Source organism: Carcharodon carcharias, chromosome 5 (genome assembly GCF_017639515.1).
Source record: "Carcharodon carcharias isolate sCarCar2 chromosome 5, sCarCar2.pri, whole genome shotgun sequence".
Lineage (NCBI taxonomy): Eukaryota > Metazoa > Chordata > Chondrichthyes > Lamniformes > Lamnidae > Carcharodon > Carcharodon carcharias.
The window spans coordinates 14,176,862-14,623,841 of record NC_054471.1 but is presented as its reverse complement, the minus strand read 5'-3'; the positions used below and the strand labels follow the sequence as shown (position 1 = coordinate 14,623,841).

Below are 446,980 nucleotides of genomic sequence, written 5' to 3'. Positions count from 1 at the left end.
AGACATTCACTATGCTTTGAGAGAAGAAATTCGCATCTCAGTTTTAAATGAGTGTCCCCTTATTCTGTAACTATGTCCCATTGTTCAAGATTCCCCCACTAGTGGAAACATCTTCACTAGGGGAAACATCTACTCTGTCAAGCAGCCTCAGGATCTTGTACATTTCAATAAGATCTCCCCTTGTTCTTCTAAACAGTAATGAATAAAGGCCTAACCTGTTTAGCCATTCTTGATAAGTCAACCCTTCATCCCAGGAATCAGCCTAGTGAATCTCTTTTGAACTGCCTCCAATGCCAGTATGTCCTTTCTTAAATACGGGAACCAAAACTGTACACAGTATTCCAGATGCGGCCTCAGCAACACCCTGTATTGTTGTAACAAGACTACCCCATTTTTAACCTCCAACACCCTAGCAATACAGGCCAAAATTCTATTTGCCTTCTTAATTACTTGCTGCACCTTTTGTGTTTCATGCACAAGAACACCCAGATCCGTCTGTGGTGCTCTTTTTTGGAGTCTCTCTCCATTTAAATACTAGTCTGCCTTTTGATTCTTCCTACCAAAGTGCATGACCTCACACTTTGCGACATTAAACTCCATCTGCCAAGTTTTTGCCCACTCACTCAACCTATCCATATCCCCCTTGCAGATTCCTTATGTCCTCATCACAACATGCCCTCCCACCTATTTTTGTATCATCAGCAAATTTGTATACATTACACTCTGCCCCCTCCTCCAACTCATTAACACAGATAGTAAATAATTGAGGCCCCAGGAATGATCCTTGCGGCGCTCCACTAGTTACGTCTTTCCAATCTGAAAAAGACCCATTAATCCCGACTCTCTGTCTTCTGTGTGTTAACCAATCCCCAAGCCATGCTGATACATTACACACAATACCTTGAGTTCCTATCTTGTGCAATAACCTTTTATGTGGCACCTTAACGAGTGCCTTCTGGAAATCCAAATACACTGCAAAAACCAGTTCCCCTTTATTAACTCTGCTTGTTATATCCTCAAAGAACTCTAGCAAATTTGTCAAACATGATTTCCCCTTCACAAAACCATGCTGACCCTGTTAAGTGTTAAGCTTTTCTAAATGTCTTGCTATTCCTTCCTTAATAATGGACTCTAGCATTTTCCCAACAACAGACATTAGGCTGACTGGCCTATTGTTTCCTGCTTTTTGTCTCCCTTCCTTCTTGAACAGGGGCATCACATTAGCGATTTTCCAATCCTCTGGGACCCTCCCGGAATCTAGTGAGTTCTGGAATATTTCGACCAGTGCTTTCACTATCTCTGCAGCCACTTCTTTTAAAACCCTTGGATGCAGGCCATCAGATCCTGGCGACTTGTCTGCCTTTAGTCCTATTAGTTTGTCAAATACTTTGTCCCTCGTGATAGAGACAGTTACAAGATCTTTCCTCCCATTAGCTCCTTGCTTGTCTGATATCTTTAGGATGTTTAGAGTATCCTCCACCGTGAAGACCGATGCAAAATATTGACTTAAATTATCTTCTAAACTCCATCGAGTATAGACCCAGAGTCCTCAAATGTTCCTCATATGTTAAGCCTTTCATTCCTGGGATCATTCTCTGAACCTCCTCTGGACCCTCTCCAGGGCCAGCACATTCTTCCTGAGATACAGGGCCCAAAATTGCTCACAATATTCTAAGTGTGGTCTGACCAGAGCCTTAAAAAGCCTCAGCAGCACATCCCTGCTTTTATATTCTAGTCCTCTTGAAATAAATGCTAACATTGCATTTGCCTTCCTAACTACCGACTCAACCTGCAAGTTAACCGTAAGAGAATCCTGGACTAGGACTCCCAAGTCCCTTTGCACTCCAGATTTCTGAATTCTCTCCCCATTTAGAAAATAGTCTATGCCTCTATTCTTCCTACCAAAGTGCATGACCTCACATTTCCCCACGTTGTATTCCATCTGCCACTTCTTTGCCCATTCTCCTAACCTGTCCAAATCCTTCTGCAGCCTCCCTGCCTCTTCAATACTACCTGTACCTCCACCTATCTTTGTTTCAACTGCAACCTTAGACAGGATGCCCTCAGTTCCTTCATCTAGATCATTAATGTATAAAGTGAAAAGTTGTGGTCCCAACACTGACCCCTGCGGAACTCCACTAGTCACTGGCTGCCATCCTGAGAAGGACCCCCTTATCCCCACTCTCTGCCTCCTGCCAGACAGCCAATCTTCTATCCATGCTACTACCTTGCCTTTAACACCATGGGCTCTTATCCTACTGAGCAGCCTCCTGTGCGGCACCTTGTCAAAGGCCTTCTGGAAGTCCAAGTAGATAACATCCATTAGCTCTCCTTTGTCTAACCTACTCGTTATCTCCTCAAAGAATTCTAACAGATTTGTCAGGCATGACCTCCCCTTGATGAAACCCTGCTGACTTTGCCCTATTTTATCATGCACTTCCAAGTATTCTGAAATCTCATCCTTAATAATGGACTCTAAAATCTTACCAACGACCGAGGTCAGGCTAATTGGCCTGTAATTTCCTGTCTTTTGCCTCACTCCCTTCTTAAATAGAGGGGTTACATAAGTGATTTTCCAGTCCTCTGGGACCCTCCCTGACTCCAGTGATTCCTGAAAGATCACCACTAACGCCTCCACTATCTCTTCAGCTATCTCCTTCAGAACTCTGGGGTGTAATCCATCTGGCCCAGTGATTTATCCACCTTCAGACCTTTCAGTTTTCGTAGCACCTTCTCCTTGGCAATGGCCACCATACTCATCTCTGCCCCCTGACTCTCTTGAACTTTGGGGATGTTACTCGTGTCTTCCACCGTGAAGACTGATGCAAAGTACCTATTCAGTCCCGCCGCCATTTCTTTGTTCCCCATTACTACTTCTCCAGCGTCATTTTCCAGCTGTCCAATCTCCACTTTTGCCTCTCTCTTACCCTTTATATATTTAAAGGTTATTAGCCCTGCCAATCTGAGTTGTTTAGTCAATATGCAGATTAAAATCACCCATGACAATTGTAGCATGCCTTCTTACATGTCTCTATTATTTCCTGATTTATGCTTTGTCCTACAGTGAGGCAACTCTTTGAGGGCCAATGGATGACTCCCACCTATGAGTTCTTCCCCTTGCTATTCCTTATTTCCACCCAAACCGATTCCACATCATGATCAATTACACTTATATCAATACTCACCACCATACTGATAACTTCCTTTATTAACGAAGCTACCCCACCTCCTTTTCCTTTTTGCCTACTTTTCCGGAACATCGAATACCCTTGAATATTGAGTTCCAAGTCTTGGTCATCCTGCAACCATGTCTCTGTAATAGCTATCAAGTCACATTCATTTCTATTTGTCAAATCATCTATCCTGTTACAAACACTGCATGCATTCAGATAGAGTCTTAAAGCTTTGACTTTTTACCATTATTGCTCAATCTGGTTCTAATTTCTGCTGCACTCTTCTGTTTATATTTTCTGCCCCTTACTGTTACACTTTGATTATCGTTGATTATCACTACCCTGTACCTCTGATCTCTCGTTTCTTTGATTTTTTTTAAAGCTTCCCTTCAATTGAACTGCCCCCCGACTAATTAGCTTAAATTCCAATCTACAACCCTAGTAACATGACTCACCAGGGCACTCATCCCAGCATGGTTCAAATGAAGCCTGTCCCAATGGAACAGCTGTCTTCTTCCCCCATACTGGTGCCAGTGCCCCATGAATTGGAACTCATTTCTCCCACACCAATCTTTGAGCCATGCATTTGCCTCTCTAATCTTATTTACCCTATGCCAATTTGCACGTGGCTCAGGTAGTAATCTGGAGATTATTACCGTTGTGGTTCTGCTTTTTAATTCAGCCCCAGGCTGCCTTCAGCAGAACCTATTTCTTAGTTCTACCTATGTCCTGTACCTACGTGGTTCCCCTCCCACTCCAGCCCAGAAGAGATGTCCTTCACCTTGGCATCAGGTAGGCAACACAGCCTTCGGGACTCTGTCTTTGCTGCAGACAACAGTATCTATTCCCCTAACTATGCTATCCCCTATTACTATTACATTTCTCTTTTCTACCCCCACTTGAATGGTGCTCTGTACCATGGTGCTGTGGTCTGTTTGCTTATCCTCCCTGCAGTCTGTGCCTTTGTCCACACTGGGAGCAAGAACCTTGTACCCAATGGATAAGGGCACTGGCTGAGGCTCCTCCAAATCTAAATTCTGGACCCCCATACTTGCCTCACTCGCAGTCACACCCTCTTGTCCCTGACCACATCCAAGTGTGATGTAATTAATCTAAGGGTTGTGGTTGTCTCCTGAAACACAGTGTCCAGGTAACTCTCCCCCTCCCTGGATGTGTCTTAGTGTCTGGAGACCGGACTCCAGCTCATCAACTCTGAGCCAAAGTTCCTCGAGCAGCCAACAGTTGCTGCAGATGTGGTCACTGTGAACTGCACAGGCGTCCACCAGTGCCCACATCTTACAGTCACAACAAATCGCCTGCCCAGCCATTCTTATCCCACTTAATTAATTAATTTGGATGTTAAATATTTTAAAAATGAATTTCTTAACTGTACTCTTCAGCTGTAATAACGTCACCCGATTTAAACCACTTGGCCAATCAAAAGAGACACAGAAGAGATACCCACCAATCACCTTCCTGTTTTCTATAAGTGTCACAGTTCAGCTCTGACAGATAGAAACAGGTCCTCCTCTTGCATTCTCATCTCGGTGCTGCTGACTGCTTGTCCTAGGGTCCTTTTCTTGCACTCTCCTCTACGTGCTGCTGACTGCCTGTCCCAGGGTCCTCCTCTCACACCCTCCTCTAGGTGCTGCTGACTGCCTGTCCCAGGGTCCTCCTCTCACACTCTCCTCTAGGTGCTGCTGACTGCCTGTCTCAGGGTCCTCCTCTCACACTCTCCTCTAGTTGCTGCTGACTGCCTGTCCCAGGGTCCTCCTCTCACACTCTCCTCTAGTTGCTGCTGACTGCTGGTCTCAGGGTCCTTTTCTTACACTCTCCTCTCGGTGCTGCTGATTGCCTGCCCCAGGATCCTCCTCTCACACTCTCCTCTAGTTGCCGCTGACTGCCTGTCCCAGGGCCCTCCTCTCGCACTCTCTTTTAGGTGCTGCTGCCTGCCTGCCCCAGGGTCCTCCTCTCGCACTCTCCTCTAGGTGCTGACTGCCTGCCCCAGGGTCCTCCTCTCACACTCTCCTCTAGGTGCTGCTGACTGCCTGTCCCACGGTCCTCCTCTCACACACTCCCCTAGGTGCTGCTGACTGCCTGTCCCAGGGCCCTCCTCTCGCACTCTCCGCTAGGTGCTGACTGCCTGCCCCAGGGTCCTCCTCTCACACTCTCCTCTAGTTGCTGCTGACTGCTGGTCTCAGGGTCCTTTTCTTACACTCTCCTCTCGGTGCTGCTGACTGCCTGTCCCAGGATCCTCCTCTCACACTCTCCTCTAGTTGCTGCTGACTGCCTGTCCCAGGGCCCTCCTCTCGCACTCTCTTTTAGGTGCTGCTGCCTGCCTGCCCCAGGGTCCTCCTCTCGCACTCTCCTCTAGGTGCTGACTGCCTGCCCCAGGGTCCTCCTCTCACACTCTCCTCTAGTTGCTGCTGACTGCCTGTCCCAGGGTCCTCCTCTCACACTCTCTTTTAGGTGCTGCTGCCTGCCTGCCCCAGGGTCCTCCTCTTGCACTGTCCTCTCAATCATTCATTGTGCATAAGACCTTTGTGTGCAGCATTCAGCTGAGTCATGCCCTCCAGGGTTTGATCAAGACAGCTACAGGGTGCTCCTTCAATCGGCCAAGATTTGCTGTGCTGATCTCCTCCCACATACTCTGACATCCATCCCCTACGGATTTTTTTTCTAGCTTGTTTTCCAAACTGTGTCATTGCAAGGAAAGCTTGAAAATGGTGATGCCAATTTTCTAACCTCCCACTATCACCCACCAAGTCCCTCCCATCCTCCTTCATTCTCACCACCTCCTAATTCCCCTTCTTCCTATCACTATCCAGCCTACCCCATTAGCCTTGAACCCATTTTTATCCATGTGGATATTCTTGCCCTTCTCCTTGAACCCTTTAAAATGTTGATGCCTTATGCCCTTGTTCGACCTGAGCCCTCCCCTTCTCGTGCCCACATGTAACCTGACCTTCTGGGACTGCTCCCACCCCCCCCACCCCAGTGAGACCATCTAATACCCCCCATGACTTTCCAGCTCCCGACTTAGGCCGATGAAGATGCTTACCCTGATCATGTCTGTGCCATCTGTCTCACAGTACCATGACTATAACCCCCAGGGCCAAACCCCTTGGGTGACTAAACATGCCCTGCACAATATGCTGTATTCAACTGTCACTGCCTAGAAAGGACTTCCCAGGCTGAAGACGGGGACAAAGACATGAATACCATGCAGAGCCCTCAAACATGGCCCCATACAGCCCGAGGACAGTCTCTTCAATATGCCCCAGCTATGCCTGTCTCTTTATGGGGTATGTGGAACATTCCTTGTTCCAGTCCTACTCCGGCCCCCTTCCACAACTCTTTCTCCGGTACATCGATGATTACTTCGGTGCTGCTTCGTGCTCTCGTCGGGACTTGGAAAAATTTTATTAATTTTGCTTCCAATCTCCACCCCTCCATCATTTTCACGTGATCCATCTCTGACACTTCCCTTCCCTTCCTTGACCTTGCTGTCTCAATCTCTGGTGATAGACTGTCCACTAATATCCATTACAAGCCTACCGACTCCCACAGCTACCTTGACTACAGCTCCTCACACCCCGCTTCCTGTAAGGACTCCATCCCATTCTCTCAGTTCCTTCGCCTCCGTCGCATCTGTTCCGATGATGCTACCTTCAAAAACAGTTCCTCTGACATGTCCTCCTTCTTCCTTAACTGAGGTTTTCCACCCACGGTCGTTGACAGGGCCCTCAACTGTATCCGGCCCATCTCCCGTGCATCCGCCCTCACGCCTTCTCCTCCCTCCCAGAAACATGATAGGGTCCCCCTTGTCCTCACTTAACACCCCACCAGCCTCCACATTCAAAGGATCATCCTCCGCCATTTCCGCCAACTCCAGCATGATGCCACCACCAAACACATCTTCCCTTCACCCCCACTGTCGGCATTCCGTAGGGATCGTTCCCTCCGGGACACCCTGGTCCATTCCTCCATCACCCCCTACTCCCCAACCCCCACCTATGGCACCACCCCATGCCCACGCAAAAGATGTAACACCTGCCCCTTCACTTCCTCTCTCCTCACCGTCCAAGGGCCCAAACACTCCTTTCAAGTGAAGCAACATTTCACTTGCATTTCCCCCAACTTAGTCTACTGCATTCATTGCTACCAATGCGGTCTCCTCTACATTGGAGAGACCAAACGTAAATTGGGTGACCGCTTTGCAGAACACCTGCGGTCTGTCCGCAAGAATGACCCAAACCTCCTTGTCGCTTGCCATTTCAACACTCCACCCCGCTCTCTTGCCCAGATGTCTGTCCTTGGCTTGCTGCATTGTTCCAGTGAAGCCCAACGCAAACTGGAGGAACAACACCTCATCTTCCGACTAGGGACTTTACAGCCTTCCGGACTGAATATGGAATTCGACAACTTTAGGTCTTGACCTCCCTCCTCCATCCCCACCTCCCTTCTGTTTCTTCCCCCTTCCTTTTGTTTTTTTTCCAATAAATTATATAGATTTTTCTTTTTCCCTCCTCCTATTTCCATTATTTTAAAATATTTTTAAATCTTTAAGCTCCCCCCACCCCCACTAGAGCTATGCCTTGAGTGCCCTACCATCCATTCTTAATTAGCACATTCGTTTAGATAATAGCACCAACTTCGACACCTATGTGTTCTTTTGTTCTGCCGTCTGTGACATCTTTTGATGATCTGCTTCTATCACTGCTTTTGCCTACAACCACACCACCCCCCTCCACTTCTCTCCCTCTCCCCCCACCCAAACCACGCCCCCCCCCACCTTAAACCAGCTTATATTTCAACCCTTCCTGGGATTCACCTAGTTCTGTCGAAGGGTCATGAGGACTCGAAACGTCAACTCTTTTCTTCTCCACCGATGCTGCCAGACCTGCTGAGTTTTTCCAGGTAATTCTGTTTTTGTTTTGGATTTCCAGCATCTGCAGTTTTTTGTTTTTATCTCTTCAATATGCTCCTGACAGCAGGGTCTCAGCCCCAGGACGGTTTTGTTTTTATTCATTCATGGGATTTGGGCTTTGCTGGTTGGCTCATCCCTAATTGTGCTTGAGAAGGTGGTGGTGAGCTGCCTTCTTGAACCACTGCAGTCCATGTAGTGTAGGTACACCCACAGTGCTGTTAGGGTGTTCCAGGATTTTGACCCAGCGACTTGGAAGGAACTGCGATATATTTCCAAGTCAGGACGGTGAATGACTTGGAGGGGAACCTCCAGGTGGTGGCATTCCCATCTATCTGCTGCCCTTGTCCTTCCAGATGGCAGTGGTCGTGGGTTTGGAAGTTACTGTCTAAAGAGCCTTGGTGAATTCCTGCAGTGCAACTTGTAGATGGTACACACTGCTGTGACTGTGCGTCGGTGGTGGAGGGAATGAATGATTGTGGATGTGGTGCCAATCAAGTGGACTGTTTTGTCCTGGATGGTGTCAAGCTTCTTCAGTGTTGTAGGAGCTGCACTCATCCAGGTAAGTGGGGAGTATTCCATCACACTCCTGACTTGTGTCTTGTTGATGTTGGACAGGCTTTGGGGAGTCAGGAGGTGAGTTACTTGTCGCAGGATTCCTAGCCTCTGACCTGCCCTTGTAGCCACAGTATTTACATGGCCAGTCCAGTTCAGTTTCTGGTCAATGGTTAACCCCATGATGTTGATAGTGGAGGATTCAATGATGGTAATGCCATTGAACATCAAGGGGTGATGGTTGGATTCTCTCTTGTTGGAGAAGGTCATTGCCTGACACTTGTGTGGTGTGAATGTTACTTGCCACTTGTCAGCCCAAGCTTGGATATTGTCCAGATCTTGCTGCATTTGGACATGGACTGCTTCAGTATCTGAGGAGTGTTAAATCCTGAACATTGCGCAATGTTCAGCAAACATCCCCACTTCTGACCTTATGATGGAAGGAAGGTCATTGATGAGGCGGCTGAAGATGGTTGGGCCTAGGACACTACCCTGAGGAACTCCTGCAGTGATGTCCTGGAGCTGAGATGACTGACCTCCAACAACCACAACCATCTTCCTTTGTGCTAGGTATGACTCCAACCAGTGGAGAGTTGTCCCCCTGATTCCCATTGGCTTGAGTTTTGCTTGGGCTCCTTGATGCCTCACTCTGTCAAATGCTGCCTTGATGTCAAGGGCAGTCACTCTCATCTCTCCTCGGGAGCTCAGCTCTTTTGTCCATGTTTAAACCAAGGTTGTAATGAGGTCAGGAGCTGAGTGGCCCTGGCAGAACCCAAACTGGGCGTTAGTAAGCAGGTTATTGCTAAGCAAGTGCCGCTTGATAGCACTGTTGATGACCCCTTCCATTACTTTACTGATGATCGAGAGTAGACTAATGGGGCAGTAATTGGCCGGGTTGGATTTGTGCTGCTTTTTGTGTTCAGGACATACTTGGGCAATTTTCCACATAGCTGGGTAGATGCCAGTGTTGAATCTGTACTAGAACAGCTTGGCTAGGGGCGCGGCAAGTTCTGGAGCACAAGTCTTCAGTACTATTGCCGGATTGTTGTCAGGGCCCATATCCTTTGCAGTGTCCAGTGCCTTCAGCCATTTCTTGATATCAAATGGAGTGAATTGAATTGGCTGACAACTGGCATACGTGATGCTGAGGACCTCCAGAGGAGGCCAAGGTGGGTCATCCACTTGTCAATTCTGGTTGAAGATTGTTGCGAATGTTTCAGCCTTATATTTTTCACTGCTGTACTGGGTTCCTCCATCATTGAGAATGGGGATATTTGTGGAGCCACCTCTTCCAGTGAGTTGTTTAATTGTCCACCACTATTCACCACTGATGTGACAGGACTGCAGAGCTTAGACCTGATCCGTTGGTTGTGGGATTGTTTAGCTCTATTATTTGCTGCTTACGCTGTTTGGCACGGAAGTAGTCCTGTGTTCTAGTTTCACCAGGTTGACACCTCATTTTTGGGTATGCCTGGTGCTGCTCCTCGCATGCCATTCTGCACGCTTCATTGAGCCAGGGTTGATCCCTTGGCTTATTGGTAATGGTAGAGTGGGGAATATGCAGGGCCATGAGGTTACAGATTGTTGTCGAGTACAATTCTGCTGCTGCTGATGGCCCACAGCGCCTCATGGATGCCCAGTTTTGAGTTGCTAGATCTGTTTGAAATCTATCCCGTTTAGTACGGTGGTCTTGCCACACAACACGATGGTGGGTATCCTCAACGTGAAGGTGGGACTTTGTCTCCATAATGACTGTGTGGTGGTCACTGCTACCAATTCTGTCATGGACAGATGGATCTGCAGCAGGCAGAGTGGTGAGGATGAGGTCAAGTATGCTTTTCCCTCTTATTGGTTCCCTCACCACCTGCCTCAGACCCAGTCTAGCAGCTATATCATTTAGGACTCGGCCAGCACAGTCAGCAGTGGTGCTACCGAGCCACTCTTGGTGTTGGACACTGAAGTCGCGCAGCCAGAGAACATTCTGAGCCCTTGCCACCTTCAGTGATGTTCAACATGGAGGAGCACTGATTCATCAGCTGAGGGAGGGCGGTACGTGGTAATCAGCAGGAGGTTTCCTTGCCCATGTTTGACCTGATGCCATGAGACTTCATGGAGTCCGGAGTCGATGCTGAGGACTCCCAGGGCAACTCCCTCCTGGCTGTATACCACAGTGCTGCCATCTCTGCTGGGCCTGTCCTGCCAGTGGGACAGGACATACCCAGGGATGATGATGGTGGTGTCTAGGATATTATCTGTAAGATATAATTCCTTGAGGATAACTAAGTCAGGCTGTTGCTTGACTAGCCTGAGACAGCTCTCCCAATTTTGGCACTAGCCAAAGGAGGATTTTGTAGGGTCGACAGGGCTGTGATTGCCATTGTTGTTTCCGGTGTCTAGGTCGATGCCAGGCAGTCCGTCCGGTTTCATTCCTTTTTTGTGACTTTGTAGCGGTTTGTTACAACTGAGTGGCTTGCTCGGCCATTTCAGAGGGCATTTAAGGGTCAACCAATTTGCTGTGGGTCTGGAGTCATGTTTAGGCCAGACCAGGTAAGGATTTCCTTCCCTAAAGGACATTCATGAATCAGATGATTATTTACAACAAGTGACAATGGTTTCATGGTCATCATTGGACTTTTAATTACAAATTTTTATTGAATTCAAATTTCACCATCTGCCGTGTCCCAATCCCAGGTCTCCAAAGCATTACCCTGGGTCTCTGGATTACTCATCCAGCAACAATACCCACTATGCCATCGCCTCCCTCTTCAATATGCCCCTAACAGTGTGGTCTCAGCCCCAGGACATTCTCTTCAATATGCTCCTGACAGTGTGATCTCAGCCCCAGGACAGTCTCTTCAATATGCTCCTGACAGTGTGGTCTCAGCCCCAGGATAGTCTCTTCAATATGCCCCTGACTGTGTGGTCTCAACTCCAGGGTGGTCTCTTCAATATGGCCCTGACAGTGTGGTCTCAGCCCCAGGACAGTCTCTTCAATATGCCCCTGACTGTGTGGTCTCAACTCCAGGGTGGTCTCTTCAATATGGCCCTGACAGTGTGATCTCAGCCCCAGGACAGTCTCTTCAATATGCTCCTGACAGCGTGGTCTCAGCCTCAAGAGGGTCTCTGACTTGGGCAGTCTTCTAATGCTTTCCAAGGACAGTATTTCTCTACTCCACTCTGTTCCTTGACCACTCCCTAGTCCTGCTTCCATCTTGCCTCTTTCTCCCCGCATCCCACTACTAACTCTCCAGTCCTGCCCATCTTCCCCTTCACTCCAGTATTCCACTAGAACTCCCCCCACCCCACCCTCAATGAGTCCAACCTCGATCTTCCCCTTCCCTGCTGTTATTGCCTCCCGTGTCCAGGCTTGGCACAGCTTCTGACATCAGCACCTGAAAACTCGCAGCAACGGTGTTAAGCGAAGGCAAAAAGGAGCTTCTATGTACCTCAAAGATGTTGATAAAGCAAAGCTCTCTAGGTGCATCCCACTTGCATACAGTCGGGAAATAAACCGTTCTAATTATCCGCTGGCAGGGCACTTAATTTGGAGGGGAAATGTAATTCCGGCGAGTTGGCCTTCAAAAGAGCTTTCATGAGATGCAAATGAATACAAATGTGGCTCCTGACATAGATCAGCGGGAAACTCGGCCTGTCATCAAAGTCGGGGGAACAAAATTCCAAACTGATTTCCTGCCGTGGGAAACTCACTGTATCCATCACGGCAAATTTTGTGGCGTCGCCTCCCACGATTCACATCACTGGCAGGAATGGAAATTCTGCCCAATACCTCCTACCCTACTAATTAAACTGAAAACTAGGTTTGCTGAAAACTTTTTCTCCTCAGTGTGGTATCCCTTTCAGAGAAGCACTGCTCACTTGAGCTGAAAATGAAGACTTGAACTCCTAGTTACCAGGTAACCTCTAGGAAATGGGCACCCAGTCATTGATAACACTGTGACGCAGCAGCTAACACCACCACCACTGATCACTATGGAAGACAACACAGGTTAATGTGGCTCAAGTATACAGCTGGAACAAAACTGAGAACACTTCAAAAAACAGACAAAGAAACAGCAGGAGGAAGGAGCCCTTGAGAGTCCTGAATTTATTCATGCAGTACAGGGGAGGTCATGGCTGATTCTATGCAAGAGAAAACAAGCCCAAGAATGAAGATCCACGAGCAGATCAAATCCCAGAGATTCACCCATATACCTTCCATTATCAAATGTCATTACAGTGAAAAATACAACGATTCATAAACCACAGAGACTGAACTGAGAAAGAGATGCAGGGACACAACTGAGTCCACAACAACAGACCATAGTCCAACGTGGCTACTACACCAAATACACCAATCTAACTGGTCCTACGGATGGATATGTCTAAATGTCAGTGAACAGGAAGGGCAGCAGGATTAGGAGGACAGGACAAATGCAATACTAGTGACTGGGGGAGGCACAGGAGAGACACAAAACAATGCAAATGAACACCAAAGTAAACAGAACGAAGCAAGAGAAGACACAATTTCAAATTTGGGAATGAGGGGAAGGGAAAGATGACAGAGCAGAAATTGAACAAAAAGTACAGAAAGAGTAGGGAGAAGGATTGGGACTGAGAGCGAATAAAAAACTGTATAGAACAGTAGGAATGGGACAGGGATTGTGAGCAAATATTAAACTGTACAGAACAGTGAAAATGGAACAGGGACTGAGAGTGAATATTAACCTGTACAGAACAGTGGGAATAGGACAGGGACTGAGAGTGAATATTAAACTGTATAGAACAGTGGAAATGGGACTGGATCTGAGTGTGAATATTACACTGTATAGTACAGTGGGAATGGGACTGGGACTGACAGTGAATATTGAAGTGTACAAAACATTGGGTATGGGACAGGGACTGTGAGTGAACATTAACTGTACAGAACAGTGGGAATGGGCCAGAGACTGAGTAAATTTTAATGTGTGCAGAACAGTGGAAATGGGACAGGGAATGAGAGTGAATATTAATCTGTACAGAACAGTGGGAATGACACAGGGCCCGAGAGTGAATAATAATCTGTACAGAATAGTGGGAGTGGGATAGAGACTGAGAGTGAATGTTAAACTGTGCACTAGAGTGGGAATGGGACTGGGCCTGAGCGTGAATATTATACTGTACAGTACAGTGGGAATGGAACAGGGACTGATAGTGAACATCAAACTGTACAGAACAGTGGGAGAGGGACAGGGGCTGAGAGTGAACATTAAACTACACTACATTGGAAATGGGGACAGGGACTGAGAGCGGAAATTAAACTCAAGAAAACAGTGGAAAAGTGACAGGGACTGAGAGTGAATATTAAACTGTACAAAACAGTGGACATGGGATAGGGACTGAGAGTGAACATTAAACTGCGCAGAACAGTGGGGATGGGACAGGGATTGAGAGTGAACATTACCCGGTAGAGGACAATAGGAATGGAACAACAACTGGGAGTGAATATTAAACTGTACAGAACAGTGAAAATGGGACTGGGTCTGAGTATGAATATTATACTGTACAGAACAGTGGGAATGGAACAGGGATTGATAGTGAATAGTAAACTGTACAGAACAGTGGGAAAGAGACAGGGGCTGAGAGTGAATATTAAACTGTATAGAACAATGGAAATGGGACTGGGTCTGAGAGTGAATGTTAAACTGTTCAGAAAAGTGGAAATGTGACAGAGACTGAGAGTGAACAATAAACTGTACAGAACACTGAGAATAAGACAGGGACTGAGAGTGAATATTAAACTGTACAGAACAGTGGGCATGGGACAGGGATTAAGAGTGAATATGAAACTGTACAGAACAGTGGGAATAGGACAGAGACTAAGAGTGATTATTAAATTGCAGAATATTAGGAATATGACAGGGGCTGAGAATGAATATTAAACTGTACAGAACAGTGGGAATGAGACAGGGCCTGAGAGTGAATGTTAAACTGTTCGGAAAAGTGGAAATGGGACAGAGACTGAGGGTGAACAATAAACTGTACAGAACACTGGGAATAGGACAGGGACTGAGAGTGAATATTAAACTGTACAGAACAGTGGGAATGGGACAGGGTCTGAGAGTGAATGTTAAACTGTTCGGAAAAGTGGAAATGGGACAGAGACTGAGGGTGAACGATAAACTGTACAGAACACTGGGAATAGGACAGGGACTGAGAGTGAATATTAAACTGTACTGAACAGTGGGAATGGGACAGGGGCAGAGAGTAAATATTAAACTGTACATAGCAATGGGAATGGGAAAGGGATTGAGAGTAAATATTAAACTGTTGAGAACAGAGGGAGTGGGACACGGATTGAGAGTGAACATTATACTGTACAGATCAGTGGGCATGGGACAGGGGCTGAGAGTGAACATTACCTGGCACAGGAGAGTAGGAAAAGGTCAGGGACTGAGAGTGAACATTAAACTGCACAGAACAGTGGGAATTTGATAGGGACTGAGAATGAATGTTAAAACTGTACAGGAGTGGGAATGGGACAGGGATGGAGAGTGAATATTAAACCGTACAGAACAGCAGGAATGGGATGGAGACTGAGAGTGAATATTAAACTGTACAGAATAGTGGGAATGGGATAGGGACTGTGTGTGAAAACTAAACTGTAAAGTACAGTGGATGGGACATGAACTGAGAGCGAATGTTAAGCTGTACAGGACAGTGGGAATGGGACAGGGACTGAGACTGACTATTAAACTGTACAGGACAGTGTGAACGGAACAGGGACTAAGAATGAACACGAAACTGTACAGAACAGTAGGAATGGGACAGGGACTGAGAGTGAGTATTAAACTGTACAGAACAATGCTGATTGGGAGTGGGGCTGAGCGAATGGGGGTGGATGATCTTGTAGAGCAACAGTGATAGCAGGTGCTGGATATGAGCTAAGAAGTGTGAGTAAAAGATGCAGGGTTACAGAAATGACATATACAGCACAGATCTACCCTAACTGACGCCAACTAACTGAGGATCACACAATCCTTCCCATCTGGAATTTGGAAATTGTGACATTTTGTGTTCCATCTGCTGTTTTAAATACATAAGGTGCAGTGAGCTTTCTGGGGTCCCACTCCATGACTTCTGTGAAAGTTGAGTGTAAATTGTATCAACAGCGCTGCACAGAGCTTCAGAGGTACATAAGAGGTTGGGACCATAGTTGTTCCAATGCTACTGAATGTCATGTACGATACCATAGAAGAAGGAATCCTGGTTCTTAGAGAGAACGGTTGGCGAGTCAAACTCCTTCACCCTGCCAGCATCCAACACCAGTACTCGGTTTGAATCCATTATAGTGCTCAATCTGTGTGAAACAGAATCAAAAGAGATATTATCCAGTGCTGCTGGGCACCACAAGAGAAACCACAGCAGAGAGCTCACTTACACCCTCAGTAATAACGCACCTGATGACACATGTACTTCCAGTGTTATTTTAGTAACCAGCATTGGATGCCAGAGCTACCTACCTCTCCAGGCTAGCAGTTAAGGATTTACTGGTCCAAGTGTGGTTCGGTCTCTGATAAAGGAGATCGATCATGGGCAGGCAGGTAAACCTGTAAACTGGCTCCGCTAGAAGCCTGAGTGAACCCCAGAAATGAGACTTGGATATCAGCATCTGCTTCAAAAGCAGCACTGGCACAGGGCTCCCCTCACTCCACAACTTCACCCATTCCACTGCTTTCCTTTCCCCACTCCTCTTCCTCCTCGGTGTTTTCCAGTCTCCCACCACCTCTAACAAATTGCTACCCCCTTGCTCTCTCTCTGTTTTCCCCACTCTCCCACCCCTTTGCCAATTCTTCAGGTCTGTGTGACCAAGTTACCTATGGGCGATTGTCAATACGGTTTTGTTTGCAAATTGTTCTTGTATTTTCTCTTGCAGCAGCTGATCTGTTTTCTGATCCACACTGGCAGTTGCTTCATCAATACACAGAATCTGCAACATAAAGAAAAGGTATCAAGATCTTGGCGAGGGTTCAGCATACATTCACCAGAATTAAAGTAGGCCTAAGAAGATTAAAATATGAGGACAGGTTGCCTAGGCAGGGTTAAGGGGTGATCTAATTGAACTGGTTAAGATGATTAAAGGAGTTGATAGGGTACATAAAGAGAAACTATTTCATCTAGTGGAAAAAAGCAAGAACAAGGGGGCATAACTTTAAAATTACAGTTCGACCAGTCAGGGGTTTTTTCAGGAAGTACTTTCTCACAAAAAGTGTAGTGGAAACCTGGAACTCACTCCCCTAAAAATATGTTGAAACTGGGAATCAATAGAAAATGTCAAAACCAAGATGAGAAGGGTTTTTTCAGGGAAGGGATCAAGGGATATAGAATGCAATCATAAAATGCTAACAGCATAGAAGGAAGCAATTCAGCTGGTCATGTTCATGACAGCTCTCTGTCAGGACTACCCAGTGAAGCCTCACTTCCCCACTGTCTCCCTGAAGTCCTGCAAAGGGTTTCTCTTCAGGTGATGGGAGATGAGGCTTGCTGCATGTCCTTGCTAAATGCATCAGAAACACCAGACAAGGCAAGTTTTCTCCATTATTTTATGGGACATGAAGATAGTTACCAGTCAATCACGTTTCTCGATATCATTGTGGGGGTTCAACGTTATGGGGCTACCTCTGAGTACTGTAGTGTGGTTCAATGTTATGACACTACCTTTCCTTATCATAATGTGGTTCAATGTTACGGCACTAACTCTCCTTATCATAATGCGGTTTAGTGTTATGGCACTAACTCTTTACGCTGATGAGGTTAATTGTTATGGTACTAAATCTGTACTTTGGTGAGCTTCAGTGTTGTGGTACTAACTCTGTACTTTGGTGAGGTTCAGTGATATGGTACTAACTCTTGGGGGTTCAGCATCATGGCACTATCTCTCCATGCTGAGATGAGTTTCAGCATATGGCAATAACTCTGTACCATGGTGGGATTCACCATTTTGGCACTAACTCTCAGCATTAATGATATGTTAATTTACAAACATACGAATTCAGAGCAGAGTAAGCCACTTGGCCCCTCGAGCCTGATCCGCCACTCAATAAGATCATGGCTGATCTGAATGTAACCTGAACTCCACATTCTTGCCTACTCCCAATAACCTTTCACTCCCTTGCTTTTCAAGAATCTATCTGCCTCTGACTTTAAAATAGTCAAAAACTCTGCTTTCACTGCCTTTTAAGGAGGAGAGTTCCAAAGACTCACGACCTTCAGGGAAAAAAAAATTCCTCATCTCTGTCTTAAATGGGTGACCCCTTATTTTTAAACAGTGACCCCTAGTTCTAAATTCTCCCACAAGAGGAAACATCCTGTCCATATCCACCCTGTCAAGATCCCTCAGGAATGTTTTAATCAGGTCACCTCTTCCTCTTCTAAACTTCAGCAGGTACAATCTAGCCTGTCCCACCTTTCCTCATATAACAACCCTTCCATTCCAGATGATCTATTAAATGCATACCAGGCATGGTCAGACTTTGATAAATTTAGAAAGATTCCATCAAGGAATATATCATGGATTTTGTCAAGAAAACAAGAAATTGTAATTTTTTGTCTGCTAATATCACTGTCATTTTTCTTATGTACTGGATGACAGATGGTTGGGGTAATTGGAGTAAGAGCCAGAGTGACTGCATCAGTCTAAAACCAAAAGTAAGAAGTGGTTTTGATAAGTTAATGAACCAAGAGGAACTTCAATCAGTGTTTTACATAAGGCAATAACAGGGGTGCTTTGAATTGAGTTGTTTATATATGCAGGTTGTAAAAGGTATAAGTAAGATAAAGATAGGATAAGTTTGTTTTTACAAGTCTAAGAGCTAGGGTAATGAAACACGTTTAATCAATACTGGGAAGAAAGCATTTCTGAAGAGACTGGTTGAGACAATGGTAAGGTCAAAGGGAAGGAATACATTTAAGGAAATACTGATGCCTAGGTAGGGGTAGCTGGTCAGATCTCCCAGAAGACAGCAGGATAGCTGGGCAGAACTCCCAGAAGACAGTTTGAACAAGGCCAGATCTAAAGAGCCAGTTGCTGTCAGCCTCATAGGATGCCCCAAGGAAAAAAGGCACGGTGTGCTAAAAATTACTGGAATTCTATAGATTTTAAAATCTCTAAGGATAGTTGCTGAACAGAAAAGGGAAAGGTTAGCTCTGAGGGTAGTTAAGTTAAGATCTTGTGGAACTATTTTCAAGTACTGTTTACTGTTTAAGTCCATTCTTGTGTTTAAGTGTAATTTATTTTCCTTTATTCTTTTAATAAAAATTTACTTTACTGTAAAATCACCACAAGTAGTCGGAGACATCAGTTCCTGATTTCAGAACCTCTCCTCTTACTATAAAAATTGCAAAAAACTTTTTGGCAGCTGTTTCAAATTTCCCTCTGGGGTTTGGGCAGCTTGGCATTTACCACCAGCTATGCTATAACAATATTAATAGACTATATAGAAGGTTGCAGGAATTCAATTTGGAAATTCCTTTCAAATCACTTTCAAATTGTTGGTTTGTGCTAGTGTCACACATGGATAGGTTCCTGATGTTAAATGGAGTTCGATTCCCAGAAACAGACACTTCTGGTCTGAATCTTTATAAATAATCCTGGGAAAGCAGTCATTCCCAACAGCCTTTATGACACAAATGGGATATTCGGCAGTGATGAAGGATTCAATGATCATGGATTTTTTAAATCATTCAGATATGGAGAGCAAGCGTCAGTACAACAGAAAAAATTACAGGTAAAAAAAAAATAATGAGGGTGGAACCCATCTTTGGCAGATCAGGCAGATGGCTGAATTGGGGTAATAATAGCACATGAATGAACCCCAGGAATGCCCTGGGAACTGCTAACAGATGTTTCAGATGTGACTCAAAATATCATTATGCGGTAAATTGTCCAGAGCAGAACAACAAGATTTTTGAAGCAATGCATGGCATGGAAGTTTCAGGAGGGGAAGATGATATCAGTCAGTCTGAGGGAATTGTACTGGTCACAAGAAGCTTCAGTCCAGTAATGACTATATCAGTCGCAGATTCATTTAATTGTGGCGTGTTGGGCAGTGGTTGTACATGGACAGTATGTGGGATGGATTAGTTGAAATGTTATTCAGATTCACTCAGTATTGAGGAATAAAGTAAGGTCAAGGAATATGAAAGTTCTATTTGTTTCAGGTTCGGGGATCACAATACATTGAGGTCACTGAAAAGAGTGCTGATTCCATGCAGAACACCTGGAGTAAGCCATTTTATTAGTACAGATATGGTAGCTAGTGCGATTCGCTTGCTACTGAGCAAGCCTTCCATTTGGGAGGTGGTGGCATAGTGGTATTGTCACTGGACTAGCATTCCAGAGGTCCCAGGGGAATGCTCTGGGGACCTGAGTTTGAATTACACCATGGCGGATGGTGAAATTTGAACTTTGAAATTTGATATTTGAATTTAAAATTTGGAATTAAAAGTTTGATGATGGCCATGAAACCATTGTCCATTGTCATAAAAACACATCTGGTTCATGGATGTCCTTTAGGGAGGGAAACCTGCTGTCCTTACTTGGTCTGGCCTACATGTGATGTCAGACCCACAGCAATGTGGTTGACTCTTAACTGCCCTCTGAATAAGGGCAATTAAGGATGGGCAATAAATGCTGGCTGAGCTAGCAATGCCTGCATCCCATGAACAAATTGTCATGAAGAGATTAATGCCTATAATGTTATTGGAAATTATTTTTTAAAATAGAGTTTAGTGGTGTCTGTGTCTATGTGTGTGTATGTGTGTGTCTGGGTGCTTTGATGTATAGAAAGAAGTAGGTTTGAAATGGTAATTAGATAAACATGGAGAAGTTTAGAAACATGGGTGTCAAGGGGCAATTTGCATTTTTAAATGAAGCATTCAAAAGAATGGGTGAAATCTTGCACCTAACTAGAAGATGCCAAGCAATGGGTAGTTAGTTTTTTCAACTCACTAATAAAATTTGCGGAATCAAAGGATGTTATTGTTAGGAGAGGAAAACTTAAAAGCCTAGAGATACAAGAAAGATATGTACAAAGGAGAAAAGAGATTGTGTGTAAGGAAGGCATTGTAAGGTCCATCAAGTGCAAGAAGTCTCTAGCCTGTAAACCTCAAATCTGTCTGCAAGGACCCAGAGGTGAAAGAAACTCATTTTGAATGCAGCTGTCCAGGTTGTGATCTGCCAAGTGTCTGTTTAAGTCTATGTCTTTTACTGTTGCTTGAATGGAGTTATAACTGAGAGTCAGATTAATTAGGGGATTTTTGTAATTGTTATAGCAGCAATTTTGTATACGTATGTAAGTGTTTACAATTTTTCTTATATTAATAAATGTTTAATTTAGTTTTATAAAAAACTTCAAGGCTCAGTGATCTTATTACTATTGAATTCAAAGACTGCATCTCGAAACATACAAACTGCAAAAATGGGTTATGACAATTTGTTTCAAGTTTCCCTCTGGGATTTGAGCAACTTAGCCTTTACCATCAGCTGTGTCATAATACGAATAATTTTTTTAAAAGGCACAAATGAAACTAGACATGGAACATAATAAAACAATTGTCTTTGGAAAGAGAGTCAATTTGCAATTTACCCAATCAGGATATTATTGCATCCCCTGAACAAAACCTAACATCTCTATTAGAATGTTAAAGAACTGTTAATGGCATCAGGGGTTAGCAGTTTCAGAGAAAGAAACAAAATTATCTTAAAGTTACATTGACAATTTATTCATCCCTCCTGTCACCGATAAAATTCCGATTAAAGGACTCTGGGGTGGTTGATGATGAGTACACAAAGCTTACTGAAGAGGGTAGTGAAAATATGCTATATTCAAGAAGTATCAGAGGACACTGTCACAGCCTATAGGAAGTCTCCCATTAGCATGATACTTTAATGAAGCAGCAGCTATGGATTTGGAGAGACCAGGACAGAAACATTTTTACCTTGCATTTTATCGGCATGGCAACCACGTTCAGTCTTCCTACAGCGAGGCATGGTAAAGACAAAAGAACGATTGTATATCAAATCATAGGAAAATAGGTAGGGGCCGGGTTTGTGTGTGGGAGGGTGGTAGAGCACTGGCTAAATTCCTGACTGACATTGGGGAAGAACTTGCCAATGACGAGTTTACAGACATGTGTGGGAATATGAACATTGTAGTTATTAACATTGCAGCTGAAAACAACCAAATTACAATTCAGAGGAGATGGTGGTGTAATGGTAAGGTCATTGGACTAGTAATCCGGAGGACCAGGGAGCATGAGTCGCGTGACAGCTGGTGGAATTTAAATTCAATGAGCAAAATCTGGAATTGAATGCTATTATAGTCATCAGTATATTGATGGAACCATCATCAATTGTCACCCATCTGGTTCACTAATGTTCCTTAGGAAAGGATATCTGAAATCCTTACCTGGTCTGGCCTACATGTGACTCCATACCCACAGCAATATGGTTTACTCTTAGCTGACCAATGAAATGGCCTAGCAAGCCACTAAGTTCAAGCGCAATTAGGGATGTGCAACAAATGCTGACTTTGCCAGCGACACCAACATCCCATGGAAGAATGAACAAAAAAAAAGTTAACATGTGCCCTGTTGTGAGCTGTCCATGTGAAGAATTTGTTTCAAATGGATGGGGCTATCGCCCCTATCAGTTGGTCTCTGGGAGGAATCTGTTTTCTGTGATCAACCTCCAGCCTTGGAAAGGGCTACAATTAGTTCCACCTTTCAGAATTGGGGAGAAAAGGCATTCAGCAAGGCTGAAGTCTCAAGGAAATATTTGGCAAGCTGTACAGCATTGCAGGAGACCTTCAAAATTAAACTTTAATTCTGGGATTTAGTGTACTATAAAAGAGAGGGTCCGGAGTGGAAAGATCCAGGTAAAGCGATAAGTTGTGATAGGAAAACAGTCGTTCTCCAATATAGTAGTCAAACTCTAAGGGGAAATTCATCTCGATTGATGGGGATTGATTATAAACGTGCAGAGTCTGAACAATTAGTAGAAGTTGAATGAGTTGCCAAAGTGGGTCTACAAATGACTCTGGGACTAGGAAACAATCAGGTACTGGCAACAGAACATCTGATCATGGGAGGGAGAGATCCTGTAGCAGTTATCCAGAAAGGGATAGGAGGGCAAGTAGAGGCTGTAGCTTGACTACGCTTTGCAATAGAACAATCTAGGAATACCACTAGAAGTAGAAGCCCTTATGATTGGAAGTTTTGGTGGCTGCATACAAAGTAGAAGATAAATCAATAAGATTGCAATGTTGGGGACCTCTGGAGGGGGCCGAGATGGATCATCCATTCGGCACTTCTGGCTAAAGATTGTAGCAAATACTTCAGCCTTATCTTTTGCACTGATTTGCTGGGCTCCTCCATCATTGAGGATGGGGATATTTGTGGAGCCTCCTCCTCTAGTGAGTTGTTCAATTGTCCACCACCTTTCACGACTGGATGTGGCAGGACTGCAGAGTTTAGATCTGGTCCAATGGTTGTGGGGTCGCTTAAATCTGTCTATCACTTGCTACTTATGTTGTTTGGCACCCAAGTAGTCCTGTGTTATAGCTTCACCAGGTTGACACCTCATTTTTAGGTATGCCTGGTGTTACTCCTGCACTTTTCATTGAACCAGGATTGATCCCCTAGCTTGATGGTAATGGTAGAGTGGGGGATATCCCAGGCCATGAGGTTACAGATTGCGTTTGAGTACAATTCTGCTGCTGCTGATGGCCCACAGCACCTCATGGATGCCCAGTCTTGAGTTGCTAGATCTGTTTGAAATCTATCCCGTTTAGCACAGTGGTAGTGCCACACAACATGATGGAGGGTATCCTCAATGTGAAGGCGGGATTTCGTCTCCACAACAACTATGCAGTGGTCACTCCTACCGATATTGTCAGGGACAGATGCATCTGCAGCAGGCAAGTTGGTGAGGATGAGGTCAAGTATGTTTTTCCCTCAAGTTGGTTCCCTCACCACCTGCCACAGGATGTAGACAAAAAAAAATCTGTGACTGAGCACAGGCTAATGATTGACCTTGTGAATATTAAAGAAATGTTAAACAAATAAGAGATATCCAAGATAAAATGGATTGATGCAAGTCACCAACTATTGGACTGCTCGAAGAAATTGTTAGAGGTCCTAGAAAACGAATGTCTTGCACTATGATGAGTTATAGGAAATATGGAAAACCATTCTTTTTCCTCTGATTTGTTTTGCAATTATTTGTGTGTTTATAATGTAATTGTTAAAGAAAGAAATGGTAAGCTGTTAATGGTATGTTAATTATACTGTTAAGATACTCAATTTAGCACTTAGAGCATGAAAAAGAGAAATGCGCCTGTGGCCTTCCAAGACCTGTGGGCACCGCAGGGTCCAGGGTGCATTACTGACCCCGGAAATCACATTTTAGTTTGACCTTTATAAGTTTCCTTTCTGTTTTGTATTTTTTGTTTCAGTTTCCCTTTAAGGGGCTGCCCCTTTTATTTGTTCATTTGATCTCTTGTTACTTTGTTCATTTGTCCCCTTTTTCTATTGGTTTAATCAATGGAACAGACAAAGAGACAGACAAAGTTTCCTTTATGATTTTGTCTGTTTTTTGCAGTTCCCCTTTAAGGGGCTGCCCCTTTATTTGTTAATTTGATACTCAAAAAGAACATATAAAGAGAGGTCTTCCGCGACCTGTGGGCACCGCGTGGGCTGGAGTGCTTCGTCGGCCCTCAAAACAACATTTTAATTTGATTAGTTAAGTTTCCTTTAAAAATTATCTTTTGTTATATAAGACCATAAGACATAGGAGCAGAAATTAGGCCATTCGGCCCATCGAGTCTGCTCCGCCATTCGATCATGGCTGATAAGTTTCTCAACCTCATTCTCCCACCTTCCCCCTGTAACCTTTGATCCCCTTACCAATCAAGAACCTATCTATCTCAGCCTTAAATACACTCAATGACCTGGCCTCCACAGCCTTCTGTGGCAATGAATTCCATAGATTCACCACTCTCTGGCTAAAGAAGTTTCTCCTCATCTCTGTTCTAAAAGGTCTTCCCTTTACTCTGAAGCTGTGCCCTCAGGTCCTAGTCTTTGCCCCTTTAAGGAGTTGTCAGTGAATTAATTTGTCTATTTGTTTATTTTTATTGGTTCTGTAAGAAATGGATGCTTTTTTAAAAAATATTTTTGGGAAATATTGTGTTATCCTGTGGAAAAAGTCTGTGTGTCTGATTTAATTAAGCTGGGCGCAGATTAACAGGAGGCAAGTTGTCTGGTGAGGTTGAAGCATGAAAAGGATAGAGGTGTGAAGTTGGAGATACAAGTAAATAGCTTAGATCTAACATGTGCATTTTAGGTACGTTGAGAGTTTGTTTGAATATTAAAAGGGAGTCAGGTGCCAAGAAACATGTTTGCACCTTGCAGGAGTTCCATAGCTAAATAGAAGATGGGATGTTATATTTTATTGACCCAAAAGCAAAGACAAGATAGAGACATGAAAGATTTTATACTTTGGAAGGATATGAGTTTCAAAGAGGTGTGAGAACAATGATGAAAGGGGGAAAAAAGGTATTTTAGAGTTACTGTGGAGAGCTTAGGGTAGCTATAGCTGGAGCTGCTGTTTAAACAGTTGAGGGAGCAGCTGGAACTGAGCTGGGAGCTGTTAGCACTGGGTTCGGAGGAGATGCCGTTTGAACCAGCCATCCAGTCAAGCCAGAAATCTTGGGCTGTAACAAGCAGGTTTATTCTTAAGTTGGGATTCCACAGCAGAGTGGCAGAGAGTTGAGAGGTCGTCTGATATGCCTCTATTAAAGCCACAGCAGTTTGCACTGGGTAATATTACTGGATTTCTTGTAGTTAAACACCTATAAGGGAGTGTTACCTGGAAGGTATTTACAAGTGCATAGTCTTTCTGGGGGAATATTTGTAAGACTAACCTTAAATGCGCAACTGTAACCTTGGGTGCTTAAGTTTTCTTTTATTCTTGTTAATAAAACTTTTACTTTTAATTTTTTAAATCCCAAACGTGTTACTGGAGCTCTTACTACTGGGATCGGTACATGTTCTTTTCTTTTTCAGAATATGAAAGAAAGGGTATGGCCGGTAAGCCAAGTTTCCTACTAGGATTTGGTTTGCTCGGCAATTAAGATCGGTAGTGGTCATAACTGTATCCAAAAGAATCTGAATATAAATGGCTTCTGCAGGGGTTGCTCCTTAAGTCTTGGCTGCACTTCAGCCCCATGCTCTTAATCTTTGGCCACCTGGTGCTGAGAGGGGTGGGGAGGGAGGAGAACCTCCTTCTAACCCTGCACCCGGGCCTGGCCAAGGTGGCCATTAACAGGTCCAGGCAGTGGGCAGTCAGGGGGGTCGTCCAGCCTGACTGCCTGCCCCTCTTCTGCAGCTATGTTTGTGTCCTTCGAGAGGGCGCATTTAGTGTTCACTGGTACGCTAGAGGCCTTCCGTGACTAGTGGGCACTGCGAGCGCTGGAGGGCATTATTAGCCCTCAAAATGACATTTTCATAAGTTTCCTTTAAATTTCTGTTTTTGTTGCAGTGCTTTTCAAGGGGCTATCAATTGGTCTAATTGGCTTTTTTTTTAATTGGTTAACTTTGGTTTCACCAGTACTCAAAAAAGTATAAAGGGAGACAGGCTTGAGGTCTTCCCTGCCTGGTGTGCATGGCTGGGGCTGGAGTGCTTCATCAACCTCCAAAACAACATGTGAATTTGATTAGATAAGTTTCCTTTGAGATTTTGTCTTTTGTTGACAGTGTCCCTTTAAGAGGCTATCACCTTAATTTAATCTGTTAATTTGCCCATTTGTTTAAAGTTGTACTCAAGGAGTGTAAAGAGAGACGAACCTCGGTCCCACAATTTGAGTTGTCCCCCGGAAACTCCACCCATGCATTTTCGCTCTGCGTGGAGGGGTTTCCAGTATGGGCTGCTGCTGCCCACCCATCACTTTGCTTTGTCAACTGTCCGAAACACGCCATGGCATTCCATCCTGCCGTCCAGAGGTGGTGGGGGTCCCTATCAGAGGGCTCTGTATGTGGGAGTCCTCCCCTTTACCATCGATGATCTGGCGTGGAGGAGGTTGCATGCAGCAGATCCATTCAATCGCAGGTTAAGATGGCTCATGGACTTCCAGGCCACCTGGTTTTTCTGAGGCCTTGAGGAGCCTGTGTACCAAGCTTATGTTGCATGCATACAGTTGCAGCATTTTTAGTTCTTTTGAAGGGGCTGCTCCTGACGTTTTGGCTGTATTTCAGCCCCATGCTCCTGATCTTTGGCCGCCCGGAGCAAAGGAGGGCCTCCTTGTTAGTCTGCGTTTGGGCCTGGCCAAGGTGGCCATCAAAGGTCCAGACAGTGGGCAGTTGAGAGGTGCATCCTACCCAAATGTCTGCCCCTTTTTCGTGGCTATGTTCATGCCTGGGTGTCCCTGGAGAGGGAGCATGTGGTGTCCACTGGTATGCTTGAGGCCTTTCAGTGACCAGTGGGCACCGGGGGCTGGAGTGCTTCATCAGCCCCCAAAACCACATTTTAATTTAATTTGTTAAGTTTCCTTTGGAATTTTGTTTCTGTTAGTGTCCCTCTAAGGGACTGTCAATTTGTTTAATTGGTTTATTTATAATTAGTCCATTTTATTTGACTGATATACCCAACAGAGTATAAAGAGAGATGGCTGGGACATTGGAGGGAGTGGGAAGAAGGCAGACATACAATATGCTGAGTTTTGTAAATAAACCAGCCATCAAGAAATGGATTTAGTCTAGTTTCATACTTCACCATTTGACTTGGGATCCAATTATCATTTGGTACTGTGCTGGGATTTAGGGTTCTGGCACTAATTCTCAGCACCATGATGCAGTTCAACCTTATGGATTCAAATCCTGATAACATGGTGGGGTTCAGTGTAAAGGCATGAAAACTCTGTACTGTGGTGGGCTTAACCTTTATGGCACTAACTCTCGGCACGATGGTGGGCTTCAGCACTGTAGCATTATCTCTCAGCACCAGGGCGGTGTTATGACACTAACTGTTGTGCCTCCAAATACCAATTTGAGTCTCACCATTCTGTTCATAAGCTGAGCTGAGCCATGTTGTGCTGGATGAATGTTATTACAGGATGCGCTGCCAAGGATGAGAGTGTAACATATGAATCCTAGGGCAAAAAAGTTGTTGTAGATGGTGGTCCATGAAAAGGCAAGAGACCAAGGAGAAAGAAGAATTAATAAATGACCCGCTAATGCTAGCAATGCTTTGCTGGATCAGTACCTTGGCCTGAGTGAGAAGTGCCCTTGCCAGGCAGATGAGTTGCCTCTGACCAACGGATAAATTCTTCCCACGATCACTGATCTTGGCATCCAATCCACCTGGTGTACAGAAAAAAGACACACAGAAAATGAGTGACACAGGCAACCAGTCAATTGAAATGGGTACAATGATTGTGATGCCTTCTCCGGCCTGTACTCACCCATTCGCTGAGTGACCTCCAGCAGGTGACACTCTCTCAACACAGTTTGCATCTCCATCTCTGTGTGATGGCTCAGTGGGTCCAGATTTTCTCGTACTGTGCCAGTAAACAGGAATGGATCCTGAGGAATAATAGCCAGTTTTGATCTGGAAAAGAGACAAAATTATCAGAAAAAGAGAGTCATACAGACACATTTCCCTAGCCTGAACAATTTCGCTGAAATTATGTCATTTTTAACTCTTTGCACCGTACCCCTAAACAATGTGAAATAAGAATCTGGACTCTGCTGGTCTAAATGAATTGAGATCGATGATACTGAGCCAACAGAAACGAAGGATGGCTCATGCAGAAAAATAAATCATAAACAGAGGGCATTCAGTACAACACCCGGTTTGTAGCAGACAACACAAGGGGAGTAATTCTATACCTATCCTCCAGATGACTTGGCAAAGCAAAATCCATTCAGATGGTAAACTTGCAAACGCGGCAGAGCCACAGATATTCTCACAAGCCAAAAAGAAAGGCCTTTCAGCGGCAGAGACTGAGGCGGGGCCGTGTGAGAACCCAGCGGGCTGTGCGAGACCGAGGCGGGCCGCGCAAGACCCTGGCAGGCCATGCACGACCAAAGTGGGGCTGCGCGAGGCCCTGGCGGGCTGCGCGAGACCGAGGTGGGCCGCGCGAGACCGAGGCGGGCCGTGCGAGACCCTGGCGGGCCGTGCGAGACCGAGGTGGGCCATGCAAGACTGAGACATGCCGTGCGAGACCGAGGCGGGCCGTGCGAGACCGAGGCGGGCCGTGCGAGACCGAGGCGGGCCGTGCGAGACCGAGGCGGGCCGTGCGAGACCGAGGCGGGCCGTGTGAGACCCTGGCGGGCTGTGCGAGACCCTGGCGGGCCACACGAAACCGAGGTGGGCCACACGAGACTGAGGCATGCCGTGCGAGACCGAGGTGGGCTGTGCGAGACAGAGACGGGCCGTGCGAGACCGAGGTGGGCCGTGCGAGACCGAGGTGGGCCGTGCGAGACAGAGGTGGGCCGTGCGAGACCGAGGTGGGCCGTGCGAGACCGAGGCGGGCCGTGCGAGACCGAGGTGGGCCGTGCGAGACCGAGGTGGGCCGTGCGAGTCCGAGGTGGGCTGTGCAAGACCCTGGCGGGCCACATGAGACTGAGGCAGGCCTTGCGAGACCGAGGTGGCCCATGCGAGACCGAGGCGGGGCGTGCAAGACCGAGGTGGGCTGTGCAAGACCCTGGCGGGCCACATGAGACTGAGGTGGGCTGTGCGAGACCGAGGTGGGCTGTGCGAGACCGAGGTGGGCTGTGCGAGACCCTGGCGGGCCACACGAGACCGAGGTGGGCCGTGCGAGACTGAGGCATGCCGTGCGAGACCGAGGTGGGCTGTGCGAGACAGAGACGGGCCGTGCGAGACCGAGGCAGGCCGTGCGAGACCGAGGCGGGCCGTGAGAGACCGAGGCGGGCCGTGCGAGACCCTGGCGGACCGTGCGAGACCCTGGCGGGCCGTGCGAGACCCTGGCGGGCTGTGCAAGACCCTGGCGGGCCACACGAGACCGAGGTGGGCCGTGCGAGACTGAGGCATGCCGTGCGAGACCGAGGTGGGCTGTGCGAGACAGAGACGGGCTGTGCGAGACAGAGGCGGGCCGTGCGAGACCGAGGTGGCCCGTGCGAGACCGAGGTGGGCTGTGCGAGACCGAGGTGGGCCGTGCGAGACCAAGGCGGGCCGTGCGAGACCGAGGCGGGCCGTGCGAGACCCTGGCGGGCCACACGAGACCCTGGCGGGCCACACGAGACCGAGGCGGGCTGTGCAAGACCCTGGCGGGCCACATGAGACTGAGGCGGGCCGTGCGAGGCCGAGGTGGCCCGTGCGAGACCGAGGTGGGCTGTGCGAGACCCTGGCGGGCCACATGAGACCAAGGTGGGCCGTGCGAGACCGAGGTGGCCTGTGCGAGACCGAGGTGGCCCGTGCGAGACCGAGGTGGGCTGTGCAAGACCCTGGCGGGCCACAAGAGACTGAGGCGGGCCGTGCGAGACCGAGGTGGCCCGTGCGAGACCGAGGTGGGCTGTGCGAGACCCTGGCGGGCCACACGAGACCCTGGCGGGCCACACGAGACCGAGGCGGGCCGTGCGAGACCGAGGTGGGCCACACGAGACCGAGGTGGGCCACACGAGACCGAGGTGTGCCGTGCGAGACAGAGGCGGACTGCGTGAGACCCTGGCGGGCTGTGCGAGACCCTGGCAGGCCACGCAAGACCGAGGTGGGCTGTGCGAGACCCTGGCAGGCCATACACACACACACGCATACACACACACGTACATACTTGTACACACACACGTACACTCACGCACACACGGACTCGCGCCTTGCTCACACTCTCGCCGTCTGTCTTAATGCAGGACAACATCGCACACAATCACCGGGAGTGATCCCAGACCAGGGATGGAGTGCCAGACATCAAGGTCCTCATTCCATTTGAAGGCTGCACATTAGAGCTGGCTGGAGATGATGTGAACTGTTTCTGTGGTGATGGCGAGGTGAGCAGCAAGCATCTGAGTGAGGATCAATCCTCTGGTAAATCAACTGTGAGTCCACTGTTCTGTGTACCATGGCGCAATGCACTAATAATCTACACTTTCTCTCTTCAGCACATCTGCCATGTCACCCTCAGGCAACCTTGGCCCAACTCCAGCGCAGACAGCCCCACGGATGAGGACCCTGAGGACAGCACCCTCGAAGACCCATCACAGCAATCATGCACGCCCTCCACCAGCGCAGCAACACACACCTCAGTGGGACCTACATGTACAGCAGGCTCGGGTCACTGTCTGGTGAGTACAGCACACAATCAGTTCCACAGCAGGTGGAGGCAGGGACACCTAAGATCTCGGCACTTGGAGGACTGCTGGAGGCAAGGGATCTGCTGAGTCCAAATCAGATGATGAGCCTCTGGATTCGGTTCTCAATCAGTTGCTAGAGCTGCAGCGTCAATCACGGGAACAGCAGGAAGGGATGTCCCTGCACTCCTCAGATTGTAAGGCACAATGGACGAGTCCTTGTCAATGTCAATGCACCGAGGTCAACACTGGCAGGATGACGGCCGCCACAGGGACCGTGGTCCAGGTCATCGGTCCTGTACTGCTGCGCTGGCTGAATTCCATCACTGACCCCATAGTTGACCTCCAACAGTGTCAACATGAGAGGAATGCAGGGCAGCTCAATCTCACTCCAGCTTCCCGTTCTTCTCAAGGAGTCAGCCAGGGGCACTTGGGCACCAGTAGGGAGGAGGATCAGCAGGTGCACACCCTGGGGCCATCCACACAGGTGACCCTGTCGCTCTCTTCTCCCTCATCTTCACTCCCTGTAAGCTATGAAGCATACAGCTCAGTCACCAGGCTCCATGCTCCTAATGTACTCCCCCTGCAGGGTGAAAGAGAGAGACACATGGGTGAGCATGGTTGTACTAAGAACCTCTCTTGGTTAAGTCTGAAGGCTCCTTAATGCATCCTGGAGAGTGGTGGCCAGCACTTGGATGGCCAGAGTTTAGTGCGCTGCTTGACTGCCCGAAACCCCACCTTCCACCGACACACTCCACCTGAATGATTTGCGACATCCTAGGCCACTGGACTACATGCTGTGCTCTCAGCTCAGGCGCAGGCATTCTCCTAACTCGCACTGCAAGGCTGCACTGTTAGCTTGAACCAAAATGGATATTGATCCAGACCGGAATGATGACTTTGCAAGGGGCTATGAGTGCCTCCACCAAAGACTGCTCCATTTCCAGCTTTAGCAAGGAGATTGTACTGCTTTGTCCAGTCGTCCAATTGTTCTGCAGTCTGCTATAGCACTCATTAGTTTGCAGTCTGTGCCCGAGGGGTGAAAAGCTCTGGAGCATTTGGTGGCATTTTCATGCCTCTGCGTTGTTTGAATGGGCAGAGAAGCGAGATGCCCGACTCCAAGCATGTCAATGTGGCTGTGTCTGAACTGTCTCAGCTGCAGAGGGGTGGTCACTTGATACAAGGTGGCCCTAATGCATGGCCGCATTCCTCCCCACCCACCTCTACCGCATATCTTTGTGCAGTATCGTCAGACCGGGCTGCCTTGCCCTCTGCAACTCGCCTCACAGCGTGCTGCCTTATCCCACAGCTCGCCTCACTGTGCAGACCACCCCAACTCGCCTCACAGCGTGCTGCCTTACCCCACAGCTCGCCTCACTGTGCAGACCACCCCAACTCGCCTCACAGCGTGCTGCCTTATCCCGCAGACCACCCCAACTCACCTCACAGCGTGCTGCCTTATCCCACAGCTCGCCTCACTGTGCAGACCACCCCAACTCACCTCACAGCGTGCTGCCTTATCCCACAGCTCGCCTCACTGTGCAGACCACCCCAACTCGCCTCACAGCGTGCTGCCTTATCCCACAGCTCGCCTCACTGTGCAGACCACCCCAACTCGCCTCACAGCGTGCTGCCTTACCCCACAGCTCGCCTCACTGTGCAGACCACCCCAACTCACCTCACAGCATGCTGCCTTACCCCACAGCTCGCCTCACTGTGCAGACCACCCCAACTCACCTCACAGCGTGCTGCCTTACCCCACAGCTCGCCTCACTGTGCAGACCACCCCAACTCACCTCACAGCGTGCTGCCTTACCCCACAGCTCGCCTCACTGTGCAGACCACCCCAACTCACCTCACAGCGTGCTGCCTTATCCCACAGCTCGCCTCACTGTGCAGACCACCCCAACTCACCTCACGGCGTGCTGCCTTATCCCACAGCTCGCCTCACTGTGCAGACCACCCCAACTCGCCTCACAGCGTGCTGCCTTATCCCACAGCTCGCCTCACTGTGCAGACCACCCCAACTCGCCTCAAAGCGTGCTGCCTTATCCGCGACCCTCAGCCAAACCGCAGTGCAGCCCTTGCCTCAGCACTGCACTGTCAGCCAACCAGGAAAAAACAACATGCCTGAGCGCACAACACCTCAACCTTGAAGTTGAAATGGGCAACCCTCGTGAGTGCTGCATTGTGAGTTCCCCTCGAAGTGCAGCTCGCCAGGTGCATGCCTTAGAATTGCTATTGTGAAACACATCGACATGCAATAAATCCGATGCGCCCGGTTGATCTAGCATGGCAGGGTTGATTCCGGTGAGTAAGGCTTACAATGAAAAGCAGATGTATTGAAATTAAGTTCCCAATGTCTGGCGGCAAGTAAGGTGACTCATCATTGACGGGTGGAGTAGACGATTGCAAACTGGTTTCACAATAGCAGGAAACCGATTTTTGGCCTTCCTGTCACATTGTCTGCTCACACCTGCCATGACGCCCAATGTCAATGGGCACAGAATATTCCACCCATGGGAACACCAGCACCTGGAAGTTCCCCTCCAAGTTACTCACCATCCTGACTTGGAAGTATATCGCCATTCCTTCACTGTCGCTGGGTCAAAATCCTGGAACTCCCTCCCTAACAGCACTGTGGGTGTACCCACACCACATGGACTGCAGTGGTTCAAGAAGGCAGCTCACCACCACCTTCTTAAGAACAATTAGGGATGGGCAATAAATGCTGGCCCAGCCAGGGATGCCCACATCCCATCACAGAAACATAGAAGATAGGAGCAGGAGTAGGTCATTCGGCTCATTGAGACTGCTCCGCCATTCAATATGATCGTGGCTGATGCTCCACCTCAACGCCGCACTGCTGCTCTCTCCCCATACCCCTTGACACCTTTAGAGTCTAGAAATTCATTTCCTTCTTAAATAGATTCAGTAACTTGGCCTCCACAGACTTTTGTGGTAGAGAATTCCACAGGTTCACCACCCTCTGAGTGAAGAGGTTTCTCCTCATCTCAGTCCTAAATGGTCTACCCTATATTCTGAGACTGTGACCCTTGTTCTAGGCCCCCAGCCGGAGGAAACCATCCCTGCATTCAGTCTGTTCATCCCTGTCAGAATGTTATATGCTTCAATGAGATCTCCTCTCTTTCTTCTAAACTCCAGTGAATACAGGCCTAGTTGGCCCAATCTCTCCTCATACGACAATCCTACCATCCCAGGAATCATTCTGGTGAACCTTCACTGCACTGTCTCTGTAGCATGTATATTCTTTCTTAGGTAAGGAGATCAAAACTGTACACAATACTCCAGGTGTGGTCTCTCCAGGGCCCTTTACAGCTGCAGTAAGACATCCTTGCTCCTGTACTTAAGACCTCTCGCAATGAAGGCCAACATACCATTTGCCCACTTAACTGCTTGCTGCACCTGCATGCTTGCTTTAAGTGACTGGTGTAGAAGGACACCCAGGTCCCTTTGTACATCAACATTTTTCAATCTATCACCATTTAAATAATATTCTGCCTTTCTGTCTTTCCTACAGAAGTGGATAATTTCACACTTATCCACATTATACTGTATCTACCATTTGTTTGCCCATTCACTCAACTTGTCTAAATCGCCTTGAAACCTCTTAATATCCTCCTCATCCCTCACATTCCCACTAAGTTTTATGTCGTCAGCAAACTTGGAAATATTACATTTGGTTCCCTCATCCAAATCATTGATATACATTGTGAACAGCTGGGGCCCAAGCTCTGATCTCTACGGTACTCCACTAGTCATTACCTGCCACTCTGAAAAAGACCTATTTATTCCTTCTGTTTCCTGTCTTCGAACCAATTCTCAATCTATGCCAATATATTACCCCAATCCCATGTGCTTCAATTTTGCACATTAACCTCTTAGGTGGGACTTTATCAAAAGCTTTCTGAAAATCCAAATGTACTGCATCCACTGGTTCTCCCTTATCTATTCTGCTAGGTACATACTCAAAGAACTCCAGTAGGTTTGTCAAACATGATTTCCCTTTCATAAATCCATGTTGACTTTCTGTAATCCCGCTGATATTTTCTAAGTGACCTGTATTCACATCCTTTGTAATAGACTCTAGTATTTTCCCTACTATTGATGTTAGGCTAATCGATCTGTAAATCGCTGTTTTCTCCCTCCCTCCTTTTTTTAAATAGTGGAGTTATATTTGCCACCCTCCAATCTGCTGGGACATTTCCAGAATCTACAGAATTTTGGAAGATGGCAATCAACATATCCACTATTTCTATTGCCACCTCCTGTAGTACCATGGGATGTAGATGATTGGGCCCTGGGAATCTATTGGCTTTCAGTCCCATTAATTTCTCTAGAACAATTGTTTTGGTAATACCAGTTTCTTTCAACTCCTCCTCCTCACTGGACCCTTGGTTCCATAGTACTTCTGGGAAGTTATTTGTGTCTTCCTCTGTGAAGACAGAACTAAAGTCGTTGTTTAATTGTTCTGCCATTTCCTTGTTTTCTATTATAAATTCTCCCGTTTCAGACTGTAAGGGACTTACATTTGTCTTCACTAATCTTTTTCTTTTTACATACTTAAAGAAGCTTCTACAGTCTGTTTTTATATTCCTTGCAAGTTTATTCTCATACTCTATTTTTCCCCTCTATATCAATCTCTTGGTCCTCCTTTGCTGAATGCTAAACTGCTCCCAATCCTCAGGCTTGCAACTTTTTCTAGCAACTTTACATGATTCCTCTTTGGATCTAATACTAACCTTAATTTCTTTTGTTAGCCATTTGTTAGTGTCGGGCCGCTTTTCCTGTTATGTTTTTGTGCCAGAAAGGAATGTATAACTATTGCAATGCATACATTTATTCCTTAAATATTTGCCATTTCCTATTCACCATCATGCCTTTTAATGAAGTTTCCCAATCTATCGTAGCCAACTCACCCCTCATTCCTTTGTAGTTTCCTTTCTTATGATTTAGGACCCTAGTTTCAAATCAGATTACTTCACTTTCCATCCTAATGTTGTGGTCACTGTTCCCTAAAGGACCTTGCAGAACAAGATTATTAATTAAACCCTTCTCATTGCACAAAATGAAATCTAGGATAGCCTCTTCCCTAATTGGTTCCTCGACATTATGGTCTAAAAGAATCAATTTTGTACGTAGTCTAGGAATTCATCTGCCACAGTATTATTGCTAATTTGGTATGCCCAGTCTATATGTAGATTAAAATCACCCATGATTACTGTAGCACCCTTGTTAGATGCATCATAATTTACTGTTTAATGCCGTCCCCTACCTTGTCACTATTGTTTGGAGGCCTATAGACAACTCACATTAATGTTTTCCGCCCTTTGTTGCTTCTTAGCCCTACCCCAATTGATTCTACATCTAGGTTTTCTGAGCCAACATCCCCTCTCACTATTGCACTGATTTCATTCTTAACAATGCTACATCACCGCCTCTTCCTATTTGCCTGTCGTCCTAAATATTGAATACCCTTGGATATTCAGTTCTCAACCTTGGTTGCCTTGCAATCATGTCTCCATAATCGCAATCATATCATACCCATTTACATCTATTTACACTGTTATTTGTGAATACTCCATGCGTTCAGGCACAGTGCCTCTAGATTTGTCTTTTTAACATTTTTCCATTCTCTTTGTACCATGGCTCTTTTTGCTCGTTTCCTCTGCCTTCTACTTTTGCTTTCTACTTTTCTGTCTTTCATTTCTATCTTTGTTTTTCTCTCTTTTGTCTCCCTACTCATGTTCCCAATCATTTTAAACCCTCCCCCCAGTACTAGCGAATACCCCTTTGAGGATATTGGTTCCGGTCCTGCTAGGGTGCAATCTGTCTAGCTTGTACAGGCCCCTTCTTCCCAGAATTGGTCCTGCACAGGAGCTGCACTCCTGCCTCTAATTACTGGTACAATTCTAACTCTTTAGCAAACCACTAGCTTTGCTAAGCTGGCACTGCCCCTAGGTTTCTCTGAACAGTGGTCTCCTGGCTGAATCAAACAGCTCCCAGGACTTCTCTGAAACCTAAGTGTCTGGCAAGGAACCAGTGGCCTGCTACCACATTCTGAGCTCCCCAGGACCTCACTGAGGCCTGACTGCCTGCAGCCTGCCAACAGCTCCCAGGGCTTCTGTGAGCCTGGAGCCTGCTGGCTGCAGCACCCGTTCGGTATAGCCTCTTCCTCTGCTACAGAGCTTCCAGATAAATTGAAACCACAGAACCTTCTTATGCTCCACTGATCTCCATGGCAACATAGCCTTTCAGGGTCAACTGAGTGCCCTTAAACTAATTTAGCTCGGACTCCCGAAACAAAACAAGTCTCTGGGCTACATTTCTTTGCAAGCAGTGTGGACACCATGTAAACCCACCTGCCCTTTTATGATCTAACCTTTCTTGTTGTTAACCCCTTAAGTCAACATGGCTTTTAAGTATAATAGTCTCCAAGCTGCTTTAGTTACATTTATCCTATTTTGTTCAGTTAAACTTTGAACTTCCCAGAACTAAACATGAACCATGAACTAGATATTCATCACAATGTGAAGGCATTGGAGAGAATGCAGAAAAAGTTCATGTGAATGACTCCAAGGATGTGGAACATCAGTTATGAAGATAGATTGGACAAGTTGGGACTGTTTTCCTTCAGGAAGAAGCTGAGAAGAGATTTGACAGAGGTATTCAAAATCTTGAGGGGTTTGGTCAGAATAGAGGTGGAGAAAATATTCCCAATCATGAAAGGATTGAGAACGAGGGGACTCACGTGCATATATATATTATACATATATATATATATATATATATATATATGAACAGACTGACAGAGGTTTTTGCTGGAGGTTCAGAGAATAAAATGTATGCCTCTGTAATAATCTTGTAAATGAATAAAGACCAGTCAGTCTCCGGTGTTCTATTTTTCACCACCTGGAATTCCAGGTTTGGGCATCTCCTACCCCCAACATCATGGAGCACAGCGTCCCCTCCCCAACTTCACACAGAGATACGGCACCAAATCCCAAAGATCACAAGTGGAACTGCATGAAAGAAACACAAATCCCTTACCGAAGGTCCAGCAAGCTGATTCTTTTTGTGTCAATGTTGTCGATGAAAATCTGACCCTCATTCAACTCCACCATCCGGAAGAGTGCTAGAAATAGAGTGGACTTTCCTGAGCCTGTCCGTCCAACAATTCCCACTTTCTCACCAGCATTAATCTTCAGATTAATTCCATCAAGCACATTAGGGAGCCCCTCCCGATATGCCAGGACTGCATCCTTGAAAACAATCATACCATGCTGTGGCCAAGAGAAAGGAACCTGGATGCAAAAAAATACAGGTTATATCATGGAGAAGGATCTCATATAACAATGAGCTACATGTAAGTACAGTATGAGAATCTACAGAGTGTTTATTTTCCGTTCAAGACATGTGGGTGTCGGTGGCCAGGCCAGCATTTATCGCCCATCCCTAGTTGCCCTTGAGAAGGTGGTGGTGAGCTGCCTTCTTCAACCGCTGCAGTCCATATGATGTAGGAACACACACAGTGCTGTTAAGAAGAGATTTCTAGGATATTGATCGAGCGATCGTGAACCAACATCAATATAGTTCCAAGTCAGGATGGTGTGTGGCTTGAAGGGGAATTTGCAGATGGTGCTGTTTTTCTGAATTCATTCACAGGATGTGGGCTTCGCTGGCTGGACCAGCATTTATTGCCCATCCCTAGTTGCCCTTAAGGTGGTGCTGAGCTGCCTTCTTGAGCTACTGCAGTCCACGTGGTGTAGGTACACCCACAGTGCTGTTAGGAAGGGAGTTCCAGGATTTTGACCCAGCAACAATGAAGGAATGGTGATATATTTCCAAGTCAGGGTGGTGAGTGACTTGGAGGGGACCATCCAGCTGGTGGTGTTCCCATCTACCTGCTGTCCTTGCCTTTCCACGTGGGAGAGGTTGCAGGTTTGGAAGGTGCTGTCGAAGGAGCCTTGGTGAGTTTCTGCACTGCATTTGTATGTGAGAAATAGTGCTGTCTGCTGGTGGTGGAGGGAGCGAATTTTTAAGATGTTGGATGGGGTGCCGATTAAGTGGGCTGCTTTGTCCTGGATGATGTTAAGCTCCTTGAGTGCTGTTGGAGCTGCATTCATCCAGGCAAGTGAAGAGTATTCCATCACACTCCTGACCTATGCCATGGAGATAGTGGATAACTTTTGGGGAGTCTAACTGCAAGGTTGAAATTATCAACAGTTAGGGTGTAAAAGGGCATGAAATGTTAACAGTGAACTAGGGTAAAGTCTCAGCAGATAGAGTGTTAATGAAATTTGCATTTTTAGATAAGTGGAGAGGTGTTTGGCTTTCAAAGAGACATGGTAGGGTGTTTACAACTAACAAGATAAATAAGGCAGGTTATTATGTTGATTTTTCCCAAGAGTGCTGGCTATAATGACAACATAAAAGATTTTATATTATGGGAAAAGTAAATTCTAAAGACATGGGGGAACATTGGGATTTACAGATTAAAGGAGAAGAAATATATTTAAAGAAAGATTGGAAGGCTATGGGTGTGTGGCCACATAATACCTGAAAGGTGCACCGTGTGAAACAGACTTGGGGAAAGCCTCTAGCCAATTTGCAGAAGTCTGCTATTCCAGAAACCAAAGTTGTGCTGAAAGCCTTTGGAACTCCAAGATTGAGTGGGTGCTTGTGGTAACCTTGCTGGATTGTCGCTATAAATTTAAAATCTATTTTGGACTGTTGCCTTAATGGGGGTGTGTGGTTCAGAGACAGGTTAACTCAGAATTTTGGGAATTGTAATAATATTAAGTAACTGTAATTGTAATCTTGTGTAAGTGTTTTATTCTTTTTTGTTAATAAATGTTTTCATTTAATTGTTAAAATTTCCAAAAGTGTTAGTGGACTCATTACTTCTGAATTTAGTGCACAAATCTTCTCACAATAAATACAAATTGCAAAACTGTTGTGATAGAATGGCCAAGTTTCCCTTGTGGATTTGGTCAACCGAACAAATACCACCTGATATCTCATAACACTATCAACATCCTGGGGGGGTTACGGTTGACCAGAAACTGAACTGGACCAGCCATATAAATACTGTGGCTGCAAGATCAGGTCAGAGGCTAGGAATCCTGAGCCGATTAACTCACCTCCTGACGTCCCAAAGCCTGTCCACCATCCACAAGGCACAAATCAGGACTGTGATGCAATACTCTCAACTTGCCTGGATGAGTGCAGTTCCCACAACACTCAAGAAGCTTGACACATCCAGGACAAAGCAGCCGCTTGATTGGCACCCCATTCACACTCATGCATCCCTCCACCACTGACAAACTTTGTAACAGTGTGTACCATCTACAAGATGCACTGCAGAAACTAACCAAGGCTCCTTAGGCAGCACCTTCCAAACTCACGATCGCTACCATCCAGAAGGACAAGAACAGCAGATGGATAGGAACACCTCCACCTGAAGTTCCCCTCCAAGCCACTCACCATCCTGACTTGGAAATATATCACTGTTCCTTCACTGTCGCTGGGTCAAAATCCAGAAACTCCCTCCCCAACATCACTGTGGGTGTACTTACACCACATGGACTGCAGCAATGCAAGAAGGCAGCTCACCGCCACCTTCTCAAAAGCAATTAGGGATGGGCAATAAATGTTGGCCTAGTCAGTGATGCCCACATCCCACGAATGAATAAAATAAAAGTAATCCCAGGATGTTGAGTTCACTAAGTCCAGGAAATTCCAGGCTCCCTGAGTCAATCATTTGTTTGTCTTTAACCCACACATAACATCAAGCCTATAGAAATGAAGGTTTCAACAACCATTCTGTTCCTCCTCACTTGTTTACTTGTTTCACTCTCCATAGTCTTGCAATCATGTAGATTTTCTCCACTTGCATTCCCTTCATCCTCATTTTGTTTTTCCCATGTCTCCCATCTTGTTGCTCTACGATTTCCACCTACCACTCTTGTTTTGGCAATTTCCCTCTCAACTGCTGTCTCTTCTTGCTTCGTCAGATCAATCCTCTTGCTTTCCCTTTACCCCCCTCTCTCTCTCTCAGACACAAACTCTCCCCTACTCAAAATCCCTCTTACCTCAATAATCCCCTCCTGTGGTTCGATGGGAATCTCAGTGGTATATTCATCCAATCGCTCCACACTGACCATCTGCATTTCAGTTTGTGTGAAGCTAGCAACTACCCCAGAGAGTAGATTTGTGATTGACAGTGCGTAGGACATAGCAAGACCCACGAGGCCTGAGTGAAGAGAAAAATACAGGAGCAGTTACGCAAGATGTGTATGTGCAAAACAGTGGTGTTTACTTGAGATAAAAACAAAATGTTGGAAAAATACACCGGCATCAATGGACAGCAAAATAGAGTTAACATATTGAGACCATTATGACACTTCATCGAAACTGAAGACAGGTAATATGATGGGTTTTATGCTGTCGAGAAAGGGCGGAGGGTGGGGTAAAACAAAAGGGAAGATCAGATAGGTTAGATGGAGGGGGAGATTAAATACCAAAGATGTCATGGGGCAGGAGTGGTAATGATAAGAATGGTAAGAAACAAAGCATAGGCCCAGAGGAGGTGTTAATAGCAGAATAATGGTCAGCTCTGTCTGAAAGCAAAAACAAGATACAGACCAGCATTTGGCAAAAAAAATCAAAATGGAGTACATAGTGCATGGTCTGAAGTGTTGAACTCAATGCTGAGTCCAGAAAACTGTAAAGTCCCTATTTGGAAGAGGAAATTCTGTTCCTTTAGCTTGTGTTGCACTTCACATTCCACACTGAGGACAGAAATGTGAGCATAAGAGCAAGATGGTGAATTGAAATGGCAAGCGACTGGAAGGTTGGGGTCACGTTTGAGGACTTCTCAGAAACCAAGCAAGATTTATGAAATTAAATTGTCAAGGAACATAAAACAACACAGTAAAAGATTTTTCAGACACACCAATGAAAAAAGAGCAGGCAGTGATGGCAATAGGACCACTGAGGGATAGACATGATAATAGCACACATAATGATAGAGAAATCACAGAAATAATACATTCTTATTTTGTTTCAATCTTTACCAGGGAGATAGAACAGGTGGACATGACATTGATTGATGAGATGAGTAATGACATGTGAATTCAAAATTAAAAGGAACTGTATTGAGTATTGCTGAAAAAAGAGACATGCTGCCTAAGCTTTTCATCTTGCACTCATCAGGACACTTTGCAAGATTACCAACAGTAATGGGAACAATAACAATTTATGCTGCATGAGAAGAGCGCACTGATTGGTTGGCAACTGGACTCTGATTGGTAGACGCATTGCCATAGGGAATGTAGCGGGGGACATTTTGCTGCCAAGCTTTAGTTCAAATTACAACTAGGTCGACTCTGATTGGCCAAAGGCATTGCTGTGGGTAATGAACCAGGGAATGGCTGTCCCTCAAGCTTTTGTTTAGTTGGAAAAGGCACATTGTGTGGACATGCTCCTTCTGTCTGCAAAGGACAAGGCCCAGTGTGTGAATATAGGTGGCTTCTAGCAGGTATAAGTAGGCCTTGCTGCGAATCCAACTGTTAATCTGAAGTTGGCTTTCAGCGTAATTTTTTGCACAATCAGGATTATTTAGCAAGTGTAGCCTAATCTGGGAATCATATCCAATGTCAGACACTACATTTTGAGTTTTGCAAGCGTGGGCTGGTTGGATAAGGTCAGTACTTTGTCTGCTACAAACAGTCGAAGGTATGTGCTATTTGATACGATCCATCAGTCATTGGGGCACACGGCCTACAAACCGGCATCATGCTGGCACTGGCACTGAAATTCAGACATCACATTATTCAGTTGTGTGAGAGGCAGAACATCTTTTTGGCTTGACAGCAGCAACCTGTTCGTGGAAAATACCACTTATGTTGCTGCTGCATAGTAAGAACATGAAATAAGTAGCTTCACCTGTTGCTCAAAGTTTTTGGTATTGTAAGGCAGACTGGGCACTTTTAAGGACTGAAAGTGGCAGCCTGAGGCCCATTCATAAGTTTGCACTATATACAGCAAGCAATGATCTGATTGGGGTAACCATTATCCTTCAGGATGGTTTTGATGCGTTTCATTTCAGCATCAAGCTTACACAGTTAGCAAATGGCTTGGGCCCCATTTAAAAGCTTACTGCAAAGGGCAATCATATAGTAAGGGGCACGTGACGAGACAGACAACTACGTTTGAGTGACATGGAGACTGAGTGAGTAGCAAATTCGGTTCACACAGCAAGTGACTCATCAGAGGGTCTATGAAAGAGACAGGCTTTTCAAACCGCATGATCAGGAAAGGGCACGAGGAGACAGACAACTACGTTTGAGTGAGACAGAGACTGAGTGCGTCATGAATGAGTTCACATGGGAATTCAGTGCACAGTGGTGGGGCAAAGAGGTATCACATGCATTGGAATTATTCTAAGTTAATTCAGAAAGTAATCAAATTAAATGAACTAAACAACAGAAGAAAGCCCATAATACAGCTTGGGAGGGGGGGCGGGGGAGTGAGAGGGGTGGGGAGATGGGGGGAGAGTGAGAGGGATGGGAGAGAGAGAGGGGGAGAGAGAGGGGGGGCAGAGAGAGCGGGGGAGAGAGAGTGGGGAGAGAGGAGGGAGAGAGAGGGGAGGAAAGAGACGGGAGGAAAGAGAGGGGGGAGAGAGAGAGGGGGAGGGGGCAGAGAGAGGGGAGAAAGAGGGGGAGAGAGAGGGGGAAAAGAGAGGGGGGGGAGAGAAAGGGGGAGAGAGGGAGAGGTGTTTGCAGATAAAGCCTAAAAGTGGCATCACATGGGGTCCTGTGACATGATTGATTGTTTAGTGGAGGCCTTTCCCGACACGGCACAGAAGAGACAATTGCTGAGCGACAGGTGAGTTGAGTTATTATATGATACCATACTGCAGTAAAAACTTTGTAAAGTTTAAGATATATCAGTGCAGCTCGGCCATGTGGAATGTGCATCATGTGGGATGCGGGAAATCATACAGGCACAAAGTCATGCAGCACAATGACTACATCTGTAGGAAGCATCACCAATTGGAAAAGCATGAGCTCTGGGTTGTGGAACTCGAACGGCAGCTGTAGTCACTGTGGTGCATCCGCAAGGCTGAGGATTATGTGGATAACATGTTTAGACAGGTGGCTGCAGGACATTCTTTTGGAGGAGGTTGTGGTCCACATAGGAAAAGGGATGAGGTTTTAGGGGGTTAGCATGGGAATTAAAAAGTAGAACCTTAAGAGCAGAAATCTCAGAATTACACCCAGTTCCACATGTTAGTGAGCATAATAATAGGAAGATTGAGCATTTCAACACGTGACTGGAGAAATGGAGTAGGATGGAGGGCTTTAGATTTCAGAGGCAATGGGACCGGTTCTGGGGCAGGTGGTGTCTTGTTTCTTTTTTTAATGGTACACAGAGGCTATTGACATTGTAGCTGAGTTAACTTTATTGATAACTCCTAGCATGAGCACATATCTGCAGTAACTGAATTCTATCAAGACAGGCTCTAAATTGTGCTATCTGACCTTCAACCCCCAGGTCAGGTGACCCCGTATTATAGTAGAGTATCGTATAGTGTCTAATACTGGAGTCCCAACTACAATCAGCTATTATCATGACATTTTTCTTTTTAAAAAAAAACTTTTATGCAACTGAAGTACACAAAGTTTCTTATCTATTCTTTCCCACACTGTTTTGATCAGTCTATTTTGTCTTTTACTCATCTCTGTAATTTATTCATTGGATGATCTGAATGTTGAGAGATGATTTTGAAGGATAAGGGGCCTTTTCCAGCTCTGTGTCACGATTGTGGACCATTATCTGAGATGAACGCTTCAGGTATGCCATGGAGAGCAAAAATTGATTTTAAATGATTTATTACAGTGATGCTCTATCAATTCTCAGCAACACAGAGTCAAAAAATCTGAGCAATAATCTGCTGCCAGTAAGTACTCACTGTTGTCAAATGTGAACAAGTCTACTTCAATTTTCTGTCAGGGCCTCTCTGGAACACTGTGTGGTTGAACTGCTTCTTTTTTGTTGCAATTTACTGAACTTTTGGCACACTGCACATGCATTTATTATTTCCTCGATTTGTGCTCCCATTCCAGGCCAATAGATTACATCTCGAGCTCTTCTCCTGCTTCTATGCTGAGGTGACTTTCAAGTATGCGCTACAGCATTTCTCTCCTCAGTGCTGCAGGAATTATGATCTTCTCTCCTTTGAAAAATATTCGTTCTGCTACATGAAGTTCCTGACGAAAGTTCCAATACTCTTGTACAGCAGAAGGGGCTCTGCTCCGATGTGTGAGCCAGCTAGTTTGCACAATCTACTGCAATTTTCTCAGGGTGGTATCATTCTTGGTTGCTTCCCTGATCTCATCCAGTTTGGCTACAGCCACAGGTAAGTTTTCTATCAGCATGTGAACCTGTGCTTCTGTTTCTTAAACCTCTGTCACGTGTGTACCGACCCATGACTGAGGAAGAGTGTCTGCGATGTACATTTCCTTGTCCGGTTTGTATTTAACTCTGACCTGGTATTTCTGCAGATGCATTAGGAATCTTTGGATTCTTGGCGGTGCACAGGGCTTTTTAAGCATAGCTTCCAAAGGCTTATGATCAGACTCTATCTCCACATTTTTGCCACAGACAAACTGATGGAAGCATTCTAGACCAAACACAATTGCTGGCATTTCATTCTTTATTTGGGCATACCGCTGCTGTGTTTCAGTCATTGTCTTTGAAACATATGCCACTGGTACCTCATTTTGCAAGAGGACAACTCCCAGGTCAGTTTTTGAGACGTCCACTGAGATCTTGACTGGTTAGTTGACATCAAAATACTTTAATACTGGTGCCTGGGTCAGTGTTCTCTTCAGACTGGTCAAGGCTGTCTGGTGACTGTGTTCCCAGTGGCATTCCACATCATTTTCTGGAAGCTCTCTGAGAGGTGCTGTCATTAGGTCTGACATGTTTGGAATGAATTTCTCAAGAAAGGTCACCATTCCCAAAAGCCTCTCCAAGTCTTTCTTACATTCTGGGGGTGGCATGTTCACGACTGCTTCAATTTCACTCTGGTCTGGCTTCAGTCCCTCACCTGTTAGCACATGTTCCAAGTACTTGATTTAATGAAGATCTATTTTGCACTTTTCCTTCTTCAACTTGAGGTTCCTTTCTCTAGTTCTAGCCAGCACCTGCCTCAGTCTGTGGTTGTGTTCTTCTCGTGAGGCTCCCCAGACCAGCACATCGTCAAAGGGCTTCCACACCCTTTAACCCTTCAAATTGCTGTTTCTGTGGAACACCTCCAGAACTGACTTAATTCCAAAAAGCTAAGTGCAAAAACCTGTAATGCCCTATGTGTTGAAGGTACAAAGATAGGAGCTGTAAAACAAAAACAGAATTACCTGGAAAAACTCAGCAGGTCTGGCAGCATCGGCGGAGAAGAAAAGAGTTGACGTTTCGAGACCTGCCAGACCTGCTGAGTTTTTCCAGGTAATTCTGTTTTTGTTTTGGATTTCCAGCATCCGCAGTTTTTTTGTTTTTATAAGATAGGAGCTGTGTTCATCCATTGAACCTGCCAGAAGCCTGAATTTGCATCCAAGACTGAATAGTATTTAACATCAGTTAGCTCACACGTGATCTCTTCTACTGTAGGCAGCTGGTAATGCTCTCTTTGGACAGCCTGGTTTAGGTCTCTGGGTTCCAGACAGACTCTCAGATTCCCATTTGATTTTTCTGGATTAGCCTACTTTGTAGGTTTTTCAGTTTTCTTGATGTGAAGTCTCTCCATTCTGTCCAACTCTGTTTTCAGTCGGTCTCTCAGCATTACTGGTATTTTCCTGGGTGGGTGAATTTTGGGTGTCACAGTTTCATCAATCTTGATGGTGCATTCTCCTTTTAGGACGCCAATCCCCTGGAACACATCTTCGTACTTGCTCAGGATGTCATCAGTGGTGACAGTTATTATTCTCTTGATTAGCTTCAGATTTCCACAAGCTTTAATTCCAAGAACGTGGTTTGCTTCAGTTTTCACCACAATGAACGGAAGTGCTTGGTAGTGCTTTTCGTAGTTCACTTTAACTGCGCACTTATGTTTTTCTTTGCTTATCTTACAATACAGGCTTATGGGAATGACATTTGCTTGTGCACCTGTGTCAAGCTTGAAATTTGACACTAGGAAGTTCTGAGGAACAAAGGGACCTTGGCGTGTGTGTCCATAGATCTCTGAAGGCGGAGGGGCATGTTAGTGAGATGGTGAAAAAGACATATGGGACACTTGCCTTTATCAATCGAGGCATAGATTACAAGAGTAGGGAGGTCATGTTGGAATTGTATAGAACCTTGGTGAGGCCACAGCTGGAGTACTGTGTGCAGTTCTGGTCTCCACATTATAGGAAGGATGTGATTGCACTGGAGGGGGTGCAGAGGAGATTCACCAGGATGTTGCCTGGGAAACATTTAAGTTATGAGGAGGGGTTGGATAGACTTGGATTGCTTTTGTTGGAACAGAGAAGAATGAGGGGTGACCTGATCAAGGTGTACAAGATTATGAGGGGCATGGACAGGGTGGATAGGGAGCAGCTGTTCCCCTTAGTTGAAGGGTCAGTCACAAGGGGATATAAGTTCAAGGTGAGGGGCAAGGGGTTTAGGGGAAACATAAGGAAAAACCTTTTTACCCAGAGGGTGGTGACGGTCTGGTGACACTGTCAGGAAGGGTGGTGGAGGCGGGTTGCCTCACATCCTTTAAAAAATACCTGGATGAGCACTTGGCATGTCATAACATTTAAGGCTATGGGCCAAGTGCTGTTAAATGGGATTAGGTAGGTAGGTCAGGTGTTTCTCACGTGTCGGTGCAGACTCAATGGGCCGAAGGGCCTCTTCTGCACTGAGAGATTCCTTGATTCAGTTCCTTCATTCAAGTCATTTATATAAATTGTAAACAGTTGAGCCCCAGCACTGATCGCTATGTCACACCACTTGCTACAGCTTGCCAACCAGAAAATGACACCTTTGTGCCGACTCTGTCTCCTGTTAGTTAGTCAATCTTCTATCCATGCCAATACATTATCCCCTATACCACAAGCTTTTATTTTTCGCAATAACCTTTTAACAGGCACTTTATCAAATGCCTTCTGGAAATCTAAGTTCAGTACATCCACAGGTTCCACTTTATCCACAGCACATGTTACTTCTTCAAAGAACTCCAATAAATTGGTTAAATATGATTTCCCTTTCACAAAACCATGTCGACTCTGTTTGATTACTCTGAGCTTTTACAAGTGCCCTGTGATAACATCTTTAACAATAACTTCTAACATTTTCCCTATGACAGATGATAGGCTAACTAGCCTGCAGTTCCTTGCTTACCGTCTCCCCACTTTTTAAAATAAAGGAGTTACATTAGCTATTTTCCAATCTCATGGAACCTTCCCCAAATCTTGGATACTTAAAACCAATGCACCATCTATCTCACTATCCACTTCTTTTAAGACCCAGGCACTTGTCAGCCCGCAGCTCCAACAATTTGCTCAGTACCACTTCCCTGGTGACTGTAATTTTCCCAAGTTCCTCCCCTCTTTCCATTCCCTGATTAAAGATTTTTCTTGAATCCTCTATAGTGAAGACCGATGTAAAATACTGGTTCAATTCATCTGCCATCTCCTTAATTTTCCATTACTAATTTCCCAGACTCACTTTCTATAGGACCATAAGATGCAGGAGCTGAAGTAAGACATTCGCCCCATTGGGTCTGCTCCACCATTCAATGAGATCATGGCTGATCTGACAATCCTCAACTCTACTTTCCTGCCTTTTCCCCCTAACCCTTGATTCCCTTATGATTTAAAATCTGTTTATCTCAGCCTGGAATATACTTAATGACTCAGCCTCTACAACAGCCCTCTGTGGTAAAGAATTCCACAGATCAACTACCCTCTGAGAGAAGAAATTCCTCTTCATCATTGTTTTAAATGGGTGACCCCTTACTCTGAGATTATGCCCTCTGGGCCTAGACTCTCCACAAAGGGAAACAACCTCTCAGCATCTACCCTGTCAAGCCCCCTAAGAATTTTATATGTTTCAATAAGCTTGCTTCTCATTCTTCTAAACTCCAATGAGTACAGGCCCAATCTACTCAATCTCTCTTCATAAGAAAATCCCTCCATACCCAGGATCAGCCTAGTGAACCTCCTCTGCACTGCCTCAAGTGGCAGTATATCTTTCCTTAGATAAGGGGAACAAAACTGTTCAAGTATTCTCGGTGTGGTCTAGCTACTGCCCTGTATAGTTTTAGCAAGATTTCCCTATTTTTATACTCCATTCCCTTTGAAATAAAGGCCAACATTCCATTTGCCTTCCCTATTACCTGCTGAACTTGTATGCTAGTTTTTTGGGATTCATGCACAAGGAACCCCAAGTCCCTCTGTGTTGCAGCTTTCTGCAGTCTTTCTCCATTTAAATAATATTCAGCTCTTCTATTCTTCCTGCCAAAGTACATAACCTCACATTTGCCCACATTAATATTACATGTCAAGTTTTTGCCCACTCACTTAACCTGTCTATATCCCTCAATAGACACTTTGTGTCATCCTCACCACTTGCCTTCCCACCTATTTTTGTGATATCCGCAAACTTGGCAACAGTAATGCACTTCCCTCATTCAAGTCATTAATATATGTTGTAAATAATTGTGGCCCCAGCACTGATCCCTGTGGTACTCCACTAGTTACAGGCTGCCATCTTGTAAATGCCCACCTTATCCCAACTCTCTGTCTTCTATTAGTTAGCCAATCCTCTATCCATGTTAATATACTATCCACAACACTATGGGCTCTTATCTTATTAAGTAGTCTTATGTGCGGTACCTTATCAAATGCCTTTTGGAAATCCAAATATATTACATCTGCTGGTTCCCCGCTATCTATCCTGCTTGTTACCTCCTCAAATAATTACCTACTCAGAGAAGCCCTGCTGACTCCAGTTGATTATATTATGCATTTCTAAATGCTTTTCTATTACACCCTTTATAATAGACTCTAACATTTTCCCAATAACAGATGTTAAACTAACTGGCCTATAGTTACCTGTCTTTTGTTTCCCTCCCTTTTTGAATAAGGGTGTTACAATGGTAATTTTCTAATTCGCTGGAACTTTTTCAGAATCTAAGTATTCTTGGTAGATTACTATCAGTGCATTCACTAGTTGTGTACCTTCAGTGTAATTTCTACCCATTCTAGCACCCTAGTAAATACCAAAGCAAACTAATTAGTATTTCTGCGAACTCTTTATCGTTATCGCTACCTGTGGTATTATTCTGTCTATCCTCAAATGGTCGTATTCCCAAGCCTTCCATTTTAATTGATGGAGTAATTTACAGTACAGGAGAAGGCCATTCAGCCCACCGAGTGCATGCTGACTCCGCACGAAGCAATCCAGTTAGTCCCATTCCCCAGCTCGATCCTTGTGGCCCTACAAATTTATTTCCTTCAAGTGTTCATCCAAAGCTCTTTTGAAACAATGGACTGTTTCTGCATCCACCACCCTCATGGGCAGCAAGTTCCAGCTCATTACCACTCACTATGTGAAAAAAAATTCATCCTCACATTCCCCCTGCATCTCTTGCCTAAAATCTTAAATGTATCCCTCAAGTCATTGTACCATCAGCTAATGTGAGGGGTTTTTTTCTTGTCTAACTATTCTAAGCCTGTCATAATCTTATCCACCTCTCAATGTCCTTTGCTCATAGGAGAACAACTCTAGCTTCTCCAGCCAAGCCTTGGAACCATTCTGTTAAATCTCCTCTGCACCCTCAAGGGACTTAACACCCTTCCCAAAGTGTGGTGACCAGAACTAGATGCAATACTCCAGTTGGGGCTGAACCAGAGCTTTATAAAGGTTCAGCATAATTTCAGTAAGGGTTCTCGGTCAGTAAGGGAGACTTCACCTGAGTGAGATAGAGGCTGAGTGAGTATAATTGGGAATTTGGTTCAAAGTGGGAAAGAGGTGCTTTAGTTAAAGCTTTACTGCAAGTAGTAAAGTGTGCTGAGTGGGGAGTTTGGTGAAGGGTGCAGAGGAGGTGCTTTTCCTCCTACTCTTTTTCAGCCTCCAATATTTAATTTTCACTTTGCTGCAGCAGAAGGAGCAGGTAAACCAGTAACTGGTATTATTAGGAACTGTAAGTTTTATCTGTATTGCAAAGTTTACTGGCAATGCCAAAATCTATTGGGAGGTGTCGGCTTTATTAATTATAAATTAATGAGCAATGATTAAGTAATTAACACATATTGGAGATGGCAGGACAGGTGATGTGCTGTGATTGCAGGATGTGGGAGCTTCTGGATACTGGTGTGATCCAGGGCAAACACATCTGCATCAAGTGTTTGCGGCTGCAGGAACTTCAGCTCAGCATAATTGAGCTGGAGGTCGAGCTGCAGACACTGCGGCACATCAGGGAGGGGGAGAGTTACCTGGACACTTTATTCCATGAGGCGGTCACACCTGTTAGGATATGATCTTCTGACTTGGTCAGCAGTCAGGGACAGGACGGTGTGAATGCAAGTGAGGCAGGTAAGGGGACTCAGAAGCCAGGAGTCTCAGCCTTCTGCAGTTGTCCAACAGGTTTGAGGCTTTTTTCAGCTTTTTTGGATGAGAGTGGGGGCTTCAGGGTGGATAAGCTAACTGACCATGGCACCATGGTAGAGGAAACCATTTAAGTGGGAAGAGTTACAAGGAATGTAGTGCAAATAGGTGACAGTATAGTCAGAAGGATTGACACCGTTCTCTGCAGCAGAGAGCGTGACACCAGATGGCTGTGTTGCCTGCCCAGTGCCAGGGTTTGGGACATCTGCTCAGGGCTGGAGAGGAACTTGCAGTGGGAGGGGGAGGGCCCAGTTGTCATGGTCCATGTAGGTACCAAGGACATCGGCAGGACAAAGAAGGAGGTTCCGCATAGTCAGTATGAGGAACTTGGCACCAAAGTTAAGAAGCAGAACCTAAAAGGTCATAATCTCTGGATTATTACCTGAGCCATGGGCAAATTGGCATATAAGACAAATAAGATCAGAGAAATTAGTGCGTGGCTCAAAGTCTGGTTTGGGAGAAGCCTCTCTCTTAATCTTTTTGTATTTTCCCTGATCGTGCAATACTCTCCTGTCTACGTACTTAATGTATGCCTCCTTTCTAACCATCAGTTGTCCCTGACATCTTTATTCATCCATGGAAATCCATGCATGTTTAGTTTGTTCTTTGTTTTATTGATAGCTTTGTCCCTTTTATCTATGGCCATTTTTATCCTTTATTAGTACAGTTATTTTACCTCCCCTCTTCCCCATTTATCTTTTCTAAGTATGTTATACTTTGCAATATTTAATTCACAGTCATGATTTTTCTGTACCTATGGGCAGAACTTTTCGCTTGGTAGGCCCGATCTGCTTGAATGTGAAATGACGCACGTTGATGTTGGCCAAGCATGCTGACATCAACGTGCAGTCGCGCAATAGTTCGGTCAGCGGGTGTGCGCTGGAGCTGGCAGTGCGCCCGTCAACAATTAAAAGGCCCGTTAAGATCATTAACTAATCAATAAACTTAAATTTTTCACTAATGGTTGGCAGGCAGGCGATCCACGGGCTGAATGAGGAACAAAAGGAATTGATGGAGTTTATTTATTCATGTATGGAATGTGGGCACCCCTGCCCATCCCTAATTGCCCTTGGGAAGGTGATGGTGAGCTGCCTTCTTGAACCATTGCAGTCCATGTGGTAATGGTGCTCCCACTGTGCTATTAGGTAAAAGCTTCAGAAGTTTGACCCAGCAACACCGAATGAACTGCGATAATTTCCCAGGGTGACTGAGTGGGGAGTTTGCAGGTGGCGGTTTATCATTTGCCTACTGCTCTCGTCCTTCTAGGTGGTAGAGGTCAAAAGTTTGGAGGTCTTGTTGAAGAAGCCTTGGTGAGTTGCTGCAGTGCACTGCGTAGATGGTACACAATGCAACCACTGTGCACTGGTAGTGGATGAGTTGCTGATGAACGTGCTTTATTCTGAATGGCGTTGAGTTTCTTGCATTTTGCTGGAGATGCAGTCTTTGAGGCTCAGAGGGAGTGCAGTAAGGATATAGTCAGACAGTGGTGTTCTTAAAGCAAAGGATTAATTGTGCTGTGTATCTCCAAGAGTAGAGGGAGTAAAACCAATCAACTTACCAGGATTGCCACGTTTCAGGCCATGCTCGATGACAGCAATAAGAGCAATGGAAGTCACCACCGTAACACCAATCATCTGAAGCCTGATATCGAGCCACTGCACGGCAGTATTGCCCATGTAAAGGCAGCGCTGGTTCAGCTCAAGGCGACGACTATTCTCTTCCTCAAACCTGAATACCACCAAGAGCAAATTTAGCAAAAACTATACAAACTAATTGGACAACAACCACTACATTATAAATAAATGAATTGTGTTGAAATGAAGCTAACTAGGGGCCTCATACTGATAGGACTCCGGCAATAATATTGGAAAGATGAGTTAAATATTGAAGGAGGCTTTCAGGATAAAGGCTTAAATGTCGAGGCTACACTATCATGACTCCTTGGAGTGTTTGATGGGCAGTATGGACCAGGTGGGTCAAGCTCGTGCTGGCACTTGGCATGGACCCATTCAGCAACAGTCACGTGGATACACTGGAATAGATATTTGGATGTAAGAGAAGCTCACAAAGCATATCAATTTCTGGGCATGGGGTTCAGCATCAAAACTGCATCATTGACATGGCCAATATCATGTTGGTCCTTATCATTTTTAGGCATCATTGGAGGCTACTTTTAATCAGCAATGGTTCAATTTAACTATGCACAGGGCCGTGCATTTGTCTCAGTGCCACTCTCCAAAATGCTTAAAAAATTAAGTCAGGAACACTGAAGTAAAAGCAAAATACTGCGGATGCTGGAAATCAGAAATAAAAACAGAAAATGCTGGAAAAACTCAACAGGTCTGGCAGCATCTGTGAAGAACATTCATGCGGACTTGAAAGGTGGGGAGATGGTGGCGTAGTGGTAATGTTGCTGGTCTAGTAATCCAGAGGTCCAGTCTAATATGGGGACATGGTTCAAATCTCAACATGGCAGTTGGCAGAATTTGAATTCAGTTAATAAATCTGGAATATAAAGCTAACCTCAGTAATGGTGACCATGAAACTATTGATGATTGTTGTAAAAACCCACCTGGTTCACTAATGCCCTTTAGGAAAGGAAATCTGCTATCCTTACCTGGTCATGTGACTCCAGACCTACAGCAATGTGGTTGACTTTTAACTGCCCTCTGAAATAGTCCAGCAAGCCACTCGGTTCAAGGAGCAATTAGAGATGGGGCAACAAATGCTGGCCTTGCCTGCAACGCCCATATCCCATGATCCCATGAAAGAATAAGATCAAGAACATGCTGTGCAGCCTCTGACTAGTTTTGCCAGCTCGAGAGCAGCCTAAACAGCAATCCTTAAAAGGGACAACAGGAGGCCACTGGTCAAATGATAAAGGTCCAAGATTTGTAGGAAATACTGGGCCCCAAGCACACAGTACCCTATTCCCCAGCTCTCTCTCCTCCTGTGTGAGCACTCATTTCTGACCACCATTCCCCATTCTCTGACCCACTCCAGGCCATTTTCAAATCCTTCTCTGCCAGTCTCCCTTGCTACCAGAGACCTCAATTCCTGTACCTGTCATCCTCTTCACTGACCCTCAGTCCCCTTGTATCAAAACCTACTCACCTTTAACACCCCAGCTCCCAAAGGTATTCCCATCTTGTATTTGACCTGGAGGTGCCTGATGCTGACACTGAATTCACTGTAACTCCAAAATTCATTTACAAAACGTTTGAAAATTTATGGAAAGAAATGTAAAGTTTTTTAACAGTAGGTCATTCAGTCACAGAAGCTCATTACAAAGACTTTGTCACTCCGACCTAACAATCAGGATTTATATAATAAAAAACATCAAATGCTGGTCAGGCTGATCCAGTCAGGCAGCATCAGAGGTGAGAAAAACAGACTTAATGGTTCCTTCCCCAAAGATGTTGCCTGACCTACTGAGTTTTTCCAGCAGTTTCCATTTTTATTTCAGATCTCCAGCAGTGACAGTATCTTAATTTTGTATTCTGTGTTTACCGGTGATTTCCAGGAGTCTTTCCATCTCCAGCTGTGCTCAGACAGAATTTAAACTCATATCTCCGGATTACTTGTTCAGTAACATAACCACTATGCTGCCATATCTGCAACAAACCTGGCAGAGGAAAGACTCAAAATCACTGCTGCAGCAACAGTATACTGCATTGCCTCAGATTCAAATGCTTTAAATCAAGAACTGGGATACAGTAGCATCATGGTTGTGTTACTGGACTATAATCCAGAAGGCTGAACGAATGATCTGGAGACATAAGTTTAAATTCCACCATTGGAATTTAAAGCTGGAAATGGGAACCATCAACCTATTGGATTAAACACAGAGATAAAAACAAAAAAAACAAAGGGTCATGAGGACTCGAAACGTCAACTCTTTTCTTCTCCGCCGATGCTGCCAGACCTGCTGAGTTTTTCCAGGTAATTCTGTTTTTGTTTTGGATTTCCAGCATCCGCAGTTTTTTTGTTTTTAACCTATTGGATTGTTGTGAAAACTCAATCTGGTTCATTCATGTCCTTAGGGGAGGAAATGGCTGAATTGCGATCTAACTCCATGTACTCCATATTCCTTGATAGCTTTGGCTGACAAAAATCTATCCATCTCAGTTCTAAAATTAACATTTCATCTACAATCAATTGCCATTTGCAGAAGTCAGTTCCAAACTTTGTGTGCTGTTGCTGCAGCAGTGTTGTGCTGTAGTGACTTTGAGTCTTTCCTCCGCCAAGTTTGTTGCAGATGTGGCAACATAGTGGTTATGTTATTGAATGAGTGATCTGGAGATGTGAGTTTAAATCCTGTCTGAACACAGCTAGAGTTGGAAAGGCTCCTGGAAAACTCGAATGGTGGAACAGGATCAAGGAGTTTAATGATCATTCCTGTATGTCATGCCTGCCACCACCTTCTCAAGGACAATAAAGGTGGACACTAAGGGTTGGCCTTGCCAGTAATACCCACATCCCATGAATGAATTTAAAAAGTTTACTCCCCCTACGAATCCGAGTTTGCAGGTAAATACCTGGAGGAAACTGGAACTGAGTTGTGCAGACCAAGAAGGTTTCAAGATCCGTCTGCATGGAGTTCACAGGATGGCAGTGGGATATTACAACTAGCCAAAGCACTTCTGCGTGAGGGAGGTACAAATTTAGGAGAATATCATGATTGCTACCCACTGACCTCTGTAACTCTTTAACAGTAAAATTTTCTGCTGCACACATAAAGAATACCTATGTGAGCGAGGTCAAACGGATACACCATCAATACTCAGTGCCTTCAGGCAGGATGGAAAGAAAATTATAGATATTCAAAATAACTATTGACATTTGTTTCCAAAATAGCACTTGCAAAGAAGGGACTCATTCCCATTGTCTGAAAAGCTCACCTGCGAACTGCTCGAAATGCCCTGATGGTGGTGAGACCAGTCAGTGTCTCAGAGAACTGCGCATACATTGGTGACAATGTGATAGCTGTGAGGCGCTTGAGCTCCCTTGAGGTGAAGCGGTAGTAGCGCTGCATGTAGAAGTAGAGTATAACCAATGGCACTAGAATCAGCAAGATCCACGGAAGACTGTAGCTAATCATCAGAATTGTACCTAACAGGCCATACGTAGTTGCCAGGAATATATTGAGGATGAAGGGTAGTGTGTCGCCCACGCAGTAGAGATCAGACGAGAAACGGTTCACAATGCGTCCGATCGGTGTAATATCAAAGAATATTATTGTTGCCTAAAAATAAAATGAAAAACAATGAAGAACGTTTTTCCAATTTCTTTCCCTGATGCTTGAACAGTGAGTTGGGCATTCTATTAAATTAAACAGTGTATTACAACCAATTCCCAAATGGCCCCCATCTATACTTGCACTGTGTAGGTTACTGCATAACAATCAGAAACAGAAAGCCAGTCTTATGTCTCAGAATCATACAGTGCAGAAGAGGCCCTTCAGTCCATCGAGTCTGCACCAACACGTGAGAAACACCTGACCTACCTACCTAACCCCATTTACCAGCACTTGGTCCATGGCCTTGAATGTTATGACGTGCCAAGTGCTCATCCAGGTACTTTTTAAAGGATGTGACGCAACCCACCTCCACCACCCTCCCAGGCAGCACATTCCAGACTGTCACCACCCTCTGGGTAAAAAGGATTTTCCTCACATGCCCTCCTGCCCCTTCTGTCCCCTCGTGACTGACTCTTCAACTGAGGGGAGCAGCGGCTCCCTATCCACCCTGTCCATGCCCCTCATAATCTTGTACACCTCGATCAGGTCGCCCCTCAGTCTTCTCTGCTCCAACGAAAACAACCCAAGTCTATCCAACCTCTCTTCATAACTTAAATGTTTCATCCCAGCAACATCCTGGTGAATCTCCTCTACAACTCCTCCAGTGCAATCACATCCTTCTTATAATGTGACGACCAGAACTGCACACAGTACTCCAGCTGTGGCCTCACCAAGGTTCTATACAACTCCAACATGACCTCCCTACTCAATTGATAAAGGCAAGTGTCCCGTATGCCGTTTTCACCACCCCACTAACATGCCCCTCCGCCTTCAGAGATCTATGGACACACCTGCTAAGGTCCCTTTGTTCCTCAGAACTTCCTAGCGTCATGCTGTTCATTGAATGCTTCCTTGTCAAATTATTCCTTCCAAAGTGTAGCACGTCATGCTTTTCAGGGCTAAATTCCATCTGCCACTTATCTGCCCATTTGACCATCCCATCTATATCTTCCTGTAGCCCAAGACATTCAACCTCACTGTTAACCACCCGGCCAGTCTTTTTGTCATCCGCAAACTTACTAATCATACCCCCCACATAGTCATCGATGTTGTTTATATAAATGACAAATAATAGGGGACCCAGCACAGATCCCTGTGGTACGCCACTGGACACTGGCTTCCAGTCACAAAAGCAGCTTTCTGTCATTACCCTCTCTCTCCTACAACTAAGCCAATTTTGAATCTACCTTATCAAATTACCCTGTATCTCAAGTGCATTTGCCTTCTTGATAAGTCTCCCATGTGGGACCTTGTCAAAGGCTTTGTTGAAATCCACAAAAACTACTTCAACTGCACTACCCTCATCTACACACCTGGTCACCTCCTCAAAAAATTCAATCAAATTTGTTAGGCATGACCTCCCTCTGACAAAGTCATGTTGACTATACCTCTCCAAGTGGATATAAATTCCCTCCTTCAGAATTGTCTCCAATAATTTCCCTACCATTGATGTGAGACACACTTGTCTGTCGTTCCCCGGTTTATCTCTACAACCCTTCTTAAATAGCAGAGCCACATTAGCTGTTCTCCAGTCCTCTGGTACCTCCCCCATGGCCAGAGAGGAATTAAAAATTTGGGTCAGAGCCCCTGCGATCTCCTCCCTTGCCTCCCTCAGCAGTCTGGAACACATATCACCCGGACCTGGAGATTTGTCCACTTTTAAGCCTGCCTACACCTCCAATACCTTGTCATTCCCTATAACAATTTGCTCAAGAACCTCACAGCCCATCTCCCCGAGTTCCATACCTTCATCCTCATTCTATTGGGTGAAGACGGATGTGAAGTATTCCTTCTACCGATGTCCTCTGGCTCCACCCATAGGTTGCCCCTTGGTCCCTAATGGGATCTACTCTTTCCCTGGTTATCCTCTTCCCATTGATATACTTATAGAATATCTTGGGATTTTCCCTACTTTTACCAGCCAGAGCTTTCTCATATCCCCTCTTTGCTCTCCTAATTGCTTTCTTAAGCTCCACCCTGCACTTTCTGTACTCCACTAATGCCTCTGCTGATTTTCTCTCCTTATACTTGCTAAAAGCCTCTCTTTTCCTTCTCATCATATCCTGAATATCTCTGGTCATCCATGGTTCTCTGGGCTTGTTACTCCTTCCTATCACCCGAGAGGGAACATGTTGAGCCTGTACCCTCCCCATTTCCTTTTTGAACAGCCCCCCCGTCCACTGCTCTTCTGTAGATTTCCCCACAAGTAGCTGTTCCCAGTCTACCTTGGCCTCCTGCATACAGTGCAGAAGAGGCCCTTCAGTCCATCGAGTCTGCACCAACACGTGAGAAACACCTGACCTGACCTAACAGTTGATAAAAAAGGAAATAAATAAAATGAGAAATATAAAAACATGTTGCAAGAGGTTTTGCAGGTTTAAAAAAAAAGAGAGAAGCAACTACAGTAAACATTGGTCCCTTAGAGGCAGAAGAAATTATCATGGGAAATAAGGAAATGGCAGTGGTGTTGAATAAATATTCTGTGTCACAGTAGAAGTCAAATTATATAACAGAATAAATATAACTAATGGGCTATTAAGGTGAAGGAACTTATATAATTGCTGAAAAGAGATTTGTTGCTGAAACTATTCATTTTGCATTTACCAGGACAAGCGTAAGAATGGCAAAGCTCAAACAAACACAATTTATACTACCAGAGTAAAACTGTGCTGAGTTCTGAAGAAGAACCATACAGACTCAAAATGTTTCTCTCCACTGATGCTGTCAGACCTGCTGCATTTTTCAAGCAATTTTTGTTTTCGTTTCGGATTTCCAGCAAACTGTGCTGATTGGTTGGAAGTCTGATTGGCCGAAGCATTGCCATGGAGAAAGCAACAGGGAACTATAGGCTCCCCATGCTCTCGGGTAATTCAAAAAAGCTCAAGGCTTAAACATATTCCTTTTGTTTGTAGAGAACGGGTTCCTGCATGTGAATGTCGCTTCTAGCAAGTGCAAGTGAGCAACATTACGACTTTGACTGATCATTTTAAATTGGTTGCTGGTGTAGCTCAGGTTTGTCCAACCTATGGCCCCAGGGCCAGAATGCAGGCCATTATGCCTCTCTGCTTGGCATGCAGACCCAGCTTCAAAATACTGGTAAGTGCGTGAAGGATTCAGTAAAGAGCTGCTCCTCCAATCATAGGTCACTTCTCTCTTGTATTTGCTGCTAATAGGCTCAGTAGTCTGTGATTAGAGGAGTAGCAAACATTGTGCTTCATTCAGCCTGCGGCATGAACACTGGTGGTGACAGCTGTTTGGGGGGGAGAGAGAGAGAGAGAGAAGGCCCCCTACAGGAATCAACATGGTGAAGCGGCATTTGCATCAACAGCAAGACCCAGGACAGCTGGTGTTTTGGACAGGGCAGGGAGAAGGAGGTCTGTCCCGAACCTCTCTTCAATGTTTTAATCTTCAGACCACCCAGGCCCTTGGGGAGCCATGAGTGAATCAGTCCTGACTGAATGAAAATCCTAAGATGTTTTACCACTACATTAAGAGCAAGAGAATAGCTAAGGAAAAGGTAGGGTCTATCGGAGATGCACATGGTAACATGTGGGTTGATTTAGAAGATGTTGGCAGGCTTCACAATTGGGTACTTTGTCTCTGTCTTCACTAAGCAGAGGGATGATGTAGACATTCCAGTTAAAGAGGAGTGTGAAATATTAGATACAAGCGTAGTGAGAGGAAGTAGTTGTGGGACTGGCATCCTTGAAGGTGGAAAAATCAGCAGGGCCAGATGGATTGTATCCTAGGCTGTTGAAGGAAGCCAGGGAGGAAATAGCGGATGCTCTGAGGATCATTTTCCAATTCTCCCTAGATACAGGTGAGGTCCCAGAGAATTGGAGGTCTGTGAACATTGTACCATTATTTAAAAGGTTGCAAGGGATAGGCCAGAATATTATAGGCCAGTCAGTCTGACTTCGGTGGTGGCCAAATTATTGGAAACAATTCTGAGACACAGGATAAACTGTCACTTCCAAAGGCACAGATTGATCAGGGTTAGTCAGCATGGTTTTGTAAGGGGAAGATCGTGTCTTACTACTTAATAGAATTTTTTGTGGAAGCAACAAGGAGAATTGTTGAGGGTAGTGCAGTGGATGTTGTCTACATGGATTTCAGTAAGGCATTTGACAAGGTCTCACATGACAGACTAGTCAGGAATGTGAGATCTCATGGGATACAGGGGAAGGTGGCAGGTTGGATCCAAAATTGACTCAGTGACAGGAAACAAAGGGTAATGGTCAATAGATGATGGTGTTGCACAGGGCTCAGTGTTGGGGCCCTTGCTGTTTGTTGCATATATTGATGACTTAGTCTTAAATGTAGGACGCATGATTGGGATAGTTGCATATGAGACAAAAGTTGGCCGTGTCATTGATGGTGAAGAGGATAGCTGTCGACGCCAGAATATCAATGCTTTGGTTGAGTGGATGGAGAAGTGGCAAATGGAATTCAATCCGGAAAAGGGCAAGGTTTGGGGAGGGTGAACGAAGCAAAGAAATACTCAATGAATGGGAAGTTATTCAGAGGGGTTGAGGAAGTGAGAGACCTTGAAGTGCATGACTACAGGTCCTTGAAGATGGCAGGACAAGTGGACAAGGTGGTCAAGAAACTATTGGGAATGCTTTCCTTTATTGGGCGAGGTATTGAATACAAAATGCTGGTTAGGCCACAGCTGGAATTTTGTGTACAGTTCTGGTCACCACATTGCAGGAAGGACCTAATTGCTCTGGGGAGAGTGCAGAGGAGATTTGCAGGAATGTTGCCAGGACTTGAAAACTGTAGCTATGAGGAGAAAGTGGATAAACTTGGATTGTTTTCCTTAGAACAGAGAATGCAAAGGGGTGACCTAATTGATGTGTACAAAATTATGAGGCACCTAGAAACAGTAGATACTAGAGACTTGCTTCTCCTAGCTGAGGGGTCAATTACCAGGGGACATGGGTTTAAGTTGATTGGCAGAAGGATTAGAGGGGACATAGTGAAGCAGCCCACTTGATTGGCATCACATCCACAAACACACTCTCTCCACCACCGACACACCATAGCAGCAGCATGTACCATCTACAAGATGCACTGCAGGAATTCACCAAGGCTCCTTTGACAGCATTTTCCAAACCCGTGACCACTACCATCGAAAAAGACAAGGGCAGCAGATAGGTGGGAACACCACAACCTGCAGGTTTCCCTCCAAACCACTCACCATCCTGACTTGAAAATATATCATCGTTCCTTCACTGTTGCTGGGTCAAAATCCTGGAACTCCCCAACAGCATTGTGGATGTACGTACACCACAAGGACTGTAGCAGTTCAAGAAGGCAGCTCACTATCATCTTCTCAAGGGCAACTAGGGATGGGCAATAAATGCCGGCCCAACCAGCGAAGCCCACATCCCTTGAATGAATAAAAAAAAAGTGGAAGAAAAGCATTTTCACCCAGAGAGTGGTGCCCATCTGGAATTCACTAAGTTGGTGGTTGAGGCTGAAACACTCGACTCATTTAAAAGGTACCTGGATCTGCATCTGAAGTGATGTAACTTGTAAGGCTACGGATCAGGTGCTGGGAAGAGGGATAAAAATGAGCGGCTAGTTTCTTTTTCCTCTTTGTTGGCTGGCACAGGCACTTTTTCTTTAATCATTCATGAGATGTGGGTTCGGAATATATTTCCAAGTCAGGATGGTGAGTTACGTGGAGGGGAATCTTCAGGTGGTGGTGCTCCCACCTATCTGCTGCCCTTGTCCTTCCAGGTGGTAGTGGTCGAGGGTTTGGAAGGTACTGCCTAAGGAGCCTTGGTGAATTCCTGCAGGGCATCTTGTAGATGGTACACACTGCTGCGTCAGTGGTGGGGCCGAGGACACTACCCTGAGGAACTCCTGCAGTGCTGTCCTGGAGCTGAGATGACTGACCTCCAACAACCACAACCATCTTCCTTCATGCTAGGTATGACTCCAACCAGCGGAGAGTTTTCCCCCGATTCCCATTTACTCAAGTTTTATGAGGGCTCCTTGATGCCACACTCGGTGAAATCCTGCCTTGATGTCACTCTCACCTCACTTCGGGAGTTCAGCTCTTTTGTTCTAGTTTGAATCAAGGCTGTAATGAGGTCAGAAGCTGAGTGACCCTGGCGGGACCCAAGCTGAGCATCAGTGAGCAGGTTATTGCTAAGCAAGTGCTGCTTGAGAGCACTGTTGATAACCCCTTCCATCACTTTACTGATGATGGAGAGTAGTCTGATGGGACAGTAATTGGCCGGGTTGGATTTGTCCTGCTTTTTGTGTGCAGGACATGCCTGGGCAATTTTCCACATAGCTGGGTAGATGCCAGTGTTGTAGCTGCAAAAACAGCTTGGCTAGGGGCGCGGCAAGTTCTGGAGCACGTCTTCAGTACTATTGCTGGAATATTGTCAGAGCCCACAGCCTTTGCAATATCCAGTGCCTTCTGATGTTTCTTGATATCACGTGGAGTGAATTGAATTGGCTAAAGACTGGGACCTGTGAATCTGGGGACCTCTGGAGGAGGCCAAGATGGATCATCCACTCAAAACTTCTGGCTGAAGATTGTAGCAAATGATTCAGCCTTATCTTTTGCATTGATTTGCTGGGATCCTCCATCATTGAGGATGGGGATATCTGTGGAGCCTCCTGCTCCAGTGAGCTGTTTAATTGGCCACCACCATTCATGACTGGATGTGGCAGGATTGCAGAGCTTAGATCTGATCCGTTGGTTGTGGGATCGCTTATCTGTGTCTATCACTTGCTGCTTATGCTGTTTGGCAGCCAAGTAGTCCTGTGTTCTCGCTTCACCAGGTTGACACCTCATTTTTAGGTATGCCTAATGCTGCTCCTGGCATGCCCTCCTGCACTCTTCATTGAACCAGGGTTGATCCCCTGGCTTGATGGTAATGGTAGAGTGGGGGATATGCTAGGCCATGAGGTTAAATTGTGTTTGAGTACAATTCTGCTACTGCTGATGGCCCACAGCGCCTCAAGGATGCCCAGTCTTGAGTTGCTAGATCTGTTTGAAATCTATCCCATTTAGCACGGAGGTGGTGCCACACAACACGAGGGAGGGTATCCTCAATGTGAAGTCATAATCATAGAGTCATGGAGGTCGACAGCACAGAAAAAGGCCCTTTGGCCCATCGAGTCTGCGCTGGTCAAACAAGTATCTAACTATTCTAATCCCATTTTCCCGCACTAGACCCATAGCCTTGTATGTCATGGCATCGCAAGTGCACATACAAATACTTCTTAAATGTTATGTGGGTTTCCACCTCTACGACCCTTTCAGGCAGTGAGTTCCAGATTCCCACCACCATCTGGATGAAAAAATTCTTCCTCACATCCTCTCTAAACCTCCTGCCCCTTACCTTAAATCTATGCCCCCTGGTTATTGAACCCTCCACCAAGGGGAAAAGTTCCTTCCTGTCTCCACTATCTCTGCCCCTCATAATTTTATACACATGAATCATGTCCCCCCTCAATCTCCTCTGCTCCAGGGAAAATAACCCCAGTCTATCCAATCTCTCCTCATAACTAAAACTCTCCAGCCCAGGCAACGTCCTGGTAAACCTCCTCTGCTCTCTCTCTAGTGTAATCACATCCTTCCTATAATGCGGATTCCAGAACTGCACGCAATATTCCAGCTGTGGCCTAACCAGCATTTTATACAGTCCCAGCATAACCTCCCTGCTATTATATTTTATGCCTCGGCTAATAAAGGCAGGTATCCCATATGCCTTCTTAACCACATTATCTACCTGTCCCGGTGGACATACACACCAAGGTCCCTCTGATCCTTGATACTTCCCAGGGTCCGACCATTCATCGTGTATTCCTCTGCCTTATTTGTGCTGCTCAAGTGCATCACCTCACACTTATCTGGATTATTTACCACCCCACCAATTTTCGTGTCATCCTCGAACCTGCTTATTGACCTGCCTACATTCAAATCTAAATCGTTTATATATACCACAAACAGCAAGGGACCGAACACCGATCCCTGTGGAACCCCACTGGTCACAGGCATCCAGTCACAAAAACACCCATCGACCATCACCCTCTGCTTCTTGCCACTCAGCCAGTTCTGGATCCAATTTGCCAAATTGCCTTGGATCCCATGGGCTCTTACCTTTGTTATCAGTCTCCCATGCGGGACCTTATCAAAAGCCTTACTGAAGTCCAAGTAGACTAGGTCAAATGCATTGTCCTCATTTACACACCTGGTCACCTCTTTGAAAATTTCAATCAAATTGGTCAGGCATGACCTCCCCTTAACAAAACCATGCTGACTGTCCTTTATTAATCCCTGCCTCTCCAAGTATAGATTAATTCTGTCCCTCAGAATTGCTTCCAATTGTTTCCCCACCACTGAGGTTAGACTGACTGGCCTGTAGTTCCCTGGTTTATCCCTTCCTCCCTTCTTGAATAACGGTACCACATTAGCTGTCCTCCAGTCCTCTGGCACCTCTCCTATGGCCAGAGGGGTTTTGAAAATTAATGCTAACGCCCCTGCTATCTCCTCCCTTGCCTCACTCAACAGCCTGGAACACATTTCATCCAGGCCTGGAGATTTATCTACTTTTAAACCTGCTAGACCACATATAACCTTCTCCCTTTCTATGCTAATTTCTTTGATGATATCACAGCCCTTCTGCCTGATTTCCATACCTACATTGTCCGTCTCACTTGTGACCACCAACACAAAGTATTCACTTAGAACCCTACCTACGTCTTCTGGCTCCACACACAAGTTACCACTATGGTCCTTAATGGGTCCTACTCTTTCCCTAGTTATCCTCTTACTCTTAATGTACTTGTAAAATAACTTTGGATTTTCCTTTATTTTATCTGCCAATGCTTTTTCATGCCCCCTTTTTGCTCTCCTAATTTCCTTTTTAAGTTCCCCCCTACACATTCTTTTCTCCTCTCGGGCTTCCACTGTTTTGAGGCCTCGGTATCTGCCTCCCTTTTTCTCTTTATCCAATCCTGAATATCCCTCGACATTCAGGGTTCCCTGGAATTGTTGATCCCACCCTTTGTCTTTACTGGAATACGTTGGTCCTGTAAGCTTCCTATTTCCTTCTTGAATGAGTCCCACTGCTCTGATGCAGATTTACCAAAAAGCAGCTGCTCCCAGTCCACTCTGGCCAAATCATATCTGAAGGTGGGACTTCGCCTCCACGATGATTGTGTGATGGTCACTCTGACCGATACTGTCATGGACAGATGTCTTTGCAGCAGGCACGTAGGCAAGGATCAGGTCAAGTATGTTTTTCCCTCTTGTTGGTTGTGTCACCACATGCCGCAGACCCAGTCTAGCAGCTATGTCATTTAGGACTTAGCCAGCTCGATCAGTAGTAGTGTTATCAAGCCACTCTTGTTGATGGACATTTATTGCCCATTCCTAATTACCCTTGAGAAGGTGGCTGTGAGCTGCCTGCTTCAACTGCTGCGGTCCATGTGGTGTAGGTACACACACAGTGCAGTTCGGTAGGGAGTTCCAGGATTTTGACCCAGTGGCAATGAAGGAATGGTGATATATTTCCAAGTCAGGAGGGTGGTGTCTGCTGCCTTTGTCCTTCTTGAAGGTAGTGGCTGTGGGTTTGGAAGGTGCTGTCTGAGGAACCTTGGTAAACTCCTGCACTGTATCTTGTAGATGGTCGCTGGGTCAAAATCCTGGAACTCCCTTCCTAACAGCAGTGTGGGTGTACACCACATGGATTGCAGCAGTTCAAGAAGGCAGCACACCATCACCTTCTCAAGGGCAACTAGGGATGAGCAATAAATGCTAGCCCAGCCAGTGAAGCCCAAATCTCGAGAATGAATAAAAAAAAAATATGTATTTCTAAATGTTTTGCTATTACATCATTTAGAATAGACTCTAATGTTTTCCCAATAACAGATGTTAAGCTAACTGGCCTATAGTTCCGTTTTATTGTCTCCCTCCCTTTTTGAATAAGGGTGTTACATTGGCAGTTTTCCAATCCTCTGGAACGTTTCCAGAATCTAAGGATTCTTGGAAGATTACTACCAGTGCATCCACTATCCCTGTAGCTACTTCCTTTACTATCCTAAGATGAAACCCATCAGGTCCAGGGGACTTATCAGCCTTTAGCCCCATTAGTTTCCTTAGAACTTTTTCTCCAATGATAGTTATTGTATTTATTTCCTCCACCACTTTTGTCCCTTAATTATTTAGTATTTTAGGAATGTTGTTAGTGTCTTCTACCATGAAGACTGATGCAAATTATTTGTTCAACTCCTCTCCCATTTCCTGGTTCCCCATTATTATTTCCCCAGCCTCATTCTCTAAGGGGCCTATGTTCACTTTGGCCTCTCTCTTCCTTTTAATATATTTAAAGAAGCTCTTACTGTCAGCTTTTATATTACTTGCTCGTTTATCCTCAAATTTTATTTTCTCCCTCTTTATTATTTTTTGGTCATCATTTGTTGGTTTTTAAAACTTTCCCAATCCTCTGTCTTACCACTAATCTTTGCCACATTGTATGTTTTTTTCTTTCAACTTGACATTATCCTCAACTTCCTAGGTTAAACATGGTCAGTTTATCCCCTTCCTAGAATCCTTCTTCCTCACAGGGATATATCTTTGTTGTGAGTCATGAACTATTTTCTTAAACTTCTGCCATTGTTCAACAACTGTCTTTTCTGCGAAACTCCTTTCCCAGTCCACTCCAGCCAATTCTGCCCTTATCCCTTTGCAATTACCCTTATCTAAGCTTAGCATGGTTGTTTCCGACCCAGGTTTCTTACTCTCAAACTGAATGCTAAGTTCAATCATATTATGGTCATTGTTTCTTAGGGGATCTTTCACTCCGGGATAATTTATTAAAACTACCTCATTACACATTACCAGATCCAAAATAGCCTCATTCATGGTTGGATCCACAACATGTTGTTCTAGGAAAATGTCCCAAATACATTCTATGAATTCTTGCTCCTGGCTACCTCTGCCAATTTGATTTTCCCAACCTACATGAAGATTAAAGTCTCCCATGATTAATGTACTAGATTTTTACATGCCCTCATTATCTCCTGATTTATTCTCTGTCCTGCAGTACAGCTACTGTTAGGAGGCCTATTCACTACTCTCATCAGTATCTTCTTCGTCTTGTTATTTCTTACCTCCACCCATATGGATTCTACATCTTCCAATCCAAGCTCATTTCTTGCTCTCATAATTATTCCATCTTGTACTAACAAAAAGCTACCCTACCAGCCTTTTCTTCCTGCCTGTCCTTTCAAAAAGTCACATACCCCTGAATATTTAGTTCCCAGCTTTGATCTCCTTGTAACCATGAGCCCGTAATGGCTATAAGATCATATCCATTAACCTTTATTTGTGCCGTTAATTCATTTATTTTGTTCCGAATACCACATGCATTTAAGTAAAGAGCCATTAATTTTGCCTTTTTGACCATTTTTTCCCCCTTTGACTATATTTGCTGCAGTTTTTTTTATATTTGTACACTCTGTCCCTTCCTATCACACTTTGGGTATCATTACCTAAATAACTGCGCTGCAAGACTGCCATATCCTTTTACTTTCAAAGTCCACGTATCCCCTCTCCAGAACCCTTCCCCTTCTATTTAGTTTAAAGCCTTCATTACAGCTCCAGTTATCCGATTCTGGTCCCAGCACAGTTCATGTGAAGCCCATCTTACCAGAACAGCTCTCTTCTATGCCAGTACTAATGCCAGTGGCCCATGAATACCCCAAGAATGCCCGGCCGCAAACATTGCAGCGGAATAAGAGCAGAGTCGGTTCAGACGACCACCGTCAACTGCCCGCTGCTTGGCCCTATTTATGGCCCCTTGGCCAGGCCAAGGGCAGGCTAACAAGGATGTCCACCTCCCTCCCTGCCCTCCTCCACAGCGGGTGCTGACTTTCTTTATATGTGATCGCAATTCAGCATAAAACAATTGAACAAAAGGATGAAAGGAAATAAACAATTGAACTGAGATGAAAGGGGAAAAAAAGTATTTAGAGTTACTGTGGAGAGCTTAGGATAGCTGAAGCTGTTTCACCTGTGGTGACTATAGCTGGAGCTGCTTTGGCTGTTGTGCTGAAACTGTGAGATGTAGCAACTGGAACTGTGGGCTTAGAGAGGAGGCAGTTTGAATCAACTATCCAATCAAGTCAGAAAAGTCTTTGGCTGAAAAAAGCAGTTTTATTCTGAAGTTTGGATTTTCACAGCAGAGTGAAAGAGATTTACAGGTCATGAGGTATGCCTTTATTGAAGCTACAGCAGTTTGTCTTGAGTAATATTAATGGGTTTTTTTATAGTTAAGCATCTATAAGGCAGTGTTGCCTGAAGGTCTTTTTGGGAGAATGTGTTATAAGGCTAATCTTAATTGTACAACTGTAACCTTGTGTGCTTAAGTTTTCTTTTATTCTTGTTAATAAAACTTTTACTTGTAATATTTCAAATCCCAAAAGTGTGAGGTGACCTTTTACTGTTGAGATCAGCAGACCTACTTCTCATTTTCAGAATACAACAAAAAAGGGTATGGCCCATAAGCCAAGTTTCCCTCTGGGATTTTTTTTTTATTAATTCATGGGATGTGGGCATCGCTGGTAAGGCCAGCATTTTATGCCCATCCCTAACTGCCCTCATTCAGAGGGCATTTTTAAGAGTCAACACGTAGCTGTGGGTCTGGAATTACATGTAGGCCAGACTAGCAGATTTCCTTCCCTGAACCAGATGGGTTTTTATAACAATCACCAATGGTTTCACGATCATCATTAGATGGTCATACTTTAATAATAGTTATCATTAGATTTTTAATTCCAGGTTTTTATTGAATTCAAACTTCTTCATCTGCCATGGTGGGATTCGAACCCAGGTCCCCAGAGCAATATTGTGGGTCTCTGAATTACTAGTCCAGTGACAATGCCACTATGCCACCGCCTCCCCATTTGTACAGCAATTAACATCGGCTGTGGTCATAACATAGATCAAGAACTGAATGGAGTGGGGGTCAAACCTGGGAGATTCGCTGGTCTCACTCTTATATATTGAAGTAGAAAGTTGAAAGATATATAGTTATAAATAAATATATCAATCAAACTTTGAAAGATTTGGAACCCTAGGATCCAGGGTTGAGAAACTGACCTTTAACACCTGAAGTAAAAGCCTGTTGTGAATAATCACTGCAGCACAAATTGCTCCATAGGCGAAGAGAAATGCTCGGGCTGCTGTGAATACAGTATTTAGTACAGCAATGCAGCCATAGACAGTGAGGTAGTACTTGATTTGTGGTGAAATCTTTCCTTTGGAGTGAGATCTGTCAACATAAATGGAGTGTGTTAGACAGCAAGCTACTATCGACCAATTTCACAAGAAGTATGGCATTATATTAGAGCCTTATCACCTCTCACTCAGAAACACCCTCGTATTGTGCACATGCCTTGAATTATTTGCCATGGCATTAAGTGTTGCCACATAGAAAATAATTCATTATTCAATCATGCATCACAACTTGAAGTGTTAACATCCACTGCCAATCCTTCCAAGAGATTGTTCTCCCTCGACAAATGTGAAGGTGGGTGAACATGTAGCAGATGAAATTTAACGCAGGGAAGTGTGATGTGAAGCATTTTGCTATGAAGAATGAGGAGATGGAATCTGAAAATAAAGGTACAATTCTAAGCGGGGGGCTTGCAGGAGCAGTGAGATCTGGGAAAAGATGTGCACAAAACATTTAAGGTGGCAGGGTAGGCTGAGAAAGTGGTTAATAAAGCATATGGGATAGACACATTGAGTGCAAAAGCAAGGAAGTCATGATAAACCTTTATAAAACACTGGTTAGTTAGGCCTTAACTGGAATATTGTGTCTAATTTTGGGCACCATGCTTTAGAAAGGAAGTGAGGGTTAAAGAGAGGGTGCAGGATACTTGACAAGAATCATTCCAGTTCGAGGAACGTCAATTACATGTACCGTCCTTATGGCACTGTTCATAATTTTTCAATCTTCCTTAGACCAAAGAGTGGTACGAGAGGACCAAACACTTGTTCAAAAAAGGGTGTAAAAATATGCCCAGCAACTACAGGCTAGTCAGGTTAACTTTGGTTCTAGAACCAATAATTCGGGACAAAATCAATAGTCACGTGTGCATATGTGGGTTAAATAAGGAGAGGCAGCATGGATTTGTTAAGGGAAAATCGTATTTAGCTGATTTGCTGGAGCTTTTTGAAGAGGTAACCGAGAGGGTCGATTAGGGAAATGCTGTTGATGTGGTGTACGTGGAATTTCAAAGGTGTTTGAAACAGTGTCGGACAACAACCTGTGGGCTAAGTTAGAGCTCATGGAATAAAAGGGACAGTAGCAACATGGATATGAAATTGGCTGAGTGACAAGAAACAGAGAGTGGTGGTGAATGGGTGTTTTTTGGACTGGACAAAGGTTTGCATTGGAATTCCCCAAGGATCGGTATCGGGACCCTTGCTTTCCTGTTATATATGAAACACCTAGGCCTTGGTGTACAGAGCAGTTTCAAAACCCGCAGATGATACGAAACTTGGAAGCATTGTGAACTGCGAGGAAGACAGTGTAGAACTTCAAAGCGACATAGAAAAGTTGATGGAATAGGCGGACAAGTGGCAGATGAAGTTCAATGGAGAGAAATGTGAAGTCATTAATGTTGATTGGAATATTATAAAATAAAGGGTACAATTCTGAAGGAGATGCAGGAGTAGAGGGGCCTGGTGGTATATGTGCATAAGTCATTGAAGGTGGCAGGACAGGTTGAGTGTGTGGTTAATAAAACATGCATTATCCAACAGTACACTTCAACTATTTCCAGTTTCCTGGCATTAACTGCCACCTATGAACATACAAATTAGGAGCAGGAGTAGGCCACTCAACTCCTTGAGCCTGCTCCGCCATTCGATAAGATCATGGCTGATCTGATTGTAACCTCAACTCCACATTCCTCCCTACCCACAATAATCTATCAGCCCTTGTTGTCAAGAATCTATCTCCCACTGCCTTAAAAATATTCAAAGACTCTGCTTCCACTGCCTTTTGAGGAAGAGAGTTCCAAAGACTCACAACTCTCAGAGAAAACATTTCTCCTCACCTCTGTCTTAAATGGGTAACTCCTTATTTTTAATTAATGACCTCTAGTTCTGGATTCTTTCACATTCACCTTCTCATGACTCTTCAGGATCTTATATGGAAACATAGAAACTAGGAGCAGGAGTAGGCCATTTGGCCCTTCAAGCCTGCTCAGCCATTCATTATGATCATGGCTGATCATCCAACTCAATAGTCTGCTCCCACTTTCTCCCCATATCCTTTGATCCCTTTCGCCCCAAGAGCTATATCGAACTCCTTCTTGAAAACATACAATGTTTTGGCCTCAACTACTTTCTGTGGTAGTGAATTCCACAGTCTCACCACTCTCTGGGTGAAGAAATTTCTCCTCATCTCAGTCCTAAATGGTCTACCCCATATTCTCAGGCTGCGACCCCTGGTTCTGGACTCCCCCACGATCGGGAACATCCTTCCTGCATCTACCCTGATTAGTCCTGTTAGAATTTTATAGGTTTCTATGAAATCCCCCCTCATTCTTCTGAACTCCAACGAATATAATCCTAACCGACTCAATCTCTCCTCAAATGTCATTCCTACCATCCCAGGAATCAGTCTGGTAAACATTCACTGCACTCCCTCCATAGCAAGAACATCCTTCCTCAGATAAGGAGACCAAATCTGCACATAACATTCCAGGTGTCGTCTCACCAAGGCCCTGTAAAATTGCAGCAAGACATCCCTGCTCCTGTATTTGAATCCTCTTGCAATGAAGGCCAACATACCATTTGTCTTCTTTACCGCCTGCTGCACCTGCATGCTTACCTTCAGCGACTGGTGTACGAGGACACCCAGGTCTCGTTACACATTCCCTTCTCTCAATTTATAGCCATTCAGATAATAATCTGCCTTCCTGTTTTTGCTACCAAAGTGGATAACCTCACATTTATCCACATTATATTGCATCTACCATGCATTTGTCCACTCATTCAGCTTGTTCAAATCACACTGAAGCATCTCTGCATCCTCCTCACAGCTCACCCTCCCACCCAGCTTTGTCATCTGCAAATTTGGAGATATTACATTTAGTTCCCTCATCTAAATCATTAATATACATTGTGAATAACTGGGGTCCCAGTATCGATTCCTGCGGTACCCCACTAGTCACTGCCTGTCATTCAGAAAAAGACCAATTTATTTCTACTCTTTGTCTCATGTCTGCCAACCAGTTTCCTATCCATCTCAATACACTAACCCCAATTCCATGCGCTTTAATTTTACACGCTAATCTCTTATGTGGGACTTTGTCGAAAGCCTTCTGAAAGTCCAAATAAACCACATCCACTGGCTCCCCCTCATAAACATACTAGTTACATCATCGAAAAATTCCAGTGGTTTGTCAAGCATGATTTCTCTTTCATAAATCCTTGCTGACTGTGTCTGATTCTGCCACTGTTCTCCACATGCTCAGCTACTGATTCATTTATAATGGACTCTAGAATTTTCCCCACTACCGACGTCAGGCTGACTGGTCTATAATTCCCTGTTTTCTCTCTACCTCCCTTTTTAAATAGTGGGAGTTACATTAGCTACCCTCCAATCTGTAGGAACTGTTCCAGAGTCTATAGGATCTTGGAAGATGAACACCAATACATCCACTTTTTCTAGGGCCACTTCCTTAAGTATTCTGGGATGTAGATTATCAGGCCCCGGGGATTTATCGGCCTTTATCCCATCAATTTCCCCAACACCATCTCCCTACTAATACTGACTTCTTTCAGTTCCTCCCTCTCACTAAACCCTGTGTTCCCCAACATTTCTGCCATGTTATTTATGTCCCCCTTTGTGAAGACAGAGCCAAAGTATGGATTTAGTTGGTCAGCCATTTCTTTGTTCCCCATTATAAATTTCCCTGTTTCTGACCTACATTAAGGGACCTACATTTGTCTTCACCAATCTTTTTCTCTTCACATACCTATAGAAACTTTTACAGTCAGTTTTTATGTTTCCTGCAAGCTTACTCTCGTACTCTATTTTTCCCTTCTTAATTAACCCCTTGGTCCTCCTTTGCTGAATTCTAAAGTGCTCCCAATCCTCAGGTCTGTTGTTTTTTTTTAGCCCATCTGTATGTCTCTTCCTTGGGTCTAATACTATCTCAAATTTCCCTTGTAAGCCATGGTTTGGCCACCTTTCCTGTTTTACTTTTGCGCCAGACAGGAACAAACAATTGTTGCAGTTCACCCATGTGTTCTTTGAATGTTTGCCATTGCCTATCCACCGTCATCCCTTTAAGCAACGTTTCCCAATCTATCATAGCCAACTTACCCCTCATACCATCGTAGTTTCCTTTATTAAGATTCAGGACCCTAGTTTCGGAATCAACCACGTCACTCTCCATCTTGATGAAGAATTCTATCATATTATGGTCGCTCATCCCAAGGGGCCTCGCACAACTAGATTGCCAATTATTCCTTTCTCATTACATAATGCCCAGTAGAAGATGGCTTGTTCTCTAGTTGGTTCTTCAACGTCTTGGTCCAGAAAACCATCCCGTATATACTCCAGGAATTCCTCCTCTACGGTATTGTTACTAATTTGATTTGCTCAATCTATATGCAGATCAAAGTCACCCATAATTACAGATGTTCCTTTATTGCATGCATCTCTAATTTCCTGTTTAATACTATTCTCAACATCACCACCACAGTTTGGGGGTCTATATACAACCCCCACTAATGTTTTTAGCCCCTTAGTATTTCTCAGCTGTACCCATACAGATTCCACATCGTCTGAGCTAATATCTTTGCTCACTATTGCGTTAATTTCCTCTTTAACCAGCAATGCAACTCCACCGCCTTTTCCTTTTTTTCTGTCCTTCCTAAATACTGAATACCCCTGGATGTTCAGTTCCTATTCCTGGTCACCCTGCAGCCATGTCTCCATAATCCCGACTATAATATACCTGTTTACATCTATTTGCGCGGTTAATTCATCCACTTTATTGCGAATGCTCCTCGCGTTAAGGCACAAAGCCTTAAGGCTTGTCTTTTTAACATTACTTGTTAATATTACATTTATATATGTTTCAATCAAGTCACCTCTTACTCTTCTAAACTCCAACAGATACAAGTCTAGCCTGTCCAACATTTCCTCATAAGTTAACCCTCCCACTCCAGGTATTAGTCTGGTAAACCTTCTCAGAACTGCTTCCAACACACTTACATCCTTCCTTAAATAAGGAGACTAATACTGTACACAGTACAGTGCATTATACAGGGCAGTGGTGAGGCCACTTTTCGAATACTATGTGCAGTTTTGGTCTCATTATTTAAGGGAGGATGTAAACACATTGGAGGAGGTTTACTAGATTGATACCTGGAATGAGCAGGTTGTCTTATGAGGAAAGGTTAGACAGACTGGGCTTGGTTCCACTGGAGTTTAGAAGAATGAGGGGTGACTTGGTTGAAGTATATAAGATCCTGAACGGTATTGACAAGGTAGACGTCGAAAGGATGTTTCCTCTTGTGGGTGAATCCAGAACTAGGGGGCACTGCTTTAAAATTAGGGATTGCCCTTTTAGGACAGAGATGAGGAGAAATTTTTTTCTCTCAGAGGGTTGTGCAACTTTGGAACTCTCTGCCTCAGCAGGCAGTGGAAGCGGTGTCACTGAATATTTTTAAGGCAAAGGTAGATAGATTCTTGTTCAGCAAAGGGCTGTCAGGGGTAGATTGGAATGTGGAATTCAAAACACAACCAGATCAGCCATAATCTTATTCGATGGTGGAGCTGGCTTGAGGGGCCTTGTGGCATACTCTTGCTCCTATTTCTTATGTTATATTCTTATATTATGTTACTCCAGATATGGCCTCACCAATATCCTGTATCACTGAATCATAATCTCCCTATTCTTGTACTCACTTCCCCTCACAATAAACAATAACATTCTATTAGCTTTCTAGTTACCTGCATACTAGATATTGTGATTCATGCACTTGGACACCCAGATCTCTCTGCAACTCAGAGCTCAGCAATCTCTCACCGTTTAGATAGTATGCTTCTCTTTTATTTTTTCTGTCAAAATGGTCAAGTTCACATTTTCCCATATTATACTTCATTTGCTAGATCTTCGTCCGCTCACTTAACCCATATCCCTTTGTAGCCTCCATATGTCCTCTTCACAACATACATTCCCACCCATCTTTGTGTCATCAGCAAATTCATCCAAGTCATTGTAAAAAGTTGAGGGCCCAGCACTGATCCCTGTGGCACACCATTTGTTACATCTTGCCAACTAGAAAATGACTCATTTATGCCTACACTCTGCTTCCTGTTAGCTAGCCAATCTTCTATCCATGCCAATCTGATACCCCTACACCATGAGCTTTTATTTTCTGCAATAAGCTTTGATGTGGCACCTTATCAAATGCCTTCTGGAAACCTAAGTACAGGATATTCCCTCCTTTATCCACAGCATCTGTTACTTCTTCAAAGAACTCCAATAAATTGGTTAAACATGATTTCCTCTCACAAAACCTTATTGACTCTGCCTGATTACTTTACATTTTTCTAAGTGTCTTGTTATAAAGGTTTTAATAATCGCTTCTAACATTTCCCCATGACAGGTGTTAAACCAACTGTCCTGTAGTTTTCTGCTTTCTGTCTCCCTGCCTTTTTGAATAAAGGAGTTAAATTCACAACAAAGGGAGTCCTCTTCACTATGGACATCCAATCCCTCTATACCTCCATCCCCCACCAGGATGGTCTGAGGGCTCTCCGCTTCTCCCTTGAACAGAGGCCCGAACAATCCTCATCCACCACCACTCACCTCTGCCTGACTGAACTTGTTCTTTCATTGATCAATTTCTGCTTTAACTTGTCTCACTTCCTCCAAATAAAAGGTGTGCCTATGGGTACCTGCATGGGGCCCAGTTAAGCCTGTCTTTTGGTGGGGTATGTAGAACATTCCTTGCTCCAGTCCTACTCAGGCCCCCTCCCACAACTATTTTCTTGGTACACCGTAGGCGATATCGGTGCCACTTCATGCTCTTGTCTGGACCTGAAAAAAATCATGAATTTTGCTTCCAATTTCTACCCTCTCTCACATTCACAGGGTCCAGCTCCAATGCTTCCCTGCCCTTGCTTGACTTTTCTGTCTCTATTTCTGGTGCCAATATTCATTACAAGCCCAAGACTCCCACAGCTACCTTGATCACGCCTCCTGCCTGTTTCCTGGAAAGACTCCATCCCATTCTCCCAGTTTCTCTGTTGCATCTGTTCCGATGATGCTATCTTCCACAAAGGTGCTTCTGACATGCCTTCCTTTATCCTGAACCAAGGTTTCCTCCTGACTGTGATTGACAGAGCCTTCAATCACGTCGGACCAATTTCCCGCACTTCTGCCCTCACCCCTTCCCCTCCCTCCCAGAATCATGATTGGGTTCCCCTTGTCCACACTTGACACCTGTATAGAAAGGATCATCCTCCGCCATTTCTGTCAGCTCCAGCATGACACTACCACCAAACACACCTTCCCTCCCTCCGTCAACATTTCATAGGGACTGTTCCCCTCCGTGACACCCTGGTCGACTCCTCTATCACACCTCATTCCCTTCCCATGGCATCTTCCCATGCAATTTCAGGAGATATAACATCTGCCCCTCACTGTCCAAGGCTCCAAACACTCCATAGAACCATAGAAAAGTTACAGCACAGAAGGAGGCCGTTCGGCCCATCTTGTCCATGCCAGCCCGAGGACACGCAGGTGCCCTTTCTAATCCCACCTTCCTGCACCAGGCCCATAGCCCTGCAGCTTACAGCACTTAAGATGCAGGTCCAGGTACTTTTTAAAAGAGTTTAGAGTTTCTGCCTCTACCACCAACTTGGACAGCGAATTCCAGACACACAATACCCTCTGCGTAATAAAGTTTTTCCTCATGTCCCCCCGACACCTTCTGCCACTTATCTTGAACCTAGTTCTAGAATTCTCCATCAAGTGAAACAATTTTATCCTGTCCACTCTATCTATTCCCCTCATAATTTTGTACACCTCAATCAAGTCACCTCTCAGCCTTCATTGTGCTAAGGAAAATAACCCCAACCTATCCAATCTCTCCTCGTAGCTACATTTTTCCAACCCTGGCAACATTCTTGTAAACCTCCTCTGCACTCCTCTCCAGAGCTTTAACATCTTCCTGTAATGTGATGACCAGAACTGCACACAATAGTCCAGTTGTGGTCTCACCAGTGTTTTATACAATTCCAACATTATATCCTTACTTTTATATTCTATACCTCTGCCAATATGCCTTCTTTACAATCTTGTCTACTTGAACTGCTGCCTTCAGGGACCTGTGTACTTGTACGCCAAGATCTCTCACTTCATCTCCCCTCTTAGTATATTCCCATTTATTTTGTAATCCTTGTAACTGTTTGACCTTCCTAAATGTATGACCTCACAATCCTCTATGTTAAAATTCATCTGCCACTTTACCACCCACTCCACCAACCCATCTATATCGTTCTGGAGATTATGGCTATCCTCTACACTATCCACTACTCGGCCAATCTTTGTGTCATCTGCAAATTTCCCAATCGTGCCCCCCATGTTCACATCCAAATCATTAACATATAACGCAAACAGCAAGGGTCCCAACACTGAGCCCTGTGGAACACCGCTTGAGATAACTTTCCATTCACAAGGACATCAATCGACCATTACCCTTTGTTTCCTGTTACAAAGCCAACCTTTTATCCAGTTTGCCACATTACCCTGAATCCCATGGGCTTTTACTTTCCTGACCAATCTGCCATGTGGGACCTTGTCAACTGCCTTGCTAAAATCCATGTACACAACATCCACTGCACTACCTTCATCAACCCTTCTTGTCACTTCCTCAAAGAATTCAATCAAATTTGTGAGGCAAGACCTTCCTTTAACAAATCCATGCTGACCATCCCTGACTAGTCCATGCCTTTCCACATGACAGTTAATCCTATCTCTCAGGATTGATTCTACCAATTTGCTCACCACCAATGTAAGACTAACTGGCCTATAATTGTTTGACTCGTTCCAGGTGAAGCAGCCATTTACTTGCACTTCTTTCAATTTAGTCCACTGCATTCGCTGCTCACAATGCAGTCTCCTTTACCCTGGGGAGGCTAAAGCTCTGTGGAACAGCTTCATTCTGTCCGCAACCATGACCCTCGCTTTCCATTTCAACTCACCACCTTGCTCTCACGGCTTATCTTGAACCCCGCTGGGACTAATGTCCTAGTGAATTGAATAACCATGGCTGTATAGAGGGCTTTAAACTAAATAAAGGGGGGGCGGGGGTTCTGGAGAGAGGGATACGTAAGCTTGCAAAGCAAAAGGATGTGGCAGCATTGCAGGGCAGCTATTTAGGTAATGATACCCAGAGTGTGAGAGGGAGGGACAGAGTTAACAAACATAAAAAAAAACAGCAGCAAATAGGGTCTAAGGGGGAAAAAAATGGTAAAAAGGCAAAGTTAATGGCTCTTTACTTAAATGCATGTATTTAGAACAAAATACATGAATTAACGGCACCAATGGATGTCAATGGATATGATCTTAAAGCCATTACGGAGACATGGTCACAAGGAGATCAAACTGGGAATTAAATATTCAAGATGATGTGACTTTTCAAAAGGATAGGCAGGAAGGAAAGGGTGGTGGGGTAGCTTTGTTAGTACGAGATGAAATAAGTATGATAGCAAGAAATTATCTAGAATCGGATATAGAATCCATATGGGTAGAGGTAAGAAATAACAAGGGGAAGAAGACACTAGTGGGAGTAGTCTCTAGGCCCCCTAACAGTAGCTATACTGCAGGACAGAGAATAAATCAGGAGATAATGAGGGCATGTAAAAAAGGCAGTACATTAATCATTGGAGACTTTAATCTTCATGTAGATTGGGAAAATCAAATTGCTAGAGATATCCACGAGCAATAATTCAGAGTGTATTTGGGACAGTTTCCTAGAACAATATGTGGTGAATCCAATCAGGAATCAGGCTATTTTGGATCTGGTAATGTGTAATGAGGCAGGTTTAATAAATGATCGCAGAGTAAAAGATCCCCTAAGAAACAGTGACCATAACATGGTAGAATTTAGCATTCAGTTTGAGAGCAAGAAACTTGGGTCGGAAACAACTGTGCTAAACTTAAATAAGGGTAATTACAAAGGGGTGAGGGCAGAGTTGGCTGGAGTGGACTGGGAAAGAAGTTTAGCAGAGAAGACAGGTGATGAACAATGACAGACATTTATGTAAATAGCTCATGACTCACAACAGGTGATGGCATAGTGGTATTGCCGCAAGACTGATATTCCAGAGACCCAAGGTAATGCTCTGGGGACCCGGGTTTGAATCCCACCATGGTAGATGGCAAAATTTGAATTCAATAAAAATCTGGAGCCATTGTCGATTGTTGTAAAAACCCATCTGGTTCACCAGTGCCCACTGGGGAAGGAAATCTGCTGTCCTTACCTGGTCTGGCCTACATGTGACTCCAGGTCCACAGCAATGTGGTATGTGGTTGACTCTTGACTCTGAACAAGGGCAACTAGGGATGAATAAAGAAGTATTACCCATGAATAAAGAAAGAAAAAACAAAGATACATCCGAGTGAGGAGGAAGGATTCCAGGAAGGTGATAAACCAACCATGGTAGCCAAGAAGTAGCAAATTGAAAGAAAACACATACAATGTGGCAAAGATTAGTGGTAAGCCAGAGGATTGGGAAAGTTTTTAAAACCAACGAAAGATGACAAAAAAAATAATAAAGAGGGAGAAAATAAAAAGTAATATAAAAATGGACAGTAAGAGCTATATAAAAAAGAGAGAGGCCTAAGTGAACATAGGCCCCTTAGCGAACGAGACTGGGAAATAATAATGGGGAACCAGGAAATAACAGACAAGTTGAATAAATACTTTGAACCAGTCTTCATGGTAGAAGACACTAACAACATTCCAAAAATACTAAATAATCAAGGGGCAAAAGGGCTGGGGGAAATAACTACAATAAACTATCACTATCACTAGAGAAACAGTACCAGGGAAACTAATGGGGCCAAAATTCGATAAGCCCCTGGACCTGATGTGTTGCATCCTAGGATATTACAGGAAGTAGCTACAGAGATAGTGGATGAACTGGTCGTAATCTTCCAAGAATCCTTAGATTCTGAAAAGTCCCAGAGGATTGGAAAACTGCCAATGTAACACCCTTATTCAAAAAAGGAGGGGGACAAAAAAAAGGTAACTACAGGCCAGTTAGCTGAACATTTGTCATTGGGAAAATGTAAGAGTTTATAATAAAGGGTGTAATAGCAGAGCATTTAGAAATACATATAATCAAGCAGAGTCAGCATGGCTTCATGAAGGGGAAATCATGCCTGACAAGCTTATTAGAATTCTTTGAGGAGGAACAAGCAGCATAGATAAAGGGGAACCAGTAGATGTAATATATTTGGATTTCCAAAAGGCGGTTGATAAGGTACTGCACATAAGGCTACGTAATAAGATAACAGCCCATGCTTGTGCATGAATCACAAACATTTAGCATACAAGTTTAACAGGTAATAGGAAAGACAAATGGAATGTTAGCCTTTATTTAAAGGGAATGTAAACAAAGGAAATGAAAAATCGTGAGCTAGAGGCAGAAGAAGAAAAAGGAAGAGCATTTCAAAGGCAGAAAGGCAGGAAAGAGAAAGAAAACAAGGAAGGGAATTAGAAATCGCAAAGATAGAAAAGGAGGAAAGAGAAAAAAAAGGGTTCCAGCTTAAAATGCAGGCAATTAAAAAAAGAGACACAAGTAGGTGAGGAAGGACTTATTTCCAGTCCGGAACCCAGCGGGGAGATGTTTAAATTTGTGCAAGCTCTTCCAAATTTTGAGGAAAGAGATGTTGAAGCATTCTTTATTTCATTTGAGAAGACAGTTAAATAGATGAGATGGCCACAGGAAAACAGGACATTATTGTTACAATCCAGGTTGGTGGATAGAGCACGTGAGGTTTATGCTTCACTGTCAGAAATGTCAGTGAACATATGGTTTAAAAAAAAGGCTATTTTGAGTGCAGATGAATTGATTCCTGAGGCATACAGACAGAAATTTAAGAATATGAGAATACAGCCTGGGCAAACTTAAATTGAGTTTGAAAGAGTAAAACAAAGTAATTTTGATCAGTGGATACAGACATTAAAGATAGAGACAACATATGCAGCTCTTGGAGAAGTAATTCTCTTGGAAGAATTTAAGAATTCAATCCCTTCGGTAGTGACAGGTCATGTGGAGGAACAGAAAACTGAAATGGTAAGGCAAGCAGCAGAGATAGCTGATGATTATGAGTTAGTTCATAGAGTAAATCTTCTTTTCGTCACCCTTTGAAATCAGAAAACGATAAAAAGTGAGAAGGTGAAAATAAGGTGGGTAGTCAGGGGAGAGAAGGAGTAGATTGAAATTCCTAGGAAGCTTTTTCTCAGAGTAAAAAGGAAGGTGCTGAGAATAGAAGTAACATTCAAAAACTGAAGTGTTTTTATTGTAATAAAGTTGCACAGATGAAATCAGTGTGCTGGAAATTTCAGGGAAAATCTATTAGAATTATAGGGGTGCATAAAAGTAATGGAAGTAAGAGTACTGTGGGTTGTGAGGTTCAGGCATAGGAAAAACCAGTGGTTTGTGTACAGGTAAAACAGGGAAATCAGTGATAGATAAAGAAGTGGGAATGTGTTCACAATTTACCCAAGGGAATTCTGAGGAGCAGGTTGCAGAAACGTTTATAGAGATTTTGTGTTTGAAGGGAAAGTCTTTCCATGTGTACAGGGTGGATGGAGTAGGTAAAGATGTTAAAATCAGGGGCAAGTCAATCCTTAATGTTGTGAGATAGTGACATTTGTTGTTCAGAGGGAGAATTGCAGGAACATGGAGATGCTAAATCTTTCTCTCAAGTGCTAAGGAACGCAAGCTCCAACAACTCATCGACACAACACCCATCTAGGACCCTCCACCCCTGCCTGTCCCTCCGTCCCCACCCCATCTTCCAATCCCAACCCCAGCCGTGTATTCACTATACCCCCTGACCTTCCCCTCTCCGATGCTGAACGTTCAGTGCTCAGCAAAGGACTTAGTTTCATACCCTTACGCCCTCACCTCAATGAATTTCGGGCTCGGCATGATACTGAACTCTTCTTCCGCCGTCTTCGTCTCCGGGCTCACTTCTTTGGGCAGGAGTCCTCTCCCAGTTCAACGGATCCTTTTACCCATCTCCAATATTCTCCCTCCAACTGGACTCCTCCCTCTGGATTCTTACCTTCTCTCGATCTTTTCATTGAGAACTGTTGGCGTGACATTAGTCGTCTCAATTTCGCTGCTCCTCTCACCCATTCTAACCTGTCTCTCTCTGAACTTACTGCACTCCATTCTCTCAGGTCCAACCCTGACATTGTCATCAAATCCGCAGACAAGGGTGGTGCTGTTGTTGTCTGGCGCACTGACCTCTACCTCGCGGAGGCTGAGCGTCAACTCGCAGACACTTCCTCCTACCTCTCCCTGGACCATGACCCCACCACTGAACATCAAGCCATTGTTTCCAGGACTGTCACTGACCTCATCTCCTCTGGGGATCTCCCTCCCACAGCTTCCAACCTGATAGTCGCCCAACCTCGGACGGCCCGCTTCTATCTCCTACCCAAAATCCACAAACAGAACTGCCCCGGTAGACCGATCGTCTCAGCTTGCTCCTGTCCCACAGAACTCATTTCTCGTTATCTTGACTCCCTTCTCTCTCCCCTTGTCCAGTCCCTTCCCACCTACATCCGTGATTCCTCTGACACCTTACGTCACATCAACAATTTCCAGTCCCCTGGCCCCAACCGCTTCCTCTTCACCATGGACGTCCAATCCCTCTACACCTCCATCCCCCACCAGGATGGTCTGAGGGCCCTTAGCTTCTTCCTCGAACAGAGGCCCGAACAATCCCCATCCACCACTACTCTCCTCCGTCTGGCTGAACTTGTTCTCACGCTGAACAATTTCTCCTTCAATTCCTCTCACTTCCTCCAAATAAAAGGTGTGGCTATGGGTATCCGCATGGGCCCCAGCTATGCCTGTCTCTTTATGGGGTATGTGGAACATTCCTTGTTCCAGTCCTACTCCGGCCCCCTTCCACAACTCTTTCTCCGGTACATCGATGATTACTTCGGTGCCGCTTCATGCTCTCGTCGGGACTTGGAAAAATTTATTAATTTTGCTTCCAATCTCCACCCCTCCATCATTTTCACGTGGTCCATCTCTGACACTTCCCTTCCCTTCCTTGACCTCTCTGTCTCAATCTCTGGTGATAGACTGTCCACCAATATCCATTACAAACCCACCGACTCCCACAGCTATCTCGACTACAGCTCCTCACACCCCGCTTCCTGTAAGGACTCCATCCCATTCTCTCAGTTCCTTCGCCTCCGTCGCATCTGTTCCGATGATGCTACATTCAAGAACAGTTCCTCTGACATGTCCTCCTTCTTCCTTAACCGAGGCTTTCCACCCACGGTCGTTGACAGGGCCCTCAACCATGTCCGGCCCATCTCCCGCGCATCCGCCCTCACGCCTTCTCCTCCCTCCCAGAAACATGATAGGGTCCCCCTTGTCCTCACTTATCACCCCACCAGCCTCCGCATTCAAAGGATCATCCTCCGCCATTTCCGCCAACTCCAGCAGGATGCCACCACCAAACACATCTTCCCTTCACCCCCTTTATCGGCATTCCGTAGGGATCGCTCCCTCCGGGACACCCTGGTCCACTCCTCCATCACCCCCTACTCCTCAACCCCCTCCTATGGCACCACCCCATGCCCACGCAAAAGATGCAACACCTGCCCCTTCACTTCCTCTCTGCTCACCGTCCAAGGACCCAAACACTCCTTTCAAGTGAAGCAGCATTTCACTTGCATTTCCCCCAACTTAGTCTACTGCATTCGTTGCTCCCAATGTGGTCTCCTCTACATTGGACAGACCAAACGTAAACTGGGCGATCGCTTTGCAGAACACCTGCGGTCTGTCCGCAAGAATGACCCAAACCTCCCTGTCGCTTGCCATTTTAACACTCCACCCTGCTCTCTTGCCCACATGTCTGTCCTTGGCTTGCTGCATTGTTCCAGTGAAGCCCAACGCAAACTGGAGGAACAACACCTCATCTTCCGACTAGGGACTTTACAGCCTTCCGGACTGAATATTGAATTCAACAACTTTAGGTCGTGAGCTCCCTCCCCCATCCCCACCCCCTTTCTGTTTCCCCCTTCCCTTTTTTTTCCAATAAATTATAAAGATTTTCCTTTTCCCACCTATTTCCATTATATAATAAAAAAAACCCCCACTAGAGCCATACCTTGAGTGCCCTACCATCCATTCTTAATTAGCACATTCGTTTAGATAATATCACCAACTTTAACTCTAACACCTATGTGTTCTATTGTACTATTGTCGTTGACATCTTTTGATGATCTGCTTCTATCACTGCTTGTTTGACCTTACAACCACACCACCACCCCCTCCACCTCTCTGTCTCTCTATCTCTCCGCCCCCCCACACACACACCTTAAACCAGCTTATATTTCAAATCTTTCTTGGACTCGAACTCAAGTTCTGTCGAAGGGTCATGAGGACTCGAAACGTCAACTCTTTTCTTCTCCGCCGATGCTGCCAGACCTGCTGAGATTTTCCAGGTAATTCTGTTTTTGTTTTGGATTTCCAGCATCGGCAGTTTTTTTGTTTTTATCTCTGTGTTTAATTGACTGCCACTGCTCTTCAAGAAATGCCTACCTCCTTGAAGAAGTTCTGTTCCTCTCTGCGACAAGATTTCCGTATCTCTCTGTTGTCTTGCTCACCTTCGTTGCTTTCCATTTCCCTCCTAGTGTTTGACAAGGTGTTTACTAAAACCCGCTTTCACAGCCATATCTCCTTTCTCAGTGACTGTCTCCGTCTCCGACTTACCCCACGTGGATTTCAACTGAAATTCCACCCCTCATGTTTCGAACCCACCCAGGATTACAGGTATCTCCGGGACATAAAACGTTTCTCGGACTGCTGTTCCCGTCACATTCTGAAATCCACACTCAGTGCCATGCGCCGCCATATGAACACACTCGACCTCTCCCTCCAGCAGCACCGCCGTACCCTATTTCAAAGCTGCGCATGCCCCCAGTTTCATTTTATCCTTCGGCTCATCCGACGCCTCAACAAGAAACTTTTTCTCTTTCTCTCAAGTGCTAAGGAACGCAAGCTCCAACAACTCATCGACACCAACACCCATCTAGGACCCTCCACCCCTGCCTGTCCCTCCGTCCCCACCCCATCTTCCAATCCCAACCCCAGCCGTGTATTCACTATACCTCCTGACCTTCCTCTCTCCGATGCTGAACGTTCAGTGCTCAGCAAAGGACTTAGTTTCATACCCTTACGCCCTCACCTCAATGAATTTCGGGCTCGGCATGATACTGAACTCTTCTTCCGCCGTCTTCGTCTCCGGGCTCACTTCTTTGGGCAGGAGTCCTCTCCCAGTTCAACGGATCCTTTTACCCATCTCCAATATTCTCCCTCCACCTGGACCCCTCCCTCTGGATTCTTACCTTCTCTCGATCTTTTCATTGAGAACTGTTGGCGCGACATTAGTCGTCTCAATTTCGTTGTTCCTCTCACCCATTCTAACCTGTCTCTCTCTGAACTTACTGCACTCCATTCTCTCAGGTCCAACCCTGACATTGTCATCAAATCCGCAGACAAGGGTGGTGCTGTTGTTGTCTGGCGCACTGACCTCTACCTCGCGGAGGCTGAGCGTCAACTCGCAGACACTTCCTCCTACCTCTCCCTGGACCATGACCCCACCACTGAACATCAAGCCATTGTTTCCAGGACTGTCACTGACCTCATCTCCTCTGGGGATCTCCCTCCCACAGCTTCCAACCTGATAGTCGCCCAACCTCGGACGGCCCGCTTCTATCTCTTACCCAAAATCCACAAACAGAACTGCCCCGGTAGACCGATCGTCTCAGCTTGCTCCTGTCCCACAGAACTCATTTCTCGTTATCTTGACTCTCTTCTCTCTCCCCTTGTCCAGTCCCTTCCCACCTACATCCGTGATTCCTCTGACACCTTACGTCACATCAACAATTTCCAGTTCCCTGGCCCCAACCGCTTCCTCTTCACCATGGACGTCCAATCCCTCTACACCTCCATCCCCCACCAGGATGGTCTGAGGGCCCTTAGCTTCTTCCTCGAACAGAGGCCCGAACAATCCCCACCCACCACTACTCTCCTCCGTCTGGCTGAACTTGTTCTCACGCTGAACAATTTCTCCTTCAACTCCTCTCACTTCCTCCAAATAAAGGTGTGGCTATGGGTACCCGCATGGGCCCCAGCTATGCCTGTCTCTTTATGGGGTATGTGGAACATTCCTTGTTCCAGTCCTACTCCGGCCCCCTTCCACAACTCTTTCTCCGGTACATCGATGATTACTTCGGTGCCGCTTCATGCTCTCGTCGGGACTTGGAAAAATTTATTAATTTTGCTTCCAATCTCCACCCCTCCATCATTTTCACGTGGTCCATCTCTGACACTTCCCTTCCCTTCCTTGACCTCTCTGTCTCAATCTCTGGTGATAGACTGTCCACCAATATCCATTACAAACCCACCGACTCCCACAGCTATCTCGACTACAGCTCCTCACACCCCGCTTCCTGTAAGGACTCCATCCCATTCTCTCAGTTCCTTCGCCTCCGTCGCATCTGTTCTGATGATGCTACATTCAAAAACAGTTCCTCTGACATGTCCTCCTTCTTCCTTAACCGAGGTTTTCCACCCACGGTCGTTGACAGGGCCCTCAACCATGTCCGGCCCATCTCCCGCGCATCCGCCCTCCCGCCTTCTCCTCCCTCCCAGAAACATGATAGGGTCCCCCTTGTCCTCACTTATCACCCCACCAGCCTCCGCATTCAAAGGATCATCCTCCGCCATTTCCGCCAACTCCAGCATGATGCCACCACCAAACACATCTTCCCTTCACCCCCTTTATCGGCATTCCGTAGGGATCGCTCCCTCCGGGACACCCTGGTCCACTCCTCCATCACCCCCTACTCCTCAACCCCCTCCTATGGCATCACCCCATGCCCACGCAAAAGATGCAACACCTGCCCCTTCACTTCCTCTCTGCTCACCGTCCAAGGACCCAAACACTCCTTTCAAGTGAAGCAGCATTTCACTTGCATTTCCCCCAACTTAGTCTACTGCATTCGTTGCTCCCAATGTGGTCTCCTCTACATTGGACAGACCAAACGTAAACTGGGCGATCGCTTTGCAGAACACCTGCGGTCTGTCCGCAAGAATGACCCAAACCTCCCTGTCGCTTGCCATTTTAACACTCCACCCTGCTCTCTTGCCCACATGTCTGTCCTTGGCTTGCTGCATTGTTCCAGTGAAGCCCAACGCAAACTGAAGGAACAACACCTCATCTTCCGACTAGGGACTTTACAGCCTTCCGGACTGAATATTGAATTCAACAACTTTAGGTCGTGAGCTCCCTCCCCCATCCCTACCCCCTTTCTGTTTCCCCCTTCCCTTTTTTTTTCCAATAAATTATAAAGATTTTCCTTTTCCCACCTATTTCCATTATATAATAATAAAAAAAAACCCCCACTAGAGCTATACCTTGAGTGCCCTACCATCCATTCTTAATTAGCACATTCGTTTAGATAATATCACCAACTTTAACTCTAACACCTATGTGTTCTATTGTACTATTGTCGTTGACATCTTTTGATGATCTGCTTCTATCACTGCCTGTTTGTCCTTACAACCACACCACCCCCCCCTCCACCTCTCTGTCTCTCTATCTCTCCGCCCCCCACACACACACCTTAAACCAGCTTATATTTCAAATCTTTCTTGGACTCGAACTCAAGTTCTGTCGAAGGGTCATGAGGACTCGAAACGTCAACTCTTTTCTTCTCCGCCAATGCTGCCAGACCTGCTGAGTTTTTCCAGGTAATTCTGTTTTTGTTTATGCTAAATCTATTCCCTTGTGGAAGGTGACTTTAAAGAGTAAGTGGAAAACAGGAGAAGTGATGAGTGATGGAAAAATTGCCCATTGCAGGAGTCCAATTTATCTTGGGTAATGATTTACCTGGATCACAAATTTGGGTGATGCCTATGGTAGTTGAAGTGTTTTCAACAGAAATGTTGCAGAGGGAGCATCCTGGACTGTTTGCAGATTGTGTGATAACAAGATCACAGGCCCATAGGTTGAAACAAGAAGAACAAGAAGTTCAAAGTCAGGGAGAAGGTGTTGAAGTCCAATTAGTTGGCACTGTGTTTAATAATATTGCTCAAGAGGAAAGAACAAAGGACAACACAGCTGAAGTGTTTAACTCAAGGCAGTTGGTGGAATTGCAGAAAAAGGATTTGCAAATGCAATATGAAGTTCAATGCGGAGAAGTGTGACGTGATACATTTTGATACAAAAAATCATGGAGAGACAGTATAACATAAAGGATACTATTTTAAAGGTGTGCAGGAGCAGAGAGACCTGGGTGTATATGTACATAAAGTCATTAAAGGTGGCAGGACAGGTAGATAGAGCTACCTGTTTCTAAAGCATACAGTATTCTAGGCTTCATTAATAGGGGCACAGAGTATAAGAGCAAGGAGGTTACTATGAACTTATATAAGGCACTGGTTCAACCTCAGCTGGAGTATTGTATACAGTTTTGGGCACCACACTATAGGAAGGATGTGGAAAAAGTGCAGAAGAGATTTACGAGATTGGTTCCAGGGATGAGACACTTCAGTTATGAGGGAAGATTGAAGAAGTTGGGACTGTTTTCCTGGGAGAGGAGAAGGCTAAGAGGAGACTTGATAGAAGTTTTCAAAATAATGAGGGGCCTGACCAGAGCAGATAGGGAGAAACTGCTCCTGTTGGTAAATGGATCAAGAACCAGAGGTCACAGTTTTAAAGTGTTTTGCGAAAGAAGCAAATGTGAGGTGAGAAAAATGCTTTTTCACACAGTGAGTAGTTAGGGTTTGGAATGCACTGCCTGGAAGTGTGGTGGAGACAGGTTCAAATGAGGTAATTAAGACGGCATTGGATGATTATCTAAATAGAAACAATGTGCAGGGTTACAGGGAAAAGGCAGGAGATTGGCACGAAGTAAAAATGATCAGAGAGCCGGAGCAGACACTGGCTGCTGGGCCAAATGGCCTCCTTCTACACCATAACAATTCTGTGATTCTGTGAACATTTATATCAGACAGCTTGCTCAGAAACAGAGGCAAATGTATTCCAGAATGTTATTACCTTCAGATAATGATATAATGCGAAAATGGAGGCCTTATCATGTTTCAGTGAATGAAAGCTGGAGGGAGGTGCATCAGATTATTATCCCATTTGGATATAGATATGAGATTCTGAGGATAGCTCATGAAATTCCAATGTGGGGGGGGGGGGGCTTTAGAAAATTAGAAAGACACAAGCAAAGATAAAAAAACATTTTTTTGGCCTGGATTGCATAGGGATGCAATCAAATTCTATAGAACATGTCACACATGTCAGGTGATAGGGAAACCACAAGCAGTGAATAAGTTGGCACCTTTAATTCCAATTCCAGCATTTGAAGAACATTTTACTAGAGTCATGATTGATTGTGTAGGATCCCTCCCTAAGACTAAAAGTGGAAATCAGTATTTATTGACAATAATGGATGTGTCTATCAGGCTTCCTGAAGCGATATCTTTCAGAAATATTACAACAAATAAAATTGTGGAAGAGTTGACTAAATATTTTACAAGATATGGTTTACCTAAGGAAATACAATCAGATCAGGGTTCAAATTTCATGTCACAGCTGTTTAAGGGAGTAATGAACAGTTTGGGAATAAAACAGTTTAAGCCAACAGTTTATCATCCTGAGTCAAAAGGGGCTTTGGAACGATGGCATCAAACTCTAAAAACTACGATGAGAAGGTATAGAGAGGATTATCCACAGAATTGGGATGGAGGAATTCCATCCTTATTATTTGCTATCAGGGACACTCCTAATCCATCGACTGGTTTTAGTCCTTTTGAACTAGCCTATGGTCATGTGGTAAGGGGACTGAAATTGATTTATGAGAAATCTGTGGGGCAAAATTCAGAAACCAGCCTCCTGGATTATGTAACAAATTTCAGAGAGAGATTGGACAAAGCATGTAGGTTGCTTGGGAACATTTAAAGGTAACACAGCAAGTGATGAAAATGAAGGCAGACAGGAAAACTACAGCTCATAGTTTCGTTGCTGCAGAGAAAGTGCTAGTTCTGTTACCAGTACCGGGTGAAGCATTAAAGGCAAGGTTTAGTGGGATTGACAGGGTTGAAAAGAAATTTGAGTGAAGTGAATAATTTAATAAACACTCCAGGTAGAAGAAAGTAAATATACTTAAAAGGTACTTTTAACACCAAAGAGGACCAAAAGGAGGTGTTAGTGGTGGTAGATAATGCGAAAGAAGTAGAAATACAGCGTAATAAAATTGATTTTCCTTTAATCAAACTGGATAATGAGGGGTGTACTTTAAAATTTAAATGTCATATTAAGTTACCTTCCAGAAAAGTGTCAAAGTGACTTGGAAAAACTATTGCAGTCACACAAAGCTATTGCAGTCACACAAAGCTATTTGTGGAAATAACTTGGGGAGGGCAGATTTAGCTATACATGATGTGTCTGTAGAAGTTGCTTCTTCAATAAGACACTATCCTTATAGATTAAATCCTGCAAAGTTATCACAAATACAGAAATAAATTGACTTCATGCTTCAATATGATATAATTGAGTCTAGTTGCAGTTATCTGAGTTCGCCTGTTGTGCTGGTACCAAAACCAGGTGGAACACAAAGTCTGTGTGTGGACTATGAAAAGGTGAATTCATATCCTATAGCAAGGTTGGAAGATTATATTGAGAAAGCGAGGCAATCAAAATTTATCACAAAGATTAACTTGCTAAAAGAATATTGGCAAGTACCATTATCAGAGAGAGCAAAGAAGATATTGGTTTTTGTGATGCCAAATGGACCATATCAGTTTAAAATCATGACATTTGGTAGGAAAAGTGCACCTGCAACATTTCAAAGACTGACAAACAAAGTAATTGCAGGTCTGAGCATATTGACAACTTGATAGTTTTCAGTCCTACATGTGAGGAACATTTACAAAATCTGGAAGAATTATTTGCTCGATTACAAGAAGATAATTTGGTGATGGACTTATCTACAAGTGAATTTGCAAAAGTGCAAGTTACGTATCGAAGCCATACCATTGGGCATGGTATGGTGGTTCTGAGAGATGTGAAAGTCAAGGCTTTCATGGATTTTCCAGTGCCTCCAACAAAACGAGAAGTTTTAAAATTTCTGGGCATGAATGGGTTTTATCGGAAATTTGTACCAAATTTACCAAACATTGTGGTTGCTCCACTGACTGAACTATTAAAAAAGAACAAGAATTTTCAATGGATACAGGAGTGTCAGAAGGCAATTGACAGTTTGAAAACTGTATTAACTACGACACCAGTTTTGGCAGTACCCAAATATGACAAACAATTTAAGTTGATGCAAGTGATATAGACATTGGGGCCATACTGTTAGAGTCATAGAATTATATAGATCTACAGCACAGAAAAAGGCCCTTCAGCCCATCGAGTCTGCGCCAGTCAAACAAGAACCTAACTATTCTAATCCATTTTCCAGCGTTAGGCCCATAGCCTTGTGTGCCATGGCATCACAAATGCACATATAAATACTTCTTAAATGTTATGAGGGTTTCTGCCTGTATTAGGCAATGAGTTCCAGATTCCCACAACCATCTGGTTGAAAAAATTTTCCTCACATCCCCTCTAAACCTCCTGTCCCTTACCTTAAATCTATGACCCTGGTTATTGATCCCTCCACCAAGGGGAAAAGTTCCCTCATAGTTTCATACACCTCATTCATGAGCCCCTTAATCTCCTCTGCTCCAGGGAAAATAACCCCAGTCTATCCAATCTCTCCTCATAACTAAAACTCTCCAGCTCAGGAAAAATCCTGGTAAATCTCCTCTGCAGTCTCTCTAGTGCAAGATGATGAAAATGCATTTGAAAAACCGACAGGGTATTTTTCACAAAAGTTGAATATACAACAGAGAAGAGATTCAACGATTAAACAGGAGACTGGGTTTGGTGTTAGCATTTTGAGATTTATGTTGCAAACAATTCGTCAGAAACAATTGCTTATACAGACCACTATCCTTTGAGGTTTCTGGACAAATTTTGAGACAGAAGTGCAAGGCTATTCAGATGGAGTTTATTACTGCATCCATTTAATCTACAGAATACACATGTTGCTGGATGAGAAAATCTGATTTCAGGTGCTTTATCAAAAATTTGAAGCTTTAAGGGAAAATTGGACATTTAAAAATCTGGACTCTAAACTGTAATGATTTCTGTTGATGCGAAGGATTTGAATATATAGTTATGTTAATGCATGCATCTGGAAAAGTAATAGTGTAAGTATATAGATAAGTATTGGAGACAGTATAGGATGGGTTAATAAAAATGAGGCTGTCTTTAAATTATGACGGTTCATTTTTTCAATAAGGAGGGGGATGTCAGGAAGATATAAAAATGTCTATAATGTTATTGGAATTTATTGTAATATAGGCCAGAATTTTACCATTGGCATGTGGGTGGGGCGGGACCCCCACACCGACGCCTCTAATGATGCAGGGTGACGTTGGGCGAGCGTACCTATGTCACTGTGCGCCATCGCAATATTTCGTTGGGCGGGCACGTGATAATATCCAAGGCATGCCATTAATGAACAGGCCACAGAAGGCCTTTGAGGCGCCAATCGACGGGGATTTTTTGGCACCCGTGCAATCTTCGGGTCGGCGCATGGACACAACGGGCAGGCGGGTAGGATACATTTGTATAAACCTCATCCACAGAGAGGATATGAGGGCTCATTGGGGTCACGAGTGTGCTCTGTCAAATATTTATTTTTCAAAGTTACTGGTACTTGTCTGTGTGATCTGCAATACTTCAAAATGCATACCAGCTGCTTGTGACTGGACTCACAACATTCAGGTAAGCACTCTGCAGTGAGGAATCTTTTTTGGGTCTGCAGGTTTCAGGAAGCCTTCCCCTAGCTTGGAAATGGGAGCTGAACTCTCCACTGGAGTACCTCCTCTGAGAAGGGAGGGAGGGATAGAAAGCAGAGGCCATCAGTGCACATTCAGACTCCAGGGGAGCCACCTTTGCGAAGACAGGTGCAGGCACAAGGGGTGCAGAGCCAAGAGGTAGTCCAAGGCGGAAGGGGCCACACAAAATGGCACTATCCTGCTGCCAGGGTATACAGGCGGCGAAGCAGCTACCTCAATGTCTGAGGTGCAATGCCGAAGGAGGCTCCGTCTCTCAAGGGAGACAGTCAACTTTATCTGTCAAATGACTGGGCCTGAGATCTCCGCAAACTGTGCGGGTGGGCACCCCTTGCCAGTGGCTCTGAAGGTTACAGCTGCCCTCAACTTCTATGCCTCCTTCCAGGGGTCAGTGGGTGATCTTTGCGGTGTCTCCCAATCAGCTGTCCACACTTGTGTCAAGCAGGTTACAGACACCCTGTTCAGGCGTGCACTGACCTTCATCCACTACTGTTGGGACCAGGCAAGCCGGACACAGCGAGCCAGAGGCTGCATGGCGATTGCTGGCTTCCCCGTGTCCAGGGTGCAAGAGACTGTACACATGTGGCCATCAAGGCGCCAGCAGGTGAGCCTGTTGCCTTCGTCAACAGGAAGGGATTCCATTCATTGAATGTGCAGATAGTGTGTGATCACAGGATGCAGATTCTGCAAATCTGTGCAAGGTACCCAGGCAGCTCCCACGATGCCTACATCCTCAGACACTCCCAGGTGCTGAGGCTCTTCAGTACTCCGGTGCAGCTTGATGGATGGCTGCTGGGTGACAAGGGCTATCCCCTCAGAAGGAGGCTCATGACGCCTCTCCGCCATCCAAGAACACAAAGCTGGGTGGGAGGGTGAGCTGTGAGGAGGATGCAGAGATGCTTCAGTGTGATTTGGACAAGCTGAGTGAGTGGGCAAATGCATGGTAGATGCAGTATAACGTGGATAAATGTGAGGTTATCCATTTTGGCAGCAAAAACAGGAAGGCAGATTATTATCTGAATGGCTATAAATTGAGAGAGGGGAATGTGCAACGAGACCTGAGTGTCCTCGTATACCAGTTGCTGAAGGTAAGCATGCAGGTGCACCAGGCGGTGAAGAAGGCAAATGGTATGTTGGCCTTCATAGCAAGAGGATTCGAGTGCAGGAACAGGGATGTCTTGCTGCAATTGTACAAGGCCATGGTGACATTTCTGAATTTAATATCACAAGCAAAGAAACTTAAGAAAACAAAATGACCAAGATGTTAAAGATCACACCAACTCATAAAGACCTCATTGCTAGCCAACATAAAAGCACCAGTGATAAACCCATGGTATGCCTAAGGTGCCTTATGTTTATGTTTCTGGGTGCTATGTCTTGGTGCTGCCCCCTCGCTCAGAGTGCCATCTGAGACAGCCTGCTCACTCTGCTGTCCTGTTGGCCTCGATGACCTTGGTGGCCGTCCTCTGGCCCGTGGAACCTGTGATGGCCCCGCCTGGGAGGGAGCTGCCAGTTCCACAGCTGGCTTCTTCCCAGTCACCGCAGCCTCATCTGATGCAACGGTCACTGGCAGAAGGGCAGAGGAGCTGCTGCCCTCATCTGGAGCGCCCTGAGAGGAGCCCGCAGAGACAACAGGCAGCTGCTGTGCCGACATGAGGTCGCTTTGGACCTCCCTGCTCACGATGGACGGATGGGCACCGAGCTAGGAAACTTGGTGCCCAGACCATCTCTCACACTGGCACTGACCAGCTGAGGTCAATGCTGATGTGAGGGCTTGCTGGTCAGAGCGCATCCCCAGAAAGCCCTGACTGGTCTCCTCAAGGAGCCTCTCCATACAAGTGCTTGGCCATGAGGCTCACTGCATCGGCGATAGTCCGCGTAGACTCCTCCACCACGGACACCAAGCCAAGCACAGCCTCGTGTGTTTCCACTAGATGCTCCCGCACACTAGGCCGCATTTCCTGCATTTGCTGCATCACCAGAGGCACATCACCAGCCACCGACTGAGCATGTGCACAGTCCCCTGCAGTCCTCCGTCTGCTGGCGCCATGGAAACTCTCTGTCTCTGCCAGCTCCTACAGCCTCTGTAAAGTGTCCTCACCGCTGTGCCCCGGGACGAAATGCTAATTCCCACCGAGGTGCTAGTATCTGCACTGGTGCCTGCCTGGCAGAGATGGTGTGACACTGGTGAGTCAGTGACTTCAGGGCCCACAGGTGTGAGAGGGGCCCTCTGCTGCTCCTCCTCCCAGCCCTGCCCCAGTGCTGAAAGGAAGAACAAGGAAATTGGATGAGTTAATGTGGAGACAATGTCAATCTGCATCCCTGTCCCCCGGATCATTATGCGCTCATCCTTCCATAAGCAATGGTCAAGCCATGTCGCAAGCTTCAATCACTCAACATTCAGCGCTGCCATGGCTGTTGGGAGAACAATGCTGACCTCACTGCTGGGCACATAGCTGCTTTTGGCACCCCAGCCTCACTGACACTGGTGGACCTGGGCGCATGGCACCTCTCCAAATCTAGGACCTCCTGCTCGAAGCGGCTGAGGATTGCCAACTGGACCAGCCCTCCACCAGTCCTCACCCGCTTGCTTGCATTATATGCATTCTTCTCCTGAAAAGAAGAGCATTGATTAGTGCTAATTGTACCTGGATTCCCTTCACAGACGGCCCACCCCAACCAGAGTGGGACATTGCAGGGGTCCAGTGCCTCCTCACCCCACCACTGCCGAACACTCACACATGGATGTTAGGCCTGTTCCCCCCACCTTGGCCAAATGCTGCCTACATCACATTAGGCACCACACAGTCGAACCTTCCATAGCGAGGAAGCACAAGCACGTGGTGTGCAGAGAACAGCAGGTCAATTGGTGCCACGCCAATTTGAAGCTCCCCTCCCAGCATGTCCTCACCCTGAATTTGACATGTCCTGGAGTTCCAGCACTGTGCTTCGGTGCAGCTCCTCCAGGTTACCCCCAAAACAGTGACGTGGGTCTCAGTGTACCACATGCTGCGGGTGCAAAACCCATCTCTTCACCACCCTCTCAGGGTGACCTCAGCATGGGCAATATCTGCTGGCCCACCCAGCAAAGGACATGTGCTGTCAATGATTCAATGCAGTCACTACACTCAGACTGGGGGAGGGGTAGCCAAGGGGGAAAGCCTACCTGCTGGGTTAAGTGACCAATGCTAACATGGTGCTCACCCTTCCAGAGTGCAACAGGTTGTTGAAGCACTTGTGACACTGGATCCAGGTGCATCACACCACGCGTGGGAGCTCACCATCTCAGCCACCTCCTCCCAGCCACATTTGGTCATGTGGGTGAGCCTCCTCCTCTTGTCCTGGGGCATAAACACCTCCTGCCGTGCTGCCACCTCCTCAAGGAGGGCAGCAAGGCAATCATCGGAAAAACGAGGGGCACAGTGCCCCCCTGCCCTACCCTCCTGCCTGGCCTGCTCACCAGCAGCACGCTGGGGAGTCCTTCCACTAGCCATGATTCGCAGCCTTTGAAAGGCTGCAGCAACTTTTTAAAACAGGCCACTGGGTCGCCATTGGACCCGGCAGTCACTGCAGTCCCGCCACCGCCCGGCACTCCCACTGTCCTCGGGAGTGGCGATTCATGCTGGGCGGGCCTTAATTGGCCCACTCACATAAAATGGCGACGCAGTCCACGCCCACCCGCGCTCGCTCCCGCACCGCCCGCCCGATAGGCAGAAAATTCTGCCCATAGAGTCTGTGTGTGTGTGTGTGTGTGTGTGTGAGAGACAGACTTAATTGAATTCAAGACAGCTAGTCTGGGTGCTTTGGTGGAAGAAGAGGAGTTAGGTTTGAAATGCTAATTAAGTAAACATGGGGAAGTTTTATAATGTGAAGTGTAAAGGGGGAAATTTGCATTTTTTAATAAACCAGACGAGATTATTTTCAAAGGAGGAGAGAAATGTGTCACTCAGGTAAAGTTAAGAAACAATGTTTATTTTTCCCAAAGATTACTGGAAAACTTAGTGCTATAAGAGATTTTTATTATCAGAAAGATAAAGTCCAAAGACATCGTAAAACAATGGGAATTTGCATTCAAAGGGGGAAATATGTATAAAGGAGCGAAGGCTGTGTTATAAGGGTAGGCATTTTTAAGATCTAACCAGTGTGAAACGCCTTCTACTTGTATGTAGTGTCTGATAGTGTAGTGGAGGCAGGTTCAATCAAGGTATTCAATTAGACAGTCATCTGGAAAGGAAGAATGTGCAGGGTGACATGGAGAAAGTAGGGGAATGGCACAAGGTGAACTGCTCATTCAGAGAGCTGGTGCAGACAATATAGGCCAAATGGTCTCTTTCTGCACTGTAACAATTCTATGATACTGTGATAGAGAAGAGCAGGTTGATTTGATAGAGGCTTACAAAATCATGAGCGGTCTAGGCGGAGTAGACAGGTAGATACTGTAACCATGGATGGAAGGATTGAGAACCAGTGGACAGCAGTAAAAGGTGATCAGCAAAAGAACCAAATGTGACTTGAGGAAGGACTTTTTTTTCCACGCAGTAAATAGTTAGGTTCTAGAATGCAAAACCTTAAAGTGTGAAGGGGCAGATTTAATTGTGGCTCTTAAAAATTAACTCAATAACTACATGAAGGGAAAGAAATTGTAGGGTGATGGAAAAGGAACAGCTTAGTGGGACGAGGTGACTTGTTCTTGCAGAGAGCAGGCAAGGATATGGACTGTATTGCCACCTTCTGTGCTGTAACCATTATAACATTAAAAAAAGGAAATAGAAGAGGAGATGATAAGACATCTCAAGCCTGCTACACTGTTCAATACAATTATGGCTAATCTTCTGCTTCACCTCCACTTTTGTGCCCGTATTGCACGCCCTTTCATCCCCTGAGACACAAAACAATTATTTAGCTCAACATAAATATATTGACTGATGGATTATTCACAACACCCTGTGGTGGAGAACTCCCAAGATTCACAATATTGTGTGAAGAATGCATGCTCATCGTAGTCAAAAATGACGAGTCCCGTATGCAGAGACTGTACCCTCACGCGTAAGATTCATAGCCAGGGAAACAACTCGGCCAACGATCCTGTTAATCCAATTCAGAATCATGTATGTTTTAATGGGATCACATTTTATCCTTCTCAACTACACACAGCAGAGGCCTCTAATCACTGGCATCTCGGATGAGAGGGTTGACAATCTGGTTCTGCTTTGCTGTGGGCTTCAAAAAGCATGTATATCATTCCTATACATGGAGACGAATACTGCACACATTAACCAGTCCATGATGCCCGATTAATAGGTCTACTGGCTACAAGTCCTTGTTTTCCCATGTATCGATCCACATACTGAGGCTGCAGACACTGCCACCCTACGCAAAACCACATGTTCCACACAAATCCAATACATGTCCCCATATTGAGGAGGACATTGCCCATGCTGCATGAATTAATAGACACTGAGGGTATATTCCCCACTCTGTACTAATCCACACCTTGGAGGTACATTCCCCACTCTGTATTGATCCATACACTGAGGGTACATTCCCCACTGTGTATTAATCCACACACTGAGGGTACATACCCCACTCGGTATTAATCCACACACTGAGGGTACATTCCCCACTCTGTATTAATCCACACACTGAGGGTACATTCCCCACTCTGTACTAAACGACACACTGAGGGTACATTTCCAACTCTGTATTAATCCACACACTGGGGATACATTCCCCACTCTGTATTAATCCACACACTGAGGGTACATTCCCTACTCTGTATTAAACGACACACTGAGGGTACATTTCCAACTCTGTATTAATCCACACACTGGGGATACATTCCCCACTCTGTATTAATGCACACACTGAGGGTACATTCCGCACTCAGTATTAATCCACACCTTGGGGGTACATTCACCACTCTGTATTAATCCACACACTGAGGGTACATTCCATAATCTGTATTAATCCACACACTGAGGGTACGTTCCCCACTATGTATAAATCCACACACGGAGGGTACATTCCCCAATCTGTATTAATCCACACACTGAGGGTACATTCCCCACTCTGTATTAATCCACGCACTGGGGGTACATTCCCCACTCTGTATTAATACACACCTTGGGCATACATTCCCCACTCTGTATTAATCCATACACTGAAAATACATTAGCCACTCTGTATTAATCCACACACTGAGGGTACATTCCCCACTCTGTATTAATCCACACACTGAGAGAACATTCCCCACTCTGTATTAATCCACACACTGAGAGAACATTCCCCACTCTGTATTAATCCACACATTGAGGGTACATTCCCCACTCTGTATTAATTGACACCCTGGAGGTACATTCCCCACTCTGTATTAATCCACACCCTGAGACTATATTCCTCACTCTGTATCAATCCTCACACTGAGGGTACATTCCCCACTCTGTATTAATCCACACCCTGAGGCTACAATCCCCACTCTGTATTAATCCACACACTGAGGGTACATTCACCACTCTGTATCAATCCACACACTGAGGGTACATTACCAACTCTGTATTGATCCGCAACCTGAGGGTGCATTCCCCACTCTGTATTAATCCAAACCCTGAGGGTGCATTCCCCACTCTGTATTAATCTATATGCTGAGTATACATTCCCGCCTCTGTATTAATCCACACCTTGGGGGTACATTCCCCACTCTGTATGAATCCACATACTGAGGGTACATTCCCCACTCTGTACTAATCCATACACGGTGGGTAAATTCCCCACTCTGTATTAATCCACACACTGAGGGTACATTCCCTACTCTGTATTAAAGCACGCACTGAGGGGACATTCCCCACTCTGTATAAATCCACACACTGAGGGTACATTCCCCACTCAGTATTAATCCACACCCAGAGGGGACATTACCCACTCTGTATTAATCCACACACTGAGGGTACATTCCCCACTCTGTATTAATCCGCACACTGAGGGTACATTCCCCACTCTATATTAATCCACACACTGAGGGTACATTCCCCACTCTGTATTAATCCACACACAGAGGGTACGTTCCCCACTCTGTATTAATCCACACACTGAAAGTACATTACCTACTCTGTAATAACCACGCACTGAGGGGACATTCCCCACTCTGTATTAATCCACACACTGAGGGTACATTCCCCACACTGTATAAATCCACACACTGAGGGTACATTCCCCATTCTGTATAAATCCACAAACTGAGGGTATGTTCTCCACTCTGTATCAATACACACATTGAGCGTATATTCCCCACTCTATATTAATCCACACACTGAGGGTACATTCTCCACTCTGTATTAATCCACACCCTGGAGGTACATTCCCCACTCTGTATTAATCCACACACTGAGGGTATATTCCCCACTCTGTATTAATGCACACCCTGAGGGTACATTCCCCACTCTGTATTAATCCACACCCTGGAGGTACATTCCCCACTCTGTATTAATCCACACCCTGAGACTATATTCCTCACTCTGTATCAATCCTCACACTGAGGGTACATTCCCCACTCTGTATTAATCCACACCCTGAGGCTACAATCCCCACTCTGTATTAATCCACACACAGAGGGTACGTTCCCCACTCTGTATTAATCCACACACTGAAAGTACATTACCTACTCTGTAATAACCACGCACTGAGGGGACATTCCCCACTCTGTATTAATCCACACACTGAGGGTACATTCCCCACACTGTATAAATCCACACACTGAGGGTACATTCCCCATTCTGTATAAATCCACAAACTGAGGGTACGTTCTCCACTCTGTATCAATACACACATTGAGCGTATATTCCCCACTCTATATTAATCCACACACTGAGGGTACATTCTCCACTCTGTATTAATCCACACCCTGGAGGTACATTCCCCACTCTGTATTAATCCACACACTGAGGGTATATTCACCACTCTGTATTAATCCACACCCTGAGGGTACATTCCCCACTCTGTATTAATCCACATAGTGAGGGTACATTCCCCACTCTGCATTAATCCACACCGTGAGGGTACATTCCCCACTCTGTACTAATCCACACCTTGAGGGTACATTCTCCACTCTGTATTAATCCACACACTGAGGGTACATTACCCACTCTGTATTAATCAACACACTGAGGGTACATTCCCCACTTTGTATTAATCCATACATTGAGGGTACGTTCTCCACTCTGCATTAATTCGCACAATGAGGGTACATTCAGCAGTCTGTACTAATCCATGCACTGAGGGTACATTCCCCACTCTGTACTAATCCATACACGGTGGATACATTCCCCACTCTGTATTAATACACACACTGAGGGTACATTCCCCACTCAGTATTAATCCACACACTGACGGTACATTCCCCACTCAGTATTCATCCACACACTGAGGGTACGTTCTCCACTCTGTCTCCGTCCACACACTGAGGGTATATTCCACACTCTGTATTAATCCACACACTGAGGGTACATTCCCCACTCTGTATTAATCCACACTCTGCATTAATACACACCTTGGAGCTACATTCCCCACTCTGTATTAATCCACACACTGAGGGGACATTCCGCACTCTGTATTAATCCACACACTGAGTTTACATTGCCCACTCTGTATTAATCCACACCCTGAGACGATATTCCTCACTCTGTATCAATCCTCACACTGAGGGTACATTCCCCACTCGGTATTAATCCACACACTGAGGGTACATTCCCCACTCGGTATTAATCCACACACTGAGGGTACATTGCCCTCTCTGTATTAATCCACACCCTGAGGGTACATTCCCCACTCTGTATCAATCCACACACCGAGGGAACATTTCCCACTCTGTATTAATCAACACCCTGAGGTAATTCCCCACTCTGTATTAATCCACACCCTGAGGGTACATTTCCCACTCTGCATCAATCCACAAACTGAGGGTACATTCCCCACTCTGTATTAATCCACACACCGAGGGTACATTCCCCACTTGGTATTATTCCACACCCTGAGGGTACATTCCCCACTCTGTATTAATCCACACCCTGAAGGTACATTTCCCACTCTGTATCAATCCACAAACTGAGGGTACATTCCCCACTCTGTATCAATCCACACTCTGACGGTTCATTCCCCACTCTGTATTAATCCACACAATGAGTGTACATTGCCAACTCTGTATTAATCCACAACTTGGAGGTACATTCCCCACTGTGTATTAATCCACACACTGAGGGTACATTCCCCACTCTGTATAAATCCACACACTGAGGATACATTCCCCGCTCTGATTTAATCCACACACTGAGGGTACATTCCCCACTCTGTATTTATCCACACCTTGGGCGTACATTCCCCACTCTGTATAAATCCAAACCCTGAGGGTACATTGCCCACTCTGTATCAATCCACACACCGAGGGAACATTTCCCACTCTGTATTAATCCACACCCTGAGGGTGCATTCCCCACTCTGTATTAATCCACACCCTGAGGGTGCATTCCCCACTCTGTATTAATCCACACCCTGAGGGTACATTCCCCACTCTGTATTAATCCACACACTGAGGGTATATTCCCCACTCTGTATTAATCCATATGCTAAGTATACATTCCCCCCTCTGTATTAATCCACACCTTGGGGGTAAATTCCCCACTCTGTATTAATCAACATACTGAGGGTACATTTCCCACACTGTAATAATCCACACACTGAGAGTACATTCCCCACTCTGTATTAATCCACACACTGAGGGTACATTCCCCACTCTGTACTAATCAACACACTGAGGGTACATTCCCCTCTCTGTATTAATCCACACACTGAGGGAACATTCCCCACTCTGTATTAATCCACACCTTGGGCGTACATCCCCCACTCAGTATTAATCTACACCCTGAGGGTACATTGAACCCTCAGTATCAATCCACACACCGAGGGAACATTTCCCACTCTGTATTAATCCACACCCTGAGGGTACATTCCCCACTCTGTATTAATCCACACCCTGTGGGTACATTCCCCACTCTGTATCAATCCACAAACTGAGGGTACATTCCCCACTCTGTATTAATCCACACCCAGAGGGTACATTCCCAACTCTGTATTAATCCACACCCTGAGGGTACATTCCCAACTCTGTATTAATCCACACACTGAGGGTACATTCCCCACTCTGTATTAATACATACACTGAGGATAAATTCCCCACTCTGTATTAATCCACAACTTGGGGGCACATTCTCCACTGTGTATTAATCCACGCACTGAGCGTACATTCCCCACTCTGTATTAATCCACACACTGAGGGTACATTCCCCACTCTGTATTAATCCACACACTGAGGGTACATTCCCCACTCTGTATTAATCCATACACTGAGGATACATTCCCGACTCTGTATTAATCCACACACTGAGGGTACATTCCATACTCTGTATTGATCCACACCCTGAGGGTACATTCCCCACTCTGTATTAATCCACACCTTGGGGGTACATTCCCCACTCTGTATTAATCCACAGACTGTGGGTACATTCCCCACTCTGTATTAATCCACACACTGAGGGTAGATTCCCAACTCTGTATAAATCCTCACACTGAGGGTACGTTCTCCACTCTGTATCAATACACACACTGAGGGTATATTCCCCACTCTGTATTAATCCACACACTGAGGGTACATTCCCCACTCTGTATTAATCCACACCCTGGAGGTACATTCCCCACTCTGTATTAATCCACACCCTGAGACTATATTCCTCACTCTGTATCAATCCTCACACTGAGGGTACATTCCCCACTCTGTATTAATCCACACCCTGAGGCTACAATCCCCACTCTGTATCAATCCACACCCTGAGGGTACATTCACCACTCTGTATCAATCCACACACTGAGGGTACATTCCCAACTCTGTATTGATCCGCACCCTGAGGGTGCATTCCCCACTCTGTATTAATCCAAACCCTGAGGGTGCATTCCCCACTCTGTTTTAATCCAGACCCTGAGGGTACATTCCCCACTCTGTATTAATCCACACACTGAGGGTATACTCCCCACTCTGCATTACTCCATATGCTGAGTAAACATTCCCGCCTCTGTATTAATCCACACCTTGGGGGTACATTCCCCACTCTGTATTAATCCACATACTGAGGGTACATTCCCCACTCTGTACTAATCCATACACGGTGGGTAAATTCCCCACTCTGTATTAATCCACACACTGAGGGTACATTCCCTACTCTGTATTAAAGCACGCACTGAGGGGACATTCCCCACTCTGTATAAATCCACACACTGAGGGTACATTCCCCACTCAGTATTAATCCACACCCAGAGGGTACATTCCCCACTCAATATTAATCCACACACTGAGGGTACATTCCCCACTATGTATTAATCCACACAATGAGGGTACATTCCCCACTCTGTATTAATCCACACACAGAGGGTACATTCCCCACTCTGTATTAATCCACACACTGAAAGTACATTACCTACTCTGTAATAACCACGCACTGAGGGGACATTCCCCACTCTGTATTAATCCACACACTGAGGGTACATTCCCCACACTGTATAAATCCACACACTGAGGGTACGTTCTACACTCTGTATTAATCCACACACTGAGGGAATATTCCTCACTCTGTATTAATCCACACACTGAGGGTACATTTCGCACTCTGTATTAATCCACACCCTGAGACTATATTCCTCACTCTGTATCAATCCTCACACTGAGGGTACATTCCCCACTCTGTATTAATCCACACCCTGAGATTATATTCCTCACTCTGTATCAATCCCCACACTGAGGGTACATTCCCCACTCTGTATTAATCCACACACTGAAGGTACATTCCCCACTCTGTATTAATCCACACCCTGAGGGTACATCCACCACGCCGTATTAATCCACACACTGAGGGTACATTCCCCACTCTGTATTAATCCACACACTGAGGGTTCATTCCCCACTGTGTATTAATCCACACACTGAGGTTACATTCCGCACTCTGTATTAATCCACAACCTGAGGGCACATTCCCCACTCTGTATTAATCCACACAATGAGGGTACATTCCCCACTCTGTATGAATCCACACACTGAGGGTACATTGCCAACTCTGTACTAATCCACACCTTGGGGGTACATTACCCACTCTGTATTAATGCACACACTGAGGGTTCATTCCCCACTCTGTATTAATCCACACACTGAGGGTACATTCCCCACTCTGTATTAATCCAAACACCGAGGGCACATTCCCCACTCTGTATTAATCCACACAATGAGGGTACATTCCCCACTCTGTATTAATCCACACACAGAGGGTACGTTCTCCACTCTGTATCAATCCACACACTGAGTGAATCTTCCGCACTCTGCATTAATCAACACCCTGAGAGTACATTCCCCACTCTGAATCAATCCACACACTGAGGGAACAATCCCCACTCTGCATTAATCCACACCTTGGGGGTACATTCCACACTGTGTATTAATCCACACACTGACGGTACATTCAACACTCTGTATTATTCCACACACTGAGGGTACACTCCCCACTCTGTATTAGTCCACACCTTGGGGGTACATTCCCCACTCTGTATTAATCCACACCTTGGGGGTACATTCTACACTCTGTATTAATCCACACACAGAAAGTACATTCCCCACTCCGTATTAATCCACACACTGAGGGTACATTCCACACTCTGTATTAATCCACACCCTGAGGGTACATTCCCCACTCTGTATCATTCCACAAACTGAGCGTACATTCCCCACTCTGTATTAATCCACACCCTGAGGGGACATTCCCAAATCTGTATTAATCCACACCCTGAGGGTACATTCCCCACTCTGTATTAATCCACACACTGAGGGTACATTCCCCACTCTGTATTAATACATACACTGAGGATATATTCCCCATTCTGTATTAATCCACAACTTGTGGGTACATTCCCCACTGTGTATTAATCCACGCACTGAGGTTACGTTCCCCACTCTGTATTAATCCACAACTTGTGGGTACATTCCCCACTGTGTATTACTCCACACACAGAGGGTACATTCCACACTCTATTAATCCACACACTGAGCATACATTCCCCACTCTGTATTAATCCACACACTGAGGGTACATTCCCCACGCTGTATTAATCCAAACACTGAGGGTTCATTCCCCACTCTGTATTAATCCACACACTGAGGGTACATTCCCCACACTGTATTAATCCACACCCTGAGGGTACATTCCCCACTCTGTATTAATCCAAACACCGAGGGTACATTCCCCACTCTGTATTAATCCACACAATGAGGGTACATTCCCCACTCTGTATTAATCCACACCTTGGGGGTACATTCCCCACTCTGTATTAATCCACAGACTGTGGGTACATTCCCCACTCTGTATTAATCCACACAATGAGGGTACATTCCCCACTCTGTATTAATCCACACACTGAGGGTACATTCCCCACTCTGTATAAATCCACACACTGAGGGTACGTTCTCCACTCTGTATCAATACACACACTGAGGGTATATTCCCCACTCTGTATTAATCCACACACTGAGGGTACATTCCCCACTCTGTATTAATCCACACCCTGGAGGTACATTCCCCACTCTGTATTAATCCACACCCTGAGACTATATTCCTCACTCTGTATCAATCCTCACACTGAGGGTACATTCCCCACTCTGTATTAATCCACACCCTGAGGCTACAATCCCCACTCTGTATTAATCCACACACAGAGGGTACGTTCCCCACTCTGTATTAATCCACACACTGAAAGTACATTACCTACTCTGTAATAACCACGCACTGAGGGGACATTCCCCACTCTGTATTAATCCACACACTGAGGGTACATTCCCCACACTGTATAAATCCACACACTGAGGGTACATTCCCCATTCTGTATAAATCCACAAACTGAGGGTACGTTCTCCACTCTGTATCAATACACACATTGAGCGTATATTCCCCACTCTATATTAATCCACACACTGAGGGTACATTCTCCACTCTGTATTAATCCACACCCTGGAGGTACATTCCCCACTCTGTATTAATCCACACACTGAGGGTATATTCCCCACTCTGTATTAATCCACACCCTGAGGGTACATTCCCCACTCTGTATTAATCCACATAGTGAGGGTACATTCCCCACTCTGCATTAATCCACACCGTGAGGGTACATTCCCCACTCTGTACTAATCCACACCTTGAGGGTACATTCTCCACTCTGTATTAATCCACACACTGAGGGTACATTACCCACTCTGTATTAATCAACACACTGAGGGTATTAATTCGCACAATGAGGGTACATTCAGCAGTCTGTACTAATCCATGCACTGAGGGTACATTCCCCACTCTGTACTAATCCATACACGGTGGATACATTCCCCACTCTGTATTAATACACACACTGAGGGTACATTCCCCACTCAGTATTAATCCACACACTGACGGTACATTCCCCACTCAGTATTCATCCACACACTGAGGGTACGTTCTCCACTCTGTCTCCATCCACACACTGAGGGTATATTCCACACTCTGTATTAATCCACACACTGAGGGTACATTCCCCACTCTGTATTAATCCACACTCTGCATTAATACACACCTTGGAGCTACATTCCCCACTCTGTATTAATCCACACACTGAGGGGACATTCCGCACTCTGTATTAATCCACACACTGAGTTTACATTGCCCACTCTGTATTAATCCACACCCTGAGACGATATTCCTCACTCTGTATCAATCCTCACACTGAGGGTACATTCCCCACTGTATTAATCCACACTTTGGGGGTACATTCCCCACTCTGTATTAATCCACACCTTGGGGGTACATTCCCCACTCTGTATTAATCCACACACTGAAAGTACATTCCCCACTCTGTATTAATCCACACACTGAAAGTACATTCCCCACTCCGTATTAATCCACACACTGTGGGTTCATTCCCCACTCTGTATTAATCCACACACTGAGGGTACAATCTCCACTCTGTATTAATCCACATCCTGAGACTATATTCCTCACTCTGTACCAATCCTCACGCTGAGGGTACATTCCCCACTCTGTATTAATCCACACCCTGAGGCTACATTCCCCACTCTGTATTAATCCACACCCTGAGGGTATATTCACCACTCTGTATTAATCCACACCCTGAGGGTACATTCCCCACTCTGTATTAATCCTCGCCCTGAGGGTACATTCCCCACTCTGTATTAATCCATATGCTGAAGATACATTCCCCACTCTGTATTAATCCACACCCTGAGGGTACATTCCCCACTCTGCATTAATCCAAACCGTGAGGGTTCATTCCCCACTCTGTATTAATCCACACACTGAGGGTACATTCCCCACTCTGTATTAATCCACACACTGAGGGTACATTCCCCACTCTGTATTAATCCACACTTTGGGGGTACATTCCCCACTCTGTATTAATCCACACCTTGGGGGTACATTCCCCACTCTGTATTAATCCACACACTGAGGGTACATTCCCCACTCTGTATTAATCCACACACTAAGGGTACATTCCCCACTCTGTATTAACCCACACACTGAGGGTACAATCCCCACTCTGTATTAGTCCACACGTTGGGGGCACATTCCCCACTCTGTATTAATCCACACTTTGGGGGTACGTTCCCCACTCTGTATTAATCCACACCTTGGGGGTACATTCCCCACTCTGTATTAATCCACACACTGAAAGTACATTCCCCACTCCGTATTAATCCACACACTGTGGGTTCATTCCCCACTCTGTATTAATCCATATGCTGAAGATACATTCCCCACTCTGTATTAATCCACACCCTGAGGGTACATTCCCCACTCTGCATTAATCCAAACCGTGAGGGTTCATTCCCCACTCTGTATTAATCCACACACTGAGGGTACATTCCCCACTCTGTATTAATCCACACACTGAGGGTACATTCCCCACTCTGTATTAATCCACACTTTGGGGGTACATTCCCCACTCTGTATTAATCCACACCTTGGGGGTACATTCCCCACTCTGTATTAATCCACACACTGAGGGTACATTCCCCACTCTGTATTAATCCACACACTAAGGGTACATTCCCCACTCTGTATTAACCCACACACTGAGGGTACAATCCCCACTCTGTATTAGTCCACACGTTGGGGGCACATTCCCCACTCTGTATTAATCCACACTTTGGGGGTACGTTCCCCACTCTGTATTAATCCACACCTTGGGGGTACATTCCCCACTCTGTATTAATCAACACACTGAAAGTACATTCCCCACTCCGTATTAATCCACACACTGTGGGTTCATTCCCCACTCTGTATTAATCCACACACTGAGGGTACAATCTCCACTCTGTATTAATCCACATCCTGAGACTATATTCCTCACTCTGTACCAATCCTCACGCTGAGGGTACATTCCCCACTCTGTATTAATCCACACCCTGAGGCTACATTCCCCACTCTGTATTAATCCACCCCCTGAGGGTATATTCACCACTCTGTATTAATCCACACCCTGAGGGTACATTCCCCACTCTGTATTAATCCACACCCTGAGGGTACATTCCCCACTCTGCATTAATCCAAACCGTGAGGGTTCATTCCCCACTCTGTATTAATCCACACCCTGAGGGCACATTCCCCACTCTATATTAATCCACACCCTGGAGGTACATTCCCCACTCTGTATTAATCCACATCCTGAGACTATATTCCTAACTCTGTATTAATCCACATCCTGAGATTATATTCCTCACTCTGTACCAATCCTCACACTGAGGGTACATTCCCCACTCTGTATTAATCCACAACTGGGGGGTACATTCCCCACTGTGTATTAATCCACGCACTGAGGTTACATTCACCACTCTGTATTAATCCACACACTGAGGGTACGTTCCCCACTCTGTATTAATGAACAAACTGAGGGAACATTCCCCACTCTGTATTAATCCATACACTGAGGATACATTCTCGACTCAGCATTAATCAACAACTTGGGGGTACATTCCCCACTGTGTATTACTCCACACACTGAGGGTACATTCCCCACTCTGTATTAATCCACACACTGAGGATACATTCCCCACTCTGTATTAATCCACCCACTGAGGGTACATTCCCCACTCTGTATTAATCCAAACACTGAGGGTTCATTCCCCACTCTGTATTAATCCACACACTGAGGGTACATTCCCCACTCTGCATTAATCCAAACACCAAGGGTACATTCCCCACTCTGTATTAATCCAAACACCGAGGGTACATTACCCACTCTGTATTAATCCACACAATGAGGCTACATTCCCCACTCTGTATTAATCCACACACTGAGGGTACATTCCCCACTCTGTATTAATCCACACATTGGAGGTACATTCCCCACTCTGTATTAATCCACACCCTGAGACTATATTCCTCACTCTGTATCAATCCTCACACTGAGGGTACATTCCCCACTCTGTATTAATCCACACCCTGAGGCTACAATCCCCACTCTGTATTAATCCACACACTGAGGGTACATTCACCACTCTGTATCAATCCACACACTGAGGGTACATTCCCAACTCTGTATTGATCCACACCCTGAGGGTGCATTCCCCACTCTGTATTAATCCAAACCCTGAGGGTGCATTCCCCACTCTGTTTTAATCCAGACCCTGAGGGTACATTCCCCACTCTGTATTAATCCACACACTGAGGGTATATTCCCCACTCTGCATTAATCCATATGCTGAGTATACATTCCCCCCTCTGTATTAATCCACACCTTGGGGGTACATTCCCCACTCTGTATTAATCCACATACTGAGGGTACATTCCCCACTCTGTATTAATGCACAGCCTGAGGGTACATTCCCCACTCTGTATTAATCCACACCCTGAGGGTACATTCCCCACTCTGTATTAATCCACACCCAGAGGGTACATTCCCCAATCTGTATTAATCCACACCCTGAGGGTACATTCCCCACTCTGTATTAATCCACACACGGAGGGTACAGTCCACACTCTGTATTAATCCATAAACTGAAGGTGCATGCCCCACTGTGAATTAATGCACACATTGGGGGTACATTCCCCACTCTGTATTAATCCATATGCTGCGGATACATTCCCCACTCTGTATTAATCCACACCCAGAGCGGACATTACCCACTCTGTATTAATCCACACACTGAGGGTACATTCCCCACTCAGTATTCATCCACACACTGAGGATATATTCCCCACTCTGAATTAATCCAGACACTGAGGGTACATTCCCCACTCTGTACTAATCCACACCTTGGAGGTACATTCCCCACTCTGTACTAATCCACACTTTGGAGGTACATTCCCCACTCTGTATTAATCCACGCACTGAGGGGACATTCCGCACTCTGTATTAATCCACACACTGAGTGTACGTTCCCCACTCTGTATTAATCCACACCCTGAGACTATATTCCTCACTCTGTATCAATCCTCACACTGAGGGTACATTCCCCACTCTGTATTAATCCACACCCTGAGGGTACATTCCCCACTCTGTATTATTCCACATCTTGGGGGTACATTCCCCACTCTGTATTAATCCACACACTGAAAGTACATTCCCCACTCTGTATTAATCCACACACTGAGGGTACAATCCCCACTCTGTATTAGTCCACACTTTGGGTGTACATTCCCCACTCTGTATTAATCCCTGCTTTGGGGGTACATTCCCTACTCTGTATTAATCCACACCTTGGGGGTACGTTCCCCACTCTGTATTAATCCACACCTTGGGGGTACATTCCCCACTCTGTATTAATCCACACACTGAAAGTACATTCCCCACTCCGTATTAATCCACACACTGAGGGTTCATTCCCCACTCTGTATTAATCCCCACACTGAGGGTACATTCCCCACTCTGTATTAGTCCACACACTGAGGGTACATTCCCCACTCTGTATTAATCCACACACTGAGGGTACATTCCCCACTCTGTATTAATCCCCACACTGAGGGTACATTCCCCACTCTGTATAAATCCACACACTGAAGGTACATTCCCCACTCTGTATTAATCCACACACTGAGGGTACATTCCCCACTCTGTTTAAATCCACACACTGAGGGTACGTTCTCCACTCCGTATTAATCCACACAGTGAGGGTACGTTCTCCAATCTGTATTAATCCATATGCTGATGATACATTCCCCACTCTGTATTAATCCACACCTTGGGGGTACATTCCCCACTCTGTATTAATCCACACCTTGGGGGTACATTCCCCACTCTGTATTAATCAACACCTTGGGGGTACATTCCCTACTCTGTATTAATCCACACACTGAGTGTAAATTCCGCACTCTGTATTAATCCACACCCTGAGGGTACATTCCCCACTCTGTATTAATTCATATGCTGAGGGTACATTCCCCACTCTGTATTAATCCACACACTGAGGGTACATTCCCCACTCTGTTTTAATCCACACACTGAGGGTACAATCCCCACTCTGTATTAGTCCACACTTTGGGGGTACATTCCCCACTCTATATTAATCCACATACTGAGGGTACACTCCCCACTCTGTATTAGTCCACACCTTGGGGGTACATTCCCCATTCTGTATTAATCCACACCTTGGGGGTACATTCCCCACTCTGTATTAATCCGCACGCTGAAAATACATTCCCCACTCCGTATTAATCCACACACTGAGGGTTCATTCCCCACTCTGTATTGATCCACACACTGAGGGTACATTGCCCACTCTGTTTTAATCCACACACTGTGGGCACATTCCCCACTCTGTATTAATCTACACACTGAGGGTACATTCCCCGCTCTGTATTAATCCACACACTGTGGGTACTCTCCCCACTCTGTACTAATCCGCACACTGAGGGCACATTCCCCACTCTGAGGGTATAATCCCCACTCTGCCGTTCCCACATTCTACGGCCTAAATGTGACTCTGGACTCATAGCAATGCGGTTGACTCTTAAATGCCCTTTGAAATAGCCCACCAAGCCGCATAGTTGCATCAGTCTGCTAAGAAGTCAATAATAAAGATTGAAAATGGACGGACCACCCGGCATCAACCTTGGCATCGGAAATGACAACAGTAAACTCATCCATGTCGACCCTGCAATGTCCTCTTCACTAAATCTGGGGGCTTGTGCCAAAATTGGGAGAGCTGTCTCACAGACTAGTCAAACCGTAGCCTGGCATAGTCATCCTCATGGAATCATACCTTACAGATAATGTCCCAGGCACTACCATCACCGTCCGTGGATATGTTGAGTCCCACCGGCAGGACAGGCCCAGCAGAGGAGGAAGCATCATGGTATACAGTCGGGAGGGAGTTGTCCTGGAGGTCCTCAACATCGGCTCCGGGTCCCATGAAGTCTCATGGCATCAGGTCAAACATGGGCAAGGAAACCTCCTGCTAAATACCACTTACCATCCCTGCCTCCCCCCCATTCCCGCCGAGCGGCATGTTGAACACCACTTCGAGGAAGCACTGAGGGTGGCAAGGACACAGAATGTACTCTGGGTGGGGGACTTCAATGTCCATCACCAAGGCTGGCTCGGTAGAACCACCACTGACCTAGCTGGTCGAGTCCTAAATGACATAGCTGCTGAACTGGGTCTGCGGCAGGAGGTGAGGGATCCAGCAAGAGGGATAAACATACTTGACCTCATCCTCACCAATCTGCCTGTCACAGAAGCATCTGTCTAGGACAGTATCGATAGGAGTGACCACAGCCCAGTCATTGTAGACACAAAGTCCCGTCTTCATATTGAGGACACCCTCCATCATGTTGTGTGGCACTACCATGCTAAATGGTATAGACTCCAAACAGATCTAGCAACTCAAGACTGGGCAACCATGAGGTGCTGTGGGCCATCAGCAGCAGCAGCAGAATTGTATTCAACCATAATTTGTAACCTCATGGCCTGGCATATCCCCCACTCTATCATTACACTAAGCCAGGGATCAACCCTGGTTCAATGAACAGTGCAGGAGGCCATGCTAGAAGCAGCACCATGCACACCAAAAAATGGGATGCCAACCTGGTGAAGCTATAACACAGGACTACTTGCCTGCCAAATAGCATAAGCAGCAAGTGAAAAACAGAGCTAAGCAATTCCACAACCAACAGATCAGATCTAAGCTCTGCAGTCCTGCTACACCCAGTTGTGAATGGTGGTGGACAATTAAACAACTCACTGGAGAAGGAGGCTCTACAAATATCCCCATCCTCCATGTCGGAGGAGCCTAGCACATCAGCGCAAAAGATAAGGCTGAAGCATTTGCAACAATTTTCAACCAGAAGTGCCAAATGGATGATCCATCTCGGCCTCCTCCAGAGGCCCCCGGCATTTCAGAGGCCAGCCTTCAGCCAATTTGATTCACTCCACGTGACGGCAGCGGTTCAAGAACAAAGGTCATCACCACCTTCTCAAGGACAATTAGGGAATTAGAGGTCCCTTGAAGGAATTTTTAAAAATCAAGAAATGGCTGAAGGCGCTGGATACTGCAAAGGCTATAGGCCCTGACAATATTCCGGCAATAGTACTGAAGACTTTGCTCCAGAACTTGCTGTGTCCCTAGCCAAGCTGTTCCAGTACAGCTACAACACTGGCATCTACCCAGCTTTGTGGAAAATTGCCCAGTTATGTCCTGTACACAAAAAGCAGGACAAATCTAACCTAGCTGACTACTGCCCCTTCAGTCTACTCCCGATCATTAGTAAAGTGATGGAAAGGGTCATCAACAGTGCTATCAAGTGGCACTTGTTAGCAATAACCTGGCCTCTGATGCTCAGTTTGTGTTCCGTCAAGTTCACTCAGCTTCTGACCTTATTATGGCCTTGGTTCAAACATGGACAAAAGAGCTGAACTCCAGAGGTGAGCTGAGAGTGACTGCCCTTGATATCAAGGCAGCTTTTGACCGAGTGTGGCATCAAGGAGCCCTAGCAAACTGGAGTCAATGGGAGTCAGGGGCAAAACTCTCTGCTGGTGGGATTCATACCTAGCGCAAAGGAAGATGGTTGTGGATGTTGGAGGTCAATCATCTCAGTTCCAGGACATCACTGCAGGAATGTCCCCAATCATCATCAATGACCTACCTTCCATCATAAGTCGGGATGTTCGCTACTGACTGCACAATGTTCAACACCATACGCGATTCCTCAGGTACTGCCTCCACCAGCTTTTACCCTCCCACTGCCACCCACCAACTTCCCTCCATCACCTTCGACTCACCTCGGTGTCACCTTCAGTCACTCCTCGGTTACCCTTGAGTTTCCCCATCACCCTGGACTACCTACACCACATGGACTGCAGTGGTTCAAGAAGACAGCTCACCACCACCTTCTCAAGGGCAACTAGGGAAACTAGGGATGGGCAATAAATGCTGGCCCAGCTAGTGAAGCCTACATCCTATGAATGAATTTTTAAAAAATCACTGTGAATTTGGGCATGACTTGCCTCCCTGCTAAGCCCACCCCAGCCACCTTTCCTATGCCACCCCTGATCCTCCCCACTTCCCCTGTCACCATATTTGTCCCCCTCAATGACCCCCGCCAGATGAGAACTATACCCATCACACCCAAACCATGACCCTCCCACCGGACCACATCCCACAGTCCCTTTTCACTGTCACTATCCCCTCATATCTTCAGTATCCCCAATTCTCCCCTCAGGATCCGAATGTCGACTCAACTGACCCCTCAATCCGAAGCACTCTGGTCCCACCCCACCTCCCCTTGCCCCACCATGCATTCCTTCCCCACTCACTTCTCCTTCATCCCCTCCTTCCACACTCATTCCACCCAAACTGCCCCTTTTGTTCTCCTCTGGACCCCTCCTTGTTCTCATCCAGACCCTCCCCCCTTGTTCTCCTCTACCTCCACATCTTCTCCTCTGCCACCCTTCTCCTCCTCTTGACCCCCCCCCCCACTCCTTCTTCTCCTCTGGGCACCCCACCCACTTAGTGTCTTGCAGCCACTGTCAAGCCCACCTACATGTCTTCCACGTGAACCATACCTATGGCCAGCTCCAGTGGTGCAGCCAGCTTCGACTCCAGGTAAATTCTCCCTCGCCAGGTGCACGCCACAAATGTCCAGTCAGGTTACTGAATGGCATAAATTCCCACTGGTGGGGCGAGGATTTGACAGGGGCGCACGATTCCGGTCTTTGGGGTTTTAATGAGCATGCCTGAGATGGGAAGTGGGTTCTCTCCGAGCTTCAGCAAGAGGCCTGACCCGCCATGAATGTCGAGAGGGAACAATCCTGACCTGGTTTCCCACACTGAGGATAAATTCCCTACTTTGTAATAATCCGATTCCTGCCATTCTAAGCTGTGAATCGTAGATACTACGTTTAACAAAACATTACACATCCTATTGTCGCAAAGGTACTTACCGAATGAAGCGCATTAATTGACGCCTATAGAGTGATGTATCATGTATGCTTTGTCCAGTACGATTCTTGTGTTCCACTTGGGAGACCCAGTATGAGAGCCACCAGTCAGACAAATTACGGGAAGCTGTGAAAATAGGAAATCTGAGACATTGCACCTTTAAATATCTTAAGACGAATAGGATTTTTGCAATCGAACCACATGACATTCATCGGACTATTTATATCCTCAAAAATCTCCGATTTGTCAAACATGACTTCTTTTTCATAAATCCATATTGACTTTGCTTAATCATATTATGATTTTTAATAAGGGGAGGCAGTGTCATAGCAGTAATGTCACTGGACTAGTAAACCAGAGGCTTGGGCTAATGCTCTGGGGACACAGGTTCAAATCCCACCCACCATGGCAGTTGGTGCAATTTAAATTCAATTAATTAATTCATCTTGAATTAACAGCTGGTGTCAGCAATGGTGATGATGAAATTATTGTCAATTGTTGTAAAAACCCATCTGGTTCACTAATGTCCTTTAGGGAAGGAAATTTGCCATCCTTAGCTGGTCTGGCCTACATGTAACTCCAGACCAAATATGGTTGACTTTTAAATGCCCTCTGAAATGGCCCAGCAAGCCACTCAGATGTATCAAACCGCAACGAAGTCAAAAAGGAATGAAACCAGATGGACAACCCGGCATCAACATGGGCACCAGAAACGACAACAGCAAATCCAGCCCTGTCGACCCTGCAAAATCTACTTATTAACATCTAAGGGCTAATGCCAAATTTGGGAGAGCTTTATCACAGACAAGTCAAGCAACAGCCTGACACAGTCATCCTCACAGACTCACACCTTACAGATAATGTCTCAGACTCCACCATCACCATCTCTGGGTATGTCCTGTCCCACCGGCAGGTCAGGCCTAGCAGAGGTGGCGACACAGTGGTATACAGTTGGGAGGGAGTTACCCTGGGAATCCTTAACATCAGCTCTGGACCCCCTTATGTCTCATGGCATCAGGTCAAAAATGGGCAAGGAAACCTCCTGATTACCACAGACTGCTCCCCCCGCTCAGCTGATGAATCAGTGCTCCTCCGTGTTGAACACCACTTGTAGGAAGCACTGAGGGTGGCAAGGGCACAGAATGCACTCTGGGTGGAGGACTTCAATGTCCATCACCAAGAGTGGCTCAGTTGCACCACTAATGAATGAGCTGGCAGAATCCTAAAGAACGTAGCTGCTAGACTTGGTCTGTGGAAGGCGCTGAGGGAATCAACAAGAGGGAAAATCCTGCATAACTTAGTCCTTACCAATCTACCAGTCACAGATGCATCGGCCCATGACAATATTGGCCGGAGTGACGCTGCACAGTCCTTGTGGAGATGAAATCCCATCTTCACATTGAGGATACCCTCCATCCATTTTGTGGCACTATCACCGTGCTAAATGGGATAGATTTTGAAAAGATTTAGCAACTCAAAACCGGCATCCATGAGCACTGTGGACCATCAGCAGCAACAGAATTTACTCAACCACAATCTCACCTCATGGTTTGGCATATCCCCCACTCTACCATTACCATAAAGCTAGAGAATTCAATCCTGCTTCAAAGAGAAGTCTAGGAGGGCATGCCAGAAGCAGCACCAAGAATGCCCAAAAAGTGTGGTGTAAACTTGGTGAAGCTATACAACACAGGACAGGCATGTCAAACAGTGGAAGCAATGTGCAATATACAGAGCTAAATGATTCCACATCCAAAATGTCTGCAGTCCTGCCACATCCAGCCATGAATGATGGTGTACAAGCTGCATGGGTTACATCTTAACATGACTGGGACTGATGCACTCGCAGGGAGGTTTGCTAGTGCTGTTGGGGTGGGTTTAAACTAGTTTGTCAGGGGGGTGGGAAACTGAGGGGTGGCCCAAATTGGAAGAAAGTTAGAAACAGGAACTAATAGTGAGACAAGAAGGCAGGAGAAACAAAGCAGAGCATTGAGTATGCTTCGAATGCGGAATGATGTCAAAGGGTACTCCAGCCTGAATGCATGCAGCATTTGCAATAAGGTAAAATAATCTAAAGGCACAAATAGAGGTGAATGGGTATGACATAATTGCCATTACGGAAATATGGCTGCATGGTGACCAAGACTGGGAACTGAATATTCAAGGGTATTTGATGTTTAGAAAGCACAGACAAGAAGGGAAAGGAGGTGGAGTTGCGCTGATAATAAGGGATGGGATCAGTGCATTAGTAAGGGAGGATCTCAGATTGGAAGAACAATGTGTGGAATCTGTTTGGATGAAGTTAAGAAACAGCAAAGGGCAGCAGACATTGGTTGGAGTTGTTTATCGGCCACCAAACAGTCGCTGTAATGTGGGGCATGGTATTAATCAGGAGATGAGAGAAGCATGTAGCATGGGCAATACAGAAATCATGGGGGTGAATTCAATCTGCATATAGACTGGGTAAATCAATTAAGCACTAGTGCTGTGAAAGACGAGTTTCTGGAGTGTGTTAGGGATGGTTTTCTAGAGCAGTATGTTGAGGAGCTGACTTGTGGCCAGGCTATTTTAGATCTAGTATTATGGGATGAAAAAGAGCTAATTAATTAATCCTTTAGGGATGAGTAACCACCACTATATGTTAGAATTTTACATTATGTTTGAAAGTGAGGTAGTTTACTCTGAATCAAGGGTTTTAAAGTTGAATAAAGGAAATTATGAAGGTATGAGGGACAAATTGGCTGAGGTGGATTGGGAAAATACATTAAAAGGTATGACTGTATATAGGCAATGTCTAGTCTTCAAAGAACTATTACATAGCTTACAGCAACTATACATTTCTTTAAGGTGCAAAAACCCCAAAAAAGTCAGTCAACCGTGGCTGACAAAGAAAGTTAAGGATTGTATAAGCTTAAAAGATGAAAAGGAAAGTTGCCAGAAGCAGTAGTAAACCTGAGGATTGGGAGGTTTTTAAAATACAGCAAAGGAAGACCAAAAAATTGGCAAAACAAAGGGAGAAAATAATATGAATGCAATCCAGCAAAAACATAAAACAGACTGTAACAACATCTCTAGGTATATAAAAAGGAAGCGTTTGGCTGAGACAAATGTGGGTCCATTACAGGCAGCGTCAGGAGAATTCATAATGGGGAATAGAGAAATGGCAGAGAAGTGACATGATTACTTTGTGCCTGTTTTAACTAAGGAGGATATAGGAAATCTCCCATACTTAGAGATCCAAGGGACTAGGGAGAATGAGGAGTTTAAGGAAATTAGTATATTTAAGAAGGTTGTATTGGAGAAATTAATGGGACTGAAAGTTGATAAATTCCCAGGACCTGATATTCTGCATCCCAGAGCGTTAAAAGAGGTTCCTGAAAATTGGAAAGTAGCCAAATGTCACCCGACTATTTAAAAAGGGAGGGAGAGAGAAAACAAGGAACTACAGGCCTATTAGCTTTATATCAGCAGTAGGGAAAATGCTAGAATCTTTTATAAAGGGTACGATCAATAGATACTTGGATAATCATAATCTGATTGGGCATACTCAGCATGGATTTGCAAATGGAAAATCATGACGAGCTTGTTGGAGTTTTTTGAGGATGTTACTAACAAAATTGATAAAGGAGAGTCGATGGACACAGTATACTTGGATTTTCAGAAGGCTTTTAATAAAGTCCCCCACAGGAGGTTGATTAGCAAAATAAAAGCTCATGGGATAGGAGGCAATATACTGGCATGGATTAAGGATTGGCTAACAGGCAGAAAACAGAGAGTAGGAATAAACGGCTCATTCTCACATTGGCAGGCTGGGACTATTGGGGTACCACAAGGATCAGTACTTGGGCCCCAGCTGTTCACACTATATATCAATGATTTGGAAGTGGGGACCAAATGTAACATTTCCAAGTTCACGGATGATACAAAGCTAGGCGGGAATGTATGTTGTGAGGAAGGTGTAAAGCAGCTACAGGAGGATTTGGACAGACTTAGTGAGTGGGCAAGAACATGGCAGATGGAATGTAATGTGGAAAAATATGAGGTTATCCACTTTTGTGGAAGGAACAGATGTGCAGAGTTTTTCCTAAATCCTAACAAAGTGTAGATGTATAAAGGGAACTGGGTGTCCTTCTCCAAAAGTTATTGAAAGCTAAGATGCAGGTGCAGCAATCAATTAGGAAGGCAAATGGAATGTTAGCCTTTATCGTAAGAGGATTTGAGTACAGGAGTAGTGAAGTCCTACTTCAACTGTTTGGAAGCTTGGTTAGCCCATTGCCACACAAGTGCCAGGCAACGACCATCTCCAATAAGAGAGAATCCAACAATCACCCCTTGATGTTCAATGGAATTACCATGTCTGAATCCCCCAATATCAACATCCTGGGGGTTGCCATTGACCAGAAACTGAACTGCACTAGCCATATAAATACTGTGGCTACAAGAGCAGGTCAGAGGTTAGGAGTTGTACGATAAGTAATCCAACTCCTGACTCCCCAAAGCCTGTTCACCATCTACAAGGCACAAGTCAGGAGTGTGATGGAATACTCCCCACTTGCCTGGATGAGTGCAGCTCCCACAACACTCAAAAAGCTTGACATCATCCAGGTCAAAACAGACTGCTTGATTGGCACTCCATCCACAAACATTCATTCCCTCCACCAATGTCGCACAGTAGCAGCAGCGTGTACCACTTACAAGATGCACTGCAGGAATTCACCAAGGCTCCTTCGACAGCACCTTCCAAATCCACAACCACTACCATCTAGAAGGACAAGGGAAGCAGATAGATGGGACTACCACCAATTAGAAGTTCCTCTCCAAGTCACTCACCTTCCTAACAACACTGTGGGTGTACCGACACCACATGGACTGCAGCAGTTCAAAAAGGAAGCTCACCACCACCTTCTCAAGGGCAATTAGGGAGAGGTAGCAAATTCCGGCCTCGTCAGCAACACCCACATCCCGTAAAAAAATAAATAAAATATTGCTCTGTTGTCATATCCCTAACAATAGTTTCTGGCATTTTGCATACTATGTCAGGCGAACTGGCCTGTTGTTCCTTGTTTTCTCTTTTCTTAAATAGTGGGCTATATTGGCTTCCAATCCTTCGAAACTGTTTTACAATCTAAGGCATTCTGGAAAATTGAAACAAATACATCCACTACATCTGCATCCAACTCTTATAATACCCCAGAATTCAGGATAGGTTCAGGGAAAATGTCACCACTTAGTCCCATTAATTTCTCCAGAACTGTTTCCTTAATTATTTCTTTAAGTTCCTCATTCTCGCTAGACTCTTGGTTCCCCATTATTTCTGGAAATTTTTTCATGTCTTCCCCTGTGAAGAAAGGTACAAAGTACTTGTTTAACGCCTCTGTCCTTTCCTTATTTCCTGTTATAGTTACACAGGTCTCTGCCTTTAATGGGCCCGCATTTGCTTACATTAATCTCTTCTTATTTACATACTTATAAAAACGATGTGTCCGTGAGCTGAATTTTCGCGAGTCCAATGTGCGGGTACATAATATAACAAAGATGCACAATTGCTGAACACACCTTTAAAAAGGGTTCATTCTGAAGAAGATTCATATGGTCGTTTGGTAGTACAGGATTTAGTGAAACAGGATTTGAGTATTGCTATAAAAAGACATTCATGGGATGTGGGCATCACTGGTTAGGCCAGCATTTATTGCCCAGCCCTAATTGCCCTTGTTTAGAGAGTATTTTAAAGAGTCAACCACATTGCTGTGGCTCTGAAGTCACATATAGGCCAGGCTATGTAAGGACATGAATGAACCAAGTGGGTTTTTACAACAATCGACAAGTAGCTGCGGATTTCATGGTCATCATTAAATGTTTAACTCCAGATTTTTATTGAATTCAAATTCCATCATCTACTATGGCGCGAATCGAACCCAGGTCCCCAGAGCTTTACCCTGGGTCTCTGGATTACTAGCCCAGTGACAATACTATTACGCCATCACATCCCCAACGCCTTTCATCAGGACACACACAAGAATACCAATAAGGGGAAAACAACAATTTATACTGTACGTGAAGAGAGTGCTGATTGGTTGGCAAGTGCCGTTGCCATAGAGCCACTGATGGTGACTGACAGTTAACTGCCAAGCGTTGTCTAAAGCATTGTTAAACGAGGCAGCTCGGCCCTGATTCCTCAGGGCAATGCCTTGACTAATGAGTCAGCAAATGACTGTCACTTATTGTGTTTAGTTGAAACAGGCATAATGTATGTACATGTTCTATCTGTCTGCAAGAAACAGGGCCTCTGTATTAATATATGTAGCTTACAGTACAACAAAATGCGCCACACTGCGAGCCCAACTGGAAATCTTAAATTCGTTTTCGGCGTAATTCTTAGCATGCTGATGATTAGTTAGCAAACATTGTCCAAACGCAGAATCACTTCTAATTTTGGACACTGTTTTGAGCTTTACAAGCACAGGCTGGTTGGGGATGGTGTGTACCCTGCCCACTGCAAACAGAGGCTAGTACATGCTGTTTGATACGATTTGCCAGTCTTTGGGACATAAGGCCTATATACCTGACATCACACTGGCACTGAAATTCATATACTATATTATTCATTTGTGTGATAGGCAGAACTTTTTGGCTTGACAGCAGCGCCCACTTAGTGGTGAATACCACTCATATTGCCACTGCATAGTAGCAGCATGAAACAGCTAGCTTCACCTGTTGCTCAAATTTTTGAGATACTTTATCCTTCCAAGGTAATCTTGAGGGAGACTGGGCATTTTTCAGGGCCGAAAGTGACGACCTTAGGCCCGTTCATGAGCTTGTGTGATATACAGTGTAAAATGATCTGATCACTGTGGCCATTATCCCACAGGATGGGTTTGATATGCCCTATTTCAGCATTTAGCTTGCATGGAGACCAAATGGCTTTGGCCCAATTTACAAGGTTGCCAATGAGACCAATCTTACAGCGCATGGAACTGTAAGAATTCCAATGCCTATATTAACCAGTGAAGGTGGGCTTGCGGTAGACAATGGTAGAGAATCTCCAGCAGATTTCTCAACTAGTACATCAAGGAAAGGGAGTTCATGTGATTGCTCCATTTCAAAACTGAATTCGAGCACAGGATGGAGATATAAGGAGTGACAAGGTATTGGAGGCGTTGGCAGGCTTAAAAGTGGACAAATCTCCAGGTCCGGATGATTTGTGTCCCAGACTGCTAAGGGAGGCAAGGGAGGAGATCACAGGGGCTCTGACCCAAATTCTTAATTCCTCTCTGGCCACGGGGGAGGTGCCAGAGGACTGGAGAACAGCTAATGTGGTTCCGCTATTTAAGAAGGGTTGTAGAGATAAGCCAGGAAACTACAGGCCAGTGAGTCTCACGTCAGTGGTAGGGAAACTATTGGAGAAAATTCTGAAGGATAGAATCTATCTTCACTTGGAGAAGCAAGATTTGATCAGGGATAGTCAGCATGGTGTTGTCAGAGAGAGGTCATGCCTAACAAATTTGAATTTTTTGAGGAAGTGACCAGGTATGTAAATGAGGGTAGTGCAGTTGATGTATTTTATATGGATTTCAGCAAAGTCTCTGACAAGGTCCCCCATGGGAGACTTATAAAGAAGGCAAGTACACATGGGATACAGGGTAATTTGATAAGGTGGATTCAAAATTGGCTTAGTTGTCGGATACAGAGGGCGATGACAGAAGGATGCTTTAGGGACTGGAAGCCTGTGTCCAGTGGCGTACCACAGGAATCTGTGCTGGGCCTCCTATTATTTGTCATTTATATAAACGACATAGGTGACTATGTGGGGGGGTCGGATTAGTAAGTTTGCGGATGACAAAAAGATTGGCTGGGTGGTTAACGGTGAGGTTGAGTTCTTGGGCTACAGGAAGTATAGACGGGATGGTCAAATGAGCAGATAAGTGGAAGATGGAATTTAACCCTGAAATGTGAGGTGATACACTTTGGTAGAAGTAATTTGACAAGGAAGTATTCAATGAACTAGGAAGCTCTGAGGAACAAAGGGACCTTGGCGTATGCATCCATAGATCTCTGAAGGAGGAGGGGCATGTTAGTGGGGTGGTGAAAAAGGCATATGGAACACTTGCCTTTAACAATTGAGGCATAGATTACAAAAGTAAGGAGGTCATGTTGGAGTTGTATAGAACCTTGGTGAGACCACAGCTGGAGTACTGTGTGCAGTTCTGGTCACCACATTGTAGGAAGGATGTGATTGCACTGGAGGGGGTGCAGAGGAGATTCACCAGGATGTTGCCTGGGGTGAAACATTTAAGTTATGAAGAGAGGTTGGTTAGACTTGGGTTGTTTTCGTTGGAGCAGAGAAGACTGAAGGGCGACCTGATTGAGGTGTACAAGATTATGAGGGGCATGGACAGGGTGGATAGGAAGCAGCTGTTCCCCTTTGTTGAAGGGTCAGTCACAAGGGGACATAATTTCAAGGTGAGGGGCAGGAGGTTTGGGGGGGGATGTGAGGAAAAACTTTTTTACCCAGTGGGTGGTGACGGTCTGGAATGCGCTGCCTGGGAGGGTAGTGGAGGCGGGTTGCCTCACACCCTTTAACAAGTACCTGGATGAACACTTGGCACGTCATAACATTCAAGGCTATGGGCCAAGTGCTGGTAAATGGGATTAGGTAGGAAGGTCAGGTGTTTCTCATGTGTCGGTGCAGACTCGATGGGCCGAAGGGCCTCTGTTGCACTGTGTGATTCTGTGATTCTGATTAGGACATCTAAGGAAATTCTTACATGTAGCTGCGAATTTAAATATAGCAAACGTATCATGCACATATCGGAAATATGTGAGGGTAGGAGGTTAGATGTCAGTCCATCGAAGGCATGTTTCTCATGGAATCCAACAATATTTGCAAGAGCTGAGCCTACAGGGGATCCCATGGCAACACCATATATATGGGCATACATGGTTTCATTAAAACTGAACTCAACTGTGAGAGTTGCTGAGTTCATAAGGTCAATGCAGACTGATTCGCACAATGGTGGCGGATCTAGGTCACCATGATATCGTGCTGCAGTGCAAATATCTATGGTTCCTTAGGGGGAACATTGGTGAATTGGCTAGCAATGTCAAATGAGCACATGGACACAGTGCTGCTATCGATATGCAAGTTCTGTACGGTCTTCACAAATGTGGAGTCCTTCACTGTGTATGTGGAAAACTTGCTCAAAACTGGTTGTAACAATTCACCCAACCATTTGGCCAATTCATGATGTGCAGAATCAGTCATAGATAAGATAGGGCGTAAACTTTGTGGACATCGCTTTGTGAGTCTTGGGCAGCCCATGCACACAAGGACGTTGCAAACTGTGAGGACGAACCCTGTCATATATATCATGTGGCAGCTAATCGCTCTTATACAAGTCCAGCAAGCGTTTTTTTTAGCGTACTTTTGAGCAAGGCTGTCCAGTCATACTGAGCGGCAGGTCCAATGGATACAAATTTGGATTGTCATTAAGAATGATGTGCATTTTGTTGATATAGTCATGCTTGTTAAGGATGACGATTCCGCTCCCTTTGTCAAGTTTACTGATGTCTGGGTTGGCCTTAAAGCTTTGCAATGCTGGAAGACATTCACGCTGCAAATGAAATTCAGACAGGAAGTTCAGAATCCTGCAATATGTGTACGTTCAGTCAGCTAGATGCACTTTCAAGGATTCAGCGTCTTCAGGGGGAATTTGTGGGGGGATAGTTGGAATAGAGGAGTTGTCAAGAAGCTATCATATTTTCCTAATTTTAGACTCATAGATTCATAGACATTTACAGCACAGAAGGAGGCCATTCGGCCCTTTGTGTCTGCGCCGGTCAGTAAAGATCTGACTACGCTAATCCCATTTTCCAGCACTTGGCCATAGTTCTGGAGGCTATGGCAACGCAAGTGAATATCTAAAACAAAAACAGAATTACCTGGAAAAATTCAACAGATCTGATAGCATCAGCGAAGAAGAACAAAGTTGACATTTTGAGTCCTCATGACCCTTCAACAGAACTGAGTAAAAATAGGAGAGTGAAATATAAGCTGGTTTAAGGTGGGGGGGTTGGGGGTGGTTGTAGGGACAAGCAAGCAGTGATAGGAGCAGATAATCAAAAGATGTCACAGGCAAAAGAACAAAGATGTGTTGAAGGTGGTGATATTATCTAAAAGAATGTGCTAATTAAGAATGGATGGCAGGACAAGCAAGGTACAGCTCTAGTGGGGGTGGGGTGAGATAAGACTAACAGGGCATAAAAGGTATAGATTTAAAAATAATGGAAATAGGTGGGAAAAGAAAAATCTATATAAATTATTGGAAAAAACAAAAGGAAGTGGGAAGAAACGGAATTGGGGTGGGGATGGAGGAGGGAGTTCAAGATCTAAAGTTGTTGAATTCAATATTCAATCCGGAAGGCTGTAAAGTGCCTAGTCGGAAGATGAGGCGCTGTTCCTCCAGTTTGCGTTGAGCTTCACTGGAACAATGCAGCAAGCCAAGGACAGACATGTGGGCAAGAGAGCAGGGTGGAGTGTTAAAATGGCAAGCGACAGGGAGGTCTGGGTGATGCTTGCGGACAGACCGCAGGTGTTCTGCAAAGTGGTCGCCCAGTTTGCATTTGGTCTCTCCAATGTAGAGGAGACCACATTGGGAGCAACGAATGCAGTAGACTAAGTTGGGAGGGAGTTACCCTGGGAGTCCTTAACATTGACTCCGGACCCCATGAAGTCTCAGGCATCAGGTCAAACATGGACAAGGAAATCTGCTGATTAGCACGTACCAGCTCCTCCTCAGCTGATGAATCAGTGCTCCTCCATGTTGAACACCACTTGAAGGAAACACTAAGAATGTACCCTGGGTGGGGGACTTCAATGTCCATCACCAAGAGTGGCTCGGTAGCATCACTACTGACCGAACTGGCCAAGTCCAAAAGAATGTGGCTGCTAGACTGGGTCTGCGGCAGGTGGTGAGGGAATCAACAAGAGGGAAAAACGTATCTGACCTCATCCTCACCAACCTGCTCGCCGCAAATGCAGATCCCCCACTCTATCATTACCATCAAAGCAGGGGATCAATCCTGGTTCAATGAACAGTGCAGGAACGCATGCCAGAAGCAGCACCAGGCATACCTAAAAATGAGGTGTCAACCTGGTGAAGCTACAACACAGGACTACTTGCATGCCAAACAGCATAAGCAGCAGATGATAGACAAGGCTAAGCAATCCCACAACCAACAGATCAGTTCTAAGCTCTGCAGTCCTGCCACATCCAGTCGTGAATGGTGGTGGACAATTAAACAATTCAATGGGCGAGGAGGCTCCACAAATATCCCCATCCTCATTGATAGGGAAGCCCAGAATATCAGTGCAAAAGATAAGGCTGAAGCACTTGGTAACATCCTTAGCCAGGAGTGATGATCCATCTCGGCCTCCTCTGGAGGTCCCAAGCTTCAAAGATGTCAGTCTTCATCCAATTCAAATCACTCCATGTGATATCAAGAAACGGCTGAAGGCACTGGATACTTGGGCCCTGACAATGTTCCAGCAATCGTACTGAAGACTCCAGAGCTTACCACACTCTAGCCAAGCTGCACAAGTGCAGCACCCGTGCTCCTGATCTATGGGCACCCGGGGCGGAGAGGGACAGGGAGGCAGGAGGACCTCCTAGTGAAACTCCTTCTGGGCCTAGCCAAGTTGGCCATTAACAGATCCAGGCAAAGGGGGGTTTTCAAGGGGGTTGTCCAACCCGATGTCTGCCTCTCTTCCGTGGCTACGTTTGCAGCTGGGTGTCCCTGGAGAGGGAACACACAGTGTCCACTGGCACCATCGAGGCCTTCCATGCTCGGTGGGCACCATGGGGACTGGGGTGTTTTATTGACTCCTTTGATCACATTTTGGTTTGATGTTTGTAAGTTTCCTTTGAATTTTGTCTTTTGTTTTTGCAGTTTCCCTTTAAAGGGCTGCCTTTTAATTTGTAACAAAAACAGAATTACCTGGAAAAACTCAGCAGGTCTGGCAGCATCGGCGGAGAAGAAAAGAGTTGACGTTTTGAGTCCTCATGACCCTTCAGCAGAACTCGATGAATCCAAGGAGAGGGGTGAAATATAAGCTGGTTTAAGGTGGGGGGGTTGGGTGGGGGGAGAGAAGTGGAGGGGGTGGTGTGGTTGTAGGGACAAGCTAGCAGTGATAGGAGCAGATCATCAAAAGATGTCACAGACAAAAGAACACAGAGGTGTTGAAGTTGGTGATATTATCTAAACGAATGTGCTAATTAAGAATGGATAGTAGGGCACTCAAGGTATAGCTCTAGTGGGGGTTGGGGGGGCATAAAAGATTTTAAAATAATGGCAATTTTTTTTTGAGGTTGTGCCCTCAGGTCCTAGTCTCTCCTACTAATGGAAACAACTTCCACACGTCCACTCTATCCAGGCCTTTCAGTATTCTGTCAGTTTCAATCACATACCCCCTCATCCTTCTAAACTCCATCGAGTATAGACCCAGAGTCCTCAAACGTTCCTCATATGTTAAACCTTTCATTCCTGGGATCGTTCTCGTGAACCTCTTCTGGATCCTCTCCAGGGCCAGCACATCCTTCCTGAGATACGGGGCCCAAAATTGTTCACAATATTCTAAATGTGGTCTGATCAGAGCCTTATAAAGCCTCAGCAGCACATCCCTGCTTTTATATTCTAGTCCTTTCGAAATAAATGCCAACATTGCATTTGCCTTCCTCACTACTGACTCAACCTGCAAGTTAACCTTAAGAGAATCCTGGACTAGGACTCGCAAGTCTCTTTGCACTCCAGATTTCTGAATTCTCTCCCAATTTAGAAAATAGCCTATGCCTCTATTCTTCCTACCAAACTGCATGACCTCACACTTCCCCACATTGTATTCCATCTACCACTTCTTTGCCCATTCTCCTAACCTGTCCAAATCCTTCTGCAGCCTCCCCGCCTCCTCAATACTACCTGTACCTCCACCTATCTTTGCATCATCTGCAAACTTAGCCAGGATGTCCTCAGTTCCTTCATCTAGATCATTAATGTATAAAGTGAAAAGTTGTGGTCCCAACACTGACCCCTGCGGAACTCCACTAGTCACCAGCCGCCATCCTGAGAAGGACCCCCTTATCCCCACTCTCTGCCTCCTGCCAGACAGCCAATCTTCTATCCATACTAGTACCTTGCCTCTAACACCGTGGGCTCTTATCTTACTGAGCAGCCTCCTATGCGGCACCTTGTCAAATGCTGACCCAGCCAGCGAAGCCCACATCTCGTGAATGAAGAAAAAAAACATCTGACTTCTGATTTTGGATGAAGTCACACCAGAATTGAAACCATGCAGAAGAACAAACTCCTCGCTTTCTGGAAGTACATGGTCAGAGAGATTTGTTACGTGTTTAGTGGGATCATTAATTGTATTGCCAAACTGCTTCCACTTATGTGAGTTTGTGGTGTGGCCATGTTTCAGATGAAAACTGTTTATGGTGCGGTCATTGATTGAAGCAATATAGCAGGATAAACAAATCAAATCAGAAAATGAAAGAAATTTGTGCATCTCAGGCCAAGCGCAGAGTAGGGCATGACTTAAATTAGTGACGTCCCTCTATACCCCACCTGTGGCAACGCCACTTGCCAACCAATCAGAACTCTCCTCACGTAAAGTATAAATTGTTGTTTTCCCCTTATATTGGTATTCTTGTGAGTGTCCTGATGAGTGCAAGACAAAAAAGCATAGATTGGGCACCCCATCCACAAACATTCACTCCCTCCACCTCTAACGCACAGTAGCAGCAGCAGTGTGTACCATCTACAAGATGCACTGAAGGAATTCACCAAGGCTCCTTAATCAGCACCTTCCAAACCCATGACCACTACCATCTAGAAGGACAAGGGTAGCAGACGCATGGGAATACCACCACCACCTGGAAGTTTCCCTCCAAGCCACTCACCTTCCTGACTTGGAAGTATATTGCCATTCTCTCACTGTCGCGATGTCAAAATCCTGGAACTCCCTTCCTAACAGCACTATGATTGTATCTATACCACATGGACTGCAGCGGTTTAAGAAGGCAGCTCAGAGTTGCCTTCTCAAGGGCAATTATGGATGGGCAATGAACGTTGGCCTAGCCAGTGAAGCCCACATCCTTCGAATGTATGAAAAAATTCGGAACACATTGGAGGCCAAAATCAGAGGGGCCAGATTAGGAGCAAGGTGGAGAATTATAATGACAGGCCACTAGAAGCTCAGGACCACACATGTAAACTGAACCTAGGTGTTCCACTAAGCAGTCACCCAACCTGAGATTAGTCTCACCAATGTTGAAGAGACCACATCATGAGTAATGAATATAGTGTACTAAACTAAATTGGTGTTTCAAATACCAACAGAAAATGCTGGAAATATGCAGGAATGAACATCGCCTGTTCCATTGCACTTTCCCAATTACACTTCCCTCAGAACAGCTCCACAAAATCCTTTACCTTGCATCAGGAACAGAGAGACAAGCACGGAAAATGCCAGCCATTTGCCAACTGACAGCCAGTACGACTCATACACTTTCAGTGACACAGCTCCGACCTTCTTCTGCTCCTCCAACCCAACGTTGACCACGCTGAGGTCTTGTTCATCTGGCTTGTCTTTCTCCTCCTCCTCCTCCTCCTCCTCCTGAGGGCTCTTTACTACAGCTGAGTTTAAAGAGTACAGACATGGTGAGTGTAAGTAGTGAAAAAATACATTGTACATCTCAAATACCAATCAGAGATCAAAATCCAAGCAAGTCACATTCTCCATCCTGCTGCCACCTCCAAAAAAATCCCTTCACTGTCATATACGTTGTGTTGCACATTGTTCTTGTAGTTTAAATTTCATTGGTCAGTTTTCAGCCCAACCTAGGCTGCGTCTGGGGGAGGAGAAGGAGAGAGCAATAAGCAAAATACTGCAGATGCGGTAAATCTGAAATAAAAACAGAAAACCTTGGAAACACTCAACAGATTTGGCAGAATCTGTGGAGAGAAGCAGAGTTAAATGGTGGAATTTTCTGCTCCAGAGACTAAGGATTGAGGTAGGTGAGAAAGGCCGGGCAGTTCATGGCAGGGAGGCTGGGATTCATCTGCCCCACCGTTAACTTCATTGGGTCATATTTCCAGGCGCTATATTTAAACAGCACCCATGTACACATTCACTCCGTGCAGCCCAGGGCTTGTCATGGCAAACACCAGCATGGCCCCCAGAAGAGACAAATCTTGTGCGCCGAACTTCAGTGACAAGAGACTGGTGTCACTCCTGCAGGTAGCTGAGGACCGGTGGGGGGTACTTCACTGCCGTGCTGGGAGCTGAAGGTCCACCAACCTCACCACAAATGCTTGGTAGGAGGTTGCCAGGGCAGTCAGAGCCTGCAATCCACAGAAGATGACCACTCTCCAGTGCAGTAAAAGGATGAATGATCTCATCATGAGAAGTCTATTATGCAAGTTTAGGATTAGGAAATTAGGAAAGCTCATAGAATGTTATCATTTATTGTGAGGAGGTTTGAATATAAAAGTAGGGAGGTTATGCTTCAATTATACAGGGCATTGGTGAGACCACATCTGGAGTGCTGTGTACGGTATTGGTCTCCTTGTTTAAGGAAGGATATAAATGTGTTTGCAGCAGTTCAGATAAGATTTACTACACTAATACCTGGAATGGGTGGGCTGTCTTATGAGGAAAGGTTGGACAGGCGAGGCTTGTATCAGAGGGTCGTGAGTCTTTGGAACTCTACTTCCACCACCTTTTCAGGAGGACAGTCTTTGAATATTTTTAAGGCAGAGGTTGATAGATTCTAGATAAGCGGGGGAGTGAAAGGTTATTGTGGGTAGGTGGGAATGTGCAGTTGAGGTTACAATCAGATCAGCCATGATTTTATTAAATGATGGAGCAGCTCGATGGGCCGAGTGGCCTACCCTGTTCCGAATTCATATGTTCATAACCATTCCCCCAGGGTAAGTCAACCTTCTCCTCACTCTCAACTCACACTCCCACAAGGTCATCAGGTGTTCACAGGGTTACAGACTGTAGGAGTCTCACACACTGCCAGCACAGGGATATCACCACTGACTCTCACACACACTTTGGCATCTTTATCCCTTTTCACATCCTGCACAAGACACATCTTCACCCCTTACAATGGCTCACTCAACACACAGCAGCTAGGCATCCTTATCATCTGCTTTGGCACATTCTGCTCGCAGTTTGCCCACCTGTCTTTACTCAAGACAAGATCACCCACAACTGTATGGAGAGATCCCAGGCAAGAGGGTGGCACTGGAGCTCAGGCCACTAACCCCTTTGAAGAAGCAGGCAGTAGAGCTGGCTGGTGAAGACAGGCACCATTCCTGTGCCGAAGCTGAGGTCGGCGTCTCCCAACAAGCCAATGTGGCTGCACTGACTAGTCTTTGTCCACCTTCCAAAACTGTGATTGCTCTTTAATGTAGGTGACTATCCAGCCAATCATTATTAATCTCTTCCCTTACAGCTACCAGCAAGAAAAGGAGAGATACTGCCAGCCATCCCATCAGCCCCAACCCTACACCTCCTCAGATGAGGATCCTGAGGACCCAATGAATGTAGAATCGTCACTGTGTTCACCTGCACCCTCCACCAGCACAGAGACACACACCTCAATGGGACGGAGTTCTAGAACCGGCTCGGGGTCACAGATTTGGGTCCACAGCAAGCGGAGGCAATGATCACCAAAGTCACTGACACTCCAAGGGCGACTGGAAGCCAGGCTCCTGCTGAGTCCGAGTCCAATGACAAGACTCTGGAATCGGCCCTAAGAGATGTTGAAGCTCCAAAGACAGGGCAGAGGGGTCTGAAGGCATCAGCAGATTAGAATGTAGGATGGAGGAGTCCATCCATATTCTGTCTGATGCCGTGGCGCCAACATGCCAGTGTGTCGAGGTCACCATTGGAATGGTGGAATCCACCATGAGGGAGGGATGTCAGGCAGGGGGATGAATGGGGTTGGGAGAGCTGGAGCACAACATGGAAGGGAAACCACAGACACGGGAGGGAGAGGGAGTGGGTGCACGCCTCAAGACTGGGGGGAAGGGGAGTGATTACTGTTGCACAAGAGGGAAGGGGTACACCGAGTCATATAACTTGGTTGGGGGGGGGTGGGGGAAGCAAACAGGGGTGATGAATGCCAAAGAGAACTGAGGTCAAATGATCAGAGAGAGAGAATAAAGACCATCCTGGGGCTCTGTGGACCACATTGTCAGGGTGAGAGATTAAAGGCCATTCTGGGGCTCTGTGGACCACATTGTCAGGGTGGGAGATTAAAGGCCATTCTGGGGCTCTTTGGACCACATTGTCAGGGTGAGAGATTAAAGATCATCCTGGGGCTCTGTGGAACACATTTTCAGGCTGAGAGATTAAAGATCATCCTGGGGCTCTGTGGACCACATTGTCAGGGTGAGAGATTAAAGATCATCCTGGGGCTCTGTTGACCACATTGTCAGGGTGAGAGATTAAAGATCATCCTGGGGCTCTGTGGACCACATTGTCAGGGTGAGAGATTAAAGGCCATTCTGGGGCTCTGTGGGCCACGTTGTCAGGGTGAGAGATTAAAGATCATCCTGGGGCTCTGTGGACCACATTGTCAGGGTGAGAGATTAAAGGCCATTCTGGGGCTCTGTGGACCACATTGTCAGGGTGAGAGATTAAAGGCCATTCTGAGGCTCTGTGGACCACATTGTCAGGGTGAGAGATTAAAGATCATCCTGGGGCTCTGTTGACCACATTGTCAGGGTGAGAGATTAAAGACCATTCTGGGGCTCTGTGGGCCACATTGTCAGGGTGAGAGATTAAAGGCCATTCTGAGGCTATTTGGACTGCATTGTCAGGATGAGAGATTAAAGACCATTCTGGGGCTCTGTGGGCCACATTGTCAGGATGAGAGATTAAAGACCATTCTGGGGCTCTGTGGACCACATTGTCAGGGTGAGAGATTAAAGACCATTCTGGGGCTCTGTGGGCCACATTGTCAGGGTGAGAGATTAAAGACCATTCTGGGGCTCTGTGAGCCACATTGTCAGGGTGAGAGATTAAAGGCCATTCTGAGGCTATTTGGACTGCATTGTCAGGATGAGAGATTAAAGACCATTCTGGGGCTCTGTGGACCACATTGTCAGGGTGAGAGATTAAAGACCATCCTGGGGCTCTGTGGACCACATTGTCAGGGTGGGAGATTAAAGACCGTCCTGGGGTTCTGTGGACCACATTGTCAGGGTGAGAGATTAAAGACCCTTCTGGGGTTGTGTGGACCACATTGTCAGGGTGAGAGAACAAAGGCCATTCTGGGGCTCTGTGGACCACATTGTCAGGGTGAGAGAACAAAGGCCATTCTGGGGCTCTGTGGACCACATTGTCAGGGTGAGACATTAAAGACCGTCCTGGGGTTCTGTGGGCCACATTGTCAGGGTGAGAGATTAAAGACCATTCTGGGGCTCTGTGGGCCACATTGTCAGGGTGAGAGATTAAAGACCATTCTGGGGCTCTGTGGGCCACATTGTCAGGGTGAGAGATTAAAGGCCATTCTGAGGCTCTTTGGACCACATTGTCAGGGTGAGAGATTAAAGACCATTCTGGGGCTCTGTGGGCCACATTGTCAGGGTGAGAGATTAAAGGCCATTCTGAGGCTCTTTGGACTGCATTGTCAGGATGAGAGATTAAAGGCCATTCTGGGGCTCTGTGGGCTACATTGTCAGGATGAGAGATTAAAGACCATTCTGGGGCTCTGTGGACCACATTGTCAGGATGAGAGATTAAAGACCATCCTGGGGCTCTGTGGACCACATTGTCAGGGTGGGAGATTAAAGACCGTCCTGGGGTTCTGTGGACCACATTGTCAGGGTGAGAGATTAAAGACCCTTCTGGGGTTGTGTGGACCACATTGTCAGGGTGAGAGAACAAAGGCCATTCTGGGGCTCTGTGGACCACATTGTCAGGGTGAGAGATTAAAGGTCATTCTGGGGCTCTGTGGACCACATTGTCAGGGTGAGAGATTAAAGGCCATTCTGAGGCTCTGCAGAGCATGCTACTGGATTCTGTATGGCACACATGCCACGGTTCTAGGCAAGGCCTGTCTGCTCAACGGGGTTTGTGCATAGCTTGGTGTGCAGGGCCTCACACACACAGGTGTGGCTGGCTTAGTACTGGGTTGCAGATGGGATGGTCATTGTCAGGGGAGGCATCTGCAGCCTGTAAACAGGTAACACATAATTAAGAAGTGGGGGGAGCTAAGGAACGCCTATAAATACAGACCAGAGAATCGAGTGAGATGGAGAGGTGAGGAGCGCTAATCAATACAGTCTGGGGATTCAAGTGAGGCGCGGAGCTGAGGAGCATCTATAAATAAAGACCGGAGATTCGAGTAAGGAGAGGAGTTGAGGACGCCTGCAAAGAAGAACTGGGGATTTGAGTGAGGAACAGAGCTGAGGAGCGCCTATGAATACAGACCTGGGATTCGAGTCAGGAATGGAGCTAAGGAGAGCCTGCAAATACAGGCCAGGGGTTCGAGTGAGGAGCGGACTGAGGAGCACCTATAAATACAGACTGGGGATTTGAGTGAGGAGCACCTATAAATACAGACTGGGGATTTGAGTGAGGAGCACCTATAAATACAGACTGGGGATTCAAGTGAGGAGCAGAGCTTTAAGGCACTTAAAAGTAGAGGCAGGGGATTTGAGGTGAGGAGCAGGACTGAGAAGCGCTGATAAATACAGGCCAAGGAATCAAGCAGAGCTGAGGAGAGCCTACAAATACAGGCTGGGGGTTCCAGTGAGGAATGGAGCTGCGGAGCGCCTATAAATACAGACCGGGGGATCGAGTGAGCTGTGCAGCTGAGGAGCGCCTATAAATACAGGCCGGGGATTTGAGTGAGGAGCAGAATGAGGAGCGCCTATAAGTACAGACCGGGGGATCGAGTGAGGAGCAGAGTGAGAAGCGCCGAAAAATGCAGACCGGGGATTCGAGTGAGGAGCGCAGCTGAGGAGCGACTATAAATACAGACCGGGGATTCGAGTGAGGAGCGGAACTGAGGAGCGCCAATGAATGCACAATGGGGAGTCGAGTGAGGAACTGAGCTGAGGAACGCCTATGAATACAGACCGGGGAGTCAAGTGAGGAGCAGAGTTGAGGAGTGCCGATGAATGCACAACAGGGAGTCAAGTGAGGAGTGGAGCTGAAGGGCACCTATAAATACAGACCAGGGATTCGAGTGAGGAGCACCTATAAATACAGACCAGGGATTGGAGTGAGGAGCGCAGCTGAGAAGCATCTATGAATACAAACCGGGGATTCGAGTGAGGAGCAGAGCTGAGAAGCGTCTATGAATACAGACCAAGGATTCGAGTGAGGAGCGGAGTTGAGAAGCGTGTATGAATACAAACCAGGGATTCGAGTGAGGAGCAGAGCTGAGAAGCGTCTATGAATACAGACCGAGGATTCGAGTGAGGAGTGGAGTTGAGAAGCGTCTATGAATACAGACCTGGGATTAGAATGAGGAGCAGAGCTGAGAAGCGTCTATGAATAAAGACCGAGAATTTGAGTGAGGAGTGGAGTTGAGGAGCGCCTATAAATGCAGACCGGGGATTCGAGTGAGGAGCAGAGTGAGCAGTGCCTAACAATACAGGCCAAGGAATCGAGTGAGGAGTGGAGCTGAGGAGCGCCTATAAACACAGACCGGGGATTCGACTGAGAAGCGGAGATGAGGAGTGGAGATAAGGAGCGCCGATAATTACAGACTAGGGATTCGAATAAGGAGCAGACCTGAGAAGCGCCAATCAATGCAAACCAAGGATTCAAGTGAAGAGCAGGACCAATAAATACAGGCCAAGGAATCGAGCAGAGTTGAGGAGAGCCTACAAATACAGGCTGGGGGTTCCAGTGAGGAGCGGCACTGAGGAACGCCTGTGAATACAGACCGGGGATTCTCACTTGATTCCTTGGCCTGTATTGATAGGCGCTCTTCCCTTGAATCCCCAGTCTGTATTTATTGGCGCTCTTCAGATCTGCTCCTCACTTGAATCCCCGGTCTGTATTTATGGGCGCGCATCAGCTCCGCTCTTCACTCGAATCCCCGGTCTGTATTTATGGGCGCTCCTCATTGGAACCCCCAGTCTGTATTAAAAGGAGCTCCTCAGCTCCACTCCTCAAAGGAACCCCTGGTCTGTATTCATAGGCGCTCCTCAGCTCCACTCCTCACTGGAACACCCGGTCTGTATTCATAGGCGCTCATCTCCGCTCCTCACTGGAACCCCCGGTCTGTATTCATAGGTGCTCCTCAGCTCCACTCCTCACTGGAATCCTCAATCTGTATTTATAGGCGCTCCTCAGTTCCGCTCCTCACTCGAATCCCCGGTCTGTATTTATAGGAGCTCCTCAGCTCTGCTCCTCACTCGAATTCCCAGTCTGTATTTATAGGTGCCCTTCAGCTCCACTTCTCACTCGAATCCCCAGTTTGTATTCACAGGCGCTCCTCAGCTCCGCTCACTTGATTCCTTGGCCTGTATTGATAGGCTCTCCTCCCTCGAATCCCCGGTCTGTACTTATTGGCGCTCTTCAGCTCTGCTCCTCACTCGAACCACCGGCCTGTATTTATGGGCACGCGTCAGCTCCGCTCCTCACTCGAATCCCCAGTATGTATTCATAGGCGCCCCTCAGCTCCGCTCCTCACTCGAACCCCCAGCCTGTATTTATAGGTGCTCCTTATTCTGCTCCTCACTCCAATCCCCGGTCTGTATTTATAGGCGCTCAACTCTGCTCCTCACTCGAATCCTCAGTCTGTATTTATAGGCGCTCCTCATTCTGCTCCTCACTCGAATCCCCGGTCTGTATTTATAGGTGCCCCTCAGCTCTGCTCCTCACTCAAATCCCCGGTCTGTATTTATAGGTGCTCCTCAACTCTGCTCCTCACTTGATTCCTTGGCCTGTATTGATAGGCGCTCTTCCCTCGAATCCCCGGTCTGTATTTATTGGCGCTCTTCAGCTCTGCTCCTCTCTCAAATCCCCAGTCTGTATTTATAGGCGCTCCTCAGGTCCGCTCCTCACTCGAATCCCCGGTCTGCATTTATAGGTGCCATTCAGCTTCACACTTCGCTCGAATCCCCGGTCTGTATTTATATGCGCTTCTCAGCTCCACTCCTCACTTGGCCTGTATTGATAGACTCTCCTCGTTCGAAACCCCTGTCTGTATTTATGGGAGCTCTTCAGCTCTGCTCCTCACTCGAATCCCCGGTCTGTATTCGTAGGCGCCCCTCAGTTCCGCTCCTCACTCGAATCCTCAATCTGTATTTATGGGCGCCCATCAATTCCGCTCCTGACTCGAATCCCTGATCTGTATTTATAGGCGCTCCTCAGCCTGCTCCTCACTCGAATCCCCAGTCTGTATTTATAGGCGCTCCTCAGCTCCGCTCCTGACTGGAATCCCCGGTCAGTATTTATGGGTGCTTGTCAACTCCGCTCCTGACTCGAATCCCCGGAGGAGCGCCTGTGAATACAGACTGGGAATTCGAGCGAAGAGTGGAGCTGAAGGGCACCTGCAAATACAGACCGGGGTTTCGAGTGAGGAGCAGAGCTGAGGAACGCCTACAAATATAGACCAGGGATTCAAGTGAGGACCAGAGCTGAGGAGCGCCTATAAATACAGACTGGGGATTGGAGTGAGGAGCAGAATGAGGAGCGCCTATAAATACAGACCGGGGATTCGAGTGAGGAGCGCCTATAAATACAGACTGGGGATTGGAGTGAGGAGCAGACTGAGGAGCGCCTATAAATGCAGACTGAGAATTCGAGAGAGGAGCAGAGTTGAGGAGCGCCTATAAATACAGACTGGGGATTGGAGTGAGGAGCAGAATAAGGAGCACCTATAAATACAGGCTGGGGGTTCGAGTGAGGAGGGGAGCCGAGGGGCGCCTATGAATACATACCGGGGATTCGAGTGAGGAGCGGAGCTGACGCGCTCCCATAAGTACAGGCCAGTGGTTCAAGTGAGGAGCAGAGCTGAAGAGCGCCAATAAATACAGACTGGGAATTCGAGGGAGGAGAGCCTATCAATACAGGCCAAGGAATCAAGTGAGGAGCGGAGCTGAGGAGCTCCTGTGAATACAGACCGGGGAATCGAGTGAGGATTGGAGCTGAGGAGCGCCTATGAATACAGACCGGGGATTCGAGTGAGGAGCACCTATAAATACAGACCGGGGATTGGAGTGAGGAGCGGAACTGAAGAGCGCCTATAAATACAGATTGAGGATTCCAGTGAGGAGTGGAGCTGAGGAGCGCCTATGAATACAGACCGGGGTTCCAGTGAGGAGTGGAGCTGAGGAGCTCCTTTTAATACAGACCGGGGATTCGAGTGAGAAGCGCCTATAAATACAGGCTGTGGGTTCGAGTGAGGAGCAGAGCTGAGGAACGCCTGTATAGACCGGGGATTCGAGTGAGGAGTGGAGCTGATGGGGACCGATAAATACAGACCGGGGATTCGAGTGAGGAGCGCGTATCAATACAGGCCAAGGGATCAAGTGAGGAACGGAACTGAGGAGCGCCTATAAATACAGACCGGGGATTCAAGTGAGGAGCAGAATGAGGAGCGCCTATAAATACAGGCTGGGAATTCGAGTGAGGAGCAGAATGAGGAGCACCCATGAATACAGACCGGGGATTGGAGTGAGGAGCAGAGTTGAGGAGCACCCATGAATACAGACCGGGGATTGGAGTGAGGAGCAGAGTTGAGGAGCACCCATGAATACAGACCGGGGATTCGAGTGAGGAGCAGAGTTGAGGAGCACCCATGAATACAGACCGGGGATTCGAGTGAGGAGCGGAGTTGAGGAGCGCCTATAAATTCAGGCTGAGGATTCGAGTGAGGAGTGGAGATAAGGAGCGCCTATAAATACAGACCGGGGATTGAAGTGAGGAGTGGATCTGCAGAGCGCCTATAAATACAGACCGGGGATCGGAGTGAGGAGCAGACCTGAGGAACGCCAATCAATGCAAACCAAGGATTCAAGTGAAGAGCAGAGCTGAGGACCGCCGATAAATACAGATCGGGGAATTCAGTGAGAAGCACCTATAAATAAAGACCGGGGATGCGCATGAGGAGCAGAGCGGAGGACCTCCCATAAATACCGACAGAGGTTTCGAGTCAGGAGCGGAGCTGAGGAGCGCCTATAAATACAGATCGGGGATTTGACTGAAAAGCGCAGATGAGGAGCGCCTATAAATACAGACTGGGGATTCGAGTGAGGAGCAGAATGAGGAGCGCCTATAAATACAGACTGAGGATTCGAGTGAGGAGCAGAATAAGAAGCACCTATAAATACAGGCTGGGGGTTCGAGTGAGGAACGGAGCTGAGGGGCGCCTATGAATACATACGGGGGATTCGAGTGAGGAGCGGAGCTGACGCGCGCCCATAAATACAGGCCGGTGGTTCAAGTGAGGAGTAGAGCTGAAGAGCACCAATAAATACAGACTGGGGATTCGAGGGAGGAAAGCCTATCAATACAGGCCAAGGAATCAAGTGAGGAGCGGAGCTGAGGAGCGCCTGTGAATACAGACCGGGGATTCGAATGAGGAGCAGAATGAGGAGCGCCTATAAATACAGATGAGGATTCGAGTGAGGAGCAGAGCTGAGGAGCTCCTATAAATACAGACCGGGGATTGGATATAGATAGGTTGAGTGAGTGGGCAAAGATGTGGCAAATGGTGTTTAATATGGGAAAATGTGAAGTTGTTCACTTTGGCAGGAAGAACAAAAAAGCAGAGTATGATTTAAATGGAGAACGGCTGCATAATTCTGTGGCGCAGAGGGATCTAGGTATTCTAGTAAATGAGTCACAAAAAGTTAGTATGCAGGTATAGCAAGTAATTAAGAAAGCTAATCGAATATTATCCTTTATTAGGAGAGGGATTTAACATAAAAGTAAGCATCAAGTTCTGTCGAAGGGTCATGAGGACTCGAAACGTCAACTCTTTTCTTCTCCGCCGATGCTGCCAGACCTGCTGAGTTTTTCCAGGTAATTCTGTTTTTGTTTTTGTTTTGGATTTCCAGCATCTGCAGTTTTTTTGTTTTTATAAAAGTAAGCATGTTACACTTCAGTTATGCAGAGCATTGGTGAGACCACATCTCGAATACTGTGTGCAGTTTTGGACTCCTTATTTAAGGAAGGATGTAAATGCATTGAAGGTGGTTCAAAGGAGATTTACTAGATTGATATCTGGAATGAGTGGGTTATCTTATGAGGATAGGTTAGATGGATAGGGCTGGAGTTTGGAAGAGTGAGGGGGGATTTGATTGAAGTATACAAGATCCTGGACTACCTTGACAAGATGGAGGTCGAAAGGATGTTTCCTCTTGTGGGTGAGTCCAGAACGATGAGGCACTGTTTTCAAATTAGGGGTTGCCCTTTTAGGACAGAGATGAGGATAAATTTTTTTCTCTCAGGGGGTTTTTGGAACTCTCTGCCTCAGAAGGTGGTGGAGTTGGGGTGACTGGATGTTTTTAAGGCAGAGGTAGCTAGATTCTTGTTAGGCAAGAGGTTTTGGGGGTTAGATGCCAATATGGAAATCGAAACACAAGATGATCAGCCGTGATCTTATTGAATGGAAGAGTAGGCTAGAGGGGCCAAATGGTCTTGTCCTGTTCCTATTTCTTATGTTCTTATGACGGGAATAATGAACATTCCACATGTCCCACAAAAAGGCAGGTATAACTGGGACTAATATAGGTACCCATTGCAACATCTTTTATTTGGAGGAAATGAATAGAGTTGAAGGATAAGTTGTTCAGAGTGCGAACAAGCTCAGCCAGGTGGAGGAAGAAGCAGAGAGCTCTGCGATGGTTCTGGTGGAGTTGGAGGTGTAAAGGATTGGATGTCCATAGTGAAGAGAAAGCAGTTCGGGCCAGAAAACTAGAAACTATTCAAGTCATGCAGGGCATCAGAAGAGTCGTGGACGTCGCTTGGAAGGGGCTGTACAAGGGGAGAAAAGATAGTCGCGATGGGGAGAAATCAGTTCAATGAGAGAGGAACAGGCTGAAACAATTGGTCATAAACAAAAACATAAAATGCTGGAAAAATTCAACAGATCTCGCAGCATCTGTGGAAAGAGAAACAGAATTCACCTTTCGAGTCTGTATGACCCTTCTTCAGAGCTCTGAAGAAGGGTCATACAGACTCAGAACATTAACTCTGCTAGATGCTGTTAGACCTGCTGAGTTTTTCCAGCATTTTCTGCTTTTGTTTCAGATTTCCAGCATCCACAGTATTTTGCTTTTATCTCATAAACAATTGATCAACTGAGACAGTTTGGTTTATGGATCTTGAAGAGGAGGTAGAAACAGGCTATACCAGGTTGGGGAACTATGAGCGTTGGAGGCAGCAAAGGGAAGATCTCCAGAGGATATGAAGTCAGTGACAGTCCTGGACACATTGACTTGATGCTCAGTCGGGGGGTAAGAGGAAAATGTCAGAGTTAGCGTTCAGTCTCTGCTCAGTAGAGGTGAGTACGCCAAACAGCAACAGCGACACCCTTGTCTGATGACAAAGTTAGAGTCGGACCTCAGAACAGCGCAGCAAGTTTAGTGTGAGTGAAAGGAGCAGACTAATTGAGATGACCAATGTCACATGAGCAGTTCTCAATAAAAAGATTGAGACAGGATATGAGAGCAGAGGGAGGGCACCAAATGGAGGGAGAATATTGCAGAAGGGTGTAGGGATCCACTAAGTTGGGGGGCGTGGTGGGGTTGGGGGGAGGTCAAAGAAGTGCGCACAGAGATGGAGGCGACGGAAGAAGAGCTCAGCGTCATGTCTAGCTCAAAATTCAGTGAGGTAGAGACATAAGGGGATGAAGCTGAGGTCTTTGCTAAGGTCAGAGCATTTAGAGTTAGAGAGGAGAAAGTCAGGAGGTATTGTGAATAGACAGCAAAAGGTAAGGCTCAAGTAAGAGAGAGGTGGTCAGAGGGAAGAGAAGGGAAGGATCCGGAGGGGCATTTGCAAAGATTTAGGGTAAGATGTTGAAGGTTTAGAGGGGACATGATGGAAAATCTTTTTGCCCAAATTGTGGTGGGAATCTGGAACTCACTGCTTGAAAGGGTGGTAGAGGCAGAAACCCTATAACATTTAAAAAGCCCTTGGAGATGCACTTGAAGTTCCGTAAGCTACAAGGCTATGGACCAAGAGCTTGGAAGTAGAATTAGGTTGGAGGACTCCCTGTCAACCAACACGGACATGTTTCCATGTTTCCATCCTGGCCTCTTTCCATGTCATAAATTTCTATGTTGTTTCCTATTCTCCCTCTTTCCTGGCCTCTGTACTTGCATAAAACATGTTATGTCTCTTAACTTAAAGGAGGGAAGCAAGAGAGAGAGGTTTAGTGATGGAATTCCAGAACTTGGGATCTAGTCAGCTGAGTGTGCAGCCACCGAAGGTGGAGCGATTAAAGTCGAGGATGCTCAAGAGGTCAAAATTACATGAGGGCAGATATCTCAGAGAGATTTAGGGCTGGCGGAGACTAAAGGAAGGGAGATGCTATTCCATAAAGGGATTTGAAAACAAGGATGGGAATTTTAAAATTGATACATTGTTTAACCAGAAGCAGTGTTAGCTAGCAAGCACAGGGGTGAAGCAGATTGATAGTGATTTAAAGTGATCAGCAAAAGAACTAAAGACAACATGAGAAACAATCTTTTTTAACACTGAGTGATTAGGATCTAGAATGCATTGTTGAGAGTGTGGTGATGAGTGTGGAGAGTGTAGATTCAATCACAGCTTTCAAAAGGGAATTGGATAATTATCTGAAGAGAAAAGATTTGCAGGGCTACATGGCAAAGGTGTGAGAGTAGCTAAATTGCTCTGGCAGAGAGCTGACACAGCCATAATCAGCTGAATGACCTCCTTCTGTGTTATCACCATCAAATAATTCTGATTCTTTCTCTGAAAAGCTGAAAGTGTGACTGCCTTTGATTTGAAAGCAATAACAGTAAGGAAAATTTTTAAATATTTTCAAGTATTTTGGGAATCTGTAGTTGTTTTTAAGAATGTTTGGAAATGACTTTTAAGAGTTTGCCTCAATTGTAAAAGGACCAATTATAATTTTTGGATCATAAGAAACACTTCCATGTGACCTGGCAACCAAAGACCCGAGGGCTGTACCAGGAGGAATGAGTGTGGCAGACAGGCAATGAGGAAAGATGAGAGCTGGATTCTTGAGCAGTTGGAAACCACATTTAGAACTGCTGCTGACTGACTGAATGCCCAGAATCGGCCATACCGTGCAAAGGTAAAGGCCATTCTGGTAGATCCAAGCTACTACAACCAATGGGAGCTGAGAGTTGAGAAGGTTCCAGAAAGAAGTGTGCCATTGTATAGAAGATTGCACCTGTGGAACGTTGTTTACATGGCTGCTGCTGCCTGTGGAGAATCAGTTCTTGAAGGAAAGGAACGGGAATTCAGCCCGAGGAAGATCCGAGCTTGGAAGAACTTTGTGTCTGAAATCAGAGTGGACTGCCTAGTAACTCCATGAGATATCTTTGCTATTTCATGTGTAATTTATAGTTTGTACTAACCATGATTTTCCTGTTAATTTATGTTTAATTTACATCGATTCTGATTCATGTTCAAGTAAATGTTACAAAAAATGAAATCTTGTCCAATGATGTCTTTATTTGGGGTTCATTTGTAAATTTGTTCTTTTTATTTATGGATCCTTAGGGGGATCATAACAACAGGAGGAATTATGGTGTGGAACATGTGCCTAACATTTCAAGCTCCAGTCTATGTTGCAAGTACACACAGTCATTGCAATACTATTAAGTCCCTTTATCACTGTGTCTGGAGGAATCTCCCCAGGGCGAATCCTTTTGTTGGCAGAGTTTGTTCGCTCTATTGTTTGGCAGTAGGATACACTTACCTGCAGCTTTCTTTATTGAAGTCTTTTTTTTTGTATTTGGGTAAGCTTCCACCATGGGCAGAATTTCATCAGGGGTACCTGCACAAGAAAGAAAATAAGTCAACAAAGGAAACCTGGGACCAACAAGTGAAACCTAAGTGTCTAGAAGCCATCTCTCTGTCCTGATGTCAGTCTGACCCCATCAATAGGAAGTAGACAAATGCAGCCCAATGATATCTCTCAGCCTCCCTTAACTACCTCTATAGCAGCATTTGACCTCTGCTGTCTCCTTACAAAGCGGTAGAATCAAATCTTCCTTGTACAATGCTCTCAGTCAACATTCCCAAATGCTGTGTGAGCTTTTTGCACTTCAACAGATTGCTGTTGGTCGGGGGGTAGTGGGTGCTGGTGGAGGGGTGAGGGGGACCTTTCAACTGGCGCATCAAATAGTTTTAGTCCAGGTGTGATGGACACTTGCTTGCTTTGTTTCCTTCAATTTCCCCAACCTGTCTTCCTCTCCACTGAAGACAGTGTGGCAATTTCATTGACAATGTATGCCCTCTGATACCTTATCCAAATAGTTAGCGTTGGGTGAATCTGGACAGGAAGGACCAACAAGCTAATGGATTTTAGATGGACATCACAGCCAAGCTTGGTTGTGAATTTAACCCAAGCAAAAATGAATGTGGCTACTACTGAAGAATAAGTCTTTTCTCAATCACAGGGTAGATCCTTACAAGGGTTGTATTAAACTTTCTTCTAGAAGCCTCATAGATGATGTTCTCCCAGAATCACAGTGTGGTTTTAGTGCTAACCATGGGATGGCTGAAATGGTGTTTATAGCAAGACAACTACAAGAAAAGTACAGAGTGCGCCATCAGGATCTATACATAGGACAGGATCTTCCGCTCCTGCCCGTCGCCGGATTTTAAAAAATCAGCTTCGCATCAGTGTGAAATCAGTTCGTGGAGTTTATACTGCTGAGTTTGCAGAGACTGTCCTTGTACCAGTTGAGGGAGGCTCCAGAACTCAAGGGCAGCTCACATTTCCTGCCGTGCCATGTGGGAGCACAATTTGATTAGATTTAAATGTCATGAATGCTCATTATAAAAGGACCCTCGCCAGAATCACACCCCACCCCAGCCCCCACCCCCATGCCAGTGTCTAATTAGATCGGCGTGTTTTACAACTATGTATAAGCGACGTGCACTTGGCGACCTGCATTTCACTTGTCACTCCGAGGTTTGTTCGCATACCTTGCAACACACAGCACCTCGGACTCCATGCCAGGCTTCGCAGACAGTACCACATTGCTTTCGGGGGGCTTTCAGAGGCAAGACTCTACGTACATGACCAGCATTAAAGTGGGGGTGGGTTGTCTGGTGCTGTAGTGCGAGGGTTCGACGGGTGGCGGGGTGAGAATGGAGAAGGCTGCACTCAGAAACATGATGGGGGGGTGTTGGTGCAGGTTGAGGGGGCATCCTCTGGGCCACAATGGGGAGAGAGTCTCTTACAGGAGGACGTAAGCGAGTTGGGGCCAGAATGGGAAGTTCGTGGAGTTTATACTGCTGAGCTTGCAGAGACTGTCCTTGTACCAGTTGAGGGAGGGGGAAGGCATGTCAGCCCAGTGTCAGTTGTGCCCAGTATGTTGCGCGCAGGACAAGTTTGTCCCAGGGGATCTCTGACATAATACTGGGCTGCAAATGATATACTCACAGTCAGGGGGGGCACCTGCAGTGTATGGATGGGGACAAGGTAATGTAGGGGCACTAGGTCGTCTCATAGTGGGGCAGTCTCTATATGTCACTGTGCAAGAGGCCTCAAGGGGTATGATCCATTGCGTCATTGGCACATCCACCCCAAATGATTCAGAGGATAATATAGCACCATCACAACGGGTTTAAGGATTATAGGGGAAGGAAGGGAAAGCTGAACATTATACTCCTCCAGGATATTGGGAGGGGTTTTCACAGACACACAGGGAGGGTCCAAGTTGGTCTGGTAGTGAATCCTCAGCACCATCATCTTGGAACCTGAAGCAGTGATGCAATAAAAATTAAAAATGAGAGATAACTCTGGTGGGCAGGGCTCTGAGAGTCTCAAGGAGGCATGTTGCACTGCACTGGGGGGGGGTGCAATTAAATCAACACTTAACTGAACTGTGTATTACCAAATGAAGAGAGACGCACAGCTAAGAAATGTTAGGAGCCTTTCAATGACAATGCAGGGACTCAGGAGAGAATGAAGTCAAGAGCAAGCAGGTGACTGAGCAAGCTGCAGCTGTCCATTAAAAGCAGGAACTCAGAATCTTGGCTAGGCAGGTTCACATATGAAAACCCTCAGCCCTCCCTGAAATAATCTCACTCCCTCACTAAACATTTTCCCTCATCCACCTTCCAACAAGTGTAGTCTTATAAGCGGAACATCCAGGTGCCTGGCCAAAGCAATCTCATTGCAATCGGTAATGTGAAGGGGAGGTGGTTTGTGGGGGGAGGGGGGAGCATAGTGTGATCCTTGAAATGGACATTGTGCTGGCCAGTATCTCAGTGGCTAACAGGTGCTGACGCTGGTACCAAGCCCTTGTATCCACAGTCATTTACTAGTCATTGACAGAAATAAGAACTTTGGAGGCTGACCGATGTCATCTTCTTATTGATTCTGCAGAGAGGAGACCTTCAGGAATATGGAGGTTGCATTTATTGTTGCCTGTATAATCACAGAGGCAGGGGGAAGGCAAGGAAAATTGTGACAGCAGCACCAAGTTCGCCAAAGTGAGGAGCTTCACCCTGATGAGCAAGAAGCAACAGGACCCCCTCCAGCCACAGTGGATGGGGCTCAGGGAGACGTTGCGCATTGGCGTCTCCCAAGATTAAGGTCTACAGAGTATGCATGCCTCTTCTGCAGATGAGCAAGAGATAGTCTCTCCAACACCACCGCATGTCCAGGGATCTGGTAGCTCACATCTGCCACGTTCTCCAGGAGTTGACGGCACAGGGATTGCGAGGACATCCACTGCCAGTGGCTCTGAAAGCCACCGCACTCTTAACTTCTACACAAGTGGCTCTTTCCAGGGTTCCACTGGTACCTCTGCGGGATCTCTCAAGCTTCTAACCACAAGTGCATACAGGAGGTTACAGACACCCTTTTTGCCAAGGCCACAATTACGAGCACTTTGCTAGAGATCAAGCTAGCCAGAGCACAGGGCTTTGCAGCAATTTTTGGATTCCCACAGGTGCAGGGTGCCATCAACTGCACTAACGTGGTTATAAAAGCTCCCTGGCAACAGACACTTCAATATATCAACAGAAAAGGCTTCTATTCACTCAGTGCGCGGTTGGTCTGTGACCACAAGAAACAAACCTTGCAGGTTTGCGCAAGATACTCGGAAAGCTGCCAGGACTCCTACATCTTGAGTAGATAGCAGATCCCGGACATCTACGAGGAACCACATAGGATCCAGGGTTGGCTCACTGGTGACAAAGGGTACCTACAAAGGACGTGGCTGTTGTCCTGGACCAAGGTTTCCATGGTGGCCACCATCTTACCAGTGTTGACCTCAGTGCACTGGCATGCCAATGCTCTAACCTCACACTGAACGCGGACGGACTCCTCCATCACACCTTGCAATCTGTGGAAAGTAGCTGACAAACTTTCCTGATATTGCCCTGATTGTCACTGAAGCTCCACCAACTGAGTTAGGACCAAGTCCAAGGCTCATCATCTGACTCAGACTCAGCAGAATCCTGGCCTCCAGCAGTGCTCTGAATGCTAGCTACCTTGGTTGTCACTGCTTTCACTTGCTGTGGACAAGACTGTGTGTTGTGCTCACCAGTTTGTGACCCCAAGGCTGCTCTATAACTAGTCCCATCAAGGTGCGTGTCTCTGCAATGGTGAAGAGTGTGAGTGAGTGCTGTGACAGGTCTTCTGCATGCATTTCTTTAGCATGCTCACCCAACCTGTCCTCAGCACTGGAAATGAGGGCCTGGCTCGTGGTGTCCCTGGGCCGCTTCACAGAGGCGTCTATGAAAGTGAGCAGAGAAAATTAGTGCGTGGCAGGCGACATGAAAACAGGACTATAGCCTCACGGAATCATTGAACCTGAGGGATCAGCTGGTGCAGGAGCCTCACTTGGGTGTCTACCACCGACCTCACCATCACATGATCGATCCCGGTCCTCTCCTACAAGCTCAATAGCCCGCTCCTCAAAGGGAGTGAGGGATTTTATCTCAGCCATTCCTCCACCTTCTCCCTCCAATTGTGGGTTAGCCTGTCCTTTATTTTGTACAAACCTAATTTAGTTTGTACTTTGTAGTTGGCATTAAACTGAAATCTACAGTTTAAATTCTGTAGTTGCCAGCAAAGTTCCAGTGAAAGAGCAGCTTAATTAAGAAGCAGCAGAAACAGGATCCTCATTAAGTGATTCTGCCAGGCCTTGTGTGTTGGGGGCATGTATAAGTAGCCAACTTAGTGCATCTTACAATAGATTACCAGAGTTAAGTGTTTCAGGGAATTAAGTGGAGGAAGGGAAAGAGGTGTTTGGTTGCTTTTGCCTAAACTTATTCAGCTTCCAGGAATTAATTCTTGCCCTGCTACAGGAGAAGGAGCTGGTTAATTGGTGAGTATCTAGTAAATGATTAAGGTTTATTCTATTCCTAAGGCTCAAAATAGTATATTTTCAGCGAGAGGTGAGTGGGAGAGGTTAAAAGATGCAGATTGAGAGACCTACCTGCAGTGAGATCAGTGGTGGAATAACATGACAAACCACAACGTGACGCGAGTGCAAGGAAAGCAGCTGATTGGTGAGTACTTCAAGTCTTGAAAGTAAAAGTAAGGTCTTTAGTTTGTGTTTAGGTCTCTCGTCTTTTTTCTCTTTTTCTTAAAATAACTTGTTCAGTATAAGATCAATGCTCGTGTAAAAATAAATTAATTACGAAAAAGTACAAAGAGCAGGGTTTCTTCAACTGTAAAGAGCAGGGATACTTGAGGAATGAATTAATAAATTAAATACGATAATGATGGCAGGATGGGTGACGTGTTGCTGCTGCAGCATGTGGGAACTGCGATCCAGTGCAAACACATCTGTAGTAAGTGTTTGTAGCTCCAGGAACTTTGGATCTGAATTGAGGAGCTGGAGTCCAAGCTGTAGACATTGCACCACATCAGGGAGGAGAAAAGTTACCTGGAAACTTTGCTCCAGGAGGCGGTCACACCCCACAGATTAGGTAATTACAATTTGGTCTGTGATCAAGGACAGGAGGGTGTGACTGCAGCTGAGGCAGGTTTGGGGACCCAGGAGGTAACGTTCGAGGATCCTCGGCCCCTGCAATTATCCAACAGTTACGAGGTTCTTGGAAGCTGTGTGCACAAGTGCTAGGACTGCAGGGAGGATGAACAAGCTGACCACAGCACCATGGTACAGGGAGGCATTCAAGTGGGGGGACGAAGTAAGAACATAGTAGTGGTAGGGGACAGTATAATTAGGGGGATAGTTACTGTTCTCTGCATGAGTCCTGAAGGCTGTGTTGTCTGCTCGGTGCCAGGGTTAAGGACATCTCCTCAGGGCTGGAGAGGAATTTGGAATGGGATGGGAGGGATCCAGTTGGCGTCATCCACGTTGGTACCAATGACATTGATAGAAGTAGAAAGGAGGTTCTGCTGAAATAATTTGAACAGTTAGGAGCTAAATTATAAAGCAGAACCTTCAAGGTAATAATCTCAGGGTCACTACCTGAGCCAGGGGCAAACTGGCATAGGGTAAATAAAGTCAAGGAGTTAAATGCGTGGCTCAAAGATTGGTGTGGGAGGAATGGGCTTCAGTTCATGGGGCACTGGCATCAGCACTGGGGTAGAAGGGAGCTGCTGGGACTGGTGTCCAGGCAAATGGAATAACTAGGGTTGTAGAGACAGCTTTAAACTAAATAGAGGGGAGGAGGGTTCTGGAGGGGGGATACGTAGGCTTACAAAGCAAAAGGATGTGGCTGCATTGCAGGGCAGCTATTTAGGCAATAATACCCAGAGTGTGACAGGAAGGGACAGAGTGTACAAACATAAAAAAAATGCAGAAAATAGGGTCAAAGGCGGAAAAAAACGGTAAAAATGCAAAACTAATGGCTCTTTACTTAAATGCACATAGTATTCAGAACAAAATAAATGAATTAATGGCACAAATCGAGGTTAGTGGGTATGATCTTATAGCCATCACAGAGACGTGGTTATAAGGAAATCAAAGCTGGGAACAAAATATTGAGGGGTATTTAACTTTTAGAAAGGACAGTGTGGAAGGAAAGGGTGCTGGGATAGCTTTGGTAGTACGAGACAGAATAAATAAGATAGCAAAAAATGATCTTGGATTGGAAGATGTAGATTCCATATGGGTGGCGGTAAGAAATAACAAGGGGAAGATGACACTAGCGGGAGTAGTCTATAGGCCCTCTAACAGCTATACTGTCGGACAGAGAATAAGTCAGGAGATAGTGAGCGCATGTAAAAAAGCCAGTATATTAATCATGGCTGACTTTAATCTTCATGGATTGGGAAAATCAAATTGGCAGAGGTAGCCACGAGCAAGAATGCAAAGAATATATTCAGGGCAGTTTCCTAGAACAATATGTTTTGGATCAAACCAGGAATCAGGCAATTTTGGATCTGGTAATGTGTAATGAGGCAGGTTTAACAAATTATCTCAGAGTAAAAGATCTCACTCTCTTCTCACGAGTTCAGCTCTTTTGTTCATATTTGAACCAAGGCTGTAATGAGGTCAGGAGCTGAGTGGCTCTGGCAGAACCCAAACTGGGCATCAGTGGGCAGGTTATTGCTAAGCAAATGCCGCTTGAAAGCACTGTTGATGACCCCTTCCACCCCTTTACTGATGATCGAGAGTAGACTGAAGGGGCAGTAATTGGTCGGGTTGGATTTGTCCTGGTTTTTGTGTACAGGACATACCTGGGCAATTTTCCACATAGCCGGGTAGATGCCAGTGTTGTGCTGTACTGGAACAGCTTGGCTAGGGGCACGGCAAGTTCTGGAGCACGAGTCTTTAGTACTAACGACGGAATATTGTCAGGGCTTATAGCCTTTGCAGTATCCAGTGCTTTCAACCATTTCTTGATATCACGTGGGAATCAAATTGGCTGAAGACTGGCATCTGTGATGCTGGGTACCTCTGGAGGAAAGTTTTTATATCAGAGAAAAATAAAGCTTCAAAGACATATGAAACAATAGAATTTACATATTAGAGAGAGAAACATATATAAAGGAGAATGAAAGGCTATGTAAGATTGAACAGGAGTTATTGAAACAGCCTTCAAGAAGCCTCCAGCCATTTGTGCATAAGTCTACTATGTAAAGTGACTGAAGTTGGGGAAAAGCTATTTGGAGTTCCGCTGTCAAGTAGGTACTGTGTTAACTTGCTGGTTTTGTTTTAAATCTAAAATCTATTTTGGACTGTTGACTTAAAGTGGGTGTGTAACTGGGAGTCAGGTTAATTAAGAATTTTAGGAGTTGTTATATTATTGTAGTCTCATGTATGTGCTTGAAATCTTTTGTTTTGTTAATAAATATTTTAATTTAATTTTTAAAAGTCTCTAAAGGTCTTAGTGGACTCATTACTTCTGAATTCAGTGCACACATCTTCTCGTAATAAATGCAAATTGCAAAACCATTGTGATAGTGCGAACAAGTTTCCCTCATGGATTTGGTCTGCCTGACACACATCATCTGCCACATCATAACATATATACTTAATGAGGCGGGGAGGGGACAATATGGCGTGAAAACCCACTATTGCAGCCAATGGGATAAACGCTGCTTTTCCCACCCACCCACCCCCGCCAATGCACTTAATGTGCAGAGGAGAAAATCCTGCCCATATTGTTCATAGCCCTAACTAAACCTTTAGAAAGTGAGTGAACCTGATCTATTGTACTTGCTCTCCAAACTAGGATCACTGAACAAGTTTGTCAAAATCTTGTGCCTACTGCATGATGGCATGGTTGGACATGTATGTGCTGTGGTGAGATGTCCAATGCCATTGCAGTAACCAGCAGAATAAAGCAAGGATGAGTCGAGGCTCTCCATCTCATCAATCCCTTCTTTGCTACAATGTTGAAGGAAGCCACCAGAGAAATGACTGCAGGCATCAACATTAGGTTAACTTCAAGGAAGCGCTTCAATCTGTGTGCCTCCACCAAAGTCAGAGAGGCAATAATTAAAGAGTTTCTACATGTGGATGATTGTGCCCTAGCTGCTCACAACAAGGTGGGCATCCAGACGATGGCAAACAGTATCTCGATTGGTGCCAAGCATTTTGGTCTCCAAATCAGTGTCTCCAAGACCGAGGTTATGTTTCAGCCATCACCAGGTGAACCAAATATAAATGTTGATGGCACCAGGCTCAAGATTGTAGAAAAATTTTCATACCTTCATAGTGTGTTCTACAGGGCTGCTCCTATTGATGAAGCAATCCATGCACACATCTGGAAAGCAAATTCTGCCTGCAGCCAACTTTATGATCATGTCTGGAAGCAGCATGGCATTAAGCTGAAAACTAAAATCAAACTTTACCAGGCCATAGTCCTGACCACCTTGCTATCAGGCACAGAATTCTGGGTCTGCTATAGGCCCAACATCAAAGCTTTGGAACACTCCTACCAAAGATACCTGAGGTCCATCATGAGAATTAAATGGCAGGACAGAACTACAAAGAGGTCCCTCATTGATCTGGACTCAACAGCACACAAAGCAATGTCCAAAAGTTCAACTTAGATGGCTGGCCATATCTCCCACATGGATGACTACAAAATCCCCAAGCAGATCTTCTATGGAGAACTTTCTCAGAGTAAACAACAGTGATCATTACAAATGATGCAAGGATACCCTAAAAAAACACAGCCTTACAAAACTCTTAGGAAAACACTGCATGTGGAGGTCAGCATTGAAACTTGGTTTGTCGTGTTTCAAGGAATAACGACATCAAACCAAGAAGAAGGCCAGAGGTAGCACAGCTGCAGAAGATCCCCTTAGCACCAGCAAGGACAACTACCAGTTCTGTGGACCTCCACGCTAATCCCACATTTTCATGACTCTTCAGTCACAAGAGGACTCACAGAAGACAATGAAATCAGTTACAGCTAAGATTTTTTTTTACCTACTTTCATGGCAATTGATGACAGTTTCAGGGCACCATCAACGATGCTAGCCTTCAATTCCAGATTTTTAAAATTAATTACATTTATTAATTGAATTTAAATTCTACCAGCAGCCGTGGTGGGATTTGAACCTGTGCCCCCAGAGAATTAGCCTGGGCCTCTGGATTACTAGTCCAGTGACATTACCACTATGGTACCACTCACCATCGCCCCATACTTGAATAACAAAGACCTACCACTACCTCAAGTTTATATTCCCCTCACTGACAGAGCCCCTAGTGAGATCAGCTAATGCAGTACAGACCGGAGACTGGAATCCTACAGGCCCTTAGAGCTCAGTACCAGAGGGGTGCAATTAATCAATAAGTCATTCACTCACCTGCTTTTACAATCTTTCCATTTTCCAGAAACACTACCATATCAGCCTTATCCAAAAACTCTGTCCGATGTGTACAAAGGATTACGGTCTTATCTTTCAAAATTCCCAAAATACACTTTTCCAAAAGGTGACTGGCCACATCTTTATCCACGGCAGCTAATGGGTCATCAAGAAGATACAGTTCCTTTTGCTGTGGGAGGCAATTATTCAGTTCTTGAATTAAAATTCTTCATTATATCCCTCTCCTCTACAGCCCCAAAATCTCACAGCAGAGGGATAAGTAAATTTATCAGGCCTGTGTTTAGAGTTGACTCCTAGAACATCAACCCCGCTTTACCTATCGGGTAAACTTCAACACTATGGGCTGAATTTTCCACTCCCGCCAATGGCGGGAATCGTGCTGGGTGGAAGAACTAAATTTGGCATGAGGGAAAAAGTCAGTTTTCCACTGGCAGGAAATTAGTTTGGAATTTTGTTCTCCTGACTTTCATTGCAGGTTAAAGGCAGGTCGAGTTACCTGCTGATCTATGTCGGGAACCACATTTGTATCTCGTGAATTCTCATTAAAAGGCCAACTTGCCAGAATTACATTCCCCCTCCAAATTAAGTGCCCCGCCACTGAGAATTTAGAACAGTCTGTTTCCTGACTGTATATAAGTGGCATGCATCTGGCAAGTTTCAATTCATCGACAACTTCAAGGTAAGTAGATGTTGCTTTCTCCTTCTCAGAGATCTCTCATAACTTCGCCCAAATGCTGTTAGGAAATGCTATGCCAAGGCTGGACAAGGAACAAGGGAGCTGGAAGGAAGGGGTGTAGGGTGCAAAGGTAGTGCGAAGGCTGGACAGGGGAGGTAGGAATGCAGGGGTAGGGTGGGGAGAATACCCAGGGAAACGTGGTGGTGGTGGTGGTGGGGGGGGGGTGGCGGTGTAGAGAGATCATGTCCGGGGAAGGGGGAAAGTGGGGGGTGGTGTCGACGGTGGGGTCCTGGGGGGGTGAGGGTGGAGAACTCAGGGTACTGCTGACGGGAGGGAACAATCACAGTCAGAGGGGGGAGTGGAATGCAGTAGGCTGGCAGGTCCAGGGTGAGAGTCTGGTAGGTGAAGGTCTAATCAGTTGGGTCATGAAAAAGGAGTGGCACGGACAACAGGAGGAGGCAGGATCATGCTGGGCATGGGGATGGTAATGGATGTCAGATCTGAGGGGAGGAAAGGCATGTGGAGGTAGATCGTGATCAGGTCCTTGGTAATGGAGGGGGGTTCAATGGTGCCAGAGCGAAGAGGAATGGTGATATTGGGTGGGTCTATGGTGATGGGGGCAGTTGGTGGGTGACAGAGGGAGGCTGGAATGTGTTGGATCAAATTTGAAAGGTCATCCACACTAAGTGGCCAACAGCCATGAAAGGGGCACCCTAATAATTATGAGGCAACTGGATGTCAAAGAAGCTCTTGTGAGTTCTCCTCTCTATGGTGAAGCTTGCATTGCAATAGGTTTGCTCCTGATTCATGGGTCTCTAACATCATGATCCCAGCAAGGTGTGGAGCTCCCATTCATTCAGTGTCATTTGCCATCGGCTGCGGACAGAGGCAGGGATGAATGGGGGATGGGAGGTGAAATGCCTCCAAGGGACACGGTTGGTGAAGGGCAGCCAACTTAGGACTCCAAACCTCCATCCTTCCTGGTGAACGGTCATGGCTGACAAGGGATCATGCAGTTAATCTTTCAATGCTGCCAAGGCAATAGTCTCTCTATAGAGTCTCAAAGGTAATGGAGACAAGCAGAAAAGTGTCGTGTGAGGCTTCTTGCACATGGCTCTCATCACCCTGGTCAAAGAACAATGTCTCCATACGGATTCAGGTATGAACGGGAGGAGCACCCTCTCTGGTCCTCCAGGATATCATTTAACTGAAGAGGTATGCCATGTCTAGATGGGAGGTCAGGTGAAGGGCTTAGCACTTGCCTGCTGGCTTTGAGATGGAGGTAAACCTGTCATGGATATGCTTACTAAATGTATCACTTCAATTCATTCACACATCCACTGAGGCTTTGAATGTGTGGGGCTGCAGGCAACCGTGCCTTGGTAATGGCTCTCATCCAGATGAGGAGAGCCCATCGCCATTTGGCACAGGGCCATCAGGAGAAAGGGCCTGGCAGCAAGGACAGCAGGATCTCTATAAGGTCAAGAGGCTGGTGAACATTGCCCACTGCAACACTGAGCATTGGCCTGACCATGGGCGTAATGCCAACGGCACTCTTACCTAGTGATGAGCAAAAGGCAATGCCAGAGTCACCCTCGTATGTCCCAGGATGTGATTGCTCACATCTGCCAGCTCCTCCAGAATGAGCTACAACTCCGAGGACTCAGGAGCAGTGCGGAACTCCTCGCCTACAATGAGTGAATGTCTTTCTGGGTGCCCTTTAAATATGGTGCCAGGGCCTTCGACCCCATGATGTAATGGCAGGACGGGCGACTTCCTATCTGCCCCACCATGAGATTTGTCAAGCTCCTCACAGATGCATAATCAATGAGCTGAAAAATGGAAGATCGCACATATTCACCCGCCCCACCTTCCAGCAGAAATCGCACTGACTTTCCCGCCCAACACTGGGTTTAGACCCCAGTGGAAGATTCCACCCTATGTTTACTGTCAGGAACACCAAAACCCTCCTAAGGAGGTAGCTGCCCTGGATGACTCCACACAAAACAGAAAGCCACTTTGACACTTGGTTCAAGTCTGCTTGACAGGGTGATGAAAAAAGCTTCAGTTATGGTATTCAAGAGGGAAATTAGATAAAAACTTGAAGGAAAAAAATGCAGAGATCTGGGAAAAGACCCAAGAAGTGAAAATACCTGAATGACTCTTCAACACAGACGGCATAGACTGTAATACTCTATATCCTGATTAAAACGTTTAAAATGATTAAAGGATCTGATAGGGTCGAGCAAAACTATTTTGTTTTGTAGGAAAAACAAAAACAAGGACAACAGGGCACAATCTTAAAATTAAAGCTAGGTTGTTCAGTGTTGTCAGGAAGCATTTCTTCACAAAAAGGGTATAGGAAAGCTGGAACATTCCCCCTCAAAAAATGTTTCATCCAGGTTCAGTGGAAAATTCAAAACTGAGGCAGAGTTTTGTTAGGAAAAGGCATTAAGGGGTCTAGATTAAAGATCAATGGAGTTGAGGTACAGGTCAGCCAGGATCTAACTGAAAGGCAAAACAGGCTCAAAGGGCTGAATGGCCTACTCTGTTCCTATTGTTTGTGAGTGCATTCATCTCAGTTGCTCCCAGTTCTAAGTGAAGTCCTGCCATCTTTCGCTCCCCGGACTAATCTGTGTGGGCGGGCCTCCCCTCTCCCAGCTTTCACAAGTGCACAAGCAAGGTTTCTCATCCCTCATGGCTCCACAATATGAAAAAGTTAGATATTCTGGTCCATTAGCAACCTCTATACAATCCCAGATCACCCCTTCCCTTTAGCTATAAATCCTTGAAACCTTATGGAATAACCAAAATTACCATGTAAACAGCTCTGGCTAAGGCGACACGGGCTTTTTGTCCACCACTGAGGGTCACTCCGCTCTCACCAACTTCTGTCTGGTCACCATTCGGCAGAACCTAGATCCAGGTAAAAGCAGAATTGAAATTTCTCTTGTCAGCTCTAGATCATTGTAATTCACATCTTTAAATAAAGCCAGCATTTGGTGATCCAATAGCACCTTCCACACCTGCAACCTCTGTCGCCTTGAACAACAAGGGCAGCAGATGCATAGAATCTGCAATTTCCCCTCCAAGTCATACATCATCCTGACAAAAAAGCAAAATACTGCAAATGCTGGAAATTTGAACTAAAAACAGAAAATGCTGGAAATACTCAGTATGTCTGGCAGCACCTGTGAAGAGAAAAACAGTAATACATCATCCTGACTTGGAAATATATTGTTGCTACTTCATTGTCCAAGTCAAAATCTTAGAACCCGCTCTCTGACAGTGCTGTGGGTGGACTACAGTAGTTTAAGAAGGCAGCTTACACCCACCTTTTCAAGGACAATTAGGGATGGACAATAAATTCTGCTGTTGTCAGTGACACACACATCCCAAGACTGAATTAAAAATGCAATTAAATTTATGGGGGTATAATGAAATTTTACGATCAGGAATAGATTATAAGGCCCAGGAAGCCAGACCTTTTTCTGACGAATCTTAACCATCCAAATCTCAACCCCTTCTCTTCAATTGCCTTTTGACATCTGTAACAAATATGCAGACTTTTGCTTATACCAAATTGCTTTGAAATGCTTGTCATAAATTCATGAATTAGCTGGTGGTTGATCCATTTTGAACATCTAGGAACCAGGTAAAGTTATAAAATTACCAAGCATCATCTGTTTGGAGTGTAATATCCTGGAACATGACTGTTTCCAAGTTTCCGCCTACAAGCATCCAAAAGCAATCTTTGGGAGACAGGGTGGAATTTTGCACAGCTTATCTGCTTTGCACTGCATTGGAGTGCTGTGCTTGGCTGCAGTAGAGAGCTTCAGTTGGAGCTTGGTGACTTAGGGAGTTTAAGGGTTAAATTAAGCGTTAAATTTTATCTAAGGTCTAGTCTATCTTTAACTTAGCTAGTCACTAAAAGTTGTTGTTAGGTTTGGAAGAAGGTGAATTTTAATCCAAACTTAAAATGGTGCTCATACAGGCTCTGCTTGCAGCTACAACTAGCTAATTAGATAACTGGCTTAATCAGGTTTTCAGAAGCTAGGTTCAGAGAGTATAAAAGTAGACTATCTTATAGTGCAGACAAAGTCAGTACTGGAGCGTTGTGTTTGGCTGCAGTAGAGAGCTTCAATTGGAGTTTGGTGACTAAGGGAGTTCAGTGAGAAGGGAGGAGGTTCTCCTTTCTTTTTCTACCTTTGCTCACAAAGTAGAGCAGCAGCCATGATAAGTAGTAATGGTGAGTAAATTAGAAAAGTGCAATATTTTTAAAGTTCCTATATTGGATTTAACTGTGAGGCGCCAGGAATAAGGGAAATTTAAGAGCCAATATAATAAAGTAATATAAATAATCCAAAGTAGAATAAAGTTAACATAAGGAAAATAGAATGAAGACATGGCAGGGCAGCTCAGTCAATACGTGTCCTGTAAAATGTGTGAAGTCATGGACACTACTGGTGTCCTAAACAACCACATGTGCAGGAAGTGCTGTCAGCTGCAGAAACTTGAGCTCCGGGTTTCAGAGCTCGAGCAGGGGCTGGAGTTACTGTGGTGCATCCGCGAGGCTGAGAGCTACATGAATAGCACGTTCAGAGAGGTGGTCACACTGCGGCTTAAGGACCTGGAGACAGAGAGGGAATGGGTTACCACCAGGCAGTCCAAGAGAAGTAGGCAGATAATGCAGGAGTCACAAATCGGTTCTCCGTTTTGGAAGCTGGTGAGGGTGCTGGTTCCTCAGAAGAGTGCAGTCAGAGCCAAGTTTGTGGCACCACAAGCAGCTCAGCTGTACAGGAGGGGAGGAAGAAGAAAGGAAGAGTTGTAGTGATAGGGGATTCATCGGTTAGGTGAACAGACAGGCGTTTCTGTGGCCGTAGACGTGACTCCAGGATGGTATGTTGTCTCCCTGGTGCCAGGGTCAAGGATGTCACAGAGCAGCTGCAGGACATTCTTCTGGGGGAGGGTGATCAGCCAGAGGTCGTGGTTCACATTGATATCAATAACTTAGTTAGGAAGGGGATGTGATCCTCAAATCAGAGTTTAGAGAGCTAGGTAGAAAATTAGCAAGCAGGACCTCCCAATGTAGTCATCGCCGGATTGCTCCCAGTGCCATGTGTCAGTGAGTACAGAAATAGGAAGATAAGGCAGATGAATGCGTGGCTGGAAAGATGGAGCAGGAGGGAGGGCTTTAGATTCCTGGGACACTGGGACTGGCTCTGGGGGAGATGGCACCTGTACAAGCCAGATGGGTTGCACCTGAGCAGAGCTAGGACTGAGTTCCTTGCAGGGCATTTTGCTAGTGCTGTTGGGAGGGCTTTAAACTAACTCGGCAGAGGTGTGGGAACCTAGAAAAAATATTAGAGAAGAATACCAGGGTGCACAATTTACTGGGATGGACAGATAGCACTAGTATAGAGAATAGTAAGTTAATAGGTAAAGTCAGGGTAAGGGAGAAGGTAACAAAATCTAAATCAGGGTTATTATGTGTATATGTGAATGCACGGAGTATAGTGTATAGTAAATAAGATTGGGGAGTTACAGGCGCAGATTGCCAAGTGGAAATATAATATTGTGGCGATAACAGAGACCTGGCTCAAGGAAGGGCAGAACTGGGTGTTAAATATTCCCTGGTACAAAGTGTTCAGAAGAGATGGGAAAGGAGATGGGCTGGTGGTATTGGTTAAGGAGAGCATTGCAGTGCTGGAGAAAGAGGATGTCCCAGAGGGTTCAAGGACAGAATCAATTTGGCTAAAGCTAAGCAACAAAAAGTGTGCAATTAGATTGCTCGGTGTAGTCTGCAGACCGCCAAACATTAAGAAGGACGTAGAAGAACAAATCTGCAGGGAAATTACAGAGAAATGCAGGCATTATAGAGTAGTTATAATGGGGGACTTACCTGAACGTGTAAAGAGCGGAGAGGGGCAAAAGTTCCTAAGACTGTGTTCAGGAGAATTTTCTACAGCAGTATGTGTCCAATCCAACAAGAAAAGACGTACTGTTCAACCTGGTTCTTGGAAATGAGGTGAGCCAAGTGCATCAGGCGTCAGTGGGGGAACATTTAGGAGACAGTGATCCCTGTATTGTATGCTTTCGGATAATGATAGAAAAGGATGATAGGCAATCCAGAGTAAGAATAATTAACTGGACAAGAGCCGACTTCAATGGGGCAAGAACAGAGCTGGGCCAAATATACTGGAACGAAAGATTGGCAGGAAAAACTGTAGCTGAACAATGAGCTACCTTCAAAAAATAATTGGTCTGGGCACAGTCAAGGTATATTCCATCAAAAGGGAAAGATAGGACAAACAAATCCAGAGTTCCTTGGATGAAAAAGGAGATTGAAATTAAGATAAAGAAGAAAAAGTGTGCTCAGGCAGGTGTCGGGTAGAAATACAATTGAGAACCAAGAGGAATACAGAAGGTCCAGGGGAGAGGTGAAAAAGCATATTAGAGAAGTGAACAGGGATTGAGAAAAAACTGGCAGCCAACATAAAGGGGAATCCCAAAGTCTTCTATAGGCATATAAATAGTAAAAGGGTGGTAAAAGGAGGAGTAGGGCCAATTAGGGACCTAAAATGGAACTTACATTTGGACAAAGGGGCCATGACTCAGGTATTAAATGAATACTTTGCATCTATCTTTACCAAGGAGGTAGATGATACCCAAGCCATGGTGACAGACGAGGAAGCTCTGTCACTTAAAGGGTTCAAAATTGATAAGGGGGAAGTGTTGAATAAACTGGTCAGTACTTAAAGTTGACAAGGCACCGGGACCGGATGAAATGCATTCAAGGATATTGAAGGAAGTGAGAGTAGAAATTGCAGGGGCACTGGCCATAATCTTTCAGTCTTCCCTAGACTCAGAGGAGGTGCCAGAGGACTGGAGAATTGGAAACATTACGTCCTTGTTCAAAAAAGGTTGTAAGGATAAGCCCAGCAATTACAGACCAGTCAATTGAACTTCAGTGGTGGGCAAGATTCTAGAAACAATTATTCAGGCTAGAATTAGTATTCATATGGAAAAATATGGGTTGATAAGGAAAAGCCAACATGAATTTCTAAAGGGGAATTAGTGTTTAACTAACTTGCTGGAGTTCTTTGAAGAGGTAACAGAAAAGGTCATTGAGGGTAATGCTGTTGATGTGGTGTACATGGACTTTGAAAAGGCATTTGACACAGTGCCACACAACAGACTTGTGAGAAAAGTTATTGCTCATGGAATAAAAGGGGACAGTAGCAACGTGGATACAAAATTGGCTGAAAAATAGCAAGCAGAGAGTAATGGTCAATGGATACTTTTCAGGCTGGAGGAAGGTTTGTAGTGGAGTTCCACAGGGACCCTTGCTGTTCCTGATATATATTAATGATCTAGATCTTGGTGTGCAGGGGACAACTTCAAAGTTTGAAGACGATACGAAGCTTGGGAATATTGTGAACTCCGAGGAGGATGGTGTGGAGCTTCAAAAGGACATAGACAAGTTAGTGGAGTGGTCAGATAGGTGGCAGATAAAGTTCAATGTGGAGGAGTGTGAGGTGATGTATTTTGGTAGGAAGAATATGGACAGACAATATAAAATAAGGGGTGAAATTTTGAAGGGGGCGCAGGAGCAGAAAGACTTGGGTGTATATGTGCATAGATCATTGAAGGTGGCAGGAGAGGTGGAGAGAGCAGTTAATAAAGCATAAGTATCCTGGGCTTTATTAATAGGGGCATAGAGTATAAGAGCAAGGAGGTTATGCTGAATTTATATAAGGCACTAGTTAGGCCTCAGTTGGAATAGTGTGGACAGTTCTGGGTGCCACAGTATAGGAAGGATGTGAACATATTGGAGAGAGTGCAGAAGAGGTTTACAAGAATGGTTCCAGGGATGAGAAACTTCAGCTATGAGGATAGACTGGAGAGGCTGGGACTGTTCTCCTTGAAGAGAAGAAGGCTGAGAGGAGATTTGATAGAGATGTTCAAAACCATGACGGGGCTAGACAGAGAAGATAGGGAGAAGCTGTTCCCACTCATAAAAGGATCAAGAATGAGATGGCACAGATTTAAAGTGATCTGCAAAAGAAGCAAGTGTGATATGAGAAAAAACGTTTTCACACAACGAGCGGCTTGGGTCTGGAATGCACTGCCTGGAAGTGTGGTGGAGGCAGGCTCAATCGAGGCATGCAAGAGGACATTAGATGATTATTTGTTTCTATTCAATGTGCAAGGGCACGGGGAAAAGGCAGGACAATGGCACCATGTCATAATGTTCATTTGGAGAGCCAGTGCAGACATGATGGCCAGGACCGAATGGCCTCCTTCTGTGGCGTTAAAATTCTGTAATTCTGTTGTTGGCCAGAACAAGAGTTAGTATCTAGGGAGGATTATGCTCAAGACTGCACTGTTAAATGGATAAAGTGAGCACTAATGTACTTGACAGCCTTTTCTCATCCTCCTTTTGTCCATATGTAATTTTGTACAATCAGAAGATTAATACAGATGAGGAAAATGTGTTTCTGGATTTACACCTTTTGTGCTGCTCATTGTATGAGATACTTAGAAAAGATCAACTCACTAAAGCTCCTTTGAAAGCACCTACCAAACCTGTGACCTCAGCCACCTTACATCCTTCCAAATTGTGGTGACAAGAACAGGAAGCAAAGCTTGCGAAAGGTTCAACTTCTCTGTTTTTGTACTCAACACCCTAAGCAGAAACCAAAACTCCTCTGTGCATTGCAAACAATATGTCCTGCCAACTTCAAAGATCTATGGAAATGAACCGCTAGGTCTCTGTGCACCTGAATACTCTTTGCAACGGTGCCATTAAGTCTCTCGTGCCTGTCACTCTCCATTCTGCCAAAATTCATCACCTCACACTTCTCTGTATTAAATTCCATCTGCTGCTCATCTGCCTTTCTGCTAGCCTATGTCCAATGACAGTCGGTTGGTGTCATCCTCACTGTTAGCCACAAGTTTGGTATCAACAAATTTTGAAAATTTATTCTCTATTCCAATATCCAAATAATTGATGAATATCAAAAAAAGCAGTAGTCCTAGCACTGACCCTTGGGGAACACCACTGTTGACCATCCTAAAGTCTGAAAAACAATTATTAATCATGACTCACTGCTTCCTGTCCTTAAGCCAATTTCTTACCCAAGCTGACTCTGACCCCTTTATCACCTGAACCACAATTTGTTAACTAGACTCTTATGTGGTACTGAGTGAAATTCTTTCTTAAAATCCATGTCGACAACATCCATCACATTCTCATCAACCTTCTGTTACGTCATCAAAAAATTCAATTAGTCAAACAAAATCTACCTTTTACAAATCTGTGCTGGCTCTCCTTAATTAACTCAAACCTCTCCAAGTGCTTGTATATTCTTCCTCGATTATTGTTTCTAAAACTTTACTCATGACTGATGTTAAACTGACAGACCTACAGTTACCAGGTACGTCCTTACACCATTTCTTGAGTAAGAGTTTTACATTTGCAACTCTCAAATCCTCTGGAACCTCCCTGGTACCTAGGGAAGATTGGAAGATTATGGCAAGCCCTTCAGCTATCTCCACCCACACTTCCATTAGCATCCTCCAACAAGAGAGAATCTAAGCATCTCCCCTTGACATTCAATGGCATTACCATCGCCGAATTCCCCACGATCAACATCGTGGGAGTTACCATTGACCAGAAACTGAACTGGATGGTCAACTCCAGGAGGCAAAAGCAGCCTCATCTCTCCAGCCTGGGAGGCCATCGCTAAGCACAGTTAGCTACCGCACCCAAACATCATCCAGTGCAGGAAGAGGGTGAATGATCCATTTCACCAGGATGAGTCATCATTCAGCTCCCTCAAATATTAAACTATCATCATGGCATTATGCAATCCAAGGGCTACTCTCTTCAGGGGTCTCACACAGCTATTAGCAGGGGACATATATCACGTCTGAGTGTCTCATGTGTCTTTCACCTCACCACCAGCCCACCTATCATGCTGCGCACATTCCATCCTCGGGACATGCAACTTACCCAACCTCAGCTCCATCCCTTCTCCTCACATTCCTTTCTGTTGTCTGCATCAGGGAAAGAGTGCAGACCGTGGGAGTGACCCTCATGGAATTCAAGATCGCTGGGGAAGATTGCTGCTGTGGGAAGGGGAGATCCGATTGTCTCAGCAGCCTAAGATGGATCAAACCTCCATCAGTTCATCACATCACAGTAAGTGACATTTTTTTTAATTCATTCATGCCATGTGGGCATTGCTGGCTAGACCAGCATGTATTGCCCTTGTTCAGGGGGCAGTTAGGAGTTAACCACATATGAAGTCACACGTGGGCCAGACCAGGGCCAACTGGGTAAGGATGACGAGTTTCTTTCCTTCAAGGGGATTAGTGAACCAGATGGGCTTTTAAACAATCGACACCTCATGGTCATCATTAGACGTCTAATTCCAGATTTTTTTTTTAAATTCAAGTTTCACCATCTGCTGTGGTGGAATTCGAACCCAGGTCCCCAGGGCATTACCCTAGATCTCTGATTTACTAGTCCAGCGACAATACCACTACGCCATCATCTCCCCACACATGTAATCTGCATGCTCATCAAATAAAACTCTCTCCTCTCTCTTATAGGCACCAGCACATTGAGGCCCAAAAGGCCACCCAGCATGTGCCAGCCCCCAGACCATGTCCGAAGCTGAGGAGGATCCGTCACAGCACTCAGGCGAACCCCCCCACCAGCGCACAAACACACACCTCGGTGGGGCATACTTCTAGATTAGGCTCAAGCTGACTTTCTGAAGAACACCTCACAGACACGTCTTCACAGCAGTCGGAGGCAGGGACAGCCCAGGTCTTCGGCACTCAGGACTGCTGGAGACCAGCCAATGGATCAGCCCGAGTCAAATGATGACCCTCTGCAAGTGGCCATCAACTCAATGTTAGAGATGCAACAATTGGCGGTGGAACATCAGACGGAGATTCGGCAGTCACTCAGCAGACTAGAGCGAAGGATGGAGTCTGTCCATGTTCCGTCTGATGTCATGGCCCTGACATGCAAGCACCTCAAGGTCACCATGGGAAGGTTGGCGACCACCACAGAGACCTTGATCCAGCAGGTTTTGCCTGATTTGCACTCGGCCCCGGACTCCATGGTCACACATCATGGTGGGCATCATCAACGTGTAGGCGAAATGGGGTCAAGGTAGATTGATATGCATCTTCACCTCAAGGAGTCCGGGTGGGACGCTTGGGCACCCAAAGAGAGGATGATCATCAGCCAGACACCTGGGTGGGGACTCATCTCAGGACACTCCAAGGGTATCCAGCCATTCAGAATCCCCTCTGCCTGTGACTCCATCCACTCCATCTGCACAAGCCGAAGAGGGTGCAACTGCCTCTGAGCAGGAAAGCCTTATCAGGCTGGAGCCCTTTAGGCCTCAAGCCACCAGAGGGCGTCTGCCAAGGTCATCACAAACATCAGGACGGAGCAGTCAGCAGGCTGCCTACATCTCTGCTGCAAATGTCAGGGCAGCACCCAGGTGTAGTGGTAAGGTTAGGGAACTTAAATATAGAAATCAATTTTAGGTCAGGGGTGTGCACTGTAAAAATATTGCACTTTTGTTAATACATTTGATGTTTAAGTGAATGGCGTGGTCAACTGAATGTGTTGTGATTATGAATCCTCTTATTTCGAGCATTAGCAATTCTCCCACTCAGTGATAGTCACCCTCTGTGAGATTCATATTCACATGGTGTCAACCTCGTTGAAAATAGTTTCCTCATCCTTGTGTGATGTCAGGGAGATGTGTTAAAATCTTTATTGGAAATGTGTTCTCAATGAGCTAGTAACCTTTCTTCCTCTCGATACACCATTGTACGAGAACAGCTCAGCAGTCTTGAGGGATACGGCAGTTGTGTCTCCTCAGTGGTAGTGATAAAGGACAAGACATGAACAGGAGGAGGAAATTCCCAACCATGTCCTCATCTCAATAGTCGCTGCAACTTCTCATTTATGTAGTGACAATGATTTAATTCCGTTTTCGCAGCATTCTCGTTGTTGAGTGGACTCTCACTTCCCAGAGGAGTACCTGCAGGGTGTACCTCTGACCTTCTTGGAGATGATGGCCTGGTGAATCATGAGACTCAAAGGTGAAATTCTGAATGCTGAACTAGCTCTCGATGTAACAGGGTGGGCATCCCAAAAAATGCATTGGAATGGCATTAAGGGCCAGGAGAAATGTGACCATCTCCCCTTGCCTTCACTTTACTCCTCCTGGAATCTGGTAACAATTAAAATGGCACAGGCAGGTCTCCCAAGTCTTGCTTCCCTGATGGTGTTGTTGTGTTCAAACTGACCCTCATCACCCTCTTAAGGTTCCTGGGCCTCCTGCAGCCCAACCTCTGAAGATCTCTCATTCTCCTCCATTTCACCCTCTGACAAGGAATCAACCCATTGCAGTGCCAGGTTGTGAAGGGTACAACACATAGTGATGATGTGTGAAACCCAATTGGGAGTGTACTATAGAGCGCCACCTGAGCAGTCCAAACACCGGAAGCGTGTCTTCAGAATGCCAATGGTCTGCTCGATTAGGAACCGTGTGGAACTGTGTTGTACCTCTCCTCCCAAAGGCTCTGAGGGCGACACACCAGTTTCATCAGGCAGTATTTCAGTGGGAGCCCCTTATCCCCAAGCAGCCATCCCTGTAGATGATCAGGCGCTTTGAACATCTGAGGCACCTGGACGTGACTGAGGGTGTATGAGTCATGGCAACTCCAAGGATATTTGGCACAAACGTGCTTGTGATGATCACACACCAGTTGATGGAATAAAAGCACTTATGGTTGATAAACATTAGTGGCTGCTGCCATGGAGCCCTCAAAGCCACCTGGGTGCAGTCTATTGCACCCTCCACTCTTAGGAAGCCTGAGATAGCTGCAAAGCCATTGAATCTCAGCAGCTTAGCTATCTTCAAGTTTTTTTAATTACTCATTCATGGGATGGGGGTGTCACTGGCTCGGCCAGCATTTATTGCCCATCCCTAGTTCAGAGGGCATTGCTGTGGGTCTGGAGTCACGTGTAGGCCAGACCAGGTAAGGATGGCAGATTTCCTTCCCTAAGAGACATTAATGAACCAGATGGGTTTTTACAACAATCAACAATGGTTTCATGGTCATCATCTGCCTTGGTGGGATTTGAACCTGAGTCCCCAGAGCATTACCCTGGGTCTACAGATTACTAGTCCAGCGACAATACCACTTTGCCATCGCCGAGTGTAAACCTCACAGTGATGTGAGGAGGCCATCTGTGACCTCCCTGATGCATCGATGTGTCGTGGTCTGCGAGATACTGCACACGTCACCTGTGGATCCCTGGAATGATCTGCAGGCAGAGAAATTGAGCGTGGTGATCATCTTCAAGGCCACTGGCAGGGAGTAGCCTCCCACTCCACGGGGTGTTAGGTCCTTCCAAAGAAGGTGGCAGATGCAATCCACCAGAGCTCGGGACAAACGCAGGCCTGAGCGGCATTGTCTCTCACTCATTGCAAATAGGAGATTCTTCTTCAGTATATCCTAGGTCTGGCAAGTCACCTCTGTTGTCTGGGTCTCTCCTCCTTTCTCTCTAATCAGACTCCAGATACACTTGTGGTACCAGCGAGTTACTTCAGTCCAGCAATGCACTCCTCCCACATTACCTCAGACCCCAACCATTCAGAATCACTTTTACTCGCGATTTATAACTGTGTCATAACTCCAATAGAGCAAGATAGTTCTGCACTACTATTTCGAGACCAGCTTCAACACTTTCTCTCTCACTATCCACATCCCAGAAATGTACCTGGAACCTCATGATGTGACGGTAGAGCTCTCTCCTGTTATTCCCCAGCCTCCCCCACTAATACTGGATCCCATAGTTGTTGTGGTCAACATTCCTACCCTTGCCCCTGAGCCCATCATTGCTAACATGCCCATTTCCATGAGGACCTCACCCCTCCCCACCTAGAGGCTGTGTGCTTCATCGCCTACTGAGGAGGACCCCTTATTATGTTTTCCTCAAATACAGGCTGCAGATGCCTCCCAATAACCATAACCATTCCATCTGCAGCCCAGTGCACAGACAGGAAAGCCCATGGACAACGATTGTAAAACACCCTGCACACCAAGCTGTGCATTATCCTAATTGAGCACACAGCCCTTGCTCCTCCCTGGAATTGGGGTACAACATGCGTGCCATGCATAGCCCTGCTGCATGACCCACTGCACCCCATGACAGTCTCAGCTCTCTTACTCTTGGCTGAGAGTTCCACAGACCACAGAATGGTCTCTACTCTGACTCCTGACTATAAGCCCAAGGAGTGTCTCTACTCCCTGACTCCTGTCTACAGAGCCCCAGGACTGTCTGTACTCTCTGATTCCTGAGTGCAAGCCCCAGACCAAGAAGGTTGGCTTTCAGTGTTCCCCATTGCCCTCATGACTGAAGATGACTCTGACTCCCTTCCCAGCAACACCACCTCCCCCTTGAGTATCCATGCAACACATCCCTCTTGTGCCATACTAACATACACACCCACTTTCCTATTCCATAGTCTGTGTGCATCCCTATCTATTCATACATGTGGTATCCATCCACTCCTTGTTTGTCAGTGTTTCAGTTTCCCTTGTCGGGCTCCAGCTTCCCAATCGTCTGTCTCCCCTCTGCCTTCCATCGTTCCCCCTTCTCCTTCACCCCCTTGCAAAGCCTTCCTTCCTTCCCCCCCACCCTAATTGAAATGTTGGTCTCTGAATGCTCAGCCCTGTATGAGTACCAGTGCACAGTGCTGTCCTTCTGGACAAGGGTGGCACCCACCTGGGGCAAACCAACACTACAAGCCCCAGGCTGCAATATTGATCTCTGTCTGAAAGTTGAGCCCTGCCTGCGTACTGGTGCACACTGGCGTCCTTCTGGACTATGGAGGCAGCTACCTCCCCAGTTGTGTGGCATTCCAACAAGACCGGCACAGCACTGTAGCAGGAAGACTACGTATGTTGCACTCCTCAAAGTGGTGAGAGAAGTGAGGGCCGACCTGGGCACACCACTCTTTTTCATATGAGATTCAGACCAAGGCTTGGAAGGCGGCACGTTATTCCAGTGAGCAGCTGATTTAATGAGCATTCAGGAGGTGGTAATAAATGCTAATGGCATTCATACCAATAGGCAGTGGGATACCCGACCCGCCATCGGGAGAATTGCAAACTGTTTTCGTGTCGGCAGGATTCCAATTTTTTGGCTCCCAATAGATTCTCCGCTCCCGCCAGTCACAAAACCGGCCGTGGGCAGGATGGGAAAATTCTGCCCAGAATGCTGAAGGAGGTGGCTGGATAGCAGATACACTGGTGGTTATCTTTCAAAGTTCTATAGATTCTCGAAAGGTTCCTGCAAACTGGAAAGTAGCAAACGTAACCCCACAATTTATGAACGGTGGGAGAGAGAAAACAGAGAACTACGGCCTGTTAGTTTGACGTCAATGGTAGGGAAAATGTATTATAAAGGCCGTGAAAACTAGACACTTGGAAAATAATGACATGATTGGCCAGAGTCAAACATGGATCTATGAAAGGGAAGTCATGTTTGACAAACCTGTTGGAGTTTTTTGAGGATGTTACTTATGGTAAGGATAAAGGAGAACCTGTGGAGGTGGTGTATTTGGATTTCCAGAAGGTTTTCGATAAGGTCCCACAAAGTCAATGAAATTAGAACACGTGGGATACAGAACTTGAATATTGCTGGAAAAAAGAGATCTTTTGTCAAAGCTTTTTGTCTTTCTCGACAGGACAATTCGCAAGAAATACCAATGTCAGGGGAAACAACATATTAATACTGTATGAGAAGAGAGTGCAGATTGGTTGGCAAGTGCACTCCATGGCAATGCCTCTACCAATCAGATTATTTGGAATTCTCTACCCAGGGCAGTGGAAGTTCGATCACTGAGCATGTTCAAGTCAGAAATTGATAGGTTTCTGGATACTATTGACATCAAGGGATATGGAGATAGTGCAGGAAAGTGTGAAACAACCTTAAGAATTAGGAGCAAGAGTAGGCCACTCAGCCGCAAGAGCCTGCTCCACCATTCAATAAGATCTTGGCTAATCTGGATGTAACCTCGACTCCACATTCCCATCGACCTCTGATAACCTTTCACCCCCTTACTCATCAAGAATCTATGTAGCTCTGCTTTAAAAATGGACAATCCCTTATTTTTAAACAATAACCCTAGTTCTAGATTCTCCCACAAGAGGAAACATCCTTTCTACATCAGATCTTATGTGTTTCAATCAAGTAACCTCTTACTCTTCTAAACTCCAGCAGATACATGCTGAGCCTGTCCAAACATCTGTCCATTCCAGGTATTAGTCTAGTAAACCTTCTCTCATGACACGGAAGTAGATGATCAGCCATGATCTAATTGAATGGCAGAGCAGGTTCGACAGGCCAAATAGCCTACTCCTGCTCCTATGTATGTAAGTACCATCCATGAAAAAGCAGCCCCCTTGATTGGCACCCCATCCACCACCTTCAACATTAACTCACTCCACCACCGATGCACAATGGCAGCAGTGTGGACCATCTACAAGATGAACTGCAGGAACTCACCAAGGCTCCTTCGACAGCGCCTTCCAAACCTATGACCGCTATCTTCGAGAAGGACAAGGGCAGCAGATACATGGGAACAACACCACAAGCAAATTCCCCTCTAAGCCACACACCATCCTGACTTGGAAAAATATCACCATTCCTTCACTGTCACTGGGTCAAAATCCTGGAACTCCCTTCCTAACAGCACCGTGCGTGTACCTACACCACATGGACTGCAATGATTCACTGCAACCTGCTCAAGGGCAATTAGGGAAGGGCAAAAATGAATTTACTTATTTATTTATTTCCATGAGCGGATAAAAATCTGGATTGCAAGCCAAATTGCCATCACTTTGATGGTGGGGCAGCGATGGGAATTGGGCAGAGGGGTCTATGTTGAGGATTTTCTAGTGAGTGCTGCCCTTCACATTGTATCCACAAGTGAAATTTTCACTACAGATTTAGAAAGGGAGCATTTCAGTAAATTGCAGTAAAATTACTTCTATCAGTTGAATCTGGATCATTACATTTTGAATTACTCTTTGCATTGCATAAATTATAAATATAAATTATAGATTCCATACATTAAGATCCTCTGAGAGTGCACAAGCCTCGATCGCTTCTTGGTAGCGCTTGGCGTGATATTTAGTTCCAAAAAGTATATTCTCCCGGACAGTGGTAAACTGAATCCAGGGCTCTTGAGCTGCCAGGCCAAAACCTTCCTTTTGCGTTGAGACATACACTTCTCCATCACGCCTACAGAGAGTAAGGGAAGAGAAAAACCAAACACTCAGTATGGAATATAAATGCATTCTACAGCTCCAAAAATCTCATACAGCACAGAAACCTGGCAAAGATCGTATAGTTTAAATGGGAAACATCCAAAGATAAAGACTCACTCAGAGATTGAGTCAATATCAACCATACAGAAAAGGGAGATCCAGGGTTGAATTATTGGTGGGAAAAATGATCAGCACCAGAGGCCAACCTGGGGCTGGGGTGAAGAGAGGAAAGGTTTTCACAGACCAATTGCTGACTTGGTGATTTAATATTAAGGAAGGGTAGGATTGGGTTTTGTTGTGAGGCACCTTATGGTTGAATAACCTGCCAATACTCCATGTCTAGACTCACATTTAAAGAGTGGATCCTTTGCTGAGGTACCAGAGAGTGAGGTACTCATGAAAGTGCACTTCAGTAAAATTCAACACTTTATGGAGTGGGAAGCTGGAGAGAAAATTGATCAAGAAAATAAACATTTTTGTAAGGGAAACCTTTTTGAAGGCGACTGAGAGAATAGCAGCGCTGATTCCACTTTGTCCAGATTTACGCAGCTGTAAGGAGCCAATGAATGAGTCATGGAGATAAATCCTTAATACAAAACTTTTAGCAAAGTTTTCTCAATAACACAACAGATGGTTTTCCCCTCATTGCCATGCTAGTGCCTATAAGCTCTGGTGCATTAAAATAGACTCAAGCACTTCATACCCTGCCCTCCACACCAACATGTAGTCCTTTTAGGCTGTCCAATGAAAATGCTGTTCAGATGTAATAGAATCACCCGAAACACATTCACCAAGAAAACATTTCAACTTCTCCAAAGGATCACACTGATGCTATGTGATAGGATCCCTATCCCTCCTCGTACTTGTACAGCTTGTGACACGGTTGACCACACCATCCTCCGCTAACACCTCCTCATTGTCATCCAGCTGGGTGCGATTTCTCTTACCTGGTTCCATTCTTATCTTTTAAAATCTTTTTTTATTCCTTTTCCCCCCCCACAGGGCCATCTGTCACTGGGTTCTATGTTGTGCTTTCACAAAGCACTGATCCTACTTTGGCTATTAACACACTCTGCTAACTTACCTTTATTCCACTATCAGCACCTTCTTTAATCTTTAACTCGACCATTAATACTCCCTTTGTTTAGTGTCCATGACATCTTTGTCAATTTCTCCTGAGCTCCCGCCTATTCCTGACCCTCTATTTTGCTTCACCTGCTCCACCCCCTCTTAAACATCATAATATCCATCACATTTCTACTTCTCTTTAGACTCAAAACATTAACTCTGTTTCTCTCTCCACAGATGCTGCCAGACTTGCTGAGTTTTTCCAGCATTTTCTGATTTTATTTCAGATTTCCAGCATTGGCAGTATTTTGCGTTTGTTATTGGGACCCATATCTGTATTCAGTACCTTCAGCCATTCCTTGACATCAAATGGAATGAATCAAATTGGCTGATGATTGGCATCTATGATGCTGGGAATCTTAGGAGGGAGGAGGGATGGATATCCACTCGTCACTTCTGGTTGAAGATAGTTGCAAATGCTTCAGCTTTGTCTTTTGCATGCGCTGGGCTCCTCCATTTTTAAGAATGGGGATATTATCATATGGGAACAGACTGGGTAAATGCACTTGCATGAAGGGTAAAAGCCAAAACAATTGGGTTGAATGACTTGTTTCCATTCCACAATTTTCTAAATTACCTGCTGAGTTCTCCCAATATCGCTGCTAACAGGGAGCTCTTGCCACAGCCGACCTTTCCAACAACTCCTATCAGCTGCCCCTGCAGATAGATTGAAACAGAATCTGTCAGTCTAATAACCGCATTCCTTAAACATAATCCCAGATCAAAAGAGAAGACTCAGCTGGTAAAGTTAGTGTCTAGATCATACAGAACAGCAAATCACAGCTTTGGTTCCTGGTCTTTGCTGAGATGGCAACAGGACACTACAACAAGCAAAGGAGAGGCAGGGGAAAGGCAGTAAGGTTTCTTTACTGGAAACTGTGGTATTCTCCTTTGCGAAACAGCCTTGTACCTCATGGCCCGGCCAATTTCATGAGGTACCAAAGGAGACCACCACCCATGAGGCTGTACCCCAGCAGGAGAGAAGAGGAAAATAGGAAGATTTCCATCAAGACTCAATAGCTATTTCCTCAATAGCTGGGTGTTGGGAAATAAATGGAAAATATTTAAAATCTTTCTATTCACACCTCATATTTAGTATCTCGCTGGTGAAAGCTCCTATGTAAACCAGCTCTTACACAAAGATATTGTAAGTGTCTGCACTGCTTGCAATTACCTGAGTCTGTAAGTGGCAGCATGATAGGTGTTTAAATGTCAGAGGTGTTACACCTAGCCTGTTACAGAACATTGCCAAACACACAAGTGACTTGTTTTAGTAAAAATTATAGAATCTTACGGCACAGGAGGAGGCCAATTCAACTCGTTGTGCCTGTGCCTGCCATTGATTTAATTCTGTTGCCTCTGATTACAGACCAGCTTGCCAGAGGAAACTGTTTCTCCTTATTTGGCCTATCAAAGCCCCTTCGAATTTTGAATGCCTCTATTAGGTTTCCACTTAAAATTGTGATCTAAGAACAATCCTGACTTGTCCAGTCTCTCTCGACATAACTGAACTCCTGAAGCCCTGGTGCCTTCCGGATGAATCTGTTCTGAGCCCTCTCCAACACCTTGACATTACTGTGAAAGTATCATGCCCAGAATTGTACATAATAATCCAGTGTTTTGTCAAGGTTTGGCATGATTTCCTCATTTTTAGATTCAGTACTCTTGTCGACAAAGCCAGTTTTTTTCCTCCAGTTTTTCTCCAGTATAAAATAGATTAAGCTAAGGAAAGGTAAGGGTTCTAGTTATTATTTAAAGTACATAAATGATTTTTACTGCATTTAACTTAAAGTAAGGGATTTTTTTCAATTAGAGGCATGGCAGGGCAGCTCAGTCCCATGTTATGTAACGCTTGCAACATGTGGGAAGTCCTAGATGCTCCTTGCGCTCTGACCGACCACATGTGCAGAAAGTGCCACCAGCTGCAGCTACTTGAGCTCCGGGGTTTCGGAGCTTGAGCGGCAGCTGGAGGCACTGAGGTGCATCCACGAGGCTGAGAGCTTTGTGGATAGCACGTTTTTGGACGTGTTCACCCCATAACTTATGACTGAGAGGGAATGGGTGACCATCAGTCAGAAGAAAGGTGTTAGGCGGGTAGTCAGGAAATCCCCAGGATGCATCTCGCTCAAGAACTGCTTTTCTGTGTTGGAAAATGGTGAGAGTGACAGATCCTCTGGGGAGTGCAGCCACGCTCATGGCACTGTGAGTGGCTCAGCTGCACGGTGGGGGACGGAAAAGAGGTGAAGAGCAATAGAGGTAGAAGACTCGATAGGAAGAGGAACAGATAGGTGTTTCTGCAGCTGTAGATGTGACTCCAGGATGGTATGTTACCTCCCTGGTGCCAGGGTCAAGGATGTCACTGAATGGCTGCAGGCCATTCTAAAGTGGGAGGGCAAACAGACAGAGATCGTGGTACATACTGGTGCCAACGACACGGGTAGAAAGAGGGATGAGGTCCTGCAAATAGAATTTAGGGAGCTAGGAAGCAGGTTAAAAAACAGTACCTCAAAGGTAGTAATCTCTGGATTACCTCCAGTGCCACGCGCTTGTGAGTACAGAAATAGGAGGTTAGTCCAGATGAATGCATGGCTGGAGAGATGGTGCAGGAGGGAGGACTTTAGATTTCTGCGACATTGGGACTGTTGCTGGAGCTGGTGGGACCTGTACAAAGCGTACGTGTTGCACCTGAACAGGAATGGGGCCAACATCCTTGTAGGCAGGTTTGCTAGTGCTGTTGGGGAGGGTTTAAACTAACTTGGCAGATGGATGGAGTCCTGAGAGGAGGCTCAGCAGGGGGAGATGCACAGTCAAAATTAGAAGAGAGAGCAAGTGAGTCTGGAAGGCATAGAAATTATAGGCCAGTTAAGGCACAAGGGAGTTTGGTACGGTTGGATGGTATTTATTTTAATGCAAGGAGTCTGACAAATAAGGCAGATGAGTTGAAGGCACAAATTAACACAGGGAAGTATGGTCATTGCTGTCACAGAGACATGTTTGAGAGAGGAGCAGGATTGGCAGCTCAATATTCCAGAATATAGGGTCTTCAGGCGAGATAGGGAAGGAGGTAAAAGAGGAGGGGTATATCGCAGTATTGATCACGGAATCAATTACAGCAGTAAGGAGAGATATCTTAGAAGGCTCCTCAAATGAAACCATATGAGTAGAACTTAAAAACAAAAAAGGAACAATCACATTGTTGGGAGTGTACTATAGGCCCCCAAACAGTCAGAGAGAAATAGAAGAGGAGATATGTAGGCAAATTTCAGAGAAGTGTAATAATAATAGGGTAGTAATAGTGGGGGATTTCAATTTCCCCAACATTAACTGGGTTAGTCATTATGTGATAGGTTTAAGGGGAGCAGAATTCTTAAAATGCATCCAGGAGAGGTTCTTAAGCCAGTACATAGAAAGCCCTACAAGAGAAAAGGGGAGTCTTGAGGCAGATACCGAGGGCTCAAAACAGCGGAAGCTCTAAAGGAGTATAGAATATGTAGGGGGGAACTTAAAAAGGAAATTAGGAGAGCAAAAAGAGGGCATGAAACAACATTGGCAGGTAAAATAAAGGAAAATCCAAAGTTATTTCACAAGTACATTAAGAGTAAGAGGATAACTAGGGAAAGAGTAGGGCCCATTAAGGACCATATTGGTAATTTGTGTGTGGAGCCGGAAGGTAGGGTTCTAAATTAATACTTTGTGTCAGTGTTCATAAGTGAGAGGGATGACGTGGATATGGAAATCAGGCAGGACTGCGATATCATTAAATAAATTAGCATAGAAAGGGAGAAGGCTCTAAGTGGTTTGGCAGGCTTAAAAGTAGATAAATCTCCAAGCCCAGATGAAATGTATCCCAGGCTGTTGAGTGAGGCAAGGGAGGAGATAGCAGGAGAACTGGCAATAAGTTCTGTTGAAGGGTCATGAGGACTTGAAACGTCAACTCTTTTCTTCTCCGCCGATGCTGCCAGACCTGCTGAGTTTTTCCAGGTAATTCTGTTTTTGTTTTGGATTTCCAGCATCCGCAGTTTTTTTGTTTTTATCTAATAATTTTCATTGTCTCTCTGGCCACAGGAGAGGTGCCAGAGGACTGGAGGACAGCCAATGTGGTACCGTTATTCAAGCAAGGAAGAAGAGATAATGCAGGGAACTGCAAGCCAGTCAGTCTAAGCTCAGTGCTAGGGAAACAATTGGAAGCAATTCTGAGGGACAAAATTAATCTACACTTGGAAAGACAGGGATTAATCAAGAACAGTCAGCATGGTTTTGTTCAGGGGGAGGTCATGTTTGACCAATGTGATTGAATTTCTCGAAGAGGTGACTAGGTGTGTAGATGAGGGCAATGCATTTGATGTAGACTACTTGGACTTCAGCAAGGCTTTTGATAAGGTCCCGCATGGGAAACTGACAACAAAGGTAAGAGTCCATGGGATCCAAGGCAATTTGGCAAATTGGATCCAGAATTGGCTGACTGGCAGGAAGCAGTGGGTGATGGTTGAGGGGTGTTTTTGTGACTGGATACCTGTGTCCAGTGGGGTTCCACAGGGATCGGTGTTGGGTCCCTTGCTGTTTGTGGTATATGTAAACGATTTAGACTTGAATGTCGGAGGGTTGATTAGTAAGATCGCGGATGACACGAAAATTGGTGGGGTGGCAAATAATGAGGAGGATAGCTTTAGATTACAGGAGGATATAGACGGGCTGGTCAGATGGGCTGATCAGTGGCAAATGGAATTTAATCCGGATAAATGTGAGGTGATGCACTTGGGCAGGACAAACAAGGTACGAGAATACAGGATGAATGGCAGGACCCTGGGAAGTACTGAGGATCAGAGGGACCTTGGTGTGCATGTCCACTGGTCCGTTAAGGTAGTGGGACAGGTAGATAAGTGGTTAAGAAGGCATATGGGATACTTGCCTTTATTAGCTGAGGCATAGAATATAAGAGCAGGGAGGATATGCTGGAACTGTATAAAACGCTGGTTAGGGCATAGCTGGAGTATTGCGTGCAGTTCTGGAATCGGAAGGATGTGATTACACTAGACAGAGTGCAGAGGAGATTTACTAGGATGTTGCCTGGGCTGGAGAGTTTTAGTTATGAGGACAGATTGGATGGACTGAGGTTATTTTCCCTGGAGCAGAGGAGATTAAGGGGGTACATGGTTGAGGTGTATAAAATTATAAGGGACATAGATAGGGTAGACAGGAAGGAACTTTTCCCCTTGGTGAAGGGATCATTAACCAGGGGGCAGAGATTTAAGGTAAGGGACAGGGGGTTGAGAGGGGATGTGAGAAAGAATTTTGTCACCCAGTGGGTGGTGGGAATCTGGAACTCACTGCCTGAAAGGGTGGTAGAGGCAGAAACCCTCGTAACATTTAAGACGTATTTGGATGTGCATTTGCGATGCCAAGGCTATGGGCCTAGTGCTGGAAAATGAGATTAGAACAGTTAGGTACTTGTTTGACCGGCGCAGACTCGATGGGCTGAAGAGCCTTATTCTGTGCTGTAGACTTCTATGACTCTATGAGGTATTCCAAAAGATTTCTTGGTCACCTTATTGCCCTCCGACCTTCAAAGATACAGCTTTAAACTAACAGAGGGGGAAGAGGATCCAGGTGCAAGGAGATTTAGAAATCCAAAGAGAAAGGTCGTGGCATCAGAACAGTATAGTGATGTAGGTAAAGACAAGCAGAGTGGGACAGGAAGGGACACAGAGTTTAACAAAAAATGTACATCAGCGAATGAAGTCATTACAGGGAATCGAATTGAAGAATTTGATGTTCTTTATTTGAATGCACCAGGCAATTGCAATAAAATAGATGAATTAGTGGCACAAATAGAGGTAAATTATGCACAGGCGAGTATGTCTTCAAATCACCTGGTGGGTCGGGAGCTGATTTGTCCGCTCCGCCGTTACCCGAGGGGATCAAAGGTCTGAGTGCCATTTTTAAATGCCATCCAAGCACACACATCTCATTCACCCTGCTTCCCTGTCTCCAGGATATCCACAGTGATGTGTGGCAACCAGAATAACAAGGCTGCAAGGCACAATAAGGTGGCTGCACCGCGTTTCTGCCCCTCAAGGCCTTGATCCAAGGAGTGCATGAGCACAGGGATGTGCTCTTTGCCAGGGAGGGCTTCAGAAAGTACACCAGCCTCACCTCTCTGGCCTGGGAGGTCAGAGCAGAGGAGACAAAGTGGTTGGCCACAGCATCCACACCGCCATCCAGTGCAGGAAGAGGATGAATGATTTTATCCGTTCCTCCCTCCAATATCAAACTTTCATCATGGTATCATGTAATCCAAGGGCTATTCTCTTCAGGGGTCTCACACAGCCATTATCAGGGGACACATATCACCAATGATTTCTCATGGAAACTCACCTGAACCACCATCCCACCTATCATGCTGCACACATTCCATCCTCACCCCTTCTGGGGAGGGTTCACCACGCAAGGGCCATGCACCTTAGCCAACCTCAGCTGCATCCCTTCTCATCACATTCCTTTTGCTTGCCTGCATCCAGGGCAAGCTGGCCCACAACAAATGGGAAAGATCCCGGACTGGAGGAGGAAGGGCCGACATCGGAACCCATACCCAGATCGAGGAGGATGCCGCCAAGCTGTCTGGGAAGGACAGGGATCACTCCTGTGGGGAAGAGGAGATTGGCTTGTCCCAGCAACCTACTACAGCTGATACCCTCCATAATTTCACCACATACTGACATTCAAGGTGAGTGATATGCAATCTTGCAATCTGCCTGCTCATGGTCTGAAACTCTTCTCCCTCTTATGGCACCAGTAGATCTAGGCAGACAAAGAGGATCAACATGAGCCTCAGCCTCCAGACCAGCTCAGATGAGGAAGCTGAGAAAGCCACCAAGGAAGACCTATCACTGCACTCACCCGCATACTCCACCAGCAGAAAGACACATCTCAGTGGGCCAAAGCTCTAGATAAGGCTTGGGGCCACCTACTGGAGAACACCTCACTGACATGTCTCCACAGCAGTTGGAAGCAAGTTCAGCCCAGCTCTCCGGCACTCAGAAGGCTGCTGGACACCAGCACCCACTCAGTCCGAGTCAGATGATGAGCTTCGACAAGCAGCTGCCATCACAATGATGGAGGTGCAATGACAGATGACGGCACATCAAGCACAGATGTGGTGGTCACTCAGCAGACTAGGGCAAACAATGGGAGAGTTCATTAGTGTTCTGCCTGATGTTATGGCTCTGACATGCAAGTGCATCATGGTCACCATGGAAAGGCTGGCCATCATCATAGAGACCTTGGTCCTGCAGGTTTTGCCAGAATTGTGCTCAGCCCTGGACTCCATGGTTTCACACACAGTGGCACTATCAGTGTTTAGGCAAGAGGGGGACAAGGCACCTTGACTTCCCTCCAGATGCCTCTTCTCCTCAAGGAGTCAGGGAAGGCCATATATTTCCAAGTCAAGGTAGTGAGTGATTTGGAGGGGAACTTCCAGGTGGTGGTGTTCCCATCTATCTGCTGCCCTTGTCCTTCTAGATGGTCGTGGTCATGAGTTTGGAAGGTGCTGCCGAAGGAGCCTTGCTGAGTTCCAGGGCAGGAGATTCTTATCATGCTGGGGCCCTCCAGGCCTCAGGTCACCAGAGGATGTCCGCCAAGGTCATCACAAACATCAGGACGTCGCAATCAGCAGGTTGTCTTCACCCCTGCTGCGGATGTCGGGGCAGCACCCAGGTGTAGCGGTAGGGTTAGGGAACTTGAGAAATGTGGAAATCACTTTTAGGTCACGGGTGTGCACTGTAAAAATATTGCACTTTTGTTAATACATTTGATGTTTAAGTAAATGGCGTGGTCAACTGAATGTGTTGTGATTATGAATCCTCTTATTTCAAGTATTAGCCATTCTCCCACTCTGATAGTCACCCTCTGTGAGATTCACATTCACATGGTGTCAACCTCGTTGAAAATAGTTTCCTCATCCTTGTGTGATGTCAGGGAGATGTGTTAAAATCTTTATTGGAAATGTGTTCTCAATGAGCTTGTAACCTTTCTTCCTCTCGATACACCATTGTACGAGAACAGCTCAGCAGTCTTGAGGGATTACAGCAGTTGTGTCTCCTCAGTGGTAGTGATAAAGGACAAGACATGAACAGGAGGAGGAAATCCCCAACCATGTCCTCATCTTATTAGCCGCTGTGGTTTCTCATTAATGTGGTGACGACTGCATCAAGCTGCCAAAGCTTATTCATTGTGTCAGCTTTCACTTCCCAGAGCGAGTACATACAGGGCACACCGCTGACCTTCTGAGAAATCATGGTCTGGTGAATCATGAGGCTTGAAAGTGAAAGTCTGAATGCTGAACTCGCTCTCGATGTGACTGGTTGGACATCCCTTTAAATGCAATGGAATAGCATTAAGGGCCAGGAGAAATGTGACCATCTCCCCTTGCCTTCACTTTACTCCTCCTGGAATCTGGTAGCAATGAACGTGGCATGGACAGGTCTCCCACATTGTGCTTCCGCGATAGCGTCACCCTTGGAAGTTGACCCTCATCACCCTCTTGGGGTTCCTGGCACTATTCTTCCTCCTCCGAGGAGTTTTCATCCTCCTCCATTTCAGCCCCTGGCAAGGGAACACCTCTTTGCAGCGCAAGTCTGTGAAAGCCAAACACACAACATTGATGCGTGAAACCCGATCGGGAGTGTACTGCAGAGCCCCACTTGAGCGGTAAAAAACATCGGAAGGGCATCTTCAGGATGTCAATGGTCTGCTTGATCAGGAACTGTGTGGGGCTGTGAACTGTGTTGTACCTCTCCTCCAAAGCATTCTGGGGCTGATGCATGGGTGTCATGAGCCAGTGTTTCAGTGGGTACCCCTTATCGCCAAGCAGTCATCCCTTTAAAGCTAGATGCTCAGGCACTTCAAACATCTGAGGCACTTGGAAGTGACTCACAATGTATGAGTCTTGGCAACTCCCAGGACATTTGGCACAAATTTGCTTCCGATGATCACACACCAGTTGAACATTGATGGAATAAAAGCCTTTACAGTCGATAAATATTAGGAGCTGCTGATATGGAGCCCTTAAAGCCACCTGAGTGCAGCCTATTGCACCCTCCACTCTTGGGAAGCCTGAGATAGCTGCAAGACCATTGAATCTCACAGCCTGGCTATCTTCATCGAGTGTAAAACTCACAGTGATGGTCCTTGCTGTAGAGGAAATATATGACCTCATTGATGCATCGATGTGTTGTGGTCTGCGAGATGCCGCACACGTCACCTTTGGATCCTTGGAATGATTGGCAGGCAGAGAAATTGAACGTGGTGGTCACCTTCAAGGACATTGGTAGGAGGTAGCATTCGACTCCACAGGGTGTTTGGTCCTCCCGAAGAATGTGGCAGATGTGATCAACCAGAGCTCAGGACAAGCACAGACTTGAGCAACATTGTCTCTCACCCATTGTGCAAATGGAAGAGTCTTCTTTAGTAGACCCTTGGTCTAGCAAGTCACCTTCATGGTTTGGCTCGATCTCCCTGATCGTCATGTTCTTGCTGTGGCTCCACTGCACCCTAGACCTCAGGCAGTGCCTCCTCCTGAAGCTGCGCTTGGTATCACTTGAGAACCCGCAAAAAGCAGCATTAAGCCCTGGATCCACAACTGTTCTGTCCTTCTCTTTGAAATGATAGATTGAATGGATTCATGAATAACAAGTGAACATCGTGAAGCTCGTAATCTTGAACCAACAGCAACTGCAATGGTCCATAGTGGCTTCAGCCCCACTAGCCTTGTCACTGATGCAGCCTTGTATCTGAGATGCTAACACACACATCAGGTGATCAAGATGCCATCCTGAGACTTAACATCTGAATCCCACAGAGGTTGGAGAAGCTTTGAATGACACCTAATTTAGCTCTGCTCCAATCTCTGATCTGGTAGATTTTTTATCAATAAGTTGCTCATGACTAATGACTGGATGCCCTTTAGCCCATTCGGAATGCCTGTTCCCAGAAAGCACATGACAGTCCTCCATTGATGGGATTTTTTTTTTCTTAACTCATTCATGGGATGTGGGCTTTGCTGGCTAGGCCAGCATTTATTGCCCATCACTAATTGCCCTTGAGAAGAGGGTGGTGAGCTGCCTTCTTGAACTGCTGCAGTCCTGTTTCTTTGTAGCAGTTTCATACAACTAAGTGGCTTGCTAGGCCATTTCAAAGGGCATTTAAGAGTCAACCACATTTCTGTGGGTCTGGAATCACATGTAGGCCAGGTAATGACGACGGACTTCCTTCCCTAAAGGACATTAGTGAATCAGGTGGGTTTTTACAACAAATGACAATGGTTTCATGGTCATCTTTAGGCTTTTAGTTCCAGATTTTTATTCGATTAAAATACCACCATCTGCCGTGGTGGGGTTCAAACCTGGGCCCCCAGGCATTACCCTGGGTCTCTGGATTACTAGCCCAGCAAAAATACCATGATACCATCACTTCCCCCGATGTCAAATATGCAGCACCTTTGCCTCCTTAACGGTTTCCTGCATTTCCAAATTTCACATCCCTATGTGTTCAAGTTGAAATGCAGCAACTGTAACGTTAAGCCAGTGACCCCGATATATCCCTGTTATAGCACGGCAAAAGGCAGGGGTTCTAACGACTATATTCACAAAGAGATCTTCCTCCTTTCTCTCAGCTCTGACTCCATTGTAATCTTGTGGCACCAACAAGTTAGAGGCAGCCCCTCCAGGGTTCCAGCAGTGCACTACTCGCAGATGATCTCAGAACTCTCCTGTTCAGAATCAATTCTACTTTCATTTTAAAATGGCGCTATTAGTTCAAGACTGCAAGTTGGTGGTTCTCCGCTATTACTTCAAGACCAGCTTCAAAGCTCCCTCTCTCAGTCCACAACTGTCAAATTTACCTGGAACCTCACGATGTGAAGGTAGAGATCCCTCTGGATGATCTCCAGCCTCCCCAATCATACTGGATCCCATAATTGTTGTGATCAACATTCCTACTCTCCGGTCTGAGCCTATCACATTGACGTGCCCACGGGTCCATTGAGGACCTCACTGCTCCCCATCTAGAGGCTGTGTACATGGTGACCCAGAAAGGAGCCCCAACTCCACCATTCCCAGGAAAGCTTCACATACCACCCACACCCACCCCGCCTTTGTTATGTTTTCCTCAAATACAGGCAACAGATGTCTCCCAATAACCATAACCATTCCATCTGCCGCCCAGTACGGAGACAGAAAAGCCCATGGACAGCGACTGCAAAACACCTTGCACACCAGGCTGTGCATTATCCCAGTTCAGCACACAGCCCTTGCCCCCCTCTGGAGCTGGAGTACAATATGTACACCATGCATTGCACTGTATCATGGCCTGCTGCACTCCATGACTGTCTCAGCTCTCTTAATCTTGACTGAGAAGTCCACAGAGCTCCAGGACTCTACTCTCTGATTCCAACCAGCTGGTCGCAGCCCAAGGACTTCAACTTTCAATGAGTTCCCCATTGGCCTCATGACTGAAAACTATACTTACTCCCTTCCTACCACCCCTACTTCATGAATCTCAGTGCGACCCATCCCAACAGGGATACGATTGGAGGATCCTGGGACAGGCAGTCAGCAACACCTAGAGGAGAGTGCGAGAGGAGGACCCTGGGACAGGCAGTCAGCAGCACCTCGAGGAGAGTGTGAGAGGAGGGCCCTAGGACAGGCAGTCAGCAGCACCTCGAGGAGAGTGCAAGAAAAAGACCCTTGGACAGATAGTCAGCAGCAACTCACGAAGAGTGCAAGAGAAGGACCCTGGGGCAGGCAGTCAGCAGCACCTAGAGAAGAGATTGGTGGAAATTTAAAAAGAGCAGAAGCTGAGAGACAGAGCGGAGATTTAAAAACAGCAGGAGCTGAGAGTCAGAGCAGAGATTTTAAAAGAGCGGGAGCTGAGAGTCACAGCAGAAGTTTAAAAAGAGCGACAGCTGAGAGTCAGAGAGGAGATTTAAAAAGAGAGAGAACTGAGAGTCAGAGTGGAAGTGGCACTGGAAATTTTGGATGCATTGGTGGTCATCTTCCAAAATTCTATAGACTTTGGAGCAGTTCCTACAGATTGAAGGGTGGCAAATGTATCACACAAAATCACAGAGCAGAAGAGGCCCATCGCGTCTGCACCGACATGTGAGAAACACCTGACCTACCTACCTAATCCCATTTGCCAGCAATTGGCCCATAGCCTTGAACATTATGAAGTGCCAAGTGCTCATCCAGGTACTTTTTAAAGGATGTGAGGCAACCCACCTCCATCACCCTCCCAGGCAGCGCATTCCAGACTGTCACCAGACTCTGGGTAAAAATTTTTCCTCACATCTCCCCATCCAGTGCAATCACATCCTTCCTATAATGTGGTGACCAGAACTGCACACAGTACTCCAGCTGCAGCCTCACCAAGGTTCTATACAACTCCAACATGACCTCCCTACTTTTGTAATCTATGCCTCGATTGATAAAGGCAAGTGTCCCATATGCCTTTTTCACCACCTCGCTAACATGTCCCTCTGCCTTCAGAGATCCATGGACACACACGCCAAGGTCCCTTTGTTCCGCAGAACTTCCTAGTGTCATGCCGTTCATTGAATACTTCCTTGTCAAATTACTCCTTCCAAAGTGTATCACCTCACACTTTTCAGGGTTAAATTCCATCTGCCACTTATCTGCTCATTTGACCATCCCGTCTATATCTTCCTGCAGCCCAAGACACCCAACCTCATTGTTAACCACCCGGACAATCTTTGCGTCTTCCGCAAACTTACTAATCCAACCCCCCACATAGTCATCTATGTCATTTATATAAATGACAAATAATAGGGGACCCAGCACAGATCCCTGTGGTACGCCACTGGACACGGGCTTCCAGGCACTAAAGGACCCTTCTGTCTTCACCCTCTGTCTACGACAACTAAGCTAATTTTGAATCCACCTTATCAAGATACCCCGTATCGCATATGCACTTGCCTTCTTTATAAGTCTTCCATGTGAGACCTTGTCAGAGGCTTTGCTGAAATCCATATAAACTACATCAACTGCACAACCCTCATCGACACACCTGGTCACCTCCTCAAAAAATTCAATCAAATTTGTTAGGCATGATCTCCCACTGAGAAAGCCATGCTGACTATCCCTGATCAAACCTTATTTCTCCAAGTGAAGATAGATTCTCTCCTAAAGAATTTTCTCCAATAGTTTCCCTTCCACTGACGTGAGACTCACTGGCCTGTAGTCCCCTGGCTTATCTCAACAACCCTTCTTAAATAGCACAACCACATTAGCTGTTCTCCAGTCCTCTAACACCTCCCCCATGGCCAGACAGGAATTAAAAATTTGGGTCAGAGCCCCTGCGATCTCCTCCCTTGCCTCTCTCAGCAGTCTAGGACAAAAATCATCCGGACTTGGAGGTTTGTCCACTTTTAAGCCTGCCAACACCTCAAATACCTTGTCACTCCCTATTTCAATTTGCTTAAGAACCTCGCAGTCTCTCTCCCCAAGTTCGATACCTTCATCCTCATTCCCTTGGTTGAAGACGGATGTGAAGTATTCTTTCAACACTCTAGCGATGTCCTCTGGCTCCACCCACAGATTGCCCCCTTGGTCCCTTATGGGTCCTACTCTTTCCCTGGTTATCCTCTTCCCATTGATATAACTATAGAATATCTTGGGATTTTCCCTACTTTTACCAGCCAGAGCTTTCTCATATCCCCTTTTTGCTCTCCTAATTGCTTTCTTAAGCTCCACCCTGCACTTTCTGTATTCCACTAATGCCTCTGCTGATTTGCTTCCATTGTACCTGCTGAAAGCCTCTCTTTTCCTTCTCAGCGTAACCTGAATATCTCTGGTCATCCATGGTTCCCTGGGCTTGTTACTTCTTCCTATCACCCTAGAGGGAACATGTTAAGCCTGTACCCTCTCCATTTCCTTTTTGAACACCCCCCACTGCTCTTCTGTAGATTTCCCCACAAGTAACTGCTCCCAGTCTGCCTTGGCCAGATGCTGCCTTATTTTACTGAAATCCACTCTCCCCGAGTTCAAAACATTTTTTTGCAGCTTGTTTATTTCTTTGTCCATGACAAGCTTAAATTGTACCATGCTGTGGTCGCTATCACTAAAATGCTCCCCCACCACCACCTCAACCACCTGTCTGGTTTCATTTCCCAGAATTAGATCCAGCACTGCACCGTCACTTGTTGGACCCTCTACATATTGACCTAAAAAGTTCTCCTGTACACATTTCAAGAAATCCATTCCATCCAAGCTCTTAACACTATGTCTATCCCAATTAATGTTGGGAAAGTTGAAATCACCTAATATAATTACCCTATTGTTACTGTTTTTACACACCTCCGCAAATTGTGCACATATTTGCTCCTCAATTTCCCACTGACTATAATACCTAACAATGTGGCTGCCCCTTTTTTATTCCCAAGCTCTACCCACAAAGCTTCATTCGATGCCCCCGCCAAGATATCATCTCTCCTTACTGCAGTAACTGACTCTTTAACTAATAATGCAATGCCTCCTCCTCTTTTACCCCCTCCCCTGCCTCGCATGAAGATTCTATATCCCGGAATGTTGAGCTGCCAATCCTGTCCCTCCCTCAACCATGTCTCAGTGATGGCTACTATATCACAATTCCACGTGTCAATCCTCACCCTTAACTCATCCGTTTTACCTGTAATACTCCTGGCATTAAAGTAGAGGCCATCCAGCTTTGCTTTACTCCCTTGAAATTTAATGCAGCTGTACTCCCTCTGACTTGATTGTTTTACTGTATTATGATGTGTCCCTACTCTGCCAACATTCTGTGTCCCCTCCCCCAGCCGAATTAGTTTAAACTTCTCCCAACAGCACGAGCAAACCCACCCGCAAGGATGTTAGTCCCGCTCTGATTCAGATGTAAACCGTCCCACTTGTACAGGTTCCACCTTCCCCAGAAACAGTCCCAGTGATCCAGGAATCTAAAACCCTCCCTCCTGCACCAACTCTGAAGCCACATATTCATCCACGCTATTCTCCTACTCCTGAGCTCTCTAGCACGTGGCACTGGGAGTAATCCAGAGATTACAACCTGAGAGGTCTTGCTTTTTAGTCTACTTCCGAACTCCCTGAATTCTTGATGAAAGAACTCATCCTCCTTTCTACCTTGGTCATTGGTACCGACATGTACCATGACCTCTGATTTATCACCCTCCTGCTTCAGGATGTCCTGCAGCCATTCAGTGACATTCCAGACCCTGGCACCAGGGAAGCAACATACCATCCTGGAGTAACGTTGATGGCCATAGTAGCACCTATCTGTTCACATGACTATGGAATCCCCTATTACTCTTGCTTTTCCTCCCCTCCTGTACAGTCAGGCTGCTTGTGGTGCCAGGAACTTGGATCTGTCTGCACTCCCTGGGGGAGCCAGCGCCCTCATCAGCCACCAAAATGGAATACCAATTTGCGAGCAGGACCCCAGGGGTCTCCTGATCTACCTGCCTGTTTCTCTTGGATTGCTGGGTGGTCACCTATTCCCTTGCTTCAAGTCCCTTCATCTGCGGTGTGACCACCTCTGTAAATGTGCTATCCACGATGCTCTCAGACTCGCGGATGCTCCACAGTGTCCCGAGCCGTCATTCCAGCTCTGAAACCCGAACTTCCGGGAGCTGCAGCTGGACACAATTCCTGTACACATCATAGAATCACACAGTGCAGAGGAGGCACTTCGGCCCATTGAGTCTGCACCGAAACATGAGAAACGCCTGACCTACCTACCTAATCTCATTTACCAGCACTTGGCCCATAGAATGTTATGACGTGCCAAGTGCTCATCCAGGTACTTTTCAAAGGAAGTGAGGCAACCCACCTCCACCACCCTCCCAGGCAGCACATTCCAGACCGTCACCATCCTCTGGATAAAAACGTTTTTCGTCACATCCCCCCTAAATTTCTTGCCGCTCACCTTGAACCTATGCCCCCTTGTGACTAACCCTTCAACTAAGGGGAACAGCTGCTCCCTATCCACCCTGTCCATGCCCCTCATAATCTTGTACACCTCGATCAGGTCGCCCCTCAGTCTTCCCTGCTCCAACAAAAACAACCCAAGTCTATCCAACCTCTCTTCATAACCTAAATATTTCATCCCAGGCAACATCTTGGTGAATCTCCTCTGCAACCCCTCCAGTGCAATCACATCCTTCCTATAATGTGGCAACGAGAACTGCACACAGTACTCCAGCTGTGCCTCAACAAGGTTCTATACAACTCCAACATGACCTCCCTGCTCTTGTAATCTATGCCTCAATTGAGAAAGGCAAGTGTCCCATATGCCCTTTTCACCACCCCACTAACATAAAATATAAGACTGAAGGTGTTGTATCTAAATGCACGCAGTATACGAAATAGGGTAAATGAGCTTGTGGCACAGATTGAAATTGGCAGGTATGATGTGGTGGGAATCACGGAGACATGGCTGCAAGGGGATCAGGACTGGGAGCTAAATATCCAAGGATATACATCCCATCGAAAAGATAGGCAGGCTGGCAGAGGGGTTGGGGTTGCTTTGTTAGTAAGAAATGAAATTAAATCGATAGCAAGAAATGACATAGGGTCAGATGATGTAGAATCTGTGTGGATAGAGTTGAGGAACCGCAAAGGTAAAAAAACCATAATGGGAGTTATGTACAGGCCTCCGAACAGTAGTCAGGATGTGGGGCACAAGATACACCAGGAGATAGAAAAGGCGTGTAAGAAAGGCAAGGTTACAGTGATCATCGGGGATTTCAATCTGCAGATAGACTGGGAAAATCAGGCTGGTAGTGGATCCCAAGAATAGGAATTTGTGGAATGTCTACGAGATGGCTTTTTGGAGCAGCTTGTGGTGGAGCCCACTAGGGAACAGGCAATTCTAGATTTAGTGATGTGTAATGAGGCAGATTTGATAAGGGAGCTTAAGGTGAAGGAACCCTTAGGAGGAAGTGACCATAATATGATAGAATTTACCCTGCAATTTGAGAGGAAAAAGCTGGAATCAGATGTAACGGTATTACAGTTGAATAAAGGCAACTACAGAGGCAAGAGGGAGGAGCTGGCCAGAATTGACTGGGAGATGAGCCTAGCAAGAAAGACACTGGAACAGCAATGGCAGAGTTTCTGGGAGTAATTTGGGAGACACAGCAAAAATTCATCCCTAGGAAGAAGAAGCATACTAAAGGGAGGACGAGGCAACCATGGCTGACAAGGGAAGTCAGGGACAGCATAAAAGCTAAAGAGAAAGCATACAATGCGGCGAAGAGCAGTGGGAAACCAGGGGATTGGGAAATCTACAAAGACCAACAGAGGACAACTAAAAAAGAAATAAGGAGGGAGAAGATTAAATATGAGGGTAAACTAGCCAGTAATATAAAAGAAGATTGCAAGAGTTTTTTTAGATTATATAAAGGGTAAGAGAGAGGCAAAAGTGGATATTGGGCCGCTGGAAATTGACGCTGGAGAAGTAGCAGTGGGGAACAAAGAAATAGCGGAGGAACTGAATAGGTACTTTGTGTCAGTCTTCACAGTGGAAGACACGAGTAACATCCCCAAAGTGCAAGAGAGTCGGGGGGCAGAGGTGAGTATGGCGGCCATCACCAAGGAGAAGGTGCTAGGAAAACTGAAAGGTCTGAAGGTGGATAAATCACCTGGGCCAGATGGATTACACCCCAGAGTTCTGAAGGAGATAGCTGAAGAGATAGTGGAGGTGTTAGTGGTGATCTTTCAGGAGTCAGGGAGGGTCCCAGAGGACTGGAAAATCGCTAATGTAACCCCTCTGTTTAAGAAGGGAGTGAGGCAAAAGACGGGAAATTACAGGCCGATTAGCCTGACCTCGGTCGCCGGTAAGATTTGAGAGTCCATTATTAAGGATGAGATTTCAGAATACTTGGAAGTGCATGGTAAAATAGGACAAAGACAGCATGGTTTCATCAAGGGGAGGTCATGCCTGACAAATCTGTTAGAATTCTTTGAGGAGGTAACGAGTAGGTTAGACAAAGGAGAGCCAATGGTGTTATGTACTTGGACTTCCAGAAGGCCTTTGACAAGTGCCGCACAGGAGGCTGCTCAGTAAGATAAGAGCCCATAGTGTTAGAGGCAAGGTAGTAGCATGGATAGAAGATTGGCTGTCTGGCAGGAGGCAGAGAGTGGGGATAAGGGGTCCTTCTCAGGATGGCGGCCGGTGACTAGTGGAGTTCCGCAGGGGTCAGTGTTGGGACCACAACTTTTCACTTTATACATTAATGATCTAGATGAAGGAACTGAGGGCATCCTGGCTAAGTTTGCAGATGATGTAAAGATAGGTGGAGGGACATGCAGTATTGAGGATGTGGGGATGCTGCAGAAGGATTTGGACAGGTTAGGAGAATGGGCAAAGAAGTGGTAGATGGAATACAATGTGGGCAAGTGTGAGGTCATGCACTTTGGTAGGAAGAATAGAGGCATAAACTATTTTCTAAATGGGGAGAGAATTCAGAAATCTGGAGTGCAAAGGGACTTGGGAGTCCTAGTCCAGGATTCTCTTAAGGTTAACTTGCAGGTTGAGTTGGTAGTTAGGAAGGCAAATGCAATGTTGGCATTTATTTCGAGAGGACTAGAATATAAAAGCAGGGATGTGCTGCTGAGGCTTTATAAGGCTCTGGTCAGACCACATTTAGAATATTGTGAGCAATTTTGGGCCCTGTATCTCAGGAAGGATGTGCTGGCCCTGGAGAGGGTCCAGAGGAGGTTCACGAGAACGATCCCAGGAATGAAAGACTTAATATATGAGGAACGTTTGAGGACTCTGGGTCTATACTCGATGGAGTTTAGAAGGATGAGGGGGGATCTGATTGAAACTTACAGAATACTGAAAGGCCAGGATAGAGTGGACGTGGGGAAGATGTTTCCATTAGTAGGAGAGACTAGGACCCGAGGGCACAGCCTCAGAGTAAAGGGAAGACCTTTTCGAACAGAGATGAGGAGAAACACTACCAGAGAATCTAAGGAATGGTGAATCTAAGGAATTCATTGCCACAGAAGGCTGTGGAGGCCAGGTCATTGAGTGTATTTAAGACCAAGGTAGATAGGTTCTTGATTGGTAAGGGGATCAAAGGGGAGAAGGCGGGAGAATGGGGTTGAGAAACATATCAGCCATGATTGAATGGCGGAGCCGAAGGGCCGAATGGCCTAATTTCTGCTCCTATGTCTTATGGTCTAACACGCTGGTCCCGGGCACTGGAAATGTCTCTGGCTTCCCACATGGAGCAGGAGGAGCACACCACAGCTTTGAGCTCTCCTGCCATGACTTATCCCTTTAAATTAAACTTTTTAAATCAATTACTCAAGGGCCCTTCTTTCCTGATCTTCATTACTATAGAATATACAAACTATAAGCCATAAAAAGGCCTTAAACTATAAGCGATTAAAGTAGTAAATGCTTAGCCAACCTGACCCACTACTTACCAGTCATTCCTTTCCCTTGTAGCCTCTACTGCTGCAGCAGGGCAAGATCACTCTGAAGATTTAAGAAGTTGGATAGCAAGGGAAAAATGCAAAGAGCCGCTTCCCCTATACACCGAATTCCCACTGTGCACCAAATTGCCAATACCCACACTCATCTGGTTGTATCTCACTCACGATGAGCTCTCTCCCCTGTTTGTGTACAAGCACACTGTAACACCACTATTTAAAAAAGGAGGGAGAGAAAAAACAGAGAATTGCAGAGCAGTTTGCTTAACATCAGTAGTGGGGAAAATGCTAGAGTCTATTTAAAAGACGTGGTAACAGAATACTTGGAAAGCATTAACGGGATTTGACAAAGTCAACATGGGTTTAATGAAGGGGAAAGCATGCTTAACTAATCTATTGGAGTTTTTTTGAGGATGTAACTAGAATAGATCAGAGAGAACCAGTGGATGTGGCAAATTTGGATTTCAAGAAGGCTTTTGATAAGGTCCCACATAAGAGGCTAGTGGGCAAAATTAAAGCACATGGGATTGGGGATAATATACTGGCATGGATGGAGAATTGGTTGACAGACCGGAAACAGAGAGTAGGAATAAATGGGTCTTTTTCTGGGTGGCAGCGACAACTAATTGTGTACCGCAGGGATCAGTGCTTGAGCCCCAGCTATTAATGATATATATAAATGACTTGGATGAGGGAACCAAATGCAATATTTCCAAGTTTGCTGATGACACAAAACTAGGCGGGGTTGTAAGTTGTGAGGAGGATGCAGGAGGCTTCAGGGCAATTAGACAAGTTATGTGTGTAGACAAACACATGGCAGATGCAGTATAACGTGGATAAATGTGAAGTTATACACTTCGGTGTGAAGAACAGAACGACAGAGTATTATTTAAATGGTGAAATATTGGGAAATCTGGATGTTAAAAGGGATCTGGGTGTCCTTGTACACCTGCCAATGAAAGTAAATAGGTAGGTGCAGCAAGCAATTAGGAAGACAAATGGTATGTTGGCCTTCATTGCAAGAGGATTTGAGTTCAGAAGGAAGGATACTGCAGTTATACAGGGCCTTGGTGAGACCACACCTGGAGTATTGCATGCAGTTTTGGTCTCCCTACCTAAGAAAGGATATACTTGTCATAGAGGGAGTGCAGCGAAGGTTCACTAGGCTGATACCAGGGGTGGTAGGACTGTTGTATGAGGAGAGATTGATTCGACTGGGCCTGTATTCAATAGAGTTTAGAAGAATGAGAGGGGATCTGCTTGAAACATATACAATTCTAACAGGGCTAAACAGAATGGATACAGGGAGGATGTTTCCCCTGGTTGGGGAGTCTAGAACCAGGATATGAGTTATATCTGAGGATATGGGGCAGGTCATTTCGGACTGAAATAAGGAAAGATTTCTTCACTCAGAGGATCGTCAACTTATGGAATTCTCTACCACAGAAGGCTGTGGAGGCCAGGTCACTGAATATATTCAAGAAAGAAATTGATAAATGTTTGGATATTAGGGACATCAAGGGGTATGGAGAGAAAGTGGGAATATGGCTTTGAGATAGAGGATCAGCCATTATTCATACTGAATGTGGAGCAGGCTCGAAGGGCTGAATGGCCTATTCCTGCTCCTAGTTCCTTTGTTTCTATGTTTATTGTGTCATACTGACACACACCCCCACTTTCCTATTCCAGGGTCTGCGTGCATCCCCTCCCACTCATATTTGGTATCCCATCCACCCCCAGTTTGTCAGCATTTCAGTTTCCCTTGTCGGGCTCCAGCTTCCCACCACTTGATCTGCCCTCTGCCAGCTCTCTTTCCCCCTCCTGCTCCACCCGCTTGCAAAGCCTTCCTACCCCTCTGTCTTCCATCATTCCCCTCCCTCCAAGCCCTTGCAATGCCTTCCTGCACCATTGCCCCGTGTGTCCGTTATCCTTCCCACCTCCTTCTTCCTCCTCCCCCAGTCCAAAGGCTGGTCTCTGTCTCAATGTTCTGCCCTGCCCGAGTGTTGCTGCACAGTGCTGTCCTCCAGGACAGTGGAGGCCCCCACCAGGAGCAGACCAATCCTACACACTGATGCAGCACTGTGCCAGGTCAGCTATGAATGCCACACTTACATCAAACTTGTGAGTGAAGTGAGGTCTGGCCACTGCACGCCACTCTTATCCAAATGTAACTCAGACCAGCATGATTTCCCACTAGTGTGACACAAGATTGAAAGGCAGCACGTGATCTGGTGAGCCACAGATTTAATGAGCATTCATGAGATGATAATGATTGCAAATAGCATTGACACCACTAGTCAACGGCATAGCTGATCTGCCATTAACCCGCCACTGAAAATACTGCAAACTGTTTTCATGCCAACGGGATTCTCGGATTCTAGATTCTCCGCTCCCGCACCAGAAACTGAACTGGACTAGCCACATAAAAATACTGTGCTACAAAAGCAGGTCAGAGGCTAGGAATCGTGCAAGTAACTCACCTCCTGACTCCCCAAAGCCCGTCCACCATCTACAAGGCACAAGTCAGGAGTGTGATGGAATACTCCCCACTTGCCACATCCAGCTCTCACAACACTCAAGAAGCTTGACACCATCCAGGACGAAGCAGCCCACTTGATTGGCACCACATCCACAAACATTCATTCCCTCCATCATCGACACCACCACCGTAGCAGCAGTATGTACCATCTACAAGATGCACTGCAGGAATTCATCAAGGCTCCTTCGACAGTACATTCCAAACCCATGACTAATCCCACCTAGAAGGACAAGGGCAGCAGATAGATGGGAATACCACCACCTAAAAGTTCTCCTCCCAGTAACTCACCATCCTGACTTGGAAATATATCGTTATTCCTTCACTGTCATTGGGTCAAAATCCAGGAATTCCCTTCCTAACAGCACTGTGGGTGTGCATACACCACATGGATAGCAGCAGTTCAAGAAGACAGCTCACCACCACCTTCTGATGAGCAACTAGGGATGGACATTAAATGCTGGCCCAGACAGCGAAGCCCACATCCCGTGAATGAATTTTTAAAAATTAGATGGAAAGGAACTGGCCACTTAAAATCATGAAGTTGAATCAGTATGGGTGAAAATCAGGAATAGAGTCAGAAAACACTGGTCAGTGCAGCTTATAGGCCATCTTCTCTAGTTAAACGGTTGGGAAGAGCATTAAGCAAGAAATTATTGGAGCTGTAACAAAGGAAATTTAATAATTGCTGGGACTTGAATCTTCGTATAAACTGAGACAATCAAATTGGCAAGAATAGTCTAGATGAGTTTGTAGAATGTTTTCATGACAGTTTCTTGGAACAACAAGTAATGGAACCCACAAGGGGGAAAAGTTATCTTAGATCTAGTATTGAGTAATGAAGCACAGTTAATTAGTAACGTCGTGGTAAAAGATCCTCTGGGAAATAGTGATCATAATATCATTGAATTCTATGTTAAATTTGAAAGTGACATATTCCATTCACAAGCAAAAATCTTAAACTTAAGCAAAGTCAATTACATATAAAAAAGACAAATCTAAAGGCACTGTATCTAAATGCACAGAACATTTGCAATAGGGTAGACAAATTAACAGCATAAATAGATGTAAATGGGTATGACATCATTGCAATTACGGAGTCATGGCTGCAGGGTGACCAAGGCTGGGGACTGAATAGAAAGGGTGCTTGATGTTTAGGAAGGACAGGCAAAAAGAAAAAGGAGGTGGGGTGGCGTTGTTAGTTAAGGATCAAATCAATGCATTATTGACAGAGGATATTAGCACAGAAAATGAAGATGCAGAATAGGTTTGGGTGGAGCTAAGGAGCAATAAGGGGCAGAAAGCATGAGTGGTAGTTGCCTATAGTCCTCTAAACAATAGTGATAAATTAGGGGATGGCATTAATCAGGATATTAGAGATGCATGTAACAAGGGTGCTACAGTAATCATAGGTGTCTTTAATCTACATATGCACTTGGCAAACCAAATTAGCAATAATACTGTGGCAGATAGATTCCTGGAATGTGTATGAGATGGCTTTTTAAACCAGTATGTTGAGGAATCAACTAGGAAACAGGCTATCATAGATTTGGTATCATGCAATGAGAAGGGGTCAATTGATAATCTTGTGCGAGGTCCTTTCGGGAACAGTGACCATAACATAAAAGAAATCTTCATTAGGATGGAAAGTGAAGTAGTCTAAGCTGAAAATAGGATCCTAAATCTAAACAAAGGAAACTACAAAGGTATGAGGCATGAGTTGCTCAAACAGATTGAGGAACTTCATTAAAATACATGAGGGTGGATAGACAACGGCTAATATTTAAGGAAAAAATGTATGCATTGCAACAGTTAAACGCTCCTTTCTGGCACAAAAACAGGACCATGGCTAACAAGAAATTAAGGGTAGTATCAGGTCCAAAGAGGAGTCATATAAAGTTGCTAGACAAAGTAGCAAGCCTGAGGATTGGGAGCAGTTTAGTATTTAGCAAAGGAGGACCAAGAGATTGATTACCAGGGGAAAGATACAGTATAAGAGTAAACTTGCAAGGAACATGAAATTGGAATGTAAAAGCTTATGTAAGTATATAAATAGAAAAAGATTAGTGAAGACAAATGTAGGCCCTTTACAGTCCGAAATGGGAGAATTTAAAATGGAGAACAAGGAAATGGCAGAGCAATTAAACAACCGTTTAATGCCAGGACCCTTCCCTTCGGAACACCATGGTCCACTCCTCCATCACCCCCAATGCCTCATCCCCTTCCCATGGCACCTGCCCATGGCATCGCAGAAGGTGCAGCACCTTTACCTCCTCACCATCCAAGGGCCCAACCGCTGCTTTCAGGTGAAGCAGCGCTTCACTTGTACCTCCTTCAATTTGGTCTACTGCATCTGCCACTCCCAATGTGGTCTCCTCTACATCAGGGAGGCCAAACTCAGACTGGGTGACCGCTCTGCAGAACACCTTCAGTCTGTCCGCAAGCATGACCCAGACCTTCCGGTCGCTTGCCATTTCAACACTCCATTCTGCTCTCATGCCCACATGTCCATTCTTGGCCTGCTGCATTGTTCCAGTGAAGCTCAACGCAAACTGGAGGAACAGCACCTCATCTTCCGATTAGGCACCTTATAGCCTTCTGGACTTAACATTGAGTTCAACAACTTCAGACCATGAACTCTCTCCTCCGTTCTCACCCCCTTTTTACATCCCCTTTCTTCTACATTCATTTTTATTTTTTACCCACTTGTTTTATTTTTATTTTTATTCATTTATCTATTGTTTTATCCCCTTTTTAATCCCATTTTCTATCCTTCCCCCCACCCCACTGCTGCCCTCTCCCATTCTCTACAGGGCCATCTGTCACTTGTTCCATTTTTTTTCTTTCACACAATGCTCTTCTTGTTCTGCTATAATCACATTCTGCTTTCTTATCTTTACACCACTATTAGCACCTTTTTTAGCACTAACCACTGCCATTAACAATCCCTTTGTCCTTTAGTTCATGACGTCTGTGTCAATCCCTCCTTTGTCCCCACCTATCGCTGGCCTTCTACCCAGCTCCACCTTCCCCACCAACCCCCTTAAACAGTATAAATTTCATCATATTTCCACTTCTCTTCAGCCCCGAAGAATGGTCATACGGGCTTGAAATATTAACTTTGCTTTTCTCTCTCCAAAGATGCTGTCAGACCTGCTGAGTTTTTCCAGCATTTTCTGTTTTCATTTCAGATTTCCAGCATCCACAGTATTTTGCTTTTATCAATTAAAGAACTACTTTAATTTGGGTTTCACGAAGGAGACAAAAATAATTTCCCAGAAATACCAGGGACCAAGAGCTTAGTAAGAAGGAGGAATTGAAGGAAATTAGTATTACAAAAAATATAGTGCTGGAGAAATTAATGGGACTGAGCCGATAAATCCACAGAGCCTAATAACCTACATCCCAGGCTACTAAAGGAGGTGGCCATGGAAATAGTGGAAGCATTGGTTGTCATCTTCCAAAATTCTGTAGATTCTAGAACAGTCCTGGCAGATTGGAGGGTCACAAATGTAACCCCACTGTTTAAAAAGGAGAGGAGGAGAAAACAGGGAATTACAGACCGGTTAGTCTAACATCAGTAGTATGGAAAAAGCTAGAGTTCTATTATAAAGGATGTGATAACAGGACACCTCGAAAATATCAACAGGATTAGGCAAAGTCAATATGGATCTGTGAAAAAGAGATCATGTTTGACAAACCTACTGGAGGTTTTTTGAGGGTGTAACTAACAGATTAGATAAGGGAGAACCAGTGGATGTCGTGTATTTGGACTTGCAGAAAGCTTTTGATAAAGTCCCACATAAGAGGTTAGTGTGTAAAATTAAAGCACATGGGATTGGGGGTAATATATTGGCATGGATTGAGAATTGGTTAACAGACAGGAAACAGAATCAGAATAAATGTGTCTTTTTTGGATTGGCAGGCAGTGACTGGTGGGGTAATGCATGGATCAGTGCTGGCATCCCAGCCATATATATTTCCAAGTTTGCTGATGACATGAAACGTGGTAGGAATGTGAGTGGTGAGGAGATGTTAAGAGGCTTCAAGGCGATTTAGATAAGTTAAGTGAGTGGGCATGGTAGATGCAGTATAACGTGGCTAAGCGCGAAGTAATCCACTTCGGTAGGAAAAACAGAATGGCAGAATATTATTTAAATGGTGATAGATTGGGAAAGGTTGGTGTACAAAGCGACCTGGGTGTCCTTGTACACCAGTCACTGAAAGCAAGAATGCAGGTGCAGCAAGCAGTTAAGGAGGCAACTAGTATGTTGGCCTTCATTGCAAGAGGATTTGAGTACAGCAGCAAGGATGTCTTACTGCAGCTGTACGAAGCCTTGGTGAGACCACACCTGGAGTACTGTGTGCAGTTTGATCTCCTTACCTAAGGAAGGATATACTTGCCATCGAGAGTGTGCAGCAAAGGTTCACCAGACTGATTCCTGGGATGGCAGGATTGTCATATGAAGAGAGATTGGGCCTACTAGGCCTGTATTCACTGGAGTTTAGAAGAATGAGAGGAGAGCTCATTGAGAACATATAAAATTCTGACAGGGATGAACAGGCTGGATGCAGGGATGATGCTTCCTCAGGCTGGGAGTCTAGAACAAGGGGTCACAATCTCAGGATATGGGGTAGGCCAATTAGGGCTGAGATTAGGAGAAACTTCTTCACTCAGAGGGTGGTGAGCCTGTGGAATTATAGACCATAGAAGTCTGTTGAGGCCAAATCATTGAATATATTTAAGGAAATAGATTTCCAGACTCGAAAGGCATCAGACATATGGGGAGAGCATGGGAATACGGTGTTGAGATAGAGGATCAGCCATGATCATATTGAACGGTGGAGCAGGCTCTATTTTCTATGTTTCTATGTATGAGGAGCTAGTTAATTGTGTAAATAGACTAAATGGTGTGCAGGTAAATGAACAGTGGGAAACATTTAAAGAAACAGTTCTAGATCTTCAACAAAGCTACATTCCATTGAATAACAAAAATTCAGTAAGACCAAGCCATCCATGGTTCACTCAGAAAGTTAAGGACAGTATTAGATCAAAAGAAGGAGCTTAAAATGTTGCAAATAACAGTAACAAGTCTGAGGATTGGGAGTGTTTTGAAGACCAATGGGCCACCAAAAAGTTGGTTAAAAGGGAAAAAAATAGATTATGAGAGTAAACTAGCCAGGAATATAAAAGCTTTTAAATCTGTTTTTATATTTTCTTTTACTTTTTTTTAAAAAGGAAGAGAGTAGCTGAAGGAAACGTTGGTCCCTTTGAAGCAGAGACAAGAGCAATTATCATGGGCAATGAGGAAACAGCAGAGGGATTGAACAAATATTTTGTGTCTTCACAGTAAAAGACACAAGTCCCATACCAGAAATACTGTGTCTACAAGAGCAGGTCAGAGGCTAAGAATCGTGCAACGAATAACTCACCTCCTGACTCCCCAATGCCTGTCCACCATCTACAAGGCACAAGCCAGGAGTGTGATGGAATACTCCCCACTTGCCTGGATCAGTGCAGCTCCCCCAACACTGAAGAAGCTTAACACCATCCAGGACAAAGGAGCCCGCTTGATTGGCACCACATCCACAAACATTCACTCCCTCCACCACCGACGCACAGTAGCAGCAGTGTGTACCATCTACAAGATGCACTGCAGGAATTCACCAAAGCTCCTTAGACAGAACCTTCCAAACCCACAACCACTACCCCCTAGAAGGACAAAGGCAGCAGATAGAAGGGAACACCACCATCTGGAGGTTCCCCTCCAAGTCACTCACCATCCTGACTGGGAAATATATCACCATTCCTTCACTGTCGCTGGGTCAAAATCCTGGAACTCCCTTCCTTACAGCACGGTGGGTGCACCTACACCACATGGACTGCAGAAGCTTATGAAGGCAGCCACCAGCTTCTCAGGGGCAACTAGGGATGGGCAACAAACGCTGGCCCAGCCAGTGAAGCCCACATCCCATGAATGAATAATAAAAAAAGTTAACCTGGGGCGAAAAAGAGTGAAGAAATTAGAAAAATTAAAATGAGCAGAGATAAAGTATTGGAGAAATTTAATAGATTAAAATACGAGAATTCCCCTGCACCTGATGACCTGCACCCTAGAGTTCTAAAAGAGATAGCTGCAGAGATAGCGGATGTGCTAGCTATGATTTTTTTCCAAAATTCCTTAGATTCAGGAACAGTCCCACCAGATTGGAGGTTGGCAAATGTTACACCACTTTTCAAGAAAGGAGGAAGAGAGAAAACAGTGAACTACAGGGCAGTTAGCCTAACATCAGTTGTTGGGAAAATGTTGGAATCCATTCTTAAGGAAATCTTAACAATGCACTTAGAAAAGGATTGTATGAGTAGAATAAGTCAACATGGTTTTACCAAAGGGAAATCCTGTTTGACAAGTTTATTAGAGTTTTTTGATGATGTAACTAGTTGGTTAGATAAAGGGGATAAAGGTGAGGTGAGAGTGATTGCCCTTGACATCAAGGCCGCACTTGACTGGGTGCGGCATCAAGGAGCCCTAACAAAACTGACGTCAATGGTAACCGGGGGGGGGGGGGGGGAAACCCACTTCGCCAACCCAGCCCTCACCCTGCAGCCTCCAAACTTGCCTGAGGCCACTTCCCCCTCTTCGCTAATCCAGCCCTCGCTCAGCAGTCTCCGAACTTGGCTGAGGTGACTTCCCCCCTTCGCTAATCCAGCCCTCGCCCAGCAGTCTCCGAACATGCCTGAGGCCACTTACCCCTCTTCGCCAATCCAGCCCTTGCCCAGCAGCCTCCAAATTTGCCCAAGGCCGCTTCCCCCACTTCACCAATCTAGCCCTTGCCCAGCAGTCTCCGAACTTGCACAAGGTCACTTCCTCCATCGCCAATGCAGCCCTTGCTCAGCAGCCTCCGAATCTGCCTGTTCCTAATTGCCCTTGAGGTGGTGGTGGTGAGCTGCCTTCTTGAACCACTGCAGTCCATGTGGTGCAGGTACACCCACAGTGCTGTTAGGGAGGGAGTTCCAGGATTTTGACCCAGCGACAGGATGGCGAGTGGCTTAGAAGGGAACCTCCTGGTGGTGGTGTTCCCATGTATCTGCTGCACTTGTTCTTCTAGATGGTCGTGGTCATGAGTTTGGAGGGTACTGTCGAAAGAACCTTGGTGAGTTTTCTGCAGAGCGTCTTGTAGTTGCTGCTGCTGCTACTGTGCATCGGTGGAGGAGGGAACAAATGTTTGTGGATGTGGTGCCAGTCAAGTGGGCTGCTTTGTCCTGGATGGTGTCTAGTTTCTTGAGTGTTGTTGGAGCTTCAACTGGAGAGTATTCCATCACACTCCTGGCTTGTGCCTTGTAGATGGTGGACAGGCTTTGGGGAGTCAGGAGATGAGTTACCTGCCGCAGGATTCCTAGCCTCTGACCTGCTCTTGAAGCCACAGTACTTATCTGGCTCATCCAGATCAGTTTCTGTTCAATAGTAACCCCGGGATGTTTATAGTGGGGGATTCAGTGATGGTAATGCCATTGAATGTCATGGGGAGATGGTTAGGTTCTCTCTTGTTGGAGATGTTCATTGCCTGGTACTTGTGTGGCGTATATGTTGAATGTTAACATACTTGTCATATGTCAACACAGGTCTGGATATTGTCCAGGTGTTGCTGCATTTGGACATGGGCTGCTTCAGTATCTGAGGGGTCTCGAACAGTGCTGAACATTGTGCCATCATCTGAGAACATCCCCACTTCTGACCTTATGATGGAAGGAAGCATGGATGAACCATCCCAATAGATGTTTGGGCTGAGGAAACTTACTCTGAGGAACTCCTGCAGTGATGTCCTGGAACTGAGATGATTGACTTCCAACAACCAAAACCAACTTTCTTTTTTGCTTGGTATGACTCCAAATGGTGAGAGATTGCAGAGCTCTGAGGTGCAGAGGGATCCCGGGGTCCTCGTGCATGAATTACAAAAGGCTCGTATGCAAATACAGCAAGTAATTAGGAAAGCAAACAGAATGTTATCATTTATTGCGAAGGGAATTGAATACAAAAGTAGGGAGGTTATACTTCAGTTATACAGGGCACTGGTGAGGCCACATTTGGAGTACTGTGCACAGTATTGGTAACCTTATTTAAGGAAGGATGTAAACGCATTGGAAGCAGTTCAAAGGTTTACCAGACTAATACCTGGAATGGGTGGGTTGTCTTATGAGGAAAAGTTGGACAGACTCGGATAGAAACCAGTGAAGTTTAGAAGAGCAAGAGACGACTTAATTGAAACATATGAGATCCTGAGGGGACTTGACAGGGCGGATATGGAGAGGGTGTTTCCTCTTATGGGAGAATCTAGAACTAGGGTGGCTGTTTAAAAATAAGGGGTCGCCCATTTAAAACAGAGATATGGGGAAATGTTTTCACTCAGAGGGCTGTGTGTCTATCAGATCAGCCATGATTTTATTAAATGGCAGAGCAGGCTCAAGGGGCTGAATGGCCTACTCCTGTTCCTTGTTGGTATGCCCAGCCCTAATTGCCATTGAAAAGGTGGTGATGAACTGCCTTCTTGAACTACTGCAGTCCACATGGTGTAGGTACACCTATAGTCCTGTTAGGGAGGGAGTTCCAGGATTTTGACCCAGGGACAGTGAAGAAATGGCGATATATTTCCAAGTCAGGATAGTGTGTGCCTTGGAGGGGAACTTCCAGGTGGTGGTGTTCCATGCATCCACTGCCCTTGTCCTTCCCAGCGATAGCAGTCGTAGATTTGGAAGGTACTGCCTAAGGAGCCTTAGTGAGTTTTTGGGGAGGCAGCAGCGTAGTTGTATTGTCACTGGACTGTTAATCTAGAGACCCGTGGGTAATGCCCTGGGGAACGGGTTTGAATCTCACCATGGCAGCTGAAGGAATTTTAATTCAATATAAATCTGGAATTAAAAGTCTAATGTTGACCATAAAACCAGTGTCGATTGTTGAACAAACCCAACTGGTTCACACATGTCCTTTTGGGAAGGAAATCTGCCGTCTTTACCTGATCTGGCCCACATGTGACTCCAGATCCACAGTAACATGGTTGACTCTGAAATGCCCCCTGAAATGGCACAGCAAGTCACTCAGTTGTATTAAACCAATAAAAAGTCAATTTAATACAAAAGCAAAATGCTGCGGATGCTGGAAATCTGAAACAAAAACAAAAATACCTGGAAAAGCTCAGCAGGTCTGACAGCATCTGCGGAGAGGGATACAGTTGACGTTTTGAATCCGTATGACCCTTCATCAGAACTAAGCCATATAGAAATGAGATGAGGTATAAGCTGGTAGAGGGGGGTGGGACAGGTAGAGCTCAATAGGGGGCCATTGATAGGTGGAGGCCAAGAAGAGACTGCCAAAGATGTCATAGACAAAAGGACAAAGGGATGTTGACGGTGGTGATATTATCTAAAGGATGTGCTAATGGTGACATTAAGGGAAGCAAGCAGGACAAGCTAGTGGCAAATGGCCCCAGTGCGGGTGGGGTGGGGGGAAGGGATCGAAATGGGCTAAAAGGTAGAGATGAAACAATAGATCGAAATAAATTTTAAAATAGAAGGGAAAAGTAAAAAAATAGTTGTAAAAAAATTATAAATTATTGGAAAAAGGGGGATCGGAAAGTGGGTGGGGATGGAGGAGAGAGTTCATGATCTAAAATTGTTGAACTCAATATTAAGTCCGGCAGACTGTAAAGTGCCTAGTTGGAAGATGAGGTGCTGTTCCTCCAGTTGGCGTTGAGCTTCACTGGAACGTTGCAGCAGGCCAAGGACAGACATGTGGGCATAAGAGTAGGGTGGAGTGTTGAAATGCAAGCGACAGGGAGGTCTGGGTCATGCTTGCGGACAGACCGAAGGTGTTCTGCAAAGCGGTCACCCAGTCTGCGTTTAGTCTCTCCAATGTGGAGTAGACTAAATTGAGGGAAGTGCAAGTGAAGTGCTGCTTCACTTGAAAGGAGTATTTGGGCCCTTGGATGGTGAGGAGGGGGGAAGTAAAGGGGCAAGTGTTGTTGCCCATCCCTATTTTACATACGAACATGAGAATTAGGAGGAGTAGGCCACTCGACCCTGCTCTTTCATTCAATAAGGTCATGGCTGATATGACTGTAACCTCAACTCCACAATCCTGCCTACCCCCAATAACCTTTCTTATCATGAATCTATCTAGCTCTGCCTCAAAAATATTTATAGACTCTGCTTCCGCCGCCTTTTGAGGAAGAGAGAAAACTTTTCTCATCATCTGTCTGAAATGAGTGACCCCTTATTTTTAAACGGTGGCCCCTGGTTCTCACGTTTCAAGTCCATATGACTTTTCTTCAACTCTGAAGAAGAGTCATATGGACTTGAAACGTTAACTCTGTCTTTCTCTCCACAGATACTGTCATACCTGCTGAGTATTTCCAACACACTATTCATTACATCTTGCCAACCAGAAAATGACCCATTTGTGCCTACTCTCTGTTTCTAACATCTGTCATAGGGAAAATGTTAGAAGCTATTTTTAAAGACATGATGGTAGGACACTTAGATAAAATCGGACACTTAGATAAATTCAAGGGAATCAGGCAGAATTGACACTGTTTTGTAAAAGGGAAATCATGTTTAACCAATTTATTGCAGTTTTTAGAAGAAGTAACATGTGCTGTGGATAAAGGGAAACAGGTGGATGTACTATACTTAGATTTCCAGAAGGCATTTGATAAGGTGCCACATCAAAGGTTATTGCAGAAAATAAAAGCACATGGTGTAGGAGGTAACATATTGGCATCAAATGCCTTCTGGAAATCTAAGTACAGTACATCCACCAGTTCCCCTTTATCCACAGCACATGTTATTTCTTCTAAGAACTGCAATAAATTGGTTAAACATGATTTCCCTTTTAGAAAACCATGTTGACTCTGCCTGATTACCTTGAATTTATCGAAGTGTCCTACTATAACGTCTTTAAAAATAGCTTCTAACATTTTCCCTATGACAGATATTAAGCTAACTGGCCTGCAGTTTCCTGTTTTCTGTCTCGTTACCGTTTTGAATAAAGGAGTTGCATTCGCTATTTTCCAATCTAACAAAATCTTCCCGGATCTAGGGAATTTTGAAAAATTAAACTCAATGCATCAACTATCTCAGCAGTCACTTGTTTTAAGATCCTAGGGTGAAGTCCATCAGGACCTGGGGATTTGTCAGCCCGCAGCCCCAACAATTTACTCAGTACCACCTTTCTGGTGATTATAATTTTCCTGAGTTCCTCCCTCCCTTCCATTTCCTGAGTCACAGCTATTTCTGGGTTGTTACTTGTATCCTTTATAATGAAGACCAATGCAAAATACCTGTTCAATTCATCTGCCATCTCTTTATTTTCCATTATCAATTAGTCAGACTCATTCTACAGGACCAACGCTCACTTTGTTCACTTTTTTCTTTTTTAAATATCTATAGAAACTCTCACTTTCTTTTATATTTCTAGCTAGCATTCTCTCATACTCTTAATTTTTTTGTCATTGTTTGCTGTTTTTTATATTCTGTCCAAACTTCTGACCTGCCACCCATCCTTACGCAATTATGTGTTTTTTTTCAAGTTTGATGCTAACTTTAATTTTTTTAGTTAACCACAGATGGTGGGTCCTCCCCTTGGAATTTTTCTTTCTGATTGGAATGATGCTTGACTAACAAGGGAGCCAAAGGTTATCGGGGGTAGGGGGGATATGGAGTTGAGGCCACAGTCAGATCAGCCATGATCTTCCTGAATGATGGATCAGGCTCAAGGTGCTGAGTGGCCTCCTCCTGCTCCTAATTTGTATGTTTGTAAAATACTGTAGATGTTGGAAATCTGATATTAATACAGGAAATGCTAGACGTATTCAACAGGTCAGCATTTGTGAAGAAAAAAACAGAGCTCATGCTTCATGTTTCATCTGAACTGGAAAAAGTTCAAAATGTAATAGATTTTGAGCATGTACAGAGGCAGGAAAAGAGTTTGGGATGAAGGAGATCAAAAGGGAAGGTCTGTGATGCAGTGGCAGGCAGGAGATTAAATGACAAAAAGAGCAACAGTGCATGGCAAAATTAGATGGTAATGGGACAACACTGAATTCAAAAATTTCAGATCATAATCTCTTCCCCATTTTTTCAAATGGCAGCTGTCGATGACAATTCTATTTAATCCTGTTTACACTCCCTTCTAGATACATCTTTTGTTCATTTAATAGTTCCATTGCCATCTCCTTTTGCCACCTCCTCTATCTTTGCCCCACACCATCCTCCTTTACATGATTTAATCTCACCCTATTTCAGACTTTCCCTTTTATTCTTCCATCCCTCCACACTTCCTCGGCTTCTGAACTTGATTAAAACCTGTTATAATGACAAAAGGCCCTTGGCCTGAAATATTAACTTCATTCCTCTTCCCACATGTTGCCCGGCTTGCTGTGTACATCCATCATTTTATTTTTTAATTACTGTAAATCAGTGGCCTGTTATTCTTAAATGACATAAACATACCTATGGTATTAAAACAGCAAATCCTCAGTCAGCGATGCCATGGCTATCTAATAGTATATTTAAGTCTTATGTATTGTGTACGCTTTCTGTAAGTGAAAATATCACATTTACTTCCTCTGTCATGTCCTCTGGCATGCTTCCCAAGGCACACTTTGCTATTACACTTTTATTAAACAAAGTACACTCTGACTTAACGGTGAGCAGTGCCAAGAGAGACTCCTAGAATGTTAGAAGAGTGGATTTTATTTTTTAGTACTCCTCAATTCAATAAGGTTTTAATGAAAATCAGATGTCGCAGATTTATTCAAGTACTCAAGTCATACTTCAAGTTACTTGCAGCTGAACCAGTTGGTTTAGTTGAGGAACTGAAATGTGTTCTGAGCTCAGTATCTCAGACCTGCACAAAACCATGGCAAACAGCCAGTTTTTGATACATTTCTCATACTCCCTCTGTGTGACAATCCACACAATTCTGTATTACATAATTATATAAAAGCTAAAATACAACAGGACATAAGGAAAATCTAATTTCCTTATCACTTACCAATAACTTTAGTTTTCCTGACTTAAAGCTCTTTTATCTGTTGAGCTTCCAAGTGCTTTGTTACCATTGTTTCATTATTGTTCCATATAATTGCTATTCTACCAAGTGAAGCCTTTAATTAGAAATCTGCTTTTTGTCTCTCATTTGTACGAGTTAAAATGGTTCATGAATGATCATGCTCACACTATTAGGTTCACACCATCACACACACTATCATGCTCACGCACACATCCTCACACTATCACACTCACACGCTCACACTATCATAGTTTTCCTTTGGTGAACAAATTATTCTCCTATACTTAAGTCAAAAAATTCAATCATTCTTTAATTAAACTGACCATTGCTATGGGACCAACCTTAACCCAATAGCACAGTGGTACTTTAAATTGACTTGAGGTTAAAGATGAAAAATCCTACAATATACAAAGAAATAAATACTAGTATAATATTAGACGACTTCAGAACAGTCTGATTAATCCTTTGTTTATAGGTATAAGAAGAATATAACCATCAATTTTAGCAGTGAGCTTACCTGCTTCATCATAAGGTTCAGGTTCAGGAGCTCCAGGCTGCCATCATGCATAGTAACATTTTGATTGTTCCCAGGGTCACCAGACGTTTCTCTGGGTATCCAAGAGAATGAAGCATCATGCAGCTCAACTGCTGAGTCAGGATCGTTGGGTTCCCCTATACACAGTTGTACTGAGTGAGAGGTCTGCTGTGTGAACAAGGTCTTCAATATTTTTTCAATGGAAAACTCAATTTCAAATTCCTTACCAATGATTCAGGTACTAAGTATTCTAAAATATTTCAAATGTCACCTGAAGATGGTAACTCCCATCACTAGTGGGTCAAAGAGATAGAAGTGCAGTATTAGACTTCATTTTCTGGAGAATCATCTGAGACCTCTCTGTCACTATTTCACTCACTTCCTCTCTGATTCACCCAGTGTTTATGATTACAAGAAATTCCGACTCCGTGACCCCGGTCCATATCCTTCCCCCCAGTATCAGTCCTTTTCTTTATTCGTTCATGGGAGGTGGACATCACTGGCAATCAGTCCATACAGACAAATCTGAAGTACTGTACAAATGTAAAGTACTGTATAGCAAGTAAATCGGACAACAAAAATGCACAGCAAGAAAATTGGGCAACAATTAAATTGCATGAAAGGTATTAAAATAACTTTAAGGAGGAGAGCTGGAATCTTAGGAGGTTCAATGCTCAATGTATCCAACAAGTGCAGGGCAACAAACAACAAAGCCAATCGCTTATTTAACCATACATAACCAGAACAGTTGAACACAGATCAAAGGGAGTCGCAGTCAACTGCACAGTATTCTAGTCAGACTGCACCTTCAGCACTGTGTCAAATTTTAGTCAACCAGTTTTCTCTAGTTTAAGGGAAGGTCGTGTTTGACAAACTTGATCGAATTTTTTGAGGTAACCAGAGTGTTGATGAGGATAATACATTTGATGTGGTCTTTAAGGACTTCAGCAAGGCTTTTGATAAGGTCCCTCATGGCAGGCTGGTCAAGAAAGTAAGGGTCCATGGGATCCAAGGCAAAGTGGCACGTTGCATCCAAATTTGACTGAGAGGCAGGAAGCAGAGGGTGATGGTAGAGGGATGTTTCTGTGACTGGAAATCTGTTTCCGGTGGGGTTCCGCAGGGCTCGGTGCTGGGGCCCTTGCTGTTTGTGGTGCACATTAATGATTTAGACTTAAATGTAGGCGGTATGATCAAGAAGTTCGCGAATGACATGAAAATTGGCAGGGGGGTAAATAGTGAGGAGGATAGCCATAAACTGCAGGAGGATATCAGTGGAGTGGTCAGATGGGCAGAGCAGTGGCAAATCGAATTCAACCTGGAAAAGTGTGAGATAATGCACTTGGGGGGCTAACAAGGCAAGGGATTACACTATGACTGGTAGGACTCTGAAAAGCATTGAGGATCAGAGGGATCTTGGTGTGCATATCCATAGATCCCTGAAGGTAGCAGGGAAGGTAGGTAGGTGGTTAATAAGGCATGTGAGATACTTGCCTTTGTTAGCCGAGAATATAGAATACAAGAGCAGAGAGGTTATGCTGGTTAGGCCACAACTGGAGTACTGCTCACCACATTATAGGAAGGATGTGGTTGCACTGGAGAGGGTGCAGAGGAGATTTACCGGGTTGCTGCCTGGGCTGGAGGGTTTGAGCTATGAGAAAAGATTGGATAGGCTGGGGGTCAATAACCAGAGGGCATAGATTTAAGGTAAGAGGCAGAAGGCTAAGAGGGGAGTTGAGGAGAAACTTCTTCACCCAGAGGGCGGTGAGAGTCTGGAACTCTGCCTGAAAGGGTGGTTGAGTCAGAAACTCTCATAACATTTAAGAAGTATTTAGATATTCACTTGCATTGCCATAGCCTCCAGGGCTATGGGCCAAGCGCTGGAAAATGGGATGAGTGTGGTCAGATCTTTGTTGACCAGCGCGGACACGATGGGCCAAATGGCCTCCTTCTGTGCTGTTGATGTCGATGAGTCTCTGAGTCTAACAAGACTCAAGGGAGACATTCGGACCATTATTCCTTGTCTCAGAGCTCTGCATTATTAGGAGTCACTTGGGCTTTTGAACCTGGAAAGAAGGCACCTGAATGATCTTACAGAGTACATGAGATAGTAGATTGAATGGAAAAAATACATCTAAAAAAAGTACTGAAGAATTAAATTAGAGCAGGACATGGGAACACAGATTTAAACGGGTAAAAGGTTAAAAACAAAAGGCTTGCATTTATATCGCACTATCCTCAACCACCAGACATCTCTCTTTTTTTGTTTTTTTAAAAGTCTTTCATAGGATGTGGGCATTGCTGGCTAGGCCAGCATTTGTTGCTCATACCTAATTGCTCTGGAGAAGGTGGTGGTAAGCCACTGTTTTAAGCCACTGTGCAGGTACGCCCACAGTGCTATTAATTCCTTTTTGACTTTGTAGCAGTTTGAAATAACTGAGTGGCTTGCTAGGACTTTTCAGAGGGCTTTTAAGAGCCAACCATATTGCTCTGGGTCTGGAGTCTGGAGTGTAGGTCAGATCAGGTAAAGATGGCAGGTTTCCTTCTGTAAAGTACATTTGTGAACCAGATGGGTTTTTATGACAATTAACAATGGTTTCATGGTCATCACTACTGTGGCCAGCTTTTAATTCCAGATTAATGAAAGCTAAATTGCACCAGCTGCAGTGGTGATATTTGAACCCATGCCCCCAGAGCATTGGACTAGGCTTCTGGATTGCTAGTCCAGTGACCTTACCACTATGCCCCCACTTCCTCAAAGCATCTCAAAGCACGTTACAGCCAATCAAGTAACTTTAAGATTGACATCAACAAGTGCTTCTTAATGAGTGATCAATTAGGAAATGGCCTTCCAAATATCGAGGGCATTTATAAATCAATTTATAACCAACTCGATGAATGGGAAATTTAGACATTCTGCATATTAAACTAAGATGCCTCCCTCATCTGTAAATATCTTGTGGTCTTAAATGTTCACAGATTGATCCTACTGACTTACGTGCCATATAGTAGGTGCTGAGATCCTGGTCAGAGAGCTGGAGGAAGCGGTGGATCCGGTCCAAGGAGACCTTTGCTTGTAGTATCGCATTCAGCACCCAAGGGAAGCTATTCAGGGGCTGAATCAACATTCCCACTAAAGCCAGGGCTGTGAACACCTGCATGTGAACAAAAGGAATGTGGGAGTGAGAGTCTGGGAAGAGTATCCTGCAGTAAGCATTGCGGTGAAGCAGTCTGGGAAGATTGTCCTGCGGTCAGCATCGCTGTGAAGCAGTCTGGGAAGAGTGTCCTGCAGTCAACATCACAGTGAAGCAGTCTTGGAAGAATGTCCTGCAGTCAGTTCTTGTTGAAAATAACAAGAGTGGCATCACAAGGCAGTGTGAGAGAGCAGCAGAGAGATCAGGAGCAGTGCGAGTGCGGGGAAGCTTCAAAATGTGACGTCAGCACAAAGGTGAGAGCTGATTGGTGAGTACTGGGTAAGTGTTTTTCTCCAGTTTGAAACAGATTAAGCTAAGGAAAGGTAAGGGCTCTAGTTTTTATTTAAAGTACATTAAATTTTTTATTCAAATAGAGGCACAGTAGGGCAGCTCAGTCCCGGGTTATGTACCCCTGCAACATGTGGGAAATCCTAGATGCTCCTTGCACTCTGAACGACATGTGCAGGAAGTGCCACCAGCTGCAGCTACTTGAGCTCCGATCTTTGGAGCTTAAGCGACAGCTGGAGGCACTGAGGTGTATCTGCGAGGCTGAGAGTTTCGTGGATAGCACGTTTTTAGACGTGGTCACCCCACAGCTTATGGGAGTGCAGATAGAGAGGGAATAGGTGTCCATCAGTCAGAAGAAAGGTGTCAGGCAGGTGGTCAGGAAATCCCCAGGGTGCATCTCGCTCGAAAATGTTTTTCTGTGTTGGAAAATGATGAGAGAGACGGTTCCTTTGGGGAGTGCAGCCACGCTCATGGCACTGTGAGTGGCTCAGCTACACAGGGCGGAAGGAAAATGCAGTGTCCACTGATACGTTAGATGCCTTCATGACCTGTGAGCAGAGGAGGGTGCAATATCGACACAAAGAAACAAATAATTTGAGAAAGTTCCTTTAAGTCAGGTTTAATTTATTGTAAAAAAAAACTCCGGATGCTGGAAATCCAAAACAAAAATAAAAACAGAAATACCTGGAAAAACTCAGCACGTCTGGCAGCATCAGTGGAGAAGAGTACAGTTGACCTTTCGAGTCCTCATGACCCTTCAAAAGAACTAAGTAAAAATAAGAGAGGGGTGAAATATAAGCTGGTTTAAGGGGTGGGGGGGGGGGGGTGGTGGGAGAAGAGGGGGGTGGTTGTTGGGACAAGCAAGCAGTGATAGGAGGAGATAACCAAAAGATGTCACAGACAAAAGAACAAAGAGGTGTTGAAGGTGGTGATATTATCTAAAAGAATATGCTAATTAAGACAAAAACAGAATTACCTGGAAAAACTCAGCAGGTCTGGCAGCATCGGCGGAGAAGAAAAGAGTTGACGTTTCGAGTCCTCATGACCCTTCGACAGAACTTGAGTTCGAGTCCAGGAAAGAGCTGAAATATAAGCTGGTTTAAGGTGTGTGTGTGGGGGGGCGGAGAGATAGAGAGACAGAGAGGTGGAGGGGGTTGGTGTGGTTGTAGCGACAAACAAGCAGTGATAGAAGCAGATCATCAAAAGATGTCAACAACAATAGTACAATAGAACACATAGGTGTTAAAGTTAAAGTTGGTGATATTATCTAAACGAATGTGCTAATTAAGAATGGATGGTAGGGCACTCAAGGTATAGCTCTAGTGGGTTTTTTTTATATAATGGAAATAGGTGGGAAAAGGAAAATCTTTATAATTTATTGGGAAAAAAAAAAGAAGGGGGAAACAGAAAGGGGGTGGGGATGGGGGAGGGGACTCACGACCTAAAGTTGTTGAATTCAGTATTCAGTCCGGAAGGCTGTAAAGTCCCTAGTCGGAAGATGAGGTGTTGTTCCTCCAGTTTGCGTTGGGCTTCACTGGAACAATGCAGCAAGCCAAGGACAGACATGTGGGCAAGAGAGCAGGGTGGAGTGTTAAAATGGCAAGCGACAGGGAGGTTTGGGTCATTCTTGCGGACAGACCGCAGGTGTTCTGCAAAGCGGTCGCCCAGTTTACGTTTGGTCTCTCCAATGTAGAGGAGACCACATTGGGAGCAACGAATGCAGTAGACTAAGTTGGGGGAAATGCAAGTGAAATGCTGCTTCACTTGAAAGGAGTGTTTGGGTCCTTGGACGGTGAGGAGAGAGGAAGTGAAGGGGCAGGTGTTGCATCTTTTGCGTGGGCAAGGGGTTGTGCCATAGGAGGGGGTTGAGGAGTAGGGGGTGATGGAGGAGTGGACCAGGGTGTCCCGGAGGGAGCGATCCCTACGGAATGCCGATAAGGGGGGTGAAGGGAAGATGTGTTTGGTAGTGGCATCATGCTGGAGTTGGCGGAAATGGCGGAGGATGATCCTTTGAATGCGGAGGCTGGTGGGGTGATAAGTGAGGACAAGGGGGACCCTATCATGTTTCTGGGAGGGAGGAGAAGGAGTGAGGGCGGATGCGCGGGAGATGGGCCGGACACGGTTGAGGGCCCTGTCAACGACCGTGGGTGGAAAACCTCGGTTAAGGAAGAAGGAGGACATGTCAGAGGAACTGTTTTTGAATGTAGCATCATCGGAACAGATGCGACGGAGGCGAAGGAACTGAGAGAATGGGATGGAGTCCTTACAGGAAGTGGGGTGTGAGGAGCTGTAGTCGAGATAGCTGTGGGTGTCGGTGGGTTTGTAATGGATATTGGTGGACAGTCTATCACCAGAGATTGAGACAGAGAGGTCAAGGAAGGGAAGGGAAGTGTCAGAGATGGACCACGTGAAAATGATGGAGGGGTGGAGATTGGAAGCAAAATTAATAAATTTTTCCAAGTCCCCCCTTATCGGCATTCAGTAGGGATCGCTCCCTCCGGGACACCCTGGTCCACTCCTCCATCACCCCCTACTCCTCAACCCCCTCCTATGGCACAACCCCTTGCCCACGCAAAAGATGCAACACCTGCCCCTTCACTTCCTCTCTCCTCACCGTCCAAGGACCCAAACACTCCTTTCAAGTGAAGCAGCATTTCACTTGCATTTCCCCCAACTTAGTCTACTGCATTCGTTGCTCCCAATGTGGTCTCCTCTACATTGGAGAGACCAAACGTAAACTGGGCGACCGCTTTGCAGAACACTTGCGGTCTGTCCGCAAGAATGACCCAAACCTCCCTGTCGCTTGCCATTTTAACACTCCACCCTGCTCTCTTGCCCACATGTCTGTCCTTGGCTTGCTGCATTGTTCCAGTGAAGCCCAACGCAAACTGGAGGAACAACACCTCATCTTCCGACTAGGGACTTTACAGCCTTCCGGACTGAATATTGAATTCAACAACTTTAGGTCGTGAGTCCCCTCCCCCATCCCCACCCCCTTTCTGTTTCCCCCTTCTTTTTTTTTTCCCAATAAATTATAAAGATTTTCCTTTTCCCACCTATTTCCATTATATATATAAAAAAAAACCCACTAGAGCTATACCTTGAGTGCCCTACCATCCATTCTTAATTAGCACATTCGTTTAGATAATATCACCAACTTTAACTTTAACACCTATGTGTTCTATTGTACTATTGTTGTTGACATCTTTTGATGATCTGCTTCTATCACTGCTTGTTTGTCGCTACAACCACACCAACCCCCTCCACCTCTCTGTCTCTCTATCTCTCCGCCCCCCACACACACACCTTAAACCAGCTTATATTTCAGCTCTTTCCTGGACTCGAACTCAAGTTCTGTCGAAGGGTCATGAGGACTCGAAACGTCAACTCTTTTCTTCTCCGCCGATGCTGCCAGACCTGCTGAGTTTTTCCAGGTAATTCTGTTTTTGTTTTGGATTTCCAGCATCCGCAGTTTTTTTGTTTTTATCTCTATGCTAATTAAGAGTGGATAGCAGGACAAGCAAGGTACAGATAACTCTAATGGGGGTGGGGTGAAATAAGACTAAAAGGGCAAAAAAGGTATAGATAAATGATGGGTGGAATACATTTAAAAATAATGGAAATAGGTGGGAAAAGAAAAATCTATATAAATTATTGGAAAAAACAAAAAGGAAGGGGAAGAAACGGAAAGAGGGTGGAGATGGAGGAGGGAGTTCAAGATCTAAAATTGTTGAACTCAATATTCAGTCTGGAAGGCTGTAAAGTGCCTAGTCGGAAGATGAGATGCTGATCTTCCAGTTTGCGTTGAGCTTCACTGGAACAATGCAGCAAGCCAAGGACAGACATGTGGGCAAGAAAGCAGGATTGAGTGTTAAAATGGCAAGCGACAGGGAGATCTGGGTGATGCTTGCGGACAGACCGGAGGTGTTCTGCATAGCGGTCACCCAGTCTGCGTTTGGTCTCTGCAATGTAGAGGAAACCGCAATGGGAGCAATGAATGCAGTAGAATAAGTTGAGGGAAGTGCAAGTGAAATGCTGCTTCACTTGAAAGGAGTGTTTGGGCCCTTGGACGGTGAGGAGAGAGGAAGTGAAGGGGCAGGTGTTGCATATCTTGCGTTCGCATGGGGAGGTGCCGTAGCTGGGGGTTGAGGTGTAGGGGGTGATGGAGGAATGGACCAGGGTGTCACGGAGGGAACAATCCCCACGGAATGCCACCGACGTGGTGAAGGGAAGATGTGTTTGGTGGTGGCATCATGCTGGAGTTGGCGGAAATGGCGGAGGATGATCCTTTAAATGTGGAGGGTGGTGGGGTGATATGTGAGGACAAGGGGGACATTTCCAGTGCCCGGGACCAGCGTGTTAGACCATAAGACATAGGAGCAGAAATTAGGCCATTCAGCCCATAGGCTCTGCCATTCAATCATGGCTGATATGTTTCTCAACCCCATTCTCCCGCCTTCTCCCCGTAACCTTTGATCCCCTTACCAATCAAGAACCTATCTATCTTGGTCTTAAATACACTCAATGACCTGGCCTCCACAGCCTTCTGTGGCAATGAATTCCTTAGATTCACCACTCTCTGTCTAAAGAAGTTCTCCTCATCTCTCTGCTCTAAAAGGTCTTCCCTTTACTCTGAGGCTGTGCCCTCGGGTCCTAGTCTCTCCTACTAATGGAAACAACTTCCCCACATCCACTCTATTCAGGCCTTTCAGTATTCTGTCAGTTTCAATCAGATCCCCCCTCATCCTTCTAAACTCCATCGAGTATAGACACAGAGTCCTCAAACGTTCCTCATATGTTAAGCCTTTCATTCCTGGGATCGTTCTCGTGAACCTCCTCTGGACCCTCTCCAGGGCCAGCACATCCTTCCTGAGATACAGGGCCCAAAATTGCTCACAATATTCTAAATGTGGTCTGACCAGAGCCTTATAAAGCCTCAGCAGCACATCCCTGCTTTTATATTCTAGTCCTCTCGAAATAAATGCCAACATTGCATTTGCCTTCCCCACTACCGACGTAACCTGCAAGTTAACCGTAAGAGAATCCTGGACTAGGACTCCCAAGTCCCTTTGCGCTCCAGATTTCTGAATTCTCTCCCCATTTAGAAAATAGTCTATGCCTCTATTCTTCCTACCAAAGTGCATGACCTCACACTTGCCCACGTTGTATTCCATCTGCTACTTCTTTGCCCATTCTCCTAACCTGTCCAAATCCTTCTGCAGCCTCCCCGCCTCCTCAATGCTACCTGTCCCTCCATCTATCTTTGTATCATCTGCAAACTTAGCCAGGATGCCCTCAGTTCCTTCATCTAGATCATTAATGTATAAAGTGAAAAGTTGTGGTCCCAACACTGACCCCTGCGGAACTCCACTAGTCACCGGCCGCCATCCTGAGAAGGACCCCCTTATCCCCACTCTCTGCCTCCTGCCAGACAGCCAATCTTCTATGCATGCTAGTACCTTGCCTCTAACACCATGGGCTCTTATCTTACTGAGCAGCCTCCTGTGCGGCACTTGTCAAAGGCCTTCTGGAAGTCCAAGTAGATAACATCCATTGGCTCTCCTTTGTCTAACCTACTCGTTATCTCCTCAAAGAATTCTAACAGATTTGTCAGGCATGACCTCCCCTTGATGAAACCCTGCTGACTTTGCCCTATTTTACCATGCACTTCCAAGTATTCTGAAATCTCATCCTTAATAATGGACTCTCAGATCTTACCAACGACTGAGGTCAGGCTAATCGGCCTGTAATTTCCCGTCTTTTGCCTCACTCCTTTCTTAAACAGGGGGGTTAGGTTAGTGATTTTCCAGTCCTCTGGGACCCTCCCTGACTCCAGTGATTCCTGAAAGATCACCACTAACGCCTCCACTATCTCTTCAGCTATCCCCTTCAGAACTCTGGGGTGTAATCCATCTGGTCCAGGTGATTTATCCACCTTCAGACCTTTCAGTTTTCCTAGCATCTTCTCCTTGGTAATGGCCACCATACTCACCTCTGCCCCCCGATTCTCTTGCACTTTGGGGATGTTACTCATGTCTTCCACTGTGAAGACTGACGCAAAGTTTTCATTCAGTTCCTCCGCTATTTCCTTGTTCCCCACTACTACTTCTCCAGCGTCATTTTCCAGTGGCCCAATGTCCACTTTTGCCTCTCTCTTACCCCTTATATATCTAAAAAAACCTCTTGCAATCTTCTTTTATATTACTGGCTAGTTTACCCTCATTTAATCTTCTCCCTCCTTATTTCTTTTTTAGTTGTCCTCTGTTGGTCTTTGTAGATTTCCCAATCCCCTGGTTTCCCACTGCTCTTCGCCGCATTGTATGCTTTCTCTTTAGCTTTTATGCTGTCCCTGACTTCCCTTGTCAGCCATGGTTGCCTCATCCTCCCTTTAGTATGCTTCTTCTTCCTAGGGATGAATTTTTGCTGTGTCTCCCAAATTACTCCCAGAAACTCTGCCATTGCTGTTCCAGTGTCTTTCTTGCTAGGCTCATCTCCCAGTCAATTCTGGCCAGCTCCTCCCTCTTGCCTCTGTAGTTGCCTTTATTCAACTGTAATACCGTTACATCTGATTCCAGCTTTTTCCTCTCAAATTGCAGGGTAAATTCTATCATATTATGGTCACTTCCTCCTAAGGGTTCCTTCACCTTAAGCTCCCTTATCAAATCTGCCTCATTACACATCACTAAATCTAGAATTGCCTGTTCCCTAGTGGGCTCCACCACAAGCTGCTCCAAAAAGCCATCTCGTAGACATTCCACAAATTCCTATTCTTGGGATTCACAACCAACCTGATTTTCCCAGTCTATCTGCAGATTGAAATCCCCCATGATCACTGTAACCTTGCCTTTCTTACACGCCTTTTCTATCTCCTGGTGTATCTTGTGCCCCACATCCTGACTACTGTTCGGAGGCCTGGACATAACTCGCATTTTGGTTTTTTTTTTACCTTTGCAGTTCCTCAACTCTAACCACACAGATTCTAAATCATCTGACCCTATGTCATTTCTTGCTATCGATTTAATTTCATTTCTTACTAACAAAGCAACCCCACCCCCTCTGCCAGCCTGCCTATCTTTTCGATGGGATGTATATCCTTGGATATTTAGCTCCCAGTCCTGATGCCCTTGCAGCCATGTCTCCGTGATGCCCACCACATCATACCTGCCAATTTCAATCTGTGCCACAAGCTCATTTACCTTATTTTGTATACTGCATGCATTCAGATACAACACTTTCAGTCCTGTATTTCCCGTCCCCTTTTTCATTGTCGTCCCTTTATCTGATGTGTTTGAAGTTAGATTCCTAGCCCTTTCCAAACACTCTGTCCTATTTTGTGTTCTGGAGACTTTAATAGCCTCTCCTGGGCTCTCCTTACTTTTCAGTTTTTTCATAATTTTCCATGAAGTTGAATCCCTGCCTCCGCCCCCCCTCCCACCCCCAACACCACCACCCCCACGCGCTAACCTGCTGCTTTGTTTCCCATTAGTCATACTTCTTGGAGTTTTACCCTTCCCTCCCCCCTCCCCAACTTTCTAGTTTATGCTATGGTGTTTGTAGTGCTCATCTAAATACTTCTTAAATGTTGTGAGAGTTCCTGCCTCTCCCACCCCCTCAGGCAGTGGGTTCCAGATTCCAACCAACCTCGGTGAAAAAAATTTCCTCAAATCCCCTCAAAACCTTTTGCCCCTTACCTTAAGTCTATGCCCCCTGGTTATTGACACCTCCGCTAAGGGGAAAAGTTTCTTCCTATCTACCCTATCTATGCCCCTCATAATTTTGTATATCTCTATCTAGTCCCCCCTCAGCCTTCTCTGCTCCAAGGAAAACAACCCTAGCCTATCCAGTCTCTCTTCATAGCTGAAACACGCCAACCCAGGTAACATCCTGGTGAATCTCCTCTGCACCCTCTCCAGTGCAAACACATCTTTCCTATGGTATGGCAACCAGAACTGCACACAATACTCCAGCTGTGGCCGAACTTGTGTTTTATTCAGCTCCAACATAACCTCCCTGCTCTTATATTCAACACCTCGGCTAATAGAGGCAAGTATCCCATATGCCTTCTTAACTACCTTATCTAGCTGCACTGCTGCCTTCAGGGATCAATAGACATGTCCACCAAGGTCCCTCTGATCCTCTGTACTTTCTAAGGTCCTACCATTCTTTGTGTATTCCCTTGCCGTGTTAGTTCTCCAAAAATGCATCACCTTACACTTCTCAGGATTAAATTGCATTTGCCACTGCTCTGCCCATCCATAAAAAACAAAGAAAAGTACAGCACAGGAACAGGCCCTTCGGCCCTCCAAGCCTGCGCCGATCATATTGCCCGTCAACTAAAACATTTTGCACTTCCGGGGTCCGTATCCCTCTATTCCTATCCTATTCATGTATTTGTCAAGCTGCCTCTTAAACACCACTATCGTACCTGCTTCCACCTGCTGCTGGCAGCGAATTCCAGACACTCACTACCCTCTGCATAAAAAACTTGCCCCGCACATTACCTTTATAGTTTTCTCCTCTCACCTTAAATCTATGTCCCCTAGTAATTGACTCTTCCACCCTGGGAAAAGCTTCTGATTATCTTCCCTGTCCATGCCACTCATAATTTTGTAAACTTCTATCAAGTCGCCCCTCAATCTCCGTTGCTCTAGTGAGAACAATCGGAGTTTCTCCAATCTCTCCTCCTAGCCAATAACCTCCAGACCAGGCAGCATCCTGGTAAACCTCCTCCTGCACCCTCTCCAACGCCTCCACATCCTTCTGGTAATGTGGTGACCAGAACTGCACGCAATATTCCAAGTGTGGCCTAACCAAGGTTCTATACAGCTGCAGCATGACTTCCCAGATTTTATACTCAATACCCCTGCCAATAAAGGCAAGCATGCCATATGCTTTCCTGACTACCTTATCCACCTGCGTTGCCACTTTCAGTGACCTGTGGACCTGTACACCCAGATTCCTCTGCCCGTCAATGCACTTAAGGGTTCTGCCATTTACTGTATAATCCCTGCCTGTATTAGACCTTCAAAATGCATTACCTCACCTTTGTCCGGATTAAGCTCCATCTGCCATTTATCCACCCAAGTCTCCAACCAATCTATATTCCGTTGTATCCTTTGACAATTCTCTTCACTATCTGCAACTCCTCCAACCTGAGTGTCATCTGCAAACTTACTAATTAGCCCAGTTACATTTTCCTCCAAATCATTTATGTATACCACAAACAGCAAAGGTCCCAGCACTGATCCCTGCGGAACTCCACTAGTCTCAACTCTCCATTCAGAACTTCCCTTCCACTGCTACCCTCTGTCTTCTATGACCAAGCCAAATCTGTATCCATCCTGCCAGCTCACCTCTGATCCCGTGCGACTTTACTTTCTGTACCAGTCTGCCATGAGGGACCTTGTCAAAGGCCTTACTGAAATCCATGTATATAACATCCACTGCCCTTCCATCGTCGATCATCTTTGTCACTTCCTCGAAAAACTCGATCAAGTTAATGAGACACGACCTCCCCTTCACAAAACCATGCTGCCTCTTACTAATATGCCCATTTGCTTCCAAATGGTAGTAAATCCTGTCACGAAGAATCTTCTCCCATAATTTCCCTACCACTGATGTAAGGCTCACCGGCCTGTAATTTCCTGGATTATCCCTGCTACCCTTCTTAAACAATGGAACAACATTGGCCATTCTCCAGTCCTCTGGGACTTCACCCGTAGCCAGTGAGGATACAAAGATTTCTGTCAAGGCCCCAGAAATCTCCTCCCTTGCCTCCCTCAGTACTCTGGGGTAGATCCCATCTGGCCCTGGGAACTTACCTACCTTAATATTCTTCAAGACGCCTAACACCTCTTTTTTGATCTCAACATGATCCAGGCTATCTACACACTCTTCCCGAAACAAATAGTCCTCTTTGGTGAATACTGATGAGAAATATTTATTTAGTATCTCTCCCATTTTTTCTGGCTCCATACACAGATTCCCACCTCTGTTCCTGAGTGGGCCTACCCTTTCCCTGGCTACCCTCTTTCTTTTTACGTATGTATAAAAGGCCTTGGGATTTTCCTTAATCCTGGTTGCCAGTGACTTTTCATGACCCCTTTTAGCCCTCCTGACTTCTTGCTTAAGTTTCTTCCGACCTTCTTTGTATTCTCCAAGGGTTTCATCTGTTCCCATCCTTCTAGCCCTTACGAATGCTTCTCTTTTCTTTTTGACTAATCTCACAATATTCTTCGTTATCCAAGGTTCCTGAAACTTGCCATACTTATCCTTCATCCTAGCAGAAACATGCCGGTCCTGAATTCTTATCAACTGACGTTTGAAAGCTCCCCACATGTCAGTTGTTGATTTGCCCTCAAACTTCCGCCTCCAGTCTAGATTCCTCAGTTCCTGCCTAATATTGTTATAATTAGCCTTCCCCCAATTAAGCACCTTAACCCGAGGACTCATCATCCTGCAATCTAAGGCTTTCATCCTCACAAGACCACCAATTTTCATGTCATCTGCAAAATTACTGATCATACCTCCTATATTCACGTCTAAATCATTAAGGTACACTACAAACAGCAAGGGTCCCAGCACCAATCCCTGCGGTACACCACTCGTCACATGCTTCCAGTCGCAAAAACAACCTTCGACCATCACCCTCCGCCCCCTGCCACTAAGCCAATTTTGGATCCAATTTGCCGAATTGCCCTGGATCCCATGGGCTCTTACCTTCATTACCAATCTCCCATCCGGAATCTTGTCAAAAGCCTTACTGAAGTCCATGTAGACTACATCAACAGCACAACCCTCATCTATACAACCAGGCACTCCTCAAAAAATTCAATTAAATTTGTTAGACATGATTTCCCCCTGACAAAGCCATGCTGACTATCCTTGATTAATCCCTGCTTCTCCAAGTGGAGATTACTCCTGTCCCTCAAAATTTTTTTCCAATAATTTCCCTACCGCTGATGTTAGACTCATTGGCCTGTAATTACCTGGTTTATCCCTACTACCCTTCTTGAATAACGGTACCACATTCGCTGTCTTCCAGTCCTCTGGCACCTTTCCTGTGGCCTGAAAATTAGTGTCAGAGCCCTTGCAATCTCCTCCTTTGTGACACTTGGCACGTTGAGATACATCTCACCTTGGCCTGGGGATTTATCCACTTTTAAGCCCGCTAAAACTGCTAATAACTTCTCACTTTCAATGCTAATTTGTTCAAGTATATCACAGTCCCCCTCCCTGATTTCTACACCTACATCGTCCTTCTCCATAGTCACAGACGAAAAGTAAACATTCAAAACCTCACCTACGTCCTCCAGCTTCAGGAACAGATTGCCAATTTGGTCCCTAATGGGCCCTACTCTTTCCCTGGTTACCCTCCTGCCCTTAATAAAATGCCTTGGGATTTTCCTTTATCTTGTCCACCAGTGTTTTATCATGCCCCCTCTTCGTTCTCCTGATTATTTTTTTTAAGTACCCTATACTCTTCTAGGGCTTCTGCTGTTTTCAGCCCTCTGTATCTGCTATAAGCTTCCTTTTTTCCCTTATTCAATCTTCTATATTCCTTGACATCCGAGGTCACCTGGACTTGTTGGTCCTACCCTTCACCTTTATGGGAACAGGTTGGCCCTGAACTCTCACTATTTCCTTATTGAATGACTCCCACTGGTCTGATATAGATTTCCCTCCAAAAAGCTGCTCTCAGTTCACTTTGGCCAGATCCTGTCTTATGTTGAAATCAGCCTTAACCCAATTCAGAACCTTCATTTCCAGTCCATCTTTGTCCTTTTCCATAACTATCTTGAATCTTACAGAATTATGATCACTATCCACAAAATGCTCCCCCACAGACACTTCTACCACTTGCCCGGCTTAATTTCCTAAGATTAGGTCCAGTACCACCCCTTCTCTTGTAGGGCTTTCTACATGCTGGCTCAAAAAGCTCTCCTGGATGCACTTTAAGAATTCTGCTCCCTCTAAGCCTTTCACACTAAGACTATCCCAGTTAATATTGGGGAAGCTGAAATCCCCCTCTATTATTACCTGATTATTTTTACATTTCTCTGAGATTTCCCTACATATCTGCTCCTTTATCTCCCCCTGACTGGAGGCCTATAGTACACTCCCAGCAAAGTGATTGCCCCCTTTTTGTTTTTAAGTTCTACCCATATGGCCTCATTTGAGGAACCTTCTATGATACCATCCATCCTTATCGCAGTAATTGACTCCTTGATCAACAGTGCAGTGCCACCTCCTCTTTTACACCCCGCCCCCCCCACCCCCACCCTCACACCTGAAGATTCTATACAATCGAATATTGAGCTGCCAGTCCTACCCTTCCCTAAACCATGTCCCTGTGACAGCAACAATATCATACTCCCATGTGTTAATCAACAACCTCAATTCATCTGCCTTACTGGTAAGACTCCTTGCATTAAAATAGATGCAATCCAGACTTGCATTATTCCCCTGTGCCTTAACAGGTCGACATTTGCTGTTCCTTCCAGACTGACTTAGTTTCTCTTCTATATTTGGATTTGCATCACCACCTACTGTGCTACTGTACCTCCACTCTGTATCCTATCCCCCTGCCAAATTATTTTAAGCCCTCAACCCAACAGCACTAGCAAACCTCCCTGCAAAGAAGTTGGTCCCATTCCGGTTCAGGTGCAACCCATCCGACTTGAAAAGGCTCCACCTTTGCCAGAAACAGACCCAGTGATCCAGGAAACTAAAGCCCTCCCTCCTGCACTATCTCTTCAGTCACGCATTCATCCTCTCTCTCCTCCAATTCCTATGCTCACCAGCACGAGGCACAGGGAGTCATCCAGAGATTACAACCATTGAGGTCCTGCTTTATAATATGCTACCTCACTACCTAAATTCTTGTTGCAGGATCTCATCCCTCTTTTTACCTGTCGTTGGTACCAATGTGAAGCACGACCGTTGATTGTTCTTCCCCCTTCAGAATGCCCTGTCGCCATTTCTGTGACATCCTTGATCTTGGCATCATGGAGGCAACATCTACGGCTGCAAAAGTGTCCATCTACACCCCTCACAATGGAGTTTCCTACCACTATTGCTCTTGCGCTCTTATTCCTCCCAGCTCGTACAGCTGAGCCACCCACAGTGCTGTGAACTTGGCCTTGGCTGTACGCTCCATAGGAATTTTCACCCTCACCGTTTTCCAACACAGAAAAACAGTTCTTGAGTGAGGTGCACTTGGGGCTTTCCTGACCACCTGCCTGCCTCCTTTCTTCTGACTGATGGTCACCCATTCCCTCTCAGACCACACTTCCTTAAGCTGTGGAGTGACCACATCTAAAACGTGCTATCCACGTAACCCTCACCCTCACAGATGCACAGCTGTGTGTCCACCTGGTAAAGCTGGTCAAGCGGTGGCACTTCCTGCACATGTGGTCATCCAGACTGCAAGGAGTCTGTAAGAATTCCCACATGCAGCAGGTCCTATAACACATGGCATTGAGCTCCCTTACAAAGTTTTTGTTTTTAATTAAAAGACTAATTCCTTAAATTCAAGTGCTGCTCAACTCACTGAAGTCTCACTCTTTACAGCCCAGCTCTGCTCATTGAAGTCTCGCTCTTTACAGCCCCACTCTGTTCAGTGAAGTCTCGATCTTTACAGCCCCGCTCTGCACAATGAAGTCTCGTTCTTTACAGCCCCGCTCTGCTAACTGAAGTCTCTCTCTTTACAGCCCCGCACTGCTCACTGAAGTCTCGCTCTTTACAACCCCGCTCTGCTCACTGAAGTCTCGCTATTTACAGCCCCGCTCTGCTCACTGAAGTCTCGCTCTTTACAACCCCGCTCTGCTCACTGAAGTCTCGCTCTTTACAGCCACGCTCTGCCCACTGAAGTCTCGCTCGTTACAGCCCCGCTCTGCTCACTGAAGTCTCACGCTTTACAGCACCGCTCTGCTAACTGAAGTCTCGCTCTTTACAGCACCGCTCTGCTCACTGAAGTCTCGCTCTTTACAGTCCCACGCTGCTCAGTGAAGTCTCGCTCTTTACAGCCCCGCTCTACTCGCTGAAGTCTCGCTCTTTACAGCCCCGCTCTGCACACTGAAGTCTCGCTCCTTACATTCCCACCCTGCTCAGTGAAGTCTCGCTCTTTACAGCCCCGCTCTGCTCACTGAAGTCTCGCTCTTTACAGCCCCGCACTGCTCACTGAAGTCTCGCTCTTTACAGCCCCGCTCTGCTCACTGAAGTCTCGCTCTTTACAGACCCGCTCTGCTCACTGAAGTCTCGCTTTTTACAGCCCCGCTCTGCTCACTGAAGTCTCGCTCTTTACAGCCCCGCTCTGCCCACTGAAGTCTCGCTCTTTACAGCCCCGCTCTGCTCACTGAAGTCTCGCTCTTTACAGCCCCGCACTGCTCACTGAAGTCTCGCTCTTTACAGCCCCGCTCTGCTCACTGAAGTCTCGCTCTTTACAGCCCAGCTCTGCTCACTGAAGTCTCGCTCTTTACAGCCCCGCTCTGCTCAGTGAAGTCTCACGCTTTACAGTACCGCTCTGCTAACTAAAGTCTCGCTCTTTACAGTCCCACCTTGCTCAGCGAAGTCTCGCTCTTTACAGCCCCGCACTACTCGCTGAAGTCTCGCACTTTACAGCCCCGCTCTGCACACTGAAGTCTCGCTCTTTACAGCCCCGTTCTACTCAGTGAAGTCTCGCTCTTTACAGCCCCGTTCTGCTCAGTGAAGTCTCACTCTTTACAGCCCCGCTCTGCTCACTGAAGTCTCGCTCTTTACAGTCCCGCTCTCATCAGTGAAGACTCGCTCTTTACAGCCCCGTTCTGCTAACTGAGGTCTCGCTCATTACAGACCCACTCTGCTCAGTGAAGTCTCGCGCCTTACAGCACCGCTCTGCTCAGTGAAGTCTCGCTCTTTACAGCCCCGCTCTGCTCACTGAAGTCTCGCTCCTGACAGTCCCACCCTGCTCAGTGCAGTCTCGCTTATTACAACCCCGCTCTGCTCACTGAAGTCTCGCTCTTTACAGCCCCGCACTGCTCACTGAAGTCTCGCTCTTTACAACCCCGCTCTGCTCACTGAAGTCTCGCTATTTACAGCCCCGCTCTGCTCACTGAAGTCTCGCTCTTTACAACCCTGCTCTGCTCACTGAAGTCTCGCTCTTTACAGCCACGCTCTGCCCACTGAAGTCTCGCTCGTTACAGCCCCGCTCTGCTCACTGAAGTCTCACGCTTTACAGCACCGCTCTGCTAACTGAAGTCTCGCAATTTACAGCACCGCTCTGCTCACTGAAGTCTCGCTCTTTACAGTCCCACGCTGCTCAGTGAAGTCTCGCTCTTTACAGCCCCGCTCTACTCGCTGAAGTCTCGCTCTTTACAGCCCCGCTCTGCACACTGAAGTCTCGCTCCTTACATTCCCACCCTGCTCAGTGAAGTCTCGCTCTTTACAGCCCCGCTCTGCTCACTGAAGTCTCGCTCTTTACAGCCCCGCACTGCTCACTGAAGTCTCGCTCTTTACAGACCCGCTCTGCTCACTGAAGTCTCGCTCTTTACAGCCCCGCTCTGCTCACTGAAGTCTCGCTCTTTACAGCCCCGCTCTGCCCACTGAAGTCTCGCTCTTTACAGCCCCGCTCTGCTCACTGAAGTCTCGCTCTTTACAGCCCCGCACTGCTCACTGAAGTCTCGCTCTTTACAGCCCCGCTCTGCTCACTGAAGTCTCGCTCTTTACAGCCCAGCTCTGCTCACTGAAGTCTCGCTCTTTACAGCCCCGCTCTGCTCAGTGAAGTCTCACGCTTTACAGTACCGCTCTGCTAACTAAAGTCTCGCTCTTTACAGTCCCACCTTGCTCAGCGAAGTCTCGCTCTTTACAGCCCCGCACTACTCGCTGAAGTCTCGCACTTTACAGCCCCGCTCTGCACACTGAAGTCTCGCTCTTTACAGCCCCGTTCTACTCAGTGAAGTCTCGCTCTTTACAGCCCCGTTCTGCTCAGTGAAGTCTCGCTCTTTACAGCCCCGCTCTGCTCACTGAAGTCTCGCTCTTTACAGTCCCGCTCTCATCAGTGAAGACTCGCTCTTTACAGCCCCGTTCTGCTAACTGAGGTCTCGCTCATTACAGACCCACTCTGCTCAGTGAAGTCTCGCGCTTTACAGCACCGCTCTGCTCAGTGAAGTCTCGCTCTTTACAGCCCCGCTCTGCTCACTGAGGTCTCGCACCTTACAGTCCCACCCTGCTCAGTGAAGTCTCGCTCCTTACAGTCTCACCCTGCTCAGTGAAGTCTCGCTCCTTACAGTCCCACCCTGCTCATTGAAGTCTCGCTCCTTACAGCCCCGCTCTGCATACTGAAGTCTCGCTCTTTACAGCCCCGCTCTGCTCACTGAAGTCTCGCTCTTAACAGCCCCGCTCTGCTCACTGAAGTCTCGCTCTTTACAGACCCGCTCCGCTCAGTGAACTCTCGCTCTTTACAATCCAGCTCTGATCAGTGAAGTCTCGCTCCTTACAACCCCGTTCTGCTCAGTGAAATCTCGCTCTTTACAGTCCCGCTCTGCTGACTGAAGTCTCGCTCTTTACAGCCCCGCTCTACTAACTGAAGGCTCGCTCTTTACAGCCCCACTCTACTCATAGAAGTCTCACTTTTTACAGCCCCGCTCTGCTCACTGAAGTCTCGCTCTTTACAGCCCCGCTCTGCTCACTGAAGTCTCTCTCTTTACAGCACCGCTCTGCTCACTGAAGTCTCGCTTTTTACAGCCCCACTCTGCTCAGTGAAATCTCGCTCTTTACAGCCCCGCTCTGCTCAGTGAAGTCTCGCTCTTTACAGCCCCGCTCGGATCACTGAAGTCTCGCTCTTTACAACCCCGCTCTGCTCACTGAAGTCTCGCACTTTACAGCCCCGTTCTGCTAACTGAAGTCTCGCTCTTTACAGCCCCGCTCTGCTCACTGAAGTCTCGCTCTTTACAGCCCCGTTCTGCTCACTGAAGCCTCGCTCCTTACAGCCCCGCTCTGCTCAGTGAAGACTCGATCTTTACAGCCCCGCTCTGCTCAGTGAAGACTCGATCTTTACAGCCCCGCTCTGCTCACTGAAGTCTCGCTCTTTACAGCCCCGCTCTGCTCACTGAAGTCTCGCTCTTTACAGCCCCGCTCTGCTCACTGAAGTCTCGCTCTTTACAGCCCCGCTCTGATCAGTGAAGTCTCGCTGTTTACACCCCGCTCTGATCAGTGAAGTCTCGCTCTGTACAGCCCCGCTCTGCTAACTGAAGTCTCGCTCTTTACAGCCCCGCTCTGCTCACCGAAGTCTCGCTCTTTACAGCCCCACTCTGCTCACTGAAGTCTCGCTCTTTAAGCCCCGCTCTGCTCACTGAAGTCTCGCTCTTTACAGCCCAGTTCTGCTAACTGAGGTCTCGCTCTTTACGGATCCGCTCTGCTCACTGAAGTCTCGCTCTTTACAGCCCCGCTCTGCTCACTGAAGCCTCGCTCCTTACAGCCCAGCTCTGCTCACTGAAGTCTCGCTCTTTACAGCCCCGCTCTGCTCAGTGAAGTCTCACGCTTTACAGTACCGCTCTGCTAACTAAAGTCTCGCTCTTTACAGTCCCACCTTGCTCAGCGAAGTCTCGCTCTTTACAGCCCCGCACTACTCGCTGAAGTCTCGCTCTTTAAGCCCCGCTCTGCTCACTGAAGTCTCGCTCTTTACAGCCCAGTTCTGCTAACTGAGGTCTCGCTCTTTACGGACCCGCTCTGCTAACTGAAGTCTCGCTCTTTACAGCCCCGCTCTGCTCACTGAAGCCTCGCTCCTTACAGCCCCGCTCTGCTCAGTGAAGACTCGATCTTTACAGCCCCGCTCTGCTCACTGAAGTCTCGCACTTTACAGCCCCGTTCTGCTCACTGAAGTCTCTCCCTTTACAGCCCCGCTCTGCTCACTGAAGCCTCGGTCTTGACAGCCCCGCTCGGCTCACTGAAGGCTCGCTCTTTACAGTCCCGCTCTGCTCAGAGAAGTCTCGCTCTTTACAGCCCCGCTATGCTCAGTGAAGTCTCGCTCGTTACAGACCCGCTCTGCTCACTGAAGTCACGCTCTTTGCAGCCCCGCTCTGCTCATTGAAGTTTCGCTTTTTACAGCCCCGCTCTGATCAGTGAAGTCTCGCTCTTTACAGCCCCGCTCTGCTCACTGAAGTCTCGCTCTTTACAGACCCGCTCTGCTCACTGAAGTCTCGCTCCTTACAGCCCCGCTCTGCTCGCTGAAATCTCGCTCTTCACAGCCCCGCTCTGCTCATTGACGTCTCGCTCTTTACAGCCCCGCTCTGCTCACTGAAGTCTCGCTCTTTACAGCCCCGCTCTGCTCACTGAAGTCTCGCTCTTTACAGCCCCGCTCTACTCACTGAAGTCTCGCTCTTTACAGACCCGCTCTGCTCACTGAAGTCTCGCTCTTTGCAGCCAGGCTCGGCTCACTGACGTCTCGCTCTTTACAGCCCCGATCTGCTCACTGAAGTCTCGCTCTTTACAGCCCCCCTCGGCTCACTGAAGGCTGGCTCTTTACAGCCCCGCTCTGCTCACTGAAGTCTCGCTCTTTACAGCCCCACTCTGCTCACGGAAGTCTCGCTCTTTAGAGCCCCGCTCTGCTCACTGAAGTCTCGCTCTTTACAGCCCCGTTCTGCTAACTGAGGTCTCGCTCTTTACAGTCCCGCTCTGCTGACTGAAGTCTCGCTCTTTCCAGCCCGGCTCTACTAACTGAAGGCTCGCTCTTTACAGCCCCACTCTACTCATAGAAGTCTCGCTCTTTACAGTCCCGCTCTGCTCACTGAAGTCTCGCTCTTTACAGCCCCGCTCTGCTCACTGAAGTCTCTCTCTTTACAGCACCGCTCTGCTCACTGAAGTCTCGCTTTTTACAGCCCCACTCTGCTCAGTGAAATCTCGCTCTTTACAGCCCCGCTCTGATCAGTGAAGTCTCGCTCTTTACACCCCGCTCTGATCAGTGAAGTCTCGCTCTGTACAGCACCGCTCTGCTAACTGAAGACTCGCTCTTTACAGCCCCGCTCTGCTCACTGAAGTCTCGCTCTTTACAGCCCCACTCTGCCCACTGAAGTCTCGCTCTTTACAGCCGCGCTCTGATCACTGAAGTCTCGCTCTTTACAGCCCCGTTCTGCTAACTGAGGTCTCGCTCTTTACAGCCCCGCTCTGCTAACTGAAGTCTCGCTCTTTACAGCCCCGCTCTGCTCGCTGAAATCTCGCTCTTCACAGCCCCGCTCTGCTCGCTGAAATCTCGCTCTTCACAGCCCCGCTCTGCTCATTGACGTCTCGCTCTTTACAGCCCCGCTCTGCTCACTGAAGTCTCGCTCTTTACAGCCCCGCTCTGCTCACTGAAGTCTCGCTCTTTACAGTCCCGCTCTACTCACTGAAGTCTCGCTCTTTACAGCCCCGCTCTGCTCAGTGAAATCTCGCTCTTTACAGTCCCACCCTGCTCAGTGAAATCTCGCTCTTTACAGCCCCGCTCTGCTCACTGAAGTCTCGCTCTTTGCAGCCCCGCTCGGCTCACTGAAGTCTCGCTCTTTACAGACCCGTTCTGCTCACTGAAGTCTCGCCCTTTACAGCCCCGATCTGCTCACTGAAGTCTCGCTCTTTACAGCCCCCCTCGGCTCACTGAAGGCTCGCTCTTTACAGCCCCGCTCTGCTCAGTGAAGTCTCGCTCTTTACAGCCCCACTCTGCTCACAGAAGTCTCGATCTTTACAGCCCCGCTCTGCTCACTGAAGTCTCGCTCTTTACAGCCCCGCTCTGCTCACTGAAGTCTTGCTCTTTACAGCCCCGCTCTGCTCACTGAAGTCTCGCTCTTTGCAGCCCCGCTCTGATCAGTGAAGTCTCGCTGTTTACACCCCGCTCTGATCAGTGAAGTCTCGCTCTGTACAGCCCCGCTCTGCTAACTGAAGTCTCGCTCTTTACAGCCCCGCTCTGCTCACCGAAGTCTCGCTCTTTACAGCCCCACTCTGCACACTGAAGTCTCGCTCTTTACAGCCCCGCTCTGCTCACTGAAGTCTCGCTCTTTACAGCCCAGTTCTGCTAACTGAGGTCTCGCTCTTTACGGACCCGCTCTGGTAACTGAAGTCTCGCTCTTTACAGCCCCGCTCTGCTCACTGAAGCCTCGCTCCTTACAGCCCCGCTCTGCTCAGTGAAGACTCGATCTTTACAGCCCCGCTCTGCTCACTGAAGTCTCGCTCTTTACAGCCCCGTTCTGCTCACTGAAGTTTCGCTTTTTACAGCCCCGCTCTGATCAGTGAAGTCTCGCTCTTTACAGCCCCGCTCTGCTCACTGAAGTCTCGCTCTTTACAGCCCCGCACTGCTCACTGAAGTCTCGCTCTTTACAGCCCCGCTCTGCTCACTGAAGTCTCGCTCTTTACAGCCCAGGCCTGCTCAGTGAAGTCTCACGCTTTACAGTACCGCTCTGCTAACTAAAGTCTCGCTCTTTACAGTCCCACCTTGCTCAGCGAAGTCTCGCTCTTTACAGCCCCGCACTACTCGCTGAAGTCTCGCACTTTACAGCCCCGCTCTGCACACTGAAGTCTCGCTCTTTACAGCCCCGTTCTACTCAGTGAAGTCTCGCTCTTTACAGCCCCGTTCTGCTCAGTGAAGTCTCACTCTTTACAGCCCCGCTCTGCTCACTGAAGTCTCGCTCTTTACAGTCCCGCTCTCATCAGTGAAGACTCGCTCTTTACAGCCCCGTTCTGCTAACTGAGGTCTCGCTCATTACAGACCCACTCTGCTCAGTGAAGTCTCGCGCTTTACAGCCCCGCACTGCTCACTGAAGTCTCGCTCTTTACAGCCCCGCTCTGCTCACTGAAGTCTCGCTCTTTACAGCCCAGCTCTGCTCACTGAAGTCTCGCTCTTTACAGCCCCGCTCTGCTCAGTGAAGTCTCACGCTTTACAGCCCCGCTCTGCTCACTGAGGTCTCGCACCTTACAGTCCCACCCTGCTCAGTGAAGTCTCGCTCCTTACAGTCTCACCCTGCTCAGTGAAGTCTCGCTCCTTACAGTCCCACCCTGCTCATTGAAGTCTCGCTCCTTACAGCCCCGCTCTGCATACTGAAGTCTCGCTCTTTACAGCCCCGCTCTGCTCACTGGATTCTCGCTCTTAACAGCCCCGCTCTGCTCACTGAAGTCTCGCTCTTTACAGACCCGCACCGCTCAGTGAACTCTCGCTCTTTACAATCCAGCTCTGATCAGTGAAGTCTCGCTCCTTACAACCCCGTTCTGCTCAGTGAAATCTCGCTCTTTACAGTCCCGCTCTGCTGACTGAAGTCTCGCTCTTTACAGCCCCGCTCTACTAACTGAAGGCTCGCTCTTTAAAGCCCCACTCTACTCATAGAAGTCTCACTTTTTACAGCCCCGCTCTGCTCACTGAAGTCTCGCTCTTTACAGCCCCGCTCTGCTCACTGAAGTCTCTCTCTTTACAGCACCGCTCTGCTCACTGAAGTCTCGCTCTTTACAGCCCCGCTCTGCTCACTGAAGTCTCGCTCTTTACAGCCCCGTTCTGCTCACTGAAGCCTCGCTCCTTACAGCCCCGCTCTGCTCAGTGAAGACTCGATCTTTACAGCCCCGCTCTGCTCACTGAAGTCTCGCTCTTTACAGCCCCGCTCTGCTCACTGAAGTCTCGCTCTTTACAGCCCCGCTCTGCTCACTGAAGTCTCGCTCTTTACAGCCCCGCTCTGATCAGTGAAGTCTCGCTCTTTACAGCCCCGCTCTGATCAGTGAAGTCTCGCTGTTTACACCCCGCTCTGATCAGTGAAGTCTCGCTCTGTACAGCCCCGCTCTGCTAACTGAAGTCTCGCTCTTTACAGCCCCGCTCTGCTCACCGAAGTCTCGCTCTTTACAGCCCCACTCTGCTCACTGAAGTCTCGCTCTTTAAGCCCCGCTCTGCTCACTGAAGTCTCGCTCTTTACAGCCCAGTTCTGCTAACTGAGGTCTCGCTCTTTACGGACCCGCTCTGCTCACTGAAGTCTCGCTCTTTACAGCCCCGCTCTGCTCACTGAAGCCTCGCTCCTTACAGCCCAGCTCTGCTCACTGAAGTCTCGCTCTTTACAGCCCCGCTCTGCTCAGTGAAGTCTCACGCTTTACAGTACCGCTCTGCTAACTAAAGTCTCGCTCTTTACAGTCCCACCTTGCTCAGCGAAGTCTCGCTCTTTACAGCCCCGCACTACTCGCTGAAGTCTCGCTCTTTAAGCCCCGCTCTGCTCACTGAAGTCTCGCTCTTTACAGCCCAGTTCTGCTAACTGAGGTCTCGCTCTTTACGGACCCGCTCTGCTAACTGAAGTCTCGCTCTTTACAGCCCCGCTCTGCTCACTGAAGCCTCGCTCCTTACAGCCCCGCTCTGCTCAGTGAAGACTCGATCTTTACAGCCCCGCTCTGCTCACTGAAGTCTCGCTCTTTACAGCCCCGTTCTGCTCACTGAAGTCTCTCCCTTTACAGCCCCGCTCTGCTCACTGAAGCCTCGGTCTTGACAGCCCCGCTCGGCTCACTGAAGGCTCGCTCTTTACAGTCCCGCTCTGCTCAGAGAAGTCTCGCTCTTTACAGCCCCGCTATGCTCAGTGAAGTCTCGCTCGTTACAGACCCGCTCTGCTCACTGAAGTCACGCTCTTTGCAGCCCCGCTCTGCTCATTGAAGTTTCGCTTTTTACAGCCCCGCTCTGATCAGTGAAGTCTCGCTCTTTACAGCCCCGCTCTGCTCACTGAAGTCTCGCTCTTTACAGACCCGCTCTGCTCACTGAAGTCTCGCTCCTTACAGCCCCGCTCTGCTCGCTGAAATCTCGCTCTTCACAGCCCCGCTCTGCTCATTGACGTCTCGCTCTTTACAGCCCCGCTCGGCTCACTGAAGTCTCGCTCTTTACAGCCCCGCTCTGCTCACTGAAGTCTCGCTCTTTACAGCCCCGCTCTACTCACTGAAGTCTCGCTCTTTACAGACCCGCTCTGCTCACTGAAGTCTCGCTCTTTGCAGCCAGGCTCGGCTCACTGACGTCTCGCTCTTTACAGCCCCGTTCTGCTCACTGAAGTCTCGCCCTTTACAGCCCCGATCTGCTCACTGAAGTCTCGCTCTTTACAGCCCCCCTCGGCTCACTGAAGGCTCGCTCTTTACAGCCCCGCTCTGCTCACTGAAGTCTCGCTCTTTACAGCCCCACTCTGCTCACGGAAGTCTCGCTCTTTAGAGCCCCGCTCTGCTCACTGAAGTCTCGCTCTTTACAGCCCCGTTCTGCTAACTGAGGACTCGCTCTTTACAGTCCCGCTCTGCTGACTGAAGTCTCGCTCTTTACAGCCCCGCTCTACTAACTGAAGGCTCGCTCTTTACAGCCCCACTCTACTCAGAGAAGTCTCGCTCTTTAAAGCGCCGCTCTGCTCAGTGAAGTCTCGCTCTTTAAAGCCCCGCTCTGCTCACTGAAGTCTCGCTCTTTACAGTCCGACCCTGCTCAGTGAAGTCTCGCTCTTTACAGCCCCGCTCTGCTCACTGAAGTCTCGCGCTTTACAGCCCAGCTCTGCTCACTGAAGTCTCGCTCGTTACAGCCCCGCTCTGCTCAGTGAAGTCTCGCTCGTTACAGCCCCGCTCTGCTCACTGAAGTCTCGCTCTTTACAGCCCCGCTCTGCTCACTGAAGTCTCTCTCTTTACAGCCCCGCTCTGATCAGTGAAGTCTCGTTCTTTACACCCCGCTCTGATCAGTGAAGTCTCGCTCTGTACAGCACCGCTCTGCTAACTGAAGACTCGCTCTTTACAGCCCCGCTCTGCTCACCGAAGTCTCGCTCTTTACAGCCCCACTCTGCCCACTGAAGTCTCGCTCTTTACAGCCCCGCTCTGCTCACTGAAGTCTCGCACTTTACAGCCCCGTTCTGCTAACTGAGGTCTCGCTCTTTACAGTCCCGGGCTCTGACTGAAGTCTCGCTCTTTACAGCCCTGCTCTGCTCGCTGAAATCTCGCTCTTCACAGCCCCGCTCTGCTCATTGACGTCTCGCTCTTTACAGCCCCGCTCTGCTCACTGAAGTCTCGCTCTTTACAGCCCCGCTCTACTCACTGAAGTCTCGCTCTTTACAGCCCCGCTCTGCTCACTGAAGTCTCGCTCTTTACAGTCCCACCCTGCTCAGTGAAGTCTCGCTCTTTACAGCCCCGCTCTGCTCACTGAAGTCTCGCTCTTTGCAGCCCCGCTCGGCTCACTGAAGTCTCGCTCTTTACAGCCCCGTTCTGCTCACTGAAGTCTCGCCCTTTACAGCCCCGATCTGCTCACTGAAGTCTCGCTCTTTACAGCCCCCCTCGGCTCACTGAAGGCTCGCTCTTTACAGCCCCGCTCTGCTCACTGAAGTCTCGCTCTTTACAGCCCCACTCTGCTCACGGAAGTCTCGCTCTTTAGTGCCCCGCTCTGCTCACTGAAGTCTCGCTCTTTACAGCCCCGTTCTGCTAACTGAGGTCTCGCTCTTTACAGTCCCGCTCTGCTGACTGAAGTCTCGCTCTTTACAGCCCCGCTCTACTAACTGAAGGCTCGCTCTTTACAGCCCCACTCTACTCATAGAAGTCTCGCTCTTTACAGTCCCGCGCTGCTCACTGAAGTCTCGCGCTTTACAGCCCCGCTCTGCTCACTGAAGTCTCTCTCTTTACAGCACCGCTCTGCTCACTGAAGTCTCGCTTTTTACAGCCCCACTCTGCTCAGTGAAATCTCACTCTTTACAGCCCCGCTCTGCTCAGTGAAGTCTCGCTCTTTACAGCCCCGCTCGGATCACTGAAGTCTCGCTCTTTACAACCCCGCTCTGCTCACTGAAGTCTCGCTCTTTACAACACCGCTCTGCTCACTGAAGTCTCGCTCTTTACAGCCCCGTTCTGCTAACTGAGGTCTCGCTCTTTACAGCCCCGCTCTGCTAACTGAAGTCTCGCTCTTTCCAGCCCCGCTATGGTCAGTGAAGTCTCGCGCTTTACAGCCCCGCTCTGCTCAGTGAAGTCTTGCTCTTTACAGCCCCGCTCTGCTAACGGAAGACTCGCTCTTTACAGCCCCGCTCTGCTCACTGAAGTCTCGCTCTTTACAGCCCCGCTCTGCTCACTGAAGTCTCGCTCTTTACAGCCCCGCTCTGCTCACTGAAGTCTCGCTCTTTACAGCCCCGCTCTGCTCACTGAAGTCTCGCTCTTTACAGCCCCGTTCTGCTCACTGAAGCCTCGCTCTTTACAGCCCCGCTCTGCTCAGTGAAGACTCGATCTTTATAGCCCCGCTCTGCTCACTGAAGTCTCGCTCTTTACAGCCCCGCTCTGCTCACTGAAGTCTCGCTCTTTACAGCCCCGCTCTGCTCACTGAAGTCTCGGTCTTTACAGCCCCGCTCTGATCAGTGAAGTCTCGCTGTTTACACCCCGCTCTGATCAGTGAAGTCTCGCTCTGTACAGCCCCGCTCTGCTAACTGAAGTCTCGCTCTTTATAGCCCCGCTCTGCTCACCGAAGTCTCGCTCTTTACAGCCCCACTCTGCTCACTGAAGTCTCGCTCTTTACAGCCCCGCTCTGCTCACTGAAGTCTCGCTCTTTACAGCCCAGTTCTGCTAACTGAGGTCTCGCTCTTTACGGCCCCGCTCTGCTAACTGAAGTCTCGCTCTTTACAGCCCCGCTCTGCTCACTGAAGCCTCGCTCCTTACAGCCCCGCTCTGCTCAGTGAAGACTCGATCTTTACAGCCCCGCTCTGCTCACTGAAGTCTCGCTCTTTACAGCCCCGTTCTGCTCACTGTAGTCTCTCCCTTTACAGCCCCGCTCTGCTCACTGAAGCCTCGGTCTTGACAGCCCCGCTCGGCTCACTGAAGGCTCGCTCTTTACAGTCCCGCTCTGCTCAGAGAAGTCTCGCTCTTTACAGCCCCGCTATGCTCAGTGAAGTCTCGCTCGTTACAGACCCGCTCTGCTCACTGAAGTCACGCTATTTGCAGCCCCGCTCTGCTCACTGAAGTTTCGCTTTTTACAGCCCCGCTCTGATCAGTGAAGTCTCGCTCTTTACAGCCCCGCTCTGCTCACTGAAGTCTCGCTCTTTACAGACCCGCTCTGCTCACTGAAGTCTCGCTCCTTACAGCCCCGCTCTGCTCGCTGAAATCTCGCTCTTCACAGCCCCGCTCTGCTCATTGACGTCTCGCTCTTTACAGCCCCGCTCTGCTCACTGAAGTCTCGCTCTTTACAGCCCCGCTCTGCTCACTGAAGTCTCGCTCTTTACAGCCCCGCTCTACTCACTGAAGTCTCGCTCTTTACAGACCCGCTCTGCTCACTGAAGTCTCGCTCTTTGCAGCCAGGCTCGGCTCACTGACGTCTCGCTCTTTACAGCCCCGTTCTGCTCACTGAAGTCTCGCCCTTTACAGCCCCGATCTGCTCACTGAAGTCTCGCTCTTTACAGCCCCCCTCGGCTCACTGAAGGCTCGCTCTTTACAGCCCCGCTCTGCTCACTGAAGTCTCGCTCTTTACAGCACCACTCTGCTCACGGAAGTCTCGCTCTTTAGAGCCCCGCTCTGCTCACTGAAGTCTCGCTCTTTACAGCCCCGTTCTGCTAACTGAGGTCTCGCTCTTTACAGTCCCGCTCTGCTGACTGAAGTCTCGCTCTTTCCAGCCCCGCTCTACTAACTGAAGGCTCGCTCTTTACATCCCCACTCTACTCATAGAAGTCTCGCTCTTTACAGTCCCGCTCTGCTCACTGAAGTCTCGCTCTTTACAGCCCCGCTCTGCTCACTGAAGTCTCTCTCTTTACAGCACCGCTCTGCTCACTGAAGTCTCGCATTTTACAGCCCCACTCTGCTCAGTGAAATCTCGCTCTTTACAGCCCCGCTCTGATCAGTGAAGTCTCGCTCTTTACACCCCGCTCTGATCAGTGAAGTCTCGCTCTGTACAGCACCGCTCTGCTAACTGAAGACTCGCTCTTTACAGCCCCACTCTGCCCACTGAAGTCTCGCTCTTTACAGCCGCGCTCTGATCACTGAAGTCTCGCTCTTTACAGCCCCGTTCTGCTAACTGAGGTCTCGCTCTTTACAGCCCCGCTCTGCTAACTGAAGTCTCGCTCTTTACAGCCCCGCTCTGCTCGCTGAAATCTCGCTCTTCACAGCCCCGCTCTGCTCGCTGAAATCTCGCTCTTCACAGCCCCGCTCTGCTCATTGACGTCTCGCTCTTTACAGCCCCGCTCTGCTCACTGAAGTCTCGCTCTTTACAGCCCCGCTCTGCTCACTGAAGTCTCGCTCTTTACAGCCCCGCTCTACTCACTGAAGTCTCGCTCTTTACAGTCCCACCCTGCTCAGTGAAGTCTCGCTCTTTACAGCCCCGCTCTGCTCACTGAAGTCTCGCTCTTTGCAGCCCCGCTCGGCTCACTGAAGTCTCGCTCTTTACAGCCCCGTTCTGCTCACTGAAGTCTCGCCCTTTACTGCCCCGATCTGCTCACTGAAGTCTCGCTCTTTACAGCCCCCCTCGGCTCACTGAAGGCTCGCTCTTTACAGTCCTGCTCTGCTCACTGAAGTCTCACTCTTTACAGACCCGCTCTGCTAACTGAAGTCTCGCTCTTTGCAGCCCCGCTCTGCTCACTGAAGTCTCGCTCTTTACAGCCCCGCTCTGCTCACTGAAGTCTCGCTCTTTACAGCCCCGCTCTGCTCACTGAAGTCTCGCCCTTTACAGCCCCGCTCTGCGCAGTGAAATCTCGCTCATTACAGTCCCACGCTGCTCAGTGAAGTCTCGCTCTTTACAGACCCGCTCTGCTCACTGAAGTCTCGCTCTTTACAGCCCCGCTCTGCTCACTGAGGTCTCGCTATTTACAGCCCCGCTCTGCTCACTGAAGTCTCGCTCGTTACAGCCCCGCTCTGCTCACTGAAGTCTCGCTCTTTACAGCCCCGCTCTGCTCACTGAAGTCTCTCTCTTTACAGCCCCGCTCTGATCAGTGAAGTCTCGTTCTTTACACCCCGCTCTGATCAGTGAAGTCTCGCTCTGTACAGCACCGCTCTGCTCAGTGAAGTCTTGCTCTTTACAGCCCCGCTCTGCTAACGGAAGACTCGCTCTTTACAGCCCCGCTCTGCTCACTGAAGTCTCGCTCTTTACAGCCCCGCTCTGCTCACTGAAGTCTCGCTCTTTACAGCCCCGCTCTGCTCACTGAAGTCTCGCTCTTTACAGCCCCGCTCTGCTCACTGAAGTCTCGCTCTTTACAGCCCCGTTCTGCTCACTGAAGCCTCGCTCTTTACAGCCCCGCTCTGCTCAGTGAAGACTCGATCTTTATAGCCCCGCTCTGCTCACTGAAGTCTCGCTCTTTACAGCCCCGCTCTGCTCACTGAAGTCTCGCTCTTTACAGCCCCGCTCTGCTCACTGAAGTCTCGGTCTTTACAGCCCCGCTCTGATCAGTGAAGTCTCGCTGTTTACACCCCGCTCTGATCAGTGAAGTCTCGCTCTGTACAGCCCCGCTCTGCTAACTGAAGTCTCGCTCTTTATAGCCCCGCTCTGCTCACCGAAGTCTCGCTCTTTACAGCCCCACTCTGCTCACTGAAGTCTCGCTCTTTACAGCCCCGCTCTGCTCACTGAAGTCTCGCTCTTTACAGCCCAGTTCTGCTAACTGAGGTCTCGCTCTTTACGGCCCCGCTCTGCTAACTGAAGTCTCGCTCTTTACAGCCCCGCTCTGCTCACTGAAGCCTCGCTCCTTACAGCCCCGCTCTGCTCAGTGAAGACTCGATCTTTACAGCCCCGCTCTGCTCACTGAAGTCTCGCTCTTTACAGCCCCGTTCTGCTCACTGTAGTCTCTCCCTTTACAGCCCCGCTCTGCTCACCGAAGCCTCGGTCTTGACAGCCCCGCTCGGCTCACTGAAGGCTCGCTCTTTACAGTCCCGCTCTGCTCAGAGAAGTCTCGCTCTTTACAGCCCCGCTATGCTCAGTGAAGTCTCGCTCGTTACAGACCCGCTCTGCTCACTGAAGTCACGCTATTTGCAGCCCCGCTCTGCTCACTGAAGTTTCGCTTTTTACAGCCCCGCTCTGATCAGTGAAGTCTCGCTCTTTACAGCCCCGCTCTGCTCACTGAAGTCTCGCTCTTTACAGACCCGCTCTGCTCACTGAAGTCTCGCTCCTTACAGCCCCGCTCTGCTCGCTGAAATCTCGCTCTTCACAGCCCCGCTCTGCTCATTGACGTCTCGCTCTTTACAGCCCCGCTCTGCTCACTGAAGTCTCGCTCTTTACAGCCCCGCTCTGCTCACTGAAGTCTCGCTCTTTACAGCCCCGCTCTACTCACTGAAGTCTCGCTCTTTACAGACCCGCTCTGCTCACTGAAGTCTCGCTCTTTGCAGCCAGGCTCGGCTCACTGACGTCTCGCTCTTTACAGCCCCGTTCTGCTCACTGAAGTCTCGCCCTTTACAGCCCCGATCTGCTCACTGAAGTCTCGCTCTTTACAGCCCCCCTCGGCTCACTGAAGGCTCGCTCTTTACAGCCCCGCTCTGCTCACTGAAGTCTCGCTCTTTACAGCACCACTCTGCTCACGGAAGTCTCGCTCTTTAGAGCCCCGCTCTGCTCACTGAAGTCTCGCTCTTTACAGCCCCGTTCTGCTAACTGAGGTCTCGCTCTTTACAGTCCCGCTCTGCTGACTGAAGTCTCGCTCTTTCCAGCCCCGCTCTACTAACTGAAGGCTCGCTCTTTACATCCCCACTCTACTCATAGAAGTCTCGCTCTTTACAGTCCCGCTCTGCTCACTGAAGTCTCGCTCTTTACAGCCCCGCTCTGCTCACTGAAGTCTCTCTCTTTACAGCACCGCTCTGCTCACTGAAGTCTCGCTTTTTACAGCCCCACTCTGCTCAGTGAAATCTCGCTCTTTACAGCCCCGCTCTGATCAGTGAAGTCTCGCTCTTTACACCCCGCTCTGATCAGTGAAGTCTCGCTCTGTACAGCACCGCTCTGCTAACTGAAGACTCGCTCTTTACAGCCCCACTCTGCCCACTGAAGTCTCGCTCTTTACAGCCGCGCTCTGATCACTGAAGTCTCGCTCTTTACAGCCCCGTTCTGCTAACTGAGGTCTCGCTCTTTACAGCCCCGCTCTGCTAACTGAAGTCTCGCTCTTTACAGCCCCGCTCTGCTCGCTGAAATCTCGCTCTTCACAGCCCCGCTCTGCTCGCTGAAATCTCGCTCTTCACAGCCCCGCTCTGCTCATTGACGTCTCGCTCTTTACAGCCCCGCTCTGCTCACTGAAGTCTCGCTCTTTACAGCCCCGCTCTGCTCACTGAAGTCTCGCTCTTTACAGCCCCGCTCTACTCACTGAAGTCTCGCTCTTTACAGTCCCACCCTGCTCAGTGAAGTCTCGCTCTTTACAGCCCCGCTCTGCTCACTGAAGTCTCGCTCTTTGCAGCCCCGCTCGGCTCACTGAAGTCTCGCTCTTTACAGCCCCGTTCTGCTCACTGAAGTCTCGCCCTTTACTGCCCCGATCTGCTCACTGAAGTCTCGCTCTTTACAGCCCCCCTCGGCTCACTGAAGGCTCGCTCTTTACAGTCCTGCTCTGCTCACTGAAGTCTCACTCTTTACAGACCCGCTCTGCTAACTGAAGTCTCGCTCTTTGCAGCCCCGCTCTGCTCACTGAAGTCTCGCTCTTTACAGCCCCGCTCTGCTCACTGAAGTCTCGCTCTTTACAGCCCCGCTCTGCTCACTGAAGTCTCGCCCTTTACAGCCCCGCTCTGCGCAGTGAAATCTCGCTCATTACAGTCCCACGCTGCTCAGTGAAGTCTCGCTCTTTACAGACCCGCTCTGCTCACTGAAGTCTCGCTCTTTACAGCCCCGCTCTGCTCACTGAGGTCTCGCTATTTACAGCCCCGCTCTGCTCACTGAAGTCTCGCTCGTTACAGCCCCGCTCTGCTCACTGAAGTCTCGCTCTTTACAGCCCCGCTCTGCTCACTGAAGTCTCTCTCTTTACAGCCCCGCTCTGATCAGTGAAGTCTCGTTCTTTACACCCCGCTCTGATCAGTGAAGTCTCGCTCTGTACAGCACCGCTCTGCTAACTGAAGACTCGCTCTTTACAGCCCCGCTCTGCTCACCGAAGTCTCGCTCTTTACAGCCCCACTCTGCCCACTGAAGTCTCGCTCTTTACAGCCCCGCTCTGCTCACTGAAGTCTCGCACTTTACAGCCCCGTTCTGCTAACTGAGGTCTCGCTCTTTACAGTCCCGCGCTGCTGACTGAAGTCTCGCTCTTTACAGCCCCGCTCTGCTCGCTGAAATCTCGCTCTTCACAGCCCCGCTCTGCTCATTGACGTCTCGCTCTTTACAGCCCCGCTCTGCTCACTGAAGTCTCGCTCTTTACAGCCCCGCTCTACTCACTGAAGTCTCGCTCTTTACAGCCCCGCTCTGCTCAGTGAAATCTCGCTCTTTACAGTCCCACCCTGCTCAGTGAAGTCTCGCTCTTTACAGCCCCGCTCTGCTCACTGAAGTCTCGCTCTTTTCAGCCCCGCTCGGCTCACTGAAGTCTCGCTCTTTACAGCCCCGTTCTGCTCACTGAAGTCTCGCCCTTTACAGCCCCGATCTGCTCACTGAAGTCTCGCTCTTTACAGCCCCCCTCGGCTCACTGAAGGCTCGCTCTTTACAGCCCCGCTCTGCTCACTGAAGTCTCGCTCTTTACAGCACCACTCTGCTCACTGAAGTCTCGCTCTTTAGAGCCCCGCTCTGCTCACTGAAGTCTCGCTCTTTACAGCCCCGTTCTGCTAACTGAGGTCTCGCTCTTTACAGTCCCGCTCTGCTGACTGAAGTCTCGCTCTTTACAGCCCCGCTCTACTAACTGAAGGCTCGCTCTTTACAGCCCCACTCTACTCATAGAAGTCTCGCTCTTTACAGTCCCGCGCTGCTCACTGAAGTCTCGCTCTTTACAGCCCCGCTCTGCTCACTGAAGTCTCTCTCTTTACAGCACCGCTCTGCTCACTGAAGTCTCGCTTTTTACAGCCCCACTCTGCTCAGTGAAATCTCGCTCTTTACAGCCCCGCTCTGCTCAGTGAAGTCTCGCTCTTTACAGCCCCGCTCGGATCACTGAAGTCTCGCTCTTTACAACCCCGCTCTGCTCACTGAAGTCTCGCTCTTTACAGCCCCGTTCTGCTAACTGAGGTCTCGCTCTTTACAGCCCCGCTCTGCTAACTGAAGTCTCGCTCTTTCCAGCCCCGCTATGGTCAGTGAAGTCTCGCGCTTTACAGCCCCGCTCTGCTCAGTGAAGTCTTGCTCTTTACAGCCCCGCTCTGCTAACGGAAGACTCGCTCTTTACAGCCCCGCTCTGCTCACTGAAGTCTCGCTCTTTACAGCCCCGCTCTGCTCACTGAAGTCTCGCTCTTTACAGCCCCGCTCTGCTCAGTGAAGTCTCGCTCTTTACAGCCCCGCTCTGCTCACTGAAGTCTCGCTCTTTGCAGTCCCGCTCGGCTCACTGAAGTCTCGCTCTTTGCAGCCCAGTTCTGCTCATTGACGTCTCGCTCTTTACAGCCCCGCTCTGCTCACTGAAGTCTCGCTCTTTACAGCCCCCCTCGGCTCACTGAAGGCTCGCTCTTTACAGTCCTGCTCTGCTCACTGAAGTCTCACTCTTTACAGTCCCACCCTGCTCAGTGAAGTCTCGCTCTTTACAGCCCCGCTCTGCTCACTGAAGTCTCGCTCTTTGCAGCCCCGCTCGGCTCACTGAAGTCTCGCTCTTTACAGCCCCGTTCTGCTCACTGAAGTCTCGCCCTTTACAGCCCCGATCTGCTCACTGAAGTCTCGCTCTTTACAGCCCCCCTCGGCTCACTGAAGGCTCGCTCTTTACAGCCCCGCTCTGCTCACTGAAGTCTCGCTCTTTACAGCACCACTCTGCTCACGGAAGTCTCGCTCTTTAGAGCCCCGCTCTGCTCACTGAAGTCTCGCTCTTTACAGCCCCGTTCTGCTAACTGAGGTCTCGCTCTTTACAGTCCCGCTCTGCTGACTGAAGTCTCGCTCTTTACAGCCCCGCTCTACTAACTGAAGGCTCGCTCTTTACAGCCCCACTCTACTCATAGAAGTCTCGCTCTTTACAGTCCCGCGCTGCTCACTGAAGTCTCGCTCTTTACAGCCCCGCTCTGCTCACTGAAGTCTCTCTCTTTACAGCACCGCTCTGCTCACTGAAGTCTCGCTTTTTACAGCCCCACTCTGCTCAGTGAAATCTCGCTCTTTACAGCCCCGCTCTGCTCAGTGAAGTCTCGCTCTTTACAGCCCCGCTCGGATCACTGAAGTCTCGCTCTTTACAACCCCGCTCTGCTCACTGAAGTCTCGCTCTTTACAGCCCCGTTCTGCTAACTGAGGTCTCGCTCTTTACAGCCCCGCTCTGCTAACTGAAGTCTCGCTCTTTCCAGCCCCGCTATGGTCAGTGAAGTCTCGCGCTTTACAGCCCCGCTCTGCTCAGTGAAGTCTTGCTCTTTACAGCCCCGCTCTGCTAACGGAAGACTCGCTCTTTACAGCCCCGCTCTGCTCACTGAAGTCTCGCTCTTTACAGCCCCGCTCTGCTCACTGAAGTCTCGCTCTTTACAGCCCCGCTCTGCTCAGTGAAGTCTCGCTCTTTACAGCCCCGCTCTGCTCACTGAAGTCTCGCTCTTTGCAGTCCCGCTCGGCTCACTGAAGTCTCGCTCTTTGCAGCCCAGTTCTGCTCACTGAAGTCTCGCCCTTTACAGCCCCGATCTGCTCACTGAAGTCTCGCTCTTTACAGCCCCCCTCGGCTCACTGAAGGCTCGCTCTTTACAGTCCTGCTCTGCTCACTGAAGTCTCACTCTTTACAGACCCGCTCTGCTAACTGAAGTCTCGCTCTTTGCAGCCCCGCTCTGCTCACTGAAGTCTCGCTCTTTACAGCCCCGCTCTGCTCACTGAAGTCTCGCTCTTTACAGCCCCGCTCTGCTCACTGAAGTCTCGCCCTTTACAGCCCCGCTCTGCGCAGTGAAATCTCGCTCATTACAGTCCCACGCTGCTCAGTGAAGTCTCGCTCTTTACAGACCCGCTCTGCTCACTGAAGTCTCGCTCTTTACAGCCCCGCTCTGCTCACTGAGGTCTCGCTATTTACAGCCCCGCTCTGCTCAGTGAAGTCTCGCTCTTTACAGCGCCGCTCTGCTCAGTGAAGTCTCGCTCTTTAAAGCCCCGCTCTGCTCACTGAAGTCTCGCTCTTTACAGTCCGACCCTGCTCAGTGAAGTCTCGCTCTTTACAGCCCCGCTCTGCTCACTGAAGTCTCGCGCTTTACAGCCCCGCTCTGCTCACTGAAGTCTCGCTCGTTACAGCCCCGCTCTGCTCAGTGAAGTCTCGCTCGTTACAGCCCCGCTCTGCTCACTGAAGTCTCGCTCTTTGCAGCCCCGCTCGGCTCACTGAAGTCTCGCTCGTTACAGCCCCGCTCTGCTCACTGAAGTCTCGCTCTTTACAGCCCCGCTCTGCTCACTGAAGTCTCGCTCTTTACAGCCCCGCTCTGCTCCCTGAAGTCTCGCTCTTTACAGCCCCGCTCTGCTCCCTGAAGTCTCGCTCTTTACACCCCGCTCTGATCAGTGAAGTCTCGCTCTGTACAGCACCGCTCTGCTAACTGAAGACTCGCTCTTTACAGCCCCGCTCTGCTCACCGAAGTCTCGCTCTTTACAGCCCCACTCTGCTCAGTGAAATCTCGCTCTTTACAGCCCCGCTCTGATCAGTGAAGTCTCGCTCTTTACACCCCGCTCTGATCAGTGAAGTCTCGCTCTGTACAGCACCGCTCTGCTAACTGAAGACTCGCTCTTTACAGCCCCGCTCTGCTCACTGAAGTCTCGCTCTTTACAGCCCCACTCTGCCCACTGAAGTCTCGCTCTTTACAGCCGCGCTCTGATCACTGAAGTCTCGCTCTTTACAGCCCCGTTCTGCTAACTGAGGTCTCGCTCTTTACAGCCCCGCTCTGCTAACTGAAGTCTCGCTCTTTACAGCCCCGCTCTGCTCGCTGAAATCTCGCTCTTCACAGCCCCGCTCTGCTCGCTGAAATCTCGCTCTTCACAGCCCCGCTCTGCTCATTGACGTCTCGCTCTTTACAGCCCCGCTCTGCTCACTGAAGTCTCGCTCTTTACAGCCCCGCTCTGCTCACTGAAGTCTCGCTCTTTACAGCCCCGCTCTGCTCACTGAAGTCTCGCTCTTTACAGCCCCGCTCTGCTCAGTGAAATCTCGCTCTTTACAGTCCCACCCTGCTCAGTGAAGTCTCGCTCTTTACAGCCCCGCTCTGCTCACTGAAGTCTCGCTCTTTGCAGCCCCGCTCGGCTCACTGAAGTCTCGCTCTTTACAGACCCGTTCTGCTCACTGAAGTCTCGCCCTTTACAGCCCCGATCTGCTCACTGAAGTCTCGCTCTTTACAGCCCCCCTCGGCTCACTGAAGGCTCGCTCTTTACAGCCCCGCTCTGCTCAGTGAAGTCTCGCTCTTTACAGCCCCACTCTGCTCACAGAAGTCTCGATCTTTACAGCCCCGCTCTGCTCACTGAAGTCTCGCTCTTTACAGCCCCGCTCTGCTCACTGAAGTCTCGCTCTTTACAGCCCCGCTCTGCTCACTGAAGTCTCGCTCTTTGCAGCCCCGCTCTGATCAGTGAAGTCTCGCTGTTTACACCCCGCTCTGATCAGTGAAGTCTCGCTCTGTACAGCCCCGCTCTGCTAACTGAAGTCTCGCTCTTTACAGCCCCGCTCTGCTCACCGAAGTCTCGCTCTTTACAGCCCCACTCTGCACACTGAAGTCTCGCTCTTTACAGCCCCGCTCTGCTCACTGAAGTCTCGCTCTTTACAGCCCAGATCTGCTAACTGAGGTCTCGCTCTTTACGGACCTGCTCTGGTAACTGAAGTCTCGCTCTTTACAGCCCCGCTCTGCTCACTGAAGCCTCGCTCCTTACAGCCCCGCTCTGCTCAGTGAAGACTCGATCTTTACAGCCCCGCTCTGCTCACTGAAGTCTCGCTCTTTACAGCCCCGTTCTGCTCACTGAAGTTTCGCTTTTTACAGCCCCGCTCTGATCAGTGAAGTCTCGCTCTTTACAGCCCCGCTCTGCTCACTGAAGTCTCGCTCTTTACAGCCCCGCACTGCTCACTGAAGTCTCGCTCTTTACAGCCCCGCTCTGCTCACTGAAGTCTCGCTCTTTACAGCCCAGCTCTGCTCACTGAAGTCTCGCTCTTTACAGCCCCGCTCTGCTCAGTGAAGTCTCACGCTTTACAGTACCGCTCTGCTAACTAAAGTCTCGCTCTTTACAGTCCCACCTTGCTCAGCGAAGTCTCGCTCTTTACAGCCCCGCACTACTCGCTGAAGTCTCGCACTTTACAGCCCCGCTCTGCACACTGAAGTCTCGCTCTTTACAGCCCCGTTCTACTCAGTGAAGTCTCGCTCTTTACAGCCCCGTTCTGCTCAGTGAAGTCTCACTCTTTACAGCCCCGCTCTGCTCACTGAAGTCTCGCTCTTTACAGTCCCGCTCTCATCAGTGAAGACACGCTCTTTACAGCCCCGTTCTGCTAACTGAGGTCTCGCTCATTACAGACCCACTCTGCTCAGTGAAGTCTCGCGCTTTACAGCCCCGCACTGCTCACTGAAGTCTCGCTCTTTACAGCCCCGCTCTGCTCACTGAAGTCTCGCTCTTTACAGCCCAGCTCTGCTCACTGAAGTCTCGCTCTTTACAGCCCCGCTCTGCTCAGTGAAGTCTCACGCTTTACAGCCCCGCTCTGCTCACTGAGGTCTCGCACCTTACAGTCCCACCCTGCTCAGTGAAGTCTCGCTCCTTACAGTCTCACCCTGCTCAGTGAAGTCTCGCTCCTTACAGTCCCACCCAGCTCATTGAAGTCTCGCTCCTTACAGCCCCGCTCTGCATACTGAAGTCTCGCTCTTTACAGCCCCGCTCTGCTCACTGAAGTCTCGCTCTTAACAGCCCCGCTCTGCTCACTGAAGTCTCGCTCTTTACAGACCCGCTCCGCTCAGTGAACTCTCGCTCTTTACAATCCAGCTCTGATCAGTGAAGTCTCGCTCCTTACAACCCCGTTCTGCTCAGTGAAATCTCGCTCTTTACAGTCCCGCTCTGCTGACTGAAGTCTCGCTCTTTACAGCCCCGCTCTACTAACTGAAGGCTCGCTCTTTAAAGCCCCACTCTACTCATAGAAGTCTCACTTTTTACAGCCCCGCTCTGCTCACTGAAGTCTCGCTCTTTACAGCCCCGCTCTGCTCACTGAAGTCTCTCTCTTTACAGCACCGCTCTGCTCACTGAAGTCTCGCTTTTTACAGCCCCACTCTGCTCAGTGAAGTCTCGCTCTTTACAGCCCCGCTCTGCTCAGTGAAGTCTCGCTCTTTACAGCCCCGCTCGGATCACTGAAGTCTCGCTCTTTACAACCCCGCTCTGCTCACTGAAGTATCGCACTTTACAGCCCCGTTCTGCTAACTGAAGTCTCGCTCTTTACAGCCCCGCTCTGCTCACTGAAGTCTCGCTCTTTACAGCCCCGTTCTGCTCACTGAAGCCTCGCTCCTTACAGCCCCGCTCTGCTCAGTGAAGACTCGATCTTTACAGCCCCGCTCTGCTCACTGAAGTCTCGCTCTTTACAGCCCCGCTCTGCTCACTGAAGTCTCGCTCTTTACAGCCCCGCTCTGCTCACTGAAGTCTCGCTCTTTACAGCCCCGCTCTGATCAGTGAAGTCTCGCTGTTTACACCCCGCTCTGATCAGTGAAGTCTCGCTCTGTACAGCCACGCTCTGCTAACTGAAGTCTCGCTCTTTACAGCCCCGCTCTGCTCACCGAAGTCTCGCTCTTTACAGCCCCACTCTGCTCACTGAAGTCTCGCTCTTTAAGCCCCGCTCTGCTCACTGAAGTCTCGCTCTTTACAGCCCAGTTCTGCTAACTGAGGTCTCGCTCTTTACGGACCCGCTCTGCTCACTGAAGTCTCGCTCTTTACAGCCCCGCTCTGCTCACTGAAGCCTCGCTCCTTACAGCCCAGCTCTGCTCACTGAAGTCTCGCTCTTTACAGCCCCGCTCTGCTCAGTGAAGTCTCACGCTTTACAGTACCGCTCTGCTAACTAAAGTCTCGCTCTTTACAGTCCCACCTTGCTCAGCGAAGTCTCGCTCTTTACAGCCCCGCACTACTCGCTGAAGTCTCGCTCTTTAAGCCCCGCTCTGCTCACTGAAGTCTCGCTCTTTACAGCCCAGTTCTGCTAACTGAGGTCTCGCTCTTTACGGACCCGCTCTGCTAACTGAAGTCTCACTCTTTACAGCCCCGCTCTGCTCACTGAAGCCTCGCTCCTTACAGCCCCGCTCTGCTCAGTGAAGACTCGATCTTTACAGCCCCGCTCTGCTCACTGAAGTCTCGCTCTTTACAGCCCCGTTCTGCTCACTGAAGTCTCTCCCTTTACAGCCCCACTCTGCTCACTGAAGCCTCGGTCTTGACAGCCCCGCTCGGCTCACTGAAGGCTCGCTCTTTACAGTCCCGCTCTGCTCAGAGAAGTCTCGCTCTTTACAGCCCCGCTATGCTCAGTGAAGTCTCGCTCGTTACAGACCCGCTCTGCTCACTGAAGTCACGCTCTTTGCAGCCCCGCTCTGCTCATTGAAGTTTCGCTTTTTACAGCCCCGCTCTGATCAGTGAAGTCTCGCTCTTTACAGCCCCGCTCTGCTCACTGAAGTCTCGCTCTTTACAGACCCGCTCTGCTCACTGAAGTCTCGCTCCTTACAGCCCCGCTCTGCTCGCTGAAATCTCGCTCTTCACAGCCCCGCTCTGCTCATTGACGTCTCGCTCTTTACAGCCCCGCTCGGCTCACTGAAGTCTCGCTCTTTACAGCCCCGCTCTGCTCACTGAAGTCTCGCTCTTTACAGCCCCGCTCTACTCACTGAAGTCTCGCTCTTTACAGCCCCGCTCTGCTCACTGAAGTCTCTCTCTTTACAGCCCCGCTCTGATCAGTGAAGTCTCGTTCTTTACACCCCGCTCTGATCAGTGAAGTCTCGCTCTGTACAGCACCGCTCTGCTAACTGAAGACTCGCTCTTTACAGCCCCGCTCTGCTCACCGAAGTCTCGCTCTTTACAGCCCCACTCTGCCCACTGAAGTCTCGCTCTTTACAGCCCCGCTCTGCTCACTGAAGTCTCGCACTTTACAGCCCCGTTCTGCTAACTGAGGTCTCGCTCTTTACAGTCCCGGGCTCTGACTGAAGTCTCGCTCTTTACAGCCCTGCTCTGCTCGCTGAAATCTCGCTCTTCACAGCCCCGCTCTGCTCATTGACGTCTCGCTCTTTACAGCCCCGCTCTGCTCACTGAAGTCTCGCTCTTTACAGCCCCGCTCTGCTCACTGAAGTCTCGCTCTTTACAGCCCCGCTCTACTCACTGAAGTCTCGCTCTTTACAGCCCCGCTCTGCTCAGTGAAATCTCGCTCTTTACAGTCCCACCCTGCTCAGTGAAGTCTCGCTCTTTACAGCCCCGCTCTGCTCACTGAAGTCTCGCTCTTTGCAGCCCCGCTCGGCTCACTGAAGTCTCGCTCTTTACAGCCCCGTTCTGCTCACTGAAGTCTCGCCCTTTACAGCCCCGATCTGCTCACTGAAGTCTCGCTCTTTACAGCCCCCCTCGGCTCACTGAAGGCTCGCTCTTTACAGCCCCGCTCTGCTCACTGAAGTCTCGCTCTTTACAGCCCCGCTCTGCTCACTGAAGTCTCGCTCTTTACAACCCCGCTCTGCTCACTGAAGTCTCGCTCTTTACAGCCCCGTTCTGCTAACTGAGGTCTCGCTCTTTACAGCCCCGCTCTGCTAACTGAAGTCTCGCTCTTTCCAGCCCCGCTATGGTCAGTGAAGTCTCGCGCTTTACAGCCCCGCTCTGCTCAGTGAAGTCTTGCTCTTTACAGCCCCGCTCTGCTAACGGAAGACTCGCTCTTTACAGCCCCGCTCTGCTCACTGAAGTCTCGCTCTTTACAGCCCCGCTCTGCTCACTGAAGTCTCGCTCTTTACAGCCCCGCTCTGCTCACTGAAGTCTCGCTCTTTACAGCCCCGCTCTGCTCACTGAAGTCTCGCTCTTTACAGCCCCGTTCTGCTCACTGAAGCCTCGCTCTTTACAGCCCCGCTCTGCTCAGTGAAGACTCGATCTTTATAGCCCCGCTCTGCTCACTGAAGTCTTGCTCTTTACAGCCCCGCTCTGCTCACTGAAGTCTCGCTCTTTACAGCCCCGCTCTGCTCACTGAAGTCTCGGTCTTTACAGCCCCGCTCTGATCAGTGAAGTCTCGCTGTTTACACCCCGCTCTGATCAGTGAAGTCTCGCTCTGTACAGCCCCGCTCTGCTAACTGAAGTCTCGCTCTTTACAGCCCCGCTCGGCTCACCGAAGTCTCGCTCTTTACAGCCCCACTCTGCTCACTGAAGTCTCGCTCTTTACAGCCCCGCTCTGCTCACTGAAGTCTCGCTCTTTACAGCCCAGTTCTGCTAACTGAGGTCTCGCTCTTTACGGCCCCGCTCTGCTAACTGAAGTCTCGCTCTTTACAGCCCCGCTCTGCTCACTGAAGCCTCGCTCCTTACAGCCCCGCTCTGCTCAGTGAAGACTCGATCTTTACAGCCCCGCTCTGCTCACTGAAGTCTCGCTCTTTACAGCCCCGTTCTGCTCACTGTAGTCTCTCCCTTTACAGCCCCGCTCTGCTCACTGAAGCCTCGGTCTTGACAGCCCCGCTCGGCTCACTGAAGGCTCGCTCTTTACAGTCCCGCTCTGCTCAGAGAAGTCTCGCTCTTTACAGCCCCGCTATGCTCAGTGAAGTCTCGCTCGTTACAGACCCGCTCTGCTCACTGAAGTCACGCTATTTGCAGCCCCGCTCTGCTCACTGAAGTTTCGCTTTTTACAGCCCCGCTCTGATCAGTGAAGTCTCGCTCCTTACAGCCCCGCTCTGCTCGCTGAAATCTCGCTCTTCACAGCCCCGCTCTGCTCATTGACGTCTCGCTCTTTACAGTCCCGCTCTGCTCACTGAAGTCTCGCTCTTTACAGCCCCGCTCTGCTCACTGAAGTCTCGCTCTTTACAGCCCCGCTCTACTCACTGAAGTCTCGCTCTTTACAGCCCCGCTCTACTCACTGAAGTCTCGCTCTTTACAGTCCCACCCTGCTCAGTGAAGTCTCGCTCTTTACAGCCCCGCTCTGCTCACTGAAGTCTCGCTCTTTGCAGCCCCGCTCGGCTCACTGAAGTCTCGCTCTTTACAGCCCCGTTCTGCTCACTGAAGTCTCGCCCTTTACTGCCCCGATCTGCTCACTGAAGTCTCGCTCTTTACAGCCCCCCTCGGCTCACTGAAGGCTCGCTCTTTACAGTCCTGCTCTGCTCACTGAAGTCTCACTCTTTACAGACCCGCTCTGCTAACTGAAGTCTCGCTCTTTGCAGCCCCGCTCTGCTCACTGAAGTCTCGCTCTTTACAGCCCCGCTCTGCTCACTGAAGTCTCGCTCTTTACAGCCCCGCTCTGCTCACTGAAGTCTCGCCCTTTACAGCCCCGCTCTGCGCAGTGAAATCTCGCTCATTACAGTCCCACGCTGCTCAGTGAAGTCTCGCTCTTTACAGACCCGCTCTGCTCACTGAAGTCTCGCTCTTTACAGCCCCGCTCTGCTCACTGAGGTCTCGCTATTTACAGCCCCGCTCTGCTCACTGAAGTCTCGCTCTTTACAGTCCGACCCTGCTCAGTGAAGTCTCGCTCTTTACAGCCCCGCTCTGCTCACTGAAGTCTCGCGCTTTACAGCCCAGCTCTGCTCACTGAAGTCTCGCTCGTTACAGCCCCGCTCTGCTCACTGAAGTCTCGCTCTTTACAGCCCCGCTCTGCTCACTGAAGTCTCTCTCTTTACAGCCCCGCTCTGATCAGTGAAGTCTCGTTCTTTACACCCCGCTCTGATCAGTGAAGTCTCGCTCTGCACAGCACCGCTCTGCTAACTGAAGACTCGCTCTTTACAGCCCCGCTCTGCTCACCGAAGTCTCGCTCTTTACAGCCCCACTCTGCCCACTGAAGTCTCGCTCTTTACAGCCCCGCTCTGCTCACTGAAGTCTCGCACTTTACAGCCCCGTTCTGCTAACTGAGGTCTCGCTCTTTACAGTCCCGCGCTGCTGACTGAAGTCTCGCTCTTTACAGCCCCGCTCTGCTCGCTGAAATCTCGCTCTTCACAGACCCGCTCTGCTCATTGACGTCTCGCTCTTTACAGCCCCGCTCTGCTCACTGAAGTCTCGCTCTTTACAGCCCCGCTCTACTCACTGAAGTCTCGCTCTTTACAGCCCCGCTCTGCTCAGTGAAATCTCGCTCTTTACAGTCCCACCCTGCTCAGTGAAGTCTCGCTCTTTACAGCCCCGCTCTGCTCACTGAAGTCTCGCTCTTTGCAGCCCCGCTCGGCTCACTGAAGTCTCGCTCTTTACAGCCCCGTTCTGCTCACTGAAGTCTCGCCCTTTACAGCCCCGATCTGCTCACTGAAGTCTCGCCCTTTACAGCCCCCCTCGGCTCACTGAAGGCTCGCTCTTTACAGCCCCGCTCTGCTCACTGAAGTCTCGCTCTTTACAGCCCCACTCTGCTCACGGAAGTCTCGCTCTTTAGAGCCCCGCTCTGCTCACTGAAGTCTCGCTCTTTACAGCCCCGTTCTGCTAACTGAGGTCTCGCTCTTTACAGTCCCGCTCTGCTGACTGAAGTCTCGCTCTTTACAGCCCCGCTCTACTAACTGAAGGCTCGCTCTTTACAGCCCCACTCTACTCATAGAAGTCTCGCTCTTTACAGTCCCGCGCTGCTCACTGAAGTCTCGCTCTTTACAGCCCCGCTCTGCTCACTGAAGTCTCTCTCTTTACAGCACCGCTCTGCTCACAGAAGTCTCGCTTTTTACAGCCCCACTCTGCTCAGTGAAATCTCGCTCTTTACAGCACCGCTCTGCTCAGTGAAGTCTCGCTCTTTACAGCCCCGCTCGGATCACTGAAGTCTCGCTCTTTACAACCCCGCTCTGCTCACTGAAGTCTCGCTCTTTACAGCCCCGTTCTGCTAACTGAGGTCTCGCTCTTTACAGCCCCGCTCTGCTAACTGAAGTCTCGCTCTTTCCAGCCCCGCTATGGTCAGTGAAGTCTCGCGCTTTACAGCCCCGCTCTGCTCAGTGAAGTCTTGCTCTTTACAGCCCCGCTCTGCTAACGGAAGACTCGCTCTTTACAGCCCCGCTCTGCTCACTGAAGTCTCGCTCTTTACAGCCCCGCTCTGCTCACTGAAGTCTCGCTCTTTACAGCCCCGCTCTGCTCAGTGAAGTCTCGCTCTTTACAGCCCCGCTCTGCTCACTGAAGTCTCGCTCTTTGCAGCCCCGCTCGGCTCACTGAAGTCTCGCTCTTTGCAGCCCAGTTCTGCTCACTGAAGTCTCGCCCTTTACAGCCCCGATCTGCTCACTGAAGTCTCGCTCTTTACAGCCCCCCTCGGCTCACTGAAGGCTCGCTCTTTACAGTCCTGCTCTGCTCACTGAAGTCTCACTCTTTACAGACCCGCTCTGCTAACTGAAGTCTCGCTCTTTGCAGCCCCGCTCTGCTCACTGAAGTCTCGCCCTTTACAGCCCCGCTCTGCGCAGTGAAATCTCGCTCATTACAGTCCCACGCTGCTCAGTGAAGTCTCGCTCTTTACAGACCCGCTCTGCTCACTGAAGTCTCGCTCTTTACAGCCCCGCTCTGCTCACTGAGGTCTCGCTATTTACAGCCCCGCTCTGCTCAGTGAAGTCTCGCTCTTTACAGCGCCGCTCTGCTCAGTGAAGTCTCGCTCTTTAAAGCCCCGCTCTGCTCACTGAAGTCTCGCTCTTTACAGTCCGACCCTGCTCAGTGAAGTCTCGCTCTTTACAGCCCCGCTCTGCTCACTGAAGTCTCGCGCTTTACAGCCCCGCTCTGCTCACTGAAGTCTCGCTCGTTACAGCCCCGCTCTGCTCAGTGAAGTCTCGCTCGTTACAGCCCCGCTCTGCTCACTGAAGTCTCGCTCTTTACAGCCCCGCTCTGCTCACTGAAGTCTCGCTCTTTACAGCCCCGCTCTGCTCCCTGAAGTCTCGCTCTTTACAGCCCCGCTCTGATCAGTGAAGTCTCGCTCTTTACACCCCGCTCTGATCAGTGAAGTCTCGCTCTGTACAGCACCGCTCTGCTAACTGAAGACTCGTTCTTTACAGCCCCGCTCTGCTCACCGAAGTCTCGCTCTTTACAGCCCCACTCTGCCCACTGAAGTCTCGCTCTTTACAGCCCCGCTCTGCTCACTGAAGTCTCGCTCTTTACAGCCCCGTTCTGCTAACTGAGGTCTCGCTCTTTACAGCCCCGCTCTGCTCACTGAAGTCTCGCTCTTTACAGCCCCGCTCGGCTCACTGAAGTATCGCTCTTTACAGCCCCAGTCTGCTCACTGAAGTCTCGCTCTTCACAGCCCCGCCCTGCTCAGCGAAGTCTCGCTCTTTACAACCCCGCTCTGCTCACTGAAGTCTCGCTCTTTACTGCACCGCTCGGCTCACTGAAGTCTCGCTTTTGAAAGCCCCGCTCTGCTCAGTGAAATCTCGTTCTTTACATTCCCACCCTGCTCAGTGAAGTCTCGCTCTTTACAGCCCCGCTCTGCTCACTGAAGTCTCGCTCTTTACAGCCCCGCTCGGCTCACTGAAGTCTCGCTCTTTACAGCCCCGTTCTGCTCACTGAAGTCTCGCCCTTTACAGCCCCGATCTGCTCACTGAAGTCTCGCTCTTTACAGCTCCCCTCGGCTCACTGAAGGCTCGCTCTTTACAGCCCCGCTCTGCTCACTGAAGTCTCGCTCTTTACAGCCCCACTCTGCTCACGGAAGTCTCGCTCTTTAGAGCCCCGCTCTGCTCACTGAAGTCTCGCTCTTTACAGCCCCGTTCTGCTAACTGAGGTCTCGCGCTTTACAGTCCCGCTCTGCTGACTGAAGTCTCGCTCTTTACAGCCCCGCTCTACTAACTGAAGGCTCGCTCTTTACAGCCCCACTCTACTCATAGAAGTCTCGCTCTTTACAGTCCCGCGCTGCTCACTGAAGTCTCGCTCTTTACAGCCCCGCTCTGCTCACTGAAGTCTCTCTCTTTACAGCACCGCTCTGCTCACTGAAGTCTCGCTTTTTACAGCCCCACTCTGCTCAGTGAAATCTCGCTCTTTACAGCCCCGCTCTGCTCAGTGAAGTCTCGCTCTTTACAGCCCCGCTCGGATCACTGAAGTCTCGCTCTTTACAACCCCGCTCTGCTAACTGAGGTCTCGCTCTTTACAGCCCCGCTCTGCTAACTGAAGTCTCGCTCTTTCCAGCCCCGCTATGGTCAGTGAAGTCTCGCGCTTTACAGCCCCGCTCTGCTCAGTGAAGTCTTGCTCTTTACAGCCCCGCTCTGCTAACGGAAGACTCGCTCTTTACAGCCCCGCTCTGCTCACTGAAGTCTCGCTCTTTACAGCCCCGCTCTGCTCAGTGAAGTCTCGCTCTTTACAGCCCCGCTCTGCTCAGTGAAGTCTCGCTCTTTACAGCCCCGCTCTGCTCACTGAAGTCTCGCTCTTTGCAGCCCCGCTCGGCTCACTGAAGTCTCGCTCTTTGCAGCCCAGTTCTGCTCACTGAAGTCTCGCCCTTTACAGCCCCGATCTGCTCACTGAAGTCTCGCTCTTTACAGCCCCCCTCGGCTCACTGAAGGCTCGCTCTTTACAGTCCTGCTCTGCTCACTGAAGTCTCACTCTTTACAGACCCGCTCTGCTAACTGAAGTCTCGCTCTTTGCAGCCCCGCTCTGCTCACTGAAGTCTCGCTCTTTACAGCCCCGCTCTGCTCACTGAAGTCTCGCTCTTTACAGCCCCGCTCTGCTCACTGAAGTCTCGCCCTTTACAGCCCCGCTCTGCGCAGTGAAATCTCGCTCATTACAGACCCACGCTGCTCAGTGAAGTCTCGCTCTTTACAGACCCGCTCTGCTCACTGAAGTCTCGCTCTTTACAGCCCCGCTCTGCTCACTGAGGTCTCGCTATTTACAGCCCCGCTCTGCTCACTGAAGTCTCGCCCTTTACAGCCCCGCTCTGCTCAGTGAAGTCTCGCTCTTTAAAGCCCCGCTCTGCTCACTGAAGTCTCGCTCTTTACAGTCCGACCCTGCTCAGTGAAGTCTCGCTCTTTACAGCCCCGCTCTGCTCACTGAAGTCTCGCGCTTTACAGCCCCGCTCTGCTCACTGAAGTCTCGCTCGTTACAGCCCCGCTCTGCTCAGTGAAGTCTCGCTCGTTACAGCCCCGCTCTGCTCACTGAAGTCTTGCTCTTTGCAGCCCCGCTCGGCTCACTGAAGTCTCGCTCGTTACAGCCCCGCTCTGCTCACTGAAGTCTCGCTCTTTACAGCCCCGCTCTGCTCACTGAAGTCTCGCTCTTTACAGCCCCGCTCTGCTCCCTGAAGTCTCGCTCTTTACAGCCCCGCTCTGATCAGTGAAGTCTCGCTCTTTACACCCCGCTCTGATCAGTGAAGTCTCGCTCTGTACAGCACCGCTCTGCTAACTGAAGACTCGCTCTTTACAGCCCCGCTCTGCTCACCGAAGTCTCGCTCTTTACAGCCCCACTCTGCCCACTGAAGTCTCGCTCTTTACAGCCCCGCTCTGCTCACTGAAGTCTCGCACTTTACAGCCCCGTTCTGCTAACTGAGGTCTCGCTCTTTACAGTCCCGGGCTCTGACTGAAGTCTCGCTCTTTACAGCCCTGCTCTGCTCGCTGAAATCTCGCTCTTCACAGCCCCGCTCTGCTCATTGACGTCTCGCTCTTTACAGCCCCGCTCTGCTCACTGAAGTCTCGCTCTTTACAGCCCCGCTCTACTCACTGAAGTCTCGCTCTTTACAGCCCCGCTCTGCTCAGTGAAATCTCGCTCTTTACAGTCCCACCCTGCTCAGTGAAGTCTCGCTCTTTACAGCCCCGCTCTGCTCACTGAAGTCTCGCTCTTTGCAGCCCCGCTCGGCTCACTGAAGTCTCGCTCTTTACAGCCCCGTTCTGCTCACTGAAGTCTCGCCCTTTACAGCCCCGATCTGCTCACTGAAGTCTCGCTCTTTACAGCCCCCCTCGGCTCACTGAAGGCTCGCTCTTTACAGCCCCGCTCTGCTCACTGAAGTCTCGCTCTTTACAGCCCCACTCTGCTCACGGAAGTCTCGCTCTTTAGTGCCCCGCTCTGCTCACTGAAGTCTCGCTCTTTACAGCCCTGTTCTGCTAACTGAGGTCTCGCTCTTTACAGTCCCGCTCTACTAACTGAAGGCTCGCTCCTTACAGCCCCACTCTACTCATAGAAGTCTCGCTCTTTACAGTCCCGCGCTGCTCACTGAAGTCTCGCGCTTTACAGCCCCGCTCTGCTCACTGAAGTCTCTCTCTTTACAGCACCGCTCTGCTCACTGAAGTCTCGCTTTTTACAGCCCCACTCTGCTCAGTGAAATCTCACTCTTTACAGCCCCGCTCTGCTCAGTGAAGTCTCGCTCTTTACAGCCCCGCTCGGATCACTGAAGTCTCGCTCTTTACAACCCCGCTCTGCTCACTGAAGTCTCGCTCTTTACAACCCCGCTCTGCTCACTGAAGTCTCGCTCTTTACAGCCCCGTTCTGCTAACTGAGGTCTCGCTCTTTACAGCCCCGCTCTGCTAACTGAAGTCTCGCTCTTTCCAGCCCCGCTATGGTCAGTGAAGTCTCGCGCTTTACAGCCCCGCTCTGCTCAGTGAAGTCTTGCTCTTTACAGCCCCGCTCTGCTAACGGAAGACTCGCTCTTTACAGCCCCGCTCTGCTCACTGAAGGCTCGCTCTTTACAGCCCCGCTCTGCTCACTAAAGTCATGCTCTTTACAGCCCTGCTCTGCTCACTGAAGCCTCGCTCTTTAAAGCCCTGCTCTGCCAACTGAAGTCTCGCTCTTTACAGCCCCGTTCTGCTCACTGAAGCCTCGCTCTTTACAGCCCCGCTCTGCTCAGTGAAGACTCGATCTTTATAGCCCCGCTCTGCTCACTGAAGTCTCGCTCTTTACAGCCCCGCTCTGCTCACTGAAGTCTCGCTCTTTACAGCCCCGCTCTGCTCACTGAAGTCTCGCTCTTTACAGCCCCGCTCTGCTCACTGAAGTCTCGCCCTTTACAGCCCCGCTCTGCGCAGTGAAATCTCGCTCATTACAGTCCCACGCTGCTCAGTGAAGTCTCGCTCTTTACAGACCCGCTCTGCTCACTGAAGTCTCGCTCTTTACAGCCCCGCTCTGCTCACTGAGGTCTCGCTATTTACAGCCCCGCTCTGCTCAGTGAAGTCTCGCTCTTTACAGCGCCGCTCTGCTCAGTGAAGTCTCGCTCTTTAAAGCCCCGCTCTGCTCACTGAAGTCTCGCTCTTTACAGTCCGACCCTGCTCAGTGAAGTCTCGCTCTTTACAGCCCCGCTCTGCTCACTGAAGTCTCGCGCTTTACAGCCCCGCTCTGCTCACTGAAGTCTCGCTCGTTACATCCCCGCTCTGCTCAGTGAAGTCTCGCTCGTTACAGCCCCGCTCTGCTCACTGAAGTCTCGCTCTTTACAGCCCCGCTCTGCTCACTGAAGTCTCGCTCTTTACAGCCCCGCTCTGCTCCCTGAAGTCTCGCTCTTTACAGCCCCGCTCTGATCAGTGAAGTCTCGCTCTTTACACCCCGCTCTGATCAGTGAAGTCTCGCTCTGTACAGCACCGCTCTGCTAACTGAAGACTCGTTCTTTACAGCCCCGCTCTGCTCACCGAAGTCTCGCTCTTTACAGCCCCACTCTGCCCACTGAAGTCTCGCTCTTTACAGCCCCGCTCTGCTCACTGAAGTCTCGCTCTTTACAGCCCCGTTCTGCTAACTGAGGTCTCGCTCTTTACAGCCCCGCTCTGCTCACTGAAGTCTCGCTCTTTACAGCCCCACTCGGCTCACTGAAGTATCGCTCTTTACAGCCCCAGTCTGCTCACTGAAGTCTCGCTCTTCACAGCCCCGCCCTGCTCAGCGAAGTCTCGCTCTTTACAACCCCGCTCTGCTCACTGAAGTCTCGCTCTTTACTGCACCGCTCGGCTCACTGAAGTCTCGCTTTTGAAAGCCCCGCTCTGCTCAGTGAAATCTCGTTCTTTACATTCCCACCCTGCTCAGTGAAGTCTCGCTCTTTACAGCCCCGCTCTGCTCACTGAAGTCTCGCTCTTTACAGCCCCGCTCTGCTCACTGAAGTCTCGCTCTTTACAGCCCCGCTCTGCAAACTGAAGTCTCGCTCTTTACAGCCCCGCTCTGCGAACTGAAGTCTCGCTCTTTACAGCCCCGCACTGCTAACCGAAGACTCGCTCTTTACAGCCCCACTCTGCTCACTGAAGTCTCGCTCTTTACAGCCCCGCTCTGCTCACTGAAGTCTCGGTCTTTATAGCCCCGTTCTGCTAACTGAGGTCTCGCTCTTTACAGCCCCGCTCTGTAAACTGAAGTCTCGCTCTTTACAGCCCCGCTCTGCTCAGTGAAGTCTCGCTCTTTACAGCCCCGCTCTGCTCACTGAAGTCTCGCTCTTTGCAGCCCAGCTCTGCTCACTGAAGTCTCGCTCTTTACAGCCCCGCTCTGATCAGTGAAGCCTCGCTCTTTACAGCCCCGCTCTGCTCACTGAAGTCTCGCTTTTTACAGACCCGCTCTGCTCAGTGAAATCTCGTTCTTTACAATCCCACCCTGCTCAGTGAAGTCTCGCTCTTTACAGCCCCGCCCTGCTCACTGAGGTCTCGCTCATTACAGGCCCGCTCTGCTCACTGAAGTCTCGCTCTTTACAGCTCCGCTCTGCGAACTGAAGTCTGGCTCTTTACAGCCCCGCTCTGCTAACCGAAGACTCGCTCTTTGCAGCCCCGCTCTGCTCAATGAAGTCTCGCTCTTTACAGCCCCAATCTGCTCACTGAAGTCTCGCTCTTTACAGCCCCGCTCTGCTCACTGAAGTCTCGCTCTTCACAGCCCCGCTCTGTAAACTGAAGTCTCGCTCTTTACAGCCCCGCTCTGTAAACTGAAGTCTCGCTCTTTACAGCCCCGCTCTGTAAACTGAAGTCTCGCTCTTTACAGCCCCGCTATGCTCAGTGAAGTCTCGATCTTTACAGCACCGCTCTGCTCAGTGATGTCTCGCTCTTTACAGCCCAGCACTGCTCACTGAAGTCTCACTCTTTACAGACCCGCTCTGCTCAGTGAAATCTCGCTCTTTACAGTCCCACCCTGCCCAGTGAAGTCTCGCTCTTTAAAGCCCAGCTCTGATCACTGAAGTCTCGCTCTTTCCAGCCCGGCTCTGCTCACTGAGGTCTCGCTCCTTACAGCCCCGCTCTGCTCACTGAAATCTCGCTCTTTACAACCCCACTCTGCTCAGTGATGTCTCGCGATTTACAGCCCCGTTCTGCTCAGTGAAGTCTCGCTCTTTACAGACCCGCTCTGCTCACTGAAATCTCGCTCTTTACAACCCCACTCTGCTCAGTGATGTCTCGCGATTTACAGCCCCGTTCTGCTCAGTGAAGTCTCGCTCTTTACAGACCCGCTCTGCTCACTGAAGTCTCGATCTTTGCAGCCCCGCTCTGCTCACTGAAGTCTCGCTCTTTACAGCCCCGCTCTGCTCAGTGAAGTCTCGCTCTTTACAACCCCGCTCTGCTCACTGAAGTCTCGCTCTTTACAATCCCGCTTTGCTCAGTGAAGTCTCGCTCTTCAAAGCCCCGCTCTGCTCACTGAAGTCTCGCTCTTTACAGCACCGCTCTGCTCACTAAAGTCTCGCCCTTTACAGCTCCGCTCTGCTCACTGAAGTCTCGCTCTTTACAGCCCCGCTCTGCTCACTAAAGAATCGCTCTTTACAGCCCCGTTCTGCTAACTGAGGTCTCGCTCTTTACAACCCAACTCTGCTCAGTGAAGTCTCGCTCTTTACAGCACCGCTCTGCTCAGTGAAGTGTCGTTCTTTACAGCCCCGCTCTGCTCACTGAAGACTCGTTCTTTACAGCCCAGCTCTGCTCAGTGAAGTCTCGCTCTTTACAGCCCCGCTCTGCTCACTGAAGTCTCGCTCTTTACAGTCCCGCTCTGCTCAGGGAAGTCTCGCTCTTTACAGCCCCGCTCTGCTCAGTGAAGTCTCGCTCTTTACAGCACCGCTCTGCTAACTGAAGTCTCGCTCTTTACAGCCGCGCTCTGCTCACTGAAGACTCGCACCTTACAGTCCCACCCTGCTCAGTGAAGTCTCGCTCCTTACAGTCCCACCCTGCTCAGTGAAGTCTCGCTCCTTACAGTCCCACCCTGCTCAGTGAAGTCTCGCTCTGTACAGCCCCACTCTGCTCAGTGAAGTCTCGCTCCTTACAGCCCCGCTCGGCTCACTGAAGTCTCGCTCTTTACAGCCCCGCGCTGTTCACTGACGTCTCGGTCTTTACAGCCCCGCTCTGCTCAGAGAAGTCTCGCTCTTTACAGACCCGCTGTGCTCAGTGAACTCTCGCTCTTTACAGCCCAGCTCTGCTCAGTGAAGTCTCGCTCCTTACAACCCCGTTCTGCTCAGTGAAGTCTCGCTCTTTCCAGCCCCGCTCTGCTCACTGAAGTCTCGCTCTTTACAGCACCGCTCTGCTCACAGAAGTCTCGCTCTTTACAGCACCGCTCTGCTCAGTAAAATCTCGCTCTTTACAGTCCCACCCTGCTCAGTGAAGTCTTGCTCTTTACAGCCCCGCTCTGCTCACTGAAGTCTCGCTCTTTACAGCCCCACTCTGCTCACTGAAGTCTCGCTCTTTACAGCCGCACTCTGCTCACTGAAGTCTCGCTCTTTACAGCCCCGCTCTGCTCACTGAAGTCTCGCTCTTTACAGCCCCCCTCGGCTCACTGAAGGCTCGCTCTTTACAGTCCTGCTCTGCTCAGTGAAGTCTCGCTCTTTACAGCCCAGCTCTGCTCACTGAAGTCTCGCTCTTTACAGCCCCGCGCTGTTCACTGAAGTCTCGGTCTTTACAGCCCCGCTCTGCTCAGAGAAGTCTCGCTCTTTACAAAACCGCTCTGCTCAGTAAAATCTCGCTCTTTACAGTCCCACCCTGCTCAGTGAAGTCTCGCTCTTTACAGCCCCGCTCTGCTCACTGAAGTCTCGCTCTTTACAGCCCCGCTCTGCTCACTGAAGTCTCGCTCTTTACAGCCCCGCTCTGCTCACTGAAGTCTCGCTCTTTACAGCCGCACTCTGCTCACTGAAGTCTCGCTCTTTACAGCCCCGCTCTGCTCACTGAAGTCTCGCTCTTTACAGCCCCCCTCGGCTCACTGAAGGCTCGCTCTTTACAGTCCTGCTCTGCTCAGTGAAGTCTCGCTCTTTACAGCCCAGCTCTGCTCACTGAAGTCTCGCTCTTTACAGACCCGCTCTGCTAACTGAAGTCTCGCTCTTTGCAGCCCCGCTCTGCTAACTGAACTCTCGCTCTTTACAGCCCCGTTCTGCTAACTGCGGTCTCGCTCTTTACAGCCCCGCTCTGCTGACTGAAGTCTCGCTCTTTACAGTCCTGCTTTGCTAACTGAAGTCTCGCTCTTTACAGCCCCGCTCGGCTCACTGAAGTCTCGCTCTTTACAGCCCCGCTCTGCTCACTGAAGTCACGCTCTTTACAGCCACGCTCTGCTCACTGAAGTCTCGCTCTTTACAGCCCCGCTCTGCAAACTGAGGTCTCGCTCTTTACAGCCCCGCTCTGCTCACTGAATTCTCGCTCTTTACAGCCCCGCTCTGCTCACTGAAGTCTCGCTCTTTACAGCCCCGCTCTGCTCAGTGAAGTCTCGCTCTTTACAGCCCCGCTCTGCTCACTGAAGTCTCGCTCTTTACAAAACCGCTCTGCTCACTGAAGTCTCGCTCTTTACAGCCCCACTCCGATCAGTGAAGCCTCGCTCTTTACAGCCCCGCTCTGCTCACTGAAGTCTCGCTCTTTGCAGCCCAGCTCTGGTCACTGAAGTCTCGCTCTTTACAGCCCCGCTCTGATCAGTGAAGCCTCGCTCTTTACAGACCCGCTCTGCTCACTGAAGTCTCGCTTTTTACAGACCCGCTCTGCTCAGTGAAATCTCGTTCTTTACAATCCCACCCTGCTCACTGAGGTCTCGCTCTTTACAGGCCCGCTCGGCTAACTGAAGTCTCGCTCTTTACAGCCCCGCTCTGCGAACTGAAGTCTCGCTCTTTACAGCCCCGCTCTGCTAACCGAAGACTCACTCTTTGCAGCCCCGCTCTGCTCAATGAAGTCTCGCTCTTTACAGCCCCAATCTGCTCACTGAAGTCTCGCTCTTTACAGCCCCGCTCTGCTCACTTAAGTCTCGCTCTTTACAGCCCCGCTCTGTAAACTGAAGTCTCGCTCTATACAGCCCCGCTATGCTCAGTGAAGTCTCGATCTTTACAGCACCGCTCTGCTCAGTGATGTCTCGCTCTTAACAGCCCAGCACTGCTCACTGAAGTCTCGCTCTTTACAACCCCACTCTGCTCACTGAAGTCTCGCTCTTTACAGACCCGATCTGCTCAGTGAAATCTCGCTCTTTACAGTCCCACCCTGCCCAGTGAAGTCTCGCTCTTTAAAGCCCAGCTCTGCTCACTGAAGTCTCGCTCTTTCCAGCCCGACTCTGCTCACTGAGGTCTCGCTCTTTACAGCCCCGCTCTGCTCACTGAAATCTCGCTCTTTACAACCCCGTTCTGCTCCTGAAGTCTCGCTCTTTACAGCCCCGCTCTGCTCACTGAAGTCTCGCTCTTTACAGCAACGCTCGGCTCACTGAAGTCTCGCTCTTTACAGCCCCGCTCTGCTCAGTGAAGTCTTGCTCCTTGGTCACATCCTGCTCAGTGAAGTCACGCTCTTTACAGCCCCGCTCTGCTCAGGGAAGTCTCGCTCTTTTCGGCCCCGCTCTGCTCAGGGAAGTCTCGCTCTTTACAGTCCCGCTCTGCTAACTGAAGTCTCGCTCTTTACAGCCCCGCTCTGCTCACTGAAGTCTCGCTCCTTACAATCCCACCCGGCTCAGTGAAGTCTCGCTCCTTCCAGTCCCACCCTGCTCAGTGAAGTCTCGCTCTTTACAGCCACGCTCTGCTCAGTGAAGTCTCGCTCCTTACAGCCCCGTTCTGCTCACTGAAGTCTCGCTCTTTACACCCCGCTCTGCTCACTGAAGTCTCGCTCTTTACAGCCCCGCTCGGCTCAGTGAAGTCTCGCTCTTTACAGCCCCGCTCTGCTCACTGAAGTCTCACTCTTTACAGCCCCGCTCTGCTCACTGAAGTCTCGCTCTTTACAGCCCCGCTCTGCTCAGTGAAATCTAGCTCTTTACAGCCCCGCTCCGCTCACTGAAGTCTCGCTCTTTACAGCCCCGCTCTGCTAACTGAAGTCTCGCTCTTTACAGCCCCGGTCTGCTAACTGAAGTCTCGCTCGTTACAGCCCCGCTCTGCTAACTGAAGTCTCGCTCTTTACAGCCCCGCTCTGCTCAGTGAAGTCTCGCTCTTTACTTCCCCGCTCTGCTCACTGAAGTCTCGCTCTTTACAGTCCCACCCTGCTCAGCGAAGTCTCGCTCTTTGCATCCCCGCTCTGCTCACTGAAGTCTCGCTCTTTACAGCCCCGCTCTGCTCGCTGAAGTCTCGCTCTTTACAGCCCCGCTCTGCTCAGTGAAGTCTCGCTCTTTACAGCCCCGCTCTGCTCACTGAAGTCTCGCTCTTTACAGCCCCGCTCTACTCACTGAACTCTCGCTCTTTACAGCCCCGCTCTGCTCACTGAAGTCTCGCTCTTTACAGTCCCGCTCTCCTCAGTGAAATCTCGCTCTTTACAGCCCCGTTCTGCTCAGTGAAGTCTCGCTCTTTACAGCCCCGCTCTGCTCAGTGAAGTCTCGCTCTGCGCACTGAAGTCTCGCTCTTTACAGCCCCGCTCTGCTCAGAGAAGTCTCGCTCTTTACAGCCCCGCTATGCTCAGTGAAGTCTCGCTCTTTACAGATCCGCTCTGCTCACTGAAGTCTCGCTCTTTACAGCCCCGCTCTGCTCAGTGAAGTCTCGCTCTTTACAGCACCGCTCTGCTCACTGAAGTCTCGCTCTTTACAGCCCCGCTCTACTCACTGAACTCTCGCTCTTTACAGCCCCGCTCTACTCACTGAACTCTCGCTCTTTACAGCCCCGCTCTGCTCACTGAAGTCTCGCTCTTTACAGTCCCGCTCTCCTCAGTGAAATCTCGCTCTTTACAGCCCCGTTCTGCTCAGTGAAGTCTCGCTCTTTACAGCCCCGCTCTGCTCACTGAAGTCTCGCTCTGCTCACTGAAGTCTCGCTCTTTACAGCCCCGCTCTGCTCACTGAAGTCTCGCTCTTTACAGCCCCGCTCTGCTCAGAGAAGTCTCGCTCTTTACAGCCCCGCTATGCTCAGTGAAGTCTCGCTCTTTACAGATCCGCTCTGCTCACTGAAGTCTCGCTCTTTGCAGCCCCGCTCTGCTCACTGAAGTCTCGCTCTTCACAGCCCCGCTCTGCTCATTGAAGTCTCGCTCTTTACAGCCCCGCTCTGCTCACTGAAGTCTCACTCTTTACAGCCCCGCTCTGCTCGCTGAAGTCTCGCTCTTTACAGCCCCGCTCTGCTCCGTGAAGTCTCGCTCTTTAAAGCCCCGCTCTGCTCACTGAAGTTTCGCTCTGTACAGCCCCGCTCTGCTCAGTGAAGTCTTGCTCTTTACAGCCCCGCTCTGCTCACTGAAGTCTCGCTCTTTACAGACCCGCTCTGCTCGCTGAAGTCTCGCTCTTTACAGCCCCGCTCTGCTCGCTGAAGTCTCGCTCTTTACAGCCCCGCTATGCTCAGTGAAGTCTCGCTCTTTACAGCCCCGCTCTGCTCAGTGAAGTCTTGCTCCTTACAGTCCCACCCTGCTCAGTGAAGTCTCGCTCTTTACAGCCCCGCTCTGCTCAATGAAGTCTCGCTCTTTACAGCCCAGCTCTGCTCAGTGAAGTCTCACTCTTTACAGCCCCGCTCTGCTAACTGAAGTCTCGCTCCTTACAGTCCAACCCGGCTCAGTGAAGTCTCGCTCCTTACAGTCCAACACTGCTCAGTGAAGTCTCGCTCTTTACAGCCCCGTTCTGCTAACTGAGGTCTCGCTCTTTAGAGCCCCGCTCTGCTAACTGAAGTCTCGCTCTTTCCAGCCCCGCTATGCTCGGTGAAGTCTCGCTCTTTACAGCCCCGCTCTGCTCAGTGAAGTCTCGCTCTTTACAGCCCCGCTCAGCTCACTGAAGTCTCGCTCTTTACAGCCCCGCTCTGCTCAGTGAAGACTCGCTCTTTAAAGCCCCGCTCTGCTCACTGAAGTCTCGCTCTTTACAGCCCCGCTCTGCTAACTGAAGTCTCGCTCTTTACAGCCCCGCTCTGCTCAGTGAAGTCTTGCTCCTTACAGTCCCACCCTGCTCAGCGAAGTCTCGCTCTTTACAGCCCCGCTCTGCTCAATGAAGTCTCGCTCTTTACAGCCCAGCTCTGCTCAGTGAAGTCTCGCTCTTTACAGCCCCGTTCTGCTCAGTGAAGTCTCGCTCTTTACAGACCCGCTCTGCTCACTGAAGTCTTGCTCTTTGCAGCCCCGCTCTGCTCAGTGAAGTCTCGCTCTTTACAGCCCCGCTCTGCTCAGTGAAGTCTCGTTCTTTACAGCACTGCTTGGCTCACCAAAGTCTCGCTCTTTACAGCCCCGCTCTGCTCACTGAAGTCTCGCTCTTTACAGCCTGCTCTGCTCACTGGAGTCTCGCTCTTTACAGCCCCGCTCTGCTCAGTGAAGTCTCGCTCTTTACAGCCCCGCTCTGCTCACTGAAGTCTCGCTCTTTACAGCCCCGCTCTGCTCACTGAAGTCTCACTCTTTACAGCCCCGCTCTGCTCACTGAAGTCTCGCTCTTTACAGCCCCGCTCTGCTCACTGAAGTCTCGCTCTTTACAGCCCCGCTCGGCTCACTGAAGTCTCGCTCTTTACAGCCCAGCTCGGCTCACTGAAGTCTCGCTCTTTACAGCCCAGCTCTGCTCAGTGAAGTCTCACTCTTTACAGCCCCGCTCTGCTAACTGAAGTCTCGCTCCTTACAGTCCAACCCGGCTCAGTGAAGTCTCGCTCCTTACAGTCCAACACTGCTCAGTGAAGTCTCGCTCTTTACAGCCCCGTTCTGCTAACTGAGGTCTCGCTCTTTAGAGCCCCGCTCTGCTAACTGAAGTCTCGCTCTTTCCAGCCCCGCTATGCTCAGTGAAGTCTCGCTCTTTACAGCCCCGCTCTGCTCAGTGAAGTCTCGCTCTTTACAGCCCCGCTCAGCTCACTGAAGTCTCGCTCTTTACAGCCCCGCTCTGCTCGCTGAAGTCTCGCTCTTTACAGCCCCGCTCTGCTCAGTGAAGTCTCGCTCTTTAAAGCCCCGCTCTGCTCACTGAAGTTTCGCTCTGTACAGCCCCGCTCTGCTCAGTGAAGTCTCGCTCTTTACAGCCCCGCTCTGCTAACTGAAGTCTCGCTCTTTACAGCCCCACTCTGCTAACTGAAGTCTCGCTCTTTACAGCCCCGCTCTGCTCAGTGAAGTCTTGCTCCTTACAGTCCCACCCTGCTCAGCGAAGTCTCGCTCTTTACAGCCCCGCTCTGCTCAATGAAGTCTCGCTCTTTACAGCCCAGCTCTGCTCAGTGAAGTCTCGCTCTTTACAGTCCCGCTCTGCTAACTGAAGTCTCGCTCTTTAAAGCCCCGCTCCGCTCAGTGAAGTCTCGCTCCTTACAGTCCAACCCAGCTCAGTGAAGTCTCGCTCCTTACAGTCCCACACTGCTCAGTGAAGTCTCGCTCTTTACAGCCCCGTTCTGCTAACTGAGGTCTCGCTCTTTACAGCCCCGCTCTGCTAACTGAAGTCTCGCTCTTTCAGTCCCGCTATGCTCAGTGAAGTCTCGCTCTTTACAGCCCCGCTCACCTCACTGAAGTCTCGCTCTTTACAGCCCCGCTCTGCTCAGAGAAGTCTCGCTCTTTACAGCCCCGGTATGCTCAGTGAAGTCTCGCTCTTTACAGATCCGCTCTGCTCACTGAAGTCTCGCTCTTTGCAGCCCCGCTCTGCTCACTGAAGTCTCGCTCTTTCCAGCCCCACTCTGCTCACTGAAGTCTCGCTTTTTACAGCCCCGCTCTGATCAGTGAAGTCTCGCTCTTTACAGACCCGCTCGGCTCACTGAAGTCTCGCTCTTTACAGCCTCACTCTGCTCACTTAAGTCTCGCTCCTTACAGCCCCGCTCTGCTCGCTGAAGTCTCGCTCTTCACAGCCCCGCTCTGCTCATTGAAGTCTCGCTCTTTACAGCCCCGCTCTGCTCACTGAAGTCTCGCTCCTTACAGCCCCGCTCTGCTCGCTGAAGTCTCGCTCTTCACAGCTCCGCTCTTCTCACTGAAGTCTCGCTCTTTACAGCCCCGCTCTACTCACTGAACTCTCGCTCTTTACAGCCCCGCTCTGCTCAGTGAGATCTCGCTCTTTACGGTCCCAACCTGCTCAGTGAAGTCTCGCTCTTTACAGACCCGCTCTGCTCACTGAGGTCGCTCTCTGTACAGCCCCGCTCTGCTCAGTGAAGTCTCGCTCTTTACAGCCCCGTTCTGCTCAGTGAAGTCTCGCTCTTTACAGACCCGCACTGCTCACTGAAGTCTCGCTCTTTGCAGCCCCGCTCTGCTCACTGAAGTCTCGCTCTTTCCAGCCCCGCTCTGCTCACTGAAGTCTCGCTCTTTACAGTCCCACCCTGCTCAGTGAAGTCTCGCTCTTTACAGCCCCGCTCTGCTCACTGAACTCTCGCTCTTTACAGCCCCGCTCTGCTCACTGAGGTCTCGCTATTTACAGCCCCGCTCTGATCACTGAAGTCTCGCTCCTTACAGCGCCGCTCTGCTCCGTGAAGTCTCGCTCTTTACAGCGCCGCTCTGCTCAGTGAAGTCTCGCTCTTTACAGCCCCGCCCTACTCACTGAAGTCTCGCTCGTTACAGCCCCGCTCTGCTCAGAGAAGTCTCGCTCTTTACAGCCCCGCTCTGCTCAGTGAAGTCTCGCTCTTTACAGCCCCGCTCTGCTCAGTGAAGTCTCGCTCTTTACAGCCCCGCTCTGCTCAGAGAAGTCTCGCTCTTTACAGCCCCGCTATGCTCAGTGAAGTCTCGCTCTTTACAGATCCGCTCTGCTCACTGAAGTCTCGCTCTTTACAGCCCCGCTCTGCTCAGTGAAGTCTCGCTCTTTACAGCACCGCTCTGCTCACTGAAGTCTCGCTCTTTACAGCCCCGCTCTACTCACTGAACTCTCGCTCTTTACAGCCCCGCTCTGCTCACTGAAGTCTCGCTCTTTACAGTCCCGCTCTCCTCAGTGAAATCTCGCTCTTTACAGCCCCGTTCTGCTCAGTGAAGTCTCGCTCTTTACAGCCCCGCTCTGCTCACTGAAGTCTCGCTCTGCTCACTGAAGTCTCGCTCTTTACAGCCCCGCTCTGCTCACTGAAGTCTCGCTCTTTACAGCCCCGCTCTGCTCAGAGAAGTCTCGCTCTTTACAGCCCCGCTATGCTCAGTGAAGTCTCGCTCTTTACAGATCCGCTCTGCTCACTGAAGTCTCGCTCTTTGCAGCCCCGCTCTGCTCACTGAAGTCTCGCTCTTCACAGCCCCGCTCTGCTCATTGAAGTCTCGCTCTTTACAGCCCCGCTCTGCTCACTGAAGTCTCGCTCTTTACAGCCCCGCTCTGCTCGCTGAAGTCTCGCTCTTTACAGCCCCGCTCTGCTCCGTGAAGTCTCGCTCTTTAAAGCCCCGCTCTGCTCACTGAAGTTTCGCTCTGTACAGCCCCGCTCTGCTCAGTGAAGTCTTGCTCTTTACAGCCCCGCTCTGCTCACTGAAGTCTCGCTCTTTACAGCCCCGCTCTGCTCGCTGAAGTCTCGCTCTTTACAGCCCCGCTCTGCTCACTGAAGTCTCGCTCCTTACAGTCCCACCCTGCTCAGTGAAGTCTCGCTCTTTACAGCCCCGCTCTGCTCAATGAAGTCTCGCTCTTTACTGCCCAGCTCTGCTCAGTGAAATCTCACTCTTTACAGCCCCGCTCTGCTAACTGAAGTCTCGCTCCTTACAGTCCAACCCGGCTCAGTGAAGTCTCGCTCCTTACAGTCCAACACTGCTCAGTGAAGTCTCGCTCTTTACAGCCCCGTTCTGCTAACTGAGGTCTCGCTCTTTAGAGCCCTGCTCTGCTAACTGAAGTCTCGCTCTTTCCAGCCCCGCTATGCTCAGTGAAGTCTCGCTCTTTACAGCCCCGCTCTGCTCAGTGAAGTCTCGCTCTTTACAGCCCTGCTCAGCTCACTGAAGTCTCGCTCTTTACAGCCCCGCTCTGCTCGCTGAAGTCTCGCTCTTTACAGCCCCGCTCTGCTCAGTGAAGTCTCGCTCTTTAAAGCCCCGCTCTGCTCACTGAAGTTTCGCTCTGTACAGCCCCGCTCTGCTCAGTGAAGTCTCGCTCTTTACAGCCCCGCTCTGCTCACTGAAGTCTCGCTCTTTACAGCCCCGCTCTGCTAACTGAAGTCTCGCTCTTTACAGCCCCGCTCTGCTCAGTGAAGTCTTGCTCCTTACAGTCCCACCCTGCTCAGCGAAGTCTCGCTCTTTACAGCCCCGCTCTGCTCAATGAAGTCTCGCTCTTTACAGCCCAGCTCTGCTCAGTGAAGTCTCGCTCTTTACAGCCCCGTTCTGCTCAGTGAAGTCTCGCTCTTTACAGACCCGCTCTGCTCACTGAAGTCTTGCTCTTTGCAGCCCCGCTCTGCTCAGTGAAGTCTCGCTCTTTACAGCCCCGCTCTGCTCAGTGAAGTCTCGTTCTTTACAGCACTGCTTGGCTCACCAAAGTCTCGCTCTTTACAGCCCCGCTCTGCTCACTGAAGTCTCGCTCTTTACAGCCCTGCTCTGCTCACTGGAGTCTCGCTCTTTACAGCCCCGCTCTGCTCAGTGAAGTCTCGCTCTTTACAGCCCCGCTCTGCTCACTGAAGTCTCGCTCTTTACAGCCCCGCTCTGCTCACTGAAGTCTCACTCTTTACAGCCCCGCTCTGCTCACTGAAGTCTCGCTCTTTACAGCCCCGCTCTACTCACTGAACTCTCGCTCTTTACAGCCCCGCTCTGCTCACTGAAGTCTCGCTCTTTACAGCCCCGCTCTGCTAACTGAAGTCTCGCTCTTTACAGCCCCGCTCTGCTCAGTGAAGTCTTGCTCCTTACAGTCCCACCCTGCTCAGCGAAGTCTCGCTCTTTACAGCCCCGCTCTGCTCAATGAAGTCTCGCTCTTTACAGCCCAGCTCTGCTCAGTGAAGTCTCGCTCTTTACAGCCCCGTTCTGCTCAGTGAAGTCTCGCTCTTTACAGACCCGCTCTGCTCACTGAAGTCTTGCTCTTTGCAGCCCCGCTCTGCTCAGTGAAGTCTCGCTCTTTACAGCCCCGCTCTGCTCAGTGAAGTCTCGTTCTTTACAGCACTGCTTGGCTCACCAAAGTCTCGCTCTTTACAGCCCCGCTCTGCTCACTGAAGTCTCGCTCTTTACAGCCCTGCTCTGCTCACTGGAGTCTCGCTCTTTACAGCCCCGCTCTGCTCAGTGAAGTCTCGCTCTTTACAGCCCCGCTCTGCTCACTGAAGTCTCGCTCTTTACAGCCCCGCTCTGCTCACTGAAGTCTCACTCTTTACAGCCCCGCTCTGCTCACTGAAGTCTCGCTCTTTACAGCCCCGCTCTACTCACTGAACTCTCGCTCTTTACAGCCCCGCTCTGCTCACTGAAGTCTCGCTCTTTACAGTCCCGCTCTCCTCAGTGAAATCTCGCTCTTTACAGCCCCGTTCTGCTCAGTGAAGTCTCGCTCTTTACAGCCCCGCTCTGCTCACTGAAGTCTCGCTCTGCTCACTGAAGTCTCGCTCTTTACAGCCCCGCTCTGCTCACTGAAGTCTCGCTCTTTACAGCCCCGCTCTGCTCAGAGAAGTCTCGCTCTTTACAGCCCCGCTATGCTCAGTGAAGTCTCGCTCTTTACAGATCCGCTCTGCTCACTGAAGTCTCGCTCTTTGCAGCCCCGCTCTGCTCACTGAAGTCTCGCTCTTCACAGCCCCGCTCTGCTCATTGAAGTCTCGCTCTTTACAGCCCCGCTCTGCTCACTGAAGTCTCGCTCTTTACAGCCCCGCTCTGCTCGCTGAAGTCTCGCTCTTTACAGCCCCGCTCTGCTCCGTGAAGTCTCGCTCTTTAAAGCCCCGCTCTGCTCACTGAAGTTTCGCTCTGTACAGCCCCGCTCTGCTCAGTGAAGTCTTGCTCTTTACAGCCCCGCTCTGCTCACTGAAGTCTCGCTCTTTACAGCCCCGCTCTGCTCGCTGAAGTCTCGCTCTTTACAGCCCCGCTCTGCTCGCTGAAGTCTCGCTCTTTACAGCCCCGCTCTGCTCACTGAAGTCTCGCTCCTTACAGTCCCACCCTGCTCAGTGAAGTCTCGCTCTTTACAGCCCCGCTCTGCTCAATGAAGTCTCGCTCTTTACTGCCCAGCTCTGCTCAGTGAAATCTCACTCTTTACAGCCCCGCTCTGCTAACTGAAGTCTCGCTCCTTACAGTCCAACCCGGCTCAGTGAAGTCTCGCTCCTTACAGTCCAACACTGCTCAGTGAAGTCTCGCTCTTTACAGCCCCGTTCTGCTAACTGAGGTCTCGCTCTTTAGAGCCCTGCTCTGCTAACTGAAGTCTCGCTCTTTCCAGCCCCGCTATGCTCAGTGAAGTCTCGCTCTTTACAGCCCCGCTCTGCTCAGTGAAGTCTCGCTCTTTACAGCCCTGCTCAGCTCACTGAAGTCTCGCTCTTTACAGCCCCGCTCTGCTCGCTGAAGTCTCGCTCTTTACAGCCCCGCTCTGCTCAGTGAAGTCTCGCTCTTTAAAGCCCCGCTCTGCTCACTGAAGTTTCGCTCTGTACAGCCCCGCTCTGCTCAGTGAAGTCTCGCTCTTTACAGCCCCGCTCTGCTCACTGAAGTCTCGCTCTTTACAGCCCCGCTCTGCTAACTGAAGTCTCGCTCTTTACAGCCCCGCTCTGCTCAGTGAAGTCTTGCTCCTTACAGTCCCACCCTGCTCAGCGAAGTCTCGCTCTTTACAGCCCCGCTCTGCTCAATGAAGTCTCGCTCTTTACAGCCCAGCTCTGCTCAGTGAAGTCTCGCTCTTTACAGCCCCGTTCTGCTCAGTGAAGTCTCGCTCTTTACAGACCCGCTCTGCTCACTGAAGTCTTGCTCTTTGCAGCCCCGCTCTGCTCAGTGAAGTCTCGCTCTTTACAGCCCCGCTCTGCTCAGTGAAGTCTCGTTCTTTACAGCACTGCTTGGCTCACCAAAGTCTCGCTCTTTACAGCCCCGCTCTGCTCACTGAAGTCTCGCTCTTTACAGCCCTGCTCTGCTCACTGGAGTCTCGCTCTTTACAGCCCCGCTCTGCTCAGTGAAGTCTCGCTCTTTACAGCCCCGCTCTGCTCACTGAAGTCTCGCTCTTTACAGCCCCGCTCTGCTCACTGAAGTCTCACTCTTTACAGCCCCGCTCTGCTCACTGAAGTCTCGCTCTTTACAGCCCCGCTCTGCTCACTGAAGTCTCGCTCTTTACAGCCCCGCTCGGCTCACTGAAGTCTCGCTCTTTACAGCCCAGCTCTGCTCAGTGAAGTCTCACTCTTTACAGCCCCGCTCTGCTAACTGAAGTCTCGCTCCTTACAGTCCAACCCGGCTCAGTGAAGTCTCGCTCCTTACAGTCCAACACTGCTCAGTGAAGTCTCGCTCTTTACAGCCCCGTTCTGCTAACTGAGGTCTCGCTCTTTAGAGCCCCGCTCTGCTAACTGAAGTCTCGCTCTTTCCAGCCCCGCTATGCTCAGTGAAGTCTCGCTCTTTACAGCCCCGCTCTGCTCAGTGAAGTCTCGCTCTTTACAGCCCCGCTCAGCTCACTGAAGTCTCGCTCTTTACAGCCCCGCGCTGCTCGCTGAAGTCTCGCTCTTTACAGCCCCGCTCTGCTCAGTGAAGTCTCGCTCTTTAAAGCCCCGCTCTGCTCACTGAAGTTTCGCTCTGTACAGCCCCGCTCTGCTCAGTGAAGTCTCGCTCTTTACAGCCCCGCTCTGCTCACTGAAGTCTCGCTCTTTACAGCCCCGCTCTGCTAACTGAAGTCTCGCTCTTTACAGCCCCGCTCTGCTCAGTGAAGTCTTGCTCCTTACAGTCCCACCCTGCTCAGCGAAGTCTCGCTCTTTACAGCCCCGCTCTGCTCAATGAAGTCTCGCTCTTTACAGCCCAGCTCTGCTCAGTGAAGTCTCGCTCTTTACAGTCCCGCTCTGCTAACTGAAGTCTCGCTCTTTAAAGCCCCGCTCCGCTCAGTGAAGTCTCGCTCCTTACAGTCCAACCCGGCTCAGTGAAGTCTCGCTCCTTACAGTCCCACACTGCTCAGTGAAGTCTCGCTCTTTACAGCCCCGTTCTGCTAACTGAGGTCTCGCTCTTTACAGCCCCGCTCTGCTAACTGAAGTCTCGCTCTTTCAGTCCCGCTATGCTCAGTGAAGTCTCGCTCTTTACAGCCCCGCTCACCTCACTGAAGTCTCGCTCTTTACAGCCCCGCTCTGCTCAGAGAAGTCTCGCTCTTTACAGCCCCGGTATGCTCAGTGAAGTCTCGCTCTTTACAGATCCGCTCTGCTCACTGAAGTCTCGCTCTTTGCAGCCCCGCTCTGCTCACTGAAGTCTCGCTCTTTTCAGCCCCGCTCTGCTCACTGAAGTCTCGCTTTTTACAGCGCCGCTCTGGTCACTGAAGCCTCGCTCCTTACAGCCCCGCTCTGCTCAGTGAAGTCTCGCTCTTTACAGCCCCGCTCTGCTCAGTGAAGTCACGCTCTTTACAGCCCCGGTCTGCCCACTGAGGTCTCGCTCTGTACAGTCCCGCTCTGCTCACTGAATTATCGCTCTTTACAGCCCCGTTCTGCTCGCTGAAGTCTCTCTCTTTACACCCCCGCTCTGCTCACTGAAGTCTCGCTCTTTCCAGCCCCACTCTGCTCACTGAAGTCTCGCTTTTTACAGCCCCGCTCTGATCAGTGAAGTCTCGCTCTTTACAGACCCGCTCGGCTCACTGAAGTCTCGCTCTTTACAGCCTCACTCTGCTCACTGAAGTCTCGCTCCTTACAGCCCCGCTCTGCTCGCTGAAGTCTCGCTCTTCACAGCCCCGCTCTGCTCATTGAAGTCTCGCTCTTTACAGCCCCGCTCTGCTCACTGAAGTCTCGCTGCTTACAGCCCCGCTCTGCTCGCTGAAGTCTCGCTCTTCACAGCTCCGCTCTTCTCACTGAAGTCTCGCTCTTTACAGCCCCGCTCTACTCACTGAACTCTCGCTCTTTACAGCCCCGCTCTGCTCAGTGAGATCTCGCTCTTTACGGTCCCAACCTGCTCAGTGAAGTCTCGCTCTTTACAGACCCGCTCTGCTCACTGAGGTCGCTCTCTGTACAGCCCCGCTCTGCTCAGTGAAGTCTCGCTCTTTACAGCCCCGTTCTGCTCAGTGAAGTCTCGCTCTTTACAGACCTGCACTGCTCACTGAAGTCTCGCTCTTTCCAGCCCCGCTCTGCTCACTGAAGTCTCGCTCTTTACAGTCCCACCCTGCTCAGTGAAGTCTCGCTCTTTACAGCCCCGCTCTGCTCACTGAAGTCTCGCTCTTTACAGCCCCGCTCTGCTCACTGAGGTCTCGCTATTTACAGCCCCGCTCTGATCACTGAAGTCTCGCTCCTTACAGCGCCGCTCTGCTCCGTGAAGTCTCGCTCTTTACAGCGCCGCTCTGCTCAGTGAAGTCTCGCTCTTTACAGCCCCGCCCTACTCACTGAAGTCTCGCTCGTTACAGCCCCGCTCTGCTCACTGAAGTCTCGCTCTTTACAGCCCCGCTCTGCTCAGTGAAGTCTCGCTCTTTACAGCCCTGCTCTGCTCACTGAAGTCTGGCTCTTTACAGCCTCGCTCTGCTCACTGAAGTCTCGCTCTTTACAGCCCCGCTCTGCTCACTACAGTCTCGCTCTTTACAGCCCCACTCTACTTACCGAAGTCTCGCTCTTTACAGCACTGCTTGGCTCACCGAAGTCTCGCTCTTTAAAGCCCCGCTCTGCTCACTGAAGTCTCGCTCTTTACAGCCCTGCTCTGCTCACTGGAGTCTCGCTCTTTACAGCCCCGCTCTGCTCACTGGAGTCTCGCTCTTTACAGCCCCGCTCTGCTCACTGAAGTCTCGCTCTTTACAGCCCCGCTCTGTTCAGTGAAGTCTCGCTCTTTACAGCCCCGCTCTGCTCACTGAAGTCTCGCTCTTTCCAGCTCCACTCTGCTCACTGAAGTCTCGCTCTTTACAGCCCCGCTCTGCTCACTGAAGTCTCGCTCTTTACAGCCCCGCTCTGCTCACTGAAGTCTCGCTCTTTACAGCCCCGCTCTGATCACTGAAGTCTCGCTCCTTACAGCCCCGCTCTGATCACTGAAGTCTCGCTCTTTACAGCCTCGCTCTGCTCACTGAAGTCTCGCTCTTTACAGCCCCGCTCTGCTCACTGAAGTCTCACTCTTTACAGCCCCGCTCTGCTCACTGAAGTCTCGCTCTTTACAGCACCTCTCTGCACACTGAAGTCTCGCTCTTTACAGCCCCACTCTGCTCACTGAAGTCTCGTTCTTTACAGCCCCGCTCTGCTCACTGAAGTCTCGCTCTTTACAGCCCCGCTCTGCTCACTGTGGTCTCGCTCTTTACAGCCCCGCTCTGCTCACTGAAGTCTCGCTCTTTACAGTCCCGTTCTGCTCACTGAAGTCTCGCTCTTTACAGCCCCGCTCTGCTCACTGAAGTCTCGCTCTTTACAGCCCCGCTCGGCTCACTGAAGTCTCGCTCTTTACAGCCCCGCTCTGCTCAGTGAAGTCTCGCTCTTTACAGCCCCGTTCTGCTCAGTGAAGTCTCGCTCTTTACAGACCCGCTCTGCTCACTGAAGTCTTGCTCTTTGCAGCCCCGCTCTGCTCAGTGAAGTCTCGCTCTTTACAGCCCCGCTCTGCTCAGTGAAGTCTCGTTCTTTACAGCACTGCTTGGCTCACCAAAGTCTCGCTCTTTACAGCCCCGCTCTGCTCACTGAAGTCTCGCTCTTTACAGCCCTGCTCTGCTCACTGGAGTCTCGCTCTTTACAGCCCCGCTCTGCTCAGTGAAGTCTCGCTCATTACAGCCCCGCTCTGCTCAGTGAAGTCTCGCTCTTTACAGCCCCGCTCTGCTCAGTGAAGTCTCGCTCTTTACAGCCCCGCTCTGCTCACTGAAGTCTCGCTCTTTACAGCCCAGCTCGGCTCACTGAAGTCTCGCTCTTTACAGCCCAGCTCTGCTCAGTGAAGTCTCACTCTTTACAGCCCCGCTCTGCTAACTGAAGTCTCGCTCCTTACAGTCCAACCCGGCTCAGTGAAGTCTCGCTCCTTACAGTCCAACACTGCTCAGTGAAGTCTCGCTCTTTACAGCCCCGTTCTGCTAACTGAGGTCTCGCTCTTTAGAGCCCCGCTCTGCTAACTGAAGTCTCGCTCTTTCCAGCCCCGCTATGCTCAGTGAAGTCTCGCTCTTTACAGCCCCGCTCTGCTCAGTGAAGTCTCGCTCTTTACAGCCCCGCTCAGCTCACTGAAGTCTCGCTCTTTACAGCCCCGCTCTGCTCGCTGAAGTCTCGCTCTTTACAGCCCCGCTCTGCTCAGTGAAGTCTCGCTCTTTAAAGCCCCGCTCTGCTCACTGAAGTTTCGCTCTGTACAGCCCCGCTCTGCTCAGTGAAGTCTCGCTCTTTACAGCCCCGCTCTGCTCACTGAAGTCTCGCTCTTTACAGCCCCGCTCTGCTAACTGAAGTCTCGCTCTTTACAGCCCCGCTCTGCTCAGTGAAGTCTTGCTCCTTACAGTCCCACCCTGCTCAGCGAAGTCTCGCTCTTTACAGCCCCGCTCTGCTCACTGAAGTCTCGCTCTTTACAGCCCCGCTCACCTCACTGAAGTCTCGCTCTTTACAGCCCCGCACTGCTCAGAGAAGTCTCGCTCTTTACAGCCCCGGTATGCTCAGTGAAGTCTCGCTCTTTACAGATCCGCTCTGCTCACTGAAGTCTCGCTCTTTGCAGCCCCGCTCTGCTCACTGAAGTCTCGCTCTTTTCAGCCCCACTCTGCTCACGGAAGTCTCGCTCTTTAGAGCGCCGCTCTGGTCACTGAAGCCTCGCTCCTTACAGCCCCGCTCTGCTCAGTGAAGTCTCGCTCTTTACAGCCCCGCTCTGCTCAGTGAAGTCACGCTCTTTACAGCCCCGGTCTGCCCACTGAGGTCTCGCTCTGTACAGTCCCGCTCTGCTCACTGAATTATCGCTCTTTACAGCCCCGTTCTGCTCGCTGAAGTCTCTCTCTTTACACCCCCGCTCTGCTCACTGAAGTCTCGCTCTTTCCAGCCCCACTCTGCTCACTGAAGTCTCGCTTTTTACAGCCCCGCTCTGATCAGTGAAGTCTCGCTCTTTACAGACCCGCTCGGCTCACTGAAGTCTCACTCTTTACAGCCTCACTCTGCTCACTGAAGTCTCGCTCCTTACAGCCCCGCTCTGCTCGCTGAAGTCTCGCTCTTCACAGCCCCGCTCTGCTCATTGAAGTCTCGCTCTTTACAGCCCCGCTCTGCTCACTGAAGTCTCGCTCCTTACAGCCCCGCTCTGCTCGCTGAAGTCTCGCTCTTCACAGCTCCGCTCTTCTCACTGAAGTCTCGCTCTTTACAGCCCCGCTCTGCTCAGAGAAGTCTCGCTCTTTACAGCCCCGCTATGCTCAGTGAAGTCTCGCTCTTTACAGATCCGCTCTGCTCACTGAAGTCTCGCTCTTTGCAGCCCCGCTCTGCTCACTGAAGTCTCGCTCTTCACAGCCCCGCTCTGCTCATTGAAGTCTCGCTCTTTACAGCCCCGCTCTGCTCACTGAAGTCTCGCTCTTTACAGCCCCGCTCTGCTCGCTGAAGTCTTGCTCTTTACAGCCCCGCTCTGCGAACTGAGGTCTCGCTCTTTAGAGCCCTGCTCTGCTAACTGAAGTCTCGCTCTTTCCAGCCCCGCTATGCTCAGTGAAGTCTCGCTCTTTACAGCCCCGCTCTGCTCCGTGAAGTCTCGCTCTTTAAAGCCCCGCTCTGCTCACTGAAGTTTCGCTCTGTACAGCCCCGCTCTGCTCAGTGAAGTCTTGCTCTTTACAGCCCCGCTCTGCTCACTGAAGTCTCGCTCTTTACAGCCCTGCTCTGCTCGCTGAAGTCTCGCTCTTTACAGCCCCGCTCTGCTCGCTGAAGTCTCGCTCTTTACAGCCCCGCTCTGCTCAGTGAAGTCTCGCTCCTTACAGTCCCACCCTGCTCAGTGAAGTCTCGCTCTTTACAGCCCCGCTCTGCTCAATGAAGTCTCGCTCTTTACTGCCCAGCTCTGCTCAGTGAAATCTCACTCTTTACAGCCCCGCTCTGCTAACTGAAGTCTCGCTCCTTACAGTCCAACCCGGCTCAGTGAAGTCTCGCTCCTTACAGTCCAACACTGCTCAGTGAAGTCTCGCTCTTTACAGCCCCGTTCTGCTAACTGAGGTCTCGCTCTTTAGAGCCCTGCTCTGCTAACTGAAGTCTCGCTCTTTCCAGCCCCGCTATGCTCAGTGAAGTCTCGCTCTTTACAGCCCCGCTCTGCTCAGTGAAGTCTCGCTCTTTACAGCCCTGCTCAGCTCACTGAAGTCTCGCTCTTTACAGCCCCGCTCTGCTCGCTGAAGTCTCGCTCTTTACAGCCCAGCTCTGCTCAGTGAAGTCTCGCTCTTTACAGCCCCGCTCTGCTCACTGAAGTTTCGCTCTTTACAGCCCCGCTCTGCTCAGTGAAGTCTCGCTCTTTACAGCCCCGCTCTGCTCACTGAAGTCTCGCTCTTTACAGCCCCGCTCTGCTAACTGAAGTCTCGCTCTTTACAGCCCAGCTCTGCTCAGTGAAGTCTTGCTCCTTACAGTCCCACCCTGCTCAGCGAAGTCTCGCTCTTTACAGCCCCGCTCTGCTCAATGAAGTCTCGCTCTTTACAGCCCAGCTCTGCTCAGTGAAGTCTCGCTCTTTACAGCCCCGTTCTGCTCAGTGAAGTCTCGCTCTTTACAGACCCGCACTGCTCACTGAAGTCTTGCTCTTTGCAGCCCCGCTCTGCTCAGTGAAGTCTCGCTCTTTACAGCCCCGCTCTGCTCAGTGAAGTCTCGTTCTTTACAGCACTGCTTGGCTCACCAAAGTCTCGCTCTTTACAGCCCCGCTCTGCTCACTGAAGTCTCGCTCTTTACAGCCCTGCTCTGCTCACTGGAGTCTCGCTCTTTACAGCCCCGCTCTGCTCAGTGAAGTCTCGCTCTTTACAGCCCCGCTCTGCTCACTGAAGTCTCGCTCTTTACAGCCCCGCTCTGCTCACTGAAGTCTCACTCTTTACAGCCCCGCTCTGCTCACTGAAGTCTCGCTCTTTACAGCCCCGCTCTGCTCACTGAAGTCTCGCTCTTTACAGCCCCGCTCGGCTCACTGAAGTCTCGCTCTTTACAGCCCAGCTCTGCTCAGTGAAGTCTCACTCTTTACAGCCCCGCTCTGCTAACTGAAGTCTCGCTCCTTACAGTCCAACCCGGCTCAGTGAAGTCTCGCTCCTTACAGTCCAACACTGCTCAGTGAAGTCTCGCTCTTTACAGCCCCGTTCTGCTAACTGAGGTCTCGCTCTTTAGAGCCCCGCTCTGCTAACTGAAGTCTCGCTCTTTCCAGCCCCGCTATGCTCAGTGAAGTCTCGCTCTTTACAGCCCCGCTCTGCTCAGTGAAGTCTCGCTCTTTACAGCCCCGCTCAGCTCACTGAAGTCTCGCTCTTTACAGCCCCGCGCTGCTCGCTGAAGTCTCGCTCTTTACAGCCCCGCTCTGCTCAGTGAAGTCTCGCTCTTTAAAGCCCCGCTCTGCTCACTGAAGTTTCGCTCTGTACAGCCCCGCTCTGCTCAGTGAAGTCTCGCTCTTTACAGCCCCGCTCTGCTCACTGAAGTCTCGCTCTTTACAGCCCCGCTCTGCTAACTGAAGTCTCGCTCTTTACAGCCCCGCTCTGCTCAGTGAAGTCTTGCTCCTTACAGTCCCACCCTGCTCAGCGAAGTCTCGCTCTTTACAGCCCCGCTCTGCTCAATGAAGTCTCGCTCTTTACAGCCCAGCTCTGCTCAGTGAAGTCTCGCTCTTTACAGTCCCGCTCTGCTAACTGAAGTCTCGCTCTTTAAAGCCCCGCTCCGCTCAGTGAAGTCTCGCTCCTTACAGTCCAACCCGGCTCAGTGAAGTCTCGCTCCTTACAGTCCCACACTGCTCAGTGAAGTCTCGCTCTTTACAGCCCCGTTCTGCTAACTGAGGTCTCGCTCTTTACAGCCCCGCTCTGCTAACTGAAGTCTCGCTCTTTCAGTCCCGCTATGCTCAGTGAAGTCTCGCTCTTTACAGCCCCGCTCACCTCACTGAAGTCTCGCTCTTTACAGCCCCGCTCTGCTCAGAGAAGTCTCGCTCTTTACAGCCCCGGTATGCTCAGTGAAGTCTCGCTCTTTACAGATCCGCTCTGCTCACTGAAGTCTCGCTCTTTGCAGCCCCGCTCTGCTCACTGAAGTCTCGCTCTTTTCAGCCCCGCTCTGCTCACTGAAGTCTCGCTTTTTACAGCGCCGCTCTGGTCACTGAAGCCTCGCTCCTTACAGCCCCGCTCTGCTCAGTGAAGTCTCGCTCTTTACAGCCCCGCTCTGCTCAGTGAAGTCACGCTCTTTACAGCCCCGGTCTGCCCACTGAGGTCTCGCTCTGTACAGTCCCGCTCTGCTCACTGAATTATCGCTCTTTACAGCCCCGTTCTGCTCGCTGAAGTCTCTCTCTTTACACCCCCGCTCTGCTCACTGAAGTCTCGCTCTTTCCAGCCCCACTCTGCTCACTGAAGTCTCGCTTTTTACAGCCCCGCTCTGATCAGTGAAGTCTCGCTCTTTACAGACCCGCTCGGCTCACTGAAGTCTCGCTCTTTACAGCCTCACTCTGCTCACTGAAGTCTCGCTCCTTACAGCCCCGCTCTGCTCGCTGAAGTCTCGCTCTTCACAGCCCCGCTCTGCTCATTGAAGTCTCGCTCTTTACAGCCCCGCTCTGCTCACTGAAGTCTCGCTGCTTACAGCCCCGCTCTGCTCGCTGAAGTCTCGCTCTTCACAGCTCCGCTCTTCTCACTGAAGTCTCGCTCTTTACAGCCCCGCTCTACTCACTGAACTCTCGCTCTTTACAGCCCCGCTCTGCTCAGTGAGATCTCGCTCTTTACGGTCCCAACCTGCTCAGTGAAGTCTCGCTCTTTACAGACCCGCTCTGCTCACTGAGGTCGCTCTCTGTACAGCCCCGCTCTGCTCAGTGAAGTCTCGCTCTTTACAGCCCCGTTCTGCTCAGTGAAGTCTCGCTCTTTACAGACCCGCACTGCTCACTGAAGTCTCGCTCTTTACAGCCCCGCTCTGCTCACTGAAGTCTCGCTCTTTACAGCCCCGCTCTGCTCACTGAGGTCTCGCTATTTACAGCCCCGCTCTGATCACTGAAGTCTCGCTCCTTACAGCGCCGCTCTGCTCCGTGAAGTCTCGCTCTTTACAGCGCCGCTCTGCTCAGTGAAGTCTCGCTCTTTACAGCCCCGCCCTACTCACTGAAGTCTCGCTCGTTACAGCCCCGCTCTGCTCACTGAAGTCTCGCTCTTTACAGCCCCGCTCTGCTCAGTGAAGTCTCGCTCTTTACAGCCCTGCTCTGCTCACTGAAGTCTGGCTCTTTACAGCCTCGCTCTGCTCACTGAAGTCTCGCTCTTTACAGCCCCGCTCTGCTCACTACAGTCTCGCTCTTTACAGCCCCGCTCTACTTACCGAAGTCTCGCTCTTTACAGCACTGCTTGGCTCACCGAAGTCTCGCTCTTTAAAGCCCCGCTCTGCTCACTGAAGTCTCGCTCTTTACAGCCCTGCTCTGCTCACTGGAGTCTCGCTCTTTACAGCCCCGCTCTGCTCACTGGAGTCTCGCTCTTTACAGCCCCGCTCTGCTCACTGAAGTCTCGCTCTTTACAGCCCCGCTCTGTTCAGTGAAGTCTCGCTCTTTACAGCCCCGCTCTGCTCACTGAAGTCTCGCTCTTTCCAGCTCCACTCTGCTCACTGAAGTCTCGCTCTTTACAGCCCCGCTCTGCTCACTGAAGTCTCGCTCTTTACAGCCCCGCTCTGCTCACTGAAGTCTCGCTCTTTACAGCCCCGCTCTGATCACTGAAGTCTCGCTCCTTACAGCCCCGCTCTGATCACTGAAGTCTCGCTCTTTACAGCCTCGCTCTGCTCACTGAAGTCTCGCTCTTTACAGCCCCGCTCTGCTCACTGAAGTCTCACTCTTTACAGCCCCGCTCTGCTCACTGAAGTCTCGCTCTTTACAGCACCTCTCTGCACACTGAAGTCTCGCTCTTTACAGCCCCACTCTGCTCACTGAAGTCTCGTTCTTTACAGCCCCGCTCTGCTCACTGAAGTCTCGCTCTTTACAGCCCCGCTCTGCTCACTGTGGTCTCGCTCTTTACAGCCCCGCTCTGCTCACTGAAGTCTCGCTCTTTACAGTCCCGTTCTGCTCACTGAAGTCTCGCTCTTTACAGCCCCGCTCTGCTCACTGAAGTCTCGCTCTTTACAGCCCCGCTCGGCTCACTGAAGTCTCGCTCTTTACAGCCCCGCTCTGCTCAGTGAAGTCTCGCTCTTTACAGCCCCGTTCTGCTCAGTGAAGTCTCGCTCTTTACAGACCCGCTCTGCTCACTGAAGTCTTGCTCTTTGCAGCCCCGCTCTGCTCAGTGAAGTCTCGCTCTTTACAGCCCCGCTCTGCTCAGTGAAGTCTCGTTCTTTACAGCACTGCTTGGCTCACCAAAGTCTCGCTCTTTACAGCCCCGCTCTGCTCACTGAAGTCTCGCTCTTTACAGCCCTGCTCTGCTCACTGGAGTCTCGCTCTTTACAGCCCCGCTCTGCTCAGTGAAGTCTCGCTCTTTACAGCCCCGCTCTGCTCAGTGAAGTCTCGCTCTTTACAGCCCCGCTCTGCTCAGTGAAGTCTCGCTCTTTACAGCCCCGCTCTGCTCACTGAAGTCTCGCTCTTTACAGCCCAGCTCGGCTCACTGAAGTCTCGCTCTTTACAGCCCAGCTCTGCTCAGTGAAGTCTCACTCTTTACAGCCCCGCTCTGCTAACTGAAGTCTCGCTCCTTACAGTCCAACCCGGCTCAGTGAAGTCTCGCTCCTTACAGTCCAACACTGCTCAGTGAAGTCTCGCTCTTTACAGCCCCGTTCTGCTAACTGAGGTCTCGCTCTTTAGAGCCCCGCTCTGCTAACTGAAGTCTCGCTCTTTCCAGCCCCGCTATGCTCAGTGAAGTCTCGCTCTTTACAGCCCCGCTCTGCTCAGTGAAGTCTCGCTCTTTACAGCCCCGCTCAGCTCACTGAAGTCTCGCTCTTTACAGCCCCGCTCTGCTCGCTGAAGTCTCGCTCTTTACAGCCCCGCTCTGCTCAGTGAAGTCTCGCTCTTTAAAGCCCCGCTCTGCTCACTGAAGTTTCGCTCTGTACAGCCCCGCTCTGCTCAGTGAAGTCTCGCTCTTTACAGCCCCGCTCTGCTCACTGAAGTCTCGCTCTTTACAGCCCCGCTCTGCTAACTGAAGTCTCGCTCTTTACAGCCCCGCTCTGCTCAGTGAAGTCTTGCTCCTTACAGTCCCACCCTGCTCAGCGAAGTCTCGCTCTTTACAGCCCCGCTCTGCTCACTGAAGTCTCGCTCTTTACAGCCCCGCTCACCTCACTGAAGTCTCGCTCTTTACAGCCCCGCACTGCTCAGAGAAGTCTCGCTCTTTACAGCCCCGGTATGCTCAGTGAAGTCTCGCTCTTTACAGATCCGCTCTGCTCACTGAAGTCTCGCTCTTTGCAGCCCCGCTCTGCTCACTGAAGTCTCGCTCTTTTCAGCCCCGCTCTGCTCACTGAAGTCTCGCTTTTTACAGCGCCGCTCTGGTCACTGAAGCCTCGCTCCTTACAGCCCCGCTCTGCTCAGTGAAGTCTCGTTCTTTACAGCCCCGCTCTGCTCAGTGAAGTCACGCTCTTTACAGCCCCGGTCTGCCCACTGAGGTCTCGCTCTGTACAGTCCCGCTCTGCTCACTGAATTATCGCTCTTTACAGCCCCGTTCTGCTCGCTGAAGTCTCTCTCTTTACACCCCCGCTCTGCTCACTGAAGTCTCGCTCTTTCCAGCCCCACTCTGCTCACTGAAGTCTCGCTTTTTACAGCCCCGCTCTGATCAGTGAAGTCTCGCTCTTTACAGACCCGCTCGGCTCACTGAAGTCTCACTCTTTACAGCCTCACTCTGCTCACTGAAGTCTCGCTCCTTACAGCCCCGCTCTGCTCGCTGAAGTCTCGCTCTTCACAGCCCCGCTCTGCTCATTGAAGTCTCGCTCTTTACAGCCCCGCTCTGCTCACTGAAGTCTCGCTCCTTACAGCCCCGCTCTGCTCGCTGAAGTCTCGCTCTTCACAGCTCCGCTCTTCTCACTGAAGTCTCGCTCTTTACAGCCCCGCTCTACTCACTGAACTCTCGCTCTTTACAGCCCCGCTCTGCTCAGTGAAGTCACGCTCTTTACAGCCCCGGTCTGCCCACTGAGGTCTCGCTCTGTACAGTCCCGCTCTGCTCACTGAATTATCGCTCTTTACAGCCCCGTTCTGCTCGCTGAAGTCTCTCTCTTTACACCCCCGCTCTGCTCACTGAAGTCTCGCTCTTTCCAGCCCCACTCTGCTCACTGAAGTCTCGCTTTTTACAGCCCCGCTCTGATCAGTGAAGTCTCGCTCTTTACAGACCCGCTCGGCTCACTGAAGTCTCGCTCTTTACAGCCTCACTCTGCTCACTGAAGTCTCGCTCCTTACAGCCCCGCTCTGCTCGCTGAAGTCTCGCTCTTCACAGCCCCGCTCTGCTCATTGAAGTCTCGCTCTTTACAGCCCCGCTCTGCTCACTGAAGTCTCGCTCCTTACAGCCCCGCTCTGCTCGCTGAAGTCTCGCTCTTCACAGCTCCGCTCTTCTCACTGAAGTCTCGCTCTTTACAGCCCCGCTCTACTCACTGAACTCTCGCTCTTTACAGCCCCGCTCTGCTCAGTGAGATCTCGCTCTTTACGGTCCCAACCTGCTCAGTGAAGTCTCGCTCTTTACAGACCCGCTCTGCTCACTGAGGTCGCTCTCTGTACAGCCCCGCTCTGCTCAGTGAAGTCTCGCTCTTTACAGCCCCGTTCTGCTCAGTGAAGTCTCGCTCTTTACAGACCCGCACTGCTCACTGAAGTCTCGCTCTTTGCAGCCCCGCTCTGCTCACTGAAGTCTCGCTCTTTCCAGCCCCGCTCTGCTCACTGAAGTCTCGCTCTTTACAGTCCCACCCTGCTCAGTGAAGTCTCGCTCTTTACAGCCCCGCTCTGCTCACTGAAGTCTCGCTCTTTACAGCCCCGCTCTGCTCACTGAGGTCTCGCTATTTACAGCCCCGCTCTGATCACTGAAGTCTCGCTCCTTACAGCGCCGCTCTGCTCCGTGAAGTCTCGCTCTTTACAGCGCCGCTCTGCTCAGTGAAGTCTCGCTCTTTACAGCCCCGCCCTACTCACTGAAGTCTCGCTCGTTACAGCCACGTTCTGCTCAGTGAATTCTCGCTCGTTACAGCCCCACTCTGCTCACTGAAGTCTTGCTCTTTACAGCCCCGCTCTGCTCACTGAAGTCTCGCTCTTTACAGCCCCGCTCTGCTCAGTGAAGTCTCGCTCTTTACAGCCCTGCTCTGCTCACTGAAGTCTGGCTCTTTACAGCCTCGCTCTGCTCACTGAAGTCTCGCTCTTTACAGCCCCGCTCTGCTCACTACAGTCTCGCTCTTTACAGCCCCGCTCTACTTACCGAAGTCTCGCTCTTTACAGCACTGCTTGGCTCACCAAAGTCTCGCTCTTTAAAGCCCCGCTCTGCTCACTGAAGTCTCGCTCTTTACAGCCCTGCTCTGCTCACTGGAGTCTCGCTCTTTACAGCCCTGCTCTGCTCACTGGAGTCTCGCTCTTTACAGCCCCGCTCTGCTCACTGGAGTCTCGCTCTTTACAGCCCCGCTCTGCTCACTGAAGTCTCGCTCTTTACAGCCCCGCTCTGCTCAGTGAAGTCTCGCTCTTTACAGCCCCGCTCTGCTCACTGAAGTCTCGCTCTTTCCAGCTCCACTCTGCTCACTGAAGTCTCGCTCTTTACAGCCCCGCTCTGCTCACTGAAGTCTCGCTCTTTACAGCCCCGCTCTGCTCACTGAAGTCTCGCTCTTTACAGCCCCGCTCTGATCACTGAAGTCTCGCTCCTTACAGCCCCGCTCTGATCACTGAAGTCTCGCTCTTTACAGCCTCGCTCTGCTCACTGAAGTCTCGCTCTTTACAGCCCCGCTCTGCTCACTGAAGTCTCACTCTTTACAGCCCCGCTCTGCTCACTGAAGTCTCGCTCTTTACAGCCCCTCTCTGCACACTGAAGTCTCGCTCTTTACAGCCCCACTCTGCTCACTGAAGTCTCGTTCTTTACAGCCCCGCTCTGCTCACTGAAGTCTCGCTCTTTACAGCCCCGCTCTGCTCACTGTGGTCTCGCTCTTTACAGCACCGCTCTGCTCACTGAAGTCTCGCTCTTTACAGTCCCGTTCTGCTCACTGAAGTCTCGCTCTTTACAGCCCCGCTCTGCTCACTGAAGTCTCGCTCTTTACAGCCCCGCTCGGCTCACTGAAGTCTCGCTCTTTACAGCCCCGCTCTGCTCAGTGAAGTCTCGCTCTTTACAGCCCCGTTCTGCTCAGTGAAGTCTCGCTCTTTACAGACCCGCTCTGCTCACTGAAGTCTTGCTCTTTGCAGCCCCGCTCTGCTCAGTGAAGTCTCGCTCTTTACAGCCCCGCTCTGCTCAGTGAAGTCTCGTTCTTTACAGCACTGCTTGGCTCACCAAAGTCTCGCTCTTTACAGCCCCGCTCTGCTCACTGAAGTCTCGCTCTTTACAGCCCTGCTCTGCTCACTGGAGTCTCGCTCTTTACAGCCCCGCTCTGCTCAGTGAAGTCTCGCTCTTTACAGCCCCGCTCTGCTCAGTGAAGTCTCGCTCTTTACAGCCCCGCTCTGCTCACTGAAGTCTCACTCTTTACAGCCCCGCTCTGCTCACTGAAGTCTCGCTCTTTACAGCCCCGCTCTGCTCACTGAAGTCTCGCTCTTTACAGCCCCGCTCGGCTCACTGAAGTCTCGCTCTTTACAGCCCCGCTCTGCTCAGTGAAGTCTCGTTCTTTACAGCCCCGTTCTGCTCAGTGAAGTCTCGCTCTTTACAGACCCGCTCTGCTCACTGAAGTCTCGCTCTTTACAGCCCCACTCTGCTCACTGAATTCTCGCTCTTTACAGCCCCGCTCTGCTCACTGAAGTCTCTCTCTTTACAGCCCCGCTCCGCTCGCTCTTGTCTCGCACTTTACAGTCCCGCTCTGCTCACTGAAGTCTCGCTCTTCATAGTCCCGCTCTGCTCACTGAAGTCTCGCTCTTTACAGCCCCGCTCTGCTCGCTCCAGTGTCGCACTTTACAGTTCCGCTCTGCTCTTTGAAGTCTGTTTGCAGATTTTGGGAAGGAGGTCAAAGCGGCCCATTCAGGATTGGTGGAGTATGACATTGGAAGCTGTGGAGTGAAGATCACCAGATGGGAGCCCCGCTCTTCTCCCTGTGGCCCTGCATGTTCTTTCTTTTCAGATAATAGCCAATTCCCTCTTGAATGCTTCAACAGAACCTCCCTTGACCACAGCGCTTCTGACATATCTTCCTTCTCCCTTTATTGTTCTCTCACGTTTAGCCCTGACTTTATTAGCAAACCTGCTGATAAGGGTAGTGCTGTTTTTGTCTGGCATACCAACATCCACCTTGCAGAGGCTGAGCACCATCTCTCAGACATTACCTCCCCCTGGACCATGACACCCATCACCTAACATTAAGCCATTGTTTCCAGGACTGTCACTGACCTCATCTCATCTGGAGATCTTCACTCCACGGCTTCCAATCTCATAGTCCACCAATCCTGAATGGGCCGCTTTAACCTCCTTCCCAAAACCTGCAGCAGGACTGTCCTGTTCACTTCACCCATTTCACCAGTTCTTTTCCCACTTATTTCTTCCTATCTTGACTGTATTTTTACTCCCCTTGCTCAGTCTCTTCCCACCTACGTTCGTGACTCTCCTGATGCCCTATGTCTTTTCAACAATTTTTAGTTTCCTGGACCTAAATGTCTCCTCTTCACTATGGATGTCCAATCTCTCTGCACCTCAATACCCCACCAGGACAGTCTGAGGGTTCCCCACTTCTTCTTTGAACACAGGACCAAATAGTCCCCATCCTCTTCCACCTGGCTGAGCTTGTTCTCCCATTGAACAATTTCTCCTTGAACGTGCCTCATTTCCTCCAAATGAAAAGGTGTTACTATGGGCACCCGCTTGGGTCCTGGTTATGCCTGTCTTTTTATGGGCTATGTAGACCATCGCTCCTTCCAATCCAACTCAGGACTCCTCCCCAAATTTTTTTCCCATGCATCGATGACTATATCAGTACTGTTTCCTGCTCTCGGTTGGAAATGGAAAGCTTTGCTTCCAATTTCCATCCTCCATCACCTTCATGCAGCCCATCTCCGACACTTCACTTTCTCAAGTTCTCTATTTCCATTTCTGGGGATAGGTTACCAACAAATATTCATTATAAGTCCACTGACTGCCACAGCTCTTCAATAACACCTCACACATGCCTCCTGTAAGGACATCAATCCATTCTCATTCCATTGGTTCAATGAAGACTGCAGGAGGACATGCCAGGAGCAACACCAGGCATACCTAAAAAGGTGTCAACCTGGTGAAGCTACAATGCAGGACTTCATGTGTGCCAAACAGCACAAGCAGCAAGTGATAGACAGAGCTAAGCAATCCCACAACCAACAGATCAGATCTAATCTCTGCAGTGCAACAACATCCAGTCACGAATGGTAGTGGACAATTAAACAACTCACTGGAGGAGGAGGCTCCACAAATATCCCCGTCATCAATGATGGGGGAGGCCAGCATATCAGTGCAAAGGATAGAGCTGAAGCATTTGCTTCAATCTTCAGCCAGAAGTGCTGTGAATGATCTATCTCAGCCTCCTCCGGAAGTCCCCAACATCACAGATGCCAGTCTTCAGCCAATTCCATTCATTCCACGTGATATCAAGAAACGTCAGAAGGCACTGGATATACAAAGGGTATGGGCCCTGACAACATTCTGACAAAAGTACTGAAGACTTGTGCTTTAGAACTTGCCACACCCTGAGCCAAGCTGTTCCAGTACAGCTACAACACTGGCGTCTACCCGGCTATGTGGAAAATTGGCCAGGTGCATCCTGTACACAAAAAACAAGACAAATCCAACCCAGCCAATTCCCGCCCCATCAGTCTACTCTCCATCATCAATAAGGTAATGGAAGGAGTCATCAACAGTGTTATCAAGCAGCACTTGCTTAGCAATAACCTGCTCACTAATGCCCGGTTTGGCTTCCGCCAGGGCCACTCAGCTCCTGAGCTCATTTCAGCCTTGGTTCAAACATGAACAAAAGAGCTGAACTCCAGAGGTGAGGTGAGAGTGACTGCTCTTGACATCAAGGCTGCATTTGACTGAGTGTGGCATCAAGGAGCCCTAGCAAAACTGGAGTCAATGTGAAACAGGGAGAAAACTCTCCACTGGTTTGAGTCTTACCTAGCACAAAGGAAGATGGTTGTGGTTGTTGGAGGTCAGTCATCTCAGCTCCAGGACATCACTGTAGGAGTTTCTCAGGGTAGTGTCCTCAGCCCAACTATCTTCAGCTGCTTCATCAATCACCATCCTTCCATCATAAGGTCAGAAGTGAGGATGTTCGCTGATGATTGCACAATGTTTAGCACTATTCGTGACTCCTCAGATACTGAAGGAGTGTGTGTCTAAATGCAGCAAGACCTGGACAATATTCAGGCTTGGGCTGACCAGTGGCAAGTAACATTCGTGCCACACAAGTGCCAGGCAATGACCATCTCCAACAAGAGAGAATCCAACCATCGCCCCTTGTTGTGCAACAGCATTACCATCACTGAATCCCCCTTTATCAACATCCTGGGGGTTACCATTGACCAGAAACTGAACAAGCCATATAAATACTGTGGCTACAGTAGTCACAGGCTAGGAATCCTGTGACGAGTAACTTACCTCCTGGCTCCCCAAAGCCTGTCCACCGACTACAAGGCACAAGTCTGGAACGCGATGGATACTCCCCACTTGCCTGGATGAGTGCTGCTCCCGCTACACTCAAGAAGCTCAACACCACCCAGGACAAAGCAGCCCGGTTTGATTGGCACCACATCCACAAACATGCATCCCCTTCACCACTGGTGCACAGTACAGCAGTGTGTACCATCTACAAGATGCACTGCAGGAATTCACCAAGGCTCCTTCAACAGCATCTTCCAAACCCACGACTACTACCACCTAAAACGACAGGGGCAGCAGATAGATGGGAACACCACCACCTGGAAGTTCCCCTCCCAGTCACTCGTCATCCTGACTTGGAAATATATCGCCGTTCTTTTACCGTCACTGAGTCAAAATCCTGGAACTCCCTTCCTAACAGCACTGTGGGTGTACCTACACCACATGGACTGCAGCAGTTCAAGAAGGCGGCTCACCACCACCTTCTCAAAGGCAACTAGGGATGGACAATAAATGCTGGCCTAGCCAGCAAAGCCCACATCCCATGAATTAATTAAAAAAAAACCTGGACAGCCATTCCTCACTGCAGGCCAAAAGCATCAGTCTCGTTGTCACACAAGATCCTACATCAACCAGAATGACCTGACAGTTTAAAACAGCGAGAGGAGAGCCGGGATTTTCACTGTTTAAAACAGCGAGAGGAGAGCCAGGATTTTCACCGTTCAAAACAGCGAGAGGAGAGCCGGGATTTTCACCGTTTAAAACAGCGAGAGGAGAGCCGGGATTTTCACCGTTTAAAACAGCGAGAGGAGAGCCGGGATTTTCACTGTTTAAAACAGCGAGAGGAGAGCCGGGATTTTCACCGTTTAAAACAGCGAGAGGAGAGCCGGGATTTTCACCGTTTAAAACAGCGAGAGGAGAGCCAGGATTTTCACCGTTTGTAGATAGGACTTTAAACCAAATAGTGGGGGGTAGGGATAAATTGAAGGGAAGTTTAAAAAATCAAAAAGAAATGAGAGAGCAAAGGTTCAGGGTAGTGAAGAGGCAAACGATAATCAAAGTGTGACAGGAAGGGGCAGAAAATATAAGCAGAAGAGTGCAGTAAAAATTAGAACCAGAATCAATATAAATGGTTAAAAAGTCAAAGGGTAAGGCTCTTTGTCTGAATGCTTGTAGCATTTGTAACAAGATAGATGAGTTGATGATACAAATAAAAATAAATGGACTTGTCTTAATAGCTATTACAGAGACATGATTGTAGGGTGACCAAGACCGGGAACTCAATATTCAAGGGTATTCGACATTCCAGACAAGTAGGCAAAAAAGAAAAGGAGGTGAGGTAGCTTTATTAATAAAGGAAGGTATCAGTGCGGTGGTGACTCATGAAATAGGTGCAATAGAATCAGTTTGGGTGGAAATAAGGAATAGCAAGGGGAAGGAGTCAGTGTCGTCTATAGACTCCCCAAAGAGTTGTCTTATCACAGGACAAAGTGTAAATCGGGAAATAATGGAAGCATGTAAGAAGGGCACTACAATTGTCATAGTGATTTTAATCATCTGCATATTGACTGGACAAATCAGATTTGCCCAGTCAGAGTTGCTATGACTTATACATCCTGAGTCATTTCCAGTTGCCTCAGATGTTCGAAGCACCTGATCATCTACAGGGATGGCTGCTTGGGGATAAGGAGCTCCCACTGAAACACTGGCTCATGACACCCATGCATCAGCCCCAGAATGCTTTGGAGGAGAGGTACAACACAGTTCACAGCCCCACACGGTTCGTGATCGAGCAGACCATTGACATCCTGAAGATGCGCTTCCGATGTTTTTTACCGCTCAGGTGGGGCTCTGCAGTACACTCCCGATCGGGTTTCACGCATCAATGTTGTGTGTTTGGCTTTCACAGACTTGCGCTGCAAAGAGGTGATTCCTTGCCAGAAGATGAAATGGAGGAGGATGAGAGCTCTTCGGAGGATAGGCAGCAGGAGGCCCGGGAACCTCAAGAGGGTGATGAGGGTCAGCTTCCAAGGATGATACCATCGAGGAAGCACAATGTGGGAGACGTGCCCATGCCACGTTCATTGCTACCAGATTCCAGGAGGAGTAAAGTGAAGGCAAGGGGAGATGGTCACATTTCTCCTGGCCCTTAATGCTATTCCATTGCATTTAAAGGGATGTCCAACCAGTCACATCGAGAGCGAGTTCAGCATTCAGACTTTCACTTTCAAGCCTCATGATTCACCAGACCATGATTTCTAAGAAGGTCAGCGGTGCGCCCTGTATGTACTCGCTCTGGGAAGCGAAAGCTGACACAATGAATACGCTTTGGCAGCTTGATGCAGTCGTCACCACATTAATGAGAATCCACAGTGGCTAATAAGATGAGGACATGGTTGGGGATTTCCTCCTCCTGTTCATGTCTTGTCCTTTATCACTACCACTGAGGAGACACAACTGCCGTATCCCTCAAGACTGCTGAGCTGTTCTCGTACAATGGTGTATCGAGAGGAAGAAAGGTTACAAGCTCATTGAGAACACATTTCCAATAAAGATTTTAACACATCTCCCTGACATCACACAAGGATGAGGAAACTATTTTCAATGAGGTTGACACCATGTGAATGTGAATCTCACAGAGGGTGACTATCAGAGTGGGAGAATGGCTAATACTTGAAATAAGAGGATTCATAATCACAACACAGTTGACCACGCCATTCACTTAAACATCAAATGTATTAACAAAAGTGCAATATTTTTACAGTGCACACCCGTAACCCAAAAGTGATTTCCACATTTCTCAAGTTCCCTAACCCTACCGCTACACCTGGGTGCTGCCCCGACATCCGCAGCAGGGGTGAAGACAACCTGCTGATTGCTACGTCCTGATGTTTGTGATGACCTTGGCGGATGTCCTCTGATGGACCGAGGCCTGATACATGCCTCGATTAAAATTCCTTAGTTTACATAAGAGAAAAAGCGAAAATGGTCACCAACCAATCAATCACTTACCTTCTTTGCTGTTTTGTCAGACTTCAATTTTTTTTGGAATGCTCTGAACCCACAGACTCAGCACCCCCACCCCATCTCTTCAAAACTCTGTCTCTAGGTTACCTTCTATTTCAGGGAAGCAACTTGAGTCTTCTACAGCGAATGAAAGTAGAACTTACATGAACTAAATTCCCAACTGCACACTCTGTCTACGTCTCATTTCTGTCCATCCCATTCATCTGGCTTAACAGCATAGATGCTGAAAGGATGTTTTCTTTCATGGGAGAATCTGGAACTAGGGGCACTATTTAAAAATAAGGGGTCTCCCATTTAAGATGGAGATGAGGAGGAATTTCTTCTCAGAGTGTCATTAATCTTGGGGATTCTCTTCACAGAGAGCGGTGGAGGCTGAGTCATTTAATATATTCTGGGCCGAGTTAGATTTTTGATCGACGAGAGAATCAAGGGTTATGGGGTACAAGCAGGAAAGTGGAGTTAAGGGCACAATCAGATCAGCCATGACCTTTTTAAATGGCAAAGCAGGCTCAATGGGCTGAATGGCCTACACCTGCTCCTATGTCGTATGATCTTCTGTATCTTGTTTCTCCTTTCCAATGCTACATTTTGGTTCATCATCAATTGACATCTTGTATTTTTATTCATTTACAGATGTGATCCTTCATTGTCCACCTCTAATTGCCCTTAAGAAGGTGGTGATAAGCTGACTTCTTGAATACAAGTGAGTAATTTACCATGTCATTTCAGAGAGGAGTTAAATCAACCATTGGAGTCACATATAGGTCAGTTCTGATAATGGCACTTAGTCACCAATTAGTTGCTCTTCATTTATCTTCTATCTAGTCATCAGGTAAAACTATGTATTTTTTTCCAGTGCAGACTCGATGGGCGAAATGGTCTCCTGCACAGTGATACTGTAAAAATTATTTGTTTTTGACCCATTTTATCAACAACTGCCTCAGTAAACAAAGAGCGCATATTTCTACAAAAGGAGGGGAAATTTTAAATGAATGCACCACCATGTTTGATAGGTACCATTTACATTCTGCAGGCCAGTCAAATTCACGGCTGGTTTCTTGGACTAGGCCATCCACTTCACTGTAACTAAAGTAGGTCCCTGAATTAAGAGCAAAGAACTGAAAAAAGGTGTCAAACAAAATCAGGAAACAGAGATATTCCCAAGAAATAAATCACTGACCTTGGCAGCAGTTAGCTGGTGTCCCAGCAAAGTGTAGGTGACAAAGATAAGAATGGAGATCACAACAGGCAGTGCAGCCCACATGTAAACACAAACCGCATCAAGATACTTGATGATTCTAAGACGGCCCAGCTCCTTCTCCCTGTAGTTATTAACCTTATCGATGAAATGCTTCTCCCAGGTGTAGAACTTTATTACTCGCACTCCAGAAAGAATCTCAGACATCAGCTGGGAAATTGATAAAAGACAGAGGTTAACAGGTAAACCAGAGAATGGGACCCAGTCCAAGGAAACATTTACCAGGTAAATCTAGGAATAGGACCCATCACTTCAAGTCAACAGCACAAGAGAGAGGCTCCCTTTCCCTTGTGTGTCAACAGCATAGTAACAGGGTTTCATCACAGGGTTTGCCCTCCCCCAATGTATAGAGAACAGAGTTTAACACAGGGGCTCCCAGCCCCTCCCTCAGATGGAAATGTATGTTTGCTGATGATACAAAGCTAGGTGAAAAGGTAAGCTGTGGGGTGGACACAGAGCAACTGCAGAGAGATATAGACAGGTTAAGTGAATGGGCAACAAGGTGACAAACAGATTATAATGTAGGGAAGTGTGAAGTTATTTACATTGGTTGTAAGAATAGAAGAGCTGAATATTTTTAAAAGGAGAGAAACTTGTAAGTGTGGATGTTCAAAGAGACTTGACTGCGCTCATACAAGGAATGCAAAAAGTTAACACAGGTGCAGCAAGCAATTAGAAAAGCAAATGGCATGTTGGCCTTTATTGTATGGGAATTAGAGTAGAGGAATAAAGAAGCCTTGCTACAGTTGTACAGGGTTTTGGTGAGATCACATCTGGAGTAGTGTGTGCAGTTTTGGTCTCGACATTTAAGAAAAGATATACTTGCATTGGAGGTTGTACAGTGAAGATTCACTAAATTGGACCCTGAGGCTACCAAATCTAGACCTCCCTGGTTGTCTGGAGGAATACAGGGGAAGATCAAACAGAAAAAGAAAGCATACGATAGGCACAAAGAACTAAGCACTGCAGATAGCCTAGACGAATATAGTAAGTGCAGGGGCGAAATAAAAAAGGAAATAAGGAAATCAAAGACAGGGCATGAAAAAAGATGAGCAAGTAAAGTTAAAGCTAACCCAAAGGTATTTTACCAATACATTAATGCTAAAAGATTAGTTAAGGAAAAAGTGGGACCTATCAGTGATGAAGATGGAAATGCAGAAGCTGTGGGATGGGTTGTGAATGAATATTTTGTCTCCACGTTTACAAAGGAAAGGGAGGATATAGATAAAGTAGTCCAGGAGGAACACTGCGAAATATTGGACAGGATAGTCATAAAGAGAGAGGAAGTACTTGAAGGGTTGAAATCCTTGAAAGTTGATAAGTCACCAGGGCCAGATGGATTGTTTCCGAGGCTGCTGAAGGAAGTCAGGGAGGAGTTAGCAGATGCTTTGAGGATGATTTTCCAATCTTCACTAGATATAGGGGACGTACAGGAGGACTGGAGAAATGCAAACGTAGTTGCATTGTTTAAAAAGGGATCAAAGGAAATGCCAAACAATTATAGGCCAGTTAGTCTTTCGTCAGTGGTGAGCAAATTAGTAGAATCAATCTTGAGATAGGATTAACTATCATGTGGAAAGGCATGGACTAATCAGGGATGGTCAGCATGGATTTGTTAAAGGAAGGTCTTGCCTCACAAATTTGATTGAATTCTTTGAGGAAGTAACAAGAAGGGTTGATGAAGGTAGTGCAGTGGAAGTTGTGTACATGGATTTTAGCAAGGTATTTGACAAGGTCCCACATGGCAGATTGGTCAAGAAAGTAAAAGTCCATGGGATTCAGGGTAATGTGGCAAACTGGATAAAAGCTTGGCTTTGTAATTGGAAACAAAGGTAATGGTCGATTGATGTCCTTGCAAATGGAAAGTTGTCTCAAGTGGTGTTCCACAGGACTCGGTGTTGGGACCCTTGCTGTTTGTGTTACATATTAACGATTTGGACGTAAACGTGGGGGGCACGATTGGGAAATTTGCAGATGACACAAAGATTGGCCAAGTAGTGGATAGTGTAGAGGATAGCCATAATCTCCAAACAATATAGATGAGGTGGTGGAGCGGGTGGTAAAGTGGCAGATGGATTTTAACATAGAGAAGTGTGAGGTCATACATTTAGGGAGGTCAAATAGTTACAGGGATTACAAAATAAATGGGAATATACTAAGAGGGGTAGATGAAGTGAGAAACCTTGGCGTACAAGTACACAGGTCCCTGAAGGCAGCAGTTCAAGTAGACAAGGTTGTAAAGAAGGCATTGGAATGCTCTCCTTCATTGGCAGAGGTATAGAATATAAAAGTAAGGATATAATGTTGGAATTGTATAAAACACTGGTGAGACTACAACTGGAGTATTGTGTGCAGTTCTGGTCACCACATTACAGGAAGGACATTATAGCTCTGGAGAGAGTGCAGAGGAGGTTTACAAGAATGTTGCCAGGGTTTGAAAGTGTAGCTACAAGGAGAAATTGGATAGGTTGGGGTTATTTTCCTTAGAACAAAGAAGACTGAGAGATGACTTGATTGAGGTGTACAAAATTATGAGGGGAACAGATAAGAGTGCTCAGGATAAAATTGTTTCACTTGGTGGAGAATTCTAGAACCAGGGGACATAGATTCAAGATAAGTAGCAGAAGGTATAGGGGGGGACATGAGGAAGAACTTTTTTACGCAGAGGGTAGTGGGTGTCTGGAATTCGCTGCCCAAGTTGGTGGTAGAGGCAGAAACTCTAAACTCTTTTAAAAAGTACCTGGATCTGCAATTTAAGTGCTATAAACTGCAGGGCTATGGGCCAGGTGCAGGAAGGTGAGATTAGAAAGGGCACCTGGGTGTCCGTGGGCTGGCATGGACAAGTTAGGCTGAATGGCCTCCTTCTGTATGTAACTTTTCTATGGTTCTATGAGGGGGCTGTCCTCTGATGAGAGGCTGAGCAAATTAGTTCTATTTTCCCTGACGTTCAGAAGAATGAGAGGCGATGTCACTGAAATGTACAAGCTTCACCATGGACGTCCAATCCCTCTACACCTCCATCCCCCACAAGGATGGTCTGAGGGCCCTTAGCCTCTTCCTCGAACAGAGGCCCGAACAATCCCCATCCACCACTACTCTCCTCCGTCTGGCTGAACTTGTTCTCACACTGAACAATTTCTCCTTCAACTCCTCTCACTTCCTCCAAATAAAAGGTGTAGCTATGGGTACCCGCATGGGCCCCAGCTATGCCTGTCTCTTTATCGGGTATGTGGAACATTCCTTGTTCCAGTCCTACTCCGGCCCCCTTCCACAAGTCTTTCGCCGGTACATCGATGATTACTTCGGTGCTGCTTCATGCTCTCGTCGGGACTTGGAAAAATTTATTAATTTTGCTTCCAATCTCCACCCCTCCATCATTTTCACGTGGTCCATCTCTGACACTTCCCTTCCCTTCCTTGACCTCTCTGTCTCAATCTCTGGTGATAGACTGTCCACCAATATCCATTACAAACCCACCGACTCCCACAGCTACCTCGACTACAGCTCCTCACACCCCGCTTCCTGTAAGGACTCCATCCCATTCTCTCAGTTCCTTCGCCTCCGTCACATCTGTTCCGATGATGCTACCTTCAAAAACAGTTCCTCTGACATGTCCTCCTTCTTCCTTAACCGAGGTTTTCCACCCACGGTCGTTGACAGGGCCCTCAACCGTGTCCGGCCCATCTCCCGCACATCCGCCCTCACGCCTTCTCCTCCCTCCCAGAAACATGATAGGGTCCCCCTTGTCCTCACTTATCACCCCACCAGCCTCCGCATTCAAAGGATCATCCTCTGCCATTTCCGCCAAATCCAGCATGATGCCACCACCAAACACATCTTCCCTTCACCCCCCCCATCGGCATTCCGTAGGGATCGCTCCCTCCGGGACACCCTGGTCCACTCCTCCATCACCCCCTACTCCTCAACCCCCTCCTATGGCACCACCCCATGCCCACGCAAAAGATGCAACACCTGCCCCTTCATTTCCTCGTTCCTCACTGTCCAAGGACCCAAATACTCTTTTCAAGTGAAGCAGCATTTCACTTGCATTTCCCCCAACTTAGTCTACTGCATTCGCTGCTCCCAATGTGGTCTCCTCTACATTGGACAGACCAAACGTAAACTGGGCGACCGCTTTGCAGAACACCTGCGGTCTGTCCGCAAGAATGACCCAAACCTCCCTGTCGCTTGCCATTTTAACACTCCACCCTGCTCTCTTGCCCACATGTCTTTCCTTGGCTTGCTGCATTGTTCCAGTGAAGCCCAACGCAAACTGGAGGAACAATATCTCATCTTCCGACTAGGCACTTTACAGCCTTCTGGACTGAATATTGAATTCAACAACTTTAGGTCTTGAGCTCCCTCCTCCATCCCCACCCCCTTTCTGTTTCCCCCTTCCTTTTGTTTTTTTCCAATTAATTATATAGATTTTTCCTTTTCCCACCTATTTCCATTATTTTTAAATATTTTTAAATCTTTTATGCTCTCCCCACCCCCATTAGAGCTATACCTTGAGTGCCCTACTATCCGTTCTTAATTAGCACATTCGTTTAGATAATATCACCAACTTTAACACCTATGTGTTCTTTTGTCCTGTTGTTTGTGACATCTTTTGATGATCTGCTTCTATCACTGCTTGTTTGTCCCTACAACCACACCAACCCCCTCCACTTCTCTCTCTCTCCCCCCCCCCCCCCCCCGACACACCTTAAACCAGCTTATATTTCAACTCTTTCTTGGACTCGAACTCAAGTTCTGTCGAAGGGTCATGAGGACTCGAAACGTCAACTCTTTTCTTCTCCGCCGATGCTGCCAGACCTGCTGAGTTTTTCCAGGTAATTCTGTTTCTGTTTAAGATTCTGAAGATGCTTAACAGGGTAAATGCTAAGAGATTATTTCCATTGGTCAGGGATATTAAACGCGGGGCAGTCTCAGGATAAGGGGCCAATCATTGAGGACTGAGATGGCCGGGGAATTACTTTACTCAAAGGGTTGTGAATCTTTGGAATTCCTTACCCCAGAGGGCTGTGGATGCTCCTTCATTGAATATATTTAAGGTTGGGATAGACAGATTTTTGATCTCTCAGGGAATCAAGGGGCATGGGAAATGGGGAGGGGTTGAAGCCCAAGATCAGCCATGATCATGTTGAATGGTGGAGCAGGATCAAAGGCTCATAAGGTCTACTCCTGCTCCTATTTCTTGTGTTCACAATGTAGCCGGAAGTGGGAGTGATGATCCCTGTGTCACTCTATTGTCTGTACACTTATACTTGCAACACAATAGATGAATAACACAAATAGAAATGAATGGGTTTGATCCAATACCTTTTATGGAAATATGGTTGTAAAATGAGCAAGGTGGGGAACTAAATATTTCAGTACACTTGGCCTTTGGAAGGGATCAGCAAAATGGAAAAGTGGGTGGAGTAGCCCTGATAACAAAGATGGGATAAAGACAGTAGAGAAGGGATCTTAGCATGCAAAATTTGCAGAATCAGTTTAGATGGAGCTGACAAACAACAAGGAGCAGAAAGCATCATGAAAGTTGTTTATCAGCCCCCCTAATGGTAACTGCAGTGCAGGGCAGAGGATGAATCGGGAAATTAGAGATGAACGTAGCATGCAGAACTTTTGATCTTCAAACAGATGGGATAAACTAAATTTGCAGGAGTAGTGTGGAGGGTGAGTTCATGGAATATATTCAAGACAGTTCTTGAACTGTGTGTCAAGTAAACAACTAGGAAACAGACTCTTCAATCTCGTATAAAAACAGAAAATGCTGGAAAAACTCAGCAGGTCTGACAGCATCTGTGGAGAGAAAAACAATGTCAATGTTGCAAATCCGTATTGCTCTTCTTCAGAGCGGAGAGCTGTGCTTTTATCTTAAATCTTGTAATGTGCCATGAGAAAGGGTAAATTAATTAATTATTTAGTAAAGCAACTTCTGGGGAGGAGTGATTATAGTATTCGGGTGTTCAGGCCTGAAAGGGTTAATGAGTGAGACTGGAGAAACAGTACCACCCACATGATGATGATATAAGAGGGAGATACATGACTGAGTTAAAAAGGAGAAAGCTCATTGCTTAGACTGAGTAACACCTGTAGTCTTGTATATCTGTAAATAGTTATGTTTATCCAATAAACCAGTTGTTGTTCTGACATATCCATGTCTCTGCAATTGTTCCTTAGCCAATTGCATACAACAGGGTAGCAGCTGTGAAGGACCCTGAAATCTCCGAGAATCAACTTTAAAAAAGTTTGCCAGTCTGACTTGAAGTAAGGCCTCAAAACCTGGTGAACCAGAAGATACATACTTATATCAGTAAGACAGTTGAAAATCTCCAAAAGAGCTCCATGGAAGACATGGAGGCAGAGGGAAAGGCAGAAAAAAAATCAACTGTTCAGCTTACTACCATAGGACATAGTGATCCGTGAAAAATCCCGATCCAATAGCAAAGTAAAAGAACCTAGTGATGATCAAGGAAGGGTAAGTAAGCCTTCAAATTAACGGCACAGAAAACAGGCAGCAGTGAGCAAATTCCACTTTCGCAAGCGTGGGTTTTGATACGCCCCGCAGCCTGAGACTGAGGTCGGTGCCATTGCACAAGGCAACTGCGAGGTAGCAATTGATTTAACAAAGTGTCTCCTTAAACACGATTCCCCAACAGGAGGAAAGCAGTGAACAGAGCTTGACAGTAACTTACAGCCATTAGTTTCAAAATCCTGCAAAGTTTAGGAACAATTACCAAAGAGGTTCAGTGGCCACTGTGAGCGTATCAGTGAAAGCCTGGTCAGCACAGGAAAACTCCATTACTGCAACAGAAGTTTTAAAAAATCAAGGCAAATCTCCAAAGAGCTTTTAACAGCTATGGATTCCAAATTGACCTTGCCAGAACGATTTTGGCATGTGGAAGGGCCAGATCAAACACAGAATTGGGCACTAAGGAAGAAGAGAGTTTTACGATTCAAAATTGCATCCGGATTGAACAATAAGTCTGAGGCTGAACAAGTCAACACATTATTGTAAAAGCCAAAACCTGCAGATGCTGGAAATCCAAAACAAAAATAAAAATACCTGGAAAAACTCAGCAGATCTGACAACAACTGCGGAGAGAAATACAGTTAACGTTTCCAGTCCGTATGACTCTTCAACAGAACTAAGGAAAAATAGAAAAGAGGTGAAATATAAGCTGGTTTAAGGGGTGGTGGGACAGGTAGAGCTGGATAGAAGGCCAGTGATAGGTGGAGATAGCCAAAAGATGTCATGGACAAAAGGACAAAGAGGTTTTGAAGGTGGTGATATTATCTAAGGAATGTGCTAACAGGTGACATTAAGGGTAGAAAGCAAGATGAGCAAGGAACAGATAACCCTAGTGGGGAAGGGTGGGGGGAAGGGATCGAAATAGGTTAAAAGGTAGAGATAAAACAATGGACGGAAATATATTTTAAAATAATGGAAATAGGTGGGAAGAGAAAAATCTTTATAAATTATTGGAAAAAAGGGGATTGAAAAGGGGGTGGGGATGGAGGAGAGAGTTCATGATCTAAAATTGTTGAACTCAATATTCAGTCCGGAAGGCTGTAAAGTGCCTAGTCGGAAGATGAGGTGCTGTTCTTCCAGTTTATGTTGAGCTTCACTGGAACAATGCAGCAGGCCAAGGACAGACATATGGGTATGAGAGCAGGGTGGAGTGTTGAAATGGCAAGCGACAGGGAGGTCTGGGTCATGCTTGCAGACTGACCGAAGGTGTTCTGTAAAGTGGTCACCCAGTCTGCGTTTGGTCTCTCCAATGTAGAGGAAACCGCATTGGGAGCAGCGACTGCAGTAGACTAAATTGAGGGAAGTGCAAGTGAAATGCTGTTTCACTTTAAAGGAGTGTTTGGGCCCTTGGACAGTGAGGAAAGGGCAAGTAAAGGGGCAGGTGTTGCACCTTCTGCGGTTGCATGGGAAGGTGCCGTTGGAGGGGGTTGAGGAGTAGGGGGTGATGGAGGAGTGGACCAGGGTGTCCCAGAGGGAACGATCCCTGCGGAATGCCGCCGGGGGGCTGAAGGGAAGATGTGTTTGGTGGTGGCATCATGCTGGAGTTGGCAGAAATGGCGGAGGATGATCCTTTGAATGTGGAGGCAGGTGGGGTGATAAGTGAGGACAAGGGGGACCCTATCATGGTTCTAGGAGGGAGAGAGTGGATGTGCGGGAGATGAGCCGGACACGGTTGAGGGCCCTGTCAACCACCGTGGATGAAAAACCGCGGTAAAGGAAGAAGGAAGACACATCAGAGTAACTGTTTTGGAAAGCGGCATCATCAGAACAGATGCAACGGAGGCGAAGGAACTGAGAGAATGGGATGGGGTCCTTACAGGAAGCGGGGTGTGAGGAGCTGTAGTTGAGGTAGCTGTGAGAGTCAGTAGGCTTGTAATGAATATTGGTGGACAGTCTATCAACAGAAATTGAGACAGAGAGGTCAAGGAAGGGAAGGGAAGTGTCAGAGATGAACCATGTGAAAATAATGGAGGGGTGGAAATTGGAAGCAAAGTTAATAAATTTTTCCAGGTCCAGGCGAGAGCATGAAGTGGCACCGAAGCAAGAGTTGTGGGAGGGGGCAGGAGTAGGACTGGAACAAGGAATGTTCCACATACCCCATAAAGAGACAGGCATAACTGGGGCCCATGCGGGTACCCATAGCCACACCTTTTATTTGGAGGAAGTGAGACAAGTTTAAGGAGAAATTGTTCAGTGAGAGAACAAGTTCAGCCAGACAGAGGAGAGTAGTGGTGGATGGGGATTGTTCGGGCCTCTGTTCGAGGAAGAAGTGGAGAGCCATCAGACCATCCCGGTGAGGGATGGAGGTGTAGAGGGATTGGACGTCCATGGTGAAGAGGAGGCAGTTGGGGCCAGGGAACTGGAAATTGTTGATATGACGTTGGGTGTCAGAGGAATCACAGATGTAGGTGGGATGGGACTGGACAAGGGGAGAGAGAATGGAGTCAAGATAGCAAGAAATGAGTTCCGTGAGGCAGGAACAGGCTGACACAATCGGTCTGCCGGGACAGTCCTGTTTGTGGGTTTTGGGTAGGAGGCAGAAGGGAACCATCCGAGGTTGGGAGACTATCAGGTTGGAAGCTGTGGAAGGAAGATCTCCAGAGGAGATGAGGTCAGTAACAGTCCTGGAAACAATGGCTTGATGTTCAATGGTGGGGTCATGGTCCAGGGGAAGGTAGGAGGAAGTGTCTGCGAGTTGACGCTCAGCCTCTGCGAGGTAGCAGTCAGTGCACCAGACAACAATAGCACCACCCTTGTCAGCAGGTTTGATGACAATGTTAGGGTTGGACCTGAGAGAACGGAGTGCAGCAAGTTCAGAAAGAGACAGGTTAGAGCAGGTGAGAGGAGCAGAGGAATTGAGACGACTGATATAAAAAGATACAGTGTAATAGAAACATAGGAAATATAAGCAGGAAGAGGTCACGCCGACAGTTCTCAATGAAAAGATCAAGAGAAGGTAAGAATCCAGAGGGGTGGGTCCAGGCGGAGGGAGAATATTGGAGGCAGGTAAAAGGATCCGTTGAATGGAGAGAGGACTCCTGCCCAAAGAAGTGAGCACAGAGATGAAGGCGGCAGAAGAAGAGTTCAGCATCATGCCGAGCCTGAAATTCATTAAGATGAGGGCGTAAGGGTAGAAACTGAGTCCTTTGCTGAGCACTGAACGTTCAGCATCAGAGAGGGGAAGATCAGGGGGTATGGTGAATGCACGGCTGGGGCTGGGATTGGAAGACGGGATGAGGACAGAGGGATGGGCAGGGGTGGAGGATCCTGGATGGGCGTTGGTGTTGATGAGTTGTTGGAGCTTGCGTTCCTTTGCACCTGAAAGAAAGAGACAAAGTTTCTTGTTGAGGTGTCGGATGAGAAGAATAAAATGAAACTGGGGGCACGGGCAGCTTAGAAATAGTTAGGAAGGCAAATGGCATGTTGGCCTTCATTGCAAGGTAAGTTGAGCACAGGAGCAAGGTTGTCTTACTGCAACTATACAGGGCCTTGGTGAGACCACACCTGGTCTCCTTACCTAACAAAGGATATACTTGTCCAGGAGTGCAGCTAAGGTTCACCAGACTGATTCCTGAGATGGCAGAATTGTCGTATGAGGAGAGATTGGGCTGACTAGCCTGTATTCACTAGAGTTTAGAAAAATGAGAGGGGATCTCATTCAAACATGAAATTCTGACAGGGATGGACAGACTGGATGCAAGGATGATGTTTCCTCAGGTTTGGAGGTTTAGAACAAGTGTTGCAGTTTCTGAATATATTTAAAAAGGAAATGGAAGAGTAGGCTTGAAGTGCCGAATTGACCTATTCCTGCTTATATTTTATATGTTTCTATTACACTGTATCTTTTTATATCGATGCTGTTTTATTAGTGATCTGTAATTTATTTATCTTTTTATTTATTCACAGGATGTGGGCTTCACTGGCTAGCCCAGCATTTATTGCCCATCACAAGTTGCCCTTGAGAAGGTGATGGTAAGCTGCCTTCTTGAACCACTGCAATCCATGTGGTGTAGGTACACCTACAGTGCTGTTAGAAAGGAAATTCCAGCGGCAGTAAAGAACGGCGATATATTTCCAAGTCAGGATGATGAGTGACTTGGAGGGGAACCTCCAGGTGGTGGTGTTCCCATCTGTCTGCTGCCTTTGTCCTATATGGTAGTGGTCATGGGTTTGGAAAGTGCTGTCCAAATAACCTGGTGAATTCCTGCTGTGCATCTTGTAGATGCGACACACTGCTGCTACTGTATGTCAGTGGAGGGAGTGACATGGTGCCAATCAAGCTGGCTGCTTTGTCCTGGATGGTGTCAAGCTTCTTGAGTGTTGTGGGAGCTGCACTCATTCAGTCAAATGGGAAGTATTCCATCACACTCCTGACTTGTGCCTTGTAGATGATGGACAGTTTTGAGGAGTCGGGAGGTGAGTTGCTCATCGCAGAACCTTTTTATATCTGTACTGTTTTATTGGTGATCTGTTATTTAGACACTGCACCTTTTATATCTGTGCTGTTTATTGGTGATTTGATATTTAGACACTGCACCTTTTATATCTGTACCATTTTATTGGTGATCTGTTATTTAGACACTGCACCTTTAGTAGCTGTGCTGTTTTATTGGCGATCCATTATTTAGACACTGCACCTTTCATATCTGTACTGTTCTCACAGAATCACAGAATTACACAGTGCAAATTGGCCCTTTGGCCCATTGAGTCTACACCGACAGGTGAGAAACACCTGACCTACCTACCTAATCCCGTTTACCAGCACTTGGCCCATGGCCTTGAATGTTATGACGTGCCAAGTGCTCATCCAGGTACTTTTTAAAGGGTGTGAGGCAACCCACCTCCATCACCCTCCCAGGCATCGCATTCCAGACCGTCACCACCCTCTGGGTAAAAAAGTTTTTCCTCATATCCTTGTGTCCCCTCATGACTGACCCTTCAACTAAGGGGAACAGCTGCACCCTATTCATCCCGTCCATGCCCCTCATAATCTTGTACACCTCGATCAGGTCGCCCCTCGGTCTTCCCTGCTCCGACAAAAACAACCCAAGTCTATCCAACCTCTTTTCATAACTTAAATGTTTCATCCCAGGCAACATCCTGGTGAATCTGCTCTGCACCTGCTCCAATGCAATCACTCCTTCCTATAATGTGGCGACCAGAATTGCACACAATACTCCAGCTGTGGCCTCACCAAGGTTCTATACAACTCCAACATGACCTCCCTACTTTTGTAATCTATGCCTCGAGTGATAAAGGCCAGTGTTCCATATGCCTTTTTCACCACCCCACTAACATGCCCCTCCACCATCAGAGATCAATGGATACACACGCTAAGATCCCTTTGTTCCTCAGAACTTCATAGTGTCATGCCGTTCATTGAATACTTCTTTGTCAAATTACTCCTTCCAAAGTGTAGCACCTCACACTTTTCAGGGTTAAATTCCATCTGCCACTTAACTGCCCATTCGACCATCCCGTCTATATCTTCCTGTAGCCCAAGACACTCAACCTGTTAATCACCCGGCCAATCTTTGTGTCATCCACAAACTTACTAATCCTACCTCCCACATTCTCATCTATGTCGTTTATATAAATGACAAATAATAGGGGACCCAGCACAGATCCCTGTGGTATGCCGCTAGATACTGACTTCCAGTCACCAAAGCATCCTTCTGTCATCACCCTCTGTCTCCTACAACTAAGACAATTTTGAATCCACCTTGTCAAATTACTCTGTATCCCATGTGCATTTGCCTTCCTTATAAGTCTCCCATGTGGGATCTTGTCAAAGGCTTTGCTGAAATTCATATAAACTACATCAACTACACTATCCTCATCGACACACCTGGTCACCTCCTCAAAAAATTCAATCAAATTTGTTCGGCATGACCTCCCTCTGACAATGCTGACTATCCCTGATCAAACCTTGCCTCTCCAAGTGGAAATAGATTCTCTCCTTCAGAACTTTCTCCAATAGTTTCCCTACCACTGACGTGAGACTCACTGGCCTGTAGTTCCCTGGCTTATCTCTGCAACCCTTCTTAAATAGTGGAACCACATTAGTTGTTCTCCAGTCCTCTGGCACCTCCCTGTGTCCAGACAGGAATTCAAAATTTGGGTCAGAGCCCCTGCAATCTCCTCACTTGCCTCCCTCAGCAGTTTGGGACACAAATCATCCGGACCTGGAGATTTGTCCACTTTTAAGCCTGCCAACACCTCCAATACCTTGTCACTCACTATATCAATTTGCTCAAGAACCTCGCAGTCTCTCTCCCCGAGTTCGATACCTTCATTCTCATTCTCTTGGGTGAAGACGGATGTGAAGTATTCATTCAACACTCTACTGATGTCCTTTGGCTCCACCCATAGATTGCCCCCTTGGTCTCTTATGGGCCCTACTCTTTCCCTGGTTATCCTCTTCCCATTGATATACTTACAGAATATATTGGGATTTTCCCTACTTTTACCAGCCTGAGCTTTCTCATATCCCCTCTTTGCTCTCCTAATTGCTTTCTTAAGCTCCACTCTGCACTTTCTGTACTCCACTAATGCCTCTGCTGATTTGCTTCCCTTGTACCTGCTGAAAGCCTCTCTTTTCCTTCTCATTATAACCTGAATCTCTCTGGTCATCCATGTTTCTCTGGGCTTGTTACTCCTTCCTATCACCCTAGAGGGAACATATGAGCCTGTACCCTCCCCATTTCCTTTTTGAACACCCCCCACTGCTCTTCTGTAGACTTCCCCACAAGTAGCTGTCCCCAGTCTGCCTTGGCCAGTTCCTGCCTTATTTTACTAAAATCCACTTTCCCTCAGTCCAAAACATTTTTTTGCAACTTGTCTATTTCTTTGTCCATAACAAACTTAAAGTGTACCATGTGGGTGCTATCACTAAAATGCTCCCCCACCACCACCTCAGCCACCTGTCCGGCTTCATTCTCCGAATTAGGTCCAGCACTGCGCTGTCCCTTGTTGGGCCCTCTACATATTGACCTAAAATGTTCTCCTGTACACATTTCAAGAAACCCACTCCATCCAAGCCCTTAACACTATGTCTATCCCAATTAATGTTGGGAAAGTTGAAATCACCTAATATAATTACCCTATTGTTATTGTTCCTACACACCCCTGCAAATTGTGCACATAGTTGCTCCTCAATTTCCCGATGACTATCTGGGGGTCTATAATAAACACCTAACAATGTGGCTGCCCTTTTTTTATTCCTAAACTCTACCCACAAAGCTTCATTCGATGCTCCAAGATATCATCTCTCCTTACTGCAGTAACTGACTCCTGGTGGTGAAGGGAGTGAATGTTTGTGGATGAGGTATCAATAAAGTGGGGTGCTTTGTCCTAGATGGTGCCAAGCTTCTTGAGTTTTGTTGGAGCTGCACTCATCCAGGCAAGTGGAGAGTATTCCATCACATTCCTGACTTGTGCCTTGTAGGTGATGGACAGGTTTAGGAGAGTCAGGAGGTGGATTACTCATCGCAGGATTCTTAGCCTCACCTGCGTTTGTAGCCACAGTATTTATGTGGCTAGTCCAGTTCAGTTTCTGGTCAATGGTAAACTCCAGGATGTTGATAGTGGGGGATTCAGCAATGGTAATGCTATTGAATGTCAAGAGGCGAAGGTTAGATTCTTTCTTGTTGGAGATGGTCATTGCCCAGCACTTGTGTGTTCCTTGCCCCTTGTCAGCCCAAGCCTGGATATTGTCCAGGTCTTGCTGGATTGGACATGGACTGCTTCAGTAACTGAGGAGTCATGAAAGGTGCTGACCATTGTGCATTCATCAGTGAACATCCTCACTTCTGACCTTATGATAGAAGGAAGGTCATTGATGAATCAATTGAAGACAGTTGGGACAAGAACACTCCACTGAGGAACACCTGCAGTGATGTCCTGGAGCTGAGATGATTGACCTTCAACAACCATAATGATCTTCATTTGTGCTAGGTATAGAAAATTCAGAGGGGAATTAAAAAAAGCAAATAAGGGAAGCAAAGAGAGCGTATGAAAAGAGACCGGCAGCTAACATAAAAGGGAATCCAAGAGTCACCTATCAGCAGAGGAATAATAAAAGGAGCAGTGGGGCCAATTAGGCACCAAAAAAGGGATTGAGGCAAGGGGTACGTCTGAGGAATAAAATGAACACTTTGTATCCGCATTTACCAAGGAAGAAGATGCTGCACAGCTCATGGTGCAAAAGGAGGTAGTTCAGACATTTGAAAGGTTTAAAATTGGTAAAGAGGAGGTATTGTATAGGCTGCCTATACTTAAAATTGATAAGGTTACAGGATTATATGAGGGAAGTGAGTGCAGAAATTGTGGAAGCAACAATTTTCCAGTATGCCTTCAGCTCAGGGGTGGTCCCAGAGATTTGCATACATCACACCCTTGTTCAAAAAAATGTAAAGATAAGTCCAGCAACTAGACTAGTCAGTTTAATCTCAGTAATTGAGAAGTTTCTGGAAATGATAATTCTAGACAAAATTAATAGTCACTTGGGCAAATGCGGGTTAATTGAGGAAAGGCAGCACAGATCTGTTAAAAGCAAAACAAAAACAAAAATACCTGGAAAAACTCAGCAGGTCTGACTGCTGAGTTTTTCCAGGTATTTTTGTTTTTGTTTTGGATTTCCAGCATTCGCAGTTTTTTGCTTTTATCTGTTATGAGCAAATCTTGTTTACCTAACTTCCTGGAGATTTTTGATGAGATGATAGAGAGGGTTGATGAGGACAATGCTGTTGATGTGGTGTACAGAGGCTTCCAAAAGGCATTTGATAAAGTGCGGCACAACAGACTTGTGAGCAAAGTTAGAGTTCAAGTTAGTAGCAACATGGATATGAAATTGACACAGTGACAGGAAACAGGGACTAGTTGTTAATGAATGTTTGTCAGACTTGAAGGGAGGGTTATAGTAGAGTTCCCTAGGTGTCAGTGTTATATTTCTGATATATATTAATGACCTCAGTCTTAGTCTACAGGGAACAATTTCAAAGTTTGCAGGCAATACAAAACTTGGAAATATTGTGAACTGTGAAGAGGATAGCATAGAACTTCAAAAGGACATAGATAGGTTGGTAGAATGGGTGAACAAGATGAAGTTTAATGCAGAGAAGTGTGAAATGATTCACTTTGGTGGAAAGAATGCAGAGAGGCAATATAAAAACGGGGTGCAGGAGCAGAGGGGCCTAGATGGAAATGTACATAAATTATTGAAGGTGGCAGGACAGGTTGAGACCGCAGTTAACAAAGCATACAGCATCCCCAGTTTTATTAATACGGGCATAGGATACAAAGCAAGGTGGTTATATTAAACTTCTATGGAACACTGATTCGGCCTCAACTGGAATATTGCATCCAGTTCTGGAAAGACGTGAAGACATTAGGGAGAGCGCAGAAAAGGTTCTTTTTTTCTTAATTCTTTATTGGGAGGTAGGCAACAATGGCAAGGCCAGCATTTATTGCCCATCCCTAATTGCCATTGAACTGAGTGTCTTGCTAGGCCATTTAAGAGGACATTTTAGAGTCAACCACTTTTCTGCGAGTCTGCAGTCACATGTCAGCCAGACCAGGTAAACACGGCAGATTTCCTTCCCTGAAGGGCATTATGAACTAGGTGACTTTTTACAACAATCGGTGATAGTAACTTGGTCACCATTGCTGGGACTAGCTTTCAATTCCAGATTTAGTAATTGAATTTAAATTCCACCAGCTGCCAAGATGGAACTTGAACTCACATCTCCAGAGCATTCGGCTGGGCCTCTGGATTACTAGTCCATTGACACTACCAGCACAGCACACCACCTGATTCATGGGAAAGGTTCCAGGGATGAGGAACTTCAGCTATGTAGATAGATTGGAGAAATTGGGACTATTTGTTTGGAGAATAGAAGGTTAAGAGGAGATTTGATAGAGGTATTCAAAATCATGAGAGGTCGGAACAGAGTTGATAGAGAGAAACTGTTCCCATTGGTGGAAGGATCAAGAACAAGAAGACATAGGTTTAAGATAACTGGCAAAAGAACCAATGACAACATGGGGAAAAACTTTTTCGTGCAGCTAGTGGTCAGGATCTGGAATGCAGCGCCCAAGAGTGTTGTGGAGGCAGGTTCAATCGAGGCATTCAAGAAGGAATTGGATTATTATCTCAAAAGGAAGAACGTGCAGGGTTACAGGGCAAATGTAAGGGAATAGCACTAGATAAGTTGCTCCTTCGGAGAACCAGCACGGACACATCTGGTTCATTAACGTCCTTTAGGGAAGGAAATCTGTTGTCCTTACCTGGTCTGGCCTACATGTGACTCCAGACCCACAGCAATGTGGTTGACTCTTAAATGCCTCAGAATAAGGGCAATTAGGGATGGGCAATAAATGCTGGCCTAGGCAGCGACGCCCACATCCCATGAGCAAATAAAAAAAAAATTAATGGCCTCCTTCTGTTCTGTAACAATTCTGTGATTCTTATTCATTTTGTGATTCTGAAGAGTGTGTACTATTTGTGACACCATACACCAGCAGGAGTCAGCACCTTTGGAGGACATGGCAGAGAAATGAATCATGAAGCAGTTGCTAATATTACAGTTGTTGTGACATTTTGAAGAAGATAACTTAAGGGTGATGCAGTATATGGAACATACACAGATTTTCAAAAGACCCCTGATAAGGTAGCAGATAGCAGACTCATGGCTAAGGTCAGAATATTCAGAGTCAGGGGACAAGTCCCTGGATAGCAAGCTGGTTAAAAAACAGAAGTCAGAGAGTGGGGTTTAAGGGTAGCTATTTAGAATGGCGAAAAAAGGAAAGTGGTGTTCCATTGGGTTGAATGCTGGGACCACTGTTGTTCATCGTGTATCTGAATGAGCTGGACTCAGGAATCAGAAGTACAATTTCACTCTGGACAGTTGTGGAAGATACCAAATTGGGTGGGAGGGTAAGGGGTGCATCATTAATGCTAAGGAAGAATGTCAAAAAAATCACAAGCTGTTAATGAACTTGGAGAAAGAACATGTTATTGGCAAATTAATTTTAGCATTGATAAGTGTGAGGTAGTGTATTTTGGTAGATGAAACGAGAAGGTCATTTACTCTTTTCTAAGGATTCTAAACAGGATAGAGGAGCAACTGGATCTCGGGGTACAGATTTACAAATCACTAAAAGAAGCAACGCAAGTTAATGAGGCCTAAAATGCAAAGTTCTGGAGTTCATTTCTAGAAGAATGGAACTGAAAACTAAGAGGTTTTGTGAAACTTGAATGGAACCTTGGTTGGGCCATACTTGGGAGGAACAAGCAGAGTTCCAATTTCCATATTACAAGATGATTTTAGGGGCATTGGAGAAGTTGCAAAAGGATTTTCAAGAATGATACCAGAACTGAGAGGGCATATATAGCGGGAAAAGTCTGAACAGTTTGGATCTCTTTTCTCTAGAAAAGTGAGGGCCGAGAATTGGCCAGAGGCCTTTAAAAGCAAGGGTTTGATAGGGTAAATGTAGAGAAAATGTTTCCATTTGTGGTAGAGTCCAAAGTTAGGGAACATAGAATAGTCATCAATAAATCCAATAGGGAATACAGGACAAACTTGTTTAGCCAGAGAATAGTTAGAATGTGGAACCCACTACAAAATAAAATAATGAGACAAATAGCATAAGATGCATTGAAAAACAGAAGCTAAATAAACAAAGGAGAAAGAAATAGAATGAAACGTTGAGAGAATTTGATGAAAGTGGGTTGGAAAAGGCTTGTACAAAGTATAAAATTGGCATAAAGCAGTTGGACAGAATGACTCATTCTTATGTTGTAAATTTTCTGTCATTCTACTTAATGCTTACCCTGACTCTGAAGTCCTTGTGTCCTAGCATTTTCTTGTTATTCTCCATGATTTTGGTGGCGATGACCTTGTTTAATGGCACTAGCAATAACCCTACCACAAGACCCCCAAGGAAAGTCACACCAATCTGCTGGTACAGAAGGTAGAGAGTGAGACTAAACTGAAAGGGTAAGCTCCACACCTCGTGGAAACTGGGAAAGAAATTCACTATCCGGTCTGTGTCAATGCTCATGAAGTTGACAATCTCACCCACAGAGAATTTGGACAGAGTGGTAATGTTGACATGCAGAGCTTTGCGGTAAATGGCAGATATTATTGCCGACCGGACCTTCAAACCGACCATCATGACTCGGTAGTTGAATTGGTTGAGAAGAACAGCACCCACAAAAGTGCTGAGAAACAGGCCCAGTGTGTACCAGATGCCCTTGGTCATTTGCTGAGTGCCGGACTCCATGAAAGAGAGCAGCAAGTTTAAAAGCAGAGGCCCTGAAAAGCCCAGCATGCTGCCTCCAAACTTTAACAGTCCAAGGCAGTAATAATGATAGCCGAAGGCTTTATGCAAGACGGAGAGAAGATGCACTTCCTTTTCCACGTTTGTAGATGTGGTCTCTTTCTGGGTCTCCTCGGATCTCTGTTGGTCACGCCACGAATTTCTGTGGGTATTCTGACTGCTGTCGATGCGCCGATTGCTATCAGATTCTGGTTTGTGCTGTTTCTTTTCCTTTCTTGCTGCCTTCTCCAACACACACTTTTGCCAGCTTTTCTGAAAAAGTTCTTCAATGTTAAGGGTCCTAAGTTTCGGAGGTAGCTGGTAGACATCATTGGGCTGGGTAATCTGCAAATTGTAGCCACGCTTCAAGATGGGGTTCATCCAGAAGTAGAAGAGGCGAGAGACCCAGCTTGCCCCATCTTCAGCCACAATCTCTCCTTCGGGTCCTGCAGCCCCACCTTGCAACAATGGCTCCTGCTCAGGGCTTATTTCATCTCTTCCAGGTTGGGAGGCAACTAGCACAATCAGATAAGCAAGAAGTAAAGTTAATTCTGCACAGGTCAAAATGAATCTTAGCCAGCTCGAAAGGTAATCTGAACATGTGACTTGTCCAGCCTGGCAATCAGCTACCAGAATGATAATTAATGCAGGGGCAGGAATGATTGCAAAGAAAGGCAGTATTGCTGGACCCAGTGAGCGTCCATACTGAGACTTGCTGAGCACACTCACTGCCAGTCCATGTACAAGCCAGGCTATCACAGCAACAGAATCCACCAATACCTCCAGCCACAGAGTTTGCAAGTTCGGAAAAAAGATGATTGTTACCACATCAATGAGGAAAAGAGCCACCTGAATGAAAGAGATGATAATCCTGCATTCCCAACTCCAGGTGAAAGTCTGCCAGTGAGATCTGAAAGAAAAAGTCAAATTTAGGAGATTTTGAATTACCTTCTTTTTGTGATCAAAGTGAGAGATGTTGACACTTAGTAAAGTTTTGGGCATCAGTATCAGTAATGGTACAGCATTTAGACACCACTAAGCTCGCTCTACACTACCCCAAAATGCAATTAAGCCATAACTTCAGCTCAATCTGATTTTACCAGGGAGCATTTTTTCTTTGTGCCCAGCAGTCAACCTGCGGCCTTTCCTAGTGAAACTGATAATTGAGGACCAAATTAGAGATAGTTTTTTGCTTTAATAGGCCACAACTTTTCAGAACTTCTCAGGACTCTAACATCCACTACGTGATATTTTCATTCTACCACTCTGAGTACAGCTTTTTTAAAAATCTTGAAAATATAAAATGAATAATATATCGGAAAGTTTTAGCTTTAAATTGTTTGACTGATTAAAATCTAAACCTTACATCATAGTTGCAAGATGGAAACAGGCCATTCAGCCCAACAAGTGATGTCAGCATTTACACACAACACAGTTCACTCGTACTTTTCAAATTTGTTCACTTTTTCCTTCATCCAATTATCTAATTGAATCTTAAATATTGACATAGCTCTTGACTCAACTACTAAACCAGGAAGTGAATTCCACATCCTCACAGCTCTCTGTGTGACGAGATTTCTTCTGTTCATCCTGCCTTTTGTATTTAATTTTATATCCATGGCCCTTAATAAATAGATGCACTGTATGTTGTAATAGCCATAAGAAATCCTCTACAGTTCTTGTTCCTGATTAATGAACAACAATTGCCTCACTGGAAAGTGCATTGGTGTGGTCAGCAAGTGAGGAAAGGATGGGACTGAGCTGTGAAACTCCTCCCACATGCGAATACTCTGTTAACGCAGTGCTATGTTTCACAGAAATAATGGCCACAGAAAGAGGGCCCAAGGAAAAGTGTCTTTGTTCTGCACCCAAGTCTTCAAGAGCAGTGGAGGGAAAAAAAGTCAAAGAGAAAAACCTAGAATGTCAGTGCTACGTCTATCTTACTTATCACCTCAAGACTGCACTAATTCTGTCCCGGAAACAATTTCATACTGTGTCACAATACAACTCCATACTTTCAGAACCAGACACCCCCACCCCTGAATATGAACAAGCTGATCAAATCAGCACATTAATCTTCAAACTTGGGAGTTTGTAACTTGACATAATAGCAGAGGTACGGAACTCACATACCGAGGAGTGTTAAGATAGCAGGCACTGGCAAAAGCCAGAGCAGTGTGTGGCAGCACATTAAGGACTAGTTGATTGAAGCAATATCCAACACTACCATTATCCCACACTGGAAATGGGTTCGAACGATCGGTGTCGCATAATTCAGCTAGGAAATCAGCCATACCAGGATAGAAGCCACAGCATCAGGGTACAACTGGGAAAGGAGAAACAGTACATTAGCTAGATAAGGCAACAAGCCTTACAAAGTGGCACAAGCACAGCAACAAGTTTGATAAAGGTATTATCTTTGTTCAAAATGTAGCAAATTTTTTGAATAAATATTTTCGTTAAAAATATACAATGTTTTATTGATGCATCAGTGAGAAAATCATCAGCCAAGTGTGGCCTGAATTGGAAAGTCCAATATTCAGTGAGTTTGGTCCAGAGAATGTTGAGCGCAGATATAAAAACAGAAAATGCTGGAAAAACTCAGCAGGTCTGACAGCATCTGTGGAGAGAGAAACAGAGTTAAAGTTTTGAGTCCATATGACTCTTCTTCAGAGCTCAAGAGTAAAAATGTGATGAAATGTATACTGTTTAAGGGGTTAGAGCAGGTGAAGCTGGATAGAAGGCCAGAAGGTGGGGGCTAAAAGAGATTGACAAAATTGTCATGGAAACAAGACAAAGGAAGTGTTAATAGTACTGGTAAAGACTAAAGAAGGTGCTGACAGTGGCATAAAGGTAAGCAGAATGTGTGAATAGCAGAACAAGGGTCAACACTCTGTGGAAGAACAACATTGAACAAGTAACAATGGCCTTTTTGGGGTTGGGGTGGGGGGAGGGGGCAGTGGTTGGGGAGAAAGGATAGAAAAAGGGAAAAGGCAATAAAAAGGGGATAAAACAATGAATAAATGAATAAAAATTAAAATATAAATAAAAAATAAAACTAATTTTAAAAAAGGGATTATAAAAGAGATGACGATAGAATTCATTCTGAAGTTGTTGAAGTCGATGTTAAGCCTGGAAGGCTGTAAAGTGCCTAATCGGAAGATGAGATGCTGTTCCTCCAGTTTGCGTTAAGCTTCACTGGAACATTGCAGCAGGCCAAGGACAGACATGTGGGCATGAGAGCAGGGTGGTGTGTTGAAATGGCAAGCAACAGGAAGGTCTGGGTCATGCTTGCAGACAGACCGAAGGTGTTCCACAAAACGGTTACCCAGACTGCCTTGAGTCTCCCCAATGTAGAAGAGAGGGAGCAGAGTGGGAGCATCAAATGCAGTAGGCCAAATTGAAGGAGGTGCAAGTGAAGTGCTGCTTCACCTGAAAGGAGTATTTGGGTCCTTGGACAGTGAGGAGGGAGGAGGTAAAGGGGCAAGCATTGCATCTTCTGTGATTACATGAGAAGGTGCCGTGGGGAGGGGATGAGGTGTTGGGGTGGAGGAGTGGACCAGGGTGTCCCGGAGGGAATGGTCCATACATAATACCGACTTGGGGGGGGGGGGGGGGTGCGGGGGAGTGGGGGGGGGGGGGGGGGGGGGGGGGGGGAGAGATGTGTTTGGTGGTGGCATCATGCTGGAATTGGCAGAAATGGCAGAGGATGATCCTTTGAATGCAGAAGCTGGTAGGGTGAAAAATGAGGACAAAGGGGACTCTGTCATGGTTCTGGCAGAGAGGGGAACCTGTGAGGACAGAGACACAGAAGATGGGTCAAAGCTGTGGGCCCTGTCAGCCACAGTTGGGGGGGGGGGGTGGGGGGAACCTCCGTTAAGGAAGGAGGAAATTTTGGAAAGTGGCAGCATTGGAACAGATGTGACAGAGGTGGAGGAAATGAGAGAATGGGATGGTGTCGTTACAGGAAGCAGAGTGTGAGGAGCTGCAGTCAAGGTAGCTGTGGGAGGTGGCGGGCTGGTAATGAATATTGGTGGACAGTCTATCACCAGAAATGGAGACAAAGAGGTCAAGGAAGGGAAGTATAAATTATACAGTATATATTTTATCACATTTCTATTTCTCTTTAGCTCTGAAGAGTCATGCAGACTCAAATGCTAACTCTGTTTCACTCTGCACAGATGCTGTCAGACCTGAGTTTTTCCAGCATTTTCTGTTTTTATTTCAGATTCCAGCATCCGCAGAATTTTGCTTTTATCTCAGTTGAGCGCAGTTCAGGAGCTGTTACAATTGGTACCAATGGCTAGGGTTCGTTATCACGAAAATTAGCCTTGGTTTTGGTTGTTCCTGTTGGAAACGCACCAAGTACCAGGCCTATCGCGCTCAGTGGGAGAGACAAACTTGTAATGAAGTGTGGACAAATCAGGCATTTTGCGAATTCCGCCTCCCCGTCTCTGCGCACAAAGATGTGACTGGAGGTTGGGTCTCAATCCACACTGGATGAGCAGAGATTATCTCCAATATAAAGACACAATCATTAATGGACAGTGAAAGTTTGGTTTCTCCCACACGAGAGAAGAAATTCCAGATTCTTGCGCTACATTTCTCCAGACCTAGTTTGCAGTTGTTGATTTGCAACTTCCACGAAATAAACAGACAAGTGGAAAAGGCAATAACAACAAAAAAACCAATTAAAACAATGTTTCTACAGCCGTAAACAATTAGTGAATGATCCGGGTTTTCAATATAAGGAGCCTCAACCTCCCTGCGCTTTGCCGGTTTTAACATTGCTGACACGGAAATACTCAGCAGGTCAGGCAACATGTGGAGAGAGAAACAGAAGTCGGGATGTCCTCATTGTTTTGTTTTTAATTTCAGATTTTGTTGAAATACAGAAATCCTTACGTTCAGCTTCAGCTGGAAGCCGCTCAGTCAAGGAAGCTCCGCCCTTCCCTCGCCAACGAGGTTTCCTGGCCCCAAGTTGGTGTCCCTCGCAGTGAGTGGTACAGCAGCAGCAGCATTGTGAGAGCACTCCCTTGTGCCTGGAGGCTGCAAATCTCCTTCTCCTTCCCCTTCCACTTCACTTCACTTCACCCTGTCCTCCCCTCTCTGATGCAGGACTTTGGTCCTCCGCGCAGGAGCCAATCTTCGTGAATGCATCTGGGCAGCAAAGCCTGCATTTTTCAATCGTTATTTTAACATTGATGTTAATCCACTTAATTTAATCAAGGTTCATGCCGTGTTACAATACTACCGATCAGAGAACTCTGAAAGAGCCGAAAAGCTCTTCAACTCCGGAAAGCATCATTACCAGGCTTGTTTCTGATGGAAATCCGCGAGAATGCTGCTTCATTTTCCCCCCTCTTAAATTGTGATCAGAACATCAAGGCCAAAACTTATTGAGGATAAATAAGCAATCTCCTGATCTGTACTAATAACAGGTGATATATTGATTCGCTGAATGATAGAATGGCTGCAGCACAGATGGAGGCCATCAGGCCCATCATGTCCGTTTAGGCCCACTGCAGGAGCAATTCATGCAATGCTTCTCCCCTTTTCCCTGTAGCCCTGCACATCTTTCCTTTTCAGATATTGATACAATTCCCTTTCAAATCTCTCGATTGAACCTTCCTCCTCCACAATCTCAGGAAACACATTCCAGATCCTAACCCCTCAGCTCCAAAAAAAGTTTTTTCTCATACTCCCATTGTTCCTTTTGCTAATTACCTTAAATATGTGCCCTCAGGTTCTCCATCTTACTGCCAAAGCAAATTGGTTCTTTCGATCCATTCTGTTCATATCCCTCATGATTTTGAATACGTATAAAATCTTCTCTCAACCTTCTATTCCCCAAGGAAAACAGTCCCAGCTTCTACAATCCATCTACCTAGTTGAAGTTCCTTATCCCTGGAACCATTCTCATTAATCTTTTCTGCACCCTCTCTAATGCCTTCACATCCTTCCTGAAGTGTAATGCCTAGAACTGGGCACAACACTATAGTTGAGGCTAAACCAGTGGTTTATACAGATTTAACATAATTTCCTAAAATCTTCTCTCAACCTTCTATTCCCCAAAGAAAACAGTCCCAGCTTCTACAATCCATCTACCTAGTTGAAGTTCCTTATCCCTGGAACCATTCTCATTAATCTTTTCTGCACCCTCTCTAATGCCTTCACATCCTTCCTGAAGTGTAATGCCTAGAACTGGGCACAACACTATAGTTGAGGCCAAACCAGTGGTTTATACAGATTTAACATAATTTCCTTGCTTTTATACTCTATGTTCCTATTTGATAAAACCAAGGATACCATTGGCTTTATTAACTGTGTTCTCAACCTGTCCTGCCACCTTCAATGATTTATGCACATATATGCCCAGGTCCCTCCAATCCTACATCCCCTTTAGAACTGTACCCCTTATTTTATATTGTCTCTCAACGCTCTTCCTAACAAAATGAATCACTTCACACTTCTTTGCAATAAATTTCCACCAACCTGTCTGTAACCTCTTGAAGTTCTACATTATCTTCCTCACAGTTTGCAATACTTCCAAATTTTGTAGTAGCCACAAGTTTTGAAATTATTCCCTGTACCCCAAAGTCGAGGCCATTTATATGTCAGGAAGAGCAGGGATCCCAACACTGATCCCTGGGGAACTCGACTATAAACCTCCTTCCAGTCCAAAAAACATCCAATAATCATTAATCTTTGTTTCCTGTCACTCAGCCAATTTTGTATCCATGTTGCTATTGTCCCTTTTATTCCATGAGCTCTAACTTTGCCCAAAAGTCTGTAGTGCAGCAGTGTATCTGTTATGTTTTGGAAGTCCATATATACCACATCAACAGCATTGCCCTCATCAACCCTCTATGATAAGTCATCAAAAAACTCCAGCAAGTTAGTCAAACATGATTTGCTCTTAACAAATCCATGCTGACTTTAATTAACCTGCATTTGCCCATATGCCTATTAAATTTTTCCTGAATTAATGTTTCCAAAAGTTTCCCCACCACTGAGGTTAAATGGACAGATTTGTAGTTGCCTTATCTTTAGTCCTCTGGCACCACTCCTGAGTCTACGGAAGACAGGAAAATTATAGCCAGTGCCTCCACAATTTCCACTCTCGCTTCCCTCAGTTTCCTAGGATGCATCACAACCAGTTCTGATGCTTTATCAACTTCAAGTATTTATTTATTCAATACCTCCTCTTTATCTATTTTAAATCCTTCAGGGTTTGAACTACCTCCTTTTCAAGCATTATCTGTGCAGCATTTTCATCCTTGGTAAAGACAGATGCAAAGTATTCATTCAGCACCTCAGCCATGCCCCCTGCCTCCATGCGTAAATCCCTTTTTTTGGTCCCTAATCAGCCTAACTCCTTTTACCACCCTTTTGCTATTTATATGCCCATAGAAGACTTTTGGATTCCCCTTTTTTAGTTGCTAGTCTCTTCATACTCTCTCTTTGCTTCTCTTATTTGCTTCTTCAATTCCCCTTTAAACCTTCTATATTCAACCAGGTTCTCAATTGTATTATCCACCTGGCATCTGTCATAAGCACACGTTTTCTTCTTTGTCTTAATCCCTATATCTCTTGGCATCAAGGGAGCTCTGGATTTGATTGCCCCTACTTTTCACCTTTGTGGGAATATACCTTGACTGTACCTGAACTATTTCTTCTTTAAAGGTATCCCATTGTTCAATTACAATTTTTCCTGCTAATCTTTGACTCCAATTTATCTGGCCCAGATCCACTCTTACCCTGTTGTAGTTAGCTTTCCCCCAGTTAATTATTCTTACCCTGGTGACAGGACTAGTATTTGTTAGCCATCCCTAATTGCCCTTGAAATGAGTGGCTTGTGAGGCCATCTCAGAGAGCAGCCAGCCATGTCACATGTAGGTCAAGCAAGGTAAGGACAGCAGATTTCCCTCCCTAAAGGACATTCATGAACTAGGTGTGTTGTTATTACAATCGATGATAGTTTCATGCTCACCATTACTGAGACTAGCTTTTTTAAAATTCCAGATTTTGTTAATTAAATATAAATTCCACCAGTTCTTGTGGTGGGATTTGAATCCACCTCCCCAGGGCATTAGTCTGGGCCTCTGGATCACTAGTCCAGTGACATTACTACTACACCACCATATCCCCTATATTCCATCCTTTACTACTATCCCAGTTTATATTTGAATGATTAAAGTCTTAATTAATCAATTAAAGTATAATTAAGATTATAACATCAATTATTCTTGCACTTCTCCGTAATTTCCTTGCAAATTTCTTCCTCTACATCTTTCCCATTAGTTGGTAGCCCATGGACCACATAGAACAGTGGAATTGCACCCTTTTTGTTCCTTAGCTTTAGCCAAATAGATTCTGTCCTTGACTCCTCTACGGCATCCTTTCTCCAGCACTGCAATGCTCTCCTTAATTAAACAGCCATCCACCTCCTTTCCTTCCTTTCCTATCTTTCCTGGACACCTTGCGTCCAGGAATATGTAATACCCAGTGCTGCCCTTCTTTGAGTCAGGTCTCCGTTATCATATTTCCTCGTGGCTATGTGCATCTGGAACTTATTTAGCACACTCCTTGCATTCACACTACTGCACACTAACCCTAATATAGACTTTATTACTTTCTTCCTTAGTCTGATCTCACCTAATTCCTTACTATTTCCTGCTCCAGTACTATCTGTTTCTCCCAATATTCTGTGTAGTTTGGTATTCCTCACTGCTCTTATCTTCTGGTTCCCATATCCATGCCAAGTTAGTTTATAATCTTCCCCAATAGCCCTAGCAAGTCACCCCATGAGGAACTTGGTCCCAGCTCTGTTTAGGTGCAACATGACCAGTCTCTACAGGTCCCATCTTCCCCAGAACTGATCCCAATGCCCAAAGAATCTGAAGTACTCCTCCTGCACCATCTTTCTAACCACACATTATTCTACCTTATCCTCCAATTTCTGTACTCACTTGCCCGTGGTACCAGGAGTAATTTGGACATTACTACTTCTGATGTTCTGCTTCCTAATTTCCAACCTTGCTCCCTAAATTCTGACTACAGGGCTACATCCTTCCTTCTACCTATGTCATTGGTACCAATGTGGACCATTGTAAGATTCTTCCAATACTGCTGGTTAAGTAAGCATCAGGGGTTGTCTTAGGCTGAATCACTTGCCAACATTTCACTTCCATTTGGTTTCCAGTTGTGGCTCAGTTTGTAATACTCTCACCACTGGGTCAAGATGGCCTGGGTTTAAGAGTCCCATTCTAGGCTTTGAGCACAAAGATCGAAGCTCACACTCCAATGCAGTACTAGGGGAGCACTGCACTGTGGGAGATGTCAAACTGAGGTTTCATATACCCCCTCAGGTGGATGCCAAAGATTCCATCGCACTATCTTAAAGAAAAGCACATTAACTATCTTTGCTGTCCTAACCAATATTTAGCCCTCAATCAACATTACAAAAGCTAGTCATTATAACATTGCAGTGTGGGATCTTGCTGTGCACAAATGGGCTGTCATGTTTCCTACATTACAACAGTGACTACTCTTCAAAAAGTACATCATTGGCTTTATAGAATCATATGTTCTATAAAGAATATATAGAATTTATAGATCATAGAAGATGTTACCTAAACAAAAGTCTTTCTTTGTCTTTGTCTGCTGCCCTGACAATATGGGGAGAATTTTTTTCCCCGTCGGGGGAGCGGGTGCGGGCAGGCGTGCAACCAATTGCCGCCTGTGATCGGCTGCATGCCGCCATTTTACATGGGCGGGCCTTAATTGGCCTGCCCAGGGTGACGCGCATCCAGAAGCACTGAGTGCTCCCTGTGCGGGCCGGGGGAGTAGGCTGAGTCAGGGCCTGAGCTCTTTTGCACAAGTGCGCGAAACAGCACAGAAATCTCCCTGAGGCACAGAGCTGTCTCAGGGAGATTAGTGCAATTTTTAAAAATTTAAATAGAGAAAGAAGAAATCTTCTAAGACATGTCCCCTCATGTGACAGTGTCACATGAGCTGGGACATGTATTTGAATTTTATTAAAAATTTTTATTGAAGTTTAAAAACCTTCATGAAACCTAATCCCGCCCGTGGATGAGGTTTCATGATAAATGTGAAGGCAGCCTGGGCTTTTAGCCTGTCTACCAACCTTAAGGTTGGACGGGCAGCTCAGTTAAGTGTTTTAATTTATATTTAAATGGCCTTAATAGGTCTTTGACAGTTCAGCAGGCGCGCAGCCAACTCCAGTGCATACCCACCGAATTGAAGATCTGAATGACGTGCGGTGATGCACGTCAACACAAACTGGAGGAACAGCACCTCATCTTCCGACTAGGCACTTTACAGCCTTCCGGACTGAATATTGAGTTCAACAATTTTAGATCATGAACTGTCTCCTCCATCCCCACCCCCTTTCCCATCCCCCTTTTTTCCAATAATATATATAGATTTATCTTTTCCCACCTATTTCTATTATTTTTAAATGTATTTCCATCCATTATTTTATCTCTAGCTTTTAGCCTATTTCGATCCCTTCCCCCCACCCCACCCCACCCCACCCCACCCCCACTAGGGCTATCTGTACCTTGCTCGTCCTGCTTTCTACCCTTAATGTCGCCTAATAGCACATTCCTTAGATAATATCACCACCTTCAACACCTCTTTGTCCTTTTGTCCATGACATATTTTGGCTATCTCCACCTATCACTGACCCTCCATCCAGCTCTACCTGTCCCACCACCCCTTAAACCAGCTTATATTTCACCTCTTTTCTATTTTTCCTTAGGTCTGTTGAAGATTTATATGGACTCAAAACGTTAACTGTGTTCCTCTCCACAGGTGCTGTCAGACCTGCTGAGTTTAATCAGTTGGAATTCCCAGCCTAATCACCCATCCATGACCCCAGCTAGAAACTGTATGTGTGTGTGGCATTGAAGGAAAATTAAGTTGGGCTTGATCATGATCATCTTGAAGCTCAAAGTGACTTTGTACTAATGACTGGACTCACAGGTCAAGAGTGGCTGCTTGAACAAGTTGCCAAACAACAAGTGCTCCCTATTAAACCAGAGCCCAGCAAAGAGTTAATGCCTTCAGAATGGAAAGAGGAGAAAACTGACAAAAAAAAAGCTTTGCAGAATAGTATCATGAAAATTCATACCATAAATTGTTTATTTTTTTCTGGATCATAACACCAGTAGCTCAGCTTTATGTATCATTCAGTATGACTGAAAAAATGAGACATACTATCAAAGCTTTTCAGCTTACACTTATCACAACAGATGCAAGAATGCAAATTTAAACTTAACCCTCATGAGGAAAGGGTGCTTAGCATAATGGGTTAATAGCTATGGTAATGAGATAGTGATGTGTGTCATGATGTAACATTGTCATCAGCAGTCATAAGTTAGAGACTCTGTTAGATACAGGGAATGGTGTGTACACAAGAGAGATGTATTTACCTTGTAGCTTATTATGCATATACTGTAAATAAAGTCGTTTTGAAGAAATCCACCTGAGTCTGACCGCAGTTACTCATGAGTAGAAGGAAACCTTCCTAATATAGACTAGGCCACAAGTTAAACCACAAAATATGACAGCAGCAGTGGTGACACCAACCTAACAATTTGGTGCCATCGACAGAACACCCCCAGAGGGAGAAATCAGAAGAAGGCTTCTTCAAAAGCAGAATCAGAAGACCTACTTCAGTGAGAGGCACATTGAGAGTTGGTAGCAATGCCAGAGCCAGTCAAGCACTCACTGTCCCTTCTGCAACTGTTTGAAAACCTCAAAGGTTCACAGAGAGGTTGGGACACGTGGAAAAAACACTTCCTCAGGTATTGAGCAGAATCGAGTTTGCTTGCCAAAGAGCAGAAGCACCAGGTTAGTTCATCCCTCTATGCAGTGGGGCCTGTTATCAATGACATTCTCCTAAGATGGGGTAGAAAAGACATCTGCAGATTTTGAAACAGTTCTAAAAGTGTTCAATGCTTGTTTCAGCCCAAAACAGAACCTCATAATCGAGTAAGCGCTATTCAATGAGAGATCCCAAAGGTCAGGGGCATTCATCGAATTGTTTCTTACAGGCCTGTATGAGCTAGCCAGTTGTCAGAGGTATGGTGCATTGAAAGATTAACTAATTCACAACTGCATTGTTGTCAGAATCCACGACGAAAAGCTATCAGATTTTTACAGACAAAACACAACCTGACCCTCAGTCAAATGGTTCAATATGGTAGGCAGGATGCACTTGGAGCAAAATCAGGCTAAAATCTATCAAAATACTGAGGATTCAGGCAAGTCTGTTATTGGGTAGGCCTAAAGGCAGCAGTTGCACCCATTCAAAATCCCACCAAAACAGGCATAAGGGTAGGAAACCCTCCCAAATGCAGCCATCTTGAGGTACCCCCGCTGCAGTGCTAAAAAGCAGCACAGCAGCAAAATTGCCCAGCAGGGAGTGCAGAGTGTTTACAATATGGAAAGACAGGACACTTCAAGCAGTTCTGTAAATCTAAAAATTTCAGAAGAAAAGCAAGAGAATGTCTATGAGCTAGTTTTACTTTGTAGCGTTTTGGAAGAAAGCAATTATATTTGACACAATGTATTCTTCACATTAAGAACAAGCTTTTGTAACAATGTGTGACTAGTTTTGTAACTATAATTTTTTTAGACTTTTATCAGTCAAGACTATATGTTAATTGAATGTATAAGGAGACTTTACCACTTTACATTTTAAACACTGATTACTGTTATGCACTTCTATTTTATACACACTCGGTATAACTTTTAAGTATTATTACTTTGCAATCTTTTGTATTAGGCCTACATAGTTTTAAGGATATGAGCAACTTTTCCAAATCATCCTTTTGTTTTAAAAGTAAAGTAACTCATTCCAATTACTAACAACCACAAAGAGAAAAACATCACCTAACAGATGGCCTCTAAAGACAGTTATTGATAAGGGTTCTGAGACGATGAGCTCAGGGTATCATTCATGAGGATATAATAGCATGCGTCCCCTATCCTAAACAAATGGTCAAAGGAAGATATCATAAAACACCCTTTTGTCCTAGGAAGAAGTTATTAGAATAACAGAAATAAACTCTGGCGAGAAGTGAATTCAATTAATGACCATCACCTTTGTGGCCAATCATAGACTGATCACGCACCCCTTACTCAAATTAGAAAATAGTCTCATTTAGGCCAATCAGAATACAATAACATCATTGATCGCACTATGGGTTGTGGCTTGGTAACAATTAATAAGCAAGAGCTTTCACTGGCCAATGTGCGCTGAAGTTAAAACTGAGGACTGCTTGTCAGCTGAAAGCAGAAGATCAGAAGCCAGAGACGGGGCATGGGGGAGGGGTGGCGGGGGGAGAGAGAGAGAGAGAGAGAGAGAGAAGGCTGAATGCCGACCTGCGCCCAAAGCTGAATCAGGAAGCATGAAGTTATAAGTATTGACTTATAACTTATTAAAGTTCCCTGCATTACTTCACTAAACTGTCTCTTGTTGCCTGAATGGTTAAAGTCTCAAATGAACAAAATTGGAATTCAAGTTCAAAAGAACTTACAATAATCTCCTTGACCACCTTTGTTAGCCGTGGGTGGTTCATCCTTCTCATCAAGTCCTTCTTTTTAACCGGGTTAAATTTTCACTGAACGTTATGAAATATCTGCTCAGAAAGCTGACAACACTGTGGGACACTGAATCCTTTATGACAGTGACTGGGTGGGGTGGGGGTGGAGACGAGTTGGGCTAGGAGTTGGATGGAACCTGTAACAGTAAAGGAGGTTACAGAAGTTTGAAAATATAACCAGAATAGTTTAACAAAATAGTCTAAAATTGTTATAAAAAAGTTCACTTGATTCTTTGATGGGAAGGGAGATGTAGCATAATGGGTTAATAGTTATGGTAATGAGATAGTGCTGTGTATCATGATGTAACAGTGACATCAGCAGCCATGCGCTAGAGACTCTGCTAGAGAGAAGGGATAGCCTGTACGCAAGAGAGAGGTACTACCCAGTAGCCCATGTATATAGTGTAAATAAAGTAGTTTTGAAGAAACCTACCTGAGTCAGGCCTCAGTCACCATGAGAAGTGGGAAACCATCCCAGTGTAGATTAGGCTGCAAATTACAACACAAAGCAGGTGCTAATTGATTGGTTTGAATTAAACAAAGCCTGGGTTACAATAGTTCCCTGGTACATTCTCCATGGCAACAGCTTGAACAATCAGAGTCAGCCTGTCAACCAATCAGCACCTTTTCTCATGTAGTATAAATTTATGCTCCCTTTGAAATTTGACAATCTTGTGTCTATCCTGATGAATGCAAGACCAAAATCTTCAACAACATGTCTAATTCTTCAATAATATCAAGTTCTGTACTACCAAATGATTACATCATTCAGTGTTACAGTCATCAATTTTGCGGATGTTGTGTCAGGCTAATAATGAATATCTAATATCTATCTAACGGATCAGGCACAACTGTAACTATTTTGACACCAGATGAAGCTAAGTATTAAAATGTTCTGGTAAAATCTCCCAAACCTATAGCTTTCAAGTTTATTGCTGCTAAATTATTTTTAAAATGTTTCTCCTCCTCTCCTGAAGCAATCAGGTAATTTTTTCAAGAATACACATAAGTAGCAAATGTCATGCAAGCTATTTCACCATGAAGGACATTAGAACCAAAGGCAATTCTGTCATCCTCCTTACCAGAGTCGTTCAAAAGAGAAAATAACTATAACTCATTTTCTCTCCTCTTCCCATTAAGTGTCATGAAAGGAGATAACAGCAGCTTTGACAACTATCTTTCAAACATCAGTGAATAAGAAAGTTTAGCCTTTTACAGCACCTTTAAAGTGAGCCTGTTTCAGGGTGTTGTCAGGAACCATTTCTTCACACTGTCATGAATGCTGCACTTCACAAGACGATTATGTTTTAAAAGCTGCAGGGGAACATCACCATCTACAAATTCACTTCATGGTCACACACCATCCTGACTTAGAACTACATTGATCATCCTTCACTGTCACTGGGCCAAAATCTTGGAACCCCCTTCCTCACAGCACTGCGGGTGTATCTACACCACATGGACTGCAGCATTTAAGAAGACAGCTCACTACCACATCCTCAAGGGCAATTAGGGATGGTCAACAAATGCTGGCCTTGCCAGTGATGCCCACATCTCATCTTATCGAATGGCAGGATCGAGGAGCCAAATGGCCTACTTCTGCTCCCAATAATAAAAAACAGTCCCCTCAGCTCAAGGTGAAACAAGACGTTCTGAAAAGGGGGATGGTAATGATAAACAACTCAGACCAGAGACATGCCAATGGGTTCCGGTTGGGAAAAGTGAAGGCATGACAGGATTTCACAAAAGCATTTTAAGTTAGGGGCATTTTAAAAAATGTATTCTTTCACAGAATGTGGATACCTCTGGCTAGGCCGGCATTTATTGCCAATTCCTAATTGTCCTTGAGAAGGTGGTGGTGAGCTGCCTTCTTGAACTGCTGCAGTCCATGTAGTGTAGCTACACCCAGGGCTGACAGGAAGGGAGTTCCAGGATTTTGACCCAGTGACAGTGAAGGAATGGCAGTATATTTCCAAGTCAGGATGGTGAGTGATTGGAGGAGAACTTGCAGGCGGTTGTGTTCCCATGCATCTGCAGCTTTTATCCTTCTAGGTGCTAGAGGTTGTGTGTTTCAAAGGTGCTTTCTAATGAGCCTTGACAAGTTGTTGCAATGCATCTCATAGCTGCCACTGTGCGTATATGCTGTTTTTTTTCTGATCTTGTCCTTTTACCTTGCTGTGGTTGCTGGCTTTCTTGGGCAGCAGCACAGTCTGGATATTTGGCAGGACACTGCCCTGGGCTATGCCTAGTCCTCCCAGCAGCTCGTTAAGCACCTCCTTGTTGCGGATGGTGAGCTGTAGGTGGCAGGGTGGATTGGGTCTTCTTGTTGTCCTCGGCTGCATTGGCAGCCAGCTCTAGGATCTCAACAGTGGTCAGGTAGGTAGGGGCTCCTCCAGTGGTGGAGAGAGTGAATGTTTAAGGTGGTGGATGGAGTGCCATTCATGCACGTTGCATTGTCCTGGATGATGTTGAGCTTCTTGAGTGTTGTATTCCATCACATTCCTGACTTGAGCTTTGTAGTTGATGGACAAGCTTTGAGGACTCAGGGAGTGAGTTGCTTGCTGCAGAATTCCCAGCCTCTGACCTGCTCTGTTGTATAACGGTATTTGGCAGAACTAGCATTAATGTAGGACCGTGTGGTGGGCCCCATGGAAAAAGAAAATCCAAGGTCATTCTAGGAATGAATGGAGTGAACATTCCCTCTGGAAGGAACTGGACAAACCCACAGTGTCCAAACAAAGCAGACAGGTTGCCAATAGAGAGAAATGCAACTCAAAGGAGCACAAAAACAAATCAAATAGAGGCAACCTAGCACTGGAAACACAGAGTAGTATAATTTCAATGCCAAGCCAACAATTCAACCCAAAGCAACTGAGACTACCATTCCTCAAAATGTGACAGAATGAGATCTGGATGAATTGCCAAGCTTTCGGTCCACCCAAATTTACAGATTCAGAGACAGGGTGGAGGCAAAGGGGTAGCAAGAAAAGATTGCGTCGTACATATATTTGCAAAAGGACTCAGGGGCAAGTGCAGTATAAGGCTGTTCAACAGAATAAGGGTTAGTGTGGAACTGGAGAACCATAAATCTTACGTATGATATAGACAGTCACATGATGGTAGACTGTGTGTAGAGTAGAATTTGGAAGGAGCCAGCATGGAGACAATAACCATGCATGGAAGTACCTTGGATATGTATATCATTATGGGTTACCAATAAACGGTTTATGTTTAACCATACAAGCCTCCAGACCTCTTAATGAGATACCAAACAGCTTCACATCATGTTCTGGTAGCAATAATGTTTATATGGCTAGTCCAGTTCAGTTCAATGGGGGAAGGCCATAAATCCATAAGACCATTCAGCCCATCAAGTCTGCTCCACCATTTAATGAGATCATGGCTCATCTGATAATCCTCAACTCTACTTTCATGTCTTTTCCCCATAACCCTCGATTCACTTACTGATTAAAAATCTGTCTATCTCAGCCTTGAATATAATTAATGACCCAGCTTCTACAGCCTCTGCGGTAAACAATTTCACAGACTTACTTCTTTCTGAGAGAAGAAATTCCTCCTCATCTCTGTCTTAAATAGATGATCCCTTACTCTGAATTATGCCCTCTGGTCCTAGACTCTTCCACAAGGGGAAACAACCTCCCAGCATCTACCCTGTCAAGCCCCTTAAGAATCTTACATGTTTCAATAAGGTCGCCTCTCATTCTTCGATGCTCCAATGAGTATAGGCCCAACCTCCTCAACCTCTCCTCATAAGAAAATCCGTGTATACATGGGATCAACCTTTGTTGACTGGGCCCCATCACCAACACCACCCCCCCCCCACCCCCTCCCCACCCCCCTCCCCCCCAGCAACAGAAAGAGAGTAAGACAGCCTTTGCCAACAAGCTGCAAAGGGGTGCCTAGTCGCTAGAATTAGAACACACAGATCAGACTTGCAGCTAACTTTTTAACCCCTTTCCTTGTGCATTCCTGGAAGGGAATAAACGAACATATCTTTCGCTCAGAGTGTGTTTTCTTTCAGTTCAGATCATTTCCACATTCTGAGATATAATTCAACAGGAGAGGATTTTGGATGTTTTGCTGAGATGTGTCAATCACTGTCCATTGTCTCTGCAACCACAGGAGATTAAAGTTCAGTATTTTGCATTTCATCTCTTCCTTTGAAGTGCCTCTGTCTGAAGTAGGACTTGGCACCTTTTTGGGTGCGACATTCTATGGTCTCTCTGGACTAGTCGGTTAGGTATAATCCATATAGGGGTTTTCCAGAAAGTGGTTACTTTACATTCTCAGTCATCTTTTGTTCAGTGTCTTTGCTTTTATGTCTTTTTAAAAAGCACATCCCCCTTAAATGTTCAAGATACCTGTAAGTAATTAGGGGTTGTAATCCACTGTCGTGACACCGCTGCTGACTTTATGTTAGAGGGAAGCTCATTGATGAAGCAGCTAAAGATGGTTGGATCCAGAACACCATCCTGAGGAACTCCTGCAGCAATGTCCTGGGACTGTGATGGTTGACCTGCAACAACCACAGCGATCTTCCTTTCTACTATGTATGACTCCAATCTTTGGAGATTTTTCCCCTTGATTCCTATTGACTTCAATTTTGCCAGTGTTCCTTAATGCGACACTTGGTCAAATGCTGTCTTGATACAAAGGTCAGTCACTCTCCCCTCACCTCTGGAGTTCAGCTGTTTTGTCCATGTTTGGATCATAGCTGTGATCACGAGTCGAATGGCCGTTGCATCAATGAGGAGGATATTTCTTTGAAAGTATTGCGTGATATCACCGTCAACAATACCTTCCATCACTTTACTGATGATTGAGAGTAGTCTGATGGGGCGGTAATTGACTGGGTTGGATTTCTCCTGCTTTTTATAAACAGGACTTAACAGGGCAATTTTCCACATTGCCAGGTAAATGTCAGTGGTGAACTGGTGGTTATGGTTATTGGTTATTGGCAAACGTTATAGTTAATCCCCACTCTAGCTAGGAGACAGAGTGGAGATTAACCTTCTGATTTGTATTTCCTGTGTCTCACCTCGAGCAATGCTACGGGAGATCTGTCATTTAGACATTGCACCTCCTGTACCTTACCTCCAGCAATTTTACTGGGAATCTGGGCATTTAGACACTGCACCTTTCATATCTATGATGTTGTTACTGGTAAACTGTTATTTAGATATTGTACATTTTTATCTGTGCAATTGTTATTGCTGATTTGTTACATAGACATTGCATCTTTTATAGCTTTACTGTTGCTTTGTTGACCAGTTATACAGACACAGCGCCTTTTATATCTGTGCTGTTCAGGGTTCAAAACACATGGTGCAGCAGGCAAATTCACTCTGGGAAATTTGCCCTCTGAAAACACAATAACTAGGGCAAAAAATTCAAGAAAAGTCGTCCCAGTGTATTTTCATTGGAGCAGCACCAAACGCAGGAGACTAAACCTGAGGAGATTCTCCTCGAATCACAGATTCTGTCTTTCCCATGTTGCTGCTCCAGCTCCTCCAATGATAGATCTCCTCATTTTATTTCTGACCTTGTCCTTTTACCTTGGCTGGGTTGTCCATCTTTCTTGGGAAACACCACAGCCTGGATGTGGGGCAGGACTATTGCCCTGGACTATGGTGAGACCTTCCAGCAGCTTGTTGAACGCCTCATCACTGTGGATGTTCAGCTTTTTAAAAAATCATTTATGGGATGTGAGCATCGCTGGCTAGGCCAGCATTTATTGTCCATCCCTAATTGCCCTTGAGAAGGTGGTGGTGAGCTGCCTTCTTGAACCATTGCTGTCCACATGGTGTAGGTACAGCCACAGTGCTGTTCGGGTGGGAGTTTCAGGATTTTGACCCAGCGACTGTGAAGGAATGGCGATATATTTCCAAGTCAGGATGGTGAGTGGCTTGAAGGGGAACTTCCAGGTGCTGGTGTTCCCATCTGTCTGCTGCCCTTATCGTTCTAGATGGTAGTGGCCGTGGGTTTGGAAGGTACTGTCTAAGGAGCATTGGTGAGTTTCTGCAGTGCATTTTGTAGTTGGTACACACAGCTGCTACTGCATCGGTGGTGGAGGGAGTGAATGTATGTGGATGTGGTGCCAACCAAGCAGGCTGCTTTGTCCTGGATGGTGTCAAGCTTTCTGTGTGATGTTGGAGCTGCACTCATTCAAGCAAGTGAGGAGTATTCCATCACACTCTTAATTTGTGCCTTGGAGATGGTGGACAGGCTTTGGGGAGTCAGGAGGTGAGCTACTCATTGCATAATTCCTATCCTCTGACCTGCTCTTGTAGCCACAGTATTTATATGGCTAGTCTAGTACAGTTCCTGGTCAATGGTAACCCCCAGGATGTTGATAGTGGGTGATTCAGTGATGGTATTGCCATTAAACATCAAGGGGTGATGGTTAGATTCTCTCTTGTTGTAGATGGTCATTGCCTGGCACTTGTGTGGCGCAAATAGTACTTGCCACTTGTCAGCCCAAGCCTGAATATTGTCCAGGCCTTACTGCATTTGGACATGGACTGCTTCACTATCTGAGGAGTTGCGAATGGTGCTGAACATTGTGCAATCACCAACGAACATCCCCATTTCTGATCTTATGACGGAAGGAAGGTCATTGGTGAAGCAGCTGAAGATGGTTGGTAGGACACTACCCTGAGGAACTCCCGCAGTGATGTTCTGGAGCTGAGATGACTGACCTCCAACAACCACAATCATCTTCCTTTGTGCTAGGTATGACTCCAACCAGCAAAGAGTTTCCCCCCTGATTCCCATTGACTCCAGTTTTCCTAGTCTCCTTGATGCCACACTAGGCCAAATGCGACCTTGATGTCAAGGGTAGTCACTCTCACCTCACCTCAGGAGTTCAGCTCTTTTGCCCATGTTTGAACCAAGGCTGTAATGAGGACAGGGGCTGAATGGCCCTGGTGGAACCTAAAATGGGTGTCAGTGAGCAGGTTATTGCCGTTTGATATCACTGTTGATGGCCCCTTCCATTACTTTACTGAAGACAGAGAATAGACTGATGGGGCGATAATTTGCCAGGTTGGATTTGTCCTGCTTTTTGTGTACAAGTCATACCTGGGCAATTTTCCACTTTGCTGGGTAGATGCCAGTGTTGTAGCTGTACTGGAACAGCTTGGCTAGGGACACAGCAAGTTCTGGAGCACAAGTCTTCAGTACTATTGTTGGAATGTTGTCAGAGCTCATTGCCTTTGCAGTATCCAGTGCCTTCAGCCCTTTCTTTATATCACGTGGAGTCCAGTTGGCTGGAGACTGGCATCTGTGATGCTGGGGACCTTCAAAGGAGGACGAGATGGATCATCTACTCGGCACTTCTGGCTGAAAATTGTTGCAGATACTTCAGCCTTATCTTTTGCACTGAGGTGCTGGGCTCCTCAATCATTGAGGATAAGGATATTTGTGGTGTTTCCTCCTCCACTGAGTTGTTAAACTGTCCACCACCATTCACAGCTGGATGTTGCAAGACTGCAGAGTTTATATCTGATTTGTTGATTGTGGGATTGCTTAGCTCAGTCCAGCACTTACTGCTTGTGCTGTTTGGCATGCAAGTAGTCCTGTGTTATAGCTTCACCAGGTTGACACCTCATTTTTAAGTATGTCTGGTGCTGCTCCTGGCATGCCCTCCTGTACTCTTCATTGGACCAGGGTTGATCCCCCTGGCTTGTTGGTAATGGTAGAGTGGGGGATATGCCAGGCCATGAAGTTACAGATTATGTTCGAGTACAATTCTGCTGCTGCTGATGGCCCACAGTGCCTCATGGATGCCCAGTCTTGAATTGCTTGATCTGTTTGAAATCTATCCCATTTACCACGGTGGTAGTGCCACACAACACGATGGAGGGTATCCTCAATGTGAAGGTGGGACTTTGTCTCCACAATGACTGTGCAGTGATCCCTCGTACCGGTACTGTCATAGACAGATGCATCTGCAGCAGGCAAGTTGGTGAGGATGAGGTCAAATGTGTTTTTCGCTCATGTTGGTTCCCTCACCACCTGCTGCAGATCCAGTTCAGCAGCTATGTCATTTTGGACTTGGCCAGCTCTGTCAGTAATGGTGCTATCGAGCCTCTCTTGTTGATGGACATTGAAGTCCCCCACCCAGAGTACATTCTGTGCCCTTGGTTCACTCAGTGCTTCCTCCAACTGGTGTTCAATATGGAGGAGCTGTGGGAGGGCAGTATGTGGTAATCAGCAGGAAGTTTCCTTGCCCATGTTCAACCTGATGCCATGAGACTTCATGGTGTCTGGAGTCGATATTGAGGATTCCCAGGGAAACTTCCTCCTGACTGTATACCACTGTACTGCCACCTCTGCTGGATCTGTCCTGCCAGTGGGACAGGACATAACCAGGGATGGTGATGGTGGTGTCTGGGACATTATCTGTAAGATATGATTCTGTGAGGATGACTATATCAGACTGTTGTTTGACTAGTCTGTGAGACAGCTCTCCCAATTTTGGCACTAGCACCCAGATGTTAGTACGGAAGATTTTGTTGGGTTGACAGGGCTGAGATTGCCGTTGTTGTTTCCGGTGCCTTGGTCGATGCCAGGCAGTCCGCCTGGCTTCATTCCTTTTTTGTGGATTTGTAGCAGTTTGTTATAACTGAGTGGCTTGCTAGGCCATTTCAGAGGGCATTTAAGAGTCAACCACATTGCTGTGGGTTTGGAGTCACATGTAGGCCAGACCAGGTAAGGACGACAGATTTCCTTCCCTAAAGGGCATTAGTGAACCAGAGTTTTTTTAGGACAATCGACAATGTTTCCATGGTCATCATTAAACTCAATTCCAGATTTGTATTGAATTCAAATCCACCATCCACTAATTCAAACCTGAGTTCCCAGAGCATTACCTTGGGTCTCTAGGTTACTAGTTCAGCGACAATTCATTATGCCATCGCCTCCCTTTGAGAGATATAATTCTAACAACGCAGAGTGCATCGAATTGGCTGAAGACTGGCATTTGTGATGTTGGGGACCTCTGGTGGAGGCCAGGCTGGATCAGTGACTTGACACTTCTGGTTGAAGATGGCTGCAAATGCAAATTCAGCCCTGTCTTTTGCACTTTACTGCTGGGCTCTCCTAGCACTAAGGATGGGGATATTTGTGGAGCCCCCTTCGCTGTTTTGTTGTTTAATTGTCCACCACCAATCATGACTGGATGTGGCAGTACTGCAGAACTTTGATCTGATTTGTTGGAGGTAGGAACACTTAGCTCTGTCTATCTACTGAGGGAAACAAGGAGTCGAAGTAGTTTAACAAGAACAGGATCAATAGGTGATTAAAGCCTGGTGATTGATTGGATGTAAGCAATTCATGAGTTGAGTTTCCTGAATTGTGGAAAGTCAGCCTGATGAGCATTGGAATTACAGGGCATGGAGTGACAAAATTGTGGATGATGGTTTCAGCTGTACATGGCTGAGGGAGAAATGAAGATGTGATGTTGCAGAGTTGATTATCGTTGTGGTGGGAGACTATGCAGGAAATTGAGATAGGATATTTGCTATAAGACCACGTGCACAGAATAATGAACAATTGTGGGTTTGACCATCAAAGAACCAGCAAAGTCGCAGAATAACATTTAACACAAATGGTAGTTGATGCATTCATTTGGTTGTGAATTGATGGTGCAAATGTTATGGTTAATCCCCACTTTGGTTATAAAACAGTATCTCGTGTCTCACCTTGAGCAATGCAACGGGTGATCTGTTATTTGTATATCAGTGTTGTTGTTATTACTGATTTGCTAAATAGACAGTGCACTTTTTATATCTTTACTGTTCTTTTTGTGTCAAGTTATCTAGACAAGGTCGCCCCAGCGTATTTTCATTGGCAGAGTAGCAAGTGCAGGAGACAGAATCTGTGAGGAGTTTCTACTCTAATCACAGATCTCCTCTGTCCCACCCTTTTTTTCCTGACCTTGTCCATTTACCTTTCTGGGATGTCCTGTTTTCTGGGCAGCACCATGGCCTGGATGTTGGGCAGCACTCTGCTCTGGGCTATGGTGAGCCCTCTTAGCAGCTTGTCATTGCAGATGGTGAGCTGCAGGCAGTGGAGAAGGATACGAGTTTTCCTTTTGTCCCTGGCTGTATTGTTGCCATCTCTAGGATCTCAACAGTGGTCAGGTAAGCATGGACACTGTCCTTGACATGCTTGGCATCGTGACCCTTCCACATTGCACAGTCGCTTAGCTGGTGGATGTTGCAAAACGTGAACTGGAGACTGGCTCCGGAAGAGCAGGCCTTGGCTTTGGCCTCAACAGGTACCAGCTGCCGGGGTCACATCTTGTCAGGGAGCAACCACCACAGAGTCCACACTCTCTCGAGCCCACACTTGTTAGGCTTGCTAGCTCAGCTCTAGTGTTAACGGTTGGTTGATCATGTTGTTAAAGATAGGCATTGTTTGTTTAAGGACTAAGAGCCTATAAGAGAGTCAGAGGCAGATCCTCATTAGTATTGTAGTTATTATCACGGCCTACATACGAACATACGAATTAGGAGCAGGAGTAGGCCATTTGGCCCATTAAGTCTGCTACACTATTCAATAAGATCATGGCTGATCTGGTTGTAATCTCAACTCCACATTCCTGCCTATCTGTGATAATGTTTCACCCTATTTCTTGTCAAGAATCTACCTACCCCTGCCTTAAAAACAGTCAAAGACTCTGCTTCTGCTGCCTTTTGAGGAAGAGAGTTCAAAAGGCTCATGGCCCTCTGAAAGAAAAAATCCTCCTCATCTCTGTGTTAAATGGGCAACCCCTCATATTTAAACAGTGACCCCGAGTTCTAGATCCTCCCACAAGACGAAACATCCTTCCCAGATCCATCTTATCAACACCGCTCAGGACCTTAAAGGTGATTGGACAATTAAACAACTCAGTGGAAGAGGAAGCTCCACAAATATCCCCATTCTCAATGATGGGGGAGTCTAGCACATCAGTGCAAAAGATAAGGCTGAAGCATTTGCTACAATCTTCAGCCACATGTGCCCAGTGGATGATTCATCTCGGCCTCCTCCAGAGGTCCCCAGCATCACAGATCTCAGGTCTTCAACCAATTCGATTCACTCCATGTGATATCAAGAAGCAGCTGAAGGCTCAGGATACTGCAAAGTCTATGGGCCTGGACAATATTCTGGGAATAGTGTTGAAGACTTGTGCTCCAGAGCTTGCCGCGCCCATAGCTGAGCTGTTCCAGTACAGCTACAATACTGGCATCCACCCGGCTATGTGGAAAATTGCCCAGGTATGTCTTGTACACAAAAATCAGGACAAATCCAACCTAGCCAATTACTGCCCCATCAACCTACTCTCAATTATCAGTAATGGAAGGGGTCATTAACAGTGCTATCGAGCAACACTTGCTTAGTAATAACCTGCTCACTGATACTCGGTTTGGGTTCAGTGAGAACCACTCAGCTCCTGACCTCATTACAGCCCTGATTCAAACATGGACAAAAGAGCTGAACTCCCAAGGTGAAGCGAGAGTGATTGTCCTTGACATCAAGGCAGCATTTGACAGAGCATAGCATCAAGGAGCCCAAGCAAAACTGGAATCAATGGGAATCAGGGGGATACCTCTCCACTGGTTGGAGTCATACCCTACACAAAGGAAGATGGTTGTGGTTGCTATAGGTCAGCCATCTCAGCTCCAGGATCACCGCAGGAGTTTCTAAGGGTAGTGTCCTCGGCCCAACCATCTTCAGCTGCTTCATCAATGACCTTCCTACCAACATAAGGTCTGAAGTGGGGATGTTCGCTGATGTTTGCACAATGTTCAGCACCAATCATAACTCTTCAGATACTGAAGTAGCCCGTGTCCAAATGCAGCAAGACTTGGACAATATCCAGGCTCGGGCTGACAAGTGGAAAGTAATATTTGTGCCACACAGTGCCAGGTAATGACCATCTCCAACAAGAGAAAATTTAACCATTGCTGCTTGATATTCAATAGCATTACCATCACTGAACATCCTGGGGGTTACCATTCACCAGAAACTGAACTGGACTTGCCTTATAAATACTGTGGCTACAAGAACATGTCAGGGGCTAGGAATCCTGCGACGAGTAACTCACCACCCTGATTCCCCAAAGCCTGTCCATCATCTACAAGGCACAAGTCAGGAGTGTGGTGGAATACTCCCCACTTGCCTGGATGAGTACAGCTTCCACAACACTCAAGAAGCTTGACACCATCCAGGACAAAACAGTCCACGTGATTGTCACCACATCCACAAACATTCATTCCCTCCACCACTGACACACAGTAGCAGCACTGTGTACCATCTACAAGATGCACTGCAGGAATTCATCAAGGCTCCTTAGACAGCACCTTCCAAACCCACAAGAACTACCATCCAGAAAGACAAGGGCAACAGATAGGTGAAAACACGACCACCTGCAAGTTCCCCTCCAAGTCACTCATCATCCTGACTTGGAAATATATTCCTTTACTTTCCCTGGGTCAAAATCCTGGAATTCCCTTCCTAACAGCACTGTGGGTGTACCTACACCACGTGGACTGCAGTGGTTCAAGAAAGCAGCTCACTACCGCTTTCTCAAGGGCAACTAGGGATGGGCAATAAATGTTGGCCCAGCCAGTGAAGCTCACATCCCGTGAATGAATAAAAAAATAAAGTTTCAATCAAGTCATCTTTTACTCTTCTAAACTCCAGCGGATACAAGCCAAGCCTGTTCAACATTTTCTCATAAGAAAACCCATTTATTCCAGGTGTTAGTCTAGAAAACCTTCACTGAACTGCTTCCAATGCATTTTGATCCTTCTTAAAATAAGAAGATCAATACTGCACACAGTGCTCCAGATGTGGTCTCACCAGTGCCCTGTACAACTGAAGGATAACCTCCTTACTTTTGTATCAAATTCCCCTCACAATAAATGATTACATTCTAATAGCTTTCCTAATTACTTGCTGTATCTGTGTACTAGCCTTTTGAGATTCATGCACTAGGGCACCTAGATCCTTCTGCATCTCAGAGTCCAGCAATCTCTCACCATTTAGATATTATGCTTCTTTTTTACTTTTCTTGCCAAAATGGATAATTCCCTCACATTATATTCCATTTGCCAGAACTTTGCCCACTCACTTAACCCGTCTATATCGCTTTGCAGCCGTCCTTATGTCCTCTTCACAACTTACTTTCCTACCTAACTTATCATCAGAAAGTTTAGCAACCATACCTTTGGACCCTTCATCCAATTTGTATAAGCTGTAAAAAGTTGAGGCCCCAGCACTGATCCCTGTGGCAAATCACTTGTTACATCTTACCAACCAGAAAAGGACCCATTTATGCCTACTCTCTGTTCCCTGTTAGCCAGCCAATCTTCTATCCATGCCAATATGTTACCCACTATACCATGAGCTTTTTTTTTCCACGATAACCTTTGATGTGGCATCTTGTCAAATGCCTTCTAGAAATCTAAGTACAATACATCCACTGGTTCCCCTTTATCCACAGCATATATTATTTCTTCAAAAAACTCCAATAATTTGGTTAAACATGATTTCCCTTTCACAAAACCATGTAGACTCTGCCTAATTACCTTGACTTTTTCCAAGTGTCCTGCAATAAAGTCTTTAATAATGGCTTCTAATATTTTCCCTATGACAGATGTTAATCTAATTGGTCTGTAGATTCTTGCCTTCTGTCTCCCTCCTTTTTTGAATAAAGGAGTTACATTCGTTAATTTCTCCCAATATCATGCGGGAGGGTGGGATTCATTTCTCTGACCGGGAGAAGTTGTTGTCTAAATAATTACTGGTGGAAGAGGTGATGTGTTCCAGGACTTCTTTGTTAGCCTGCTCCTGGGCCATTTATAGGTCCAAGCTGAGGACTATTGAAGGGGTCATCTGGCCCAACTGTCTGTCCCTCTCCCGTGGCCCATAACAATTGGAGCATTTTGAAATTTATGTTGTAAACAATTTATCAGAAACAATCATTTATACAGACCATAGAAACCTTATTCATTGTACCAATTTTATTAGTAATATAAACATATTGCTTGCTGGCTGCGAGAAAAGTGTCAAGCTTTCACCCCACTTCTTGAATGTTCTATTCAAAAAATGCAAATGCATGCTATCTCTCTGTTTACATCTCAAACTAGTACATTTCAAAGCATCCAGACTAGCTGACTTTAATCTAATTAGGACACAACCACAGACAAAACCTCTATTTTAAAAGAAAAATATTTTCCAAAATATTATATACATTAATAGCTTCATGACATCCCTCTCCTTGTCAGAAAATGAACCATCAGAATTCTAAAAGACGGCTTCACACAATCTCCTATACTTATTACACTATTACATTACCAGATGCATGCATTAACATAAATATATATAAATATATACAAGTCCTTGGTATCAACAGAAATCACTCCAGTTCAGTGTCCAGGTTTTTTTTTTAAATGTTCCATTTTCCTTCAAGCTTCCAACTCTTAATAATGCACCTGCGAACAGATTTTCTCTTCCAGCAATATGTATAATCTGTAGACTAAATGGTTGTAATAATAGGCTCCATCTGAAAAGCCTTGCATTTTTGTCTCGAAATTTGTCCAGAAATCAATTGTTTTGACCAATGCAGTTGGTAAAGCGGAATTATTTTAAAATCCCAGAGGGAAATTTTAAACAACTGTCATAACCTATAATTTTAAGTGTTATGTTGGGATGCGACTCTAAATTCAGGAATCGGACCCCCAGTTCTTGAAGTTTTACATTAGACTGCTTGCAGCATTGCCCCTAGGTGTGTCTCACCACATCATGGGAACTGACCCTTTCTGTCACCTCCTCCCAGGCACGTTTCACTTGTGTGTTATGTTTGAGATGTGACTCTAAATTCAGGAATCAGACCATCAGTTCTTGAGGTTTTACATTAAACTAATTGAAACATTTTATTAATTTACACAGGTTAAAAATATAAATACACATGGCTACAAATTACAACTCTCATAACTTTTAATAAATTCCCAAATGAATCTCCATCAAGGCAACAGCAACACATAGGCCAGGGTTTTACTTATGGCGGGCGGGCTGGGCTGGATTGGGCGCAGGTGGATCGGCTCCATGGCACCATTTTATGCAGACAGGCCACTAAAGGCCCGCCCAGGTGAATCGCATCTCTTGAGATCAGCGGGAAGAGACAGACAACGGCGGGACGCCAATGACCGCCGGGTCCATTGCTGACCCAGCAGCCTATTCAAAAATGGTGCAGGCATCTGTCCGAAGGCTGCCACTGATGTTGGACAGGAGGATGTCGGATAGCATTCTTGGAGAGCAATCCAGGCGGGAGGGCAAGTCGGCTGGACACGTGGCCCCAAGGTTTTTGGGCGAGTGCTTCGTTGCCCTCCTCAAGGAGCTGGCAGCATGCCGCGAGATCCTTGTACCAAGGGACAGGAGGAGGAGCCCCCCCCCCCCCCACATAACGAAACGTGCCTGGGAGGAGGTGGCAGAGAGGGTCAGCTCCCACGATGTGGTGAGGTGCACCTTGGTGCAGTGCCGCAAGCGGTTTAATGACCTCATGTGATCAGGAAAGGTGAGTAACATGTTGGCATGGGTCACTTAGCACAGCAGTTAGGTTGGCCCCCTCCCCAGTCTCCCCTCCAACTCAGAATTTTGTTTCTGCATTCATGCATTCATGGGATGTGGCCTTCGCTGGGTGGGCCAGCATTTATTGCCCATCCCGAGTTGCCCCTGAGAGGGTGGTGCTCAGCTGCCTTCTGTATCCGCTGCGTGTGGTGCTGGAACACTCACAGTCGTGTTTGGGGGCGAGCTCCAGGATTTTAACCTAGTGACAGTGGTGGAGCGCCGAAACATTACAAAGTCAGGATGCTGAGTGATTTGGAGGGGAACTTCCAGGTGACGATGTATCCACCTATCTGCTGCCCTTGTCCTTCTAGGTGGCAGTGCTCGTGAGTTTGGAAGGTCTTAGAGTGTGAGTGGCAAATGTGATGGAGGCAGCACCTGGGCAAGGGGGTCAGCCCTGGCTGCTTGGAATGAGTGTATGATGGCTCCAGGGTCACAAATCAGATGAGCCCTGTAATGTTTCACTCAGGTGGGAGTGACAAGGCTGCAATGGCAATGCAGGTACAATGTGGACTAATCAATATAATAAAATAAAAGCAAAATACTGTGGATGCTGGAAATCTGAAACAAAAACAAAAATAGCTGGAAAAACTCAGCAGGTCTGACAGCATCTGCGGAGAGGAATACAGTTAATGTTTCGGGTCCTTATGACTCTTCATCAGAACTAAGGAAATATAGAAATGTGGTGAAATATAAGCTGGTAGAGGGGGGTGGGACAGGTAGAGCTGGATAGAGGGCCAGTGATAGGTGGAGGCAAAGAAGAGATCGCCAAAGATATCATAGACAAGGACAAAGGGGTGTTGACGGTGGTGATATTAGCTAAGGAATGTGCTAATGGTGACATTAAGGGTAGAAAGCAGGACAAGCTAGTGGCAGATAACTCTATTGGGGGTGGGGTGGAAGGAAAGGATGGAAATAGGCTAAAAGGTGGAGATAGAATAGTGGATGGAAATACATTTAAAAATAATGGAAATAGGTGGGAACAGAAAAATATATATTAAAAAAAATTATAAATTATTAGAAAAAGGGGGATCGGAAAGGGGGTGGGGATGGAAGAGATAGTTCATGATCTGAAGTTGTTGAATTCAATGTTAAGTCCAGATGGCTGCAAGGTTCCTAATCGGAAGATGAGGTGTTGTTCCTCCAGTTTGCGTTGAGCTTCACTGGAACATTGCAGCAGGCCAAGGACAGACATGTGGGCATGAGAGCAGGGTGGTGTGTTGAAATGGCAAGCGACAGGGAGGTCTGGGTCATGCTTGCAGACAGACGGTTTTCCGCAAAGCGGTCACGTTTGGCCTCTCCAATGTAAAGGAGACCGCATTGGGAACAGCGAGTGCAGTTAAATTGAGGGAAATAGAAGTGAAGTGCTGCTTCACTTGAAAGTAGTGTTTGGGCCCTTGGACGGTGAGGAGGAGGGAAGTAAAGGGACAGGTGTTGCACCTTCTACGGTTGCATGGGAAGGTGCTGTGGGAGGGGGTTGAGGTGTAGGGGATAATGGAGGAGTGGACCAGGGTGTCCCAGAGGGAATGATCGCTGCAGAACGCCACCGGGGGTGGGGGGTGGGGGGTAAAAGGAAGGTGTGTTTGGTGGTGGCATCATGCTGGAGTTAGCGGAAATGGTGGAGAATGATTCTTTGAATGTGGAGGCTGGTGGGGTGATAAGTGAGGACAAGGGGGACCCTATCATGGTTCTGGGAGGGGGAGGAAGGTGTGAGGGTGGATGTGTGGGAGATGGGCCGGACACGGCTGAGGGCCCTGTCAACCACCATGGGTGGAAAGTCTCAGTTAAGGAAGACATGTCAGAGGAACTGTTTTTGAAAGTGGTATCATCAGAACAGATGCAACGGAGGCAAAGGAACTGAGAGAATGGGATGGAGCCCTTACAGGAAGCGGGGTGTGAGGAGCTGTAGTTGAGGTAGCTGTGGGAGTCAGTAGGCTTGTAATGGATATTGGTGGACAGTCTATCACCAGAAATTGAGACAAAGAGGTCAAGGAAGGGAAGGGAAGTGTCAGAGATGGACCATGTGAAAATGATGGAGGGGTGGAGATTGAAAACAAAATTAATAAATTTTTCCAAGTCCCGATGAGAGCATGAAGCAGCACTGAAGTAATCATCGATGTACCGGAGAAAGAGTTGTGGGAGGGGGCCTGAGTAGGACTGAAACAAGGAATGTTCCACATGCCCCATAAAGAGACAGGCATAACTGGGGCCCATGTGGGTACCCATAGCCACACCTTTTATTTGGAGGAAATGAGACGAGTTTAAGGAGAAATTGTTCAGTGAGAGAACAAGTTCAGCCAGACGGAGGAGAGTAGTGGTGGATGGGGATTGTTCATGCCCTCTGTTCAAGGAAGAAGTGGAGAGCCCTCACACCATCCCGATGGAGGATGGAGGTATAGAGGGATTGGACATCCATGAAGAGGAGGCGGTTGGGGCCAGGGAACTGGAAATTGTTGATATGATATAGGGCGTCAGAAGAATCGTAGATGTAGGTGGGAAGAGACTAGACAAGGGGAAAGAGAATGGAGTCAAGATAATAAGAAATGAGTTCCGTGGGGCAGGAACAGGCTGACATAATCAGTCTGCCGGGACAGTCCTGTTTGTGGATTTTGGGTAGGAGGTAGAAGTGGGCCATTCAAGGTTGGGAGACTATGAAGTTGGAAGCTATGATCCCCATCCACCACTACTCTCCTCTGTCTGGCTGAACTTGTCCTCTCACTGAACAATACATTAATGATCTAGATGAAGGAACTGAGGGCATCCTGGCTAAGTTTGCAGATGATACAAAGATAGGTGGAGGGACCGGTAGTATTGAGGAGGCGGGGAGGCTGCAGAAGGATTTGGACAGATTAGGACAATGGGCAAAGAAGTAGCAGATGGAATACAACGTGGGCAAGTGTGAGGTTATGCACTTTGGTAGGAAGAATAGAGGCATAGACTATTTTCTAAATGGGGAGAGAATTCAGAAATCTGGAGTGCAAAGGGACTTGCGAGTCCTAGTCCAGGATTCTCTTAAGGTTAACTTGCAGGTTGACACAGTAGTTAAGAAGGCAAATGCAATGTTGGCATTTATTTCGAGAGGACTAGAATATAAAAGCAGGGATGTGCTGCTGAGGCTTTATAAGGCTCTGGTCAGACCACATTTAGAATATTGTGAGCAATTTTGGGCCCTGTATCTCAGGAAGGATGTGCTGGCCCTGGAGAGGGTCCAGAAGAGGTTCACGAGAATGATCCCAGGAACGAAAGGCTTAACATATGAGGAACGTTTGAGGACTCGATGGAGTTTAGAAGGACGAGGGGGGATCTGATTGAAACTTACAGAATACTGAAAGACCTGTATAGAGCGGACATGGGGAAGATGTTTCCATTAGTAGGAGAGACTAGGACCCGAGGGCACAGCTCAGAGTAAAGGGAAGACCTTTTAGAACAGAGATGAGGAGAAACATCTTTAGCCAGAGAGTGTTGAATCTATGGAATTCATTGTCACAGAAGGCTGTGGAGGCCAGGTCATTGAGTGTATTTAAAACCGAGATAGATAGGTTCTTGATTGGTAAGGGGATCAAAGATTACGGAGAGAAGGCAGGAGAATGGTGTTGAGAAACTTATCAGCCATGATTGAATTGTGGCGTAGACTCGATGGGCCGAATGACTTAATTTCTGTTCCTATGTCTTATGGTCTTAACACCTTCGGTCTGTCCGCAAGCATGACCCAGACCTCCCTGTTGCTTGCCATTTCAACACACCACGCTGCTCTCATGCCCACATGTCCGTCCTTGGCCTGCTGCAACGTTCCAGTGAAGCTCAACACAAACTGGAGGAACAGCACCTCATCTTCCGACTAGGCACTTTACAGCCTTCCGGACTTAACATTGAGTTCAACAACTTCAAATGATGAACTATCTCCGCCATTCCCACCCCGGCTCCGATCCTCCTTTCTCTAATAATTTATAATTTTTTTTATTACATATTTTTCTTTTCCTGCCTTATTCCATTATTTTTAAATGTATTTCCATCCACTGTTTTATCTCCACCTTTTAGCCTATTTCCATCCTTTCCACCACCCCACCCCCACTAGCACTATCTGTCGCTTGCTTGTCCTGCTTTCTACCTTTAATGTCACCATTAGCACATTCCTTAGCTAATATCACCACCGTCAACACCCCTTTGTCCTTTTGTCTATGACATCTTTGGCAATCTCTTCTTTGCCTCCACCTATCACTGGCCCTCTATCCAGCTCTACCTGTCCCACCCCCCTCAACCAGCTTATATTTCACCTCATTTCTATTTTTTCTTAGTTCTGATGAACAGTCATACGGACTCGAAACATTAACTGTATTCCTCTCCGCAGATGCTGTCAGACCTGCTGAGTTTTTCCAGCTGTTTTTGTATTTATTGTGGACTAATCAATGTTCCACTCTCCTTTGAGGAGAAGGCAGCGCACAATAATGCAGAGCACCAGCGGAATGGCGGAGGGCAGCCCACCTCCTCATTATGATCAGAGACAAGCAGGAGGCACTCGAGCTGGAGAGGTGTCATGAGCCCAGGTCAACCAGCCAGGGTGAGATTGGGGTGCCACTGGGAGATGAGACTGCCGTGCACTGAGGTCACAATGTCTGTCAGTGCAAGCATTCCATTGTTGACTGTATATTGATTTCAGCATCCAACATGGGTTGCCCATTGATAATGGAAGGAGGAGCGCATCCTGATCCAAGTGCCAGGCATGCACATTAACAATGTAACGACTTCTATTAATCAAATGTCCTTGTTCTTCCTTTCAGCCTCATTGGAGCACGCCGGGACTCAGGAGGCAGAGGGACTGCCACTGACACCTGAGGGCCCAGAAGATATAAATGCACCCGCGTCACACGCATGAGCAATGCAATGACCATCATGGCCAAGTGCACTGCCTCCTCCATGGAGAGAGTGGCGACTCTCATGGGGAGGCTCCTCCAGGAGAACAATCAGGGCTTCCTGGGGATGCGCTCAGACCTGCAAGCCCTCACACTGGCAATGACCTCAGGTGGTCAGTGTCTGTGTGGGAGATGGATTGGGCAACCAGTATCCCAGCTAGGTGAGCAGGGAGGTCCAAAGCAACCTCATGTTGGCGCACAAGCTGACTGTCGTCTCTGCGGGTTCCTCTCCGGGCACTGCAGTTCCTTCTCCCATCTGCCAGTGACCATGGCATCTGATGAGGCTGAGGCGACTGGGGAGATGTTAGCCTTGCCATTGGCCGCTCCCTCCCAGTTGGGGCCAGCACAGTCTCCATGGGCCAGAGGATGCCTGCCAAGGTTACCAAGGCCAAAAGGACAGCAGAGTGAGCAGGCTATCTCAAATGCTGGTGCCAGTGAGGGGGAGCACCTAGATATAGCACCCGCAAACGTAAACATAAATCACCTTAGGCACACCACGGACTTAGCACTGGTGATTTTCTTTTGCCCCTCCGTTTCTGTTGTTTTTAAGTAGGTGCGTTGCTCAACACCTTTTAATGGACTTCAATTTCTTTATGCAAGTTGGCAACCATTAAATGTTTTGGTTCTCAACAAACTTCTGGGTGCTTCATTAGTTCTGCAGGTGAAGGGGAATACATTATGTTATGAGTGACTTGTTTGTCATTAAGTTTTATTGACAAGGCACATAGTTAATGTTCCTGACCAGGCAAATGTTGCTCTCAGGTATCGAGTATGGAGCCTGCAGCCCTGGCATGTGTTGGTGGTTCACCTTTGGTACGCTAGTTGAAGGAGCATTGGATCAAAGCCTCCCAGGTCTCCCTGCCTCCCTGGAGGTTGCCCAGGTCAGCGTCTATCCCCTCAGCATTCTCCTGTGCGTGCTCATCCTCAGACTCACTGCTGGACTCATTGTCTGCAGCCAGAGTACCAGCGTTTACATCTTCTTCCTCCACTGTGTCCCCCCTTTTCCAGCGCCAGATTGTGGAGAGCACAACATGCAACTACTATCAGCGACACACAATCGGGGGAGTATTGGATTGCGCCCCCTGAATGGTCCAGGCATCAGAAGCACATCTTGAGAAGACCGATGGTTCTCTCTACCATGGCTCTTGTGGAGGCATGGCTCTTATTGTGCCGCTGCTCGGCCTCTGTTCTTGGATGGCGGAGGGGCATCATGAACCACCTTTTGAGAGGATAGCCCTTCTCACCCAGTAGCCATCAATCTAGCCGGGCTGGAGCATTGAAGAGCCTCAGCACCTGGCAGTGCCTCAGGATGTAGGTGTCATGGGAGCTGCCTTGGTACCTTGCACAGACTTTCAGAATCTGCATCCTATGGTCACATACTATCTGCATGTTCATGGAGTGGAATCCCTTCCTGTTGACAAAGGCTCCCGGCTCACCTGCTGGCGCCTTGATGGCCTCATGTGTGCACTCAATTGCACCCTGGATGTGGAGGAACCCAACGATTGGTGCAAAGCCTCTGGCTCGCTCTGCCTGGCTGGCCTCGTCCGAGCAGTTGTGAATGAAAGTTAATGCACAGAGCGTCTATCACCAGCTTGACGCAATTGTGGACAGCTGACTGGGAGACTCCACAAAGATCACCCACCGACCCCTTGAAAGAGCCGGAGACATAGAAGTTGAGGGCTACTGTGACCTTCAGTGCCACTGGCATGGGATGTCCGCCCACACAGTTGGAGCTGATCTCAGGGCCAATCATCTGACAGAGAGAGGTCACTGTCTCCCTCGTATGGAGATGGAGCCTCCTTTGGCACTACACTTCAGACATATTGAGGTAGCTGCTTTGCCTTCTGTAAACCCTAACAGTAGGATAGTGACGTCTTCTGCGGCCCGTTCTGCCTTGCACTTCCTGTTGGCCCTGCCTGTGCCTGTCCTCCCAATGGTGGTTCCCTTGGAGGCTGAATATGGACTCTTGGCCTCCTCCCTCTTCTGGCCCTCTCTTCCTCCTTAGAGGAGGCGCCTTCAGCGGGGAGCACAATCCCCATTTCCAAGGTAAGAGAAGGCTGTCTGATACCTGCAAGGCCCCAAGTGTTATGATTCCTCCAGAGTCCTCAACTGAAGCCTGTTCTTTCTGTCAAAGCAGCTTTGAAGAGAATTGAAGTTCGCCTGTTCACACAAGCAAGTAGCAGTAAGTTTACAAACTAAAGTATGAACAACTCACATGAGCGAGTCCACTCACCCCTCTTATTCCACCTGTGGATGAGGTTTGTTAAAATGTGGCCTACCCACTTGCCTGTTGTGTCCGTGCAATGCACTGAAAATTGCAGGGGCTTTGAAAAATTGTTGCCGATTGCTGCCTCAAGGGCCTTAACTGGCCCATTAATTAATGGTGGGCATGCCTCGGAACTCATAGCATGCCTGCTTTCCGAAATATCACAATGGCGTGTGGTGACGTCAGGATGCATGCCTGACATCATCACGTGTCGATTTACACATCGGCATGTTGGGCCCACCCCCGCATGCTGACCTGCAAACACCAGGCAAAGCATTTTCTCCTTACAAATTCAAGATGAGGTTCCTTTCACCATGGAGCCAGTTGAGGCTTACAGCTGCCTTTTGAACTTTTGAATTGCCTCTGCTCTCCACACCCAAAAACTACTGAAGTTATACCTACCACCACTGATTGATAAATGCCCAATTGTTATGACTGATGCAGTTGGTAAAGCAGAGTTATTTAAAACTCCCAGATGGAAACTTTAAACAACTATCATAACCTATAATTTTAACTGCTATGTTTGAGATGCGACTCTAAATTCAGGAATCTGACCATCAGTTCATGAGGTTTTACATTAAACTAATTGAAACATTTTATTAATGTACACATGTTAAAAATATATATACGTATGGCTACAAGTTGCTACTCTCATAACTTTTACCAAGTTCCCAAACGAATCTCCATTAAGGCAACAGCAACCGATAGGCTGAACCAAACACTAGGTAAAGCATTTTCACCTTACAAATTCAAAATGAGGTTCTTTTCACTGTGGAGCCAGTTGGAGGCTGACAGCTGCCTTTTGATCTTACATTGCTTCTGCTCTGCACATCCGAAAACTACGAAGTTATACCAACCACCATTGATTAAATTCAAATTCTCATTGTCTCACCAGTCTCTTTGAACTTTACCTTTTAACAATGAAACCCCATTCATTGTACCATACTTTATTAATAACAGAAACATTGCTTGGTAGCTGCTGGAAAGGCTTCAAGTTTTCACCCCACTTCTTGAATCTCTATTCAAAAGTTGGAATCTTGTAGGTGGTCACACTACTGCCACTGTGCGTCAGTGGTGGAGGGAGTGAATGTTTGTGGATGTGGTACCAATCAAGAGGGCTGCTTTGTCCTGGATGGTGTCAAGCCTATTGAGTGTTGTGGAAGATGCACTCATTCAGGCAAGTGGGGAGCATGATCTTGTGGTTCTGTTTTATTGAATTCTATTCAGTAATGTGGTACTTTGAACTAATATTTGTGTTATAAACCAGAATTAACTTGAAAGAATGTGATTTATACTACACAGTGAAGAAACATTCACCAAAGTTGACAGTGGAGTACTATTAGCTGAAAATTCAAATTCTTGATTAGATTACAACATGGAATCTCATTCCTTATGCTAAATCTTTTCCATAGATTTACATCCATGCTGCTTTTCTAAAGCCCTGTGATATCTGTTCCATTCGCCAAATACTTGGAATTTGAGATGAAAGTGATTTTTGTTTATCATTGTAACTTAGGAATTGGGTTTAGAATCCAAGTTCGAGAGAAAATAAATAGGAACTAAGGAAGCTGAATTTCATATATGAAAATGAAAATATTCCTCATTAAAACTCAAAAGGTAGCCCTTGAGAAAATCTCAAAAAAAGCCATTGCAGGAACATTTATTTTAAACCTGGAGCTATTATGACTGTTCTAACTGGTAATCTGTTATTCAGATAATGCATCTTTAATATCCGTGCTGTTTTATTGGTGATCTTTCATTCAAACACTGTACCTTTTATATCTGTGCTGTCTTAATGGTGATCTGATATTTAGACACTGCATCTTTAATATCTGTGCTGTTTTGTTGATGATCGTTGAGTTAGAAACTGGGCCTTTTTTTATCTGTGCTGTTTTATCAATCATCTGTTGGTTCAACACTGTACCTTTTATATCTGTGCTGTCTTATTGGTGATCTGACATTTAGACATTTAGACTTTTTAAATCTGCGCTGTTTTATTGATGATTTTATTTGGGGACTGCAACTTTTATATCTGTGCTGTCTTATTGGTGATCTGTTATTTAGACACTGCACCTTTTATATCTGCGCGGTTTTATTGGTGATCTGTTATTTAGAATTGCACTTTTTATATCTGTGCTGTCTTATAGGTGGTCTTATTCAGACACTGCATCTTTTATATCTGTGCTGTTTTATTGGTGATCAGCTATTTAGACACTGCACCTTTTATATCTGCGCTGTTTCATTGGTGATCTATTATTTAGACACCACTTTTTATATCTGTGCTGTTTGTCGGTGATCTAATTCAGACACTGCACCTTTTATATCTGTGCTGTTTTATTGGTGATCTGTTATTTAGACACTGCACTTTTTATATCTGTGCTGTCTTATCGGTGATCTAATTCAGACACTGAACCTTTTATATCGGTGCTGTTTTATTGGTGATCTGTTAGTTAGACACTGCACCTTTTATATCTGCGCTGTTGTACTGGCAATATTATTCAGACACTGCATCTTTTATATCTGTGCTCTCTTATTGGTTATCTGTTATTTAGACACTATGCCTTTTATGTCTGTGTTGCATTATTGGGGACCTGTTATTTAGACACTACACCTTTTATATCTGTGCTGTTGTACGGGCAATCTTTTTCAGACATTGCATCTTTTATATCTGTGCTGTCTTATTGTGATCTCTTATTTAGACACAACACCTTATTTATCTGTGCTTTTTTATTGGCAATCTGTTTTTTAGGCAATGCAGCTTTTAAGTCTCTTCTGTTTTATTGATGATCAATTATTTAGACACAGCACCATTTATATCTGTTCTGGCTTATTGGTGATCTGCTTTTTTAGATACTGTATCTTTTATATCAGTGCTGTTTTGTTGGTGATCTGTTAATTAGACACTCAGAATCACAGAATCACAATGCAGAAGAGCCATTCTGCCCATCGAGTCTGCACCGACACGTTAGAAACACCCGACCTACCTATCTAATCCCATTTACCAGCACTTGACCCATAACCTTGAATGTTATGAAGTGCCAAATTCTCATCCAGGTACTTTTTAAAGGATGTGAGGCAACCCGCCTCCACCACCCTCCCAGGCATTGCATTCCAGACCGTCACCACCCTCTGGGTAAAAAAGTTTTTCCTCACATCCCCCTAAACCTCCTGCCCCTCACCTTAAACCCATGTCCCCTTGTGACTGACCCTTCAACTAAGGGGAACAGCTGCTCCCTATCCGCCCTGTCCATGCCCCTCATAATCTTGTACGCCTCGATCTGGTCACCCCTCAGTCCTCTCGGCTCCAACGAAAACAACCCAAGTCTATCCAACCTCTCTTCATAACTTAAATGTTTCATCCCAGGCAACAAACTGGTGAATCTCCTCTGCACCCCCTCCAGTGCAATCACATCCTTCCTATAATGTGGAGACCAGAACTGCACACAGTACTCCAGCTGTGGCCTCACCAAGGTTCTATCCAACTCCAACATGACCTCCCTACTTTTGTAATCTATGCCTCGATTGATAAAGGCAAGTGTCCCGTATACCTTTTTCACCACCGCACAAACATGACCCTCTGCCTTCAATGATCGATGGACACACACGCCAAGGTCCCTTTGTTCACAGAACTTCCTAGTGTCATGCCGTTCATTCAATACTTCCTTGTCAAATGATTCTTTCCAAACTGTATCACCTCACACTTTTCAAGGTTAAATTCCATCTGCCACTTATCTGCCCATTTGACCATCCCATCTATATCTTGGTGTAGCCCAACATACTCAATCTTGCTGTTAACCACCCGGCCAATCTATGTGTCATCCGCAATCTTACTAGTCCTACACCCACATTGTCATCTATGTCGTTTATATAAATGACAAATAATAGGGGACCCAGCACAGATCCCTGTGGTACGCCACTGGATACAGGCTTCCAGTCACTAAAGCAGCCTTCTGTCATCACCCTCTGCCTCCTACAACTAAGGCAATTTTGAATCCACCTTCTCAAATTACCCTGTATCCCATGTGCATTTGCTTTCTTTATAAGTCTCCCATGTGGGACCTTGTCAAAGGCTTTGCTGAAATCCATATAAACTACATCAACTGCACTACCCTCATCTACACACCTGGTCACCTCCTCAAAAAATTCAATTAAATTTTTTAGGCATGACCTCCCTCTGACAAAGCCATGCTGATTATCTCTGATCAAACCTTATTTCTCCAAATGGAGATAGATTCTCTCCTTCAGAACTTTCTCCAATAGTTTCCCTACCACTGATGAGAGACTCACTGACCTGTAATTCCCTGGCTTATCTCTGCAACCCTTCTTAAATAATGGAACCACGTTAGCTGTTCTCCAGTCCTCTGGCACCTCCCCCGTGGCCAGACAGGGATTAAAAATTTGGGTCAGAGCCCCTGCGATCTCCTCCCTTGCCTGCCTCAGCAGTCTGGGACACAAATCATCTGGACCTGGAGATTTGTCCACTTTTAAGCCTGCCAACATCTCCAGTACCTTGTCACTTCCTATATCAATTTGCTTAAGAACCTCACAGTCTCTCTCCCCGAGTTCGATACCTTCATCCTCATTCTCTGGCTCCACCGATAGATTGCCCCTTTGGTCCCTTATGGGTCCCACTCTTTCCCTGGTTATCCTCTTCCCATTGATATACTTATAGAATATCTTGGGATTTTCCCTACTTTTACCAGCCAGAGCTTTCTCAAATCCCTCGTTGCTCTCCTCATTGCTTTCCTCTCTGCACTTTCTGTACTCCACTCATGCCTCTGCTGATTTGCTTCCCTGCTAAAAGCCTCTCTTTTCCTGCTCATCATATCCTGAATATCTCTGGTCATCCATGGTTCCCTGGGTTTGTTACGCCTTTCTACCACCCTAGAGGGAACATTCTGAGCCTATACCCTCCCCATTTCCTGTTTGAATGCCCCCCACTGCTCCTTTGAAGATTTCTCAACCAGCAGCTGTTCCCAGTCTACCTTGGCCAGATCCTGCCATATTTTACTAAAATCCACTTTCCCCCAATCCAAAACATTTTTTTGCAACTTGTCTATTTCTCTGTCCATAACAAACTTAAACTGTACCATAATATAAAAGCAAAAAACTGCGGATGCTGGAAATCCAAAACAAAAACAAAAATAAAAACTCAGCAGGTCTGACAGCATCTGCGGAGAGGAATACAGTTAATGTTTCAAGTCCATAGGACTCTTCAAAAGAACTAAGGAGAAAAAAGTCTGTACCATGTTGTGGTCACTATTACTAAAATGCTCCCTCACCACCACCTTAGCCACCTGTCCGGCTTTGTTCCCCAGAATTAGGTCCAGCACTGCGCTGTCCCTTGTTGGACCCTTGACATATTGACCTAAAATGTTCTCCTGTACACATTTCAAGAAATCCACTCCATCCAAGCCCTTAACACTATGTTTATCCCAATTAATGTTGGGAAAGTTGAAATCGCCTAATATAATTACCTTATTGTTATTGTTTTTACACGCCTCTGCAAATTATGTACATATTTTCTCCTCAATTTCTCGCTGTTATCTGGGGGTCTATAATAAATACCTAACAATGTGGCTGCCCCTTTTTTATTCCTAAGCTTTACTCACAAAGCTTCATTCGATGCCCCATCCAAAATATCATCTCTCCTTACTGCAGTAACTGACTCCTTAACTAATAATGCAACACCTCCTCCTCTTTTACCCCCTCCCCGTCTCACCTGAAGATTCTATATCCCGGAATGTTGAGCTGCCAATCCTGCCCCTCCCTCAACCATGTCTCAGTGATGGCTACAATACCACAATTCCACATGTCAATCCTCAGCCTTAACTCATCCATTTTACCTGTAATACTCCTGGCATTAAAGTAAAGGCCATCCAGCCTTGCCTTACTCCCTTGAAACTTAATGCAGCTGTACTCCCTCTGACTCGATCGTTTTACTGTTTTATGATGTGCCGCTATTCTGCTAACATTCTGTGTCCCCTCCCCCGCTGAATTAGTTTAAACTTCTCCCAACAGCACTAGCAAACCCGCAGCAAGGATGGTAGTCCCGCTCTGATTCAGATGTAGACCGTCCAGCTTGTACAGGTCCCACTTTCCCCAGAAAGGGTCCCAGTGATCTAGGAATCTAAAACCCTCCCTCCTGCACCAACTCTTAAGCCACATATTCATCTGTGCTTTTCTCCTATTTCTGAGCTCACTAGCATGTGGCACCGGGAGTAATCCAGAGATTACAACCCAAGAGGTCTTGCTTTTTAGTCTACTGCCTAACTCCCTGAATTCTTGATGCAAGACCTCATCCCTCTTTCTACCTATGTCATTGGTACCAACATGTACCATGACCTGTGCCTTATATCCCTCCCCCTTCAGGATGTCCTGCAGCTGTTCAGTGATATCCTGGAATCTGGCACCAGGGAGGCAACATACCATCCTGGAATTGACAGCCACAGTAGCACCTATCTGTTCCCCTGACTATAGAATCCCCTATTGCTATTGCTCTTCTTCTCTTCGTCCCCTCCTGTACAGACAGGCTGCTTGTGGTGCCAGAAGCTTGGCTCTGTCTGCACTCCCTGGAGGAACCAGCGCCCTCATCAGCCAACAAAATGGAATACCGATTTGCGAGCGGGACCCCAGGGGACTCCTGAACTACCTGCTCATTTCTCTTGGACTGCCTGGTGGTCACCCATTCCCTGCCTTCAAGTCCCTTCAGCTGCGGTGTGACCACATCTCTAAATGTGCTATCCACGATGGTCTCAGACTCATGGATGCTCCACAGTGTCCCCAGCCACCATCCCAGCTCTGAAGCCTGAGCTTCCAGGAGCTGCAGCTGGACACACTTCCTGCATACATGCTGGTCCCGGGCACTGGAAATGTTCCTAGCTTCCCACATGGAGCAGGAGGAGCACACCATGGCTTTGAGCTCTCCTGCCATGACTTATCCCTTTAAATTAAACCTTTTAAATCAATTACGCTTGGGCCCTTCTTTCCTGATCCTCGTTCCTATAGAATATACAAACTATACACCACAAAAAGACTTTAATCTATAAGTGATTAAAGTAGTAAACACTTACCCGACCTAACCCACTACTTACCAGTCATTCCTTTCCCTTGTTGCCTCTACTGCTGCAGCAGGGCAAGATCACATTCTGAAGATTTAAGATGTTGGATACCAAGGAAAATTGCAAAGGGCACCTCTTCCCGTCTGCACTGAGTTCCCTCTGTGCACCAAATTGCCAATATCCACACTCACTCTGGCTGTGTCTCACTCACGATGAGGTCCCTCCCTTGTTCATTTGCAAGCAAACTACAGTGTTCTAATGAATAGTCCCTTTCTTAAATAGAGCAGAGGTGACTTATACTTGTTAAGCTGCAAATAGTAATTCATACGTATTCAGGCCCTAATCAGGATTCATGTGATTAACAGTTAACTGTCACACAGTCAGCTGAGTCACCTACCTTCCCAACCTTTTAACTGGACTACTTAACTTACAAAAATTAAAGAGAAATTGAAGAGGAAGACTTACCAGTTCAATTCCCACAGTGCACCAAATTGCTAATACCCGCACTCATTGTGGCTGCAGCTCACTCAGGATGAACTCTCTCCCCTGTTTGTGTGGAAGCACACTGTAGTGTACTTCTAAATAGTCACTTTCTTCACTGCACCTTTTATATCTACACTGCTTTATTGGTGGTCTGTAAGTTAGATATTGCACCTTAAGTATCTGTGCTGTTTTAATGGTGATCTGTTATTTAGGCACTGCACATTTTATATCTGCGCTGTTTTATTGGTGATCTGTTATTTCGACACTGCACACTTTATATCTGTGCTGTTTTAATGGTGATCTGTTATTTAGACACTGCACATTTTATATCTGCGCTGTTTTAATGGTGAGCTGTTAGTTAGACACTGCACATTTTATATCTGTGCTGTTTAATGGTGAGCTGTTATTTAGACACTGCATATTTTATATCTGTTTTAATGGTGAGCTGTTATTTAGACACTGCACATTTTATATCTATACTGTTTTAATGGTGAGCTGTTATTTAGACACTGCACACTTTATATCTGTGCTGTTTTAATGGTGATCTGTTATTTCGACACTGCACATTTTATATACGCGCTGTTTTAAGGGTGATCTGTTATTTAGACACTGCACATTTTATATCTGTGCTGTTTAATGGTGAGCTGTTATTTAGACACTGCATATTTTATATCTGTTTTAATGGTGAGCTGTTATTTAGACACTGCACATTTTATATCTGCACTGTTTTATTGGTGATCTGTTATTTAGACACTGCACATTTTATATCTGTGCTGTTTTATTGGTGATCTGTTTTTTAGATGCGTCCTTTTATATCTGTGCTGTTTCATTAGTGATCTGTTATTTCGACACAGTCCGTTTTATATGTGTTGTCTTTTTGATGATCGATTATTTGTACACTGCATCATTTTTATCTGCGCTGTTTCATTGGTGATCTGTTATTTAGACACTGTACATTTTATATCTGTGCTTTTTTTTTGGTGACCTGTTATTTAGATACTGCACATTTTGAATCTGTGCTATTTTATTGTTGATCTGTTTTTTAAACACAACACCTTTTATATCTGTACTGCTGTATTGGTGATCTGTTTTTTAGATGCTGGACCTTCTGATTCTGTGCTGTTTTATTCGCGATCTTATTCAGACTTAGCACCTTTTATATCTACGCTGCTGTTATTGATAGCAGTTAATTAGACATGACACCTTTGATAACTGCTGTTTTATTAGTGATCTGTTATTTAGACACAGCACCATTTATATCAGTGCTGTCTTATTGGTGATCTGTTTTTTGGACATCGCATCTTTGATATCTGCGCTGTGTTATTGGTGATGTGTTATTTTTCACATTGCACCTTTTATATCTCTGCTCTTTTATTGATAATCAGTTATTTAGACAATGCAGCTTTTACATCTGTGCCGTATTATTGGTGATCCGTTTTTAGACATCACCATTTATAACCACGCTGCTTTATTGCTGATCTGTTACTTAAACACTGCACCTTTTATATTTGTGCTGTTTTATTGGTGACCTGTGATTTAGACACTGCATCTTATATACCTGTACTGTTATTTTTTTGGTGACCTTTTATTTAGATACTGCACATTTTGAATCTGTGCTATTTTTTGGTGATCTGTTGTTTAACCACAGCACCTTTTACATCTGTTCTGTTTCATTGGTGATCTGCTATTTAGACACTGTCCCTTTTATATTTGTGCTGTCTTTTTGATGATCGCTTATTTATACACTGCACCTTTTATACCTGCGCTTTTTAATTGGGGAATTGTTATTTAGACACTGCACCTTTTGTACCTTTGCTGCCTTTTTGGTGATCTGTTGTTTGGACATTGCGCCTTTTATATCTGTGCTGTTTTATTCGCGATCTGTTATTTAGACACTGCACCTTTTATATTTGTGCTGTTGCACTGGCGATCTTATTCATACACTGCACCCTTTTTATCTGTGCTGTCTTATTGGTGAACTGTTATTTAGACACTACACCGTATGTATCTGCACTGCTTTAAGGTGATCTGTTATTTAGCACTGCACATTTTATATCTGTGCTGTTTTATTGGTGATATGTTATTTAGACACTGCACATTTTATATCTATGCTGTTTTATTGGTGATCTGTTATTTAGACACTGCACATTTTATATCTGTGCTGTTTTAATGGTGATCTGTTATTTTGACACTGCACATTTTATATCTGCGCTGTTTTAATGGTGATCTTTTATTTAGACACTGCACATTTTATATCTGTGCTGTTTTATTGGTGATCTGTTATTTAGACACTGCACATTTTATTTCTGCGCTGTTTTATTGGTGATCTGTTTTTTAGGTGCTGGACCTTTTATATCTGTACTGTTTGACTGGTGATCTGTTATGTAGACACAGTCTATTTTATATCTGTGTTGTCTTTTTGATGATCAATTTTTAATACGCTGCATCGTTTTTATCTGTGCTGTTTCATTGGTGATCTGTTATTTAGACACTGCACCTTTTATACCTGTGCTCTTTTTTTGGTGACCTGTTATTTAGATACTGCACATTTTGAATCTGTGCTATTTAGTTTTTGATCTGTTTTTTAAACACTGCACCTTTTATATCTGTGCTGCTTTATTGGTGATCTGATATTTCAGATGCTGGACCTTCTGATTCTGTGCTGTTTTATTCGTGATCTTATTCAGACTTAGCACCTTTTATATCTACGCTGCTGTTATTGATAGCAGTTAATTAGACATGACACCTTTGAGAACTGCTGTTTTATTAGTGATCTGTTATTTAGACACAGCACCATTTATATCAGTGCTGTCTTATTGGTGATCTGTTTTTTGGACATCGCATCTTTGATATCTGCACTGTGTTATTGGTGATGTGTTATTTTTCACATTGCACCTTTTATATCTCTGCTCTTTTATTGATGATCAGTTACTTAGACACTACAGCTTTTACATCTGTGCTGTATTATTGGTGATCCGTTTTTAGACACCACCATTTATATCCACGCTGCTTTATTGCTGATCTGTTACTTAAACCCTGCACCTTTTATATCTGTGCTGCTTTAGTGATGATCAGTTATTTAGACACTGCAGCTTTTACTTCTGTGCTGTATTATTGGTGATCCGTTTCTAGACACTGCACCATTTATATCCACGCTGCTTTATTGCTGATCTGTTACTTAAACACTGCACTTTTTATATTTGTGCTGTTTTATTGGTGATCTGTTAGTTAGACACTGCACCTTTTATATCTGTGCTGTTTTAATGGTGATCTGTTATTTGGACACTGCACCTTGTATAACTGTGTTGCCGTTTTTGTGATCTGTTGTTTGGACATTGCGCCTTTTATATCTGTGCTGTTTTATTGTTGACCTGTTTGTTAGACACTGCATTTTTTATGTCTGTGCTGTTTTATTCGCGATCTGTTATTTAGATACTGCACCTTTTATATCTGCGCTGTTGCACTGGCGACCTTATGCAGACACTGCACCCTTTCTATCTGTGGTGTCTTATTGGTGAACTGTTATTTAGACACTACACCGTATGTATGTGTGCTGTTTTAATAGTGAGCTGTTATTTAGACACTGCACATTTTATAACTGTGCTGTTTTAATGGTGATCTGTTATTTAGACACTGCACATTTTATATCTGCGCTGTTTTAATGGTGATCTGTTATTTAGACACTGCACATTTTATATCGGCGCTGTTTTATTGGTGATCTGTTTTTTAGATGCTGGACCTTTTATATCTGTGCTGTTTGACTGGTGATCTGTTATGTAGACACAGTCCAATTTATATCTGTGTTGTCTTTTTGATGATCGATTTTTAATACGCTGCATCGTTTTTATCTGTGCTGTTTCATTGGTGATCTGTTATTTAGACACTGCACCTTTTGTACCTGTGCTCTTTTTTTGGTGACCTGTTATTTAGATGTTGCACATTTTGAATCTGTGCTATTTTGTTTTTGATCTGTTTTTTAAACACTGCACCTTTGATATCTGTGCTGCATTATTGGTGATCTGTTTTTTAACACAACACCTTTTATATCTGAATTACCTGGAAAAATTCAGCAGGTCTGGCAGCATCGGCGGAGAAGAGTTGACGTTTCGAGTCCTCATGACCCTGTTGAGGGGTCATGAGAACTCGAAACGTCAACTCTTTTCTTCTCCGCCGATGCTGCCAGACCTGCTGAGTTTTTCCAGGTAATTCTGTTTTTGTTTTGGATTTCCAGCATCCGCAGTTTTTTGTTTTTACCTTTTATATCTGTGCTGTTTTATTCGTGATCTTATTCAGACTTAGCACCTTTTATATCTACGCTGCTGTATTGATAGCAGTTGTTTAGACACCATACCTTTGATGTCTGAATCAAAAACAGAACCACCTGGAAAAACTCAGCAGGTCCGGCAGCATAGGCGGAGAGGAAAAGAGTTGATGTTTCTTTTCTTCTCCGCCGATGCTGCCGGACCTGCTGAGTTTTTCCAGGTGGTTCTGTCTGTGTTTTGGATTTCCAGCATCCGCAGTTTTTTTGTTTTTACCTTTGTTTTATTAGTGATCTGTTATTTAGACACAGCACCATTTATATCTGTGCTGTCTTATTGGTGATCTGTTTTTTTAGACACTGCATCTTTGATATCTGCGCTGTGTAATTGATCTGTTATTTTGACACCGCACCTTTTATGTTTGTACTACTTTATTGATGATCAGTTATTTATACACTGCAGCTTTTACATCTGTGCTGTATTATTGGTGATCCGTTTTTAGACACTGCACCATTTATATCCACTCTGCTTTATTGGTGATCTGTTACTTAAACACTGCACCTTTTATATCTGTGCTGTTTTATTGGTGACCTGTTATTTAGACACTGCACATTTTATATCTGTGCTGTTTTATTGTTGACCTGTTTGTTAGACACTGCACTTTTTATGTCTGTGCTGTTTTACTGGTGATCTGTTATTTAGATGCTGCACCTTTTATACCTGTGCTGTTTTATTCGCGATCCGTTATTTAGACACTGCACCTTTTATATCTGCGCTGTTGCACTGGCGATCTTATTCATACACTGCACACTTTTTATCTGTGCTGTCTTATTGGTGAACAGTTATTTAGACACTACACCGTATGTATCTGCGCTGTTTTAATGTGATCTGTTATTTAGCACTGCACATTTAATATCTGTGCTGTTTTAATGGTGATCTGTTATTCAGACACTGCACCTTTTATATCTGCTGTATTTTGGTGATCGAGTATTTAGGCACTGCACGCTTTTTTTGTTTTTAACGCTTTATATCGTTGCTGTTTTATTGATGATCATTTATTTAGACACTGCATATTTTACATCTGCGATGTTTTATTGGTGATCTGTTATTTAGACACTGCACATTTTATATCTGTGCTGTTTTATTGGTGATCTGTTATTTAGACACTGCACATTTTATATCTGTGCTGTTTTATTGGTGATTTGTTATTTAGACACTGAACATTTTACATCTGTGCTGTTTTAATGGAGGGCTGTTATTTAGACACTGCACATTTTATATCTGTACAGTTTTATTGGTGATCTGTTATTTCGACACTGCACATTTTACATCTGTGCTGTTTTAAGGGGGGGCTGTTATTTAGACACTGCACATTTTATATCTGTGCTGTTTTATTAGTGATCTGTTATTTAGACACTGCACATTTTATATCTATGCTGTTTTATTGGTGATCTGTTATTTAGACACTGCACATTTTATATCGGTGCTGTTTTATTGGTGATCTGTTATTTAGACACTGCACATTTTATATCTGTGCTATTTTAATGGTGATCTGTTATTTGGACACTGCACATTTTATATCTGTGCTGTTTTAATGGTGATCTGTTATTTGGACACTGCACATTTTATATCTGTGCTGTTTTAATGGTGATCTGTTATTTAGACACTGCGCATTTTATATCTGTGCTGTTTTAATAGTGATCTGTTTGTTAGACACTGAACATTTTATAGCTGCACTGTTTTATTGGTGATCTGTTATTTAGACACTGCACATTTTATATCTGTGCTGTTTTATTGGTGATCTGTTTTTTAGACACTGCACATTTTATATCTGTGCTGTTTTAATGGTGATCTGTTATTTTGACACTGCACATTTTATATCTGCGCTGTTTTAATGGTGATCTGTTATTTAGACACTGCACGTTTTACATCTGTGCTGTTTTATTAGTGATCTGTTATTTAGACACTGTACATTTTATTTCTGCGCTGTTTTATTGGTGATCTATTTTTTAGATGCTGGATCTTTTATATCTGTGCTGTTTGACTGGTGATCTGTTATGTAGACACAGTCCATTTTATATCTGTGTTGTCTTTTTGATGATCGATTTTTAATACGCTGCATTGTTTTTATCTGTGCTGTTTCATTGGTGATCTGTTATTTAGACACTGCACCTTTTATACCTGTGCTCTTTTTTTGGTGACCTGTTATTTAGATACTGCACATTTTGAATCTGTGCTATTTAGTTTTTGATCTGTTTTTTAAACACAACACCTTTTATATCTGTGCTGCTTTATTGGTGATCTGTTTTTCAGATGCTGGACCTTCTGATTCTGTGCTGTTTTATTTGTGATCTTATTCAGACTTAGCTCCTTTTATATCTACGCTGCTGTTATTGATAGCAGTTATTTAGACACAACACCTTTGATAACTGCTGTTTTATTAGTGATCTGTTATTTAGACACAGCACCATTTATATCTTTTCTTCTCCGCCGATGCTGCCAGACCTGCTGAGTTTTTCCAGGTAATTCTGTTTTTGTTTTGTTTTGGATTTCCAGCATCGGCAGTTTTTTTGTTTTTATCTCTGTGTTTAACTGACTGCCACTGCTCTTCAAGAAATGCCTACCTCCTTGAAGAAGTTCTGTTCCTCTCTGCGACAAGATTTCCGTACCTCTTTTTTGCCCTGCTCACCTTCCTTGCTTTCCATTTCCCTCCTGGTGTTTGACAAGGTGTTTACTAAAACCCGCTTTCACAGCCACATCTCCTTTCTCAGTGACTGTCTCCGTCTCCGACTTACCCCACATGGATTTCAACTGAAATTCCACCCCTCATGTTTCGAACCTACCCAGGATTACAGGTATCTCCGGGACATAAAACGTTTCTCGGACTGCTGTTCCTGTCACATTCTGAAATCCACACTCAGTGCCATGCGCCGCCATATGAACACACTCGACCTCTCCCTCCAGCAGCACCGCCGTACCATTTTTCAAAGCTGCGCATGCCCCCAGTTTCATTTTATCCTTCGGCTCATCCGACGCCTCAACAAGAAACTTTTTCTCTTTCTCTCAAGTGCTAAGGAACGCAAGCTCCAACAACTCATCGACACCAACACCCATCTAGGACCCTCCACCCCTGCCTGTCCCTCCGTCCCCACCCCATCTTCCAATCCCAACCCCAGCCGTGTATTCACTATACCCCCTGACCTTCCCCTCTCCGATGCTGAACGTTCAGTGCTCAGCAAAGGATTCAGTTTCATACCCTTACGCCCTCACCTCAATGAATTTCGGGCTCGGCATGATGCTGAAATCTTCTTCCGCCGTCTTCGTCTCCGGGCTCACTTCTTTGGGCAGGAGTCCTCTCCCAGTTCAACGGATCCTTTTACCCATCTCCAATATTCTCCCTCCACCTGGATCCCTCCCTCTGGATTCTTACCTTCTCTTGATCTTTTCATTGAGAACTGTCGGCGCGACATTAGTCGTCTCAATTTCTCTGCTCCTCTCACCCATTCTAACCTGTCTCTCTCTGAACTTACTGCACTCCATTCTCTCAGGTCCAACCCTGGCATTGTCATCAAACCCGCTGACAAGGGTGGTGCTGTTGTTGTCTGGCGCACTGACCTCTACCTCATGGAGGCTGAGCGTCAACTCGCAGACACTTCCTCCTACCTCTCCCTGGACCATGACCCCACCACTGAACATCAAGCCATTATTTCCAGGACTGTCACTGACCTCATCTCCTCTGGAGATCTCCCTCCCACAGCTTCCAACCTGATAGTCGCCCAACCTCGGACGGCCCGCTTCTATCTCCTACCCAAAATCCACAAACAGAACTGCCCCGGTAGACCGATCGTCTCAGCTTGCTCCTGCCCCACAGAACTCATTTCTCGTTATCTTGACTCCCTTCTCTCTCCCCTTGTCCAGTCCCTTCCCACCTACATCCGTGATTCCTCTGACACCTTACGTCACATCAACAATTTCCAGTTCCCTGGCCCCAACTGCTTCCTCTTCACCATGGACGTCCAATCCCTCTACACCTTCATCCCCCACAGGATGGTCTGAGGGCCCTTAGCTTCTTCCTTGAACAGAGGCCCGAACAATCCCCATCCACCACTACTCTCCTCCATCTGGCTGAACTTGTTCTCACGCTGAACAATTTCTCCTTCAACTCCTCTCACTTCCTCCAAATAAAAGGTGTGGCTATGGGTACCCGCATGGGCCCCAGCTATGCCTGTCTCTTTATGGGGTATGTGGAACATTCCTTGTTCCAGTCCTACTCCAGCCCCCTTCCACAACTCTTTCTCCGGTACATCAATAATTACTTCGGTGCCGCTCCATGCTCTTGTCGGGACTTGGAAAAATTTATTAATTTTGCTTCCAATCTCCACCCCTCCATCATTTTCACGTGGTCCATCTCTGACACTTCCCTTCCCTTCCTTGACCTCTCTGTCTCAATCTCTGGTGATAGACTGTCCACCAATATCCATTACAAACCCACTGACTCCCACAGCTATCTCGACTACAGCTCCTCACACCCCGCTTCCTGTAAGGACTCCATCCCATTCTCTCAGTTCCTTCGCCTCCGTCGCATCTGTTCCGATGATGCTACATTCAAAAACAGTTCCTCTGACATGTCCTCCTTCTTCCTTAACCGAGGTTTTCCACCCACAGTCATTGACAGGGCACTCAACCGTGTCCGGCCCATCTCCCGCGCATCCGCCCTCACGCCTTCTCCTCCCTCCCAGAAACATGATAGGGTCCCCCTTGTCCTCACTTATCACCCCACCAGCCTCCGCATTCAAAGAATCATCCTCCGCCATTTCCGCCAACTCCAGCATGATGCCACCACCAAACACATCTTCCCTTCACTCCCCCTATCGGCATTCCGTATGGATCGCTCCCTCCGGGACACCCTGGTCCACTCCTCCATCACCCCCTACTCCTCAACCCCCTCCTATGGCACCACCCCATGCCCACGCAAAAGATGCAATACCTGCCCCTTCACTTCCTCTCTCCTCACCATCCAAGGACCCAAACACTCCTTTCAAGTGAAGCAGCATTTCACTTGCATTTCCCCCAACTTAGTCTACTGCATTCGTTACTCCCAATGTGGTCTCCTCTACATTGGACAGACCAAACGTAAACTGGGCGACCGCTTTGCAGAACACCTGCGGTCTGTCCGCAAGAATGACCCAAACCTCCCTGTCGCTTGCCATTTTAACACTCCACCCTGCTCTCTTGCCCACATGTCTGTGCTTGGCTTGCTGCATTGTTCCACTGAAGCCCAACGCAAACTGGAGGAACAACACCTCATCTTCCGACTAGGCACTTTACAGCCATCCGGACTGAATATTGAATTCAACAACTTTAGGTCATGAGCTCCCTCCCCCATCTCCACCCCCTTTCTGTTTCCCCCTTCCTTTTCTTTTTTTCCAATAAATTATATAGATTTTCCTTTTCCCACCTATTTCCATTATAAAAAGAGAAAAAGAAAAAAAAATATATTTATTTATTTATTTTATTTTTTTTTACATCTTTTATGCTCTCCCCACCCCCACTAGAGCTATACCTTGAGTGCCCTACCATCCATTCTTAATTAGCCCATTCGTTTAGATAATATCACCAACTTTAACTTTAACACCTATGTGTTCTTTTGTATTATTGTTGTTGACATCTTTTGATGATCTGCTTCTATCACTGCTTGTTTGTCCCTACAACCGCACCCCCACTCCACCTCTCTCTCTCTCTCCGCCCCCCACACACACACCTTAAACCAGCTTATATTTCAACTCTTTCTTGGACTCGAACTCAAGTTCTGTCAAAGGGTCATGAGGACTCAAAACGTCAACTGTTTTCTTCTCCGCCGATGCTGCCAGACCTGCTGAGTTTTTCCAGGTAATTCTGTTTTTGTTTTGTTTACCATTTATATCCACGCTGCTTTATTGCTGATCTGTTACTTAAACACGGCACCTTTTATATTTGTGCTGTTTTATTGGTGACCTGTGATTTAGACACTGCATCTTATATACCTGTACTGTTATTTTTTTGGTGACATTTTTTTTAGATACTGCACATTTTGAATGTGCTATTTCTTGGTGATCTGTGGTTTAACCACAGCACCTTTTATATCTGTTCTGTTTCATTGGTGATCTGCTATTTAGACACTGCACATTTTATATCTGCGCTGTTTTATTGGTGATCTGTTTTTTAGATGCTGGACCTTTTATATCTGTGCTGTTTGACTGGTGATCTGTTATGTAGACACAGTCCGTTTTATATCGGTGTTGTCTTTTTGATGATCGATTTTTAATACGCTGCATGGTTTTTATCTGTGCTGTTTCATTGGTGATCTGTTTTTTAGACACAGCACATTTGATACCTGTGCTCTTTTTTTGGTGACCTTTTATTTAGATACTGCACATTTTGAATATGTGCTATTTTGTTTTTGATCTGTTTTTTAAACACTGCACCTTTTATATCTGTGCTGCTTTATTGTTGATCTGTTTTTTAACACACCTTTTATATCTGAATTACCTGGAAAAATTCAGCAGGTCTGGCAGCATCGGCGCAGAAGAAAAGAGTTGACGTTTCGAGTCCTCATGACCCTGTTGAGGGGTCATGAGGACTCGAAACGTCAACTCTTTTCTCCGCCGATGCTGCCAGACCTGCTGAATTTTTCCAGGTAATTCTGTTTGTGTTTTGGATTTCCAGCATCCGCAGTTTTTTGTTTTTACCTTTTATATCTGTGCTGTTTTATTCGTGATCTTATTCAGACTTAGCACCTTTTATATCTACGCTGCTGTATTGATAGCAGTTAATTAGACATGACACCTTTGGTGTCTGAAACAAAAACAGAACCACCTGGAAAAACTCAGCAGGTCCGGCAGCATCGGCGGAGAAGAAAAGAGTTGATGTTTCTTTTCTTCTCCGCCGATGCTGCCGGACCTGCTGAGTTTTTCCAGGTCGTTCTGTTTGTGTTTTGGATTTCTAGCACCCGCAGTTTGTTTGTTTTTACCTTTGATGTCTGTACTGTTTTATTAGTGATCTGTTATTTAGACACAGCACCATTTATATCTGCGCTGTTTGACTGGTGATCTGTTATTTTGACACCGCACCTTTTATATTTGTACTGCTTTATTGATGATCAATTATTTATACACTGCAGCTTTTAAATCTGTGCGGTATTATTGGTGATCCGTTTTTGGACACCACCATTTATATCCACGCTGCTTTATTGCTGATCTGTTACTTAAACACTGCACCTTTTATATCTTTGCTGTTTTATTGGTGACCTGTTATTTAGACACTGCACATTTTATATATGTGCTGTTTTATTGGTGATCTGTTATTTAGACACTGCACCTTTTATATCTGCGCTGTTGCACTGGCGATCTTATTCATACACTGCACCCTTTTTATCTGTGCTGTCTTATTGGTGAACTGTTATTTAGACACTACATCGTATGTATCTGCGCTGTTTTAATGTGATCTGTTATTTAGCACTACACATTTAATATCCGTGCTGTTTTAATGGTGATCTGTTATTCAGACACTGCACCATTTATACCTGTGCTGTATTTTTGGTGATCGATTATTTACGCACTGCACGCTTTATATCGTTGCTGTTTTATTGATGATCATTTATTTAGACACTGCATCTTTTACATCTGCGATGTTTTAATGGTGATCTGTTATTTTGTCACTGCACCATTTATATCAGTGCTGTTTCATTAGTGATCTGTTATTTAGATACTGCACTTTTTATGTCTGTGCTGTTTTATTAGTGATCTGTTATTTAGACACTGCTGTTGCGCTGCCGATCTTATTCAGACACGGCACCCTTTTTATCTGTGCTGTCTTATTGGTGAACTGTTAATTAGACACTACACCATATGTATCTGCGCTATTTTAAGGTGATCTGTTATTTAGCACTGCACATTTAATATCTGTGCTGTTTTAATGCTGTTCTGTTATTCAGACACTGCACCTTTTATAGCTAGGCTGTGTTTTTGGTGATCGATTATTTATGCCCTGCACGCTTTATATCGTTGCTCTTTTATTGATCATCATTTATTTAGACACTGCATCTTTTATGTCTGTGCTATTTTATTGGTGATCTGTTATTTAGACACTGCACATTTTATATCTGTGCTGTTTTATTGGTGATCTGTTATTTAGACACTGCACATTTTATATCTGTGCTGTTTTAATGGAGGGCTGTTATTTAGACACTGCACATTTTATATCTGTGCTGTTTTAATGGTGATCTGTTATTTAGACACTGCACCTTTTATATCTGTGCTGTTTTAATAGTGATCTGTTTGTTAGACACTGCACATTTTATATCTGTGCTGTTTTAATGGTGATCTGTTATTTAGACACTGCACATTTTATTTCTGTGCTGTTTTAATAGTGATCTGTTTGTTAGACACTGCACATTCTATAGCTGTGCTGTTTTAATGGTGATCTGTTATTTAGACACTGCACCTTTTATATCTGTGCTGTTTTAATGATGATCAGTTATTTCGACACTGCACATTTTATATCTGTGCTCTTTTAATGGTGATCTGATACTTAGACACTGCACCTTTTATATATGTGCTGTTTTAATGGTGATCTGTTACTTAGACCCTGAACCTTTTATATCTGTGCTGTTTTATTGGTGATCTGTTATTTAGACACTGCACATTTTATATCTGTGCTGTTTTAATGATGATCTGTTATTTAGACACTGCACCTTTTATATCTGTGCTGTTTTAATGATGATCTGTTGTTTAGACACTGCACATTTTATATCTGTGCTCTTTTAATGGTGATCTGTTACTTAGACACTGCACCTTTTATATCTGTGCTGTTTTAATGGTGATCTGTTATTTAGACCCTGAACCTTTTATATCTGTGCTGTTTTAATGATGATCTGTTATTTAGACACTGCACATTTTATATCCGTGCTCTTTTAATGGTGATCTGTTACTTAGACACTGCACCTTTTATATCTGTGCTGTTTTAATGGTGATCTGTTATTTAGACCCTGAACCTTTTATATCTGTGCTGTTTTATTGGTTATCTGTTATTTAGACACTGCACGTTTTATATCTGTGCTGTTTTAATGATGATCTGTTATTTAGACACTGCACGTTTTATATCTGTGCTCTTTTAATGGTGATCTGTTACTTAGACACTGCACCTTTTATATCTGTGCTGTTTTATTGGTGATCTGTTATTTAGACACTGCGCATTTTATATCTGTAATGTTTTATTGGTGATCTGTTAGTTAGACACTGCACATTTTACATCTGTGCTGTTTTATTGGTGATCTGTTATTTAGACACTGGACATTTTATATCTGTGCTGTTTTAATGGACGGCTGTTATTAAACACTGCACATTTTATATCTGTGCTGTTTTATTGGTGATCTGTTATTTAGACACTGCACATTTTATATCTGTGCTGTTTTATTGGTGATCTGTTATTTAGACACTGCACATTTTATATCTGTGCTGTTTTATTGGTGATCTGTTATTTAGACACTGCACATTTTATATCTGTGCTGTTTTAATGGTAAGCTGTTATTTAGACACTGCACATTTTATATCTGTGCTGTTTTAATGGTGACCTGTTATTTAGACACTGCACCTTTTATATCTGTGCTGTTTTAATGGTGATCTGTTATTTAGACACTGCACCTTTTATATCTGTACTGTTTTATTGGTGATCTGTTATTTAGACACTGGACATTTTATATCTGTGCTGTTTTAATGGACGGCTGTAATTAAACACTGCACATTTTATATCTGTGCTGTTTTATTGGTGATCTGTTATTTCGACACTGCGCATTTTATATCTGTGCTGTTTTATTGGTGCTCTGTTATTTAGACACTGGACATTTTATATCTGTGCTGTTTTATTGGTGATCTGTTATTTAGACACTGCACATTTTATATCTGTGCTGTTTTAATGGTGATCTGTTATTTACACACTGTACATTTTATATCTGTGCTGTTTTATTGGTGATCTGTTATTTAGACACTGGACATTTTATATCTGTGCTGTTTTAATGGTAAGCTGTTATTTAGACACTGCACATTTTATATCTGTGCTGTTTGACTGGTGATCTGTTATGTAGACACAGTCCGTTTTATATCGGCGTTGTCTTTTTGATGATCGATTTTTAATACGCTGCATGGTTTTTATCTGTGCTGTTTCATTGGTGATCTGTTTTTTAGACACAGCACATTTGATACCTGTGCTCTTTTTTTGGTGACCTTTTATTTAGATACTGCACATTTTGAATATGTGCTATTTTGTTTTTGATCTGTTTTTTAAACACTGCACCTTTTATATCTGTGCTGCTTTATTGTTGATCTGTTTTTTAACACACCTTTTATATCTGAATTACCTGGAAAAATTCAGCAGGTCTGGCAGCATCGGCGCAGAAGAAAAGAGTTGACGTTTCGAGTCCTCATGACCCTGTTGAGGGGTCATGAGGACTCGAAACGTCAACTCTTTTCTCCGCCGATGCTGCCAGACCTGCTGAATTTTTCCAGGTAATTCTGTTTGTGTTTTGGATTTCCAGCATCCGCAGTTTTTTGTTTTTACCTTTTATATCTGTGCTGTTTTATTCGTGATCTTATTCAGACTTAGCACCTTTTATATCTACGCTGCTGTATTGATAGCAGTTAATTAGACATGACACCTTTGGTGTCTGAAACAAAAACAGAACCACCTGGAAAAACTCAGCAGGTCCGGCAGCATCGGCGGAGAAGAAAAGAGTTGATGTTTCTTTTCTTCTCCGCCGATGCTGCCGGACCTGCTGAGTTTTTCCAGGTCGTTCTGTTTGTGTTTTGGATTTCTAGCATCCGCAGTTTGTTTGTTTTTACCTTTGATGTCTGTACTGTTTTATTAGTGATCTGTTATTTAGACACAGCACCATTTATATCTGCGCTGTTTGACTGGTGATCTGTTATTTTGACACCGCACCTTTTATATTTGTACTGCTTTATTGATGATCAGTTATTTATACACTGCAGCTTTTAAATCTGTGCGGTATTATTGGTGATCCGTTTTTGGACACCACCATTTATATCCACGCTGCTTTATTGCTGATCTGTTACTTAAACACTGCACCTTTTATATCTTTGCTGTTTTATTGGTGACCTGTTATTTAGACACTGCACATTTTATATCTGTGCTGTTTTATTGGTGATCTGTTATTTAGACACTGCACCTTTTATATCTGCGCTGTTGCACTGGCGATCTTATTCATACACTGCACCCTTTTTATCTGTGCTGACTTATTGGTGAACTGTTATTTAGACACTACATCGTATGTATCTGCGCTGTTTTAATGTGATCTGTTATTTAGCACTACACATTTAATATCCGTGCTGTTTTAATGGTGATCTGTTATTCAGACACTGCACCATTTATACCTGTGCTGTATTTTTGGTGATCGATTATTTACGCACTGCACGCTTTATATCGTTGCTGTTTTATTGATGATCATTTATTTAGACACTGCATCTTTTACATCTGCGATGTTTTAATGGTGATCTGTTATTTTGTCACTGCACCATTTATATCAGTGCTGTTTCATTAGTGATCTGTTATTTAGATACTGCACTTTTTATGTCTGTGCTGTTTTATTAGTGATCTGTTATTTAGACACTGCTGTTGCGCTGCCGATCTTATTCAGACACGGCACCCTTTTTATCTGTGCTGTCTTATTGGTGAACTGTTAATTAGACACTACACCATATGTATCTGCGCTATTTTAAGGTGATCTGTTATTTAGCACTGCACATTTAATATCTGTGCTGTTTTAATGGTGTTCTGTTATTCAGACACTGCACCTTTTATAGCTAGGCTGTGTTTTTGGTGATCGATTATTTATGCCCTGCACGCTTTATATCGTTGCTCTTTTATTGATCATCATTTATTTAGACACTGCATCTTTTATGTCTGTGCTATTTTATTGGTGATCTGTTATTTAGACACTGCACATTTTATATCTGTGCTGTTTTATTGGTGATCTGTTATTTAGACACTGCACATTTTATATCTGTGCTGTTTTAATGGAGGGCTGTTATTTAGACACTGCACATTTTATATCTGTGCTGTTTTATTGGTGATCTGTTATTTAGACACTCCACATTTTATATCTGTGCTGTTTTATTGGTGATCTGTTATTTAGACACTGCACATTTTATATCTGTGCTGTTTTAATGGTGATCTGTTATTTAGACACTGCACCTTTTATATCTGTGCTGTTTTAATGGTGATCTGTTATTTAGACGCTGCACATTTTATATCTGCGCTGTTTTCATTGTGATCTGTTATTTTGACACTGCACCTTTTATATCTGCGCTGTTTTAATGGACGGCTGTTATTAAACACTGCACGTTTTATATCTGTGCTGTTTTATTGGTGATCTGTTATTTAGACACTGCACATTTTATATCTGTGCTGTTTTATTGGTGATCTGTTATTTAGACACTGCACATTTTATATCTGTGCTGTTTTATTGGTGATCTGTTATTTAGACACTGCACATTTTATATCTGTGCTGTTTTAATGGTGATCTGTTATTTAGACACTGCACCTTTTATATCTGTGCTGCCGTTTTGGTGATCCGTTGTTTGGACATTGCGCCTGTTATATCTGTGCTGTTTTATTGTTGACCTGTTTGTTAGACACTGCACTTTTTATGTCTGTGCTGTTTTACTGGTGATCTGTTATTTAGATGCTGCACCTTTTATAACTATGCTGTTTTATTCGCGATCTGTTGTTTAGACACTGCACCTTTTATATCTGCGCTGTTGCACTGGCGATCTTATTCATACACTGCACCCTTTTTATCTGTGCTGTCTTATTGGTGAACTGTTATTTAGACACTACACCGTATGTATCTGCGCTGCTTTAATGTGATCTGTTATTCAGACACTGCACCTTTTATATCTGTGCTATATTTTTGGTGATCGATTATTTACCCACTGCACGCTTTATATCGTTGCTGTTTTATTGATGATCATTTATTTAGACACTGCATCTTTTACATCTGTGATGTTTTATTGGTGATCTGTTATTTTGTCACTGCACCATTTATATCAGTGCTGTTTCATTGGTGATCTGTTATTTAGATACTGCACTTTTTATGTCTGTGCTGTTTTATTAGTGATCTGTTATTTAGACACTGCTGTTGCGCTGCCGATCTTATTCAGACACGGCACCCTTTTTATCTGTGCTGTCTTATTGGTGAACTGTTAATTAGACACTACACCATATGTATCTGCACTGTTTTAAGGTGATCTGTTATTTAGCACTGCACATTTAATATCTGTGCTGTTTTAATGGTGATCTGTTATTCAGACACTACACCTTTTATAGCTAGGCTGTATTTTTGGTGATCGATTATTTATGCCCTGCACGCTTTATATCGTTGCTGTTTTATTGATCCTCATTTATTTAGACACCGCATCTTTTATGTCTGTGCTGTTTTATTGGCGATCTGTTATTTAGACACTGCACATTTTATATCTGTGCTGTTTTATTGGTGATCTGTTATTTAGACACTGTACATTTTATATCTGTGCCGTTTTATTGGTGATCTGTTATTTAGACACTGCACATTTTATATCTGTGCTGTTTTAATGGTAAGCTGTTATTTAGACACTGCACATTTTATATCTGTGCTGTTTGACTGGTGATCTGTTATGTAGACACAGTCCGTTTTATATCGGTGTTGTCTTTTTGATGATCGATTTTTAATACGCTGCATGGTTTTTATCTGTGCTGTTTCATTGGTGATCTGTTTTTTAGACACAGCACATTTGATACCTGTGCTCTTTTTTTGGTGACCTTTTATTTAGATACTGCACATTTTGAATATGTGCTATTTTGTTTTTGATCTGTTTTTTAAACACTGCACCTTTTATATCTGTGCTGCTTTATTGTTGATCTGTTTTTTAACACACCTTTTATATCTGAATTACCTGGAAAAATTCAGCAGGTCTGGCAGCATCGGCGCAGAAGAAAAGAGTTGACGTTTCGAGTCCTCATGACCCTGTTGAGGGGTCATGAGGACTCGAAACGTCAACTCTTTTCTCCGCCGATGCTGCCAGACCTGCTGAATTTTTCCAGGTAATTCTGTTTGTGTTTTGGATTTCCAGCATCCGCAGTTTTTTGTTTTTACCTTTTATATCTGTGCTGTTTTATTCGTGATCTTATTCAGACTTAGCACCTTTTATATCTACGCTGCTGTATTGATAGCAGTTAATTAGACATGACACCTTTGGTGTCTGAAACAAAAACAGAACCACCTGGAAAAACTCAGCAGGTCCGGCAGCATCGGCGGAGAAGAAAAGAGTTGATGTTTCTTTTCTTCTCCGCCGATGCTGCCGGACCTGCTGAGTTTTTCCAGGTCGTTCTGTTTGTGTTTTGGATTTCTAGCATCCGCAGTTTGTTTGTTTTTACCTTTGATGTCTGTACTGTTTTATTAGTGATCTGTTATTTAGACACAGCACCATTTATATCTGCGCTGTTTGACTGGTGATCTGTTATTTTGACACCGCACCTTTTATATTTGTACTGCTTTATTGATGATCAGTTATTTATACACTGCAGCTTTTAAATCTGTGCGGTATTATTGGTGATCCGTTTTTGGACACCACCATTTATATCCACGCTGCTTTATTGCTGATCTGTTACTTAAACACTGCACCTTTTATATCTTTGCTGTTTTATTGGTGACCTGTTATTTAGACACTGCACATTTTATATCTGTGCTGTTTTATTGGTGATCTGTTATTTAGACACTGCACCTTTTATATCTGCGCTGTTGCACTGGCGATCTTATTCATACACTGCACCCTTTTTATCTGTGCTGTCTTATTGGTGAACTGTTATTTAGACACTACATCGTATGTATCTGCGCTGTTTTAATGTGATCTGTTATTTAGCACTACACATTTAATATCCGTGCTGTTTTAATGGTGATCTGTTATTCAGACACTGCACCATTTATACCTGTGCTGTATTTTTGGTGATCGATTATTTACGCACTGCACGCTTTATATCGTTGCTGTTTTATTGATGATCATTTATTTAGACACTGCATCTTTTACATCTGCGATGTTTTAATGGTGATCTGTTATTTTGTCACTGCACCATTTATATCAGTGCTGTTTCATTAGTGATCTGTTATTTAGATACTGCACTTTTTATGTCTGCGCTGTTTTATTGGTGATCTGTTATTTAGACACTGCTGTTGCGCTGCCGATCTTATTCAGACACGGCACCCTTTTTATCTGTGCTGTCTTATTGGTGAACTGTTAATTAGACACTACACCATATGTATCTGCGCTATTTTAAGGTGATCTGTTATTTAGCACTGCACATTTAATATCTGTGCTGTTTTAATGCTGTTCTGTTATTCAGACACTGCACCTTTTATAGCTAGGCTGTGTTTTTGGTGATCGATTATTTATGCCCTGCACGCTTTATATCGTTGCTCTTTTATTGATCATCATTTATTTAGACACTGCATCTTTTATGTCTGTGCTATTTTATTGGTGATCTGTTATTTAGACACTGCACATTTTATATCTGTGCTGTTTTAATGGAGGGCTGTTATTTAGACACTGCACATTTTATATCTGTGCTGTTTTATTGGTGATCTGTTATTTAGACACTCCACATTTTATATCTGTGCTGTTTTATTGGTGATCTGTTATTTAGACACTGCACATTTTATATCTGTGCTGTTTTAATGGTGATCTGTTATTTAGACACTGCACCTTTTATATCTGTGCTGTTTTAATGGTGATCTGTTATTTAGACGCTGCACATTTTATATCTGCGCTGTTTTCATTGTGATCTGTTATTTTGACACTGCACCTTTTATATCTGCGCTGTTTTAATGGACGGCTGTTATTAAACACTGCACGTTTTATATCTGTGCTGTTTTATTGGTGATCTGTTATTTAGACACTGCACATTTTATATCTGTGCTGTTTTATTGGTGATCTGTTATTTAGACACTGCACATTTTATATCTGTGCTGTTTTATTGGTGATCTGTTATTTAGACACTGCACATTTTATATCTGTGCTGTTTTAATGGTGATCTGTTATTTAGACACTGCACCTTTTATATCTGTGCTGCCGTTTTGGTGATCCGTTGTTTGGACATTGCGCCTGTTATATCTGTGCTGTTTTATTGTTGACCTGTTTGTTAGACACTGCACTTTTTATGTCTGCGCTGTTTTAATTGTGATCTATTATTTTGACACTGCACCTTTTATACCTGTGCTGTTTTAATGGTGATCTGTTATTTAGACACTGCACATTCTATATCTGTGCTGTTTTAATGGTGATCTGTTATTTAGACACTGCACCTTTTATATCTGTGTTGTTTTAATGATGATCTGTTATTTCGACACTGCACATTTTATATCTGTGCTCTTTTAATGGTGATCTGATACTTAGAAACTGCACCTTTTATATCTGTGCTGTTTTAATGGTGATCTGTTATTTAGACCCTGAACCTTTTATATCTGTGCTGTTTTATTGGTGATCTGTTATTTAGACACTGCACATTTTATAACTGTGCTGTTTTAATGATGATCTGTTATTTAGACACTGCACCTTTTATATCTGTGCTGTTTTAATGATGATCTGTTATTTAGAGACTGCACATTTTATATCTGTGCTCTTTTAATGGTGATCTGTTACTTAGACACTGCACCTTTTATATCTGTGCTGTTTTAATGGTGATCTGTTATTTAGACCCTGAACCTTTTATATCTGTGCTGTTTTATTGGTTATCTGTTATTTAGACACTGCACGTTTTATATCTGTGCTGTTTTATTGGTGATCTGTTATTTAGACACTGCACATTTTATATCTGTGCTGTTTTATTGGTGATCTGTTATTTAGACACTGCACATTTTATATCTGTGCTGTTTTATTGGTGATCTGTTATTTAGACACTGCACATTTTATATCTGTGCTGTTTTAATGGTGATCTGTTATTTAGACACTGCACCTTTTATATCTGTGCTGCCGTTTTGGTGATCCGTTGTTTGGACATTGCGCCTGTTATATCTGTGCTGTTTTATTGTTGACCTGTTTGTTAGACACTGCACTTTTTATGTCTGCGCTGTTTTAATTGTGATCTATTATTTTGACACTGCACCTTTTATACCTGTGCTGTTTTAATGGTGATCTGTTATTTAGACACTGCACATTCTATATCTGTGCTGTTTTAATGGTGATCTGTTATTTAGACACTGCACCTTTTATATCTGTGTTGTTTTAATGATGATCTGTTATTTCGACACTGCACATTTTATATCTGTGCTCTTTTAATGGTGATCTGATACTTAGAAACTGCACCTTTTATATCTGTGCTGTTTTAATGGTGATCTGTTATTTAGACCCTGAACCTTTTATATCTGTGCTGTTTTATTGGTGATCTGTTATTTAGACACTGCACATTTTATATCTGTGCTGTTTTAATGATGATCTGTTATTTAGACACTGCACCTTTTATATCTGTGCTGTTTTAATGATGATCTGTTATTTAGAGACTGCACATTTTATATCTGTGCTCTTTTAATGGTGATCTGTTACTTAGACACTGCACCTTTTATATCTGTGCTGTTTTAATGGTGATCTGTTATTTAGACCCTGAACCTTTTATATCTGTGCTGTTTTATTGGTTATCTGTTATTTAGACACTGCACGTTTTATATCTGTGCTCTTTTAATGGTGATCTGTTACTTAGACACTGCACCTTTTATATCTGTGCTGTTTTATTGGTGATCTGTTATTTAGACACTGCACATTTTATATCTGTAATGTTTAATTGGTGATCTGTTAGTTAGACACTGCACATTTTACATCTGTGCTGTTTTATTGGTGATCTGTTATTTAGACACTGGACATTTTATATCTGTGCTGTTTTAATGGACGGCTGTTATTAAACACTGCACATTTTATATCTGTGCTGTTTTATTGGTGATCTGTTATTTAGACACTGCACATTTTATATCTGTGCTGTTTTAATGGTAAGCTGTTATTTAGACGCTGCACATTTTATATCTGTGCTGTTTTAATAGTGATCTGTTTGTAAGACACTGCACATTTTATATCTACGCTGTTTTAATTGTGATCTGTTATTTTGACACTGCACCTTTTATATCTGTGCTGTTTTAATGGTGATCTGTTATTTAGACACTGCACATTCTATATCTGTGCTGTTTTAATGGTGATCTGTTATTTAGACACTGCACCTTTTATATCTGTGCTTTTTTAATGATGATCTGTTATTTAGACACTGCACATTTTATATCTGTGCTCTTTTAATGGTGATCTGTTACTTAGACACTGCAACTTTTATATCTGTGCTCTTTTAATGGTGATCTGTTACTTAGACACTGCACATTTTATATCTGTGCTGTTTTAATGGTGATCTGTTATTTAGACCCTGAACCTTTTATATCTGTGCTGTTTTAATGATGATCTGTTATTTAGACACTGCACATTTTATATCTGTGCTCTTTTAATGGTGATCTGTTACTTAGACACTGCACCTTTTATATCTGTGCTGCTTTAATGGTGATCTGTTATTTAGACCCTGAACCTTTTATATCTGTGCTGTTTTAATGATGATCTGTTATTTAGACACTGCACATTTTATATCTGTGCTCTTTAAATGGTGATCTATTACTTAGACACTGCACCTTTTATATCTGTGCTGTATTATTGGTGATCTGTTATTTAGACACTGCACATTTTATATCTGAGCTGTTTTATGGGTGATCTGTTATTTAGACACTGCACATTTTATATCTGTGCTGTTTTATTGGTGATCTGTTATTTAGACACTGGACATTTTATATCTGCGCTGTTTTAATGGATGGCTGTAATTAAACACTGCACCTTTTATATCTGTGCTGTATTATTGGTGATCTGTTATTTAGACACTGCACATTTTATATCTGAGCTGTTTTATGGGTGATCTGTTATTTAGACACTGCACATTTTATATCTGTGCTGTTTTATTGGTGATCTGTTATTTAGACACTGGACATTTTATATCTGCGCTGTTTTAATGGATGGCTGTAATTAAACACTGCACATTTTATATCTGTGCTGTTTTATTGGTGATCTGTTATTTAGACACTGCGCATTTTATATCTGTGCTGTTTTAATGGTGATCTGTTATTTAGACACGGCACATTTTATATCTGTGCTGTTTTATTGCTGATCTGTTATTTAGACACTGGACATTTTATATCTGTGCTGTTTTAATGGATGGCTGTAATTAAACACTGCACCTTTTATATCTGTGCTGTTTTAATGGTGATCTGTTATTTAGACACTGCACATTTTATATCTGTGCTGTTTTATTGGTGATCTGTTATTTAGACGCTGCACATTTTATATCTGTGCTGTTTTAATGGTGATCTGCTATTTAGACACTGCACCTTTTATATCTGTGCTGTTTTAATTGTGATCTGTGATTTAGACGCTGCACATTTTATATCTGTGCTGTTTTAATGGTGATCTGCTATTTAGACACTGCACCTTTTATATCTGTGCTGTTTTAATAGTGATCTGTTATTTAGACACTGCACATTTTATATCTGTGCTGTTTTAATGGTGATCTGTTATTTAGACACTGCACCTTTTATATCTGTGCTGTTTTAATAGTGATCTGTTTGTTAGACACTGCACATTTTATATCTGCGCTGTTTTAATGGTGATCTGTTATTTAGATGCTGCACATTTTCTTTCTGCGCTGTTTTAATTGTGATCTGTTATTTTGACACTGCACCTTTTATATCTGTGCTGTTTTAATGGTGATCTGTTATTTAGACACTGCACATTTTATATCTGTGCTGTTTTAATGGTGATCTGTTATTTAGACACTGCACCTTTTATATCTGTGTTGTTTTAATGATGATCTGTTATTTTGACACTGCACATTTTATATCTGTGCTCTTTTAATGGTGATCTGATACTTAGACACTGCACCTTTTATATCTGTGCTGTTTTAATGGTGATCTGTTATTTAGACCCTGAACCTTTTATATCTGTGCTGTTTTATTGGTGATCTGTTATTTAGACACTGCACATTTTATATCTGTGCTGTTTTAATGATGATCTGTTATTTAGACACTGCACCTTTTATATCTGTGCTGTTTTAATGTTGATCTGTTATTTAGAGACTGCACATTTTATATCTGTGCTCTTTTAATGGTGATCTGTTACTTAGACACTGCACCTTTTATATCTGTGCTGTTTTAATGGTGATCTGTTATTTAGACCCTGAACCTTTTATATCTGTGCTGTTTTAATGATGATCTGTTATTTAGACACTGCACATTTTATATCCGTGCTCTTTTAATGGTGATCTGTTACTTAGACACTGCACCTTTTATATCTGTGCTGTTTTAATGGTGATCTGTTATTTAGACCCTGAACCTTTTATATCTGTGCTGTTTTATTGGTTATCTGTTATTTAGACACTGCACATTTTATATCTGAGCTGTTTTATGGGTGATCTGTTATTTAGACACTGCACATTTTATATCTGTGCTGTTTTATTGGTGATCTGTTATTTAGACACTGGACATTTTATATCTGCGCTGTTTTAATGGATGGCTGTAATTAAACACTGCACCTTTTATATCTGTGCTGTATTATTGGTGATCTGTTATTTAGACACTGCACATTTTATATCTGAGCTGTTTTATGGGTGATCTGTTATTTAGACACTGCACATTTTATATCTGTGCTGTTTTATTGGTGATCTGTTATTTAGACACTGGACATTTTATATCTGCGCTGTTTTAATGGATGGCTGTAATTAAACACTGCACATTTTATATCTGTGCTGTTTTATTGGTGATCTGTTATTTAGACACTGCGCATTTTATATCTGTGCTGTTTTAATGGTGATCTGTTATTTAGACACGGCACATTTTATATCTGTGCTGTTTTATTGCTGATCTGTTATTTAGACACTGGACATTTTATATCTGTGCTGTTTTAATGGATGGCTGTAATTAAACACTGCACCTTTTATATCTGTGCTGTTTTAATGGTGATCTGTTATTTAGACACTGCACATTTTATATCTGTGCTGTTTTATTGGTGATCTGTTATTTAGACGCTGCACATTTTATATCTGTGCTGTTTTAATGGTGATCTGCTATTTAGACACTGCACCTTTTATATCTGTGCTGTTTTAATTGTGATCTGTGATTTAGACGCTGCACATTTTATATCTGTGCTGTTTTAATGGTGATCTGCTATTTAGACACTGCACCTTTTATATCTGTGCTGTTTTAATAGTGATCTGTTATTTAGACACTGCACATTTTATATCTGTGCTGTTTTAATGGTGATCTGTTATTTAGACACTGCACCTTTTATATCTGTGCTGTTTTAATAGTGATCTGTTTGTTAGACACTGCACATTTTATATCTGCGCTGTTTTAATGGTGATCTGTTATTTAGATGCTGCACATTTTCTTTCTGCGCTGTTTTAATTGTGATCTGTTATTTTGACACTGCACCTTTTATATCTGTGCTGTTTTAATGGTGATCTGTTATTTAGACACTGCACATTTTATATCTGTGCTGTTTTAATGGTGATCTGTTATTTAGACACTGCACCTTTTATATCTGTGTTGTTTTAATGATGATCTGTTATTTTGACACTGCACATTTTATATCTGTGCTCTTTTAATGGTGATCTGATACTTAGACACTGCACCTTTTATATCTGTGCTGTTTTAATGGTGATCTGTTATTTAGACCCTGAACCTTTTATATCTGTGCTGTTTTATTGGTGATCTGTTATTTAGACACTGCACATTTTATATCTGTGCTGTTTTAATGATGATCTGTTATTTAGACACTGCACCTTTTATATCTGTGCTGTTTTAATGATGATCTGTTATTTAGAGACTGCACATTTTATATCTGTGCTCTTTTAATGGTGATCTGTTACTTAGACACTGCACCTTTTATATCTGTGCTGTTTTAATGGTGATCTGTTATTTAGACCCTGAACCTTTTATATCTGTGCTGTTTTAATGATGATCTGTTATTTAGACACTGCACATTTTATATCCGTGCTCTTTTAATGGTGATCTGTTACTTAGACACTGCACCTTTTATATCTGTGCTGTTTTAATGGTGATCTGTTATTTAGACCCTGAACCTTTTATATCTGTGCTGTTTTATTGGTTATCTGTTATTTAGACACTGCACGTTTTATATCTGTGCTCTTTTAATGGTGATCTGTTACTTAGACACTGCACCTTTTATATCTGTGCTGTTTTATTGGTGATCTGTTATTTAGACACTGCGCATTTTATATCTGTAATGTTTAATTGGTGATCTGTTAGTTAGACACTGCACATTTTACATCTGTGCTGTTTTATTGGTGATCTGTTATTTAGACACTGGACATTTTATATCTGTGCTGTTTTAATGGACGGCTGTTATTAAACACTGCACATTTTATATCTGTGCTGTTTTATTGGTGATCTGTTATTTAGACACTGCACATTTTATATCTGTGCTGTTTTAATGGTAAGCTGTTATTTAGACGCTGCACATTTTATATCTGTGCTGTTTTAATAGTGATCTGTTTGTTAGACACTGCACATTTTATATCTACGCTGTTTTAATTGTGATCTGTTATTTTGACACTGCACCTTTTATATCTGTGCTGTTTTAATGGTGATCTGTTATTTAGACACTGCACATTCTATATCTGTGCTGTTTTAATGGTGATCTGTTATTTAGACACTGCACCTTTTATATCTGTGCTTTTTTAATGATGATCTGTTATTTAGACACTGCAACTTTTATATCTGTGCTCTTTTAATGGTGATCTGTTACTTAGACACATCACATTTTATATCTGTGCTGTTTTAATGGTGATCTGTTATTTAGACCCTGAACCTTTTATATCTGTGCTGTTTTAATGATGATCTGTTATTTAGACACTGCACATTTTATATCTGTGCTCTTTTAATGGTGATCTGTTACTTAGACACTGCACCTTTTATATCTGTGCTGCTTTAATGGTGATCTGTTATTCAGACCCTGAACCTTTTATATCTGTGCTGTTTTAATGATGATCTGTTATTTAGACACTGCACATTTTATATCTGTGCTCTTTAAATGGTGATCTATTACTTAGACACTGCACCTTTTATATCTGTGCTGTATTATTGGTGATCTGTTATTTAGACACTGCACATTTTATATCTGAGCTGTTTTATGGGTGATCTGTTATTTAGACACTGCACATTTTATATCTGTGCTGTTTTATTGGTGATCTGTTATTTAGACACTGGACATTTTATATCTGCGCTGTTTTAATGGATGGCTGTAATTAAACACTGCACATTTTATATCTGTGCTGTTTTATTGGTGATCTGTTATTTAGACACTGCGCATTTTATATCTGTGCTGTTTTAATGGTGATCTGTTATTTAGACACGGCACATTTTATATCTGTGCTGTTTTATTGCTGATCTGTTATTTAGACACTGGACATTTTATATCTGTGCTGTTTTAATGGATGGCTGTAATTAAACACTGCACCTTTTATATCTGTGCTGTTTTAATGGTGATCTGTTATTTAGACACTGCACATTTTATATCTGTGCTGTTTTATTGGTGATCTGTTATTTAGACGCTGCACATTTTATATCTGTGCTGTTTTAATGGTGATCTGCTATTTAGACACTGCACCTTTTATATCTGTGCTATTTTAATTGTGATCTGTGATTTAGACGCTGCACATTTTATATCTGTGCTGTTTTAATGGTGATCTGCTATTTAGACACTGCACCTTTTATATCTGTGCTGTTTTAATAGTGATCTGTTATTTAGACACTGCACATTTTATATCTGTGCTGTTTTAATGGTGATCTGTTATTTAGATGCTGCACATTTTCTTTCTGCGCTGTTTTAATTGTGATCTGTTATTTTGACACTGCACCTTTTATATCTGTGCTGTTTTAATGGTGATCTGTTACTTAGACACTGCACATTTTATATCTGTGCTGTTTTAATGGTGATCTGTTATTTAGACACTGCACATTTTATATCTGTGCTGTTTTAATGATGATTTGTTATTTAGACACTGCACATTTTATATCTGTGCTCTTTTAATAGTGATCTGTTACTTAGACACTGCACCTTTTGTATCTGTGCTGTTTTAATGGTGATCTGTTATTTAGACCCTGAACCTTTTATATCTGTGCTGTTTTAATGATGATCTGTTATTTAGACACTGCACATTTTATATCCGTGCTCTTTTAATGGTGATCTGTTACTTAGACACTGCACCTTTTATATCTGTGCTGTTTTAATGGTGATCTGTTATTTAGACCCTGAACCTTTTATATCTGTGCTGTTTTATTGGTTATCTGTTATTTAGACACTCCACGTTTTATATCTGTGCTCTTTTAATGGTGATCTGTTACTTAGACACTGCACCTGTTATATCTGTGCTGTTTTATTGGTGATCTGTTATTTAGACACTGCGCATTTTATATCTGTAATGTTTAATTGGTGATCTGTTAGTTAGACACTGCACATTTTACATCTGTGCTGTTTTATTGGTGATCTGTTATTTAGACACTGGACATTTTATATCTGTGCTGTTTTAATGGACGGCTGTTATTAAACACTGCACATTTTATATCTGTGCTGTTTTATTGGTGATCTGTTATTTAGACACTGCACATTTTATATCTGTGCTGTTTTAATGGTAAGCTGTTATTTAGACGCTGCACATTTTATATCTACGCTGTTTTAATTGTGATCTGTTATTTTGACACTGCACCTTTTATATCTGTGCTGTTTTAATGGTGATCTGTTATTTAGACACTGCACATTCTATATCTGTGCTGTTTTAATGGTGATCTGTTATTTAGACACTGCACCTTTTATATCTGTGCTTTTTTAATGATGATCTGTTATTTAGACACTGCACATTTTATATCTGTGCTCTTTTAATGGCGATCTGTTACTTAGACACTGCAACTTTTATATCTGTGCTCTTTTAATGGTGATCTGTTACTTAGACACTGCACATTTTATATCTGTGCTGTTTTAATGGTGATCTGTTATTTAGACCCTGAACCTTTTATATCTGTGCTGTTTTAATGATGATCTGTTATTTAGACACTGCACATTTTATATCTGTGCTCTTTTAATGGTGATCTGTTACTTAGACACTGCACCTTTTATATCTGTGCTGCTTTAATGGTGATCTGTTATTTAGACCCTGAACCTTTTATATCTGTGCTGTTTTAATGATGATCTGTTATTTAGACACTGCACATTTTATATCTGTGCTCTTTAAATGGTGATCTATTACTTAGACACTGCACCTTTTATATCTGTGCTGTATTATTGGTGATCTGTTATTTAGACACTGCACATTTTATATCTGTGCTGTTTTATTGGTGATCTGTTATTTAGACACTGGACATTTTATATCTGCGCTGTTTTAATGGATGGCTGTAATTAAACACTGCACATTTTATATCTGTGCTGTTTTATTGGTGATCTGTTATTTAGACACTGCGCATTTTATATCTGTGCTGTTTTAATGGTGATCTGCTATTTAGACACTGCACCTTTTATATCTGTGCTATTTTAATTGTGATCTGTGATTTAGACGCTGCACATTTTATATCTGTGCTGTTTTAATGGTGATCTGTTATTTAGACACTGCACATTTTATATCTGTGCTGTTTTAATGGTAAGCTGTTATTTAGACGCTGCACATTTTATATCTACGCTGTTTTAATTGTGATCTGTTATTTTGACACTGCACCTTTTATATCTGTGCTGTTTTAATGGTGATCTGTTATTTAGACACTGCACATTCTATATCTGTGCTGTTTTAATGGTGATCTGTTATTTAGACACTGCACCTTTTATATCTGTGCTTTTTTAATGATGATCTGTTATTTAGACACTGCACATTTTATATCTGTGCTCTTTTAATGGCGATCTGTTACTTAGACACTGCAACTTTTATATCTGTGCTCTTTTAATGGTGATCTGTTACTTAGACACTGCACATTTTATATCTGTGCTGTTTTAATGGTGATCTGTTATTTAGACCCTGACCCTTTTATATCTGTGCTGTTTTAATGATGATCTGTTATTTAGACACTGCACATTTTATATCTGTGCTCTTTTAATGGTGATCTGTTACTTAGACACTGCACCTTTTATATCTGTGCTGCTTTAATGGTGATCTGTTATTTAGACCCTGAACCTTTTATATCTGTGCTGTTTTAATGATGATCTGTTATTTAGACACTGCACATTTTATATCTGTGCTCTTTAAATGGTGATCTATTACTTAGACACTGCACCTTTTATATCTGTGCTGTATTATTGGTGATCTGTTATTTAGACACTGCACATTTTATATCTGTGCTGTTTTATTGGTGATCTGTTACTTAGACACTGGACATTTTATATCTGCGCTGTTTTAATGGATGGCTGTAATTAAACACTGCACATTTTATATCTGTGCTGTTTTATTGGTGATCTGTTATTTAGACACTGCGCATTTTATATCTGTGCTGTTTTAATGGTGATCTGTTATTTAGACACGGCACATTTTATATCTGTGCTGTTTTATTGCTGATCTGTTATTTAGACACTGGACATTTTATATCTGTGCTGTTTTAATGGATGGCTGTAATTAAACACTGCACCTTTTATATCTGTGCTGTTTTAATGGTGATCTGTTATTTAGACACTGCACATTTTATATCTGTGCTGTTTTATTGGTGATCTGTTATTTAGACGCTGCACATTTTATATCTGTGCTGTTTTAATGGTGATCTGCTATTTAGACACTGCACCTTTTATATCTGTGCTATTTTAATTGTGATCTGTGATTTAGACGCTGCACATTTTATATCTGTGCTGTTTTAATGGTGATCTGCTATTTAGACACTGCACCTTTTATATCTGTGCTGTTTTAATAGTGATCTGTTATTTAGACACTGCACATTTTATATCTGTGCTGTTTTAATGGTGATCTGTTATTTAGACACTGCACCTTTTATATCTGTGCTGTTTTAATAGTGATCTGTTTGTTAGACACTGCACATTTTATATCTGCGCTGTTTTAATGGTGATCTGTTATTTAGATGCTGCACATTTTCTTTCTGCGCTGTTTTAATTGTGATCTGTTATTTTGACACTGCACCTTTTATATCTGTGCTGTTTTAATGGTGATCTGTTATTTAGACACTGCACATTTTATATCTGTGCTGTTTTAATGGTGATCTGTTATTTAGACACTGCACATTTTATATCTGTGCTGTTTTAATGATGATTTGTTATTTAGACACTGCACATTTTATATCTGTGCTCTTTTAATAGTGATCTGTTACTTAGACACTGCACCTTTTGTATCTGTGCTGTTTTAATGGTGATCTGTTATTTAGACCCTGAACCTTTTATATCTGTGCTGTTTTAATGATGATCTGTTATTTAGACACTGCACATTTTATATCTGTGCTCTTTTAATGGTGATCTGTTACTTAGACACTGCAACTTTTATATCTGTGCTGTTTTAATGGTGATCTGTTATTTAGGCCCTGAACCTTTTATATCTGTGCTGTTTTAATGATGATCTGTTATTTAGACACTGCACCTTTTATATCTGTGCTGTTTTAATGATGATCTGTTATTTAGACACTGCAACTTTTATATCTGTGCTCTTTTAATGGTGATCTGTTACTTCGACACTGCACCTTTTATATCTGTGCTGTTTTATTGGTGATCTGTTATTTAGACACTGCACATTTTATACCTGTGCTGTTGTTTTTTGGTGACCTTTTATTTAGATACTGCACATTTTGAATCTGTGCTTTATTTGTGATCTGTTGTTTGGACATTGAGCCTTTTATATCTGTGCTGTTTTAATGGTGATCTGTTATTCAGACACTACACCTTTTATAGCTAGGCTGTATTTTTGGTGATCGATTATTTATGACCTGCACGCTTTATATCGTTGCTGTTTTATTGATCCTCATTTATTTAGACACCGCATCTTTTATGTCTGTGCTGTTTTATTGGCGATCTGTTATTTAGACACTGCACATTTTATATCTGTGCTGTTTTATTGGTGATCTGTTATTTAGACACTGTACATTTTATATCTGTGCCGTTTTATTGGTGATCTGTTATTTAGACACTGCACATTTTATATCTGTGCTGTTTTAATGGTAAGCTGTTATTTAGACACTGCACATTTTATATCTGTGCTGTTTTAATGGTGATCTGTTATTTAGACACTGCACCTTTTATATCTGTGCTGTTTTAATAGTGATCTCTTTGTTAGACACTGCACATTTTATATCTGTGCTGTTTTATAGGTGATCTGTTATTTAGACGCTGCACATTTTATTTCTGTGCTGTTTTAATAGTGATCTGTTTGTTAGACACTGCACATTTTATATCTGCGCTGTTTTAATTGTGATCTGTTATTTTGACACTGCAACTTTTATATCTGTGCTGTTTTAATGGTGATCTGTTATTTAGACACTGCACATTCTATATCTGTGCTCTTTTAATGGTGATCTGATACTTAGACACTGCACCTTTTATATCTGTGCTGTTTTATTGGTGATCTGTTATTTAGACACTGTACATTTTATATCTGTGCCGTTTTATTGGTGATCTGTTATTTAGACACTGCACATTTTATATCTGTGCTGTTTTAATGGTAAGCTGTTATTTAGACACTGCACATTTTATATCTGTGCTGTTTTAATGGTGATCTGTTATTTAGACACTGCACCTTTTATATCTGTGCTGTTTTAATAGTGATCTCTTTGTTAGACACTGCACATTTTATATCTGTGCTGTTTTATAGGTGATCTGTTATTTAGACGCTGCACATTTTATTTCTGTGCTGTTTTAATAGTGATCTGTTTGTTAGACACTGCACATTTTATATCTGCGCTGTTTTAATTGTGATCTGTTATTTTGACACTGCAACTTTTATATCTGTGCTGTTTTAATGGTGATCTGTTATTTAGACACTGCACATTCTATATCTGTGCTCTTTTAATGGTGATCTGATACTTAGACACTGAACCTTTTATATCTGTGCTGTTTTATTGGTGATCTGTTATTTAGACACTGCACATTTTATATCTGTGCTGTTTTAATGATGATCTGTTATTTAGACACTGCACCTTTTATATCTGTGCTGTTTTAATGATGATCTGTTGTTTAGACACTGCACTTTTTATATCTGTGCTCTTTTAATGGTGATCTGTTACTTAGACACTGCACCTTTTATATCTGTGCTGTTTTAATGGTGATCTGTTATTTAGACCCTGAACCTTTTATATCTGTGCTGTTTTAATGATGATCTGTTATTTAGACACTGCACATTTTATATCCGTGCTCTTTTAATGGTGATCTGTTACTTAGACACTGCACCTTTTATATCTGTGCTGTTTTAATGGTGATCTGTTATTTAGACCCTGAACCTTTTATATCTGTGCTGTTTTATTGGTTATCTGTTATTTAGACACTGCACGTTTTATATCTGTGCTGTTTTAATGATGATCTGTTATTTAGACACTGCACGTTTTATATCTGTGCTCTTTTAATGGTGATCTGTTACTTAGACACTGCACCTTTTATATCTGTGCTGTTTTATTGGTGATCTGTTATTTAGACACTGCGCATTTTATATCTGTAATGTTTTATTGGTGATCTGTTAGTTAGACACTGCACATTTTACATCTGTGCTGTTTTATTGGTGATCTGTTATTTAGACACTGGACATTTTATATCTGTGCTGTTTTAATGGACGGCTGTTATTAAACACTGTACATTTTATATCTGTGCTGTTTTATTGGTGATCTGTTATTTAGACACGGCGCATTTTATATCTGTGCTGTTTTATTGGTGATCTGTTATTTAGACACTGCACATTTTATATCTGTGCTGTTTTATTGGTGATCTGTTATTTAGACACTGCACATTTTATATCTGTGCTGTTTTAATGGTAAGCTGTTATTTAGACACTGCACATTTTATATCTGCGCTGTTTTAATGGTGACCTGTTATTTAGACACTGCACCTTTTATATCTGTGCTGTTTTAATGGTGATCTGTTATTTAGACACTGCACCTTTTATATCTGTGCTGTTTTAATGGTTATCTGTTATTTAGACGCTGCACCTTTTATATCTGTGCTGTTTTAATAGTGATCTGTTTGTTAGACACTGCACATTTTATATCTGCGCTGTTTTAATTGTGATCTGTTATTTTGACACTGCACCTTTTATATCTGTGCTGTTTTAATGGTGATCTGTTATTTAGACACTGCACATTCTATATCTGTGCTGTTTTAATGGTGATCTGTTATTTAGACACTGCACATTTTATATCTGTGCTCTTTTAATGGCGATCTGTTACTTAGACACTGCAACTTTTATATCTGTGCTGTTTTAATGGTGATCTGCTATTTAGACACTGCACCTTTTATATCTGTGCTGTTGTTTTTTGGTGACCTTTTATTTAGATACTGCACATTTTGAATCTGTGCTTTATTTGTGATCTGTTGTTTGGACATTGAGCCTTTTACATCTGTGCTGTTTTAATGGTGATCTGTTATTCAGACACTACACCTTTTATAGCTAGGCTGTATTTTTGGTGATCGATTATTTATGACCTGCACGCTTTATATCGTTGCTGTTTTATTGATCCTCATTTATTTAGACACCGCATCTTTTATGTCTGTGCTGTTTTATTGGCGATCTGTTATTTAGACACTGCACATTTTATATCTGTGCTGTTTTATTGGTGATCTGTTATTTAGACACTGTACATTTTATATCTGTGCCGTTTTATTGGTGATCTGTTATTTAGACACTGCACATTTTATATCTGTGCTGTTTTAATGGTAAGCTGTTATTTAGACACTGCACATTTTATATCTGTGCTGTTTTAATGGTGATCTGTTATTTAGACACTGCACCTTTTATATCTGTGCTGTTTTAATAGTGATCTGTTTGTTAGACACAGCACATTTTATATCTGTGCTGTTTTATAGGTGATCTGTTATTTAGACACTGCACATTTTATTTCTGTGCTGTTTTAATAGTGATCTGTTTGTTAGACACTGCACATTTTATATCTGCGCTGTTTTAATTGTGATCTGTTATTTTGACACTGCACCTTTTATATCTGTGCTGTTTTAATGGTGATCTGTTATTTAGACACTGCACATTCTATATCTGTGCTGTTTTAATGGTGATCTGTTATTTAGACACTGCACCTTTTATATCTGTGCTGTTTTAATGATGATCTGTTATTTCGACACTGCATATTTTATATCTGTGCTCTTTTAATGGTGATCTGATACTTAGACACTGCACCTTTTATATCTGTGCTGTTTTAATGGTGATCTGTTATTTATACCCTGAACCTTTTATATCTGTGCTGTTTTATTGGTGATCTGTTATTTAGACACTGCACATTTTATATCTGTGCTGTTTTAATGATGATCTGTTATTTAGACACTGCACCTTTTATATCTGTGCTGTTTTAATGATGATCTGTTGTTTAGACACTGCACATTTTATATCTGTGCTCTTTTAATGGTGATCTGTTACTTAGACACTGCACCTTTTATATCTGTGCTGTTTTAATGGTGATCTGTTATTTAGACCCTGAACCTTTTATATCTGTGCTGTTTTAATGATGATCTGTTATTTAGACACTGCACATTTTATATCCGTGCTCTTTTAATGGTGATCTGTTACTTAGACACTGCACCTTTTATATCTGTGCTGTTTTAATGGTGATCTGTTATTTAGACCCTGAACCTTTTATATCTGTGCTGTTTTATTGGTTATCTGTTATTTAGACACTGCACGTTTTATATCTGTGCTGTTTTAATGATGATCTGTTATTTAGACACTGCACGTTTTATATCTGTGCTCTTTTAATGGTGATCTGTTACTTAGACACTGCACCTTTTATATTTGTGCTGTTTTATTGGTGATCTGTTATTTAGACACTGCGCATTTTATATCTGTAATGTTTTATTGGTGATCTGTTAGTTAGACACTGCACATTTTACATCTGTGCTGTTTTATTGGTGATCTGTTATTTAGACACTGGACATTTTATATCTGTGCTGTTTTAATGGACGGCTGTTATTAAACACTGTACATTTTATATCTGTGCTGTTTTATTGGTGATCTGTTATTTAGACACGGCGCATTTTATATCTGTGCTGTTTTATTGGTGATCTGTTATTTAGACACTGCACATTTTATATCTGTGCTGTTTTATTGGTGATCTGTTATTTAGACACTGCACATTTTATATCTGTGCTGTTTTAATGGTAAGCTGTTATTTAGACACTGCACATTTTATATCTGTGCTGTTTTAATGGTGACCTGTTATTTAGACACTGCACCTTTTATATCTGTGCTGTTTTAATGGTGATCTGTTATTTAGACACTGCACCTTTTATATCTGTGCTGTTTTAATGGTTATCTGTTATTTAGACGCTGCACCTTTTATATCTGTGCTGTTTTAATAGTGATCTGTTTGTTAGACACTGCACATTTTATATCTGCGCTGTTTTAATTGTGATCTGTTATTTTGACACTGCACCTTTTATATCTGTGCTGTTTTAATGGTGATCTGTTATTTAGACACTGCACATTCTATATCTGTGCTGTTTTAATGGTGATCTGTTATTTAGACACTGCACATTTTATATCTGTGCTCTTTTAATGGCGATCTGTTACTTAGACACTGCAACTTTTATATCTGTGCTCTTTTAATGGTGATCTGTTACTTAGACACATCACATTTTATATCTGTGCTGTTTTAATGGTGATCTGTTATTTAGACCCTGAACCTTTTATATCTGTGCTGTTTTAATGATGATCTGTTATTTAGACACTGCACATTTTATATCTGTGCTCTTTTAATGGTGATCTGTTACTTAGACACTGCACCTTTTATATCTGTGCTGCTTTAATGGTGATCTGTTATTTAGACCCTGAACCTTTTATATCTGTGCTGTTTTAATGATGATCTGTTATTTAGACACTGCACATTTTATATCTGTGCTCTTTTAATGGTGATCTGTTACTTCGACACTGCACCTTTTATATCTGTGCTGTTTTATTGGTGATCTGTTATTTAGACACTGCACATTTTATACCTGTGCTGTTGTTTTTTGGTGACCTTTTATTTAGATACTGCACATTTTGAATCTGTGCTTTATTTGTGATCTGTTGTTTGGACATTGAGCCTTTTACATCTGTGCTGTTTTAATGGTGATCTGTTATTCAGACACTACACCTTTTATAGCTAGGCTGTATTTTTGGTGATCGATTATTTATGACCTGCACGCTTTATATCGTTGCTGTTTTATTGATCCTCATTTATTTAGACACCGCATCTTTTATGTCTGTGCTGTTTTATTGGCGATCTGTTATTTAGACACTGCACATTTTATATCTGTGCTGTTTTATTGGTGATCTGTTATTTAGACACTGTACATTTTATATCTGTGCCGTTTTATTGGTGATCTGTTATTTAGACACTGCACATTTTATATCTGTGCTGTTTTAATGGTAAGCTGTTATTTAGACACTGCACATTTTATATCTGTGCTGTTTTAATGGTGATCTGTTATTTAGACACTGCACCTTTTATATCTGTGCTGTTTTAATAGTGATCTGTTTGTTAGACACTGCACATTTTATATCTGTGCTGTTTTATAGGTGATCTGTTATTTAGACACTGCACATTTTATTTCTGTGCTGTTTTAATAGTGATCTGTTTGTTAGACACTGCACATTTTATATCTGCGCTGTTTTAATTGTGATCTGTTATTTTGACACTGCACCTTTTATATCTGTGCTGTTTTAATGGTGATCTGTTATTTAGACACTGCACATTCTATATCTGTGCTGTTTTAATGGTGATCTGTTATTTAGACACTGCACCTTTTATATCTGTGCTGTTTTAATGATGATCTGTTATTTCGACACTGCATATTTTATATCTGTGCTCTTTTAATGGTGATCTGATACTTAGACACTGCACCTTTTATATCTGTGCTGTTTTAATGGTGATCTGTTATTTATACCCTGAACCTTTTATATCTGTGCTGTTTTATTGGTGATCTGTTATTTAGACACTGCACATTTTATATCTGTGCTGTTTTAATGATGATCTGTTATTTAGACACTGCACCTTTTATATCTGTGCTGTTTTAATGATGATCTGTTGTTTAGACACTGCACATTTTATATCTGTGCTCTTTTAATGGTGATCTGTTACTTAGACACTGCACCTTTTATATCTGTGCTGTTTTAATGGTGATCTGTTATTTAGACCCTGAACCTTTTATATCTGTGCTGTTTTAATGATGATCTGTTATTTAGACACTGCACATTTTATATCCGTGCTCTTTTAATGGTGATCTGTTACTTAGACACTGCACCTTTTATATCTGTGCTGTTTTAATGGTGATCTGTTATTTAGACCCTGAACCTTTTATATCTGTGCTGTTTTATTGGTTATCTGTTATTTAGACACTGCACGTTTTATATCTGTGTTGTTTTAATGATGATCTGTTATTTAGACACTGCACGTTTTATATCTGTGCTCTTTTAATGGTGATCTGTTACTTAGACACTGCACCTTTTATATCTGTGCTGTTTTATTGGTGATCTGTTATTTAGACACTGCACATTTTATATCTGTAATGTTTTAATGGTAAGCTGTTATTTAGACACTGCACATTTTATATCTGTGCTGTTTTAATGGTGACCTGTTATTTAGACACTGCACCTTTTATATCTGTGCTGTTTTAATGGTAAGCTGTTATTTAGACACTGCACATTTTATATCTGTGCTGTTTTAATGGTGACCTGTTATTTAGACACTGCACCTTTTATATCTGTGCTGTTTTAATGGTGATCTGTTATTTAGACACTGCACCTTTTATATCTGTGCTGTTTTAATGGTTATCTGTTATTTAGACGCTGCACCTTTTATATCTGTGCTGTTTTAATAGTGATCTGTTTGTTAGACACTGCACATTTTATATCTGCGCTGTTTTAATTGTGATCTGTTATTTTGACACTGCACCTTTTATATCTGTGCTGTTTTAATGGTGATCTGTTATTTAGACCCTGAACCTTTTATATCTGTGCTGTTTTATTGGTTATCTGTTATTTAGACACTGCACGTTTTATATCTGTGTTGTTTTAATGATGATCTGTTATTTAGACACTGCACGTTTTATATCTGTGCTCTTTTAAAGGTGATCTGTTACTTAGACACTGCACCTTTTATATCTGTGCTGTTTTATTGGTGATCTGTTATTTAGACACTGCACATTTTATATCTGTAATGTTTTAATGGTAAGCTGTTATTTAGACACTGCACATTTTATATCTGTGCTGTTTTAATGGTGACCTGTTATTTAGACACTGCACCTTTTATATCTGTGCTGTTTTAATGGTAAGCTGTTATTTAGACACTGCACATTTTATATCTGTGCTGTTTTAATGGTGACCTGTTATTTAGACACTGCACCTTTTATATCTGTGCTGTTTTAATGGTGATCTGTTATTTAGACACTGCACCTTTTATATCTGTGCTGTTTTAATGGTTATCTGTTATTTAGACGCTGCACCTTTTATATCTGTGCTGTTTTAATAGTGATCTGTTTGTTAGACACTGCACATTTTATATCTGCGCTGTTTTAATTGTGATCTGTTATTTTGACACTGCACCTTTTATATCTGTGCTGTTTTAATGGTGATCTGTTATTTAGACACTGCACATTCTATATGTGTGCTGTTTTAATGGTGATCTGTTATTTAGACACTGCACATTTTATATCTGTGCTCTTTTAATGGCGATCTGTTACTTAGACACTGCAACTTTTATATCTGTGCTCTTTTAATGGTGATCTGTTACTTAGACACTGCACATTTTATATCTGTGCTGTTTTAATGGTGATCTGTTATTTAGACCCTGAACCTTTTATATCTGTGCTGTTTTAATGATGATCTGTTATTTAGACACTGCACATTTTATATCTGTGCTCTTTTAATGGTGATCTGTTACTTAGACACTGCACCTTTTATATCTGTGCTGCTTTAATGGTGATCTGTTATTTAGACCCTGAACCTTTTATATCTGTGCTGTTTTAATGATGATCTGTTATTTAGACACTGCACATTTTATATCTGTGCTCTTTTAATGGTGATCTGTTACTTAGACACTGCACCTTTTATATCTGTGCTGTTTTATTGGTGATCTGTTATTTAGACACTGCACATTTTATATCTGTGCTGTTTTATGGGTGATCTGTTATTTAGACACTGCACATTTTATATCTGTGCTGTTTTATTGGTGATCTGTTATTTAGACACTGGACATTTTATATCTGTGCTGTTTTAATGGACGGCTGTAATTAAACACTGCACATTTTATATCTGTGCTGTTTTATTGGTGATCTGTTATTTAGACACTGCGCATTTTATATCTGTGCTGTTTTATTAGTGCTCTGTTATTTAGACACTGGACATTTTATATCTGTGCTGTTTTATTGGTGATCTGTTATTTAGACACTGCACATTTTATATCTGTGCTGTTTTAATGGTGATCTGTTATTTAGACACTGGACATTTTATATCTGTGCTGTTTTAATGGATGGCTGTAATTAAACACTGCACCTTTTATATCTGTGCTGTTTTAATGGTGATCTGTTATTTAGGCACTGCACATTTTATATCTGTGCTGTTTTATTGGTGATCTGTTATTTAGACGCTGCACATTTTATATCTGTGCTGTTTTAATGGTGATCTGCTATTTAGACACTGCACCTTTTATATCTGTGCTGTTTTAATAGTGATCTGTTATTTAGGCGCTGCACATTTTATATCTGTGCTGTTTTCATGGTGATCTGCTATTTAGACACTGCACCTTTTATATCTGTGCTGTTTTAATAGTGATCTGTTTGTTAGACACTGCACATTTTATATCTGCGCTGTTTTATTGGTGATTTGTTATTTAGACACTGCACATTTTATTTCTGTGCTGTTTTAATAGTGATCTGTTTGTTAGACACTGCACATTTTATATCTGCGCTGTTTTAATGGTGATCTGTTATTTAGATGCTGCACATTTTATATCTGCGCTGTTTTAATTGTGATCTGTTATTTTGACACTGCACCTTTTATATCTGTGCTGTTTTAATGGTGATCTGTTATTTAGACATTGCACATTTTATATCTGTGCAGTTTTAATGGTGATCTGTTATTTAGACACTGCACCTTTTATATCTGTGCTGTTTTAATGATGATTTGTTATTTAGACACTGCACATTTTATATCTGTGCTCTTTTAATGGTGATCTGTTACTTAGACACTGCACCTTTTGTATCTGTGCTGTTTTAATGGTGATCTGTTGTTTAGACCCTGAACCTTTTATATCTGTGCTGTTTTAATGATGATCTGTTATTTAGACACTGCACATTTTATATCTGTGCTCTTTTAATGGTGATCTGTTACTTAGACACTGCAACTTTTATATCTGTGCTGTTTTAATGGTGATCTGTTATTTAGGCCCTGAACCTTTTATATCTGTGCTGTTTTAATGATGATCTGTTATTTAGACACTGCAAATTTTATATCTGTGCTCTTTTAATGGTGATCTGTTACTTCGACACTACACCTTTTATATCTGTGCTGTCTTATTGGTGATCTGTTATTTAGACACTGCACCTTTTATATCTGTGCTGCTTTATTGGTGATCTGTTATTTAGACACTGCACCTTTTATATCTGCGCTGTTGCAATGGCGATCTTATTCAGACACTACACCCTTTTTATCTGTGGTGTCTTATTGGTGAACTGTTGTTTAGACACGACAGCATATGTATGTGCGCTGTCTTAATGGTGATCTGTTATTTAGACACTGCACCTTTTATATCTGTGCTGTTTTATTGGTGATAAAAACAAAAAACTGCGGATGCTGGAAATCGAAAACAAAAACAAAAAATACCTGGAAAAACTCAGCAGGTCTGACAGCATCTGTGGAAAGGAACACAGTTAACGTTTCGAGTCCGTATGACTCTTCAACAGAACTAAGGAAAAATAGAAAAGGTGTGAAATATAAGCTGGTTTGGGGGGGTGGTGGGGGGGGTCGTGGTGGTGTGGTTGTGTGTTGGGACAAGTAGAGCTGGCTAGAGGGCCAGTGATATTTCCATTATTTTTAAATGTATTTGCATTCATTGTTTTATCTCTACCTTTTAGCCTACTTCGATCCCTTCCCCCTAACCCAACCCCGCTAGGCCTATCTGTACCTTGCTTGTCCTCCTATCGACCCTTAATTAGCACATTCCTTTAGATAACATCACCACCTTCAACACCTCTTTGTCCTTTTGTCTGTGACATCTTTTGGTTATTTCCACCTATCACTGGCCCTCTATCCAGCTCTCTTTTCCCAACCTCCGCACCCCCCCCCCCCCCCCCCCCCCTTAAACCAGCTCATATTTCACACCTTTTTTATTTTTCCTTAGTTCTGTTGAAGGGTCATGCGGACTCGAAACGTTAACTGTGTTCCTTTCCACAGATGCTGCCAGACCTGGTGAGTTTTTCCAGGTATTTTTGCTTTTGTTTTATTGGTGATATGTTTTTTAGACACTGCACATTTTATATATGTGCTGTTTTAATGGTGATCTGTTTTTTAGATGCTGGACCTTTTATATATGTGCTGTTTCGTTTGTGATCTGTTATGTAGACACTGTGCCTTTTATATCTGTGCTGTCTTTTTGATGATCGATTATTTATACACTGCATCATTTTTATCTGCGCTGTTTCATTGGTGATCTGTTATTTAGACACTGCACATTTTATACCTGTGCTGCTTTTTTGGTGATCTGTTGTTTGAACATTGCGCCTTTTATAACTGTGCTGTTTTATTGTTGACCTGTTTGTTAGGCATGGCACTTTTTATGTCTGTGCTGTTTTATAGGTGATCTGTCATTTAGACACTGCACCTTTATATCTGTGCTAATGTACTGGAGATCTTATTGAGACACTGCACCCTTTATACCTGTGTTGTCTTATTGGTGATCTGTTATTTACACAATGCATCTTTTTTATCTGTGCTGTTTTATTGGTGATCTGTTATATAGACACTGCACCTTCAATATTTGTGCTGTTTTATTGGTGATCTGTTATATAGACACTGCACCTTTTATATCCATGCTATTTTATTGGTGATCTGTCATTTAGACACTGCACCTTTATATCTATGCTGTTGTACTGGAGATCTTATTGAGACACTGCACCCTTTATACCTGTGCTATCTTATTGATGATCTGTTGTTTAGACAATGCACCTTTTTATCTGTGCTGTGTTATTGCTGATCTGTCATTTAGACACTGCACCTTTTATATCTGTGCTGTTTTATTGGTGATCTGTTATATAGACACTGCACCTTTTATATCTGTGCTGTTTTATTGGTGATCTGTTATATAGACACTGCACCTTCTATATCTGTGCTGTTTTATTGGTGATCTGTTATTTACATACTGCAACATTTATATCTGCGCAGTTTTATTGGTGATTTGTTGTTTAGACACTGCACCCTTCATATCTGCACTGTTTTATTGGTGATCTCTTATTTAGATACTGCACCTTTTATATCTATGCTGTTGCACTGGCGATCTTATTCAGTCACTGCACCCTTTATGCCTGTGCTGCCTTATTAGTGATCTGTTATTGAGACACGACACCTTATTTATCTGCCCTGTTTTAATGGTGATCTGTTATTTAGGCACTGCACGTTATATATCTCTTCTGTTTTATTGTTGATCTGATATTTAGACTCTGCACCTTTTATATCTGTGCTATTTTATTAGTGATCTGTTATTTAGACACTGCACCTTTTATATCTGTGCTTTTTATTGTTGATCTGTTATTTAGACACTGCACCTTTAATATCTGTACTGTTTTATTGGTGATCTGTCATTTAGACACTGCACCTTTTATGTCTGTGCTGTTTTATTGGTGATCTGTTATTTAGACACTGCACCTTCTATATCTGTGCTGTTTTATTGTTTATATGTTATTTACATACTGCAACATTTATATCTGAGCAGTTTTATTGGTGATCTCTTATTTAGATACTGCACCTTTTATATCTATGCTGTTTTATTGGTGATCTGTTTTTAAGACAATGCACCTTTTATATCTGTGCTCTTTTATTGATGATCAGTTCTATAGACACTGCAGCTTTTTTGTCTGCGCTCCTTTATTGGTGATTTGTTATTTAGACACTGCACCTTTTATATCTGCACTGTTTTATTGGTGATTTGTCACTTTGATATTGCACTTATTATAACTGGTGTTTTATTTGTGATCTGTTATTTAGACACTACACATTTTATATCTATGCTGTTTTACAGGCGATCTTATTCAGACACTGCATCCTTTATACCTGTTCTGTTTTATTGGTGATCTGTTATTAAGACAATTCACCTTTTATATCTGCTCTGTTTTATTTTTGATCTGTTTTTTTTATGTCTGTGCTGTCTTATTGGTGATCTGTTGATTAGACACTGCACCTTTTATATTTGTGTGTTTTAATGGTGAGCTGTTCTTTAGATACTGGATTTTCTATATCTGTGCTGTTTAATTGGTGGTCTTTTACAGACTTTGCACCTTTTACATCTGTGCTGCTTTATTGATAACAGTTATTTAGACACTGAACCTTTTGTATCTGTGCTGTTGTACTGGCGATCTGATTCAGACACTGCACCCTTTTTATCTGTGCTGTCTTTTGGTGATCTGTTTTTTAGATACTGGACCTTCTATATCTGTGCTGTTTTATTGGTGGTCTTATTCAGACTTGCACCTTTTACAATTGTGCTGCTTTATTGCTAACAGTTATTTAGACACTGAACCTTTTATATCTGTGCTGTTTCATTAGTGACCTGTTATTTGGACACAGCACCATTTATATCTATGCCGTCTTATTGGTGATCTGTTATTTTGACACTGCAGCTTTTATACGTGTGCTGTTTTTATGGTGATCTGTCACTGAGACACTACACCTTTTATAACTGTGCCGTTTTATTCGTGATGCGTTATACTGCACCATTTATTTCTGTGCTGTTTTTTGATGATCTGATATTTATACACTGCACCTTTTATATCTGTGCTGTTTTATTGTTGATCTGTTATTAGACACTGCAACTTTCATATCAACACTGTTGTACTGGCGATCTTATTCAGCATAGCTCCCTTTTTATCTGTGCTGTCCTATTGGTGATCTGTTATTTAGACACGGCATCATATCTTTTCATTGAAAACTGTGGGCATGACATTAGTCGTCTCAATTTCTCTGCTCCTCTCACCCACTCTAACCTGTCTCTCTCTGAATTGCTGCACTCCGTTCTCTCAGGTCCAACCCTGACATTGTCATCAAACCTGCTGACAAGGTTGGTGCTGTTGTTGTCTGGTGCACTGACCTCTACCTTGCAGAGGCTGAGCATCAACTCACAGACACTTCCTCCTTCCTCCCCCTGGACCATGATCCCACCATTGAACATCAAGCCATTGTTTCCAGGACTCTTACTGACATCATCTCCTCTGGAGATCTTCCTTCCACAGCTTCCAACCTAATAGAGTACCAACCTCAGACAGCCCGCTTCTACGTCCTACCCAAAATCAACAAACAGGACTGTCCTGGTAGACCGATTGTGTCAGCCTGTTCCTGCCCCATGGAACTCATTTCTTGCTATCTTGACTCCATTCTCTCTCCCCTTGTCCAGTCCTTTCCCACCTACATCCACGATTCCTCTGACACCCTACCTCATATCAACAATTTCCAGTTCCCTGGCCCCAACCGCCTCCCCTTCAACATGGACGTCCAATCCCTCTACACCTCCATCCCCCACCGGGATGGTCTGATGGCTCTCCACTTCTTCCTCGAACAGAGGCCCGAACAATCCCTATCCACCACTACTCTCCTCCGTCTGGATGAACTTGTTCTCTCACTGAACAATTTCTCCTTAAACTTGTCTCACTTCCTCCAAATAAAAGGTAGGGCTATGGGTATCCGCATGGGCCCCAGCTATGCCTGTCTCTTTATGGGGTTTGTGGAACATTCCTTGTTCCAGTCCTACTCCGGCCCCCTTCCACAACTCTTTCTCCAGTACATCAATGATTGCTTCGGTGCCACTTCATGCTCTCATCAGGACCTGGAAAAACTTATTAATTTTGCTTCCAATTTCCACCCCTCCATCATTTCTACATGGTACATCTCTGACACTTCCCTTCCCTTCCTTGACCTCTCTGTCTCAATTTCTGGTGATAGACTGCCAACCAGTATTCATTACAAACACTCACAGCTACCTCGACTACAGCTCCTCACACCCCGCTCCTGTAAGGACTCCATCCCATTCTCTCAGTTCCTTCGCCTCCGTTGCATCTGTTCTGATGATGCCACTTTCAAAAACAGTTCCTCTGACATGTCTTCCCTTTTCCTTAACCGAGGTTTTCCACCCATGGTGGTTGACAGGGCCCTCAGCCGTGTCTGGCCCATCTGCCGCGCATCCGCCCTCACGCATTCTCCTCCCTCCCAGAAACATGATAGGGTCCGCCTTGTCCTCACTTATCACCCCACCAGCCTCCACATTCAAAGGATCATCCTCCGCCATTTCAGCCAACTCCAGCATGATGCCACCACCAAACACATCTTCCCTTCACCCCCCCGGCAGCATTCCGCAGGGATCGTTCCCTCTGGGACACCCTGGTCCACTCCTCCATCACCCTCTACACCTAAACCCCCTCCCACAGCACCTACCCATGCAACCGCAGAAGATACAACACCTGTCCCTTTACTTCCCCTCACCTCACTGTCCAAGGGCCCAAACACTCCTTTCAAGTGAAGCAGCATTTCACTTGCACTTCCCTCAATTAAGTCTACTGCATTCACTGCTCCCAATGCGGTTTCCTCTACATTGGAGAGACCAAACGCAGACTGGGTGACCGCTTTGCAGAACACCTTCATTCTGTCTGCAAGCATGACCCAGACCTCCCTGTCACTTGCCACTTCAACACTACCCTGCTCTCATGCCGACATGACCATCCTTGGCCTGCTGCATTGTTCCAGTGAAGCTCAACGCAAACTGGAGGAACAGCACCTCATTTTCTGACTAGGCACTTTACAGCCTTCCGGACTGAATATTGAGTTCAACAATTTTAGATCATGAACTCTCTCCTCCATCCCCACCCCCTTTCTGATACCCCATTTTTTCCCAATAATTTATATAGATTTTTCTTTTCCCACCTATCTCCATTATTTTTAAATGTATTTCCATCCATTGTTTTATCTCTACCTTTTAGCCTATTTTGATCCCTTCCCTTCACCCCACCCCACCCCCACTAGGGCTATCTGTACCTTGCTTGTCCTACTTTCTACCCTTAATTAGCACATTCCTTAGCTAATATCACCGCCTTCAACACCTCTTTGTCCTTTTATCTATGACATCTTTTGACCATCTCCACCTATCACTGGCCCTCTATCCAGCTCTACTTGTCCCACCACCACACCCCGCCACCCCCCCCCACCCACCACCACCTTAAACCAGCTTATATTTCACATCTTTTCTATTTTTACTTAGATCTGTTGAAGAGACATTTGGACTCGAAACGTTAACTGTATTCCTCTCCACAGATGCTGCCAGACCTGCTGAGTTTTTCCAATATTTTTATTTTTGTTTTGGATTTCCAGCATCCACAGTTTTTTGCTTTGATCATATTTATCTGCACTGTTTTAATGGTGATCTGTTCTTTAGACACTGCACATTTTATATCTGTGCTGTTTTCATGGTGATCTGTTATTCAGACACTGCATATTTTATATCTGTACACTTTTATTAGTGAGCTATTACTTAGACACCACTTTATATGTCTGTGCTGCTTTTTTGGTGATCTATTATTTAGATTACTTAGCACCTTTTATAATTGTGCTGTTTTGTTCGTGATCCGTTATTCAGACACTGCACCACTTACACCAGTGTTGTTGTTTTGGTGATCTGTTATTTAAAGACTGCACCTTTTATATCTGTGCTGTTTTATTGGTGATCTGTTTTTAAGACAATGTACCTTTTATATCTCTGCTGTTGTATTGATGATCAGTTATATAGACACTGCACCTTTTTTATCTGCGCTCTTTTATTTGTGATTTGTTATTTAGACACTGCACCTTTCATATCTGCACCTTTTTATTAGTGATTTCACACTTTGACACTGCACTTTTTATGTATGTGCTGTTTTATTCGTGATCTGTTATTTACATACTGCACCTTTTAAATCTATGCAGTTGTAATGACGATCTTATTCAGACCCTGCAGCCTTTATACCTGTACTGTCTTATTGATGATGTGTTATTTAGACAATGCATCTTTTATATCGGCGCTGTTATATTGTTGATCTGTTATTTAGTCTTTGCACCTTTTATATCTGTGATGTTTTATTGTTGATCTGTTATTTAGTCTTTGCACCTTTTATATCTGTGATGTTTTATTGTTGATCTGTTATATAGACACTGCACCTTTTATATCTATGCTGTTTTATTGGTGATCTGTTATTTGTGCAATGCACTTTTTAACTTGTGCTGTTTTATTGGTGCTGTGTTATTTAGACTCTGCACCTTTTATATCTGTGCTGTTTTATTGTTGATCTGTTATTTATACAATGCACCTTTTATATCTTTGCTATTTTATTAGTGATCTGTTATTCAGACACTGCACCTTTTATATCTGCCCTATTTTATTGCTGACCTATTATTTAGACACTGCATCTTTTATATCTGTGCTGTTTTATTAGTGGACTCTTATTTTGATACTGCATCTTCTATATCTGTACTGTTTTACTCTTGATCTGTTATTTATGCACAGCGCTTTTAAAGCTTTGCTTTTTTATTGGTTATCTGTTATTTAGACACTGCACCTTTTATATCTGTGCTGTTTTATTGTTGATCTGTTATATAGGAACTTCACTAGTTATATATGTGCCTTTTTATTGGTGATCTGTTATTTAAACATTTCACCCTTTACACCTATACTGTTTTATTGGTGATCTGTTATTTAGACACTGCAGCTTTTATATCTGCACAGTTTTATTTGTGATCTGTTATCTTGACACTGCAACTTATATCTCTGCACGGTTTTATTCGTGATCTGTTATATAGGAACTGCAGCAATTATATCTGTGCCTTTTGATTGGTGATCTGCTATTTAAACACTTCACCTTTTATATCTGTACTGTTTTATTGGTGATCTGTTCTTTCGACACTGCAGCTTTTATATTTGTGCTGTTTTATTGCTGATCTGTTATATAGACACTGCAACTTTTAATATCTGTGCTGTTTTATTGTTGATCTGTTATTTAGTCTTTGCACCTTTTATATCTGTGATGTTTTCTTAGTGATCTGCTTTTTAGACACCTTCTATATCTGATCTGTTTTATTGTTGATCTGTTATATAGACACTGCACCTTTTATATCTGTGCTGTTTTATTGGTGATCTGTTATTTGGATGCAGCACCCTTTATATCTGATCTGTTTTATTGGTGATCTGTTATATAGACACTGCACCTTTTATATCTGCTGTTTTATTGGTGATCTGTTTTAGACACTGCACATTTTATACCTGTCCTGTTTTATTGGTGATCTGCTGTTCAGACACTGCACCTTTTATATCTGTGCTGCTTTATTGGTTATCTGTTATTTAGACACTGCACCTTTTATATCTGTACTGTTTTATTGGTGATCTGTTATTTAGACACTGCAGCTTTTATATCTGTGCTAGTTTATTGGTGACCTGTTATTTAGACACTGCACCTTTTATATCTGTGCTGTTTTATTGTTGATCTGTTATTGTTATATAGGAACTGCACCAATTATATCTGTGCCTTTTTATTGGTGATCTGTTATTTAAACACTTCACCTTTTGTATCTGTACTGTTTTATTGGCGATCTGTTATTTAGATGCTGCACATTTATATCTGCTGTTTTATTGGCGACCTGCTTTAGACACTGCACATTTTATTCCTGTCCTGTTTTATTGGTAATCTGTTATTTAGACACTGCACCTTTTATATCTCTGCTGTTTTATTGGTGATCAGTTATTTAGAGTCTGTATGTTTTATATCTGTGCTGTTTTATTGGTGATCTGTTATTTAGACACTGTATGTTTTATATCTGTGCTGTTTTATTGGTGATCTGTTTTAGACACTGCACATTTTATACCTGTCTTGTTTTGTTGGTGATCTGATATTTTGACATTGTACTTTTTATATCTGAGCTGTTTTATTGGTGATTTGTTATTTAGACTTTGCACCTTTTATATCTGCCCTGTTTTACTAGAAATTTACGATTTAGACGCTGCACCTTCTAGATCTGTACTGTTTTATTGGTGATCTGTTGGTTAGACTCTGCACCTTTTATATCTGTGCTGTTTTATTGGTGATCTGTTGTTTAGACTTTGCACCTTTTATCTCTGCACTGTTTAATTGGTGATCTGTTATTTAGACACTGCCCCTATTATATCTGTGCTGATTTCCTGATCATCTGTGTCATAAAGCAGTTATTGTATATAATATTTTGGAAAATATTATTCTTTTAATATAGACATTTAGTCTGTGGGTATCCCTTAATTGTTTAAAACCAGGTAGTCTGGGGGCTTTGATGTAGTATTTTGAGATGTAAACATGAGATAGCATACATTTGCATTTTGTTGAATAGAGCATTCAAGAGATAAAAACAAAAAAACTGCGGATGCTGGAAATCCAAAACAAAAACAGAATTACCTGGAAAAACTCAGCAGGTCTGGCGGCATCGGCGGAGAAGAAAAGAGTTGACGTTTCGAGTCCTCATGACCCTTCGACAGAACTTGAGTTCGAGTCCAAGAAAGAGTTAAATATAAGCTGGTTTAAGGTGTGTGTGTGTGTGTGTGTGTGTGGGGGTGGGTGGGGGGGGGGATGGAGAGAGAGAGAGAGAGAGAGAGAAAGAGAGAGAGAGAAGTGGAGGGGGGTGGTGTGGTTGTAGGGACAAACAAGCAGTGATAGAAGCAGATCATCAAAAGATGTCACCAACAATAGAACAAAAGAACACATAGGTGTTAAAGTTGGTGATATTATCTAAACGAATGTGCTAATTAAGAATGGATGGTAGGGCACTCAAGGTATAGCTCTACTGGGGGTGGGGAGAGCATAAAATATTTTAAAATACTTAAAAATAGTGGAAATAGGTGGGAAAAGAAAAATCTATATAATTTATTGGAAAAAAACAAAAGGAAGGGGGAAACAGAAAGGGGGTGGGGATGGAGGAGGGAGCTCAAGACCTAAAGTTGTTGAATTCAATATTCAGTCAGGAAGGCTGTAAAGTGCCTAGTCGGAAGATGAGGTGTTGTTCCTCCAGTTTGCGTTGGGCTTTAGTGGAACAATGCAGCAAGCCAAGGACAGACATGTGGGCAAGGGAGCAGGGTGGAGTGTTAAAATGGCAAGCGACAGGGAGGTTTGGGTCATTCTTGCGGACAGACCGCAGGTGTTCTGCAAAGCGGTCGCCCAGTTTATGTTTGGTCTCTCCAATGTAGAGGAGACCACATTGAGAGCAACGAATGCAGTAGACTAAGTTGGGGGAAATGCAAGTGAAATGCTGCTTCACTTGAAAGGAGTGTTTGGGTCCTTGGACGGTGAGGAGAGAGGAAGTGAAGGGGCAGGTATTGCATCTTTTGCATGGGCATGGGGTGGTGCCATAGGAGGGGGTTGAGGAGTAGGGGGTGATGGAGGAGTGGACCAGGGTGTCCCGGAGGGAGCGATCCCTACGGAATGCCGATAGGGGGGGTGAAGGGAAGATGTGTTTGGTGGTGGCATCATGCTGGAGTTGGCGGAAATGGCGGAGGATGATCCTTTGAATGCGGAGGCTGGTGGGGTGATAAGTGAGGACAAGGGGGACCCTATCATGTTTCTGGGAGGGAGGAGAAGGCGTGAGGGCGGATGCACGGGAGATGGGCCGGACATGGTTGAGGGCCCTGTCAACGACCGTGGGTGGAAAACCTCGGTTAAGGAAGAAGGAGGACATGTCAGAGGAACTGTTTTTGAAGGTAGCATCATCGGAGCAGATGCGACGGAGGCGAAGGAACTGAGAGAATGGGATGGAGTCCTTACAGGAAATGGGGTGTGAGGAGCTGTAGTCGAGGCAGCTGTGGGAGTCGGTGGGTTTGTAATGGATATTGGTGGACAGTCTATCACCAGAGATTGAGACAGAGAGGTCAAGGAAGGGAAGGGAAGTGTCAGAGATGGACCACGTGAAAATGATGGAGGGGTGGAGATTGGAAGCAAAATTAATAAATTTTTCCAAGTCCCGACGAGAGCATGAAGCAGCACCGAAGTAATCATCGATGTACCAGAGAAAGAGTTGTGGAAGGGGGCCGGAGTAGGACTGCAACAAGGAATGTTCCACATACCCCATAAAGAGACAGGCATAGCTGGGGCCCATGCGGATACCCATAGCCACACCTTTTATTTGGAGGAAGTGAGAGGAGTTGAAGGAGAAATTGTTCAGTGTGAGAACAAGTTCAGCCAGACGGAGGAGAGTAGTGGTGGATAGGGATTGTTCAGGCCTCTGTTCGAGGAAGAAGCTAAGGGCCCTCATACCATCCTGGTGGGGGATGGAGGTGTAGAGGGATTGGACGTCCATGGTGAAGAGGAAGCGGTTGGGGCCAGGGAACTGGAAATTGTTGATGTGACGTAAGGTGTCAGAGGAATCACGGATGTAGGTGGGAAGGGACTGGACAAGGGGAGAGAGAAGGGAGTCAAGATAATGAGAAATGAGTTCTGTGGGGCAGGAGCAAGCTGAGACGATCGGTCTACCGGGGCAGTTCTGTTTGTGGATTTTGGGTAGGAGATAGAAGCGGGCCGTCCGAGGTTGGGCGACTATCAGGTTGGAAGCTGTGGGAGGGAGATCCCCAGAGGAGTTGAGGTCAGTGACAGTCCTGGAAACAATGGCTTGATGTTCAGTGGTGGGGTCATGGTCCAGGGAGAGGTAGGAGGAAGTGTCTGCGAGTTGACGCTCAGCCTCCGCAAGGTAGAGGTCAGTGCGCCAGACAACAACAGCACCACCCTTGTCAGCGGGTTTGATGACAATGTCAGGGTTGGACCTGAGAGAATGGAGTGCAGTAAGTTCAGAGAGAGACAGGTTAGAATGGGTGAGAGGAGCAGAGAAATTGAGACGACTAATGTCGCGCCGACAGTTCTCAATGAAAAGATCAAGAGAAGGTAAGAATCCAGAGGGAGGGGTCCAGGTGGAGGGAGAATATTGGAGGTGGGTGAAAGGATCCGTTGAATGGGGAGAGGACTCCTGCCCAAAGAAGTGAGCCCGGAGACGAAGACGGCGGAAGAAGATTTCAGCATCATGCCGAGCCCGAAATTCATTGAGGTGAGGGCGCAAGGGAATGAAACTAAGTCCTTTGCTGAGCACTGAATGTTCAGCATCGGAGAGGGGAAGGTCAGGGGGTATAGTGAATACACGGCTGGGGCTGGGATTAGAAGATGGGGTGGGGACGGAGGGACAGGCAGGGGTGGAGGGTCCTAGATGGGTGTTGGTGTCGATGAGTTGTTGGAGCTTGCGTTCCTTAGCACTTGAGAGAAAGAGAAAAAGTTTCTTGTTGAGGCGTCGGATGAGCCGAAGAATAAAATGAAACTGGGGGCACGCGCAGCTTTGAAAAAGGGTACGGCGGTGCTGCCGGAGGGAGAGGTCGAGTGTGTTCATATGGCGGCGCATGGCACTGAGTGTGGATTTCAGAATGTGACGGGAACAGCAGTCTGAGAAACGTTTTATTTCCCGGAGATACTTGTAATCCTGGGTAGGTTCGAAACATGAGGGGTGGAATTTCAGTTGAAATCCATGTGGGGTAAGTCGGAGACGGAGACAGTCACTGAGAAAGGAGATATGGCTGTGAAAGCGGGTTTTAGTAAACACCTTGTCAAACACCAGGAGGGAAATGGAAAGCAATGAAGGTGAGCAAGGCAAAAGAGAGGTACGGAAATCTTGTCGCAGAGAGGAACAGAACTTCTTCAAGGAGGTAGGCATTTCTTGAAGAGCAGTGGCAGTCAATTAAACACAGAGATAAAAACAAAAAAACTGCTGATGCTGGAAATCCAAAACAAAAACAGAATTACCTGGAAAAACTCAGCAGGTCTGGCAGCATCGGCGGAGAAGAAAAGAGTTGACGTTTCGAGTCCTCATGACCCTTCAACAGAACTTGAGTTCGAGTCCAAGAAAGAGTTGAAATATAAGCTGGTTTAAGGTGTGTGGGGGGGGTGAGAGAGAGAGAGAAGTGGAGGGGGGTGGTGTGGTTGTAGGGACAAACAAGCAGTGATAGAAGCAAAACAAAAACAGAATTACCTGGAAAAACTCAGCAGGTCTGGCAGCATCGGCGGAGAAGAAAAGAGTTGACGTTTCGAGTCCTCATGACCCTTCGACAGAACTTGAGTGAATGGAAATAGGTAGGAAAAGAAAAATCTATATAATTTATTGGAAAAAAAACAAAAGGAAGGGCGAAACAGAAAGGGGGTGGTGATGGAGGAGGGAGCTCAAGACCTAAAGTTGTTGAATTCAATATTCAGTCCGGAAGGCTGTAAATTGCCTAGTCGGTAGATGAGGTGTTGTTCCTCCAGTTTGCGTTTTTTTTTCCAATAAATTATATAGATTTTTCTTTTCCCACCTACTTCCATTATTTTTAAGTATTTTAAAATATTTTATGCTCTCCCCACCCCCACTAGAGCTATACCTTGAGTGCCCTACCATCCATTCTTAATTAGCACATTCGTTTAGATAATAGCACCAACTTTAACACCTATGTGTTCTTTTGTTCTATTGTTGGTGACATCTTTTGATGATCTGCTTCTATCACTGCTTGTTTGTCCCTACAACCACACCATCCCCCTCCACTTTCTCTCTCTCTCTCTCTCTCTTTCTCCCCCCCCCCCCACACCCCACCCCCACCCACCACACACACCTTAAACCAGCTTATATTTCAACTCTTTCTTGGACTCGAACTCAAGTTCTGTCGAAGGGTCATGAGGACTCGAAACGTCAACTCTTTTCTTCTCCGCCAATGCTGTCAGACCTGCTGAGTTTTTCCAGGTAATTCTGTTTTTGTAGAGCATTCAAGAAGTGGAGTGAAAATTTGACGCATATCTAGCAGATACCAAGCAATATATTTATAGTATGAATAAAATTAGTACAACGAATGGGGTTTCATTGTTGAAAGGTAAAGTTCAAAGTGTTTGTTGATACAATGAGAATTAACATTCAATGGGGCTGGTTGATATAACTTCGAAGTTTTCGGGTGTGCAGAGCAGAAGCAATGTAAGATCAAAAGGCAGCTGTAAGCCTCCAACTGGCTCCACAGTGAAAGAAACCTCATTTTGAATTCGTAAGGTGAAAATACTTTGCCTGGTGTCTGGTTAAGTTTATGTATTGCTGTCGCCTTAATGGAGATTAGTTTGGGAAATTGTTAAAAATTATGATAGTAGTAACTTGTAGCCATGTGTATATATATTTTAACCTGTGTAAATTAATAAAATATTTCATTTAGTTTCATGTAAAACCTAGGGCAGAATTTTTCTGTCAGTGTGCAGGGGGCGGGACGCGCACGCCAATGCGTAAAATGACGCGCGGTGATGTCAGGCGCGCATCCTGTGCCCATGTGCCATCACAATATTTCACAGAGCGGGCATGTGACTATGTCCACTGCACGGCCGCCAGTCATTACCAGGCCAATTAAGGTAGACGTGGCTCCAATTATCCTGGATTTTAAGGCATACATGTGATATTTGGCTCGTCGCATGGGTGCAATGGGCTTGAGGCTATCTGAAACTTTAATGATCCTCATCCACGGGCAGGAAAGAGGGATCATTGCTTTTCTGAATCCAGACATTTAACAGATAGTGCTCAGAAGTTATTGAATGTTGCCTGTGTAAGGTTGAGATGTCTCAAACGCATAACAACTACTTGGACTGCACTCATTAGCTTCACGTCAGCACTTTTCATTGAGGATTTGTTTTGGGGCCTGTAGCTTTCAGCAAGCCTCCCTGAGCCTGGAAATGGGAGGTGATCTCTCCACTAGCGGCACCTCATCTGAGGAGGAAGAGAGGGCTAGAAGAGGGAGGAAGCCAGGAATGCACATTCAGCCTCCAGGGGAGCCACCTTTGGGAGGACAGGCGCAAGTACAAGGGGTGGAATGCCAAAAGGTAATCCAAAGGGCAAGGGGCCGCAGAAGATGCCACAATCCTGCTGCCAGGGTATACAGGTGGTGAAGCAGCTACCTCAATATGTCTGAGGTGCAGTGCCAAAGGAGGCTCCATCTGTCAAGGGAGACAGTCAACACTATCTGTCAGATGATTGGTCCAGAGATATCAGCTAACTGTGTGGGTGGTCACAACTGCCCTCGACTTCTACGCCCCCGGATCTTTCCAGGGCTCGGTGGATGATCACTGCGGTATCTCCCAATCGGCTGTCTACACTTGTGTCAAGCAGATGACAAACGCTCTGTTCAGGCGTGCACTGACCTTCATCCACTACCGCTGGCATGAGGCCAGCCAGACGGAGTGAGCCAGAGGCTTCGTGGCGACTGCTGGCTTCCCCGGCATCCAGGAGCAGAATTATCCCCCGTCGGGGGGGATGTTCTGGATGCAGATGCCTGCAGGCATGCCTCTGATCAGTGCCCCGATTGGGGGCGCGACGCCATTTTACGTGGGTGGGCCAATTTAGGCCCACCCAGCGTGATGTCCACCAAGAAGTGCTATGCATTCCCTATGTGGGCAGGGGTGCATTCCCTAAGCCGCTTAATAGCGCACTCGTCTCCCTGAGGCTAGGTATTGCCTCAGGGAAATCCGCACCAAATTCAAAAATGTTAAAAATAGAAAAATAAAACTTCCCTGACATGTCCCCTCATGTGACACTGTCACATGAGTTGGGACATGTCCATTGCTTTTAATTAAACTTTTTAAAAAACCTACATGAAACCTCATCCTGCCCATGGATAAGGTTTCATGCTTTTTCTGAAGCCCGCCAGCGCTCCCGACCTGCCCGCCAACCTTTAGATTGGACGGGCAGGTCCTTTAACTAGTACAATTACTTTTTAAATGGCTTCAATTTTAATTGGCCGTTGACAGGTCGGTGGGCGCACAGCTGATTCAGCTGCGCCCTCGCCGACCTGAAAATTGAAATGACGCGGGGTGATGTCAGGAGTTCCACCCAACGTCACCCTGCGACATTTTACACATCGGCGAGCAGGTCCTGCCCCCGCACGCCAACCGGGAAATTCTGCCCCAGGGTGTTATAGACTGCACACATGTGGCCATCAAGGCACCAGAAGGTGAGCCCGGTTCCTTCATCAACAGGAAGGGATTCCACTCCATGAACGTGCAGATAGCGTGTGATCACAGAATGCAGATTCTGCAAGTCTGTGCAAGGTACCCAGGCAGCTCCCACGACGCCTACATCCTCAGACACTCCCAGGTGCCGGCGCTCTTCAGTGCTCCAGTCCAGCTGGATGGATGGCTGCTGGGTGACAAGGGCTATTCCCTCAGAAGGTGGCTCATCCAAGAACAGAAGCTGAGCAACAGTATAATAGAAGTCATGCCTCCACAAGGTCTGTAGTGGAGGGAGAGCCATTGGTCTTCTCAAAATGCGCTTCAGGTGCCTGGACTGTTCTGGGGGCGAACTCCAGTACCCCCCAGATCAAGTGTCGCTTATACTGGTTGCATGCTGCGCTCTGCACAATCTAGCTCTGCAAAGGGGGGACGCTGTGGACGAAGAAGTTGTAGATGGAGTGGCTGGGACTGAGTACGGTGAGTCCAGCAGTGAGTTCGAGGATGAGCAGGCACAGTGAAATTATGAGGGGGCATAGGCTGACCCGGGCACGCTCCGGGAGGAAGGGATACCTGGGAAGCTCTCATCCAAGGAACCTTTCGCTAGCACAGCACATATGGATGTGCAACACAAGCCTGGCATGTATCCTCCATCCTGGAGACCTCATCTGCCTGGATAGGAGGATTGGCAATGGGTGCCATCAATAAATCTGAAAGACACACAAATCATTCATCCAATCTCAGGAATCCATGCACCATTCCAGATAAAGAAGAACCCACAGCCATTTGACACAACATTCATTTAGTATTGTGACCAAAGTCTTGTCAAATTACAGAAATCAAAATATGTTGGACTTCACATAAAGTTCTAATCAACTCTTGAGGGGTGGGTGGGCAACAGAAAACCCTAGTGATGAACCGGGGTGTGCCTAAGGTGACTTCATCTTTTGTTTGCGGGTGCTACGTCTTTGTGGTGGCCCGTCGCTGGCAGTGGCATCTGAGACAGCCTGCTCTCTCTGATGTCCTGTTGGCCTTGATAACCTTGGCTGACGTCCTCCAGCCCATTGAGCCTGTGATGGACTTGCCTGGGAGGGAGCTGCCAGCTCCTCAGCTGGCATCTCCCCATTTGTCTCAGCCTCTTTGGGTGCCTTGATCATTGGCAAAGGGGTGGAGAAGCTGCTACCCTCATCTGCAGCACTCTGAGAGGCACCAGCAGAGACGACAGGCAGCTGCTCCACCAAAGTGAGGTCCATTTGGCTCTCCCTTCTCACCATAGATGGATGGGCACTGAGGTGGGATACCTGATGGCCAAACCACCGCCCACACGGGCACTGACCAGACGAGGTCAATGCCCCTGTGAAGGTTTGCAGGTCTGAGCGCAACCCCAGGAGCCCCTGATTCTGTCCCTGGAACTGCCTCTCCATAAGAGTCACCAATCTCTCCATGGAGGAAGCTTGGCGCTCAGTCATGATGCTCAATGCATTGGCCTCGGCCCATGTAGACTCCTCTACCACTGACACCAAGCCAAACAGAGCCTCATGTATCTCCACCAGATGTTCCCGAGCACCCAGCCGCATGTCAGCACTTGGCTGCACCGCCCACGATTCCAGAGGCTCATCACCTGCCACAGATTGAGCATGTGCCTGGGCCCCTTCAGTTCTCCAACTGCAGGCGCCACTGGCGCTCTCTGTCTCCGCCAGCTGCTCCAGTGATTGTGAAGTGCCCTCACTGCTGTGACCCGGGTCACTAGCTGATGCCCACCGAGGTGCCAGTATCTGCGCTGGTGCTTGCTTGGCAGAGATGGTGTGACGCTTCCAATGGTGCAACTTCATGCCCCTTAGGTGTTAGAGAGGGCCCCTGCTGCTCAGGCTCCTGGCCGTGCGCCGATGATGCTGAAAGGAAGAGTAAGGAAATTCGATCAGTTAGCCTGCGGGCAATGTCAACATATATGCCTGTCCCTCGGCTCATCAAGCCACACGCACTGGGTAAGCCATGTTGGTAACGCCACTCACTGAACAATCAGCAATGGCATGGATGTTGGGAGACTACTGGTTACATGAGTGCTGGCCATACATACCGGACTGTGGAACCCCAACTTCTCCGGCTCCAGTAGACTTGGGTGCGTGCCGCCTCTCCAGGTCCAGTGCCTCCTGCTCATAGCGGCTGAGAATCAATATCTGGGCTGGCCCGCCGCCTGTCCTCAGCCGCTCAGCGCTGTTATGAGAATTCTTTTCCTGTAAATGAAAAAATTGCATTGATAAGTGATACTTGTACTGTCAATATCCTCGCGGCCAGCCCACTGCAAGCCCAGTTGGCCACTGCAGGTCTGCAGTGCATCCTTCCACTGCTAGTGACTAGCACTCACACTACTATGCCTGGACCTCTCCCTTGCCCACATGCTGCCTTCATCACAGTTGGGAACACAGTTGTACCAGCCGTTGCAAGGAGACACAATGATGTGGAGTGCAGAGGGCAGCACATCCATATGTGCCACAGGACTTTGAAGAACCCCTCACACCATATCATTACCCTGACTTCCACATGTCTTGGAATTCGACCAGTGCGCCTGGGTGGAGCTCCTCCAGGTTGAACCCAACACAGTCATGTGGGTGTCACTGCACCACATGCTGCGGGTGCAGAACCCATCTCATCTCAACCCTCTCATGCTGAACACACAGGCAATCTCTGGTGGGCCGCCCAGCTAAAGACACACGTTGTCACTATCTCATTGCACTCAGGCCACTCAGACATGGGTTGACCACCAGCAAGGAAGAAGGTTACATGATGGGTGCAGTGAATGATGCCAACATGCTTCTCACCTACCCATGCACAGCAGGTTGTTGAAGCGCTTGCTGCACTGGGTCCAGGAGCATCATGTCGTGGGAGCTCACAATCTCCGCAACCTCCACCCAAGCACGCTTTGTCAAGTGGGGTGGCCTCCTCCTCCCGTCCTCGGGGACAAGCACATCCTGTCGTGCTGCCACCTCCTCGGAGGGCAGCAAGGAACTCATCAGAAAACCTGGGTGCACACTGGCCACCGGTGCTACCCTCCTGCATGTCTCTTTCTGATTTGCCTTGCCTCCAATCTCTGGCCATGTACAGTAGCCTTGGTGTGGCTACAGCTTGGTCTTTAAACAGGCCATTGGACACCATTGGACCTGGTGGCGATTGCCGTTCCGCCTGCGCCCGTGCACTCCCACCATCCCCGGGAGTTGCCAAACACGCTGGGGGGCCTTAATTGGCTAGCCCACACAAAATGGCGGCGCCCGCACCTGCACTCCCCGCCCGATATGGGGGAAATTCTCCCCCTCCAGAACTAGTGGTCTGATTCCTGAGACGCATCTCAAAAGTAACACTTAAAATTATTGATTAATACATTTGTTTAAAATTTCCCTCTGGGATATTTAAATAACTCCACTTTACCAAATTCATCGGTCATAACATCTGTTTTTTAGACAATGCACCTTTCATATCTGTGCTGTTTTACTGTTCATCTGTTATTTAGATACTGTACCTTAATATCTGTGCTGTTCTATTGGTGAGCAGTTATTCAGACACTACACCTTTTGTATTTGTGCTGTTTTACTGTTGATCTGTTGTTTAGACACTGCACCTTAATATCTGTGCTGTTTTATTGGTGATCTGCCATTCGGAAACTGCAACTATTATATTTGTGCTGTTTTATTGGAGTCCTGTTATTCAGGTACTGCTCCTTTTATATTTATGCTGTTTTATTGGTGTTCTGTTATTCAGACACCACCTTTTATATCTGCACTGTTTTACTGTTGATCTGTCATTTCGACACTATACTTTAATATCTGTGCTGTTCCATTGGTGATCTATTATTTAGACACTGCACCTTTTATATCTGTGTTGTTTCATTGGTGATCTGTTATTTAGACACTGCACCTTTTATCTCTGCACTGTTTTATTGGTGATCTGTTATTTAGACACTGTACCTTTTATCTCTGCACTGTTTTATTGGTGACCTGTTATTTAGACACTGCACCTTTTACATCTGCGCTGCTTTACTGATCACCTGTGTCATAAAGCTATTATCGCATATAGTAGTTTGGAAAATATTTTTCTTTTATTGTTGAAAGGTAAAGTTCAAAGTGTTTGTTGTTACAATGAGAATTAACATTCAATGGGGCTGGTCAGTATAACTTCATTAGTTTTCGGGTGTGCAGGCAGAGGCAATGTAAGGTCAAAAGGCAGCTGTAAGCCTCCAACTGGCTCCACAATGAAAGGAACCTCATTTTTAATTCGTAAGGTGAAAATTCTTTGCCTGGTGTCTGGTTAAGTTTATGGGTTGCTGTAGCCTTAACGGAGATTATTTTGGGAAATTGTTAAAAGTTATGATAGTAGTAATTTGTAGCCATGTGTACATATATTTTAACCTGTGTAAGTTAATAAAATGTTACATTTAATTTACTATTAAACCTTGAGAACTTGTGGTCTGATTCTTGAGTTTAGAGTCGCGTCTCAAACATAACACTTAAAATTATTGATTAATACAGTTGCTAAAAGTTTCCCTCAGGGATATTTAAATAACTCCACTTTACCAACTGCATCAATCATAACATATGTTATTTAGACACTGCACCTTTCATATCTGTGCTGTTTTATGGGTGATCTGTTATTTAGATACTGCACCTTTTATATCTGTGCTGTTTTATTGGTCATCTGTTATTTAGACACTGCAGCTATTAAATCTGCGCTGTTTTATTGGTGATTTGTTATTTAGACATGGCATTTTTTGTATCTGCACTGTTTTAGAACATAGGAACAAAAGAACATAAGAACTAGGAGCAGAAGTAGGCAATTCAGCCCCTTGAGCCTGCCCTGACATTCAATACTGATGGCTGATCTCATTTCGGCCCCAACTCCAATTTCCCGTCAGCTCCCCATAACCTTTCAACACATTACTAATTAAAAATCTGTCTATATCCTCCTTAAATTTATTCAGCGTCCCGGCATCCACTGCACTCTGAGGTAGTGAATTCCACAGATTCACGACCCTTTGAGAAAAGTAATTCGTCCTCATCTCTGATTTAAATCTATCACCCTTTAGCCTAAAACTATGGCCTCTTGTTCTAGAATGCCCCACAAGGGGAAACATATGCTCTATGTCTACTTTGTATAGCCCCTTTAGCATCTTATATATCTCAATTAGATCTCCTCTCATCCTTCTAAACTCCAGCGCGTAGGCCTAAACTGCTCAATCTCTCCTCATAAGACAAGCCCCACATCTCCGGAATCAATTTAGTGAACCTCCTCTGAACCAGCTCTAATGCAACTACATCCTTCCTCAATTAAGGGAGCCAAAACTGTGCACAGTACTCCAGGTGCGGTCTCTCCAATGCCTTGTACAGTTGCAACAACAGTTCCCTATTTTTATACTCTATTCCTTTAGCAATAAATGCCAAAATTCCATTTGCCTTCCTTATTACCTGCTGTACCTGCATACTAGCTTTCAGCGATTCATGCATGAGGACACCCAGATTCCTCTTCACTGAAGCATCCTGGTTTCTCTCCATTTAAATAATAAGTTGCCTTTTTATTCTTCAGACTAAAATGGACAACCTCACACTGATCCACATTAAACTCCATCTGCCTAATTTTGGCCCATTCATCTAACCTGTCCACATCCATTTGTAAATTTCTTATTTCTTCATTGCAACTTACTTTCCCATCTATTTTGGTGTCATCTGCAAATTTAGTTATAGTACCTTCTATCCCTGAATCTAAGCCATTAATATATATTGTAAATAGTTGGGGCCCAAGGACTAGTGGCACCCCACTAGTTACAGCATGCCATCCAGAAAATGACCCATTTATCCCGACTCTCTGCTTTCTGTTGGTTCACCAATCCTCTATCTCAGCTAATATATTACTCCTAACTCCATGTGATCTTATCTTGTGCATTAATCTTTTGTGTGGCACCTTAGCAAAGGCCTTCGGGAAGTCCAGATATACTATACTATATCTACAGGATCCCCATTATCCACTTTGCTTGTCCCATCTTCAAAGAACTTTAGCAAATTAGTCAAACATGGTTACTCTTCATAAAACCATGCTGACTCTGATGGATTGCATTTTGACTTTCCAAATGCCCCATGACTCCTTCCTTAATAATGGACTCCAACAATTTTCCAGCAACAGATATTAAACTAACTGGTCTATAGTTTCCTCCCCCACTTTTTGAATAAGGGCATTATATTAGCATTTTTCCAATCCACTGGAACCTTTCCAGAATCCAGACAATTTTGAATTATTATAGCCAATGCATCCACTTGCTCCACTGCCACCTCCTTTAAGACCCTGGGATGCAGGCCATCAGGTCCTGGGGACTTGTCACCCTTTAATCCCAATAGTTTTCTCAGTACTTTTTCTCTAGTGATGGCGAATGATATAAGTTCCTCCTTCTCTATACCCTCTGCACTACCTGTTATTATTGGGATAGTACTAGTCCTCCACTGTGAAAATTGAGGCAAAATATTGATTAAGCGTCTCTGCCACTTCTGCATTGCCCGCTATTAACTCCCCAGTCTCATCCTCCAAGGGATCAACATTTACTTTAGCTCCTCTCTTTCCTTATATATACTTATTGAAGCTTTTGCTATCAGTTTTTACATTTTGCGCTAGTTTTCTTTCATAATTTACCTTTGCCCTTTTTATTATCTTTTTTAGTAACCCTTTGTTGATCTTTAAAAGTTTCCCATTCTTCCAGCATGCCGCTGACCTTTGCAATTGGGTTGCCTTAGTTTTTGCCTTTATGTTATCTTTAACTTCCTTGCTTAACCATGGATGCTTTCTCGCCCTCTTATCACCTTTCCTCCTCTTTGGAATATGTTTTACTTGGGAGAAATTGAATATCTCCTTAAATATCTGCCACTGTTCATCAACTATCCTATCTTGTAGTCTTCCTGCCCCATCCACTAGGACCAAATCTGCCCTCATGCCTATGTAGTTATCTTTGTTTAATTTCAGAATACTATTGTGGGACTCAAGTTTCTCGCTCTCAAACTAAACTTGAAATTCTAGTATGTTATGATCACTCTTCCCTAGAGGATCCTTTACTATGAGATAATTAATTCATCCCATCTTATTACACAAAACTAAATCCAGAATAGCCTGCTCCCTGGTTGGTTCCACAACTTATTGCTCCAAGAAACAATCTCTAATACACTCCATGAACTCTCCCTCGAGGCTACCCTTGCCAATTTGATTAGTCCAGTCTATATGCATATTAAAATCACCCATGATTATTACTGTGCCTTTCTTACAAGCTCCCAGTATTTCCTGGTTTATACTGTGCCCTACTGCTGAATTACTGTTTGGGAACCTATAGATTACTCCCACCAGAGACTTCTTTCCCTTGCTATTTCTTATTTCTACCCAAACTGACTCTACTTCTTGCTCTCCAGTGCCTATATCATTCCTCTCTATACCACTGATCTTTACTAACAAAGCTACTCCACCTCCTTTTCCTTTCTGCCTATCCTTCCAAAACACTGAGTACCCTTGGATATTCAACTTCCAAACCTGTTCTCCCTGTAACCACATCTCAGTAATTGCCACCAAATCATACCTATTTATCTCTATTTGTGCTGTTAACTCATTAGTTTTATTCTGAATGCTACGCGCATTCAGATACAAAGACTTTAAGTTTGCCCTATTGTCAGTTTTCCCTACTCTTATATGATTCTTTGGTGTAATCTAGCATTCATATATTCTGTCCCTTCCTTTCACTTTTTGGTAACAATCAGCCTTGTCACTAACCTGCACTCTTACCCTCTCCCTAAACTTTGATTTTTTATATTTCCATGCAACTGAGCCCACTATTTAGTTTAAAGCCCTATCTACAACTCTAGTTATGCAATTCTCCAGGACACTGGTCCCAGCATGATTCAAATGGAGCCTGTCCAAACAGAATAGCTCCCTCTTTCCCCAGTACTGGTGCCAATGTCCCATGAATTCGAACCCATTTATCCCACACCAATCTTTGAGCCACGCATTTACCTCTTTAATCTTTTGACCATGTGCCAATTAACTCATGGCTCAGGTAGTAATCCGGAGATTATTACCTTCTTGCTTCTGCTTTTTAATTTAGTCCCTAGCTGCTCATATTCCCTCAGCAGAACCTCTTTCCTCATTCTACCTATATCGTTGGTACCTACATGGGCCATGACAACTGGATCTTTCCCCTCCCACTCCAAATTCCTCTGCATCCCAGGTGAGATATCCATAACCCTGGCACCCAGGTAGGCAACACAGCCTTCGGTACTCTTGATCCTGGCTACAGAGAACAGTATCTATTCCCCTAACTATACTATCCCCGATTACAACTACATTTCTCTTTTCTCCCCCAGCTTGAATGGCTCCCTGTACCACAGTGCTATGGTCAGTTTGCTCATCCTCCCTCCAGTCCCCGCACTCGTCCACACAGGGAGCAAGAATCTCAAACCTGTTGGATAAGGGCAAGGGCTGAGGCTCCTGCAGTGCTACTTCTTGAACCCCCCACCTGCCTCATTCATAGTCACACCCTCCTGTCCCTGATGACTGGCCAAATTTAAGGTAGTTAATCTAAGGGGTGTGACTGTCTCCTGAAATACAGCGTCCAGGTAACTCGCCCCTCCCTGATGTGTCGCAGTGTCCGAAGCTCAGGCTCCAGCTCATCAACTCTGAGCTGGAGTTCCTCGAGCAACCAACATTTGCTACAGATGTGGTCACAATGGGGTCCACCTGCTCCCACATCAGGCAGCTACAAAACATTGCCTGGCCCTGCATCTCTATTTTATTTAATTAGTTTTTCAATTTGTTTTTAAATTTCCTACTGGTCTTTGGTTTATCAATCTGTAAAATATTTCTCCTATTTACCTTCAATCTGAAAACAAGTTAGAATAGAGATTCAAAATACACTTTTAAAATCAATTGGAACTCGCTCCCTCTGCTGAGTTGAATCTGAAGTGTTAGGCCTCCAATCCTGGGCCCCTGTAGTCACCTTTAATCTGAAATCAACTTACAATATGTAGTTCAAATTAGCAGTTACTTACTAACCAATGAACTTACGGTTTTCCTGTGATGTTGCTCTTTGTTTTTTTTCACTCGGCAACAGTGACTACAGAGGATACTTTCCCAGACAGCTTCCCGGCGACGGTGACTGCAGAGGATACTCTTCCAGGACTGCTTCCCGGCGACAGTGACTGCAGAGGATACTCTTCCCAGATTGCTTCCCAGCGACGGTGACTGCAGAGGACACTCTTCCTAGACTGCTTCATGGCGACGGTGACTGCAGAGGACACTCTTCCCAGACTGCTTCCCAGCGATGGTGACTGCAGAGGACACTTTTCCCAGACTGCTTCATGGCGACGGTGACTGCAGAGGACACTCTTCCCAGACTGCTTCCCAGCGACGGTCACTGCAGAGGACACTCTTCCCAGGCATATTGGTCATTTATTGGTGATCTTTTATTCAGACACTGCACCCTTTATATCTGTGCTGCTTTATTGGTGATCTGTTATTGAGACACTGCATCTTTCCTCACTATTGCATTAATTTCCTCTTTAACCAGCAATGCCACTCCACCGCCTTTTCCTTTTTGTCTGTCCTTCCTAAATACTGAATACCCCTGGATGTTCAGTTCCCATCCCTGGTCACCCTGCAACCATGCCTCTCTAATCCCGACTATATCATACCTCTTTACATCTTTTTGCACAGTTAATTCATCCTTTATTGCGAATGCTCCTCGTGTTAAGGCACAGCCTTAAGTCTTGTCTTTTTAATATTTCTTATCCTGTTCCCACTATTTTTCACTGAGGCCCTGTTTGATTCTTGCCTTTGATTTCTCTATCACTTTTCTTATTCCCCTTTCTGTCTTTTGTTCATGTCCTTGATTCCCCCTCCTCTGACTCCTCGCATAGGTTCCCATCCCCTGCCATTTTAGTTTCAACCCTCCCCAACCACTCTAGCAAATATTCCCCCTAGGACATCAGTCCCGGTCCTGCCCAGATATAACCCGTCCAGTTTGTACTGGTCCCACTTCCCCCAGAACTGCTCCCAGGAATCTGAAACCCTCCCGCTCACACCATCTCTTCAGCCACATATTCATCCAATATATCCTGCTTTTTCTACTCTGACTAACACGTGGCACTGGTAGTAATCCTGAGATCACTACCTTTGAGGTCCTACTTTTCAACTTGCTTCCTAACTCCCTATATTCTGTTTTTAGGATTTAATACCTTTTTTAACCTATGTTGTTTGTGCCAATGTGTACCTTGGCCTGTTTACCCTCCCCCTTCAGAATGTCCTGTAGTCGCTCTGAGACATCCTTGACCCTAGCACCACGGAGGCAACATACCATCTTGAAGACAAAAACAAGAATAAAAATACCTGGAAAAACTCAGCAGGTCTGACAGCATCTGCGGAGAGGAATACAGTTAACGTTTTGAGTCTGTATGACTCTTCAACAGAACTAAAGAAAAATAGAAGAGAGGTGAAATATAAGCTGGTTTAAGGGGGGTGGGGGGTGGGACAAGTAGAGCTGGATAGAGGGCCAGTGATAGGTGGAGATAGCCAAAAGATGTCATAGACAAAAGGACAAAGAGGTGTTGAAGGCAGTGATATTAGCTAAGAAATGTGCTAATAGGTGACATTAAGGGTAGAAAGCAGGACGAGCAAGGTAAAGATAGCCCTAGTGGGGGTGGGGTTGGGGGAAAGGAATGAAATAGGCTAAAAGGAAGAGATAAAACAATGGATGGAAATACATTTAAAAATAATGGAAATAGGTAGGAAAAGAAAAATCTGCATAAATTATTGGAAAAAACGGGGATAGGAAAGGGGGTGGGGATGGAGGAGAGAGTTCATGACCTAAAGTTGTTGAACTCAATATTCAGTCCGGAAGGCTGTAAAGTGCCTGGTCGGAAGATGAGGTGCTGTTCCTCCAGTTCGTGTCTTGGAATCTTGTTTGCGGCCACAGAAATGCCTTTGTATTCCCCTTACAAATGAATCACCTATACCGATTGCATTCCCACACTTTTTACTCCTCCCCTGTGCAGCATAGCCAATCGTGGTGCAACTAATGTGGCTGTTGCTGCTTTCTCCTGAGAGGCCATTCCCCACAACGGTATACAAAGTGGTACATCTGTTTTGCGGGGGAATAGCCACAGGAGATTCCTGCACTGCCTGCCTAGTCCTCTTGCTCTGCCTGGTGGTCACCCATTCTCTTCCTGTCTGTGGACTCTTAGCCTGCGGTGTGACCACCTTGCTATATGTGCTATCCACGATACTCTCCGCCTCATGAATTGGTGATCTCTTATTTAGACACCGCAACTTTTATACCTGTGCTGTTTTATTGGTGATCTGTTATTTTGACGCTGCACCTTTTTAAATCTGTGCTGTTTTATTGGTGATCTGTTACTTAGTAGTGCACCTTTTATATCTGTGCCGTTTTACTGATGATCTGTTATTTTGACACTACACCTTTTTAAATCTGTGCTGTTTTATTGTTGATCTGTTATTTAGACATTTTACCTTTTATATCTGTGCTATTTTATTGGTGATCTGTTATTTAGACACTGCACCTTTTATATCCGTGCTGTTTCATTGGTGATCTGTTATTTTGACACTGCACCTTTTATATCTGTGCCGTTTTACTGGTGATCTGTTATTTAGACGTTGTACCTTTTATATTTGTGCTGTTTTATTGATGATCTTTTATTTAAACACAGCACCTTTTATATCTATGCTGTTTTATTGGTCATTTGTTATTTAGACACTGCACCTTTATATCTGTGCTGTTTTATTGGTGATCTGTTATTAGACACTGCACCTTTTATATCCGTGCTGTTTTATTGGTGATCTGTTATTAGACACTGCACCTTTTATATCTGTGCTGTTTTATTGTTGATGTGTTATTAGACACTGCACCTTTTAAATCTGCGCTGTTTTACTAATGATTTGTTATTTAGGCATCGGGCGTCATGATGGACGTGACTGGACAATATGGTGGGAAGGTTTCATGTCACTGTGAAACCAATTTGTGATCATCCACTTGGCCCCTCAATGGTGGGCCTCCTTTTCCATCACCAGATGTCAGGAACGTTATTTTAATACATCTTTATATCATCATGAGCCCTGATCGCCAGAATCATCCCCCCACACTTGATCATCCAAGCAGTGTTTCACAACAGCATTTAGAAGGCATGCACTTGGCAGGCTTCACTTCGAACAGAACTCAGAGGTGAGTGCACACTAACATTGCGCAGCAATCCATTGGGTTGGCTGTTGGATTTCAAGTTTGAGGTGCCATGCATTCAGGCAAGGGAACAGGCATGTTGTATTTTCCTGCCTGGCTTACAGTGTTGTGCTGAGGCAAAGGCTGTACTGTGGCTGGGACAAGTTGGGGGACAAGGGTTGCATTGATGTTGGGGTGAGTTGGGTGGGGAAAGGGCTGCTCGTCCACTGGGGTGAGTTGGGGTGGCAAGGCCTGCTCAGTGGTTGGGGTGAGTTGGGGGATAAGGCCTGCTCAGTGGTTGGGGTGAGTTGGGGGACAAGGCCTGCTCAGCGGTTGGGGTGAGTTGGGGGGCAAGAACTGCTCAGTGGTTGGGGTGAGTTGGGGGACAAGGCCTGCTCAGCGGTTGGGGTGAGTTGGGGGGCAAGGACTGCTCAGTGGTTGGGGTGAGTTGGGGGGACAAGGCCTCCTCAGCGGTTGGGGTGAGTTGGTGGACAAGGCCTGCTCAGTGGTTGGGGTGAGCAAGGGCTGCACTGTGGTTGGGTTAGTTGGGGGACAAGGGCTGCTCAGCGGCTTGGGTGAGCTGGGGGGGGCAAGGGCTGCTTAGTGGTTGGGGTGAGCAAGGGCTGCACTGCGGTTGATGGTCGTACACAAGCATGTATGGGGTTGGGGAAGGAAGTGGCCACACATTAGGGAAATCTTGTATAAAGTGACCATTCCTCTGCAGCTGAGACAGTTCAGATGCAGCCACATTAATATGTTTGGAGTTGGGTCTCTAGCTTTTCTGCCCACTCAAGCAACACAGAGGCATGAAGTGCCACCAAATGCCCCAGAGATTTTCACCCCTCGGGCACAGACGGCAAGCTAATGAACATTTCGGTGGACTTCAGAACGGTTGGATAGCTGGGCAAGTTGCACATCCCCTTGCAAAAGCTGGCCATGGAGCAGTCACTGGCGGAGTGCTCACAGCCCCTTGCAATGTCATAATTCTGGTTTGGACCAGTCTCCCCCATAGTTCAAGCTAACAGTGCAGACTTGCAGTGTGGGTTAGGAGAATTCCTGCGCCTGAGCTGAGAGCACAGCGTGCAGTCCAATGGGCAAAGCTGCTGCCAATCGATCAAGTGGAGTGGGGTGGAGGAAGGTGGAGTCTCGGGCAGCCATGCCGTGCGCTAAACTCCAGCCATCCAAGTGGTGGCCAGCACTTGTGTAGGGGGGAACTTAAAAAGGAAATTAGGAGAGCAAAAAGGGGGCATGAAAAAGCATTGGCAGGTAAAATAAAAGGAAAATCCAAAGTTATTTTACAAGTACATTAAGAGTAAGAGGATAACTAGGGAAAGAGTAGGGTCCATTAAGGACCATAGTGGTAATTTGTGTGTGGAACTGGAAGACGTAGGTAGGGTTCGAAGTGAATACTTTGTGTTGGTGTTCACAAGTGAGAGGGACGATGTGGGTATGGAAATCAGGCAGAAGGACTGTGATATAATTTAAGAAATTGGCATAGAAAGGGAGGAGGTTCTAAGTGGTCTGGCAGACTTAAAAGTAGAAAAATCTCCAGGCCCGGATGAAATGTATCCCAGGCTGTTGAGTGAGGCAACGGAGGAGATAGCAGGGACGCTGGCAATAATTTTCAATACCTCTCTGACCACAGGAGAGGTGCCAGAGGACTGGAGGACAGCCAATGTGGTACTGTTATTCAAGAAGGGAGGAAGGGATAAACCAGGGAACTTCAGGCCAGTCAGTCTAACCTCAGTGGTGGGGAAACTATTGGAAGCAATTCTGAGGGACAGAATTAATCTACACTTGGAGAGGCAGGATTACTCAAGGACAGTCAGCATGGCTTTGTTAAGGGGGAGATCATGTCTGACTAGTTTGTTTGAATTTTTCGAAGAGGTGACCAAGTATGTAGATGAGGGCAATGCATTTGACGTAGTCTACTTGGACTTCAGCAAGGCTTTTGATAAGTCCCTCATGGGAGACTGATAATGAAGGAGGGAGCTCATGTGATCCAAGTCAATTTGGCAAGTTGGATTGGCTGAGTGGCAGGAAGCAGAGGGTGATGGTCAAGGGGTGTTTTTGTGACTGGATACCTGTGTCCAGTGGAGTTCCACAGGGATCGGAGTTGGGTCCCTTGCTGTTTGTGGTATATGTGAACGATTTAGACTTGAATGTAGGAGGGTTGATCAGTAAGTTCATGGATGACACGAAAATTGATGGAGTGGTAAATAGCGAAGAGGATAGCCTTAGATTACAGGAGGATATGGATGGGCTGGTCAAATGGGCTGATCAATGGCAAATGGAATTTAATCTGGATAAATGTGAGGTGATGCACTTGGGCAGGACAAACAAGGCACGAGAATACATGATGAATGGTAGGACCCTGGGAAGTACCAAGGATCAGAGGGACCTTGATGTGTGTGTGTATTTAAGGTAGCAGGACAGGTAGATAAGGTGGTTAAGAAGGCATATGGGATATTTGCCTTTATTAGCTGAGGCATAGAATATAAGAGCAGGGAGGATATGCTGGAACTGTATAAAACGCTGGGTTTGGCCAAAGTTAGAGTATTGTATGCAGTTCCGGAATCCGCATTATAGGAAGGATGTGATTGCACTATAGAGAGTGCAGAGGAGATTTACCAGGATGTTGCCTGGGCTGGAGAGTTTTAGTTATGATGAGAGATTGGATAGACTGGGGTTATTTTCCCTGGAGCAGAGGAGATTGAGAGGGGACATGATTAAGGTGTATAAACTTATGGGTATAGATAGGGTAGACAGGAAGGATTTTTTCCCCTTAGTGGAGGGTTCAATAACTAGGGGGCATAGATTAAAGGTAAGGGGCAGGAGGTTTAGAGGGTATGTGAGGAAGAATTTTTTCACCCAGAGAGTGGTGGGAATCTGGAACTCACTGTCTGAAAGGGTGGGAGAGGCAGAAACCCTCATAACATTAAGAAGTATTTGGATGTGCACTTGCGATGCCCTGGCATACAAGGCTATGGGCCTAGTGCTGGAAAATGGGATTAGGATAGTTAGATACTTGTTTGACTGGCACAGACTCGATGGGCTGAAGGGCCTTTTTCTGTGCTGTAGACCTCTATGACTCCATGGCTATGACACTCTCTGAGATGCGTTCAGGGGCCTTCAGACTTAACCAAGAGAGGTTCTTAATATGCCCATGCTAACCGATGCATCTCTCTCTTTCATCCTGCAGGATGAGTACATCAGGAGATGGAGCCCAGTGACCTAGTTGAATGCCTCATGGCTTACAGAGAGTGGAAACAAAGAAGAAGGGAGTGACTTAAGTGCCTGGCTGAGCAGAGGAAGGAGCCGAACCCTCAAGAAGAAGGGGTGGCTGGGGCTCCCGCACATGCCACTGAAGAGCCTCAACGAGCCATCATGGTCAGCGCCTAGCTAGACCCAGGGTTTATAGATGCTACCTGTCATTTCTGCAGATGACTGAGAACCAGTGTCACTGAAGACTGCTGATGTCTAGGGAACTGCTTTGCCACATCTGCCACCTGCTGCAGGATTTGGCACCACAGATGACCTCTGTAGGATATCACAAGCATCCACATACAAATGCATCCATGAGGTCATGGACGCCATATTCACAAAGGCTCACAACTTTGCGCATTTCACCTGGAATCTGGGAAGCCAGGAAGTGAGACTGCTGGGATTTGCACAGATCTCAGATCTCCCACAGGATTTCTCTCACATGCATTCAGATCTCTGTGGCAACAACCGATCAATTACAATAAAAACAGAAAATGCGGAAAAACTCAGGTGGTCTGACAGCATCTGTGGAGAGAGAAACAGAGTTAACATTTTGAGTCTATATGACCCTTCTTCAGAAGGTTCAAAAGTAAGATGAGATGTAAGGTATTTTTAGAGTGGAAAGTGAATGATTTGGATCATGAAGAGGGATTCAACCTTTTATTACAATTTTTGCGTAAGTCTTTTTACAAAAAGGATGTATTTGGAGGCATATAAAACTTGGACAATCTTTGATAGGTTTTGGAAATCAGATGATCAGTCCATGGAAGAATATATCATGGATTTTGATAAATGGTACAGGAGACTACAGAGATTTGAACTTGAAATTCTGGAATTGGTGTTGACGATTAAATACTGGACTGTGCTTGCATTTCCCACATTGATAGTCTTTTACTGCTAATAGAGGTTCAATTCCAGGGGAAAGAAACTCTCCTAGATCAAATGGCTGCTGCCCCAAAAAAATTTCTGGGAAAACCGTCATTTCCAGCCACTTTCTTAGCAAATGCTAACAACTATGCCGTGAAACAAAGAACAAAGGATTCAATGGTGGTTGAATTTTGAGGGATGGTGACCATAGGTGTTTAAATCCAAAAACAGCACGGAGAATGGTTAATCGGTGTTTTTGGTATGATTCTTAGTATCATTATGCAATGAACTCCCCACAGTGAAGGAATCATGTTTTTGAAGTGACCCATGAGACAGATGCATCTGAGTCTGAAACTGATGGTGACTGGCTTGATGGAATTGCATTGGTCACTGAGTTTGAATCCAGTGATGAGTATCTTGATGGTAGATCCCTTCAACTTTGCAGTCTGGACAGTGGTCACACCTTATGGTGTGTGGCATGGACTGGCTTGACTGCTATCTGGAGTGTCTCGATGAGGCAGACTGGCGGAAGGTCAAGGAGTATGAAAGCTCTACCTCCTTCAGGTTCAGAGATGACAATACATTAACATCCTCCAAACGGATTGTCCTCCCTTGTAAGATAGCAGGGATCAATCTGTTTATCAGTGCTGATGTGGTTTCTAGTGAGATACCACTATTGTTAAGTCGATCTGCAATGAAGAAGGCTCAGATGACACTACATACGAAGAATGATAGAGATGTTTGGAAAAAATGCGGATCTACATTTTACTTGGTCAGGCTATTACTACCTGCCACTAAGGAAGCCACAGATTTCTCATCAAAAAGTTCATGAAGTTTTGTTAACTGCTGAGAATAAGAATTTGGTGGACAAAAAGAGGATCATTTGGAAGCTACATAGATAGCTTGCACATCTGGTGCCACAGAAACTGAACACTCTACTTTGAGATGCGGGATTGGTCGACAAAGGATAGGGTGACCTTATTGAACAAATCACTGCTCAGTGTAAAGTTTGTCTTAAATATTGCAAGGCACCACCATGTCCTGTTGTCAGCTTGCCTTTAGCCAGGGGGCTGAATTTTGCTGTCAGCGAGCAGGGGGTGGGGCTCACTCACCAACATGTAAAGTGACACGGGATGACGTCAGACGGAACCCACAAAGTCATCCCACCCCATTTAAATTTTCAGGAAGGCGGGCCCGCAGTAAAATCAGCTGTGCACCCGCCAACCTGTCAATGGCCAATATTGAGGCCATTGACAAGATCATTGAAACAATTGAAGGACCTGCCCATCCAACCTTAAGGTTGGTGGGCAGGCCAGGAGCCCCAGCGGGCTTCTAAAAAAATGTGAAACCTCATCCACCGGCGGGATGAGGTTTCATGCAGGGTTCTAAAAAGTTTAATGAAGTTTTAGTGTAATTTATGAACATGTCCCATCTCATGTGACATTATCACATGAGGGGAATATGTTGAGGATTTTTTTTAATTTCTATTTTTAATCTTTTTCAAAGGGTCAGCGATCTCCCTGAGGCAGCACTTAGCCTCAGGGAGATGTGCGCTCTTTTGTGCGCATGCGCAAAAGAGTGCACTCTCGTTCCCCCCACCCCCCCCGGAACAGGAAGTGCACAGCGCTTCCTGCTGGACGTCATGCTGGGCAGGCATTAATTGGCCCACCCATGTAAAATGGCGGTGGGGCCTGCTTCTCCGGCGGGGACCGGCTCCCTGCCTGCTGGAGATTGGGTTGGGCCCGCCTGCTCGGCAGGCAGAAAATTCTGCCCAGGGAGTTTAACGATACCTTGGCAATGGACTTGAAAGTTTGGGACAAGGATAGGTGTATTTTTTTACTACACTTCATAGATATGCCAACCAGGTTTAGCCCATCCATTGTAATACATAGTAAAGACAAAGGGACTGTTTTTGAAAAGGTCATGGAGAATTGGGTAGGAACAGGATTAAGAACACCAACAAAGTTCCTGACAGATAATGGCGGGGAATTTGCCAATGAGGAATTTCGAGATATGCACGAAAATTTAAACATAATTATGCACACGGCAGCTGAGAGCCCATTTAGTAATGGCCTTTGCGAAAGAAACCATGCAGTAATAGATTGCATGTTACATAAAATATTGGCTGATCAACCAAATTGTAAATTGTAAACAGCACGAGTATAAGCAGTGCAAGCAAAGAACTCTTTGCAAATGGTTGGTGGGGGTACATTCTGTACCAGCTGGTGTACAGAAGAAATCCAAAGTTGCTTTTGGTGCTATCAGATGCTCCCCCTGCTGTAGAAGGGACGAGCATTAGCTCCACCTTTTCTGCTCATCCGAATGTTTTGCTTGAAGGCAGAAAAGCTTTCATTAAAGCTGAGAAAATTTGGCTAGCACTATGGCACTGTATAAGACCATCGGGAATACAGTTGAGACAAGGAGACATGGTATATTATAGAAAGGAAGGCCAGAAAGAGTGGAAAGGACCTGGCAAGATAATAGGGCGTGATGGGAAAGTCGTAATTGTGCAACACGGCAATCAAACTGTTAGGGTACATTCTTCAAAGTTAATTGGTACTGACTATACCTTTAAAGGTTCTGAACAGGACATAGAAAGTGAGGAGGCACCACGGACTTCACATACATACACACTGGGTAGTTATGAGGAGCAGATGACGGCAGATACAGGGTTGGCTGTCCATGAACAAAGTAACACAGAAGTACATTCAAAAGGGCAACTATCCTAAGTTGGACCAAAGGTAACATACATGCCAGAAGGGACCAGTGTATGGAGGGATGCCACCATCATAGAGAGAGCAGGAAAGGCCACTGGTACATTGGCTAAACATGCTGGATGAAGGACAAGAGACAAGATCTATGGATTGGCAAATCAAGGTAAAGATGTGGAAACCCAGAAAGCACAATTTGAGTTCTGACAGTGGACCAGAAAGTGGCGTGACCCCAGAAAAAAGTCAAAGACTTGCATATGGGGTCCTGCTCGCATGGGAGAAAGGTCATACAGGAGAGAATTTTCTCCCTGTCTGGGGGGGTGGGCGGGAGCAGGCGCAGGCGGGTGCACAGCCATTTTACGTGGGCGGGCCAATTAAGGTCCACCCAGCGTGACGCACACCCGGAAGCACTGAATGGTCTCTGTGCGGGCAGGCGGAGTAGGCTGCCTCAGGGAGATTAGTTTGTTTTTTAAAATTTTAGTCAAGAAAAAAAATAATTTTTAATAAGTGTGCCCTCATGTGACAGTGTCATATGAGCTGGGACATGTCAATGAACTTTAATAAAAATTTTTATTTGATCTATAAACATATCATGAAACCTCATCCCACTGTGGATGAGGTTTCATGATGAATGCGAAGGCCGCCTGGGCTCTTCATCTGCTCGCCAACCTTAAGGTTGAACGGGCAGCTCCACTAAGTATTTCAATTGATATTTAAATGGCTTTAATAAGCCTTTGACAGTTTGGTAGGCACGCAGCTGACTCCGGTGCATGCCTGCCGAACTGAAAATTGGAATGATGCACAGTGCTTGCACACGAACAGGAGAGAGAGCACATCCTGACTGTGGCACAGTGGGTATGGGCAACTTGGTGCAAAGCGGGAATTCGGTGCATAAGGAACGAGGTGCTCTTTGCATTTTTTCCTTGCTATCCAATTTCTTAAATCTTCAGAGCATGCTGCAGCAGTAGAGGCTACAAGGGAAAGGAATCACTGGTAAGTAGTGGGTATTTACTACTTTAATCACTTATCGTTTAAGATCTTTTTATGGTTTACAGTTTGTATATTCTACAGTAATGAGGATCAGGAAAGAAGGGCCCGAGAGTAATTGATATAAAAGGTTTAATTTAAAGGTTAAGTCATGGCAGGTGCTCCTTGTGCTCCATGTGGGAAGCCGGGGACATTTCCAGTGCCCAGTACCAGCATGTGTGCAGGAAGTGTGTCCAGCTGCAGCTCCTGGAAGCTTGGGTTTCAGAGCTGGAACAGCGGCTAGGGACACTGTGGAGCTTCCGCGAGTCTGAGAGCATCGTGGATAGCAAGGTTAGAGGGGTGGTCACATCGCAAATGAAGGGAGTCCAAGAGAAACAGGCAGGTAGTTCAGGAGTCCATTGGGGTTCCGCTCGCAAATCGGTATTCCATTTTGGAGGCTGAGGAGGGCGCTGGTACCTCCAGGGAGTGCAGACAGAGCCAAGCTCCTGGCACCACAAGCAGCCTGTCTGTACAGGAGGGGAGGAAGGGAGGAAGAGCAATAGTAATAGGGGATTCTATAGTCAGGGGAACAGACAAGTACTACTGTGGCTGTTAACGTGACTCCAGGATGGTATGTTGCCTTGCTGGTGCCAGGGTCCGGGATGTCACTGAACGGCTGCAGGGCATCCTGAAGGGGGAAGTTGATAAGGCAGAGGTCATGGTACATGTTGGTACCAATGACATAGGTAGAAAGAGGGATGAGGTCTTGCATCAAGAATTCAGGAAGTTAGGCAGTAGACTGAAAAGCAGCTTCTCAGGTTGTAATCTCTGGATTACTCCCAGTGCCACGTGCTAGCGAGCACAGAAATAGGAGAATAGCGCAGATGAATACATGGCTTAAGAGTTGGTGCAGGAGGGCGGGTTTTAGATTCCTGGATCACTGGGACCGCTTCTGGGGAAGGTGGGACCTATACAAGCTGTTTATTATAGACCCCCAGATAGTCAGCGGGAAATTGAGGAGCAAATATGTGCACAATTTGCAGAGGTGTGTAAAAACAATAACAATAGGGTAGTTATATTAGGTGATTTCAACTTTCCCAGCATTAATTGGGATAGACAGTGTTAAGGGCTTGGATGGAGTGGATTTCTTGAAATGTTTGCAGGAGACCTTTTTAGGTCCAACAAGGGACGGCGCAGTGCTGGACCTAATTCTGGAGAATGAAGCTGGACAGGTGGCTGAGGAAGTGGTGGGTGAGCATTTTAGCGATAGCGACCACAACAAGGTACAGTTTAAGTTTGTTATGGACAAAGAAATCGACAAGTTGCAAAAAAATGTTTTGGATTCGGGGAGAGAGGATTTTAGTAAAATAAGTTAGATCTGGCCAAGGTAGACTGGGAACAGTTACTTGTGGGGAAATCTACAGAGGAACAATGGGGAGTGTTCAGAAAGGAAATGGGGAGGGTACAGGCTCAGTATGTTCCTCTCGGGTGATGGGAAGGAGTAACAAGCCCAGGGAACCATGGATGACTAGAGATATTCAGGTTATGATGAGAAGGAAAAGAGAGGCTTTTAGCAGGTGCAAGTGAAGCAAATCAGCAGAGGCATTAGTGGAGTACAGAAAGTGCAGGGTGGAGCTTAAGAAAGCAATTAGGAGAGCAAAGAGGGGATATGAGAAAGCTCTGGCTGATAAAAGTAGGGAAAATCCCAAGATATTCTATAAGTATATCAATGGGAAGAGGATAACCAGGGAAAGAGTAGGGCCCATAAGGGACCAAGGGGGCAATCTATGAGTGGAGCCACATGACATCGCTAGAGTGTTGAATGAATACTTCACATCTGTCTTCACCCAAGAGAATGAGGATGAAGGTATTGAACTCGGGGAGAGAGACTGCGAGGTTCTTGAGCAAATTGATACAAGGAGTGACAAGGTATTGGAGGTGTTGGCAGGCTTAAAAGTGAACAAATCTCCAGGTCCAGATGATTTGTGTCCCAGACTGCTGAGGAAGGCAAGGGAGGAGATCGCAGGAGCTCTGACCCAAATTTTTAATTACTCTCTGGCCACGGGGGAGGTGCCAGAGGATTGGAGAACAGCTAATGTGGTTCCGCTATTTAAGAAGGGTTGTAGAGATAAGCCAGGGAACTACAGACCAGTGAGTCTCACGTCAGTGGTAGAGAAACTATTGGAAAAGTTCTGAAGGAGAGTATCTATCTCCAATTGGAGAGACAAGGTTTGATCAGGGATAGTCAGCATGGCTTTGTCAGAGGGAGGTCATGCCTAACAAATTTGACTGAATTTTTTGAGGAGGTGACCAGGTGTGTAGATGAGGGTAGTGCAGTTGATGTAGTTTATATGGATTTCAGCAAAGCCTTTGACAACGTCCCATATGGGAGACTTATAAAGAAGGCAAATGCACATGGGATACAGGGTAATTTGATAAGGTGGATTCAAAATTGGCTTAGTTGTAGGAGGCAGAGGGTGATGACAAAAGGATGCTTTAGTGACTGGAAGACAGTGTCCAGTGGCATACCACAGGATCTGTGCTGGGTCCCCTATTATTTGTCATTTATATAAAAGACATAGATGACTATGTGGGGGGTGGGATTAGTAAGTTTGCAGATGACACATTGATTGGCCGGGTGATTAACAGTGAGGTTGAGTGTCTTGGGCTACAGGAAGATATAGACGGGATGGTCAAATAGGCAGATAAGTGGCAGATGGAATTTAACCTTGAAAAGTGTGAGGTGATACACTTTGGGAGGAGTAATTTGACAAGGAAGTATTCAATGAACGGCATGACACTAGGAAGTTCTGAGGAACAAAGGGACCTTGGCATGTGTGTCCATAGATCTCTGAAGGCAGAGGGGCATGTTTGTGGGGTGGTGAAAAAGGCATATGGGACACTTGCCTTTATCAATCGAGGCATAGATTACAAAAGTAGGGAGGTCATGTTGGTGTTGTATAGAACCTTGGTGAGGCCACAGCTGGAGTACTGTGTGCAGTTCTGGTCGCCACATTATAGGAAGGATGTGATTGCACTGGAGGGGGTGCAGAGGAGATTCACCAGGATGCTGTCTGGGATGAAACATTTAAGTTATGAAGAGAGGTTGGATAGACTTGGGTTGTTTTTGTTGGAGCAGAGAAGACTGAGGGGCGACCTGATCAAGGTGTACAAGATTATGAGGGGCAACAGGGTGGATAGGGAGCAGCTGTTCCCCTTAGTTGAAGGGGCAGTCACAAGGGGGCATAAGTTCAAGTTGAGGGGCAGGAGGTTTAGGGGCTATGGGCCAAGTGCTGGTAAATGGGTTTAGGTAGGTAGGTCAGGCGCTTCACACCTGTCGGTGCAGACTCGATGGGCCAAAGGGCCTCTTCTGCACTGTGATTCTGTGATTCTGTGATTCTGTGTTTCTGTGATTCTGTGACACCGGGACGCACACCCAACTTCACCGTGCGTCATTTTACGCGTTAGCGAGTGGGGCCCGCCGCCTCTCACCGACCCGAAGATTCTGGCCATGGTCATCCAGAAAGGGAGAGGAATGTGACTAGAGGCCATAGCTTAACAAGAACAAGGACTAGAGAGCAAGCTAGGAGTCTCAATAGAAGTTGAAGTCCTTATGACCAAGAGATTTTAGTAGCTGCTAATAAATTGGAAAATAAGGTAATAAAGGAAGCCAAATGGAAAGAGTTAGAAAGTTGGAAGGAATTTGGGGTATATTCTGAAATACCTGACAGAGGACAGCCAGCTTTACCTCAGATGGATTTGTACAGAAAAGGTGCTCCCAGACAGCACATATAAGGCCAAAGCGCAATTCGTAGCCCATGGCTTTGAAGAGACACTAGGGGGTCAGAATGTCAGAGTGGACTCTCCTACTGTGGGGAAAGTGAGTTTGAAGATTTTTTTTTAGCTATTTTGGCATTCTATTCTTGGGAGTGCAAATCGATTGATATGATGGCTGCGTTTTTACATGGGAAGAAGTTTCAAAGGAAGGTTTTATTGAAACTGCCCAAAGAAGATGGAAAGCGTCTAGTAGAAGGAAAGCAGTGGAAATTGAACAAGTATGTTTATGGATTGAAAGATGTGTCAAGAGTATGGTATTTTTCCATGAGGTTTGTTGAAAATTCAGTTAAAGGCAGACCCTGCAATGTTTTACTGGTACCATAAGGAGAAACTAGCTGGAATCTTCATCATGCATGTTGATGATTTCCTGTAGGGAGGCGCTTGAGCAATGGGTAAGTGAGAAGATAAAGAAGGAATTCAAGGTCAGAAGTCAGGCCTCAGGAGCCTTTAAATACATAGGCTTAGACATTAAGCAGAGCAAGTTAGGAGTGACACTGAATCAACAATCTTATCCAGAACATGTTAATCATATCCCAATAACTCAGGGTAGATCCTCACAAAAAGAGGATCCTGCTACCTAGGAAGAAACAGAACAGATGAGAAATTGGGGCAGTTGAACTGGTTGTGCACTCAGCTTAGGCCTGATGCTAGTTATGATATGTTGGAGCTGAGTACCATGACGAAACATGCTACTGTTGAGCAAGTTCTGAGAGCAAACAAAACACTAAAAAAATTAAATTCGGGGAGATGGGTGCTCAAGTTTCCAGCCTTGGGTGAACCAGAAGATATGAGATTGGTCATTTTTAGCAATGCTTCACATGCTAATCTTCCAGATGGGTACTCTAGCACAGCAGGGTTTATCATATTCTTGGTGGGAAAGAATGATAACTGTTGTCCACTGGCTTGGGAAGCCAAGAAAATAAAAGTGCTGAAACACTGGCATTAGTAGAAGCAATAGATATGGGGGTTTACTTATCCAATATACTGACAGAAATATTATGTAAGGGGCAATGTGAGAAAAGTTTGCCCATAGAATGTTATGTTGATAACTGGTCTCTTTGGGACACTGTTCATTCAACGAAAAGTGTCGCTGAAAAAAGACTAAGAATAGACTTAGGCAGCATAAAAGAAATGTTAGAGAGTAGAGATATCTCTAAGATATGATGGGTTCACACAAGTCACCAACTATCAGACTGTTTTATGAACAGAGATGCCTGCTCTCAGAAATTTCTAAACGTATTGGAAGAGGGATGTCTTATGTTATAATGAAATGGGAAAAAAAATCTACTTCTTTGTTTTATAATTGTTTTTCTATTTGGTAAAGGAAATATAGGATCTAATAGATGTGGAAATACGTGACATGATTTCCTTCTGTTTGTTTCAGAAAAGAATGTTGTTTAATTTTTTTTCACAGCTTTAATTTAAAAAGAAAAAGGGGAATCTGTCAATGTATAAGTAATCACATTGCATGGCAATCACTTTATTAAAGACAATTGTTAGTTAAACACGTGATGGGCATTGATTATCCCATCTAAAGTGAATTAAAAGGTACAGCTGGAACACTTTGTGTGGAAGCTGCTTGGAAGTCAGTAGCACTGAGGAGCTGCCTTGAAAATAAACCAGCTTGAACCAAAGGACCAGCTTGGATTAATTCTTCTACTATAACCACTTATTGAGTAACACTTGCTGAGGAGGAGATGGAGGAGCTGCATGTCTCCTCTGATGAGGAGGCCATTAATGGGGATGAGGGTGAGGAGGTCCTCAAAGGCGAGGATGATGGCCATGAGGCCACCACCTTGGCCAGATGAGGCAGGTGTGCTTGGGAGGCCCTAATATCTGCTAGATTCGTGGAGGATAATGACAACATGCAGTGAGGACACATCAGCGATCCTCACATTGCATCTGTGAATGTTTTACTCCTGTGGCTGATGGCAGTGCACGTACCCTTTATAATAAAGCTCCTATTATGGAGATGCAGCAGGTGCCCATGGTCCCTACTTTCCAGAAGGATGATGATGACATGCAGTAGGGACACTCCATAGATCCTCACATAGCTTACGTGAATGTCTGGCTGCTGGCAGCTTGTTTGTGCTCTCTGAACAGGGTCATATCATGGAGATGCAGCAGGGAAACTTTAACTTCTCCTGATCCTTTGGCATCCTTTGTAAACTGAACCCTTCAGGACCACACTGTCACTGGACATAGATGCTGATGAGATAGGGGACAGCTGCACCTCATAGGTGCTGAGAGGACACAGAGAATGATGGAGCTTTGTGCCACTAGCCCACGACTTTCTGGCAGCAATGATAAGCTCCATCAAGGTGCAGGCATGACTGATGTGTCCAATATCATGGCTGTGGGTCATAGTCCTGAATTACTTACAGACATATTAACTTATAGGTAAGACGTTTTTTTTTTAAAAAAGGACATGCAGCAAAGGATGCTGAGACTGTAAAGTAACCACTTGCTGGAAAATTCCTATGTGGGTTACACTCCACCAACTAGTCCAGAGAATGGAATGTTGCTCCTAAAATGGTGTCAAGGGCTACTTCAGGCAGAGACATTTCAAAGGAAAAAAATGCAATGCTAAAACTGCACTGTAATCTCCTGTGGTTGTAGAGATAATGAAGGTTCATTACCATCTCAGAAGGAACCACCTCCTGTGAGGTACATACCAAACTGTGAATATGATGTGAGTTGAAAAGAAAGCAGGTCTGGGTGAAAGACATGTTTGTTGTATCCCCTTCAGAAATACACAAAAAGGCTTAAAAAGCCAACTTTAACCTTAGTTCTGTGTACTAGCTTTTTGGTGTTCCTGGTCTGCTGTGTGAGGA

The 446,980-nt window shown here is 45.8% G+C and overlaps 1 protein-coding gene across 2 annotated transcripts; it reads right to left on the bottom strand.

Annotated features, from left to right (window-relative positions):
• Window positions 1-12,726: 12,726 nt before the first annotated feature.
• abcc10 (ATP-binding cassette, sub-family C (CFTR/MRP), member 10) lies at window positions 12,727-323,430 on the bottom strand. Of its 2 annotated transcripts, XM_041187839.1 has the most exons (22): window positions 323,377-323,430; window positions 320,605-320,797; window positions 317,983-319,381; window positions 299,532-299,759; window positions 214,026-214,182; window positions 211,013-211,167; window positions 175,980-176,059; window positions 174,077-174,248; window positions 159,710-159,808; window positions 156,196-156,385; window positions 146,692-146,769; window positions 132,224-132,427; window positions 117,739-117,862; window positions 70,104-70,275; window positions 56,574-56,917; window positions 53,231-53,400; window positions 41,109-41,269; window positions 38,065-38,318; window positions 28,149-28,294; window positions 27,950-28,047; window positions 16,509-16,621; window positions 12,727-15,991 (listed from the first exon to the last, which is right to left on the bottom strand). In XM_041187839.1, exons 2-22 carry the CDS (start codon window positions 320,763-320,765, stop codon window positions 15,859-15,861), a joined length of 4,638 nt encoding a protein of 1,545 aa, XP_041043773.1. In that variant the 5' UTR covers window positions 320,766-320,797; window positions 323,377-323,430; the 3' UTR covers window positions 12,727-15,858. The 2 variants fall into 2 exon arrangements, with proteins under 2 accessions (XP_041043773.1, XP_041043774.1); XM_041187840.1 differs by lacking the exon at window positions 299,532-299,759 and having other exon boundaries at window positions 319,321-319,381.
• Window positions 323,431-446,980: the final 123,550 nt, after the last annotated feature.

What these genes read in the sequence shown, in the direction of transcription:
- abcc10 (XM_041187839.1), bottom strand. Translation starts at nt 320,765, where the DNA reads ATGGCTGATTTCCTAGCTGAATTATGCGACACCGATCGTTCGAACCCA. An exon ending in CAATTAATGCGCTTCATTCG is followed by an intron (nt 70,276 to 117,738) that starts GTAAGTACCTTT and finishes TTATGTTGACAG; the next exon opens with ATCTCACTCCAAAGGAAAGA. An exon ending in GCATTTCGAGCAGTTCGCAG is followed by an intron (nt 53,401 to 56,573) that starts GTGAGCTTTTCA and finishes GGTGGTATTCAG; the next exon opens with GTTTGAGGAAGAGAATAGTC.